The sequence below is a fragment of the Delphinus delphis genome, chromosome 4 (genome assembly GCF_949987515.2).
Source record: "Delphinus delphis chromosome 4, mDelDel1.2, whole genome shotgun sequence".
Taxonomy (NCBI): Eukaryota; Metazoa; Chordata; class Mammalia; order Artiodactyla; family Delphinidae; genus Delphinus; species Delphinus delphis.
In genome coordinates this window covers 72,356,123-72,932,838 of record NC_082686.1, presented here as the reverse complement: position 1 = coordinate 72,932,838, position 576,716 = coordinate 72,356,123, and the positions used below count along the sequence as shown (strand labels likewise).

The 576,716-nt window shown below is 40.1% G+C and overlaps 6 protein-coding genes across 27 annotated transcripts; 4 read left to right on the top strand and 2 right to left on the bottom strand.

The window, feature by feature from the left end:
* The first annotated feature begins 148,844 nt into the window (after positions 1-148,844).
* DLG1 (discs large MAGUK scaffold protein 1) lies at positions 148,845-434,560 on the top strand. 17 transcript variants are annotated; one of them, XM_060010895.1, is made up of 27 exons: positions 148,845-149,265; positions 149,722-149,771; positions 150,771-150,902; positions 167,497-167,663; positions 250,739-250,903; positions 282,593-282,691; positions 296,685-296,738; positions 309,434-309,484; positions 312,010-312,134; positions 314,170-314,339; positions 315,504-315,640; positions 319,645-319,789; positions 331,892-332,012; positions 336,809-336,965; positions 352,062-352,164; positions 378,915-379,029; positions 384,013-384,189; positions 387,356-387,425; positions 391,423-391,522; positions 398,057-398,098; positions 398,804-398,839; positions 400,313-400,363; positions 401,251-401,352; positions 401,606-401,778; positions 420,229-420,338; positions 430,636-430,727; positions 431,666-434,560. In XM_060010895.1, exons 2-27 carry the CDS (start codon positions 149,753-149,755, stop codon positions 431,770-431,772), a joined length of 2,820 nt encoding a protein of 939 aa, XP_059866878.1. In that variant the 5' UTR covers positions 148,845-149,265; positions 149,722-149,752; the 3' UTR covers positions 431,773-434,560. The 17 variants fall into 17 exon arrangements, with proteins under 17 accessions (XP_059866878.1, XP_059866881.1, XP_059866880.1 ...); XM_060010898.1 differs by lacking the exons at positions 391,423-391,522; positions 398,804-398,839 and adding an exon at positions 392,213-392,246 and having other exon boundaries at positions 148,846-149,265; XM_060010897.1 differs by lacking the exon at positions 398,804-398,839 and having other exon boundaries at positions 148,846-149,265; positions 391,426-391,522.
* Positions 434,561-445,934: 11,374 nt separating this feature from the next.
* On the top strand, positions 445,935-470,109 carry MELTF (melanotransferrin). Its single transcript, XM_060009936.1, has 16 exons — positions 445,935-446,062; positions 447,857-448,011; positions 449,127-449,226; positions 451,705-451,887; positions 453,862-454,018; positions 455,164-455,231; positions 458,148-458,335; positions 459,075-459,255; positions 459,939-460,090; positions 462,745-462,841; positions 463,805-463,999; positions 464,950-465,106; positions 465,206-465,273; positions 467,059-467,246; positions 469,382-469,580; positions 470,027-470,109. Exons 1-16 carry the CDS (start codon positions 446,014-446,016, stop codon positions 470,107-470,109), a joined length of 2,220 nt encoding a protein of 739 aa, XP_059865919.1. The 5' UTR covers positions 445,935-446,013.
* Positions 470,110-504,889: 34,780 nt separating this feature from the next.
* PIGZ (phosphatidylinositol glycan anchor biosynthesis class Z) lies at positions 504,890-524,629 on the top strand. The gene is made up of 4 exons (XM_060009935.1): positions 504,890-505,007; positions 516,239-516,397; positions 518,315-518,523; positions 520,773-524,629. The coding sequence occupies exons 3-4, from the start codon at positions 518,400-518,402 to the stop codon at positions 522,338-522,340; spliced, it is 1,692 nt and encodes a 563-aa protein (XP_059865918.1). The 5' UTR covers positions 504,890-505,007; positions 516,239-516,397; positions 518,315-518,399; the 3' UTR covers positions 522,341-524,629.
* A 1,554-nt stretch (positions 524,630-526,183) lies between these two features.
* Positions 526,184-527,033, bottom strand: NCBP2AS2 (NCBP2 antisense 2 (head to head)). Its single transcript, XM_060010892.1, has one exon. The coding sequence runs from the start codon at positions 526,954-526,956 to the stop codon at positions 526,657-526,659; it is 300 nt and encodes a 99-aa protein (XP_059866875.1). The 5' UTR covers positions 526,957-527,033; the 3' UTR covers positions 526,184-526,656.
* A 71-nt stretch (positions 527,034-527,104) lies between these two features.
* NCBP2 (nuclear cap binding protein subunit 2) lies at positions 527,105-557,239 on the top strand. Of its 3 annotated transcripts, none has more exons than XM_060010891.1 (5): positions 527,105-527,264; positions 529,183-529,364; positions 532,309-532,447; positions 533,055-533,122; positions 557,037-557,239. In XM_060010891.1, exons 1-5 carry the CDS (start codon positions 527,187-527,189, stop codon positions 557,038-557,040), a joined length of 471 nt encoding a protein of 156 aa, XP_059866874.1. In that variant the 5' UTR covers positions 527,105-527,186; the 3' UTR covers positions 557,041-557,239. The 3 variants fall into 3 exon arrangements, with proteins under 3 accessions (XP_059866874.1, XP_059866873.1, XP_059866872.1); XM_060010890.1 differs by lacking the exon at positions 557,037-557,239 and adding an exon at positions 534,139-534,692 and having other exon boundaries at positions 527,106-527,264; XM_060010889.1 differs by lacking the exon at positions 557,037-557,239 and having other exon boundaries at positions 527,108-527,264; positions 533,055-534,693.
* SENP5 (SUMO specific peptidase 5) lies at positions 535,112-576,365 on the bottom strand. Of its 4 annotated transcripts, none has more exons than XM_060010885.1 (10): positions 576,226-576,365; positions 564,239-565,779; positions 555,246-555,351; positions 554,946-555,084; positions 554,633-554,680; positions 552,633-552,710; positions 543,499-543,636; positions 540,762-540,845; positions 539,240-539,290; positions 535,112-538,446 (listed from the first exon to the last, which is right to left on the bottom strand). In XM_060010885.1, the coding sequence occupies exons 2-10, from the start codon at positions 565,746-565,748 to the stop codon at positions 538,336-538,338; spliced, it is 2,265 nt and encodes a 754-aa protein (XP_059866868.1). In that variant the 5' UTR covers positions 565,749-565,779; positions 576,226-576,365; the 3' UTR covers positions 535,112-538,335. The 4 variants fall into 4 exon arrangements, with proteins under 4 accessions (XP_059866868.1, XP_059866871.1, XP_059866869.1 ...); XM_060010888.1 differs by having other exon boundaries at positions 565,217-565,779; XM_060010886.1 differs by lacking the exon at positions 540,762-540,845.
* Between the last annotated feature and the right edge of the window lie 351 nt (positions 576,366-576,716).

Below are 576,716 nucleotides of genomic sequence, written 5' to 3'. Positions count from 1 at the left end.
ACACCTCACCTTTGATCCCTTCGTGATGCTGTGTGCTCAGATTTTGTACACGTGGTGCATGTCTGCACGTCTTTTTACATTTTTATCCACACCAGTTTTGTTTTTTGCTTCTCGGCTAAATTCCCAAAGATGATAAAGAAGTGTGTTTATTCATTTAAATTGCCTTGCACTAGGATCCACTCAGCCAAACACCTGGATGATATTTTGATAATGATGGTGTTGATGCTGACAAACGCTTGATAATTCAATATCTATGTAAAGTGTCCTATTTTTAAAAGAAACCTTGGCTAGAACCTAACTAAAATCATAGGCAATTCAGAAGAGGTTTCTTTTAAGAAAATGGCAAGAGAAAAGGCTTTGCAGACCCATCAAATGAGAGAACAGTGGTGCTCCTGGCAGTTTTTTCTGCTTTTGGCACCATCCAGGTCACCCCCAGAATGATGCAATGTCCTTGTGCACCTCGTCCCATCTGCCTCTGTCTGTATGGTCCAGGGCCCATCAGTCCTTAAGTGCTACGCTTCCTGCCTACCAGGCAGGATTGGGCTTCCTCTGTGAGTCACTCTGTCTGAAGCCATGACCCATGCAGCACCCCAGAGTGTCTCAATGCAACACTTCGCTATTAGCCTCCGTGCTCATCCAGCAATTTCAAGAAGAAACTGCAAGATATTTTTCTCTGCCTAATCAAAAGCTGTTCTGCCAAACAACAGGGCAGTGAAGATGAGAGTTGCTTTCAAACCTAAAAGGAAAGGCAAACAAATACAAGACCAAATTCTGTTGGTCAAGCTGGATGCTTTGATATCAGCCTGTCAGAGATGGCAGTGGAGCCTTCCTCGACTCCTTGTGACCAGGGCTGATATTCAGCTGGTGTGCAGGGTAAAGACAGCCCTGTCCCACCAGCTTCCACGTGCCCTCTCATCTCCCAGGGAAGAAGCAAGTATGGTTCCCTGTTGGACAGAATGGGCAGCATCCACACTGCAAATTTAGTGATGAAAATCTCTAGATGCATTTTTTCTGGCAAGACTTTTGATAGCTCCACAATTATCCCGGAAGTTTTGCCTGGCCATGCCTCTGTCTCTGGCCTGATGCTCCGGCTGAACAATGCAATGAGAAGTGCTTTGGTAGCCCCTGCGTGCCCAACAGGTGTGTCCTCCTGAACCAGGGGACTAGAACTACCAGCTTATGGGAGCTGGGACTGTCTAGGACCACTTTCTCTGCAGATTTTGCAGTTGTAAGGCAAGGACCTTGCAAACCAAATTCTAGAAGATATCAAGAGGCAAGTGGAGGGAAAAAAAAGAAAGAAAAGACAAGTGACCAAGACTGCTGCATAAATATAGAATTGGTAGGATACTGCTGGTTCCCAAGAGGGGGACCATCATGCCACCGGTTCTCACCCCAGGCTGAAGGCCCTCTATTGGACTGTGAAGACATCTTGGGCGGGTCTAATAACCTGGGTATCTTCTTTGCCCTTTGCTGTGTTTCAACTTGAGACACAGAAGAGGGAGGATGGTTGCTGTGTGGGGTATGTTTTTGTGATACAGATGGGAATGTGAAAGTAAGGAACTCTGCAGCTAACATCTGAGATTTGCTACCAGCGAGGAAAACAGTCGTCAAGCACTACCCTGGGCCACCTAATATGGCGTCCTCAGAAATCCTGTGGAATGTTTTCAACTTGCCAGCCTCTTATGCACCCAGACATATATTTCATATTCCTCAAATCCTAGCCAAGAAAGGGAAGGAGGTGGACCTGGCGGGCCTGCAGGTAGCCTGGACCAACCATCAGGAGAAGCTTGAGTTTGGTGCTGGCTCCAACACCAACATATAATCTGTCTTTCATCTGATCCCTCTTGGATCCCCTGGATACGCTGGAAATAATCTTTGACAGGTTCAGCTGAAGTAGCTGAGAGAATGGAAATTTGGAGAGCAAGACCCAGACCACAGCAATCTGCTGGCCACACTGCAGACTCCCCTTAATGCAAGTCATCATTTATTACTAACTCCATTGATGACCTGCTGACTGTGGCCTACCACTTCACCAGACCGGTAGGAACAGATGGTCTAATGTGATGAGAGCATCACAGAGTGTCAAGGCTGGAACTCCTTCATTCTACAGATAAGGGAACTGAGCCCCAGGGAGGAAAATATTATAGTTATTCATTCACATTTCTGCTTCCGTAACTAGATTACGAGATTCTCGAGGGCCAGGACTATATTTTTTGAAGACTCACAGCCTAGTAGAGGGCTTGGCCATTGCAAGATGCTCAATAAATGTTTCTGAAAGGGAGGGAGGGTGGATGGGAAGGGGACTTGCCTAAGGTCACACAGGTTGTAGTGGCAGAACCAGACCCCCTACCCCACAGGCCGCCGTCGGGAGGCAGGCATGCTGGCCGCTCAGGGAGCTGCGCATCTCCTTTCAGCATTGCCAGCTCTAGTTGATGCCTTCCCGCAGGTCAGCCTGGCTCTCTCTATTGCCCAGAAAGTGTCACTGATACCAGACCCCAAGGCATCTGCTGTTCCATAGCAGGGCCCCGGGCTGCTCCCCTGGTCTGTTATGTGAACATCATCGGAAGAACCGAGCCGGACTTGTCTCAACTCCCCTGATGGAGGGGCTGGGCCTGGGCTCTCAACTTAGGCTGGTGTCTCTGGCGGGTTAGGATCCAGATCTGGAGCCAAAGGAGAGCCAAGAGTGAGGGCCCCAGGGTCACAGGCAGGATGGAGCCTAGCAAGACATCCAGGCAAATGGGTGGCAGAATTCTGGAAACGTCAGTAAGGCAGGGCATCGGAAACCAAGGTCCAGAGAGCAGAAGGGACCTGCCCAAGCTCACCCCCTAACAGGACAGAGAGGGATTCGAGGCAGGGACGGTCTCTTCATAGAGGTGAGATGTTCTCTTCCTCGCAACAGCGAGGAAGAGCGGGAAGCCAGAGCAAGTCCCGGAGGAAATACGGTGCAGCTGCAGATTCTGTTTATAGGGCGGCAGCAGCCTCGCCCAAGGTGTGTCAGGAGTTGGGGTGTGGGTGGGACGCTGTGAGGGGAGCTGAGCCAGCTGCATGCCTCTGCGTTGTCTCAGGCTCGCTCCACTTTCTGCCAGCCCTGGGAACCTACCTTGCCTCTGTCCCTTGCACTGGCCCCTCTTTGGGGTTGAGGAGAGGCCGAGAGTTGGAAGTGACTCTTTTCTAAGCAGCCTTCAGGGCCCTGTCAGTGACATCATCTTCTGCCACATCCCTAGACAAGGTATCCCTTGTGCCCCAGGATTGGCGCGGAACCCAGAGCTTGGTCCCTGCCCCCAGGGGTCTTAAAATCTTGTTGGGGAACTAGGGCACATTTGAGACACCCAGCACCAGGCACTCTAAGGCCAGCATCGCTCTGGCTACACCGAGCGTGTTGCTCAGAAAAAGCAGAGATCCTCGCAGGTAAGTTGGCTTCTTGGAGGAGGTGAGGCTGGAATTGGAGCCCAAGCATTACACGCTGGGTGAGGGTTTTGAGTAAAGTCACTGCAGCAAGACTGTATGGGCTTCTCGCAAGGGCGGGGGATGGAAAGCTTTGGGGGCAGCCTCAGAGTCACGGGGTGAGGGCTAGTGTTTTTCAAGCATTTTTTAGCAGCAGAATCCTTCACCAAAGGAAAACTTAGGTATCAACGTGCTAAAAGCAGAACGGCTCAGCTTCCCTTTCACCCCGGGGTTAGCCCCCCAGGAAAGGAATGGAGCTCTACAGCTGGACTAGTTCAACCTTCTTATTGGACCAGCAGGGAAACTGAGGCACAGAGAGCCGAAGGACATGCTCATTGGCTCTCGGGCACGGAGGCAGACAAGATTGAGGTCTGTCTCCTCTCCCCAGCTCAGGGCTTCCCCCAGTAGACCTTACTCCCTCCAGAATGCGGCCAGACTGGGGAGACCTTCCACTGGGCTAAGGAATGTAAGTTCCACAAGATGAGAACGATGGAATGTGTTTGGGCAAAGGCATTCTTTCTGGCATTCTAGTGTGGCAGCCTAGCTCAGACTGCACTCTCTTGATGTTTCAGTTCCTTTATTGAGGAGGCTGGCATATTTGAATCATCTGAGAACGATCTCCAGCAATGCAGGGTCAAAGACACTGGTGGGGATGGTGGTTTGGGCTAGAGAAGGACAGGTGTCATTGGTTGAGTTTTGGTAAATAGATGAATTGTCAGTGGATAAGTTCAGTGGATAAATTCAGTGGAAGAATCAGAGCTTCTTAAACTGCATGAGAAATTGTGCCCATCCATTGGCCTAATGACGTGGCTTTAATTAGGAATTCAACAATAACTAAAAAAGTCCTCAGAGAAAGATAAATATATATCACTTGTATGTGGAATCTAAAAAGTACAACACACTAGTGAATATAACAAAAAAAGAAGCAGACTGACAGATATAGAGAACAAACTAGTTGCCAGTGGGGAGACGGAAGGGGGGAGGGGCCATATGGGGGTAGAGGATTAAGCAGTCCAAACTGTTATGCATAAAGTAAATAAGCTACAAAGATATATTGTACAACACAGGGAATATAGCCAATATTTTATAATAACTATAAATGGAATATAACATTTAAAAAACGTGAATCACTGTATTGTATACCTGTAACTTATATAATATTGTACATCAACTATACTTCAATAAAAAAATACACCTAAAGACCTAAAATGAAAGGTAGAAATAGATAAATAAGCCCCATCTTGAGCTCACAAATAATGCAAAGAACTGATAAATATCTTTGGAAGCTAGACAAGACCTCCTGCCTCTGTCTTCCTTGCAGATTTGTCTTGGCCAAGCCTCCTTCCACTAGGCCTCTACCAGTTTTCGTGACACATCTTAGTTTCTGTTGCCTCATGGCTGAGAAGGCTAGCTGGGACTTGGAGTGAGGTGAAACACCTTAAGTAGGCGGCACATGCATTTATCCTTTTTTTTTTCTTTTTATTCTTTCATATGACCAAGCCTAGAAATGCTTGTCAGAGAACATCAGACACTTCCTGAGGTCTCAGAGTCAAACCTCCCCTCCACTATCACCCAGGAGAGCTGCTCCCTCAAGCCCTGAGTCCCCCAACACCATCTGGTACATTACACACGTGGAGTGCTTTACAGTTTGTAAAGAGCTTTCGAGTATATTCTCTTATTTGAGCCACACAAAAGAGCCGTGAGGCAGGCCAGCAGGTATTGTCCCGATTTTAGAGAGGGTAAAAGCAAGGGTCACAGGGGCAAGTAGACTTGATCAAGGTGGTGTCACTGGTTAGCGTTTATTTAACAGATATTCATTGTTTTATTTATACTGCTTTACGGATGATATTTGTTGTTACAGCATGAAGCCAGATCTGCTGACTTGCTTCCCAGGACTCTTTCAGCCACACCAGGCTCTTTCTCCTAAGGATATAAATAAAAATGGATTTTCTGCTAGAAACAGGTCAAATGACTTAATACAACTGTAGGCAATTCAGAGGGACCTGGTAAATCCTAAATGAGACATGCTTCATTTGAATAACAAACCAGAGGAGCTCTGAAGCCTGCAGCATAAAGAAATCGAATTATACAGTTGGAGGGAACTCAATTATTGAGACCAGTGGCTTTTAAACATTTTTAAAGCACGAAAACCATTCTTAAAATTCAGTTTTACCAGGCATCTCAATAAGAAAGCCTATCAAAGCAGCATCTTTGTAGAACTTGAGGCTTCACTTAATATCTTTGGAAAACCCTCTTATTTATATTGTAGATGAGGAGACAGGCCCAGAGGCCCAGGGACAGGTCCCTTGGGGAATCTGTGAGCTGGGGCTGGAACCCCAAGCTGGTGGTATTCCCACTGAAGGGTCCCCATGCAGAATGAACTGACTGACCCAATTCACTTTTTGGTCATAATCCCCCACTGTCGCCCATATTACTAACACACCCAATCCTTTCCAGTCTCCTTTGCTCGAGCTATTTATTTCCTCTTCTCGGAATGTACTTCTGCCTATGAAACTTGCTTTTTTTTTTTTCCGCTCCACACCTGGATCAAAGGCATCTCCCCTCTCCTGTGAAGTTTCCTCAAGGGTCATAGTGAGACAGACTCACAGTCCCACTTCTGAGTCCCTCTGGAATCTTTGGTGACATTCTTAGGATGTTCCGCTTTGGTCTTAGAGTCATTTGAGGCTTAATCCCACTCCTGAGATTTCATCCTTTTTGAGGACAAAGGCCCTTCCCAGGACCTAAGACAGTGTCTTCTTCCAGCTCTAAAATACCATGAAGCTATGATCTCAAAAGGTGTTACTCTAAAGTCTTTTTTTTTTCCAAATGGAATTGTACAGAATCGGTCTCAGTTTTGAATACCTAAGTCCTGGCTGGTTAGATTCTTTTAAAGCTGAGCCAAGTTCCTTCCATCTTGTCCTCTTCCTCATTCTTGAGCATTTATCATGCAGCTCTACATGAACACTGACTGACCTTGACCAGGGCCTGTGAAACACACACAGTTGCTGCCTTCAGGGGCACTGGCTAAGGAGTCCGAATGACCTGGCCCCCCATCCTGGCCCTGCCATTTCCTCAGCAAGCCACGTCCTCCCTTAGAGCCCTGGCCTCTTCAGCCATTACACATGCCCACTCCTCTGTGAGGAGCTGAAGACAGGTACATATAGAGGCATTTATAAACTGCAGGCTGCCTTGTTGGCCCGCCTGTTGAAATCAGTGGGAAAAAAATTAAAGTCAGTGTCTAAGATTTCAAAAACTTGTGTAATACCAAATAACCAGTTTATCTGAATGTTCTCTTTCTAGTGGGTTGCTGTGGCATTATACAGTTATAGGCTTCCTACCATTTGCGGTTCAGCCCTGAGGCCCTTGTATTTGCTGCTCTGGAAATCAGCTCACTGTAATCTACTGACTCCAGTTGAAAATATACATTCATTTCCAAAATATCTTTTGAACATCTACTATGCCAGGTTGTTATGGGTTGAATTGTGCCTCTCAAAAAAGATATGCTGAAGTTCTAACCCCTGGTATCTGTGAATGTGACCTTATTTGGAAATACAGTCTTTGCAAGTTAAAATGAGGTCATACTAGAGTAGGGTGAGCCCTACTCCATTGTGACTGGTGTCCTTATAAGAAGAGGAGACAAGAAACAGACGCAGACCCAGAGGGAAGGCTGCCATATGAAAATGGAGGCAAAGATTGGAGTTATGCTTCCACAGCCAAGGAAGCCCTAGGGCTACTGGAAGCTAGAAGAGACAAGAAAGGATCCTCCCCTAGGGGCTTTGGAGGGAGCATGGCCCTACCGAGGCCTTGATTTTGGAAGTCCAGCCTCCAGAACTATGAGAGAATACATTTCTTTTGTTTTGTTTCGTTTTGTTTTGCGGTACACGGGCCTCTCACTGTAGCGGCCCCTCCCGTTGCTCAGCACAGGCTCCGGACACACAGGCTCAGCGGCCATGGCTCACGGGCCCAGCCACTCCGCGGCATGTGGGATCTTCCCGGACCGGGGCAGGAACCCGTGTCCCCTGCATCGGCAGGCGGACTGTCAACCACTGCGCCACCAGGGAAGCCCCATTTCTTTTGTTTTAAGCCACTTAACTTTGTGGTACTTTGGTATGGCAGCCTTAGGAAACTAATACATTGGCAAACAGGGCATCTAGCAGAGAATAAGATATAGAACTTACATTTTGATGAAGGAGGCATGACAATAGACATAGATGAATAAATATGAAAATGGCAGGTTCAGGTACTAAAAGTAGGGTCATGTGATATTGTAGTTCTTACTTGAAGGAAGAGAAGCCCTTTGTGTAGGCGGTGGGCTGGAACCAGATCACATAGGGCCTTGGGATGCTGTATGGGAAAAGGGATTGTCACGGAGCCACCACGGACAGACCTAACTGGGTTATTCAGATGGATGATGGTGGTTTTGAAAAGAACGGTGGCAATGGAGGTGAAGTGAAATGGACAGATTCGAGATATTTCGTGATGATTGAACCAAAAGATCTTGCTGATGGATTGGCTGTGGAGATGGGAAAAGAGAGGAAGCAAGGATGAATCTAGATTTTTGACTTAAGCCCAAACCATTAATTTTTGAGTAGGTGGTGAGGTCTTTTATTGAAGTGGGGAAGATTAGGGGAGGCACATGTTGGGGGTGAGAGGGATGGAATCAAGAGTTCTGTTAGGTTCGAGATGCCTGTTAAACATCTTTGTGGAGGTGCAAGCAAGCCATTGGTTGTTTGAGTTCAGTGGCAGGAGGGCCTCTAAGACCAGGGTCCTCTCCCTGTATGGTGACAAAAGATTTTTCCAAATCCCAAGGCCTCCAGTGAGACTGGAGAGAGTTTCTTTTTTCCTATTGGAAGCCTTCTCTTTGTCCAGGGTTATAGCTGGGCATATGCCTCCTGAGTGGCCCTGAATAACCGCTAATGCTAACAGACTTGCTAAGTAGTGTGGAAGTTTTTAAACTCCTTCACGAAGTATTTTGTGCTTCCTGCAGTGTCTTCAGAGCCATGTCTAGCTTCATCTGCAGAGTCAGGTCTCCTGGGGCTTCCAGGATAAACTGGGTGGAAGCATTGGGGGAAGCTGTAGGTCACCCTGGACAGTATTTCCAGGACTCCAGGCTCCAAGCTGGTTGACTAATTAAGAAAGCAGAAGAAACTTTTGCTTTGCACAGACTCATTTCCAGCACAAAGAGCTTGGGGGAAAAAAAAAAGCCAGAAATTCCTCTACTCTGGGCAGGCCAAGCCTCACCCGAGTGTGCTGACTCAGAAATAGCAGCTGCTTGCCCTGGGAGCCAGCAGTTGTTGGCACAATCAAAGATCAATTAAAACATGCCATTCTGGTTTGTTCTCCCTACACCAGTCCTTCCAGGGCACTTCCTCTCACTTTCAGCTTCCTCCAAAGACTTCTTTCCTGCCTAGTTAATTTGGAGCCCAGTGGCCTGTGAAGGAGGTGGCTGGAAGGAGGGAGGAGCCGTGCACCAGCAGCTAAGACCTGGGGCTTGCTTGGCTTCCTCCAGCACCATTCCTGGGACTGTCAGTAATTCACTGACCTCCCTGGGCCTCTGGTTCCCCAACTACAAAGCAGATAGTGATTGTCCACCTTCCTGTCCTGTGCTTCCAGGGTCACCCTGAGGGTGAAGAGAGAATGCATATGGCCATGCTCCGTAAACTGTAGGCCCCTCTCCAAGTTTAGTGGTTTCTGTGACGTATAGCATATAGAATACGACAAAGTGTGTATTTTTAACCCATCTTAAAATTAACCCTAAGAGAAAAAAAAAATGGAATCATTCTTTTCTAGTTGCAAAATAGTTTAGGGGGGAAGAAATCAATAACCCAGAAACTCCTGGAGTTTCTCGAAGTTGACATCTCCCTGGCCCCAGGGGCCCAGAAGAGGGGGTGTAACTGGGTGCCAGAGAATGGCTACAACACAGGGTTCCAGGAGCCTCCCAGGGAGGGTTGCCAGATCAAGTAAATAAAACTACAGTATGTCCAGTTAAGTTGGAATTTCAGATAAACAACACATAATTTTTAGTATAAGTATGTTCCAAATATTGCATGGGATATACTTATACTAAAAAATTATTCATTGTTACCCGGCAGCTCTACAGGATGCCTGGGTCACATCAAGCAGAGGATTCAGTAGGTCTAGAAAGCCACGCGGGTGGTCAATATGCCTCACTCGTGTCCCCAGGAGAGTGCCCTGCTTTCAGCGTAGGGTCTCCTTACCCTTCAAGCAATTCGGATTAAGGAAATGGTCTGCCTTTACTAATTCAGTATGTGTGTTTGAGGGCTTCCTATGTACAAAAGGGCATTGTCTAAATGTGCAAGACCATAAATCTAGTCACTGTAGACTTAAAGCTCAGAGAGTGTTAGAGGAAGGAGAGGAGACCAGACTCAAAGGAGACAACAAGGTGAAAGGTGAGGAGGCTGTTTGCTGGGAGGAGGACTGAGGAGAAGCCAGGGGCAGGGGCTTCCCATCCCCCAGCACAGCCTCTTTCCCCGCTGACTGGGCGCTTGGACCCCCTAACTGTCATGCCCTTATGCAACTCCTCCCTGCAAAGTCCACACATTGCTGTCACTAGTGGGCTTTGGACACAGGCTTTTCAGTGAGGTGAAGGGAAGCAGTGAGGGAATTACCCTGGGCAACGCCTCTTCTGAGGGAAGCAAATTTGAGATTTTCTGCATAACTTGTCATTAGCAACACCAGACGTGCACAAAAAGGAGAAAGCAAAGAACACTGGCCACTGACCGTGCTGTACTCCCGCCTCAGGAGACACTTGTCTGGCCCCAGTGTCTCCTTCCTTCCCTTCCTTCCTGCCTTTCCTCATTATTTCCTGACTAACTACTCACAGAGGAGAATCAGCCAGAGTCCCACTAATAGGATGCCTACAATCAGAGGTAAGAAAGTTAAGAAGGGGAAAGAACTGAGGCCTGAGATCATGCCCAACTGAGGAATCCAGGAAGGCTTCCTGGAGGAGCTAGCATTTTGTTGTGAGGGCTGAAGCACACATAGGATTTGGACATGTAGTGATGGGTGGGTGGGGGAGACAGGTCACACACAAGCAGAGGAGAGCGCAAGGCAAGGAACAGAGCTGGAGAAGCCCAGAACACAAGAAGAAAGTGGTGATCAGGGAGATTTCAGACCATTCTGAGGTTGGTCTCAGGGTTCAAACCAGGGACTCAAGGGAAAGCAAAGTTTGCACTGTCCTAGGATGCTCAGAGAAACGTTCTGACCCACTTGTTTACCTGTTTTTCTCTTTCCCCTCACTTGAGCACATCTTTCTCTGTTGGAGACTCATTTATAATTCAGGCAACCTCCTTCAGAGGGAGCAGGTGTTTCTCTGGGATGAAGCACCTTGGGAAGCAGAATGTACAAGTGGAAAAAAGGCGTGTCATAGCAGAGCTGGGCAGAGAGAAAATTGGGTCGCAGCAAGGGCAGAGGAGGAGGAGGCTTGTTGGTATGCGGTGACGAGGCAGCAAAAGAGGAAATCATTCCCTTCCTATACCCGCTTCTGAAAATCTGGATTGACTTTACCCTCCTTCAGCCCCACTATCCATGATCTCATCACTAGACTGCCTTTCTTTGAATCTCAACACCCCCTTCCTCCTCCAAGATGTCCCTTTAAAAATGCTCACATCCTTATGAAGGACTGTCTACCCTGAGTTCCTCAGACAGCAGAGCCTGAGGTAAATAAGCTTAAGTATCTGTTTTATTAGGGTGTGCCACCCCAGGAGCAGAAGTAAGGGCAAAGGGGAGTGAGGCGGAGGGAGATCCAATAGAAGGGCATATTTTCAAGCTGGCCACAACTTGTATAAAAACCACAAGTGCTGCTTTCACGAGAGCATCTTCTGAGAGGCCGTATGACAACCATATACAACATTCCTTCTCAGTCAGGAGAGGAAGGAAGAAGAATGCATCTGCAAGCTCCCATCTCCTATGGAGGCATTTGGCCCATGGGCATAAGTTCCTCTGCTCTTTCACATTGCACATGCGTGAGCACCAGGCAGGCCACGAGGCACTTTATGTGTCAGCGTCAACAGGTAAGCCCCATCCCCATGACGGTGGTGAATGGCGTGGCCTTGAGGTGAAGCACTGTGGTGGCCGGGCCTGGGTGAAGGTTATTGGGACCCACACAGAACTGGTCTGCAGTGGAGATTGGGGCTGAAACAAGTGGCCTTTGGAGAGGCCAGAGAGATTCTGGAGATGCCCATGTGGTATCTGGTTCAGGGACGTTCCTTCATCTTATTATTAGCAGCTGTCGCCTGGGTTACCAGTTAGCTCTTTAGCAGGTGCTTGCCTGCTGGTGACCCCTGAGGACGGGAGCCAGACACGGCTTGGACGTGTCACGGGGTGGAGGTGCCGGGGACAGGGTGGGCATCAGGCAAGCTCACTTCCCCACCCTCAGTCCTAGGTTGGCGTGTGGCTGTGATGCGAATCACCCTGAAAGCCCATTTGGGCCACTCACCTCCGGCTGGGAGGCAGGCCCCCAGAGGGCCCCGGCAAGCAAATGCAACCCCACTCGAAGACAAGACATGAAAGGGACTCCTGAGGACCCAGCGTTATTAACGGCCTACTCAAGTCAGAGGAAATCAATAGCTCCCTAGAAAGGGCTTTGGGGAAGAAACAAGTGCCGATGAAGAAAAAGGAAAAACAAATACTTGCTCTCCGTGAGTGAGGGTGAGAGGATGAGTCAGGATTTCCCCCATATTGACAGTGTTTCTATAAACTTTTGACTGACACCTGCCAAGAAGGAGGGTCTGTGTGTGTGAGTAGAAATGAACCACTAGATTGATTTTCTTTCCTTTTTTAAAAAATACATTTATTTATTTTTGTCTGCATTGGGTCTTTGTTGCTGCATGCGGGCTTTCTCTAGTTGTGGTGAGCAGTGGCTTCTCTTGCTGTGGAGCACGGGCTCTAGGCACATGGGCTTCAGTACTTGTGGCTTGTGGGCTCTAGAGCGCAGGCTCAGTAGTTGTAGCGCACGGGCTTAGTTGCTCCGCGGCATGTGGGATCTTCCCGGACCAGGGCTCGAACCCGTGTCCCCTGCATTGGCAGGCAGATTCTCAACCACTGTGCCACCAGGGAAGCCCTAGATTGATTTCTTAATCTGATCTTCCCTTACCCATCCAGAGATTCCAAATTCCAAAAGAGAAAATTACATAGTTTTCTAAAACATATTAGTACCTTCTTTCCCAAAGCACTCAGGAAAATGAAAAAGGCTTTTAAAGCTCTAGAGGATGTATTTGAAATGCTGTGTACTTCTACCTTGGCAGTGAAAGTAAAAACAAGCCCAGATTCCATTTGAATGGTAAGGTGTCTATCTAATACTTTTCTCCAGGAGTTCCAGGCCCTGCCGTGTGTAAACACTCTCTTCTTTCCCCTAAGGGAATTAGGTGGTCAGCATTATCGGCCCAGTTTGGCAGTTAGTAAAGCAAAGCATGTGATGGGGGACTGATTTGTCCAAAAGAACACAGCAACAGCGTTAGGCATAGTTGTTCTCCACTTTGTCTTCTTGATTAAGTTGCTGTTTCAGACTAGAAATTATGGTAAGGACCCAATGAGATTAAGGACCTCATTGTAAAGGGGGGAGAAGAGGGGCACAGGGATCACAGAGGGCCATTCCTTCAGGTCTGGACATTTGTTTTTTTTCTCCTTCTAAAGCTGACGTCTCATCAGTGGCTGACAGGCCAGCACTCTGCTAAGCCAGCGAGGACTCTCCTGGGCCTCCCAGGACCTTTGTCTGGAATCAGGGTGCTGGCGTTCGCCCCAGTGACCTTGTGTGGCTTGTATCATGACCAGATGATACCTGAGTTCAGTCCCCCTTTGTTAAGGGCCTTCTATGTGCTGTCTGAGCGGGGCACTGAGTGAGGCTGCACTTGGCAGAGAGGCAGAAGAGAGAACCATTTGGTGCTGACTCCAGTGACTGTGGCCCCCAAGGTATGGTAGTCCTGCAGGGAAGCAGCAGGGGCTGTGGGTTTCTGTCACCAGTATCCAGGGCACAGGGGAAGGCAGCACAGTACTGTGGACAGCTGTCCTAGCTTTGGTTCAAACACCAGCTCTGTCATTTAGAGTTGGTGGTCTTGGGGAAGTGAGTCATTTAACTTTGCTGAACTTGGGCCTCCTCATCTGCTAAATGAAGGTAATGATCTCTACCTCAGAGCGAGGAGATTAAATTGTATAATATATGTAAGTTCCTGGCACACGGAGGCACTCAGTAATTACGGTCATTGTCATGATTGGTTTAGTCCCGGTGTCTCTAGGTGATCCTATTTTGTTAGACTGGAAGCCGTGCTTCCCTGGTTCCCTTGGTCACTCCTGTTTAGGCTTGTATCTGTCAGGGAGGTCTACAGGTGAAAAATTACAGGCATTCTGGAGCTTGCCTCAAAGCACACCCACTGTTCCCACAGGAAAATCAGGAAGCTTCCAGACTGAAGGGCCCAGGCCCCCCATCCGGAGGGTGGGGTGGAGTGGTATTTGAACACACTTGTTTTTCTTTGCAGATTTTTTTTTGGCAATCTGAAAGGGCAGAGCCTATTGCTAACGAGACAGTGTTTTCCATCGGTATCTTCCCTCTCAGATGTTGTCTGTCATTAGGCTTGGGGGTATGGGAGGGGATCAGATCTCCAGGGGCTCAGGATCTGCCCCCAGATTTCCTAACTGGCTAGGAAGAATTCCTTTAAAAGAATGTTGGGGGGGCTTCCCTGGTGGCGCATGGTTGAGAGTCCGCCTGCTGATGCAGGGGACACGGGTTCGTGCCCCGGTCCGGGAAGTTCCCACATGCCGCAGAGCGGCTGGGCCCGTGAGCCATGGCCGCTGAGCCTGCGCGTCCGGAGCCTGTGCTCCGCAGCAGGAGAGGCCACAACAGTGAGAGGCCCACGTACCGCAAAAAAAAAAAAAAAAAAAAGAATGCTGGGGAAGGAGACCAAGGTGGTTCCTGGAAAAGTTTCACAGCTAACCTCCCTCCTTCTCCTCTTCCTTCCCACTGCTCCAGAAGCTGCTCTTCTGATGTTGGCACAGCTGAGCTTGACATTGACAGACAAGCCCCGCCTCCTTTCCCACAACCCATTGCTGTGGGCCTCCTTTAACTGAAAGGTATGGCCTTGCGCCACTTGTGCCCTTTCTTGGGCCACACACAGCTCCATGAGTGGGTGAAACACACATTACAGATGTGCGCAGTTTGTGCAGGAGAGTGTGAATCTTTGTCATCTATAGGCTTTTGGTTTTTTCAAAGGTTACACGAGATACCAAGTGCTGCCTTCCCCCTCATCCCCAATTCACATATTGAAGTCCTAACCCCCAGTACCTAAGAATGTGACTGGATTTGGAGATAAAACCTTTAAAGAGGTAAGTAAGGTTAAATTAGGTCATATAGATGGGCCCTCATCCAATATGACTGGCATCCTTATAAGAAGAAATTTCGCCACAGACAGGTACAGAGAAAAGACCATGTGAAGATATAGGGAGAAGATAGCCATCTACAAGCCAACGAGAGAGGCTTCGGGAGAAACCAACACTGCTGACACATTGATCTTGGACTTCTAGCCTCTAGAACTGTGAGGAAATAAATTTCCACTGTTTAAGCCATCCAGACTATGGTACTTGTTATGGCATCCCTAACAAAGTGTACTTCCCATTTATGCACTGTCAAGTTTTGTGGTCTGGTTTTTTTTTTTTTTTTTTTTTTTGGAGTATAATTGCTTTAAAATGGTGTGTTAGTTTCTGCTTTATAACAAAGTGAATCAGTTATACATATACATATGTTCCCATATCTCTTCCCTCCTGTGTTTCCCTCCCTCCCACCCTCCCTATCCCACCCTTCCAGGTGGTCACAAAGCACCGAGCTATGTGCTATGCGGCTGCTTCCCACTAGCTATCTACCTTACGTTTGGTAGTGGATATATGTCCATGCCTCTCTCTCGCTTTGTCACAGCTTACCCTTCCCCCTCCCCATATCCTCAAGTCCATTCTCTAGTAGGTCTATGTCTTTATTCCTGTCTTACCCCTAGGTTCTTCATGACACTATTTTTTCCTTAAATTCCATATATATGTGTTAGCATACGGTATTTGTCTTTCTCTTTCTAACTTACTTCACTCTGTATGACAGACTCTAGGTCTATCCACCTCATTACAAATAGCTCAATTTTGTTGCTTTTTATGGCTGAGTAATATTCCATTGTATGTATGTGCTACATCTTCTTTATCCATTCATCCAATGATGGACACTTAGGTTGTTTCCATCTCCGGGCTATTGTAAATAGAGCTGCAATGAACATTTTGGTACATGACTCTTTTTGAATTATGGTTTTCTCAGGGTATATGCCCAGTAGTGGCATTGCTGGGTCATATGGTAGTTCTATTTGTAGGTTTTTAAGGAACCTCCGTACTGTGCTCCACAGTGGCTATATCAATTTACATTCCCACCAGCAGTGGAAGAGTGTTCCTTTTCTCCACACCCTCTCCAGCATTTATTGTTTCTAGATTTTTTGATGATGGCCATTCTGACTGGTGTGAGATGATATCTCATTGTAGATTTGATTTGCATTTCTCTAATGATTAATGATGTTGAGCATTCTTTCATGTGTTTGTTGGCAGTCTGTATGCCTTTTTTGGAGAAATGTTTATTTAGGTCTTCTGCCCATTTTTGGATTGGGTTGTTTGTTTTTTTGTTACTGAGCTGCATGAGCTGCTTATAAATTTTGGAGATTAGTCCTTTGTCTGTTGCTTCATTTGCAAATATTTTCTCCCATTCTGAGGGTTGGCTTTTGGTCTTGTTTATGGTTTCCTTTGCTGTGCAATAGCTTTGAAGTTTCATTAGGTCCCATTTGTTTATTTTTGTTTTTATTTCCATTTCTCTAAGAGGTGGGTCAAAAAGGATCTTGCTGTGATTTATGTCATAGAGTGTTCTGCCTATGTTTTCCTCTAAGAGTTTGATAGTTTCTGGCCTTACATTTAGGTCTTTAATCCATTTTGAGCTTATTTTTGTGTATGGTGTTAGGGAGTGATCTAATCTCATACGTTTACATGGACCTGTCCAGTTTTCCCAGAACCACTTATTGAAGAGGCTGTCCTTTCTCCACTGTACATTCATGCCTCCATTATCAAAGATAAGGTGACCATATGTTCATGGGTTTATCTCTGGGCTTTCTATCCTGTTCCATTGATCTATCTTTCTGTTTTTGTGCCAGTACCATACTGTCTTGATTACTATAGCTTTGTATTATAGTCTGAAGTCAGGGAGCCTGATTCCTCCAGCTCCGTTTTTCGTTCTCAAGATTGCTTTGGCTATTCAGGGTCTTTTGTGTTTCCATACAAATTGTGAAATTTTTTGTTCTACTTCTGTGAAAAATGCCAGTGGTAGTTTGAGGGATTGCATTGAATCTGTAGATTGCTTTGGGTAGTAGAGTCATTTTCACAATGTTGATTCTTCCAATCCAAGAACATGGTATATCTCTCCATCTATTTCTATCATCTTTAATTTCTTTCATCAGTGTCTTATAATTTTCAGCATACAGGTCTTTTGTCTCCTTAGGTAGGTTTATTCCTAGATATTTTATTCTTTTTGTTGCAATGGTAAATGGGAGTGTTTTCTTGATTTCACTTTCAGATTTTTCATCATTAGTGTATAGGAATGCCAGAGATTTCTGTGCATTAATTTTGTATCCTGCTGCTTTACCAAATTCATTGATTAGCTCTAGTAGTTTTCTGGTAGCATCTTTAGGATTCTCTATGTATAATATCATGTCATCTGCAAAGAGTGACAGCTTTACTTCTTCTTTTCCGATTTGGATTCCTTTTATTTCCTTTTCTTCTCTGATTGCTGTGGCTAAAACTTCCAAAACTATGTTGAATAAGAGTGGTGGGAGTCGGCGACCTTGTCTTGTTCCTGATCTTAGTGGAAAGGCTTTCAGTTTTTCACCATTGAGGATGATGTTGGCTGTGGGTTTGTCATATATGGCCTTTATTATGTTGAGGAAAGTTCCCTCTATGCCTACTTTCTGGAGGGCTTTTATCATGAATGGGTGTTGAATTTTGTCAAAAGCTTTCTCTGCATCTATTGAGATGATCATATGGTTTTTCTCCTTCAATTTGTTAATATGGTGTATCACGTTGATTGATTTGCATATATTGAAGAATCCTTGCATTCCTGGAATAAACCCCACTTGGTCATGGTGTATGATCCATTTAATGTGCTGTTAGATTCTGTTTGCTAGTATTTGTTGAAGATTTTTGCATCTATGTTCCTCGGTGACATTGGACTGTAGTTTTCTTTCTTTATGACATCCTTGTCTGGTTTTGGTATCAGGGTGATGGTGGCCTCGTAGAATGAGTTTGGGAGTGTTCCTCCCTCTGCTATATTTTGGAAGAGTTTGAGAAGGATAGGTGTTAGCTCTTCTCTAAATGTTTGATAGAATTCGCCTGTGAAGCCGTCTGGGCCTGGGCTTTTGTTTGTTGGAAGATTTTTAATCACAGTTTCAATTTCAGTGCTTGTGATTGGTCTGTTCATATTTTCTATTTCTTCCTGATTCAGTCTTGGCAGGTTGTGTATTTCTAAGAATTTGTCCATTTCTTCAATGTCCATTTTATTGGCATAGAGTTGCTTGTGGTAATCTCTCATGATCTTTTGTATTTCTGCCGTGTCAGTTGTTACTTCTCCTTTTTCATTTCTAATTCTATTGATTTGAGTCTTCTCCCTTTTTTTCTTGATGAGTCTGGCTAATGGTTTATCAATTTTGTTTATGTTCTCAAAGAACCAGCTTTTAGTTTTATTGATCTTTGCTATCGTTTCATTTATTTCTGATCTGATCTTTATGATTTCTTTCCTTCTGCTAACTTTGGGCTTTTTTTGTTCTTCTTTCTCTAATTGCTTTAGGTGCAAGGTTAGGTTGTTTATTCGAGATGTTTCCTGTTTCTTAAGGTAGGATTGTATTGCTATAAACTTCCCTCTTAGAGCTGCTTTTGCTGCATCCCATGGGTTTTGGGTCGTTGTGTCTCCATTGTCATTTGTTTCTAGGTATGTTTTGATTTCCTCTTTGATTTCTTCAGTGATCACTTCGTTATTAAGTAGTGTGTTGTTTAGCCTCCAATGTGTTTATATTTTATACAGCCCTTTTCCTGTAATTGATATCTAGTCTCATAGCATTATGGTCAGAAAAGATACTTGATACAATTTCAATTTTCTTAAATTTACCAAGGCTTGATTTGTGACCCAAGATATGATCTATCCTGGAGAATGTTCCATGAGCACTTGAGAAAAATGTGTATTTTGTTGTTTTTGGATGGAATGTCCTATAAATATCAATTAAGTCCATCTTGTTTAATGTATCAATTAAAGCTTGTGTTTCCTTATTTATTTTCATTTTGGATGATCTGTCCGTTGGTGAAAGTGGGGTGTTAAAGTCCCCTACTATGAAAGTGGTACTGTCGATTTCCCCTTTTATGGCTGTTAGTATTTGCCTTATGTATTGAGGTGCTCCTATGTTGGCTGCATAAATATTTACAATTGTTATATCTTCTTCTTGGATCGATCCCATGATCATTATGTAGTGTCCTTCTTTGTCTCTTCTAATAGTCTTTATTTTAAAGTCTATTTTGTCTGATATGAGAATTGCTACTCCAGCTTTCTTTTGGTTTCCATTTGCATGGAATATCTTTTTCCATCCCCTTACTTTCAGTCTGTATGTGTCTCTAGGTCTGAAGTGGGTCTCTTGTATACAGCATATATATGGGTCTTGTTTTTGTATCCATTCAGCCAGTCTGTGTCTTTTGGTGGGAGCATTTAATCCATTTACATTTAAGGTAATTATCGATATGTATCTTCCTATTCCCATTTTCTTAATTGTTTTGGGTTTGTTATTGTAGGTCTTTTCCTTCTCTTGTGTTTCTTGCCTAGAGAAGTTCCTTTAGCATTTGTTGTAAAGCTGGTTTGGTGGTGCTGAACTCTCTCAGCTTTTGCTTGAGTGTAAACGTTTTAATTTCTCCATCAAATCTGAATGAGATCCTTGCTGGGTAATCTTGGTTGCAGGTTTTTCTCCTTCATCACTTTAAATATGTCCTGTCAGTCCCTTCTTGCTTGCAGTTTCTGCTGAAAGATCAGCTGTTAACCTTATGGGGATTCCCTTGTGTGTTATTTGTTGTTTTTCCCTTTTTGCTTTTAATATGTTTTCTTTGTATTTAATTTTTGACAGTTTGATTAATATATGTCTTGGCGTATTTCTCCTTGGATTTATCCTGTATGGGACTCTCTGTGCTTCCTGGACTTGATTAACTATTTCCTTTCCCATATTAGGGAAGTTTTCAACTATAATCTCTTCAAATATTTTCTCAGTCCCTTTCTTTTTCTCTTCTTCTTCTGGAGCCCCTATAATTCGAATGTTGGTGTATTTAATGTTGTCCCAGAGGTCTCTGAGACTGTCCTCAGTTCTTTTCATTCTTTTGTCTTTATTCTGCTCTGCAGTAGTTATTTCCACTATTTTATCTTCCAGGTCACTTATCCGTTCTTCTGCCTCAGTTATTCTGCTATTGATCCCATCTAGAGTATTTTTAATTTCATTTATTGTGTTGTTCATCATTGTTTGTTTCATCTTTAGTTCTTCTAGGTCCTTGTTAAATGTTTCTTGCATTTTGTCTATTCTATTTCCAAGATTTTGGATCATGTTTACTGTCATTATTCTGAATTCTTTTTCAGGCAGACTGCCTATTTCCTCTTCATTTGTTAGGTCTGGTGGGTTTTTTATCTTGCTCCTTCATCTGCTGTGTGTTTTTCTGTCTTCTCATTTTGCTTATCTTACTGTGTTTGGGGTCTCCTTTTTGCAGGCTGCAGGTTCGTAGTTTCCGTTGTTTTTGGTGTCTGTCCCCAGTGGCTAAGGTTGGTTCAGTGGGTTGTGTAGGCTTCCTGGTGGAGGGGACTAGTACCTGTGTTCTGGTGGATGAGGCTGGAGCTTGTCTTTCTGGTGGGCAGGTCCACGTCTGGTGGTGTGTTTTGGGGTGTCTGTGGACTTATTATGATTTTAGGCAGCCTCTCTGCTAATGGGTCGGGTTGTGTTCCTGTCTTGCTAGTTGTTTGGCATAGGATGTCCAGCACTGTAGCTTGCTGGTCGTTGAGTGTAGCTGGGTGCTGGTGTTGAGATGGAGATCTCTGGGAGATTTTCGCCATTTGATATTATGTGGAGCTGGGAAGTCTCTTGTGGACCAGTGTCCTGAAGTTGGCTCTCCCAGAGTCAGAGGCACAGCACTGACTCCTGGCTGGAGCACCAAGAGCCTTTCATCCACATGGCTCAGAATAAAAGGGAGAAAAAGTAGAAACAAAGAATTAGTAGAAGTAGAAAGAAAGAAAGAAAGGAGGGAGGGAGGAAGGAGGGAAGGAAGGAAAAAAGAAAGAAGATAAAGTAAAATAAAGTAAGATAAAATATAATAAAGGTATTAAAATAAAAAAATTATTATTAAGAAAAAGTAAATTAAAAACAAAACAAAACAAAAAAAAAAAAAAACGGACGGATAGAACCCTAGGACAAATGGTGGAAGCAAAGCTATACAGACAAACTCTCACACAGAAGCATATACATACACACTCACAAAAAGAGGAAAAGGGGAAAAAATCATAAATCTTGCTCTCAAAGTCCACCTCCTCAATTTGGGATGATTCGTTGTCAAAGGAGGGAAGGAAGGAAGGCAGGAAAGAAAGAAAGAAAGAAAATAAAGTAAAATAAAATAATTTAAATAAAAAATAATTATTAAAAAACGAAACAGACAAACAAAAAACACGGACAGATAGAACCCTAGGACAAATGGTGGAAGCAAAGCTATACAGACAAAATCTCACACAGAAGCATACACATACACACTCACAAAAAGAGGAAAAGGGGGAAAAATCATAAATCTTGCTCTCAAAGTCCACCTCCTTAATTTGGGATGATTCGTTGTCTATTCATGTTTTCCACAAATGCAGGGTACATCAAGTTGATTGTGGGGCTTTAATCCGCTGCTTCTGAGGCTGCTGGGAGAGATTTCCTTTTCTCTTCTTTGTTCTCACAGCTCCCAGGGGCTTAGCTTTGGATTTGGCCCCGCCTCTGCATGTAGGTCGCCGGAGGGCATCTGTTCTTCGCTCAGACAGGACGGGGTTAAAGGAGCCGCTGATTGGGGGCTCTGGCTCACTCAGGCCGGGGGGAGGGAGGGGCACGGAGTGCGGGGCGGGCCTGCGGCGGCAGAGGCCGGCGTGACGTTGCACCAGCCTGAGGCGCGCCGTGCGTTCTTCCGGGAGAGTTGTCCCTGGATCCCGGAACCCTGGCAGTGGCGGGCTGCACAGGCTCCCCGGAAGGGGGGTGTCGATAGTGACCTGTGCTCGCACACAGGCTTCTTGGTGGCGGCAGCAGCAGCCTTAGCGTCTCATGCCCGTCTCTGGGGTCCGCGCTTTTAGCCGCGGCTCGCACCCGTCTCTGGAGCTCCTTTAAGCAGCGCTCTTAATCCCCTCTCCTCGCGCACCAGGAAACAAAGAGGGAAGAAAAAGTCTCTTGCCTCTTCGGCAGGTCCAGACTTTTCCCCGGACTCCCTCCCGGCTAGCCGTGGCGCACTAACCCCTTCAGGCTGTGTTCATGCCGCCAACCCCAGTCCTCTCCCTGCGCTCCGACCGAAGCCTGAGCCTCAGCTTCCAGCCCCGCCCAACCCGGCGGGGGAGCCGACAAGCCTCTCGGGCTGGTGAGTGCTGGTCAGCCCTCTGTGCGGGAATGTCCCCGCTTCGCCTTCCGCACCCTTGTTGCTATGCTCTCCTCCGCGGCTCCGAAGCTTCCCCCCTCCGCCACCCGCAGTCTCCGCCCGCGAAGGGGCTTCCTAGTGTGTGGAAAGCTTTCCTCCTCCACAGCGCCCTCCCACTGGTGTAGGTCCCGTCCCTTTCCTTTTGTCTCTGTTTATTCTTTTTTCTTTTGCCCTACCCAGGTACGTGGGGGGGTTTCTTGCCTTTTGGGAGGTCAGAGGTCTTCTGCCAGCGTTCAGTAGGTGTTCTGTAGGAGTTGTTCCACATGTAGATGTATTTCTGGTGTATCTGTGGGGAGGAAGGTGATCTCTGCGTCTTACTCTTCCGCCATCTTCCCGGAAGCCTTAGCCTGTTTTTGTTTTTAATTGGGAGTCTTTCTTTTTCTTGAGTTTGAAGGATAGATTCAAGGGGAGGTTGTTTTATTGATGAGTAAGAGTTGCTAGAAATCACCTGCTGAAGCTCTTTGGCAGATTTAGAAAAAGACAAAATGCAAGCCCACGCTCACCAATGTCAGTGTATTTGCACCACGTATCCTAAACCATAGAGATAATCGGAGGAGATGGATGTATTTGTATTGACACAAGAGGTTGTGAGTTGATGGGATTTGTCCTGCCAAGCAGTACCAGGAAAAATGAGTAATTATGATAGCAAGTTTTTCATCTTAAAAATTGATTTGTAAGCATCATTAGAGAACTTGATACTTGTTTCACTTAAAAGGCTCTTTTTTATTTAACAAGAAATATGTTTCTGCCAGTTATAATTCCAGCTAACCTAAAATGTTCTGGGCTTCAGTTGTTGATAATTCAGTAAACCTTTAGTACATTTGTAGTTCTTTCTGGGGCCAGAAGATTCTAGACTTTTTTATAAAAACAACTTTCTTTTGAATAGCAGTTTCAAAGAAGTCGCATAACAACCCTGTGAGGCAGTACACATATCATTACTAACAACTAGCATTTGTGGAGGGTTTTATCTCTTACATTCATATACACCATCTTGTTTAATTGCCAGAGAAGTTAAATGAATTGGTTGAAGATACACAGCAATCTTTAATGTTGAACTGGGATTAGAATTCAAGCCAGAGCTTCTTCCATGACACCATCTTTTTTCTTTACAAATAGGCTTAGAGTTTGGCCTCTGATGGTCTAAAAGTCCTGGAACTAATTTCCTGCCCATCCTTCCTGGACCAGTTCAGATGTCACCTCTTCTGTGTAGACTCCCCAGATAATTCACAACACAGAACTAATCGCTCCTTCATCTGCAGCCCCCGAGCACTTTTTCAGGCCCTTTCTCACAGTTCTCACTCCCTTTTGCTTATATTTTGGTTTTCTATGTACCCATTTTATCATCCCAATAGACTGAGCTCTGTGAGGCTGAGAGGAGGACTTCCTCAGCCCAGCCACCCCAATGCTCAACCGACAGTGCTCAATGTGTGTTAAGGACGTGAAGATGAATTGCACTCACATGCCCCAAATGTCAGGTTCAGAGGTGCTCCTTGGCCAAACAGGAGTTCTCGGAGTGTATGGGAACATAGGCACCTCATCTACAAGAACTGGATACATTTTTCCTGATGGAAGGATGACTAATTCACACTACCCCACACCTAAACTAATGCCATCTTCTTGCTACTCCCCAACTGCTTCTTTACTTTGGTTTCTTCACTCTTTTGTTTTTTTCCTTGGGTAGGTGTCAGTGGTTCTAACCACTGACTCTACCTCCTGTGCCCTCCTGCCCCCAGCCCTGGTCCACAAACCTGGAGAAACTCCAAAAACAAAGTGGCTTTCAACATGTAGACCCATCGACCTTCAAATTCCAACCTGCAGCCACTGAGGAACCAGGGGTAGCAAAAACTTGATGGGTCTGGAGGCCCATTAATGAAATTTACCTCTCTATTAACATCTTAGAAATGTTACTACTGATAGGACACTCTTTAGAAAAATTTTCAGATGGTAATTTTTCAGGATGCTGGAAGATAACTCACAATTAGCCGTTTTAGCTGCTAAATATTGCTTATCTATATAAATATTTTCCATCCCTGGTTTTTCCATAGTCTCTGGGTTCTCTAAAGGTGTCAGACAAACAGCGATAATGAAACATCCTCTAAAATCTGGAACATGACCACTCTCAGGACCCAGTCTCCAACCCAGATCTGACCCCCGAAATCCCTTTCTCCTCACCCACACTCCAGACTCCCAATAGCTGCTTTGCTTGAGGGAAGATTTTCTTAAAACTGCAGGTTGAGCTGCCAGTTCTGACGCACAGGCAGGCAGCAGGCTGTGCACTCAGAGCAAAGAGAGATCTTTTTTGAGGCTTGAGAATATCAATATGCGGCTGCTTTGCTAAAATGCTTTCTGTCTCACAGTCAGAGAAATCTGCTTGCCTTGAGCTAGCCTCCAGTTTCTTGTTAAGATCTAATTTTAGAGCTAATTTGGGTTCCATTAGTATATGGTTCTGTTGCAAATCTGACATTAACATTGGCGGCTTGAGGAGAAACAAAGGGAGGAAAAGCCTTTTACCCTAACTGCAGCGATGCGGGCACATATGGTGTCATTTTTCAAGGAACAGATTTTTGTCTTTCTTGCCATTTCAGAGCTGTTTCCCTCTGAAATTACCAGCTCTAATTTAATGCAGAACATGTCTGGATGTCACTGCAGAGATCTAGTTAAACTGAGAGAGCTGGCAGGTCCCACAAATTTGCAAAAACAGCATTCATTTGCACAGTATAATGTCTCCCAAGTCCATGCTCGCAGACTGGGAATCAGCCACCAGTGAGTGTGGGCTCTGCCCCTAGAATGAGAGCCCTTGAATTGTTCTGTGTCTGAGGCTGGGACCCTGATTCCCCAAACCTTTGTGAGGGGAGGTTACGGCGTTTCCCATTTCACCCCGTGGCTAGCTGCCCACGTGCTGGGGCCCACATGGCTTTAACTGAGATCTGTGAATCCAACTATGGTAATAGCAGGGAAGACTTGAGACTTGCTCTCTAATCTGAGTTCTGCCCATAGCTGGCTGGATGACCCTGTTCCCTGAGGCTCAGTGCCTCACTTGTAAAACGAGGGAATTCTGGGATTCTCTGATATCTAAGCTCAATAGCCTGTAATAGTAACTTGTATTTATCTAACTTTTTACATTTTTCTGAGAACTTTCATGTTTGTTATGTCCCGTGATGGTCATAACGTCCTGTGGGGCAGACATTCCTGTCTTGCACTTGGGAAATTCTGACTCAGAGAAGTGAGGAAACTTGCCCAAGGTCACACAGCTGGTAAGAGGGAGAGCTGGGACTCCAACCCAGTTGGCCTCACTCCCAGTTCAAGGCTCTCAGAAGTCAGCAGATGGAATCAGATAATAAGCTTTAAATACTGTAACTCATCACCAGGGGCCATCTTAGAGAGCAGATAGCCGTGCCCAACAGGGCTACATTGTTCAAACTTTTCAAATGTGGGAAGATTGAACAATAACTTGAGAAATTATATTCTTGCTTTGAGACATGCAGTATCATGAATGAGCACCCAGAAGGGGCTGAAATGTAGTAGGAAAAGTACCAGAATTGGTTCCAGTCTTGGCTCTGTCTCAAGTTTCTGTGTGACTTAAACAAGTACCTTGGCCTCTGTGAGACTCAGTTTCTAAATGAGGCAGGTGGATAGGATGCTCTCCAAAGTAACTTCCCTTTGGATAGGTCTATGGTTCTATGGCAAAAGGTTCAATGCCAAAACCAAACAGCATAGCAGCAGGCGTAAGATGTTTGGTTAGGGAGAGCCCTCTATGCCCAAGACATCCAAACTCTATAAAAACAAAATGATCCAGGAAGTTAAAAAGTGAAGCCGATATAAAGAGTGAACAAAGCAGGTTACTTCTGTAAGTGACTAAGCAAATGTGAAAACAGGGGTTAGAAACTCCTGCAGGAGCCAGCCAAGTTAATAACGAGAGAGGCAGGCACAGTACAGGACAATAGGCAGTGGTGGGGACTGCAGTAAACTGGCAAGCACTACCTGACTAAAGGGAACGGTGACCACTGAGCTCCAACCAAGTTTTGCCAAGCAGGAATGTAGACGCAGTGCAGACAATATTCCAGCTTCTCAAGAGAACTGGAGATCTGAATATTCATGTGAAATAGCCTAATTTTTAAACATTGGCAACAAATCCAAAGACTTAAAACCCTTTCATGACAAATGTGTCTGCTAGCCATATGCTGCCCAAAAGCACCAGTTTGTTAATTCTGTGTTAACATCTGAGTTTGTGTCTATCTTTGCCTTAAACAATTCCAGAGGGCCTGTTTCCTGGCCTTACTTGGGAGCATGCTGCAGTAGTGACCTGCCTGTACCATTTCAAGTCAACAATACTTTTCATCCCACAAATCCCATTTTCCTGTCCACAGCCGTTCAGGCTGGACCTCTGACAGGGGCCAGCACGCACGCCCGGTTCCTGCTCTGCCTGCCTGAAAATAACCTTCTCCAGAAAGACAACAGTGGGAGGGGAAAAGAGTGATTTGGCCTTGCTAGTAGGGTAAAACAGACATTATATTTTTTTCCTGCCACCATTTCTACTTTATTGGATCACATAACCATTTTTATTGTTAATTTAGGTACAAATTAATTGCTGTCCAAATGAATGAAAACACAGATGAACGCTCTCACCATTACTTGACACTTACATGGCGATTACTCAGCTTTGTAATCCAATATAGCGAATATTAGTGCAGCCGTGGTGCATCCTTTGGCCCAACGCACTGCTAATGGGAAGAATGGATGTCCCTGGAGATCCCCTAACAATCTGAGCAAACCTGGGAGGAAGGTGTTGTCGACCCCAGAGGCTTCGTGTGTACCTGTCTCCTCTTTCCAAGTGTAACTGAATAAAGGCATTAGAGGATTTGATGGTATTTTCACGTCCCTTGTTATTCCTCTGAGGGGTTTCTTATCACACCTGTGATTTTGTATATATTTAATCTCTTCAGAGCCACAGGTGAAACATCAGTCCTGGAAAGCATGTTGATAGGACTCCTGTCCAGGCAGCACCAGAGGCCCCCAGCCTGGGTGTGAGGGCCCTGCTATGTATGCCTGTAATCCCAGTACTGGCCTCATTGGGGTCCTGATCACACTGAGCTGGAACTGTCCAGTTACTTGGCTCAGCTTCCCCCAAATGGACTACAGGTACCTTGAAAGCAGGGACAGCATCTTACCCGTCTTTGTACCCCTGCTCGGGGCATGGTGCTTGGTATTGGTGTGGACAGTGATGCTCAGAAACGAAAAAAAAATAAAGCTTGGTGAGCCCCTCACTTTATCTGTCTGCAGCACCTTCTCAGTGTATCCTCTCTACACGGTACCACACACAAGTAATTTCCTCCTTTGTGTCATAGGCTTTTGTAATTTCCTGCCTAATTTTGTCATCTTTCATATAACAGTGAAAATAAAAACATCCATCTAGAAATATCTCCTTGATTTCCATTTGCCAAATCAATCTCATCTCCCCCTACCAAATAAAAGGTCGTTACTTCTTGATCAAATGAAAAGATATTGTATGAATAATGGAATTATACTGTATAAAAATTTTATTAAGACAGGAGGAAAGTCCCTTAGTGGACAGCAGTCAATACCAGACTCTAGATTAAATCTGACAAATATTCTTTTCCTTGCCCTTGAGACAGTTGCACTGGAACTTGTTTTGAAGTTTTTATGATGAAATTTTAGATTCTCATTACAGAGAACTGAAGGTAAAGAGTTCCATTACTAGTTTTCTCTAACCACTATAGCCATTTGAGAGCCTGTTTAGAGTTGAGAGAATTTCTGAGTCACTTGCAAGAAATTTTCTTTGTCTGCATACTTTACATTCCAATAGAAGAGCTCTTAACTTTTCGTCAAGAGTGGTTTAAAGCATCAGCTGTAAGCCAATTATAATGACTTTTTTGTAGTTGTTCTTGATTTTCTTACAGAGGATAGCTGCACAGATTTGTGTTCAATAGACGTTTTCAAGTTTGTACTCTGTATAGAGCTTAGCATAGTACCTTACACTTGATCAATGTTTGTTGAATGACTAGGTGAATGAATGAATGATTAGATGGATATCTCTTACACAGAGGTGACAAAACATTCATTTATCCTAGAGAGTTCTTCCTTTGATGATGCTAATAGAACTCATAGATTTAGACTAATAGAATGTCAAAGATAAAACAATCTGGTTCGGTATTTTTTCACTTTTCAGATTACAAAAGCAAGGTTCAGAGAACCCCAAGATCACTTGGAACCCTCAAGAGGAATTTCAGGAAATTGTACCAAATATGAACCCTAAGGTAAGCATGGGTTTCCATGGCAACAGAACATGGGCTATTTCATTCCTTTCTGCTCTCTTTACATTTGTGCAATTCTCAGAAACTAGCTGGGATTCAGAAGTACATGAAAGACTAGTTCATCAAAACTCTTAAATACTTCTTGGATCTTTTTATCCACTAGTTACTATGGAGTGGAGTTCGGTATTCGGTGGATCAGAACATTCAGAGGGGTCTATTACCAATGCAAGGAGAGTGGAAAGAACTCTGGGTCCTGAGTCAGATGGGGCCCAGGCCCCAGCTCTGGAGCTATAGATCCTGAGGTGAATCAGGTCACCAAGCCCTGCCCTAATCCCTAAAGTAGAAGTGATAGCCACTGTTCCACCCTCCTCACTGGAGCTTGGAAGAGCCAATGAGAGAACAGATGTGAAAACGTTTTAGAACTTGTAAAGCATGCACTGTTCTCGATGTGTCCCTAGGGACAGAGTAACCAAGCAGATCCTTTGGAGCATGGGGGTGGAGGGCAACCCCGGGGTACTGTGCCTCCCTGCTCAAGAACTAAGAAATATAGGAAATTCACCTTCTGAGAGTCAAACCAGTGGTTCCCAACTTTTTCCGGTATAAGCCCTCCTTTTTATCATCAAAATCTTCCCCAGACCCGCTCCCACATGATATTTGTACTTACAGTATTTGTCGATTAAGAAAATACATACTGACCAAAAGCTATTATGAGTTATGTCCACTGTTTAATTGTTACATTGTATTAATAATTTTGACAAATACTGGTACTAGATTAAAGCAAACTGTGTTAGTTATTCAACCACCAAGCACTCACAGATTAGTTGGCTTCTCAAAAGACTTCCCTCTGCTCTCAAATCAGGAAATCCTGCATTGAACAGTGAAATGTAAATATAATGAACAGGTCAGAGGCAAGTAATACAATCATCTTAAGTGGACTCTGGCCCCAGGCTGAAGTCAGACTTTACCGATGACATTAACGTATCCAAAGAAACAAGGTGTTGTTTACAAGAAGACTTGGTTGCCAGTGGAAGCCAGAGGAGGTAGCTCCACTCAGATGAGGCAGCACCCTTGCAGCCCTGCCCGGGAAGATGTGCACTGACCTAGAGACTCAGTCTCAGGTCCTGGTGGAACAACTCCTTCTGTTCCACTCCAGGCTCAACTGAGTATCCTTGCTGCCAGCTGAGAGCAGCTGGACATCCTGACTGTTGTATTTCATTGCAGATGAATGTCTTGGCTGTAGATCATATAGCCATCCTAAGAGCTTGGGTAAGCTGAGACCAGCCCCGAGCAATGGCTGACAGGGCTGAACCTGGCCCTGAGGCCTGTGAGTAATCTTGGGGCAGCCACCCTATTGGTCCTCACTTGGAGCATATCTTCTTTTTTCATTACCGCAAGCCATGATTTCTCAACCTCAGCACTACTGACATTTTGGATCCAATACTGCTTTGTCGTGGAGTGCTGTTTTGTGCATTGTAGTATGTTGAGCAGCATCCCTGGCTGCTCCCTAATATACAGCAGTAGCATCCTGCCCCTGCCCCTGCCCCCCCCACCCCGAGTTGTGACAACCAAAACTGTCTGCAGACATTGCCAAATATTCCTAGGCCAGGGGGAATGATGCCCCTGTTCCCCCGCCCAGTTGAGAACCACTGGCATGAACCATTCTAGTTAAATGTCTACAGGATGCAACCACATGGGGTTCTTCTCAAAGACTAGCTCATTCCCAAATTACAGTACCTTCAATTTATATACAGTGTCACCTTTATCCAAAAGATGTTAGAATTCTTAAAAAATCACTTTCAAGGAGCTTGTGTTAATTCAGAAATATGGTCAAGCTCCACTTCACTATAATGCAAAGGAAATAGGGATTCTGGCAGCTGAGTGAACTGAAACTTCCCTCTGATGCCCTAGTGATTCTAGGTCATTCTTCGGAACATCAACTGCTCCTTTTTTAAAAGTGTAATAGGGATGGATTGTGCTGACTAGGGGAGTCCCTGGAAGGTGTTGATATTTTGTTGATTTTAAAAATAAATCCTTGATTTGTTTGTTTGGTTTTTTTTTTGCGGTACGCGGGCCTCTCACTGCCGCGGCCTCTCCTGTTGCGGAGCACAGGCTCCGGACGCGCAGGCTCAGCGGCCATGGCTCACGGGCCCAGCCGCTCCACGGCATGTGGGATCTTCCCGGACCGGGGCACGAACCCATGTCCCCTGCATCGGCAGGCGGACTCTCAACCACTGCGCCACCAGGGAAGCCCCCTTGATTGGTTTTTGATTTCTTATTATTTACCTCTTCCTTCTTAAAACAGTACAAAAAAAGACATTTCAATTACCTGAGAAATTCAATTAGTTTTGTGCACTAAATTGAGGATTTTTGCTAAAATGTTTCCAGATTTCCCTAAATAATTCTTCCACTGGAAATTCCTTCTTCTGAGAAGAGCATTCTCACCACAGTCAAACCCTTCAGCAGCATAGAGTTCATCACTGCTCCTACTTACACAGAGAAATGTCCACCTAGTTCCATTCAGGAGTGGGGTTTCCCCCTTGGCCTCATCCCTGCTCCCCAGGCCATCATTTGCTGTTCCAGGCCTTATAAGCACTGAGAGCTGGTGCCCAGTGAGGGTTCACACTGAGCCCCACACTGAATGCCTCCACGGGCTCCCTTCTTCCCCCGCCCCTCCCCCATTTCAAGGACTCAGGTGTTTTCCCTCTTCTCATCCTGGCCCAGCTGCCTCTTCCTGCCTCCCCAAGCTCAGTTCTGTCTAGTCTCAGGGAGAAGAAAATCTGGTTCCACAAGCACTCTCTGAGCTTTTGTGTCTAAACCCAGATTCTGTGGTTTCCATATTTATTTATTGTTTCACTTATATATTTATATTTTTTCAGATTATTTTCTATTATAGGTTATTACAAGATATTGAATATAATTCCCTGTGTTATATGGTAAATCCTTGTTTTTTTTTTATTTTATGTATAATAGTGTGTATCTGTTAATCCCATACTCCTAATTTATCCCTCTCCCACCTCCCTTTTCCCTTTGGTAACCATAAGTTTGTTTTCTATGTCCGTGGATTTTTTTCTCTTTTGTACATAGATTCATTTGTATTATTTTTTAGATTCCACATATAAGTGATATCATATTATATTTGTCTTTCTCTGCCTAACTTACTTCACTTAGTATGATATTCTTTAGGTCTATCCATGTTGCTGCAAATGGCAATATTTCATTCTATTTTATGGCTGAGTAATATTCCATTGTATATATAGATATATATATATATATATATATATACACATCTTCTTAAGCCAATCACCTGTTGATGGGCACTTGGGTTGCTTCCATGTCTTGGCTGTGGTAAATAGTGCTGCTATGAACATTGGGGTGCATGTACCTTTTCGAATTAGATTTTTTTTCATCTTTTCTGGATATATGCCCAGGAGTGGGATTGCTGGATCATATGGTAGCTCTATTTTTATTTTTTTAAGTACCCTCCATACTGTTTTCTATAGTGGTTGCACCAATTTACACTCCCACCAGCAGTGTAGGAGGGTTCCCTTTTCTCCACACCTTCTCCAGCATTTATTATTTGTAGACTTTTTTGATGATAGCCATTCTGACTGGTGTGAGGTGATACCTCATTGTGATTTTTTTTTTTTTTTGATTTGCACTTCTCTGATAATTAGCAATGTTGAGCATCTTTTTACATGCCTGTTGGCCGTCTATGTTTCTTCTTTGGAGAAATGTCTATTTCAGTCTTCTGCCCATTTTTGGTTGGGTTGGTTTTTTTTGATATTGAATTGTATGCACTTGTGTGTATTTCTCTCAGTGTGGACTAGAGTGCCCTTGTGTACCAGTGAGAAGCAGAGCAAAAGGGAAATATACAGGTTACCTCTTGGAGATGTAACCCTGTCTTGTATCTTACCAACTATTTGAGACAGAAATGAAGATGAAAAGGGGTAATGATCAAGGCAGCCCTGCACAGGAAGCCCGTTCCCATGCAAGCTACGTAAAGACTCAGGATGGCTGGGGCCTTGAACTCCATTTTTTTTTTTTTTTTTTTTTGCTGCACCACGTGGCTTGTGGGTTCTTAGTTCCCCAACCAGGGATCGAAACTGTGACCCCTACAGTGGAAGCACGGCATCCTAACCACTGGACTGCCGGGGAATTCCCCAATCTTTTAGTCTTTTCCTGCTGGGGAAAAGGGGAAAAAAACCCTGCTTGGGGTTAAAGAGAGCCTCTTTGGGGTCCCTGAGTTATAAAGGTAGAGGTTCTGAGTTTGAGACCTTGCAAATCACCCCCAGTGAGAAGCCTGCTGGGAGGAGGAAGTGCAAGCAGGCTAGCCCTCACTCAAGGAGACCCCTCTAATGAGAGATGGGGAACCCATCGCAGTGGCAGCTGTTCTCCACCTGGCCAAGGCCTCCCATGACAAGCAGGAAAATAGGGGAACCTGGTCTAACGGTGAGGCAGGGGGTAAGATAAAGGCTTGCCTTACAAGTGCCCTTCTCTCTTTCCCCAGCAGGGTGGGCTGGGTGCCAGCACAGACACCCAGCAGCTGCTGCCTGCCCTATGGTGCCTTTGTGCACAAGACACATACTGTAGTCTTTGTGTGGAAGAGCCCCACCCAGGGCACCTGACACTGAAAGTGAAGCACCCATGGTATTTCAGCCTGGCTCAGCTGCTCAGCTGGGTGCCTTCAGACTGGTACAAACTGCACGGTCTTTCCTGCTGTGGCCCTGCTCACCCCAGTGAGAAGTAAGGAGACCCAATTTATGAAGCCTACTGGATGCCAGATACTACACACACACACACACACACACACACACACACACACAATTTCATTTAATCACCTCAACCATCATGTGAAGTAGGCATTTTTATCCCCATTATAAAGATGAGGTAACTAAGGCTTAGCAAGGTTAAGCAACTTGCCCCAAATCACCCAGCTAGGAAGACTTTTTTTTGAGTCTTCACAGAAAGGAACTGATCTGGAGGCTGTGAACAGCCTGCTGTTTCCCACTGCTGCTCTCCCTGGGAAATTGTGGATAAGCAGTGACCCAGGCAATGAAGGACTAAGAATCACACTGAGGACATAAGAGATTTCACCTGCCTCCTCAGACAGGAACGCAGGAAAGGGCTTTGCCTGGGAAGGTCTATTAGGGCAGTTCTCAGAGTGAGGCAGGACCGGCCACCTAGCATCTCCTGAGAAAAATCACTGCTCTCTTCAGAAATGCAAATTTTTTGAGATTAAAAAAAAAAAAATCTCAACTTTGCTTCTCATCTGTAATTTTATAATGATCATCCTATTTCCTAGTTGACATATGCAGCAATAAAATAGCTGGAAGGTCAGTCAGGGGCATCAAGGGGTGGCGGGGAGGAAAGTTGGGGAATTTCGTGTCCTTCTCTGAATCAAGTGTGGGGTAGAAAGGAACCCCAAGAGGGAGGAGAGGTGGTAGCAGCTGCAAAGGAAAGACCACGCTCCCTGGGTCTGTAGGAGGAAAGCGGTCCCCAGAGAGAGCAAAAGGGGGAGAGGGGATGTTGGGGGTGGTCCTCTGCTGGGCACCGTGCGTGTCCATCTCCGCCGCAGGCCTGCAGCGCTGAGTGTGAAGAGCTGTGCTGAGCCCTGCATCCGGTCGGAAGTACAAGCCTGCAGCTCCTGGCTCGGGAGGCTGCAGCTGCTCGGGGGATCTGCACAATCAGAATTCTCCTAGCGCTTCGTGCCCGCAGGAATCTAGTCACGTGGTGGATGTGGTGCCTGGAGCTGGGGGTCAATGAGAGCTCAGTCTGCGAGAAAAAGCGTTCGTTCCCTCTGAAAAAGCATTCCTTCCCTCTGAGACATATCCTGCTTCACTATGCACTGCTGGGCTTTTCCTCACAGGAAACCTCACCACCTGCGGGAAAAGGCTCCGGCCGGTGACCCAGGCCAGGTTGCTGGGCTCCCCCGGACGCGCGAGTCTCAGGCGCATGCGTGGTGAGCCGGGACGAAGGGAAGCACTTTCCCTTCAGACTAGGATTTTTTTTTTTATCAGAGGCTCGTTATTGGTACCTCCATCTCCTTTAATTCATTTTCCTCTCTACCACAAGGCTGACTTCTCACCAAGCTAGGATCTCATTCCTGAATAACTGTAGGGCGAGAGCTTTAGAGAGATCATTTCCCTCCTCCCCTACCCCTTTGCCAAGGATCTGTAATTAATTAAGAGGGCTAAAGCTTTCATTCGAATTTCCTGAGTCAAAACCAAGGCTTTGTTATTTCTGGGTTGCGGTGGGGGGGGGGGGTCCGAAGAAGGAGCAGATTTACCTCTCTTCGACTTCCTCCAGGTCTCTTGATGGGAAGGCATTTCGTAGTCATTTAGGCTCACATCGGTGATGTAAATCTTCTAGATACTCTCCCTCCAGCCCACTCAATCCCCCTCTGCCGAATGACATGCTGGACCCAAGATCTCGCCCAATTTGAGCCTCCCCAGATCCAGCTTGTTCTTATTATCGATGAACCTCCCTCCACACCCAGGACCAACAATTCCCTACTTTCAGAGGGAATTTGGTTCCTCCCTGTTGTTTTCCATTTTGTTTTGTGCTGCTGCTTTTTGTCCTTCCTCAAAAAACCCCTCATTCCTGTCAGAGACCTGTCAGAAATCACTTCTGTCCTATGTAATGGGCACAGATGTCTTGTCAGAAATCCGGGCTCTCCTATCAGCAATCCCTGTTTTCCTGTCAGAAATCACTGTTGTGGTCAGGAATCACCCCTCTTCCTTTAAAAATCACTGTTCTGAGAAAAATCACCACTCTTCAGAAATCCTTGTTCTCTTGTCAGAAATGCACTAATATCCTGTCAGAAGTCAACATTTTCTGTCAGAAATCCCTGTTTTCCTGTCATAAACCATTGCTCTCCTGTCAAAAATCCCTGCTCTCCTGTCAGAAATTCCAGCTCTTCTGACAGAGATCCCTGTTTGTTGTCAGAAGTCATTACTTTCCCACTGGAAATCGCTGCTCCTTGCCTGATCCTTCTGTCCACAGGATATTCAGAATTGTTTGTCACACTTTGACATTGATAGCTTTCCTGTGACTTCCATCCTGCTGGCTGTTCACACCTGTTTTGCTGCATCTCTTGAAGCTCAGCTCTGGGTCCGGAAGCAGCCTGGGCCAGGGGGAACTGCACTGGGGCATCCACGGTCTCATGTGCCCCTCTTGGCTGATTACAGACAAGTCATTTTTGCTTGCTGGGCCTTTTCCTCATCTCTTTGTTAGGGATGATAATATCACCATTCTGCCTGCTTCACAAGGTTATTTACTTTATTTATTTATTTAAAAATTAATTTTTATTGGAGTATGGTTGCTTTACAATGTTGTGTCGGCCTCCCCTGCATAACAAAATGAATCAGCCGTACACATACAGATATCCCCTCCCTATGTATAAAATTGACAACGGATGGGCACACACGGTATAGCACAGGGAACTCTACCTAAGGTTATGTACTTTAGATCAGTGACGGTTCTGACTTTCAGAAAGCCGCTACCTTATTCGAGCCAACATCTCTCTTCCTATAATTTTTGTTCACAGAGCAAGTCTAATACTTGTATGCCACAGCCTTTCAACTCACCTCTAAATCTTCTCTAACCCAATGGAAATGACCACAGTGCTCTAACATCCAGATGAAACCTGCTCAGTTCCCTGTGTAACGTGGTTTCCAGACCTGTTGCCAGCCTGGCCACATACAACACCCCCCCGAAGACATGTTCTATCATAGTTTGTTTGGGTTTCCCTAAAAGTGTGGTCTGAGCAACTTAGGGGAAGCAGGATTACTACCTCTCTCCTTCTAAAACAGATTATTAATGTGGCCCAAGATTGCATTAGCTTTTGTATCATTTACCAAATAGAATCTTCCCAGCCAAAAGCTCCATTTGTTCAATAAGTCTTTTTTTTTTCCCCATTAGAGGTTTGTAATTTTCTTTGAATAGATTTTTGCATGTCCTTTTAGGTTAAATGCAAAATACTTAATGTTTTAGATTCTTCAGGGAATGAGCACACTCTCTCTCTTTTTTCCATTGTATTTCTTTCTAGTCCTCAACACTGGAATCTAGAAATGGTATTGATTTAATTTGAATCTTATAATCTGCAATGTTGCTGAACAGATTTGTCATTTCTACTAATATTTCTAGATTCTCTGTCTCTTTCTTGGAGGGCATGTCCATTCTCTCTTATAATGTGGAAAGCTTTATTTATGGGAAGACACAGCAGTACTCCAAGCTGTAGCATTTTTTTTTTCCCTAGGAAACACTAAAAATGGGTGACAGCACCCTCTTCAGCAGGAGTGTTGCTGGCTATACCTAAAAGAGTATATCATAGTACAAGGAAATGAGGACGACATTATTAGATGGGTAATCTTTAATTAATTCTGATTTCTATTTTTAAAAGTAAATCATTCAATAACTTTGGTAATTCAACCATTAATAGCAACAAATTACTTACCACATACTTCACAACTGAGCACCGATCACACCAAAGTTGGGATGATGATTAAAACAGGCTTTTCACTGAACTGTACACTTTTAGAATGGTGAATTTTAAAGTATGATTTTTTTCCAAAAAAAATAATCAGGAAAAATTAAAAGCATAGGCTGTGGAGACAAATATTTTGAATTTATATCCCATCTCTGCCTCTAACAGGCCCCGTGGCCTTGGGCAGTTACTTAATTTCTGTAAGTCTCAGTTTCAACCTATGTAAAATGGGATTATGAATTGCTCCTCCTCCATTCCCCTGATAAAAGACCCTCTCCTCCCCCATATGGAGATATGGAGTGGCCAAAGTATCTCATTTTCCTAGATATAATGATAAGTGCAGATGTGCTCACATACCCAAAGAGCATCCGTTGAGGTCTTGAAGAGGGCTCGTGTGGATGTCAGGTCAGAATAGGGCTCTTTCCTTCTGAAATTATAAACTGTAAGGCTCACGGGAGTCACAGCTACTGGGGCTCATCTTTTCTATCACATGGAAAGAATATAGTAGAGAGTGAAGCTTACACAGAGGAGGTGGAAGGAGAGAGAACTTTTTGATAATATCGTGTGAGCACATGGATCCAGCCTACCCAGAAACTAGACAGCTCCTGGTATTTTCGTTCATATGTGCCAATAATTCCCTTTTTTCTTTAGCTTGTATGAGTTGGGTTTCTGTCGTGAGCAACCCAAAGAGGCCTAACATAGAAGTCTATTTGATAAGGCTGCTGTGAGAATTGTTTGTGGTAACACATGTAAAGCACCCAGTGCTTTTATAGAACATGTACTCAAAAACTGAAACTTACCGTTATCATCGTGATCATCAATATGCAATAGATAGGGACGGTTTTGTGTCTGCTTTGTCCCCTGCAGTAGCTAAGACAGTACTAAGTATAAAGAGTTCAATAAACATATCCTTAGCAAGAAATTTATATCTTTCCCTTAATATGGAATTTAAACATGAATTAATCAGAATTTTTCTCTGCTTTCTAGTCTTAGGAGATAGAGACAAATCAACAAAATGGAAAGAGTGCTGAACTGGGGAGCAAAAGACCAAGGTTCCAGTTCTGACAATGTTTTTCACATACTGAGTGCCCTTCCCCTCTCTGGGCCTTGGTTTCTCCATTTGTCAAGTTAGGCTACTGGGGCTAGATGATGTTAGTCCCTTATGAGCTCTAAACCTGAGATTTAAGAAAAAAGAGCAGGGAATTCTTTTAACACCCCATGATTTCTGAGGGTTAAAACAAATTCAATCTCACACACCCTTTTTGCATCCCTCAGTGATACATGATCAGGGAAGTTGCGGTACTTGCTGATGACCACTTGCAAGATTCTGTGATTTTGTGTAGGAAGATGCGAGGAGGTTCAGTACTCTTCACTCGCTAACATAGAAACGTTGCAAAATGCATTTTAGAATGATTTTCAGCCACATGGCCTGAAATATAATTTAATATCCAGAAAAATATCAATGGAAACAATATGTTTCATTCATCAAGCATTCATTTAGGCCTTCTAGACACATACTGTGCCAAGTACCAGGGAAACATAGGATCTAAGACCCAGTTCCTGAGGTCAAGGAGAGCAAATCTTGCAAGGCTGTTTCCTGAATGTCTCGTTCATCAAGATTTCACTGGAGTTCAGATGCAAATAGAGATTTTGCTAACCTGGGTGTCCACTGTGTGCCAGGCACTGGGTAGACAAGTTTGTGTACATCGTCTGTCACTGAGCTATAACTTTCCTGCACTTCCACCTCCCAGAAACACTGCTCTGGCTGAGGCCAGAGACAAGAGCCATGGTGACTGATCCTCCCTTCACAAGGAGGCCCTGACCCTCCCAGCCTCGTCCTCTCTCATCCTGGCTGTCTGATCAGAAATGAAGCTTCACTCTGTAGTGGAGCCTGGAGCTGTGGTATGTACAGCCATCTGAAGCCCTCACTTTGTGGAAGATGTGAGACATCAATTTTTACTGAAGTATTGGGGGGGGCATAATTTTTTATGTTAAAATAAGTATTGATAGATCATGGAACAAATTTAAGATTCATTCATTTTTTTCCAAAAAATATTTATTGAATGCATACTGTGTGCCAGGCCTTGTCCTAAGCCCTGAGGATTGAAAGATAAATATACAGTACACAGTAAAAAAAAAAAAAAATCCCTGCCCTCATGGGGCTCACACTCTAGTAGAAGGAAATAGACCAAAACACAAAACAAAACAAAAACCACCCCATAATATTTCAGATGCTGACAAGGTCTATGGAGAAAATTAGAGCAGAGAAGCGGACTTCAAAACAATGTCCAATTTGCAGAGGATTGCTTCAGGCTTCACCGTCTGATTCCTTGGGGCTCCTCCTTGCCTTGGCCACAAGGTTGCCTGGGCAAGGGATGGGGGTTGAGAGTTGAGGGTTGGTGGAGATAAGCAGGAGATGAGCTGGCCTAAGAGATGCATCTTGCGCATATCGACGCAAGGAGAGTTGATGTGGAGGGAAGGGAGGCACCTTGTGGTGCCTCATGGCCCAGAACCCACACCCTATGGGACCCCAGTCAGGGCTTGAGCAGACTTCTGTCTCCATATTTCTGCCTCACTCAGCATGATCCCCACTCGAGTTTCTCCGAAGCCCAGATGGCTGCTCTGGGGAATTTCCTTCAGTTGCTCCCTCACTTTCACTCGTCAAACTTCATCAGCAATTCCCCAGGCTCCGCCCCAAGCCCTTGCTCTTTTGGCCAAAGGCAGCCCTGCTCTGTCACCATCCCACCTCCTATGCCTACAGAGGTTTCCAGTGTGCTGAACACTCTCCTGGCCACACACGGTGGTGGTTTCTCATGCCTCACTCTTACAGGGCAGAGAGAAGGAGGCACATCAGAGGAGTCGAGCTTGATGAGCAGCGGGGTGGGGGAACGGTCCTGCTGCATAGGACAGACACCGCAAGCCAGTGCTTCTCAGCCTTGACGATGCCCCAAAGTCAGTCGTGTATGGACTTGTTAAAACAGAGACCTCTGGGCCCTGCCCCCAGAGTTTCTGATTCAGTAGGTCTGGGATGGAGCCCCAGAATCTGCGTGTCTGACAGGATCCAGGTGGCACTGGTGCTGCTGAAGCCGAGCGCACACTGAGATGCAGGGCTCTAGGCCAGCCGGTGAGGCGTGCTGCGTCTGCCCTCTGCGCTCCAGCCTCCTCTTGGGCCCTTCCCTACCCTCTAATTTGTGGACCCTTTTCCCTCTCCACTTTCTTCCCTTCCCTGGCCATCTGATTTTCTCTCTCACTCTAAAAAATGCCCTTTGGAGTGTGATCTGAAAAAAAATTCTACTAAGTTGCAAATGGCTGGCCATAACTATCATCCCTTCCAGGAATATTTGAATTTTGAAAGTCAAATAAACTCCAAAGCTAAATAAATAAAACTCTGATGGTGGAGTTCAGGGATCAGCTAGTGAATAGCGGCTGTGTTTGGAGGCTTAGAGCCTCTGAAACTGTGTAGGTGGCAACTCATCTTACCTCCCGCTGGGTGCCTCTGGGGGAATGGCTCTCGCCCAGCCTGGCTAAGAATTGAAATTCTATGTCCCTCTTCTCCAGAAGCAGTGAGGCAAAGATGCCACTGCGGAAGAGGAGAACAACTACCAGCAATAATTAAATCCCTCAAGGAGACAGGATTCTCAGTGTCTTTTGTGTTTTGGGAGTGTCTCTTGCTTTGGTGGAAAGAAAGAAAATCTGTTTTGACAGGCTCTGCTTCCCCTGCTGAGAGAGCCCCCTATGTAGTTGTAACAGGGCCTGGGTCTTTCTTTGAAAAATAAATTGACCAGAATTTTGAAAAGTAAGGTCATGGCCCCTGCCCCAGGTTTAGAAAGAAAGAGTGGGCAGGCTTAGAAGATGTGGGGAGGGCTTCCTGAAGAAGAGGCTGGAAAAGAAGGTGCGTGGAAGGAGGTCAGCCGTGGCCAAACTGCTCATCTGTCCAGAATCTCACCCCTGGGTGCTTGCCCTCCAATCCAAGAGACGTCTCTTGGCCTCACTGCCTCTCGTCCTTCTCCTGAGAAGCAGTCATTTCCCAGAGAGAGTGGGAATTCTGGCAGAGAAGGAGCAGAAAGGAGGAGCAGGGTCTTTGGTGGGCCATAGCGGGTCGTCCCTCCAAGCTGACTTGACGAGGGCAGCCATGTGGCAAGGTGGGCAAGCACCAGCCCGGGAGCCAGAGGCCTAGCTTCCTGTTCTTGGGTGGCCTGGCTCAAGTAATTGTGTCTCCACCGCCCACTGAAGAGTTCATTGAGATGATCTTTAATATCCCTTCAGCCCCTGAAATTCCACTACCTCTTCTCCCATCACCATCTGCCGTGAGAGGTGCTTCAGGGAAGAGTTAGTGCATGTGGACCCACTAGTCAGTGCGTGGATGACAGTCACTTTTTTCATCTCTTCTCTTGGCCTCAGATGGAATTACACAGAAGGACGTGTCTGCTGCAAAGAGTTTCTCTGATCTGTCTTCAATGGCTATTTCTGAAGCCACATTACACACTGGGAAACCTCCCCATTTTCTCCCCTATGCTCCACTTCTTACCATTCTTGTTGGTTTTGCACAAGGAACTCTGCGGCGATCCCAACTGCCCTTGTCTGCCCCTGAGAAATACTGTTCCACGGTGTCCTTGAGGGCTCAGGTTGGAAGAAGCAACCAGAGTATGATTTTGTTTCATGACATGTAACTTTGGTAACATGCCTATGTAAGTGTGTGTGTGTGTGTGTGTGTGTGTGTGACACAAAGACTTAGGCTGGAGGCATTATAACCTGGCAGTGAGCTCAGGTTTTGGAGTCATACACACCAAGGTTTAAATCCTGCCTCTGCCACTTATTAGTTGCATGACCTCAATCAAACTGCCAAACTTTTCTAAGCCTCAGTTTACTTATATGCAAATTGATTATATGCACCCCAGGAGTTTTCTGGGGACTTTCTGCCTCTCCAAGCATAAAATTTGTTTCAGAGTTAATTAGAAGGTTCCATCAGTGTCGTGAGCATGCATCCTTTCTGGTGGATAGTAGCACTTCTTTCTACTGATGCTACCTCATTGGGGGCCACCATCCTGTACCCCTGAAGACACCTGGAATCCTAAGCCATAGTCCCCCAGATAGGCTGTGACATTCAAGAGGCAGCTGAGTGGAAGAGGCCCCTCTTCTCCTGGCCCGCTGGCCCTTCAGCCCCCATAAGATCACACACAAGGCACAGGCAGATTTCCTTCCTGAAGGATTAGGCCATCTCCAGAGAGTAGGAAAAGAACCTAGAGCACTAGTTTATTTGGACTTTTTCCTGAAGCTCACAAGGAAAGACTTTGATCTTCTTAAGGAGGGCCCTTGGATGCCCCAACTCCCATGGACCTCAAGGCACACTGTCATCTTTGGTCTGTACAAGTCCCTGCTCCTGTGTTCATTCCCTTTTTCCTCCGTGCACACCTCCCATTCTCCTTCCCTTATAGGCAACCATGGATTTAGCCTATATCTTTTTGTGTATTTCCTGTGTTGTGTTTTTATTTTATGTAAATGGTGCTGTGTCACATGCACGTTCTTTTTCTCCCTTCTTCCCCCCGCACTGTGCTTTTAAAATCTGTGTGCGCTGCTCTGTGCACTTCGAGCCGGCTTTCCCCTCTCTCCCTCCACAGTGGACTCTGGGTGACCTTCAACTTCCTTGCCACAGATACCAACGCTGCACTGAGCTTCCTCTGACAGCAGTTTCTCCTTCTCCTGACCTGACTCACGTGCTCTCAGATTTGTCGACGCCATCTCTAATCTCTGAGTCCAGAACACATAAAGCATGCTCTCTCTGGGTCCTTGTTACCGTGAAGACCCCGGTAACACCCAGGTGGCAGAGAAATGAGCATTGATATTTGTGCTCCCTTGTCTCATAGAGCCCTCGGGGAGGATGCTCTAGACCTGTGGTCCTAGACAATAGGAGCCTCTTATGTGAGTTTTCGTATCAGGCCTATTTCTTCTTTCAACTGGTTGACTGTTTAAAGAAAGCTCAGAAACAGTAGAGTCTAAACCCATAATGAAAACATCCTTCGTTAGAAATGTATTTATCCTGTCCTTGGGATCATGCTCAGGAGAGTTTGGTTTCTTTTGGGGTGGGGGAAGTAGGGGTTTGGGGAGGCACAGGGAGTCTTGCTGGCGTCTCAGAAGAGCTACACTTGATGTTCATGGCTGCTCTGGGATCCTCTGGGGAAGGGCAGTGGCCTCAATTAAATTCTTTCATCAGAAATTCCTTTCTACTCAAGAAAGTCTCAGTGATTTGCCAATTCCTTCCAAAGCCTTAACAGGATTAAATACTGTTCACTGAATGGTGTCTATTATTACTGGGCAAAGTTTCATAGACTTCCTGACTTTTTTTAATCCTTTTATCCTTCTTCTTTACTCTGGCTACTTCTTCAGTCAAACTGCCTCTTCTTGGGGGTCCAGAGGTGCTTCACGAGACTCAAGGGGCACAGTACAGGAGCCTTCACCGCCCCCCACCCCCCGCCCCAGCCCTGCCTCCATAGCCCTGGGCTATTGGCTTGTATGGCCCCGATACCGGCTTGACTTATGGCCTCAGTGTTCTTGTTAAAAAAAAAAAAGGAGAGTGTTGGAGAGTTGAGGCTTTCTGGCTCTTGTGTCTCTGATTTTACGAAGGTTTCGGTATTCCTTGGCATTTCGAACATGTAGCAACTTCTGCCTTCTCCCTCCCCACATCAGCAATGACTCCCAACCCTCAAACTGCTGTGACCACAGCCCTTGGGACCCCAATTCTCTGCCTCTCTGAGGCAGGAGCCCCCAGCCCTCTCTGAGGCCCTTCTCCATTTCTTACCTCTTTCTCCCTGCTCATTCTCATATTCCTTTTCTCAAGGAATTCCCATCCTTCTGTACTCTCCCTCATTGAAATGACAGTTGAAGGCATGCAGGGTTTCTCCCTTTTTTCCCCAACCCTCCCTATGGTCCCACAATCCCCCCAGGGGTTCTTGTCAGGTAAGTGGAACCTGGGTGTACTTTGAAGGCCCTAGAATCTTTATCTTGGAATCATCCCAGATTCTTGAGGCTCTTCTGGATCAGGAATCATCTGCGCTACCCTAGAGCTCTCACTGTCATGCCAGGATCTCAGGCTACCCCAAGATCCTCTATGCTTCCCCAGACATGTTTCATAGGCGAGGAGAAGACAGGGACCAGCAAATCTCCCCCATGGAGGACTGATATGCTTCTTGACCTTTCCCCAGTCACATCAAGCCCATGGGGATTTACTGTCTTCTAAGAGAGTTGGGCTACCAGCTCTGCTTCAGACTCATTCATGCATTCTTTCACGTATCACTCATTCATCTGACACCGGGGAAATAGCTCAAGGCTGCTGAGATGGATACACTGCAGAGCCCTGGGCCTCCAGAGCTCACAGTCAACGGGGACACACAGATGGTAATGGATGGAGACTTGCAGACAGGTTCCACCCCCTTCTACCACACATGGTTCTTTCTCCTGAAGAGTGGGGACCAGAGGACAGGTTGGGGCTGGGGAGAGTTTGACTGAAGCTCTAATTTACCTAAGTTATCATCACTCAACTGCAAGGTTGCTCACAAGTACATTCGTTCCCCTAGACACAGTGGCATACACAAGAGAGCATGAAAATCAATAGGATAAAAAAGGCAGAGGATTTTGCAGTGATAAATAGGCATGTTTATCAACTTGCCCTTCTGTTGGAGTTTTCTCCTTGCCTTCCTTTTCTCTAAATTTGTCTGCAGTTCACAGGGGAGGGTAGGAAGCTGGAAGACAGCCCTGAGAGGACTCATCTTAGCACACGTGGGGATCCTACTGTGGCTTTGTACAAGCCAAGCAGGAAGATGTGTTTTGTGCTTGATGGTACCAACTGAAGTACTCTTTCAAACTTGGTGTTATCTTGGAACCACGTCCATTTGCTAGATGTCAATTTTTAAAAGAGTTCTAAAGACACTCAATATTTTTTGGTGTCACTGGTAGTCATAACACTAGGCCATACTTTTATGAAGCTTCAGATAGAGAGCAAATACTCGATAAATATATGTAGTACAGTTGCAAGTCTGTACACACCACTCAGACATGAAGAGGAAATGCAGGATTTTTTCCATGACTGATCTAATCTTTCTCATGAATCCTGTCCCTGTTGTATAGTAAAGGGAGTAAAGATAATGGTAACTTGCCAATCAAGAGTAGCTCAGTCTGTTCCAGTTTTGAGAGGCTCATGGGGCTAAATGCTTAGAAGTTCTGATGTCTTTCCCCTCCCCCGTCCCACCCAAAGGTGGTGGCTGTGGCCCTGGAGCTCTTGCTTGTCATGTGCTGGCCTCTAGGTCCTGTGGGTTCCTATTGCCAGCCAGGTGTCTGACGAGTTTCTGGCTTCCACAGAGACCTTGTGGTTCAGTCAGGGCCCAGGGTACCCTGCTGGCTCACACCCTCTGAGTCTCAGCCACTTTCCCCATCTGCCCTGAGGCCTTTGATGTGGGCTCACTCTGTCCCTTTCCCGGAGACCCCTGTCGGGACCACTCACTTGTACCTCAGCTACCATCTCTATTTTCCAAGGGGCATATGGGGACTTAGGGGCCCTTCCATGGCTCCTAAGCCTGGAGTCAGGCCTGAAAGCACTAATGCTGGCCATTGTTTGAACTTTTCAGCTCTTAATGCGACTTCTTCCTGTTAGTATGGGGAACAAGCTGATTCCCTCACAGGGGACCACCATGGAATGAAAGGCTCATAAAAAATCTTTGCTTTTGGCTTTCCCCCAAAGCCATCTAGCATCTCCACCTGCCTGGATTCAAACTTGGGGGATAAGGTAAACTATAAACTTCCAACCTGATTAATTCCTTCCACAATTTTCATCTCTTTTCCTTCTCCAACTGACCCCTGGAGCAGGAGGGGGAGGACCCCCACCACTTCATCTTATATCATATCCTCCAACTTCCATAGGGCAGCACCTTCATAGCCTGGCCATCATGATGAAAGTAGGGCTCTTCTCTATGCTGTGGAAGGAGTTAGGAGGTGAGGCCCCCAGGCTTGGCCTTTGATATGGGAGTTGCCAAACAACCAGGAACTAAGGATAAAAATGCACTGTTTTACCATCCCCTAAATTTCTCCATTACATTTTATATTTACGTATGAGCCCTAGTCTTTCTCTAGATTAGCACTGTTGCTTAGGAAGACATAAAGATTAGGCTGATAATATGTTTTTTAAATTATTAAAAGTCATCTGTTGCTTGTAGATTTTTTGATGATGGCCATTCTGACCAGTGTGAGGTGATACCTCATGGTAGTTTTGATTTGCATATCTCTAATAATTAGTGATGTCGAGCATCTTTTCATGTGCCTCTTGGCCATCTGTATGTCTTCTCTGGAGAAATGTCTATTTAGATCTTCCGCCCATGTTTTGATTGGGTTGTTTGTTTTTTGATATTGAGCTGCATGAGCTGCTTGTATATTTTGGAGATTAATCCTTTGTCAGTTGCTTCATTTGCAAATATTTTCTCCCTTTCTGAGGGTTGTCTTTTCATCTTGTTTATGGTTTCCTTTGCTGTGCAAAAGCTTTTAACTTTAATTAGGTCCCATTTGGTTTTTTTTGTTTTTATTTTCATTACTCTAGGAGGTGGGTCATTTCAAAAAGACACATGTACCCCAAAGTTCATTGCAGCATTGTTTACAATAGCCAGGACATGGAAGCAGCCTAAATGTCCATTGGCAGATGAATGGATAAAGAATATGTGGTACATATATACAATGGAATATTACTCAGCCATAAAAAGGAACGAAATGGGGTCATTTGTAGAGATGTGGATGGACCTAGAGTCTGTCATACAGAGTGAAGTAAGGCAGAAAGAGAAAAACAAATATTGTATATTAACGCATACATGTGGACTCTAGAAAAATGGTACAGCTGAACCCATTTGCAGGGCAGGAATAGAGACGCAGACGTAGAGAATGGGTGGGGTGGACACGGGGTGGGGGTAGGGAGGGTGGGATGAATGGGGAGATTAGGATTGACATATATACACTACCATGTGTAAAATAGATAACTAGTGGGAACGTGCTGTATAGCACAGGGAGCTCAGCTCAGTGCTCTGTGATGACCTAGTTGGGTGGGATGGTGGGGGTGGTAGGGAGGGGATATAGGTATATGTATGGCTGATTCACTTCATTGTACAGCAGACACTAACACAACATTGTAAAGCAATTATACTCTAATTAAAAAAAAAAACCTTGTTCTTTGGCCTTAGACAAGTCACTCAATTTTAAAGTTACATTATTCCTCATAAGAAAAAAAAACGGAGGGACACACTACAAAACACCTAACCAGTACTCAAAACTGTCAGCGTCATGAAAAAAAAAGAAAAGTGGGAAACTATCATAGACCAGAGGAGAGTAAGGAGACATAAGGACCAAACACAATGTGGTTTCCTGTCTCAGATTCTGGAACAGAAAAAGGACACTAGTGGAAGAACTCGTGAAATCTGAATAAAGTCTGAAATTTAGTTAAAAATAAAATAAAATAGAGGCTTCCCCGGTGGCGAAGTGGTTGGGAGTCCGCCTGCCGATTCAGGGGACGTGGGTTCGTGCCCCGGTCCGGGAGGATCCCACATGCCACGGAGCGACTGGGCCCGTGAGCCATGGCCGCTGGGCCTGCACGTCCAGAGCCTATGCTCTGCAGCGGGAGAGGCCACAGCAGTGAGCGGGCCGAACCACAAAAAAAAAAAACCATAAATAAAATAAAATAAAAAGTCATCATGCTGGGGAAGGGGGAGGAAAATAACAAGACATGGTCTCTGACCGGAAGGAATGATGACAAATGTAAATAAGTAACTGACCCGCAACAGGAATTTGTAAGTGCTTGAGGGGTGCGGTGCAACGGCCAAAGCAAGAGTGTTTTCAGAGGACTTGGTGTGCCTTGGACATGATGCAAGTAGAAGGGCGTTGAGGTCACAGATGACTAAGCTCTCAAGACTGGATTCAGGAATATGGAGGTTTTTGAGGAGGATCTGGTTCCATTTTGTACCCTGTGCTGCTAGAACTATAATTCCGATTGCTGAGCACACACTAGGCCTGGTTTCTGAGTGCTTTCTGGAGTTCAGTGCACCTCATGGGCTGCTGCATGAATTTGTGCTCTATGTGCCTGACCGGGTTCTAATTAGACACTAAGTTTGTAGAGAAACTTGACTCTTTCAGAGTTTGCCCAAGGGAAACAAATGCCTTCTGAAAATGGGGCTAGCCCGTGGAATGTCTCCAGAGGTTACATCTCCTTTTCCCTAGCAAACTGATCCCCTAGCCACCCTCACCATTGCCAGCAGCAGCAATAGCTACAGCTACAACTATCATGGATTATGGAGAGACAACAGAGTTCCATGCCAAGGAGGGTCCAGGATGCGAGAGGATACACTCTTTAGGAGCTGATAGTGAGGCTGGGAGGCTCTGGGCACTCGGGGGCACATTAATGCAGCAAATATTTATTAGGTGCCTCTATATACTAGGCTTTGTTCTAGGCATTGAGAATAGAGTGGTGAGAGAGACACAGGAAAGTGCTCTGATCCACATCACATTCATAGATAATGTAAAAAATAAATAAGTAAAAAACTATAAACCAGAACTATAAAAATATCAGAGACTAGTAAGTACTACACAAAATATTGAATTAGAGTGATAGGCTGAAGAGAAGTGGGTGGTCTCTTTGGAGGAGCTGGTCAGGGAAGTTCAGCAAAATGTATAATACTTCTTGTGGGTATCTGAATTGAACACAAACGGCCCTATAATTATTACTGGAGTAAATTGTGTTAATTGTCTCCACATGCCCTGGAGCATTTATATGTATTATTTCTGACATCTACAGTTTATTAAGTATAGCAATAATTTAATAACAGGCCATACATCTTGTTTTCTTCTAAGCTTTATTAGATTGGATTAAGATAGTTTTGTCTACTTCTAGTGGAAGTGGAGGGAGTGAGTGAAGGAGATTGCTTCTTTGGCCCAAACTGCAAATAAGTCTGACAACCTTGCATAGAGAGCAATTTCCATGAAGAAAAAAATGGGGGAAGCAATCAATTAATTAAAGGCTGACTCAGAGGGGAGGAAATGGAGACATTGGATACAGGGAATATGGACCATAAGTTGTGAGCAATCTTCTCATTTATAGTTGATGGGAACATTATACCTCCTTGCAAGTTTTTCATTTCACAGAGCTAATGATCAGTCATGGGTCATTTCCCCCTAAAAACCTCTTATTTTCTCTGAAAGGATCCTTAAGAATGCACAAGGCTCAGAAACTAAGAAAGAAAGTCTAATAGTAACACCCTAAAACAATGAGAATATCAGCCATTGTAAGGTTTCTGAGACTTTACAGAAAGAATCACCAATAAAAGAATAAGCAAGCCCAGGGAAAAGGTCAGCTCATGCCAGTTTGGAGACAGGCTTAGCACTGAGTGGGCAGATGCAGCCATCTCATCTCCCAGGGAGGACCACTAACTAATTAGCTCTGCTCCATGATTTAAAGCACTATTGATTTGTCCATGACATTAGTGGAGCTAGTATTTGAATCTAGGCATTTTGACTTCAGAGTGTCCATAACCATATGTTAAACTGCTCCCTGGAAGTGGTCGGCGGCACGTGGAGGGAGGAGGAGAGAGAGAGAGATGAGGAATGTGCCCTAAAGATTCAGATATGAGACAGTAGAGGAACTACCCTGGTGGCGCAGTGGTTAAGAATCCGCCTGTCAATCCAGGGGACACAGGTTTGAGCCCTGCTCCGGGAAGATCCCACGTGCCGCGGAGCAAGCCCGTGCACCACAACTACTGAGCCTGTGCTCTAGAGCCCGTGAGCCACAACTACTGAGCCCGCATGCCACAACTACTGAAGCCCACGCGCCCAGAGCCTGTGCTCTGCAACAGGAGAAGCACCGCAATGAGAAACCCATGCACCGCAATGAAGAGTAGCCCCCGCTCACCGCAACTAGAGAAAGCCCACGTGCAGCAACAAAGACCCAGCACAGCCAAAAATTAATTAATTAATTAATTTTTTAAAAATAGAGAGACAATACAGCTCGAAAAAGATTCGGAGAGACAAGCCAGGCTGGCTCTCATCAGTTTTGCCATTTCTGGCATCATTCTTTATGAAGCCTGGCCTCACTTCCTGTCTTTGGGTTCCACCAGATCCCTCTATTTCTAATCACTTTTCTTTTTTGCTTAAGCCAGTTTGAATGGGTTCTGTTCATTGCAACCAAATGATCTCTGACTCAATAAATTAAATTGGGAGGGAACATTTTCCAGCAGGGGGTCTGAAATTAGAATTGTGTGTTATGTTAATCAGCTAGAGAAGTATGTGAGAAATGTTTTAATTTGCTCTTTCTTAAATTCACACAGTATACTAAGCAGGGATGATCTAACTGCTTTAATAACTAAGATTAAATGTCATACAAAAGTATAATTTATAAAAGGGAGTACAGGGAATTCCCTGGTTGTCCAGTGGTTAGGACTCTGTGCTTTCACTGCCGAGGATGCGGGTTCAATCCCTGATCTGGGAACTAAGATCCCACAAGCCGCACAGCTGTGGCCAAAAAATTTTTTTAAAATAGAAAAGGGAGTACAATCTCTGCGCAGTGACTGGGGATTAGTACAATCATGGCTTCACTTCCACCTGGTGGAGTGGAATTTAAATTACAGGGATAGCTTTTTGGAATGGCAATAAAACCAAGTAGCAATCAGTCAGAAGAATGGGTAGAGTTGATGCATTCTTTTTAAAAGAAAAATAAATAAATTTATTTATTTATTTATTTATGGCTGCATTGGGTCTTTGTTGCTGCGCGCGGGCTTTCTCTAGTTGCGGTGAATAGGGGCTACTCTTTGTTGCGGTGCACAGCCTTCTCATTGTGGTGGCTTCTCTTGTTGTGGAGCACAGGCTCTGGGTGCACAGGCTTCAGTAGTTGTGGCACATGGGATCAGTAGTTGTGGCTCACGGGCTCTAGAGCGCTGACTCAGTAGTTGTGGCACACGGGCTTAGTTGCTCCGCGGCATGTGGGATCTTCCCGGACCAGGGCTCAAACCCATGTCCCCTGCACTGGCAGGTGGATTCTTAACCACTGTGCCACCAAGGAAGTCTGATGCATTCTTAATTAGTCTTAATTTTTGTTTCTTAATGTGTTTTTAACTTATTGCATGAGTTCTCCATTGCTGCATTACAAATCATCCCCCAAGATTCAGTGGCTTTTAAAACCATCATGTATTCTCTCTCACAGTTTCTGTGGATCAGGAATTAGGACAGGACAAAGCAGAGATGGCTTGTCTTTGTCTCACAGTCTCTAGGACCTCAGTTGGGAAGATGTGAAGTCTGGGAGGCTCTAATCATCTGATTTGGGAGGCTTCTCCACTCATAAGTCTGGCCATTGTTGCTGGTTATTGGCTGGGACCTCACCCGGGCTGTCTTCCAAACACCTACATGTGATTTCTCCATGTGGTTTCTCCCCCGACCTCGTTTGGCCTTCCGCACAGGGTGGCTGCTGGGTTACAGGAATGAGTGTCCCTAGAGAGAACCAGGTAGAAGCTGTATCACACATTATGATCTAGCCTTGAAGTCACATAGCATTCCTTCTGCCACAGTCACAAGACTGCTCTGTTTAAGAGATGGGAATACAGATCCCACCTATAGAGGGGAGAAATGTCATAGTCACCTAGTAAGAAGATTAAATTGGATGGGAGATACCGTTGCAGATATTTTTTGAAAACTATAGACAAAACACAATGACAAATGATGACTTTTTTTTTTTTTTTGTAGTACGTGGGCCTCTCACTGTTGTGGCTTCTCCTGTTGCGGAGCACAGGCTCCGGACGCGCAGGCTCAGCGGCCATAGCTCACGGGCCCAGCCGCTCCGCGGCATGTGGGATCTTCCCAGACCGGGGCACGAACCCGTGTCCCCTGCATCGGCAGGCGGACTCTCAACCACTGCGCCACCAGGCAAGCCCTATGCTGACTTTTTAAATAGACATGTAGTGGAAGTCTGTAAGTCCCCTACTTTTTTGAAAAGCAGGATATTTAGTAAATTCTTAAGCCGCTTGATTGAAAATCTCATCACTTGAAAGGAACAGGTGACAGCAAAGGGGTACTCATAGTCCAGACTGGATTCTGCCAGCAAAGAACTGTTAGTGAGGTGAAACTCATGAGGGTTTCGAAGAGAGTACCCATCCCATTCAGCAGGACAAGTCAGATGTGTATCTTCAGACTTACAGACTTGAAGAAAGCAGACTTCAAAGAGTTCAAAATGGATGATCTCATGGTGAGAATCTCTGAAAGGGAGTATGGCTAAAAAAAGGATGGTTCTAAAAATAAAATTCAGAGCCTAAAATTGTGAATGATCCTGATGAGGAAGAAAAAAAATGTCTAAAGAAAACAGTATTTCTGCTGATGAGCCCCCATTTTAAGAGGGCACACACACAAAGGTGGGAGGAGGGGCACAAAATCAAGGATGTGTATAGAATGCCACAAACCTTTAAGAATGTCAGAGGAAAGCAAAAGCACACGAAAAGTTGAGGTTTCGAGGGTGGGGAAGCTAAAGATAAATAACCAAGAAGATTCTTCTGACTATGTGCAGAACAGGGAAGGAGCAGGCATCATCCATTTCCAAGCCCATCGTATGGCCTGTTAAAACATCTAGAGTTAGCCTGCTAGTTAACACAATGCACATTTAGAAAATATAATTTTGTAAAGTTTCCTACAATTGACAGGAATAAAGCAGAATGCCTTTACTGCTATGTTGCTTCCTCCTTCACCATTATGGACTTTTAAATTTAGGATGACCATATGTCCTAGGCTGCTTAGGATAGGCCCAGTTGTACCTATGGCCTGAGGGAATTATTAATAGCATTCCATGTCATTCTCAGAAGTGTTCTCGTTTGAATACTGGACAAGATAGGACAGAAATGGCTGCATAATTTACTAACCCCAGTGCAAAATTAAAATGTGGAGGCCCTTGTTCAAAAAGCAGGAAAAAAGTGCCGTTAAAGGTCCTAAAATATAAAACTTTTCCCTTTCTTCTGCAGTCTCTCTTGACTTGCTGTGGTGTTTTTTATTTTATGTTGTTCTAATTAAAATTTTTTTTCAATTATTAACATGAATTTTACCTTTCATCTTTATATTATGTAATGCAATATAAGAGCATTTAACTAGCGTTTGGAACCACCAAAATTACGCAATTCACATTTTGCAGTTTGTATGTGTATATTTATTCTATCTTACCAGAACAGAGGAAATGTTGCAAAAACAGACTCAGCTGTTTTTATTTAACCTTTTGACATTCATACATTCTACCAACACTCTTTACCTTTGGCTTATTGATGAGAAAGAAAGGATGGAAAGGAAAAGGAACTATGGGTTGTCCTTGCTTTCCCTTTCCTTCTGTGTCACAGTATTCGGCATAAGTGATTGGCTGGAGGGAAGTAACTTGAGTAAGAAAGGATATGATAGGGTTCCATGGTCATTTGTGTTTCTTAAATTACCTTCCTCAGTGTACAAAGCAAATTCTAGTTCTAAGGGAGAATGTAGCTTCTCAGATCTGTCATCAGCCCACTGACTCAGTCATAGATATAACACACTTACCTTGTACTCACTTTGAGTTCTGGCTGAACTCCATGCATTACGGATCCACTGGCATTCTGCACTCATGGGCTTTGTGAATGCTCTATGCAAATGGAGGAGCAAGGAATGGTGGTGGACATCTCCTCTGTTCATGTGCGGGCTCCAATGTCTCATCAGACTTCACTTGCAAAACACAAGTTCAAAGATAAAGTCAGGAATTTCAAGACAGCAATATGGAGCCTTAAACCATGATCATATGCCTGTGAAGTCCCTGGGTAAGATAAGGACTGTGTATGGTTTCTTGAACTTTAGCATGCATCAGAATCCTGTGGAGGGCTGGTCGAAGCACAGATTGTTGGGTACCACCCCCAGAGTTTCTGACTGTAGGCCTGGGTGGGGCTCAAGAATTTGCACGTCTAACAAATTCTCAGGTGATGCTGATGCTGCTGGTCCTGGTCCTCGGACTACACTTGGAACACTCTCTAAGAGCAGTGAGTCTCACACTTGACTGTACATACCAATCACCAGGGTACCTTGTTAAAATGCGGGCTCTGACTAAGCAGTTCTGTGGTGGGGCTGGTATCGCAGGTCTGTGGCCACACTTTGAGTGGCAAAGGTCTGGAGTAGATAACAAGTACTACTCCAGGAGGAAGACAAGCTGGAACTTGAAATGGGCTTTAAAGCGTGGGTAGGAATTGCTTAAATGGAGATGAGAGCAGGACGCATTCCGGGCAGGACAAAGGGGACTATGCAAGGAGAGGAAGCAGGAACAGTGAGTAGAGGGATCTGGCCAGAGCAGGGGCAATTACTGGGACTAGGGAACTGGGGGTGGAGAAACTGGCCCAGCCAGAATGCAGAGGGTCCTCGGGGCTTGAATGTCCCCCCTAGAAGTGGCAGTTTTGGAGAATATGCCTGGATTACCAATCTCCCAAAGCGATTACCAATCTCCCAAACGAATTACCAATCTCCCAAAGCAATTCTCTATACCCATTGTCATTAAACCCTGAACAGCCAGTCAAACTAGCAGTCCCCAAGGGACCAAATACTCCAAGAGTGTAAGTTCTTTAGGGGGCGTCCTATGTTGAGCTCTAAGGTAGCAGAGGCCTGAGTCAGGAGATCTGGCTTCAGGATCTGGCTTGGATGGGTGACTCTGGGTGAACCAGGCTTGTCCTTCTTCTCTGTAGGGTTCCCCTATACCACAGGGGTGGGGGTGGGGTCTTAGATGATCTCTCAAGTCCCTTTAAACAAAAAGATTACATAATTTTGGGAATCTGCGTGTTCCACCCCTGTCAACACCCCTGCCGTGAGGGTCTGCCCTAATCAAACCCTGGTATGCAGGGTCAGGGCTGAACAGAAGTGGGGGAAGTGGGCCTGGTGCTTCCCAGAGGAAGAAGAGCTTCATGGCACTCCTGTTCCTGATCTTGGTGTCTCTTTACAGGATTAGGCACTGAGTCCCCAGGGATGGAGGCGGGTCCAGCCCTCAAAGTAGCATTCTCAGGAAATTTATCTTGACCATTAAAATCTAAAGTAGATCCAGGTGTGACCAGGAAAAGGTAGCGGGTAGTATTGAAAACAAAGCACCAAATGGATGAAGCTGTGGAGTAAAACAATGAAGCCCTGCAGCTTCTTCCCACCTCCCTCTCTGCTTACTGCGGCCCAGACTCAGGGTTTCGGGGGAGCTTCCAATGCCCTGGGAGGGGATTGTTGCTTGGGTTTAACATGGGTGGGAGGAAAAAGAAGGTCATTGGCCAATAAATAAACATGATTCTAGCAACTTGTAGATATTAACTAAAACTATGCACAAAAGATCAGAAAATTTCTCTTTGAAGGCTGGATGACCCAGTAGGTTTATCTCCTCCGCTGCAAGAACAGAGAGAGGGCACCCCTGCTTCCATTTGGCTCTGTTCCTATCATCAAGAAAAGGCTCCAGGGCTCTCCCCCGCCCCCCAGGGAGGTGGGTAAGCCCACTTCTCTGAGGTTTTTAATTCCTGGGGTAATCCCTTCCTTCCGTGCCAGGTCGGGGGTGGGGAGAACCTTGCATCCAAATCTTTGATCTGGGTTGCAGCAACAGAGAAACACTTCTATAAAACTGTCAGGAAGATGGGAAGGGGCCTTGAAAGAGGGGTTGTAAATGGGCAGTTCACCTTTGATCATTCACCCTAGATTTTTTTTATAGCCTAGGATTATGGTTTTAGAAGTGCCCTTCGTGTGTCTGCACAGGAACCATGTGACTTAAGAACAATTAGATTATTCTAAAAGTTTAGAGAGATTGTGAACAAAGGACTTTCATTTTAATTAAAGAAAAAGGAAAAAAAAAAAAAAAGAAAACATCAGTCAAACCGTGAAGGTGATCCCAGAGCTAGTAATAACGTGGAAACCCAATCTGGTTTTTTCAGTGTAATAGGATACTCTCTGGCCTGGCAATTCCACTAAAATCTATTAACTGACAAGGGTAGGAGATATATTTTAATTCCTCACTCCCCACCCCCCAGATAAAAGAAACAAAGCGTTTGCTGTCTGTCATTGTTGGATTTTTATTTCATGCTATTTAAAATGTCAGAAAAACAGAAACTTAGTCTGACTTTTTTTCACTTGGGTATAAACAGATATTAGGGCTCACTGCTGATTTCCAATTAATTTCATGTGTGTGGTCAAATACTTCATAGAAAAACTAATTCATCATGGCTGTGTCAGTCTGTGTGTGTTTCTATGAATGTCTCTCTGGCCTCCCACCCCAATACCACATGAAGAGAAAGAAAGTTTACAATCTGTTTGTCTTCAAATCTGGTCAGTGAGAGATTTCATCTTTGCCTAGGAAATATAAACAGCTTCATGTCAGTGTTTAGGGAAAGTTTGCGATTTGGGGGGGAGGAAGAGACTTCTCAAATGTGGCCAGTTCTCAGCCCGTTAGCCATGGCCCTCCTGCCTGCTCCCTGAGCCCTCCTCTCTCAGGCAGCATGACTGTGAGGCCCCCGAACCACACTGGTGGCTGCACCCCAGGAACACCCCATTTCCTGCGGCAGCCCTCGCTTCCCTTGCTTGTCCATCAGCTGGGAGGCAAAAGCCCTGTCTCTGTGGAGCTGGCAGGTTTGCCTGGCATTCACCACACCTAAGCTGCTACCCAGACCCAATCCAAGCCACTGGGGTCACGGGGAACAATCTCTTCCCCTCTAACCTTTGTTATACAGCTCTAGCTGCCTACCTCCTTCTCCAGCACCCTTGACCCCTTAGGATGGAAGCGGAATCCACTACTCCATTGGCCGGTACTGAGCCACGACCCAAGACAGGGCTTCTACCTTTTCTGCAGCGTGTCTAGACCTAATCATAGAATTACCCAACACGTCATCATCCCTAAGAGGGGACAGCAGGCATCTGGTGGACAGTTAGGATGGTCTTCCTTGCAGTGAGAGAGCCACGGAGTTAGATGCTGTCATCATTCCTGCACAAGGCCCTGACATCTGCTTGGGAGGCCCCAGAGCTGGGAAAGTGGACACCAACCTCTTGTAGTTGGACACCAACTACAACCTCAGAGCAGAGCCCTGAAGACTGACTGATGGATGATGTGAATGGCAAGGGATGGGGTCCTCTTTAAGGGAGCTGATCAGGGAAGTCCTCATAAAGAAAAATATTTAAAACTTCAGATATTCCATTTTTGAATGATTTCTCTTCTTCCCTATCCTCAGCCACACACACACACAGACATACACACCACAATTTCTTCTTTCCCTCATGATTATCAACAAGCACCAGAGATTTTTTTCTTGCTTCTGCCCAGTAATGCATAGTTTCCTAGGGTGCAAATGACAAGGAAATATGTGAGTTCCAGATGTTTTCATATGTTCTGAAATATTCAATGCCTGGGTCTTTATGACCCCAAAATATCTCAGCAGAGTAGTCAAAACCTCAGACAGTTTGAGACAAACCCATCTAAGTATTCACGTATTCATTCGTTCATCCAACAAATAAGTACTGAGTGTCTTGCATGTGGAAAACAGGAACCATCCAGGGACCACAGAGGAGAACAAGACATAGACAGTTGTTTGGTGATACGTAGATGAGCCCTTGGTGGACTCATCAGACTTCTCCTTGCCATTGCTTTGGCTTCTTAAAGAGCCTCCTTCAAGTTCTCGGTTTGTCTGCAGCTCTCAGGCTATCAGCCCATGTGTGGTACACACTCAGTTTGGGCTGCTTGGAGATGGGAGACTGGGCGTCATTTCTGCTCACTCTCATCGAGACAGGATCTATGTGCATGTTGTAATTTTATGTGCTTTCTGCTGGAGGTTATTGGTTACCTTAAGCCTGTGGCTGGGAGAGTGGGTTCCAAGATGGCAGGCTCTCAAAGGGCCAGTAGTGATTGACAATGGGAAGGCCAGAGGGTCCAGTCCTGTGGGGAAGAGAACAGTAAGGTAAGTTAGAAAAAGTGAGTGCTTTTTAGAGGCTATCGTTTCTACTGTGTCCAGACTCCCCTGGGTTTAGCAGAAGCGGAAACTGGAGCCCTGTTAGGTCTGCCGTAGGAGAAGGTATTGTGCCAGAAATCTACGACAGGATGGAGGAGTTGGGAATGGGATATGCGCTGAGCCCCATTCTAAGGGGAGCAGACTTCCCAAGTGCAGGAGACAAAGCTGAGTGTGAACTGGAGGGTGAGGCTGGACAAGGGGGACAGAAGAAAAAGCCTTCTATCCGAGGTCCCTCAAGCCTGGGGGCTCAGTGGGATCAGCCTGTCAGGTTCTCACCCAGGAGCATCTTAAAGGCCGTGAGCTGCCGTTGGCAGTTCTCAATCTCTCTGACTTGGAAACCTGGAATCCTTACCCAGGGATCTTTTCACAGCTTTCCACCATTAGCAATTCCTCAGATCTGTATACTCTTCAGCAGCTGACCAAGGGCCAGCCCCTGGAGGACTTGGGAACACAAAGGGATTCCAGGGTCCCTCATCCTTATCCATGGAAAACCTAACGTGCAGATGCCACCTTAAATCCAAGAGAAAAACTCTGTCACAGGATTCACAAGAAAGATTAGTACATCCTTATGAATTATGCATTCCACTGTTTTGTCTTGGTTTTGTGTTTGCTTTTTTTGCATTCCATTTTTTTTTTTTTTTTTTTTTTTTTTTTTTTGCGGTACGCGGGCCTGTCACTGTTGTGGCCTCTCCCGTTGCGGAGCACAGGCTCCGGACATGCAGGCTCAGCGGCCATGGCTCACGGGCCTAGCCGCTCCGGGGCATGTGGGATCTTCCCGGACCCCCTGCATCGGCAGGCGGACTCTCAACCACTGCGCCACCAGGGAAGCCCCTGCATTCCATTTTTACTGGGAGGAGGTCAAGAAATACTTGTTAACCCTAACCTGCCTGACAAACTCTTATTCTCCTCCTCCTTCCCACAGCCCTTCACTTCTAAGTGAAGTCCTCCTCACTCCTCCCTAATCCTTAAAACTTCCTTCCTTCCCATCACAGCCCCTCACTGCATTGGAAACTTGGAAATGTGTCTCCTCCACAACACTCTTAGCTCCCTGGTGGTGGAAACAGACTTGTTTTTCTTTCATGTCTCTCTGTGCCTGGCACTTCACCCAGCACAGAGCTCCATTAAATGTTTGTTGGACCAGCGAATGAACGAGGGGATGAATGAAGGCATGTAAAGCTGCATCTGATGTGGACGTCAGATGACTGGGCAGACACTGACGACCAGGCTGGCATCAATGTGCCTCCTTTGTGCTGGGAGGACATCACTGCTGCTGGCTCACCTCCCTCCCAGCCAGAAAGGCTTCTTTGCCCCTTGGGCTTGCCCTGGTGGCTGTGGGTCCCCCTGCATTTTCAGGGCCTTGACAAGCACAGAATGAATGCTCCTTCGGATGGCACCCTCATCAGGTTACATTCAAATTGCCTTCTCCCCCAAAACTTAAATTGTCTCTTCTTCCTCCTGAGGTATAATAATCCCTGCAACAGATTGTTTCCTGTTCTATAAAACGACTCCCTTCTGCTCGCCACATCCCCACCGTGGCATTACCTTCTCTCAGTGTTTTCTACAGTCCTCTCTTGGGCTCCAGCTTACTTTTCAAATAGGAGTTTCCTTGTCCCTGAGCACAAGATTCCCCACTGACACTGGAACCCCTTGCCTGGCATCTGGCAGGTCTCAGCCCCAACTCAGCATCCCTTGGCTTTGTAGACAGATGATAAAAGAGGAAAGTCAACCCTGTCTTCTCACGTGCAGTCCTCTCCCTGCCACCTTCCCAGGACCTCAGCTCCAGGATTGTTTAGCCTTGGTAGTTTCTTTATCTAATTTCCCAGCACACTTGGACTAGACAATTGGAGATTCAGTTAGAGAGTGGGGCATTCTGCATACTGTCCCAGGGAGATTCACCATTCCCAGACCCCCCTCTTAGTGGATTACTGGTGTCTAGGAGGGCATCAGTCACTTGTGGTTGCCCAGCAAGGAGAAACAGTAGTGGAGTGGGGTGGGTGGGTGAGAGGTGTAGGAGAAGGTAAAGAAAGAAGACTCTAGGGTGGGTGGGAACCAGCCCACCAGAAGTGGGTCACCTCTGCAAAGCCATAGGCATGTAGGCCCTGGAGCGGTAGGGTCCTACCCAGAGCTAATATTGAAGGAAGCATGTTCTGGGAGGGACTGAGATTATAACACATGTGTGTTTGCATGTGCGTGCGTGTGTGCGCGCGCACACACACACACACACACACACACACACACACCCAGCATCAAACAGTATCCTCTGAATCTACCCCAGGCTAGAAACCCAAATGGGACTGAGGTATTTGGGTTGGGTGTCCTGTAAACTGTGCCCACGCAGTCAGTGTAGGCACTAGGACTAGCCACTGGTTACATTAGGAAGGAAATCAGGTTAATAGGCTATGACTTAGGGCAACGCTACACGAGGAAGGTGCCGGGTAGTAATTTGCTTCTAGATTCACTTTCCCCCTTCTCCACTCTGCTTTCTGCACGGACAGAGGACCACAGCCGCAGGGGTTCCCTGTCCTCTGGCTTTTGATTGGTTTCAGCCGATGGAGAACCTCAGCGTTAGAGGGAAGGAAGGGAGGGGTGCCAGGTATTTATTCCCCCAACTCCATCCTATGACATGGCCTTAGTCTGGCTGTTTCCTTCCTTTCAATGCATCCCAACTCTGCACAGCTCTCTTTTGTGGTTCTGGGAACCTCTCTCTCTCCTTATCCCGTCAGACTTAGGGAGAGTAGCAGCTCTGCTCTGTTAGCCCTGGGTTTCTAAACTGTCCTTTGTGGTTGTCCCATACTCCAACCTTATCTTTGTTATTAGTTAGCCCGTTTATAAGTAAAACCTCCTTGAATTATCCTAATTTGACGGTGCTGTTTGTCCCCTGTTAGCACCCTGACTGATACAGATAGAAAATCGTATTTCAGTAAGATCCCCATTTTGTTTAAAAAAGCAATAGTCAGGAGCTCAGTTGAGCTGGAAGAAAGAGCAGTCAGGTGTCAGAATAGCTGATTGAAGCTACAATGAGCCAAAATGAAAGTAACAGTGAAGCCTTTAATCACTTGCTGTGATAGTATAAGCAGGAGGCTAAACCCGAGAAGGCGCTGATTCCCTCCTGTTTCATTTTCTCCGTGAAACGACACCTTGGTGTAGGGCCAGGTGGATCAGCGCTGCTGTGGGGTGACCTCAGTGTTGAAGGAGTTCTGAATAAGAGGCTCTGGCAGCTTGACAGACCTGGGAGTGGGTTGGGGGGAGGACCGAGAATGGAGAAGTGCTGGGTACTGAGTCCCAGTGGGGAGAAACGGCAAGGTCCTCCCACCTCCCTTGATACAGAGGTCTCAGCAGAGGTACCTGGAAGACCTCTGCCCAAGCCCTCAGATAAACAGACCTAGGCATGAAGACACCAGGGATAGGGATGTAAATATGTGAAGGGCTTGACTGGTCAAGGAGCCTGAGACTAGGCTGCGACTCTCTCCAGAGACTGTTTTGCCCAGGCTGTGCACCGAGGCCAGTGCATGGAGAGCAGCTTTCCCGGTGTGGCTGCCAGGGAGAGCCTTACCTGGGGTCAGGCCTGGAAAATCACACGGGTTTGTAAGCAGGAGCTGGACTCCTCAACTGTAGAAACACACACAATGGATGAAATACACCAAAATATTAGCAGTGTTTTCTCTAGACCTAGCTATCTAATAGAAATGTAACATGAGTCACGTATGTCATTTTAAGGTTTCTAGTAGCTGCATTAAAAACAGGTGAAATTAATTTTAATAGTATATTTTGTTTAATGTGTCCAAACTATGTCGAGCACCTAAGTGTTTAATGATAGACTTTATACTCTTTTTTTTTGATACTGAATCTTCAAAATACAGGGTGTATATTACACCTATAGCACATCTCAGTTCAGATGTTCACATTTCAAGTGCTCATGGCAACACGTGGCTAGTGCTGCCGTATTCAGTGGCACCGCGCTAGGTGACGGGATTGCAGATTCTTAAAAAGTATTTTTCAAGTTTTCTACCACAAACGTGTTTTAAATTTTATTTTATAAATCTCCAATCTATAAATGTTATCACATCTGGTTTTGTTTATTTTTAATTTTATTTTAGTAAATGTTTCCTCTTAAAATGGATCATTTCCACCGAGGAGATCATTTCCTACCATGTAGCAGCAAAGTTTGAAATAACAGATTATACTATTTCTGGACAGCAGTAACATGAACAGCAAAGGACTTCCAAGAGATACCTGTGAGTAAGCAATTCAAAAAATGTCTTCTTAAATCACTTTATGGTGCAAGTATTTGTAAACATATAAAATACACTGTTGGGCTGCACCCCACAGGCTTGTGAGCCTTGTAGTTGCCCAGCCTCGAGACCAAAGAAAGAGCTTGGAGACAGCGACAGAGGCACCAATGGTTTATTGGACATGGGATCTTACACAAAGGGTCCTGGAGCAACACCCCACTGTGTGCAGCAGATAGGACATGGCAGCAATCTCCCCTACTCAGGGAAGAAGGAGGCTACCATTTATAGTGGGAATTGATGTCAGGTGGGCTCATCAATTAGCAGGGACTAATTAAACCCTATGTAATTAAGAGGATTGGATAGTCATGTGAGCAAAGCAGGGACTGGTTGAGCAGGGGATGTACAGAGAGCAAGAAAGCAGCCATCTTGAATGGCTTGACCATACATACATGTATGTATAAATGTCTATGTTGTCTGTTACATTAAATATTTAATATATTTACATGGAAAAGGATTCTCTCCTTGTCTGTGGTGGCCTAAGAAGGAAAGGGGCTATTACCATCTTGAGTGAGTGAGCCTGAAGTGCATCATCGGGGCAAGGGCTGCACTTGGTCCAGCCTTGAAACCTCAGGAAGAGGGGGTGTGGCTGCAGCAGACAGAGGGGGCTGCGCTGGGCGGGCGCCTGGGTTTGCACCTGCTCTGGCTGGGGCCTCCTCTCTTCCTGGAGTTGCTGCCTGCGTGGTCGGAGCGCTACCCAGACCTAAACCATCCTGCCCCAGAACCGGGATCTGACCCACTGGAAAATAGGCAACTCTTTCTAACTAACTCTAGATGTTTTTCAAGGAATAAGTGGAACTCTAAGTGCCAGTTCCAGAGATCAAAGGAAGACTCGACTATGCAGGCCAGCCCTGCTCTATGCCAAAAGGTGAGTGTTTACTCTTGCACTTTGGGACAATAAAAACATAACTTGCCTCAGAGTTCACAGTCCTAGGTTCGTAGGAAGCACGCACAGGTTGGTTACCTGGTTGGCAGGTTGATTGGTTTGGAAACAGCTGCGTGAGAAGGTAGCAGAGAATTGGCCCTGTGGCTGGAGGTGGTGTGGAAATGGAAAGAACCTGAAATGGGCATCAGGATGCTTCCCCTTGACCTCTCTATGTGACTTTGAGCAAGGCATCTCCCTACCTGGGATGTTGTGTTTCTCCACGGACAGGGGATTAAATTAGAATCACGAGATGATCTCTAAAATCCATTCTTGTGAAAGCATTTTGTGATTTTTGCCTCTGGAGGAAGCATTTAAAAGGCAGCCCAAAGGTGAATTTGAAAATGACTTTCAAGTCTGATTCCTGAGAGAGCTGGGGCCAGAATTGGAGAGAGCCTGCATTTATCATTAGGATCGCTGTTGGGTGGAAAAGAACTGCCCCACAGCCAATGACCTGAGTAGGCAGAATTCACTGAGAACCGCCTGGACAGACTTCAGCCATATGAAATACCTTGGGATAATGGTGCTAGAAGCATAAAATTACAAAAATGACAGAAGTGTAAGGACCTTGGGAGATCATCTAGTGTAATCTAGTCCCCATAAGAGGGGACTTGCCACAGGTCACATAGTCAGTTAGGCAAAAGACAGCTCCCCTGACTCTTGATCCAGGTCCCCTGCCATAGAACTGTCCACTGCACTTCCTCCTTTGCAGATGTGGAGAGTGAGGTGACATAGGCAGAGAGAGAGAATTTAATCTTCTGTGAATGGTTTAATAATATGTTTCAACCCTATACTTCTACTTTATTATTACCGGATACCTCTTTCTCTGTTTCCTGATTACTCCATCTTTGTCCTTTGGCTTTCAACGTTTATTAGTGATGATAGATGGAATACAGGGACACACAGTTTCATTCAATAGACATTCACTGAGAGCCTTCCACTGCTGAGGATGCTAGATAAGTAAGACACTGGTCCATCGGAGCCTGGGAGATTCGCTTTCCCTGCCAACCACAGTCCAAGGCAACGAGCTCCGTAACACCCATGGAAGGCACTGCTTCGGGAGCACGGAGGAGAGGTGGTTTGCCTTGTCTCAGGCCCGTCAGGGATTGTAGAAGGAGATAGGTTGGCAAATAGAGATCTACCTGTATATAACAGATACCGATATTTTGCTTATTTGGTAAAGGAGTTGAATTCAGCCTCCAGTATGGGTAGATATTTATATTTAATCCACAACCACCAGGCAAGGGCTGTGGAAACAGGACCTCCCCAGGATTCAGTCTCAGAGTTCTGCTCAGTCTGCAAGTATGCAGCCACGTTCTCCACCTTGTCTTTTTGCTGTTGTTTACACTGCCAGTTATATGCACTTGGCTTATTCGCAGCCTAAAGCCTCCGCCAAAGTCTTTCTCATCCCACTGAAGACACAGACCTGGGGAAGGGACAGCAGGCTAAGCCAGGCGCATGACTGAGCATCATTCAGGGACCACGATGGGCCTGGGGATTCCCTTTCCACCAGGAGGTTTGGGGGAAAGCTAGATGGGAGTGAAAGTTAATCTGGGTCTCTTTGAATAGAAAATCAGCTAGAAAATGCCAAGCACGTGACTTAGTTAGTCCTCTCTCCGGGTAGTCATTTACTTGTAAAAGGAGCACTAGTCAAGCTATAAATGTCAGCTTCTTGCCTCTGCAAATGTGGGATAAGGTAACCCCCTGAGTGCTTCAGCCTGTACTCTTAAACCAAGGATCCCTGACGTTGGTGGGGGGCAGCCAGACACACTGTCTAGGAATCAGCCCCGCCCCCCGGGAATGGCCCCAGGTGCTGTAGCTTTGGGGGTTTTTGTCCTCAGTGAATTTAATGCATCTCCTTCCTGAGGGCAGTTCCTAACTCTACCTTTATTATATACAAAAGATGATAACTCTTTAAAAACACGATGAGAGCTGAGTTTTAATGCCCAAGCTTGGGTCTCTACCTGGCAGCTTTTCCTGTATCTAGCCGAGCTGCTCTCAACAGCCTTCTCTTTTGTGAGCTAATCCTTCTCTTGGCTCCTGTCTGTTAATGGCCTTCCCCATCCCCCTGAGGCAGCATGTGCTTAATGATATCCAATAAAGAGGGAGAATTTTCCTTAGCTGTCCTCTAATTTTTGGAATGTATTGTCCCCTCCATAGTGTCAGAAAAAAAAACGAAAACGAAAACAAATTAAGCTCTAAAGCAGCAGGAGAGCTAATGGACCTGTCTTTCCCAGAGAAGGGAAAACAAAGCTTCCAGCCATTTGCAACTCCTGAATCATCCCGCTGAGAGGTGATCAGTCCCAGCCGGATAACGAGCTCAAATTCGCCTATTCAGTGATTGGCCTTTGTTCAATTCTCTGCTACCTGAATTGTCTTCCTCACTCCGCCTTCAGATACATTGAACCAAAAGTTCACCTGAGGGGCAAGAGATGGTGATTTGAGCATCTAGCCATCATAAATCACTGGTGAAGTCTTGAAATTCAAGGCATTATAAATCCGTGCCATTTGGCTCATTATGAACTGGTATTACCAGGAACATTTTCAGTGCCGATTGTTTTAAATATGAGAGTTCTTTATTATTGTCCCCTGTCCATTCAGATCATGGAGTGATTATTATTGAATATTAAGGGACTCTATATTCACAGAGCATGAGGTTCCCTCCCAATATTTCCAATTTATTGCTGTAGATGAAATACACATACAGTAATAAGTCAGTTTTAGGAGAAGAGTCTTACTCTCCAAACCTTACATAACTGCACTGTAATCTTGGCTTTGTTCCTATCCAGATACTGGGCTGAACACTGACAAAACAAGCCAGCCAGTTTGAACTAAGATCTCATTTGATTGTTTTCCCCCCACTAAATTAGCACATTTCTCAGGCATCATTCCGAACAATGGTTCTCAATCCTGGCTGCAATTAGAATCATCTGGGGACCTTTAAAAAAAAATCAATGCCCAGGCCCCACTCCAAATCAATTAAAATAGATTTTCTGGAGGTGGGCCTGAGGCATGGGAATTTTTATAAAGCTTCCCTGGTTTTAGCAATGTGCAGCCATGGATGCGAATCACTGTTTTAAACACGATCAAAATTAATGAGTATGAGTTTTGCTTGCACAATGACTATTAATTTAATATTTGTATAAAACTTAACGTAGTCATACTTCAAGTCAAATAAAGCCGACAGGAAGCTATATCTATATAGTGAAAAATAGTCATGTTCCAATGCCACTTAGATTAGCCAGATCTTTGGAGGTCATAAAACAATAACATAAACAAATCTGGCCAAAAAAACGTTTTAGCAACCAGTTTCTTATCTGGCACGTTTCTAGTAGCCCGGGGCTGTGTGACTGTTCGAGGTGTCAACATTCACTCTTCATCCTCTCCATTGAGGGAGCCTGGTTGGAAGCCAAGGGTCTAACTGCACTACTGGGGGGTGGGGACAACTGAGATCAGACCCAGGACACAGCCTCCTCACACCAACATTGGGACCACTGAAGACTGTGGCATCTTCTTCTTGAGAATTCCGTGACCACCTGAAGCATCCACCTCAAGGATGTTTTCTCCACTCCACCACATCCACCCTTCCCCCCCGACCCCCAACACACACACCCTGGGCCAATCCTGAAGGCAGCTCTGTGTACCAGACGTGACCATACTCCAGAAAAGACACCTTGGCTGCTACAGGCCTGCAGCTTCCCTGCTGAGGCAGAGCCTGCTTCCCTGAAATTGGTTTGCCAAATTCACGTGTCCCCAAATGGTCCTTCTCACAGAGAGGTCTGATCTGCAAGCCTTATAACATCTTCATTGCTTTAAAGAATGGAAGAAATGTCTGTTTCTAATTACAACATTTACAGCTCCCTTTTCTCTCCTACGGAAGACAGACCCAGCTTCTTTTTGAAAACTTGCAAATATTTCACATTTGTTTGGCGAGCAGATTTCTTTCCAGGTTTTTGGAAAGCTGGTCACTGACACATGGCTGCTGAGTGATATTGTCGCTGAGTGCAAACATCACTTGTTCCCAGCATAGCCAAACCTGCTTTTAGGCCATGCCAGGAGGAGGGAGGGGTGAAACTGTTGTGGAACCGCCCCAGGGCTGCTGAGAGCGGTACTTCTGTCTGCAGAAACCTCAGAGAGAAGAACTGAACAAGGTGTATGATGGTCTGTCTTGAACCCTGCCCCTACCCCACCCTGACCCTGTCCTAGACACCAGTTGATTCTAGTTCAGGCCTCTATTTAGCATGAGACTACAGAAAAACCTAGTGTCCTTTTTGGGAGTAAAAATGGAATGGCATAGATCCTGGGATATCAGGCCTCTGGTCTGTCCATTCTGAGCCTGGTCCCAGTTACCACTGGGCTCCATTAACCTGCTAGATCCTTTTCTATAAAGGGTACAGATAGAGCAAGATCCAGCCTGGGGTAACTGGCTGCTGAAGCCAGGTGCTTCAGGATCCTACTCCTGAGTATAATAATCACCTTGGACCCCAGGTCAGCTCTTCATCTGTGCATATTCATGATGGTCAAGTGTCATAGGGGATTGCAAGACTATTTAATGTAGACACTAGAATGTTAGCACTAGAAGGAACCTCTTACATTACAGAGGGGTCTGTAAGACTCAGCTAAGAGAAGTGACCTTCTCAAGGTCACACACTAATTAATGCCAGAGGTAGGAGGAGAACCCAGAAATCCCAGCTCCCACACAATGCTCTTTCTACCACCCTTTGCTTTCAGATTTTAATGAGAACCAGACTATGTGTATACGTTGATGAGCATATTCTTTTCCCAGAAGAGAAGACTGCTTGGGGAAATAACATGATTAATAGAATGTTACTCGGAGTTTCAGAGGGCCAGTCCAGGGTTTGTGCTGGAGAGAAATGGGTGAATCCAGGAGTCAGGGGTGCAAGAAGCCACACTGTGAAATCCGTGCAGAGAGACACTCACTCCCCCACGTTGGGTGCAGGGAAACTTTCTGTAGCTCTACGGACAGTCAGTAAAGAACCAGGAAAGAAGCAGCGCTCCAAGAGGAACCTAAATCCCTGAGTTAGAAAAGGAATTATTCTGAGAAAGAAGAGAGAAACCAACAGAGGGAAAAGTTAATCCCTTTTTAACTGCTCTTTGTTTCCGCACACAAGCTGAAGCAAGTAGGAGGAATTTCCAGCTCAGAACCCCCAGTCAGAAAAGTCTGGTCAGTTTATTTAACCTACAGCCAGTCCAAGAGAGGAGACAGGCAGGGACTTAAAGGGACACTGCCATTTTATGGGGGGGAAAACCCGGCTGCTGGAATGAAACTGTCTGTTCTCAGCTAAGCCCAGTGCCACAGTCAGGAGGGCAAGGATTCCCTTGATGCCAGGCATGGGGGGAGGCAGGGGCAAGTTCCCAGGGGCTACTGGCAGGATATGGCTGCTCTCTCCCCAACTCTCTGGAAAAATACAAGCAAGGAAATTTGAACTTGGTTCTTGAATAGGCGCATTTTGTGTATGAGTGTAACGTGAGCACCCAGCAACCCCCAGGGCTTCATCTCTGGTGACTTACCCCTCAGTGGCTCTGGAGACTGCCAAAAAGGGCTGGTCGCTCAGAGCTCAGGCCTGGTTGTCCTCTAGTTCCAATCAAAGGAAGACATGGAAGGTGATGAGAATGTGTCTGAGGGGCTGGAGGTCAGTCCTGGGGTGCAGCCTCCCCTCCTCACGGGAACCAGAGTCATGTTTGCTGGGATCCCTAAAGAAATCCTGGTAACAGAGAAAATGAGCTAAGAAGAAGGAGATTTCTAAGAAAATGGTGACGTTTATGTCAAATCAGGAGTGAGCTGGAGGGCATTAAAGTGAAGCCCCAAGGAGCTGCTCAGGGACTAAACAGTGGGTTCACACGGCCCAGACTCTGGGAGGCCATTTTTCCCCACAGGGGTGCAGGCTGACTGCCCTGGGACAGCCTCTCTGAGGTCCCTTCCCCCTCCTCACAGGGCAGGCTTCAGGCTGGCAGCTGCACTGTAGAAAACCAAGTCTCTACTTGCATCCTCAGTTCTGGCCACTGTGCTAGGGAAAGCTCTTCCCCCAACTGTTCATTCCCAGATCTGAAAAACAGAGCTGCAGAGTCAGCGTTGCCCACCCAAGGGCTCTGACAAAGGATGGGCACAGTTCTAAAGATGTACACAGAGAGAGGACTAAGGGGTAAAAAGAAAATTCCACCTGTCTTCAGGGCGACCACTACCCCCCATTGCCTGGGCAGCAGCGGGAGGTACCAGTTTTGTTCCAAACGAATCCTGGGCTGGAGAGCACTGCTGGCCTCAAAGCTATAAAGTTGCACCCCAAGGACATCCCAAGGCCCTTTGGTGACAGACCTCCTTAATCAGCGTGGGTGTAACTCATGTCCACCCTGTGCCCAGCTCTGGGTGGCACGGGAGACAGCGGGGAGGAAGACGGACACATCCCCAAACTCATTGAGGTTACATTCTAGTCAGAAAAACAAGCCAAAGATGGTGTGAGGGAGCTAAGGGAGGAGCATCTAAGTAGGCTGGAGGGTCGGGGAAGGCCTCCCAAGGGAAGTGACATAAATCCGAGATCTGGGGATCAAGAGGAATTAGACAAATGGGGTGGCAGGGACTGTGAATTGTCTCTCAGTAGCCACCTCCTCTTCTTCCATAATCGCAGAATTTTCTGTTGAGTCTGTGACTTCCCAGAAAACAACTACAGTTCCCAGCCCCTCTTACAGCCAGATGTGACTAGATTCTGGCCCGTGGGAATAGGTGACTAGATTCTGGCCCGTGGGAAGTGAAAAGAGGTGGAGTGTAAACTCCTGGATTTGGGGAAGGGAGCTGACCCTCCTCTTGCCCCTTTGCCCCTTCTACCAGCTGCAACGTGGCAGTGGTGGGGAGCCTTCTCGGAGTAAGTCAAGGAAGGTGACACCCCTGGTGACCAGATAGAAGCTGCCTGGGCCTCTGATGAGCTCTCAGACCAGAGAGGCCACAGCCGCTTGGAGTTTTATATGAGAGAGAAATAGACTCCTACCTCGTTTAAGCCACTGTTATTCTGGTCCCTCTGTTAGAACGACCAAAGTAATATCCTAACTAGTACACAGTGTGGGGGAGCAGCAAGGTGTTTCTGCTTCTATTCATCTGATCTTCCCAGGAACCCAGTAAGTAGGGGATTATTATCAACATTTTGGTGTTACAGAATCTGAGGCTGAGAGAGAGAACTGTCTTGTCCAAGGTCAAACGGTGGTAGAGCCAAGGACCCAAAGCTCAGGTCTTCATCCCTCCAAGTCCAGGGAACGTGCGCTAGGCCACACTGCGTCCCTCTCTCTAGAATGGGTTTCTGTGCTTCCTCCCTTTGTGAGGTGAGTCGTCACCAAACCAATTACGCTCCATCCTCATCCCCCTCCCCTAGGCCAGTCCAGACATAGTTCATGGTCTTCACAGCACAGGCCCTGCCCCGCCGCTGCAATAGGTTTAAGTGCCTACCTACATGACATGGGGATTTGGGGTCAGGGATATGACCCTTGTCACTTTTCTCAGGGGAGCTCTTAAATTTTATTCTAAAAGGGAGTACTTGGAAGTATCCCCTCTCCCCCAGCTTAACCTGCTTTCCCTGTGCTAAGGACCCAGGAGACTTGAAGACACCAACGCTTGGAGAGCCCAGGGGACCCTCTGCTCCTTCATGAGGGCAAGTTGCTTCTCTCCTTATTATGACAGTCTAGACTTCTTAGCCGGAGTAGCCCAGCTCCTCGGGCGCTCCTTGGGACACTGTGTAAGAACAATTCTGTTATTTAGTCTTTTGTTAGTCCTTTGACTGATGGCATGGGAAATCATGGGCTAAGCCATGTTCACACAAACCCTCAGCCGCTGTTCTCCTACTGAGGAGCTCCTTAGGTTATGAATCACCTCTGGGGTACAGCATCTGAATAACTCAGATTTCAAAATATTGATTTTTATTCCTCACAGCCAGGAGGCAGCTTTACACAGGCATGTGGCTTGATTGGGCCATCGTGTACCTCAGATGCCTGTAACTTGCAAAGATTTCATGACTGAAGCAGCCGGGGAGGCAAGGATGCAGCTTCCTGGGAAGCCTGCTGCTTAATGTTGGACCTGGGGGTGGGATGCGGGGGTACAGGTCAGGCCCCGGGCATCATCTCAAATAAGCAAAAACCACGTCACTCAGGCAGGCCTCGTCTGGATGCCTTCCTCTTTTCTTTCATGAAGCTCCCTTCATGTCCCTTTGTTGTTACCCACAAAGGACATCTGAAAATCAGGCTCCTCTCTCAGTACTGCTGTTTTCCTCTAATTGCTTTCCTTATGCATTGCTGTATTAGCTTTGAGACAGGAGGCTGCTCTAAATTGGTAATAACTCTGAGGATTCTTTAAAATGTTTTGGAAATCTTTACGAAAGATTATTGAGGCTCTCAGATAACCCCTCCCTCTCCCCACCCCACACCCTCTCCCTGGGTGCTTGGCACACTCGCACTCTTTCATCCTCTGCCTGTGTCGCCTGGAGGCTCCTGGGTCTGTATCATGGCCAGCTCCCTTCCTTGAGCTCCTGACCCACATGTCCATCTTTCTCGAGGATCAGCCTAGACGGCCCCCAAGCCCTCAGACTCGCCATTGAACTCATTGTCTTCACTCGCAAGCCTGCTCCTTCGCCTGTTCTCCCCACTGGGTGATGGTGTTTCCACCCCCCCAGTAACCCAAGTCTGAAGCTTGAGAGCCGGTGTGCACGGTGGGTCACTGTGTTCTGGCAGCTACCCTTTAATGTCTTTGATGTCTGTTCTTCTTTCCATCTGCTTTCCAAGTAAGTTCCAAATAGTCTCCTAACTGATCTCTCTTATAGCATTCTTGTTCCTCCAATCCGTTCTCTACACTGCCGTAAGAATAATCTTCTACTATGCAAGTCTGATCATCGTGGGATTTTAGGATTCTTTCAATGGCTCCCTCCTGCCCTCAGGGTCAAATCTCAATTCCTTGGCAGGGCCTTGTCTCCATCTCTATTTCTTCCTCCCACTCCCCCAACATGATGCTCCCAAACTGCTGAGTTCTCACACCTCTGGACTTCTGCCTGCGCATCCCTCTGCCTAGGACTGCCTTCCTCCCTCTCCCCACCTGGACAGTTTCCTCAGCCCTCAGTTCAGGCATCTCCACTTTCAGGAAGCCTTCCTGACCCCCCGGCCCCTCACAGCAGCCTCTGCACATTGTCAGAGCACTCATCACCAGCTAGTCTGGGAGATCTGAAAGGTAGGAATTATGTGTTGTTTGCCTTGTCCTAGCGTCTGGCAGTGTATCAAACTCAGAGGAGGTGCTCATTAAATGTTTGTTGCAAAAATGAGACTTTGGGGAGCCCTAGGATGACATGGTTGCTTTCTCCCAAGATTTCTGTCACTGCTACTTCACCAATTTTTTGTGTTCGTGAAACTTAAGGTAACACCAGTTTAGGCCAATAAAAGCAGTTTCCTTAATTTTTTTTTCCTCTGGGAATATTAGTATATTAATTCATTTAGCCATCCATTAATCAGTCACTTCATTGAACAAATATGAAACGCCTCCCCTATGCCAGCCCCTGTGTTAAGTGTAAGGGATACAAAGCTAAGTGACACATAGTACAGTTTCTGTCCTCAAAGAGCTAACAATCCAGTGGTGAAGACAGACGTGCAGACATATCATGACAACATGATATGTGATCAACATGTGATCAACGTTACAGTGGAAGAAGGAGGTGGGAACGATGAATGCTGGGTTAGAACCTCTCCTTTGAGGTTCTCCTAACCCACATCCTTTCTCTGTCCCTGGATTATAATTGCTTATTGTTCTGTTCCGCCTCCCACTAGACTAAGAGGTCATTGAGGGCAGAGACTATGGGATTCATCTTTGTATTCATTCATTCAGCAAATATTTATTGAATGCCTACTGTATGTAAGGCCCTTTTAGGTGGTGTGGAGACAGCACATAATAACACAGACTAAGCTCTCTGCCCTCACAGAGTTTACAGTATGCCTAACACAGTGCTTGGTACGTACATAGTCTCTGGAAGAATATTTGTTAAATGAATAGAGGGGAGACTCCGAGGGCTGCGAGCATTTTTGTCAAACTTCTGGAGGGTGGCCATGGGAAGAGAAACACACTTGTTCAAGGATGTCTGAAAGGGCAGGGCTAGGACCAATGCAGGTACATTGCATGGGAGCTGGTTTGGGAAAATTAGAAAGAATTTTCTGTTAGTAAAAGCTGTTCCATGGCATGATGGAGTGATGGTAAATGAATGACACAGAAGCTCGTAGAAGGGATTCCTACAGTGGGCTCAAGAAGCTTAAGCCAAATGACCTTGAGGTCCTTTCCAAACCTGATATTTCATCATTTGGACACACTGAAGTTTGTCCAAAATGTTCAGCCATCAACATGTGTGGCAAATTGGCCATTGGCTTGTGGGCATTTTCTCCAGAAAGGAAAATAAGCAAACACTAGCACCATGACAGTTTCACAGAGACTAACCTGGAAATTTTGGATGTATGGGGACTTCTCTGTCTCACCTGGCACCTGAATCACAGCTTCTCACCAGCTCTGACCCTCGGGAGGAAATCAAGGAGCAAGAGGCTGAGCTGGTTGGTGTTCGCAAAAGGAGAGAAATTCACAGTCCTCCTGGACTGAGTTACAATGCATTTGATGAAATATTATTTACCTATTATAAAGAATAAAGTATATATACATATATATATATATATATATATATATAAGATGTATCAAGTTAAAAGAGAGCAAATTAGATAGTACCATATATGGTATGATCACTTCTGCAAACTTTTTAGAAAGAATACATATAAATATGCATAATTTTTCTGGATGGAATGATAAGAAACAATAGTAGTTGTTTACCTTTGGGAAGTAGTTATTTACTGTGGACAGTGTGAATGGGAGAAGGTGACTTTCAATTTTCATTTTGTATGTTTCTATATTGCTTCTGTTTTCTAACATCCCATCTTTTAATGCCAACAGATTTTACCTAGATCATAGGATTAGGCTAATTTTTTTGCTTCTACTTCATAGTTTTCTATTAGAAAATTAAAATTTAACAATATTTTTCATTCCCTAGAACCTAGAGAAAAGGGGGCAGGGACCAACCTGGCCACCCGCAAGACAGAGTTTACTCCCTCCAATTCTAAACATGAGAAACTAGAGGCAGGGAAGCAGAGGGCTGGGAGAAGGGAGAGACTCTTGCTTGAGATCATTCTCTACAAAGATGTCTGAGCTGTGAGCAGAGGCCACGCCTCCTGGGTTCCTGCATGACTCCTCAACTACACCAAAAAGGGGAGAAGAAGAAGCGGGGGTGGGGAAGGGAGTTAACACTTGCAGAAGGCCTACTGGGCACAGGCAGTTTACACGTTCACCAGACAACTTCTGTCCTGAGGAAGCCTTTAAACAGCAAGACCCATCTCACCCTGCACTTTCCTGAATTAAAAGTTTTAAAGCTGGCACAGAAGTTTATTTTCTGGACCCAGAAAAAAGCATGATAAAAATGGTACCCACACCAACTCTCTTACCATGTATCCTGGGATTCTCATTTTGCCTAGGGATCCTGTCTATTACAGAGACTTGTTTGTGAACACAATGCTGGTGTCTAGAAGAGACCTTTTCTATAGTGTTGAGGAAGGCATGCCCTGGGCAAGGAAGGGGTTAACCTTGGAGTCGGGGCCTGGTGCCAGCCAAGAGGTTCAGAGCAGTGTTTATGGGCACCCTGACATTCTGGTTCTACCTTTTGAGCCTGAGAAGCAGGTCTTCTCTCAGACTTCCCGGCTCAGTTCTTCTCTGCATCCCTAGATCTTAATCTCTGTGTTCCTCCCTTTGGACTGGTAACCTGAACTTGGTTCTCAATTGCTTGTGGGGGACTTCAGGGACAGCAGTTGGGGTTTGGAATAGCCACCGTGGGGAATGGGATCCAAGACCGACTGATAAGCCTCATTATTCTTCTGGCTCTCTCAGGATCTCCAGTTTTTCTGGGACTGATGGGTCATGCAGGATAGATTTCACAAGGGGAGTTCACACCTCACCCATTCCCCGTGAACAGAGAGGGCTTGCCAGATGAGTGGGCCAAAGCGAGCCCATTTCCCAGTGGGATGTCATCTCCCTGTTTGGTGTCCTCTCCCAGGTGGGCAGGGTCTAAGACAGCACCCCAAATTGGTTGTATTTCCCCTATCTTGCATACCCGTACTGATCAAGGGGGGGCGGTGGCTGTGTTGCCTATTGCATTTCAGTTAAGGTGATGACTTTGATTGGAATCTCAGGTGGGAAAGTTCAAGGGATAGAAGATGAAAAGGCATCCTGTGAGCAAAATCCTTCTGCCCGGGAGAGGCGTGAACCTTTATCCAGGTGCCAGCCATTTCATCCCACTGAAGATGGGAGGTTGATGTCATTTCATTCGCAGGTAAGAGCAGGGAGTGGTGTGTAGCAGGGCTCTGTGATTTTCCAGTGACTCAGCGTGTGACCTTTTAGGAGAGATCTCAGAGAAAGAGAAGGTACAGAACATGAGCTTGCTTTTCCAGGGCTCAAGTGGTGTTTGCTGCTGCCACTAGTTTTAGAAATCAGGTGTAGAGAGTTGGATTAACCTGACTCCTTTTTTCATGGAACCATGGAACCAGCGGAGATCATTGGTCTCTGCAAGACCCCTCTCTTGAATTTATTTACTGCCTTATTCCTTTTACTCCCCATCCCACAGTTCCATACCCCTCTCTCACCCACGGTGATTCTTATGTGTTTAGGATGTATCCTTTCGTTTGCTTTCATACAAACGCCATTTGCTTGCAGTATTTATTTATTTTTATTTATTGAAGTATAGTTATTTACAATATTGTTAGTTTCTGGTGTACAGCAAAATGATTGTTACACACACACACACACACACACACACACACATATTCTTTTTCAGATTCTTTTCCATTATAGTTTATTACAAGGTACTGAATATAGTTCCCTGTGCTTTCAGGTTTTTTTTTTTTTTTTTTTTTTTTTTTTTTTTTTTTTGCGGTACGCGGGCCTCTCACTGTCGTGGCCTCTCCCGTTGCGCAGCACAGGCTCCGGATGCGCAGGCTCAGCGGCCATGGCTCACGGGCCCAGCCGCTCCGCGGCATGCGGGATCCTCCCGGACCGGGGCACACGAACCCGCGTCCCCTGCATCGGCAGGCGGACTCTCAGCCACTGCTCCACCAGGGAAGCCCCAGTATTTTTAATTTATGTGAACGTTCCATCTCATCACGTTTCTTTCCTTTCTTCCTCCCCCGCCCCCTCCCCATCTTTTCATCGTTCTTAAGATCCATCCATGTTGCTATGTGTACATCTGATCATTTGCTACAATCCTGCTACACAGAATTCCCGAGTGTGCATTCACTATATTTTATTTTTCAATCTTAGTGATGGAAACTCAGGTAGCCCCCCACTTCCACCGCAAATAACCGTGCAGAAAACATTTGCATACACGTCTCCTTATGGAATTGTATAAGAATTTCTTGGGATGTATACCTAGTGGAGGAATCGCTAGTATGCGACACTGAATTTGACTCATAATGCCGGAACGTTCCCAAGAATGTTTGCTGATGCACTTTTCTGATGTTTGTCTTCTCACCAGCAGTCCGTAAGAGCTGTCATGTCCCATAATCCTGCCAATACTTGGCACTACACTTCCTTCTATATTTTGCTAATATAAAAGGCATACAGTGAGAGCTCTTTGATGTTTTAATTTGCATTTTTCATATTACTAATGCTTTTGAGTCTTCCTTCATATCTGCCATAGTGGCTACATAGTTTACTGTTCAGATTCCTGCTCTAAGACCGAGGTCCTTGTTAACCCAGCTACCAGTAGTGCTGGTTGCTGATGGCTCATAGATGAGACCCTCCCCAGCAATTATCCTCAGCCAGAGGAAGCTGCTTCACCCAGGGTTATGAACTCTTCTTGGGGGTGGCATCCATCCAATGACTAGTCATTGTAGGGAAATAAAGCCTGGTCCCCTTGCTGAATTCAGGACCTCTCTGAAGAGACACCCCAGTTCCCACATTCCCCCATTGGGTCAGCCTAAGCTGCAACTTTATCACAGTTCAGATTCTGGCTCCACCCAATGCTGCTTTCCTCACTCCCTCACCACTCCCCAAAAACCCTGCTCAAAACTCTCCATCTCAGAATCTGCTTCCCAGGAAAACTGACCTACACCAAGTTCTTTGGAGTTTCATCTTCTGTACAGTGTCAGTTTATATCAGTTCCCCATTTTCTATTGCAGTCATAAATGTTCAAGATCCTTGCATATTCTTCGTATAAATTCCCCATTGGTTTTAGATGTTACAGATATCTACTTTTTTCATCAGTCTATTAACTTTGTTCATGGGATATTTTGCTGACTAGAAATCTTTAATTTTGATGTAATCAAATTCATAAAATTTTGCCTTATGGTCTATGCTTTTGAAATTTCATTTTAAAAGAGCTTTCCTGAATCACAAAGATATTTTCCTGAACTTAATCCTACAAATTTTGTTTCTACTACTTTTCTTTAATCTTTTACACTTAGGTCTTTTAACGACCCAGAGCCCTCTTTTGTATGTGGTATTAAGTAGGGACTCAGTTTTATTTTTCTCCATATAGTAAGCCAGTTCCCCATGCCATTTACTAAACGATCTATCCTTCCCCCAATTTGTGGTAGCACATTGGTCCTATATTAAGTTCAGACATACACATGACTCTGTGTCTGAGCTCTCTATTCTGTTTTGTTGGCCTCTTTGTACATTTTCTTAATTTCTCTTTTTATTGTGATGGCTTTATAATATGTCTTAATATCAGAGAGGGTAAGAGCCCTCTTCACTCTCCTTTTTAAAAGTTGGCTTAGCTGTTGTTCTCTGCTGTGTCTAACTGAAGTGTTAACACATACCTGCATAATTTTTAGAATAAGTTTAGTTTCCGTGCTTTGGACTTTATATGTTGGCTTTGTTTGGATTAGAAGCCCTAGTTCATCTGGCAGCAAGGGGTCTGATAGCCAGCGTGCCGGGACAATGATTTGCGTCATTGGCGGTGCACACACAGAAGCACAGGGTAGAAACTTTAGGAAGGAGTCAAGCCAAGAGATACTATCTGGCCTGCATTGGATACTAGAAAGCCCTGACAGTTCTCTGCAAAGTGGAATCCAATCTGATCCAAGAGAAACATTTAAAGGCTCAGAGATCTTAATGAGCCTGGGAACCTAATCAGAGGCAGTAATGAATGATATTAACAATACTGTCCCGCCAAAGAGAAAACCCTATCTGGATGCCGGGTTGCTTGGCCTGTGTTCCTGAGCATTGCAAGGGCCTGTCAAAAGGTTAATTCATTGCCACCTTCTCTGTCTGCTGCTCCTGCAGCTTTTCAAACCCACTGTTCCCAAAACCTCAGCTTTGAGCATTTTTGTTTTGTGATAACGCGGAGCCTGTGAGCAAGCCATAGTTATTCATCCGTGGTGTGAAGACGACGCGTGCTCCAGCTCTGGAGGTGCTTGCAGGTTCAGACACGTCAGAGCTGAGGAGGAATGAAACGACACTGCCGAAACCTTGAAAACCAAGTTCAAGGAGAGGGCAAGACTTTCCAAATGTAGAATCTGCTCTTAGATGGAGCTGAGGCTCCGCCGGGGCACGGGTTATGCTGTGAACTTCCGTTTTCTCTTTACTAAGGACTGTAAGGCCGAGAGAATCACCTCTGTTTGGTCCAGTCTGCACACCTGCCCTCACATGGACCCAGTTCTGCTGACTTCTGCTGGGTGTCTGCACCTTTCCTTTCTCCCTCATGCTATTTTCATCCTCTGCTGCTGTATGAGGCTCATGCCCCTTCCTGTTTTCCAAGCTCTTACTTCTAAGTTCAAAGTCTTTGAGAACAGACATCTTCAATTGATTTGTATAGATTGTGTTTCTTCCCTCAGTGGCTCTACAAAATTCTGGTTGTTGGCGTCACATGTTTACCTCAAGAGTGGCCAACGAATCGGATTGCTTGGCCCCTTGGCTCTCTCTGTCTAACCTGAGTGTGTGTCCCTGTCCTGGACCCGTGCTGGATCCCACACTGTGATAGGGGGTGGCCTATATCATCTGCTCCCTTTGGAGAAGGGTCAGATCCTGATTGGGGCCCAAGAGGCCTAGAAAGGGCCCTCATTTGACCTTTGTGCTTTGCTGAAACCCAGAAGGCCAGAGTTCAATGTCCTTGTTACTTTGCTCCTCTGTAGCTAGGGAACAGGACCACTCTGGGAAGAAGGGCTTAACCTCTCCTCTTCCTTTTCCCCTCTTTCTTTTGCTCTGGGTATATGATGGGAGCTCAGGGAAGTCCATTAACTAGCCTCCTATTTCCTTTAAGTCTTCTTTAAATATAACAGTCAGTGTTTGGAACCTCTACTAGCTGCTTCAAAGACCAGCCGCTGCGTTTTAAACAAAGACAGCTTGGCTGAAGGTCTTTTAGTGGACTTTTGGGGTCCTTACTCTGAGGGGTATAGGAGGCCTTTATCTAGCGTTAGCCTGCCTGGAGTGGTAGGAGGTAGGACAGGGACTGGGGGTGGCTTTTTCTTTCAGAATCAGTGAAGAAAGGAAGGAGGCTGTGCCACGTTTTAAGATTCTAAGTGTGGTTGTCTAGGAAGCATCTGTTCAGAAGCCTTGAGACCCAGTCCATAGATAGGTAAATATTCACAGAAGGAGAGACCTCAGTGGTAGGGATCAAGTTGTTGACTATCCCAGTGGAAAATTAGATCATCCATTCTGCACCACCACCCTCTTACCCCATCAATTCCAGACTTTCAGGAAGAAGGGAGTATAGCCCAGCCCATGGTCAGGCCACTGGACAGGATGCTGTGCTGACTGTGCTGTCATGCTGTGTTCACACTATCTGCTCTGGTGTCAGTCATATGCTGACCAGTTCTAGTAGGATGGCAATGACCTTTTTTAGGGCTGTCGAGGATCCTGGAATGTCCCTGTACCTCTTAAAGCCTCTGTTTGTCCATGTGTCTAATTAAGACTAGAGAATCCATAGCCCAGCTCTAAAGAGCTAAGAGTTCACCAAACACTTAGGTAGAGATGTTTCTTAAAAAAAGAGCAGTTGCATCCCACAAACTGGCTTTCCTATATTTGGTTTCTCCCAGGGATATTAAATATAACTTTTCACATGTTGTAGGCTTCAGAGCAGACCATGTGGTTGACAGACTTCTTGGTGTGGGCTCAAAACTTGGCCTACCAGTCCCTGAGGGGACCTCTGAATGTTAGGCTGTATGAAACCGCTCTGAAAAAAGTTGCATGTGTGTGAGGAAGGATGGGCAAAAGCAGAGGTGGCCCGAGGAGCTGGTTCACTGTTTGTGCTCCCTGTGCCACCCCTTTCTCCTTGGAACTTCTGAGAAGCTCTGTTTGGTCATCATCATCTTAGCCAAATCAAACACAACCAGGAAGAGCTGTTTCTCAGGAACGACTCTTGGGAGTCACGCCTTCTTGTGAGCCACGGGGGCCCAGGGTGAGGAGAAGCCCGTGTGGAAAGGTTCTTACGCTCCTTTATGACTCAGGACCTCTGATTTTTGCTGGTGAAAGTAGGAAAAAGTGTCCTCAGGACAAGAAATCAAAGATAATGCACAGAAGGAGTGCAGATAGTAAACTATTGACAAAAAGATGCACATCCTGGCTAAAAAAGAGAAGGAAATGCAAAGCTGGAAGCAGGTTTTGGGCTCCACCACACATTTGTTAAACTGGGGTGCACCCTAACTCTGAATTTTCAGTCCAGGCCAGCCCACCACGTATCCAGGGACAAGGGGCTGTAACAAATAACTCTCATTCACTTCGCCCTACTTGGAGCATTTGTCACAGCTTCTACCCAGTTCTGCTTCTTGGCTTTATCTCACAGGTCCTCCTCCCTTGATTCGTATCCTATAATCCTGACTGTTTAGCTTCCCCCATTTGACATGGCAAAAATGAATATAAATGACAAAACTCAATGATAGCCCAGTTCTGTGCTAGGAGAAATGGCACATTTAAATGAAGGTGAAGGCCCTGCAAACTGATTGCACCTTTCTAGATAGTAATCTGCCAATAGCAAGAGCTGAGTCCTTGCCACGATCCCGCCATTCTGTCCAGGGAAGCATCCTCCAAATAAATAAACCCAAAGGGATAAAAGAACTATTCATACAGAAATAACCATACTGGTGGTGTTAATACTAATGAATTAGAAATCATACAATATTCAACCTGAGGCAAATTGGAAAGCAAATTATGATGCACCCATATAACAGACACAGTATTACAATTATAATCGACAAACATGAGGCCTCCGTTGACACAAAAAAACCTGAATATGAAATAATATTAGAGAAAAAACACCCTGAGAAGTGTATCCTTACAGTGATTGCACAGTGTGCAACCTGACAAGCATCAGAAGGGAATTAATAGGAACATAGGCATTTAATACACAATGGAGTTTTCCTGTGGAAAAGTTGTGTAAGTGCGTAAGAAAAGTGTTTCCTAAATAAAATAGAAAGGTGGGAGGACAAGGCATTCTCCTCTGGTGGGTGTTCCTGTGCTGGCTTGGGTAAGGGGCTCGGCTCCTTTTTCTTTAAGTTTTGTTTCTGTCCTGTGGATGTTCTCAGCTCTAGGAGAGGACAGGAGGAGGCTTTCTAAGATCTCTCATCTTGGCAGCACTGCCCTCCACCCTAGGCTTCTGCCGCCCAACAGTTTGGTCTGTAGAGAATCCTTGGCTTCCTTTCATTTCTCCTCACTCATTTTTCAAAAAGCAACCAATGAGCAATGGATAGTTGAGACAGCACCAGTCTAGAGGTCAGAGGGCCATGGTTCTAGCCCTGGCTTTGCCACCATCTTGCTGGGTTGCCTTGGACAAGTCACTTCCAGACTTGGGCAAGTCTGGGCCTCAGTTTCCTCATCTGTCAAATGGCAGTGTTGGACCAGGTGATTTCTAAAGTCCTGACATTTCTATTGCTCGATCTTTATTGACCCAGGATGAGGAAAGGAGTCTTGAAATGGAATTCTCGTCACTCTGAGGCTGCGAATGAACTCTGCCATCCACAGCCAGCTACCTGCATGCCCTGGAGGCCGGCGTAGCACTATGACCGGATCCTTCTCACTGCAGGTGCAAGGGCTCACCAAGGGTTGATGAGAAGAAAGAAAGAAGTCTGCATGTTTTAGGCCTTTATCATTGGACACTTAAGTACAGTTCAATGTTTCTTGAGAGAGATAAGAGCCAGAAAGTTCCAGCAGGAAGCAGGTCTCCTTTAGAAGAGTGGGCTAATCTTGCTTGACCTTGACTTCCCAGAATGAGACCCTCTGAACAGCTTTGAAACAGCTTCTAGGATGGCAATGACCAGGCTCCTGTGTCGAAACAACTCCTCGCGCTGCGACTGCCCAGAGAACCAAGCAAGTGGAGCAGGGCTGGCGTCACAGAAGCTTCAGCCAACTGGAGAAAGAGCATCTGAAGCAAGTCAGAGTTCTTTCAGATGTGCTGTGATCGAGAAGAAAAAGATTGGTGAGAGAAAAATGGGAACCGAGTAAGGAAAATTAGCTGGCTGTGGTGTACGGAAGGGGCCCTTAAGTCTACTTCAGCATCTAAGTCTAATGAGTGCATCTCTCTTTGTGCAGTGAGAAGTGAATAGTGAGGGGAGGACAAAGGGATGGGAAGAGGGGAAAGCTTTTGTCTGTTTTTGGCAGAGAGAATGAAAGGGCCCTTGACTGCTTCAGTGGCCATGCTGCAACAAAAGAGTAGGTGATGCTCTTCTCACTAAGAACAGGGGCACGGGAAGGACAGGAGGGTCCTGTCTGCAGCAGAGGTCTTAGAGGAGCCCTGAACATGCAGACTTTATGTGGAGCTGTATGAATTAGTTTGCACCGAGTAACAAATCATCCCCAACCTCAGTGGCTTAAAGCAACAACCGCTTACTGAAATGACGGCTCTGTGGGCTGGCTGGGCCGTTCTTTGGTCTGGGCCAGCTTGGCTGAGCTCCGCCGGGCTGCGCACCTGCCATCAGCGGGCAAATCGGCTGGCAGTTGAATGACTGAGGGTGGCATCACTCACAGGTCTGGTGGCCAGTAGGCTGTTAGTAAGAGTTATGTGACCCGGCCACACGCCTCTCCTCATCCTGTGGGCTAACACGGGTTTGTTTATGGGGCAGCGGATTTCCAGGAGCTGCGTGAGAGGCAGCGGCAAAGCCCCTTGAGGCCTAGGCTGAAAGCTGCACATCTTCACTTCCAATGCATTCTGTTGATCAAAGGCCAGCTAGAGTGACCAACTGTCCTAGTTTGCCCAGCGCTGAGGGGTTTCCCAGGACACAGGACTTTCAGCATAAAAATTGGGAGAGTTCTGAACAAAGCAGGACAGTTGGTCACTCTAATGGCCAGCCCAGGTGCAAAGAATGGGGAACTTGACCTTTCTCCAAAGAAGATATAAAATGACCAATAAACACACGAAAAGATGTGCAACATCACTAATAATTAGGAAAATGCAAATCAAAGCCACAGTGAGATGCCACTTCATACTCATTAGGAAGGCTGTTATCCAAAAAACAGAAAATAACAAGTGTTAGAGAATGTGGAGGAATTGGAACATTTGTGTATTGCTGGTGGGAATGTAAAATGGTGCAGCCACTGTGGGAAACATTATGGCGATTCCTCAAAAAAGTAAACACAAAATTACTGTATGATCCAGCAATTCCAGTTCTGGGTATATACCCAAAAGAATTGAAAGCAGGGACTTCAACAGATATTTGTACACCCCTGTACATAGCAGCATTATTCACAATAGCCAAAAGGTGAAAGTGTCTAATGGTTAATCCAAGTGTGAATGGATAAACAAAATGTGGTTTCTGTGTACAATGGAATTATTATTCAGTCTTATAAAGGAAGGAAATCCTGTCACATGCTACAACATGGATGAACCTGGAAGACATTTTGGTAATTGAAATAAGCTAATCAAAAAGAAAAATACTGGGGCTTCCCTGTTGGTGCAGTGGTTGAGAGTCCGCCTGCCGATGCAGGGGACACGGGTTCGTGCCCCGGTCCGGGAAGATCCCACATCCCGCGGAGCGGCTGGGCCCGTGAGCCATGGCCGCTGAGCCTGCGCGTCCGGAGCCTGTGCTCCGCAACGGGAGAGGCCACAACAGTGAGAGGCCCGCGTACGGCAAAAAAAAGAAAACTACTGTGTGAGTCCACGTATATGGACTTCTTAGAGTAGTCAAATTAATAGAGACAGAAAGTAGAATGGTGGTTTCCAGGAGCTGGAGAGAGGAGGGACTGGGGAGTTAGTGTCTGACGGGTGCAGTGTTTCAGCTGGGGAAGATGAAAACGTTCTGGAGATGGATGGTGGTGCTGGCTGCACAACAGTGCGAATGTACTTAATGCCACAGAACTGTACATTTTTAAATGGTTAAAATGGTAAGCTTTCTGTTTATGTGTATCTTACCACCATAAACAAAGGAGTGGGGAACTTGGCTCCCCTATTAGCGAGAGGAGCTACAAACTAATGTGGCCGTTTTGCCATCTGCTGTACGGGTGGACAGGCATTTAACTGAACAAGGCCAAGCTGTTGCAGTAGAACATGGTTTTGGAGAAACTGCGCTGGGAGAGCGAGCGGGATCCACATATTGACTCTTGGTACGCTTACCTTTGGGAGCCAGTTGCAGCTTATGGTTATTCATCTGGGTAGGAAACAAGAGAGGCTAAAAGGAGGCTCATGTTGATGAGCGAATGAGGTGATAAGGATGTATGGTAAGACTTTGGAACCGGCCAGACAAGTAAAATAAAATAAAACGGAGTCAGAGCCCTAAAGAAATTACTAACGTGTGCCGAGGGCTCCAAGCCGCCCTTTCCCGCCTCCTTTCTGCCCCTGGCTGCGCACAGAGCAGGCAGTCAGTAACCAAATGCCTCAGTCACCCAAGGAGCCGGGTGCACAGGGCCTGGCTCGTGCACAGCCTTCCCCTCCTAGACCCTCTCTGTTTGGTGCTCACGGGAGTCTGTGTTTATTGGAGACTCTGATTTGCCTGTTTCTTTAGTCCAGCGTTGCGAGGAGCAGGCAGCAGGGAGGGATGAGTGAGGAAAGGCATCAGTGTGTGAGTGTGGCCAGGCGGGGTGAAGGCAGACAGGGACTGAAGGAAGCTATGAAGCAGATGACCAGGAGGAACAGCCAGACTCCCAGGATGCTGTGGCCAGGAAGGACTTGGAGAGCATCTGGTCCACTCTTCCCATCAGAGGATGAGGAAAGTGAGTCCAGAAAGCCTCGGGCACTTGTTCAGGACCGGTCACTGGGGGAAGCAGGAAGTGGCAGAGCTGGTACTTGGGACAGTTTTCTCATTTCTAAGCTGGAGCTCTGTCTTCTGCATCCAGCAGCTTCCGATTTCCCGTGGAACCCTCTCCACACTAGTTGCTGGAAGTGGACGTGGTAAAGCCCCAGTGCAGTGTGCCTCCTTTCCCCCACATTTCATCTACTCCTCAGGGGCACCATGCCCTCAGCACGTAGGCGTGCATCTTCTAGCTCCTCCAGCCCTGGAAAGGCTGGTACAGAGGGTGTACTGTCATCAGCTACTTAGTTAAGGGGTTCTACTGTATTTTTCAGTCATTTTCCCCACTCAGGCTCATGGGGAGAAGTTATTTTTGGGTGTTATGGGAAGTACAGTACAGACCAATCCTTTCTTCTTAACTCAGTGACTAAAATTTAGCCTGCTCTGGGTTTGTGGCTTAATGCTTAAAGGTCAACAGTGAGTGGGCATAGCTCATCTCAGAAAGCTGAAGTGCTGGGGGATGGAGTCGGGCTGAACCCTCTTCTTCTTTGTGTGGAGAGGAGAACTTCTGGGAAGAACCCAATTGAGAAGAAGCTGGTGAATGGATTTATTGATCCAATTGCCTTTCCCACCTGGGAAGGCTTCAATAACTGGGAAAAGCTAGTGAGAAGCACACAGCTCTCTGCACTGTCCAGGACTCAGTGTGCTGCTCTAGGAATCCTAAGATGCGAATCTACATATTGATTAAGGGCCTGCTATGGACAAGTTACTGGGGAACCTTTCAAGAGGAGGCAGGTACAATGCCTGCCCTCAGGGAGCTCACAGTCTGGTCACAGGGGAATAAGGCATGGACTCACTAAGGCAAGTGGAGAAGGTAAGGGCTCAGGAGGCACTAAGTGCCTGGTGTCTGACACCCACGTAGCAGAGGTTGGAACCAGAGAGCAAACAGAATCTGAAAATGCCACCCTTTCCCCCATGCTTGCCTGTCAGGACAGGTGCCAGAGAAAGGATCCAAAGCTGCCTTGAGAGGTCAGGGTAGGTCAAGCGGGAAGGGACAAGACAAAAGCTGGGAGATGAAGCAGTGAACTAATAGTTAGAGATGGGGGGAGAGGGCAGAAGCAGAAAAGGAAGCCAAGAATGAAGTGGGGTGGGACCCTCTATTAGTTAGGATGCAGGTGTAGCTACGTGGGACAGAGACCCAGAGGAACTGTGGTTTAAACAAGACAGAAGTGTGTTTCGCGAGTAAAGTCTGAGCTAGTAAAATGGTTCTGCGCAGTGAATCATCAGAGGCTTAGGCTCCGTTTCTTTTCTTGCTCCATCAGGTCATCTCTAAGTTGTTGTTCTCATTTGCATGGCCCAACGAGGCTCACCACCACCTCCACACTCCACCCTATGGAAAGGGAGGAGGAGCCATGGTGGGGGGAGGAGCCTCCTTCCCTTTAAAGGCAGAGAGATTGCTCTTGCCATTTGCACTCCCATCCCATTGGCCAGAACTTGGTCACGTGGCAATGCCCAGCTACAAATGAGAATGGGGATCATTGTCTTTATTCTGGGTGCCCATGTGCTCTGCTAAAATGTCTTCTGCCATGGAAGAAGGAAGAGTAGGTATTGGGGGACACCAAGCAGTCTCTGCCACAGGCATACACTAGATGCAAACAAGGCAAAATAGGGTCCATGTAATGCCAGTACAGATACCAAGCACAGCAGCTCCTCTGTGAAACCTGCCAGGATGTGTCCCCTTGGATACTGAGAAGAGAGAAGCACAGAGAAGAGTGAGATTACAATCCTTGGAAGAACTAAGGAAATCTTCACGTAAGTGTGCATTTGAGTGGAGTCCCATCTATTTGACAATAGATGGAGAGGAAGGACATACCAAGAAGACATGTCAATCATGTGGCGAGAGCGGCAGGAATGGAATCCAAGTTAACAGGAGCCACTGACGATGTTTGAACAGGGGGAGAGATGGGGATATGTTTCCGCTGGCCTCTCAGGGGCCAAAGCAACAATGCTTGATGCCAAGACAGGCAAAGGAAGAGAACACAGGATAGCCTGAAGTTTTGGGGCATAGGGCTCTAGACTGTGTTTATACCACCCCAAAAAGAATTGGACCTCACTGAATTTACATAAGCAGGTACTCTGTCCCACCCTGCCCTAAAGAGCCTGGAAGCCTTGCCTTTTCTTCTCATTTTGTTAGGGGTAGGACGGCCCCGCCCTCTAATGTCCCGCAGAGGCATCCTCCCTATCTCCCTGAGCTGCGGGCACGGATGCTTGACACTAAGCCTTACCCCGATGCTCTGGTTCCCAGTCGGCGTCTCTGTGGGGATGGGGAATGAGGATGGGAGCCGGGCTGGCATCATTCTGCATATGTAATAGAGCCAGAAGACTTGTGAAACCCAGGAGGTTCTGCTAGGACGTTCTGCAGTAAATACGTGTCATAAAAATAAACCTATCCTGCTATTCAACAGCAATGAGCAATACCCTTAGGGTTGCCAACGCTGGAAGTACTGACATCTCTGGGCACAGTGCGGCAGGATGAAGGCCAATCCATGACAGCATGCTCGAATGCACACATCCTCCCGCTCCCGGCCACCCACATCCCACCACAGACTCAGACCTCCTTCAAGTTGTCAAGTGAACTGCAGCCAGGTATAGAGAAATGTAAAGTCCTACTTTTGAGTCAAAACAAGACAATAATTGCCAGTGCCAGGGGTGGGGATCTTGACTGTAGCTGGTGTAACAAAAAGATTGAAGGGTTATTGTGGACTCTACATTTAACATGAGCCAATGGTATGCAGGTGGCATAGAGATGCTAATGTAGTCCTTAACAGCTTTGGAGCCAATGGAGTGTCCAGAACAAAGGAGGCTGTTAATCCTGTTTCAGATCAGAGTAACATATGAGTTACAATCAGAGAAAAGGTTCCAGAATGGTATGAGAACTTGAAACATGGAGTTAAGTTAAGAGAACAGAAACTCTGCAGCCTAGAGGAGACTCAGGTGAACATAACGACCAGCTTCATGTCCCTGAAGGGTTGTCATGGGGATAAGGAAACAGCTTCTTCTGTGTGGGCTCCAAGGAGAAGTTATAGCCTGGCCCATTTGTTTCAGAATAGAACTGGAATTGTCTGAAAATGGAATGCTCTCCCCCATGAAACAGTGAATTCTCCATTGCTGGGGTTTGGAAAAGGCTGGTAAGTCTGTACGTGGGCTGCTGTGGCAGAAATTCATCCATTGGGTAAAGACAGGACTAGAGGACCTCTTGAGTTTCTTCCATCTTTCAGGTCTTATGATTCTGTGTGCTTTGTTTTTAATTAAAATTTTTATTTGGACATAATTGTAGACACATATGCTGTTATAAGATACAATACAGAGAGATCCGGTGCGCCCTTTACCCAGTTTCTCTCAATGGTAAGACTTACAAGACTCTAGTACAATCTCACAATCAGGATATTGACTATTCCAACAAAGCCTGTCCTTCCTGTGCCTCAGAAGCCCCTGCCCTTGAGGAGCTACCAGCATAAAGGAGAATAAGAGACGTGCAGAATCAAAGATAGTGCAATTTTGGATACAAGATAACCAACAGAGTGGGACCAACCAAATGCCATGGATGACCAGAAGACGAAGAGATCACATCTGCCTAGGGATAGCAGGAGAGGCTTCCCAGGGGAGACAGCATGGAATCAGGCCTTGAAGGAAGACTAGGAACTCGACAGAGGTGGGAGAGTTGGTGGTGGTACAGTGGTTAGTTAGCACTGCCTTCCAGACAGAGGTGGGTATTCTTAGTTAAGGACCTGTGTCCATCCAGGGGCTCATTAAGAACTAGAAGATACGTCTGCTTGTGAATGACTTTCTCTTGTTACAGATCTACTATATGATCTGAAATTGCCAAAGATGTGAATATATAGGTGCTCAAAGAACCACTGGCAGCCTCTGGGTTGGCTTCATCCAGTTCCTAACACCTGCCCAGGACCTCATGTATCACAGGTGCTTAGCATCTGTTGAATAAATGCCTGAGTGAAGATATGAATGAATAGACCTCTGCCCCTGTTGTCCGAGTTCTGCTTTTCTTCCTTCATAGAAGAGGAGCTTGTGATAGCATGAAAGGCAATGGCATTGGTTTAATTTGGGTGATTGCCTAAAACCCACGTGGTTTTCTAGTGTTGTAGGTAGGAGAGCATGAGATGCTGCTTAAGGCTGAGGTCACAGGTGCCCCACAAACCCCCTGGAGGCCAGTTAATTTTTTTCTCCTCTGTGGCTACAGGCTCTACACTGCATCCAAGGTGTCCCACTGTTGAAAGGAATCTCAAAATCCACAGTTGGTTATCTTTTCCTTAAACATTTTGATAAGCCTGCAGAGCAAGATTCTGGACCTAGTTACCTTTGCTTCTGCTTAACCTTCCTCACCTCTGGGTTTGTGATGTAAGAAAGGAATGTGTTTCCTAGAAGCGAAGTATGGCAGAGCTTGGGGGTTGGGGGAGAGAGGACTTCGCAATTTAGAAATCAGCTGACCTTACCCCTTATTTTAAGACTAGACAGTGGAAGTCAGGAGGGGGCATGTCCTGCCCAGTGTCATCTCGTGAGCCACTGGGAACAGGGATCAGAGCTCCGGCTTCTTGGCTTCTCTTATGATGTTCGCTCCAAGGCATCCAGCTGTTTCCTCCTCAGACAAAGCCAGCACCTCTCGAGCCTCCTACTTGTGGCCATGTGCCAAGAGTCTCTAATGCTTATGACAACACGGCATAAGAATTAGGTGTACTTGGTTTTCCTTATGCACAGAAGCCTAAAAGAGATCAAAGCATTTACAGTTTGATGATGTTCCCAAATGCAAGTTCAAATTGCTGAATGAAACAGCCAGCAGTTTTTCAGAGGGCTTTCCGGAGTAATTACTCAAGATGGAATTAACTCAAGATGGAATTAAGCCAAACTACCTTTGGCTCCTTTTCATCCCCTCTCACTGCCTGGAAAGAGGAGGAGGGGGGAACCAACAAAGAAAATCTTGAGAGACTATTGCTAATTACAGATTTTTACCTGCCTGATGTTCTTTTGCTTTGCACATTAATTAAATCAAGACCAGGTGTCTCGCAGATGGGTTAGCTTCTGGCTCTTGGAAGAGATTAACAGATCCTAGCAAATGGGTAAGGGGAAAGCTCTCAAGTTTTATGGGTCATTGATGCTGCTTCTCTCAGCAGAAATCAAGATTGAGAGAGAAAGAAGTGGCCTAGTTCCTTAGGAAGCCTCAGTGGCTGCTCACATGTTAACCATCTCCAGAGCCCTGAGAGCAGGCAGATCCCCTCTGCCAGCAGATCTGGCCAAGCCATCAGATCTGAAAGAAGTCAGACCTCAAATTCTCGTGCTACGGGAAATTGGTTCGGGACTGGAGGTGTGCGACCTGGGACCAGAGGCTGCTGACAGGGCCCTGTGCGGCGATCAGGAGTCAGCCATCTGATGGGAGCTGCTCTCCTGCCCCCAATCTTCCCCTGCTGACACTAACTCTCCCCACTGCTGTCAAAACAGAAAAAGGACGTGGCAGGGGGCGGGGGGGTGCGAAGTGAGAGTAGCAGCGACATACATACACTATATAAAATATAAAATAGTTGGCTGGTGGGAAGCGGCAGCATAGCACAGGGAGATCAGCTCGGTGCTTTGTGACCACCTAGAGGGGTGGGAGGGAGATGCAAGAGGGAGGGGATATGGGGACATGTGCATGCATATGGCTGATTTGCTTTGTTGTACAATAGAAACTAACACAGTATTGTGAAGCAATTATACGCCAATAAAATTCTATTAAAAAAAAACTGAGAAAAAGGAGATGACCAAACCAGATTTTTGTTTTTACAGTGTAATTTTTTTATTTTTATTTATTTATTTTTTTTAACTTCTTTATCTCCTCCCTCTTGCGTCTCCCTCTCATCCTCCCTATCCCACCCCTCTAGGTGGTCACAAAGCACCGAGCTGATCTCCCTGTGCTATGCGGCTGCTTCCCACTAGCTAGCTATTTTACATTTGGTAGTATATATAAGTCCATACTACTCTCTCACTTCGTCCCAGCTTACCCTTCCCACTTCCCGTGTCCTCAAGTCCATTCTCTACATCTGTGTCTCTATTCCTGTCTTGCCCCTAGGTTCTTCAGAACCACTTTTTTTTTTTTTAGATTCCATATATATGTGTTAGCATACAGTATTTGTTTTTCTCTTTCTGACTTACTTCACTCTGTATGACAGACTCTAGATCCATCCATCTCACTACAAATAACTCAATTTCATTTCTTTTTATGGCTAAGTAATATTCCATTGTATATATGTGCCACATCTTCTTTATCCATTCATCTGTTGATGGACACTTAGGTTGCTTCCATGTCCTGGCTACTGTAAATAGAGCTGCAATGAACACTGTGGAACATGACTCTTTTTGAATTATGGTTTTTTCAGGGTATATGCCCAGTAGTGGGATTGCTGGGTTGTATGGTAGTTCTATTTTTAGTTTTCTAAGGAACCTCCATACTGTTCTCCATAGTGGCTGTATCAATTTACATTCCCACCAACAGTGCAAGAGGGTTCCCTTTTCTCCACACCCTTTCCAGCATTTATTGTTTGTAGATTTTTTTGATAATGGCCATTCTGACCGGTGTGAGGTGATACCTCATTGTAGTTTTGATATGCATTTCTCTAATGATTAGTGATGTTGAGCATCCTTTCATGTGTTTGTTGGCAATCTGTATATCTTCTTTGAAATGTCTGTTTAGGTCTTCTGCCCATTTTTGGATTGGGTAGTTTGTTTTTTTGATATTGAGCTGCATGAGCTGCTTGTAAATTTTGGAGATTAATCCTTTGTCTCTTGCTTCATTTGCAAATATTTTCTCCCATTCTGAGGGTTGTCTTTTCGTCTTATTTATGGTTTCCTTTGCTGTGCAAAAGCTTTTAAGTTTCATAAGATTCCATTTGTTTATTTTTGTTTTTATTTCCATTTCTCTAGGAGGCGTGTCAAAAAGGATCTTGCTGTGATTCATGTCATAGAGTGTTCTGCCTATGTTTTCCTCTAAGAGTTTGATAGTGTCTGGCCTTACACTTAGGTCTTTAATCCATTTTGAGTTTATTTTTGTGTATGGTGTTAGGGAGTGTCCTAGTTTCATTCTTTTACATGTAACTGTCCAGTTTTCCCAGCACCACTTATTGAAGAGGCTGTATTTTCTCCACTGTATATTCTTACCTCCTTTATCAAAGATAAGGTGACCATATGTGCGTGGGTTTATCTCTGGGCTTTCTATCCTGTTCCATTGATCTATAGTTCTGTTTTTGTGCCAGTACCATACTGTCTTGATTACTATAGCTTTGTAGTATAGTCTGAAGTCAGGGAGCCTGATTCCTCCAGCTCCGTTTTTCGTTCTCAAGATTGCTTTGGCCATTCGGGGTCTTTTGTGTTTCCATACAAATTGTGAAATTTTTTGACAAAACCGGGTTTTAAACAGTGCTCTGACACAGCTCATAACACAGCTCTGCTCCTAAAGGCCAGGGCCCTTGTCTGACCCCTTGTAAGAGCAACTTTGGCTTAAAACACAGAGTGACACCCCACCCCCCTTGTATGGAGGCTCAGGGTACCCAACACCATTGGCAAGGCCAGGTCAGGTTTTCTTCTGGAGGACCCAGGATCTGGGCTGAGGCCAGGATGAAGCAGGGAGGTGGGGAGGCAGGGCAAAGGGAAACAAAGGTCACTTATTACTGACAAAGAACTCATTTGTCCCAGCGTGTAAAGCCCCGAGCTTTCACACAGTCCTGAGCCATTCACTGGAGCCCTGAGCTCATACTAACCAACTAATCAGCTCCAAATGCTTCTCAGAAGTCCACCTTCCATGGTGCCAATTTCTGATTCATTGCCACGGGGACGGATTTCTGGGTGAGACAAATGATGAGCAACCAAGAGCCGGGCAGGGTCCCCCAAGCTTGCCCACACACTGTTGCAGGCAGACGTGCCTACTTTGTCTCTGACAGTGACAGAACATGAGCACACTTTAGTTTGTGCAACTTGTATCCCTTCCTGAAGAACCCTGGGACTTGTCCACCCTCCCCCATAGTGAGTTAAATCAAAGTGTCCTGGCTTCAGAGGCCTGGTGGAAATGACTAAGCTGTATTTTGCAGCCCATGGTCATGGCAGGTCATTCCCATCCCAGAAACTGACAAAGCATGTAAGGTAATGATTTAGTCTGTCCATTCTTTGATTTTCTGCCCACTCTCTTCCCCCCATTCCCCAGAGGTCTCTTGGCCCCGTGACACTTTCATCAGCAACTTTCCGGTGCCTTCTAAAGGAGAGGGACTCATGGCCTGGCTTACCTCCTCAAATCGGACCAGGGAAGGAGCTTACCTGGAGAGGAGGTGGAGCAGGGCTAGGTGAGGCAGGGTAGCACCTGTGGCACACATGGATGGAGGCACTCTCAGGCGCCTACCTGCACTTACATGGTGTTGAGTGAGCGCCTCCCTAAACTGTGCATCCTCGGTGCCTCACTTGCCTCACCCTAGTCCTAGCCTTGGTGTGGAGGATATTTCTTTTCTTTTTTTAATTAACTGATTAATTAATTAATTAATTAATTTATTTTTGGCTGTGTTGGGTCTTTGTTGTTGTGCGTGGGCTTTCTCTAGTTGCATTGAGCGGGGGCTACTCTTCATTGCTTTGCGCAGGCTTCTCATTGCAGTGGCTTCTCTTATGGCGGAGCAGGGGCTCTAGGCGTGTGGGCTTCAGTAGTTGTGGCTCGTGGGCTCTAGAGTGCAGGCTCAGTAGTTGTGGCGCACAGGCTTAGTTGCTCCATGGCATGTGGGATCTTCCCGACCAGGGCTCGAGCCCATGTCCCCTGCATTGGCAAGTGGATTCTTAACCACTGTACCACCAGGGAGGTCCCATGGAGGATATTTCTAACTCTGAAGGAAGCACCTCCCTGGTCACAAGCCCAGGATGCTTTTTTTAAATTAAAATATAGTTGATTTACAATATTGTGTTAGTTTCAGGTGCACAGCACAGTGATTCAGTTATATATATATATATTCTTTTTCAGATTCTTTTCCCTTATAGGTTATTACAAAATATTGGGTATAGTTCCCTGTGCTATATAGTAGATCCTTGTTATTTATCTATTTTATATATAGTAGTGTGTGTATGTTAAACCCAACCTCCTAATTTATCCCTTTCCGCCACTCTCCCCTTTGGTAACCATAGTTTGTTTTCTATGTCTGTGGGTCTATTTCTGTTTAGTAAATTAAGTTCATTTGTATCTTTTTTTTAAGATTCCACATATAAGCAATATCATATATTTGTCTTTGTCTGGCTTACTTCACTTAGTATGATAATCTCTAGGTCCATCCATGTTGCTGCAAATGGCATTATTTCATTCTTTTCTATGACCGAGTAATATTCCATGGTAGATATGTACCACATCTTCTTTATCCATTCATCTGTCCATGGGCATTTAGGTTGCTTCCATGTCTTGGCTATTGTAAATAGTGCTGCTGTGAACACTGGGATGCATGTATCTTTTCAAATTAGAGTTTTCTCCAGAAATATGCCCAGGAGTGAGATTGCTGGGTCATATGGCAACTCTATTTTAGTTTTTTAAGGAACCTGCATACTGTTCTCCATAGTGGCTGCACCAATTTACATTCCCACCAACAGTGCAAGAGGGTTCCCTTTCCTCCACACCCTCTCCAGCATTTATTATTCGTAGACTTTTTGATGATGGCAGTTCTGACCACGGAAGATGATACCTCATTGTAGTTTTGATTTGCATTTCTCTAATAATTAGCAATGTTGAGCATCTTTTCCTGTGCCTGTTGGTCATCTGTATGTCTTCTTTGGAGAAATGTCTATTTAGGTCTTCTGCCCATTTTTTGATGTGTGTTGTTGTTGTTTTTTGTTTTGTTTTGTTTTTTTTGATATTGAGCTGTATGAGCTGTTTGTATATTTTGGAAAATAATCCCTTGTCGGTCACATCGTTTGCAAATATTTTCTCCCATTCTGTAAGTTGTCTTTCGTGTTGTTTATGGTTTCCTTTGCTGTGCAAAAGCTTTCCAGGATGCTTTTTTAAAAAATTTATTTATTTGTGGCTGTGTTGGGTCTTCGTTGCTGCGCGTGGGCTTTCCCTAGTTGTGGTGAGCAGGGGCTATTCTTCATTGCGGTGTGCGGGCGTCTCACGGCGGTGGCTTCTCTTGTTTTGGATCACCGGCTCTAGGTGTGCAGGCTTCAGTAGTTGTGGCACACGGGCTCAGTAGTTGTGCCTCACAGGCTGTAGAGCGCAGGCTCAGTAGTTATGGCGCACGGGCTTAGTTGCTCCGCGGCATGTGGGATCTTCCAGGACCAGGGCTCGAACCTGTGTCCCCTGCATTGGCAGGCAGATTCTTAACCACTGCACCACCAGAGAAGCCCCTCCAGGATGGTTTTTTAAAAACTATCAGTGCTTCATCCCAGACCAATTAAATCAGAACCTTTGGGTATGGACCCTGGGCTCACTCATCGCAGGTGAGTCTGCCGTGCAGCCATGGTGGAGAGTTGCTGGTCTGAGGGCTCACATGGGCCACAGGTAATGGATGGATGTTCTGCTGATGTCTGCTGCAATTTGGCCAGTTGTCCCTGCGATGACTTGGCTCCCTCAGGACTTTCTCTGGGTCCCACAAGGCCCAAGGCCCTGTGGGACATCCAGGTTCTGATCTCGGCTACAGTGCCAAGCACCTCCACAACCAGCTCTGCAGTCAGACTTTCAACTAAGTTCCTTAACAGCCTCTAGGAGCCACAGAGATTCCCACGCTGTGCTGCGTCTTCTTTGATGTGGCCACAGACACCTGCATGTTCCCTGGTGCAGGGAATGTGTTTGGTCGTCCCTGCAGACTCTGAAAAGAAGACAAAGTATTCTCCTCAACTTAGCAAACATGTCTCCCCGAAGGGAGTTGGAGACACATGCCTGTCTGACCCCCCTCTGTCTTCCTTTTCCCATGATCTGTTGGAAATAGAGGGATAAGCTCCCCCCTTCCTCTTCCTGCCTTGGAGGGACGGATAAAATTTTATGATGGGATCCTCCAGGCCTTTAGAAAATCCTCTCTCCCTAGCACTTGACTTTCAAGCCTATTGTCATTCGTGCAACTCATGGAAATCTGATTTGACAGTGAAACCTCAGCAAAGGCAGAGACTGCCCTTCCCTGAAGCACTGACACTCCCTGCTACACAGAATGGGAGGCCCCAGAGCAAAAAGATGTATAGGTTACAGAAACACTTCTAAAAATATTTCAAAATAACATGATCTCCACATTTCTGTGCCAAGATTCAGCATTTTACACGGAGTCTTGGGATGCACAGGCCTCTTCCTGGATCTCCTGTCACCCCTGTCGGAGCATTTGAGGAGGCAGGTAGAAGGGGGGCATTTTCATTCCCATCTCATATTTGCACAAGGAGACAGGGGAGAGACTTCAGTGAACACTGGGGCCCTCAGAGGGCAGGGGTGGAGTAGAGGGGCCAGAAGGAGAGAAACGAGAGCTCTGAAGTGGGTCTTGAGTTTCTGTTAATGTACTGAAATTCTTGGGATTCTTAAACCTCTGAGTAGGTCTAATATATTTTATTGAGAAAAGTGAAGTCTTTGACTCGACTGTGAAAACTGGGAAATGCGAAAGCCATCTCTACGTAAACCTGGGTGTACAGTCTGGACCGCCTCCATGGGTGTAGGTTTACCTGACTTTCCCTCACTCCCACCCCTCCCACATGTCTGTCTCCATGTCAGTCCCCCTGCAAACACTCCTGTCGCAGGTCATTGCAGGCTCACCTCTCTCTCTCCAAACGCCTCATCCTGCCTCTCACTGCTCTTTCCTGCCCCACTCTGCTCCCCTGCCCTCCTGTGCATGGCCAGGCAGGGCTACATGCCAGCCCCCAGGCCCCACTTCTGTAGCTGCATAAATACCACTAAGCCCTCTAGGCTTCTAGGAGCTGGGCCTGCCTCCCACAGGAGATTAAGAGCCCACAGTGAGTCAGCAGCCCAGCTGGGCCCCAAGCCCCAAACTCCTGGCTGAGCCTCTATCAGCCGGGGCATTCCCTGTCCCCTCCTAGGGACCCCCTTCTCCTCATTTCCCCCAGGCCATAGGTAGACATCTGCCCCTACGTTGGGCTGTCAGAGTCCCACGGTATCTCCTTCCCTACCCTGTCCCAGCTCTGGAGCTGTCCTGCCTAATGCTCTTGGCCATGGCGGTTGGCCGTGTCTATATGGCAGAGAAGCCTGTGTCTTGGTGGTGACAGTGGCATTCTGGAAGACAGAGGCTGTGGGGTGTGCATACCTCGTCTCCTTGGCTGTGACCCTATGGGTTCTAGTAGGGAGAGCTGAACGGCTGCCAGGACACCCACAGGCCTTCGGTGCCCACACACTCCGTGAATCACAGCTACTGTACGCTGCCCTGAGTCACCACCAGGAACCTGGGGAGGCAATATCAGCCTGTTTTTAAAAGATCTGCTCGCGTACTCAGGCTCTTACAAAAGGCTTGATAATTATTGCCAGGAATAGGTATTGGTTCAGGGTCTCCGGGGCTGACGTAGGCAGCTCCTTTGATAAGGGGCCAGGACACCACATGCGCAGCCTGATCGCCGAGGGGCTGGATTTCCGTGAGGGCGGCACCCCCAGCTGCCACGGTGGGGAGTATCATGGACCCCGCCTTTGCTTCTTGAGGGGACGGATGGGAGCTGCAGGAGAAGCCCTAGCACCAACTTCGAAGAACAGAGATTGCGTCTCTGTGCCAACTATTCTCTGAGTCACTTAATGTCATTCCCATTCACGGGAAGAGAGAAGTCTGGTGCATACGACTAACCAGTTTGACTTTCCAGCTTCTTGGCAATCCAGGAATTTTTAGGCCTCCGTAAATAAGTCTCCAAAGCTCTCCCTCTTCTGGTGGGGAATGCCCTCTTCACAACCTTCTAGTCATTCAACGAGCCTTTTGGGGACCTCGGAGCTACCACACTCCTTAGAGATCATCTCCTCCCATTTGCTTACTGATGAGCAAATCAAGACTCAGAGTAGGGACAGGACTTGTCCAGGTCACAGAGATAAAAACCAGGTGGCCAGACCTGGAGTTAGCCCTGTGGAGATCACGATGGATAAGACACAGCCTCTGCCCTCGAGGAGTCCCAGATTATCAGGGGAAGCAGTCATTTGTTCAGAGAGCAATGATACAAGGTAGTATGTAGTTAGATCCATAAAAAGTTGACATGAAGTATCATGGGAGAGCGAAGATGCGAGATCACTCCTGCATAAGGAATAGTATATCATAAGGAATAGTATTAGAGTAGATCTTCCAGAGATGGGTTGTATTTGGACACTCAGGGATAGGAGAAGGGGGATAAGGGTAGGCAAATGAAGGAACTAGCTTGAGATGAGTTGTGGAAATGGGATGCCCAAGGAACGTAAGCCAGTTTGGCTGTTGTACCAGATGCTAAAACCAAACAGTGGGGTGTGGGGAGGGGAGTAGGTTGGGGGAGGGTCAGATGATAGGAAGTCTGGAATGTGGGATTTGAACTTATTATCATTGTTATCATCGCATAGCACCAGGTAGCAATGTGCCCAGCATTTTACTGAGCAATATTAATCACGTAAGGCAGTGTACTTTCTAGGAACTTGGAATTCAAGACAGAGAATGAAATTAGGGACATATATTGAAGGCATAGATTAAACATATACATAAATCAAAAACTATTTAACACGTAAGTATTTAAGTGCAAGTAAAGGAGTAAGTGCATTTAATGAACCGGTGAGGGAAGAAGGAGTCTGGGGACTTGTTCCTGCAAGGTCTCCCTCTGTCCTCAGCCTCCCCTGTGCTCTGCAGCTCTGGGAAAGGCCTAGAAGAGCTGACATCAGTCCTCATATTAGACGTTGGCTTTGTGTGGCTTTGTGTTCCAGATGGCTGATTTCTTACATGGAACTGTTACTTGAGTTTCCACTCATTCTCATTGATTGATCCAGTTCTCTTCTACATCCCAGTCCTGAGCTCATAGCACCCAGGAGACACAGCTTGGAGAAGGCAGGGGGTAGGCATGAGGGCCACTGAGTATGGTGGTTCATGTTAACCACTGCACAAGAGAGAGTAAGTGGGAGCTAAAATCCAGAACTCCTCCTCTTGTCAAGTCAAAAGACTGTGGGTTGCTGTCTTCCTGCAGCAGGGAGTGCCTTTTTCTTATCCACACAAATGTGTTTTATGGGCTTGTGGCTCTGACAGGGTTATGGCCAAACAGCTTCTCTATATAATCCTCTCCAGCCTTACCCTCCCTGCCTGCCCCTCGCTCCATGGCCCCCCACCTTCCACCTGGGACATGGAAACACTTCCAGCCTGATGCCCTGGGCCAGGTGCCAGCATGGCGATGACTCTCAGCCACCCAACTCTCCCACTGGACCCCTGGCTCCTTTTCTGTCCTGTGAGGCCGGAGATCTGAGAAAGGGCAGAAGAAAATCTTTGCTCAAATATGCCAACGACTGAGAAGTATCCACGCACATGCTCTAAGGCCCCACTGAGTCGAGGCCTGTCCTCAGACTGTTAAACAGATCCCTGGCTATCCCGGTGCACTTGGCAAACACGGCACTCGACACTTCATACACTGTAAGAGTTGGAAGCACCTCAGGGTCCCTAGTCAGCAGAAATCACTCCCCACCCACCCCACGACCCCCTACACACACCATCCCCGACAGAGGCCACCCAGCCTTTCTCTGTCTGAGCATTTAAAATGACTTAGAGCTCACCAGCCCCAGATGGCCCCTCCCATTGGGAGTGAACTCTGGCTGTATTAGCAGTCTCCTCTTTTTGTTCTGCTGCATTTCGACCCCTGTAACTTCCACTGTTAGTTCTGGTTCTCTCCTTCGTTGCCATACAGATTTGTAGGTAAGAAGAAAAGAAAGAGAAAAAATGACACCCCTCCACAAAACAAACAAAAAGTTCTCTTTTACCCCCTCACTCATATGTCTCTGCACCAGGAAGTCAAACCTCCTGAGAAATAGCCCTCAATACTCCCAGCCAAAACTTTGCCCATTGTCCATGTAATGTGCCTTTCTTTGTCCTGTTCCTATTCTTGTCTCCACACTCCTGGGCTGGTTTCCTGATTATAGGCTGGCAAAAGTCACTTGGACCTCATCCCCCTTAAGTACGGGTTCCTGACTTCCCACCCACCCCTTTGATTCTGCTCCTCCAGGCAGCTTATGGTATATACTTTACCTAGATCAGCACCAGGGCCTCCATGAGCAGTTGCGCAGGTTGTGCACTGCTCAGCTGCACATCAGCCTCTAGACTCTATTCTCTTAAGTCCTTGCTAAGTTCACGGAGTCCCTTTTGAGGGGGCAAGATATAGGCAGGAGAAAATGAGAACTTCTTCTCTGGGATCCCTTGGCCCTCCAACTACCCACCTACTTTTCTCAAATGGATTGTGAGCTCCCAGAGGGCAGAATACACCTCTTATTTTTCTCTGGGTCCTGAACAGCAAAGTACAACTCAGAGCCCTAGCCAGGTTAGAGGTTCAGGAAGTGTTACTTGAATGGATGAATGAATGAGTGAGTGATAAAAGAGTAGGATTTGATTGCTAAAGGGTGAGAGGGGAGCAGTTGAACAGTAGAGAGGGATGGGAGGGTCACTGACACACATGTGCATGGCCTCACCTCTCTGTGTTTTAGAGATTCTCAGGGGCCTCACTTTTCCCCTGGCAACTACTCAGATAGCTTGTCATTAGAAATGAACATCATGGTGGCCCACTCACTGTTCCCCCAAGTCATTCTCCTGTGTCTGACTTCTTTGCAGACTCCCTATTTCTGGCCCCACATGACCAGTCTGCATTTCTTTCCAAGCTGCATTCCTGATTTTCCACTGTGTCTTTAACAAAGCAAGACACTTGGAAGGCCAGTCATGCAGCAATGATGATGGGGGCCCAAAATAGGATGTTGGCAGGAGAGGAGAGGAGGAAACAGGAACAAAAAGTAGTTTGAAAGGTGAATTAAAAGAACTTGATCTGGGTTAAGTGGTCGGTAGAGACCCAACGTGGCAAGGGGAGAGAAGAATCAAAGAGAAGTCCTCCAAGGGAGGATGGAGGTCCCGTGGATGAAACATGGATGTCCAGAGGACAGGCTGACTGGAGCTGATAATGAGTGACTTTGGTTTTGTGCATTTTTGAGGTGCCAACTAGACATCAAGTTGGAATTGTAGAACTGGTATTGGAGATACGGGACCCAATTTGATAAGACAACTGTAATAGTACCATAGAAATCTGAAATGACGGTGAGCAAGCGAGGGTGCGAAAGTCCTTCCCAAGGTGAGTTGCTACCTCAAGATAAAGGCCTAGCTGCGCCTGCCTCAGAGTTGTGAAGAGGCAGAAAGAAAGAAAGAAAGAGAACCTAGTGTGGCCTAGGAATTGTGCCGGTGCTCCACGCAAGCCACATACCCACCCTCACTAGACATCTAGACCAGAGCTGTCCAATAGCACTTTCTGTGATGATGAAAACATCCTCTGTGCCAATACTGTGGCTACTAGCCCCATGTGACTATTGAGCACCTGAAATGTGGCTAGTACAACTGGGAAACTGATATGTAACTTTATTTAAATTTAATTAATTTAAATATAAGTGTAAATAGCCACACAAGGCCAGTAGCTACCATTTTGGACAGGACAGATCTATTCCAACCTCTTCAATTCACGTGTGAGGAAACCAACAAAGTGACTTTCTCAGCAAAATTCTTTTCCCTAAAATATGAACTGATTTTCGTGCAACCCTTTTCCATTTTCATGTAACTCTTTTTGTGTAATTGAGGCCAGGTGTGCTTAATAGAAATCCTGACGTGGCTAGAATTTAAGGCCTGAATAACAAGAAAGATCTTTTGAAGAATGGAGGTTTTTGCTAAACTTTTACATTGGTTTTCAATGTTGGGGTCAACTGGATTATTTTGTAGTAACTCGAATGCTCATTAATACTAATTCTGATGAAATTGATAACCTTGATTGAGCACTGACTATAGGCTAGTAACTTGTATTAGTTCTCTATTGCTGTGTAACAAAATACCCCCAAACTCAGCAGCTTAAAACAAAGAACATTTATTATGTCATTTATTAATTTCCAAGGGTCAATAATCAAGGAGCGACTTGGCTGCATGGTCCTGGCTCAGGGTCTGAGGTTGCAGTGAACATGTCAGCTGGAGCTGCTGTCTCTGAAGGCTTGCCTGGGGCTGGAGGATCTAGTCCTAAAATGGCTTACGCACATGGTTGTTGGCAGCAGGTCTCAGTTCCTTACCTTGTGGACCTCTCCATAGCGCTGCTCACAACATGTGATCTTCCCTCAGGAATAAGTGACCCAGAAGGAGCATGACCAAGTAGGGAACCTGAATGCCCTTTTGTGACCCTGCCTTAGAAGTGACACACCATTACATCTGCGGTATTCTGCTGGTCACACAGACAGACCACTTCTAATGCTCTAAAGGAGGAGATTACATACGGTATCAGCATCAGGAGGCAGAGATTATTAGGCGCATCTTGGAGACAGGCCATCTCAGTGCTTCACACATACCATCTTGCTTCAGCCTCATAAAACGAGCAGGTGGAGGCCATTATTTATCCCCTTTTACAGATGAGGTGATTAAGACCCAGAGAGGTTAAGTGACCTCCCAAGTCTCTCAGGTGACAAGTAGCAGAGCCATGTCTCTCCAGGTCTTCTTGGCAAAGGCTGTCAGACCTCCACGGTTGCACTGCCAGCCACAACATGCTCCAACAGACATTCTTCTTGATCCAGCCCTTTGGCTCAAGGCATTTTGCAGCTGCTAAATCTTTGTGAGAAATTTAACACTGACTTGTTAAAAACATTTTTTTGAAACTAGGAATAGAAAAATACTTCCTCAACACAATCAAATGCAACTCATGCTACTCATGACTGTAGCAAACATAATATTTAACTGTAAAGCATTAGACATAATCTCATTAAAATCAACAATGAAGATACAGAGATAAGAAGTAGAATTCTTGGAAAGGAGAGAAAATTATCATCAGAAACTCCCAGAGAATCAGCTGGAAACACTTAGCAGTATTAATGAGATTTCAGCAAAGGGGTGGATCTGAGCTACACACCTCAGAGCAGTAGCTTTCTTACAGTTCAGCAGTAACCAGCAACAAGGTACAACATATCTCCTTCATCCCCCAGTCCCCTTGTGCCACCCTGGAGCCAGTGGCCTGTGCTCATTCTGTGGCCAAGGATTTGTGCCTTTTTTCTAGCCCACGTGCAGGGCAGGGTGCCTGAATGTTTGGAGGGGGGGGCGGGGAGGGCTGCGAGTCAGACAGCTGCAAAAGGAGCCTTCAGGCTGGAAGTTTTCTGCATGGGTCTAGGACTGTCTAACACCCTGGGGAATGAAAGGCAAGACCTCTCCTGCCACTTTGGCTTTTCCTCTGCAGAGAAAAATAAAGGACAGGAGATAGGATGCTGGCAGGGGCTGGACAGTGTCTCACCATGAAAGCGGCCAGAATGGAGAGCACCCCTGCTTTTTGAATCCTGACGATCCAGGTTGGGTCATGGCTTGGGCACTATTCATTTGAAGCAGCTATGCACCTCTCCAATCCCCACTTTCTTTACCTGTGGAGCAAAAAGGGGATTGCCTACCTCCTAAGGATTGTGGGGGAGAATGCAATATGATAATGAACAGGAAAGTACTTTACCAACTAAAGTACAATGGAAACAGAAAGTAAGACTGCTAGTATTGATGAGGGCTCCGAGCTGGCCTGCTGACAGAGCCGCGTGCTGTGCCAGCTCCCTGGCTGGTCCCAAGGTCCCCAAGGTACATCTGACCCAGCTATAACACTACACCGAGGTCCCATACAGGCCTCCTGCTTGGTAAACTGACGACACTGGCTGCTTCAAATGCCCTAAGAACAGGCACAGGAATGCAATCATCTTGTACGTTTACCTGGGCCCAGTTTCCTGATCCATAGATGGGCTTTGATTTCTCTGATAAGTTTGTTTGTATTGCAACTTCTACTTTGAGGACCCCGGGTCAAAGGGTATCACCTTCCTTTCTAACAGGGAGATGGTAGTACATCTCCTGGAGCCTCGGGCCAATGCCTCATGCCCCCATCCACGTTTGGGTCTGGCCCACAAGAGAGCCAGTCACCTGAAGTAGGGTCCCAGGGAAAAAGACAAGCTCCCAAAGAGCCTGTGAGGCCAGGAGAGCAAGGGTGGAGGAAGAGAAGCCTCCGTGGTCCTCAGAGCACAAGGGGAACAGGCAGGGCTTAGGGGGACACAGGACAGGTCGGGGAGTGAGAACTTGGAAGGAGCGAGGGAGAGGCTCTGGGAACAGGGGCCCCAAAATGATCTCTTGGCATTTCAGATGTTTGAGAGTGATTCCCCTGCCCAGGGTCCCTGCCTTTGGGACCTCCAGGAGGTTCCATGCTGAAAGCAGCCAGGATTTCCTAGGTGAAGCACGTTGCCCCGCTTGTGTTGGGAAATGGGGAAATTCTGCAACAGCTGACTTCAATTACTAAGTCCTCTCTGCTTAAGAGATGCCATTCCCCCAGCAGACTGGAAAATGTTTAAATCTACCGGGACACATGCATGCCCGAGGGGGAGGGGTTTGCTTAGGAAGTGGACTGGCTGCTTCCCCCATTCCTGAGATGACAGCAGAGGCCCGCACCCAGAGCCAGGGCCCCCAGGCCCGGCCGGCTGCTGCAGGCTGCAGCCCCAGTGGCCCTGCAGGCTCCTGACTGATGGATGCCCAGCTGTGCAGGAGGCCACTCCTCTCCCTCAGCTCAGTCAGCCCTGGCTGCCTGGGGCTGCAGGTCTATGTCATAGTCCCGGGGGGAGCCGTGGGGAGAGCCTACCCTGAGCTCCTAGGCCTTGCCTGTGGCCACCAGCCCGTGGAGTGAAGGGCTGGCAGCTGTAAACCGCAGCCAAAGGCCAGCTGTCCCTGTATGTCTGCCCAGGCCGCTTCTGAAGCGTATCCTCTGAACATGACATGACACTCAGCTGGCTGCTGAGAACTAAGAAACCACTTCAGTACGAGGACTCCTGGGTGCAAAGTGCACACATCTCCCCAGGGAGCCCCGCTGGTCCTGCTTACCCCCAAGTCTGGCTTCTCTCTCCAGCCTCATCTCCCTCAAAACCGAGTTTCTCTCCCTCTCCCTCTGAAGGTCTCTTTTTCTGTGTCTGTAGCTGCCTCTCTACAGTTCTGTCTCTCTCCGCCCCTCTGCATATGTCTAGGTGTCTCTGTGTGTGTCTGTTTCTCCCTGTCTCTCTGTGCCTCTCTGTCTCTGTCCCTGTCTCTCTCTCTCTGCCTCTCCTATCTCTTTGTCCCTCTGTCTCTCTCTGTGCCTCCCTTTCAGTCTTTGTCTCTTTCATCCTCAGTCTCTCTTGGCCTCTCTCTGATCAGCTCTTGCTGTCTCTGTCTCTCTCTCATCCTTGAATAAAGCTGCCCAGACTGTACCTCCAGCAGGACCGAGGGCCTCCCAGAGGCTCCACAGAACAGAGCAAGGTGGACACTGGGCCAGGCCCATGTGTCAGGTGGGCACAACGGTTTTGCTGGAACTTGCCCTCTGGCCACGTGAAGACTGTCTCTGGCACCAGGGCATTCTGGGCATGCACAGCAGGCTCTGAGGCATTCACTTATAGCTGATGTACTTTGCTTATTCAGCAGAAACTAACACACCATTTGTAAAGCAATTATACTCCAATAAAGGTGTTAAAAAAAGAAATGCTAACAACAACAAGAAAAATAAGCAACAGTGTTGGGCGGCTCCACTCATCCTGGGAGACACAGAGGAAAGGGGATTACATGCTGTGTCCGCGAATCCGTGAAGCTCTGTGTCTCCCTCCCAGGGAGCCAGTGTTCTCATTCTCTGTATTCTTTGGTCCTTCCAAGTGGCAGGAAAGACCTTTAGAAACCAGTGTCTGAACAAAATGCCAGCTGGAAAACCACAGGTTTCTGCTTTTTCTAAGTGAGCTGGAGGGAGTGGGGCTGGGGCTGAGGGATAGGTAAAGAATTACTGAAGATATAATAGGTACAGCAATGCAGAGCCCCATAACTTGAAAGGCTTGAAAGTGCAGCTGAGTCCAGGGCTTCTGACTGTACACACCTGTGGCCAGTTCATCCCCCACTCCCCGCCGCGACCACCACCACAAAAAGATTGCCACCCAGCAACCAATATATGAATCAGAGTAATAATAAGGGCCATTTCTCTTGGGTCAGGGGTACTATCAGCCACTCTTTGTATATTATAATATCTTGGTCAGTCCTACCAAAAATCCTAGGTAAGTAGTCCTCTCTCCATTTTACAGATGGAGAAACTGAGGCTCAGAGAGGTTAAGCAACTTGCCTAAAGTTATACAGCTAGTGAGTAGAAGAGCTGAGATTAGAATCTAGGACCATCAGATTCCAGGCTGCATGCTTGCCCCATTGTCACCCTGCAGAAAAATTTTTAGTCATGTGGAAATGGTTCTTTTCATACCTGAGTGTCCTTTCTGTGAGTGGATCAGAATATATTGATAGGAATATTTGGAGACAATGAAGCACCTGGTCAAGCTCACCTCTCCTCCCTGCCTTCCAGGCAGCATGTGGATTCTCAGCATGTCCGGGAGCAGTGCTGTTCCGATCAGTCTAGGTAGCAAAGGCCCACAGTGATGTCTGTGGAGCTTCAGGAAACACTCCATTTGCTGCATCTTACCAGTGGTCAAAACAAAAACAAAAACCAGATATTAAAAGCTTAAGAAAAAGGTATGGAAGAAAAATTTGCGATTGATAAAATTCTAGTATTTTTTTCTTTTCTTTGAATTGGGATAAAACTGACATCATTCTCATTATTGTGGCAGGATACTTTGTTCACTAGATTTGACCCGAAGGTCTAAGAAGGGAAGGAAGGGCTCCCGGGGGACCTTCTCCCAAATGTAGCTGCTCCTCTGATCAGCAGTGATTAGGAGGAGTGCGTGTGCCTTACACTTCTCAGGTCAGAGAGAACTTCAGAAACAAAAAGGTTAAAAAAAAAAGACATTTGGTCCATCTATCTGTAGACTCTTCCTTCCTTCTTTCAGTGGAGAGAAGAGTCCCATTCATAGCCATTGTTTCTGCGAACAAGAGGGGAGAAAAGGGTGGCTTGAAAGGCAGCCAGGCAGCGCAACACGCCACACCCACTCGGGGATGTTTAAACCTGCTGAGGCTCTTGGAGTTGATCTCTCCCTGCAATGACCTCACGGGGACAAGCTGTGTATGTCTGGTGCCAGGATAAGGCTGTGGCTTCGCCCACAGAAAAAGTTCATGAGGTTTAAAAGAATTCATTAATAATACAATAGTGACCCAGAGAATATACACCCAAAGTGGATTTGGGCCCAGTTGCTAATTTGGCAGTCTTCATTTGACATAAACTTGATTCCATTCCATTCCACAAATATTCCCTTAGTTCCTGTTGTGTGCCAGTGCTGAACTAGACACAGAGCTCTGACCCAGCTTATTCACTCTAGGAAGGGAGATCAAATAGGTACTCAAAGAGGGAGGGGCGTTCAACAGTCAACAAATGTTTTTTGAGGGCCTACTAGGTGCCAGGCATTCAGAATGAGGGATTCCTTAAAAAAGCTTTTTGGAGGAAGTCTGATGGCAAATTTGACTCCCTTTTTTGATCAAACAAACCACACTCAATTTAATTTCACGAGCAAGTCCCTATTATTTAGGGACTTTAAAAAATAATGTTAATGCTTTTTCATTTTAATTTTTAATGTGTTTCCTGCTAGGCTTTAAGCTTCATGGCGGCTGGGCTGGAGATGTGCCTTGTGCACGGTTTGTCTCCAATGCTGAGATGGTGTCTGGTCTAGTGAGTAGTCTAGGAAAGCATGAACCTGGGGAAGCTCCTGGCCTGCAGGGGTGGTTGTGAGATGGAGAAGGGATGAGGAACAGGAGGCCTGCTCACAAATTATCCTACAAGACAGAGCGACATAAGTTTTCTTTCTTTTTTTTTTTTTTTTTTGCGGTACATGGGCCTCTCACTGCCGCGGCCTCTCCCGTTGCGGAGCACAGGCTCCGGACGCGCAGGCTCAGCGGCCATGGCTCACGGGCCCAGCCGCTCCGCGGCATGTGGGATCTTCCTGGACCGGGGCACGAACCCATGTCCCCTGCATCGGCAGGCGGACTCTCAACCACTGCGCCACCAGGGAAGGCCGCGACATAAGTTTTCTAAAAGAAATAGCAAAATCTCTCCCTCTCTCTCTCCCTCTCTCTCTCTCTCTCTCTCTCTCTCTCTCTCTCACACACACACACACACACACACACACACACACACACAGAGTCAATTAAGGGCATAGGATGAATTGTGGGCTTCATACTCCCATGGCTCACTGAACTGGCCATCGTTTTCATAGCTTTGAACAATCAAATTGCAGATACCTTGAGTGGCTCTCTCAACACCCACTTCAACCTCTTTTCTTCTTGCCATCTCTACCATAGAGTCAGAAAAGCTAAAATACTTAACTTCCCAGCCTCCTCGGCAGCTAAGCATGGCCACGTGAGATGGTCATCCCTAGCCGAATGAGATGACGCCAGTGAGATGTTGGCAGAAGTCCCTGGGAGGACTTCCCTTTGAGAATATAAAGGCAAACATCACAAGGAGAAAGTGTTTGCCTTGGTGTCCTTCACGTAGCCCCACTTCCTGCCTGGAATGAGGACTGGAGGTACAGCAGCCATTCTGCAACCATGAGGACAAAAACAAGTCAGGCAGGGAGGTGGTAGGAACCTGGGTTCTGAGAGGTCCCTGAAGCAGTGCCACTCCTGCCCTGGACTGCTCACCGCTGGGCTCCTCTGACAGGAGGGAGAGATCCCCTCCTTTTTCTTGCCATCTCTACCACAGAGTCTGGAAAGCTAAAATAATTATTCAAGCCACTCTAGTTGGTTTCTTTTACTTGTGCCTGAGCACAAGCCTAATAATATGTATAAAACAACCACTACTGACCACTTTCCACATTGCTGGAGGCTTTGCGTTCATCAATCACCATGCTGAGAGGCACAGAGAGCTAACAGTTGCGGAGCATTCACTTTGTGCCAGAAACTTCTCCGAGTTATTTAGGTGTATCTCCTCTCCACTCCTCACTTATTATCAGTCCCAAACTACAGATGAAGAAGCAGGTTTGGAGAGGCTATGTAGCTTGCGCACGTAAAGGGCAGAGCTGCTAGCTGAGCTCTTCGCCGCTCACCTATGACGTCTCCTCTCTGTCTCTTTAATAAAGTCATTCTCAAGGAGTGGCCCCCAGACCTGCAGCATTGGCATCCCCTGGGAACTTGTTAGACATGCAAATTCCCTGTCCCCACCCCAGACCTACAGAATCAGAATCTAGGATGTGGGACCAGCACTCTGTGTTTCAACAAGCCCTAAAGGGGATTCCAGTGTGTGTTAAAGCTTGCGAAGCCCTCTTTGGAGTATGTGAGGAGCCTCCATTGTCCTCTCCTGGACATTCCTTATTGCAGCTCCCGTCGGGCTCCTCCTTGGGTTCTAAATCTTGGAGTCCTTTTTTGATCCTAGATCCTGGTTGATCTCTGCAGCTGCCTTAGTGCAGGAAGAAAAGGGATTCTTTGCTGTTTTGGCCCCAAGTCCAGCTTTGGGCCTCAGATCCACAGCCACCTAGATGCAGTGGTGTTCCAGGAACGCTGTCAGGAATGAGCCTTTCTAACCCAAGTAGCCCCCCCAGCCCACCCCAGGCTGGATCGGCTCGTTTGCTGCTCCGTGTTCTCCAGTCTCTTTTTCATACATGCCAAAGCACCTCCAAGAGTCCACCTTGGGAAACCCCACCTGGAGCTCCCACTTCCCTCCCAGCTCGATCTTTGGCCCAGGTGGCCTCTGGAGTTAGGGCCAGGAGCCAAAGAGGTGCTTCTAATTTCCAGGGTTTGTGAGTTTATTCACAGACTCAGAGCTAGAAGGGGACTTGGGGACCATCCAGTTCAATCCCCTGATTTTATCAAAAAACAGAGGCTGAGGGAAGAGAAGTGATAGGTCCATGTTTATCAGAGAGATGGTAGAAAGATGGGGTAAAGCCCAATGGAGTAGACGTGGTAGATGCAAGTCCCGAGTCTGCAGTGCGTGATGCTGCCTCTCTGACACCCAAGAGCAACTTCATGTTACCAGCTCAAGACACACGCCTACTGACTGAGGTACAGACAGGCCCCAGATGCTTCAGCTCCTGTTGGACAATGTTCATGTCAAACTCTGGGCTAACCCACACTTACTGATGCTCCTCTTGAGGATGGAGAGAAATCTCAGACCAGCAGAGTAGAAAAGAGAGGAGAGGACAGGGCTACTGACCTGGGGGAAGAGACCAAAAGATTTTCTGCTTGCAATGATTTCCTTTGAATGTATCCCAGGTTTGAGCTGTCCCTGCGGAATATTAAGGGGATATTTATGATACTGATGGGGTTAGGAAGAGAAAACTGGGGACCATCAGTAAAGGGACCTTTAAGGGAGGGTGAGAATGACTGTGTTTTTCTCCAGGGCCACTTGGAAGATAAATTCGGGCCCTTCCACAACAGCTACTGCCATGTTCCCTTAGCACAAGTTTTCATTTCTCAAGGCAACAAAGGCAAGGGACAACATACCTCCAAGGTGAGTTCCAGAAGAGAGCCTCCTTGTGCTCTGGAGGATGGCTCAACAGAGGCCAAGTTAATTTACTTAAATTATACCATACTCAGGTGCTCAGCATAATTTTAAAGTGATAACGAACATACGAACTCTTGTTTCTGGGTAGTTTATCTAGTGACATCTCTTGGCATTCACAGGCAGCCAATTTCTTCCGGAGGAATTTCCACTAATCTCTTCTCCAGGAATAGACCTTGGCTCCCAAGGCAGTGTCAGTGAGCTCAAGGCATAGCTTGACTTGAGCCCTAGCATTGCCAAAGCAAAATGCCCTGGCCGTAGACAAGTGGACAGAGATTTATAGAGCCTTTTTTGAGGTCCCCAAAGCCAGGATGGCTGCAGCGGTCTGTGAGCTTTGGAGTCTTTCCTGCTTCTGGGATGTGGGGAGTAGAGGTTTGAGGGGGAAGGAGGTGACAGTAGGGAGAGCAGCTCAAGTACATATGATCAGCCTTAGCCACTCTCTGACCTACTTCTCCTTCCTCATCTACCATTTCTGTGGCAGCTTTCCCACCTCATCTGCACTTCATCTTTATGCCAAACAGATTTAACTTATTTGGGGTGAAATATTGTTGGTTTCCAGACTCTGATTCTCCCTGGGAATGATCTTCAACCAAATAGAAAATATAATTTGTAAAATACCCCATTCAGATTTGCTTCAAAATAATATGGAAGGGGAAAGCAGTGGGGTTACAGATGAAACAGGATTGCCTCTGAGTTGATCATTGTTAAAGCTGGGTGATGGCATTATTCACAATAGCCAACAGGTGAAAACAACCCTAGTGTCCATCAACAGAGGAATAGACAAACAAAATGTGGTATATACATACAAATGGACTATTATTTAACTTTGAAAAGGAAGGCAATCCTGACACATGCTACAACGTGGATGAACTTTGAAGACATTATTCACCCACAGAAGTTGAGATATATATATATATATTTTGTTTTGTTTTGTTTGTTTTTACAGATATGCAAGGATCCAACAATTATAGCACTCTCTGAAGAAAATAGTTTCAAAAAGACTCTGACCGGGCTTCCCTGGTGGCGCAGTGGTTGAGAGTCCGCCTGCCGATGCAGGGGACGTGGGTTCGTGCCCCGGTCCGGGAAGATCCCACATGCCACGGAGCGGCTGGGCCCGTGAGCCATGGCCGCTGAGCCTGCGCGTCCGGAGCCTGTGCTCCGCAACGGGAGAGGCCACAACAGTGAGAGGCCCGCGTACCACAAAAAAAAAAAGAAAGACTCTGACCAAAATCAAATGGGTTAGAGAAGAGAGGAAACAGGGGTGAGCAATAAATCATGTTTCCTTATATATACATATACACACATGTATATATACATGCTTACCTATATATATACACACACACATTTGTATATATGTATACATGTGCATAGATTTATACACATATATATAGTTCAGTATAAATGGATAGTGATAGACTGGAAATGTGTAATGCTGAATAAGAATTCTTAAAATAGAGGTGAAATACTGCAAAGGATATTCTAATGAGATCTAGAAAGAAAAGTACCATGCTACTTCAGCAAAACCTAGGTGTTGGGGGCAGGGCATACAGAGTGAAAGCATCCAAGAGTCTCTTGGGATAAGGAGAAGAAAATGGGGGAAGTAGAAGTAGTCTCAATAGCTCAATGGCATAAATCTTAGAAAGTCAAAGCAGAGAGTTGGCTCCCATGCTCCAGCTCATTTTTCACGAAGCTCCCCAAATGCTAAACAGATTTCCTGTACCCTCGGTGACAAGAACCTCCGCTCTGGCCAAAATCCTGCCCCATTTTCCCACCCCAGTAATATGCATGGCCTCACAACCATCTCCTGCAGGGGCAGCCAGCAAGCATCCCAGGCTGTCTCATGCTCTGTAACAGAATTCCTGGAGCCCACCTCTTTCCTAGTCTCCTTTTTCTAGGAGGGGGCCATGACTTGCTCCCAGGAACCCAGGCAGGGGCTGTTTCCCATCACTTCTTGCAACGAGGTATTTCATGGGGCCTGAGAGAGGAAATCAGGTCTCTGCTCCCCCTGGGATTAGTGCCATTCTCTGGTCTGTTCTCCCAGAAGGCCCTTTCTCTAGGTCTGACATAACTTTCTCCTCCAAGACAGGACCAGCGAGAATCCATTTGTGTATAGAAAGACGAGAAGATACTTTTGACGTATTGTAATGTGAAAGAAGCAGGCTGCAAAATAATTTATATAGTATACCTCTATTGTAAAAAAAAAAAATCCCACAAAACTATATTACACCTTCATTGCATAGATATATAAATGGGGAGGGAACTGGGATTGGAGGTAAGCAAAGGGGAGTTTAGTTTTATCTATATTGTTTGAGTGTTTTACCGTAGGAATGTAATCATGAATCACATGTGTGTAATTTAAATATATACTTAACCCATAACAAGAAGAAAGACCTTCATGCTTTGAAGGGCAGATACGTCCATTAATCCATTCATAAATACCCACTGTAGGTCAGTAGCTGCTGGGGAGAAGAAATGACTCATGCGTAGCTGAGTCCTGGAGGCATTCTCTGTCTGGTAGAGGAGATAAGATGTGTAAACCAGTAAGTGAAATAGGAAGACGCCCAGTGGAGAACCGTATGTGCAAGAGCAGATGAGGAGAGAATTTGGGAGGAGATGAGAGGAGAATTTGGGAGGAGATGAGCGATAACAGTAAGCACTTGAGTTTGACTAGCCTGAGGGGGGAGGGGAAGTAAGGGAGAATAGTAAATGATACAGCTAGAAAGGGAAACCAAGGCAAAAGCGTTCATTTATTTATCTAATGCTTCCTGAGTGCCAACGAATTTCACTGCCTAATGGTGGGAGAGGGGAGAGGTTGTCTGGGGCAAACAATAAATACATTTTGCTGTGTACCTGAAAATAACACAACTTTGTTAATCAACTATGCTCCAATATCAAATAAAAATTAAAAGAAAAAAAAAAGACCTTGGGAAGGCCAGCTGGCTGGAGATAGCAGATTCAGGAGTCCTTGTTTCTGGGTGGAGGACAAAGCATGGGAAGGATCCGTCAAGGAGAGCATTTGGTGTGGGACCAGGAAAGGAGAGGGTCATTATGGAATCTCTTGGGATCTCAGCAAAACAGGGAAAGATCTAGGGAAAGATGCCAGGACTTCAGTTACCCAGGAAGGTTACAAAGGAGCCAACAGAGGAATTGGGTTCTGGCATTTCCACCTCAAACTCGGGCTCCTACCCTCCAAGGGTGGTGGCCCATCTGACTCTGTGTGTGCATCTGGCACTGGCTGCACAGAGCTGCAGCTGGGAGCTGACCGGGTGAGGCAGAGACAAGAAGAGAGGGCCTCGCTTACAGCATGGAGGAGGGAGGGGTATAAACTGGACATTCAGGATATAAGACCTGCTAAATAGTGAAAGGAGTAACCACATCCTCTGATTAGGGGTCATGTCCAAGGTGACGGTGCTCTGCATCTCGCCTTCATGGTGTTCTCCACTGGCTCCTCCCCTACGGCTAGCTTGGGAGCCCACTCTCCCCAGGCCTCAGAGAGGAGACAAGGAGCACACACGTCCTCCCGCCTGTATGTGGGTTCAGGACTTTATCTTAGTGGGCTGCTGGTGAGTGGTGAGTGGCAGGCATGTTTTACAACCCCAGATTAAACGCTCCTTCCATATGAGTTTATGTTTATGTCTTTCAGATTTCATCTTTCTATGTATAAAATGCAAGCTCAGTTTGACAGTCAAGGCTACCATAACCTGGTTCCATAATACTTAGCTGTGGCTGGTGTCTTCAATACGTGCTACCCTTCTCCATCCTGCTCCCTGCCCCAGGGGCTATCCTACAGTAGCCTCTGGCTTCTGTTGGATTCAGCTGTTGGGGAGCTCCAGAGGGATACCTGAGTGGTGTGGGCGGGTGATGACAGTGTATTTATTCTTCTGGGTCTAAGTGTGATGCTGGCTTTATGAGACTGAAGCTTGCAATTTTATTGGTCCACAAAAACCAAAAATACCACCAAATGCAGAAAAATAGCAATATTGTTCTGTTTTCAGCAGCATACTCTTTGCCCCTTCATCTGACAACTTTGTAATCAATTTTTCTAGAGAAAGAACGGAAATATAATCCATTCTTTCCCCTAGTGGGTTTGATTGGAATTGGATTCTTTTTATATTGGTAACGTAGAACAATTTAAGTTTCACAACTCATCATTTGTAATGTCATGTCAAATTCTGAGATTGCTGTCCCATTTGGGAAGACCTCTATCATTTTCTTCCATATATAACTAAGACTTAGAGCATTTCAAATTTTCTTGTTCAGGAATTAATCTTAAATACTCTTTGAATTGCTCAGACCTATAAACCAGCTTGCCTTTGGGCCCCATTATAGTGGTGGCATACCATGAGTTTTATGTTATCTTTTATAGAGGGTGCTGTGTGGTTTTGCCCAGATTCCCTCATGGGGTCAGTGCAGCCATCCCTCAGCTGCTGGAATATAGGATCTGCTGGGGCCACATTCTGGTCGGCTTTTCCCAGTCCTGCCATCCTCATTTCCTTACAAGTAGAACTCCTGAGAGCTCTCCACGGTAAAAAAGTTACACGCAACTTTCCATTTCATAGGCCATTTCTAGGGAACCCCATCTAGGACATCTTCATAGATGTCAGGATCTTGTATCAAAGCAGTAAGAAATGTAAATCTTCTGCCAATGAGTTCATATGCTTTACTCCTCCCTCAATAAGATTATCGAATAATCCAAGGTCCTTTAATTCTATTTGCATTTTCTTTCTTCGTCTTAATAAGTTGCTAATTTTGATATGATGTGAAATTTTTTTATGCCTATAGGCTATAAACACAGGAATCTGAGAACTAATATGTGAAATTCCATTTAAAAAGAAATAGTATGGTGTGTTTATAGTTGCAGGTGCTGCGTTATACTACTGACAATGAGAACTGAATTCTAGACTTAAAATTTTATGTCTGATGATGGGCCACAGACCAGCCCTGGTTCCTCACACAAACCTCTGTTCTCTTCACTACCCACATACATCCATGCTGGGCACCAAAGGACACATTCTTATTACAACTGACCTCTCTGTACCTTCAAGTCATGACATCAGATGAGTTGGCGGTAAGAGTATTCCTGGAAGCCATTCCTTCATGAGGACAGCTAGCGGTGAATTAAATATATACAGAGTGACTGTGAGCAACTTAAATATATCACACCAAACCCAAACTCATCTTCTCCTTAACCAGATCCTAAAAATGCCCATGACGCCTCCAAAGCCACCCAACATAGGATGTGTGTGGCAGAGGGAAACTAGGATCAAAAATACCTTACTTTTACAAAATTTACCCCCCCTAAATTTATAAAAACATAGAACATATGAACTTTGCTAGGGTTCCTTCCCAGGCCTGGGAAGGGGCCTGTGCAACTCTGAACCCTACAGCTTGAACTTGACCAGTTTCATTGTAAATCCGCCTCTGCCTGGACCTCTCCCCGCAAGGTTGCCTGGAACTGGCTGCATCTTTGACTGAGGCCTCTGTTCTTCTAAGGCAGCTGTTGTATTGCACGCTCTCTCTCTGTTCTAGTCACAGTCTCTCTGTGCCTAGAGGTGTAATGCCTTGGCTCTTACTGAGCCTGGTTTACTGGGCTATTCTTTATGGCTCTCCTACACCCACACGTTTGCAAATAAACCCTTTTCAAATGATCCCATCTTGGGTGTGCCCTCTGTTTCCAGTTGGGACCCTAACTAGTCATCACTCCCTCCTCCCCAACAAGACTTCTGTTCCCCTCCAGTTGCCCCCTGACTCCCCCTTCCTCACCCACCCCGATCATTCATTCTCCCAGGCCTTGGCTTCTACCATCCCCCTGCCCAAATGTTCTCAGCAAATCTGGCCCTTTCTTCCAGGCCCAGCTCCACCCTACCCTCCTCCCCAGTCAGAGTAGTGTTCAGGAAGCGCTGCAGGGTGAATGGATGTTTGGATATTATCTGAGAAGTGTCTGCTTTGCAGAAGCTCCCAGGAAAGGGGAGGGGTTCCTGAAGATACTGATTTTACAATTAACCCTCGGAGAAGGAGGCTGTTTAGAACACCTTTCCTGGAGACTAGACTCGCTGTTTATTGCACCACTTAGGGAGACCCTGGCAAAGTGAGGAAGGTTTCTTCCATCCCCCAGGTGAGCGTGGCAGGATTCCCTGTATCTGTGAGTATGTGAGTGATTAAAAGAGAAGCTGGCCAACTTCCCTACACAAATCATTTCCAGCCACAGTGCCCGAGGGATTCTGCTGGAATGCAGGGCAGGAACACAAATGGATTCTCACTGATCCTGTCTTGGAGGAGAAAGTTATGTCAGACCTAGAGAAAGGGCCTTCTGGGAGAACAGACCAGAGAATGGCACTAATCCCAGGGGGAGCAGAGACCTGATTTCCTCTCTCAGGCCCCATGAAATACCTCGTTGCAAGAAGTGATGGGAAACAGCCCCTGCCTGGGTTCCTGGGAGCAAGTCATGGCCCCCTCCTAGAAAAAGGAGACTGGGAAAGAGGTGGGCTCCAGGCATTCTGTTACAGAGCATGAGACAGCCTGGGATGCTTGCTGGCTGCCCCTGCAGGAGATGGTTGTGAGGCCATGCATATTACTGGGGTGGGAAAATGGGGCAGGATTTTGGCCAGAGCGGAGGTTCTTGTCACCGAGGGTACAGGAAATCTGTTTAGCATTTGGGGAGCTTCGTGAAAAATGAGCTGGAGCATGGGAGCCAGCTCTCTGCTTTGACTTTCTAAGACTTATGCCGGAAAAAAATGTAGGGGCTTTCAAGCCAGAAAAGTACCAGATGTTTGGGGAATTTCTTTCTCTGGCTGATTTGAAATTAGGACATGTTTTTATCTCCTTCATAAAATTAGAAAGGTATGCCTGTCTAAATGGAAGTAGTGATTGATGACCTCTTGACTCTCCACATGTGAGTGGGCAGGATGGGGGCGTGGGAGTTGATGTGGTTAATAGTCCATGGAACATATTATTCAGCATCAGTGGAAAGAGCACTGACCACAGGCAGTGTCTGTGACCTAGGCCAAGTCCCACCACTAAGTGTTGTGACCTTGGGCGAGTCAATTTCCTATTCTGAACCTCAGTGTTCTCGTCTATACAATGAGTTAATTGGATGAAATGATCTTTACTGTCTCTTCTAATTGTAAAAATTCTATGGTTCTCTTAAAACCAGCCACAGGCCATTGAGATTGTAAAACTGTTTTCTAGTCCTCTGATTAGGTGAGTTTATTCTCCTGTGAGCAGCACAGTAATGAAGCCAGGATCACAGTGCTCGGGCTCTCATCTTGACTCTGCCTCTTCCCATCTGTGTGAGCTTGGAGAAGTCAACCTATCTCTCTGAGCCTCAGTCACTACCCCAGGGCTCACAAGGTCAGATCTGGTTTCTCATTCCCCAGAGAGAAGATTTATGGTACAAAACCAAAACTGTCCTGGGTCTCGCTGTGTTGGTTCCAGCTGGGGAGACACATATTTCTGAGCCTTCTCAAATAAACATTAGTCTGTCATATATCCTGCCTTAAGATCCACCTCAAAATGTAATCCCCTGGGACTTAAATGGAGCACAAATACACAGAAGATGAAAGTACCTTGGATGTCCCTCATTTAGGCTCCCATTACCTTCCAAAGCTGAGTCTCATCCCCGACACTGCTCTCCTTAGGTGGCTCAAATTGCCAGGACACTCATGGGGCCATTTGCAGGAGGAGAAGACCCATATCCTTCTGGCAGTTTTCCATGACCCTGAATCCTGGAATCAAAAACATCGCCCCATTGGGATTCAGTCCCTCAGAATGCTTCCAGCTCACCCTGACTGCTAATTTATTGGTGACAGCACTTCCTTAAACGCAGGAGCTGGAAAGAAGTGATGCTTTCACAAGGAAACAGGTAGAACAGGTAAGGCCTAAAGGCCTTGTCTCATAGCACTAGTTTTGGATCAGGCAAGCCCAGATTTTATTCTCAGTGGATTACTGTCTAGCTGTGTTATCTTAGGTAAGTTACTTAACCTCCCTGAACCTCAGTGTCCTCCTCTGTGAATACCTACGTTCCAGCATGGCCATGAGGTTTAGAGATACTATACATAGAATAGTCCCTGTGCAGTGGCTCACGTGTATCTGGAGCTCAATACATTTTAGTTCCTTCTCCTTCTCCTTCCTTTCATGAAATATGAGAAAGTGAAAAGTTGACGACTGTTAGCTTAATAGCATCGTGGGCTCATCATATCAGGCCTGTACCCAGCTCTCCAGCCTATCTTTTCCCCAACCTTTCATCTTCTCTGAACTGGTCACACAGAACTACCCACCCATCTCAACACACATCCTTGTGCCCTCCCGAGTCTTCACTTGCCTAAGTATTTGTCATTCTTCAAGGTCTGGTTCAAATTCCAGGTTATGCAGGAAGCATTCCCTGACTTCTAACTAGAAATCAACACTGCCTCCTCTGAATTACTGCAGTGCTTTTGCTATCCACTCATCATTTTTCCCTTCTACGATAAAGATGTAAAAATATTGCCCCCTCCCCCCTCAACCAGCAGACCATGAATGATAAGTACTGTACATGTATCATCTCAGAAACCCTCACGAGAGTGATCTGCACGAAGCTGAAACCCAGAAAACAGTCTTGATTGAATAAATGAATAGAGATGTCTTTATTTGAGGTAGAAGACGAGATAAGATAACCGGTAGCTCTTTAGAAAAGGAAATAGAGGAGAAAGGGAAAGTAATGCTATTTGCAAACCTATTGTGTGAGATGAATATTGCAATCCCAGTTTACAGCGGTAGAAAATGAAGCTGCTGGAAGCTAAGTAATAATGTTATATAACCATGAACACGCACAATTATGTGCTGAGTACTGTACAGTGCTTCACATGCATCATTTCATTTAATACACCCAACAACACTTATGAAGTAGTATTATTCCCATTTTGTAGATGAGGAAGCTGAGGCCCAAAGAAGTTAAGATAACCCAAGTTTACAAAGCTCCTCTAGTAGAGGGGAGTGCTGTAAGTTTATACACTGTACCTCAAATGTGCATACCTGGTGGGGTCCTTTATTGTCCATAACTGATGATTTTGACCTCTAGAGCCCCAAATCTCACTGAGGAGCGGGAAAACAGTATCAAAATTTGTCAAGTCAAAGATCTCAGGGTGGTTTTTTTGAGGAAGAATGGGAGTAAAAGAGATTTTTTTTTTTGAGATGTTATTTTTTTGTGTTTATTTTTTCCCAGTTTTCTCAGTTTCTTTTGAACAAGTATTTAAATAATTCAAGGCTCAGACTTCTTCCCAAGCTATCTCTCTCTCTCCAGGCTATTGCTCTTCCCCTCTGCCCCTTGAGAAGGCTGGTCCTTGTTCGCTTCTGTAGGTTCTCACCACCCTAAGTCCCTACTATGCCTGCTCACAGGGCCCTATTCACACCTGCAGCCAAAGTCCATGCCGCATAAGCATGTGGCCTGTTCTCTGGCCCGGCTGACGCGATGGACTTCCCCTCCCTCTCTCCTCCCTGCTGCTGGCTCAGCGGCACCCCGGCTCTCACCAATACAGCAGTCCCTTGCGGTGTGGGCGCTCCTCCTCACAGACTCTGCTTTGGGTCACTTCCCCCTGTGGCGGGCCTGCTGGCCTCAGCTCTTGGTGACCTTTTGCATTCCCCACTGGGGGCCCCCGGGAGCTTCTGGCTCAGGCTGGGAAGCACCAAGCTGGGGGGCAGTCCTGCCTCAGGCCTGCGCTGTGAGCTGACCCCTGGTCAGTGTGGGATTCTCTAAGGCAGTCTCCTCCCAGAGTCTCTTAGGCAGGAAGAGGAGCACAGCCTTTTGCTCTGGAATCTTCCTCAACTGAACTGACGGTTTCTAATCCTCACCTTCTGGGCACTTCTTCCTTTCCTTTCTGCCTCCCACTCCTTGCCTCCTTGTTCCTTTCCCTCCAACTGTTTGACAGGCATGGTGCCTATGTCGCATCCTCCTCCTTCTTGCGGTGCCGTCCATCTTATTCTCTTTCTTAGAGCCATAAAGGCAGAATGACTGCAAGAAGAATACATAAGGAAGGTATTTTGAAAAGTGTTACCGTCGTTCCACTTGTAGTACTAGAAATTAAATCCAAAAGTGTCCAACTCTAAAGCTTAGCTCTCAACTACCATGTTATAGACCCCAGTACTACAAAACTAGAGTAAGGGATTGAACCCAGGTCTAATCCAACCTCAAAATCCAAGCTTTTCCATTAAGCCATTTTTCTTTTTCGTTCCACCAACAGAAAGCACCCCCAGACCCTGTCCCCTCCAGACATATCCTGGGGCCTCCTTTCTGTGCCAGAGCAGGTGCAAAGCCCCAGAGCCCTCACTTCAGCGCCAGGGCCTCCTTCCTCCCTCCCGAGCAGAGTCCAGGGCATCTCCAGTGTTGACTCAACGGTGCGTTAGGAGCAGAAATGGCAAAGACCTGTCTTGCGAAGCACCTGTGCATTTGCTTGCTTGCTTCCGATCACTTAAGGCAAGGCTGAGCGGCCCTTTAATAGGTTTGTTTTTGTGTTTGGTTTATTCCTCTGACAGGGTGAGTGGATTTCACTTAGCTGTGTAAAGGAGGAAAGGCAGTGTGTGAGCCACGCGGTGCAGTGGACGTCAGCTCGAGCTGAAGGATACTGAAGTTTCCCACTGGCCTCAGAAAGCCTCTTGAGAAACTTACTCTTCTGGTTTGGTGCAAGATTTGTTTTATTTTGTTTTCCCCTCAGCCAGATATTCGGAATCTGTTTCACTCACCTGGAAAGTTGCATCATCTTGACAAGCACAAGGCAATTAAGAGATTCCCAGCTGCTCCTGTTGCTATTGTGTATTCGCAGGCAGAGAGAGGGGACAATTGGCCTCTCAGAAGTGCGTTTGCTGGTAAGTAGACATGGGGAGCTGAGGCAGTTTCTCAGGTCATTCTGATAAACATGAACGATATTTGCCCCAAATATATTGGGCCATAATTTTCAGCTAGAGGCAAAAGTGAGGTATCTCCTGGATTACGTTAGTTCTTTACTACAGGTATGGAAAAACCCAGTCTAAGGATTTAATTTAGCAACCTCTTATTGAGTTTCTGATGCACAAGAGAAAGGGTCTGGGTAGATCAGCATTTTGATTACAAAGACAGGTAAGACATGGCCTTGAACCTTGTGGTTTCTGGCTGGTGGGGGTGGCTAGGGATGAAGCATACAGTGCCTGCTCCCCTTAGGAGAATCCTCTGTGTCTTAACCCCGCCCTGACCCTATTGCTTCACAGCCTGATTTCTGGAAAGGTTGGTTCACATGCACTGCCTCTAGGTCTCCTCCTGCTTCTGCTCCCTGCCATCCTCTGACCCTGCTTTAGCTACCACACTGACAAGCACATTTTAGTCTTTATCTTACTAGGGTTGCTGTATTTAGCAAATAAAAGTAGAGGATTTACTTATACTAAAAAAACTTTGTTTCAATCTGAAATACCAATTTAATTGGGCACTCTTTTTTTTATTATTAGTTTTAGCTTTATTTACTGGCATGGTTGATCATATAGGGCACTCTGTATTTTATCTGGCAACACCAACTCTTACATGGCTTGTCTGCCAGCTCTAACCTAGAGACTGTTCCTTCCTTCTTGAAGTGATCTCCTCCTTTAACAGATGCAACATTGACTGACATCATCACTCTCTTCGAGTCTTCTTCCCCTTGGACCACCCCTCAGCCTCTTAATCGCTGAGCATCCCCAGAGTTGCAGCCTCTGTTCTCTCTCCCTCATTCTTCCCAGAACACTTTCAGCAGAGTCATGGCCTCAGCCCCATGGTTCAGCATGGATGAGTCTACTTCTAGCCTAGAGACCACACTTGCTACACTCACCTCAAGTCTCTGTACCTCGTGGTCTCTTGGGCAACTCCAAGATGTATCACAGGTTCCCCAAACTCAGCATGTTGCAAATTTTACTCATGTGTCCTTCTCCATTGCTTCTCCACCCAGTCTCAGTGAATTTACGCAATCATCCAACCCACCTGCAAGTCAGAAGACCTGCAATCACTCTCAATTCTGTCCTCTCCCTCCCTTCACATCCAATTTGTCTCTATGAAGTGTGGATTCTATCTTCTAAACATCTCCCATTTGTCCTCTGCTCCCCCTCTGCCATTGGCCTATTATAGACCTTCATCATCTCTCACCTAGATCATTGCAGGAGCCTCCTAATTGGTTTCTCTGCCTCCCTTCCACCTCCCTCCCATCTATCTTCCACACTGCCCCCCGAAGGAGTTTGCCAAAATTTGCATTATGCCCTTCACTTGCTTCACTGGTTCTTTATCAACCACTGGGTAACTTGTCATGTGGGACTCTTCACCACCTAGTAAATGCCCACCTCTCCAAGCTCATCAGCTGACACAGAACAACCCCAGTCGTGCTGAAAATATGCCCTCTTCTCCAAGCACACAGTATGGTCTCAGAGTCTGATTTCACAAGTCATTATTTCTGCAGCGCACTCTTACTCACACTTGAAACCACAGAGAACTACTCATCCTCCCAGCCTCAAGTCAAGCTTTCCACCTTACAGAAGCCTTCCTACATTCTCTAAGAAGACGTTGCTGAGGAGGGGTCGGGTGCTGCCTGCTCTATGTTCCTCTAGCTGCTAGAGTCTAGCACTTTGTACTAACCTCTGTTAGAAGGCTCTCTAGACAGATGATGTGTTTGCAAATCTTGTATGTCCTGTAATTGATCATTGCACCAGACCCTGAACTCCTTGAATACAAGGACCATATCTTTTGCTTAGTTTTATTGATACTTAGAACTTTAAAAATATCTGTAAGAATATAGAAACTAATACAACCAACACCTGTGTTCCAATTTTCCAGAGTTGACCACTATAGTATTGTTTTATTTGCTTCCAATATTATTCCTTCGACCCTTCTCTCACCCCTCAGAGGCAAAATTGGAGGCCAAAGGTCCCGAAGTAGGGATCCCTGAGCAAGTGTTTGAGAAGTGCTGGGATGGGGTGGCAGGTAATCTGGGAGGAGCAGGACATCAGTGATCAGTTAAGTCATTCTTGTAATGGGCTTTGAAACAGCAGAAATCCACCTTTTTCTTAAAAACACCGTTTACCCAGAGACTGAAGGCCCACTTGAGCTGTATACTGGTGGCAAACTGAAAACGTTAAAGAAAATCTTACTTTATGTGGTTTTGGCTTTAAAAAAAGATTTTGAAGAATGTGGCAACACTTAAAGCCCTGGTGAAGCTTATTTTGAGTTTGTTTTGGTGCTAGTTCAAAGAACTCTGTCAACCAGCTGAGAAGACTATGTATCGAAATATTAATTGTATCTTTGGGTGGAGAAATTGGAACCAATCTTCTTTTCTGTTTGCCAATCTGCATTTTTTTTAGAGCAATGAAGAAAAGGGAAACTGCTTTAAAACTATATCCAAGGAAAATTGGGCTTCCCAGGTGGCGCAGTGGTTGAGAGTCCGCCTGCGGATGCAGGGGACACGGGTTCGTGCCCTGGTCTGGGAAGATCCCACATGCCGCGGAGCGGCTGCGCCCGTGAGCCATGGCCGCTGAGCCTGCACGTCCGGAGCCTGTGCTCCGCAACGGGAGAGGCCACAACAGTGAGAGGCCCGCGTACCGCAAAAACTATATCCAAGGAAGTTTAAACAGTTTGAGAAAGTTTTCATGAGACGTATAGGATTTGAAGAGCTAGAGATTATATGTTGATAGCCTAGAATCTGAAGCTTGAACTTTAATGAGATTTCTCCCTGTCAGGATTATGGATTGACTGTACCACCCAGGGAACAAACAGCTGACCTCAAATCACATGCCAATATATTCACAATTAAACAATCATTCAAGAAGCTATAAAGCACACAAAATGCATAGTGGCTACAAATAGTCAACAAATGAAGCTTCTGTGTTTTCTTGCCTGAGAACAAGGGGCCTGTTCTTTTAGTATTTATAGCGAATAGTGAGACTCTGTGGAAAAAAATACAGCAGTTGGTAAATGTTCTAAGGGAGGCATAGCAAACGTCAGAGAAGCTGGGTGCTCCTGACTTCACCTGTGGTTGGCTAAGGATGAAGGATGAGGAGGTGGCCAGTGGGCCTCTAGATTACCAGTTCAACACAGAAAGTGACCATTCTGAAATCTCAGCTTTTTCCTTCTTAATTTTTTCCTTTCTGGATTTTAAAACAGGAGAAGTATTTAGTAATGAGAAAGTGATTTATTGAGAGTTTTCCCACATATACTACTCAAATGAGGTGGTGCTTTCTCCCCTAAAGATGACGTCTCTGTTCCAGGACAGATTACAATTGATAAAAAGTCTAGAAAGCCTTGCAAAATTTGGAAGCATTTGGAAAACGGGACAGTTTTCTGCACGGATTCAGTCCTAGACATTTGGCATAGAAAGGGCAACAAAGCAAAGTGCCTGGTTTGGTTTCTTTTAATTAGACCCTCACGTGGGTTTGGTTGGTTTTAGTTTCCCTTGCTTCTCGAGGGAGAGAGTTGTGCTAATGCTTGCTATTTGCACATCCGAAGGGTGGAGGTGGTTTTTGGCAACCTCTGCACTCACCAGTCCTGAAATACCTTTTTAGCATGGGGTCAGACAGCCACATGTCCCTGAGGACCCCTTGCCAGTATGCTACAGGGTGCAACCAAATCCTGTAGTGTGAACTGGAAGGATTGGTGGTGGCAATGGTGTCTGATGGTCTGTGAACTGAGGGTGGCAGGTCAGCCTGCCAGGCTCCATTCCAACAAATGCCCTTTAGAGAGCTGACCTTCTGTTTGCTGGGCCTTTCTTTACTAGATACCATGTGGAATTCTGGTAATAATTCTGGAAATAATTGAAGGCGTTCACTTATTCAGTATGTCAGTCAGTCAGCAAATCTTTCTTAGGCACCTATGATGTGTAACATACTAATAGATGCAAAGAATGCCACAAGAATAGAAAGTTAGACCTGCGAGAGTAATTTATAATTTACCATGTTCATCTATGTTATGTCAAAGAAGATAAAACAGAGACGGTCCTTGCACTCAAAAAGTTTATAATCTAGTAGGGGAGATGAAGCATGTACAGAGTACAATTTAGTGCATGTCACAAGAAAAATCAAGTTCCTGACCAGGGAATGAACAGATATCCTGGAATCACAAGCTAGTACTTTCACGTTTCAGAGAGTTTGAAAGGGGAGAGACCACATCCAGGTTTGGGCCAGGGCTGTGTCTACACAGGACCTACATGGTGGGATTTGGATGTGTAAGTGTGCAGCATAGAGTGGCTATACTTTTGTCGCCTTGAAAATATTTTAAAATGTGCTCCCTTGGTTTTGAGGCTCGACATCTTTTTCAGGGAACTGTGCATACCAACCATTGGGTTGCCTTTGCAGCACCTGTACTTTGAAATTTAACAGCATTTTTGGGGCCTAAAAGATAATCAAATCATGACTGACAATTCACATAGAGTTAAACTTAACGATAGAAAGTCTAAGTCGCACACGTGGGCCATTTTCTAAAGCCACACAATTTAAGGGCTAATGTTTTTTCAAGTTGTGGGGGAATAATTTGCAGACTTCCGTGGCTTAGATCGTTAACTTGGTCCTAAAATTTATAACTCTTTAATACAATCTCACAAAGATTCATCACCCTGCCTAGGGAACAAGGCCTCTCCTGGCTGAAAGATAGTTATTCAGTAAACACTTTTTGTTTCAACTCTTTATTCTGAAAATTGTTCTGATATGGTGTCGAAAGATTGTTTACTTTGATGATGAATGTTAATTTTTTCTTAGGTGATTCAATATCTTGTGGCCTCTCAGCTTTCTCATTCTGAATGCCAGTTGCCATTGAACAAGACTGTAGATACAGAAAACATAGTGTTTTAGATGAATGTGTACTGACACGGGAAGATTCCTTTGAAAAAAAAGTTACAAAATCCCCTCTGATAAAAGTGTGTTTGTTGCTCTTCTTTCTTCTGAAAAGAGAATAAAATGAGAACATTCGAAAAATAATAGCTCACTGGGGATTCTGATTAGTCTATTTTACATTTATGACTTTACATGTAATCTACAGCATTCCTCTGGTTTTCATGACTCTCATGTTGTAATTGTGTCTAAGAAGCTAAAAACATGCCTTACAAAGTGTTCCATATTCCTACACCAAGAAAAATGACAGGATTTGCCAAGTTCTGAGCCTGACACAGCCTTCTTTCCCCAACTGATAGAAACAAAAATATACTTCTTAAGAATGCATACAATAATCTGAAGTCTTAGTTTGATTAAATAAAAAAATATAAATTAGTCATATTTATTTCCAGAGGATTTTCTTAGGCTTTTACAGTGCCCAAATACACTATCACCACCTGAAGTCAAAAGCCATGTAGAATGAATTTTGTTCCAATGGTCCAAAACATTTCTTTTAATCTCTCATACACCCCTGTAATGAGGCAAACATGAAGATGAGAAGCAAACTTGTCTACTGACAAATATAGAAAATGTTTTGCGTACCGAATGAGTGTGTCCATGTTTTTGTTTCCATCTGGATCCTTTTCAGTGTGATTACTTATTTTTAGGTTGGCATTTTAGAAGGAAGATGAAATGGCTTCAGGAAATGATGTGAAAGGTTAAGAAGATGGATGAGAAATGTAAGTCCAGAGCTGTCACGAGGGAAAATGTAGCCCCACGGTATTATGTTCAGTGTATTTCTTAATAAAACAAGCTATCCATATTTCTGCTAAATCCATATCCTTGAGCCCTGTAAACTTGAGTAGCTATGCCATAGTGTAAAGGATTGTAAGAGAAAATGTGGAATTTGAAGTCACATAAGTATAGGGGGAGGCAGTATAAGCAAATAATGAAGTGCAAACAGGCCCCAAACAGCCTGACCCTTTTAAAAACACAAAACCTTGGAATCCAGGGGGAGAAGGATGTATGAACTAGAACAAGGGGACAATTTGGTTATATGACATTGAACCCAGACAATCTACAAAAGCTGAATTACAGAATCTTCATGATAATGTTGAGAAAAGAACCCTGAGAATCTGAATAAATATGAACTATTTTCCTAACATTTTGAGGAGTTCAAGATATTCTAGGAAGCTTCATATCCTGGTAACTCCTTTATGAAATAAGTCACAATGAAGTCATCAGTTCTGGCTGTGTCTGTAACTCTGTCATCAGGTGGGCCCCAGGACAGATGAGGGCAAGGAATGCCCCCACCCCAGCCCCTGCTTAGACATCCATGCTTGTCTCTGATCGTGTCAGTCCTGCGCCATCTGACTCCTAATTATAGGTTCCCCTTGGGATTCACTCCGGACTTCTGAACTGGGTTTGGAATTCGTTCATCTTTGGCTGAATCTGAGCTCTCTGTCAAGACCTCAGTTCATATTCATCCTTAAAGTCTTCCACTGCAGACTGATTCAGTGACTGTTTCAGACCCTCCCATTCCCAGCCTGGCTCTAGCCTATTTAGATGCAGCCTCATCTATACAGGGCACCCTGACCCCTGATGAAAGGGAAGTCCATCAGGAGTTATGATTTTCACGTTCTAAGGATGAGGAGGTCCACACAGTGGACCTTATCCTTCCTTGTCCACACTCCTCCCCATATGTGGAATGGGTCCTGTACACTGGTCTGTCATTAACTAACACGACCTTTCTGAACTGACACAAAAGAGAAGATGGTTCAAGTTCTACCGGAGGTCTCTTCCCTTTCCTTACCTTTCTTTTTCCCTCCCTCCCTATCTTCCTTCCTTCCAAAAGCCTTTTCTGGGCTTCTCCTATGAGCCAAGCCCTGGACTAGGTGCTAGAATCATAAAGACACTGACCCCGCCCTCTATAAACTCACATTCTTGTGTCTCCTGCTTTGAAGAAATAAGACCAATCAAGACTACTTGTTCATAGGCTTGTTCAACATTTTGGGGGTTTTGCCTCTGTTTAAAATGAGGAGGAATAGGAATTCCTTTGTTCTTTGTCTCATACTGGCTACTTAATTAAAGGCATTTAGGTAGAGCTTTGGGGGGCAAGTATGTCTTAGAGAGCATTCACCTTACCAGCCCAAACTGCCATCTCCTGAAGAGGTTTTTTTTTATTGTCCATTATGCGTGTTTGTAAACTTTTTATTTTGAAATCATTATAGATCACAGGAAGTTGCAAAAATAGTTCATAGAGTTATGAGCTATTAACATCTCCCAATAGTGACATCTTATATGACTTTGGTACAATATCAAAACCAAGAAATTGATGTTAGGTAGACTACAGACCTCATTCAGTTTTCACATGCACTCATCTGTTGTGTATGAATGTGTGTGTGTATTTCTATGCAATTTGACCACACATAAATTATGTAACCACCAGAACAATCAGGATACAGAACAGTTCCATCACCACAAAGGCGCTCCCTTAAGCAACCTCTTAGGGTCACACCTCCTTGACCCATCCCTGGCCCTGGGCAACCACGAATCTGCTCTGCATCTCTATAGTTTTGTAATTTGAGGATGATTATAAGTGGAATCATACAGTGTGTAACCTTTGCAGATTGCCTTTCATCACTAAGATAATAGACTTCAGATCCTCCAAGCTGTTACATGTATCAATAATTTGTTCCTTTTTATTGCTGAGTAGTACGCCATTGTATGAATGTACCAGAATTTGTTTAGCCATTCACCCATTAAAGAATATTTGTATTGTTTCCAGTTTTTTTTTGTTTGTTTTTACTAATATGAATAAAGCTTCTGTGAACACTCCTACAGTTTTTTTGTGTAAACATAAGTTTTCATTTTTCTGGCCTAAATGCCCAAGAGTGAAATTGCTGGGTATGGTAACTGCAGGTTTACTTTTAAGAGAAATTCCTTGTTTGTTAGCTTTAAAGGAAAAAGAAAAAGCTTTACTGAAGTATAATCAACGTACAATAAGCTGCATGTATTGAAATTGTGCGATTTTATGTTTTCACAAAAGTATATAACCTGAGGGAGCTTCCCTGGTGGCACAGTGGTTGAGAATCTGCCTGCCAGTGCAGGGGACACGGGTTTGATCCCTGGTCTGGGAGGATCCCACATGCCACGGAGCAGCTAAGCCTGTGCGCCACAACTGCTAAGCCTGCACTCTAGAGCCTGCAAGCCACAACTACTGAGCCCGCGTGCCACAACTACTGAAGCCCACGTGCCTAGAGCCTGTGCTCCGCAACAAGAGTAGCCACCGCAATGAGAAGCCTGTGCACCGCAACTAAGAGTAGCCCCCACTTGCCTCAACTAGAGAAAGCCTGCACACAGCAACGAGGACCCAACGCAGCCATATATAAATAAATAAGTAAGTAAATAAATAAGAAGTGTATAACCTAAAGCCATCACCACAATAAATGCATCCTTTACCCCCCAAAAGTTTCCTCATGGCCCCTGGTAATCCTTTTCTCCTGCCCTACATGCCCCCTCAACCCATCCCAAGGTAACCACTGATCAGCTATCCATCATGATAGATCAGTTTTCATTTTCTAGACTTTTATATAAATGAGATCATGCTCTTTTCAGGAGGTGTCTGGCTTCCTTTGCTCAGCATAATTATTTTGATATTCATGCATGTGTATCAATAATTAATTCCTTTTTATTGCCAAGTAGTATTCCAGTCCATGGATATACCTCAATTTGTTTATCCATTCCTCTGTTGATGAAAATTTGGGTGGTTTACAGTTTTGGACATTACAAGCAAAACTGTTATGAACATTGATGTGAAAAGTCTATTTATAGGCGTATGTTTTATTTCTCTAGTGTAAATGCCTAACAGTTGGGTTATGTGGTAGATGTCCATTTAACTTCGTAGGAAGCTGCCAAACCATTTTTCAAAGTCACGGTATCATTTTCACTTGCCCCTAGAAGTGTATGAGAGCTCCACTTGTTCTATTGATATATCTTTGTCAATACTTGGTCTAGTCAGTCTTTTTAATTGTAGACATCTAGGTAGGTGTGGTATTTCATTGTGGTTTTAATTTCCATTTCCCTAATGACTACTGATTTTGAGCATCTTTTCATGTGCTTACTTGCCATCTGTAGATCTTCTTTGGTGAAGTGTCTATTCCGGTATTTGCCCTTTTTAAATTGAGATGTTTGTTTTCTCATTATTAAGTTTTAAGAGTTTCCCAAGCCTCCCTCCAAAAAAAGTTCTCCCCTACTCTGGTTTTATTTTATATTTTAATTCACAAATTAAGCTTCTGTTACTTTAAAGCAAAATAGCCCTAACTAATTTGACCCCACTTTGTGAAGTGAAGAGAAATAGAGTTGTAGGAACCCAGGAAGTGAGGTGGCAACAGATCTTGGCAAAAGATGAGGTCAACAAAATGTCTTCCTTGAAGAGAAACTACCTGAGGGAACGTTTTATCCCTGCCTACTCCACCTGCATTCTTGATCCCCTTTTTCGTTTTAGTCTTAGAATTATTCTTGTCGTATCCAGCCTCAGATCCTCGGGCTTCTTTTTCCTCATTCTCTATACTATTTGTCAAACACCTGCCTGGTGCCTGACCCTGTGCTAAGGCACTATCTCTTACTACTGCTTCTCCAAGGTCTAATACAGTATCTCACACTATGGGGACTCAGCAAATGTTGTTTGGATAGAAGGAAGGATAAATGGATGGATGAATGGATGTTTTAATTTTATTATGCAGGTCAGTGTTTTTCCAGTTCTTTGGAGCTCTAGGGCTCAGCAGAAGGGCCTCAGGTTTCCCACGTGGGATCTAAGGGCAGGACTCTGGTGGCACCGCCTCTGCCAGCCCTGCCCCTCTTCAACCAGATCAGTTCCACTTTTATCTGTGTTATGTAGTTGGGGTCCACTTGAGATTTTATTTTTATGGGAATTCCCTGATGGTCCAGTAGTTAGGACTCCACGCTTCCACTGCAGGGGGCCCGGGTTCCATCCCTGGTTGGGGTCCTGCAAGTCACGTGTGCAGCCAAAATAAAAAAAGATTTTGTTTTTTTGAAGGTATGCTTCTGCTAAAAAGAAAAAGTTTTAAAACTACTGATATAGATACTGATTTGCTGATGTAATTTCTTGGAAAAGGAAAAAGAGAAATGAATCTTAGTCCAATTTATACTACACTAGGTATAAATCATTCAATGATTTTCAGACTAGGCTCTCCAAAGTTGAAAATGAAGGCTACAATATAGAGTGATGCAAGGGCTAATTAGTGACTGAAGGTGAGTTAGATGTCCCAGGATCATCATAGGACATCAGTGGACTCCCTGCTAATAAATGCCAATAAGTTTATGAGGAACGCACTACTGACTCCTCCCAATCCACTGCACAATGCCTTTTATACTCTGGGAGGAACTAACAAATTGGTAGTGGTAGCAAATATCTTTTAGTCTTACATAAAAAAATTTACAAAGGGATGGAGGCAGGTTAAAGAACTCTGAGAGTCTATCAGTGTCGTGTGTGCATCAGAATTTCTTGAGGCAGAGAATCTAAGCTTGTTTTCTAAACACCTGAACGGAAAATGTCAGAGGTCAGTAAGAACGTTAACAATGGCTCTTAGACTTCTGAGTGAATAGGACTCTGGCCAAGTCACTTAAATATGTCTGAGCATCAGTTTTCTCATCTGTAACCTGGTGATAGTAGTACCTGTCCCAGTTGCCAGGAAAGGATGTTGTGTAAGTTATGGAGGATAACAGAAGTGAAAGTGCTTTGTGAACCTCAGTGTGCTATGTAAATGAAAGGCGCTATTGCCGTTGTTTCTGCGTGGGCAGAATCTTGTTCTGGATCTTTCTCTGACAGAAGCCAGTGTCGCTCCTCCTTTAATGCTCAAAGATTTAATGGAAAATGAATATCTCGTGGAGAGAAATGGAAGATATAGAGAACCAAAATGGAGCTTTGTGAAGTTGAAAAATACAATATCTGAAATGATTATGATTTCATTTGATTAATAGCAGATTACATGCTGCAGAATAAAGGGCCTGTAAACTTAGAAACATAACGATGCAAGATTTCCAAACTGAAGCACACTTCCAAACTGAAGAGAGAAAAAAAGGCAGGGGAAAAATTGAACCAGGTCTTAGTGATCTGTCAGATAATATCAAACTGTTAAACCTTCTTGTAATTAGAGTCCCAGAAGGGAAGGCAGAAAATCATTGAAGAAATAATGGCCAAATATACCTCAAATTTGACAAAAACTATAAGCCCACAGATATATGAAGCTCAACAAACCACAAGACAGAACAAACACAAATTAAACTACATTAGACCATATTGTGATCAAATTTCTGAAAACCGGTGATAGTCTACCAGAGGAGCCCTTTAATTATGTTTTTTAATCAGCCAGCATCTGAGAAGGCTATTTTCACTCTTACCTTGTTCTGCACCAGCCCCTTCCATGTACCTTCCTCCCCAGGATAAAACAAAAGAACATTATTACCTAGGTCCTCATCACTAGTAATACCAATTGTTACATATCAGGCAATTAGCATGTGCCAGGCACACACATTACCTCGTCTAATCTTGACAATAATCTAGTGAGGTGGGAGCTGTTCATGTCCATTTTATAAATGAAGAAACAAAAGCACAGAGAGGTTAACTTGTTCAGATCACATAACTTGTGCTGTGGAGCCAAGGTTCAAATCCAAGCAGGCTGACCCCGGAGCCCACCATGCTCAACACCACACTGTACCACCATAATGAAGGGCATCACCCAATCCTAGGGAAGGAAGAAATACTATTTGTATTTCTGTACTATGTATCAGCCACAAAATGTCTTCTTATTAAATCACAGCTTTCAGCGACCTTCCCCAAACCATTACCACCTTTCCAGTTTGGGGGGGGAAAAAAAAAGTCTTAGAAAAGTCCATACTGTGTTTACTCATTGTGATCAGATCTCAAGGACTGGAAATAAATCATTTGTAATTGGAACAGCAATGAACTTGGAACCAGAAGACACAGATTATCAGTTCTGTGACCTCAGGCAAGTTATGTCTCTGGGCCTCAATTTCTTTTTTAAAATTTATTAATTTAATTTTTTTGCTAAATTTATTCTATTTCTTTAAAATCTTCATTTCCTTAAACATGTTAATCAACTTTTTGTTGTTTAGTTGTAACTTACGTCTGAACATCTCCTTCTGCCATCTGTTTCTGCTGGGTCTTTCTCATGGTGCCTTTCTTTCTTTCTTTCTCTTTAATTTCTTCATGTGTAATCCAGGGAAAATGATAACTAATTATAAAGACTGTAACTGGAAGTGGTATATAAACTGAAAAGTAGTATATACAAACTTGAAGGGACTTTTCATGTTTATTTAGAAGGGCCATTTTAAAATGGAATTGATATCACTTATATTCATTGAAAATTTAAGCAGCAAGATCTGATCGTTCATTTTGTTTCTTGTGACTGATGACTTATGCAACACTTTCACTTCTGAATAAGAATTTTGATATAGAGATTTGTTTTCTTTAGGAGTAAAGTTTAAAGATACCATAGGATCTTCAAGCTGGGGCCCTTGCCCTGCTGACACAGGGTACTGGCAATAGAGGCTGATGTAACATAAAAAGAAGCCTTTAGAAGCTTGTGCATGTGCTGTAACACTATGCATCAAAACCTTAAATTAAAAATGTATGCTCCTTAACCTAGCAATTCCACTTCTAGGGATTCATTGTATGAATGAATATTTATTCATCTAGCATTGTTATTAATAATGGAAAATTGGAAGCAACGCTTTAAATAAGCATGTCATTTGAAAAAAAATCCTCCAGGGATAATAAAAGCCATTTTGGAAAAGTGTGGCTTATTATTAATGTGGGGAAAAGAAGTATAAAAAAGCAAAGTTTAAAAAGGAGGCTACAAAAACAATTACCGTGTAATCCAGCAATTCCACATCTGGATATATACCCCGCAAAACTGAAAGCAGAATCTTGAAGAGATATTTGTACACCCACGTTCACAGCAGCTTTACTCACAACAGCCAAAAAGTAGAAGCCACCCAAGTGTCCACTGGCAGATGAATAGATAAATAAAATGTGGTATATGCATACAATGAAATATTATTCAACCTTAAAAAGGAAGGCAATCCTGACGTATGCTACAATATAAATGAACCTGAGAACATTACGCTAAATGAAATAAGCCAGTCACAAAAAGACAAATACTGTATGATTCCATTTACAAGAGGCACTTAAGGTAGTCAAATTCATAGAGACAGAGAGTAGAATGATGGTTGCCAAGAGCTGGGGGGAGGAGGGATGGAAGAGTTGTCGTTCATTGGGCATAGAGTTTCAGTTTTGCAAGAGAAAAAGGATTCTGGAGATTGGACTATACACTTTAAAATGATTAAGACGGTAATTTTAATGTTATATGTACTTTACCATAATTAAATTTTTTTCAAAGGCAAGGAGGAATTAATAAGGCATATGGAAAGAAAGTTTCAGGCAAAAAAACAAAACAACAAGCACAGGAAAGCATGGTATATTCTGGGAACTACATGTGATTCCATATAGCTGGATGGACCAGACAATACAGGACCTCATACACGATGTTTAAGAATTTGGACTTTATCTAGAAAAGCAATATTGAGTTGATTTGCTTAAGACTGCTTATTGAGTTGAGGGCAGAATATTGACAGTATCACTCAGATCTCCTGATTTCCTGGTGAGAGGATGTATGTTTGTGTAGACATATGATGTATGTTTAGTGATCATCTTAAACCAGTAAACATCTTTATAAAAGGCTAATACTGCAATGTCTAATGTTTAACCCATTAATTGAATTGTACCACCCATTTTCCAAGAAGTACATCACTCATACAGATCCTTAATTTTCTGTCATTATCGTTAAGCCCCTTTGAAGCTGAAAAATAAATGTAAATTCCCTTTAAATAAAGAGGCTACAAAACAACATGTAGGATACTATTTCTGTGAGAAAAATATATATGCATGGAAAAGACTGGAAATATCTAGAGCAAATGTTAGTAGTTATCTTTGGGGTGTGCAATTTGGGTTAATTTTTGTCTTTTTCCTGGTACTTTTCTGTTTTCTAATGTTTCTTAGTGAGCACATAAACTAGAAGAAAATGTTAATGGAGAAAAAGTAATTCTAAGGTTCACTCCATCCGATGGCAAATTTTTCAAGAATACTTTGGTAACCGTGTCAGTCTATTCTTCCGAGTCCAGAAGTTAATAATCCCTCTAAAGGTCAGCTTGGATCTGCAGAAAGAGCAGGACTGTGAGAGAGCAGTTGCTCACCGAGGAAGATCAGGCCCTCAGAGCCCCCTTCTCTCCCTTCCTCCCATCCTCCCTGTGCCTTCCACCCCTTTCAGTCTGCTTCTCAATTAGGCTGTCTTCCTAGAACACCCACTTGATGGGATCACTTCCCAAATACTAGCCTGATAGCAGGGTGCTTATGTACCCTGGGAGCAAAGGATGTTGGGAACTCCAAGGTATCTCACCAGTGGGACCATGTTATAGACCTGAATTCAGCTCAGAATTCCCTGCCTTACGAAATGAGGTCATTTTCGAGAAGTTCAAGGGGAAAGCAAAGAAAAGGGAGGGATATAAGATTGACAGAGAAATGTCAGAAGATGTGAGAAGCTCATGGGGGAGGAAGGAGGAAAGGGTGAAGGCCAAATCCCAGCCCTCTGTGCAGGAGGACATAGTACACGCTTCAGCAGCAACTTCAGTGAGGTGCTGAATACAGCTTCTGACTGTGCAGGTCATCACCCGACCACTTGTGCCTAAAGAGACTCAGACTTCTCTTCTCAGAAAACAGAGGAATCTAAATCTGTGATAATAGGAAGGACCCTCCCTGTACCTAGCTTGCCTCTCAATTTCCCATGCCTTGTTGCTGACTTTCATCCTCCTCTTTCCATCCTGGAAACTACCGCCACCTTTCTTCCTTCAGCTAATTTATCCTTCAGGGCTCAGCACAGGGTTTGCTTTCTTACTACATATCACAGTATACCTAAGGTATCTATATTGACTTCTTTCATTTAACCAAAAGTTCCTTGAGGGTAAGAACTCCGTCATTTTCATCTGTGTGGTCACAGTGCCTGGTACATAATAGGCACGATTAAATATTGCTTGAACTGAATTGACCTTTTGAAGAATTAAGGCTTTCTTGTTGCTAAGGCTTTCACATTTCCTACTTGAAGGTGAGCAACCTTTTCACTGACAACTGAGTTTGATGCATTGACCAAGCTCTAGGACCTCCTGAGATCCAGCCTCCTTCTAGAGCCACCAAAGGCACTATCCACTGGCACCATCCCCAAGAGCATCCTGTACCAGGTTCCTTGGACAGGAGGGGCAGAAGGACCAATGCAGTTCTCTTGCTACCAGCACTAGCTCAGGGCTGGCTGAAGTCTTAAAATAAACCCCCCTGACCTCATCACTTCTTCAGAAACCTATCTTTCACATTTAAGAAGACCATAGTTATAAATTTTGAAGCAGTCTCCTCCTTTAGTATAGAAGATTCTGGGGTAAGAGCTTTCTCTGAAGAGGAGTTTCCCTTGCTCACTCCTGCACCATCTTCTCTCCATGACCAAATTTAAACGGCATTCAACAGGATTCTGTGCTCAGAACCCAGATCAAACAAACAGCACAATTTTGCTGACTAGCCAACTGGTTTGGCTTTGGAGAATAGCTCTACTCACCTCCAGTAACCTGTGTTCCTCAAGCAACACCAGCCTAAAAGAGGACATGTCAGTAAGCTGACCTCAGAGCCAGCCTGCACTGAGCTTGACCTTAACCTGATCTGAACCTCCTGGTACTTTGGACCAGAAGAGCACCAGTCACACCCAAGTTTCCAGTATAAGGTCACAATGTAAAGAAGGGAATCAAAAGCACTGATCCAAAAAGATCTTCCTCAATGCTGTATTGTTTGAGTTTTTATTCTCTCCTGATTTGTTCACAATTAACTTGCAAAGCTAAGTGTGAACAGATAGCTTCATGAACAAGACATAATGAAGCCTAGGGACCAATTATAAGAGTTGTATGCTCTTGCAGCATTTCCTTGGAAGATTCTTCAAATTAAGCCACTAGCTGCATTTCTTTCTGGCCTGCTGTAGAGTCACCAAACTTTAGAACAAGATTGATTCACTAAACAAACTTTGCCTTTCTTTTTCTGGTGCTTCATTTAACTAGTTTATGCCTCAGAGTAAAGCTATTATAATGACATTATCCTTCTAATGAGCATCGGTGCAATGCTTTCCTGATGGCAATACCCAGAATTATGCAGTGTTTAAAAGCCACCACAACTTTAGGGAATACTCACTAATTTTTCTATTGCAAATACCGTAGTCATCAAAATGAATGAGTTCAATTCTTTTAGTGTTTTTTCAAACTTTTAATTCTTTTAATAAATCATGGCTTCCCAAAGGAATAAGCATAGTTCATTAGCAGTGCTAATGAAAATGTCATCTTCAGGAAAACTTACCAGAATATCATTCCCTGAAGTAAAATGTTTTCAGATGCTCTGTTTCCCAACTTTACTAAAGAAAAACTTTGTAGTCTGGTTTAGTAAATTGAACATAATTGAGAGCGAGAGAGGAACAATTATCCTTAGACAAGTAATTATTTATATAATTAAAAAAACCCAACTCTAATAATAGTGTTACAAATCTTCAGGGGAAATAAGAGATTTTTTAAAAATGAGAAGACTGGCATGAGAAACATTATTATTAATTCCTTTTATGCTATTATGTTAATTGCTGAGGCCTTCTCTCCATTCATGTTTAACCAAGGAACTTTGAGAAGTTTGAAATAAATAGTTTCAGATTCAAAGTTCCAACTCCTAAAGGCTTCAGCTCAGTAGTTTCCTTCTTAAACAAGTTTAAGTTTGTCCTAGGGAAATACAGTTTATTTTAGTGGCTGGCTTATACTAGCATAATACATATTAGTTGAGGCTAATAAATGAAGCTTCCAGTGAAGCAGCAGACTGAACAGTTATTCTGATATCATTTTTGCTCCTTGTAGGAACGTTTTCTTGTCATTGTGGAAATAAACAATGAACACCTGAATAAGAACAGTGGCTATTTATTCAAAGCTTACTATAGTGTGGGATCAGCTACCATCTCTTGTGTCCGGCAGAGACTCAAAGGCAGACAGGGGAGTGAGAAAGCTTATAGTTTTTTTTTTTAAAAAAAAAGGCATCAGGTATGCTCTGATTGGAGGTTGTTGACACAGGAAAGTTGGAGGTGGGATAACCAGCAGGACATTTGGGGAGCATATTTGGTTTTCTCTGGTTAGTCCTGAGTTAGAAGCAAGGGCAAAACATAGGGAAGCTGGCAGTCATTCACAGAGTCCTGATCATTCTGCGCCAGTTGCTACAGAGGTTGTGGTTGGCTCCCTGGGCTGGTCGCTGCAGAGGTTGTGGATCAGAGATCTATTGTCCTGTGGAGTCTAGCCGACACCTGTGTATATGTTCAGTCTCTCATCATATATAGCAGTCAGTTTCTTGAGTTGCTTTCTCACCTCCTTCCACTTTGAAAAATCAAAAGGTAGTGACCCACAAAGTGATTTACCAAGCTGTTAAAATCCACTCTTAAAGAGTGAGTCAGAGCAGGGGGCCAAAGATGGGAATGCATACTTTTACTTTTAAGTATACATGCTTCTACTGTTTGCAGTTTTCTTTTTTAACCATAAACAGATCTTAGCTACATAGTTTTTTAAATTGTGTATTTGTTTAAAAATACATCCTTAAAGAAAGCATCAGGGCTTCCCTGGTGGCGCAGTGATTGAGAGTCCACCTGCCGATGTAGGGGACACGGGTTCGTGCCCCGGTCCGGGAAGATCCCACATGCCGCGGAGTGGCTGGACCCGTGAGCCATGGCCGCTGAGCCTGCGGGTCCGGAGCCTGTGCTCCGCAATGGGAGAGGCCACAACAGTGAGAGGCCCGCGTACTGAAAAAAAAAAAAAAGCATCAGAATATAAGTTAAGGCATACTAAAATTTTATTTTATTTTTCTACTTTTATTTTAACATCTTTATTGGAGTATAATTGCTTTAAGGCATACTAAAATTTTAATACTAGATGCTAATAAAGAGTGATTTTTTTCTTAGAGTGTTTATGATTTAGGTGGGGGAGACATGACATTTCACTTTCAAAGGGTCTTCTATTTGGTTCTAGAAATCTTAGAGACTCACGCACATATCAAGTTGGAAAGGTTCTGAGAAGTATGTAAAACTGTCTACAAATAGAACCACATCTGAACCTTTCTGGAAAAAATATGACACCCCTTAGAAAAGGAGATTCTGCAGTCTTGTCATTCTGGCCCTGTAATGTCCACTTCCTTCAGCCGTCTCAGTCTCCAGGAGGGATGGTTCCTGCAGCAGCAACTGGAATTATCAGATTCTTTCCATTTACATTTAGCAATGGAATGCCGCTTAAGGAGTCAATGTGCATGGAAGTCACTGTGCATCACCTAACTTCTCTTTATATAAATTTTATAAGATACTTTCAATATACTTTTTTTTTTTTTTTTTTTCTTTTTTGCTGCACCGCGCAGCTTGTAGGATCTTAGTTCCCCGACCAGGGATTGAACTTGGGCCCTCGGCAGTGAGAGCGTGGAGTCCTAACCACTGGACTGCCAGGGAATTCCCTATATAAATTTTAAAATAATCTTTATCCCTAGTCAAATTTTTCGTGCAAATAGTTTTTAAAGGTCAAAGAGTGCTAAAAGTCCTATAGTAATAATAAAAGAATACAAGGTCCTTGCCCTCTACCCACCTCTCCAATGTGCCCATCCCACTCTGGAGAAAAATCTTCAATTCTTTTAGCTGTTTCTTCTGGAATTTACTTCCATATTATTAAATAATATAGAAGATTGATACTTTTATTCAGCAGTTGAAATTATCAATTGACTTTCTGTTACCTGTGTATGATTTATCTGAAACCGTTAATTTATTGATTCTCATCCTGCTTTTACAATTGTATCTCTCTTTTTTGTTGTTAAATTATTTCTCATTACTATATTATGTTTTCATTACTAGGACTACAAAAATATTGTACTTTTGAGCCAAATAGTATATAGTGATATTTTCTTTCTTACACAATTTATTTTCCTGGAGTTAACAGATGTTTTTCATTTGTTTAGATTTCTTTCAACATCTTCTTAAGTTTTCCCACCCCCTCCAACAGCTCTGAGAAACGCTCCTTGATCAAATTTTCCATGTGATCAAAACTATCAACTAGTTTACCAATTCCATGTCTGTCTTGGAAACATTGATCCTAAAGTCCTCCCACCTTCCAATCTGTACTGCTTCCTCTCAAAGTCCTGCTCCACAGCTGTAGTACTGAAATGGTCTTAAACCAGCATCCTGGAATTCCCTTCACCTATTCCAAGTTGGATCCTGTTTCTTGGATCCCACATTTCCTATTTTGGTTTATGCTCTTGTTTTGCTGAAATACATCCATCTAGAAGCCTCCTGAAAAAGCATGCATGGGAGATAATTTTTTTGAGAGAGTGAAAAAAATTTTTTTTTAATTGTACCCAGATTGGCAATCTGTTTAGCATATGATCCTGGGAAAAGCAATTTTTCCTTAGAATTTTAAATACATTGTTTAACTATCTTCTAACTGCCAAAGTTATTGAGAATTCTGATGCCATTCTGATTTCCAGTTCTTAGTATATGGACAGTTTTTTCTTTCTGGAAGCATTGAGAATCTACACTGCATTTTTATTGTTCTAAAATATCACAATGATGTATTTTGGTGTGGGTCTTTTTACATCCATTAAGCTTGATGGTCAGTGGGCCTTTTTTGATTTGTAGACTCTTGTCTTTCAGTTCTGATAAATTTCTTGCATTATTTATTTATTCACTTCCTCCCCTTATTTTGTTAATTTCTAGTATTATTTACTTAGTTTTCTCCCTTGATCTCTCTTCCAGAATATTTACTATTTGATAATCTTTGTTTACCAAACCTCTCATTTTCCTATATTTTCTTTCTCGTTGCTCTCTTTTTCTTCCTTCCTTCCTTTTCTTCCTTCCTTTCTTTCTTCCTTTCTCTCTCTCTCTCTCTCTCTCTCTCTCTCTCTCACTCTCTCTCTCTCTCTCTCTCTCTCTCTTTCTCTTTTTCCCTCCTTCCCTCCCTCCCTCCCTCTCTTTTTCTTTCTGGAAATTTCCTTGACCTTATCTTCCAAACTTTTGTTGAGTTTTATGTTTTGTTTTCAATTTTTTTTTTTTTTTTGGTACACGGGCCTCTCACTGTTGTGGCCTCTCCCGTTGCGGAGCACAGTCTCCAGACGCGCAGGCTCAGCAGCCATGGCTCACGGGCCAGCTGCTTCGCGGCATGTGGGATCTTCCCGAACCGGGGCACGAACCCGTGTCCCCTGCATCGGCAGGCGGACTCTCAACCACTGTGCCACCAGGGAAGCCCCCTCATTGTGGTTTTTTTTTTTTTTTAATTTATTTATTTATTTATTTATGGCTGTGTTGGGTCTTTGTTGCTGTGCACGGGCTTTCTCTAGTTGCGGTGAGCGGGGGCTACTCTTCATTGCAGTGTGCCGGCTTCTCACTGGGGTGGCTTCTCTTGTTGCGAAGCACAGGCTCTAGGAGTGTGGGCTTCAGTAGCTGTGGCACACAGGCTCAGTAGTTGTGGCGCACGGGCTTAGTTGCTCCGTGGCATGTGGGATCTTCCCGGACCAGGGCTCGAACCCGCGTCCCCTGCATTGCCAGGCGGATTCTTAACCACTGCGCCACCAGGGAAGCCCCCTCATTGTGGTTTTGATTTGCATTTTCCTAATGGCTCAGACTAACTTTTGTTGTGAACCTCCCAACTATATCTATTGGTCTTTTTTCCTCAGGCAGTTCCATTTTTGTTTGTTTGTTTTGTTTTGTTTTGTCTGGAGTCTATGGGCCCAGCTATGGCTCCTGGATCTAGGAGGAGGAAGTGGGCTGGTGAGGGAGAATCACTGGGTTCAGTGTGCAAATTTTCTTTTAGTCTCCTATTTTTACTGCTGTAACTCACCACCACCTTCTGTGTCTAGTGTCCCCAAATCTAAAACCTCTCTTTTTACCCGGTAAATAAAACTCTTGTCTTTTGGAGTAGTAAGGGAAGGTGGTTACATGTCTGAGTGTGTCGGAACCTAGCATCTAACTTCTCCTTATGCAGGTATATAACCATTCTCCTTTTTCAGCTTCCCCCACAACCCTGCCCCACCATGCCTAGCTGTACCTCATCTTCACTGGTATCTGGAGCCTCTATTTCCTAAGCTCTTTTAGGGTTCTTCAAGACAAGTGTACTGCTTTTTTTTAGATATAAAATTTTAATTGAGAAATATTTCAAAAATACAGACAATAAGTGGAACAGTCTTGTTACGTTAATCAATATGTTAATACGTCTCTCTCTCTCTCTCTCTCTCTCTCTCTCTCTCTCACACACACACACACACACACACACACACACACATTTTTCCCTACTTGGTTTTTAAATTTTTATTTATTTTTTACTCCCTCAACCCCTATCCCAGGCACTTGAATTTGACCAATTCTCTAACTACTTTTTTGAGGTTACTAAGCACTCTTATTTTCATTGAGGATGAAGAAACGAGTTCGTTTTTGTTCTAATATTTTGGGAGTGATTTTCTGAGAGAAAAGAGAATAGAGATATAGCTTTATTCTGCTCCCCTGAATCCAGGCTTCTCTAAATTACTATGGTAGCATTTCTTATCAAATATCTGCTCCTTCCTTTTCTTTAAAGACTTTAATCACCTTCATTAGCAATTGATAATGTCCCCTCCTTTTAATTTTTGTTTTTGTAAGTATTATTTTGTTGTCCTCCACCCACTTTGGGCTTGGCTTTATTTATTCACAAACTAATTTGCAATTTGAAATGATTTCCAACTTGTGGAATTTTTGCAGAGTTTTTAAAAAGCATATCTGGAAGTTTCCTGAACTGTAGCCCAATTTATTAATAATAGGTAATTAATCTCAGTTGATAAAAAACTATCTTTTGGAAGAAATTAATCTAACATAAAGGAAAGTTAAATAGAAAGTAAGATTTAAATGATTCTTTGTTGTTACTGTTCTGGTGAGCTTAAAATAAAAGGAAATAATAAAAGAATATGGGGTTATACAACATGAGGAACAGGAAAATTACAGCTCTAGCCAGTGTCATTTCCCAAAAATGAAAGACTGGCACAGAAAGCTTCTGGAATACTGTGGCAGTTTTTTGTGCTAAAGGAGATTGGTCACTGGGACTCAATCCATGTCCAATTATGAAGAATCCTTTGGATTCTTTTGCTTATCAGAATTCTATTAGCCAAGCCACATCTCAGAAATGGAATACAAATGATTTCCTAAAATTCTAGTAGTGTTTCTTCAAATTCCAACTAAGTTTCCTATGAAAGGATAATCTGACCAGGGGGCCCTACCCAGAGCCTTCTTTGAATAGACACTGGTAATCCTTTTGGCAGGAAGTGGGGTGAGGAGGCTGTCTCAAAGAGATTTGAGTATAATCCTAAGGATTTCAATATGGGATCCTAGAGTTTCTGTCAATACCCCAAGTTCTTCACAGGCAGAAAGGCAAATCTGGTTAAACTTAGAAATGTATTTTTAGAAAATATTACTAGTTCCCACTCCCTCTCCCCGCCCAGAGGAAGACTGATTATTCCTGAAATGCCAGTAGCATTCTGCTATCAGGGAAAAGCCTTTTGATAATTGTGTGCTGATACTGTCTGGGAGCATTTCTGTCTGTGAAATGAGAGGATGGCCCTAGATGATGTCTAAGGGCCCTTCCAGGCCAGATGTCCCATACATTTATGAAACCTTTCATTAATCCTCAAGGGTACTTGTCAGGGTAAAGGAAGGAAAGAAGGAAGCTACAGAGTGTTTTAGATAAACAACTTTGCATTAAAAAAAAACTTATTTAGTCATAACATATAATTAGGGTGTGGATATTTATTCCTTTGTGGTCAGAGGCGACATTCCTATTTCCATTAAAACTATCTCCACTTTCAGTGCCTAATTGTCATGGAGGTGGGCAACTGTCCACATTTTAAAGTGAATTGATTTCAACTTGTACCTTCTGTTCTGGTAAGAGTTATCTTTGCAGAAGAAAGTCAGTCTCAGTACCACTAAAAATGGGTAGAATGGATTCTTGATGTAGATAAAATGGTACTAATACCACAGCAGGGACAGAAGTTTCAAGCGCTTAGAACTCTCATCGCAAAGGTCACTTAGTCCAATCCTCTGTCCTGGGTATCTACCTCTCTCTGACAAGGAAGCATTGTTGGATTCTTTCAGACTCTTCTTGATGGGAAACTCCTACCACCTTGGGGCAGGTCTTTGGAATTTTGGACAGTTATGACAAATTACACTAAAGAAGAACTTCTTGTGGCCCTGTAACTTTCATCCATTAGTTTTAGTACTGTCCCCTGGCTACACAGAATAAGCTTGTTTGAAGATTAAAGTCAAGCTCCCTAAAGCCCTCTCGTTTCTGAAAAAACTGACCCTAGATTCTACAGTTGTTCCCCTTGGGGTAAGGTTTCACATCCCTGATTGCTCTGGTTACTCTTTTCTTTCCAGACGCTGGTTGTCTAGATCCCTCTTAAAGTGTGCTGCCAGGAAATGCCTGCTGAGCTTTTCCTGGAGGTCTAAACCAGCATGGTCACTTTTACCATTCTCAACATTGTTCCTCTTCTTGTAGCCTAAGCTGGCCTAAGTGTTTTGACAGCATCAAGTCCTTTCCTTTTATTGATTTCCATGGCACCGGCAGCACACTACCACTTGCTGGAGTGAGAGCAAAAGACGCAGTAGAGTCTGGCAGGACCTGAGTACTTTTACAGAAGATGGGCTGGGGACCTGGATAGGGGAGAGGACAAAGATAGAGATGTGGAGCTACAAGGGTGGCTTGGGTAGAAGGATTATTGGGAAGGGGAAGTTTAAAACTGAGAAACAATTTTTTTGAGAATCAAATCTCTGACATCTCAATAGAAGAATGGGGGATTTGAGCCTTTCCCTGTATCCTTTGACTCCCTAAGGCTTTGAAGCTATTCGAAAGGAAAGTTAACTTGGAGCTGGAAAGTTTATATTGCTACATACATTTTTTTCATTATTATTATTATTTTTTTAATGAGGAGGTTGGAAAAGTAATCAGATCCTGTATCGGGTCTTAGTTGATGGCAGCTGCTACCTGCATAAAGTAAGGAGAACTTCAAGGAAATAAAAGTTGTTTGGAAAAATCCAGATGTCATTGCTTTGTATGTTGTGATGATGTGGTAGCCAGCCTCTAATGATTCTTACCTCCTGGTATTCATACCCTTGAGGCTGATCTAAGTAACAAATAGGAGCTTGTGGAAATGATGGAATGTTACTTCTGAGATTAGGTCAGGAAAGATGTTGTGGCTGTTGCCTTGCTCTCTCGGAACACTTGCTCTGGAGGAAATCATCTACCATGTCATGAAGCCAGTGGAGCAGCCCTATAGATAGAGTTTCTTGGTGAGAAACTGAGGCCTCCTGCCGACAATCAGAGGCCTTGTGAGGGAGCCATATCGGAAGAGCCTCCTTTAATCCCAGTTAAGCCTTCAGATGATTGCAGCCCTGGTAGACATCTTGAGTACAATCTCTTGAGATTACAAGCCAGAACCATCTAGCTAAGGTCCTCCTGAATTTCTGATGCACAGAAAATGTGAGATAATATTTATTGCTGTTTTAGTTACTATGCTACTGAGTTTTAAGCTACTAAGCTTTGAGGAATTTGTTATGCAGCTATAGGTAAATAATACAGATGGATAGAAGGGAGGAACGAAGAGTAAAGGCCTCTCATTCAAGGCCTGGACTTGTCCTGGCCCCCAAGGGTGGAACAGCTACTAGCTTCATTCATTCATGTCCATTTTGGACACTGCTGACCACATAGGGCTAGAAGATGACAAGAAGGAAGGGCTTCGTGCCCTCTTATCTCTTCTTCTTCCTCCCCCTCTTTTTTGTTTTTAGGAGAGGACTAGGAAGACATTGAGAACTCACACAAATTTTGGTTTTGACTTTTCAGTGGTCCCTGAGAAAACCTGTGTTGGTCTTTATCCATTTGTTACTAGGCTGCGGGTCCTTGAGAGCAGGGCTTAGATCTTTATTTCTATCCCCGTTGCCTGGCAAGTGAACATACATGAACAATAGTTGAAATTAAGGGGGTAGGTGAAATCCCTCCCTCCTTCTGAATTCTGCAGAGATTCCATTCTTAGAATGGTCCCTTAAGTGGAACCATTTCATTCACAGTTCATCAATGAAGTCTTAATAATAATAGCATGCATGCCATCAAGCCATTTTCACTATTTTAAAAGTCCTTCTATTTCAGCTCCTTGGTTTTGAGCTTCCTTTCACTTTTCCATCCCATTTCTTCTCTGAAATGCTGCTTTAACTGTTACTCAAGCTCCCATGAGGCAGGAGAGCATAAAGAGATTTGCTACCAATATACCAGCAACATACTACGGTCAAGTTGTCCAAAATCACAGTGTTAGGAACCTTGGACTGGGGCTATGAGAGTTAATTCTGGGCTGCTGTCACTGATTAGCCTATGTGTCCTTGGGCAAGTTGCTTCCCCTCTCTGCTCATCAGTTTATCTTAAACTGAGACAGTAGGTCTAGATGAACTCTTAAATCGCTGGGTTCTCTTAACAAGTTAGGATTCAAAGGTGCAATCGAAAAGTGAAACCCGCATACCTCTGAGCAACTGTTATGATTACAGTACAAGGTTCCCCGGACTTGCCTTCATTAGCCCAAGGATACTGCCTCGGTGAAAGGCTATCTGATTTACTGGCAAGAGCCTTCCAGTGTTGAAAGACATGATCACCGTGGTTCCAGTTTTGTCACTAACTCTGGGTGATCTTAGGCAAATCCTCTCTGGACCTCAGAGCAGTGAGGTCCCTGCTACACAGAAGAGGCTCGAAGACCTGGGAGTGACTTGGAGAGCTTTTCCCGATTCTCTTTCTACAACCTGGGAGGCTCAGCCCCAGAGCGGGGTCCAGGCCGGCCCGTAGTCCCGCTTCCAGTTGCAAACGAAACTTAAACTAGCCGCGGCAGCTGACTTGCGGCGTGGGAGGCGGTAGCTACAGGTGAGTTCTTAAAGGAGCAGCCAGAGCTTGGGTAATACCTGGAGCTGTTGACTGGGCGGGGGTTGCAGGCAAGGGGGAATGAATGAGTGAGTAAAAGAGGGAACCAACTTTCTCTTCCCATCCTTAAATGCATTCATACTTGGAATTAATCACTTAGACTTAAAAAATTCTCTAGTGAAACCCTCAAACTCTTATCAAATTAACTCATCTCCCTATTTTACCTACCCTTCTTTAATTCAATCCCCCCAAAACTTTTTACTGAGGAGCTAATAGTAACTTTTAAAATATTAGTACAAAGTGTAAGAGTGCAGAGACGGCACCCCTCCCCCCACCCGCCCAAACGCCTCCCTTTTCCCTCCTCCCAGGCTCCGCCCTTTCCCGCCCCCTGTTTTGGGTGGTGCTGATGATTCCTCCCGGAGAACGCTTTTCCAGGTTGGGGATCCACCCTCGGGGGCGCCAGGCACGTGTTTAGTGAGGTTAAAGGGTGTCTCGGAATGTGTGTCCTGGATCTGGCGTAGGTGAAGTCACGTCTCTCTTCCGACACCCTCACCCTTCCCGGCCTGGTGCGTTACTCCCTCAGAATCGCGGGACACACCGGTGGGCTAAGGCGAGGTAAACGCGGGCTCTTCCAGGGCCACCCCGGGCCACCTGTAGAGTCTGTGTGTCAACTCCTTTGTCCTCAGAGTCACTTCGGTGGCCGCCCCTTTAAGTGAGGAAGTGCACTTAGATGCTCCCCAGGTCCCCTTTTGCTTTCCCCAGCTCCCTCCTGGCCTTCCTCCCCCCCAACCAAAGGTAGCAGCGCTGGGAGCCCGGGGCTCGGCGCAAGCCGCCTCCTCACTTCCCATTGGCTGCGAGCGCCGGGAAAGCGGTCACGTGGGAGCGCGGCAGTCCAGATCCAGGGCCGCCATCTTGGCGGAAAGTTTGGGGGGAGAGCGGTTGGGGGCGCGGAAGGAGGCGAGGTTCTGGGGGTGGGGCGGCTAAGAGCGGAGAGGGCGAGCGGGCTAGCGGGCAGCGGCGAATGTAGAGGCGGCGGCGGCGGCGGCCGAGGAGGAGGAAGAGGCAACGGGGGTGCGGCCGCTGAGGGGAGCTCCTCCCCCGTTCCCTCACCCCCCTCTGCTCAGCTCCGCGAGCCCCGGGCGGGGCGGGGGGACGTGGAGCGGGGCAGGGCTGGGGAGCCGCCCCGAGACCGCCCGGGGCGCACCCCAGCTCAGAGCGCACGGCACTCGTTGGAACTTTGTGGCCGCGCCGCAGGTGTGGGGGCCCGCGGAGGTGTGCATGTGGGGCGCGAGGGCGTCGCGGAGAGCGGCCGCTGCCCTGTCCGGCCCTCGCTGGAGTAGCTCGGAGGAAGCGAGCAAGGAGACAGGCAAGCGAGAGGAGGGGGCCCGAGCAGGGCGGGGTGATCAGTCCAGCTGATCCCTTCTCCCAGTGCGCTACAGCCTCTGCTGGCTTGGGGGCCAAGGGTCGGAGAGCCTCTGCAGCCCCCCAGTAGTAGGTGGGGGGTATGTATACTTATGCCGGGGGAGGCTGGCCCCATGTCCAGGCATTTAGTGCTCTTTGGAGAGGGGGCAGCTTTCGAGGAGAATTTGGCATCTTGCTTCTGTTTGCTCTTAACATTTGCAGGGCAACCCAACCTTAGGTAAAAGCTTTCTGGATTGACACTGCTGGATTGTGCGGCTCTTCCTTTCACTTGGGAAAACTTTGCCAGGGGGGCTTTTCAAATAGGGCTAGGAGTTTTTCGATTTGAGAGTTAGGGGGAAATGCTAGTTTAACCTCGATTCTATTCTAAATTTAGTTTCCTTTATGTTTTGTGTTCTTAAAGGTGTGTGCCCTCTTCCTGATTCTGGAGAAAAATGCCGGTCCGGAAGCAAGGTGAGAATTTATGTCGGAACTCTTCTGTGGGTGTCTCTTGCTTTTCTGTATGTCTGTTTTGTGATTGCTATGTTTTAAAGATGTTTGTGTAACTCTGATGAGACAGCACAGCCCTAACCTTACTACTTAGGGAATCTAAGCCTCATATCATTCAGACGATGGAAACACCTAAATGTTTGTCAAGCATTTTTCCTTGACATCTCTCTGGTGACTGGAGAGGCAATTAACATTTTCCCTCTGAAATGTCTTTTTAAAAATTCTGTATTGGTGTTTTAATATTTCATTTTATCATTCTTACCAAACACTTTTGTGAGCGAATGTGGGATACTGGCTAAGAACTAGTAGTTTTGAAGCACGTAATATTTGAATTATAATGACAAATTGTAGATACTCTGCTTTTGTATGTCAGATCAGCTGAAACAGTGTTACTAATACTTTGATCAGATGATCACTAGTACACATTTATTACAAACTGCTCACCTTCCTTTATTGTAACATGTTGAACATTTTTTGGATCATTCTAGGGAATATATATATGTGTACATGAACATAGTGGCATGGATTGACTTGGAGGATGTTGGGAATTGTTTAGGTGCCTTGCAGAATCATTTGCTGCATAGCTAATTTGTAATACTTTCTTGTAAATATATAATTTTTAAAAAACTTTTTATTCTTTTGGCTGTTTGGGTCTTCATTCCTGTGGGCGGGCTTTCTCTAGTTGCAGAGACGGGGGCTGCTCATTGCGGTGGCTTCTCTTGTTGAGTTGCATGGGCTCTAGGCGTGCAGGCTTCAGTAGTTGTGGCACGCAGGCTCACTGGTTGTGGCTTGTGGGCTCTAGAGCGCAGGCTCAGTAGTTGTGGTGCACGGACTTAGTTGCACTGCAAGCATGTGGGATCTTCCCGGACCAGGTATCGAACCCGTGTCCCCTGCATTGGCAGGCGGATTCTTAACCACTGTGCCGCCAGGGAAGTCCCTAATCAGACTCTTTTTTCTTTTCAGATACCCAGAGAGCATTGCACCTTTTGGAAGGTTATCGTTCGAAACTAAGCCAAACAGAAGACAGACAGCTCAGAAGTTCCATAGAACGGGTTATTAACATATTTCAGAGCAACCTCTTTCAGGCTTTAATAGGTGGGAATTAAAACTTTATTTGTGACCATTATGTGTCAGATAGGCGTAATGCTGCTCTAAATTCATTTATTTTAAACTTCAGAGAGTGATATACTTGGTTCTCTGTGAGGCATTCAATAACTTGAACATCCAGTGAGTGGTGTATTTTGATACTTAGGCCAATATTCTTTCCAAAAGTATCTAATAACCAAAAAAACTTTCAGTATGATTATTTCAGTGGTCTTTGATAACAGAGTTTAACATCCTAACATTAAAAGATGAAGAAGTTGCAAAAATGTTTCAGGATCCAAAAAGTAATGACTGAATAACTGTTAGCTTGTTTCTGTATTTGACTTGCTATTTCTCTGGAATCCCTGAAAATGTTTGAGGATTTCTGCTATGTTTAAGAACATTCATTCCCTTAATATAGACCTCTGTTTAAACTTGGCATTTGTGAAGTCAGAATTTTAGACCTGGAAAATGATTTTACAGATGATCTTGTCTAATCTTCTTTTACAGACAAGAATATTGAAACAATTTTATTCTTAACTGTAACTTAAATTTGATGTGGTGCATTGTTTTAAAGGAGAATTGAACACATACATAGTCAAGAGTGCTGAATTCTACTCCTGACAGTGCCATTGATTGAATGATATGGTACAAGTCATTTAATCTTTTCTAAGTCACTATTAGCTGTAGCATGTGGGTGCAATGGAACAGTGGTTTTTAAGCCTTTTTCTAAAAAGTAGCTAGGCCCCTTTTTAATGCAAAATCTTATATTTTGTACATAATCCCCAATATATAAAACAGGATGCTCTGTCTCTGGCCCTCTTCTCTAGGTATCTTGAAAAGTATACAAACCAGTGAACTAGAAAAATTGTCCCTTTCAATTCTAAGAATAAAATGTGTTTTTATTTGTCATTGGCTATATAACGTATTAAAGTAAGACATATATTTCATTGTATTACAACTTTTTCCTCAGTAACTTCAAAGTAGTTACAGCCTTATATCTATCTATTGATGGAGTAACTTTTGATGTGGCTTGAGGGCTACTTTCAAGTTAATGTATCCTGTCAAATAACTAATTGGTAAATTGATACTATACTAAATTAGTTTTAGAATTAAAGAAGATTTTGAAGAAGATCACTCAATACGTCTGAATAATTTTTTTAAATTTAGCATTATTATAGACTTTTGAAAATATATACAACAAAAGAGAGAACAGTATAATGAACTAGTATGCATCTGTCACCCATCTTCAAAGATTACCAGCATTTTGCCTTTTTTGTTTAAACTGATGGACATTTTTTACATTTGGATTTCTAAGCTCTGAGGTTTAAGGTCCAAATGGATGATCAAATTGGATTCCTCTGAAAAAACAAAAAAAGAAGGGAAAAATCAGTTTTAGTTGTTTGGTTTTCTAAATCACCATTAAACCTAGGAGTGTTTTATTTAGTAGGGTCACTGTTTAGAGAAAAATAGTATGACTTCTATGTCTTCTTGTACATTTGGACATAGATGGAGTCCTCTGTGTGGAATCTGCGACTTAAGAAAATTAAATGGTTAGTGAAGTAACCAAACAGAACCTACACTTAGATTTCTCCATAGATTGGAGGTAGATTTACTATGTTTAAGGTTTTTTTTTTTAATGTATTCTGCCTCGCCTATTTTGAATGTATTTATTCTTATGCATAATTGAATTCTGATAGAGTTAATTTTCTAATTGTGAGTTATATTTGTGAATCTTCTTTGTCCTGTATAAGTTTATTGGTTGTGAATTTACTTTGATATTTAGATTTGCTTATATTTTAAGATTTTATAGAATGTGGGATCAGATTTTGGTGTAAGAAAAGTAATAATTAGGAATTTTGAAATGGGTAAATTTAGTAGAGATTTTTTGTGTTTCCATACTGTAGTTGAATTAATTGTTGACACTGCTAAATTAATAAATGCATTTTTTGGTGCATGCTTAAGTTGGGTTAATGTATTAATCTTTATTCCTTTTTTTGAAAATTTTTAGGTCAGTAAGATTTTTTTTGCTTTGCAGCTGTACCATTGGTTTTGAAACAGTGTGGTAATGTACTTTAATCCTGTAAATTACCCTAAGCTAAACTAGAGTCCACTGTGTTCATAGTGTGTACTGAAAAATTCTGTGTTAAGTGTTTTCCTTTAGTAGGTAGCACTCTATTCTGTAAGGTGATACCTGTGGACCATTGGATTAAAGGAGACATGGGGTCTTGACCTCTAATTGTTTGAAAGTCCTATGGTGCTTAGGTTTTTGACTTCTAGAGTTTGGAAATCATTTCCTTAGGCTATAGTGAATTATCTAGTTACTTCTTTGGACTTGCACTCTGCAGCGGTTATTTATTGATTGATTTCTTGAATTGGTAGTTTGTATCGGCTGTTTTCATGCATTAAAAAAAACTTAGTGTGAGGCCCTGGGGGTTTGGTGTTATAGAAGTGTTGATTTTTTTCCCCCCTCCCTCTGTAGTTGATATATTATTAAGATTAGGTTTCTGGTACCTTTGGGTTATTCAGAGGAACAGCATGCACATATTGCACTACATCTGTTCTAAGATACCAGTTTTTAAAAATTTTGGTATCTCTGTATTTGGGGTGCATTTTTTAACGGATATATATTGGCATTGGTTTTACATTCTTAGTGGCATGTGAAATAATGGTGCCTTTTACAGTTGATATCCTCCATATCAATATCCTCAATTCAGTGAAATATGGCAATCATTGTTCTTGCCCTGATGCTTGGTAGCATCCTTGAAGGATGGCTTGAAGATTTAAAAATTATTGAAAACAGAAAAGTTTTTATTAACTTCTGAGTTTCAGCTAAGTTGTTTCTTTAAAGGTGAATATTTAAATTATAGCTTAAAAAAAAGTCCATGAACTATACATTTGTTTAAAATTTATTCCCAAAACATCTGGTGATTATTTTTATATAAATGGGAGATAAAGTCTGCCTAATTTTAATCCCTGATTTAGGTGAGCAGGTTGAAAACTAAATATATTTGATTTTTGTATTCTCATTTTGTGTACTTATATTTGAAAATTTTGTGAGTAAAATAGACTGGATATGGTTTGATAACAGTCAAAGCTCTGCTCTCCAGGTCCATAGTGGTTTGAGGTCATTTCTGATTCTTGCGTTTGTCTGCGATCTGAGAGGACCTCGGTAGTCCTCAAAGATTTCGTACCAGTCTAGACCCTTGGGTTTACTTACGGAATAAGAGAATTCATCTACTTTCCTTGTGCACAGGAGCAAAACCTGGTCTCAAGAACAGGCTGGCTTTAGAGACTTTAGTGAGTGAGTCATTTGATTTGTATTTTGTCTGCGATAAATAGCAAGCTTATTTTAATGCACTATTTTATTTCTGCAGATATTCAGAATGAAGGTGATTATGTAATAAAACTGTCCATTTCTGAGATTTTTTTAGCATCTAATTCATTTATTGCTGCTTTATTAACTAACAGTTTCACTTGCCCTTGTAAACATGGTGAAGGACATTTTAAGTTTGGAGATACTGAGTATCAAGTGTGACTTTTTTATTTTAATTGTAAAAAAACATAAAATCTATCATCTTAACCATTTTTAAATGTACCAGTCAGTAGTGTTAAGTACAGTCATATTGTTGTGAAACAATTCAGAACTTTTTCATCTTGCAAAACTGAAACTCGATACCTATGAAACAACAACTCCCCTTTTCCTCCTCCCTCCAGCCCTTGGTAACCACCATTCCACTTTCTGTATCTATGATTTTGACTACTGTAAATACCTCATATAAGGGAAATCATAAAGTATTTGTCTTTTTGTGACTGGTTTATTTACTTAGTATAATGTCCTCAAGGTTCATTCATGTTGTAGCATGTGATAGGACTCCCTTGCTTATTAAGGCTGAGTTATATTCTTGTGTGTTGGGGTATATGTATATAAATGTGTGTGTGTGTCAAAGTTTTGTTTATCCATTCCTCCATTGATAGACATTTGCGTTCTACGTCTTGACTATTGTGAACAGTGTGGCTCTGAATGTGAGTGTGCAAGTGTCTCTGAGAACCTGCTTTCAGTTCCTTTGAATGTACACCCAGAAGTGGGATTGTGGGATCATATGACAGTTACATGTAAAATGTTTAAAGAACCACCATAATGTTTTCTGTAGAGGTTGCACCATTTTATAATCCCACCAATGGTGCAGAAGGGTTCTAATTTCTCCACAGCCTTGTCAACACCTGTTATTTTCAGTTTTTTTGATAGTAGCCATACTAATGGATGTGAGAGTATGACTCCTTTTTAAGTATGTAAGAAGTAATAATGGCTAACATTTATTGAACACTTTCTCTGTGCTAGTAAAAGTATCTCGTTTAGTCATCATAATCCTGTGAGGCATATATTCACTTATGAGGTGATTATACTATTTTATAGATTAGAAAAAAGAGGAAATGAGAGATTATGCAGCTTGCCCAAGGACTCTCACATAGTAAATTGTGGAGCCAGAAATTGGACTCAACTAATCTGAGTCCAGAGCCTCTTTTCACCTTCAACCATTAGGGTGTTCTTTATCATAAGTTGAGTATTTTAATATGAATAGCCTATGACTGTTAGTCATATAGTATTTAAAGCATTGGAATAATTTATTTTGGACACTGGCCTGACAATTTTTTCTCTTTCTAGTGTGTGAAACAATAAATTGTAAGACAATCAAATTATAATACATACTTTAAAATTTTATGTACTTTCTCTTTGGGAATCGAAATGGCTTTTTATTTTATTTTATTTTTTGCGGTACGCGGGCCTCTCACTGTTGTGGCCTCTCCTTTTGCGGAGCACAGGCTCTGGACGCGCAGGCTCAGTGGCCATGGCTCACGGGCCCAGCCCTCCGCGGCATGTGGGATCTTGCCGGACTGGGGCATGAACCCGTGTCCCCTGCATCAGCAGGCGGACTCTCAACCACTGCACCACCAGGGAAGCCCCCGAAATGGCTTTTTAAATGTACGTTGGTTTAGACAAAAGCCTGAGTAGGTTTGACTATTGTGTATTTTAATTTATAAGAACATTGTTCTTAAATAGAGTGATAAAGAACACTGACAATATGTTTAACATAGATCTTGATCTGTAGGTTCAGTGTCTTTTTTTTTTCCTTGCGGTACACGGGCCTATCACTGTGGTGGCCTCTCCCGCTGCGGAGCACAGGCTCCGGGCGCGCAGGCTCAGTGGCCATGGCTCACGGGCCCAGCCGCTCCGCGGCATGTGGGATCTTCCCGGACCAGGGCATGAACCCGTGTCCCCTGCATCGGCAGGTGGACTCTCAACCGCCGCGCCACCAGGGAAGCCCGGTCAGTGTTTTTAAAACGTGGTTTTTAAAATAGTTTTTACTTTGAAGGAGAATGTTTATAATGATGGAATTTACACACTTTGAAAGGTATTTACATAGTTATCGAGGTTTACAAACTTCCAGCTATAATGGTAAAATGTCAAAGTTCCTTAGCTTTTTTGTTTATTATTGGTCCCAGTGATGTTATTTTTTAGTCTGTTGGTAACTTTGTGCACCTGCGTGTGTGTGTGTGTGTGTGTGTGTGTGTGTGTGTGTGTAACTTTGTAGGCTAGGTTTGAGAAAGGAAAGCATTTATAACAGGATATGGATCAGACTGTTGACTAAAAATTATGGAATTTGAGGAAAATTTTATTAACTTTTCTGTTGGTGGTTTTGATTGAATTGGATTGTTATTTATTTGTTAATGGTTTTACTTACTCCTGCTTTGAAGCAGTGCTTTGATTATGCTGAATCTGGTTGAATTCTCTTTAGAACCTTGCAATCACAGAGCTGTAAAAGCATCTGTAAATATTCTAGTCTAAACTATTTCATCTATGTAGGGATAAATTTTTTCCTACTAAAATTTTCCTTTTCAAATTATTTTTCCAGTACGCTATCCAGGTACTGCATTTAGTTGTTATGTCTCTTTACTCTCCTTTAATCTGGGCACATTTCCACAACCTTTGCTTTTTATGACATTGACGTATTTGAAGAATACAGTTCCCCTCTGCTCTTATTTTTTTATATATAATGTTTCTCATTTTAGGTTTGTCTGATATTTGCTTGTGATTAGACTCAGGTTATGTATTCTGTATGGTTCTGTACATCCAGAGGTACATGATGTCTTCTGCCCTTCATTGGTAATGTTAATTTTAATCACCCAGTTAAGGTGTTGTCTGATTTCTCTGTAGTTACTTTTTTCCCCTTTGCAACTTACAAGCAATATGTGGGGGAGACACTAACACCTTGCATGTACCCTGTTCTTTAGCAAAATTTCCATCTAGACTTAGCATCCATCGATGATGCTTGCCTGAATCCGTTTTTACTATGTTGAAAATGACAGTTGAATGATTATATATATATTTTTAACAGCAGCACTTTTCTACAGTTACCAGCTAACACTTGGCATTTTACTGTAATTAAGAGCACTCCTCTCCCATTTATCTATCTAGCTACTTACCTAGCTAGCTACCTAGCTATCATATTTCTTTCAGTGGTGGATAATTTATTACCATCCTTAATGATTTTGGTGTTCAGATTGTCTCAGATTTGCCTAGTAGGAGGCTTCTCAAGCTTGCTCTTATGACATGCCCTCATTTTTTTTTTTTTAGCACTTTCTTACTTTTTGGCATAACAAGATGTTCCAGGTTCATCTTGTACATATCCTGCCCCAGCCTTAGGATCAACCATTTCTTTGAGAAGCTCTGTTTCCTTTTGATACATACCTTGTTTTAAGGAATACCGTGTGGCTGTTAGTCATATAGTATTTAAAGTGTTGGAATAATTTATTTTGGATACTGGCTTGACATTTTTTCTCTTTCTAGTATGTGAAACAACAAATTATAATACATACTTTAAAATTTTATATATTTTTCTCTTTGGGAGTCAAAATGGCTTTTTAAATCCATGTTGGTTTAGATGAAAGCAGCGTATCTGTGCCTCAGTAGGTTTGACTATTGTGTATTTTAGTTTATAAAAACATTGTACTTTTAGTTAATTAACTGATAAAATTTTTCCCTCTGAAATGGCACAGTTATATTTCATTGTTTTTTAGTTTTCTAGTTGCCTTCTCTCTAACCCTCCAAAATGGAATTTATAAACATTTAAGGTCAGATACATGTACTTTATATAAAATATTATAAGCAAGAAAATTATCACACCAACACCTGCTACTTCTTCCATAGGGTGAATATCCTTCTCGAATGCTATTCTTATGTATGTATACACACTTTCATTTTACAAAACAAACTCCCTACACAAAACATAGTATAATTGTTTCTACAATTCAGTGGGAATTGATACTTAAAATCAGTGTATAAAGTGAAAAATATCAAATTAAAATTATCCTTAAAAATCCTTCAGGAGTTTAACACTGTCTCTCATTAACTACAATACAGTTGTTTTTCCCTGTAGTGGAAAGAAATCATTGATTTCAGCCAAGAAAAATCTTTTTTTGGCTGCCGTCAGGTCTTCATTGCGGCAGGCGTGATCTTTCGTTTGTGGTGTGCGGGCTTCTCTCTAGTTGAGGCACATGTGCTCCATAATTGTGGTGCGCGGGCTTAGTTGCCCCGCCGCCATGTGGGTTCTTAGCTCCCCGACCAGGGATCCATCCCACGTCCCCTGCATGGGAAGGTGAATTCTTAACCACTGGACCACCAGGGAAGTCCAGAAATCATTGTTTCTTCAGTTGATCAACAGATGAAGTAGTTGGCTTGTGTTTAAGTGACCTCTTGTATTAAAAGCACATAATTCTAGAATCACATTCAGCACAGTGAGATATAGAGAGATGCTATGAAAATGGAGACTACCTGAGGGAACAGTCTCCTCCCTTCTCATTTTTTATTTGCTGACATTTACTTACTAGGTGGACTGATAGGTAGAATTGCCCTTTTTTTGGTGGAAAGAGGTGCTATGGTTGAATTTGCTTAAGTGTATACAGTGTGACTTCTCTGTGCTATACATTTTAACTATTTTTATCCCACAAAATTTATCATTATGTACCTTTCCGTATCAATGGATTTGTACCATTTAAAGACTGTATTTCACTGTATAGATTTATTGTAGTTTTATTAATGATTTCCTAGGAGCATTTAGGTATATAATTTTTCTGAATTATAAACAACATTGCATTTGTATATGCCTCTTTGTTCTGCATCCTTGATGATGTCCTTTGGGTAAGTTCCTAGAATTGAATTGCTTAGTAAAAGGGGATGTGCAATTTAAAAAGGCTTTTGATGTAGTTTTTAAAATTACTGTCAGAAATGTTATATCAATTTAATTTTTTAGATATTATGTGGAAGAATGACTAATTTACTATACCTTAAGCTATGGAGTATTATCTATCTTTTTAATATTTTCTATTCTGATATGTGGAATACACCTTCAGTCATTTTGATGTTTTATTATGTATTTCTTTGAATAAATAAATAGCCAACGATGTAAGAATTTTCTTACATTGTTGTTTATTTTAATTTCTATGAATTATTTGTTCATGTCATTTGCCCCTCCAACCACTTTTTGTTTGTTTTATGAGTTTAATAACAAAAACAAATTAATAAAATACATAAAAATGAAACACTAATATCAATAATCACCATTTATATAAGTGTTATAGTTAGAAAAACATGAGGAATTTGTCAAATATTTTAATCCTCACTTTTTTTTTTCATTTTTTTCTTAGAGGTATAAAATCTACATTAGAGAAACCAATTCTGTCTGCCTTGCAAGTTGCAAATAGCTTCCATTGTTTGTCATTTGTTTTTAAAATTTAATTAAAAAAACACATATATGGTTAGATTTATCAATTTTGTTGTGCTTTTACCCTTGGTATTATGCTTAGAAAGCCTTTCCTATCCCTGAGATTATAAAAAATCTTTACTATATTCAAATTCTGTCATGGCTTCTTTTTTTAACATTTAAATCCTTAATACATTTGGAAATCATTTTGAAATACAGTATGCGATTGCTTGTTTCTGTAATATAAATTCATTATTATGCTCCCTTAAACATTTAAAAAAATTATTAGACTTTTAACTTTTTCAGCAGTTTCAGGTTTACAGAAAATTGAGTGGAAAGCAGAGAGTTCCCATATCCTTACCACCCCACACTCCTGTTTCTCCTCTTATTGATGTCTTCATTAGTGTGGTATATTTGTTAGTTGATAAGCCAGTATTAATATATTGTTATTAACTAAAGTCCATAGTTTACTAGGGTTCACTCTTTGCATTATACATCGATAAACTTGACATATACATTTGTTGCTTTGACAAATGTATCCACTATTACAGTATCATACAGAATAGTTACACTCTCCTAAAAATCTGTGTTCCACATAATCATCCCTTCCCTCCCTACCCCCAAACCCCTGGCAACCACTGATCTTTCTGCTGTCTCTTGCTCCACCTGTTCATCTCTTTCTCCCTCCTCCCGATTCCCTGGCAACTAGTGATCTTTTTATTGTCTCTGTAGTTTTGCCTTTTCCAGAATGTTATATAGTTGGAATCACAAGTGTGTGCCCTTTCAGATTGTTTCTTTCACTTAGCAATATGCATTTAAGGTTTCTCCATGTCTTTTCATGACTTGATAGCTCATATCTGTTTCAATTTAAGTTTTTAAAGACTTTATTTTTTAGAACAGTTATAGATTCACAGCAAAATTGAGAGGAAGGTACAGAGATTTCCCATATACCCCCTGTCCCCACACATACATAGACTGTCTTATTATCAGCATCTCCACCAGATTGGTGCATTTGTCACAATTGATGAACCTACATGAGCACATCATTATCACCCAAAGTCTATAGTTTTACCTTAGTATTCACCCTTGGAGTTGTACATTCTATAGGTTTGGACAAATGTATCATGACATATGTCTACCGTTATAGATTTATATTTGTATATATCCACCACACTATACAGAATAGTTTTACTGCCCTAAAAATCCTTTGTACTCTACCTATTCATGTCTCTTCTACCTCCAGCCCCTGGCAATCACTAATCTTTTTACTGTCTCCATAGTTCTGCCTTTTCCAGAATGTCATATACTTGGAATCACACAGCATGTAGCCTTTTCATGTTGGCCTCTTTCACTTAGTAATATGCATTTAAGGTTCCTCCACATATTTTTATGGCTTCATAGTTTTTGTTTTTTGTTTAATTTTTGTTTTTGAGTGTGAATAATATTCTGTTGTCTGGATGTACTGCAGTTTATTCATTCACCTATGGAATATCTGGGTTGCTTCCAACTTTTGGCATTTATGAATAAAGCTGCTGTAAACATCTGTGTGCAGGTTTTTGTGTGGACATAAGTTTTCAACTCATTTGGGTAAATACTGAGGAACATGACTGCTGGATTGTATGATGAGTATGTTTAGTTTTGTAAAAAACCACCAAATAGCTTTCCAAAGTGGCTGTATCATTTTGCATCCCCACCAGCGGTGAATGAGAGTTCCCATTGTTTCATATTTTTGCCAGCATTTGTTGTTGTCAGTTCTGTATTTTGGCCTTTCTAATAGATGTGTAGTGGGATCTTTTTGTTTTAATGTGCATTTCCCTGATGATATATGGTGGAGCATCTTTCCATATGCTTATTGGCTGTCTGTATATCTTCTTTGCTGAGGTGTCTGTTAAGGTCTTAATATTTTTTCCATTAACTAAAATATTACTCATAGATTAGAGATATTACCTATATTATATTAAATTATTACACATTCTTGAGCCTGTGTTTAGACTTCCTATTCTGATCCTGAGTTAGTACTGCCTTATTTCTTTAGTTTGAGAAATGTTTTATGGTTTGTGAGTTTCTCTGTTTAGGATGATGTAAGTTATCACTAAAAGCTAGAAAACCTTTTCTCAACTTCCTTTGAGGGAATTTCTGGAATTCTGTACTTCCCTTACTCCTAGTGTTTGCAAACTTTGAATTTTAGCAAGAAAATAATAAAGAAATTTTTACTTAGATTTGGAGACTTATGAAATACATGTAATCTTAGGGATTTCCAAATAAAAAATTTTTTGTAATAGGAATGATTCTTCTCAGTTCTGTTGGCCTAATTAGTTGTGTTTAAGTTTAATTTTTGAGAATTTTTCTATTGTACGTGTTATAGCTTTGTGACCTTATAATTTAGATCTTTGTTCAGGAACTGCACTTGTGGGGACCCAATTTAGTCCAAAACAGTGAAAGCACTTGCAGACTATAAATGGAAAATGAGGAATAGACTGTGATAATACTGATCTGTAGGCTTGACAAAATTAATATTTTCAACTGGGAGTCAACTAAAGGGTAGTTTCCCTCTAACGCATGTTTTAACATTCCTGCATTTTCTTGTTTTCTCTTCTTGCTTGCTTTAGTGCATCATTATTTTCAAAGTAAATAACTTTTTTCAAGGTGATAAAAATGTATCAGACATTTAAATTATATGTCTGGTATATATCTGGGTGAGCTGTATGTATTTTTGGATGAGTATGGGATCACTCTTGTCTATTTCATGGCAGTCATTTTAACTGCATTCTCTCATTTTCTTTACACTTTGATTTACTATGATTTAAAATATAGCTGTCAAACTTGTATAGAATTCTGCCTTTTTAGGTGCTTTAAATTGGAAAACTTTAGGTGTTGTATAATTTTTTTCCTCAGTTATCTCAATCTCCCAAAGACATTATGGTTGTATCTCATATTTTAATTCTCTTATTTCTCTTCCAGAAGGTATTCACTCCATTAATATATATATTTTAAAATTAATTAATTTATTTTTGGCTGCGTTGGGTCTTTGTTGCTGCTCATGGGCTTTTCTCTAGTTGCAGCGAGTGGGGGCTACTCTTCGTTGTGGTACGCAGGCTTTTCATTGCAGTGGCTTCTCTTGTTGCAGAGCCACAGGCTCTAGGTATGCGGGCTTCAGTATTTGTGGCACGTGGGCTCAGTAGTTGTGGCTCGTGGGTTCTAGAGCACAGGCTCAGTAGTTGTGGCTCACGGGCTTCTCCGCGGCATGTGGGATCTTCCTGGACCAGGGATCAAACCCGTGTCCCCTGCATTGGCAGGTGGATTCTTGACCACTGTGCCACCGGGAAGTCCCTCACTCCATTAATATTTATTGGCTGAATGTCTTAAGTGTTCAGAGTAAGCTCATTAATTTAATTCTTTATTTTCATGAAGTTGGTCTTTTGAGAATAACTTGGATTTTCAGACATTGGCATGTTGAACAGACTTTTAGGAAGTAGGAGAGATTGGGATTATACTAGAATTTACCATGTTTGTTTTTGTCTTATATTTGTGTAGTAACTTCTGTTTTACTTTAGACTAGATATCTTATGGTACTCCATGTTATACTCCTGAGTTTAGAAAACTAAAGAAAATGTAGAAGATAACATTTTGAATTCTAGAATGTTACTTTGTAGAAATGCTAATCTTGTCATAATGATAATCTAACCTTTTTTCCTAAATCTTTATAGTTATGAACAGTTATAATAATTCACTTCTGACATATAAAATGTTGATTAACTATAAAGAACAGGGACTGCATGGGAAATATAAAATATTAATACTTGGGACTACTAAGAAAAGCTCAATCTCTGTGTGCAGTTTTTCCAGAGGGTGCCTTTTTTGATTGGGTGCACCTTTGAAAAAGCTTCACTGATACAACTGAAGGAATTGTAATTGAGAAATAGTTTCTGAAGGAGTGTTATTATGTTGCTCACCTCCATTGTCTCGGAACACCCTAAAGATGAAGAAATGTGGTGGACAAATGAAATAAAGTGTATAAACTTTGGAATGTTAGTCGAGGTGCAATATGGGTTAAGATTAAAGATGTGTGTGTGTGTATATAAGTATATTTTTTTAAGGAAAGTGATAACTACTGTGACAGACTGTCATCAGAAATGTCACCACACTGTACATATGTTAATAAATATTTCAGTACTTTTGTTTATGGTTTTAGTTAGCCAAGTATGGTAACTAATCTCTTTTTAAGTTGGGTCTTATCTGGCAATATCAATTATCTTGACCCTAGTAAGAAACAGATATCTAAATAGCTAAAATATTATAAAACCACATATTGTATCCCATGCACTTTACTCATTTAAACTCACCTAGACTCTCAATTCAGCTCATTTTTAAAATTGTGATAAAATATGTATAGCATAAAATTTACCATTTTTAAAATAAGTGTGCAGTTCAGTGGCATTAAGTACATTCACATTCAGTAGCTATCACCACTATTCATCTCTGGAACTTTTTCACCATCTCAAATTGAATTTCTTTACCCATTAAACAGTAACTCCCCATTCTCTTCTTATCCCAGTCCCTGGGAATAACTTCTCTTTCTGTCTATGAATTTGACTATGCTAGGTACCTCATATAAGTGGAATCATACAATATTTGTCTTTTTGTGTTTGGCTTACTCCACTTAGCATCGTGTCTTCAAGATTCATCCATCCATGTTGTAGATTGTATCAGAATTTCATTGCTTTTAAAGGCTGAATAATAGTACATTGTTTGTATATAACACATTTTGTTTATTAATCATTCATCTGTTGTTGAACATTTGGGTTGTTTTCACCTTTTGGATATTGTGAATAATGCTGCTATGAACATGGGTATATAAATATCTATTTGAGTCCTTTCAATTCTTTTGGGAATATACCCAGAAGTGGAATTGCTGGATCAAATGGTGAGTCTGTGTTTTAATATTTTGAGAAACCACCATACTGTTTTCAACGTGGCTGCATCATTTTATATTCCTACCAGCAATGCACGAGGGTTTAATTTCTCCATATTCTTATTGACACTTGTTATTTACTGTTTTGTTGATAATAACCATCCTAGTGGGTGTTTACTCAGCTTGTTTTTTCTTAAATGTGATATAGTTAATAATGTGGATATTTGGTTCTCTAGTCCATAGGAGCTCATATACAGCAAATTAGAAAGGACTGTTTGATAGATTAATGTAAGACCTAGAAATGAGGTATTTCAATTAATAGTAGCAAGTTGCAAGTGAACTTTTGAAAAATTCATAATAAAGTGTAGGGAACACTTTATTCCTTGACCATACTAGATAGTAAAGTGTTACTCTGAATTATATTAGTCTAGATCTCTGTTGTCCTCTACCATAGTAGGTACCTAAATTAATTAAACCTAAATAAAATAATAAATTCAGTTCCTCAGTCACACTAGTCACATTTTAAATGCTCAAGAGGCATATATAGCTAGTGGCTACCGTATTGGACAGTATAGCTATAGAACATTTATCACTGCAGATAGTTATTTTGGACAGCACTGGCCTAAAATTTTAAGAGATGTTATTAAAGGACAATATATCAGTATTTCTGCTAATTATAGAATGAAAGGTCACATAGAAATTTAAGATTTGAAACTTGACTTACAGTATTGGATAATATAATAAAAATTTTATGTAGTGATGTGGGCTATTTATATTGAGACTGGTAACTAACCGATTGATCAACACTGATTTAGTGCTCTTGGGAGGCATAATACTGTACTAGGAGCTCTGTTTTTTGTTTGTTTGATTTGGGGGGTAGGAGATCTCTATAGACAGGTAGGTAGATAGATCTACAAATATTTATCTCCTACATATATAAAAATATATCTCTTACATATATAGAAATACATGTCCTGCTACATAAATATATACATACTCTCACACACATATATATCTTCTAGAAAAAAACTTTTTCCCCTAATATTTTCTGGAAGATAGTCTGTATTTAAGTTTCCCTGTTCTTGTCACAATGTCTTTTATAGTTCGTCCCCCCTCACCAGCCTTCCCCAAACAAACACACACACACACACACACACCAGTTAAGGCTCTGACATTGCAGTTAGTTGGTGTGTCTTTTTTGTTTCCTTTATACAGAAATTCTTACTTTCAAACAATTTATTTTCCCTTTCGTGACATTGCTTTCTAAAGATACCAGGCCATTTGTCTTGTAGAATGTCTCCCTCTGAATCAGTTTTGATTTCTTTTCTGGTGTCATTTAACTTGTTCTTCTGTCCCCTGTATTCCCTCTGAACTAGAAGTTGGTTCTAAAGACTTGATTTAGGTTCAGATTAAACAATTTTTGTTTGGTAAGAACCATTTGTAGCTAATGCTCTGAATTTGAGTTTTTAATTTTTTCCATGATGGTTATGTGAACAGTTTTATATAGTGATTCATGGTTTATAAAATGCTTTCACATACAATTTTCTGCAGCAATATTAACATCCTGTGAAGTAGGCCGATATTATTCTCACTGTCAGACCTGAGTTTTTATTAGCCTTTTATCTAGAAAGTTCTACAATTCCACTGGTTATCAAAACTAAAAAGGGAGTTACTTTGTCTCTAGTATCTTATGATTTTTTTTTTTTCTTTGCGGTACGCGGGCCTCTCACTGTTGTGGCCTCTCCCATTGCGGAGCACAGGCTCCAGACGCGCAGGCTCAGCGGCCATGGCTCACGGGCCCAGCCACTCCAGGGCATGTGGGATCTTCCCGGACCGGGGCACGAACCCGTGTCCCCTGAATCAGCAGGTGGACTCTCAACCACTGCGACACTAGGGAAGCCCTGATGTTGTTTTTTAAGGGAGATACTAATCTTTTAATCATATTGAGAAAACAAGAAATAAAAGTTATTCTTTCTAAATATTATTTACAGTTATTTTATTTGATTCTATACAAGATAATACCCCATCTTTACTGCTAAATAATAATTTCCCTCCTTTAAAAAAAATCAACTCAAAATTATACCAGGAGGTGGATAAAAAACTAGTAGTGGGGTAGTTAAACATGATATAACTACCACTCAGAGCTTCTGAGCAGCATGAATAACCAGTGTTAATATACTAAGTTCATGTAATTCCAGCTGATAGCAGAGTAACTTGATCTTCCAGATTATCCTGTGTTGCTATAAGTACATTTATCATTTCTTTCAGAGTTTTGTCATACTTTTAACTGACTATTTCTAAAATAACAAAATATTTTAACTTACTATTTCAAATATTCAAATTCGAGGCTATCTAAAAAAATACTTCTTAGTTCTTTGATTTTATTTTAATGTATTATTCTTCTTTTGTTTTACTTTGGTTACAAGGGCAGTTGAAACCACTTGAGGGGTTTACATTCCCAGCCTGGATATTGGTGATACAAAAACATAAAATATCAGTGATGACTTATGTCTGCAGAATTCACAATAATAGTATTAACTGCTGTCTGTTAGGAGCCGAGTGTGTGCCCGTGTGCACTTTACATGTATTGCGCTGAATACTTGAAACAATTCACAGTGATAAGAAGCAAGTTATCAGAGATTAAGTAACTTGCCTATACATGTAGCTAATTGATGATGGAATAGGGATTTGAACTCAGCACTGACTTCGAAGTATAAAAAGCCTATGACTTTTACACTGTGCCCTGCAGGTTCTGATATGTGACATAATAAAATGAGAAAATATTCACTGTATAAGTACATTATAAGATTGGATTTATTTTACTAATCTAGAGTAAAAATTTTGCTTTTGAGTTATGTTGTTTCAGCAATACATAGTTTAATTAGAAAATTTAAATACTTTTGAATTTTTCTTTTCCTTTCCTCACATCTAGATATTCAAGAATTTTATGAAGTGACCTTACTGGATAATCCAAAATGTATAGATCGTTCAAAGCAGTCTGAACCAATACAGCCTGTGAATACTTGGGAAATTTCCAGCCTTCCAAGCACTACTGTGACTTCAGAAACACTACCAAGTAGCCTTAGCCCTAGTGTAGAGGTAAGATAAAAAAACTTTTCTTTAAGCTGTTTTTCAGTGATCAGTTAATTGGGGCTCCTAAGTTTTCTCATTTTATTAAAATGGATATTTTGTGGAAGTATCATTTATAATAGAAAAAAAAGGATGGGATTAAAAATACTTTTGAAAGGATAAGCTCAGAATTTCTGGTACCCCTGTCTTAAAATGTTGTGAATGGTTCAAGGTCTGAAATACTTGACTATTAAAGTACTACTTTAGTCTTACTTAGTATTATCAATGCTTCAGGCTTATTAATATTACTTAAAGTATATTACTTTATTAAAAATTACTTTGCATGCTAGACCTTAGTGAGACCCCATCTGTGTAATAATTAGATGGAAACTACTTTGAAAAGATGGTTTTGCTCTGGTATTTTTTCTCAGAAAGCAGTTGCTACACAGATTCTCTGTTTATTGGCTTGAAGGATTGCATTGTTAAATCTCACTAGAGACTGATCAAGAAATCTTAAGGACAGCATTGGTTTCTCTATTTTTTTTTGTAGCTAATTATTTCTTTGAGTTTTCATAACTGTTTTAGTAATGTTCTTTTTTTGTTGTGATCTACTGTTGCTGGTAGATATGACATAACAGAGATATGAAGCATTTTGTAATGAGGATTCTGTCTGAGGAACATGAGTCATTTGAAGGTGGTTGTCTGACTGACTTTGATACTAGTATCTTACTGCTGGAGAAGTGCCTGGAAAATTGAATCAGGGAAAAGTAGTGGTAGGCAGCAACCAGACAACCCTTTGGTAATGAAACAGATTCTCAGTTTTCTCTTACATTAAATAATGTAGAACTATAGAATTTTAGAGCAGGAAGAATCAGAGAACATCTGATCCCTCCCCTTCATCTTGAAGATGAGGAAACTGAGATCCAGAAGAAAAGGAATGACTTGACCCAGCTTATTTGGCTAATTTGGGCAAGTTTACCTTTGGATTTTAGGCATCTTAATACCCATTTCACAGTTCTCTTTACTAATCATAGTATGTCCTTGTATTTTTCTCTTTGGTTAGAGAATGTAGTGTTGTATTGCCTATGTATCTTTATTTTTCTCTTCTCTTATTTTCATCATCATTTTCTCTTAGATAGTTTCAGTTTCCATTCCCTTTAATTGATATATCATTTGTACTTATGTTAGTCCATTTCAGATAGATTTTTAAAATGTTAATCAGTAATACAGTTTCTATTTCACATTTACTGTGGTCCTAGGTTAAAAAATTTTAAGAAACATGTTAAATTTTAAGGGAATTGGCTTCTTATTTAATAACTTAATTATTTTTCTATTGTCAGCTATGATTATAAAGCATAGAGTTCTTGAAGTTGATTTGTCTGTTTTTATAGGTGATTGTTTAGATAATGACCTGATCATTGTAACCAGTAAATGTTCTTTAAGGTTAAATAAGTGGACAGTTCTGCAAGCTGCAAGTTAATTTCCATATAGATTTCAGTCTGAAAGATCAACTGTGCATTGAATTCCGTTAAGAATGGTATTGGAAACATTTCAACTTTTATAAAATTATGAGGCACTGGTACCTAGAATGCTTTTTGCATTGCTGGTTTCTGCATGTCCTGAAAGGTATATTATGGACATAATAAAGGTATCTAAAATTAAGAGGAGAATAAGGCCTTTCAGACTGAAATATCAGATCTTATTAATTAGGAATGTGGAGGAGAAGGGAGTATGGTTACAAAATGTTGTTTAGGGCTTGTTGCATGGAAGATCCTGTAGTAATGTTTGAAATCTGTACCCATTCATGGGTAGACTTAGTAAAGGGAACATGGGGATATATCCATCAAGTCCTAGATTCTTAAAAAGAGAAATATCTGTGAGCTAAGGTCAGTTAAGGGGAAGTACTGTTTTTCAGAGAGGACAGGATACCCTGAAGATGATAGTCTGAAAATGCAAATAGTTTTGAAACACACTGGTGGATGACAGTCATAAGACTTAAAAAAAAAGCTTGGAATATTTGGAGATTTGATTTCTTTTGAGGGAAAGAAGGAAAGTATGTTCCCCTATTACCCATTCATTTATGCTTCATTTGGACAGAAAACTTGGCTAAGTGACCTTTAACTTGATCTCTCATTTCAATTCCTACTTTAAACTCTTAGGGGCACAGTGTTTGGGACTGAAAAGAGAGTTGGATAATTTAATTCACCTCAAGTGTTTTACAGTTGAAGAGAATCCACTGACTCAAAACAAATGCAAAAAAAGTTTTTATTGGACTATAACTTGAAAAAAATTAAAATCATGAAAATATTTTGTCTTGTACAAAAAAATTAGATTATTATTACACTGTGCACTAATTTTTGGATTAAAAAGTAAGGTAATCTTTTTCTGACAAAATTGCATGCAACATGATCTTGTCTCTTTCATTTTATGTTCACTTTTGCAGGACTATCTTAAAGAGAGTTGTTGTTGCAGAAATTATTTGAGATTGATCAATTTCCACCAGGGCTTGCCTCTCTTATTCTCTTAAAGTAAAAAATCTTTGTCTTGTAAAGCATCTATCCACTTTTCTTTCTTGTCTTTTTTTTATTTTAACAGTTGGTAACTGATCTAACTCTTGCCAGATTCCCATTTGTCAGTTAATATGTGGCCTTGTGACTGTGTTTCTTCTATTTCTTCTGATGTAGTAAAATGAAAATTAATACTTTTTTTTTTTTTTTTTTTTGGTGGTACGCGGGCCTCTCACTGTTGTGGGCTCTCCCATTGCGGAGCACAGGCTCCGGACGTGCAGGCTCAGCGGCCATGGCTCATGGGCCCAGCCGCTCCGCGGCATGTGGGATCTTCCCAGACCAGGGCACGAACCCGTGTCCCCTGCATCCGCAGGTGGACTCTCAACCACTGCGCCAGCAGGGAAGCCCAATACCATTTATTTTTAAAGTGACATAATTAGTATTCCATTTAGTTATAACTTTTTTTGGTTTTGGTATGTCTTTTACTTTGAACATATGTCTAGTGAGATGTTTGCATATGTTTGCTTAATATTAATGATTGTGGGTAATGGGGATTTTGTTTTTTTTAGTACTTTTCTGTTACTTTTTAAAAATAATGAGCATGTGTCATTTTTATAAAAACAAATCTATTCTAAAATAAGAACAATTACTTTTAGAGATTGTAAAGAAGAATATATGAAAGGAAGCAAAATGCAAGAGTAGGAGAAATTGTTTGATTTAAGGAGAAATTCCAACAAAGAAGGATGCACTATTCTATCTTAGTTCTTTGGGGCTGCTATAACAGAATACCATAGACTAAGTGGCTTATAAACAACACAGATTTATTCCTCATGGTTCTGGAGGCTGGGAAGTCTAAGATCAGGTCACTAATAGATTCACTGTCTAGTGAGATCTCACTTCCTGGTTCATTGATGGCCATCTTCTTGCTATGTCCTTATCATTGAGGAAGGTGTGAGGAAGCTTTCTGGGATCTCTTTTATAAAGGCATTAATGCCATTCACAAAAGCTCCACTCTCAAGACCTAATCACTTCCCAAAGGCCCCATTTGTTAATACTGGGTTGGCCAAAAAGTTCACTCAGTTTTGTCTGTAAGATGGCTCTATTAGTGCTTAGTTGCCTTTAACTTCATTTGAAAAAAATTTTGTTAGATTGTATTGTGACAGCTGTCATATCAGCATACATTTAAAAAAAAACTTATCAGAATTGGTGAATTTTTGTGTAGCCATTTTAATATCGAAGATGGAAGAAAAAAGCAACATTTTTGGCATATTATGCTTTATTATTTCAAGAAAGGTAAAAACACAACTGAAACACAAAAAAAGATTTGTGCAGTGTATGGAGAAGGTGCTGTGACTAATTGAATGTGTCAAAAGTAATTTGCAAAGTTCTGTGCTAGAGATTTCTCGCTGGACAGTTCTCCACAGTTGGGTAGACTAGTTGAAGTTGATAGCCATCAAATTGAGAGATTAAGTGAGAACAATCAACATTATACCACGTGGGAGACAGCTGACATACTCGAAATATCCAAATGAAGCATTGAAAATCATTTGCACCAGCTTGGTTATGTTCATTGCTTTGATGTTTGGGTTGCACGTAAGTTAAGTGAAAAAAACCTTCTTAACAGTGTTCCTGCATGTGATTCTCTATTTAAACGTAATGAAATGTTCCATTTTTAAAACAAATTGTGACGGGCAATGAAAAGTGGATACTGTACAATAATGTGGAACGGAAGAGATGGTGGGGCAAGCAAAATGAACCACCACCAACCACACCAAAGGCCGGTCTTCATGCAAAGGAGGTGTCGTATATATGGTGGGATTGGAAGGGAGTCCTCTATTATGAGGTCCTTCTGGAAAACCAAACGTTTAATTCCAACAAGTACTGCTCCCAGTTAGACTAACTGAAAGCAGCACTCGATGAAAAGCTTCCGGAATTAGTCAACAGAAAACGCATAATCTTCCATCAGGGTGATCGCATGTTTCTTTGATGACCAGGCAAAAATTGTTACAGCTTGGCTGGGAAGATCTGATTCATCTGCCGTATTCACCAGGCATTGCACCTTAGGATTTCCATTTATTTCAGTCTTTACAAAATTCTCTTAATGGAAAAAATTTCAGTTCCCTGGAAGACTGTAAAAGGCACCTGAAAGAGTTCTTTGCTCAAAAAGATAAAATGTTTTGGGAAGATGGAATTATGTAGTTGCCTGAAAAATGGCAGAAGGTAGTGGAACAAAACAGTGAGTACATTGTTCAATAAAATTCTTGGTGAAAATGAAAAATATGTCTTTCATTTTTACTTAAAACCGAAGGAACTTTTTGGCCACTCCAGTACCGTCACGTTGGGGGTTAGAATTTCAACCTGTGAATTTGGAGGGGGACACAAACATTTAGTCTGTGGCAGTCCTATTCCTGATGATACAGTACGTTTCAAATGGATCAAAAGGTTAAAAAAAAAAATGAAACCATAAAAATAAACTTTTCAGTCTTTTTTGGATAGAGGGAAAGCTTTTCTAAGCACAACAAAGAAAACCTTGAAAAATTCGAAGAAAAGGTTAAGAATACTGACTGTAGAATTTCTTTGTGGATTTTACAAAGTTTGTTTGAACTTTGATTATAGAATTTCTGTATCTTAAAAGATACAATGAGCAAGTAAGAAATGTTACACTGGGAAAAAATTTTGTCACATTTATGAAAAGGAACTAATTTCTAACCCTTTAAACTCAAGAAACCTCTTACCGATCAATAAGAAGGAAAAAGCCAAATTCAATAGGGAAGTGACCAAAGGACATGAACGGACAGTTTGGAGAAAAAGAGATACAAATGGGCCAATAAGCCTATGAAGAGATGTTCAATGTAACTTTAAAAAATGCAAATTAAATTGACAGAATATTTTTAACTAACTTGATTGTCAAAGATTAATTAAACGTGACGAAGCAGAAACTCTTACTCTGTTGGTAGGAGAATACAGTGGTGCAGCAATTTTGAAAGACAGCCTGACAGTATATATTCATATCCTTTGATCCAGTATATGTCACAGATGTACTCTCAAAAATTATTAATATATATTAAAAAATATATGCCTGCTCATTGCAGTATTATTTGTAATATTAATAAAAACCAAAACAATCTAAATGATTATCAGTAAGAAACTGGATAAACATAATATCATACAGCCACTTAATGTAATATAAAATAGCAGGCATAAAAATATAGTCTCTGTATCTACTATATGTTATTAAATGATTGAAAGCAGGTTGCAGATCAGAAGATACAGTATGATTCTGTGAAAAAAGAAAGTATTAATTTAGGTAGGTTAAGAAGAATACCCACTTTCAGTAACGTACTCTCGTTTTCAGTTGTCCCTGCTATCTCTAGGTCTCCTGTATCAGATGGGGACTGATGGAACTCCTTCTGAGTTCATCTTTACGGGAGGGAAATTATCTGACTCAGTGGTATAGGGAGGATATCTCTTTTCCCCTTCTCTTTGACCTTGTATTTAATGCTTTAAAGTAATCCATCTGCTTTAATTTAAGTAGAGTTAGGAGACAGAGTTGAAGTGTATATTCAGCCTGCACGGTTTAATCTGAAGTCCTCTAAATACTAACTTTAAAAAATTTATTGAAGTTCTTTGTAATATTCATATATAAAGGTCCACAAATTATAAATGTACAGCTTGATGAATTACTGCATTGTGAATACATCAGGCCATGGGAAAAAAATGAAATGACTGCTAACGGATTCTGTAATTAAATAGTGATGATCGTTGCACAGCTCTGCGAATATACTAAAAACCAGTGAATAGTACACCTTATAATTTGGTGAATTTTATGGTATGTCCGTTAAATCTCAATTAAAAAAAAAAGTACCAGTACCCCCAAAATCTCCCTTGTACCTTTCCTATTCACTACCTAATCCCTTTTCCTCAAAGGACCATCCTGATTTCTAACACCATTGTGTTGGTGTTTTTTGCCTCTTTTAAAACTATATTAACACATTTATACAGTATGTACTCTAGCTTCTTGTGTCTAGCTTTTTTCTTACATTTGTGAATTTCTTCCATGATTTGAAGTTTTTTCATTATTACTGCTGTATAATATTCCATTGTATGATACACCACACTATATTTATCCATTCTGTTGATGGTGGATATTTTACTTGTTTCCAGTTTGGGGTTAGTGCTGCTTTTTGAATATTCTTTTACAGTTATTTCTGCCATAGTATAATGTTTAAGTTCTTAAAAATCATCATACTATGCAAAGGTGTGCAGTGAAACCCACAGGGCTTATGTCTTGAGAAAATAGGGGACTCAAAACTTAAAACTTGGTGAGTGCCACATTTAAAAAAGGTAAGAACCTAATAAAAATGGCAGCACAGTTTCACACATGATAAGTGACTAAGAAATGCATAATATTACAATAAATATGACATTTTACCTTGAAAAAAGTCTTGTTTGCTATGGGAGTGTGTGTTCGGGTTGCAACTTGTGAGTTACTGTGAAGTGCTGGCAGGGAGAATTATCTGAAAGTGGATGAAAAGTTGTAACACCAGATATGGATGAGTGTGACTCGTAACACTCAAACTAAAGCCTTGAAATATGTGCATTTTATGTATTCCTATGTGGCTCGTTTCTTCGGGGTTCAGTTTTCTGCCCTTACCTAGTGTTTCTCATAGATATGATTGAGCATAAGCAAACATGAAAATTGTGCTTTGTTCATACTGTTTCCTAATATATCAGTTGTGTTGGAACAAATTTGCATTTTCAGAACAACATTATAGCAGAACTGAGTGTGTATGTTTTTTGGGCACCTGTGTATGCATTTCTGTTGGGTATATACCCAATTATGAAAATGATACATTTAGTATTAGAACACAATGGAAACTGTTTTGCAGAGTGATTATGCCTGTTTTTATAATTACCATCAGTATGTGCAAGTTTCATTTGTTTCGCATAATTGTCAACACTTGTTATTGTCAGTCTTTTTATTAATAATTTCAACCATTCCATTAGGTGTGTACTGGTACTTCATATTGTTGTATTTGTACTTTCCTTATCATTAACAAGATTAACAATTAACAAACACCATTTCATATATTTATTGTTCATTTTGCTATCTTTTTGAAGTGTCCAAGTTTTTAACACTTTTTGTTGCTTTACATCTTCTGTCTTATTGATTTGTAGGAGGTCTCTATCTGGATATGATTCTTTTGTCAGGTATATGTGTAATGTATATTTTTTCCCACTCTGAAGCATGCTTTTCTTAGTGAAATCTTTTAATGATCAAGATTTCTTAAACTTAATATAGTCCAATTTGTGTTTAATGCTTTTTGTGCCTACTGGAGTGTTTTCCAACTCCTAGGTGATAAAGATACTCTACTATATTATTTGTCAGAAGCTTTTATTTTGCTTTTCACGTTTACATCTAATTTGTGCTTCAGTTTGCAAAATTTCACATGAATCAGCATTCCAATGTGTCTCCATTCTTGCCACTCTAGTCTAAACCACCCTGATTTTTTGCCTAGATTTTTGGCCTGTCTGCATTCACACTTTACCCTTTTGACTTTATGGCCAGTTTGCTTCCAAGATTATCTTTATAAAATGCAAATTATGTTATTACCTTTCATTGGTTTTCCATTTCTCTCAGAGTGAAGTAGGAAATCCCTCATGAGACTCAGAAATCCTGAGTTATTTGGCCACTGCCTGTTTCTCCACTCATCTTTTAGAGTGCTTTCCTTCTTTGGTCACTGGATCCTCTTAGCTTGGGGTCCCCACATAATGTTCCCTCTGCGAGAAGATTCTTATTTCTTTTGCCAACTCCTGCTCATTTTTAGCATTTTATTTTAAATGTCAAATACTGAGCACCTATTGTATATCATGCATTTATCTAGTGTGCTAGAAGGTGATAAGTGATGTGAGAGGAAAAAAGGTAGAGCAGATTAAGGGGAGCAGGGATGCCAGATGGGGGGTGTGCTTTTCAGTTTTAAGTAGGGTATTTATGATGGGCCTTGTTGAAGTGATACTTGTACAAAGAATTGGAAGTTGATACAGTTATTTGGGGGATAACCACTGCAAAGACTAAGGCAAGAAGAAGGCTAGAATATATGAGAAATAGCAAGATGGCCAGTATGGCTAGAGCAGAGTGAGAAAGGGAGAGAGTAATGGGAGATGAGGTCAGAGGGTAAGACAGGGGCAGATCATGTGAAGCTTTTGCAGTTTTGGAGCAGAGGAGTGACATCATTTAACCTAACCTTTAAAAGGATCATTCAGGCTATTTTGTTGAAAATATACTGTAGTAAGGGTAGAAGCAGGAGACCTGTTAGGAATCTGTTTAAGTAGTCCAGTTAAGGATGGATATAGGCTTGAACCAAAGTGTGATAATGGAGGTGCTAAACGGCTGAATTATGCGATATTTTGAGTGTAGGTCTCAAGGATTCGAGGACAGTTTGGAAATGGGTTGTAAGAGTCAGAGATCACTACAAGAGAGTCAAGGATCACTACAAGGTCACTTCCTGATAGAAGGCTTCTTTTACCTCTCAGATTGCCAGAGCTCCTATTATAGCACTTTCTACCTCTACTTGATAGTATTCATTACTGTTGTAATTAAATGCTCCAATGTACATTATTTTGTGTGTATTTTAGTCTCTCTACCTGAGTGTAAGTACCTGAAGTTACTGAAATATATTAGTATTTGCACGTAGTAGTTGTTCAGTAAATGTTTTTTGAATGAAGTGAGAACTGTGGTTCTTTCCATATTATAGTTAAGTAATAGGCTAAAGGTGATTATATTTTTTTCTTTTTATCATAAAACATTTCCAAGTACAGTAAAATTGAAAGAATAGACCAACAAACATCCATATAGAGTCAACAGTTACTAATATTTTTTAGTATTTGCCTTTTCTCTATATGTGTATTTGGGGAAACTATTTGAAAATCAGGCGCAGACATCATGCACTTAAACTGTAAAAACTTTATCACATATCTCCTATGAGTAAGAATAGTCAGATATTCTCCTGTGTAACCTTAGAACTATTATCACACCTAAGAAAGTTAATAATTATTAAATTTTCTCTCCAATCCATACAGTCATTTCTGATCTATCTTTTAGGACTTTTAAAAGTCAGAATCCAGTTAAGATTCATGTACTGCATTTGAACATTAAGTCTCTGCTATTATCTGGATTTCCCTATTAACAGAACTTGAGGCAGAGGGCTAATGTGCTATTATGTACTTTATTTGGGGAGTTCATTCACTGCTAGGAAGCACAAGTGAGGGAAAAGTTGAATAAGCTGGAAATAAGGGAAAACTAATACAGGAATGCTTCCTGCCACTAAGTGTGACTGATTGCTGGATCCTGGGTATTGCATCCATGAGAAGCCATATATACTGCATCCAAGGAGGGAAAGGGCAAGAATTTATCTACTGGCTTCTAGTGAACAAGAATTCCCCTGCACTTCAGGGTTGTGGATTTGTGGGTGCAGGGCATATGGTATTTGGTTTTGTGCTTTGCAGGAAAGCCCCAAATGAGGAGGTGAGAGGATGAGATGTGGGCAGCAGGCCAGAGGCACAAGGTGTTGCTAGGGCTGCTCAGGGTGGAAAGCAAATGTGAAGATCTGGGAGCAGGCATTGGAATGAGTCGGGAGGGCACATATCAAATCTGGTTCATTGTCTTTACTCTCTTACAATCTAGAGGAATGGCCTCCCCATCTTTTTTTTCCCCCTCTTTAAATGACTGACTTTTTGTAGAGACCATGCCAGTTGTCTTATAGAATAACACCCATTGTGTATTTGTTTAGTAGTCTGTTCATGTTGTTTAAGTCATTCCACTAAGTCTTATATTTCTGATAACAGGAAGTTAGATGTCAAGGTTGATAAGACTCATTTTTGGTAAGCAGACTTCATAGTGATATATGGCACTTCATGTTGCATCGCAGCAGGAAGCACACAATATCAAGTTGTTGTGCTTTTGATGATAAGTATGATTACTTAAAGGTGGTGACCTCCAAGTCCTCCTTGTATAGTTATGTTTTTCTCTTTGTAGTTATTAAGAATCTATGGGGGTAGTACTTTAGCACCTTGTATTGAATGAATATTTTACCTGATTCACCGATTAATGATCCTTGCCTGAATCACATTCCATTAGAGGTTTCAAAATGTTGCTTTTCCCTTCTAATTTTATCATTCTATTTGTATTTATTAGTTGGTATTCTTCTGTAAAAAGTACTTATCTCCATCAGCTAGGGATGAAACTTTGTTTCTCCTAGAAAGATAGGGTAAAGCTTATATTTTCTGTTTGCACGATGATCCCCTGCAAAAGTGACTGATAAGTTTCCCCCCTTTTTCTTGCTCTTTAAAAAAAAAATGTCACTATGGACTGAAGGATTTTATTTAGTGTTTACAATCCATTTCAGTTATTATTCTTTGGATACTCAGATTACTCCAAATTTGGGGGATCTCTTGAAGAGATCCCTCCATGTCCTCTTGACATGAGGTCATTAGTCTTTCAGCATGTCCTTGCATGCTGGCACAGTTTTCCCAAGTTCATTTTGAAGTTTCACTGCCCCAGAACTAGAATCAGCCAGGAATAATGGCTTATTGTATTAATTTTTAAAACTGATACATTATGTTCTTCCTTTCTTAAAAAATGTTCACGTGTTCCGTAGGAAAGGATTATAAGAATAATTTTATTATTTTCAAATTGCATAGTTTTAAAGGGCACCTTCACACACATTATTTTATTTTGAGATGTTATAGGACCATGGATTCTTGGTATAGTCTCCTAATATATATGAGGTAAGCCGGATTTTGGTCTTTAGTACTTAGAGCTGATACTAACTTTAGAATTCAGCAAACTGTAGTTCAGGGATGTTGTGACTGCCCAAACTTACGTTATTATCATGTAGAAAACCTGAGATTAGAACTCAAAACTTCAGGCTTCAAAGGCAGATGTTTCTGTCTTAACTTTATTTAATAACTTTCTTGGTAATTGGATTTGTTACCTAGACAAATGAAAATGCCACAATAAAGTTAATAAAATAAGAGAAAGAGCTAGTAATTTTAATAGAGATAGAAACATAACAGGCAAGTTTGTAGGAAAAAAATAGGAGATATTTAACTTAAGAAAGTGAAATCCCTCTCTGCAACAGTGGCTGCTGAAAATGGTTTGGTATATATATTCCAATTGGAATGTCTGTGCTTTACCTATCCTGCATGGCCCAGCTCAGAAACCTTCCATGTGAGGTCTTCACTCATCTTTTCTCCGAAATGAATCCCTTCTGAATGCCTATAGCACTTTGTACTTTTCTTATAGGACTTATATTTTACTGTTATTTTGGACCTTTTTTCAATTTCTCTCTTGTAAAAAATTTGTTATTTTGAAAAAAATGTTTATCTACAGAAAACTTACAAGAATAGTAAACTTGCCATTTTGTCACATTTTCTTGCTCTCTGTACACATACACACACACTTTTTAATTTTATTCTTGCTGACCCATTTGAGAGCAAATTGCAGACATCATGATTTTACCCTTAAATGCTTCAGCACGTATCTCCTATGAACGAGGATATTTTCATTAAAATATTTATTTTATTTTATATGAACATTTCTAAAAACATCTAGTATACAATTATCAGACTGAGAAAATTTAAAATTGATACAATGCTATTATCTACACAGTGCTATTATCAGTCCATATTCAAATTCAGTACTTTTGGTACCATCTATCTTATAATTGTATATCCCTAATGCAGACCTCCACTTCAGTTCTTACTATGGACTTTAGAAGACAGCTGACCAAATTTTATAGCACAGCTTCATAATTTTTCACAGTTTTGAATTGCAGTTGACAGTCCTTTATATTGGTGGTCAGTTCTTTTTCCTGTTTCCTTTATCAGTGTTCTCAAGGTTTTCATCCTTCTCCCTAATGTTTATTTCTCTAACAGAATGTCTCTATCTCTCAGATAATACATCCCAGAGACACTAGTTTGAACTCCCTCTCTGTACCACCAGATTTACAGTGCTGTCTCATTTAATTCCAGTTTTTAAGTGGTGTATTACGAAGAAAATAAAATGTACAAAATTTGAAATAATGCACAACCCTTATGCAAAAACCCTGTAATTGAAAAATTTCATCAAGACCAAAACTGACAAGTCTGTGTACTAAGTGAGTTGTACATTAAATGTTTCTGCAAGTGATTTTGATGACTACTATGCTGTTATTTTACATTCACTATTATGTAATTTTTATATTTTTATGTTATATCTCTGACAGTCTTATTGCAGTGTTTAAATGGTAGTTGCCAGTTCTAGAACTGAAGGACATACCCCTAAATCAATAACTTTGAAATGGAAGTGAAATACAATAAAATGTTATGAGAAAAGTGAAACAACTACCATATTATGCCAAGCTGTTAATCTAGGAGAAAACTTGGCAAAATGTTATAGTTACTAAGAAAATAAAAATCTCTGTTAAAGCTTAAGTATGCCACAGTGGTTATAGATTTATGTGCTGCAAGAAGGCATCCCGATTAGAAGGCATCTTAACTTACGAGTTTTGATTATAAGGCATTTTCAGTAACTCATTTAAATAATTTTGATTGTTATATATCCATATCTGCATCTGTTACTATCTTCAGTACTAGAGCATTGATGTCTTCTCATATGCTCTTAAACCCTCCCCTTTCTGTTTCTTCAGATGTGAAAAATATGGGGATCTTGAGTTGGAATAGAATGCATATATAATTTTTCCCAGTAAAATGTATGGAAATTAAAAAAAATACCCTCCCTCTTTGTTTGGATTACCAAAGTAATACATACTTACTGCAAAAATTTCTAACTTTTTAGAAAAATATGTTTTCAATTATGTGAAAGTCACTGTCTCAAATAAATATTAACAGCTTCTGTTGTGCTCTTGATCCTTTTATCTTTGGAATCTCATTCTCTGCACTCCTCATGTAATAGCTATAACCTCTTCCTCTCTCTTGGACCTTTGTTCCCTTCTTCCCTTTATCCTATAAATATGTTCAAAGATTCCATTAAAAGAAAACCAGACAAACAGGAAAAAGTTCTTCTCAGTAGGACCTCTATAGTATTCCTTCTCTTCCTAGCTAAGCTTCTTGAAAAAAGTAGTTTACATTTATTCTGTCCTTCCCTCTCATTCCCAATATAATGTAACCTGGCTTCTGATGCTTCTTTTCCACAGGAGTTGCTCTTTTTCAGTTATTTACTTAAAAAGAAAAAAACTCTCTGATTACAAAGATAATTCAGGCATATCTTAAAACATACATATACAGAGAAATGTACATTGTTGAAAATTAGTCTTTTTTTAAATATTCTTTCACTGAGACAACCACCATTAACCATTTGGTATGTGTTTATTCAGTTAATCCTATATGTTAATGAATATATTGTTTAGCTCATATATATATTTAAAATGAAAGCCATATATGTTATCATTCTGTAATTTTCTTTCCATGTCTGTATTTAGGTCTGTTGCATTATATTGTATAATGTAGGGCGGATTGTTTAATTTCTCTTCTTTTAGTTTCATCATCTGTAAAGTGGAAATGAAAACAGAACTCACTTCCTTTGGTGCCTTTAAGTATGAAATGGGATAATTTATATAAAACTTACATCAGAGTCTGACACACATATTAAGTGCTCAGTAAATGGTAGATTTATAAAATAATCTTTTTATTTATGTTAAAATGTTGCATACTCAGTAATTTATCAATGTAGCAAAGGATAAAGAACATAAATCCCTTTTCCATGTCATTTTAGCCCTTTACCTTCCCTGATTTTTCTTCATGTCATTTGCTACAGTCTGCTTTCTGTTTTTGCAGTTTTTTTGTCTTCTTGGCAACTGTCTTGTTGGATTGTCTTCTTTTTGTGCAAGCATTATTAGAAAAAAAAGATCTTTGTTATACAGAAACCAAAGAGAATATTTTGACTCTCCATGTACCTATTACCTAGCTTAAGGTAACTTAAAATGTTACATAGTTGAAGATCCTTTATTTTCCACCCTGATTTCCTTCTCTGCCTCATCCCCCAGAATTAACCACTGTCCTGAGTTTGGTGCTTATCATTCCCATATACTTTACGTTGTTACAATTTTCTTCATGCCTTTGGGATTTGTTGAGTTTCTTGGATCTGTGGGTTTATAATTTTCACCAAATATGGAAATTTTTTTCTCCATTATTTCAGTAATATTTTTTATGTTCCCTCTCTTTTGTTTTAGGGACTCTAAATACATGTTTATTGGGTTGATTGAATTTGTCCCATAGCTCACTGATGTGATTCATTTTTTTTCTTTCTTTCTCTATGTGTTACATTTTGGACAGTTTCTGTTGCTGTGTTGATTCAGTTCATTAATTTTCTGAAGTATTGAATCTACTGTTAATCTCATTTAATCAGTTTTTCTTTTCAGACATTTAAAATTTTATCTCTAGAAGTTTGATTTGGTTCCTTTTTTATTTTCTGTCTCATTAACATGCTCATGCTTTTCTCTGTTTTCATGGATATATGGGATAAATTTATAACAATTTTTAAAATGTCCTTGGGTACTACTTCTATCATCTGTCATTTTGGGGTGGGTTTTTTTGTTTGTTTTTATTGAAGTATAGTTGATTTACAGTATTGTGTTTCAGGTGTACAGCATAGTGATTCAGTTATTTTGCAGATTATATTTTATTATAGGTTATTATAAAATATTGGGTATAATGTCCTGTGCTATACAGATAAATTCTTGTTGCTTATCTATTTTATGTTTAGTAGTTTGTATCTGTTAATCCCATACCCCTAATTTGTCCCTCCCCACTGCCTCCCCCTTTGGTAACCATAAGTTTGTTTTCTATGTCTGTGGGTCTGTTTCTGTGGTTCTAGGTTTTTTTATTGATTGTTTTTTCTCTTCTCTGGGTTATATGTACCTCTTTTTTAAATACCTGGAAGTTTTTTAGTTAGATTTGGCAGACATTATGAATTTTACCTTTTCAGGTCCTAAATATTTTTCTATTGCTTTAAATATTCTTTTTTTTAAATTTTTTTATTTTTTAAAATTTATTTATTTATGGCTGTGTTGGGTCTTCGTTTCTGTGTGAGGGCTTTCTCTAGTTGTGGCAAGTGGGGGCCACTCTTCATCGCGGTGTGCGGGCCTCTCACTATTGTGGCCTCTCTTGCTGTGGAGCACAGTTTCCAGACACGCAGGCTCAGTAATTGTGGCTCATGGGCCTAGTTGCTCTGCGGCATGTGGGATCTTCCCAGACCAGGGCTCGAACCCATGTCCCCTGCATTGGTAGGCAGATTCTCAACCACTGCGCCACCAGGGAAGCCTTGCTTTAAATATTCTTGAGGTTTGTTTTGGGATGCAGTTAACTTACTTGGAAACAGCGTGATCCTTTTGAAACTTGCTTTTAAAAAGCTTTTTTTTAGTGGGACCAAGCAGCCTTCAGTATAGGGTTAATTTTGTCCCAGTACTCTTCTGGGTACTCCACCCAGAGCCTGTATATTATGAGTTTTTCCATTATTCTTGGTCCTGTGTGAGTTCTGGGAATTGTTCTACCTGCTTCTTTCTAGGGTTCTTTCCCCAGCCTCAAGTTTCCTTATATGCATGACTGATCAGAACTAATGAAGACTCTGAGCTCCATGAGCTATTAGTATATTTTGGAGATTAATCCTTTGTCAGTTGCTTCATTTGCAAATATTTTTTCCTATTCTGAGGGAACAACCCAATCAAAAAATGGATAGAAGACCTAAATAGACATTTCTCCAAAGAAGATACTCGATGGCCAACAAACACATGAAAAAATGCTCAACATCACTAATTATTAGAGAAATGCAAATTAAAACTACAATAAGATATCACCTCACACCAGTCAGAATGGCCATCATCACAAAATCTACAAACATTAAATGCTGGAGAGGGTGTGGTGAAAAGGAAACCCTCTTGCACTGTTGGTGGGAATGTAAATTGATACAGCCACTATGGAGAACAGTATGGAGGTTCCTTAAAAAACTAAAAATAGAACTACCATATGACCCAGCAATCCCACTACTGGGCATATACCCGGGTAAAACCATAATATAAAAAGACACATGCACCCCAATGTTCATTGCAGCACTGTTTACAGTAGCCAGGACATGGCAACAATCTAAATGTCAATCAACAGAGGAATGGATAAATAAGATGTGGTACCTATATACAATGGAATATTACTCAGCCATAAAAAGGAATGAAATTGGGTCACTTGTAGAGGCATGGATGGTCCTAGAGACTGTCATACAGAATGAAGTAAGTCAGAAAGAGAAAAACAAGTATCGTATATTAACACATATATGTGGAATCTGAAAAAAATGGTATAGACAGTCTTATTTACAAAGCAGAAATAGAGACACAGACTAGAGAACAAACGTATGGATACCAAGGGGGAAGGGGGTGGGGGTGGGATGAATTGGGAGATTGGGGTTGACATATATACACTATTGATACTATGTATAAAATAGATAACTAATGAGAACCTACTGTATAGCACAGAGAACTCTACTCAGTGCTCTGTGGTGACCTAAGTGGGAAGGGAATCCAAAAAAGAGAGGATATATGTATATGTATAGCTGATTCACTTTGCTGGACAGTAGAAACTAACACAACATTGTAAAGCAACTATACTGCAATAAAAATTAAAAAAAAAAAGAAATAATGAAGACTGAAGAGGAATTCTGCAGATCTGTGGAGCTCTCACTATGCACCTCTCCTCTCTGGTACTCTTACCTGTGAATTTTACACACCTTGGCCTTCCTGAATTCTCAACTCTGTCTCCTTATCTTAGATTGCTGGACTTTGTTTAGTTTCCCCCTCCCTCTGCTGCAGCGTGGAAAGTTTTTCTAGGCAGTTTCCTGGGCATTTATGGGACTTTGTCCAACATCTGAAAATCATTGTTTCTTATTTGTCCTATTTTTTTAGTTGTTTTAAAGTGGGAGAGTTAGTCTGTTCCCTATTATTCTATCATGGTTGGAAACAATTGCCTGTATATAGAAAGCCATAGGTATTCTAAAATACTGTTAAATATCTTATGTGCCTGAATATTAGGTGAGATGTCGCCATCCCAAAAGGCTTATATTTGAGACCTCTAAACTTGCTCATATTACAGAGTAATTTATAAGTTATTTTGCACAGCAAATGACTATTTGAGAAGAATACATTGACTTGTTATGTCCTTAATCAGTGCCAGGTTGGATGTTTATAAAAGATGCAATGAGTGTAGAATTTAAGGCAGATTAAATAATCATTCCTGAGTATGGCCTTAAAAACTATAGGCATTGGATTAAAAAGTATACTAAAGAGTAACATAGTAAGTGATTATGTTGTAGAGATTATAATATATACTGAGAAAACCAATGGGAAAAATTGTCTGTTATGTGAATAGGTACTAGCAGTGATTTGGGATAAAGTGTCAGGTGATATTTTATTTTATTTTATTTATTTTTGGGGTGTGTGTGAAAATATTTTTATTTATTTTTTATACAGCAGGTTCTTATTAGTTATCTGTTGTATCCATATTAGTGTATATATGTCAATCCCAATCTCCCAATTCATCCTACCCCTCTTTTCCCCCTTTGGTGTCCATATGTTTGTTCTCTACGTCTGTGTCTCTATTTCTGCCTTGCAAACCGGTACATCTGTACCATTTTTCTAGATTCCACATATATGCGTTAATATAGGATATTTGTTTTTCTCTTTCTGACTTACTTCACTCTGTATGACAGTCTCTAGATCCATCCACATCTCTGCAAATGACCTAGTTCCATTCCTTTTTATGGCTGAGTAATATTCCATTGTATATATGTACCACGTCTTCTTTATCCATTCACCTGTCAATGGGCATTTAGGTTGCTTCCATGACCTGGCTATTGTAAATAGTGCTGCAATGAACATGGGGGTGCATATGTCTTTTTAAATTATGGTTTTCCCTGGGTATATGCCCAATAGTGTGATTGCTGGGTCATATGATAATTCTATTTTTATTTTTTTAAGGAACTTCCATACTGTTCTCCATAGTGGTTGTATCAATTTACATTCCCACCAGCAGTGCAGGAGGGTTCCCTGTTCTCCTTCTCCAGCATTTGTTGTTTGTAGATTTTGTGATGATGGTCATTCTGACTGGTGTGAGGTGATACCTCATTGTAGTTTTGATTTGCATTTCTCTAATAATTAGTGATGTTGAGCAGCTTTTCATGTACTTCTTGGCCATCTTTGGAGATGTCTTCTTTGGAGAAATGTCTGTTAAGGTCTTGTGCCCATTTTTTGGTTGGGTTATTTGTTTTTTTAATACTGAGCTGCATGAGCTGTTTATATATTTTGGAGATTAATCCTTTGTCCGTTGAGTCACTTGCAAATATTTTCTCCCATTCTGAGGGTTGTCTTTTCCTCTTGTTTATGGTTTCCTTTGCTGTGCAAAAGCTTTTAAGTTTCATTATGTACCATTTGTTTATTTTTGTTTTTATTTCCATTACTCTAGGAGGTGAGTCAGAAAAGATCTTGCTGTGATTTATGTCAAAGAGTGTTCTTTTTATGTTCTCCTCTAAGAGTTTTATAGTGTCCCGTCTTACATTTAGGTCTTTAATCCATTTTGAGTTTATTTTTGTGTATGGTGTTAGGGAGTGTTCTAATTTCATTCTTTTATGTGTAGCTGTCCAGTTTTCCCAGCACCACTTATTGAAGACCCTGTCTTTTTTCCATTGTATATCCTTGCCTCCTTTGTCATAGATTAATTGACCATAGGTTTGTGGGTTTATCTCTGGGCCTTCTGTCCTGTTCCATTGACCTATATTTCTGTTTTTGTGCCAATACCATATTGTCTTGATTACTGTAGCTTTGTAGTATAGTCTAAAGTCATGGAGTCTGATTCCTCCAGCTCTGTTTTTTCCCCTCAAGATTGCTTTGGCTAGTCGGGGTCTTTTGTGTCTCCGTACAAATTTTAAGATTTCTTGTTCTAGTTCTGTAAAAAATGCCATTGGTAATTTGATAGGGATTGCATTAAATCTGTAGATTGCTTTGGGTAGTGTAGTTCATTCATTTTCACAATATTGATTCTTCCAATCCAAGAACATGGTATATCTCTCCATCTGTTTGTGTCATCTTTGATTTCTTTCATCAGCGTCTTGTAGTTTTCTGAGTACAGAAACTTTGAGTACAAAAACCTACCTTTCTTTCCTTAGGTAGGTTTATTCCTAGGTATTTTTTTCTTTTTTTTTGCAATGGTGAATTGGATTGTTTCCTTAATTTCTCTTTCTGATCTTTTGTTTTTAGTGTATAGGAATGCAAGAGATTTCTGTGCATTAATTTCATATCCTGCAACTTTACCAGATTCATTGATTAGCTATAGTAGTTTTCTGGTGGCATCTTTAGGATTATCTATGTATAGTGTCATGTTATTTGCAAACAATGACAGTTATTTCTTCTTTTCCAATTTGTATTCCTTTTATTTCTTTTTCTTCTCTGATTGTTGTGGCTAGGACTTCCAAAACTATGTTGAATAATATTAGCAAGAGTGGACATCCTGGTCTTTTTCCTGATCTTAGAAGAAATGCTTTCAGTTTTTCACCTTTGGAAATGATATTTCCTGTGGGTTTGTCATATATGGTCTTTATTATGTTGAGGTAGGTTCCCTCTGTGCCTATTAGAGTATTTATCATAAATGGGTGTTAAATTTTGTCAAAAGCTATTTTTCTGCATATATTGAGATGATCATATGGTTTTTATTCTTAAATTTGTTAATATGGTGTATCACATTGATTGATTTGCGTATATTGAAGAATCCTTGCATCCCTGGGATAAATCTCACTTGATCATGGTGAATGATTCTTTTAATGTGTTGTTGGATTCTGTTTTCTAGTATTTTGATGAAAGCCTAAGAGACCTCTGGGACAACATTAAATGTACCAACATTCGTATTATAGGGGTCCCAGAAGGAGAAGAGAGAGAGAAAGGACTCAGGTGATATTTTAATAGATGGATTAAAAAAAAGTACAGCATCTAAACAACTTAGATGGAAATGAAAATGATGTTTGAGATACGAGTTAATTCAAAAAGTGGCTGTAGTTATAATGACGACCCTAATGTTTAAGGTGAACGTGAAGTTTGACTATAATTGTTTTCTGAATGTGAGTAGAATAAAGTAATATTTTAGATATATTATTTTAATAATATGTTGTTAAATATATGTTGAGTCTGCTTAAAGTAGATATTTGATTATTTCATCTGTATTCACCTAAGAATATAACTACTTAAAAGTTAAACAGTTTCAACTCTGTTAATGGGCTGAAACACTATTTCTGACTCTTGCTATAGTGATTTTCAATCTCCAGTGTTATGAGGTCTGCCAAACTTAGGAATGCCTTCTCTCTCTACGGTAGACTATTTTAGATAATAAAAATTACACATAAACACAGAACACTAAGGGAGAAACCAACTATAGGAGTGAGGTATAAGAAGAAAATGGGAACAGTTCACTTGTTTGAATTTGAGGCAGTTTATAATACCTGTAGACTATGAGGAAACCTTGTGGACAGAAATTGCAGGTAATGCTCTTCCTTATTACACATTTTTACAGGGGAGCATGGCTGCAAGGTTATGAGACTGAAAGCCAGTTGTAGCCCTATGCCTTGTCCTGTCAGCCTGTCTAGCTCTATTTTCAGTGATTTTTGAGGAAAAGACATGAATTCACAAAGTTAGGCTACTTCTGGGTTAAAAATGAAGTCTTCTTGAAGAGTTTGAAATGGTACATAGTTACAGTTATCTTTTTGTGGTGGTGTTCTTTTTTTTTAAGGGATTAAGTGAAATAGATTTAATAGGGCACTAAAGTTAAAATCTGACTTAATTGGTAAAATGTTATTATTACCATTTTTTAATAAAGGGAGAAAAGGTAAGTTTTAGAGATAATATTTTAAATTATTGCATTTTGTTCTTCTCTCTCCCCTTCTCAAAAATACCACATGGAATATTCCATTCATTACTGTCTGAGAAAGTCATTACTTTGCAAGCTGCAGTTGCTGAAATGGTTTAGTGGAAGAACTGTTTGCTTGCATTTTTTTTTTTTTTTTAGTGATTTTTTTTTTCTTTTGGTAGTTATTTTTTGAATATCCAAACTGTAGCAAACAAGGAGGAGTTTTAAATTTATATCGGGGAAACCTCTTTGTGGAACATTTCATTAGATGCCTCCCTGTCAACCTCATATCTTTAAAAGAGGGATTAATGAAACAGCATCTGAAGCAGCAGTGAACTCTTGCGGAATAAACCCTGACCTCTTCCACAGTGTTTTGTGGGATAATTTCAAGTTCTTCAGATACAGATTACATAAAGAAGATTGTAGGGCACGTGACACATTCTGGTTTCCTGTATTTCAGGTAGTAGAAAAATTGCTACCTCTAAGAATGGATCCTGGAGAGATCTTGTCACAGTTATAACTTTTCATCAGTGGTTTTATCTCACAACTTTATTTTTACTTTTTGTTCATATAGGCAACTTAAAATAGTTTGCAGTAAACTGCTTTATGTATTAAATATTGTAATGGTAGAGTAATGGATTGCCTGTGCATTGTAACCACAAAGGTAAGATATAGTATGCTTTCTACCTTTGTTAGTGACAGTGTGAGAGACCTTTTTGTTTATAATATATTTAAAAAATAAAGTGTAACCATTGTTATATATTTGAAAATAGATATTTGAATCCATTTGATGCTTAGTTTATATCCTTTAGGAAAGGTAATATTCTGAAATGTGTTTCAGATAGCTAAAAATAGTATATTGAATGGATATTTTTTTTCCCTGAGATTTACAGGAAGCATTTCTCCCAACAGCAAAGGTTTATAGGACCCTGATTATATTTAAATCTTCTAAATATATTCTCAAAGTTCTCCCCCTCTACTTTATTTTCTGTCCCCATATGTCATGCTGGTTGAAAGTATAACTCATTTTGAGAACATTTTCTGGACTCTCCCATTTATTTATTGCAAATATAGTTAATTTTTGTTTTAAGAAGAATAGTGAAGTTCTGATTGTGTTGCCTTTGGAAAGATGTTGATTGGATTTAAAATGGTTAAACTTGTGCAAGAACTCCTTAAAGTTATTTGTTTTAAAGTCTGTTATGCTCATCTTCAAAGTGCAACATGCTTCACTTAAGCTCTGAGTTTGGTTTCTTTTATTCCTGAGCACCAGTTTGTGGACATTGTGTGATTGTGTAAGAGTCAAGATGCTTACATTTAAAATTTATATATTGGTTTGTAAAATATGGAATAATTTATTTTGGGGGTTTTATTTCTATAAACTTATGACACAGTGTTAGACAAAATTGTTGAGATTTTTAAATTATGTTCAGTAATAAAAGAATCAGTAAATTTGTGAATTCTGAAAGTAGTTTATTTTTATGTAGTGAATTATTTTTCACAAAAGGAAAAGCAAGAAAATTGATCTAAATTAGTTTTGTTTGCTTTTTGTTTAAAATTATAATTCAGACAGTAAGAGTTTTCATCAGATACTAACATACCCATTATCTGGTCCCATTCTGTTTATCAGGGATGTCTTCCATGTACCTCTGTGTAAAACTGTCTTATCAAAATATTCTTACAGAATGTTTAAAGGGCAGTAAGCCTGGGACACAGGTTTAGTCTAGTTAGTTTGGTTTGGGTTTTTTTTTTCCCTTCTCTAAGTTCTTTTCATGGTTGTCGGTGGTTGGTTCTCTCTGTGATTTACCTTTTATCACTTCATTCACTTTAATTTTTATTTCTAATATTATAGCAAGGTTATTTGAAATGATCTATCTTCTCTCTCCCCTGTCCTTTTTGATACATTAAAATATTTTGTATTTGATCCTTTTTAAGCAAAAGAGAGCTACCATTGTTAAAAAAATTTGTATGGAATCAATATCTAAAGTTTTAATAAGTTTTTATTATGTAACTGTTAAAGCAAAAATAGAAAAGATGTAGGTTGGAAATTAGGAAGCCTAAAATATTATTTGTAGCTACTTTTGAAAGAGCTAAATTAAAATGATTTCTTTTATTAGAAATAAACCCTTTGAACGTATTTAACCAATAGCTATAGCAGGAAGAGCAAAAATCTTAATTTTCTTTTCGACTGAAGTGCTGCAGTGTTTTCTCCCCCTTGAGTCTTTTCTCGCTTTTCTGATCTTTAGAGAGCTTTATGGTTTTTTATATATTTTTAAAGTCTGACAATATAGTTGATGTAATTCTATCATGTTAATACTAAAACACCTTTCCAAGTGAATTTTTTTTCATCATCCGCCTCCCCTTTCTCCCACTTGTGTAGGCATGGTGAGCTAGGTAGGCATGTTGCATCACTGCTACCATGGATACCCTTAAGAACAGGCATGTGGGTTGAGTTAAAGCAATGATGATTAGTTTTCTGGGCTCCCCCCCCCATAACTATATGTTCTTCACAATGAAGACTGTTACTTTAAAATGTTTGCAAATGACTGGGTTGTGAGATGTGATGACTAAATCATCATTGTTGCTGAACAGCCAAATTTTGGCCTCCATTTACAGTAGTATTAATGCAGTCATAAATAGCTCTAGTTCCTTTTCTGATTAATACATTTTAAACACATGTAATGTTTGTTTTGCCTCTTAGTAGGAAATGAAAATGTATTTCCTCTTCAGTCTGAATTTTTAAAAATACTTGTTCTGAATTTACGTATTTTGCAGGGGAAAAGATCCTAGTGAGCATTTCTCTTGTGCAGTATTTCTTTATTGTTAGTATACATACATAGATCTTTATGTAATTTAATCAGCTTGGATACAATATTTTATTTTGTGCTTTTCCACATAATGTCTAAGAGATATTTGTTTTTGTGTTTGTAAATCCTTCTGTTCTTAATTAGCTCCTTTGTAAATGTATGTCAGTTGAGGTGGAATTAATATTGTTAGAGGGCCAGGAAGAGATGTGTAGTTTTGTCAGACTCATTATCACTATGGGAAAATTAACTCCAAGTATACGAAGTCCAACAAGAGTGATTTGGGAGTATTGTATACGGTGTGTTTTCTTTTTTTAGTGGTAAGCGCTGTGCAGCTTCAGCTAAAGGCATTCATATTCTTTAGTATAGAGGTTTCCCATCTGTCTGTTAACTTCTGAGAAAAGGGAGTTGCATAACTTCCGTATCAGAATTTCTTGCAGTAGAATCATGTCTTTCTCCATCTTTTGTTATACTATTTGTTGATCAAGTAGAAAAGGGATATTTTCTCTCTCTCTCTCTATTCATTTTAGGGTCATTTAGCAGAAGTTTAGGTGGCAGGAGAAAGACCTGAAAAGAAAAAAAATTTTCTCGTGTGTTCTTGATTAAGCTTATTAGGTGGAAAGGAGTGTTCATATGTCAGGAGATTCTCTTGCACTCAGTACCAGTTGTTATTATTTTTGTTATTCAACTTGTTTGGCGAAACTTGGAGTCCATATTAAATTCTGTTAGGGCAATATTTGAAGTCTGTGCAGTCTTGGGAAGTCTCTTCCAATTAAGGGACTGCCAATACAAATGTATTAGGAGCTGCAGACCAGGTTTTCATTGTTTTTATTAACAGGTCTTTTTTTTCCCCCCCAGCTCTTGTGAGGTGGTTCCTTGTTCTTTGAGATCTTCATGCATAATGATTTCCTTTGTTTGCAAGTCCTTGCCCCCAAATCTTATTAACCCTTCAGATTCCAGTTTATAGATTATTTCCTCAGGGAAGCCTTCCTTGAGGCCCAAGATTAAATAAGGTTCTTTTATTGATAACTTCTGTAAGTATACTTTACTTTCCTTTTAGCACACAGTGTATCATGTATTTGTGTGATTCTTTATTAGTGTATGTTTCTTCCACTGAACTATAAACTTTATAAAATAAGACTTTTATTCTCATGGTATTCCCGAGGCCTGACCAAGTGTCTGAGTATCTACATATAGTGGATACTCAGTAAATAATTGTTGAATGAATGAGGCTTTGGCACAGATGTTCCAAACTTGTGGATTAAAAAAATAAATGAATATTTTTACTTTGTAATGCATTTAAGCCCTCTTTTGAATATGGTTGTATGTTGACATCCTGGAAAATTGTCACTAAAATTTATTTATCTTTCTATATTTATTATGAATTCAAAAGGATCCAGAAAATGGCCCATCTTCCCAGTGTTTTCCACCTCTTTCTTAGTTTATGGTGGGGATGGACCACATCATCTTTTTTTTTTTAACATCTTTATTGGAGTATAATTGCTTTGCAATGGTGTGTTAGTTTCTGCTTTATATCAGAGTGAATCAGCTATACACACACATCTATCCCCATATCTCCTCCCTCTTGTGTCTCCCTCCCACCCTCCCTATCCCGCCCCTCTAGGTGGTCACAAAGCACCGAGCTGATCTCCCTGTGCTATGGTGGCTGCTTCCCACTAGCTATCTATTTTACATTTGGTAGTGTATATATTGGACCACATCATCTTGTCTTGATACTTACTTGTCTACTATTCACTTAAGTATTTGACTTTTTTTGAATGGTTGTATATATAATTTTTTTTCTTGCTTGTACTTAATTTGGGAGAGTCAGATCCTTTTTCATTTTACAGGGCTTGCTTCCATCTCTAGACTGCAAAATGTTGACTAACAAGTTAAGTACTGTCCAGTAGAACTTGATGCAGTGATGGAAATGTTGTGTATCTGTGCTGTCCTATCCACTGACACATAAAACATGGCCTGTTTGACAGAGGAACTAAATTTTAATTAATTTAAGTAGACTTAGATTATTGATTGTAGCAACCATTTCCATACACCAGCCAACCATTCACGTATTTATTCTTGAATTTTTTATACATTTTTTTGAGTGGGTAATAAACTTACATATTATTCAAAATAAACTCAGGAATCAAAAATCACTTTAAAAAATTATATAGTTATGTCTCACTTCTGTCCCTTCTCACCCTGGTCCCCATAGGGAACTATTTTTATTTGTTTCTATATTTTTTCCAGTGTTTATGCATATACAGGAATTAAGAATGTTTTATTTCTCCCTTTCCCTATACAACAGATAATGTGTTTTATATTTATATAATCTTTTGTCCCTTGCTGGTTTTACTTATAATATCCTGAAGGGCTCTCCATTTTAGTATACATAACTTTTTCTCATTCATTTTTCAGAAGTATAATGTTCAGTTGTGTGATAACAGTTTCCTTAACCAAACATGGTCTTTTAAATAAATGACCTGTAACAGCTGGTTCTAATTGGAGAAAGATGAAAGTTGGATACGTACCTAGTACTGAATATCATGAAAAATTCCGAATTTTCAAAAGTTATAAATATATTTTTGCTAAGCACTAAAGTTCTTTCTAACCTCTTATTATAAACAATTTTTTTCAGTGAAAAAACTTTGTATGTGTGTCATTTTATATTTGTGCATGTATATCTGTATCATGTAGGATTGCTGGTTTAGAGAGTAAATGTGCTGTAATTTAGGTATCTATTGCCAGATTCTCCTCCACTGGAGTTGTGTCATTTTGCATTCCCACCAGCAGTGTATGAGAGTGATTGTTTCCCTGAAACTTTGTCGACAGAATGTATTTTCAAATTTTTGTATTTTTGCCAATTTCCTGGGTGAGAAATGGTATATAAATGTAGTTTTAATTTGCATTTCTCATATATTTAAACAAGGTTTATTATATTTCATACTTTTTCCCTTCTGAGTTGGTCTTTTTCTTCTCAGTTTCTAGGAGCTCTTTATATAATAACAGGGAGCTTAGCCTTTGTCTGTGATGAGTTGCAGATTTTTTCCCCACACTTTGTCATGGTGTTATTATTAGTTCTCCCCTCCCTTCCCCTCCCCTCCCCTCCCCTCCCCTCTTCTCTCTCTTCTGAATTTTGAGGTCATAGCAAGACCTTCCACATTCATATTCCAGAGTTACAAGGAATTCCGCCCAGGTGTTATAAAAAATTCACCCAAGTATTCTTTTGGTACTTTATATAAGATTTCATTTTTAAGTCTTAGGACCATTTAAAGATTATCTTGATCTGTAGTGTTAGTTGTGGAACTGGTGTAATATTTTTCCACATGGCTACCCATTTGTTCCAGCGTCATTTATTTAAAAGTTCATATTTACCCCCACTTGATTGAGATGCCACTTTTTTTTTTTGTGGTACGCGGGCCTCTCACCGCTGTGGCCTCTCCTGCTGCGGAGCAACAGGCTCCGGACGCGCAGGCTCAGCAGACATGGCTCACGGGCGCAGCCGCTCCGCGGCATGTGGGATCCTCCCGGACCGGGGCACGAACCTGTGTCCCCTGCATCGGCAGGCGGACTCCCAACCACCACGCCACCAGGGAAGCCCGAGATGCCACTTTTTGACATATGTATTTAGGTCTGTTCTGGACATCGAATTCTGTTTCATTGGTTTGTCCATTTAAGAACCAACTTGATGGCGTTTTACTTACTGAAGCTTTTTAGTATGCCTTAACATCTAATATAATTATTGTTTCTCTTTGCTTCTCTGTTTTTGAGTTTTTTATTGAAAAAAGGATGATTCTTTCTTGTTTGTTTATCCATATAGATTTTACAATCAACTTATCTAGTCTGAGAAAGTGTTTCAGTATTGGGAACAACCTCTAAATAAGTACAGTCAGCCCTCTGTAGTCTCATGTGCTGTATCTGTGAATACAGAGGAATGACTGTACTACATCATTTTATATAAGGGACTTGAGCGTCTGTGGATTTTGGTATCTGTGGGGATCCTGGAACCAGTCCCCTCACCGGATACCAAGGGACGACTGAATAGAACTTAAGGAAAGTTTTTTTGCCCAGTAAGGAGAGGCAGGAGCGTTTGGTAAAATTTTCTCTTACATACCTTCCCAACTAATAGTATAAACTGCCAACAAAAGGGTAGACAATAGTCTTTTTGATTCCCTAGCCTGGGGAACAGGATTTTAAATTCATCTCTTAACAGTTCTTACCAGTTGATTTTTGTTTAATCAAAGACACATTTTACCTGTTTATTGCCAAAGTTTACCAGTTGCCTTTTGACTAAGTGAAATAGGTTTATTTTCGGTCTATGTTGGATGCCTAGAGGGCTGTGTTGAGAATTCTAACAGATTGAAGGAAAAGTGCTGTCGTCAGTTCATAGGCTTTGCCATGGCTGAGGGATTGGAGAAGGGTGAGGGCCTTGGTAGAGCAGTGGGATCATTTGTATTTAATGTTTTGAAAATCCTTACACATTATCACCTTGTAGCATTTTAAATGACTCTACTGTTTGGATGTTTTATAACTAAGTCAGCATTTGGATTATTTCTGTTTTTTTCTCTGAAAATGATGTACTTGATGCTTAGTCTCTGAGCATAACCATTATTCTTTAGGTGAGGAATTTCAGTATAGAAGGTATGAACATTTTTAAAAAATTTAATTATTTATTTATGGCTGTGTTGCGTCTTTGTTGCTGCGCGCGGGCCTTCTCTAGTTGTGGCGGGCGGGAGTCAGTCTTCGCTGTGGTGCGCGGGCTTCTCTTTGTCGTGGCTTCTCTTGTTGCGGAGCACAGGCTCTAGGCGTGTGAGATTCAGCAGTTGTGGGTTGCGGGCTCTAGAGCACAGGCTCAGTAGTTGTGGCGCATGGGCTTAGCTGCTCTGCAGCCCGTGGGATCTTCCCAGGCCAGGGCTTGAACGCATGTCCCTTGCATTGGCAGACGCACTCTCAACCACTGCGCCACCAGGGAAGCCCGATATGAACATTTTTAATGTTTTGATAAATATTGCCACAATTTCTAAACTTTAATTACCTTCAGATTATTTTTCCAGTTAAAGTACCGTATTTTATATTAAGTGTGTTTTCACTGAACTGGTCCTGCGTTTTACATGTGGAAAGATTCATTATAGCTTCTGATCTTATCCATAATGATTGAGTTTCTCGACTGTTTCACTTTTTGTTAACTTTTAATATCCAGTCAGTGTTCATCCGGGGTTTACCTTATTTGGGACCTACTGCATTGGAAAAATAGAGGTTGCTTCAAGTACTATCTATTTCTGCTTATCCTTTTACAATTGGACTTTCAAATGGATGAGGATAACTAAGGCTTCTGTTTCTCTTATTTTGTCAGTCTCTCACTTTTTAAAATTCCTTATAGTCTACATTCTGCAGCAGTCACTCAACTGAAATTGTGCATTAGTCTGGACAGAATAAAGAATAATTGTTAAGAGCTCAAGCTCTGGAGACCTTTGAGGTTCTAGTCTCAACCCTTGATTCCTGGACAAGTCATTTATTCCTTCTGTGTTTTGTTTCCTCATCTCTAAAATAGGGGAAATAATGGCACCTACTTTACATGGTGATTAAAGATTAATTGAGCTAATAATTACACACTGTCAAGTGTGTGAAATGATGACTACCACATAGAAAGACTTTAATAATAATGTTAGCAGATATTTTTAATAATTTTTATTAAATAGTAATAAAATATATAGCCTTCTGGTTGGACAGAACAATCTTTTCTGAATTATTCTCTCTGCCTTTACACTGTTGGTGTTCCCTCTTTTATAATTCTTGTTCCCTGCCTTTTATGACTAGTGTACTGGTTCTCTTTCTTTATTAAGGGTGGTGGATGGTTTAGGTACAGCTATATATTAAGGCAAACTGGCATTAGGAATAAAAGGAAAATGAAAAAGGATGAGATTTAAAGATACCTTTACACATGCCTGGTTCTGCTTTATCTATGTCTTCTTTTGCTGCTTTTATTTTGGATTTTAGAGTTATGCTAATGCCTGTCTTTGGAGACAGCTCCCTGAATCTCTGATTGCCAAAAGTTTATGACTATATATCCTTCTTTTGGTGATTGGTATGTAACCATCTTATATGGATAAAGAAAAAGGATTGTCCATATGTGGGAAAAGATACTTACTTGTGATTCCAGTGGATACTCAACAACTATTCAAGTAGATAACTGATAATGGTAGGTAATAAATCACCAGAGAAATGTTTAATTGTTTTGGCTTATCAGTTTGAGAATTATGAATAGAAATGTCTTTGATTTAAATGTTTGTATTTATACGTCAGGACGCTTTTAGTTGTGCTGGGTTGTATTAAAATTGTATATTAGCCAGCAGCTTTGAAAGGCGTGTGAGACCTTTTTAAAGAAAATCCTAGTACAGAGATTTCAGGTTTTTTAGATTTTAGGAAGTTGAATTTTAATAATACATAGAAATGCTGCCCTCTACTGTTGCCTAGTTGTTTTACTGCCATGTAAAAATGTTCAGTAACCTCTACTAGGATAACTTTTTTTAAAGTATTAGATTGGAGTATACTATTAGATTGGAGTATAACTATATAAAATATTATTCTGATAACATAATTGTTAAATTATTTTTATTACTCCGTGCTAACTCCCATTAAATATGTTCATTGTCATCATTTTTTGGCTTTTAGAAAAACTTGGATCTTGGAACAAAAGTCTTAGCTTCTTATTTTACATGGTGAACTTTAGGTGGTCACTTGATTGATTCTGTATGGTTGTGAGATTCAGAGCTTGTATTGATAGCTTATAAGCAAACTAAAAAGTTCTACAGGTAAAGGTATTTTTCTAAAGTAAAAATTGTTTTAATATCTTATGTAATTGATTTGAAATTCTAATCAATATTAAATAGGGATGTAAGATCTTCATATGTTTACTAAAAGGAAGCCCTGCCTAAACAGTGGTGATGTTGACCAAAATTTTAACCTCTGGATTTCAGGTTTTTCACTGTAAAATGAAAGGATTAGAAGAGATAATTTTTAAGATTACCTTCAGCTTTGTTTTACTGAGTACCTATTGTATATGAAGTAATCTACTGTATATAAGATAGAAATGGAAAAACAAAGATGGTTAGTATAGTTCTTGCTCTAGATCGGGTCAGCCAATTAGCCAAATCAGACCGTGGTCATTTACTTAATGTCATGGCTGCTTTCATGCTACAGTGGCAGAGTTTGAGCAGTTGCAGCAGAGACCATATGATCTGCAAAGCTGAAAATTTACTGTCTGGCCCTTTATAGAGAATGTTTTCTGACCCTTGCCCCAGATGAACTTGGGGTCTGATGTTGAAGATAAGTATCTAAAAAGATAATTCAGAATGGGCATTTATAAAGGACGTACAAACAAAATGCCAGGAGTAGTTTAAATAAAGTTAACATGCAATAAAGGAAAATATGCTTTCATCATCAACACTGTTCTTCCCAGTTCAGTAGTGTGCTAACATCTAGTAATTCCCAGAGATTCCTGTTTATCAGACATTAGCAAGTATCCTGCTTCACAACCTCATTATCATCATTACCATTATGACTTTCTTTTTGTAAAATGCACAAATCTATGTAGGCACTTCAGTGTCTTTTTATAACTGTGACCACTACCTATGTAAAAATATAAAACATTTTCAGTACCCCAGAATACTCCCTTTTGTTCTTCCTAAAACATTTTGGCCTCCCCAGGAGTAATCATTTTTCTGACCTATATCACTGTAGATTAGCTTTGAACTTCTTACAAATGTAGTCATATAGTGTATATGGTCATTTCCAGTTTCTTTTACTCAGCATGTGTGTCTCTGTGTGTGTCAGTAGTTTGTCCCTTTTTATTGATGTGTAGTATTCCATTGTATGACTACACCACAACTTTATTCTGCTGTTGTTGGAATTTGGGTTGTTTCCAGTTTGGGGCTGTTAAGACTAAAGCTGCTTTGAACATTTTTGTGGAAGTCTTTTGTGGACATAAGCATTTATTACTCTTGGGCATATATACCTGGGAGTTAGAGTTTTAAATTCATCTTGTAGAGTCCTTACCAGAAAGTGTTTGTTTAATAGGACAAGGTGGGAGGGTGGAATCAAAGACACATTTTCACCTACTTACTAAGTTTGACTTGTCCACCTCTCCATTACAAAGTGACACCTTTACATTTCTTCATGAACCCTGTGACTAAGGCAACCTACCTTTTGACTAAATCAAATAGGTTTTCTTTTTCTGATGCCAACTTTGGTTGACGTTGGGTGTTTAGAGGTCTTTGCTAAGAAGTCTAATAGCAGGTTGAAGGAAAGAGTGCTGTCGTCATTTAGTAGTCTTTGTCGTGACTGAGAGATTGGAGAAAGTTGGAGGACCTGGCAGAACAGTGGGATCATTTGTATTTAATATATTTTGTATATTTAAAGTTGCCATTTTAAACTCCTTTTCTTCTAGTTCTGACATCTGTGTCTTCTGTGGTTCTGCTATGGGTCTACTTTTGATTGTTGTTCTCTTATTGTTCATGTTTTTCTGATTCTTTCCATATCTTGAAAGTTTTTTGTTGTGTGCTTTAAGTAATGTGTGAAAGAACTATTGAGACTGAACCAATGTTCTTTTCCTTGTAAGAAGCTAGAATGAAACTAATCAATTAGGAGTTGTTTGTTTAGAGCTAGGTTGCTACATTAGTTACTTTCAGCTCACTTCAATTTTCAAATATCATAAGGATGAGATCAGTTCTGTGCCTTTCCCTTTCCACCAGTAGGACTTTAAGACCTAAGAACTGTGACACTGTAGAAATGTTTCACTGCTTTTCCAGCCCAATTCTCAGCCTCCTACACTTCAGTACTCTCAGTAAATGTCCCATGAGGGTGATCCAGTGTGTGGGGACAACAAGCTCTCCATTTTAGGTTCCTCCACATTCCAACTTGACATGCCAACCCACATGTGATTAAAAACTCCACTGCTGGGCTTCCCTGGTGGCGCAGTGGTTGAGAGTCCGCCTGCCGATGCAGGGGACACGGGTTCGTGCCCCGATCCGGGAAGATCCCACATGCTGCGGAGCGGCTGGGCCCGTGAGCCATGGCCGCTGAGCCTGCACGTCCGGAGCCTGTGCTCTGCAACGGGAGAGGCCACAGCAGTGAGAGGCCCGCGTACCGCAAAAAACAAACAAACAAACAAACAAAAAACTCCACTGCTTACCCCAGCAGAGTTCCTTAACCTAGATCATGCCCAGTCCTTTGCCCACCTGGGTCAAAACTTGCTAAGTACTCCGTTTAGGTAAGTGTCTGCCTTCTCTAGAAAAGGTTCATCTCTTTGGAATTTGGATTCCTGAGATTAATTTGTGTTCAGAAATTTCCGTTTTTTAAAATGAAGCTTTTTGTGATAACTGTAGATTCATGTATGTATGTAAAAAATAGTATAGAGATCTCATGTGCCCTTTACCCAATTTCCTTCAAAGGTAACTGTAGTACAGTGTCACTAACCAGGATATTAACATTAATATAGTCAAGATCCAGAACATTTCCATCACCACAGAGATCCATTATACTGCTTTTTTCTAGCCACACCTACTTTCCTTCCACCCCATCACCCTCTTAATTCATAGGAACTTCTAATCAATATTCCATTTCTGTAATTTTGTCATTTATTTTATATAAATGGAATCATAAGTATGTAACCTTTTGGGATTGGCTTTTTTTTTTTTAAACTCTAATTTTCTGGAGATTCATCCAAAAAATGATTGTTGTTTATATTAGTAATTTGGTTTTTTGCTGTTGCTGGGTACTATTCCCATGATATGGCTGTACGACTGATAACCATTCACCTGTTGAAGGACATCTGAGTTTTCCAGTTTTTGACTATTACAAGTAAAGCTGCTATTAAACATTTGTGTACAGTTTTTGTGTGAACATAAGTATTCATTTCTCTGGGATAAATCACCCAGGAGTGCAAATTGCTGGGTCATATGGTTGTTGCATATTTATTTTTTTAAGAAACTGCTAAACTGCTTTCCACAATGGTTGTACCATTTTTACATCCTCATCAGCAATGTGTGATTGATCCAATTTCTTTGCATCTTTGACAACATTTGGTGTTGTCACTAATTTTTATTTTAGCCCTTTTCATAGGTATGTAGTGATATCTCATTGCGGTTTTAATTTACATTTTCCTAATGGCTAATGATGTTGAATATCTTTTAATGTCCTTATTTGCCATCTGTATATCCTTCTTGTATACCTGTTCATGTCTTTTGCCCATATTCTAATTGACTTTTGTTGTTGTTGAATTTTGAGAGTTCTTTACATAATCTAGTATACTAGTCCTTTGTCAGATATGTCATGTGCAGATATTTTCTTTCAGTCTGTAGCTTGTCTTTTCATCCTCTTATTAGGGTCTTTCATGGAGCAAAGGTTTTTAATTTTGATGAAGTCCAGTCTATTAATATATACTTTCATGAGTCATGCTTTTTGTGGCAAATCTTTTGACAGTCATGTGTTTGTTGCTAGTGTATAAAAATACGGTTTACTTTTGTATTTTTATCTTGTACCCTGTGACCTTGCTGAACTCACTTATTAGTTGTAGGAGTTTCTTTGTAGGTTCCTTGAGATTTTTTAATGTAGATTGTCTGAAAATTGGGAGTTTTTTATTTCTTACTTTCTAATCTCTATGCTTTTATTTCCTTTCATTTGCCTTATTGCACTGGCTAGAACTTGCAGCATCTTCAAGATAGAACCATAACCCTTCTTCTTATCAACACTGTTGGCATCCTTCTGTAATTCATTGTAATTTCTTACTTGGAGCCAAGTTCCTAGTAGTTGATCTCTCTTTCCTCTGTTGCCTAGATATATAACGTAGTCTCCACATAAACCAGAATGGGAAAAAAATATCTAAATCAGAGTCTCATCTCTTCCTTGTTTAAAATTCTCTGAATGGCTCACAGTTCCAGTTAGAATAAAATCCAGTTAGAATACGCTCATTCTGGAATATTAGATCCTACCTCAGCTGGACTCTGAGCTACTCTTCTCCTGGTTGATTTAAGCTACTCTTCTCCTGGTTGAGTCTTCTCTAGTTATACTAGCCTTCTTTCAGATCCTAAAATTCCAATACTTTTGGATCAGGTACTCCTACTGCCTGAAAGCCCCTCTTCTTGATTTTTACATATCAACCTTCTTCAAATCTTTTAGGGTTCAGCCTAAATGACACATCTCAAAGAGGCCTTCTCTGACTAACTTAAATCTTCCCTGTTCCCCCTTGACCACACACTGTTTCCTTTTCAGTGCTTATCACTCTGTAATTGTTTACTTTGTTTAGTTTACAAATCTATGTGGAAAATAAAATTACTCAATGAATTAGAAATTTTGTGATATGTAAATAAAAACCTAATATTTATAATTTTGGCAGCCTGATATTTTAAAAATATAATTTGGGGATCAGACACATGGCTTTGAATGCCCCATTTGATGGGCACATTTAGAAAATTAACATTTAATGTAATTATCAATATAGTTGGGTTTAAATCTGTCATCTTGTTGTTTGTTTAATATTTGTCCCATCTGTTCTTTGTTTTTTCCTTTTACTACCTTGCTTTGTAGTAATTGGGTATCTTTTATGATTCCATTTTATCTTCAGCTATTGGTTTATTACAATAGCTATACCTCTTTGCTTTATTGTTTTAGTTGTTGTTCCAGGCCCCAGAGTCTAAGATACACAATATATGCATCTTTAAGTTATCATAGTTTACCTTCAAATATTATAGCACTTGACATACAATGTTAAAATCTTGCAACAGTGCACTTCCATTTCCTCCTCCTTTCATTTGTGCTGCTGTTATCATACATCTTCTACATGTATCGTAAACCCTATAAGCTATTTATTTTTTCTTTAAACAGAAAATTATCTTTTTCTTTTCAGATTAATAGACTTAATATTTTAGAGCAGTTTACTGTTTACAGAAAAATTGAGAAAATGCAGAGTTCCAGTTAATGAGCCAATATTGATACAATATTAACTAATGTCCATTGTTTGCATTAGGGTTCACTGTGTATGCTGTATATTCTGTGGGTTTTGAAAATATATAATGACGTGTATCTACCATTACATTATCATACAGAATAGTTTTATTTCCTTAAAAATCCCCAATGCTCCACCTGTTCATCTCCCCTTCCCCCCTGTGCACCCCTGGCAACTACCGATCTTTTTCCGCCTCCATAGTTTTGCCTTTTCCAGAATGTCATATAGTTGGTATATAGTGGTATATAGCCTTTTAAGTTTGGTTTCTTTCACATTATAACATGCATTTAAGGTTTCTCCATGTCTTTTCATGCTTGGCACATGATGGCACATTCTTTTTATCACTGAATAAGATTGTTTTCGCTAAAGAGTGTCCATACTTTTTCATGGGCAGCTAGGTCTTTTGCAAATAAGGTTGATAACTTTCAAGGCTTCTTTTTAGGCTTTTTTTTTTTTTTTTTTTTCCCCGGTACGTCGGCCTCTCACTGTTGTGGCCTCTCCTGCTGCGGAGCACAGGCTCCGGACCCGCAGGCTCAGCGGCCATGGCTCACGGGCCCAGCCGCTTCACGGCATGTGGGATCTTCCCAGACCAGAGCAGGAACCCGTGTTCCCTGCATCGGCAGGCGGACTCTCAACCACTGCGCCACCAGGGAAGCCCTAGGCTTTTTTTAAGTTGGGTCTCCACTAGCCTCTTCTTAGGTTTACTACTAAGCCTTGACTGTCTAGGAGTGTATACTGATTGCTCCAGGTGTTCATTGAGGTCTCTCTTCTCTGACTATATAGATCTAAACACCTCCCTGACAGTTCTTGGCCTTGTGGAGTTTCACGTTATCAAGTAAATTAACATTCAGACCAGAATCTCAAGGGCACTCCCTCTACAGATTTCTGGAGCTCTTTCTCTGCTTAGCTTCCTCCTTTCTGATAATCTGTTTTGCAAATACCAACTGCTTTAGACTCCCTGAAAACCAGTGTTGATGTCTTCAACCAGTCTTGATCTCTTCAGTTCAGTGAGATGGCTGTGTTTGCTTGAATTTCCCCATTGTGTGCCAGGTTCTCAAATTTGCCTCCAGGCAGAAAGCCAGAAAGATGGTATTGTTCATCTCATTTGTTTTCTTTCTCTCAGGTAGCACAATCCTGTACTGCTTGTTGTTCCAGTGTCTGTAAACTGTTACTGCATGTATTTTTTTCCCTAGTTTTCCAGTTTTTTAAAGCAGAAGAGTAAGTTCTGTAACAGTTACTCCTTTGTGGCCTGACACAGTTTTTCCGATTTTATTTATTTAGATCCTATTTCACTTATAGATTTAAGATGGCCTACTCTGGAATATGAACTTATTTTTCAATAGTTGCCTTTAAAAAAAAATAACATTCTTGCTCTTTGGCAGTAAAGGAGATATAAAAGTAATGTATTTTCATTGAAAACTACAGAAATAGATAACAATGTACATAAGCCTTATCTGTAAATTCAGGCTCCGTATCTACCGCTGTTAACATTTTGGTATGTTCTACTAATTTTTCTAGGTGCATATGTAACTTCTTATAAACATAATTGAGGGGCATGCGCACATAAACACAGAATCCTCTTTGTTACTCCAATTTCAGTTTTTTTCCTTTTAGAAAATACAGGTTGGAATAGCTTTCTGTGGCATTACATTTTCTTTAAAAGTGTATGTGTCTATTTGTGTGTGTTGTAATGGCAGTTAAAGATTTTTATCACAATAATGTATTATCATTTATTCAGACAACATGGGATTGATTATGATTAAACATTTATTTTTTCCAAATGTAAGATCTTTAGTCAGTAAAGACTGTACTCCTAATTTTGTCTTCTGTACTTTTTTGGGGATATTTTGTCCTTGTTTCATCCATTTCATCCTCTCTGAGGAAAGTATTCTCTGTTGAAATTTTGGACTCGGTTCACTTTGAGAACTGTGCTTTTCTTTTATTAATTGGATCACCTGTATTTGTAAGCCTATCTGTATATTAGAATCGCATAGAGAGCTTGTTAAAAATAAAGATTCTTAGGCTTGAATTAGACTGAATACCTGGGAATCTTATTCAGGTAGGTCACCATTAGGGAACCACTATTCAAAACATGATCTCTGGTACTCTAGGATTACTTAAAGATCTGTGCGTTGATTGGTTCAGGAGGATGTACAAGAACATATGATGGAACTCATTGACCCTCAGCCAGAGCCTCTCTGCTTTTATTTATTTATTTATTTCGTGGGGGGGCACCCAACTAAGATATGGTTTCAGAGAAGTTTTATGGGAAAGGAAATGTGTTTACCACAGTAATAGCTTATCAGAGCTCTGCCTCTGATGTGTGATGGGTTTAGCTCTTCAAATATAAAGAAGTCGCTGCATAAGAGTTATGGCTTGTTAAAGCTTATAAAAACTATTTAAATGGTTATATAAATATGATGTTTCCCAAATATCATACTCTTAAGTTATAATTTTTACTTTATGGTTGAGTATATTGAACAAATTTTTAATAAATTATTTTAATCCAATACTTAAAATCTTTGAATAGAAGTTAAAAAATCATAGTTGCTACCTATACATGGTAGTTTTTCCATTCTGTGAATATGGAATGTTTCTCTATTTATTTAAATCTTCTTTAGTTTACATTAATAATGTTTTGTAATTGTCAGTGTATGAGTATTGTACTTTTATTAAATTTTTTTCTGAATATTTAGTGCTTTTTTATGTTAATGTGAAAGGAATTATGTTCTTAATTTCATTTTCAGATTGTTCACGGTATATAAAGTTACATTAATTTTCGTATATTGCTGATGTATTCTACATCCTTACTGAACTTTATTAGTTCTAATAGGTTTTGTGGGGGGGGATGGGGGGGACTCCTTAGGATTTTCTACATATAGAATCATGGCATTTGCAAATAAAGCAGTTTTACTTCTTCCTTTCCAATCTGGATACCTTTTGTTTCTTGCCTGATTGCACTGGCTGGAAACTCCAATACAGTTTTGATTAGGAGTGACTAAATTGTACATTTTTTCCTTGTTTTAAGGATCTTAAGGAGAAAACATTCAGTCTTTCACCATTAAGTATGATGTTAGATGTAGGTTTTCTATAGGCACCCTTTATCAGGTTGAGGAATTTTCTTTATTTTCCAAGTTTGTTGAGAGAATTTTTATTGTGAATGGATGTTGGAGTTTGTCACATGCTTTTTATATGTCTATTGAGACACTTCTTAAAAAGATGTTTGATTTGACACAAAGGTTTTCATGTTGTTGTTGTTTTTTAACATAGGTGGTGATTTTAGTATCATTGGTGCATTGCGTATCATTTGGATTTAAATGAGAACCATGAAAGATGATTTGCTGTCATTCATTCAACAAATATTCATGAAATGCCTGCAATTTGTGTTTCTAACAAATGCACTAGATTCTGATGAACACTAAAGATATAGATTTACTAGGTTAGAGTTTCAGATGCATGATAACAAAGTTTTGCTTATTCTATGAGTTTAATTTTTTTTTTTTTTTTTTTTTTTTTGCGGTACGCGGGCCTCTCACTGTTGTGGCCTGTCCCGTTGCGGAGCACAGGCTCTGGATGCGCAGACTCAGCAGCCATGGCTCATGGGCCCAGCCGCTCCGCGGCATGTGGGATCTTCCCAGACCGGGGCACGAACCCATGTCCCCTGCATCGGCAGGTGGACTCTCAACCACTGCGCCACCAGGGAAGCCCTAAATTTTTAAAAGCAGTTTTTAAACATCTAAATATATAGCTATAGAACCTAAGTAATAATGAGCCCAGTTCTAACTTTTCCTAAAATAATAGCTTTTTTGTTGGTGTTATTACCATGAGCAGTATCATTTTAGCAGGGCTACATTTCTTTCTTGTATTCATATTGGGGTGATTGAGATGGTGCTAGATTTCCTTTTAGAACCGCTTTATAGGTAATAGCCATATGACGAAGCAAATCACACTAATTTGTTGATGCTCCTGTAGTTGGACTATCGTAGTCTCTATTTTGGGCATATACAGTGAGGTTTCATGGTACAGTGTGCAGCATACAGATTTGCCCCATTATTTGAAATTGTATATAGTCACAGTTGAATTTGGTTTTTTGTTTTTCTGCCTTTTTTTTTTTGATTGGCTCTGTCCAACTGTGAAAGCTGAAATTCTATAGTTAATTGAAATCAGTCAAGGTAGTATAATTTGATTAATAATGAATATAGATTTGATTTAACATTAGCTTTAATTTTAATTATTCAATATCTTATTTGACAGAGTAGCATTTTAGTATTCTTAATTACAGCAAAATGTAATCGATTTTTTCTTCCAGTTTTATTGAGATGTAATTGACATGCAGCACTATATAAGTTAAGGTGTATAGCATAGTGATTTGACTTACATGCATCATGAAATGATTATCACAGTAAGGTTAGTGAACATCCATCATGTTGTATAGTTACAAAATAAAAGAGAAAAATGTTTTCTGTGAGGTAAGAACTCTTAGGATTTACTCTCTTAACAACTTTCACATATTATATACAGCACTGTTAATTATATTAATCATTTTGTACATTACATCCCTAGTACTTATTTATCCTTTAACTGGAAGTATGTTCCTTTTGACCGCGTTCCACTAATTCCCCCTCCCTCCTCCCCCCCTCTGGTAACCACAAATATGATCTTTTTCTATGAGTTTGTTTGTTTTGAAGTGTAATTGATCTGCAACCCTATGTTAGTTCTTGGTATACAACATAGTGATTTGATATTTCTATATGTTACAAAATGATCTCCACAATAAGTCTCATCATCATCTGTCACCATACAAAGACAGTACATTATTATTGACTATATTCCCCACTGTGTACATTTCATCCCCGTGTCTCATTTATTTTGTAACTGAAAATTTGTACCTCTTAATCTCCCTTACCTATTTCACTCATTCCCCCCTGCAGCCTCCCCCTGGCAACCACTTGTTTGTTCTCTGTATCGATGAGTCTGTTTCTATTATGTTTGTTCATTTGTTTTTTACATTTCACATATAAATGAAATTGTATGGTATTTGTCTTTCTCTGTCTGCCTTATATCACCTAACATAATCCCCTCTAGTTCTATCCATCTTGTTTCAAATGGCAAGATTTCATTCTTTTTTTATGGCTGAGTAATATTCCATCTATCTCCCTCTCCCTCCCTCTCTTTCTCTCTCTTTCTCTCTCTCTCTCTCTCTCTCTCTCTCTCTCTCTCACACACACACACACACACACACACACACACACACACCCCTACCTACCTTTATCCATTCATCTGTCAGTGGGCACTTAAGTGACTTCCATATCTTGGCTATTGTGAATAATGCTGTGATGATGAATGTAGCAGCACATATATCTTTTCAAATTAGTGTTTTTGTTTTCTTTGGAAGAATACCCAGAAATGGAATTGCTGGATTGTATGGTAGCTGTGTTTTTAATTTTTTGAGACATCTCCATACTGTTTTCTGGAGTGGCTGCACCAATTTACATCCCCACCAGCAGTGTATGAGGGTTCTCTTTTCTTTGCATCCTTGACAACACTTGTTCGTTGTCTTTTTAATAATAGCTATTTTTACAGGTGTGAGGTAATAACTCATTGTGGTTTTGATTTACATTTCCCTGTTGTAGAGAATCTTTCCATGTATTTGTTGGCCATCTGTGTGTCTTCCCTTGAAAAATGTCTCTTCCAGTTCTCTACCCTTTTTTAATCAGGTTGCTTGTTTTTTTGAAGTTGAGTTATATGAATTTTTTGTGTATTTTGGATATTAACCCATTATTGAATATATCATTTGCAAATATCTTCTCCCATTCAGTAGATGGCCTTTTTGTTTTGTTGCTGGTTTCCTTTGCTCTGCAAAAGCTTTTTAGTTTGGTGTAGTCCCATTTGTTTATTTTTGCTTCTGTTTCCCTTGCTTGAGGAGACATATCCAAAAAAAATATTGCTGAGACTGACGTCAGAGAGTGTACTGCCTATGGTTTCTTCTAGGGCCTTCATGGTTTCAGGTCTTAATGTCTAAGTCGTCAATCCATTTTGGGTTTATTTTGTATAAGGTGTGAGAATGTAGACCAGTTTGATTCTTTTGTGAGTAGCGTCTAGTTTTCCCAACACCAGTTATTGAAAAGGGTGTCTTCCCCACTGTATATTCTTGCCTACTTTGTCATAGTTGTATTGACCATATAAGTGTGGGATAATTTCTGGGCTCTCTATTCTGTTTCATTGATTGTTGTGTCTGTTTTTGTGCCAGTACCATACTGTTTTGATTACTGTAGCTTTGTCGTATAGTTTGAAATCAGGGAGTGTAACGTCTCCACATTTGTCCTTTGTTCTTAAGATGGCTTTGGTTATTTGGGTCTTTTATATTTCTATAAAATTTTTCAAATTATTCTAGTTCTTTGAAAAATGGCATTTTGATAGGGATTGCACTGAATTTGTAGATTGCCTTGGGAAGTATGGTCCTTTTAACAATATTAATTCTTCAGGCCATGAGCATGGTATATCTTTCCATCTCTTTGTGACATCTTCAGTTTCTTTCATCAGTGTGTTACAGTTTTCCAAGTACAGGTCTTTTGCATCCTTAGTTAGATTTATTACTAGATATTTTATTCTTTTTGATGTGATTGTAAGCTGGATTGTTTTCTTAATTTCTGTTTCTGATAGTTCATTGTTATATAGAAACACAACAGATGTCTGTGTATTAATTTTGTATCCTCAAACTTTACCAAATTCATTGATGAGCTCTAGTAGTTTTTTGGTGGTGTATATAATACCATGTCATCTGCAAACAGTTACAGTTTTACTTCTTCCTTTCCACTTTGGATTCCTTTTATTTCTTTTTTATTGTCTGATTGCTATGGCTTAGGTAAAAGTGGCAAGAGTGGGCATTTTTGTCTTGTTCCCAATCTTAGAGGAAAAGCTTTTTGCCATTGATTATGATGTTACATGTGGGCTTGTCATATATAGCCTTTATCATGTTGTGATGGTTACCTCTGTACTCACTTTGTTGAGAGTTTTTGTCATAAATGGATGTTGAATTTTGTCAGAAGCATTCTCTGTATCTATTGAGATGATCATATGAATTTATTCTTCAGTTTGTTAATGTGGTGTATCACATTGACTGATTGGCAGATACTGAACTGTACTTGCCTTTCTGGGATAAGTCTCACTTGATCATATATGATTCTTTTAATGTATGTTGAATTCAGTTAACATTTTGTTGAGGGTTTTGTATCTATGTTCATCAGTGATATTGGCCTGTAATTTTCTTTTTTTGTTGTGTCTTTGCCTGGTTTTGGTGTTAAGGTGGTGCTGGCCACGTAGAATGAGTTCAGAAGCATTTCTTTGTCTTCAATTTTTTGGAATAGTTTGAGAAGGATAGGCATTAATTCCTCTGTAAATATTTGGGAGAATTCATGTGTGAGCTCTCTGGTCCTGTACTTTTGTTTGTTGGGTTTTTTTAAATTACTGATTCAGTTTCATTACTGGTAATTATTCTGTTCATATAATCTTTTTTTTCCTCATTCAGTCTTGGAGATTGTTCATTTCTGTGAATTTATCATTTCTTCTAGGTTGTCCATTTTGTTGACATATAAAATATGCCAATATAGTAGTCTCTTATGATCCTTTATATTTCTGTGGTGTTGACTGTAACTTTTCATTTCTGATTTTATTTATTTGGATCCTCTCTTGATGAATCTGGCTTAAGTTTTATCTATTTTGTTTATTTTTCAAAGAGCCAGCTTTTAGTTTCTTTATCTTCTCTTTTTTTTTTTTTTTTAGTGTCTACTTCATTTATTTCTGCTGTAATCTTTATTATTTCTTTCCTTCTACTAATTTTGGTCTTTTTTTTTTTTTTTTTTACATTTAAGAATAGGTTGTTTGAGGTTTTCTTGTTTCCTGAGGTAGGCTTGTATCACTATAAACTTCCCTCTTAGAACTGCTTTTGTTGTGTCCCATAGATTTTGGATTGTTGTGTTCCTATTTTCATTTGTCTCCAGGATTTTTATTTCCTCTTTGATTTCTTCAGTGACCAGTTGGTTGTTTAGTAGCTTTTTTTTTTTTTTTTGCAGTACACGGGCCTCTCACTGCTGTGGCCTCTCCCGCTGCAGCACACAGGCTCCGGATGCACAGGCTCAGCGGCCATGGCTCACGGGCCCAGCCGCTCTGCGGCATGTGGGATCCTCCCGGACCGGGGCATGAACCCGCGTCCCCCGCATCGGCAGGCGGACTCTCAACCACTGCGCCACCAGGGAAGCCCTAGTAGCATATTTTTAGCTTCCACATGTTAGTGTGTTTTGCAGTTCTTTTTCTTATAGTTGATTTCTAATCTCATAGCACTGTGGCTGGAAAAGATCCTTGGTATTATTTCAGTCTTCTTAAGTTTATTGAGACTTGTTTTGTGGCCTGGCATGTGATCTATGCTGAAGAATGTTCCAAGGATGTGTATTCTGCTGCTTTGGGGTTGAATGTTCTTTATATATCTATTAAGTTCACCTGATTTAATGTGTGAAGGCCAGTCAGTGTTGTCTTATTGATTTTCTGTCTGGATGATCTGTCCATTGATGTAAGTGGGGTGGTAAAAACCCCTACTACTATTGTGTTACTGTCAATTTCTTTCTTTATGTTTGTTAATACTTGCTTTCTGTATTTAGGTGCTCCTTTATTATGTGCATGTATGTTACAATTGTTATATCTTCTTGTGGGAAGATTATCATTACCTAATGCTCTTTTTTTTCTCTTCTTAATTCTCTTCTTTGTCTCTTGTTACAATCTTTGTTTTAAAGTCCATTTTGTTTAATATAAGTATTGCTGTTCCAGCTTTCTTTTCATTTCCATTTGCATGGAATTCCCTTTTCCATTTCTTCACTTTCCATCTGTGTGTGTCTTTAGATCTGAAGTGAACCTCTTGTGGGAAGCATATATATTGGTCTTGTTTTTGTATCCTTTCAGCCACTCTGTCTTATGATTGGAGCATTTAGTCCATTTACATTTAAGGTAATTATTGATAGGTATGTACTTATTGTCATTTTGTTAATTGGGGGTTGTTTTGCACTTTGTTCCTTTGTTCTTTTCCTTTCTTCCCTTGTGATTTGATCACTATCTTTAGTGTTATGTTTGGATTTCTTTCTCTCTTGTGTGTGGGCACTACTACAGATTTTTGGTTTGTGGTTACTGTGAGGTTTATATATACAGTTTTTTAAGATGATGGTCACTTAAGTTCGAATGCATTTTAACAGCCCTGCATTTTTACTCCTTCCCACCCACATTTAATGTTTTTGACATATTTTACATCTCTTTGTTTTGTGTATCCCTTAACTACTTATTGTGGATATAGATGATTTTAAGTGGTTAATCTACTACCTTTACTGTATGCTTGCCTTTACCAATGAGATTTTTCCTTTCGTAGGTTTCATATTTCTAGTTGTGGCTTTTTCTTTTCCACTTAGAGAAGTCCCTTTAACATTTCTTTTAAAGCTGGTTTAGTGGTACTGAGCTCTTTTAGCTTATCCTTGTCTGTAAAACTCTCTCTTTCAAACCTAAATAATAGCATTGCTGAGTAGAGTATTGTTGATTGTAGGTGTTTTCCTTTCATCATTTATAATATATCATGCCACTCCCTTATGGCCTGCAGAGTTTCTGTTGAAAAGTTGGCTGACAGCCTTATGGAAATTCTTTTGAATGTAACTAGTTACTTTTCCCTTGATGCTTTTAATATTCTCTCTTTATCTTTAATTTTTGCCATTGTAATTACAGTGTGCTTTGGTGTGGACCTCTTTGGGTTGATCTTGTTTGGGACTTTCTGTGCTTCCTAGACCTAGATGTCTGTTTCCTTTCACGGGTTAGGGAATTTTTCAGCTATTATCTTTTCAAATAAGTTCTCCGCCCTTTTCTTACTCTCTTCTCTTCTGGAACCCCTGTAATTTGAATGTTTGCTTGAAATTTTCCCAAGGTCTCTTAAACTGTCCTCCTTTTTAAAAATTCTTCCTTTTTTCTGTTTGGCTTGGGTGATTTCCATTTCACTGTCTTACATTGTCACTGATCTGTTCCTCTGTATCATCTAATCTACTGTTGATTCCTTCCAGTGTATTTTCTATTTCAGTTATTATATTCTTCAGCTCTGGTGGTTCTTTGTATTTTCTAACTCTTGTTAAACTTCTCACTGTGTTCATCCATTCTTCTGAGTTTGTTGAGATCTTCATGATCACTCTTTGAACTCTTTATTGGATAGATTGCTTATCTCTTCTTTGCTTAGTTCCTCTAGGGTTTTATCGTGTTCCCTCATTTGGAACATATTCTTTTGTCACTACACTTTGCTTAATTCTCCATGTTTACTTGTATGTATTAGGTAGGTTCATTACCAGGCCCTACCTCATGCAGGACCTGGGCAAGGCTGAGTACTGATGCAGTAGCTACACTGCCAGGGAGTGCTGTTTCTGGTCAGCTGGTGAGTGTTGGCAGCTCCCATGGCAGCTGGCTGAGGGTACCTGGATCCCTATGCTGTTGCTGGCCCACTTGTGGGCAGGGCTGGTGCCTTGAAAGTCCTGGAGCTATTCCCAGCCTGCTGGTGGGTGGTGCTGGTTCTTGAGTGACTTGCTGGGGGGCCTGAGTGAGCCTGGGGCTGGGGCCAGCCCACAGATTGTCAAAGCTGGTTCCCAGCACCAATAGTTAGAGGGAGGACTTCAGAATGGTGCTTGCCAGCATCAGTGTCCTAGTGGTAGAACCAGCTCCCAAAATGGCTGCCACCAGTGTCCCCATGGGGAGTCCTTCCTGCCTCTCTGGGAGGCTTCTGCAAGATCAGTAAGTGGGCCTGACCCAGGTTCCTCTCAAATGACTGCTTCTGTGCTGGGTCACAAAGCATTGAGATTTTGTGTGTGCCTTTGAAGAGCAGAGTCTGTTTCCTACAGCCCTCCTGCTCTTCCATACACAAGCCCCACTGGCCTTCAAAGCTAGACATTCTGGGAACTCATCTTCCCAGCGCAGATTCCTGAGACTTTGGATCCTGATGCAGGGCTTTGCTTCTTGGGAAGAACCTCTGTAGTTGTGATTATCCTCCTGTTTGTGAGTTGCCTACCCAGAGGTGTGGAACTTGACTATATTGCATTTCCACCCCTCTTACCCATCTTGTGCTTCTTTCTTTATATCTTTAGTTGTGGAAAGTCTTTTCTGCTAGCCTTCGGGTCATTCTCACCAATAGTTTCTCTGTAAATAATTGTAATTTTGGTGTGCACATGCGGGGAGATGAGCTTAGGATCTTTCTACTCCACCATCGTGGCCACCTATTTAATCAGTTTTATGGTACCTTTGCTCAGTCAGCTTTTTAAGTCTACTTAAAACAGAAATGTGCATGTTATCTTGGGCTACTCTTTGCTGGAAAAGTTGATAGCAAATTCATAGGTATATGATGTTATTATTGTATTCTTACTGTTTAAAAAAGAAAGCAAATAAGCAAAACCCTAACTAATTCTTCATTCATGTGACTTAAGAATAGTGTTTCTCTAACTCCATTAACCATTTGAATTCCATATGGCCTTCTTGCAGTGTTGTGATCTAACTGCATTTTCTTCATTGTAAGAATTATTAGGAACTTCTGTTTGGTGTAGTTTCTAATGTTGAAATGATCAGTAAATGTTAATTCTTCATTGAATCATTACCATGGAAACTCGGATGTTACATCAGTTAGTTATAATCTATAACTTATTTACCTAAATTTACCATTAAAATTATTAAATTAATTACTATTATAAAGCAACTGGAAGAGTCCTGGCAAATAGTGCTGTATGTTTTTTTTTTATATAACTTTATTAATTAATTTATTTTATTTTTGCTGTGTTGGGTCTTTGTTTCTGTGCGAGGGCTTTCTCTAGTTGCGGCAAGCGGGGGGCCACTCTTCATCACGGTGTGTGGGCCTCTCACTATTGCGGCCTCTCGTATTGCAGAGCACAGGCTCCAGACGCGCAGGCTCAGTAGTTGTGGCTCACGGGCCTAGTTGCTCCGTGGCATGTGGGATCCTCCCAGACCAGGGCTCGAACCCGTGTCCCCTGCATTAGCAGGCAGATTCTCAACTACTGTGCCACCAGGGAAGCCCCGAGTGCTGTATCTTATTAGCAGATATTACTTAGCAGTCTTATTGTTTTTTTTGGCAAGTGTGAAAACTAAATTCAGATATTCTTTAAGATTTAAATTTCTGGTCTTTAGGTGTAACATCTCTTTGCAGGAATTATAATTGTTTTATTTAAAAAAATAGAAGGTACTAAGTTCTCAGTACTGAATTCAAATATCTATTGATAGCTCTGTTGTAATGTTTTCAACGTGAGTGGATTAGGGGACAGGGACATGTCAGTTTCATCAAGGGGTCTGAAAAAAAATGCAAAACCCTACTCATTTTTAAGGGCTGCTGGTCTCCAAATTTAGCTTCTTCTTAAGGACTTAAGAAGAAAAATTTGTTAGCTCACCCTAGCTGTATGATACTAACTTAATAAAAACTTCAGCATTTTTTAGTAACCACAGTTTATATATGATGGATCATTTTTATTACTAAGTAATTTTTCCACAGTATTAAACCCTGATCTCTTGTTAATGTGATAGGTTTAAAAGTTTGGTTGGATATTCCTCTTGTATTTTAACCCCTCACCCCTTTTTATAAGATTTTAAGTGGAAGTGAAATCTTATACATGGAACTGTAATATGTAATACAGGTAGTATTCATTACCACATATTTGCTTATAAGTTCAGATTTATAAAACATTTGCTTATTTTATTATAAATGTGAACAGTAAGCAGTTTGGTTTTTTTTTTTGCGGTATGCGGGCCTCTCACTGTTGTGGCCTCTCTCGTTGCGGAGCACAGGCTCCGGACGCACAAGCTCAGCGGCCATGGCTCACGCGCCCAGCCACTCCATGGCACGTAGGATCTTCCCGGACCGGGGCACGAACCTGTGTCCCCTGCATCAGCAGGCGGACTCTCAACCACTGCGCCACCAGGGAAGCCCGAGCAGTTTTGATAATATAAAACATTTCAATATTATTAGACTCAACATATTTTTTTTTCTAATTTTGTTGTACAGTATTGAGAAAATGCCACCTTACACAGATAAGTAATTGATAACAGTGTTTTGAAGCTTGCCTTATAATATTAATTTGTCATTCTAGCAGCTAGAAAGAGTAGTAAGGACTTTGAATTTCAAAGTTGACTCACTAAATATCCATTATTTACATTTCCTGATTGTTGGAAAGGGCTTTGGAGTCAAACATGATTCTCTTTTCTGCTAGCTATATGACAAGTTGGATTAATTTTTTAACCTCTCCAAGCCTTGGGTTCCTCATTTACCACATAGACATTGTAATTTTTTACCTCATGAAGTTTTTGGATTAAATAAGCTAAATACTTGTGTTAAAGTATGCTTTTCAAAAAAGGGAAGTTACTACTAAGCAAACAGAGAATGAACACGTATCACAGTTTTAATTCCACTTATTAAATGCGGGAACCAGTAAGATGGTAATCCAGTCTAGAGTGCATTTGTGAATCTAGCTATTTATAGGCAGTGTTAACACAGGATTGCTGAGTTAGATAGAAACTGGTTAATATCCAACAAGACCATAAACTTAATCTTTGTAGTCACCTTTTCAACTGGGCAGAAATTATTTACTTCTCTACTGGATAAAAATTTATAGGTAAACATATAACTTCACTAAATCTGGGATTTTTTAATCAATAGCAAGTAGTGAGTTGAAGTACATTCTGCTAAATCAGGATTTTTTTAACCTCAGCATTATTGACATTTAGGGCTAGATAATTCTTTGTGGTGGGGTGTTGTCTTGTGCATCGTAGGACTTTTAGTAGCATCCCTGACTCCTCCTTACTAGATGTCTGTAGACCCTCCCTCCTCCAGTGTAGCAACAAAAATGTCTCCAAGACATTGTCAGATGTTCCCTGGGGGGCAAAATTGTGTCTGGTTGAGAACCATCGCCCTAGATAATCTTAAGTGGCCTTTGTACCCATATAACATTGTAAGAATATACTGCCTAATTTTCCCCTTTTTTCTAAGTTTTTGGTAATTTTTCTTACACTAATTTTTTTTTTTTTTTTTCGGTACGCGGGCCTCTCACTGTTGTGGCCTCTGCCGTTGTGGAGCACAGCTCTCCGGATGCGCAGGCTCAGCGGCCATGGCTCACGGACCCAGCCACTCCACGGCATGTGGGATCTTCCCAGACTGGGGCACGAACCCGTGTCCCCTGCATCGGCAGGCAGACTCTCAACCACTGCGCCACCAGGGAAGCCCTCTTACACTAATATTTCTTACACATGTAAAGCACTTTGCCCAATGCCTGACAAGTAGTAGATAATTATTAAATAATAACTGCTATTACTAACAATGATGCCACTATTATTGTTATTATTACTAATATCTTGTTACTTAAGCAGTTTGAAAATCAGTATTTGTAGAATGTATTTCTGATACTGATTTATTAAACAGTGTCATTAAAAGCAAACAAACAAAAAAATCCCAAGATACTTCAGTGCTTATCTGTCAGATTCACTCACTTTCAAAACAGTCAGAATTACGTTTTGCATGTAAAGACCCAAATTCATATTCCTCACATTCTCTCTGCAGTTTTAAGTGTCATAAATTTTAATCAAAAATATATTGCTTGGGCTTCCCTGGTGGCGCAGTGGTTGAGAGTCTACTTGCCGATGCAGGAGACGCGGGTTCGTGCCCCGGTCCGGGAAGATCCCACATGCCGCGGAGCGGCTGGGCCCGTGAGCCATGGCCGCTGAGCCTGCGCGTCCGGGGTCTGTGCTCCGCAACGGGAGAGGCCACAACAGTGAGAGGCCCGCATACAGCAAAAAAAAAAAAAGCCAAAGCATAGAAAATAATCTTTGGAAGAGTGAATAAATCAGTGATCTATCTATCAGTGAAATAAATTGCTTGACATTTTGCTTTTAAACCTTCTACATGGTTTGGATATACATCAAAATTGGTTCAATTACATTTCCCAAAAATTTAAGTTATTTTGATGTATTAAAAATATTTACATCTCACTGAACTTTTTCGATGTCAGAGTTTAATTCTGTTCCTATTCTCTTTAATTTTACCAGATAATTGCCTTTTTTTTTTATTGAATGGTGTAGCGAGGAATCAAGGCACAAAATATGTGATTGAGACACTCTTTTTACATTAAACTATATTGTAAATTAGCGTAGAATGTTTAGTGTTGTTGTAAGAATGCATCATACCCAATATGTTCTGGGCTCATCTGTCGAACTACGTAATGAGTCCCTTGCTGCAACCTCTTGCCTCTCCCCCAAAGTAGCCAGCATATATTTTTCAGCATAGTGGTTCTACACCTGTTGTATCTCATTCTCATGGAGGAGGTAGCAATGCTTATACATTGCAGCGGGTGGAGCTTCTGGGATGAATCCAATCCTGGATTAAATTTTAAAGATATTAGAAGGCTTTGGGCTCTTACAAAGTGGTGCTGAATGAGTAGTTTCATTCTGGGAATTTGAAAGTTTTATTATATAGGAAAAAGGAACAACATCTTAATTCCATTCGTATTATGCCAACCTGATCTCTGCTGTGGGGGTGGAAATAGCCGAAGAATGCAACATTCTCATATAAATTTTTTAAAAGAGTGCTTTGGGTCTGTATTACATGTTCAAGACAGTCAGCAAGCAACATGTACCAAGGCATTTTTCTGGAATTTCAGTCTTGGATCGATTGAAGTGCTCAGGGTCTGAAAAAATGTCTCCTGGCATTAAAAACTTGGATTGCTTTTCTCCGATGTCATGCCACTGTAAAGTAGCATGCACCAACAGCACAGTATCCTTACTGTTTGGGTGTAAGGTGGGTTTGAATACTTCTAAAAAAGCTTAGTTTTAAAATCCAGTAGTATTTCAGCAAAGAAATAATTATAATTCAGATTAGATAGTTCAATTGACTTTAATTCATGGTATATAATTCCCTGTCCTTTTTGTGTATCTGATACAAGTAAAGAATTGGTTTGTATACAGTGAAAGTTTAATGGAAAAATTGTTTTTTGACAGTTTTCATACAGGCTGTATGTAAAGTGTTGTCATTATCCATTAATGAAGATTAATTATTGACTTGTTTTTTATGTTTTGCTACTGTGGAAAATTAAATATACAGGAAACAACGTTGATGTGGAGGACTGGAAATGCCTTCTAGTATCATTTGTTGGAAGAAATTATTGGTGGCAGGTTTTGTGTTTAACGTCACAGGCTTTGTAATTTTGGTACTAAATCAAATGTTGGTTGGTATTAAGACTGTGTAGGGGGGAAAAAAGCTTTTAAACAATACAAACAACAAAAGAAACATGACCCTACCCGTACCCTATTAACATAACCAGTGGTTATGTTAATTTGTGATATGATGTATATATAGAAAGAAAATAAATGTAAAGTTTGCCTTAAAGATTAATGGTTTCTTTATATTAAATGGCATAAGGAACCGATGTATTTTTACCGATTTCTGTAATAAGAAAATAGCGTATGATTTAAAACCAAGTTGAAAGCAGGAAGAGCTTTCTAATGAATATAGTATTTGGGGAATAATTACTTATTCTGAAGTATGGTTTTTGAATGAAACCTTTTTCTTAGTTTTTGTAGGACTGAAACTTCCCAACTGATGATGTGAAGAGGTGTCCAAGTTGCTAATTGACTAAAAAAATTATACTGAGAATGTTTTTTATCCATTTATTTGAGAATATATTGCTTTTCTGGTCCCCTAAGGCTTTTATTTCTCCCCACTTTAAACTCTTTGCAATGTCAGAGAAATCTTATTTTCCTAATGATATTTCAGAAATTTTCAGAAACATTTAACATGGAAAGATTGTGCAAGAAAAATATGCTGCTTATGGGAACAGGTTTTTAAAGAGTTTAAGATTTGTATTGGTCATTAAACTGAACCAGTGTGAAATTCATATGCATAGTTTAAATAGCTCAGGCTACATTTTTGTTTTTCCCTGAGTGTCAAGCCTGCTTTTTTCACACGGTATGCGCAACAGGATGTCTTAGGAGAAGGGTTTTGAATTTTTTAAATAATATTTTTACAAAGTCAACCATACTAAAATTTTTCCTTCTTTTGTATTTAGGCAAATTAAATACCTTATGAGGTATTATAAGATGTTTTAAGAATGCTGTCCTTATCACAGAATCAGTTTTAAGAAGTTGGTATACCATTGCTCATAATTAGTTTAATAATGTCTGTGAACTTCACCTCTACCCCCAGCACCCCCACCACCCCTTAAACCACTTTCATCCTGTGGTTCACAGAATAACACTTGAGGTTCTTGTTTGCCCCCTGGTGGGAAAATTGAGAAAATGTTTTATTGAGAATGTCTTGCTGTGCTCATACTTGGCGATTTAAGATAGTTAAAAGGACATCTAATTCATTATACTTATCTACTTAGGAAATCATTAGATAATTTAATTTGTATAGTAAAAAAGAATGTTTTTTCTTTGCTTAAACTTTTGTGGGTAGAATTTTTCAAGCCTTTTTTCGAAATTGTTTGAATTATACAGCAGATAGCATTGATAAAAGACTGTACAGGTTGCCCCCACTATCCAAAAGTAGAGCGTTCCTATGAAACCCTTCTGAAAGCCAAAGGAAGCAATTACCTTAGGACATATCTTACTAAATGGATGTAGGAAATAAATTGAGATAAAGCACAGATACTCACAGACACAGTTCAAAGCTGTGGCAGCTTGACTTGTAGTTCCCAGGGAAGGAGCTTGGCGGTGCCGCTCTCCCTGCTTGCGAGATGCAAAACAAGTGATGAACACTATTTTTGCTTTTTGCCTTTGTTCATAAAAACCAAAATCTTCTTCGGATTTCTTTCAGTTAGGGAAAACAGGTAATAATGTAGGTCTTCATAAAAGCGAAGGGGCCTAAAGTGAACTTCGAAAAATGGAGGAATACCTGAGTACAGAAATAAAGTTTTTAAGACTGCAAGTGTCCTAGCTGCATGTTTCATTAATGTATTTTTATATATTCAGAATTCATCATTTAAAGCATTGTATCTAAATACAACTAAATTTGGATTTAAAATTTTAATATGCAGTCAAAGCAGAGCACTTTTGGGGAGGACAGGGGAAAATACTAATAAAAGGTGAAATTACCCTGCAACTTTTGGTTAATACATATTAAAAATAGCTTGCAGTGGTAAGGATAAACAGACCTTCCTTTCCAGTGCATAAGCATAATACCAGTACTGTACGTGAGCATGAGCTTTATTTTCTAATACTGCTAGTACTTTTAATATCAATTATTGTTTGCTTACTTAGTTTATAGGTAAATAGCAAGTAAGCTACGCATGTAAATTCGAAATCATATTTTAAAATAAACTTAGTATTTTCATTTATGGCTGTGAACTTTTGAAAAGTAATAAAAGCCCCACCTTTTTTGTTGGAAATGAAATATTTTTTTAAAAGTCAGATTTCTGTGTGATGGGAGCGTACCTCTGACTGTATGAGTCTTTATGAGACAACCACCCAAGACAATTACAGTAATTGGTTATCATGAGGAAGGAGTCAACTGTTAAAGCGTCTGTGTGTGGGTAGTTAGGTTGGTAGGTAGGTAGGTGGAGTAGTATCACCAAAAGGTAAGTTACTTTCTAATGTCAGACTCCAGAAAGAGGCTTGGTTATCTTTCATCTCTAGTATTAGAACTCAGAGTAAAGACCCTGGAGAATGTAGAGCAAATGCAGAGAGTACTCAGATTCCTAATCTAGGTTACAAAGCTGTCTAGGGTACATTTCCTTAGGGCTAGATGTTAACAGACTGAGCAGATTTATTGTGCCAGGGTGTGCCCACTCTAGATTAGAATTAGCTATTTCAAAATAGTAGATGCAATAAGACCAGAGCCTAAGATTCCTTGGGAGGAAATTAGCTGTGTTAATAAGATCAAAACTTGTATTTTGTAAAGGAGAAATTACCTTTTTTTTACTCTTCTGTAATACAAGAGTAGAAGCTCTTATAAGTTCTTGCTTTTACCAGCTGTCCCTAAGGGAAGCCATTATAAAGCTTTTTGTAATAGAACATTAAATTGTATTTGGTGGCAGCAGTTATTAAAGTGAGAGAATCCCAGAGAGAACTCAACACAGCCAGTAAAAAGTCAGGAATGTTCTTGTCAGTGTCTTCTCACAGGAAGATATCCCAAGATGCTAAGCTTTGGTGGTTCTATTTTATCAGAAGAGATGCAGTTCCCTTACAGCTATGGTTCTTGGCCTAGAATACAGGTAGCTTCAGGAACAAACATGATGTGTTAATGGAGATCAAAAAGTATATATATAATCAGTTTTTCTTGAATGTATTTTTAAATAAAAAGAGACTTTAAAATATTTTCATATTGAAACTTGTGATAAATTGTTTGAGTAGGTTAATGGATAATTTATATGGATAATTTGTATAGGTGTAATTGTATATGTGGAGTTCACATAACATAAAAGGTAAGGCTTTTAAGAAATATTGTATGTATAGCTAGGATTCCTTGCTATATCTCCTCCTATCCTTGAAGTGATGATTTGTTTTTTGTTTTTTTTTTTTGCTGTTAGAAGACATTTGGTGGTAAAGTTTGAGAAGCACTGTCTTTCTGTTATATAATTGCCTTCCCCTTCTCACCACCTCCCACCGCACCCTTCCCTGGAGGGAAGAAGTCTTACAGCATAGATTTGACCAGTGTGGCCCATTTACTTCACTTAGTTCACTCATGCTTAAAGATTGTGTTTGCACATAATTAAATACTAAGCTGAAAATGGCTTGAAACAAGTGGACCTTTATTTTTTTCATAATTATAATCAGCTTGGAAGTATGCAGCTGCTACAGCTGCTGACATCTCGGCCTTTGCCTCATTGAAAAGGTGACTGTTGGATCTGTAGCCCCTAAAAAGAGAAAGAAGTAGAAAGGGGGAAACAGGGTGGTTTATAAAGCTAGAAGGCATCTGCTTATATTTCCCTGATTAGAACTGTGTCGTACAGACTGTCAAATGTCATAGTAGTAAGGGAAAGTAGGAAACCTAGTATTTAGCTTTATAGCCTCTATATTAGAGAAAAGCAAAGAAAACATTGTAGTATTAGGTGAAGTAACCTAAGAGTCTGACTTAATGTATAAGTGGAGTATTTTTTTCCTGAAATGTGAGTGATTGCAGACATGCGAGTAGATGTTGCTGATCAAGTGGTATGTCCATTTAGTGAAAATAAAGTAGAAAAGTCCAATTGGAGCTCTCTTCACTTCTTTCACTTCTTTGCCACAACCTTCAGAAGCAAAAGCAAACTTGCAAAAACCTACCTTTGGATTAGTTCTGTAGATGCTGAAGTATAAGGAGCATGCCCCTTTAGCCTTAGGTTATGGTATATAGTGGCTAAGGCTTCCTTCAAACCAGTTTACTAAACATTAATAGGTGACTTAAAATATCCTTATTTAAGAATACAGTTTCAAAATAGATTACAAATTGAGAAATACTTAAGGGATAATGACTAATAGCAGACCATTCATTCTAATTGGATAAGAATAATTTTTTTTTTTTTTTTTTTTGCTGTACTTGGGCCTCTCACTGTTGTGGCCTCTCCTGTGGCGGAGCACAGGCTCCGGACGCGCAGGCTCAGCGGCCATGGCTCACGGGCCCAGCCACTCGGCGGCATGTGGGATCTTCCTGGACAGGGGCAGGAACCCATGTCCACTGCATCGGCAGGCGGACTCTCAACCCCTGCACCACCAGGGAAGCCCAAAGAATAATTTTTAACAGTAATGTTAAATGCCTTATGTTAAAGCACAAGCTTCCTCTAATATCTTCTCTTTTTTCTAAGATTGAATATACATTTTTCTTGGCTTTGTTGCCAAACTTTGACATTAAACCAATATCTTTAGTGTACTGTTCTGTTTTGGAATCCTTTTTTTTTTGGCCTTGCCATGCTGCTTGTGGGATCTTAGTTCCCCCACCAGGGATCGAACCCAGGCCCTCAGCAGTGAGAGCATAGAGTGCTAACCACTGGACCACCAGGAAATTCCCTGGAATCCTTTTTTATTGACTGCATGGTTTCTTCAAGGGAGAAAAGGTATTCTTCGGTAACTCCAGACTTAAGTTAATTCCTCAGTCTTTCAGTATGCTGTATTAAATTCCTTCCGTAAAGTGAATGTTTAAAGTAAATAATTATTTCATGTACCAGTAAATAGTTTCTAGTAACAGTTTGTTGATAGCACTGGGCCCATAATAAGTCTACAACTAGAAATAGTTGCTTATTTGTTTTCCCTCATATCCATTTAGAACTATGGTGCTGTATTAATAATTAGCCTTTTAATTTCTTTATTTGAAAATCTATTACTTTTGAATGTAGTTTTTCTTATGTTCCTTTAAGAATGTATTGTTTATATATAGATGAAATTTTATTTTACACAATTGTTAGGAATGGAAAACTTGACAAGTTTTGAAAGAATATTTCACTTTAAGACAAACGCCACTTGTTTGATTATATAACATTGAAACAGTGGAATTATTTCAGGAAGTTAGAAGAGGATATATGTCTTTTATAATTTTTACAAAGAAAATCAGTCATTAATTGAAAATCATAGTCATTAATTGATTGACTCATTTATTGATTCATGCATTCTCTCCTCATTTCATTCAGTAATTATTTATTGAGCATCTGTGTCTGGGGATATAGCAGTGAACAGAGGAAATCCTGCTCTAATTTAGAAATTCTGTCAACAAGCATGTTGGAGTAAAAACTCAGAGTAGGAAAATCTGCAGTGTGCATAATTAGTGATTGCTTTTTAAGCTCTATATTAGTTTGCTAGGGCTGTCATAACAAAATATCAGAGACTGAATGGCTTAAACAACAAAGTTTTATTTTCTCTCTCTTCTGGAAGCTGAAGTCCAAGATGCTGGCAGAGTTGATTTTTCTTAGATCTCTCTCCTTTGCTTGCAGACGGCAGTCCTCATGCTGCCTTTTCTCATCCTGTTTCCTTTGTGCACAGGCGCCCCCTGGTGTGTCTCTCAGTGTTCACATTTCTTCTTATTAAGGACCAGTCGGATTGGATTATTATACCCTAATGACTTCGTTTTAACATAATCATTTCGTTAAAAGCTGTATCTCGAAATACAGTCCGATTCTGAGGTATTGGGACTCTAGGGCTTCAACAGACGAATTTGGGGGGATCAGTTCAACCCAAAACAAGGATCTTATTAATTAAGGAAGAATTAGGACTTCAAAGTTCCACAAACATGTGAGGGAAGTTTTGAATGTGAGACATTTATGATATATCACATTCTTGGAAAACATTTTATTATAAAGTTTACTGAGCATTCATAAAGCTGGTTTGAACATGTTCTATCAGTGGTGATTGCCAAATGAATAAGTAAGGGTGCTCTGATTTTAAAATACTTATTTTAAAAATTACTTGAATTTTTCAGATTAAGAAAGTCAGTGCAGCCTCTGCTTCTCAATTTGGCCACCCTATTCCTATTTGCTACTAGAAAGAAGAAATTTCTTGAGCTTATATTTGGGAGTGGAAGGTAGGAAAGAAGACAAAGAATGTTTTGGTAATCTGAGTTTTAATTTCAAAACAGTATTATCTCTATATATGTGTACCTATGTGTGTTTGATGGCTACCTATGTTTGGGGGAACCTATTTATAATTTATATTGTAAGGATTTCAAGTTTGTAAACAATCAAAAAGTACTGATTTTTGGAATACAACTTATTTATCAATTGGGAACTGTCTATAATAACATATTGGGCAGCAGCAGAAGTTGTAGTTCCTGATTTGTCCTGCAGAAGTAGAAAGTAATAACTTCTGTTTGACAGTTATGTTTTGAGGAGTGAAGCAAATTGTCTATGTTTTTCTGGACTTCAGGTCCAAGAGTGGGTTTGTTCTGATAGTATAGCTGTGGGGTTTTTTTGTTTAAAGGAAAAACAAATCTATGTTAAACTATCCTTGGCATTTGCTGGAATTAAAATACATGTAAAGGAAATCTTACCCTGAATTTCATAGCCATTAAGAAATGTGGTGCACCAGACCAGTGGGAGCTCCTGGCAGAATTTTTAAAGGGATCCTCAGTTGGTTTTAGAGGGGAAAAAAGCAATTCAAGTTTGACAAATTTCACAAATTTTTAATTGAAGTATAAAAATTGAAGTATAGTTGATTCACAATATTATGTTAGTTTTGGGTATACAACGTATGTCAATATTTTTTATAGATTATACTCAGTTTAAAGTTGTTATAAAATATTGGCTAATTCCCTGTACTGTACTATATATCCTTGTAGCTTATTTTATACTTAGTAGTTTGTACCTCAAATGTAAAGTAAGTTATGATTCTTGTAAATTCCATTATGTTCTTTTCATTATTCTCGTGAAGGTAGGTGTCTGCTATACAGACTGCCTTGATCATTTCTCTTAGCTAGCAATCAGTTTACCCTCAGTGTACCTGGAAAATTATTCATCATTCTTTGTGAGCCTTTTATTTTTTATTGCTATTCTTTTTATTTTTTGAATATTTTAAGTCATTTTATAAATAATTTAAGAGGAATAATGAAAAACTTCATTTGAAATTTTAATTAGAATCTAAACATGACAAACCCAGTTTTTAAAATTAGCTTTACTAAGATATAATTGACATACAATAAACTGTACATATTAAAAGGGTACAGTTTTATGAGTTTTGACATATGTATACACCTTTGAAACCATCCCTACAATTAAGATAGTGAACATATCCATCACTCCCATGAGCTTCCTTCTTTCAATCCCTTTTTCTTGTCCTCCCAGACTATTGCTGGTTTTATTTCTGTCATTATAGATTAGTTTGAATTTTCTAGAGTTTTATATAAATGAAATAATAAAATACATTCGATTTTTTAACCTGGCTTCTTTCAGATTAATTATTTTGAGTTTCACTGACATCATTCCATTTATCAGTAATTCCTTCTTTTTAGTTGCTGAGTAGTATTCCATTATATGTATATAACACATTTGGTTTTGAAGATATTTATACCCAAAATGTGCAGTGTCCTTTGAATATAACTAACCACTCATCAACTAACATATATGTGCATGTAATATATATCCATTTGGTACATACTGATTCAAAATATCAAATAATTTCTGGTTTTTCACTTGACATCAAAGTATGATACTTTTATAAGTTTTGATAGCTCATAATTTTGTAGTAAAGAGGACATTCATTTGTCTTTGATCCATAATTGCAAAGCATTTCATTTTTAGATTATCAACATCAATTAGTATGATCGACTCAGTGAATTTTTTCATTTTTGCATCATCTCTTTCCTTCCATTCACCTTTGTGTATACACAGCTAGCTTGAACAGTTGTCTACTTATGAACTACGTGAAGAAAATTATGGTGCTTAAATATAAAATTTAAGAGTGTGCTGTCACACTTTCTTTTAGGATAGTGGTATGGTCCAAGTTATTGTCACAAAATGTTGCATAATAAAGTCCTTGACTAAGTGGATGAAAATGCTGTATTTCCTTTTTATCCTTAGTTTTTCACTCTTCTGTTCTTGAATTTGAGAAAATTTATTTAGACTATTGTCATCTGAAGACTTGTAGTCTCAGATTTCACATATATAACCAAATTCACCATCATCATTAATGTACAGTGCTCTATTTTCATTCATTAATTCATTTCATTCTTCTGATCAGCTAGTAATTGGAAAATGTCTTTGTCAATTTTCTTCTCTTTCCCATTGATGGTGTGCAGAAAAGAATTAACATAACCTAAGTTGCTATCCTTGACAAGGTCTGCTTGCAAGGTTGGGTCCTTGGCTGGTGTCTGGGAACTTAGATTTCAAGAGGATGCCCACCACTAACTGATAAAAGTTACTGTGCCTAAACTGTTTGTGCAAACAGTATGATTTATGCTGAATAACACTTCCTTCTACAAAGGTGATGTCTGAAGGATGATGCAATAGTGATGACTTATTTCAAGATAGAATGACTTTTATTCTATATATAAAAAGTAAATTTCCTCTTTGTTAAATGGAAGACCTTACGAAAGAACAAAAATTATGGGAAAGCAATCCTTTTTATTTTATATTGGAGTATAGTTGATTAAAAATGTGGTGTTAGTTTCATGTGTACAGCAAAGTGACTCAGTTTTCCATATACATTTATCTATTCATTTTCAAGTTCTTTTCCTACTTAGGTTATTACAAAGTATTGAACAGAGTTCCCTGTGTTATACAGTAGGTCCTTGTTGGCTATCTATTTTAAATATAACAGTGTGTATATGTCAATCCCAAACTCCCAGTCTATCCCTCCCCACCACCCTTCTCCCCTGGTAACCATAAATTCGTTCTCTAAGTCTGTGAGTCTGTTTCTGTTTTTGTAAGTAAGTTCATTTGTATCATGCAATCCTTACAAATAGTTAGAATTGCTTAAAACACACACACACACACACAAACACACACACAAACTAGAACTGGGTTCATTAAATCCTGATGGTCTACAAAAGGTTTAATAAAGTGTAGTTTCTTAGTCAGTTGCATGCTATTTAAAATTTGCGTTTATTAAATATTGAGTAAATACAAACTAGTATGTAAGAAACATGTTAGATATAAAGAATCTCTACATAACACTAAGAATAATCAAAGAATATTTCCTAGTCCTTTAGAAGCACCCCATTTGCCCACCTCAGATCCAGTCTCATTCCTTTCATATTCAATAATCATAATTCTGTATTTAGAATTCCTTATTTTTCTTTATAATTTTTAAACAATTGTTTTGCACAGTTTTGGACTACTGGGTAATGGTGTGACTATTCATTTTTTTGCCTACTTTTCTTTCTGTTGGATTGTTTTTCTTTTCCTTACTGGTTTGTAGGAGGTTTTTAAAATATATTCGGAATTTGAATTTGTTGTTGGTTGTAAGGGTTAGAAATACCTTCTCCCATTCTATGGCTTATGGTGTTTTTTTGTCCAGCTCTTTTTTGATATCTTTTGATCATTAGAATCACATAATTTTAATGTCAAGCTACCAGTCTTTTCTGTTAAGGTTTATACATTTCATGTCTTGTTTTGAATTTTCTTCCAGAGCCAGAAGTCATAAAGGTAACATCTCATATTATATTCTAAAAGTTTTATGGTTTTGACTTTCTCATCTGCCTGAAATTAACTTTTGTTTTGGTATGAGATATAGGAGTCCCATTTCATTTTTTTCTAATGGCTATCAAGTTTTCCCAGTCTCATTTATTGACAGATTCTTTTCCATTCTCCCAGTGATCTGTATTGTGTCATAAATTCCCATATATGAGTCTGTTTCTAGATTCTTTCTTTTGTTCCACGCATAGGGTTTATCTAACCCTATGCCAATACTCATTACCTTTTTTTTTTTTTTGCGGTACGCGGGCCTCTCACTGTTGTGGCCTCTCCCGTTGCGGAGCACAGACTCCGGACGCGCAGGCTCAGCGGCCATGGCTCACGGGCCTAGCCGCTCCGCGGCATGTGGGTTCTTCCCGGACTGGGGCACGAACCCCTGTCCCCTGCATCGGCAGGCAGACTCTCAGCCACTGCGCCACCAGGGAAGCCCAATACTCATTATCTTAATCACTACCCGTTTAAAATTATAAATGTTCTAATTGTTTACTTATATATTATTTTGTATTTTCTATACAAACAGTAATATCATTTGTGAATACTGACAGCTTAGCTGCTATCATAAAAAATGAATTCCTGGGTCAAGAGTTATGTGTGTTTTATATTTTGATAGATAGTGTTAAATTGCTGGCAAGAAAAAGCTGTTCTCATTTACATTTCCACTTATATGTTAAGAGTTTCTAGTTTTTCCACACCTTCATCAACACTAGGTATCATTAGGCATTTATGTTTTTGTTGATCTGCCCAGATAAGTGTATTTCTTTATGAATGGAAGGGTGAACATCTTTTCATATTTTTTTTCTTTATTTTTTTGGGCTGTGTTGGGTCTTAGTTGAGGCACGCAGGATCTTTTGTTGCAGTGTGTGGGGCTTCTCTCTAGTTGTGACGTGCAGGTTTTTTCTCTCTCTAGTTGGGGCGCACAGGCTCCAGGGTGCGTGGGCTCTGTAGTTGTGGTGTGCGGGCTCCAGAGTGCATGGGCTCTGTAGTTTGCATCACGCGGGCTCTCTTGTTGAACACCATGAACTCAGTACTTGTGGCGCTCAGGCTTAGTTACCCCACGGCATGTGGGATCTTAGTTCCCCAACCAAGGATCAAACCCGCATCCTCTGCATTAGAAGGCGGATTGTTTACCACTGGACCACCAGGGAAGTCCCTACATCTTTTCATATTGTTTATTGGCTGTTTGTAATTCCTTTTTAAATGAATTGCTGGTTTATGCCTCTTACTAATTTTTTAAATGGAGTAATAAGACTTTATTATACATTAGAAAACTGGCTTTTTTGTAGTATAATTCTACCCCAGCCCCACAACCAGTCAGAATGTTAAGTTAGTGATATAGATGTTTTAAACTTTGTGTATTCAGATTTATTAGTTTTTTTGTTTGTTTCTAGATGTCGTTTCTTACTTAGACTTTGCCATTCCAAGAGTGCAAACAAATTTACCATTTTTAAAAAAAATTTTTATTTTATTTTATCTTTTTAACATCTTTATTGGGGTATAATTGCTTTGCAATAGTGTGTTAGTTTCTGCTTTATAACAAAGTGAATCAGTTATACATATACATATGTTCCCACATCTCTTCCCTCTTGCGTCTCCCTCCCTCCCACCCTCCCTATCCCACCCCTCCAGGCAGTCACAAAGCACCGAGCTGATCTCCCTGTGCTATGCGGCTGCTTCCCACTAGCTATCTACCTTACGTTTGGTAGTGTATATATGTCCATGCCTCTCTCTCGCTTTGTCACAGCTCACCCTTCCCCCTCCCCATATCCTCAAGTCCATTCTCTAGTAGGTCTGTGTCTTTATTCCTGTCTTACCCCTAGGTTCTTCATGACATTTTTTTTTCTTAATTTCCATATATATGTGTTAGCATACGGTATTTGTCTTTCTCTTTCTGACTTACTTCACTCTGTATGACAGACTCTAGATCTATCCACCTCATTACAAATAGCTCAATTTCGTTTCTTTTTATGGCTGAGTAATATTCCATTGTATATATGTGCCACATCTTCTTTATCCATTCGTCTGATGATGGACACTTAGGTTGTTTCCATCTCCGGGCTATTGTAAATAGAGCTGCAATGAACATTTTGGTACATGACTCTTTGGATTATGGTTTTCTCAGGGTATATGCCCAGTAGTGGGATTGCTGGGTCATATGGTAGTTCTATTTGTAGTTTTTTAAGGAACCTCCATACTGTTCTCCGTAGTGGCTGTACCAATTCACATTCCCACCAGCAGTGGAAGAGTGTTCCCTTTTCTCCACACCCTCTCCAGCATTTATTGTTTCTAGAGTTTTTGATGATGGCCATTCTGACTGGTGTGAGATGATATCTCATTGTAGTTTTGATTTGCATTTCTCTAATTATTAACGATGTTGAGCATTCTTTCATGTGTTTGTTGGCAGTCTGTATGCTTTTTTTGGAGAAATATCTATTTAGGTCTTCTGCCCATTTTTGGATTGGGTTGTTTGTTTTTTTGTTACTGAGCTGCATGAGCTGCTTATAAATTTTGGAGATTAATCCTTTGTCCGTTGCTTCATTTGCAAATATTTTCTCCCGTTCTGAGGGTTGTCTTTTGGTCTTGTTTATGGTCTCCTTTGCTGTGCAAAAGCTTTGAAGTTTCATTAGGTCCCATTTGTTTATTTTTGTTTTTATTTCCATTTCTCTAAGAGGTGGGTCAAAAAGGATCTTGCTGTGATTTATGTCATAGAGTGTTCTGCCTATGTTTTCCTCTAAGAGTTTGATAGTTTCTGGCCTTACATTTAGGTCTTTAATCCATTTTGAGCTTATTTTTGTGTATGGTGTTAGGGAGTGATCTAATCTCATACTTTTACATGTACCTGTCCAGTTTTCCCAGAACCACTTATTGAAGAGGCTGTCCTTTCTCTCCTTTCTCCACTGTACATTCCTGCCTCCCTTATCAAAGATAAGGTGACTATATGTGCCTGGGTTTATCTCTGGGCTTTCTGTCCTTGTCCATTGATCTATATTTCTGTTTTTGTGCCAGTACCATACTGTCTTGATTACTTTAGCTTTGTAGTATTGTCTGAAGTCAAGGAGCCTGATTCCTCCAGCTCCGTTTTTCGTTCTCAAGATTGCTTTGGCTTTTTGGGGTCTTTTGTGTTTCCATACAAATTGTGAAATTTTTTGTTCTAGTTCTGTGAAAAATGCCAGTGGTAGTTTGTTAGGGATTGCATTGAATCTGTAGATTGCTTTGGGCAGTAGAGTCATTTTCACAATGTTGATTCTTCCAATCCAGCAACATGGTATATCTCTCCATCTATTTGTATCATGTTTAATTTCTTTCATCAGTGTCTTATAATTTTCTGCATACAGGTCTTTTGTCTCCTTAGGTAGGTTTATTCCTAGATATTTTATTCTTTTTGTTGCAGTGGTAAATGGGAGTGTTTTCTTGATTTCACTTTCAGATTTTTCATCATTAGTGTATAGGAATGCAAGAGATTTCTGTGCATTAATTTTGTATCCTGCTACTTTACCAAATTCATTGATTAGCTCTAGTAGTTTTCTGGTAGCATCTTTAGGATTCTCTATGTATAGTATCATGTCATCTGCAAAGAGTGACAGCTTTACTTTTTCTTTTCCGATTTGGATTCCTTTTATTTCCTTTTCTTCTCTGATTGCTGTGGCTAAAACTTCCAAAACTATGTTGAATAAGAGTGGTGAGAGTGGGCAACCTTGTCTTGTTCCTGACCTTAGTGGAAAGGCTTTCAGTTTTTCACCATTGAGGACGATGTTGGCTGTGGGTTTGTCATATATGGCCTTTATTATGTTGAGGAAAGTTCCCTCTATGCCTACTTTCTGGAGGGTTTTTATCATAAATGGGTGTTGAATTTTGTCAAAAGCTTTCTCTGCATCTATTGAGATGACCATATGGTTTTTCTCCTTCAATTTGTTATTATGGTATATCACATTGATTGATTTGCGTATATTGAAGAATCCTTGCGTCCCTGGGATAAAACCCACTTGATCATGGTGTGTGATCCTTTTAATGTGTTGTTGGATTCTGTTTGCTAGTATTTTGTTGAGGATTTTTGCATCTATATTCATCAGTGATATTGGTCTGTAATTTTCTTTTCTTGTAGTAACTTTGTTTGGTTTTGGTATCAGGGTGATGGTGGCCTCATAGAATGAGTTTGGGAGTGTTCCTTCCTTCACAGTTTTTCGGAAGAGTTTGAGAAGGATGGGTGTTAGCTCTTCTCTAAATGTTTGATAGAATTCACCTGTGAAGCCATCTGGTCCTGGACTTTTGTTTGCTGGAAGATTTTTAATCACAGTTTCAATTTTATTACTTGTGATTGGTCTGTTCATATTTTCTATTTCTTCCTGGTTCAGTCTTGGAAGGTAATACTTTTCGAAGAATTTGTTCATTTTTTCCACGTTGTCCATTTTATTGACATAGAGTTGCTTGTAGTAATCTCTTAGAATGCTTTGTATTTCTGCGGTGTCTGTTGTAATTTCTCCCTTTTCATTTTTATTGATTTGAATCCTCTCCCTCTTTTTCTTGATGAGTCTGGCTAATGGTTTATCAATTTTGTTTATGTTTTCAAAGAACCACCTTTTAGTTTTATTGATCTTTGCTATTGTCTTCTTTGTTTCTATTTCATTTACTTCTGCTCTGATCTTTATGAAATCTTTTCTTCTGCTAACTTTGGGTTTTGTTTGTTCTTCTTTCTCTAGTTCCTTTAGGTGTAAGGTTAGATTATTTGAGATTTTTCTTTTTTCTTGAGGTAGGCTTGTATAGCTATAAACTTCCCTCTTAGAACTGCTTTTGCTGCATCCCATAGTTTTGGATCATCGTGTTTTCATTGTCATTTGTCTCTAGGTATTTTTTGATTTCCTCTTTGATATCTTCAGTGATATCTTGGTTATTTAGTAATTTATTGTTTAGCCTCCATGTGTTTGTGTTATTTATGTTTTTTTCCCTGTAATTGATTTCTAATCTCATAGTGTTGTGGTCAGAAAAGATGCTTGATATGATTTCAGTTTTCTTAAATTTACTGAGGCTTGATTTGTGACCCAAGATGTGATCTATCCTGGAGAATGTTCCGTGTGCACTTTAGAAGAAAGTGTAATCTGCTGTTTTTGGTTGGAATGTCCTATAAATATCAATTAAATCTATCTGGTCTTTTGTGTCATTTAAAGCTTCTGTTTCCTTATTAATTTTCTGTTTGGATGATCTGTCCATTGGTGTAAGTGAGGTGTTAAAGCCCCCCACTATTATTGTGTTACTGTTGATTTCCTCTTTTACAGCTGTTAGCAGTTGCTTTATGTATTGAGGTGCATCTGTGTTGGGTGCATATATATTTATAATTGTTATATCTTCTTGTTGGATTGATCCTTTGATCATTATGTAGTGTCCTTCCTTGTCTCTTGTAACATTCTTTAAAGTCTATTTTATCTGATATGAGTATTGCTACTTCAGCTTTCTTTTGATTTCCATTTGCATGGAATATCTTTTTCCATGCCCTCACTTTCCGTCTGTATGTGTCCCTAGGTCTGAAGTGGGTCTCTTGTAGACAGCATATATGTGGGTCTTGTTTTTGTATCCATTCAGCAAGCCTGTGTCTTTTGGTTGGAGCATTTAACCCATTCATGTTTAAGGTAATTACCAATATGTATGTTCCTATTACCATTTTCTTAATTGTTTTGCATTTGTTTGTAGATTCTTTTCTTCTCTTGTGTTTCCCCACTTAGAGAAGTTCCTTTAACATTTGTTGTAGAGCTGGTTTGGTGGTGCTGAATTCTCTTAGCTTTTGCTTGTCTGTAAAGCCTTTGATTCTCCATTGAATCTGAATGAGATCCTTGCTGGGTAGAGTCATCTTGGTTGTAGGTTCTTCCCTTTCATCACTTTAAGTATATCATGCCACTCCCTTCTGGCTTGTAGAGTTTCTGCTGAGAAATCTGCTTTTAACCTTATGGGAGTTCCCTTGTATGTTGTCATTTCTCCCTTGCTGCTTTCAATAGTTTTTCTTTTTCTTTAATTTTTGCCAATTTGATTACTGTGTGTCTCAGCGTGTTTCTCCTTGGGTTTATCCTGTATGGGACTCTCTGCACTTCCTGGACTTGGGTGGCTATTTCCTTTCCCATGTTAGGGAAGTTTTTGACTATAATCTTTTCAAATATTTTCTCTGGTCCTTTCTGTCTCTCTTCTCCTTCTGGGACCCCTATAATGCAAATGTTGTTGCATTTAATGTCCCAGAGGTCTTCATTTCTTTTCATTCTTTTTTCTTTATTCTCTTCCATGGCAGTGAATTTCACCATTCTGTGTTCCAGGTCACTTATCCGTTCTTCTGCCTCAGTTATTCTGCTATTGATTCCTTCTAGTGTAGTTTTCATTTCAGTTATTGTATTGTTCATCTCTGTTTGTTTGTTCTTTAATTTTTCTAGGTCTTTGTTAAACATTTCTTGCATCTTCTCAGTCTTTGCCTCCATTCTTTTTCCGAGGTCCTGGATCATCTTCACTATCGTTATTCTGAATTCTTTTTCTGGAAGGTTTCCTATCTCCACTTCATTTAGTTGTTTTTCTGGGGTTTTATCTTGTTCCTTCATCTGGTACATAGCCCTCTGCCTTTTCATCTTGTCTGTGTTTCTGTGAATGTGTTTTTTGTTCCACAGGCTGCAGAATTGTTGTTTTTCTTGCTTCTGCTCTCTGCCCACTGGTGGATGAGGCTATCTAAGAGGCTTGTGCAAATTTTCCACTCCAAAAGTATTCTTTGTGCTCCTTTGCATTCCATCCAACTTTCCATTCCCTATCAGATAACCACTGATCTGCCTTTTGTTGCAATAAATAATTTTACATTTTCAATAATTTTATATAAATGAATTCATATAGTAAGTACTGTTTTGTTTCTGGCTTCTTTAACTCAGCATAAGGCTTTTGAGAGTCATTTAGGTTGTTGCTTGTGTCAGTAGTTTGCTTCTTTTTTTGCAGAGGTATATTCTATACAGATGGATATCTTTAACCTTATTCATATCTTTTGATGGACATTTGGGTTAACAGTTTCTGGCTATTTTGAATAAAGATTCTATGAACCTTCATGTACAAGTTTTTTTGTGGACAGCAGTTTTTGTTTCTTTTGGATATGTAACAGTTGTTTTCATATCCTAGGTATGAGAATGGTTATTTTCATATCCTAGCAGTATATGAGTATCCCACTTTCTCTACGTTCTCACCAACACTTGACTTTTCTAAAAAAGTTTTAGCCCTTTTGGTGGCTATGCAGTAGTATCTCATTTTGGTTTTATTTTACATTTCCTTATGACTTGTGATGTTGCCCATCCTTTCATGTTTGACATTAGTAGCTCTTCTTTTGGAAAGTGTTACATGTTCAGTTGTATCCGCTCAAAAAAACAGATATGTTAGAGTCCTAACCCCTAGTACCTCAGAATGTGACCTTATTCGGAGATGGAGTCTCTACAGATATAATTAATTTGAAATGAGGTCATTATAGTGGGCATTAATCCACTATGGCTGGTGTGCTTATAACAAGGGAAAAATTTGGACAAAGAGACAGGCAAGAATGCCATGTGAAGATAAAGGCAGAGATCTGGGTGCTGCATCCACAGCCATGGAATGCCAAAGAGTGCCAGCAAGCCACCAGGAGAGAGGCATGGAATAGATTCTTCCTCACAGTCCTAAGAAGGAACCAGCTCTGCTAATATCTTGATCTCAGACTTGTAGTCTCCAGAACTGTGAGGTAATGAATTTCAGTTGTTTAAGCTGTTTAAGCCACCCAGTTTTTGGTACTTTGTTACAGTAGCCTTAGGAAACTAATACATGAAGTGTTATATAAATTTATTCCCCAGTTTATAAAACTGGATTGTTTGTCTTCCTGTTACTGAGTTGTAAAAGGCCTTTATATATTCAGATATGAGTCCTTTGTCAGATTTATTTATTGCAAATATTTTCTCTCATTTTGTAATTTGCCTTTTACTTTCCTTAGTGGTGATTTTAAAGAGCAAAATTTTTAATAAAGCCTAGGTTGTGAAATGTTTTTATTATTGTTTTGTGTGTTCTGTATAGTAAATCTTTTCCTACCCAAAGTTGGCAATTTTTTTTCTTATATTTTCTTCTAGAAATTTTATAGTTTTAGATTTTACTTTTAGGTCTGTGATTCATTTTGAATCAGTTTTGCATGTGAGGTAAGGTAAGGGTCAATGTTAATGTCTTTATGAATATCCAGTAGTTAACAGCATTATTTGTTGAAAAGCCTTTTTCCCTCCCTCACTGAATTTGTATTGCACTTTGTCAAAAAACAATTAACCATATATGTGTACATTTATTTTTGAACTCTTTTGTCTGTTCCATTGATAAGTCTGTCCACCTTTTGACCAATACCACACTGTGTTGACATCAAGTAGTGTAAGCCTTTCAACAACATTCTTTTTAAAAATTTGATTTAGCTAATCTAGGTCATTTGCATTTTTAACAGTTTGCAATCAGTTTATCAGTTTCTACAAAAGGTGTGTTGGAGGGACTTCCCTGGTAGTGCAGTGGTTAAGAATCTGCCTACCAATGCAGGGGACACGGGTTTAATTCCTGGTCCGGGAAGATCTCATATGCCGTGGAGCAACTAAGGCCGTGCGCCACAAGTACTGAGCCCACGCGAGCCACAACTACTGAAGCCCGTGTGCCTAGAGCCCATGCTCTGCAACAAGAGAAGCCACTGCAATGAGAAGCCTACGCACCACAACAAAGAGTAGCCCCCGCCTCGCTGCAGCTAGAGAAAGCCCGCGTGCAGCAACGAAGACCCAACGCAGCCAAAAATAAATAAAATTTTTTTAAAATGTGTTGGAATTATTATTGGGATTGCATTGAATCTATAAATCATTGGAAGAAAACAAACATCTTAAGAATATTGAGTCTTCCAACCCACATACATATTATGTCTCTCTTCAGGTTTTAATTTCTTTTAGCAATGTTCTGTAATTCGCAGTGAAGACGTCTTGCATATCATTCACTACAGTTTAGTCCTAAATATTTTATCTTTTTTGGAGTTGGTGTAAATGGAATTTTTTGAAAGTTTTGGTTTCCAATTATTTGCTTTTGCTAGGAAAAAAATACAGTTTGATTGCTTAATGTAGTATCCTGCAACCTTATTAAATTTAACTATTAGTTTTAGTAGTTTTGTAAATTCTTTGTAAATTTTCAGTATAAACAATCATGTCATTTGTAAATAGAGACAATTTTGCTTCTTCCTTACTGGCTCTTAAGCTTTTTATTTCTTTTACTTGCCCTCTAACCATGGTTAGGACATTCAACATCATGTTAAATAGAAATAAGAAGCATGAGAATCCTTTGTTTTGTTCCCCATCTTAATGAGGATAATGTTCAGCATTTCATCATTAGACGGGTTAGCGGTGGGGTTTTGTATATGACCTTTACTGGATTGAGATTTTTCTGGACTTTTAGTTTGCTGAGAATTTTATCATGAATTTGGCTTAAATTGAGTCATATGTTTTCCATATGTTGAAATGATCATGTAGGTTTTCTCCTTTATTATGTTAATATGGAAAATTACACTTTTTTTTAGATGTTAAATAAACCTTGTCTTGTGATAAATATTATTAGTCATGATGTGTTATTGTTTGGATTATCATTTTCATGGTGAATTTGCTACATTTTAAAAAGGATTTCTTGCATGTGTTCGTGAGGGACATTGGTTCATCATTTTCTTCTGTAATGTCTTTGTCAGGGTTTAATATTAAGGCTGTGCTGGTCTTATAGTTGGGAAATGTTTCTGTTTTCTAAAAGAATTTGTGTAAAAATGTCATCTCTGTTTTAAATGTTTGGTAGAATTCCCATCTGGGACTTCTCTGTAGAAGAATTTTGATAACAAATTCAGTTTTTTAAAATAGATATGGGGCCCTTCAGACCTGTTTTCATGTTGTGTCAAGATATTGTGTGTGGAAAATAGTATTTTTCAAGGAATTTCTTGATTTCATCTAACGTGTTGAATTATTTGGCCTCAAGTTGTTCGTAATTATTTTCTTGTCTTTTTAAAGTTTGTAGTTTTTTTTTTTGTAGTGATAACTTCTCTTTCATTCTTGATATTGGTGATTGCATTCTCTTTTTCCTCTACCAGTCTAGAAAAAGGGTTTATTCAGTTTGTTAACATTTGACTTTGTTAATATTCTCAATTGTCTGTTTTCAACTTCATTGATTTCTGTCCTTTATTATTTTCTTCTTTCTCTTATTTTTGGTTTATTTTAGTCTTCTTTTTGTAGCCTCTTGAGGTGAATCCTTAGGTCACTGATTTTAAACTTCCTTCTCTAGTATAAGCATTTGAAGCTACAAATTTATTTCTAAGTGCTTGTAAAGTTCAGGAACAGATCACAAGACCACTTTTACTTTTGACACCAGTTGCAGGTGTAGGGGTTCCCAAAACCACTCTTAGTTTCAGTAATTCAGTAGAAGACTCAAAGATTTCACTGAAAGCAGTTGCAGGTTTAGGGGTTCCCGAAACCACTCTTTGGTTCAGTAATTCAATAGAAGACTCAAAGAACTCATTGAAAGCTGTTATATTCATGGTTATGGTTTATTATAGTGAAGGATGGAAATTAAAATCAGCAAAGGGAGAGTTACATGGGGTAGAGTCTGAGAGAGTTACAAATGAGGAGTTTCCAGGTGTTCTCCCTGTGGAGTCATGGACGACTTTAACTTTTCTGGCAGCAATGTGTGATAATACACACTGAATATTTCTAACCAGAGAAACTCACCCAAGCCTTGGTGTCCAGAGTTTTTACTGGGACCCAGTCACATCTATATGGGTGCCTGCTCATGATGCTGACCTATCTCCAGCCCATCTTAGAGGCTAAGCTGATAATATGTGATCCAAACTCTCCACCATAAATTACATGGTTATACTATCTGGTGTGTCACAAAGCCCCCAGATTGGCAAAGACATTCATATCAGGTAGGACATTCCAAGGGTTTAGAGATTACCTTCCAGGAGCTGAGGACAAAGGCCAAACCTCTCTTTGGGCAAAGTTAAATTCTTTACTACACAGTACTGCTTTAGCTTCATTCTACAAATTTTAAAACTGTTTTATTTTCATTATCATTCAGTTTCAGAATATTTCTGATTTCCTTATTGAGTTCATTTTTGATGCATGAGTTTTAGGAGTATGTTGTTTATTATTCAGATTTAAGAGTTTTAGCTAGATGTCTTATTGTTTGTTCCCAAGTTAGTTCTGTAGTGGTCAGAGAATAAATTCTTTATGATTTTAGTCCTTTTAAATTTGTGACTTGTTTTATGATCTAACACATGTCCTATCTAGGCAAACATATCATGTACAACAAAAAGAATATATTTTCTTCAGTTGTTGAGCATAGCGAGCTATAAATATCAGTTAGATCAAGATGGTTGATAGTTTAGATTGTCTGTTTACTGACATTTGTATAGTTCTATCAATTCATGATAAAGGAGTTTAAATCTCTTACCAAGATTGTGGAATTGTCTGTTTCTCCCTTTAATTATTTTGTTTTTGCTTGTGTATGTTAAGGCTCTGTGATTAGGTGCACACATTTATGGTTGTTTTATCTCCTGGTGAATTAAATTTTTATCATTTTGAAATCTCTTTTTCTTTAGGTAATGCTCTTTTTCTCGAAGTCTGTTTTATCAGATATAAGTGTAGCCACTCCAGTTTTCTTATGCTTACAATTTATAGGATATATCTTTTTTCATTCATATACTTTCACCCTATCTCTGTCTTTATGTATAAAGTACATCTCTTGCCTTTTTATCCATTCTGATAAACTCTACTTAGTGTTTAGGTCTATTTACATTTACTATAATTATCAATAAGATTAGATTAACATCTGCTTTTTATTTTTTATTAAAAAATTTTTTTTCATCTTTATACCCTCTCTCTTAGGCTTCTTTGTTCTCCTTGTCTCCTTTTGGGTTATTTGAATATTTTTAAGTACTCCCTTTTAATTTAACTACTGTTGGCGTCTTAGCTTTCTTTGCCAAGAACATGGTATACCTTTGTATTTGGTGAAGTTGGACATTTGGATACTTTAGATTTATTAATTCCTAGGCATACCTTTTTTGCTTCTGTTGTAAATGTAGTCTTTTATTTCATTATAGCATCTGATTGATTGCTTTTAGTTTAAATCCGGGGTCAGCAAATGTTCCTGTAAAGAATCACATAGAATTTGCCTTGGCACTTCAGGGCCTTTTGTGTGGTTCCATATAAATTTTAGGATTATGTATTCTAGTTCTGTTGGTATTTTGATAGGGATTGTATTGACTCCGTAGAATGCTTTGGATGGTGTGGACATTTTAACAATATTTTTCTGATTCAAGAACATGGAATATCTTTCTGTTTCTTTGTATCATCTTCAGTTTCCTTCATCAGTATTTTACAGTTTTCACAGTATAGGTCTTTCATCTCCTTGGTTAAGTTTATTCCTAGGTATTTTATTTTATTTTTTTGATGCAATTTCAAGTGGTATTGTTTTCTTTCTCTTTCTGATAGTTCATTATTAGTGTATAGAAAAGCAACAGACTTCTGTGTATTAATCTTGTATTCCTGCAAATTTACTTAATTCATTTATCCTAATAGTTTTTGCATGGAAACTTTAGGGTTTTCTGTATATAGTTTCATGCCATCTGCAGATAGTGACAGTTTTAGTTCTTCCCTTTCTATTTGGATGCCTGGTATTTCTTTTTCTTGTCTGGTTGCTGTGGCTAGGACTTCCAGTACTATGTTAAATAGCAGTGATGAGAGTGGACATTCTTGTCTGGTTCCTGATTTTAGAGGAAAGGCTTTCAGCTTTTCACTGTTGAGTATGATTTTAGCTGTGGGTTTATCATAAATGGCCTTTAATATGTTGAGATATATTCTCTCTATATCCACTTTGTTGGGAGTTTTTATCATAAATGGACGTTGAATTTTGTCAGATGCTTTCTCTGCGATTATTGAGATGATCATGTGATTTTTTAATTTATCCTTCCTTTTGTTAATGTGGTGTATCACACTGATTCATTTGCGAATATTGAACCACCCTTGCATCCCTGGAATAAATTCCACTTGATCATGCTGTATGATTTGTTTTATATATTGTTGAAATTGGTTTGCTAATATTTTGTTAAGGATTTTTGCACCTATATTTATCAGAGATAATTGCCCTTCCCTTCTGGCCTGAGAGGTTTCTGCAGAAAAATCAGCTGATAGCCTGATTCTTTGTTTTTTTATGCTGCGTTTAGAATTCTCTCTTTAATTTTTGCCAATTTAATTATGATATGTCTTGACGTGAGTTTGTTTGGGTTCATCTTTTCAGGACCCTCTGTACTCCTCATACCTGGATATCTGTTTCCTTCTTCAGGTTTGGGAAATTTTCTGTCATAATTTCATCAAATACGTTTTCGACCCCCTTCTCTCCCGCTTCTCCTTCTGTGCGTTCTGTAATGTGAATGTTGGTACACTTGGTGTTGTCCTAGAGATCCCTTAAACAGTTCTCATTTTTTTTGTTTTTCTTTTTGCTGTTCTGATTGGGTGATTTCCATTATTCTGTCATCCAGATCACTTATCTGTTTTCCTGTATCCCCTAGTCTGCTGTTAATTCCTTCTAGTGTGTTTTTTGTTTCAGTTATTCTTCAGTCTGACTGGTTCTTTTTTATATTTTCTAGATTAAAGACAGTAGAAGGCTTTATACTAAGGATACAAGCCTTAAAAACATTAAAAAGATGGGGAAATGTATTTAGAATGCTCTTATTACAATCATTTTAAAATGCTCTTATTACAGTCATTTTAAAATCCCCCTCCTCCTTTATCCCTACTCTCTCATTCCCATTTTGTAATTATTTTCTAGTTTAGGTGTTAGATAAGTTATGCTTGGACCACAGTAGGAGGCTTAGTTTTATGCATTCTAACTATTAACAGTGTTTATATGAAATTTTATGTTAAAATTATTTTGAAAATATGTTGAGATCAACCTTTAGGTAGTAAGAAATACAAATGAATGTTGCTGTGCAATGTAATAGAGGGCCTGGAAAGCTACTTGGAAATGCTTTCTCAAATAATAATTGTAACCAAAGAAATCCCTTTTTTAAATCACTAATAAGTAATAGAATTTTCCTTTTGGTAACTGTATTTTGTTTTATTAGGCTTACTTAAAGGTGCCAAGTACAAGGGAACTCAGAAAATTAAGAGTTTCTACTGGCTAGAGATGAAACAATTTCAGCATCAAAAAGGACATTTTTAGTGGATGTAAAGCAATCATATATGTGTAGTCCATCATTTTATAATAATTTTTAAATTAAAATATTCACATACCATAACACTTAACCTTTTAAAGCTGTACAGTTCTGTATACAAGGCTGTGCAACCATCACCACTAATTAATTCCAGAACATTTTTGTCACACCCCAAAGAAGCTCCATACCCACAGCACTTGATTCCCATTTTCCCTCTACCCCATCCTTGGAAAACACTAATCTACTTTCTGGTTCTGTGAATTTGCCTATTCTGAACATATGTTCATATAAATGGAATTATACAGTATGTGGCCTTTTGCATCTGGCTTCTTTCACTTAGCATAATGTAATCAAAGCTCCATGTTGTAGGATGTATAAATACTTAATTCCTTTTTTATATTTGAATAATATTTCAGTATATGAATATACCACATTTTGTTTATTCATTCATAAATTGATATACATTTGGATTGTTTCCACTTTGGGGCTGTTATGAAGTGTGATGCTATGAACATTTGTGTACAGGTTTTTGTGTGGATGCATGTTTTCAGTTCTGTTGGATATATACCTAGGAGTGGAATTGCTCAGTCATATGGTAACTCTTTTTACCTTTTGAGGAACTGCCAAACTGCTTTCTAGGGTGCCTGTACCATTTTACATTCCTTCCAGCACTGTTTGAGGATTCCTATATCTTTACATCCTTACCAACATATGTTTTGCGCGTCTTTTTGATTATAGCCATCCTGGTAGCTGTGAAGTAATATCTCATTGTGGTTTTGATTTGCATTTTTGCAATGACTAATGATGTTGAACATCTTTTCATGTGCTTATTGGCCAATTGTGTATCGTCTTTGGAGAAATGTCTGTGTAAATCCTTTGCCCATTTTAAAATTGGGTTGTCTTTTTATTGTTGAGTTGAAAGACTTTCTTATGTATTCTGGGTATTTATCAGATACTTACCTTATGTACTGTTTGTGAATAGCCTTATCAAATATATAATTTGCAAATATTTTCTCCCATTCTGTGGGTTCTTTTTGCCTTTTTGATAATGTCCTTTGATGATCAAAATTTTTTTCATTTGTATGAAGGCAGATTTATGTTTTTTCCCCCCACTTTGGTTGCTTATTGGCTAATACAAGGTCAAAAGATTTGCACTTATGTTTTCTTCTAAGACGTTTATAGTTTTAGCTCTTATATTTAGGTGTTGATCCATTTTGAGAAAAGAGGTCTAATTTAACTCCTTTGCATCCAGATGTTTGAGCATCATTTGTTGAAAAGATGTTCTTTTCTCATTAAGTTCTGTTGGCACTCATGTTGAAAATCAGTTGACCATAATCTAAGGATACATTTTTGGACTCTTAATTCTATTATTATATTGCTCTGTGTCTATCCTTATGCCAGTATGACAATCTTGATTCATGTAGCTTTGAAGGAAGTTTTGAAATCGGGAAGTGTGAGTCCTCCATTTTCTTCTTCTGTTTCAAAACTGTTTCGACTATTCTGGGTCCTTTCCAGCTCTTTATGAGTATTAGGGTCAGCTTGTCAATTTCTGAAGAAAGCCAGATGGCATTTTGATCGGAATTGCATTGATTGATATATAAAAACCTCCTAATTGCTTTAGGAGGATGATAGGGAACCAGTTTTTTATCTGTCTTGAAAACTAGTAGATAAAATGACATGTTATTCATGTGTGAATCATACCAATAGGTAACCAAATAGTAAGTGAAGAGACTTACTCTTTTTATACATATATCTTTTAATAAATAAAAAGGAATAATAGAATTAGATTGTCATCACTTTGCAACCATCATTGAATGAATTGATTCAGGCATTGAGTATCAAGAGCTCCTAACATCACAAAAAGATGTAACCAAGACATTATGTGCTTCTTGATAGAAGAACATAGTACCATCTATAGTCTTGCCAAAGGATTGAACGTGAGACTGATCAAGCTATTACATTTAGCTGCCAATTTGCAGGAAGTACAGAAGCCAAGGGAGCACACTGAATGGTCCCATGAATATGAAGTGATTATACTGGGGACCCTACAGGTTAAATGCCTTGAGTTTCTCAGTAATTATAAGGAGTAAAAAGGGATCAGGGGGCAACATACATTAAAGATACATAAAAGACATAAAATTTTTAGTGATTTCTTTCTTTACTTTTCAGAATGAACCATTTCTTGTTTTAAATCTTTTCATACCCCCCAAATTGCATATGGATATGCTTCATGGATACGCTTCACATACACATATTGCATGTGCATATAATGTTAATTCATACGTACACATATATAAATACACTATTGCTTTGTTTTAAAATGTTCAAGTTGTGTGTGTTAGCTTTGAAACATGCTTTCCTCATTCAGTAATTGTGTCTTCATCTTTTTCTGTTAGAATAAGTAGCTTTTTACCCAATTTAACTTCCACATAACATTTCCTAGGATGACTGTACCATAATTTTTTTAAAAAATCTATTGAAAGGCAGCTTGTTTCCAGTTTTTCTTTATTCCAGACTGTACTATAGGGAATATCCTTCCACATGTATCTCTCTTTAAAGTACATACTAAGTTGTGGAGTATCCTTAAAGTTTGAAAACATGGTATCAAGTTTCCTTCCTTATAGTGTATCTACTACTAAGGTATAAGAATACTTAAATTTTGCTTTCACTCAATTGAGCATATAACCTGTTAAGTTTTGTAAGTATGTCTATGTTAATTTCAGCCTTACTCAGGATAAAGTTAGTGAATTCTTTTCATTGGTTTTGAAAATAATTGAAGTCTACATGTAAAACCAGGTTTCTTATATCATGTTAAATTAACTGATGTTGATGTGGGCCTGATTGTTGTTTTCCATGTAATTGTACCATTTCACAGAAGGATGTTGTTTAAAAAGTGATGCTGGAAGTTGTGTAATAACTTTCAGCAAATTCATAGCTAAGTTTTTAAAAATATATTTTACAATGTACATGTTTGTCTATATACAACAAATATTTATGCTCCTCACTGATGCTATATCTTCTAAGATTAATTCCTAGAGGTGGAATTACTGGAGGAATAGAAACATTTTCAGGACTTTTGAAACATTTCGCCAGACTGCCCACCAGAAAAAGACCTCTGCCAGGAATGTGATGATTTATGCCCATTTCTCTGAATGTTGGCACTGTAATTCTTACTAAAAAAGTTGAGCATGTTTTTCCTATAAGTTTACTGACCCATTTGTATGCCTTTTATGAGTATCCCTTTATTAATCTTTACTGACTCTTTTTTTCAATGATTTCTAAAAGCCAGCTTATAGTGGCTAATAATCGTGTTTATTGTTAGAAACATTTGTTTTCTATTGTACCTTTTTTGTGTCTTTTCATTATATGTGTGTTTAATTTGGGGGGGGGTGTAGTATCTAAGTTTGTTTTGTTTTTGTGTATGTGCATACACATTCCCAGCCTGATTTGAGAAACATGCACTTTTATTTTCTCCCAGTTCCTATAATTAGGATTTCCTTTACTTTTATGTATGGTGTGAGGTAGATTTGGTTTTCTACGTGCGTGAGCATGCAAGAGAGAGAGAAAGAAACAAGTATTCTTTTATAGGTAAAAGAAAAATACTGTTATCTAGTAATTAATTTTCAATTAGAATTTGAAAAGGCTGACTTTTTTTTTTGGTACAAGTTAATTGAATAAGAAGACCAGACTTAATTAGCTGAACAACTTTGGCTTTTTATGTTGACTTCACTTAAACAGCTGTATCTTTAGAGACACAGTGTTCAGCTAACATTGGGTAAAAAATGGACAAATCAGTATTCAGGTTTCTTTTTCACCTAGCTTTGAAGTCTTATTTGTATTTATTTTTTTATTGTGGTAAAAATACACATAACATAAAATTTACCACCTTAACCATTTTTGAGTTTGCAGTTCAGTGGTATTAAATGCATCCACATTGTTGAGCAGCCATTACCACCATCCGTCCCCATAACGTTTAGTGTAGTAAAACTGAAATTCTGTGCCTATTGAACAGTAACTCAGAATTCTCTCCTCCCACCAGCCCATGATAGCCACCATTCTACTTTCTGTCTTTATGATTTTGACTACTCTAAGTACCTCATGTAAGTTCAATCATACAGTATTTGTCTTTTTGAGACTGGTTTACTTCACTTAGCGTACTGTCTGCAAGGTTCATCCATGTTGTAACATATAGCAGAATTTCCTTCCTTAAAGGCTGAATAATATTCCATTTTGTGTGTGTGTGTGTGTGTGTGTATACACACATATATATACACCTCATTTTGCTTATCTATCTATCCATTGATAGATACTTGGGTTTCTTCCATGTTTTACCTACTGTGAATAATGCTACTATGAACACTGGTGTACAAATATTTCTTCAAGACCCTGCTTTCAGTTCTTTTGGGTATATGTCCAGAAGTGGAATTCTTGAATCATATGGTAATTGTATTTTCAATTTTTGAGGAACCACCATACCATTTTCTGCAATGGCTGGACTATTTTACATTCCCACCAATAGTGCACAAGTGTTCCAATTTCTCTACATCCTTACCAACACTTGTTTTCTGCTTTTTTTTTTTAACCAGTCTTTCTTTTCTTTAATAATTTTTTTATTGAAGTATAGTTGATTTACAGTGTTGTGTTAATTACTGCTATACAGCAAAGCAATTTAGTTATAAGTATATATGTATACATTCTTTTTTATTTATATTCTTTTCCATTATGGTTTATCATAGGATATTGAATATAGTTCTCTGTGTTATACAGTAGGTCCTTGGCTTTTTTTAATAGTAGCCATTCCAGTGGTTGTGAGGTGGTACCTCGAGTTTTGATTTGCATTTCTGTAATGATTAGTGATGTTGAGCATCTTTTCATGTGCTTACTGGCTATTTGTGTATATTCTTTGGAGTTCTTTGCCCATTTTTGAATTGAGTTGTTTAGTTTTTTGTTGAATTTTAGGAATTTTCTGTATATTCTGGGTATTAATCCCTTATCAGATATGTGATTTGCAAATATTTTCTCCCATTCTGTGGGTTGCCTTTTAACTCTGTGATTAGAGTCATTTGATGCACAAAATTTTTCAATTTTTATGAAGTCAAATTTGTTCCTTCTTTTGTTACTTCTGCCTTTGGTGTCATATCCAAAAACTCATAGCCAAACGCAATGTCTTAAAGCTTTTCCTCTAAGAGTTTTATTGTTTTAGGTCTTACATTTAAGTCCTTGATCCACCTTGAGTTAATTTTCGTATATGGTATTAGGTAAGGGTCCAACTTCATTCTTTTATGTGTGGATATCCAGTTTTTGCAGCACGATTTGTTGTAAAAGCTGTCTTTCCCTATTGAATGGTCTTGGCACCCTTGTGAAAAATAATTTTTGTATGTGAGGGTTTATTTCTGGACTCTCTCTTTCATTCTATTGGTCTGTATGTCTGTCTTTATGCGAGTACCAAACTGTTTTGATTACTGTAGCTTTGTAGTAAGTTTTGAAATGAGAAAGAGTGAGTCCTTCAGCTTTGTTCTTTTTTTTCATGGTGATTTTGACTATTTGAATCCCTTGAGATCCAAATGAATTTTAGGATGGGTTTTTCTGTTTTGCAAAAAATGTCATTGGGATGTTGATAGGAATCGGATTAAATCTGTAAATTGCTTTAAGTAGTATTGACATCTTACCAATATTAAATCTTCAACCTATGAACATGGGATGTGTTTCCATTTATTTCTGTTGTCTTTAACTTTTTTTTTCAGCAGGTCTTTTCATTGCACAAGTCTTTCACCTTAATTATTGCACAAGTCTTTGTAGTTTTCATTGCACAAGTCTTTCACCTTATTTTTTTTGATGCTGTTGTAAATGGAACTGTTTTTGTAATTTTCAGGTTGTGTATAAAATGCAACTGTTTGTGTATAGAAATGCAACTGATTTTTGTGTGTCAGCTTTTGTAGGATACAAAGCAGTATATCATACTGCTTTGCTACATTCAGTAGTTCTAACAGCTTTTTTGCTGAGTGTTTATTGATATAAGACAGAGATAATATTACTTCCTTTCTAAGTGGATACCTTTTATTGTTTCTTCTTGCCTAATTGTTCTGGCTACGACTTCCGGTACCATGCTGAACAGAGGTGGTAAAACTGATCCAAATTAAACACAGTTTACATCCAAATTTTCCCCTGAAGTTGCAAGCCTTCAACAGACTCCAGAGTTCCAAAATTACATCAGACAGATTATGCCTCTGTAATTATTGTTTAGGTGGGGCAACAGATTCCTGGTGTTTCCTACTCTGCCATCTTTCCAGAGTCTGACTTATTTTTAATAATCAGATAAGTTTATTAAAATATTGGCATGACTTTAAAATGGAGAACCATTTCTCTCAGACTTTATGTATTAAACTGTAAAAGACACTTTTCATTTAGTTAAATATTATGATTTGGGTAGTTATGAAAATCATGATTTGGATTGAACACATGTTGCTTTTCAGAGCTTCCTCATATTTAATAATTTGCTGTATGTTACAGAAATACCGGTATCAGGATGAAGATACACCTCCTCAAGAGCACATTTCCCCACAAATCACTAATGAGGTGATAGGTCCGGAATTGGTTCATGTCTCAGAGAAGAACCTGTCAGAAATTGAAAATGTCCATGGATTTGTTTCTCACTCTCATATTTCACCAATAAAGGTAAGATAGTAACTTTATTTTGTTGCTATGAATTATTTATTACTTTTGTTACTAATGTAGCTCATGCTTAGAGAGAACTATTTTTTCATGTAGGATTTTCCCCCCTTGATGTTTCTGGTTTTGTAATTATAAGGAATTTCATAGTATTTGTTAGCATTCTAAAAACATTTTTAAAAATATATATTATAAATGAATTTTATTCAGTGATAACGATCTTTAAGCCTAAAAGTTCTCATGAAGGAAGTAACTATTATATTTCAAATACCCACATCAAAATATCTTTAAACTTTAAAAAAATATATTAGTAAGTACAGAAAAAGAGCATTAACAGTATCTTTGAAGTCCAGTGTGTGACTTTACCTGACCCCATCACCTTGTCTCTCCCCTCAGAAATAACCACAGTCCTGGTTTCACATATTTAGATTTCTAAACAATATATTGTTTCTTTTGCCTGTTTTGGTTTTTATATAATTGGCATTATACTGTGTCTACTCTCAACTTGCAGTTTTTGGTCAACATTATATGCCTGAGATTCATTATCTTCACTGCTCTAGAGTTTTCTATTTTATGAATATACTATAATTTACCTTACTTTTGATGGATGTTAAGTTATTTTTGGATTATTACTAGTATTAAAAATGCTGTTAAAGTCGTAGGTTATGTATACACATCTTTGTGGATAACACCAGATTATTTTCAAAAGGTTCTATAATTTACATTTTCAGCAGCAGTATGTAACAGTTTTAATTGATCTATATTCTCATCAATATTTGGTATTGTTATTTTTGCCATTGTTTTGGGTTTGAAGTAGTATCTTACTGTGATTTTAATGTGCATTTCACTGTTTGATAATATTGATCATTCAGGTTTCCTATTCTGTGACATACCCTCTCAAGATTTTTTTTCATTTTTGTAATGGGTTGTTCTTTTTACTGATTTGTGCAAGTTCTTTATATATTCCGGATACTAATCCTTTGTTAGTTGTATGTATTGTGTATAAGGATCATTTCTTACTTGTAAACCTTGAAGTGGGTTTTGTAATTCTCTTTGAGGGATGATTTCATATTACTGGTTAATTGTAATGGATTATATAGTACCAGTCAGATTTCAGTTAATAGTTTTTCTAGGTATTTGCCCATTTCATACTTACTTCGAAATATTCTCAACATCCTATTATTTTATGTTTAGGTGTAGCCCCTTTTTCATTCCTAGTATTGTTTATTTGTGCTTTTTATCCTCTTGATCCTTCTTGCCAAAGGATGATCAATTTCAAAGAACCATGTCTTTTAATAGAGAACAGACTGGTGGTTACCAAGGGCGAGGGGGTTGACGGAGGGATGGAATGGGAGTTTGGGATTAGCAGATGTAAACTTTTATATATAGAATGGATAAACAACAAGGTCCCACTGTATAGCACAGAGAACTATATATCCTATGGTAAACCATAATGGAAAAGAGTATTAAAAATGTATATATATATAACTGAATCACTCTGCTGTACAGCAGTATTTAACACAACATTGTAAATCAACTATACTTAAGTAAATAAGAAAAAAAATGTCTAAAAAAACCCTCTCCTGTGCTCCTCCCCCATGTGCTGTCACCTCCATCCCCTCTCATACACACATAAACATGAATATATACACGTTTATGCAATATGTAAATGTGTGGATAGCCTACATATCAATCAAAGATTGCGTTTGGCCAAGGCAATCTGATCTTACTTTGGGACGCTAAATGAGAGATACACATGGGAAAAAAAATCAGTTGTCTATTAGTGACAGAGACAGTTTTCATTTTATCTTTTCCCCTTTCTCCTCTTATCATTATTATTTTATTTTCTTCTGCTTTCTTTGAGTTTATTCTGTTTGGGATTTTTCCCCTAGTTTCTCAAGTTGGTTACTTAACTGCATTATCAGCCTTTTCTAACGGTATTTGAATTTGTAAATTTTCCTTTAAATACACTTTAGCTGTAACCCACAGGTTTAATATGAAATGTTTATCATAATTCAGACTTTTTTCTTACTTTCATTATTATTTTTTTCTTTGCCCCATGAGTTATTTAAAAGTATGTTTCTTAATTTTAAACATACGAGACATTTATTCCAACATGTCTTCTTTTAGATTTTATTTTCTCATCTCATTTTTCCTTCTTCTTAGCTTGGAAGCTGTTCTGTTTCTCTTCTTTTAATGGTTATCCTAGAAATTTTTTTTTTTTTTTAGAAATTCTAATATACATATTTCACTTACAAAAATTTAGACTCAATATATATCTTTTACCCTCATTTTGAACAACATAAGAACCTTAGAACACTTGAATTCTAAGCACTCCCTCCTGCTTTATATGCTGTTCTTATCAGTCTATGCCTATTTTCTCTTGACTGAATTAATAAAGCCTATTTCTTACTTCAGTCGAAAAACCTTCCCGGGTATGTATAATTCTTTTGTTTCTGATATTTTGAATTTTTGATGTTTATGATTGTTACAAATTATCCAAAGCCAATTTGCACACACCCAACTCCTCAGTCTTTTGGTGGTTGTTTGGTAGTTCTGTGTGTATGCAGATTCTGACACAGGCAGACATTTAAACAGACAGTGAGCCACATAACATATTGTATATAGCCTCTTTAAATGTGATGAAGCCTCAACTTTTTTTTGTTGCATAAAATGCTCACTCTAGGCAAATAAAACAATATTCCAGAGACCAAGATTTTGTTACCCAGAATTTCCAGACATCTTAGGTATTAAACCTTAAGGTGCCATCTCTAAGGGTATAAGCCTCTTCAGAGTCTTTCTTTCCCTTATGCAAGGGTGGATTGTGTCTAATTTAGCCAATCCATATAACTGAAATACAATGGATTTCACCAATGAAAGCCCACTTCATTCATTATGATAATTGGCAAACTTTTGGTGTTGATCAAAGATTAACATAACAAAAATCTTATAGCAGCCATTTACTTTATAATTAAATGTTAGCTGACCAGTCTAGGAATGTTAATTCCTGATTAGGACAACTGACTGTCCATAGTAATGGTTCTCAGTTGTGGTGGGATATCGGAACCACCTAAAAAGGTTTTAAAATTTATATCTGAGTGCCATCTCAGAGATTGTGATTTAATTGGTCTGGGGTATAGTCTGGCTTTGGAGAGTTTTACAGGTTCTCCAGGTGTTTCTAGGGGATAGCCACGGTTGAGAAGTAATGCACTAGAACCTAGCTTAATTGAACCACCATACACATATTTCTTTACTGTCTGTCTTGAAGTATTTTAAAGTAAATTTCTGACATTTCTTTATTTAATCCTCACTCTGCAGTGAGACTTAAGTGTTTCTAGTTATTGAGTGAGAAAGCATTATTACTTTTTGAAGATTCTCACTTGCTTCCTTAATTTGACTCTTTTTCCCTTGATTTTCTTACCATAAGAGAATTAAGTGAATTTTGCCTGATTCTTTTGGTATCTGCTTTAAAAATGCTCTTGTCCTTTGCATACAGTTAATTATTACATGTTAAAGGATTATGTCTCCCATAGCATTTTTCCCCCCGAGGGCTTTTTAAAGACAAATTTGACAGAGGCTTATTTAAAGGAGTATGTTATTGAGATTAAAATATCCTTTTACTAACAGTTATAAAACACATCTTTTTCAGTTTATCTTTTCTGCAATTGACATACATCTTATAGTTGCTGGTGTTATACTATTGCCTTAGTGCAGTGGCAGTTTGAGTATTTGTATGCAAATCTTTGACAAATTTTGGTTAAGATCAAGAAAGTACTAGCCTCAAAGCATCTTAGTATACTGTGGTAATAATTCAGCTGGTCTCATTGAAAAGCAGCTGGATCTATCCATCCTTACATGGCATTCTCTTGCTCCTTTTCATTTTGTTTTCTTTTATTAGATATTAACAGCATCAGTCTCTGAAACAGTTATAAATATAAGTTTCTGATGCAAATAGGTAGAGCAGTTGGGTATCATCATCGTATTCCCCCTTTGGCTTGCTGGCTCTCTGATTAGGATTTTCATTTCCAGTAGAAGAAATTATCTACTCCTTCATCTGTTTCTAAATCATACTTTACATCTTACTTTTTTAAATGTGAGTTTTTTCCTATTATAAACTTGTTTTACACATTTTCCCATGTTAAATTTTTTTAAAACTTGATACGTAACATTACATAGTATATTAGTACCTTAACTTGCTGAACACTTCTGGTCTTCGCTATTTGTTATTTCCATTTTTACTAGGTTTTGTAAAGAAGGCTGCAGTGAATCATCTTGGGGCATAAAAAGTATGTTTAGTTGTTTTCTTAGGATGTATTTCCAGAAGTCAAATTACTGGGTCAGAAATCTTGATAGGCTGGACTTTTGACAAACTATATTCTGATACAATTGTAATTTAAGAATTATTAAAGCTGCCCCATTTGGGGTATTTCTTCCTGCTTCTCCTATCTCATGCATAGATTAAAATTTGAGGAGTGAGCATAGGATTGGGGTAGTGTAATAGCAGAATGGTTAGGATTACTTTAACTTTCTGCTAGAGAACCAAATTTTTAAAAAATAACTTTGTTTTGACATAAGGCAAGTTTTAATGTTTTTAAAATTTTTTCAAATAACTGCAAATGTTTTAGGAAGCTCAACAATGGAATATATGTTATTTAAAATATAAATAAGATTAGCAGTCTTTTTTTAGAAACAAAAAAGCTAATATAAGGAACTTTTCCACTTTTATAGTATTGTGGTTTGGAATGAAGCAAATAACTGTTGTACTATACATAGAACTCAGTATATGAATTATTATTTTTGTAATTTGAAAAATTATCTTTGAATAGTAGCAGTTTGCTGAGTAGAATGTAAATTAGGCACTGCTTTGTTCTTCACAGTTCTTATAAAAGCTAATAGAAAAATAAGATTAATAGATGATTGCTTTAAAAATCAACATAATATTAGTTTTGTTTATCAAATAACATGCATTTAGCATTTATTAAACATCTATGTTAGTAAGTTTGTTAGGCTTCAGTGACTGGTATTTTTTATGGAGAGATAGTTATAACACGGTATGATGTAACATGAAAAAATAAAGAGAAGTTAAATTCTTGAAGTATTGTAAAAAACCAAAGTTGATATTTGGACAAGGTGTTGAAGGATGTATACAATATGCTAATTCAGAGGAGAAGGCAGTTACTGGAGAAAATAAGTACAGTAGGAGAGTGTTAGTCTGAAGAGACTAAAAATGCAGAAAAGTTCATTATATTGTAGTTGATGTTTAGGATGGTTGTTAGGAAATGAGGACAAGGTGTGAAGGACCTTGATCCTGAGCTGATGAGTGGGCTTATGAAGGGTTTGCCACCATGAAACATGCTGTGAAATAATCTGTCAGGATCTTGTAGTGCTAGTGCTGATTCTCATTACTGAAGTAATGAATGAAATAAGATAGTGATTGAAAGTTACTTTATTCAGGCCTTAGCATAAAACGTAAAAGTAACTATGATTTGGACTTCCCTGGCATCCAGTGGTTAAGACTCCGTGCTTCCACTGCAGGGGGCACGGGTTTGATCCCTGGTCAGGGATCTAAGATTCCGTATGCCACGTGGCACAGCCAAAAAAAAAATAGTTTTTTAAAAAAGTAATTATGATTTAAGACTCTAAAAGGGAAAGTTTCTTGCCAGTGCTAGACAGTTTCAAGAAAGAAATTGGTGATATAATGGTGAAAAACTGTAATGTGGAAGAAAAGGACAGACACAGTGGGTAAATTCTTGTGGTATATGAAAATCTTTAAAAGTAAGCTTCAATTTTAAACAGTTCTAAATATAGTAGTATGGTACTAATAAGAACAGTGTCAAGATTCCTAAAACTGAAAATGATCTAAGAATTAGGAAAAATGGTCAGAACAGTAAATTGAACAAGTAAACAAAACCTCAGCCTTTTTCAAAATAGATTTAAATCTAGATGAAATGACAAGGGTGACATGGCTTAGTGCGGGATATTGCAATGGTCATTGAATAAAAGAGTTCATATTTTGCTTTTGTCTTCAATGACGGAAAATTATGTTTAATATGTGCAAAGTAAATGTAGTTACAAGGGGCTTGAAATTGAAGACAGAACAGGGTATGTGAACAGATAATTATTATAAATAAGTGTATCTTCTAGCCTGGACACATTTTATCCACTTAGTACTGAGAATACTATCAAATGAAATCACAAGCAGCAATCGGTAGTTTTTCAAATATTGTGAGAAATGGAGGTAGCAGAAGAATGGCTATAAGCAAACATATGCCTGTTGAACTAAATGCTGCAGGAAGAGAATCTTTCCTATTTTGAGTGCATACTGAGTGCTTTGTTGAAGTCAACTTTGTTTTTACAACTCTGGAATATATTAAAATACTTTTGAATTTTATCTTTTTTGGATGACCCTGGAGTACTAAGTTGAGCACACAGTTTGCATACAATTTGACCACTAGATGGCGCTCATACAGAAGCGATTTGTATATGTATGATCACTTTTTTCTAGATAAATAACAAATCTGTGTTATCAATCTTCTTAGTCTTGTCTTAGTACAGCTGCATGTTTTGAAATTTAATAGGCCGTATTATAAAGATAAAAAGGTAAGGAAAATGCTTGTTGCATTTACAGTACATTGGCTTTGTGGTTACTTAGTAATTTTTTTCCTAATATTTTAGAGTTTCAATATTGTTTTTCCTCTCATCCTTCAACCTTTTAAAAATTTTCACTAAAATTACTTAATCAAATAGTAACAAAATTACTTTGTTACTATACCTGAAGACTTCTGGGTTTATTTGCAAGTTTGGAAAAGGGTACAAATAATTGAGGGCCTATCCTATATAAATTTTTGAACTGTCTTTACTTCCATTTAATGTTATAAAATAAACATTTCTAACAGTCATAAATTTTTCATAATCATATTTAAAGTATGTAATCACTAAATGGATGTACTTAGTTTACTTATGCTTTCTCTTACTGTTTAGAGTTCTGCTATAGATAATATTATTATCATTCTGTGAAAAAGAAAAACTGTACAGAAAAAAGAATGTTAGGTGCAGAGTATTGCTCAGTGGTAGAGTAATTGACTGCAGAAAAAAAATGTCCATTCTTTATATATCATATTAAAATCTTAATAGTGTTCTTTTTGATGATTTAAACGTTGTGTAGTATTTTTTAAAATTCACTATTTTAAATAGACTTTCCAGGTTCTATAATGAATTTAAATTTTGGTTTAACGGAATAGAGCTTATATTTCCAATATGTGACACGGGTATGGTTATTCTAAAGCAGAGATCAGTGAGGAGTTGGTTGCCTCTGCTTCCCAATCAAATCATATGAAACCAATTGTGATTTAGGTACATATATGGTTTTGTATGTGTGTATTGACTGTTGTGCAGTCGATGAGGTGATCCTAGATTTCCGTAGCTCAGGTAATGGGACATTTTCATAAAAAAGCCTTTCTCAAAACTCAAAGTTGTTTTCTTGATGTCAGTCGATTTGAATAGGAAATTTATATATTGAGAAGTATTTCTTCTCTGTACTCGGGATATATGGGATGGAGCGTTCATCAACTTTCGATTGTTCCCAAGCTCTTTGGCTCTCTAGCATAAGAAATCATTGTATACGAATGCCTTACTGTTCCATCTGTGTTGGTACTGTTTGCAACTTGAGTAGGATATTTGCATTCAACATTCATTTTCAGTATCCTTATCCACGACTTCCCTGGTGGTCCAGTGGTTAAGAATCTGCCTTCCAGTGCAGGGGACGTGGGTTTGATCCCTGATTGGGGAACTAAAGTCCCACATGCCACAGGGCGACTAAGCCTGTGCACCACAACTACTGAGCCCATGCCCTCTGGAGCCCTCACGCGCTGGAGCCTGCATGCCGCAATTAGAGAGAAGCCTGCGCACTGCAACAAAGACCCAGTGCAGCCAAAATTTTTTAAATATCCTCATCCTTACAAATCCAGAGTAACAGAATCTGTATAAATTCTAAGGTTCCCCCTCCCACCCTGGCTTTCCATCATATACAGATCAAGACACATATTTCGGGGTCAAACCAATTACTAGAGCATTTGTATAAACCACACTAATCAGTTCTTTATTAAGTATCTGGTCCATAGTAAAATTTATTTTTAGGAGGTTTTATTTTTTTTCTTTTAGAGAGGATTCTTAGTTCTCTGTCTACCCTTAGTGTTTTCCTCTAGTCCCCTACCCCCAAATAGATAAGATCAATCTGTGTAGGGCCATAAAGCTGCCAGCTACTGTCTGTACAGTTCTTGGGAAGAAGCAAACTTTGCTATAATCTGTCACAAAACATCTTACTTCCAGAAGTCCCACATGACTCTCAACCCTTCTTGGGCATGTGTTTGTATCTTAGAGACGGAATCATAGAGACAGTGTTCGCATCTTTTCTTGCCAAATCAGGATTTGCAGTAGTCCTAGAGGTTGTAGTTTGCCAATGCTACTTTCCAATAGACTGCATTTAGTTGGTGCTGGTAAGCAAAAGCAAGCAAGATTTTGTTGGTCCTCATTCATGGCTGAGGTTGGGGATTATGATGTACTTATATCAACTTAAAAATTGAATTACTCAACTATTAGTAAGTTATCAAGTAGCATTTTTATTCATATATTGTTTTTAATGGCGAAATGTTGTTTTATATACTAATGTAGCATAGTATTAAGAGGACAGACTTAGGAATCTGTGGTTCTCAAACTTGAGGGTGCTTAAGAGTCTCTTAGGGGGGCTTTTCAAAAATGAAAATTCCCAGATCTCCCTAACCCCTAAAAATTCTAATGGGAAGGGGATATCAGTCTGTATTTTTTTTAACCAGCACCCGAGGTGATTCTGAGGTGGACTAGTGTGTTGAGAAACACAGACCTAGATATTAGATGTTAGAAAGTATCTATTTAGCAATCAAACAGTACTATTTTTTGAACCAGAGTATTATTTTATGTCATGTTGGATAAAATATGTTTTACTGGCTATAAAACAAAAAATTTATGTTTAATTCTTTTGCATTTTTACAAATTCATAACTTGGTAATCTTAATGTTTATAACATATGAGAGAGATAATGCTGATAATAGCACTTTTTTATCACAAAAGTCCCAGAAGCCAAATACTTATTTAGCTAATTATTCTGTTTCTGTCTTCAGACTCAGTTAATCAAAAAAACCAATATGTTAAATAAAATTATCAAGTTACATTCCAAATGGATTTCTCTCTGTCATTAGATCCTCAGAGTTTAATGTAGATAGTACCTTTTAAAACCTTAGTGCTATTTAATGTAAGTGCCTTCCTGATGTAGAAATTTATATGTGAATAGAAAGATTTCTTTAGTAAAATTGTTTTAAACAATCAGAACTGTTGGCAGAGAGAATCCTCTTGTATTTTTAAATTCAGTTCATATTTATAATTTATTTAAGCAGCGAAGATGCCATTGGATTTTACTTCAGACTGTGATTGAAACTTGGTAATCCAGGGTTTCTCCACCCAGTGCATTAAATCAGGCAGCCCCAAAGGGTCTTGGTAGTCCAGTGTTTATAACATCCTTCTTTACCTGCTAATCGACCTCACTTCCTGGATTTCAGTCCGTCTAGTTATCAGCTAACAAAAGAACAGCTTTTCCTGCAGACGCTGGTGAAAAAATAATCATGAGAAAGAAAACCACCTTATGTCGTCTTTTTTGTCTAGAAATATAAACTCAGCCATCATACAGCTAACAGGTACAGAGGGAAGATACAAGCTCTTTCATGGGAAGAAATTACAGAGAAAATGAGCATCATTTCTCAAGGTTTTTATTTTCCCTGATCTACAAGTGATGCTGCTGTAATTCTAGCTGCAGTTTTTACCGATCATTCACCACTCAGCAGCTGGTAGAGAAGTAAGACTGCTTGGCAACCACCTGCAGGGCTGCAGAGATGAATTACATTTTCGGGAACAACACACTTCTGTACTCTCGCGCCAGTCGAGGAGGCAATACTAGCTCTAGCCATGGCTCAGTAGGCCCAAAGCAGAAACACTGGGCGAAAAAGGGCTCATCAGATGAACTGCAAGCTGAGCCAGAACCTTCACGCTGGCAGCAGATAGTTGCATTTTTCACTCGAAGACACAGCTTTATTGACTGCATCTCGGTAGCCACCAGCTCCACCCAGGTAACATACCACTTGTTGAAATTATTTTCGGTTCATGTTGCTTTGCAAAAATGTATTAGTATAGATTTCTTATTATTAAAACACAGTCTTATGCCCTGAAACCTTGGATACGCAGAAATGTATGTTTTCAGTCCATCTATGCAGGTCTTTAGCGTGAAAGGGGAAACAAAAATATTTTCCCTTTTGCTCTTATGTAATGCCAAACAAAACAGTCTCAGATTCTGTTGAATGACTTCTCTAAAAATATAAAGCCATTCATACATAAATTAAAATGTAAATTAATAATGCTTGTCTCCTTATTTTCAGATTGTGTTAAACGCTATAAAGTATGATGTTTGACCAAAGAAAATACCTGTTTGTATAGCTTTTATATGTCATTAGATAACCTCAGGAGGTTGTTATAGTAAAGAAACAGAAGATAATTTGAAATATTTTTATTTTCTAGTGTTTTGAGTATAGATTAAACTGAATACAGTTGGCTATTGTATATACTAATATCTTAAAATTATTACATTATGGTTTATTCAAGGGATTTAATGAATCCTTCCATTTCTATAAATATATTATCTAGGGTTAATTGGAAAGCAGTAAACTTGTGTAATTACATGATTATAGGAATATTTTATCAAATATTCAATTGACAGTGTAAAGAGCTGAGCAAATACTAAAAGTCCTCAAATTTTAAAAAAAAATCACATAAAACCACTTCTTTTTGAGGAGTGAGTATTAAAAATATAAGGAAAATATAAAGTTAATCATAATTTGAGTGAAATACCTATTATTTGGTATTAAAGGAGGGTTGGGGGAATATTTTCATTTTAAAACATATTTTTAATAGATATTCAACTTCAGTAAAAATGAAAGCATAAAAATTAGTCTAATTTAAAAAACAAGGTGAGAATGCTTTTGTCCTTTAAATTTAAATATATACACATACCTTAGGACCTTTTAAAAATAAATTCCTTTAAAACCATCTTTTTTTTTTTTTTTTTTTTTTAGTAATTAGAAGCAGCACAGTAAGTATAAAGTAACTGTCAACAGCTTCTTCTTGTTTTTGGTTACTAGAATTTTCTTTCAATAGTTTTTATTTTTAAGTAATGTCATATTTCTTAAGTAAAAATATTCTTGTTTTTTCTTAGATGTTTGAGAGGAATGGAATTACTGGGCTAGGGAGAGTCATTAATAGTTTTTATGTAGGCAGTGAGATTACTTACAATCAAAACTTACTCAGAGGCAACGATTGATTTAACTCTTAGATTGAATACTGCCCCAAGAATTTAACTAACTTGATTTTGACTACAATTACATATACCAAAAAGGGACACAGAGACTAAAGCTTAGCATTGTTATTCATTCTATGTTAGTATTAAGTGATATTTTTCCATTGTCAATAAGAAAGATCTGTTAAAAACTTCAAATACACACAACTATATGTATATACACAAACACAACCAATGATATATAATTCATCTTGTAAAAGGCATACAAATGAAAGACAAGCAAAATAGTTTACATATAAAACTACTGAAACTATGGAATTACATTATAGTTACTTAGGAGTTGGGCCAAAAAGTTGCTATTGTATTGCACTAAAATAGCCACAATTTTAATAAAAACTCTATTTGCAATTGATCCTACAAAGCCATTTAAAATTTTATCTTCCTCCCGTTTGGTTCAGATCACTTGTGTATACTGAAAAATTACTATTTTTCATTCTTTCAGCCCTCTTTCTGTTACTTATTTTGTCTTTTTCATTATCTTTGTATTTCATATCTATAAATGTAGACTTGAGGTCAGAGTTTTAGCTTATATTTCCCCAGCTCTGGAGAACCAACATCATTTTGCATTCTATGTTATTTTTCTCACTAATGAGTTGGATATTTTATATATCCAAGTCTTTTGTTGTAACTCACTGGAATTCATTTTACAGGATCAAATATAATAGGACTGAGAAAGAATGTTAGGCGTATTTACATTTTAGTTGATGCTAGGATACATTTTTCTGTTTCATTTACTGACTCATGGCTAGCAGTTTTATTTTGTAACATAAGAGGATTTTTATATTGTTAAAAACAAAGTAGATTAATGAAATTTTAGTTTATTGAGCATATGCTATATACCTATGAATATATATGTATGATAGTGTTTTGTTCTGTCAATAATAAATGGCAAAAGTGATTACCAGGTCTCCTGTTTCACTATTGTCAGAAATATTCTTTTCTAAGATTGGATAGCAAGATTAACTTTGAATCTAATTCCTTATAACTATGATGCATGGTACTTTTAGCAGTTTGGAGAGTTGTTATTAAATGCAGTTTTAGTAATTTGAAAGTCATTATATGATTTGATATCCCACCAAATAGCCTCTATAAATAAAAAATAAAATGTACTTTACAGATTCACTTAAATTGCTCATCTGTTTAAGATATTTGTGTTCACAACTAAGATTTTGTGTCAGATTCTACTGTAATATGTGGAACTTAGTAGGAAGTCATTAATATTTTTAAATGTTAGGGAAGCCAAGTGGTTATAAATTTCTGCAGGACCCCAGCTTCTAGGATGGGACTTGCCATGTAGTTGGTGCTCAGTAAATGTTTATGGAATTGATTGATTAATTACCATTTCAGTCACCTGAAACCTTGTTAGCTCATGGCCTTCCGAAATAATGGCACCTAACCTGAAACCTCTTGGGTACCTATATTTATTGGATTCACTCTATTGCCGTCATACGTGCCTTTGATTCTTCACAGTAGCCCATCTCTTCCTCCACTTCCCTTTTCTTCCCCTCCATTCTTCAGATTTTCTTCAAGCTGCACAAACTCCCCATGTACCTGATTTCCTCACCCCTTTGAATCTTTACCCATGATGATAACCATACAGCTTAAAGACTATGTCTAATTTTTGTCATTTGGCTGTATCCCAAAAGTTTACAATGTGAGGTTTTATTGTTTGTTTGTTTTTAGTGTTAAACTAAGATGAGTTTCTTGTGAATTATTTTACTTTGGTGTAAGGTTTTCTATTTTGAGCTTCATACTACTTATGTTCTTAATTTTGAATAGTCATTATAATATAGAAAATGTGGGCTACTCATTGTCAAGCCCTCCTCAGTTCCTCACTTCAGCCTTCTTCCTGTTCTTGTATTTATGATCCTTTGATGCCAATCTGCCCTGTCCTGTTTAGTGATGCAGCTCTGTTAAATCCAAGACCAATTTTTATATTCAACAGGGCTTTAAAAAACTCTAGCACAATACTTCTAGACTTTGCTACTTGATTATCTCCTAAGTAAAAGCTTTTATCTACTTGGTGATGTCAATGTTTATTAACGAAAATAGTAGTCATATATAAACTTTGAACAGCTGTAATGTGGTAGGTCACTTCGGATGTATATTTGGCAATTGTTCCCATGTTTTGGATTACTTCAAAATCCCTATTGTGGGTCATTATAAATATTCAAATAGAATTTCCACCCTCCCCCAGATAATTGACATGCCAAATTAAGCTGAAAACAGCAAAATTCTCTTCCTAGGAGTGAATGGAACAGGCATAATGACTTATAATTGAAGCAGAACAATAAAATTTTAACAAGAGTGAATATTAGCCACATGAATTGAATAATATGCTTTTTAGAGGAAGAAACTCTGTCCTAAATTAAAATACAGGAAAACGCTGTTCAGATAGATGCCCACTGTTCAGATACCAGAAAAATAAATAGGCTAATTTGTATGAAAAGAATATGATTTGTCCTAAACAGGTACATTCTGGAGTAGAAAGGATTTAATTTTTAGAGCTATGCATTGGTTATATTGTCCCCAAATGAAGATAATAGCATCAACTTCATTGAGTTAATTGTATTAAATGATTAAATGCATGTAACACTTAGAAGAGTGCCTGGAAGCTATTATTATTATTGTTATTTTATTTTTATATTGCTTAATTTTAATAGTCTTCAACAAATTCAAATTAGATAATTAGGAATTACAGTATCTAGGATGGTGCAGTTCATTCAGACATTCAGTAAATAGTGTTGACTGAATAAGTTCCTGTGAGTGCAGGCTGTACAGTTTTTAAAGAACCACATATCTCAACACCTTCAATTGCAGGATATAAAGGAGGGACCCCAAAGAGCACTTCAAATTCTTGGTGAGACACCAATTTCCTGACCTTGCTTTCCCGCCCAACACCCCTTCTGCAAATGCTAAACCAGTCACAAGCAGACAACTAAATTTAACTGATTATCCACCTTTTACCAAGCATACCATCAGGACATCTTAATCACTAAAAAAAGTTGAAGCCTTGGGGCTTCCCAGGTGGCGCAGTGGTTGAGAGTCCGCCTGCCGATGCAGGGGACACGGGTTCGTGCCCCAGTCTGGGAAGATCCCACATGCCACGGAACAGCTGGGCCCATGAGCCATGGCCGCTGAGCCTGCGCGTCCGGAGCCTGTGCTCCGCAACGGGAGAGGCCACAGCAGTGAGAGGCCCGCGTACCGCAAAAAAAAAAAAAAAAAGTTGAAGCCTTTCAGATCACCTTCACTTAATTTCCTTATCTCTGTTTGACTCTGGTATATCTCCAGTATGTTTTAAACTCCCATTTATCTGTGACCTCCCAATTTCTTTCACTCTGCCCTTTGGAACTCCCAGTTCGTGATCAGCAAAATTTCCTTTTTCCTCAAACTCTTCTGTGATGGTTCATCTCACCTTTTTTTCTCTCATAGAAAACTGGTGTTCCCCCGAGAGTACTGTTTTTTCTTTACCCCTCACAAAAAGTGGAATTTTTATCTGTCACGTCCCATGTACCTTGGGACCAACAAGTGGAGTTGATGTCTTCCTTGCTTATCATTGGTATTTATGGATGATTGTACCTCCTCCCTTTTAAAAATGTATATATCATCAGACAGTATTTTCTACTTCCCCTCCTTGTCTAGTCATCTGCATCTTTCACAATCACTCCTACTCATTGATGATTTGAACTGTCTTTTCTCTGTCCACTATTCATGTAATCATTCTTAGTGATTTTCAGTATCCTGGTATGATCCTTCCAAAATCTTGACTTCTCAGTTCTTTGATATCCTTGCCTCTAGGAGTCTTTATTTTTTCTTTCACTTGAGTGACCTGCTGAAATGGTTATATTCAAGACCTCATTACCATTGACTGAACCACTTACAAAATCTCAGCTGCAAGCATTTCAAACTGACTAGCACTTCCTTTCTTTTCAGCTCACCTCCCCTACAACAATTTTTTTTTTACCCTTTAAAGACTTCCAGCCCAACTTTTTATTATCTATCATTTCTTTCATGCTCTCACTTCCCTCCTTGCTTTGCTCACATTCCTTGGTCCATGACTATAAACACTGCCTTTCATAATCTTAACTCTCTTGCTCCTCTGTCACTTCATTGGTAAGATCTAACCTTGGTTAATTGCAACTCTGCCTCCTCCACATCAGCTCCAAAGCTGCCCATTAAACTTCCAATACCTGTTTCCTGGCCCTCATTCTCAATTGATGGTCTTATTCTGTATTCCATCCTGTTAAAATAAATGATCCACTTGTGTTCTTAAATCTCACCCTTCACTTCTGTACTAGATCTTCATTTTTGACTGTTCAGGGACTTGTGAAATTCTCTCTCCTCTTCATTGCATTGTCCGTCTTTCCCTCCATACTGGATTATGCCGATCAGCGTACATACCCGCTAAAATACCTTTCATTAAAACAACCAGCCAGAACCCCTCTAGGAGTAGACTGTCAGATCCAGTGATCAGTTCTCAATCTTTATTTTACTCGACCCCACAACAGCTTTTTACACAACTAACTGCTCTCTCCTTTAAATTCTCCTTTGACTCTTGAACACCATTCTCCTGATACTCTCCCTACCTCAGTTTCCTTTGCAGTATCCTCCTCCTCTTCTTACCACTAATAGTTAGAGTAACTCAGGGCATTAGTCCTTGAACTTCTCTCTTTTTATACTCATATTTCAGATGATCTCATCCAGGTGCCTTTAAATACATCAGTACTCATATCTTCAGTCCAGAGCTATTCCCCGTACACTAGACTTGTGTGTCTGGCTTTCCTACTCAGTATCTCCACTTGGATTAAGTATCTGAAAGTTAACATGTCAAAAACAGAGTTTCTAATTTTATTGTTCTCCCCCATCTTCATTCAGTGTACCAGTCACTGAGATGTTGAATATGAAAACCCTTGGAATAATCTTCTGTTCTTTTTCCCTTTGCTCCACATGCAACTTAATAGCAAATTCTGAGGGCTCTGTGTTTAGAATATATTATGATCTAACCACTTTTCACCACTTCTACAACTACTAATTCAAATTATTTAATTTGTTGCCTGAACTATAGCAGTAGATATCTATCTGGTCTCCCTAGCTCCATTCTTTACTCTCACCAGTCTGTTCTTCACCCAGCAGCCAGAGTCATCCTTACGGAATGTCAGTTCTTGTCAGTACCTTGCTTTTTACTCTCCCATGGCTTCCAATTCGATATATAATAAAATTCTAAATCCTTCTTTACCATAGTCCAAAAGGCCCTTTATTATCTAGCCCCTGGCAGTATCTCTAATCCCATTTCCTACTGCTCCCTCAATTACTTTGTTCCAGCTGTATTGGCCTTGTTCCTGTTCCTCAAATATATCAAGCATGTGGCCATCTCAGAACCTTAATCTTGCTGTTTCCTCTGCCTGGAACATTCTTTCCTCAGATATTCTCATAGTTCATTTCCTCACTTCCTTCAGATTTCTGCTCATCTGTTACCTTCTCAGAGGGTCTTCCTAGATTCTTGTCTAAGGTAGCAGGTACTTCTTCACTCCAAATGTCCCTGACTTCTTACCTTTTTAAATATTTTTCTTCATAGCACTTAATGCTACTTGATTCTTTATTATTATATATTTTTAATCTGTCTGAATTCTCTCTTAGACCTTCTGTGAAACATATCACACTTCAGTGTTATACTGATCCTCTAGCTGATGATTCTCTTGTTATTTACCCTTATGGAAAGAAATACCCTTGAGGAGGTGAGACAGGGAGAGAAGAGGAGAAAAAACATTCGGTTTCCTTATAACTAGGATGAGTATATAATTCATCGACCAAACTTGGAGTACTTTTATGGAAAGAGGGAACTTCCCAGGCAAACAGAGGCATGTGGTGTCATCATCTATAACCATTTATCTTCTGACAGTTCTACCAGGCAGCAGGTCTAAATATTCACACCAAGACATTTCCACATTGGACCAACACGGATTGGCCTAATCTTAATCTATGTATGTTTCAAACATTTGGTCTCATGCCTAATAATAGTTGTGTTTTGAAGTGATAGATCAAATATATATATATATATTTTTTTCTTCATCTCTAAGGAATAAAATTGCTTATATTCAGTAGTATAATGCCTTTGTATTAAACTAAAATATATAGAGAGTAAGTAGATAATCCTCTTAAACGACTTTGGAAATGCCAAGTCTGATAGTAGAATAGTTTCCAGGAGAATGGGTAGAAATAGTCTCTTTGAGTATTGATTAACCAAGCAATCAAAGTTAGGATAAAAATTCTGTTATACTTGGTTGTGAAATGCTGTCTCTTGGCAAAGTTTAATTTCCTACTCAAAAGGCCAGTAATTTTGTAAAATTAATAACATTACTCAGATTTGGAAATTAATTGTTTCCCTTTTTACCCAAAGAATATCTACTCAAAAATATGTTTAAATGGTGTTTGAGACCCAATCATTTATATAGTTGGACACTTTAGAAAAGCATAAAGATGAAGATTAAACAAAAAGTTTACAATGGTTGTATTCGCTTTTAAAAAATACCAGATTGGGGCTTCCCTGGTGGCGCAACGGTTGAGCATCTGCCTGCCAATGCAGGGGACACGGGTTCGAGCCCTGGTCTGGGAAGATCCCACATGCCACGGAGCAACTTGGGCCCGTGAGCCACAACTACTGAGCCTGCGTGTCTGGAGCCTGTGCTCTGCAACAAGAGAGGCCGCAACAGTGAAAGGCCCGCGCACCGCGGTGAAAAGTGGCCCCCACTCGCCGCAACTAGAGAAAGCCCTCGCACAGAAACAAAGACCCAACACAGGCAAAAAAATTAATTAAAAAAAAAACAGATTGACCATACAATCCATCAGTTGCATTCCTTAGTTTTTACCCAGATGAGTTGAACATTTATGTCCACATGAAAACCTGCACACAGATGTTTATAGCAGCTTTATTCATGATTGCCAAAACTTGGACGCAACCAAGATGACCTTCAGTAGGTAAATGGATAAATAAACTGTGGTACAGCCAGATAATGAAATGTTATTAATCATTAAAAACAAATGGAAAGATGTGGAGGAACTTTAAATGCATATTTCTAAGTGAAAGACACCAATCTGAAAAGGCTACATACTGTATGCTTCCAACTATATGACATTCTGGAAAAGGCAAAACTATGGAGACAGTAAAAAGATTAGTGGTTGCCAATGGTTAGGAAAGAGGGAGAGATGAATAGATAGAGCACAGAGGATTTTTAGGCCAGTGAAACTATTAGGTAGGGTACTATAATGGTGGATACATGACATTATATATAAATTTGTTCAAACCCATAGAATGTACAACACCAAGAATGAACCCTAGCGTAAACCATGAACTTTGGATAATAATGGTGTGTCAGTGTAGGTTCATCAGCTGTACAATGTACAGCTCAGGTGGGGAGTATTGATAGTGGGAGGCAGTGCATATGTGTGGGCAGAGGTTATATGGGAACTCTGTACCTTCGGCTCTAAAAAATAAAGTCTGTTAAAATAGCAACATTGGTATCTTAAGGTGGATTAGATTGGCTATAGTTTGAAGAACTAAGTAAGTGAAATTTGTTATATAAGCTCTTTATAATTAGGAAGTGTGTTGCATTCATCTTTGTAGTTTCTATAGAGTGTCATGATTGTTAGATTGTCCTTTTGTCAAGGACAAATAGGTAAAAAGAAATTTCACAAGCTGCAATTTATGTATTTTAGTATGTATATTATATATGTGTATATGTGTATTTTATATATCTATATATATATATAGATATATATATATATAGTTTTAGAGTTAACTTTTAAAATAATGTGTTAATAACAGTGCTGAAGAATGACTGACCCATATGCTTTGAGGTCAGAATAGGATATTCAGCCTGCACAACATTTTTTCCCTTTGCTTATTTCAAGCAGTGTTTGTTTTCCTGAGAATTGTACTCCATACCTCTTATCACAGCTGCATTTCAGTAATCAGTTGGGTAATGATTTGTTTAATATCAGCTGCTAAACCATAAGCTTCACAAGAGCTGGTAGTACAGATGTATGTTTTCTTCTCTTATATCCCCAGAGCCTAGCATAGTGAACGCCCGTGTTGACTGTTTGTTGAATGAATAAACAAATGTTAATATGTGTCTGTTTTCATTTAATCTGATGATGGCTACAGGGAAATTTGGAACTTCTAAATATGGTTTGGCCACTGTAAATTTCCCAAGCCATTTTTATATAGAACTATGGCTTTAAAATTAGCAAGTCTCCATTACAGGATTTTATAAAATCATGTATATTTCTAAAGTAATTCAAAGCCCTCTGTGAAAAAACTGAAGCGTATATCTTCTTAACATATGAAGAACTTAAATTCTTATTGTCAAAATTTGACTTAGTATCGTTTTCTTTAAAGAGCTCTCACTGCGTTATTCTTTGTACTTCCTGGCACTGTTATTTAGATAACTTTTTCAATCCTCCATTTTCATATCAAAATTTAGAATTTTGATAAAGCTAAAAATAGTTGTGCAGACCATGTGGAGAACAGTAGCCTACAATTATCACCTTATTTTACAGACTTTAAATAAACTAACTGATGTGGCAATTTTACAGGCATATGCAAATCAATCAACAAAGACTGGACCTATTTTGTGCAAGTTTAAAGCAACTGGTGTCACATCTGGAAGCAGTGGAATTTTAGGAGAATCCTAAATACAACTTCTGCCCCTAGATAAATTTATTTAAAAGATGTTTTCCCCCTCACCTCTTAACAGGAGCCCTGCCTATTCATTCTTTATCCATTAGTAAACCCCAATTTAGTCCTGTTTCTGAACAGTATTTTCAGTATTTTTGAAATCTGATCTGTGACTATTGACTCAGCCAGCTGTGGAGTGTGAAGAAATTATTATTATGACAAAATGGGACCAGCTGATTGCCTTACAGAATTTTTGTTGGTCCTGAGGAAAATAACTGGAGATTATAATCTGCAATTTGAATCAAAACATATCCCAGCGTAATTTTTCTGTATTTAACTCTGACTAATCTTGGTAGAACCATCTAATATATCAAAGCGTTATAAATTTGAAAAATAATCAGTTTGTAAGTATTTTGAAAGATAAAGAATGGGATTTCCCTGGTGGTGCAGTGGTTAAGAATCCGCCTGCCAGTGCAGGGGACACGGGTTCGAGCCCTGGTCTGGGAAGATCCCACATGCCGCAGAGCAACTAAGCCCGTGTGCCACAACTACTGAGCCTGCACTCTAGAGCCTGTGAGCCACAACTACTGGAGCCCGTGAGCCACAACTACTGAAGCCCGTGTGCCTAGAGCCCGTGCTTCGCAACAAGAGAAGCCACTAAAATGAGAAGCCCACGCACCGCAATGAAGAGTAGCTCCCACTCGCCACAACCAGGGAAAGCCCGTGTGCAGCAATGAAGACCCAATGCAGCCAGAAATTAATTAATTAATTTTAAGAAAAAGAGAAAGATGAATACCAACCTTAGGAATTAATTGTTTCAGCTATACTAAATGCCATAGCAGAATTTTGGAGAGGGGAAATAGAGCAAAAATCGTATCATTCTAATCATTTTTTCCAAACTGAAAGGCTACATACAGTATAGATCCTAAATTCTTTCAGTTATAAGAACACAGCTTTACTGTATAGGCCTTTTTTGTAAAAATATTTTAAAGAACTCTAGATGAAACTTGAAATATTCATATCTATTTATTGTTTTTTTAATTCATTCCCTTTTTTGGGGGAGGAGTTGCTTGTTTTTATTATCATAGGTTAAGCACTACAAGAGAATTAAACCAACTATAGTTAGTAAAAACTAATGTAGGTGTCTCGAAGTTATATTCTGTTCTTTTCATGACCTAATCAAACTTTTTTCTTTTTTTGAACTATTTTGAAGAGACAGTGTTGTATAGTAGTTGAGAATGCTGTCTTTAGAGGATGATGGCCTGGGTTTAAATTTCTATTGTATTTATTAGCTGTAGCACCTTGGACAAATAACCTAAATTCTGAGTCTCTTTCTCCCACCTGCAGAAAACAGGGATTAAGATCTAGTGAAAATTAATGGGACAAACATGGGAAGCCCTTATTATAATATCTGACATCAGTAAAGTACCTATCATCATCATCATTCATCTTTATCACCACTTTCACAACCACCATCATTATTCGTCCCACAGAATATTCTGGCCTTTTAAAAAGTGAGGAATCTGGAGATACGGAGAAGCAACCTCATTACAGAATGATGAAGAATTATGTTTTAACAAGAGGATTGGTAACCTTGACTGGGTCCAACCAGGAAAAGAGAAACCACAGTAATTATTTTAACAAGGAAAATGTAATATGGTGGGGGGGTCAGTGTTAAAAAGGAAACTGAAGAGGAAACATGGAACACCAAGGTAAACAGAGAAGCAGCTAACCTCTGAGGAGGGACCTAGGGACCAAGTTAAGGTTAGTAGAACCCAGAAGTTTGGAGGAAGGGCACCCCAGGTTTTAAATATGAGCTGTCAGTGATATTTACTTTCTAATACAGCTTAAAAAGGAAAGAGGTAAAAATCTTTGGGGCAAGTGTTCTTCACCAAGACATGTTTATTTTCAGTTGGGATATTATTAGGCAATTAGCTGTTGCTAGATAGAGAACAACATGAAACTGGCAATTTTTTGGCATTTTTTTATTTTGAAACTTCTAAGGTTATCAAATGGTAGAACATCTTGAACACTTTCTGATTGGTAGTGACCGCCCAACCACACAGAATCTTTTAGCAATATCTGCTATGTGTATAGCATGGGGAGGGAGGATGTACACAATCCATTCCGAGTCACTTTATCACTTTAGAGTGCTGATGAACTCAATCTCTTTTGGCAATCACATGGTTTCATTCGTCCAACAAATGTATTAAATACTTACTGTGTGCTAGATACTATTCTAGGCACTGGGCATATAGGAGTAAATAAAACAAGAATCCACGCTCTTCTAGAGCTTATATTAAAGGGGGGGAAGACAGATGGCAAATGTAATTAAAATACGTAGTATGCTGGAGGAAAGGTAAAAAGAGAAGGCAACAGGAATGTGTATGTTTGTGTGTGTGTGGTGGGGGCGGGGTGGGGTTAGTAGAATAAGAGTGTCTTCAGCTGGAGGGCGATATTTGAGCAACGGCATAAGAGAAGTTATGGAGTTGAGCCATATGGATATCTGGGGCAAGAGCATTCTATGCAGAGGAAGAGTGAATAAAAACTCTGAGGCCAGAGCATGTTTAGAGTGTTTGGAGCACAGAGAGGTCAATATGGCCGAAACGCTGAGTGGGAGGAGAATAGTAGAAGACGACTTCAGAAAGGTAACAGCGGCCTGAATCACTAGGAACTTGTACAAGAATGAATAGAATAGGGTAAATATATTATTACTAGGAAGATTTAAGGGCCCGTTTTAGGTTAGTCATTATGGATTCCACGGTTGCGTATGTTTCTGTAGCCATAGTCTGATAAGATTGGGGGGTGGGGAGCAGGCAGCATATTGCAGTTGGTAGTTTCATACCTATTTGTTAATTATGTAACCACATCTTTGAATCCAATTTTTGGATCTCTGTCTACTTGAAATTTTTAATGATTGTTGGCTCATCCTTCTACCAATACAAAGTAATCAGCTGAATGCTGATAGAACACCATCTTTTTATAATGAAGGGATGACATACCTTAACTATCATGCATCTTGCAAGCAGAAATAGATCGGTAAACTAGATGTTCTGTGTGTGTGAACTAACAAATTTGTACCCATGCTTCTATACTAGGATTGTTAATCACTACATCTATTTCCCTACCCCCCCTTTGTTATTTTAAAATCAAAAATTTATATTTAATCCCTTAGTATTTGTTAAAAAATGTATCTGGTTTCGTTGCTATTTGCTTCTGAGATAATTATGACACAGGTATCATATACAGCTGGTTCAAATAACATGGAGTTTATATGGAAGGTACTTATTTGGAGTAACTGTGGCAAAAAGAGCATTTGAATCAAATAAGAACCAGATCTAAGCAATGAAAAACACCTTTATTCTGAAGATACTGGACCCCTGTTAAGTACAGTGATTCCCAAACAGTTTTGATAAATCTGCTGTGCTGTATTTTATCCTTCTATAAACATACAAAAGGCTTGAAGTTTTTTCCCCTGGTTTCTCTTTTCCTCTTAGATAGCTTCTTTGACATTTATTCAGAGAAACATGTCTCATTACCACATAGTAGATATTGAAGCAAAGGAACTTGGATTAAGAATATTAAACTGTGCCATACAAAAACAAAATAAAATCCTTATTGACCAACAGTGGCATAGGGGTAATTTTTTTTCCTTGTTATCTAAGATATTGATAACAAAAGAGTTGCTATTTCATATATTTCATTTTCCGTAAATGTGGTATAAATTTATTTTGACCTTATTGAATCTTTGTGTGTATTCTAAGCTCAGTTTACCCCATTCATGTGACATGTTAATGTAAGGTGTAAACAATTATTAATTACTTGGTAGTATGGTATTAGTTATCTTTCTTCAGAGTTTGATCTTATGCTATGATGACCATTTTAATAAGCAAGAAAATAAGTGAGAGGGACTTCTCCGGTGGTCCAGTGGTTAAGGCTCCGCCTTCCAGCGTAGGGGGTGCGGGTTTGATCCCTGGTCAGGGAACTAAGGTCCCACATGCCATGGGGTGCAGCCAAAAATTAAAAAGAAAATAAGTGAAAAAGAGTTTAAAAATATGTTCAGAAAGCCTTGTAAATCTATTGTGATTGGGTCTAACTATGATGTAAAAGATACTTTTTAGTGGCCATTGTTGGTGTTATTCTTAATAGTCCTTCCTCCCAACTTCCCATCAGTCACTAGATATACCAATTCAAAATCTAGCTTTATTTGACTACTCATGTCCATTTTCACCATCACCATCATTTGGTTACAGCCACTGATAACCTCAGCTGGATTATTATAGCAGCCTCCTAATTGTTCCTTCTGTCTCTTCCTGTATCAGTCAGGAGTCAGATGCACATATAAAAAAAACACTTTAACTATTTTAAGCAAATAGAGATTTATTAAAGGTAACGGCACTCAATTTATATATTGTTTTTCATTTATTGTTGAATTAATGGAAATGAAAGAGGGAGGTACATAGTCATAAATGTAGATGTGCAGTACACATTAAGCATGTGGCTATACCTAACGAGGTTTCAGACCACTTTGTATCAAAATTTTTTTAAAAGCTGCTTTCATAATTTTAAGATCTTAAATGAAATTTAAAATGTAAAGCTGTGAATAAATAACAAGAATCTCTAAAAATTAGTTAAAACATTTTTCAGAAAGCTGTCATTTCGATACTGGCATTAAAAAGGTACTTTAAAAATATGTACAATCCAGTTACTTTCCTGGAATTTACAATTTTCTGCAGTGTTCTTTGAGACAGTGTTAATATTATAGCCTCTGTTGTCATGGAAACAAGTCTCTGAAGGCAGCCTCTGAGGCTAATGATTCCGTGGTGTTGCTATGGATAGAAACAACTGAGCCCGTTGTTAGTCACATGGTCAAGATTAAAAAAAAAAAACAACTAAAACTCGTTGGAGCTGATCTTATTGAGTGATATATACAAATGGAGCAGGAGAAGGATGATGGCATAAAAGTCATATTGTCTAATAAAATATGTATGTAAGATTTTTCAAGTTTAAAATGCTTATGGTGAATTCCTTCTTTTCTGTAATAACCCACATATAATGGTTACTGTATATTGCTGCCTCATTATTTATATTAGAGTCTTAAGTTTGCCATTTTCCAATTTAGAATCTTGTTATACAACTCCCCAGAATTTTACCATGCTCTCAATCCTGCACTGAAAATAGCCTCTTGTCTCTTCATATGTATTATCATATCTAACATCTGTGCTGTTCCTCATCACTCAACGTTCATTTGATTAGATATTATTTGTTTAGCGTGGTATTTTTGTTTCATATGAACTAAATGACTTGTTGTTCTGTAATTCTGTGTTACCTGAACTGGTTATTGGCTGTGGCTAGGAAATTGTGTGTGTTGGTACCCATTTGGTTTTGAAGACTTTCTCAGCAGTATTTGCCTTTCTTAAGGAAGAAGCAGGGGCATATGTTCTTTTTCATAGTACTTGCTCAGTGCCCTGTAGAGAGTGGGGTGGATTCAGATGGTGTACATTTTTTTAGGATTTTTAAAAAATGGTATTCAGATCCTTTAGATTATCGTATCGAAAGGAAATAGATTTAGAATAGGCTCTGAGCCAGTATTACAGTGAGGTTTAAATGTAATATTAAAGAATTTATAGTTTATCATAGAGGGTTTTGGAGAGCAACTGCCTAATGGAGGAAATTTTTGTGCTTGGCCTTGAAATTTGATATAAGCATACAGCTTTGTCTTTTTTATGTTAAAATGGATTATTAATTAGCTAATAGCTGACCCTATTAAAGAGGCATAAAGAAACTTTTATAGGTGTTAGATATGTCTCCTACTTTGACTGTGGTGATTGTGTCACAGGTGTATGCATATGTCCAAACTCATCAAATTGTATACATTAAATATGTGCAGTTTTTGTATATCAGTTATACTTTAACACAGCTGTTTAAAAAAATTAAATAAAAAAATGATAAACTTTAGATTTTCTTGCCTTTGATATTTTGGATGACTACAGCCAGTTATTTTGTAGTTTGTCACTCAATTTGGGTTTGTCTGATGTTTAATGTTCAAGTTATGCATCTTTGATAAGAATGTCACAGAAGCGATGTATTCTTATTACATCCCATCAGGTAGCATATGATTTTGATTTGTCCTGGTGAGTGATGTTAACTTTAAGATAGTGTCTGCTACATTTCTGCACTGTAATTAATAAATCTTTGTAGGGGAGATATGTGTGTGTATGTGTGTGTGTGTCTCACATTCAAACTTTCTTCCACTAGAATGAAATGGAGGGTTCATTCAGCAGCAATGGAAGTTTTAACATTTGTTGATGTTTCTTGAATGAATTATTACTATGGTGGTTGCCAAATGATGATTTTGTAACTCCATCATTCCTTCTACATTTCTTAATGGGCATTCTGCTGTAAGGAAATGCTCTCTCTTCTCTCTGTTCATTTAATTTTTATGTAATTATATCAGTGTAGACTCCTGGAGTCCTGTTTAATTCAGTGGGATTTATGTCATCATTATTGTTATTTATTTTGAGTCTCAAATTATTCTCAGTCTGACTGATAAGAGCCCTTCAAGCTGACTGCCAGTGTCCTTTGTCATGCCCTCGTTATTCTTCGAGCACCTCCTTATTTTCTGGAACAGCAGAATATTCTAGGCTTATATTGTACTTGCTGGACTCTAGCACTGGAATCAGCCATTTCTCCAAAGATTCCTCTTTTGTTGTTTTTTTTTGAATCAAAGAATGGGTATTTATAAACCAGGATCTGAATGCCAAGTATTTTCATGCTCTTGAGGTGTTACTGCTCCCAGGTCTTCTCTGTAGACAGAGCTAGGGTATATATGTACATATAAACACATGCATTTATTTCTGTATTTATATATATTGAAAACCATGCAGTCATACAGGTACCTCCAAATCTAGTCTAAAACCATAGATTTCAGGCTAATTTTCTCCCTTTCCATATTTGTGACTCTGTTCTCTGACGTGAGGAACCTTGCTTCCTTTATCCTTGGATCAAAAATCCCCTGTATATAAGCAATCTCCTGTCACTGTCGATGCTCTAGGTAGACATCCTTCCCACCCAGCTCAAGATCCAAGAGATATCCCCACCTTGTTCCACTGGGGTCCCTGTACTTCTTGCCAGACTACTACTACTGCCACATAGATACTCCATCACACTTGGGATCCAGCAAAACACATCAGGCTGCTGCCACTACTTGCCCACATGGGATACCCTCCTCATCCTGCTCAGACTCCGCAACACCCTGCTCCAGACTGCTGCCACCCTTCCACTCCCTGTGCGCAGAGGCTCTCCTCACCCTGCTCGATTTCAACAACCTGTACTTTCCTATTCAAGAAGTCTTTGCCTACACCAAGATCCTGATACTCTATCAATACTATCTTTTAGAAACCTAATTTTTGTACATCTCTTAATTATGTCAGTAAGCCATCTGGAATTAATTTTAAGTATGGTGTAAGGGAGTGAAGAGGGTTCATTTCATTTTCCATATGTATATCCAGTTGATTTAGCAGCAGTTTTCTAAAATTATTGAAATATAGTTGTTGTACAGTATTATGTTAGTTTTGGGTGTACTAAATGATTTGATATTTACATACATCGTGAAATGATCACCACAGTAAGTCTAGTAACCATCTCTCCCCATACAAAGTTATTATAATATTATTGACCTTATTTCTTGTGCTGTATATTACATCCCTGTGACTTATATAACTAGAGGTTTATACCTTTTAATTCCCTTCACCTCTTTCGTCCACTCTACCCCCGCCCCACTGCTTCCCTCCCTTTTGACAACCACACATTTGTTCTCTGTATCTATGAGTCTCTTTTCATTTTGTTTTGTTTGTTTTGTTTTCTAGTGAGATCATGTGGTATTTGTCTTTCTCTGAATTATTTCACTTAACATAAATTCTTTTAAAACTATCTTTTTCTCTTTGTCATAAATTAGGAGTTAGAATCTCTGGGTTTTTCAAACATTTTTAAAAAATTGTAAGTATTCCATTGAAAATTAGTTAGCATTTAAATTATTTGTTTTAAGCTCATACTATGGAATTTGAATTTTCTTTTTCTATAGGAGCAATGTATAATTGGTGACTGGAGTCCCAAGTAAGACCCACAGAGGCTTTATTCCTAATGTCCTTTTTTTAAAAAATTGTGGTAAAATATACATAACAAAATTTTACCATTTTAACCTTTCTTAGTGTACAATTAATTCAGTGTCATTAAATACATTCACAGTGTTGTGCAGCCATCACCGTTGTCCATCTCCATAATTTTTTCCGTCATCCCAAACAGGGAACTGGTTTAGACTGGGAACATTAAAAAGAAAGAAAAAAAGAAACAAAATTTAATGGCTTAAAATCTCTTTCTACAGGATATAAGAAATCCAGGTAACAATAATCTAGCATATCTTTTCCTAATTCCTTACAGGTTACCTTTTGTGAGCCTAGCTCAGTTGTAAAATGAAGGGTTAAAATTGATCCCTAGCTTCTTCAATTCTAATAGTCTTGTAAAATCATTGAAATTTGTTAACACCTTTTAGAACAATTAATGGGAAACGCATTTTCAGTTTATTTTCTAGAGAATGAGATGGTAAAAGATCATAATAATTGTTTTTCTCTTAATATGAATAGATCTTCCATCCCTCACCCAGCATTATAGCATCACTGTGTATTCATTGTTGACAACTGGAAAAGTAGAATTCGAAATAAAGAGGCAGGGGAGAAAAACCATTCATAGTTCTGCCCTCAGAGGTTTACTTTTCAAACATTTCTTTCCATTTTTTGAATAAAAGCTTTATCTTCCCTTTTTTACTTAATGTCATGTCATAGGCAATATCCTTTATGACTTACAGGTGTTCTTACAGATTCTTGTTAACCGATGCATAATATTTAATCTTATAAAATTGTCATTATTTGCTTAGCCCTTCCAACACCTTATATTTAGGATATCCTACATTTCCCCAAGTATAAACAATGCTCAAAAGAATATAGTGAGGGGGCTTCCCTGGTAGCGCAGTGGTTGAGAGTCCGCCTGCCAATGCAGGTGGCACAGGTTTGTGCCACGGTCTGGGGGGATCCCACATGCCGCGGAGCGGCTTGGCCTGTGAGCCATGGCTGCTGAGCCTGCGCGTCCGGAGCCTGTGCTCCGCAATGGGAGAGGCCACAACAGTGAGAGGCCCACATACCGCAAAAAAAAAAAAAGAAAGAAAGAAAGAAAAAAACAAAGAATATAGTGACTGTTAAGACATTTGCTTTTTGAATTATTCCCTTAGGATAGATTTCCACAAATACTAAGTCAAAGAGTTGGAACATTTTTAAAGCTACAGATAATTACTTAGATTGCTTTTTGTAAAGTTTGTATGAAGTTATATATCCAGCAGCACTGTGAAAGGACATGTTTCCATGCATTAAAATTTTTTTGAGTTTTTTAATTGTGGTAAAATACATTTGCCATTTTAACCAGTTTTAACTGCACAATTCTGTGGCATTAATTACATTCCCAATGTTGCCCAACCATCACCACTATCTACTATTTCCAAAACCTTTTCATTATCTCAAACTTATTTTGTAACCCTTAAGCAGTAAACTCCTTATGCTCCTCTCTCCCTGGCCCCTGGTAACTTCTAGTCTATTTTTATGAATTTACCTATTCTAAATATTTCATATAAGTGGAATCACACAATATTGACCTTTTGTGTCTGGTTAATTTCACTTAGTATAATGTTTTCAAGATTCATCCATGTGTAGCATGTATCAGAATTTCATCCCTTTTTATGTCTGAATTAATATCCATTGTATAAATATACCACATCTTGTAGCTATTTATCTGTTGATGGACACTTGGATTGTTTTTACCTTTTGGCTGTTGTGAATAATGCATCATTGAACACTGGGGAAAAGTATTCAAGTCCCTCTTTTTAGTTCTTTTGAGTATTTACCTAGGAGTAGAATTGCTGGGTCATATGGTAATCCTAGCGTTAGTTTTTTGAAGAACTGCCAAACCAAATTGTTTTCCACAGTGACTGCACCATTTTGCATTCCCACCAGCAGTTTTTGAGGATTCCAGTTTCTGCACATCCTTGCCAACACTTGTTACTTTCTGTTTTTGTTTTAACTTTTTTATTACAGCATCCTAGTAGGTATGAAGTGATATATCATTGTAACTTTGATTTACATTTCCCTAATGAATGATGATGCTGAGTATACTTTCATGTGCTTATTGGTCATTTGTGTATCTTCTTTGGAGAAATGTCTGTTCAAGTCCTTTGCCTAATTTTTAATTGTCTTTCTGTGGTGAGTTGTAGGAGTTCTTTATATATTCTTCATGTTAAACTATCATCAGATGTATGATTTACAAGAGTTTCTCCCATTCCATGCGTTGTCTTTCCCCTTTCTTGATAATGCCATTTGGTGCACAAAAGGTTTTAATTCTGATAAAGTCTAATTGATTTTTTTTTTTACTTATGCTTTTGATATCATATTTAAGAATCCATTGTCAAATCCAAGGTCATGAAGATTTATCCCTATGTTTTCTTCTAAAAGTTTTATGGTTTTAATGCTTACATTTAGGTCATTGATTAATTTCCAGTTAGTTTTTATATAGGATGTGTGGTAGTGGTTTAACTTTATTCTTTTGCATGTTGCTATCTGGTTGTCCCAGCACCATTATTGAAGAGATGCCATACATTTTTGATAAATCTTGATTCATTTGATTGACAGCAAAAGGTCAACATTATAATTTTATTTTGTATTTATCAATGAGGAAAAGCATAGTTTCAAGTTTGGCAATTGGTTCTTCCTGTTTTAAGTGTCTTCTAATGTACATTGTTTTCTTATAGATTTGATTTTAATGTTTTTCTTATATATGTAGTATATGTCATTGGTATAGCAAATATTTATTAATTAATCCAGTTTATAGAGATTGGGACTCGTTACAAGACACCTCTTTTGTGTTCCAGTTACACCTTTTTTTAAAATAGTAATTAAGCTTGATTGAGTATAAATATCAAAACTTCTTAGTTTAAATTATGTCACTAGAGTTCCCACTTAATGACTTTACAGGCAGGTTTAAGACAGGTTATTACAGTTCTTGACAGTAGAGGTTAACAGCACAGATTCCTTAAAATGATATAAATTCAGTTTTTAAGTCCTTTGAATCTTCTGTTTGTGGATTTATAGGCCCCAATTGCCTACCTCATGGGCTAAGGAAATTACTTTTGATTCTTTGAATGCAAGGAGGAAAGTAGTCAAATATATACTGAATGCTACAAAAATATTTTGTAGTCTGTCTGTGAAGTGAGTGTCTTGCCTCCCGGTGGAGGAGTATTGTTAAATCATTATCTTTTATTATTTTCATTTAAACATCTAAAGAGTAGTCACTCGTTTTAACTACAGAGTTATTAAAATTATTATTGGTGGTATAATTGAGTGTTTTCTCATTTAAGTTGAAGTAATATATTATTTTACCTATTTCAGTTATTTCTGAAAACTATAATTTATCTTTATGACAAAACTTTCTATTATGTTTCCTTTTTATTTGATATTTTTCCTGATTTTTTGTCGTTGATGATTTTTAGCCAACAGAAGCTGTACCTCCCTCTTCTCCCACTGTCCCTGTGATCCCTGTCCTGCCAGTCCCTGCTGAGAATACTGTCATCCTACCCACCATACCACAGGTTTTTATTAGTTTTCTTTTTTCTTTATAAAAATTTCATTTGTTTTTAATGTTTCATTTGTATTCTTTTCAAATCATTTTAACTATTTCTTTGTTAGATTTGGTAATTCACGTTGGGCTTCAAACGGTATTTTTAGGGAGTTAAATATCTGGGATTTAATATAAAATGGGTTAATATTTGCCATTTTATTAGGTTATCTGTGAAATAAGATACATTCTAAACTTCATCATATTGAACTGCCTTAGATTTGTTATCATGCCTTTTATATTTGTAAATCTGTTCGAAACAGTTTTTTAATTTATTTGCTTTGGGAAATTTTGTTTATTTTCTAAAGATAATAAAAATAATTGTCCTCCTGATCTTGTACTGGATGTGTCATTTTATATATAGCATTTTGTTTTCTAGTATATATTTATCTTTGGAAATACTCATCTTTCTGTCACTTGGTAGGGTAACATACTTCACATTTATTATTTAAAAACAATAGCTAATGTATATAAAGTGGGGAACTCTTCGTGGTATCTTTGCAACTTTTCTGTAAATCTAAAACTATTCTAAAATCATAAGTTCATTTTTTTAAAGTTAATGTATAACAGTCAAAAAATAAAATGAAACAATAGCCAAATGTCAGAGAATCTGAACATTTTTAGCTTTCAGAGCTTTACTTAATAGTTCCAAGGGATGGTTTATTAAGACATTAACTACCCAACCAACAGAGTCATCCAAAGTTAAAATAATGATAGTATTATTATGTATAATAATAGTGATCTTTGGTGTGAAAGATCTCAACCTCATTTAAAGTGTAAATAAATGCATCTTTAGGTATTTTTATTATTATTGATCTATAGCATAAAATCTAGTAAAAATGGTGTTTTTGCTGTGAAAACACAGTGTCAAAGTAAGTCCTATTGTGGGAAGAAATGGGTTATCAGCTGTGATTGTTCACATCTCAGTGCCCTTCCCCTCTCCTAAAAATGAAAATCAGTAAGAACATTATACAAAATAGGATTCTAGGGGAAATTATAGGTATTACACTAAAACTTCAGTCCATGTTATTATGTTACTGCTTCTATATAATCTCTGACCCTTTATGAAAATCATTAAAAGTCAAATCATTGTAAAACTACCAAGAATTGAATAGATAAGTCCAGCTGGATATTTCCTCTGTATTGCAGAGAAGAAATTGAATTTATAAATATAATTCTACATAAGCAGCCAAAGCGTTATTGTAATAATGTAACACCTTTCCAAGTAACTAGGATTTAGTAGTACAATATTTTTTGAAGTAGGACGTTTGAAAGTTTATTTTACTCTTGTCACCTCAATTTGTCTTTTGATGTTAAAATAGTTTTCTAGAATCCTTTGAAATTTTGTAGTAGTTTCTGTTCTTATATTCAATAGGGAACCAGTCCTTCCAGTTCAGTTCTCTGACTTATTTACTCCAGTGTCCCTAACTTAGCATCACACTACACTTGGAAATTGTTGAGACATTGCATAGCCATGTAGTTATAAATAAAGGACTTAGAGTCAGATTGATCTGGTTTAGAATTCCAGTCCTACCACTTAACTGGCTGTGTAACTGAGCAGTTTACTTAACACTGATCTTCTCTTTACTCATCTGTAACACTGAAGATGATAGTACTTACTTGAAATGTTTTACAGTGATTGAAAGAATAAGAGTGTGTGTGTGCAGCTGGCACATGATCTTGGCTATTTGTGTTATTAGTGTTGTTTCATATTTCCTTGAGACAGTAAACCAAGGAACAAGTTAAAAAAACAAATGAACAAAAGAGGCTTATTTATACTACCTAGCTTCATTTTAGGTTTTAAATATACTTACAAAAGTCCAAAAGTAGAGTAGTTTAACCATTGATGTTGTTTATGTGAGAAGGCTGTGGGTGTGCCTCATTTTCCAGAATAAGTAAGTGTGTGCCTGAGTAATTGAGTATAACGTGCATTATAAAATTAATAAAAGTGATTAAAATATTTGTCCCCAATTGAATTTTGAAATCCACACCTAATACACAACCTGATTTTAACATTTTAAATAGATATTTTTCTTCTAAAGATCTACTTTATATTTTAGATGCATCAGGATGTAATAGAAATAGAAACAGAAGATATAAGATTTAGATTCTAGTCCTACTTTGTGACTCAAACAAGTTACTTAACCTCTCTGAATTTCTACTCCCATCATCTATTCAAAAGGGTGGCTGATGCCTCCCTGACTACTTCAAAGTGAGTTTGAGGACAGATAGCTAGGTAGATGATAATTTTTTTTAATATGTCTTTGATTATTTGTAGAACTTTAAACTTTCACAGTACTTTTATATTGATCATGTCATTTAAATTTTATGAAAACCCTCTGCAGTAGGAATTATCATGCTTATTACTCAGAGTGGTACAGAAAAGGATACATTGAATGACTTTTTGAAGTTGCAGAGAGAACCTGGACTTTATGGTGACACCTGACCCTACCACTTCCTGGCCTCACCCTTGCCTGGTTGTGTGATGGTGGGGACATTACTCAGTTTCTCATAGCCTCAGTTTCTCCGCATAGAAACTGAGCACATAGTAGTTGTATAACAGATGCTGGCTCTTCCTGCTGGAGATAAAATCATATAATCTCTATGATACTGGCCTATTAAATATACACCCAGAATAAATACTCTGCTTTAAAACCAGATTCTTTAGACCTCCTTTTTTACCAGTTGTGAGGAGCTATCGGGTAATTAAAGTGTTGTTGAAAATGCTTTAGAGCTAATTTTGTGTGTTTGTATGAAAGTCTCTGTTCACACGCAAACAGGTGCTTTGGAGGGATTGGTTTTTGTTCAATTATTTGTTATTGTTCCAATCATGTAGATACTAAGATGAATGTAACATTGTTCTTGTCCTCTAGGAGCCTACTTTCTGTTTATGCAAATCATAACTTAACAAATAACTCCCACATGACATGAGAGTAGTTAACGTTAGAGGTATAACCAGTATAGAACATCCTGTTGCTTCTGGATAATTCAGGTTCCACAGAACATCTGAATGTTGACTCTTAAATGATTTGATCATTAGTATAATCTAAAGCATGGTTTGATCCATTTTCATTTTACTAGTAATCTTAAATAGAATAGTATACTTGGATTGCCTTGATGAGCCTTTTTAAGCCACACACTAATATCTGACTGCAGTGCCACTGTTCTATTTGTGTTTTGGGTTTTTTTGTTGGTTTTATGTTGGTTTGTTTGTTTTTATATTATTTTCAAATCATTTCAGACTTACAGAAAGTTGCAAGAATTGTACAAAGAAATTCCATATACTTTGACCCACATCTCCCAATTGTTAATATTTTTACCTGCCACATCTGCTTTATCATTTCTGTTCTTCTGTAATTGAGTATAATATTATTTTTTGTAAACCAGTTAAAAGGAATTTTATTCATGCCCCTCTTACCGCTAAATATTAATACTTTACAATACTAAATATTTTTCCAAAGAACAAAAATATTACCATAGTGCAGTGAGCTAAACCAGAAAATTAACATTAATATAATACTACCCACTGTAATTCTGTTTTGCCAGTTGCCCTAGTAATGTTTTTTTATATGAAAAACAAAAAGGTACTTTGGCCCATCCAAGACCACAGTTAGTTTTCATGAGTCTACTTTAATCTGAAGTAGCTACACAATCTGTCTTTCATGTGTGTGACCTTTTACAAGGGAACAGGCTAGTCGTTTTATAGAATATCCCGCAATTAGTGTTTTATGCATTTTAATAATTAGATTGAGGTCATATATTTGTTTTCCATTTTTTTAATTGTGATCAAATACACATAATGTAAAATTTACCACCTTAACTTTTTAAGTTTACAGTTCAGTGGTATTAAGTACATTCATATTGTTGTGCAAACATCACCATCATCCATCTGCAGAACTTGTTTCATCTTGCAAAACTGAAACACTATACCTATTAAACACTTAATTCCCCATTCCTCCCCCCCCAGGCCCTGGCAACTACCATTCTACTTTCTGTGTCTATGGTTTTGACTCAAGTACCTCATGGAAGTGAAATCATAACAGTATTTGTCTTTTTGTGGCTAGCTGATTTCACTTAGTATAATGTCCTTAAGGTTAACTGTGTTGTAGCATATGTAGCATCAGAATTTCCCTTCTTTTGAAAGCTAAATAATATCCCATTTTATGTATATATGAGACTTTGCTTATCCATTCATCTGTCAATGAACAACTTGAGTTGCTTCCACATTTTAGCTCTTGTGAATAATGCTGCTGTGAACATAGGTGTACAGACACCTCTTCAAGACCCTGCTTTCAATTCTTTTGAGTGTATACCTGAAAGTGGAATAACTAGATCACTTTGTAACTTAATTTTTAATTTTTAGGGGAACCATCATACTATTTTCCACAGTGTTATATCATTGTATATTCCCACCAGTGGAACACAATGGTTCCAATTTCTCCACATCCTCACCAACACTCCTTATATTCTCTTTTCATGATAGTAGCCAGCCTGATGGGTATGAGGTGGTATCTCATTGTAGTTTTGATTTGCAGCTCCCAAATGATTAGTGATGTTGAACATCTTTTCATATGTTTATTGGCCATTTGCATATCTTCTATGGAGAAATGTCTATTGAAGTCCTTTACCCATTTTTGAATTGCATTGCAGTTTTTTTAATTGAGAGTTTTAGGAGTTCTTTATATATTCTGGATATTAGTTCCTTATCAGATATATGATTTGCAAATATTTTCTCCCATTTTGTGGATTTCCTTTTTAATTTGTGGATGGTGTCATTTAATGCACAGAACTTTTAATTTTTAGGAAGTCCAAATTGTCTACATTTTCTTCTGTTGCCTGTGCATTTGGTGTTATATCCATTGAATCACTACCAAATGTAGTGTCCTGAAGCTTTTACCCTGTGTTTTCTTCTTATAGTTTTATAGTTTTTTAGGTCTTTGATTTAGGTCATGGGTCCATTTTAAATTAATTTTTGTATATGATGTTAGGTAAGGGTCCAAATTCAGTCTTTTGCATTTGGATATCCAGTTTTCCCAGCACCATTTGTTAAAAAGACTATCTTATCCCCATTGAATGGTCTTAGCACCCTTGTTGAAAACAATTTGACTATATATGTGAGGGTTTATTTCTGCAGTCTGTTCAATTCCATCGGTGTATGTCTGTCTTTATGCCAGTACCAAACTTTTGAGTACTATAGCTTTGTAGTAAGTTTTGAAATGAGAAAGTATGAGTCCTCCAGCTTTGTCCTTTTCAGAATTATTTTGTCTATTCAGATCCCTTGAGATTCCATATGAATTTTAGGTTGGATTTTTCTATTTCTGCAGAAAACATTGGAATTTTGATTGGGATTGGATGAAATCTGTAAATTGCTTTGGGTAATATTGACATCTTAACAGTATTAAGAGGTCATGAACAGGGAATATGTTTCCATTTATTTCTGTTGTCTTTAATTTCTTTCAGCAACGTTATAGTTTTCATTGCACAAATCTTTCACCTCATTGGCTAAGTTCATTCCAAATTATTTTATTCTTTTTGATGCTGTTATAAATGGAATTGTTTTTGTAATTTTCTTTCCAGATTGTGTATAGGAATGCAACTGATTTTTGTGTGTAGACCATATCCCGCTACTTTGCTAAGTTTATTAGTTCGAACAGGTTTTTGTGTGGTTTCTTTAGGGTTTTCTACATGTATGATCATATTATCTGAAGACATAATTTTCCTTCTTTCTCATTTGAATGTCATTTATTTTTCTTATTTGTCTAATTGACTGATTTTTAATACTGTGTTGGATAGAAGTGGTGAAAGTGGGCCAGCTTGACTTGTTCCTGATCTTAGAGGGAAAGCTTTCAGTCTTTCACCATGAAAGTATGATGTTTGCTGTAGGTTTTTCATATACGACCTTTATTATGCTGTGGTGGTTTCCTTATATTCTTAGTTTGTTAAACGTTTTTATCATGAAAGAATGTTGCATACTGTCAGATACTTCCTGCATTGATTGAGATGATCGTGTTGTTTTTTTCCTTCATTCTGTTGATGTGGTGTATTACATTGATCAGTTTTCATATGTTGAATCATCCTTGCATTCCAGGAAAAAATCCCACTTGGTCATGGTATATAATCTTCTTAATATGTTGCTGAATTCAGTTTTTGTTGAGAATTTTGGATCAATATTCATAAGGGATATTTGTCTGCAGTTTTCTTATAGTGTCCTTGCCTTTGACCTTAGTATCAGGGTAATGCTGGCTCATAGGATGAGTTAGGGAATGTACCTTCCTCTTCAATTTTTGGGCAGTTTGAGAAAAATTGATGTTAGTTCTTCAGATGTTTGGTAGAATTCACCAGGAAAGCAATCAGATTTCAAGGGCTTTTATTTGTCAGGAGATTTTTGATTACTGATTCAATCTCCTTATTAATTATAAAGTCTATTTAAATTTTCTCTTCATGATTCAGCCTTGGTAGGAGTTTGTCCATTTTGTGTAGGTTATCCAATTTGTTGGCTTACATTTGCTCATAACACTCTTATAGTCCTTTTTATTTCTGTAGAATTAGTAATAATGTTCCCACTTTCATTTCTGATTTTAGTAATTTAGTCTTCTCTCTTTTTTCCTTAGTCCATCTAACTAAAAGTTTGTCAGTTTGTTGATCTTTTCAAAAAAACAACTGTTGGTCTTTTTTCTCTATTATTTTTCTGTTCTCTATTGTACTTATCTCTGCTCTAATTTTTATTATTTCCTTCCTTGTACTAACTTTGGGTTTAGTTTGTTCTTTTTCTAGTTCCTTGATTTGTAAAGTTCGGTTTGTTGACTTGAGGTCTTTCTTGTTTTTTAAGATAAACGTGTAGTTGTAAACTTCCTCCTTATCACTGCTTTTGCTGTCTCATAAGCTTTGGTATGTTGTATTTGCATTTTCATTCCTTTTTAAGTCTTTTCCAGTTTGCTTTTCTACTTCTTTGATTCAGTGGTTAAGAGTATGTTGTTTAATTTCCACAGCTTGGTGAATTTTCTAGTTTGCTTCTATTATTGCTTACTATCTTCATCCATTTTGGCCATAAAAGATACTTTGTATGATGACTTTCTAAATCTACTGAGACTTAATTTGTGGCCTAATATATGGTATATTCTGGAAAATGACCCAAGTGCACTTGAGAAGAATGTATCCTGTTGTTGGACAGAATGTTCTAAATATGTCTGTTAGGTCAGGATGCTTTATTGTGTCGTTTAAGTCGTCTTTTTCCATACTTATCTTTTGTCTGGTTATTTTACACGTTATTTTGAGTGGGCATTGAAATCTCCAACTATTATTGTAGAACTGTCTACTCTCTTTAATTCTGTCATTTTTTTGTTTCATAGATTCTGATGGTCTGTCATTAGGTACATAAATGTTAGTAATTGTTACATCTTCTTGCTGTTTTGAACCTTATATTAATATATAATGTCCTTTGTCTCTTGTAACTTTTTAAAATTTAAATTCTATTTTGTCTAATGTTAGTATAGTCACTCCTACTATCTTTTGGTTACTATTTGCATGGAATATCTTTTTCCACCTTTTCACTTTCAATCTGTTTGTGTCTTTGGATCTCAACCGAGTCTCTTGTAGACAACATAGAGTTGGGTTATGTGTTTTTATCCATTCTGCTGTTTTTGTTTTTGTTAATTGGAGAGTTTAATCAATTTACATTTAAAGTAATTACTGATAAGGAGAGACTTCTGTCATTTTGCTATTTGTTTTCTGTATTCATTATAGGTTTTTTGTACCTTATTTCCTGCATTAGTGTCTTATTTTTTGTTTGGTTGATTTTTTGGTAGTGAAATGTTTAAATTCCTTTCCCATTTCCTTTTGTGTGTATTCTTTAGCTATTTCCTCTGTGGTTACCATGGGGATTACATTTAACATCCCAAAGTTATAACACTCTAATTTGAATTTAAACCAGCTTAACTTCAATAATATAAAAAAACTCTGCTCCTTTTAACAGTTCCATCCTCACCTGTTTCAGTTGCTGATATCACAGAATTACAACTTTATACATTGTATGTACAAAAACAACAATTTTTAAATGCATTCATCTTTTAAATTATGTAGAAAACAAATGTAGAATCTCAAAGCAAAGTTACTATGATACTAGCTTCTGGACTAGTAATTGATTTTAGTTATTTACTAATGTTGACTTCACTTCTGTACTAATAAGTAGCTTTTAGACTAATTTTTTAAATATAATTTAAAAAATATTAGTCTCTTAAATCATGTAGGTAACAAAAAGTGATGTTACAAAACGCTATTAAAATAATAAGAGTTTTTTTGTATTTATCCTTACCAAGGTCTTTATTTCTCCAAACACCTCAAGTTGCTGTCCTGTGTCCTTTCATTTCAACCTGCAGGATTCCCTTTAGCATTTCTTTCAGGGCCAGTCTATTGGTAATGATCTCCTTCAGCTTTTGTTTATCTGAGAATGTCTTAATTTCTCCCTCATATTTGAAGGATAGTTTTGCCAGATACAAGGTTCTTGGTTGGCAGTGTTTTTCTGTTAGCACTTTGAATATACCAACCCACTGCTTCCTGACCTCCAGAATTCTGATGAAAAATCTATTAATATTATTGAGAATTCCTTGTATATTGAGTCACTTTTTTATGCTGCTTTCAAAATTCTCCCTGTCATTGTCTTTTCAGGAGTTTGATTATAATGTGTCTGAGTGTGAATCTCTTTGAGTTAATCCTACCTTGAGTTTGTTGAGCTTCTTGGATGTTTATATTCGTGTCTTTCATCAAATTTGGGAATATTTTAGCCATTATTTCTTCAGATATTTTCTCTGCCCCTTGATCTCTCTCTTCTTTTTCTTGGACTCCCACAATGTGTGTGTTGGTCCACTTAATGATGGCCCACAAGTCTCTTAGACTCTGGTCACTTTTCTTCAGTCTCTCTGTTTTCAGACTTAATAATTTACGTTGTCCTATCTTCAAGTTTTCTGATTCTTCTGCGTGTTCCAGTCTGCTCTAGTGAATTTTTCATTTCAGTTATTGTACTTTTCAGCTTCAGAATTTCCTTTTGGTTTCTCTTTAGGTTTTCTATCTCTTATCTCCATTTTGTTCATACATCATTTTCTTGACTTTGTCTACCGTGTCTTTTAGTTCTTTGGATATCTTTAAGGTGGTTCTTTTAAATCCTTTGTCTAATAGGTATGCCGCCAGCTCTTTTTCAGAGGCAGTTTCTTTTTTCTTCTCTCTCTCTCCTTTGAATGGACCATATGTTCCTGTTTCTTTGCATGCCTTGTGATTTTTTTGTTGTTGAAAATTGGACGTTTGAATCTTATGATTTCTCTGGAAACCTGATTCTCCCCTTTCCTAGGGTTTGCTGGGTGTTTTGTTTTTTTGATTTCTGTGGGCTATCTCTGTGCTAAAAATCAGCCTATGGTATAACTTTCAGATCTTCGCAGATTTTTTCTATGCCTGTACCTTCCCCAGGTATACGCAGTGATTTTCTAATTTCCCTCATATATGTGGTTGCTTTTGAATATTCTAATCTTCAATGTCTGGCTTTTCCCCTTTTCAGAAGGGGAAAAAGAGGAAAATGAAATGGTGGGAGGAGACACTTGCCCTTCAAATCTCTTGGGAGTCACTTCAGCCAGAGAGGGAGAGATTTATATCAATTGGAGGAGGTTCAGCAACAATGGCCACTGCCTCTTTGCACCTTCATGATCAGAAACAGCAGTAAGAGCACAGATTCCCTATGTTTGGAGAACAGGGTGTTTTTTGCTGCCCACCCCCATCCCCACTCCACCCCGGTTTGTGCCAGCTGCTCTAGGAACACTTAAGAGGGGTGGGAGTTGGGTAGCTGCTACTGTGCTAAGAACTGAAATTTACTGGATTAACCACAGTTTGCCATCTAATACTTCCCCTGGGAGTTGTAAGCCTTCAATAGACTAGAATTCCAAAATAGTTACATCACACTGGCAGTTGCGTTTTTGCCAGTGCAGTTGTTATCTAGGTGGAGAGACAAAATTGTGGGACTTCTTGTGTTGCCATCTTCCCAGAATTCACCCTATTTGTTTTTACAATCACTTTAACTTACAGTGATCACTGAAGTGACAGCACTTAACTTTTAATGCAGTGTGTCTCAAATTAGAATCCAAGATGTATTCTCTGGGGTTTGGGAGTTCTGTGTTTGAAAAACATTTGTTTATAATTTAGTAGGGGAGAAAGAGACACTAAGCCAATAATACAATGAAACTTTGATACATGCTAAGAAGGAGAAATATAGTATACAGCATAAAAGCATTTTCTAAACTCCTAATTTTGGCCTGTTTTTAAATAACTGGATCTTAGAATTATTTTAACACAGAATTTTTAAGCTGTAATATTATGCTCTGAAATTGTGTAAGGATGCTGCAGTGTGTTAACAGCAGTAGACCCTATGAGGCCCTTTAATAATGAAATAAAATAGTAAAAGTTGGATGAGCAAAATTACGTTTCTTAAGTCTTGTTATTAATTCATGGGTCATATTCTTTAGGGGTTTGTTAAGTTTCTCTTTCTGGTATATCCCTGCCCCCTTACTAATCACCCCCCATTTCTAAGTGAATATAGGACTTCATTATTGTCTAAGTTGAAACATACACAATGGTATATATTATTAGTAAATAATAATGGATTAGCAATAGGTTTCTGTGGTTTACAACACATTTTTTTTTATATTACTTCACTAGGTCCTCACACAGTCCTCTTGAGTAAAGGTATATCGCTTTACAGGTGTAAAAAAATAAGTTTCAATAATACTTGTGATTTATCTGTATATTCAAAGTCGTTGAATGGTAGAGTGAAGGTAGAGAGAGATCTAGAACCATATCTTTTGATAAGTGTCACTTAAAGGTGAGGTGCAGGGAAGGGTTTTTTTCCCTTCATTTGAAATAACTTTCACATAGATTATTTGAATAATCTAACTTTCACATAGATTATGCTGTTGTTTGATTTCCTCCCTAAGCAAAGCTGATAATTCCCTGTTACCTATTCTGCTATCCCCTGTCCTAGATACAGATCCTGAGGTCTTAAACTATCCAGATTTGCTACTGTTTTTTATTTTAGTGCTCTCTACCTTAGCTATCTGAAAGTAGCAAATTCCATGGCCAAATTTTTCTCTATCTCTTGCTTCAGAAGTACCTGTTCTGGCTTTGGCGCTAGGTTATTATGTCTTTCTGAGTTGTATATCGTACCCTCCAAGCCCATTGTGCTACCTCATTCCCACCACTTCCAAATTTGAGAGGAATGGAGTACTACTTTGTCAGATACCATTTCTGTATTCTGTAATATAAGAATTTAGAAAATCTCAAGTTAGTAAGGGTAAATTTTAAGGTAATGTTTTAATTCTCTACCTGCTAACACAGTCTTAAATATTTTTATCATTATTTTAGGCGGCTAAAACTTGAGGCCGTCAAATCATGCCTCTTGAGCGTCATTTACGTAGGCTCTTATTTTAGACTATATTTTGTGATATGTCTTTTTCAAATTGCTAGGTTGTCTTGTCTTGACATTAGTTTTGAATGAAATTCTTGCTTAATCCTCATTGTGAACATTCCCAGGTTTTGTTCAGTTTCAAGTCCTTTATTCCCACACTTTCCCTTCAGGTGTGATCATTCACTCATATTAATTCTAAGATACATCTACAAATAAACATTATGCATATATTAATTATCTAATCATATTCATTAAGTCAGAATTACAAATTATTTTTACTAGTCTGTATTATTCTTTATTCAGAACTGAACTTTAAAATTGAAATTAATTTTATGATGGGAATGCTAATATCTTAATAGCAACTCTAACCTATAATATTTTACAACTATATTAGTTATTAACCTCTTACAAACTGAGTACTTGACTCAATATAATTGTTTTGCTGTATATTATGAAAAACTTCAAAAATGCTCAGACATAAAGGGAGTAGTACAGTGAACTCCCATGTATACTCATCACCCAACTACAACAGTCCTCAGTTCATGTACTCTTATATGATCCATAGCCCCTCCTTCTCCTGATCTCTCATTGTCATTATTTTATTTTGAAGTAAATTTAACCCTTCATATAGTTTGGTTTGTATGTATTTCAATATCAGTTAGACTTTTTATATGACTAGAATGAAAAGATAAATTATCTACAGTGATGATGAGTTGGTGATCATGAACAGCTAGTGTTGTGATAATTTTTGTATAAGTTAGATTTTGGTAATAAACAACTTTTTCCACTATATTTTTGGTAATAAATGAGCAGAGAGAACCAAATGGTTTTCTTGCCATAATTTTTGAAGAATGTAACTTCTTTTATAACTTTAAATAGCCTTGTTCTTTCTTGTCCTCCTCTGCAATTTCGTAAGCAAAAAAAGGTGAAGTACCATTAATTTTTTAATGAATTAAAATATCAATTTGAGAAGTCTCAGTAGTCATTGGGAAATGAATAATTTCAAATGTTCATAAAATCTCAAATGTCTGTTAATTGACTTGCTTTGCTTAAATATCATTCTCACAAATAGTATTTTTACCTATTAGGTTTGCTTTTCACTGAATCATTCGAAAACAGACTATTATAGTCAAAGGTAGGACTACACATAAAGTAGTTAGTATCATGTTTATATTTAATAAAGTATTCCCTACTCATTTTGTTTGTTTGTTTTTTTCAGGGTACTTTTTATTGTTTCAGGTGTACAGCGAAGTGATTCAGTTATATACATTTTTTCAGATTATTTTCCATTATAGGTTATTACAAGATATTGAATATAGTTCCCTGTGCTGTACAGTAAATCCTTGTCCCTACTCATTTTTAACTTGCTGCTTTATGTAGCTGAGACGCATACTGTACAATTGTTTAAGCATGCAGTGGTGTTGTCTTTAAGCATTTTATCGTATGATCATCCAGATCTAGTACTTCGCTGAAAATAATGTAAAACATTTGAACTCTGAATATTCATTCACCTTTTAGAAAAGCCCATACACTTGGAAGAAAACGGTTATTTTGTGTATTACGTTTCTTTCATACAACCTTTTTGTGTAATTCTTTAATTAGAGTAGAAGAACTGTTAATATTTAAACACATCTCTTAAAATTTATTTAAAGGATAGTCGTCTTTTTGATTCTCTGAAGATGTCATTTGACTTGGTAATTTTATACTTTTAAATATGCAGAAGAAAGATAATTTTAAGAGGAATCACATCAGTTTTCTAGTATATTCTGGTCTGTTTTTCATTTGGTATTAATTGCATTTTATTCTTTAAATTTTATTGCACCTACATAATAAACACTTTGCAACTTAAGCAGAAAGCCAAGCTTTTTTCATTCCAAACTTAATTAGACCTATGTTATTATTCTACTTGGCTTTTTTGTTTTTGTTTTTTTGTGGGTTTTTTGACCACTAGTTATTCTGTGAGTGGTCTAGAATAACACATGGAAAGCAGTAATTGCAGTTGATAACAATTGAGGGCTTTTACGTTGAGTGTGTTTCCAGTATTCTAAAAGTTTGCGATTGATTTCTTTGTATGGCTTTTTTTTTTTAATTCCAGTATTTAAACACAGTTCAGTGTGGGACAGAATTTTTTTTCTGGGTGATAAAATGATTGGAATCTTCATGGGATCCTTGAGACTAGAAAAGCAAATGATTTCTAACCAATTTGGGAAGAGTTGTTTGTTACGCTAGAGAATATTTGTGGATTTTTTGAGAAGGCTGGTGATTCTTTGCAAATCTTAAGAAAATTGTGTCTGTTTTAGCAGAAATAAGAACTTATTTCTCAAAAGCAAATATAACAACTGCCTATACCTAAATCTTTCCATTGGTGCTAGAAACTGGATACATAGTTTAACGTATGAAAAGTTCATATAAAATTATACTTAAAGAAATAGGAAATCTTTTATATGCTTCTAACATTTGTGAACATTATTATGTAATGTGTCAATTTTCCTGTTAAGCCTAATACATTTACAATTCTTTCTCTAAGGCAAATCCTCCTCCAGTACTGGTCAACACAGATAGCTTGGAAACATCAACTTATGTAAGTTCCATTCATTGCCATATTTAAATAATTCTGTTTTCCCTTTTGTAGGTTTTGATATACAAAACTCACAGCATTATTTTCTCTAATACATTGTACTTACAGTGTTCTGTTACTAAGCTGTAATTGTTAAAGTAAATGAAGCAGTACCATCCTTTTTTGGTTGTTCTTTTTCTATACTCTTGCAAAGCAGAAATGTTGAAATGAGAAATTTTATTTTTAAATTAAAATGAATAACTTTCGCTATCTGACCAATGGTCATTTACACAATGCCATATATTCAAAGAGTCATTTTTGAAGTCTAATTGAGTGACTAGATTTTTAGTGACCGGGTTTATAGGTATTCACATATTAAAATAATTAGTTATAACTTTATAACTTTAAATTGATTAGTGCTTCTCTCTAAACTTCTTTTGTTAAAAAGCCTTCTTTCTCCTAAAGATAAATAGCCAGAACAGCAGAATCTAACATTTTTCACCCCAACTAAAATATCTTCAGAGATGTTTAAGTAGAAGTTGTGCTCGCACATTTTAAAAACAGCAAATGGTGCATAATTTAATAGATTGTAAAAATCTTTTTCTCCCATTTTTTAACTATAGTTGATTTCAGTCTATACTTTAAAACATTATATTTGGCTTTATCTTCTGTTTATATGGGTATATCAAATTTGGGGGAATTTTTGAAAACTTCAAATAATAATACAAACCAAAAATACTCTTTTCAGTCAATGTCACCTTTCACATGGATAAAGAATACTTAAGCAGAATTTTGTTTGTACTTTTGTCAATATTTTCTTCTTCACATTTCTTTCTCCCTCACTTGTTCTTTTTGTTGACTTATGTTTTGCTTAAGGACAGAATCAGTGATTAATTATTTTTATTTTAAAACCCTTTCAACTGAAAGGTTAATATGTAAGAACTAACAGAGAAAATGATATCAACAAAGAAAATAAATACACATGCATTTTAGGGGAAATGTCAACAAATTAAAAGCAGGATTAGCATACAAGCAGCAAACTTAGAGTAAAAGTTGTATTAATTTTAAGTTTGTATGACATATTATTCAAAAAATACTTTTCCTGCTAAAGCAGGGTATGTTGGGAGTCTTGAAAACCATTCACTACCCACGGTGAGAAATTTGCTAGAAGGATTCACAAGACTCAGCATGTTGTACTTATGGCTAAGATTTATTACAGCTATGTGATAAGTCAGGATCTACAGTCAGATTATAAGGCTGTGTGCCTAGAAGAGTCCATGTTTAGATTTCCTTCTACTTTCTTCCTCCCCAGAGGGGTCCACAGAGCACTCTTTTCACCTAGCAGTGAAAATGTAGCAACACGTATGCAGTTTTTCTGCCCAGGGAAGCCCATTATGGACACAGCACAAAGTTATTTATTGGTGATGATCACATAGGCACCCTTTGTCCAGCGCATACCAAATTTCCAAGCTCCCAGAAGGAAAACAGGCGTTCAGCATAAAATGCATTGTCTTTGCAAAGTCTAGCCACAGTAAGCAACCCTTTCATTTAGGGAATGGTGGGAACACACCCAAAATCAATTTCTCAAATACCTGCTAAGAGCCTTCTAGTGATAACACCCTTGGGCATGCTTTATTAAACCTTTTCTGTACATAAGGATATGAGATAAATTCCAATTCTTTAAGCAAGATTTTTCAGAGTGTGGTACTTTATCATACTTGAAGAACACTGTGTAAAATGTTTAATAACTATTCTTTGTAGGTTTTTAATTTAATCCTGAAATTTAAAATATATTCCAGAATGGTTTTTAAACTTATTTGTTATTCCTTTGTTAAGTCCTGATCGTTTAATACCAACTATGTATTGATGAATAAAAATAAGAAGACTTGCAACTATTGCTTTATAACACTTTTTTTTCCTGATTGTTGTCACCATGCTTTCTAAAATTAAGTAATTTATATATATATATAATATATATATCCTTCTGTAAACATTCTGTGCATGTACAAGCATATATGTGTTGTTTTCAAACTTTTACCATATAAAAATCAATGCCCCACTGATAATTTTTGTATAGATATTTTTGTGTTTATATGCAATTATATAATCAGAGTATATTTATATATTGATAGATTGCTCAAAGGGTGTGTCAATTTTTAGATTTGATCATTATTGCCAAATTGTACTTCACAGAGTTATATCAATTTATACTTCAACAAAAATTACTACTGTTTTTACCCCATACCGTCACTAGCATGGTGTGTTAATAAACTTTTTGATCTTTTGTTAGCATAATGTTTAAAATGTATTAACTCATTGTTTCAACTTGAATTTATGTTATATCTCACCTTTTTCAACTTTTTCACCTTAAAAAATTTTACGTTGAGACACGTAACACAAAATCTACCTTTTTAAGGTATACGATTCAGTGGTTTTAGTCTATTCACAATGTTGTGCCGTCACCACCACTTTCAAATTCCAGAACATTTTCATCACCTTGTAAGGAAACCCTGTACCTGTTAGCAATCACTCCCCATTCTGCCCTTACCTCAGCCCCTGGCAACCACTAATCTATTTTCTGTCACTATGGCTTTGTCTTTTCTGGACTGTTCATATACATAGAATCATACAATATGTGGCCTTTTGTATCTGGCTGCTTTCACTTAGCATAATGTTTTCAAGGTTCATCTGTGTTGTAGCATGTGTCAGAATGTCATTCCTTTTTATGGCTGAATTATTTTTCATTTTATATACACACACACACACACACACACACACCACGTTTTGTTTATTCATCCTTCTCTTGATGGACTCTTGGGTTGTTTCCACCTTTTGCCTGTTGTGAATAATGCTGTGGTAAACATTGGCACACAAGTATCTGGGGATTATTGTCATTTTATCAACATTATGTCTCTCAGTCCATGAACACAGACTGTCTTTCCATTCACTTACATCTTTAATTTTGTTACCAATGTTTTATAATTTTCAGTGTACATGTCTTCCACTTCTTTTGTTAAATTTATTCCTGTGTATTTTTATTCTTTTAATGCTATTATAAATGAAATTGTTTTCTTAATTTCATTTATGGATTTTTCATTGCTAACATGGGAATATAATGGATTTGGGGGTATTGATCTTCTACCTGCAATGTTACTGAACTCATTTATGGTTTTTTCATGTAGATTCCTTTGGACTTTCTATATAAGATCATGTCATCTACAGAGATAGTTTTACTTCTTCCTTTCCAATGAAGATGCCTTTTATTTATTTTTCTTGCCTAATTGCCATGGCTAGAACCTCCCTTAAAATGTTTTATAGAAGTTGCAGAGCAAACATTCTTGTTTTGTTCCTGATCCTTGGGAGAAAGCTTTCAGTCTTTTACCATTAAGTATGATGTATTATACTCAGTTTTAAGTATTAATTGATATTAATACTTAAAAGGAGGAGAGAAAAAAGAGAATATGTACGTGTGGTTTGGAGGGATGGAGTTAGACTTAATGATTCATCTAGAGCTGCATCTTCCAAAATAGTAAGCCACTGGCCATGTGTTGGTATTTAATTTATATTGATCAAAATTCAATAATATTTAAAATATAGTTTCTCTGTCTCAGTAGTCACATTTCAAGCACTTAGTAACCATGTGTAGGTAAGTAACTCCTGTATTGGAAAAGGCAGATTATTTTACACTTCCATCATCACAGAAACTTCTTTTGGACAGTGTTGATATAGCAAAGTTAAAAACTCAAAATAACAAAGTAAAATTTTAAATAAAAGTAATTTGGGGGGATTTCCCTGCAGATAATAAAACACTGTTTAATTAAAGCAGCATAGTTCTTGTCCCAAACCATATTAGATCAGTGGCGTACAACTCATCTTTGCTATATGTTATATAATCTGATTTTTTTTCCTGGTCAGGTTTATTATACAGTAGTTGTTCTTAGTTATGACTTTATGGGACTTTTTCCCCATTAATATTAAGATTTTTTTTAATATTTAGAAATTTACCAATTCTTAAGTGTCTTTGGAATTTCTTCCTTTTACCCAAATTATTGCCATAACTTCTTTATCAATTTACTTTTCTCCAGTTTCTCTCCATTTCTGTTACATACTGCCACAATTCTTTTTCTGGAAAATCTATTAAACCTACTTGATGCTCCAAAACTTTCAAGAATATTTCTCATTCATCAGGGAAGCAGTCAAGACCTTTCACAATCAGGCTCCAATCCACTTCTAGTTTCTTCTCCAGCTTTCCCCCCCACCCCTGACACACAATCCCATTTTGTTAATAGGACTAAATTCAAAACCTAGGAAGTACTAAAATGACAGTTCTCAAGAAGTATTCTAAATCTATTCTTTTCTATTTTTAAGGGGGAAAAATATTTTGTCAGTAAAATACTACGTTGTCTAAAGATTGACCTCTCTTCTCTCATTTTATACACAGCTTACCTCTCACGTTATCCTGTTAATTGAGAGTGATAAACCCATTAGCCAAGCATTTCTTTCCTGTGGGAAGCCACATTTTGTAAAGCTATTATAAAAAGAAAACCAAGCAAATCAACCATTTTGTAGTTTTGCTGGAAACCATATAGCTTTTGAAAATATTACACCAACATTATATTTTTGTACATTTGCTGTTAATAAAGTGGTACTTGTAGAGTAATTGTGCTTTTGATAATGTGTTCTTGGCATTTAGAAGCCCAGTTTGAATGTGTTTAATGATGTTATTGAATTGTCTCTATACATGAAATTATCAGACAGTTTCAAGTTATTAAGCATATAGGAATAAAGTCATCTGGGGTTCATATGGCCTTCTCACTTTTCACCTTTGTTAAATTACTCTGTGCTACCAGGAATCCTCACCAGATATCAATACATCATGACTTGGCATTAAGTGAAATGTCAAGGATGTTTACTAAGTACCTACCTTTTTTTTTTTTTTTAATACAGCAGGTTCTTATTAGTCATCAGTTTGTATACACATCAGTGTATACATGTCAATTCCAATCTCCCAATTCATCACAACACCACCCCCAGCCCCCCGCAGCTTTCCCTCCTTGGTGTCCACTCGTTTGTTCTCTACATCTGTGTCTCAGTTTCTGCTCTGAAAACTGGTTCATCTGTACCATTTTTCGAGGCTCTACATATGTGCGTTAATATACGATATTTATTTTTCTCTTTCTGACTTACTTCACTCTGTATGACAGTCTATAGATCCATCCACGTCTCAACAAATGACCCAATTTCATTCCTTTTTATGGCTGAGTAATGTTCCATTGTATATATGTGCCACATCTTCCTTATCCATTCGTCTGTTGATGGGCATTTAGGTTGCTTCCATGACCTGGCTGTTGTAAAGAGTGCTGCAGTGAACATTGGGCTGCGTGTGTCTTTTTAAATTGTGGTTTTCTCTGGGTATATGCCCAGTAGTGGGATTGCTGGATCATATGATAATTCTATTTTTAGTTTTTTAAGGAACTTCCATACTGTTCTCCATGGTGGCTGTATCAGCTTACATTCCCACCAAGAGTGCAAGAGGGTTCCCTTTTCTCCACACCTTTTCCAGCATTTGTTGGTTGTAGATTTTCTGATGAAGCGCTCTAACTGGTGTGAGCTGATACCTCATTGTAGTTTCGATTTGCATTTCTCTAATAATTAGTGATGTTGAGCAGCTTTTCATGTGCTTCTTGGCCATCTGTATGTCTTCTTTGGAGAAATGTCTATTTAGGTCTTCTGCCCATTTTTGGATTGGGTTGTTTGTTTTTTAATATCGAGCTGCATGTGCTGTTTATATATTTTGGAGATTAATCCTTTCTCCATTGATTCATTTGCAAATATTTTTTCCCATTCTGAGGGTTGTCTTTTCATCTTGTTTATGGTTTCCTTTGCCGTGCAAAACTTTTAAGTTTCATTAGGTCCCATTTCTTTATTTTTGTTTTTATTTCTATTACTCTAGGAGGTGGATCAAAAAATTCTTGCTGTGATTTATGTCAGAGAGTGTTCTTCCTATGTTTTCCTCTAAGACTTTTATAGTGTCTGGTCTTACCTTTAGGTCTCTTATCCATTTTGAGTTTATTTTTGTGAATGGTGTTACAGAGTGTTCTAATTTCATTCTTTTACATGTAGCTGTCCAGTTTTCCCAGCACCACTTATTGAAGAGACTGTCTTTTCTCCATTGTATATCCTTGCCCCGTCATAGATTAGTTGACCATAGGTGCGTGGGTTTACCTCTGGACTTTCTATCATGTTCCATTGATCTGTGTTTCTGTTTTTGTGCCAGTACCATATTGTCTTGATTACTGTAGCTTTGTAGTATAGTCTGAAGTCAGGGAGTCTGATTCCTGCAGCTACGTTATTTTCCCTCAAGATTCCTTTGGCTATTCAGGGTCTTTTGTGTCTCCATACACATTTTAAGATTTTTTTGTTCTAGTTCCATTAAAATTGCCATTGGTAATTTGATAGGGATTGCATTGAATCTGTAGATTGCTTTGGGTAGTGTAGTCATTTTCACAGTATTGATTCTTCCAATCCAAGAACCTGCTATATCTCTCCATCTGTTGGTGTCATCTTTAATTTCTTTCATCAGTGTCTTATAGTTTTCTGCATACAGGTCTTTTGTCTCCCTACGAAGGTTTATTCCTAGGTATTTTATTCTTTTTGTTGCAATGGTAAATGGGAGTGTTTCCTTAATTTCTCTTTTGGGTATTTCATCATTAGTGTATAGGAATGCAAGAGATTTCGGTGCATTAATTTTGTATCCTGCAACTTCACCAAAGTCATTGATTAGCTCTAGTAGTTTTCTGGTGGCATCTTTAGGATTCTCTATGTATAGTATCATGTCATCTGCAAACAGTGACAGTTTTACTTCTTTTCCAATTTGTATTCCTTTTATTTCTTTTTCTTCTCTGATTGCTGTGGCTAGGACTTCCAAAACTATGTTGAGTAATAGCGGTGAGAGTGGACATCCTTGTGTTGTTCCTGATCTTAGAGGAAATGCTTTCAGTTTTTCACCATTGAGAATGATGTTTGCTGTGGGTTTGTCATATATGGTCTTTATTATGTTCAGGTATGTTCCCTCTATGCCCACTTTCTGGAGAGTTTTCATCATAAATGGGTGTTGAATTTTGTCAAAAGCTTTCTCTGCATCTATTGAGATGACCATATGGTTTTTCTTCTTCAATTTGTTAATATGGTGTATCAGATCGATTGATTTACATATACTGAGGAATCCTTGCATCCCTGGGATAAATCCCACCTGATCATGGTCTATGATCCTCTTAATGTGTCATTGGATTCTGTTTGCTAGTATTTTGTTGAGGATTTTTGCATCTATATTCATGAGTGATATTGGTCTGTAATTTTCCTTTTTTGTAATATCTTTGTCTGGTTTGGTATCAGGGTGATGGTGGCCTCACAGTATGAGTTTGGGAGTGTTCCTTCCTCCATTTTTTTGGAAGAGTTTGAGAAGGATGGGTGTTAGCTCTTCTGTAAATGTTTGATAGAATTCACCTGTGAAGCCATCCGGTCCTGGACTTTTGTTTGTTGGAAGATTTTTAATCACAGTTTCAATTTCATTACTTGTGATTGGTCTGTTCATATTTTCTGTTTCTTCCTGGTTCAGTCTTGGAAGGTTATACCTTTCTAAGCATTTGTCCATTTCTTCCAGGTTGTCCATTTTGTTGGCATAGAGTTGCTTGTAGTAGTCTCTTAGGATGCTTTGTATTTCTGTGGTGTCTGTGGTAACTTCTTTTTCAATTCTAATTTTATTGATATGAGTCCTCTCCCTCTTTTTCTTGATGAGTCTGGCTAATGGTTTATCAATTTAGTTTATCTTCTCAAAGAACCAGCTTTTAGTTTTATTGATCTTTGCTATTGTCTTCTTTGTTTCTATTTCATTTACTTCTGCTCTGATCTTTATGATTTCTTTCCTTCTGCTAACTTTGGGTTTTGTTTGTTCTTTCTCTAGTTCCTTTAGGTGTAAGGTTAGATTATTTATTTGAGATTTTTCTTGTTTCTTGAGGTAGGCTTGTATAGCTATAAACTTCCCTCTTAGAACTGCTTTTGCTGTATCCCATAGGTTTTGGATCGTCATGTTTTCATTGTCATTGTCTCTAGGTATTTTTTGATTTCCTCTTTGATTTCTTCAGTGATCTCTTGGTTATTTAGTAATGTAGTTTTTAGCCTCCATGTGTTTTTGTTTTTTTACATTTTTTTCCCCTGTAATTCATTTCTAATCTCATAGCGTTGTCATCAGAAAAGATGCTTGATATGATTTCAATTTTCTTAAATTTACTGAGGCTTGATTTGTGACCCAAGAGGTGATCTATCCTGGAGAATGTTCCGTGCGCACTTGAGAAGAAAGTGTAATCTGCTGTTTTTGGATGCAGTGTCCTATAAATATCAATTAAATCTGTCTGATTTATTGTGTCATTTAAAGCTTCTCTTTCCTTATTTATTTTGATTTTGGATGATCTGTCCATTGGTGTAAGTGAGGTGTTAAAGTCCCCCACTATTATTGTGTACTGTTGATTTCCTCTTTTACAGCTGTTAGCAGTTGCCTTATGTATTGAGGTTCTCCTATGTTGGGTGCATATATATTTATAATTGTTATATCTTCTTCTTGGATTGATCACTTGATCGTTATGTAGTGTCCTTCCTTGTCTCTTGTAACACTCTTTATTTTAAAGTCTATTTTATCTGATTTGAGTATTGCTACTCCAGCTTTCTTTTGATTTCCATTTGCATGGAATATCTTTTTCCATGCCCTCACTTTCAGTCTGTATGTGTTCCTAGGTCTGAAGTGGGTCTTTTGTACACAGCATATATATGGGTCTTGTTTTTGTATCCATTCAGCAAGCCTGTGTCTTTTGGTTGGAGCAATTTATCCATTCACATTTAAGGTAGTTATCAATATGCATGTTCCTGTGACCATTTTCTTAATTGTTTTGGGTTTGTTTTTGTAGGTCCTTTTCTTCTCTTGTGTTAGACTTAGAGAAGTTCCTTTAGCATTTGTTGTAGAGGTGGTTTGGTGGTGCTGAATTCTCTTAGCTTTTGCTTGTATGTTAAGCTTTTGATTTCTCCATTGAATCTGAATGAGGTTCTTGCCAGGTAGAGTAATCTTGGTTGTAGGTTCTTCCCTTTCATCACTTTAAGTATATCATGCCACTCCCTTCTGGCTTGTAGAGTTTCTGCTGAGAAGTCAGCTGTTAACCTTATGGGAGTTCCCTTGTATGTTATTTGTCATTTTTCCCTTGCTGCTTTCAATAATTTTTCTTTGTCTTTAATTTTTGTCAGTTTGATTACTGTGTGTCTTGGCGTGTTTCTCCTTGGGTTTATCCTGTATGGGACTCGCTGTGCTTCCTGGACTTGGGTGGCTATTTCCTTTCCCATGTTAGGGAAGTTTTCGACTATAATCTCTTCAAATATTTTCTCGGTTCCTTTCTCTCTCTCTTCTCCTTCTGGGACCCCTATAATGCAAATGTTGTTGCGTTTAATGTTGTCCCAGAGGTCTCTTAGGCTATCTTCATTTCTTTTTATCCTTTTTTCTTTGTTCTGCCGCAGTGAATTCCACCATTCTGTCTTCCAGTTCACTTATCCATTCTTCTGCCTCACTTATTCTGCTACTGATTCCTTCTAGTGCAGTTTTCGTTTCAGTTACTGTATTGTTCATCTCTGTTTGTTCTTTAATTCTTCTAGGTCTTTGTTAAACATTTCTTGCATCTTCTCGATCTTTGCCTCCATTGTTTTTCCGAGGTCCTGGATCATCTTCACTGTCATTATTATGAATTCTTTTTCTGGAAGGTTGCGTATCTCCACTTCATTTAGTTGTTTTTCTGGGGTTTTATCTTGTTCCTTCATCTGGTACATAGCCCTCTGCCTTTTCATCCTGTCTGTCTTTCTGTGAATATGGTTTCTGTTCCACAGGCTGCAGGATCATAGTTCTTCTTGCTTCTGCTGTCTGTCCTCTGGTGGATGAGGCTATCTGAGAAGCTTGTGCAGGGTTCCTGATGGGAGGGACTGGTGGTGGGTCGAGCTTGGAGTACCTACCTTTTGAGAAGGCTTAATGGTGAAAATCTCAAATACCTTAAATCAGAAGTCCATAAGCTCACAGCACAAAAATTTATACTATATTACATATTAACACCAAAAGGACTGTATAAGTATACTGACTTGGAAATGTTTTGTAGAATAAAATTTCAGGCTATTTAGGAAATGAACAAATGGACAAAAATAGAGCCCAATGTAGCAGTTTGGGGATTTGGCCAAAGCCATATGCCAAGGAAAATTTATTAACTTTAATGGGTGTTTCTAAAAATAGAAAAAGTAATAAGCATAAATGAATTGCGCATTCAACTCAAGAAGCTTTAAAAAGGGCCTAAGGAAAGGGTAAAGAATTGATAAAAAATAAAAGCAGAATGTAATAGCATAGAATGTAATAAATCAGTGATGTTAAAAGTACTTCTTTGATAAAGACTGATAGACCTTTAGCAAGTCTGAGCATGAAAAAATATAGATGATACAAATAACCTTTAGAATAAGAAGAGTGGTATAGCTGCAGATACAGATTTTATTTTTACTCATAAAAAAGGACTTCCAGGGCTTCCCTGGTGCTGCAGTGGTTGAGGGTCCACCTGCTGATGCGGGGGATGCGGATTCGTGCTCCGGTCCAGGAGGATCCCACATGCCGCGGAGTGGCTGGGCCCGTGGGCCATGGCCACTGGGCCTGCGTGTCCGGAGCCTGTGCTCCGCAACGGGAGAGGCCACAACAGTGAGAGGCCCACGTATGCAAAAAAAAAAAAAAAAAAAAAAAAAACTTCCAGTCAAGTTGGCAGGATATGCATATGTATAACCCTCCTCCTGCACTCCATAGGCATATAAATCATAGATTTATATATATATATATACACATATATATTGTGTGTATGTATATATGTATGTGTATATGTGTGTGTATACACACATATGTATAACATAATTTCAAAAACAAGAAGAAAATATCTTCAGTTGAAAAAGAAGATGAAACAAAGTAGCATTTGGGTTTGTATCCATTAGAACCATAAGAATTAAGAACCCAAAAAAGTAGTAGAGATGAGTTTCAAAAATCCTCAGGAAAAAAACCCCTAGCTCCTGCATTGGACCTGAATTAGGGGTTGCTTCTTATAGTATGGTGAAGAAAACAGACTACCTTACATGGATTTCATTATTCTGTTGTTTCATTATTTTATTGCTGTATAACAAACCACCCTGAAACTTTGTGGCTTTAAAAATAATTCATTATTTCTCATGATTTTCTGGGTTAACTGAATAGTTCTGTTTTACACGGTCTTGGCTGGGGCACTGGAGAAGACTGGAAGATCCAAAATAGCCTCATTGACCATGGCTGGCAGTTAGTGCTAGTTGCCGGTTAGAGGTGCAGCTGGGGCTTTTGGCCAGGGGTCTTGATGCGCCTTCATTTCAATCTCTTCATAGGATCTTTGAGCTTCCTCACATTATAGCTTCTGGATTCTAAGAATGTGCATTCTAAGACAAAGGCAAACACTACAAGGCATCACATGACCTAGATTCAAAAACCACAAAGCATTTGTGCCACATTCTTTTTAACAGAGGTCATCTAGAGCCTGCCTAGATCCAAGGGAAGGGGAAGTAGATAACATCTCTTGGTGGTAGGATGGTTCAATCATATTGCAGAAGAGCACTTGGGATGGAAGGATGGGATGCACCTAGAGATGAAGTTTATCACAATCCCTGTTTGACTTATTAGTTTGGGTATTTTGCCCAGCTTCGTGTCACCAGAAATGTTAAAGCAATGATTTGAATCCCAGTTAATGTGATTCCAAGCACTATTCAGCCTTCACCAGTGGCCTTTGCTATGGGAATTACTTCTTCCAGGAGGAGACATGGAATAAATTAGAAGGAATGAGAGAAAGTGCTTGGTCTGTATGGTGTAAGCAAGATTGTGAATGGTGAATCAAAGTTGGACATGAAATATGTAACTGAAATTTGACAGAGGAAGCAATAAAGTAACAGATGTGGAGGGAGGAAATTGCAGGATATGTAAAGGAAGGAGCAAGTCATTCAAGTGTGATGGTATATAAGGCTCATGAACAGGTGAGAAACATGTTAGAATGAAGTTGAGTGATAGATTGGGGTCAGTTCATACAGAGCCTTGTATGAGAGTTTTTGAGAATTTTGGAGCAAGTATGTTATACATGGGCTCCATAAAGATCCATCTGTTTAACTAAAACACATTAGAATGATTTGAGCAATGGAGAACAGTAATCTAAGAGATTGGGTAGATTACACTTGCAGTAGTCCAGATGAGTTAACAAAGCAAGGTACCTTTTGAAGCAAGGTAATAGCAATGAAAATGAAGGGGTGATGGTTTTAGGAAGAAATGAAATATTTAAGTCAGTAAGAATTGGCAGCTGATTAGATGTGTGGATCAAGGCAGAGAAGAGAGTCAAGAGTTCAGTAAGTATTGAAAGCTGAATGTACGCTTTCTGTATGTGAAAGTCACAGTATCATGAGTGTCAACTCATTAATACATTTGTATTCTTCCATTCTTTGAAAATCTTCCCTAAAACTATTAAAATCAAGCTATATTATTTGATTACTATCACATTTAACAGGTTTTTATTAAGAAATCATGCAAAAATTATGTCTTGCCATTTTAAATTTCACACCCTAAATTTCTGTGCTACTTCTTTTTTTTCCCCCATTAGGTTAATGGCACTGATGCAGATTATGAATATGAAGAAATCACACTTGAAAGGGTAAAAACTATTAATTATCTTAAGTTTTTATGCATAAACCTGTTGCTTTAAATAACTCTTTAAATATACTGCTCTTTCATATAGGATCCAAGGAAGATCACATTTCAGAACCATATAATATTAGTTTCTTTAATGAGTCCACGTATAAAATTAGCCGTGGCATTTCAGAACCTGTTGCTTTTCTTTAATAACCTTTTTTTTTAAATAAACTTTTTATTTAACATAGTTTTAGATTTACAGAAAAGTAGTACAGAGAGTTTCCATTTACCCTGGACTCAGTTTCACCTATTATTAACATCTTTTCATTACTAGAATACATTTTTTTCAACTAATGAACCAATAGTGATATATTATTATTAACTAAAGTCTACTTTATTTGGATTTCCTTACTTTTTATGTTTTTCTCTTCCAGGATCACAACTGGAATACCACATTACATTTAGTTATGATGTCTCCTTGTGCTCCTCTAGACTGACAGTTTCTCAGATTTTTCTCAGTTTTTAATTTTATTATTTATCTTTCATATAGTAAAATATTTATTTTAAATAAGTATTTAATATCCTAGTAATATGGTCATTGTATCAGTTTTGTTTCCCAGCAAGATAAAAACCATAGATTTAATGGAAAAGACCTTATTGAAAACTTCTTATGCAATCCCCCAGTCAGAAAATAATTTAAGGATACAATTCAGATGTGTAAACTTTCTTGATGTATTTTCCCCTTAAGAATATCTGCATTTAATTGATACTGTATTTTAGCAGAGCCACCTTGTCTGACCAGCATTTTTGAGAAATGAAGTGCTCTGCATAAGTGAATTTTCTAAGTAACTGAATGTCTGTATATTTAAAATCCTAGGTAATTAGATTTGTTTATGTTTGAAGCCAGAATAAACTGAATAAAAATAGACTTCAGAGGGATAATAGATTTTTATTGCCTGTTTACCTGAATTTGGACCCACCTGTTCAAGTGACATGGATGACTGAGTCTTACAAGTAAATAGAGTATTAATGTATTGTACACATTTTAATGTGGCATTTTGTTGGTTTTTTCCCAACTTTATTGAGATTTCTTGACATATAGTCCTAACTCTTTATCTTATTCATCTTTTCATCTTTTCCCAGTACCTTTTAAATTCCTCTATTTAGTCAGAACTGTACATTGTATTTTTCATTGATTAAAGAGCTTATGTACCAGGAATTGGGGAGATGTTGTTAAAGTATAAAAACTTGCAACTAGAAGATGAATAAGTTCCAGAGATCTAATGCACAGGTAGTGAATATAATCAACAATACTGTATTATAATCTTCAGAATTGCTAAGAGACTAGATCTTAAATGTTCTCACCACAAAAAATAAATGGCAGTTATGTGACCTCATACAGGTGTTAGCTAAATAAAGCTAAGGTGGTAATCATATTGTACTATATAAATGTATCAAATCAATATGTTGTATACCTTAAACTTACACAAAGTTATTTGTAATTATATCTCAATTCTTTAAAAAACAAGTAAAAACGAGAACTCGAATACCTGAGTAACGTGGTAGCCCCATACAACCTATTGATACTATTATTGATACTCTAGTAACTCTTGAAGAGTTTATACTGAAAAAATTTTTTTATTAAAATAGAATTTTAGGACATGTCATAGTCTAGTGAAATTCTAAGCTATTTAATACAAACAGTTTAGTAATAGATCCAGATATACCCACTTATTTGAGCTGCCTGAAAACCAAAGTTAGAACATTCTTGCAAAAATAAACGTTTAATACCTTTGCTTAGATCAGTTTTGCTTTTTGTAGCAGAACCCTTTCTTCAAAGAAAATATTATTCAGAAATCTAGTACATAAATAAAATAAGCAAGAAGTGTAATGCTACTTTGGCAAAATTGACTGCTGTCAAGAAAGTACACCAATGTTAAGTTCTCCAGTTGGACTTCAGTATTAAAAACTGCCTTTTGCTGGTCAGGTATCTTGGTTAAACACATCAAGGATGATGGCTGTGTTACTTAGCTCATACAATTTGGTCATTTTAAAATAAGCTGATGGCAAAGTTAGCAGAAGAAAAGCACCACCCAGTACCTCTTTTTTAAAAATTTAGGATGAAATAATATATTGGTATTACCTACTCGGAAATAACAGCAACAGAAGGATCACTTCATTGTTTTTCTCTTGGGAGCAATTTGCCTTACCAAACATGAGCAAGATGCAGTCTAAAAGAAAGAGACCTAATAGTGACACCTCTCCAAGGACAAACTGCACATAATTTTGAAGAAGGAATCGTAGACCAGAGTCCAGAAGTACTCAGTACATCATCAGCCTCACATATTCAGCAGTAATACCTCTGAATTTATAGAGAAAAAAGAGCTTTCCTTATATTTCTTAATTTAAAATCATCATATTTCCTATACGTATGCCTTTATGTGTGTGTTCCTTATGTTAGTACAGTTTCTAGGTCCTATAATGACGGGAACCTATCAATAAAGATAATTATTATTCAGTGTCAATTTTTTTCCCCTCTATCCCCAGGGAAATTCAGGGCTTGGTTTCAGCATTGCAGGAGGTACAGACAACCCACACATTGGAGATGACTCAAGTATTTTCATTACCAAAATAATTGCAGGGGGAGCAGCTGCCCAAGATGGAAGATTGCGGTATGTTTTGCACTTTATGTTGTGATACCAAATCCTCTTTGTATCTTTTTCTTGAGGCAACTGTACAATGAATAAATACAAATGAACACTATCATAATAACTAACATAAGGTAGATGCTCAGATATCAAATGAATGAATGAGATAATTGTGCTTTAAGCATTTTCCCTCTTTTCAATTAGGAATTCAGTTTTATCTTAGAAGTTAAGCATTTTGAATAATAAATTTGACTGTTTAAATATTTCTGAGCAAATTTATAGAAATCATAGATTTCCCATTGTATGTTCAAATACATTCACAAAATGTGTTATTTTCTGAGTGGGAAACGTGTATACGCTTATTTAAGGTACAGGGAATCATATATATCTGAGTTGGTATCCCAGACCACAAAGAGTAGTAAAGATTATGCAGACTTTAAATAAATTAATCTATTTTCTAAATTGAATAAATGTAAGTAATATTGGTCTTTTGTTTAAATGTAAGGTTCCATTTCAGAAAATATCTTTAGCATACTTTGTTGTTTCCTTAGACCATAGATTGTGGCACTTTTCTTGTTGCCTTATTTGTTGCTTTTTATACATGGTGATGTGATGGTTTTCTAAAGTTTTAGGACTAAGGATTATATATGGTCTGTTAAAAACAGTATCTTATTTTAAGGCTGTTCATGCCTTATACAGCTTTTCAGTTTCTAAACTTCTCACTGGATATGATAAGTGGTATATTAATGAAATTAAATATGAAATCAATAATTTGACTTTCATGTAAATGTAAATATTTACTTCCTGCTTCCTGCTATTGGCCTTTTATTTGTGCTTCATGTGTGAAAATTAGTATGTTCCATTTGTTTCACTGGAGAACATACCTATAGTACTAACTCTGAGGTGTCACTGTCTTTGGATATAGAATTTATTTTCTCTAAAAAAGTTAATTAGATATAGAAGTTTATCATGATCACTTTAAATGTTTTAATTGTTTTGTTCCCCATCCCTACCCAATTTGAGATGACCATCTTTTAATTTGTTTTCTTATTTTTTTTCTACATGAATACCATGCAGTTGAAACTGAGATTAGTTTATTTTTTGGTAAATCAATGAATTAATCTCAATTTTGCTGCTGTGACCTTAAGCTAGTTATTCAGTCTGAGCCTCAGATTTTTTATGTTTGAATCACTGCTCTGTTAGTCATTATCAGGGTGGCCTTGGGAAAGTTATTTAAACTTTGTACCTCAGTTTTTCTATCTATAAAATGGGGATATAAATATGTATCTACCTTACAGATTGTTGTAAGGGTTAAAACACTAAAAGAAGTTCCTAGCATGTGGTTAGTGCTAAATAAATATTTGCTGTTTTTCTAAAATATCTTAATTTCTATACGTAATCATACAAATTACAGCTGTCAGGACTTCCCTGGTGGCACAGTGTTTAGGAATCTGCCTGCCAAAGCAGGGGACACGGGTTCGCTTCCTGGTCTGGGAAGATCCCACATGCTGCAGAGCAGCTAAGCCCATGTGCCACAACTACTGAGGCTGCGCTCTAGAGCCCGCGAGCCACAACTGCTAAGCCCATGCACAGCCACTACTAAAGCCTACGCCCTCTAAGGCCCGTGTTCCACAACTACTGAGCCCATGTGCTGCAACTACTGAAGCCCACGTGCCTAGAACCTGTGCTCCCCAACAAGAGACCGCCACTGCAATGAGCAGCCCATGCACCGCAACAAAGAGTAGCCCCCATTCGTCGCAACTAGAGAAAGCCCACGTGCAGCAACGAAGACCCAGACACAGCCCCCCCCCCAAAAAAAATTATAGCTGTCGTTATTATTTAATATTTTTGTATAATGATCTGTTATTTGCACTGTTTCCTTTGCTGGCCCTTGGGAAATGTTTGTATTTATATGAGTTTTTGATACATTGGAATTTAACATGCAGTTTCTTATAAATAATTCTAGTAAATAATTCTCTTGTCAAGAAAAGAAAATTGGCAAAGAGAAAAATTGATATTAAAATTTTAATATTTAATTTTTAATGGTTTTTTTCCTCAGGGTCAATGACTGTATATTGCGAGTAAATGAAGTAGACGTTCGTGATGTGACACATAGCAAAGCAGTTGAAGCATTGAAAGAAGCGGGATCTATTGTACGCTTGTACGTAAAAAGACGGAAACCAGTATCAGAAAAAATAATGGAAATAAAGCTCATTAAAGGTCCTAAAGGTATGAAATAAATCAAACAAAGACAAATTATTAAGTAAGAAATCTCTAAGTGAAATGTAACTATGAAGTTATTTATGACACACATTCTAAGATTAACAATGCTGGTAATCTACAGAACTTAGTGAATTTTTAGAATTTCTGTGTTATTTCTACTGATTTTTGTCTTAAGTAGAATACTATGCAGACATTTTGCAGTCATGTGTAGTGTTGATATTAACTTGTAATCGTTAATCTACTAAGTGCATAAAATGCAGATACACAGGCTAAAAGAAAAAAATATTTATGAACATGTCATCAGGAGTTACATCTGCAATGAAGACTGTTAGGATGTGATCTGAATTTTGAAAACATGGATGGGATTGAGGATAAATGGAAATATTGATTCTAATTTGTGGCTTCATGGAAAAATGCATAGAGAGCTACAGGTTTGGCATCAAAGCTATGGGATTTATGAATTATTGAAGCTCCTTACTTAAAATTAATTCATAGAATATTGAAAAGAGAAGCAGCATCTGCATTTCTGAAGCTGTTGGTTCTGCCCACCACTAATTTTTTTTTCTCAGTTTTAATCTTGTGGAAGTGTTAAAAGTGTTAGTAAGAAGTGCAATTATGATGGAAACAAAAGTGAAGCAATTTTACACCATCTCTTTGAACTAATAAACAAATGCATTTTACAAAGACACTTTAAGAAGTAACCTGGTTGGGGGTGGGGGGGTCTTGCCTGGTGGTCCAGCAGCTAAAGACTCCACGCTCCCAATGCAGGGGGCCGGGTTTGATCCCTGGTCAGGGAACTAGATCCCATATGCCACAACTAAAGGAGCCTGCATGCCGCAGCTAAAAGATCCCGCACGGCACAACAGAGATCCTGTGTGTCACAACTAAGACCTGGCACAGCCAATTAAATAAATAAATAAATAAATAAATAATTTTTTTTTTTTTTTTTAAGTAACCTGGGGGTAAAAAGGTTCTCATTTGTAACTATAGGAGCACCTATATATGTAATTGCCCCTGATTACAAAATACTTAGGATTTTTAAAATAGGTAAATAGATAATTTTCTGTTTTAAAAAACATTAGTTTGGTGAAGTTATCACCTAGTTTTCAGTCATTTGGACTTAAGTTTACATATATTGGTGAAATTCTAAAACTAGTGTTTTCCATACAGGTCTTGGGTTCAGCATTGCAGGAGGTGTTGGAAATCAACATATTCCTGGGGATAATAGCATCTATGTAACCAAAATAATTGAAGGAGGTGCAGCACATAAAGATGGTAAACTTCAGATTGGAGATAAACTTTTAGCAGTGAGTATAAGAAATCCATTGTTTTAAAAATCACTTTGATGTCTTTTTTTTCCTGACAGACTGAATTTCTACGTGCCAAAAATGTTTAAATGATATTTCCATGAGTGAATACTAGTCTTGCTTTAGTCAAAACCTGAAAAATGATTCTTTATTTGCCACTACCATTTCCTCTACTAGCTCCCCTCTCTTTTTCTTTCATTCTGTTTAGGGGCTTGGATGCACAGAATTGTTTAGTCATAATCCTTAGGTTCATAACATCATCATCCTTTGTTCATGTGTGACCTTGTTTTTCCCTTTCTTACTTTAATTAATTAATCAATTATTTTATTTATAATATAGTAAAAACTGCTAGTCATTACCCAACCCAAGAACTAGAATATCAACAACTTGTGTTCCTCATTCCTTTGTTTTTTAAAGATTGCTTTATCACATACATATTCCTAAATGTTTTGTTTAGTAGTGTGTGTTTTGAAAATTTTTAAAGGCTATTGTGCTGTATATAGTCTTTTTTAATACTTTTCTCACTCAATATTGTTTTACTGAGACTTATCCATATTGTTGCCTAGAGCTGAGATTTATTCATTTACCCTCTTCATAACATTCTATTCTGGGACTGTAGACTGTATCACAATTTATTTATCCAATCTTCATCAATAACTGTCTTAGTTCATGTTCCCTAGAAAAACAAAACCTGAAGAAAAGCTACTCTGCTAAGGTATTATTGGGAGGTATAACTTCAGAGAAGCTAGAGTGAGTGAAAATGAAAAGTGAGGCAGAGAATGAGGGAAAGCCAATACAATGTATTATGTTTCTGAACTGGCTATAAAATCATAAGAAAATGTAGCTGATTGCTTGTTATGTAGGACAGTCTCCCAGGCAGGCAATGTGGAACTGCTAAACCTTAGATCCAGCCATCCAGGGAAAAGAAAGGATTTTATCTGCTGACGCCTTTTAGTCTCTTGTCTCTTGTTAGTTAGAGTCTAACCCCATGGGGGTTAACTGTCCTAGATTTCTCGACTGTGTTACCCAGCCCCTCTGGACAAATGCTAAGGAAGCCAGTTCCCACACTCTGGCACAGCACTTCCCCGGAACCCAGAAGTCGTGAGAAGAGCCAGAGCCTCGTGGTCTAGACAGGTCAGATGTGGTCTTCTAATATGTTACAGCTCTCACTATGTGGAACACGTCAGCCAAACCCAAGCCCAGCCTTTACTCCAGAAGAGGTTGGAAGAGCTCATAATGTTAGGGGACAATATGAGAGTAGCAGTAGCTAGGACTCTCCCCTAACCAAGCAACCAAAGCCTAGTGGACACGTAGGCTCAAGTGAATCTGAAAAGGCATACAAACAAAGTCTGGTATAGTGGTGATTTGGTCTATCTCCTATTTATTTATTTGCCCTTTTTTAATAGTTATGCTAGGAAGAGCAACTAATTATTTTTGAGTTAATGACAGGGAGGAGGAAGGAACTGTCCTTCAACTGCTTCTCTCTAACTTATCCTCTCACAGCTATGACTTGCCACTCTTTCCCCCAAGCTACAACCAACACTCCCTCATCATTGCATACACCCCCCACCAACACACACCAGTTCCAAACAACCTTCTTTCTCCACTACGTTTCTCACTTTTATTTTTAATTTCTTACATACTGTGTCTTCTTTATCCTTCTTCCAAAATCAATTTTAGGGGTAGGGAGCCAGGAATTCATGCTGATTTACCGTTTAGTTGTTGCCATAATTCCACTGAAATTATTCAGTTCTTAATTTTCACCTTAATTGATGTATCAGGCATTTGACATACCTTCTTCCTTCTTAAAACACTCTTTCCAGTTCGCCTGATAGTCACCCTCTATCTTGCTATTCCTCTTAGCTCACCAGCCATTCCTTCTCGTTCTCCTTTTTGGTGCATCTTCTCCCTAACGTCTAAACATTGAAGTGATCCAGGACTCAATACTTGAACATATTCTCTTCTCTCTTTGATAGGTGGTCAAATAACTTACTGGGTCTTATTGTACATGATAGTAATAAGTATTGTTTTCTGAACTTCAGTCTCCTTCTCTATGTCTCAAGAGTCATCTCAAATATAATATACAGTTGGCTCTTTGTATCCGTGGGTTCCACGTCTGTGGATTCAACCAACTGAAGATCGAAAATATTTGGTGGAAAAAAATTCCAGAAAGTTCCCAAAAGGCAAAACTTGAATTTACATGACATTTATTTTATATTAGGTATTGTAAGTGATCTAAAGATGATTTAAAGTATAAGGTGAGGGTGTGCGTAGCTTATATGCAAATACTACGCCATTTTACTTAAGGAACATGAGAATCTGCAAATTTTTTTATCCTCGAGGAGGGTGATGGGGGGTAGTGGGGTTATAGAATCATTCCCCCACAGATACCGAAGTACAACTGTATCTAAAAATGAACTTTCAAATCACGGCAACCCACCCCACCTTGCCCCCCAAAATTCTGCTCTTTGCATAATTTTCACATCTCATTAAACGGGAACTTTATCCTTCTAATTTCCCCAAGTCTAAAACTTTAGGATCATTCTCTTTCTTTCCCACTCCACATTGAATCACCTCAGCAAATCTTGTCAGCTCTTTTATCAGTTATCTAATGCTGCATAAGAAAAAACAAAAATTAGTGGCTAAAATGACAACAATTATTTATTTGCTTACACTTCTGCAATTTGGATATGTTTGGCCAGGGTAGCCTGTCTTTATTCCATATAATGTCTACTGGGGTGGCTCAACTAGGGCCAGGGGTCCACCTCCAAGTTGGCTCACATATAGTGGACCGGTTGGTTTTGGCTGTCATCTAGGAACTCAACTGGGGCTGTTAGCCAGGTATTCAGTTCTCCAGTGGGCTGTCCACATGGCTAACTTGAGCTTCTCACAAAGTGGTGGCCAGGTTCCAAGAGGGACATGCCAGAGTGAGCTTTTCCAAGAAGACAGCTCTAATGTGTGGCATTTATTAATCCTCTCTTTGCATCACAGTTACTAATGTCTCATTTCAGGCCATCAGAAGAACAGTATACCACAGTTGTGTATTTCAAAATGCAGCAAGTCCTCACTGTACACAGTAGGGTGGGACCATAAAAATGACCATGCAGTTGAAATCCTGCGAAGCATTATTAGTAATCAGTGGTGAAAGTCAGGATTGTTCTGTGACCTTTAGAAGTTTTCGTCAAAACATTTAAAAGTCTCCTGCAGTCGATTATAAAGTCACGTATTAGGGAAATGGAAAATATACTAAAATGAACATTTGTTTAGTGCACTGTAATTTAAAACACTAGAAACATTTATAGTGTTTTATTTCTTTTTAAAAGAAAATGTTTACCAAAAAGAGGAGCAGTCTAAACCTAGCTAATGCTAGCATTTCCTAATGCTAGCAGAAGAGAAAGGATTAGAACAGAAATTACCAATATAGGAAATAGGACAACCATATTGTCTATGTTGGTAGAGAAGATCAACAAAACCAAAACTTGGGTCTTAGAAAAGATCAACAAAATTGACAAACCTTGGGCTTCCCTGGTGGTGCAGTGGTTGGGAGTCTGCCTGCCGATGCAGGGGATGCGGGTTCGTGCCCTGGTCCGGGAGGATCCCACATGCCGCGGAGCGGCTGGGCCCGTGAGCCATGGCCACTGAGCCTGCGCGTCCGGAGCCTGTGCTCTGCAGTGGGAGAGGCCACAACAGTGAGAGGCCTGTGTACAGCAAAAAAAAACAAAAAAATTGACAAACCTTTAGCTAGACTGACCAGGAAAAAAAAAATGACTCAAATTTCTAAAAGTAGGAATGAAAGAGAGAACATAAGGGAATACTTTTATTTATGAATAACTCTATACCAACGCATGTAGGTAACTTAGATGAAATGGGCAAAGTCCTAGAAAGACACAAACTACCACTCCTATTCAACATTGTACCGAAGATTATACCCAGAGCAATAGGGGCGAAAAAAATGACATTCCAAGTGGGAAGGAAGAAGTAAAACTTTTGGGATTTTCTTTTAGGTGAATACTGTGTGTTTAGAAGAAGTTACTCATGAAGAAGCAGTAACTGCCTTAAAGAACACATCTGATTTTGTTTTTTTGAAAGTGGCAAAACCCACAAGTATGTATATGAATGATGGCTATGCACCACCTGATATCACCAACTGTAAGTCTGTTTGCTTAAATCTTGTTTCCTTAGATGTGATGTATTTTAATGAAGATTCCCAATATAAAGTTTAAACATTATACAAATATTTTTAAAAGAACTATAAAGCATTTTAACCTAATCATTTTAAAAACCAATTTTAAGTCAGAATCTTCATAATAATAAGTGGAGATGGCTTTTTCACCTTTTCATCTGTAATTTCATAGCAGTAATTACTTTTAACATTTAAGGCATTGATTCTCAAACTTTTATATAAGTAACAGTCACCAAAGGTATTTGTAAGTAATGTGGCTTCTTATTTTGTTCTAATAATTTTTGGATGGAGCACAGAAATATACTTTAGCAAGCAATTAATTCTTTTAACAAGCAGGGCAATTCTGATGCTTCTGATGCTGCTGGTTCATGGGCTGCACTTTGAGAAACAGTAACTTAAAATATTTGTAAAACCTGGGCTTTTCTATACTCTCAACTGTGTGAGCATAGATATTATCTTTGTACTTCAAACTCTTAGTGTATTACCTAACTCTGTTTGTGCACAGTACAATTGTATTGCCTAGAAATGAACTGTAATGAAAGTACTTATAATTTTAAGTTTCCTATTTGATTTTCTTTTTTAATGTACAAGCCGAGATGAGATTTAAATATATTCTTAATGTGTTCATGTTGTTTGAAAAATGAAAGTTTTATTTGTTTGGTATGTTGAGTCAATACTAGAATCATCCATGTGTAATAAAGATCATAAGTGTACTCTGTAATCTGCTTTTCCAAGCTTTCCTTTTTTAAATTGTAGAATTTTAAAGATATTTGTGATTTTGTGATTTTGTAAGTGGCAATGTTTCCAGTTTTAAAATGTCAAAAAGTTCATTACAATCATTAATCATTAGAAGCTAAATACAAATTATATTTTAAAGTGTATATATACTGTCCTCCAGTGATGCATCTTCATTATCTGCTCATTGATTCATTAATTACTCAAGTATAGCTGAATTATTCTCTTAATAGTATTCAGTCTTTTTAATGGACAGAAATGATGTCTTATATATCATTTGTGTCAGAAAAGAACTTTACTACTTGTTTAAAGTTCTTCCATATATTTGGTCTTTCACAGAAGCTTTATATAAGGACTTGATGTATTTTATTTGTTATTAGGAGATGCAAATTCAATGATGAGCTCTTTTATTCACCAATTTAAATATTATTTATTATGCTGCTTTATCTGTTCAAGACAGCTATGTCCCAGTTGTTCCACAGATTGAGAGTTGGCATCCTGATTATGGCCAAATATACAAATAGCCAGGCTGCTTCTTAAAAATGTGTTGAACTGGAAAAAATGTTACTTTTTATTGAATTATCTCTTTTTATATAAAATAATATGACATTTAAAAAATGGCAGAGCTAGTCCTAAAGAGTAGTAAATAATGATTGTTTTCCCTATAGGCATATGTAGAATATTTCGTCCCTTTTTTTCCATCTGTTATTAAACTAATAGAATATTGTGAAAAAGTTGAAGTTTACCATGCTAGTTCAACTTCTGTTCTGTTTCTCTTCTTATGAATTTTGTTGTACACTTAACAGTCCATGCTTATACTATAGACGCAATTCATAAGTAACTTATTATGTGTGTTTTAAAAAGCATTTGTATTTGAAAACTTTTTGCATAAATGATTTTTACCTGTCAGCTCTTGTGAAGCCCTTGCCATCAGACTATTCAACTTACCTGCCTGTCCCTTATGTTGTTAGTCATGTAGTTTCCTCCTCATCAATCTGGCTTTAGTCACTGAAGATTTTAGTGTCAGGTCCATTGTCCTTTGATACACATTCACATTGTCATTCTTAGTGATGTCCAGGCAAAATGCACACTGATTCATTCAACAACCTGGCTTCTTTGTTGATCTCCTTCTTTCTAGCTCTCCTGCCCTCCACTCCAACTCAGATACTTGGTTCCAAGACAATAATTTAGATCTTGTCATCGTCAATACCTTCACCACCTCCAAAATCTTGATTTAAATCATCCCATTCTCTGACTACATCCATCAGTTTATTTACTCCTGTTCTAACAATTCATTCTCATTTTGACCTTCAATCATTTGACACCATTACTTGGTTGTCCCCTTGTGTTTCTACTTGTCTGCTTTTTTTTAACTTAGCCTCCTTGGTTTGTCGTGATATTCACTTCATTGCATATATCTTCTACTTTCTTGCCCTCTCCATCTTCACTGGCAGAATCCCAACCCTGGTTCAACCTGCTGTCTTCATCCATTCCTGCTCCCTAAAAAGCAGAACATGCCTAGAGAAAAGCACAGAATTGTAGTTTAAGTTATGACCATAAATCTCAGATGGGGTCACACTCCTATAGCTGTAATCCACATATGGATAATAGACAAAATATGGTACCCAGGAATAGAAGGAGGTTTATTACTGAAAACAAAAAAAAGTTCATCGGATCTGATAGAGAACATAGTTTCTTTGATGATATTAAAATTCTCATGCTTTTGCATTTATATATCTTTTCACTTTTATATTCTGTTCAGGTGGAAGGCCTTGTTAAACTTCTGATTTGGCCACTGCTCTCTTCCTGCTTTTACTTTAAGCTCTTCCACTTGTCTTCTTTCCTAAACTTTGGAGGGTTTGGGTCATTAATCTTGGTATCTAAGGACAATAATTTAGCCTCCCTTGTTTTGCAGTTCTCTGAGGAATCTTTTTACTTAGGATTTGGGGTATAGGAAATAGCACTGTTTTAACTAATCATTCTTTGGGCAGTCATTTCTTTGACAGGAGCATTAATTTTTAGTTCCTGCCATATGAGATACTATGCCTTACATGTGAGAATGACTCTTTCAGAAAAGGTCCATTGAATAAAGGCACAGTCTGGATATGGTAGGGAAAAGGTACATTTTCTGGCTTGAGCAGTTGACCGAATTTCTTGCCCAGTTGGGTTTTTTTGTTTGTTTGTTTCAGCCAAACTTGATAATGCAGCAAAGAAATTTGAGTAAAAAATCAGTAAACTCTAGACTTTAAATGGCCAGTGATTATAATGGTTCACGTGCATGTCTGTTGCTTTAGGGCAACATGCCGGTTCCCTTGAAAATCACAGATATTCTTACATATCACCCAAGAAAGACTTTGGACTTCAGAAGAGCCATTGGTAGAAAATCCTTTGGCTCAAATGCAGAAGAGTATCTTATATATGAATTGGATGGGAAGAAATTGCTGTTGGAGACTGCAAACGTATAAAATCAAAGATGGCTCTGGACTTCTAAGCTCTATACTATTAATAGACATTGTAGACTTTTTCCTTTTTGTATGATTACAGAAAGAGATGTATAGATGCTATCTCCTTTTTTTTTGTTTGTTTTTTTGCTGTCTCCTTTTGATAGCACATAATTGTTTCCAGTACACCATACTTCCAGTCACTACCTACTGTCTTTCACTCAGGTTACTTCACTCATATATGTAACCTATCTGGCCACTGTAGTAATTTGAAGTAATGATCCTTGCACTTTTGTTTTCCCAGTGGGTGTTATAATGCTTTGTGCATAGAAGGCACTCGGTAATGTAGTGAAAGAAGAGATTCATGGTTAAATAATAAATATTACAGCTAGATTTTGAAATGCCTAGTAACTTTATCATAGTTAATACCTCAAGAAAGTTAAATATTGTTTCTATGTGTTACTGATAGTAATGCACATAATTCAGATGTGTTGTGCTTTTGGAAGTTACAACTGAAATGTGTTGCTTACCTGGGTCAGGAATAGCTTTATAATTTTCTGTTCTTAGCTCTCACTAGAATTACAGTCGATGAACTCTAATGATGTTTTAGGGGTTTTTTTGGGGTTTTTTTTTTTGGGTTACGCGAGCCTCTCACTGTTGTGGCCTCTCCCGTTGCGGAGCACAGGCTCCGGACGCGCAGGCTTAGCAGCCATGCCTCACGGGCCTAGCCGCTCCGCGGCTTGTGGGATCTTCCCGGACCGGGGCACAAACCCGTGTCCCCTACATCGGCAGGCGGACTCAACCACTGCGCCACCAGGGAAGCCCTATAATGATGTTTTTTATTATTGAAATGAACCGATAAATAATGTTTGCTTATTTTTTATTCTGGTTTTTTACCAGGTTTCCATTCTTTTATGGTGCATTAAAAAGAATAATTATAAATTGGGTTGGCAGATCTGAGCTGGTGTCAGGGCATGTCCTTCTTATTTTTAATAGGCTTTATATTTTAGAGCAATTTTAGGTACACAGAAATATTAAGCAAAGGTACAGAAATGTCCCACCTGCATAGCCTCTCCTATTACCAACATCTGCCAGAGTGGTACGTTTGTTACAATTGATGACCCTACATTGCCATATCACTACCCAAAGCCCATAGTATACATTAGGGTTCACTCTTGATGTTGTACATTCTGTGGGTTTGGACAAATGTATAATGACATGTACCCACTATCAGTATCATACAGAGTAGCTTCATTGCCCTAAAAATCCTGTGCGCTGCCTATTCATCCCTCCCTCCCCTCTAACCTCTGGCATCCACTGATCATTTTGCTGCCTCCATAGTTTTGCCTTTTCCAGATTGCCATGTAGTTGGAATCATACAGTATGTAGCCTTTTAAAATCTTAACTTTTTACACCTAAAACAACACAACATTGTAAATCAACTGTACTCCAATAAAAATTAAAAACAAAAAACAAATATGTCATGTTTTACTTTTCATAAAATACATTTTAGATAATTTGATTAACATTTCCAATTTACCTGAAACTCACAAAATGGCATTGAATATATCACATATGTCCAATTGAAATACCCAAATTACACCAAAAAGCCTCAAACTCCTTAAAAACAATTAAAGTAATTAATTAAGCCCTCTGCTGATTTTGTCAAATTTGAGATAACAATTCAGTAAATATTTTAAAATATAGCACAGGCTAAAGTTTTCCATAAACTTTTGAATTAAAGAAGGCCTAGATGTTTGAAAAAAACAAACAAACCTTCTTTCACGTAGTAATGTGCATGAGTTTTTAACTCCTTTGGGTAAATAACCAAGGAGTGCAATTGCTGGGTCGTATGGTATGAATATGTTTAGTTTTATAAGAAACAGCCAAATTGTCTTCCAAAGTGGCTGTACCATTTTGCTTTCCCACCAACAACGTATGAAAGTTCCTGTTACTCCACATCTTCACAAGCATTTTGTGTTATCAGTGCTGTGGTTTTTAGCTATTCTAATAGTTATTCAGCAGTATCACATTGATTTAATAAGCATTTCCTTGATGTCATATGATAAGGAGTATCTGTTCATATGCTTATTTGCCATCTGTATATCTTTTTTGGTGAGGTGTCTGTTAAGAGTCTTTGGCACATTTTTAAATTGGATTGTTTGTTGTCTTGTTGAGTTTAAGAGCTCTTTGCATGTTTTGGCTAAAGTTCATTATCACATATATTTTTTGCAGATATTTTCTCTCAGTCTGTGGCTTGTCTTTTCATTCACTAGACAGTGTCTTTCACAGAGCAGAAATGTTTAATTTTAATGAGGTCTACCTTGTCAGTTTTCTTTCATGGATTGTGCCTTTGGTGTTGTATCTAAAACACCATTGCCAAACCCAAGGTAATCAAGATGTTCTCCTATGTTATCTTCTAGGATTTTTATAGTTTGGGGTTTTACTATGTCTGTGATCCATTTTGAGTTAATTTTCACATGGTTTATATCTAGATTCTTTTTTTTTTTTTTTTGCATGTGGTTGTCCAGTTGTTCTAATAACATCTGTTGAAAAGACTGCCTTTGCTCCATTGTGTTTGCCTTTGCTCCTTTATCAGTGATCAGTTGCCTATATATGAGTCTATTTCTGGATTCTCTGTTATATTCCATTGATCCAATATTTTCCTTTTCTTTTGCCAATATCACACTGTCTTGATTACTGTAGCTTTTTAGGAGGTCTTGAACTCAGGTAGTATCAGCCCTCCAACTTTGTTCTTCTGTTTCATTATTGGGTTGTCTATTCTAGGTGTTTTGCCTCTCCATATAAACTCTACAATCAGTTTGACAATATCCACAAAATAACTTACTGGTATTTTGATTGGGGTTGCATTGAATCTGTAGATCAAGTTGAGAAGAACTAATAACATCTTGACAGTATTGAGGCTTCCTATCCATGAACATAGGCTCTCTCTCAATTTATTTAGTTCTTCTTTGATATCTTTCATCAGAGTTTTGTAGTTTTGCTCACGTAGATCATTAGATTTATACCTAAGTATATCATTTTAGGGGATGCTAATGTAAATGGTAGTGTGTTTTTAATTTCAAATTTCACTTGTTCATTGCTGGTATACAGGAAAGCAGTCAACTTTATATATTAACCTTGTATAAAGGTTAATATATACAATATATATAATATATCTTTCAACCTTGCTATAATTGCTTACTAGTTCCATGAGTTTTTTTTTGTCAGTTCTTTCAGATTTTCTACATTGACAATCATGACATCTACAAAGACAGTTTTATTGCTTCTTTCTCAATCTGCATACCTTTTGTTTCCTTTTCTTATGTTAATGCATTAACTAAGACATCCTTCACTTGCTCCTAATTTTAGTGGTAAAGCTTCAAGCTCCTCACCATTAAGTATTATGTTAGCTGTAGGATTTTTGTAGAGTATTCTTTTTTTTTTTGGCGGTACGTGGGCCTCTCACTGTTGTGGCCTCTCCCATTGCACAGGCTCCGGACGCGCAGGCTCAGCGGCCATGGCTCACGGGCCCAGCTGCTCCGCAGTGTGTGGGATCTTCCCGGACCAGGGCAAGACCCGTGTCCCCTGCATCTCTCAACCACTGCGCCACCAGAGAAGCCCGAGTATTCTTGATCAGGTTGACAATACTCCCCACTATTCCTAGTTAACTGAGAGATTTTCGTATAAATTGATATTTTGGATTTTATCAAATGCTTTTTCTTCATCTATTGATATGATTATGTAACTTTTCTTTAGCCTGTTGTTGTGATGGATCATATTGTTTTTTGAATGTTGAATCAGCCTTGCATACCTGGGATAAATCCCAGATGCTTGTGGTATATAATTCTTTTTATATATTGTTGGATTTGATTTGCTAATATCTTGTTGAAGATTTTTTCCATTTATGTTCATGAGCGATGTTGTTCTAGAGGGTTTTTTCTTATGATTTCTTTGTCTGGTTTTGTTAGGATAATGCTGGCCTCATAGAATGAGGAGGTATTCCCTTGGCTTCTGTCTGCTGGAAGAGGTTATAGAGAATTGGTGTAATTCCTTTCTTAAAAGTTTGGTAGCACTCACCACTGAAGGTTATCATTATGGATTCAATTTCTTTAATAGATATAGGCTTGTTCAGATTGCCTGTTTCTTTTTTGTGAGTTTTGGCAGATTGTGTCTTTCAAGGAATTGGTCCATTTCATCTAGGTTATCAAATCTGTGGGCATAAAGTTCTTCATAGTACTTACTATTCTTTTAATCTCCATGGAATCTGTAGTGATGTGCCCTCTTTCATTTCTGTCTTCTCTCTTTTTTTCTTAGTTAGCCTGGCTGGAGGCTTATTGATTTTATTGACCTTTTCAAAGAACCAACTTTTGGTTTTATTGATTTTTTTTAATCTGTTGATTTCCTGTTTTATTTATTTATTTATTTTTAATTTATTTATTTTATTTATTTATTTTTGGCTGCCATCGGGTCTTCCTTGCTGCATGCAGGCTTTCTCCAGTTGCAGCAAGCAGGGGCTACTCTTCGTTTCAGTGCGCGGGCTTCTCATTGAGGTGGCTTCTCTTGTCGCAGAGCTCAGGATCTAGGCGCGTGGGCTTCAGTAGTTGTGGCGCGCAGGCTCTAGAGCGCAGGCTCAGTAGGTGTGGTGCACGGGCTTCATTGTTCCACAGCATGTGGGATCTTCTTGGTCCAGGGCTCAAACCCATGTCCCCTGCATTGGCAGGTGGATTCTTAACCACTGCACCACTAGGGAGCCCAGATTTCCTATTTTTAATTTCATTGATTTCTGCTCTAATTTTTTATTATTTTTTTCCTTCTGTTTACTTTGAATTTAATTTACTCTTTTTCTAGTTTTATTAGGTGGAAGCTAAGATGATTCATTTTAGATCTTTCTTTTTTTTCTAATATATGCATTCAGCACTATAAATTTCCCTCTAAGCACTGCTTTTGCTGTATCCCACAGGTTTCTTTTTTTTTTTTTTTGCGGTACGCAGGCCTCTCACTGTTGTGGCCTCTCCCGTTGTGGAGTACAGGCTCCGGACGTGCAGGCTCAGCAGCTATGGCTCATGGGCCCAGCCGCTCCGCGGCATGTGGGATGTTCCCGGACTGGGGCACGAACTCGTTTCCCCTGCATCGGCAGGGGGACTGTCAACCACTGCGCCACCAGGGAAGCCTCTATCCCACAGATTTTGATAGGTTGTGTTTTCATTTTCATTTAGTTCAAAACATTTTTAAAATTTCTCTGGAGATTTCTTCTTTGACCCAAGCGTTATTTAAGAGTGTGTTTGTGTTATTTAATCACCATGTATTGGGGGATTTTTAGCTATCATATTTTTATTGATTTCTAGTTTAATTTCACTGTGGTCTGAGAACGGACATTGTATGATTTCTATTTTTTTTTAATTTGTTAAGGTATGTTTCATAGCCCAGAACATGATCTATCTTGGTGAACGTTATGTGGAAGCTTAAGAAAAATATGTGTTCTGCTGTTGCTGGATGAAGTAGTCTATAGGTGTCCATCATATCCAGTTGATTAGTGATGTTACTGAGTTCAGCTATGTCCTTCCTGATTTTCTGCCTGCTATATTTGTTCATTTCTGATAAAGAGGTGTGGATTAATCTATTTCTCTTTTCAGTCTGTCTGTTTTGGCCTCACATAGTTTGACCCTTTGTTGTTAGGTGTTAAAGATTATCATGTCTTCTTGGAGAACTGACCACTCTATCATTAAGAAATGCCTTTCTTTAATCCAGATAATTTTCCTTACTTTGAAGTCTTCTCTGTCTGAAATTAATATAGCTACTCCTGCTTTCTTTTGATTAGTGTTAGCATGGTATATCTTTCTCCATCCTTTTACTTTTAACATATAGGCCTTTATATTTAAATTGGCTTTCTTGTAGACAGTATATCTTGGGTCTTGGTTTTTTGACCCACTCTGACAGTATCTGTCTTGGAATTGGTGCATTTAGGCCATTGATGTTCTAAGTGATTATTGATATAGTTGGATTAATGTCTATGATATTTGCTACTCTTTTCTGTTTGTTACCCTGTTCTTTGCTCCTGTATTTGTCATCCATTTTTTTTCCTGCCTTTTATGGCTTTAATTAAGCATTTTGCGTGATTCTGTTTTCTCTCCTTTCTTAGTGTATTAGTTACATTCTTTTACTTTTTTTTAGTGGTTGCCCTAGAGTTTGCAATATACATGTATAGTAATCTAATTCCACTTTGAGGTAACACTACAGCTTTTTGGATAGTGTGAGTGCCTTATAATAACAAAATAATCCTAATTCCTCCCTCCCATCCCTTGTATCATTGCTGACATTCATTTCATTTATACATAAACATATATACAGACATAGTCGAATACAGTATTGCTATTGTTTTGAACAAAGTGTTATTTGTTAGCTCAATCAGGAATAAGAAAAATAAGAAAAATGAGTTTTATTTTACTTTTGCTTATTCCTTCATCAGTGCTTTTCCTTTCTTTCTGTGTAACTGAGTTTCTGACCTACTAACTTCCCTTCTCTCTAAAGGACTTCTTTTAACATTTCAAAAGGCAGATCTACTAGCAATAAATGTTCCCTCAATTTTTGTTTGTTTAAGGAAGTCTTTATTTCTTTTTCACTTTTGAAGGATAATTTCACAGGTGGGTTTTTTCTCTTAACACTCCACTGTCTTGCTTGAATGGTTTCTGAGAAGTCATATTTAATTCTTACCTTGCACCTCTATCAGTAAGGTGCAGTTTTTTCCCGTGACTTTTTTTAGGGCTTTTCTTCCCTTTTTTTTTATCCTGTAGTTTGAAAAGGATATGCCTAGGTGTAACTTTTCTTTGCATTTAACCTGCTTAGTGTTCTCTGAGCTTCCTAGATCTATGGTTTGGTGTCTGACATTAATTGTAGGAAATTCTCATCATTATTGTTTCAAAGATTTCTTCTATTCCTTTCTCTCCTTTTTCTGCTTTTGGTATTCCCATTACATATATGTTCCACCTTTTGTAGTTTTACCACTGTTCTTGGATATTCTGTTCTGGTTTTTTCCCCCCAGTCATTTTTTCTCTTTGCTTTTCAGTTTTAGAGGTTGCCATTGAGATATCCTCAAGCTCAGATTCTTTCCTCAACCATGTCCAGACTACTAGTAGCTCATCAAAGACATTCTTCATTTCTGTTACAGAGTTTTTGATCTCTAGTGTTTCTTTTTGTTTCTTCCTTAGAGTTTTCATCTCTCCACTTGTATTGCCCATCGTGTTCTTTATCCATTAGAGCCATTAGCACGTTAATCATTATTGTTTCAAATTCCTGGTCTGATAATTCCAACATCACTGACATATATGAGTCTGGCTCTTATGCTTGCTCTGTCTCTTCAAACTGTGTTTTTGCCTTTTGTGTGTCTTGTAATTTTTTCTTGATAGCCAGGCATGACGTACTGGATAAAAGGAACTGCTGTAAATACGCCTTTAGTAATATGGTGATAAGGTGTTGGAGTGGAAAAGTGTTGAATAGGCCTGTGATTAAGTCTCAGTCCCTTAGTGACCTTGTGCCTCTGCAGTGCTCTTCACAGTGCTTCTCAGTATTCTCCCCAGTTCTGCTCCCTTAGGACAGGATGGCTAGAATTGGCTAGATTTGGTTATTTCCCTTCCCCCAGCTCTGTTGGGCTCTGACAAAACCCCAGCAGGTGAGGCTCTGGTTAAACAGTTTCTTCTGAGGACAGACTGTTAAGAAGAACAAAATGCTTGTAATATATTTCAAAATGGTTCCTTTTCCCCTCCTCCTGCCAGAAGCATGACAGAATTTTTCTCCAGTATTCACTGTGAGAACCTGTAGAGTTCTAGGAGGTAAAACTCACAAAAATGTGGGGCCCCTGATGATGGGGTCCCCCTGGAGTTTTTGACTCCCAAAGTCATCCACACTGAGCCCCCAACAATTTGTTAATTACAGTTCAGGTTACTCTACCCCAGCACTTGTTACCACAGAGATTTCTGCTCTAGTAAGTTGTGATTTTCTGTATTCACCTTTCAGTGTCCTTAATTTGGGGGACAGTGTTTTGCCCTATGACTTCTATCTTAAGCATCTAAAAAGGGTTGTTGATTTTTCAGTTTGTTCACCTTTTTAGTTGTTGTTAGGACAGAGTAATGACTCAAAGCTTCTTATATGCCAAGCTGGAAACCAGAAGTCCCTCAATTTATTCTAAAACTTTGTCAAGCATAGCTTTTTGCAAAGCTTTCGGTTTTCGTTATTCACAATCAGATTTTGAGTATACAGTTGATCATTGAACAACATGGGTTTGAACTATGTGGGTCCACTTATACGTGGATTTTTTCAGTACGTACTACAGATCTGCGGTTAGCTGAATCTGTGGATGCAGAACCATGGATATGGAGGCCCAACTATAAAGTTATATGTGCATTTTCAATTTTTTGGAGGGTCAGTGCTTCTAACCCCCATGTTGTTCAGGGATCAGCCATATATACTTTCTAAAAACATTAGTCTGCAAAATAACTTCTTAGAAGAATAAGGTTATTGTACTTAAGACTGATTTGGTTCAGTCTTTCCTATGACAGTCTTTTGATTAATCTTGCCTGGATTTCATTGTGCAAATCAGTTACTGTAACTCCAGTTACTGTAAAACTAAACTCCTTTTTAGTTCTGTTTTCTCAGAGAAACCAAATGGAATAAGTTTGCTTTACTGATCTGAATTTCTAAGCTAGTTTTTACCTGGAAACTTGAGCTTCTCTAATTTTTTTACCTAGTAAATAAATTTTCTCTACCAAATTCTATTATATAAATGAGCGAATATGAATTATACATTAATTAACTTTGAAACTGATAATCCACAAATGTGGTACTAAATGGTATGTTTCCTTTTTCAAGTGTTTTTTTACTTACTTTATTTTGAAGCTTCTTCTCAGCCTGTTGATAACCATGTTAGCACATCTTCCTACTTGGGCCAGACACCAGCATCACCAGCCAGATATTCACCTGTTTCGAAAGCAGTGCTTGGAGATGATGAAATTACAAGGTAACGAACTGAATAGTCATCCTTCTTACATAAAGCCAACTATTAGATGGAGTTATAGTTAGCCAACTAGGATAGTCACAATTTTCAGGACTAATTTTATTAACAGGTAATGAACCTAAACCTTATTTTTTTTTATTGGAGGGTTCATTGAAGGGCCATAAGTGTAAAAATATATTAGAGGGCTTCCCTGGTGGCGCAGTGGTTGAGAGTCCGCCTGCCGATGCAGGGGACACGGGTTCGTGCCCCGGTCTGGGAAGATCCCACATGCCGCGGAGTGGCTGGGCCCGTGAGCCATGGCCGCTGAGCCTGCGCGTCCGGAGCCTGTGCTCCGCAACGGGAGAGGCCACAACAGTGAGAGGCCCGTGTACCACAGAAATATATATATATATATTACAAATAAATCACTGCTTTTTTTTAGTGTTGCTACTTATTCTGACACCTAAAATTTACTTCCATCTAACATTACTAACATTACTCACTAACAGTTTTTTAGATTAACTGTCTTTTTTTTTTTTGCGGTACTCGGGCCTCTCACTGTTGTGGCCTCTCCCATTGCGGAGCATAGTCCAGATGCGCAGGCTCAGTGGCCATGGCTCACGGGCCCAGCCGCTCCGTGACATGTGGGATCCTCCCGGACTGGGGCACGAACCCGTGTCCCCTGCACCAGCAGGCAGACTCTCAACCACTGTGCCACGAGGGAAGCCCTAACTGTCTTTTTATTCCCCAAAAAACTCTTTTATCTAAGTGGGAAAAAAAGTGAAAAAATATTTTAGATCTTTTTCACATTATTCAACATAGTAATATGATAATATGTTTGAACAGTTTGCTTTATAGCTTTTGTAGAAGTAAATTATGTAGTAGTATTTCATATTATAGCATTTAATGTTAAAATGTATGACAATTCATGTCATTTTATGTTTTTATTAATTGTATTACTGTTAGCATTATTATTTTTGAACCTTTATAATTATAATTATTCTTTATTTGTTAGACTCCTGACTCTAAGCAGTGATCTCTTAAATGTCAGATAGGGGTGTTTGTCTTTGTCCTCTTCTTCAGGAGTTAGCAATATTGAGAACTTAATTTAATAGGTGCTCAGTAATTGTTTTAGGATGAAAATTACTGGAAAGAATAGTGTTTGTGATTATATGTTTGTGGTGTGAATTCTCAAGGCTGTTAATCTTTAGTCTGTGCTAGTATACTGACATATCATGGTCGTTTTATTGCTGCTGTTATTTTCTAATACTGCTTATTTATAGAAGTAAAGAGGAAGTAGTTAATGGCTTATCTAGTCTTTAATCAGCATATTTTTCAAATTAAAAATATGTCATATTAACATCTTGATTGCTGTTCCCCATCTTTTTTCACTACATATCTGTTGTCTAGAATATTTGTTGGACTCTGTAGTATTACACAACAGGCCTACCTGTTTTCTGTATTCTTCTGTAAAAATCAGGCAGTTGATTATTGAATATGTCTTCCTAAATGGTGAGTGTTTTATCACTCCCTTTTGATCATTATACTCCTTTGCCCAGATAATGAAGTACAGATATCTTTACTTCATATTAGAAGTTCTCCACAATTTAACCCTAAACAATTTTTCAGAGATTATATCGCATTACCAATAAAAAGAGAAAATAAAAGAAATCCCAACATACAAACAGTTAATAATTCTAAAGTTCATTTTTTAACAGCTTTATTGAGATATGATTTACAAACCATACAGTTTACCATTTAAAATGTACAACACAGTGATTTTTAGTATATTACATTATAAATTTTTTAAATTGTGGTAAAATATATATAACATAAAATTTGCTATTGTAACCATTTTCAAATTGCGATTCAGTGGCATTAATTGCATTTATGATGTTTATGACCAACACCACTATCTTTTTCCAAACCCTGTTCAGGACTTCTCTGCTGATCCAGTGATTAAGACTTCACGCTTCCCAGCTGCATAGCACAGGGAGATCAGCTCGGTGCTTTGTGACCACCTGGGAGGGTGGGAGGGAGACGCAGGAGGGAGGAGATATGGGAATATATGTATATCTGATTCACTTTGTTATAAAGCAGAAACTAACACACCATTATAAAGCAATTATACTCCATTAAAGATTTTTTTTTTTTTTTTTTTTTTTCGGTATGTGGGCCTCTCACTGTTGTGACCTCTTCCGTTGCGGAGCACAGGCTCCGGACCCACAGGCTCAGTGGCCACGGCTCACGGGCCCAGCTGCTCCGTGGCATATGGGATCTTCCTGGACCCGGGCAGGAACCTGCGTCCCCTGCATCGGCAGGCGGACTCTCAACCACTGCGCCACCAGGGAAGCCCCTAAAGATGTTTTTTAAAAAAAAAAAAAGACTACGCTTCCAATGCAGGGGGCGTGGGTTTGATCCCTGGTCAGGGAACTAAGATCCCACATGCCGCATGGCGCAGCAAAAGAAAAGAAACAAACCCTTTTCATCACCTCAGACAAACTCTATAACCATTATGCAGTAATTCCACATTTCCCTGTTCTCCCAGCTCCTGGTAGCTTCTAATCTACATTTTTTCTCTCTGAATTTTCATATTCTAAATTGTTCATGTAGTGGAATCTTATAATACTTAACCTGTTGTATCTGGCTTCTTTCACATAGCATAATGATGTTTTCAAGATTCATACATGTTGTAGCATGTATCAGAACTTCATTTCTGGTTATGGCTGAATAACATTTCATTATATGTATGTACAACATTTTGTTTATCCATTCATCTGTTGATGGACACTTGGGTTGTTTCCACCTTTTGGGTATTGTGAATAATGCTGGGATAAACACTGGCATGCACATATCTGCTTGCATACCTGCTTTTAGTTCCTTTAGATACATACCTAGAAGTGGAATTACTGGGTCATATGGTAACTATGTTTAGGTTCATGAGGAACCACCTAACTGTTTTCTGTACCAGCCACCCCGTTTTACATTCCCACCATCAATATATGAGGATTCCAGTTTCTCCACATCTTCAGCAACATTTGTTTTTTCTCTTTTGTTTTGTTTTATAGCCATTGTTATAGGTGAGACGTATTTCATTGTGATGTTGATGCATTTCCCTAGTGCCTAATGATGTTGAGCATCTCTTCAAGTGCTTATGTTATTTGAAAATTCAATTTATTTTCCTCTGGAAATACTATTGGATTTCAGCAGGGTATTTTTTAATTATTATTTGCTAATGCAAAATTATAATTCATACATATATTTTAATGTATTATAGGAACCCTAAACGATGAGTCCACAATCTAACAAGGAAGTAAGACCAGTATAGTGAAACCTGTCTTGTGCCCCTGATCCTACCCTGCTTCTCCTACATTGCCCCACCAAGTTAACTCCTTTCCTGAATTTTGGATTTACTATTCCCTTTTTTCTTTCATATAGGTGTTTATGTATATATTTCCTAAACAACATATTGTTGAATTTTGCCATTTTTGACAAGAAAATACTCAGTATAATTTTGTTAATCCTGTAAGTGAACTGACAAAGCTGATTAATGATGAATACCTATGTATGACTAGAAAACACACCGCTTTAAGTTTTGAGCAGACAAATATTTAAGAAGATTAATTCCACATTATATGGAAGGATCCCTAAAATACAGTTTTTAGAAATATTTACTTCTGTTAAGCCGTTTGTTACCAAAAGCTTTCTGCAGTGTTTTAGAAAAAGCAAATTAAATTTTTAAAATATTTACCAAATATGATACATTCTAATCTCAAATGATATTCTGTGATTCATCATATCTAAAACAGTCAGCTCTTGGAATTTTCATGGTCTTACTGGAAGATGTAAATGGTTTTCACACAATTATGTATAAGTGGCAGCAAATGGGAAATGTTATTAGTGGTAAGATGTGTTCTGATTTCAGAGATTTTAAATTGGGAGTTGGAGGGAACAAAAGAGATGCATCTTAGAGTGGATGAAAAGCAGAGATAGGTAGATGAATTGGAGGGATGTGACTTAAGAAATAAAGATATTTAATTACTTTATATAGAAAGTCTAGAGATGGGCATTTCTAACATTTGTGTAGCAAAACTAGGTCCATGGTATCTCTGGGATTCTGCTGGTTATCTTCATGATTGTGATATGTCCAAATCAGTAACAGGATTTTATAGTTCATTCTTTCGTGTGGGAGTGATTTGGAATAAGGAGGGGAACAAATACGCTTTGTATGGGGACAGAATATGCTTTGTCCTTGTTAGAGTCTTTCTTTGGGAAGTGACAGTAAAATTTCCTGTTATTTCTTAGAGACCAGAATAGGGTCATAGCCTCACCTTAGCAAACAGGAGTGAAATTGCAGTGACTGGCATAAGTTATTCATGATTGATCCGTTTGAGAGTAGAAAGGGGGCCTTCCTACCTTCTCTAAGACAAAGGGATATCTGCCTTTTACAACATGTAAGAAGTAGAGACAGTGACTGCTTCTTAGGCAGTGAAGTGTGTGCAACATCAGCTTTTCATGAGTATTATTTTTTGAGTATGCTCTTTATATCATTATTTTTTAATTTCCACATTTTCTCCTTTTTATTTTAGTTTTATGTTTGTTTCTTTACAAGGATTTTTAGCTTCTATATAAAATTAGGATTTTTCCTTTTAATTTCTAGGCTTGGAAAGAATCTCTTTACCCCAGAGTTTAGAAAACTTTAAATTTCATCTGACTTTTTTTATAATATGGAAATATGATTTATCAGTAGGGAATTCTCATTGACAGAAAGTCAAGTTCTCTATATGTTTTAAGGTATTCAATATTTTTTTAATTTTCAGGGAACCTAGAAAAGTTGTTCTTCATCGTGGTTCAACAGGCCTTGGTTTCAACATTGTAGGAGGTGAAGATGGAGAAGGAATATTTATTTCCTTTATTTTGGCTGGCGGACCTGCTGATCTTAGTGGAGAGCTCAGGAAAGGAGATCGTATTATATCGGTAGGATATGTTAATCAAAATAATGTTTTTATTATTTTAACTATGACCTGTTAATTATTAAACCTTTTGTTTTTTATATTCTAAAGTTATGGGAGGTATTTTGGCTATCTTCTTCTAACATTTTACAACTTAATTGTAGAATTACAGTGTTGACCGGGAACATGTTCTGTATGATAGATTTTCTTTTGGTATTTGACTTACTTATAAGAGATCAGTCTTTATGAATGTGCTTGAAGGAAGTATGTATTCTCTATTTGTTGACTGCAAGGTTTTCTGTACGTCTGTTAACTCATCCTTGTTACTTGCATAGTTCATATCTTCTTTATACTTCAATCTGTTATCGCCTTATCTGTTTTTTTTTTTGTTTTTTTTGTTTTTTTGTGGTACGCGGGCCTCTCACTGTTGTGGTCTCTCCTGTCGCGGAGCACAGGCTCCAGACGCGCAGGCTCAGCAGCCATGGCTCACGGGCCCAGCCGCTCCGCAGCATGTGGGATCTTCCCGGACCGGGGCACGAACCCGTGTCCCCTGCATCGGCAGGCGGACTCTCAACCACTGCGCCACCAGGGAAGCCCAACCTTATCTGTTATTAAAGGAGACCTTTTAAGTTTATCGGAATGGTGGGTTTAACAGTTTTTCCTGGCAGCAATTATTTTCCTTATATCTTTGAAACTATGTTACTATGTGCATCTAATTTTAGAATCAGCATTCCTTCCTGGTGAGTTGAAATTTTTTACCATTAGGTTATGATCCTCTTTACTTGTAATAATGGTTTTTACCCTAGAAGCTATAATGCCTGATATTACTGTGGCTATGCTGACTTTTTTGCTTGATATTTGCCTCATCTTTTCTCCATTTTTTACTTTCAGTTTGTGTCTGTGCTTATGTGGCTATTACCCATACAATTTTAGACTAAAACCTTATCAGTAATTCAGCTGTTCTCCCAAATGACTCAGATTTGGGGAAACCTTAATTATAATGGGGCTGTTTCTAGTATTTTACTTCTGTTTCATTTATATATCCCTCAAACTTAGTCATTTTTCTTTTTGTTTATGAACAGCTAATCCAAGTGTTCTACAATTTTTTGTTCATCATCCTTTCTTGTATCTTACTTCTTATGTGTTTCTCAGCAAGTCACTACCAGCATTGGGACTGGATTCATAGTATAGGACTATCTTGATCACTGTAGAAAATTTAGCTTTTCTAGCTCCCATCCTCATGCTAATAGAACTCCTTAGTTATTTCATAAAGCAAAAATGTCCCTCAAATATCCAAATGCACCTTAGTGGGAGCTCTTAGATTGTTCTTTTAGCAGTGATTTCTTGATAGTAATTACTCTTAGCGTTTACCTGGAACTGTTTTTAATTTGCCCTCACTTATAAATTTAGTCTAGAAGTGTATGTTGACAAGTGTTGTCTCTCAATACTATGAACATATTACTTTATACTATCTGTCTTCTTTCGTTGTTGTTTAACAAAAAAGATCACTCTTTGTTGTTTGTAGGTGATTTCTTTTTTTTTTACTGATTGCTTTTAAGTCTCTTAGTCTTTGGTACACTGCAGTTTTACTAAAATGTGTCTGTGTCTAGCATTTTATTTATTCTATCTGGAATTCATTATGCTTGCTGAATCAGAGGAGTCCTGTCTCATCAATTCTGGAATCTTTTAAATTTTGCCTTTCCCACATTTTGTGTATTCTGTCCTTCTTGAACTCCTATGAGAGAGGACATTACCATTCTGTTCTCCATGTCTTTTAATCCCAATTTCATATTTATCAACTCTATCTCCTTGTACTTAATTTCAGTCAGATCTGTTTTCTAGCTCATAAATTTTCTTCATCTGTGTCTAATCTGCTTTTTAGGCTAAAACTAACTTTTTCATTTCAAAGTACCATTTTCTTTCTAGAAGTTCTTTCTAATTCTTTTTCAAATCTTCCTTGGTGGTTTTGCGGGAGTCTTGATTAAAGTTTCTTATGTTCTTTTAGGTTTTTCTTTTAAACCTATTTATCTTACACAGGCATACCTTGAAGATATTGCAGGTTCAGTTCCAGACCACCACCAAAACAGATATTACGATAAAGCAAGTCAAACAAATATTTTGGTTTCCCAGTACATGTAAAACTTATAATTATACTATATTGTAGTTTATTAGATTAGCATTATATCTTAAAAAACAATGTCCATACCTTAATTTTAAAAATACTTTATTGCTAAAAAATGCTAACCATCATCTGAGCCTACAGAAAGTCATACTCTTTTTGCTGGTGGAGAGTTTGAAATATTGCAAGAATTATTAAAATGTGACAGAGACACGAAGTGAGCAAATGCTGTTGGAAAAATGGCACCAATAGACTTGCTCAAAGCAGGGTTGCCACAAACCTTCAATTTGTAAAAAATGCAAAGTACAATAAAGTGAAGCACAGTAAAATGAGATAAGCTTGTATTCTATAAATAATAGTTCTGTTTTCTGAAGTTTGTAGGTATCTAATACATGTTACTTTATGGTGACTTACAGTACATTGTTTTCGTATGTTCTGAATTTTTCATTGTGAACTTAATGTCAGTAGTACTTTATGTACTTCACATGTGGGTATTCAGTGCTGCCTGAATTGGGGAGTGGTATTCTTTGAAAAATATCTTAAGTCGATTGTGGTAGACTTGGGAGCATCATTCTTATCATCATTTTTCCATTGAGAAAACTGAAGTTTAAAGGGTGATTTGCTCATAGTAGCTAATAAAACCTAATAAGTGGTATAGGCAGGATTTACCTTAACCACTATATTATGCTACGTCATTTTGTTTTTAATTAAAAATTTAAGTAATGCTTTCTGAAATTTTGGGATCTGAGATATAGGGATAAAACCTATATCCTGGGTCAGCAATGCTATTCAGTATTGATAACTATTTTAAATCATTTTTTCAATATAAAGTAAAGAAAATCAGAAAGTACTCTTCAAACTGAAGATACATGTGGCTGGAACATGATAGGAAAAGCATTCCAAAAATTGGATCTTTTATTGCAGTTTTCAGATTGCAGTCCCTCTTGCCACCTGATCCTTCCCTGCATATACTTAGACATATCATCATATTCCTGCAGCCTACCTTTTTGAGGATTCTTTATAGTTCAAGATAGACTGAGTCTAAGACAGAAAGAAGGTGGCTAATCATTTACAAAAGTAGAGCTCTTTCTGGTTTTAGCTGTTCTGAGATATTGGTATAACTAACTGATATTTGAATGAAAGTCTTGGGAATTTGAGTCTTCAAATAAGCTATGGTACTTTGTTAAGGATTATAGTACTACAATTTTAGAAAATAAAGGAAATTATTAATATGCAGTGCAAGTAAATGAAAATTGTACCCATATGCTTCAGGCTACAGCAACTAAAATAGCATAGTACCACCCCAAAATAGTGATTATTGGAACAGAACTGTGAAGCAGAAATACACCTTAGTTACAATGTTAGAATGTTGAGGGCCTTAAGAGACCATCACTCTTAACCATAACAACCCAAACCATCTGGATAAGTTTAGAAAAACTAAACTCATCAGAGAACTGAGGATTCAAAGTGACCTAAGTAAAGTAACTTCCAGATAGTAACTAGCCCTACATAGAAGAGAAGACACCCATGGCAGCTGCTCCTTGGAAGAGCGGTGGGAGAAAGAGAAGGGTTAGACGGGGATAGCGAGGAACCAACCAAACTTTACCCCAACATGTAATGGCCTCAGTGGACTGGTGAAACTGATAAAAAATTCTGGGAAGCCGCAGAGCAAGTCCTTACCTACCTGCCAACTCTTTTCCATGGGTCTTCACTAAGACCTCAGAGCTTGTAAACCGAAGGTTGTGAAACAACAGGGAATTAAGAAAAAGTTATTACTGAGTCATACAGAGCATCCCAAAATACAAGGCACCTGCCAGTAAATAGGGGACCTTGAGCAGAAGATCTGTGAAAACTAATCTCAGCAACTCCGTACTTTGAGCTGCTCAGGGATGAGAGTGGGGCAAGAAAGCTGAGAAAAAGCCCTCTGAGGCAGTGTGGACAGAGATACCTCCAAGAAATAGCAAGCCTGGGACAGGTCTAGAGAGCAAAGAAAACTTACCAGCAACCTCAGAAGCTGGCAGCAGGGTTATAAAGGTGTTTGTGTGTGTGTGTGTGTGTGTGTGTGTGTGTGTGTGTGTGTGTGTGTAATGAGATGAGATCTTTACACCAGTAAAGGGAATTTTACCAGTGCTCATAGCCTAAGCACCTCAGAAAGAAAAGTCTTAATTCTGCTCTCAAAACATTTGAAACTAAACTTAAAGCTACAACAAAATCCAGTAGCAGCTCAACTATAGATCATATAGATACAGCTGCCCCACTCTAGTGGCCTGGCACAAGGATTATTCCCAATTCTGGAATTAAATATTATTTATTTTTTATTTCAACCTCTACTGTTATTTTATCCAAAGTGTCTACTTTATAATTAAAAATTACAAAACATGCAAAAAAGAAAGAAAAGCTGGTTGTCAAGACAAAACAGTATAAGTAACTTGAGAAAAAGCTCAGATGTTGGATTTATCAAACAGGTATTTTAAAATAAGATAAAATGATGATGATAAAAATACTAAAGGATATAGGAGTAAAGGTAGACAATATGGATGATAAGATGGGAGAATTTCAGCAAAGATATAGAACATATGAAAAATGAGTCACATGGAATTGCTAGAAATTTTTTTTTTAACTATCACAAGTGAAAATTTTGTCTGAAAGGCATAACAGCACACTGGAATCTGAAGAGGGAAGAATCAGTGAATTTGAACATAGGTCAAAGAAAATTTCCAAACTGAAACGTAAATCAGGAGGGGTGGAGGGAAAATCAGGGAAAAAAAGTAGACCAGAGCATCCAAGGTCTATGGAAGTAAAGAGGAGATGTCAGACAATAAAGAGGAGACAGAATCTTTGAAGACATAATGACAAAGAACTTTCAAAAACTGATGAAAGATATCAACCCACAGATCTGTGAAGCATAGCAAAGCCAAGGCAGAATACATGCAAAGGAAACCAGACCTAGATACATTGTAAAGTGCTAGAAAGCTATGCTAAAGAGCACATGTTAAAAGTAAACATAGAAACACATTACATATATAGGAACAGTACAAATGACAGCTGGATTCTCACTGGAAATATTAGAAGACATAAAGGAATGGAACAGTATCTTTAAAGTGGTGAAAGAAAAAACCTTCAACCTAGAATCCTATATCTCCTGAAATTAGTCATCAGAAATGAAGTTGAAATAAAGACATTTTCAAACAGACAGTATATCTTAGAGAAGTTGTTCTTGACAGACCTACAAGATATACTAGAAGAAATTGTTCTGGTTAAAGAGAAATTATATCAGATGGAACCTAAATCTGCAGACAGGAAATAAGAATAACAGAAGGGGTAAATACCTGGATAAGTATAAAAGGTACATTTTTTAGGAAATAATTTTACATGTTTCATTATAAGATGATTGGCTCTTTAAAACAAAATAACTCCATCGTATTGTGTGAGTTATGGCATATGTAGAAGTAAGATATAAGGCCACCAAAGCACAAATAGAAAGGGGGAGGATGGTTCTTATACAGTTTGAGAAGTGGTGTAAAATTAATTGAAAGTAGCCTGTGATAATTTATACTTGCATGTTATAATCTCTAGAGGAAACACTAAAAATACTCCAAAAGGGTATAGTTTATGTAAGTCAATACAGGAAATAAAATGAAATATGAAAAAATACATGCTTCCTCCAAACAAAGGTAGGAAAGGAAGAAAAGACAAGGTAGAAAAAAGCAGTGCCAAGGTGTGAGGTTAAAATGCAACTATATTAATATCTACATTATAGTTAGCACTTTAAGATGCAGAAACTGTCAGCTTGGTTCAAAAAAACCAAGACCCAAATATAGACCCTTTGTCAGAAATTCACTTTAAATATAAAGATTCATATGTTGTAAGTAAAAGAGTAGAAGAAATTATGCTATATAAACAACATATGAAAGATGGTGTGACTATATTCATATGAGACAAAATAGACTTCAAGGCAAATGGTGTTATTACTGAGAGATTTTATATAATGAAAGCATCATTTCTTCAAGAAGACATAACAGCCCTCATTGTGCATGTACCTAGTAATCCTTTCAAAGCACATAAAGCAAAAATTCCCAGAATTAAGAGAGAAATGGACAAATCTACAGAGTTGGGGATTTAAACACCCTCTTCTATAACTGGTAGAATAAGTAGAGAAGAGAAGAAAATAACTTTAGCCTTACCACTCATCATCTATAAAAATTAACTTGAAATGGATTGTAGAACTAAACTTCTAGTAAAAAACATACAAGAAAATCTTAGTGAACTTGGATTAGTCAAAGATTTCTTAAATGGTACCAAGGGACCAAGTCAGTCCAGTGGTGAAAGGAAAGTCTTTTTAATAAATGCTGAAACAGCTGGATATCTTTATGGAAAAATACAAATTTCAACTCAGTCTTACTCCAGATATAAAAATTAACTCTAGATGATTATAAATCTTATAAATCTAAGTGTGAAGCCCAGAGCCATAATCCTCCTGGAAGAAAACATAGAAGGATATCTTTGCAACCCTGAGGTAGGCGACAGTTTCTTGGACAAGATATGTTAAACACTAACCATAAAAAAATGTGCCATTAAGAAACCAAATAGGCAAGCTATACAATGGGAAAAAATATTCCCAGTACATATATCTCACAAAAAACTTATATCCAGAATATATAAACATCTCCCACAAAGCAGCAGTGAAAGGTGAGTAACTCAATTTAAAAATGAGGGGAGATTTCCCTGGTGGCGCAGTGGTTAAGAATCCACCTGCCAATGCAGGGGACACAGGTTCAATCCCTGGTCCGGGAAGCTCCCACACGCCACGCCGCAAAGCAACTAAGCCCATGCACCACAACTACTGATCCTGTGCTGTGTAGCCTGCGAGCCACGACTACTGAGTCTGTGTGCCACAACTACTGAAGCCCACATGCCCTAGAGCCCACACACCGCAACTATGAAGCCCGTGCCCTCTAGGGCCCGCGTGTCGCAACTGCTGAGCCCACGTGCTGCAACTGCTGAAGCCCACACAGCTGGAGCCTGTGCTCTGCAACCAGAGAAGCCATCGCAGTAAGAAGACCGTGCACCACAACAAAGAGTAACCCCTACTCGCTGCAACTAGAGAAAACCCACGTGCAGCAATGAAAACCCAACGCAGCCAAAATAATAATACTAATAAATAAATGAGCAAAAGACTTAAACAGATATTTCACAAAACAAGGTGTTATCAGTGGCTTATAAACACATGAAAATTTACTTAACATTAGGCATCAGGGCAATGCAAAAAACACAATGAATAAGCAAAACAGGGTTAGAGGAATTTTGGTGGGAGCAATGTCACTTTTTTACATCTTGATTGTGGCGGTGGCTATACAACATACACAGTTGTCAACACTCTTACCTGTAAACTAAAAATGATTACTCTATTGAATGTAAATTATGCCTAAGTAAAAACATTTTTAAAGCCATAGTGAAATACCATATCCTATCCAGTTGAATGGCTAAAGAAAAAATAATGATGACAACAAACATTAGAGAGGATGTGGAGCAGTTATAACTCTTATTCTTTACTGGTGGGCATGTAAAACTACACAACCACTACAAGAACTTTTGGGGAAGTTTTAAAGAAATTATACATACACCTAACCTTATCACCCAGATTTTATCCAAGAAATCTTATGTTTACACTATAACAGGAGTGTTCATAATAGCCTATCCATAATAAAACTCAAACAGCATGGATGACATTAAAACACATCGTGTTGAGTAAAACAGAACACACCACAAAAATACATACTGTATGATTCTAATTATAATCATGTGCAGGCAACACTAACTTGTATTGATAAGTCAGAACGTGGTTGCCGCTAATTGTCCTATTATAAAAGAGGCATAATGGAGATTTCTGGGTTGGTTGATGGAAAAGGTATGTTTGGGGTTTTAGTTTCATGGGCATATACAGTTGTCAAAAATCCTTCCAACTGAACTGTTTAAATTTGTACATTTTGTTGCTTGTAAGTTATACTGTAATTTAAGTTTTAAAAATAATTTACAGTATAAGGGCAAATTAGTGATAAGGAGTGAATTTTTAAAAAATAAATGTTGGAGAAATTAGCTAGTTGCTTAGTGGAATAAAATTAGCTTAGAGCCTCACTTCACACCTTGTGTCAAAATTAATTCTCAGTTGGCTTAGAGGTATGTGTGAAAAACTCAAAACAAAAATATATGTTTTTTAAATTGTCCATGTGGGACCTCTTTATGTGGGTTACTGTCACACTGCTAGAATATGTTACTCTGACGAACACAACGTGGTTCACCCAGAACTTTCCCAATTTTAGCACTGAAAGCCCCATGTCTGGAAACCCCTTTAGGCTAAGTTTTAAAACTGAAAGACCCAGACCCTCCCAACCAGTTGCTTGCCCTAATGTTACTGTAAGTTAAATTCAGCCTTCTGTTTGTCAGTATACATCCATTATCTTAAATATTTTAATGGTTACTAAGCTGCTCTAGGGAAATACACTGAGAAGCAATAGGAAAGACCTTAGGAACAAGAGAAAAACATGAGAAAAGATATTCTAAAATAAAACCCAGAAACACTTATTTAAGTACCTCTTTACACAAAATTTAGCTATTTTCAGTCTTCAGCTTGTATCAGGATTACTTCAAGGCGTTATTAAAAAACAGATTCCTAGATTCCATCCCCAAAGTTTCTGATTCAGTATGACTTGGATAGGATCTGAAAATTTATATTTCTTACAAGTTTCCATGAGATACTGATGTTGCTGCTCCTGGGACCAAACCTTGTGAACCACTGTTCTAAAGACATCCCTGTTATTGATGTTCTTAATGATAACCCACATTACTGAGAAAAGCATAAATATTTGGGAAGGCAGGGAAATAAATAATAATTTTTATAAAATATTCCCTTTGATATATTTAATTTTGTTGAAGAAAGAAGCTTTTTAAGTCAAGATTTATTATTGTACAGATGTTGGACAGTGCATTTTTCACTATGGTATAAATGGAAATATTACTGTTATTTCCAGTGATGACAAGCATAGGGCAGGATATAGTTGATCTTCCCTGAAAATTTAGAAACATGGAAAGTGACCCAAGAGAGTTCAACAGAAATTCTCTCCTTCATAAAAACAGTGAGAAAAGTGGCCAAAATTGTTTTTAGAATAAACTTTTTCAGAACTCTGGAAATTAACCAAAGACTGACAGCCATTCAGGAAGTGTTTACTCAAAAAAAAAAAAAAATTGCTGAATCTCTGTAAGAATGAGCTTTGTAGAATTTTAATTTGCCTAAGTCCCATCCCTGGCTCTCTATCACCACATTAGCCTTGAAAAATAGCCCACCTTTTCAGTGAGAACCAGTGGCCCAACAGCCACTAGAGAGAGCAAAATGGTGGTAGAATGTTCAGAGCTTCTTTTCCAAAGAACTGTCATAATTTGACCTGTCTGGTGGGTTCTTGGAACATCCTATTTGAAATGTTCCCTGTATTTGACCTGATTCAAAGCTCCACCAGTGCAAAAGCCTTTTCCCTTGGGGTAATTGCAAAAACAATTACAGGCATATTATGGCTGCCTGAGACATTGGTAACAGTTGGGGCAAACAGTAGACTAATCAAAAACTTAAAAGGAAAAGCTAGGGAGTGAACTCTCCATGGGACCTTTGAAAAGCTCTTATACTTTGGAATCTAGGAGGACACATGCATGGTCTTGGGTTGTGTGCCTGCTCAGGAAAGACCTGAAAAGGCCCTAAACTCTCACCTCTGGCTGACCATGAGACTCTGTGCAAGAAGGAAGTGAAGATTAAGGCAGAATCATCAGTTGCCTAGCTGATTGTTGAAGGCATTACCCAACATGTGCACATTTAATGAAGTCTCTGTCCAGTCATTAACTGACCACTCTGCTAATCAGGCAGACACTTCACTGGCACATACAACAAAGAATACAAGCCTTACAGAATTCAGAAAAGTCACCAAACAACTACTATAACAAACAGCAGTAATATCAAGCCCTGGGTAGGAGGACAGATCTTATACCCAGAATTGCTACTTTATATTATTTTAAATGTCCGGTTTTCAGTAAAAAATTGAGACATGCAGCAAAACAAGAAAATATACCCAGGGGAAAAGCAATCAGTAGAAACCGTAAGGAAGCCCAACACTATACTACTAGACAAAGATTTTAAATCAGATATTTTAAATATACTCTAAGAACTAAAGGAAACCATGTCTAAAGAATGTAAGGAAAGTATAGGAACAATAACGCACCAAGTAGAGTATGTCAATAAAGAGATTTCTTTTATGAAAAAGAAACAAACAAATTCTGGTGTTGAAGAGTACAATAACTGAAATGAAGGGAAAAAAAAATCCTCTAGACAAGTTCAACAGCAGATTTGACCTGGCAAAAGAAAAAAATCCACCAACTTGAAGATATGTCCGTTAAGACTACCCAGGCTGAAGAACAGAAAGAAAAAAGAATTAAGAAAAATTGTCAGAGGCTCAAAGACCTGTGGGGATACCATCAAGTGTACCAATGTATGTATAATGAAGTCAGAATGACAAGAGAGAGAGAAAGAGGCAGAAAGAATATTTGAATAAATAATGGCAAAAAACTTCCCAAATTTAATGTACACATCTGAGAAGCTCAGTGAACTACAAGTAGAATAAACTTGAAGAGATCCACACCACAGATAAATCATAATCAAATATCAAAAAACAAAGGGAGAATCCTGAAAGCAAAGAAAAATCACTGATTACAGGGAATCCTCAGTAAGATTAACAGTTGATTTCTTGTCAGAATCATGGAGGCCAGAAGGCAATTCTGAAAGAAAAAAGCCATTGTCCCAGGTTTCTATACCCAGTCAAACTATCCTTCAGAAACGAAGGACAGATCTGAGTCCCAGGTAAACAAAAGCTAAGGAAGTTATTAATCTCCTTAACTTCTCTTATAGACAGTAAACCTGCCCTACAAGGAGTACTAAAGAGCATCTCATCCCTCAGACCAGAAAGAAAGGACATTAGAGAGTAGCCCAAATCCATATGAAGAAGTAAAGAGCACTGTTAAAAGTAACTATATAGGTAAATGTAAAACAGCATAAGTGCATTTTTTGTTTGTAACTCTTTTTTTTCTCCTTTATAATTTAAACAACAACTAAATAAAGCAATAATTTTAAATCTGTGTTGATGGGCACACACATACTGTATAAAGATGTAATTTATATGACAGTAGTATCACAGGGAGTATAGAGGGCACAGAATTATAAGAGCAGAGTTTTTATATACTATTGAAACTAAGTTGGTGTTAATTCAGAGTAAATGGTTATAAAATGTTAATTATGATCTAGAGAAACCACTAAGCAAATAACTCAAAATATATATAATTTTTTAAAGGGTATTAAGATAGTACAGTGGAAAATACCTATTTTACAAAAGAAGTTAGTAATGGAGGAATAGAGGAACAAAAAAGACAAGGTGTGAAGAAAACAAATAGCAAAATGGATGGCATAAATCTTTTTTTTTCGATACATTACATTGAAGGTAAATGGGTTAAATACTCCAACTAAAAGACAGATATTGACAGGGTAGATTTAAAAAGATCAAATTATATACTTTCTACAACAGACACACTTTAGATTCAATCTTCGTTGAAAGTAAAAGGTTGAAAAAGATATGCTATGCAAACAGAAACCAAGAAACACATAAAATGGCTATACAAGTATCAAACAAAGACTTTAGGAAAAAAATTATTTCTCAAAATCTAAGGACATTTTATAATATATGTGTTATATAGATTATGTGTGATATATAGTTATACATATTGTGTAATTGTTGATAAATTTCTAGAAAGACATAAACATTTGAAACTGACTCAAGAAGAAATGGAAACTATAACTGTAGACCTGTAACAATTAAGGAGATTGATAATCAAAACTTCCCACAAAGGAAAAAACCCAGGACCAGATGGCCTCACTAGTGCAATCTATAGAACGTTTAAAGAAGAATTAGCACCATTCACAAACTCTTCCCCCAAAAGGGAATAGGTGTGAAGAACACTTCCCAACTCATTCTACAAGGCCAATATTATTCTTATATCAAACCAAACAAAGACATCACAAGAAAACTACAATATCCCTTATGAATTTATATGTAAAAATCCTCAACAAAATAGCCATGTGGATTCAGCAGCATAAAAAAAGGATTGTACACCAGCATTAAAAAAGGATTATACCCCATAACCAAGTGGAATTTGTCCAAGGAATGCATAGTTGGTTCAACACAGGGATAACCAAAGTAAAACACCGTGTTAATAGAGTTAAGGATATAAGCCACATGACCATCTCAACAGAAAAAGCTCCTGTCAAAAACCAACAGCTTGCATCATAAAAGCACCAAACAAATTAGGAATAGTAGAGAACTTCCTCAACCTGATAAAAGATGTCTATGAAAAACACTGGAAGGTTTCCCTGTGAGATCAGAAACAAGACAGAGGTGTCCACTCATGCCACTTTTATTCAACATTGTGCTGGAGTTTCTAGATTGGGCAGTTAGGCAAGAAAAAGAAATAAAAGCTTTCTAGATTAAAAAGGAAGAAGGAAAATTATCTCTTATTTGCAGATGCCATGATCTTATATATAGAAAATCTTAGGAAATGCAAAAAAACTATCAGAGATAATAACCAAGCTCAGCAAGTTTGCAGGACAGAGAATCACTATACAAGAAACAGTTGTGTTTCTAATATACCAGAGTTGAACAACCTGAAAGTGAAATTAAGAAAATAATTTTATTTATAGTAGTATCAAAAAGAATAAATTTAACAAAGTGGATAAACAAAATATGGAATATCCATCCAATGGGGTATATGATTCAGCCATAATAAGTAACAAAGTACTAAAACAGGCTAAAACAAGGATGAACCATGAAAACAAGCTAAGTGAAGAAGGCAAACACAAATAGCCACATATTGTAATATTCCTTTTATATAAAATGTACAGAACAGACAAATCCTTAGAGTTAGAAAGAAGAATAGTGGTTGCCAGGGTCTAAGGGGAGAGGGAAGGGGGGAATGAATGCTAATGGGTAGTGGGTTTTTGGCGAGTGGGGGCTGATGAAAATGTTTTGGAATTAAAGCATGGTGATGGTTGCACATGCTTGTGAATGTACTGAAAAACACAAATTGTACACTTTAAAAGTTTGGATTTTATATAAATTGTATCTCCATAAAAAAGTGACCCTAAATCTGTTTACATGATATGTTTCTCAGTACCAGGATTTCTTCTAAAATATCCTTGATAATGTATTCCATTAAAATGTTTGGCGTTATTTAGGAACATTTTTAATTTGTAGTCTTGTTAACAAATTATTCTCCTTTGAATCTATGTAGGTTGTTCTCAGATCTTTTCTGTAGTAAAGGGATCCAGTGCTTAGGAATAATTCATTAAAAATTGTGATCTTTTCTAAAATAATCTATGAAAGTTTGTCTACCTTTTATATTCTCTAATTTTTTCTGCTAGAAATTAGGATTTTCTTTATGTTCAATATAGAACTATTTATACATTGTGTTCAGTTATTCTCTAATAAGATATTAAGCTAGAGATATTCTCTAATAAAACCACATTATGTTACACCTGTTTAGATTAAGGTTTTTGGATCTTCATTTTCATTTAAGAGGTGTCTGTACATTTTAACTTAGTTACATAGTAATATCCTTTATAGATAATGTAAAACATCAGGCCTTTAAATGTTTTACATTAAACATTAAAAATGTTCTTTTATGTAAATTTTATGATCCCAGGAATTTCTGGGCTATAGTCAAATTTTCCAAAATTGGTATGTAATGTTTAACAGGTCTTAGATTAGACATCAATGAAGCAGGCTGTCATACTAAAATTGTGTGACAGTTCTTCTTTCCAAAAATATTCAGTAAAGGTCCCAAACATTGCTGTATTTTTTTTTTTTTTTTTTTGCGCGGTATGCAGGCCTCTCACTGCTGTGGCCCCTCCCGTTGTGGAGCACAGGCTCAGTGGCCATGGCTCACGGGCCCAGCCGCTCCACGGCATGTGGGATCTTCCCAGACCGGGGCACAAACCCGTGTCCCCTGCATCGGCAGGCGGACTCTCAACCACTGTGCTACCAGGGAAGCCCCCATTGCTGTATTTTATTCATTCATGGTTCTTAGGGAAAAAAGCCAACTTAAATATTTAAAGTTAATTACATTTAAGTTTAATGCTCACATTAATGTCCTATTAAGTTTTTCTTGTAGTGGAAAAGGTTCAGTCTCTAAAGATAGTGTACCTTGCAGCGTACTAGGTGCTGGCAGCCTTTCAGAAATAAGAATGAAGTTGCCTATTCTTCTAGAGTGGGATTGATCACCTCATTAATTATTTTACCCAAGGAAGGTCCCTGTTTAAAAAAAAAGTCTTCTTGCTCATTTAATAACATTTACTGTGTTTAAATGTCAGTCCGTGAAATCTGAGCTATTTTAATACTTAAAGTAATTGCTTTCCTGTTACTCCAAAAGAATGGAAGCTTTAGTTTGGGAAAGGAAGGAAGAGAATTGAAACTGAGATGAGTAATAGTGAAAATGTGGCAGGAGTTGAAAGTATGCTGTAAACAAAATGAATTTCCCTCTCATTGCCTGAGTTACTGGTGAAATGAAATGTACAAAATGATGACACTTGCTGATTTTTCAAGTTGTCAAATTAAGGTACATTTCTCAAGAGATTGGTAGACAACCTTCTGGAACACTCAGGGGAAAGTGTTTTGCATTTGTTCACTTGACAAAGTGAAAAAATGAATATTTTAAGTGAATAAAATTGTTTTGATTGACTATACAATCTATTTTTGTTCTACTGTATAACATTTTTAGTAAATCAGAACAAGAAAATATTTTAGTGATAAAGTAATTTCAAGTAATTTTTTTTAATCTATGCCTACTCAAAGAATAGGCTATTGTGATTTCTAATCAGTGTGATGATTTTCTTTCGAATTTAATATGTGGTTTGATTTACAGGTAAACAGTGTTGACCTCAGAACTGCCAGCCATGAGCAGGCAGCAGCTGCTTTAAAAAATGCTGGCCAAGCTGTCACAATTGTTGCACAATATCGACCTGAAGGTAATAAATTCTTGTTGTCTGTATTTATTTTTTATTTCAGTTTTTAGAAGTCTTCCTCTTAATAATGTTTAACTTCCCAAGCTTAACTTTCTTTTTATATTTTTGTCTGATTTATTAATGTTATTTGTTTAGTTTGAACTTAATTCACTCTCCAAAGAGTTTTTAATAGAATGTAGGAACTTGTATCTGCCAACTCTTTGAATATTTCTCTATTATTTGGATTAATTTTCAGGAGTTTATCTTTTTAAATGTGTCATCTCACCAAACACATACCTTTAAGTATACCTTTGACTAACTCAGTGGTTGAAAAGCAAAGATAGTAATTTTGCCAAAGAAAATTAGGTTATTTCAGTATTTTTTGACCTTTGAATTAGGTTATATTTATTAATAACAGGGTTTAAGATATGTTTCTAATAGCCTTTATTGTTACTTAAAGAGAAAGAATGTAAGTTTGAGATATGATATTTTTCTAAATAGTGAGGTATCATGGACTTGACCTTACCGAGTTCCTACTGGGAGAAGGTGATAATGGAAAGTTTGAGGTCATATTAAACATACATAAAATTCTAGTTTACATCAACATAACCACTTCAGTAAAACCTAGGTGGAATTTAAAAAGCTTAAACACCCAAAAGAATACATAACACACTATTTAATGTTCATAAACAAGGTGAAGAAGGAAAGAATGATATGAGTAAAGGAGCCAGGTGAATCATTCTATGATTTAGCAGCTGTTACATGTATTATTCTTTTCTTGGAGTGGAATTTATTTCTGTAACAAAACCTAATATGTGTTTTACCTGATCAAAGTAGTATGTTGGGCATTGCTTGCTATTTCATAATATTTCTTATAAACCTCAGCATTCTAGGTTCAGTAACTGAACAAGAATAAATTCATTTATGTAAGGGGTAAGTTCCAAATAAATCACATTAATAAGCAAATAGGGATTAATATATGAAGTCAGAATGCTAATTCATTAATTTTTGTGAGAAACAAAACTACCAGTGGGACTACACATGCTTTTATCTTCTGGCCAACACATTCTTGCCCAATAGGCATATTATACAGAAACAAAGTATAATCAGTGCTTGCTTAGTATTATAGAAAGCCTCTTATTTATATGTTTATGAGAAATATAGACTATTTAGGTATGATTAAGGGTAAGTCAATATCTGCTCCTTGACCTCCCCAGAAAACACACAAAAGCAACAAGGAAAATAAACACATATTTCTACCCATAAAGCTTCACTTCACATTAAGCAAAACTAAGAAGACAGGTGTAATACCTAGACAACAAAATACAGGCAAAGGCTGCTTAAGCAGGTTAAGATCTGGCAAAAGCTACATGTAAAGAAGGGAAGAGTAAAAGCATGGAATGTTGAGAATGCTCAGTGGTAGCAGAACATAGAATATGACAGAAAATTGTACTTCCTAAAGGTGGGGGGCTTGTTTTTGAAGTATAAAAACATTATCCCTTGTTTATGGCAGGCCACATAAAATTGTGAGTGAGCAAACTAGAGCGGAAGCCATCCTTGATGTGGTTTTGTTTAAAGGAAGTATTTGGTTAAAACAGTCTGTCAGATTATCTGATGCTATCAAGGCAGTCTTTTGGTTTTAAAGGCTGTAAAAATAACCTGTGCTTCCATCCCCACCCTGCACCCCAAACTTTCTGGTCCAGCCAACTCATTCAGTAATAAGCAATTTAAAAGGAGCTAGCCTGGCATTCATACAAAGATATTAATAAGGAGACATGGAAACAAAAAGCAAAGCTTAGCAAGAGATAAAAGTTGTCACAAACATGCATTTACACACACACAAAAAAAATTGGCACGTAGCAGATGAAACTTTGATTTTAATGTTCTTAAACAATTTATGCATTCACTTCTTTGAAAGAAGACCAGTAGATATGTAAAGAACTGTAGGAAGAGATGGCTTAACAACCAGAAGAGTTTAATTTTGAGCTAGCAGAACCCAGGAAAGAAGAAGAAAGCAAACCAATTTCTTAAATTGGAACACAAAGTCAAAGAGACACTGCAGAACAATCAATAGGGGACATAAAGGATACAATAGGAAAAGTAAACAAAATGAAATAGAAATGAAGAGAATTTTTAAAGGTTAGAGAGAAAAGACAGGCAATTATATATATATATTATATATATATATATATATACTTTCATATATATATACACACACACAGGATATACTTAATTAGACTTTCTGGAAAAAGTAAATTTTTTTAAAAGAAAAGAATAAATGCTTGCAATTATAATTCATTCAAGAAAACTTTACTAGATTAAAAAGAAGTAACTTTACATTGAAAAGACACAGCATGATAAAAAATTAACTCAGAATGGTCAAAATTCAGACATATTCTGGTTAATTTTTATCAAGAAAGAATCGTCTGGAGTATTGGTTCAAGATGGCAGAGTAGAAGGACGTGTGCTCACCTCCTCTCGCAAGAGCACTGAAATCACAACTGCTGAACAACCATTCACGGGAAGACACTGGAACCCACCAAAAAAGATATCCCACATCCAAAGACAAAGGAGAAGCCTCAGTGAGATGGGAAGGGGGAGCACAATCATGATAAAATCAAATCTCATACCTGCCAGGTGGGGGAAGCACAAACTGGAGAACAATTAAACCACAGAAGTTCTCCCACTGGAATGAAGGTTCTGAGCCCCACATCAGCGTCCCAGCCTGGGGGTCCAGCAACAGGACTAGCAATCTCCAGGGATTCTGGCTTTGACAGGCAGCAGGATTTGAGTGCAGGACTTCCACGGGACTGGGCAAAACAGAGACTCCACTCTTGTAGAGCACACACAAAATCTTGTGCACACCAGGACCCAAGGGAAAGGAGCAGTGACCCCATAGGAGACTGAACCAAACCTACCTGCTAGTGTTGGAGGGTCTTCTGCAGGGGCAGGGGGCAACTGTGGCTCACCAAGGGGAACAAGGGCACTGGCAGCAGTAGTTCTGGTAAGTACTCATTGACGTGAGCCCTCCCTCAGGCCACCATTAGCCCCACCAAACAGCCTGTAGGCTCCAGTGCTGGGTTGCCTCAGGCCAAACAACCAACAGGGAGGGAATACAGCCCCACCCGTCAGCAGACAAGTGGATTAAAATTTTGCTGAGCAAGGCTTTGCCCACCAGAGCAAGACCCATTTCTACCCACCACCAGTCCCTCCCATCAGGAAGCTTGCACAGGCCTCTTAGCCTCATCCACCAGAGGGCAGACAGCAGAAGCAAGAAGAACTATAATCCTGCAGCCTGCAGAATGAAAACCACAATCCTAGAAAGTTAAACAAAATGAAAAGGCAGAGGATTATGTCGCAGGTGAAGGAACAAGATAAAATCCCAGAAAAACAACTAAATGAAGTGGAGATAGGCAACCTTCCAGAAAAAGAATTCAGAATAATGATAGTGAAGATGATCCAGAATGGAGGCAAAGATTAAGAAGGTGAAAGAAATGTTTAACAAAGACCTAGAAGAACTAAAGAACAAACAAAAAAATGAACGATACAATAACTGAAATGAAAAATACACTAGAAGGAATCAATAGCAGAATAACTGAGGCAGAAGAACTGATAAGTGACCGGGAAGACAGAATTGTGGAAATCACTGCTGCAGAACAGAATAAGGAAAAAAGAATGAAAAAAAATGAAGACAGCCTAAGGACAACATTGGACACACCAACATTCGCATTATAGGGGTCCCAGAAAGAGAAAAGAGAGAGAAAGGACCTGAGAAAATATTTGAAGAAATAATAGCTGAAAACTTCCCTAACATGGGAAAGGAAACAGTCAACCAAGTCTAGGAAGCACAGAGAGTCCTAGGCAGGATAAACCCAAGGAGAAACACACCGAGACATGTAGTAATCAAATTGACAAAAAGTAAAGACAAAGAAAAATTATTTGAAAGCAACAGGGGAAAAATGACAACATACAAGGGAACTCCCATTAAGTTATCAGCTGATTTCTCAGCAGAAACTCCGCAAGCCAGAAGGGAGTGGCATGATATATTTAAAGTGATGAAAGGGAAGAACCTACAACCTACAACCAAGAATACTCTACAACCAAGAATACTGTACCCAGTTCTCATTCATATTTGACAGAGAAATCAAAAGCCTTACAGACAAGCCAAAGCTAAGAGAATTCAGCACCACCAGACCACTTTGCAACAAATGCTAAAGGAACTCCTCTAGGCAGGAAGGAGACTAGCAACTTTAAAAAAAAAAAAAAAAAAAAAAAAGCCTTGTACATATAGACTGTTATATCAAAACCTCATGGGAACAGCAAGCCCCAAAACTACAATAGATACACACACAAAAAAAGAAAAAGCAACTCAAACACAGCACTAAAGATGGTCACCAAACCACAAGAGAAGAGAACAAAAGAGGAAGGGAAGAAAAAAGACCCACAAAAACAAACCCAAAACAATTAAGAAAATGGCAGTAGAAATACACATATCAATAATTACCTTAAATGTAAATGTATTAAATGCGCCAACCAAAAGACATAGACTGGCTGAGTGGATACAAAAACAAGACCCATATATACACAGTCTGCGAGAGACCTACCTCAGACCTAGGGACACATACAGACTGAAAGTGAGGGGATGGAAGAAGGTACTCCATGCAACTGTAAATCAAAAGAAAGCTGGAGTAGCAATACTCACGTCAGACATAATAGACTTGAAAGACTGTTATAAGAGACAAGGACACTACATAACAATCAAGGCATCAATCCAAGAAGAAGATATAACAATTGTAAATATGTATACACCCAACATGGGATCACCTCGATATATAAGGCAAATACTAACAGCCATAAAGGGAAAAATTGACAGTAACACAATAATAGTGGGGGACTTTAACACCCCACTTTCATCAGTGGACATATCTAGACAGAAAATAAATAAGGAAACACAGGCCTTAAATGACACATGAGACCAGATGGACTTAATTGATATCTGTAGAGCATTCCATACAAAAGAACCAGAATACACATTCCTCTTAAGTGCACACAGAACATTCTCCAGGATTGCCCAGATGCTAGGACACAAGGCGAGCCTCAGTAAATTTAAGAAAATTGAAATCTTATCAAACATCTTTTCCAATCACAATGCTATGAGATTAGAAATAAACTACAAAAAAAAACTATAAAAAACACAAACACGTGGAGGTTAAGCAATATGCTACTAAACCACCAGTGGATTGCTGAAGAAATCAAGAAAGAAAAAAATACCTAGAAACAAATGAAAATGAAAGCACAATGATAAAAAACCTGTGGGATGCAGCAAAAGCAGTTCTAAGATGGAAGTTTATAGCAATACAATCTTACCTCAGGAAAGAAGAAAAATCTCAAGTAAACAACCTAACCTTACATCTGAAGGAACTAGAGAAAGAAGAACAAACAAAACCTAAAGTTAGTAGAAGGAAAGAAATCATAAAGATCGGAACAGAAATAAATGAAATAGAGACAAAACAATAGCAATGATCAGTGAAACTAAAAGCTGGTTCTTTGAAAAGATAAACAAAATTGATAAATCTTTAGCCAGACTCATCAAGAAAAAAAGGGAGAGGACGCAAATCAATAAAATTAGAAATGAAAAAGGAGAAGTTACAACTGACACCACAGGAATACAAAGCATCATAAGAGACTACTGCAGGCAACTATATGCCAATAAATGGACAACCTGGAAGAAATAGACAAATTCCTAGAAACGTACAGTCTTCCAAGACTGAACCAGGAAGAAACAGAAAATATGAACAGACCAGTCACAAGCACTGAAATTGAAACTGTGATTTTAAAACTCCCAACAAACAAAAGTCCAGGACCTGGTGGCCTCACAGGCAAATTCTATCAACACTTAGATAAGAGCTAACACCTATCCTTCTGAAACTGTTTCACAAAATTGCAGAGGAAGGAACACTCCCAAACTCATTCTATGAGGCCACCATCACCCTGATACCAAAACCAGACAAAGATACCACAAAAGAAAATTACAGGCTGATGAACATAGATGCAGAAGTCCTCAACAGAACATTAGCAAACTGAATCCAACAATACATGAAAAGGATTATACACCATGATCAAGTGGGATTTATCCCAGGGATGCAAGGATTTTTCAGTATCTGCATATCAATCATTGTGATATACCACATCAACAAATTGAAGAATAAAAACCATATGATCATCTCAATAGATGGAGAAAAAGCTTTTGACAAAATTCAGCACCCGTTTATGATAAAAAAAAAAAAAAAGAACTCTCCAGAAAGTGGGCATAGAGTGAACATACGTCAACATAATAAAAGCCATATACGACAAACCTACAGCTAGTATCATACTCAATGGTGAAAAGCTGAAAACATTTCCTTTAAGATCAGGAACAAGACAAGGATGTCCACTCTTGCCACTTTTATTCAACGTAGTCTTGGAAGTCCTAGCTATGGCAATCAGAGAAGAAAAAGAAATAAAAAGAATCCAAACTGGAGAAGAAGTAAAACTGTCACTGTTTGCAGATGACATGATACTTTATGTAGAAGATCCTACAGATGCTACCAGAAGACTACTAGAGCTCATCAATGAATTTGGTGAAGTTGTAGGTTACAAAATTAATACAGAAATCTGTTGCATTTCTATACACTAACAATGGAAGATCAGAAAGAGAAATTCAAGAAACAATTCCATTTACCATCACGTCAAAAAGAATAAAATACCTACGAATAAACCTACCTAAGGAGACAAAAGACCTGTACTCCAAAAACTATAAGACACTGATGAAAGAAATAAAAGAATACTCAAACAGATGGCATGGATTGGAAGAATCAACACTGTCAAAATGGCTACTCTACCCAAGGCAATCTACAGGTTCAGTGCAATCCCTATCAAATTACCAATGGCATTTTTCACAGAACTAGAGTAAAAAATCTTAAAATTTGTATGGAGACACAAAAGACCCTGAATAGCCAAAGCAATCTTGAGAAAGAAAAATGGAGCTGGAGGAATCAGACTCCTTGACTTCAGACTGTACTACAAAACTACAGGCATCAAAACAGTATGCTACTGATACACAAATAGAAATATAGATCAGTGGAATAGGATAGAAAGCCCAGAAATAAACCCATGCATCTATGGTTAATTAACCTACAACAGAGGAGGCAAGACTACACAATGGTGGAAAGACAGTCTCTTCAACAAATGGTGCTGGGAAAACTGAACAGATACGTGTAAAAAAATGAAATTAGGTCATTCTTTAACACCATACACAAAAATAAGCTCAAAATGGATTAAAGACCTAAACGTGAGACTGGACCCTATAAAACTCCAGAGGAAAACATAGGCAGAACATGCTCTGACATAAATCGCAGCAATATCTTTTTTGAGCCATCTCCCAGAATAATGGAAATAAAAACGAAAATAAACAAATGGGACCTGATTAAACTCAAAATTCTTTGCACAGCAAAGGAAGCCATAAACAAAATGGAAAGACAACCCACAGATTTGGAGAAAATATTTGCAAATGATGTGACCAAGAAGGGATTAGTCTCCAAAATTTATAAATAGCTCATGAGGCTTAATATCATCAAAACAAACAGCCCAATAAAAAAATGGGCAGAAGACCTAAATAGACATTTCTCCAGAGACATACAAATGGCCAAGAAGCACAGGAAAAGATGTTCAACATCACTAATTATTAGAGAAATGCAAATCAAAACTACAATGAGATATCACCTCATGGCAGTCAAAATGGCTATCAACAAAAAATCCACAAACAGTAAATGCTGGAGAGGGTATGGAGAGTTGGGAACCCTCCTACACTGTTGGTGGGAATGTAAATTGGTATAGCTATATGGAGAACGATATAGAGGTTCCTTAGAAAAGTAAAAATAGAGCTACCATATGACCCTACAGTCCCACTCCTGGGCATATATCCAGAGAAAAACATGGTCCGAAAGGGTACATGCACCCCAGTGTTCACTGCAGCACTGTTTACAGTAGCTAAGACATGGAAGCAACCTAAATGTCCATCAACAGAGGCTAAAGAAGATGTGGTACATATACATATGTATATGTGGTACATATATACAATGGAATATTACTCAGCTATTAAAAAGAATGAAATAGTGCCATTTGGAGCAACGTGGATGGATCTAGAGATTGTCATACTGAGTGAAGTAAGTCAGACAGAGAAAGAGAAGTATCGTATAATATCCCTTATATGTGGAATCTAAAAGAAATGATACAAATGAACTTATTTACAAAACAGAAACAGATTTCACAGACTTAGAGAATGAACTTATGGTTACCTGGGGGAAAGAAGTAGGGGAAGGGATAGTTAGGGAGTTTGGGATCAACATGTACACACTGCTATATTTAAAATGGACAACCAACAAGGACCCTACTGTACAGCACAGGGAACTCTGCTCAATGTTATGTGGCAGCCTGGATGGGAGGGGAGTTTGCGGGAGAATGGATACATGTATATGTATGTCTGAGTCCCTTTGCTATGCACCTGAAACTATCACAACATTGTTAATTGTCTATATTCCAATATAAAATAGTTAAATTAGAAAAAAAAAGAAACTTCTGGAACCCCATAAAAATATTAAGTTATTAATAAGGAGGTAAAAATTGATTGATAAAAGGAAGAACTGCTCTAATGCTTGGTGAGCATAGATCTGAACAAGGATTGTTAATTTTACCACTTTTATGTTTAGTGACTCTTAACTAAGCCTAATGTACCCCTGTATGCAGTAGGTATACTTGCCACTGATGGTTGTCAAGGGTGGGCTACCCTTTTCCTAGGATAGTTATTGCGTGGACCTAGGAATCTCTCTTTCAGATTATCTTTTTCTGTGCTTGTACTCTATTTTTTTTCTTTTGCTCTTTTTTTGTGATTTCTGTACTTTTTTTCTGTATGAATCTTTCTGATTGATACTTTTTCTTTAGTTGTGTTCAAAACTTTTAAACTATTCTCATCTTGATGGAGCTACTTTTGTATCAAGGAGAACTTGCATTGTATGTTGATTATCCAGGTAGCTGCTATTTAGCAGACATCTTCTGTGTTTCAAGGTTAGACCCTTATATTAATTAGTGTTGTGTATATATCTTTTTTTCCAAACATCTCAACACCTGACTTTTTGTCCTGTTTGACTTCTCCAGGTGTATATCTCTTTAATGTTCAAAACTGACCATGACTGAAACAATTCTTTTACTCCCTCAGTAAATGGCACTTCCATTGATGGTTAAGCCAAAAGGCGAGGAGTCATCCTTGACTTCCCTCCCCTTTTCTCAACCTCTATGTCTCCGCCACTACCCTTACCAAACCCACTATCATATCTTACCTATTCTAATAGCCTCTAGCAAGTCTTCTTACTTCTTTCTTGACTTTCTCCAATCCATTCATCAGCCAAAATGATCTTTTTAAATACAAAGATTGGATTGTATCACTTTCTATTTAAAACACTTCCAATTATACTCTGAATAAAATCCAAAGCCTTTAATAGTGCCTGCAAGGCCCTGTGTGATCGAGCATAGCACAGTACATTTGGCTTCACTGCATGCCCTCTGTTCCTTCCTTTGCTCCTTCAGGTCTAACCACACAGGACTTCTTCTTTCAGACCCTTGATTACACCAGGTATTTTCCTAATTCTCTGTTCATTCTGTTTGTTCTTAGAATATTCTTTCCCCCTATTCTTTATATGATTGGCTCCTTCTCATAATTCCATTTGTCATAGCACTGTGACAATTTTTTTCTTTAAACAACTTAACACAGTTTATAATTGTATGTTTATTTAGGTGCCTGTTGGCTTTTTGTTTATTTAAGCCTTGCTCTAGAGGCTTATGAAACACATAGCTATATCCCTACATACAGGTGATGATATAGAGTCAAATAACAAAGCTAGTAATAGCTAGGCTTCAGTCCCAGGTCTGTTGCCTTCAAAATCTAGATACTTTTCACTGGGAATATTTTGATGAGTGTTTAGTCTGGCAGTATTGATTTATACTATAATCTTTTACCATAGCTATGGTGTCATTGCCTAATAAACACAAGGTAAGTACCAATAGAGCACAGAAAACAAACACTGCCTTAGGAATTCAAAAGGAGGTAAATCATATTGCCTGGTATGAGGAAAAAATGCCATAGAGTACAATTGGGGCTCAACTGGAAACCTGAAAAATGGGTAGTCTTTAGATGGGCAGAGAGAAGAAATGACATTCTATAAAGAATAACAGAAGACCAAAGATAAGAGAGTTAAAATTTAAAAGCATCTTTTGGGTACTTTAAAAACTTACCTGTCCTCCTTGCTGTATTGCTACTTACCTTATGTTTGTTTATTAGGTAGTGACTTGATGGCTTTATGTTTTGTTTTAAAACTAACTATGTAGTTTTAACAAATGTACTTTGGTTGTACAGCACTTTTTCTAAAAAACATATTCCACGTCATCAATGTGTAACTTCTGTGAGGGCCAAGGATATAAATTGAAGATAAGAGTCAGATTTTCTTTCTCAGTGAGGGGGCTATTTTACAAAGTACAAAAGGAGTCGCCTGATACTCTGATAATCAGTCATCTCCTTGCAGTTAGTATCTTCACTTTATTAATGACGGATCCATTGGGATTCTCTGCTTCATTGTTAATCTGACATATATACATACATACAAACAGACAAAGAGTGAAGAGGAAAACTTCTTGGTAAGAGTAAGTTTTTATCTTTTAGGATCTATAGCTTGCCTGTTGGTCTCCCATGAAATACTATTATGAGTTTTTCAGCCTGTATACTTTGAACTTTTATGACATAGGCTCTAAGTATGAAAAAATAATCTCCACAATACATTTAGAATGACTTTAACTCCTAGCTCCCCCAGTTTTGCTAACTCCAGAGACAAGCAACAGTTTGTTTTTAGAGCTTTACTACTAAGCATTCTGGGGAATTATAATCAGAAATCAAACATGGGCACTGGAAATACAATTCTAGTTTTTTCTCCATATCCAGAAGTTACAAAATTTGGACAGATAGTTCCTGGTCTATAGTTATAGACTCTGTGGGCTGGGTGATAGACTGTAATAGAAAAAAATGTGTGCCGGGCATCTAACCATATTTATTAGCTCTTTTAATTCCCATAAAGTCCTATAAAGTGGGCACTTTTACCATCATTTTACATTACAGTTGAGTAAAATAAGGCACAAAAAGGTTAAGTAACTTGCCAGTTACATAGCTGTTAAGTGATTAAGATTCATTCTAGCCCTTTGTAGAGGAGGAAAAACTTTTCCTCTACCCTTTTAGTTTCAGTAGCTGGGCCCTATGAATTAAACTGACAGAAGACAGATTAACAGAAGAAAATATTTTATTTTGCCTGCATACACAGAGCCAACAAAAGAAGGAGTTGGCTCATTAAATGATTAAAGTTAAAGGCTTATCTACCTAACATAGTATGGAAAAGGAAGTGGAGATAAAAAGCCTTCTGTGGGAAAAATAAATAGGTTTCTTAAGGAAAGAAAAGTACATTTTTAGGAGAAAGTTTGTGATAATGTTTGTCTCTACAGTATGAGTGGTCTTTCCATCTTCTTCAAGGCCATAAAGCTCCCCAAGAGAGGAGATTTACAATAGCCTCATTTCCCAGAAGTAGCTCCTTTTAGTCAGATAACAAAAGCTCTAAGAAGGCTTTTTTCTACATTTGTTGAACCTCAGATATCTTCAGCGTAAAATAATCTCTGTGACAACTCTGGGGTTCCAAGTGGTCCCCACACCTTGAACACCTCTCAACTATACATTAAAGCTACCTCCCTTCACAAACCCTAAACTCAAAAATGTTTTATCTCAGTGTTCCTCAGGTATACTATACCAACTTCCAGACCTTATTTTTTGGTTCAGAAAATATTAATTATATTGATATTATAAAGGAAAAAGAGCAAAGGGAAAGAATTAAACTTATATTAACTATATGTTCTGTTTCCCATTGGACATGTCTTAAACTTATGAGGTATTTTTATTTCGTTTTTGTAAGAAGAAAAAAAATCTTTGAGATTGGTGTTACTGTCCCTAATCTTCAAGTCACTGAGGTCTAGAAAAGCTGAGAGGTTTGGCGATAGACACTTTTCTGTGTTTCAAAGGTTTAATTTAAATCTGAGTTGCAGAGATCGAGTTTTAACCCATCTTCTCATTTTATTTTCATAATTACTTTTGGTAACAACCAAAGAGAGTCTGGAGACTGAATGGAGAGGTTGTATTGGATTAGTGGCATTTCTTTGGAAACATATGTCATCTCTTAAAGTGGTTTTCTGGAGCAGATTCCTAATTAATTTTTTTCAGTATCTTACTTTCCTTCCTATACCTTTCTACCCTTTCCTAACTACTTAAAACAACCAGCCTGACTTCTTACTCAGAAACTTTCCATTTTTCTTTTCTAGACCAGTCATAATATCCATTCTCTGATACTTGTTGCTCTCAGATGTTAACTGTGTATTTAATTAATATATTTCATTATAGAGTATAAATGAGTTTTATTCTTCATAGTTGGGATTGCGAGTTTCAAAGAAATTGGGAGAGGTAAAATTTCTCCCCACTCTTCTGCCCCCTGCTTTCCTCCATCTTTTCACTTGAAGTGTGGAGGTGCAAACTAAGATGAGAAGTTGAAAACGGAATAAAATGCAGAAAGTTCGCTATTAAACATTTTCTCTCCTCTTATAACCATACACATATTATTTAACTTACAGCCAGTAGTTCAGAGACTCCCTAATATATTTCATGACAGGAAATATAGTTTGGTTCAGGAATTTCTGAAATGCTTAGTGGAGATTATCTCTTAGGTAACATTTTAGTTCTCTCCAATGGTAGCTTTCCTGAAATTAGTTGTGGTGTAATTTCTAGAAGAGGGGTGCAAATGACTTAGCAGAAAAAAAGAAATGAGACTTCCTCCAAAATAAAATATAAGAAAGGGTACACAGGATGGGTGTAAGGTGGAAATTGTTAGAGCTGAAAGTATGAATTGATTGAAACAAAAGGAAAAGATGAGAATCTTAGGTAGGTGAATGAAATGGAAGGCTTAAAGGAAAAGTAACTTTGAGGAAAGTATTGAAGTATCTTTGGAACAGACGGACCGATGGTTATGAGGAATTATTAATAGTAAGTAAAGACCGTAAATATGAAAATCTGAACAGAGTGAACAAAATAAGAAAGGCACGTATTTAAGAAATTATCAGGAATTGAGTTTAGGTCTCCAATATCTTAAATGTTGACTGAGACTGTAACTGCTTTGTAGTAACTTAGTTCTTAGGAAAGAAATTTTTTGCCTCACTATAAAATAAGGTAATGTGATCTTTTTACAGAAAGTTTTTAAATTTCTAAAACGTAGAATATTTTAAATCACTAGGACTTTGGTTAATTCAGTTGGCAAGATGGCTGAAGACAACTAATAATGTTACGTGAAATATAATGAGCGTCTTATTAAAAGCATCAAAGTGCTGCTAAGGCAGTAAGGAATTATCAAACAAAAAGTGAAGGGAAACTGGGAACTCAGAGAACTAAAGAATCACAGAAGTTACTTGAATAAGTGCAGTGATGTACTGGCTTACAAGGGTCAGTTAAACTTTCAGGAATTTTGCAAACTAGCTGTTAAACATGGTCATTATTTTTTTATATATAAATTTATTTATTTTTGGCTGTGTTGGGTCTTCGTTGCTGTGCGCAGGCTTCCTCTAGTTGCGGCAAGTGGGGGCTACTATTGCAGTGCGTGGGCTTCTCATTGCCCTGGCTTCTCTTGTTGCAGAGCATGGGCTCTAGGGTGCGGGCTTCAGTAGCTGTGGCACACGGGCTCAGTAGTTGTGGCTTTTGGGCTCTAGAGCACAGGTTCAGTAGTTGTGGTGCACTGGCCTAGTTGTTCCGTGGCATGTGGGATCTTCCTGGACCAGGGCTCAAACCTGTGTCCTCTGCATTGGCAGGCGCATTCTTAACCACTGCGCCACCAGGGAAGTCCCAACATGGTCATTATTAAAAATAAAATTAGACAGGCTCTTTGATAGGGCTAATGGTGGACTCTGGAGGGCTCTTGCCAAGGAGTACTTACCAGAACTTCTGCCAGTGTTCTTGTCCCCGTGGTGAAACACAGCCAATCCCTGCCTCTGCAGGAGACCCTCCAGCACTAGCAGCCGTGTGGCTGACAGGGTCTTGGTGCTCCGGCTGGGTGTCAGGCCTGCGCCTCTGACCAGAGACCTCCCGGCTCCACATAATATCACATGGCGAAAGCTCTCCCAGACATCTCCATCTCAATGCCAAGACCCAGCTCCATTCAACACCCAGCAAGCTACAGTGCCAGACAACCTATGCCAAACAACTAGCAAGACAGGAACACAACCCCACCCATTAGCAGAGAGGCTGCCTAAAATCATAATAAGGTCACAGACACCCCAAAACACACCACCGGACGTGGTCCTGCCCACCAGAAAGACAAGATCCAGCCTCATCCACCAGAGGACAGGCACCAGTCCCCTCCACCAGAAGGCCTACGCAACTGAACCAACCTTAGCCACTGGGGGCAGACACCAAAAACAACGGGAACTACAAACCTGCAGCCTGTGAAAAGGAGACCCCAAACACAGTAAGTTAAGCAAAATGAGAAGACAGAGAAACACACAGCAGATGAAGGAGCAAGGTAAAAACCCACCAGACCAAACAAATGAAGACGACATAGGCAGTCTACCTGAGAAAGAATTCAGAGTAATGATAGTAAAGATGATCCAAAATCTTGAAAATAGAATGGAGAAAATACAAGAAACATTTAACAAGGACCTAGAAGAACTAAAGAGCAAACAAACAATGATGAACAGCACAGTAAATGAAGTTAAAAATTCTCCAGAAAGAATCAATAGCAGAATAACTGAGGCAGAAGAACGGATAGATGACCTGGAAGATAAAATAGTGGAAATAACTACCACAGAGCAGAATAAAGAAGAATGAAAAGAATGGAGGACAGTCTCAGAAACCTCTGGGACAACATTAAACACACCAACGTTCGAATTATAGGGGTCCCAGAAAAAGAAGAGAAAGAGAAAGGGACTGAGAAAATATTTGAAGAGATTATAGTTGAAAACTTCCCTAATATGGGAAAGGAAATAGTCAAGGCCAGGAAGCACAGAGAGTCCCATACAGGATAAATCCAAGGAGAAATACGCCAAGACACATATTAATCAAACTATCAAAAATTAAATACAACGAAAAAATATTAAAAGCAGCAAGGGAAAAGTGACAAATAACATACAAGGGAATCCCATAAGGTTAATAGCTGATCTTTTAGCAGAAACTGCAAGCCAGAAGTGAGTGGCAGGACATATTTAAAGTGATGAAAGGGAAAAACCTACAACCAAGATTACTGTATCCAGCAAGGATCTCATTCAGATTTGATGGAGAAATTAAAACCTTTACAGACAAGCAAAAGCTAAGAGAATTCAGCACCACCAAACCAGCTTTACAACAAATGCTAAAGGAACTTCTCTAGGCAGGAAACACAAGAGAAGGAAAAGGCCTACAATAATAAACCCAAAACAATTAAGAAAATGGCAATTAAGAACATACATATTGATAACTACCTTAAACGTAAATGGATTAAATGCTCCAACCAAAAGACATAGACTGGCTGAATGGATACAAAAACAAGACCCGTATATATGGTGTCTACGAGAAACCCACTTCAGACCTAGGGACACATTCAGACTGAAAGTGAGGGGATGGAAAAAGATATTCCATGCAAACGGAAATCAAAAGAAAGCTGGAGTAGCAGTTCTCATATCAGGCAAAATAGACTTTAAAATGAAGACTATTACAAGAGACAAAGAAGGACACTACATAATGATGAAGGGATCAATCCAAGAAAAAGATATAACAATTCTAAATATTTATGCACCCAGCATAGGAGCACCTCAATACGTAAGGCAAATGCTAACACCCATAAAAGGGGAAATCGACAGTAACACGATCACAGTAGGGGACTTTAACACCCCACTTTCACCAATGGACAGATCATCCAAAATGAAAATAAATAAGGAAACACAAGCTTTAAATGATACATTAAACAAGATGGACTTAATTGATACTTATAGGGCATTCCATCCAAAAACAACAGAATACACATTTTTCTCAAGTGCTCATGGAACATTCTCCAGGATAGATCATATCTTGGGTCACAAATCAAGCCTTGGTAAATTTAAGAAAATTGAAATCGTATCAGGTATCTTTTCCAACCACAACACTATGAGACTAGATGTCAATTACAGGAAAAAATCTGTAAAAATTACAAACATGTGGAGGCTAAACAATACACACTAAATAAGCAAGAGATCACTGAAGAAATCAAAGAGGAAATAAAAAAATACCTAGAAACAAATGACAATGAAAACACGACGACCCAAAACCTATTGGATGCAGCAAAAGCATTTCCAAGAGGGAAGTTTATAGCAATACAATCCTACCTCAAGAAACAAAAAACATCTCAAATACACAACCTACTCTTACACCTAAAGCAATTAGAGAAAGAAGAACAAAATAACCCCAAAGTTAGCAGGAGGAAGGAAATAATAAGATCAGATTAGAAAAAAATGAAAAAGAAATGAAGGAAACGATACCAAAGATCAGTAAAACTAAAAGCTGGTTCTTTGAGAAGATAAACAAAACTGATAAACCATTAGCCACACTCATCAAGAAAACAAGGAAGGAGACTCAAATCAATAGAATTAGAAATGAAAAAGGAAAAGTAACTACTGACACTGCAGAAATACAAAGGATGATGAGAGATTACTACATGCAACTATATGCCAATAAAATGGCCAACCTGGAAGAAATGGACAAATTCTTAGAAAAGCACAACCTTCCAAGACTGAACGAGGAAGAAATAGAAAATATAAACAGACCAATCACAAGCACTGAAATTGAAACTGTGATTAAAAATCTTCCAACAAACAAAAGCCCAGGACCAGATGGCTTCACAGGCAAATTCTATCAAACATTTAGAGAAGAGCTAACACCTATCCTTCTCAAACTGTTCCAAAATATAGCAGAGGGGGAACACTCCCAAACTCATTATACGAGGCCACCATCACCCTGATGCCAAAACCAGACAAGGATGTCACAAAGAAAGAAAACCACAGGCCAATATCACTGATGAACACAGATGCAAAAATCCTCAACAAAATACTAGCAAACAGAATCCAACAGCACATTAAAAGGATCATACACCATGATCAAGTGGGGTTTATTCCAGGAATGCAAGGATTCTTCAATATATGCAAATCAATCAATGTGATAAACCGTATTAACAAATTGAAGGAGAAAACTCATATGATCCTGTCAATAGATGCAGAAAAAGCTTTCGACAATATTCAACACCCATTTATAATAAAGACCCTCCAGAAAGTAGGCATAGAAGGAACTTACCTCAACATAATGAAGGCCATGTATGACAAAACCACAGCCAGCATTGTTCTCAGTGGTGAAAAACTGAAAGCATTTCCACTAAGATCAGGAACAAGACAAAGTTGCCCACTTTCACCACTATTATTCAACATAGTTTTGGAAGTTTTAGCCACAGCAATCAGAAGAAAAAGAAAAGGAATCCAAATCGGAAAAGAAAAAGTAAAACTGTCACTGTGCAGATGACATGATACTATACATAGAGAATCCTAAAGATGCCACCAGAAAACTACTAGAGCTAATCATTGAATTTGGTAAAGTAGCAGGATACAAAATTAATGCACAGAAATCTCTGGCATTCCTATACACTAACAATGAAAAATCTGAAAGAGAAGTTAAAGGTACACTCCCATTTACCACTGTAACAAAAAGAATAAAATGCCTAGGAATAAGCCTACCTAAGGAGACAAAAGACCTGTATGCAGAAAACTATAAGACACTGATGAAGGAAATTAAAGATGATACAAACAGATGGAGAGATATACCATGTTCTTGAATTGGAAGAATGAACATTGTGAAAATGGCTGTACTACCCAAAATGATCTACAGATTCAGTGCAATCCCTATCAAACTACCAATGGCATTTTTCACAGAACTAGAACAAAACATTTCATAATTTGTATGGAAACACAAAAGACCCCAAATAGCCAAAGCAATCTTGAGAAAGAAAAACAGAGCTGGAGGAATCAGGCTCCCTGACTTCAGACTACACTAAAAATCTACAGTAATCAAGACAGTATGGTACTGGCACAAAAACAGAAATATAGATCAGTGGAACAGGATAGAAAGCCCAGAGATAAATCCACACATATATGGTCACCTTGTCTTTGATATAGGAGGCAAAAATATACAGTAGAGAAAAGACAGCCTCTTTCCCAGTGCTGGAAAAACTGGACAGCTACATGTAAAAGAATGAAATTAGAACACACCCTAACACCATATACAAAAATAAATTCAAAATGGATTAAAGACCTAAATCTAAGGCCAGACACTATACAATTCTTAGAGGAAAACATAGGCAGAAGAACACTCTATGACGTAAATCACAGCAAGATCCTTTTTGACCCACCTCCTAGAGAAATGGAAGTAAAAGCAAAAATAAATGGAACCTAATGAAACTTAAAAGCTTTTGCACAGCAAAGGAAACCATAAACGAGATGAAAAGACAACCCTCAGAATGGGAGAAAATATTTGCAGATGAAGCAACTGACAGAGGATTAATCTCCAAAATTTACAAGCAGCTCAATATAAAAAGAGCAAACAACTCAATCCAAAAATGGACAGAAGACCTAAACAAACATTTCTTCAAAGAAGACATGCAGATTGCCAACAAACACATGAAAGGATGTTCAACATCACTAATCATTAGAGAAATGCAAATCAAAACTACAATGAGGTATCAGCTCACACCAGTCAGAATGGCCATCATCCAAAAATCTACAAACAGTAAATGCTGGAGAGGGTGTGGAGAAAATGGAACCCTCTTGCACTGTTGGTGGGAATGTAAATTGATACAGCCACTATGGAGAACAGTATGCAGGTTCCTTAAAAAACTAAAAATAGAACTACCATATGACCCAGCAATCCCACTACTGGGCACATACCCTGAGAAAACCATAATTCAAAAAGAGGCATGTACCACAATGTTCATTGCAGCTCTATTTATAATAGCCAGGACATGGAAGCAACCTTAGTGTCCATCGACAGATGAATGGATAAAAAAGATGTGGCACATATATACAATGGAATATTACTCAGCCATAAAAGGAATGAAATTGAGTTATTTGTAGTGAGGTGGATGGACCTAGAGACTGTCATACAGAGTGAAGTAAGTCAGAAAGAGAAAAATACCATATGCTAACACATATATATGGAATCAAAAAAAAAAGGTTCTAAAGAACCTAGGGGCAGGACAGGAATAAAGACGCAGACGTAGAGAATGGATTTGAGGACGTGGGGAGAGGGAAGGGTAAGCTGGGATGAAGTGAAAGAGTGGTGTGGACATATATACACTACCAAATGTAAAATAGATCACTGGTGGGAAGCGCCTGCATAGCACGGGCAGATCAGCTTGGTGCTTTGTATCCACCTAGATGGGTGGGATAGGGAGGGTGGGAGGGAGACGCAAGAGGGAGGAGTTATGGGGACGTATGTATATATATAGCTGATTCAGTTTGTTATACAGCAGAAACTAACACACCACTGTAAAGCAATTATACTCCAATAAAGGTGTTTTAAAAATAAATAAAAATTCAAATCTAAAAAAAAAAAAAGTTAAATTTAAAACTGAATTGCAAAAAAAAAACCAAAAAAAAAAACTGAATTGCCCAGAACTCCCCACTCCTCACCCCCAGAAAAAAATTAAGATAGCAAAACCAGATGAAAAGGTATCCCCATGAACCTCAATATAAAAGCAGGTATAAACAAGCTGTCAACAGCTGTAAGACCCCATGATATCAGCATCTGTACCCGGAGAATCAGTAGAAGAAGCCCAAAAGCCAATCTGTACTCATTTAAAAAACGAGGTGGATCTATTGAGAACTGCCTCTGAAACTATAAGGGTTTTTGCACAATCTACATGTGAGTGCAAGGGATCTGCAATAAGGTGTGAAGAAGCTGGAGCAGTCTGAGCCCCATGACCCAATTAACCAGCTACAGCTCCCTTTTAGTTCAAAGCCCCACACCAAGGAACAATTACTAGGAATAAAATCCAAACTGAGCAGGATAGGGATAATAGAGCCAAAGGATATAGAAGGTCCAGATGAGTGGGGGGAGAGAAAGCCCAGGAGATCTCACAGTATATGAGATATATCTTTGAACACTTGACAGAAACAGCAAAAGGGAGTTTTAGAGCTGTGGAGATAGAAAAGCCATCCTGATGCAATACTCTTACCTTAAAAAGTTTAGGAAAACTAATTTCTCATAAAATGAACAACAGAAAAGGATCAAGATTGAATCCAATGGAAACCTATTTGGAAAATGAAAATAAGAATCAGAATAATGTCTCTACAATGAAAGTATGCCAGAAAGACATGCCCACAAAACAAATGAAAAGTATAACCTAATATTGCAAAACAAGTTAAAGGAAAATGAATATATGGAAGAACAACATAAATGAGTTAATAGAACTCAGGAAATTATTAGAGATAAAGAAAACTTTTATTTTAAAAATTAAGTTTAACTAGAAGGAGCACACAATAGTTATTTAAAGCAAGTAGGTAAAAAAGAGGAATTTTTAAAAATCAAAAATAAAGAGTTCTTTCCCTTCTGCATCCTGATCAATTTTGTATTAAAGCCATTAGGTGAAGCATAGCAAGGTAATTATGTGCATTGCAGGGCTGGGAAGGTGGGGGACATCTATGGTAAACCGTTGGGACTTAACCATGATGAGGGCTTCCACACAAGCAGCTGTCCTGGTGTGAGGAGTTGGAGCCTGAGCAGAGTGAGATGGTTACACATGGGACTGGTCAGAGCCCAGTCTGGAAAGTAGATGGTACTAGAAGCAGAAGGCTAGTTACATACAGAGAGATTGATCAAAGGAATATATATTTTAAGGGTAATGTTGTCTGTGATTTTCAGTGTTGGAGAAGAGAGTTATAAATATTGAAAGGGAGAAAACTAAATATAGACCATATATTATTAGATTAGAATTGGAGAAATTTTTATGAACATATTTTCAGTTTACATAATATAAACATATAGTTATAAATGTGTATCTATTTTACATATATATATATGGAATTCCCTGGCTCTATCCACTGAGAAGGCCTGGGCTCAATGCCACCCCAGTAGCAATGAGCACACCTAAGCCTCAGATCTTAGCTTCTAAATACTATTCCCCATCTAAATTACCAAGGCTGTTTGGATAAATGGCCTGTTCCAGGAGTGGGGCAAGGAAATATTACAGATTACTCTGTAATATTTTATGCCAGAAAGCAAGGAAGTGCTCAAGGAATGATGGAGGCATGTCAAAGGGCACATAATCCAATTTGAAAGGGTTCCCACTGGCCAAATTGGGAACAATTTGAACATCAGATTGATGATAATAATACCTGATAGTAATCCACTGAATAAACTAAGGAATCATGGGTCTTTACTAATATAAATAAGTGAATTAATTGAAAGTTTGATGAGAATGGAGATGTGTACATGGTTTCAATAACTTGCTATTTGCAAATGGAAAAAGAGTAATTTTGCAATAGAGAAACCTGGCAGACACAACCTTCATCAAGTGCTGAAAGTTTATAGCATCAGTAATGGGACAAATCAGAAATGTATACCACCTGGTAGGGTGCATTGAAAAGAACATACATCTCTTCTGTGACATTCCTGCCAAAGTTGCAGGACTAAATGTGGGAACATCAGACAAATCTAAAGAAGACATTCTACAAAATAATTGTCCTCTAATTTTCAACGGTAGCAAGATTACAAAGTCAAGGAGAGACTGAGAAACTGCTCTGACTGGAGGAGACTTTAAAAATATGACAATTTTAATGTCTATATGCTCTGATATAACTCATGATTTCAAAATGGATCCTTTTGCTATTAAGGACATTATTGGGGAAACTTCAGTGGGATGTGAGCATTAGATGTAGTAATGTATTAACATTGCTTTCTTGATTTTGATGGTCTTGTGATTGTATAAGAAAGTATCTTTATTTGTAGGCATTACACACTGAGAATTCAAGAGTGACGTCAGAGTAGCATGTTACTCTCAAATGGTTCAGGAAAAAGTTTGTGATTGCTTCAATCTTTAAAAATATATTAATTTTTAAAAAAGAATAAGAAAGGGTTTGAGAGTGACAGATGTAGAAAGTAGGCAGAGAATATTCAACATGCATATAATAGTCTCATAGGAAAAAACCAAAACAGTACAACAAAACAAATAATAAAAATATATAAACAAGAAAACTTTTCTGAAATTAAAAATAATAATTTAAGCTACATATCGAAAGGACAATCCAGGTACCTAAGGTAATAACCATCACTGAGAAACATTCTAATAAAATTATTGGAATTAAGAGAAAAAATTTGGTGAAATTCCAGGCCCCCAAAAAATGTTTTTTTAAAGAAAAGAAAATGAGGTTGTCATCAGAACTTCATCCTCCATCATTTATAAGAGACAATGGAGTCAACATATTTAAGAATCAAAGAAAGAAACTGTGAATCAAACAGACTTGAAATATAAAGACTGCAATCAAATGTATCAACAGAGAATTAGGATGATATTGTTCACATAAACCCTTCCTGAGGAGAAAGAACAAACTTCAGACATCAAAAATGGAAGAGATGCTGACATAAAGACTGGTGTTAGTAATTAAGGTAGTTATAAGGAAAAGAATGTATAATATGAAAAAACTGTATGCTATGACAGTTTGGAAAAAATGCAGTTATCAGAAAATGGGGGTAGAATTGTAGATAATGTGAAAATAGAAGGACTTGCCTGGTGGTTCAGTAGTTAAGAATCCAGCTGCCAATGCAGGGGACATGGGTTCAAGCCCTGGTTTGGGAGGATCCCACATACCGCAGAGCAACTAAGCCCATGCGCCACAACTACTGAGCCTGCACTCTAGAGCCTGCAGGCCACAACTGCTGAGCCCATGTGCTGCAACTACTGAAGCCCGTGCACCTAGAGCCCATGCTCTGCAACAAGAGAAGCCACTGCAATGAGAAACCCGCGCACTGCAACAAAGAGCAGCCCCCCCTCGCCGCAACTAGAGAAAGTCCGCAGGCAGCAACGAAGACCCAACGCAACAGGATAAAAAAAATTAGAATAAACTTTCTGATTGCTTTGAAGTTATTAATATAAAAGGATAATATTTCAAATTAGATCTGGGGAGATTGCTCATAGTAGGGGGCCAAAAGCCAAACCAAGAGTTATCATTAGAACAACAGAATAAAGCTTCCTAATTTTATATTTATATATTTACTTTTATAAATATTTAAATTTTATTTAAATATATTTTATTAAGTATATATAAATGTTTATAAGTGTTTTATAAACATTTATTAAAATACAAATTTTATATAAATATTTTATATATTCATATAATATGATCCCTTGTTTAGGAATCTAGTGTGCATGTGCGTGTGTGCGTGTATATATATATATATATATATATATATATATATATAAACTTAGGAAGGCTTGTCCTTGTGTGTGTGTGTGTATGTATATATGTGTATATATATATGAACAAATAGACTGCACAGTGAAACTGTGTTCCAGTTGCTATTACTTCATAACCACCCCTAAAGCTCAGTGGATTAAAACATCATTTTATGGATTCACTATGGTAGGAATTCCGCCGGAATTTTGGCTTGTATGGTTCTTGTGGCATAGACCGAGGTCACTTAATGAGATTCAGCTGATGGATGAGCTGCTTTGGAAGGTCCAAAATGGCTTCACTCCCCTTGTCTTGGGACTTTGTTGGCATCAGCTAGAAGTTTGGGCTCAGAGAACTATCACATGACCTCTGAAGAGTGGTGCTTTGAGAGTAGTTGAACTTCTTACATGGTGTCTGGCTTCCTCCAGATCAAGCAGCCCATAAGAACCAGGCAAATGTTCCATGGACTCTTCTGATGTAACCTAGAAAGTCACATATGATCGTTTCTACCACATTCACTTGCTTACAATTGAGTCATAAGACCAGCCCAAATTCAAGAAGGGGATTAGACTCCACCTCTTGTTCAGGGAATGGCAATTATATATTCCATCTTTGGAATATATAATCTGCCACAAGCTATGTGTATAAAAGTCATGTATATATATATATTCAGCATATGAACATAAAATATAAAACAGAATGAATAGAACTGGAGATCACACAACTTCAATTATATCAAAAGTTAATTCAGCTTAATTGTTACAAGAAAACAATTTTCAGATTTGCTAGTAAAGCAAACTCTAACCCTATATAGTATCTTGTTGTAACAAAGAGTTAGAGTTTAGAAATAAAAGAACCATATAGCTATAAAAAAAGAATGAGGGACGTCTGTATATACTGCTGTGGAGCATTCTTACTATTACTGCAATAAGACTACTTATTATTAAATAAAATAAGCAGGGCTTCCCTGGTGGCGCAGTGGTTGAGAATCTGCCTGCTAATGCAGGGGACACGGGTTCAAGCCCTGGTCTGGGAGGATCCCACATGCCGTGGAGCAGCTAGGCCCGTCTGGAGCCTGTGCTCCGCAACAAGAGAGGCCGCAGTAGTGAGAGGCCCGCGCACCGCAATGAAGAGTGGCCCCTGCTTGCCACAACTAGAGATAGCCCTCACACAGAAACAAAGACCCAACACAGCCAAAAAAATTAATTAATTTTTAAAAAGTTAAGCAATGTGGAGAAATGTGTATGTTACTGTTTATTAAACAAGGAGGAACAATACATATATGTGTATGTACATATACATATTAATTATAAAATATATATATAGTTTAAATATACATATATTAAAATAATATAGAATAAGTATAAACATATTTGTATGTTACATATATGTTTACTTATATTATTAAAAGTGGAAGTATAAACATTTCTTTAAATGTTTATAATGACCAGGACAGAGTAGGTTAGGGAGAGAGGGATATTCTTGTTTGATATCCTTGTTTTATAGATTTGACTTTGGAACTGTTTTACCTACCTATAAAAACAATGAAAAATGTAAAAAGCAACCCCTAACAATTGAAGTTGAAAATTAAAATGAACAAATGAACCTGGATGTATATCCAGCTGGCAGCCTTAACACCTAGGAAGGAACTATTCCCAGTGACTTTAAAACAGTATTCAACTGTATATTCCTAATAAGCCATACTCCAAAGATAAAAAGAACTAGCAAAGGTAATTAACTGTTTTTAGTAATCATGTCATGGTTGTAGTTTTGGTGTTATTTTAAGACTGTTGTGAATATAATATGGGTTAAAACAAGTAAGTCGTGATGGGTCATCTAATTCTGTTACCCCCAGTGTCTTGAGAACCAGGATTCTTCATATTGCAAGGAAGCATATAAAGTAAGAAGAGATTAAGTAAAAACCTAATGGCCCTAATTTTTAATTAGAAGAACCAGTATAAACTCAGGATTCACTTCATATTTTTAATCTTTATCTTCATCCATCGATCTGTCTGTATCTTAGCTGCGTCTACATAGACTAAAGATTTGCCATGAGTTGATAATTGTTGAATTGTCAGGGATTCATTTTTACTAATCAGTCTACTAATGTTTATACTTTAAATTTTCTATTATATTTTTAAAGGGCAATAAAAGAATATTTTATTACATATTATTGTGAGCATTTAAATATTTCTGAGTTTTTTGATGAATTGTTGCTTCAATTCCTTAATCTTGGTATCCAGAAAACAAGCTTGATGACTGTGGTGAAAGGAAGAGTAACTCAGCAATAATCATGCTTACTCTTACTCTGTCTTCTTAAAACTACACACGCTCCAGACAAGTTACTTGCTCTTGCTATAAGACTGGTTTTATAAAAAAAATCTAATGGAATCTGACTTGTCTGTTAGTTGTTTGTTGTAAATAGAGAAAAAGGTATAAGTGTGTATAACCGTGTAATTGCAGTATTTTTGAAAAAGTGCTTAAACTTTTTGTTATTAATAGGTTTGGTAGCTTTTAATGTATGATATAGTTTAAAATAGTCCATCTTCAAAATCATATTTGTTTTTGTATAAAAAGTATCTTAAATAAAATGTTTATTTCTTCAGATTGCTTTTGTGCATCTTATTTTAACATTTTGAAAATTTATAAATTATATAATGAGTTGAAGTAAATTTAATTTCATTTATTAACTTATTAAGGCATATTTTTCACATATTATTGACCCTGCACAAGTTCTATAATTTGAAAATATAGGATTAGCTGATTTCTTCACAGAAAAAGTCAGTAAACAAAGCATCTAGTATAAATTATTTTAGGCTTTTTTAAGTATAAAAATTAGAATAAATCCTACTTTTTAAAATTTACAGTTAAATTCGACAGTAAAATTGATACTGCTATTTGATACATGGAAATTGTCCTTTATTAAATGTGATACGAACTTTAAAATAGCATACTGAAAATACTGTTTTCAACCAGTTCTAATTCCTGGTACACTTAGAGATTGTTAAGTTTTAAAATTTGCATCTTGGGCAAAATCTTGTATAGATTACTCTTTTAAGGTTCTGACCACATTTAATCAATTATAAGACAGCTTACATATTTAATACTTTATCTTCAAGTAACTTATTTTTTTAGAATATAAAATATGAATTTATTTCTCTTTTTTCTTCCATCAGAATACAGTCGTTTTGAAGCCAAAATACATGACTTACGGGAGCAGATGATGAATAGTAGCATTAGTTCAGGTTCAGGTTCTCTTCGAACTAGCCAGAAGCGATCCCTCTATGTCAGGTAAATTTTTTAAATTTCTGATTATTGCAGTCTTTATGCATGCATGCAGATTCTTTCAGGTTTTTCACCATGACTTAGTTTTACTGTAGAAAAGTGTATTGCAAACCAAGGAAATGTTTTTTTATGATTGATTTCCTGATAGTGTGTCTTTCAGGAGTTGGAGTATTATTATAATTTTATTAATGAAAGTTATATAACCTCTTGAATAATAATAGTATGATAAAGAAATATAAAATAAATACAAACCAGAAAATTTTTTAAGTTGATATTTTACTGGGTGACTAGTGTAGCTTGATATGTCATATCATCCAACACTTCTGTTTACCTGTATCTTTTTATAATAAAATATTCTTCATTTGAGTAACATTTAATTTCTATAGTAAGTTCCACCAGTTCTTCTGTTTTCATGGCAGTAATTTATCTCTGCCTACCTGGATAGTGTACACCTCTAACTTGTGAGCATTTCTGGGGTCTCGTGGAGTAAATCTTGTTTCAATATCCTTCTCTTCAGGCACCCTATTTAGAGCTTCCTCTACTCTGCTAAATTTACCATCATCCAAAACCATGTTAAACTCTCTTTTCTCCTTGTTGTCGTCTCTCTTTTGTGTTTGTTTTTGGTGGTGGTGGTGATGTTGTCGTCATTTTAGTGAGTTTCAGGATGGAAAGGAAATACAAGCATTACCTCAGATTTTGCAGGTTTAGTTCCAGACCACTGCAATACAGTGAATATCACAATAAAGCGAGTCACGAATTTTTTGGTTTCCCAGTGTATATAAAAGTTATGTTTACACTATATTGTAGTCAGTTAAATGTGCAATAGAATTATGTCTTTAAAAACAATACATACATCAATTTAAAAATATTTTATTACTAAAAATGCTAACCATCAATGAGCCTTACACAAGTCATAGTGTTTTTTTTGCTGGTGGATGGTCCTGCCTCCATATTGATGACTGCTGACTGATCAAGGTGGTGTTGCTGGAGGTTGGGGTGGCTGTGGCAGTTTCCTAAAAATAAGACACCAGTGAAGTTTGCAAACTGACTGACTCTCCCGTTCGTGAACAGTTTCTCTGGAGCATGCAATGCTATTTGACAGCATTTTACCCACAGTCAACTTCTTTCAAAATTGCACTCAGTTCTCTCAGATCCTGCCGCTGCTTTATCAACTAAGTTGATGTAATATTTCCATCCCTTGTTGACATTTCAGTAATCTTCACAGCATCTTCACCAAGAGTGGGTTCACATCTGTAGTTACTTCCTCCGCTGAGGTCTCAAACCCCTCAAAGTCATCAGTGAGGTTTGGAATCAACTTCTTGCAAACTCCTGTTAATATTGATATTTTGACCTCTTCCGTGAATCACTGATGCTCTTAATGGCATCTAGAATGGTGAATCCTTTATGGGAGGTTTTCAATTTACTTTGTCCAGATCCATCAGAGGAATCACTATCATAACTAGTAAGTCTTGAAAGTCAAAATTACTCCTTGATCCATGGGCTACAGAATGGAAGTTGTCTTAGCAGGCATGAAAACAGCATTAATCTAATTTTACACTTCCATCAAAGCTCTTGGGTGACCAGGTACATTGTCAATGAGCAGTAATATTTTGAAAGAAAAAAAATTTTTTTTGAGCAGTAGGTCTCAACAGTGTGCTTAAAATATTCAGTAAACCATGTTGTAAACAAATGTGCTGTCATCCAGGCTTTGTTGTTTCATTTCTATAGCACAGGCAGAGTAGATTTAGCATAATTCTTAAGAACCATAGGATTTTCAGAATGGTAAATGAGCATTGGCTTAACTTAAACTCACCAGCTGCATTAGCCCCTAACAAGAGAGTCAGCCTGCCCTTTGAAGCTTGGAAGCCCGGCATTGACTTCTCTCTAGCTATGAAAGTTCTAGATGGCATCTTCTTCCAATATAAGGCTGTTTTGTCCACATCAAAAATCTGTTCTTTAGTGTAACCACCTTCATTACTTATTTAGATCTTCTGGATAACTTGTTGCAGCTTCTACATCAGCGCTTGCTGCTTTACCTTGCACTTCTATGTTACGGAGATGGCTTCTTTCCTGAAACCTTATGAACCAACCTCTGCTAGCTTTGAACTTTTCTGCAGCTTCCTCACCTCTCTCAGCCTTCATGGAATTGAAGAGAGTTTGGGCCTTACTCTGGATTACACTTTGGCTTAAAGGAATGTTGTGGCTGGTTTGATCTTCTATCCAGACCACTAAAACTTTATTAGTGTCAGCAGTAAGGCTGTTTCACTTTATTATTCCTGTGTTTACTCAAGTAGCACTTTCATTTTTTTTCTACTTAGCTAACCGTTTGATGGCAAGAAGCCTAGTTTTTGGCCTGTCTTGGCTTTCAACATGCCTTCCTCACTAAGCTTAACAATTTCTAGCTAATTTAAAGTGAGAGACCTGTGACTCTTCCTTTCATGTGAACATTTAGAGGCCATTGTAGGTCTATTAATTGGCCTAATTTCAATATTATTGTGTCTCAGGGAATAGGGAGTCCCAAGGAGATGGGAGGGAGATGGGGAAGGGTCAGTTGGTAGAGCAGTCAGAACACACACATTTATCAATTAAGTTACCATCGTATAAGAGCATGGTTCGTGATGCACCAAAATGATTACAATAGTAACATTAAAGATCACCATAATAAATATAATAATAATGAAAAAGTTTGAAATATTGGGAGAATTACCAAAATGTGACATAGACACATGCAGAGAGCAAATGTCGGGAAAATGACACCAATAGACTTGGGATTACCACAGGGTTATGCCAACCCAACACAGGGTTGCCACAAAACCTTCAACTTGTAAAAAAAAAAAAACACAATATCTGGCAAGTGCAATAAGGTAAAGCACAATAAAATGAGGTATGCCTGTAGATACATGTAGCCAGTCTGCCATAGTTAACCAGAAGTCTTATGGTTCTTTTTAGTAAATGTATTTTTAATTTCAAAAGTAAAAATAAAGTTAAGGCTACAAAAGACTACATACAGTATGATACCTTTTTTATAAAGCTCTGAAATAGGTAAAATCATACATAATTACTTAGTCATCCATATGTGTGTGATAAAACCAAACCAACAAAAAAGGGTAAGGAGCAAGGAAATAATAAACACTATTCAGAATGGTGGTTACCTTCTAACAGTGCTTAACTCTTAATCTGAGGGAAACAGGATCAAGGGGAAAAATACATAGGTGAATGTAAGTTACTGATAAAAGTTTTGTGTATAGTCTTAGGTTGGAGAGTAGATTAACAGGTTTTCATTATATTCTTATGATTAATAGCTCAAGTAAGTATTCCATGAGTTCCTTTTTTTTATTAATCCGAGTACTAAAAGACAAAGTTTAAATGCTAACATAGGGAGTAGAGATTGTGAGTGATTTCTTCGTTGCTCATCGGTAATATAGTTGTGTTGATTTTGTAATTCAAAAGATTAATTTATGATAATAAAAACGTTGAGATGTAGTATTTTCCCTTTTCTGAATATCCTGTGGCATTTGTTCTACCTCTTAAGGTACTTTATTTGCTATTTTATATTCTGTTTATTTGTATCTTCATCATCTTTGTCATCTTTATCTTTGTCATATCTACTTAATTACCTTTTTAAATAAATATTTAGTAAATTACTAACTATATCAAACCTTTGTATTATTTGAAGTTAACTATACTTTTCCAGTAGAAAGACGTTTCCTTAGTATTCAGAATTTACTGAAGTAATGACTTCACATTTATATCATTTATAATCTTTATCTTACAGTTGTAGAATTCTTTCTTCAAATAAAATCCAATGTATTGGATATGTTTTAATATATGTTTAAGTAAGCCTTCCCACTTTTGATTCTCACCTACTTCCTTCACACTGTTAGCCACTGAAAAGACTTTGAAAGAACACATTTGAAAACCATTAACTACTTCATTCATTTAGCCATCAAATAATTTCACCCCTCTTCAGTTTTACTTCAAGAGATAGTCTTAAGAGTTGGGTAGCATAAAAAGGAATATGATTTGTATCCTAATTTCCCATTGCCGAATTAGAACAAAAGAATGAATAAATTGTATTATAAATGTAATTCCTGGGATCCTTCCTGTACTCTTGTTAGAGGTTTTTTGAATATAAGAATTTAATTTGTCACCATTCTAAAGCAATTATACTCCAATAAAGATGTTAAAGAAAAAGAATTTAATTTGCTTAAATATTGTACACTAATTAAGTATCAGTACACTATTTTCTTGTTATCAAATTTTACAATATTCCTAACATTTTGCAATTACTATATTAAATTAATACAGTATTTTTTCCAAAATGGTTGGCAGCTGTTAAAGTCATCATATCGTCATCTGTAGTTAGTTTTCATCATTGTTATTGACTCTGAAAACCCTATTAATTATAGTTTTATGAATAAATGAAAGGAATAGTTAACTGGGAAAATAATCACTCTGTTGATCTAGTATTAAAGTCCACAAATGATGAATCAGATCAGTCAGGGAATTTGTTTACCCAAGTGTGTCTAGTCAAAATAAAGAGAAGTGTCTCTTTTAATATTTACTTTATTAATTTAGAACAACTGACCAGATTTGTCTTCATTTTAGAATTCAATACAGGTTGCCATTGGATTGTACTAAAAGTATATTTTTTTATTTCTCATACAGTATTGAGAGAAATAAGGTAGTATATCTATTAACATAACAAGTTAATTTTGCTATTTCTTTTTTAGTCTCATTGTCTTCTTGTATTGGGTTGGCCGAAAAGTTCTTTCGGGCTTTTCTGTAACATCTCACGGAAAAGCCCGAGCAAACTTTTTGGTCGACCCAATAATATAGCACAAAATTGAGCTTGGCATTATTCTGCCTACCATGGTACATTGTTTAATTATCTACCCAGATTATATATATATTTTTAGGATCCTGTTTATTTAATATTCATAATATCATTATAAGAAATAATTATGGACTTTTTTCTTCTTAATCTAGGGCCCTTTTTGATTATGACAAGACTAAAGACAGTGGCCTTCCTAGTCAGGGATTGAACTTCAAATTTGGAGATATCCTCCATGTTATTAATGCTTCTGATGACGAATGGTGGCAGGCCAGGCAGGTTACACCAGATGGTGAAAGTGATGAAGTTGGGGTGATTCCCAGTAAACGCAGGTAAATATAAGTCTGTTACAGTTTTACCACTTGAAAATTGGACAACATAAATAATTGCTGTTTCTTTAAATTTCTTTTACTGAAGTGGTGATTTTATGCTCAGTTTTATATACTGTGTTTCACAACCATTTAATTTTATTCACCTTATGTTGTAACCAATGACATAGTAAGAGAATATGATGCCCCCAAATAGAAATTTCTCTAAAACTCCTACTAGTTGCTAAAAACAAAATGAGTATATTTTAAGTCACTGTGCCATATATCTATACCAGTGGAGGGAGAGAGAATTAAAAGCCTCTGTAGTTTTCCCATGTAGATGGTGTTAAAACCTAAATTTTCAGGAGTTTTGATTGTGTGAATTGCCTCCTCCTCTAGACTTAAAAAATGAAAGCATTTTAAGTAAATGCAAAATTTTTAGAAATATGTAAGAATGTGTTTCACATCTCTGTTTTCTTGTTTAATTTAAAAGTATTCATGCATTCACTGCTCTTTCCTCTTTGCTTTTAACTATTTATTGTAGTGATTCACTCACTGGTACATACTTAACCATCTAGTGGCAAAAGTGGTTAAGTGCAGATTGTCTTTGAAAAGGGTGATCCCAACTTAGAACCCCCTCTAAGGTCAATGAAATGCTATTCAATGTCTACTTCTATGGGAAAGGTATTAAAACATCAGTTCATAATTTCCTCAGAAGAGCTTATTTATAAGATCTGATTCATCCAAATCATAGCCTAAAACTTAAAAGTTTTAAGATAGCCAGTAAAAATTGTCAGTGAAACATTAATGTTTATTATAGCCAGTTAATTCACTTCAAGTCAAGCTTATGACATAATAAACTTGTTCTTTTCATATTAATAAGTTGGACTTATTTTGTTAAGAGTCTCTAAAATTGATACTTATGCCAAATCATATGCCTGTTTATAAACCTCTCTACCTTATATATATTTGTACACCTGTTTTTAGACGTTGAAGAGTAGAAATGTTAAAATATTGCCAAGGTTTGTAATTGTGGTTTTGGAATTTATGACTGTTGTTGGCTAGATCCATATTTTTAGCAAGATCCAACTATTTGGCTGGATCTTACACTTGGTGGCAACTCCTCTTTTAGCAATGCAGCCCTCAGCTGCATAACTTTTTTCCTGGAATAGAATGTAGTACACTTTAAATCCAGAAATGCTTCCACTGTGCCTTGTTGAGTCAATAGAAACCTCACATCTTAAATATCAAGGTCAGAGTTCCTAAAAATTGTCTTTATCCCTTGGAGTCTTATATCTTGCAAAGGTTTTACATGTGCTTGCAACAAATGAGAAATACAGCTGACTTTGGTAGAAAGAGATATTTTTCATTTTGTGTATAAAAATTCTATAAGGTTGGATTTTGAAGCCAGAAGTGATAAAAGAGATGAGATATACCTTGAGACCTCTACAGATCCCCAAATTCATGACTAATATTATAGAATATAATTTTCCTTCCATAAAATGCAGTATGAAATCACAACCAATTACGCCATTTCATTCTTCAGTGTATTCTAAACTTGTATTTTCTTAAATAGAATGATATCTTTCATTAAATAGAATGATATCTTTCTTAGACCTCTTAGACCTCTTTATGTCTAATAATAGCGCGAGGAATTGTAGTTCCTACAATCCTTAGCTTTCTTTTGGGAACCGTGTTGACAAATAAACACAATTGAAGTCACTCAGCTAGATAATGATTAGAAAACAAAACCATTTTGAGTTGTAAATGTTTACTCACTAAATGTTAGTTTTTCAGTGCCCTCAGTAAGTGCCTAGGCAGAATTATAAATTAATTATTCATATCATGGACCCTCGGGATTGCTCTGGAATTAGAAAAAGCAAGTTTTAAATCCATGACTGCTAGGGTTCTTCTGTACCCATGGTAAAACTGTATAGCTAGATAATAAAAAATGAAGATATGCATTTATTCATAGGCTGTTTTGGTACATTTTTCTGCTATATACTAATGTAATTGCTATGTTGAAATCAAGGGTTTGTAAAGCTTAATTTATATGAAATTTTGCACGATTCATATTGTAACAATCTACATGATTGCAGATTGTACATTTGTTGTAGTTTTGTTTGCTTGCTTATTTCAAAGGTAACATCTTTAACAAGGTTTAAAATTCAAAAGATTTAAAAGCTATACAGGCTGTCTCTTAACCCTGTTCCCCAAGCACCCATTTCACCTTCTTAGGGATAACTAAGGTTACCAGTTCTTCTATATCCTCCCAAAGATACTTTAAAACTCTATTTTGGGGACTTCCCTGGTGGTCCAGTGGCTAAGACTCTGCACTCCCAAAATACGGGGCCTGGGTTCGATCCCTGGTCAGGGAACTAGATCCCACGTGCCTCAACTAAGAGTTTGCATGCCGCAACTAAAGATCCTGCATGCTACAACTAAAAATCCCACATGCCGCAACTGAAGATTCTTCATGCCGCAACTAAAAGATTCTGCTTGCAACAACTAAAGATCCCACGTGCTGCAACTAAAAGATGTCGCAACAAAGATCCCGCATGCCGCAACTAAGACCCAGCACAGCCAAATAAATATTTTCTTAAAAAACCCTCTATTTCGTACACTATAATTGGTTACTTTATGTATTTACACAAATATATCATTGGAATTAAGCTTAATTTTTTTATTTCCCTCCTTTTTATTTTCAAAAATTTCAGAGCTATAGAAAAATAAGAGAAATGCAAGAATAGTACTTAGAACACCCACATATCATCCTTCACCTACTTTCATCAGTTAATATTTTACCCCATCTGCTTTCTCTCTAACACTGAGTTTTTAGCATATGTGTTCCATGCTAAGATAACATTTAAACAACAAAACAAATGGAAACCTGGAAAATTGCTAAACTCAGAAGTGGTGCTTCATAATTTCAGTGTAATTATGGAATAGAGTGCATATATAAGTACACATACTTGTACTGTATTTTGATATTTCACAAGTGGTTTTGTTTCATAATAAAATGAGCCCTGTATTTCATTTCTCAGAAATTCTTATAAATTGTGGGATTCAAATGACTTCTGAAGGCTTTAGAATATAAAAATGCTCCATATTAAAGTCTCAGTTCTGATGATTCCTAGTTAGAACTTTAAATATGTTTATTATAACTAAAAAATAATCTGTACTTTGCCAGGGTTGAGAAGAAAGAACGAGCCAGATTAAAAACAGTGAAATTCAATTCTAAAGCAAGAGGAGATAAAGGGGTGAGTATGTGAAATCTATTATTTCTAGAAATTAATAATTGAAGGTAATAGGCCTTTTCATAATTCTTGTTTGAGGCACATGATTAAAATGAGAAGGATTTTGCCATAAGAATTAACTATCAACTGCTCTTGCCGTGGTGGCCTACAATAGTAGATATGCTAAAGTAAACAATTTATTAAATTAAAGCATCCATTTCACAGACTTTTCCAAATTATCAAAACTGTCGTTTGATATATTCTTAACAACACACTTTTGGTCGTTATTTTTATAAATGAAATGATTTCAGCCTTCACTCAGATGAACAATTAACTATAAACTTGTGTCACCAGTATTAGTCATGAAGCTAATAAATAATACATCTGAGAAAATAGGCCTTCCCAAAACTATTAATTAGTTCATAATGTAAGTTTACGGGTTTTTGCAAGTGAATTTATGGAAATTTTCTTATTTTTTCCCTGTTTATTGCTAATATTACTCATTAATAAAATCCATCTTTTAAATGTTTAAATCAGTATGAATTTTTATCTTAAGGGAATAAAGGGACAGTCAAGAGGAGGACTTTGTAGGTGGGCAAGAAATATATCAAAATTCTTTTATATATATTTTAGACGTATTTTTGTTTTCATTTACTTTGTCCTTCTTGAATCTAGTGGATGTCAATGGATGATATCACAGGCTTCACCCTATAGTATGTGTGTAATTAGTGCAATGGAATATTCTAGCAATAGGCCTGAAGAAAATGCTGAAACACATGTTGTGTTGAAATACTATTTATAGCAATGTTTTGTGTTTTGGGGATTTTTTATCTAAAAAATAAATAGATAAAAATTTTTTATCTAAAGCAACATCTTTTGATCAAATTTCAAATGAATATGGAAAGTTAACTCAGCAAAAAAATTAACCCTACTCTTTGCACATGTTTGATATCACTAAGCACTCAGACTTAAAAGTTTTAAAATTTTAAAGGAATATGATCCTTGATCAAAGAAATTAAAATCTGAGTAAATTATATATAATGCATTCAGTTATTTTACAAATGATAAATTCTTTTAAAATTTACTTGTACCTTTCAGAAAATACAAAATTATATAGTATAATCTGAAGCAATATTTAAAATAGAAAATCTTTGGAGGAAAAAATCCCAAGTAAATGCTCAGTATTTGAAATATATACAATGGTTTTTGTGCTTGTTTTATATATGTCTTTTAAAGTATTTTAGTAAAATACACTGTCAGTGTATTGTAAAAGAGGTTGCATGTTGTAACTTTTCTTTCAAACTGTAAGAAGTTAACTGAATTAACGACATTTTTAAATCTTAGTCTTGTTTGTTGACTATAACCAACTTTATACACAGTCACTGTGTTCTAACACAGCACCAAAAGTATGCATGATACTGAGTGGGGTAAAAATACGCTTGCCATTGATACAGAACTGCATTTCTCTCTGTAATACCATTTCCCGTTCTAAGCTCTTCTTTTCCTTTCCTTATATGGTGGGTTATGGACTTTGTTTCCAATACAGACTTTTTAAAAACATTTCAGTTTCTCATTAACATTTTTAACATTCATTTAGCTATTTTGAAATACTACATATGGAAATTAGATATTTGATATGTTTCATGAATTTGTAATATTTTATCAGTCCTCATATTTATTACACTTTCTCTTGCAATATAGCATTAATAACAATAAGTAATTAAACAGATTGTTTTGTATTGAAAATATAAAGAAACTAGAGTTAGTATGTTTTTTCAGTTTTGTGTTTTCCCTACACATTTTTGTCCTGTTTGCTTGTGCTATTTTTCACTTTTAATAAATTCTTCACCTGCAGGATGTTAGATGTAATACAGTTAATACATTTCTTAACTAACAAGCATTTCTTTCTGTCCTATATTATGATATCTTTACGATATCTCATTTTGGCTAACTGCAAAAGATATCAAAAATCAAAACATTTTAAACTTCATGTTTCTTTTGGTTGTTTGCTGTGAAACTGACTCTGACCACTATATATGCAGTAGCAGAGGTAAATAACCTTTTATTAAAAATGTATCAGTTTTATCAGTTAGCATAAAAATTATTACTAAATTCAAAATCAGTGATTGTCATGAACAAAAAGACTTAGTCCTTCCATAAATTAGATTACCATAAATTTTTCTCTATTGAAACTTGTTTTCTTCTCTTTCTCTTTTCTAAAATTTGGATTCAAGCAAAGACTTTTATTCAAGTAATGCTACTTGACAGTTTATAAAACAATTATAAGCTTAGATTTCTCCACAGTATTTTTTTTCTCAACTTAATTTTTAACTTCTGCTTAGGGTTATCTGAGCCTTCAGATTTTAAGATTGATATCAAGACAGTCAGCTTGTCTAATGACTATGAACTTATTAATTTTGAATTATTGATCTGAAAAAGATAAAAATGAAAGTTTTTGTAAAGAGTCTTACCAAAATAAATCTTTTCAAGTAATCGAATTTGAGCTAAAAGTCACTTTAATCCATTTCATCACCTTAATCACCTGGCATCACATGACTAAAAGTACCGGCACGCCAGAAAAAAGTACTGCCTGGTGTTGATATACTTCACAACATTGATAGCATCTTATGACATGGATAAACGCAAGAAAAATTAAAACAGAATTTCTATCCTTTATATTGTTCCCACTTCAAAAAATGATAAAAATTATAATTCCTATTGTCACTGGTAGGCAAGGCCATTTCCTTCAAGACATGGGTGCCTGTGACATTACAGAAGAAGCTGCTCTTCTTTAGCATCATCTTTCTGTGTGCTACCTGCTTTTAAAAGTGTGAATGCACAAATGGGACATTCAGGAAGAGAAAAAACTTGTCTCAGACATCTGTGCAACAAGGGACGTCAAATCAGCTGTCATAGCAATTATGTATAAACTACTAGATTTTTAATTGCCTCTTTGACATTATGAGCACCAAACTTTTTTTTTTTTTTGCGGTATGCGGGCCTCTCGCTGTTGTGGCCTCTCCCGTTGCGGAGCACAGGCTCCGGACACGCAGGCTCAGCAGCCATGGCTCACAGGCCTAGCCGCTTCACGGCATGTGGGATCTTCCCAGATCTGGGCACGAACCCGTGTCCCCTGCATCAGCAGGCAGACTCTCAACCACTGCGCCACGAGGGAAGCCCGCACCAAACATTTTATTCCCTATTCAGGACATGGTGCTAATGAATTGAATTTGGTTCTATTTTATTTATATATACTTTAAAAATAGATAATATGGTAGAGCTTAAAGGCTAATAAATCAGTTATGATATCATTTAAATTGGCCAGGAGAGTTGACTCTTCTTCCTTGGTTAGATAGCATTGATAATTCTTTTGCTGGACTCTGTGCTTGATGGACACGTCTTAGTTTTCTTCCCATTTTCTGATAAGCATTTAGTTATCCTAATTCTCTTCTTTTAAAAAAAAAAAGATGGTTTTTAAATATTTAGCAACTTGCTCAGTTGTTTTGGTTCTCTTTTTTAGTAGTGGCTTTTTGTTAGTTTGTTGGAGCCACAAAAAAAGAGAGAGAGAAAGGGAAAAAATGTGCTAAAGCCAAAGGAAAATGAAGGAAAGGAAAATTTTAAATATCTGAACAGCTAAAGTAATAACTTTTGCTGTAGAGCACCTAATACTTGGAAATCTAGAAAAATATGGATGGATATGAACAGATGCAAGCTTGATTTGGACTATAGTAGTAGCTAATCTGATTTACTCTTCCCTTTTTTATCAAATAGCACTTCCTCCTTATTTTTACGTATCATTGAATTACACTCTTGAAATTTTTCTGTTTTCAGTTATAAAATATTAGAATTAGAGAAGTTAATACTAAATTAAAAATTCACTGTATATGTGATTAACGCAAAATTCATATACAAACTGCACACTGTGGTCACAAGAGTCAGCTTTCACAGAGCTACTAGGCTGGGCCTTTGTACACACAGACAGTAGACATCCCTTTGTTTTGCCCCTCCTTCTCTTCTTCAGCAGTCATTCAATGACAAGCGTAAAAAGAACCTCTTTTCCCGAAAATTCCCCTTCTACAAGAACAAGGACCAGAGTGAGCAGGAAACAAGTGATGCTGACCGTAAGTATGTGGATCCAGTGGTCAACTGAAGATAAATGTAGAGGGACCTACTGCCCTGCAGTTGGTTGTTACCATGGAGACAGTTTCAAGAGCTGCAACAGGTTACTACTTGTCTTAACTAGAGGCAATTTAACAGGCATAAATTAATTTGCGTACCAATCTTAACTTTTTCTAACACCTTAGGAATTCTTAATTTAAAGTAAATGGTATTTTTAGCTATGTTTAAAATAGAATTTTTTTATATAAAGGTTCTTATAAGAAACATTTACACTCTCAGAAGAATATTTTAGAGGAAAAACATGGGTACATGAGAAGCTACTTATTGATTTCTAGGTATAGCATTGCCAATCTTTGATAATGGATTACCTCAAATCATTACGTTTTATCCCATTTCTTCATTATATGTAGACAATCTGAATTTTACTTTTAAAATAGCAAGAAATAGTCAAAATTTTTGCTTCTCTACCCTAATCAGCTTCTTATATAAAACTTCCGTTCTTTTATTAGATTATATCTAGCTGCTAGCTTATTTTAAACTTTCAGAAATATACAAAAATGCTCTGTAAGATACGTGCACCTGTAATGGTCTTGGAACTGTCTCTTATTGTAGCACCAATTTTATGCATTACTGACAACTATTTTCTTTGATTATCTTTTTATTGCTTGCTCTCTGGGAACTACTCTCTACAGGAGATCCCTGACGACATGGGATCAAAAGGCCTGAGTAAGTGATTAAAATACTCCCAAGTTATTTTTTAACCTCCATCTACAGACCTACCTTTTTCAGATACATTTTGAGATTCATGGTAGCGCCCTGCTGGCATGAGGAGGTGTATGATTTAGATTGCTTTTAGATTCTTCATGTTAATAATATGCTTGGGATTTTTATTTCTGTAATACACACCTTTTATTTTTCTCCATTTTTCACATGTCATTTGAAAAATTCTCTGCTCATAATTATATTTTCCTTTTTGTAATTTTTATGGCAATTACTTTCTCTAGGAATTTTTTAAATATGAAGAAAGACTTTTAATGTTTTTTAAAATACTGCTATCTGCCCTCATTATTAGAAGGTAGAATATAATCTTCCTTACAGTTTTATGTCCCCCCCCCCTTTTTTTTGTTAAAACAAGTTAAAATTGCTTTGAGCCTGTGTTAGAAAAGCATTGCTATAATGTGAAACTATAAAACACAATAGGTCTTAAATATTAAAGAAGAATTGTAGAACTCAAGTTCAAGTAGCAGTCTATGTAGTAGGTAAATTGTATATTTTTTTAAGGAAGTTGTAAGTTATGAAAAGAATTATAAGAAATATTATCCTTTGTTTTTTCTTTAACCAAGGTGTTGTCTCTGTTTGGGGGGAGTTCTTTTGTGTGTGTTGTTCCTGTTTAATTTTCTAGCTAGTACTTAATCTTCATATAAAGCTTGGTACAGAGTCTGATAATGTAGGAGTCATTTAATAAATGTTGGAATTAGTGAATGAAACAAGAAGTCATTTTAGCAAACAAAATTTTAAATGTGAATGTTTACAGATTGATTAAATGTGAAATTTTACCAAATATTACTAAGTTCTTTTAGGTGATGGTGACTCATAGAGGTAATCTTTTAGGCTAAAGTTTTTTTCTAAGTAGTTGTTTCCGTTTGCATTATTAAGCATCTTGAAAACTTATTTCTTCATAATTCATTGATCATTAAGGATATAGCCAATATCTTTTAACTTTCTAAGTTTACCTTAATAAACATTAAATTTCACAGATTTTTTTTCCTGATTAATGCTAACTTGACTTTTAACCTTAACTGTAGGTACTTGACTTTTATTTCAACTTTAACAATTAAAAGTTTATATTAGATTGAAAGCAGTATGCTTTATATGTAATTATTTCTATTACACACACTTTATTATTTATGCATTTGCCATTTTAGGATCTGGCAAGAGCCAAAAATTTACTATCACTAGTGGCACCCTTTTTTAATCTCTTACCTTTGGGAAAAATTATCAGTGAAATCTTCAGAAACTGGAAAATATTTCCACAGATTCTTAATGCTATATAATTTATTTTGAGAATGATCATAAGGTGGTGTGGATCATCAAATGAACCCACATATTTTTGTTACCTGTTGAGTCATCAGAGAACTATGGAAAGCTCATGGAAAAAGGAACTAAATGAAGAATTTGGTTCCCACGTTGATATTTTTATAGTGGATAACTACACCTTGACCACATCGTACTTTCATCTCTCATTTTAATTGAGGTTTGAGACTTGGGAAGAGAAACAAATGAAAAATGATAACTGATTACCAATGTCGTTGATTTAATTTTCTGGTCAGTGACTTAAGATCCCTTGAATGGTAGGTTTCTGTGCTTCATCTCACAAGAACTGAAAGAATTTATTCACGTGGTAACTTGATCAGATCAAAAAGATTTTATTTAGAAAAGGTTGACGGAGACAGAAAAATATCAGTAAAATTCTAAACTGGATATGATGGAGGTTATCACATAAAACATTACTAGCAGCTGACAAGATGCTCATTATTATACAGTAGAAAATACTGGGAAGAAGGGTGGGTTAAGGGCATTATTTAAGATCTCAGTTATCTATATTCTAAAGTTCAGGATACAGGGAAAAAACTAAGCAAAATCCTGTGCGATTTTAATGTAAGAAGATAAATGTGACCTCATATTCATTAAACCTTGCTGGAACAGGACTCATGAAGGGACTGAAAACAGAAGGACAAATTATTCCAGATAAACCTGTTAAAGAGATGTGGAATAACACTGAATAACAAGAAAGATGTATACCTGCGTGTAATTTCACACAAGCTATGAAAAAGTAGCGTATTTAATTAAAGAGCAGAGAGGGAAACAAAAGTGACACCCTAGAATACTTTTCGTAGACAAGAATTCAATGATTCTACAAAGAAGAGGATCAAATAAATTATTGATGTATCCTGTTGACAGTAGATGAAACAATAATAGAAATTGCCTTTCCAAAACTAATTTTGACTAACAGAACTAATTAAAGTATGGTAGAAATCTGGGAGGATACAACTAAATTATCATACTTGTAAAAAGCTAGAAATAGAAATCTGTGTAGCTTTTATGCTTTTAGAAGGCAATTTTGAAAAAATTCAAGAGGAAAAAAGTGGGTAAGATTCCTTTAAAAGAGACTAAAAGTAAGTGTAGTTCAGGAGCAGTTATATAAGGTGCTCAGAAATGAAATTATACAGTTTCAGACAAGGTTTGTACCTTTTGTATGCAGTTTATTTTTATAGCTTTCCACTTTGTAGAACACCTCAGAAACTTCTACAGTTAGGCATATAGATTTCCTAATACATCTCTTCTTTTTCTATTTTAAAGACTTACTTGAGTAGAGTGGTACAGAGCTCTTAAGATGCCAAGAATTGTTTAAGACTGAGGATATGTCGTATTTAGGGAGAGCAAAGAGAAAACACATGATATAGTCTCAGGAAGAAATGTTTGACTAGAAAGGTGAGACTTGGTCAGAGAGAATTGAAATGGTTGTGATCATCAAACATATAAACAAAAATTAAAATTTTAAGAATCTGATTATACTATGTCAAAAGGGTAATATTCTTGCACATAAATTTCTAACAGACCAATAAGAAACAAACACTCCCCATTAGAAAACTGGACAAAGGATATAAGAAGAATGCTCAAAAGATAAGCAAATGAAATAAGAAATGTTTAACAGCCCTAATAATCAATAAACAAAATGACATGTTTTACCCATCACCTTAGCAGACTTTGCTTTTAAAGGCGAATCCAGTGATGGAGATGGTTCTTTGGAATGACTACTTTTAACATATTACTACTGGGAGTGTAAATTGGTACAGCCTTTTTGGAAAAGCATATCTTTTGATCTACTAATTCTTTTTCAAGGAATTTATCCATAGGATGTAATCAGAGGTGGAAACAAAGGTTTATACATCAGGATGTTTTGTTTAATATTATTTAGAAAGTAGAGCACCCCAAAATTCAAATAATCCTAAAATGCCTTATAGTTGGGAAGTGGTTAATGAAGTATGACTTACTATATAGTATAATATTTTATAGCCATTGAAAATCATATTAAAACATAATGGCCTGGAAAATGCTCACAATATAAATGAAAAAAGTAAACTATGAAACTGTACATATATCTCAGATTTGTAAATAAACACATATATTTAGGGCTATTTTTGAATAGTGTTGCTTTGAACATTTTTATACATATCTTTTGGTATGCATATATGCCTTTTATGTTGGGAAAATACCTAGGAAATGAATTGCTGGGTCACAGATATATAATATGTTAGGTATTAGGAGATAGTGCCAAGTAGTTTTCCAAAGTGGTTATACCAGTTTACCCCACCCCCACCCCCAAGTAGTATGTGAGTTCCAGTTGCTACATATCTTTCTCTTCGCTTGACATAACTGTTTTGTTTTTGTTTTTTCATTTTGGTCATTCTGGTGGATGATAGAGATATCTGTTGTGGTTTTAATTTGCGTTTCCCCGATAATAAGCTTGAACACTTTTTTATACTTGTTGGATATTTGAACATCTTCTTTGATGACATGCCTTGAAAAAGATTATTTTTAATTTTCAGGGAAAAAGCATTTTAACTTTCGAACAAGCTCCCAAACAATGGTAATGATGCCATTCCAAGGACAGTACTTTAAGTAGCAAGAGTTTATTGTAGAGGAGTTACTTAAAGGATACTTGAAAGAACTTGAAGAATTTGACTGCTTCGTAGCTCTTGGTAATCTTAGAGAACTCAAGATGAGTAGGGGAAATTCCCAGAAAAGAGATTGTAGTAACTTCAATTTTTTGTACATGTATAACATGTCAGACATATTCAATAGTAGAGGAATAATAAAATAAACCCCACAAGTATTCATTTATCCAACTTCTCTAATTGTCAAATCATGGTTAATTTTGTTTCTTCTATACTCCCACTTTCCACTCACTCGAGTGCAATAACATTTCTTTCTTTTGTATATTAGAGATTGCAGAGTGTAATACAAATCGTAGTATAACTTTAAGAATTTTTTTTTTTCTATGTGGCATTCCTACTTCTGGGAATGAATTTTAAGGAAATAGGACAAAAGGTGAAAGCCATGTAAATGAACACGTTCATTAATAATTTGTTGATGTTTGTGGAAAACAATTTAAAGCAAACTAAAATATCTAAATAAGTAGTAAGGTAAATCATGATGTAACAGTCCAATAGAATATTATACCGCAATTTAAAATGATTGTTTTGACATCTGTGTGGTAACATGAGAAGAAATTTTTAAATATAAACTTTAGAAAACCACCATTTTATATGTGCTATCATACATTATTCAGTCTTATAATTTTTAATGTTCTTCCTGTATACATAATAATGATTAAGAAAGTTGTATCTTGTCTTTGTAGGTTAGAATAACAGACTTATTTTTCACTATGACAGTTTTTCAAGAACTGTACTACCATTTCAAGAACTGTCTACCATTCTCTAAACTTTTCAGTAGTGCTACTTGATTTTAGGAGACTGTGGGTGATATGGTACAGCAGATATCTCTCCTCAAGCTTTTTCCTTATCCGTTAATTTTTTTTTTCCTTTGCCTGACATAAGAAATTTAGATTTACCTCTCTCCCATGGAAAATTTTGTTTTTTAGTTTTCATAGATAAAATTACCTTTTTTAATTCAAAGGAGACACGTATTGAGAGAGTGCAAGAGATTATATTTACATGAGAAAAGTGCTGGTTGTTTACTGAACAGTCAAGTTATGAAATGGGGGTCACTTTGAAGGAGGGGCCAGGCAGCAGATGAGTGTGTTTACTTTATCTTTTTTATTTTGCAAAGTAACCATGGTCAGTTTTATCAAAGCAGAGTTTCTCAGAAATATTAGTCTACTTTAAAATACAATCCCACCTTCTAGAATTCCGTTCCATTTGACTTTTTTTTGAGGCATCTGAATCTGTGATATCCAAAATGCTTTATCTGTATGATCTCAGACATGCATTTTCATTTCTCTTCAGGAACAAGAAAGAAGCTGAACTAAAGCAAGATTATTTATTTTTTAAGATATCACTTCATTGAAATGGGCATCTGTTTGCTCAGATATAACTTGTTTCCTTTGTTAGTCATTACTGTATCATAACCTAAATTAAATGGTGTCAATGACATTTTCTCTTTGGGGTTTTTATGACGACAGTTGGACTGATTTAGGATCACTTTGTTATATTCTACTTTGTTATATTCTATTATAATCTATTCATAATAAGATTTTGTTCATAAACTGTTGAACAGAAAATGAGACATTTTCCTTGATTGCAGATTTTTTTTCCTTGCTAATTCATATTCATTTACTTGAAATAACTAAACTTTTCAAAGAAAATCAGAAATGTTTTTAAAAACTCTTTGGGTATCTGTGGTTTATATCTCGACATTTTGTTAAGTCACCTTGTGTTTATTTTGATAATTTGCTTTTTTTAAACTCATGACACTGTGTTTTCTTTATTTTTTCCATTGTCCTGCAATTTCAGAACATGTAACTTCTAATGCCAGTGATAGCGAAAGTAGTTACCGTAAGTGTTTTAAGTTGTTTGTTCTTTTGTTATCTCAAGTAATATATCCTTTGGGGTTTTTTTCCCTTAGTGATGTATTCTGAAAACTAAAAATTAGGTGCTTAATATTTTAAAATCAGGTAGAGCCAAGTAAAATTCTTTACTTGATAAATAAAATCACGCTCTATGTACAGAAGTTAATTTCCAAGGTTTTCATAAAATACAAAAGTTCATTTTACAAAAGTGCTATTCGTGTACACAGTATGTGTATGTGTGTTTGTATCTTTTATAAGAAGTAAATACCTAGTTAAATGAGTAGTAAACTTGTATTTTGCCATTTTATTTAGTAATTCTGTTTCTAACTAATCATAAAAATATTTTTCAGTAATGCTAAATTATAATTAGCTTTATTTCCTTTTTTATTCTGTGTCACCAATACTGGTGTGGGTCAAGATACTATTTATCGCCAGCTTTTGGTGAACATAAGAAATGGCGAAGGGAAAATTTTCAACAGTTGCTTAAACAGTAATACTGATCTCTTTTTTGGTTCTTATGGTACTGTCTTGGTATTATATTATTAAGGGACCTATATAAGCGTGTGAACTTTTTAAACATATTTGGGCATGGGAGGAGGGGAGAGTACATGAATATTACCAGTTGTAGCACTTTAAAAATTAAAATTGCTTTTCTAACTTTTTTTTTTTTTACTGCTGTCTAATATGAAAGTAATCTTGATTACAGATGAGTATGGCTGCTCAAAAGGTCCATCCTGTTAATATCAGTCTCTAATATTTTTCATATTGACAGTATATACTTTTAACCCTCATTCATTTGATTGGTTGTTATTTTTGCTGCATAATAGTTATTTAACGATTTTCTTTTTTGGTATGGGAATGGGAATGTGATTTGGGAATGTGATTTCTCGTATTTTAGCATTTTATTAACTTACAGTCAGAACTCACCAGAGAGTAGCTGAGTAGCTTTCTAGACTAAAAAGAGGTAATGAAAGTATATACTGTCTGTCTCACCATTTGCATGAATTATTAGGTGTGGAATATTCAAATTGCATGTTTCTGATAACATGTAAAACATGTTTTACATACAGTACTTTAAAAAGCAGCTTGTAAATATACATTTTTTATGTATTATAAATTTTAAAACAACAAAATACACTTTAAAGCTGGAAAGAATATTTATGTCAGTATATGAATTGAAAAGATTTACAGCTGCATACATGTAATATAAACCAATGACAAATTTAGTGAAAAGATTGTTATAGAATCATAATAATCAAGAAGAAAATCTTCAAATACATTCTGCAATATTGATTTCATTGAACCACTTGAATTTAACAGCTCTTCCTTGTTTGTTTTCTACACGTGTGTGTGTGTGTGTATGTGTGTGCTAAGACCTCCTGAAATTTTTAACTCTTTTAGTTATTTTCATTGAGTCGAGATATAATTCGTAGACTTTTCTATTTAGGATATTCATAAGCTCTAATCTTTTAATTTAATCCTAGAGAATTTAACTTCTGAAGTGCTTTTAAGATCAAAGCAAAATATATTTTTTCTCCTTTACTATCTATGTGATTCATTTTGTTGAAAAGGAAGGATTTAATTTTATCTAAAATTTTTTTAACTCAAAATGTTATTTTTTAAAAATTGAATAAATCAATTATTATAATAATGAATTTTTTTCATCAGTGAAATAGTGACACTAGTTTTACCTTTGCATTAAATTCTTTTGGTTAGAAAATAGTTGTAATTATAAAGATGTTCGTGCTATGTTAAATGTTATACCTGGTAGGACCAAAAAAAGCAGCATATTAATAACAGAAAATTACCTAATATGCATATATGTAGAACTGCTCATTAAAGTATTAATTTTTAAAGAACTGTTTAATAGCTCTTAGGTTCTAAATAAAAAATTAATAGCTTATACTTGACATCCCAAGTGAAGATTTTAATTTGGTCTATTGATAACCTGTAAAACCCAGAATAACAGAAAGGTAGTTATTAACTAGCACATTTATATTTTGTTTTTACATATACCAAACTTGATAATTTATCACTTTTTTCCTAAATCTTGCCATAATTAATTTATAAAGTACCCTTTTTTTTACATCTTTGCTACTTTTCTTGGGAAAGTTCTAGTAATTTATATGTTATATTAAAGAATTAAATTAGTATAGCTTTCTTTATAGATTTTCTCATCTGTATTTTAACTTTCTAATAGGTGGTCAAGAAGAATATGTCTTATCTTATGAGCCAGTGAATCAACAAGAAGGTTTGTGAAGCCTGTTGATGTTTTACAATCTTATGGAAAAACGTAATTTGGAAAATAGATCTAACTCATACCTTAAAAAAAGTTTCATTAGAATTTTAGCCTTTTTTCTTACTATACATATATATATATATATATATATATATATATATATATATTTACTATATGTATTTTATGAAACATGGTTTAGCCCATAGATTATTAAAATCTTATCATTTTATATTGGTGTTTTATTTCCTAAGCAACTTCTTTCCAGTGTTCATAATAGTATCACTATCCTTGTTCAAAATTTTGGAATCATCTTTGATCTTTCTATTCTTCATCTCCCTTGTCTAGTCAGTTTCTAGGCCCTATTTATTCTTATCATACCTTTCTTATTTATAACCTCCTTTCATCCCTCCTACCACAATGTTAGGTCTCATTTTCACTACCAATCTCCCTGCTTCCAACATGGTCCCTTACAGTCCAGCGTATACACTTTTATTAGATCATCTTTCTCGATGACTACTCTGATTATACCCAGTTTCTTTTTTGCCCTTCTTTTATCTGCTTCCCTACAGTTTCTACTTGAAAAGGGATCAGTAAAACACTGTACTGTGTTTTCTCATTTGTAATGAGATGATGTTAGCAATGTATAGAAACATTATCTGCTAAAATGCTGAATATAACTTGGTTGAATTATCTAAGTGTATGACTTCCAACAGGAGATTGACTGAAGTGTAAGATTTTAATAAAGGTTTGTAAACTATCAAGTTAGGCATCATTGGTGGAGAAAGAATAAAAAATAAATTCTTCATAACAGTTAAGGATACTTTTGTTTTCTAGTGAAGTAAAATACACAGATGTTTGTTAAGTGTTTATTTCTTTTAACATGCAGTATATTTTTATAGTTAATTATACTCGACCAGTGATCATATTGGGACCTATGAAAGACAGGATAAATGATGACTTGATCTCAGAATTTCCTGACAAATTTGGATCATGTGTTCCTCGTGAGTAACCCACATAAAAATTCTTAATTTTTGTTCTTAACTTTTTGTCACTGTGTGTGGTCAAAGTAAACAGTACCATTTTTTAATGGTTTATACTTATTTTATCAGTTATTCATCCTCCATATTATTGTCACTTTTCAAATTTAAATCAATCTCTGTTGTAGTGAACTTTACAAAACGATTCTTTAAGTAGAAAATGGCTTTGTTGTGCCTTTTAATATTAAACACTTCCTCAAGTTCTTTTCTATTAAAGATACAACTAGACCAAAACGAGATTATGAGGTAGATGGAAGAGATTATCATTTTGTGACTTCAAGAGAGCAAATGGAAAAAGATATCCAGGAACATAAATTCATTGAAGCTGGGCAGTATAACAACCATCTGTATGGAACAAGTGTTCAGTCTGTGCGAGAAGTAGCAGAAAAGGTAAGCATCAGAGTGATCCCAGAATAAAGTTTCTAATCAGATACGCTTTTTTTTTTCAGATATGCCTTTGACAGTATGAAAGAATGATGGATAGAAACTTTTAATTCATGTTTTTGAAAAAATATAGATACATGTTGCAGCATTGATTAATCTCAGCAATGTTATGAATTTATTCAACTAAATATTTACTTTTAGGTGACTTAGAAAAATATATATAAGATAAAGTAGAATAAGAAGAGCAACCGGCTTCCCTGGTGGCACAGTGGTTGGGAGTCCGCCTGCCGATGCAGGGGACGCGGGTTTGTGCCCCGGTCCGGGAGGATCCCACCTGCCGCGGAGCAGCTGGGCCCGTGAGCCATGACCGCTGAGCCTGCGCGTCTGGAGCCTGTGCTCCGCAACGGGAGAGGCCGCAGCGGTGAGAGGCACGCGTACTGAAAAAAAAAAAAAAGAAGAGCAACAAAGAAAATAAGAATAGAAATGATGACATGAATCTCTGCAGGAGGGGAGGTTATTATTTTGGGGTCCTGTACATTTGCTAGAGATAGACCTTGTGTTTAGCCCTAGCTTTCCAACAAGTACCATAATTAAGAAGCTAAGATCATCAATAAAAATGAACCAGATGTTCAAGATAAGTGTAAGTGGCTCCTGGTACTGAGACTAGGCAAAAATTTCTCCTGAATGGTCGTTTAATAAAAGACAGTGTGGAAAAATACTCAGTAACATTGTAACAGCAACAGATTTTTTGAAAGCAGTCTGATGATATATTGACATTGGGTTAAGGCAGTTTTATGGTAAAGCCAAAACAGTGTACTCCAGATGTGCTGCTATACTTAAATCAATCTTTGGGCCTAGAAAATAAACATCAACAAATTATTTTATACTTTCAAAACTATAGTAGTTTAAGACTTAGTCATGAAATACCTACAAAATATAAAGCAGTAATTCAACATCTCAGTTTTCCATCTGTAAGTGCTCCTTTCTTTAATAAGAGGTTTGGTTAATTGTGATTAGTTTTAAAAATCGAAAAAATGGACATGTTCAGTGATGGCAAGAATTTGGGAAAATAGAAAATCTTATTAGATGTTGCTAATGGGGGTAAAATTAATAGCACTTTATTTGAGAATGATTTGGCAATACCAAATAAATGTGCATAACCTGTGACTCAGAAATTCTATTTCTTGGTATCTAAGTAGAGATTCACACATAAGGATTATGTATAATGATGTGCATAGTAGCACTTTATAGTAGTGAAGAATTGGACTCAGGAAAGGGGAATGGATAATTAACTGTTATTTATTCATGCAGTAGGATACAGAAGCTAGAGTGAATAAACTAAAATATCCACTAATTAGGTGTATCCACATTAATAAATCTCAAAATTATATGGTGAATGAATGAAGTTGCAAAGGATATATACAGGATGACACTATTCATATAAACTTTAATTAACATAAGGTAGTTCATTAATACATATTTCGTGTTTTCATAAACATAAAAACATGCATGGGTATCAAATAAGCTATGAGGATATATAGTACAGCCCAGGGAATAATTATAAATAGAATATAACCTTTAAAAAATGTGATCACTATGTTGTATACCAGAAACTTATATAATATTGTACATCAACTGTACCTCAATTTAAAAAAAAATATTTACTGGGAAAAAAAATGCATGGGAATGATACACATCTACTTCAGGTGTATATGTAGCTGCTATTCGGTGGTTTTCCTTTGAGAGAAAAGGAAGGAAACTGTAGCTTTAGCTTTACTTGTAATATTGTATTTCTTTTAAATTTTTTAAAAATTTAAAAAACACACCTCAGCCTGCCAAATAATATCCAAACTTCAGATTATTGATAAATAGAAAAGTAACACCATATCATAGCAAACTATTTCTTCTGCAAACCTTGTGGAGAAGAAAATATCAGGAGGTCCCACAAAGTAGAAATATTACAAATAACACTGTGATCACAATGCAGTAAAGCTATAAATTATTAGAAAATCAAAAACTGAAAGCCAGGCCAACTGGAAAATTTTTATTATTTATTCATATTAAAGTATAGTTGATGTACAATATTATATATGTTAGAGGTGTCCAATATAGTGATTCACAGTTTTTAAAGGTTGTACTCCATTTATAGTTATTATAAAATGTTGGCTATATTCCCCATTTTGTACAGAATATCCTTATAGCTTATTTTATACATAATAGTTTGTACTCTAAGTCCCCTACCCCTATATTGCCACTCCCCCTTTCCTCTCCCCACTGGTAACCACTAGTTTGTTCTCTGTATTTGTGAGTCTGCTTCTTTTTTCTTATATTCACTAGTTCGTTGTGTTTTTAGATTCCACATATAAGTGATGTCATACAGTATTTGTCTTTCTCTGTCTGACTTATTTCACTTAGCATAATACCCTCCAAATCCGTCCATGTTGCTGCACATGGCAAAATTTCATTCTTCTTATGTCTGAGTAGTAGTCCATTATGTATATATACCACATCTTCTTTATCCATTCATCTGTTGATGGACACTTAGGTTGCTTCCATATCTTGGCAATTGTAAATGATGCTGGTGTGAACATTGGGGTGCGTGTATCTTTTTGAATTAGTGTTTTTGTTTTTTCAGGTATATCCCAGGAGTGAAATTGTTGGGTCATATGGTAGTTCTATTTTTAGTTTTTTAAGAAACCTCCATACTGTTTTCCACAGTGACTGCACCAATTTACATTCCCACCAGCAGTGTACAAGGGTTCCTTTTTCTCCACATCCTTGCCAACATTTGTTATTTGTGCTCTGTTTGATGATAGCTATTCTGACAGATGTGAGGTGGTATCTCACTGTGGTTTGATTTTCATTTCCCTGATGATTAATGATGTTGAGCACCTTTTCATGTGCCTGCTGGCCACCTGCATCGCCTGTTTGGAAAAATGTCTATTCACTTCTGCCCACTTTTTAAACAGGTTATTTGTTTATTTGATGCTGAGTTGTATGAGCTGTATATATGTTGTATATTAATCCCTTATCAGTTCTACTATTTGCAAATATCTGCTCTCATTCAGTAGGTTTTCTTTTCATTTTGTCAATGATTTCCTTTGCTGTGCAAAAGCTTTTATGTTTAATTAGGTCCTGTTTGTTTATTTTTGCTTTTATTTCATTTGTGTTAGGAGACAGAGCCAAAAAAATATTGCCGTGATTTATTTCAAAAAGTGTTCTGCCTATGTTTTACTCTAGGAGTTTTATACTATCCAGTCTTACATTTGGGTCTTTAATCCATTTTGAGTTTACTTTTGTATGTAGTGTTAGAGAATGTTCTAATTTAATTGTTTTACATGTAGCTGTCCAGTGTTCCCAGCAGCACTTACTGAAGAGTGAAGTCTTTTCTCCATTGTTTATTCTTGCCTCCTTGTCATAGATTAGTTGACCATTAGTGCATGGGTTTATTTCTGGGCTTTCTATCCTGTTCCAGTGATGTCAGTTTTTGTGCCAGTACCATACTGTTTTGATTACTATACCTTTGTAGTATAGTCTGAAGTCAGCATGATTCCTACACATACATCCTTCTTTTTCAAGATTGTTGTGGCTATTTGGGGTCTTTCGTGTTTCCATAAAAATTTTAAATTTATTTGTTCTCGTTCTGTGAAAAATGCCATTGGTATTTTGATAGGGATTGCATTGAATCTGTAGATTACCTTGGGTAGTATGCCCATTTTAGCAATATGAATTCTTCCAATGCAAGAACATGATATATCTTTCCATGTATTTGCGTCACCTTCAATTTCTTTCATCAGTGTCTTATAGTTTTCTGAGTACAGGTCTTCTACCTCCTCAGGTAGGTTTATTCCTACATATTTTATTCTTTTTGATGCAGTGGTAAATGGGATTGTTTCATTAATTTCTCTTTCTGATAGTTTGTTGTTAGTGTATAGAAATGCAACACACTTCCGTATGTTAATTTTGTATCCTGCAACTTTATACCAAATTTATTGATGAGCCCTAGCAGTTTTCTGGTGATGTGTTTAGGAGTCTGTGTATACAGTATCATGTCATCTGCAGACACTGACAGTTTTACTTCTTCAGTTCCAATTTGGATTCATTTTATTTCTTTTTCTTGTCTGGTTGCTGTAGCTAGGACTTCTACTACTAAATAAAAGTGGCAAGAGTGGATATCCTTGTCTTGTTCCTGATCTTAGAGGAAATGCTTCAGCTTTTCACCTTTGAGTATCATGTTAGCTGTGGGTTTGTTGTAAATGGACTTTATTATCTTGAGGTATGTTCCTTCTGTGCCCAATTTCTGGAGAGCTTTATCATAATGGGTGCTGAATTTTGTCAAAAGCTGTTTCTGCATCTATTGAGATGATAGTATGGTTTTTATTCTTCATTTTGTTAATGTGGTGTATCATATTGAGTGATTTGTGTATACTGAAAAATCCTTGCATCTGGGATAAATCCCACTTGATCGTGGTGTATGATCCTTTTAATGTACTGTTGGATATGGTTTGCTAAATTTCTGTTTAGGATTTTTGCGTGTATGTTCATCATTGATAATTCGCCTCTAGTTTTTTCTTTTCTTGTGATATCTTTGTCTGGTTTTGGTATCAGGGTAATGCCAGCCTCATAGAATGAGTTCAGAAGCATTCCTTCCTCTGCAGTCTTTTGGGATAGTTTGAGAAGGGTAGGTGTTAACTCTTCTCTAAATGTTTGATAGAATTCACTTGTGAAACCATGTGGTCCTGGGCTTTTGTTTGTTGGGCGGTTTTTAATTACTGATACAGTTTTCATTACTGGTAATGGGTCTACTCATATTTTCAATTTCTTGCTGTTTCACTCTTGGGAGAGCGTACCTTTCTAAGAATCTGTTTATTTCTTCTAGGTTGTCCATTTTATTGGCATATAGTTGTTTCTAGTAGTCTCTCATGATCCTTTGTATTTCTGTGGTGTCAGTTGTAACTTCTTTTTCATTTCTGATTTTATTGATTTGGACCCCCTCTCTTTTTTTTTTGATGAGTCTGGCTATAGGTTTATCAATTTTATTTATCTTTTCAAAGAACCAGCTTTTAGTTTCATTGATCTTTTCTATTGTTTTCTTCATCTCTATTTCATTTATTTCTGCTCTGATCTTTATGATTTCTTTCCTTCTACTAACTTGGAGGGGTTTTTTTCTTTTTCTAGTTCTTTTAGATGTAAGGTTAGGTTGTTTATTTGAGATTTTTCTTTTTTCCTGAGGTAAGCTGTATCTCTATAAACTTCCCTCTTAGAACTGCTTTTTGCTGTGTTCCATAGTTATTAGATCATCATGTTTTTGTTTTCATTTGTCTCTAGGTATTTTTTATTTGCTTGTTGATTGCTTCAGTGATCCATTGGTGGTTTAGTAGCTTATTATTTAGCCTTCACATATTTGTGTTTTTTGCAGTTTTTTTTCCTGTAGTTGATTTCTAGTCTCATAGCATTGTGGTCAGAAAAGATGCTTAATATGATTTCAGTTTTCATAAATTTACCAAGGCTTGTTTTGTGGCCTAGCATGTGATCTGTCCTGGAGAATGTTCCATGTGCACTTGAAAAGAATATGTATTCTGCTTTCAGATGTAATGCTCTTTATCAATTAAGTCCATCTGGTCTATTGTGTCATTTAAGGCTAGTATTTCCTTATTGATTTTCCATCTGGACAATCTGCGCATTGGTGTAAGTGGGATGTTAAACTCCCCTACTACAACTGTGTTCTGTCAATTCCTCCTTTTATGTTTTTAAAATTTGCCTTATATATTTAAGTGTTCCTATGTTGGGTGCATATATATTTACATTTGTTACGTCTTCTTGGATTTATCCCTTGATCATTATGTAGTGTCCTTTTTTGTCTCTTGTCACAGTCTTTATTTTAAAGTCTATTTTATCTGATATAAGTATTGCTACTCTGGCTTTTTTTATTTCCATTTGCATGGAATACCTTTTTCCATCCCCTCACTTTCAGTCTGTGTGTGTCTTTAGATCTGAAGTGAGTCTCTTGTAAGCAGCATATACACCAGTCTTATTTTTGTATCCTTGATTCCAGCATTTAGTCCATTTACATTTAAGATAATTATCAGTATGTATGTTCTTCCTGCCATTTTGTTAATTGCTTTGCAGTTGTTTTTGCATGTCTTTTTTTCCCTTCTTTTGTTCTCTTGTGATTTAATGACTGCCTTTAGTGTTATGTTTGGATTCTTTTTTCTTTTTTGTGTGTATATCTATTACAGATTTTTGGTTTGTGATTACCATGAGGCTTTTATATAGCAGTCTGTATGTATACGTGATTGTTTTAAGTTGCTGATCTCTTCATTTCAAATGCATTTTAAAGACCTGCCATTTGTACTCTCTTCCCTTCACGATTACTGTTTATCTGATTGTTTTATATAACCCTTAACTGCTTATTGTGGATGTAGATGATTTTACTACTTTTCTATTTTAACCGTCCTACTGCCTTTACTGTATATTTGCCTTTACCATTGAGTATTTTCATTTTGTAATGTTCTTGTTTCTTGTTGTGGCCTTTTCTTTTCCACCTAGAGAAGTTCCTTTAACATTAGCTGTAGAACTGATTTGGTGGTGCTGAACTCTTAGCTTTTGCTTGTCTGTAAAGCTTTTGATCTCCATCAAATCTAAATTAGAGCCTTACTGGGTAGAGTATTCTTGGTTGTAGGTTTTTCCCTTTCATCACTTTAAATATATCATGCCACTTCGTTCTGGGCTGCAGAATTTCTGATGAAAAATCAAAAATTTACGGGTGTTCCCTTGCATGTTATTTGTTGCTTTTCCCTTGCTGCTTTTAACATTTTCTATTTATCTTTAATTTTTGTCATTTTAATTACAATGTGTCTTGGTATGTTCCTCTTTGGATTAATTCTGTTTGGGACTCTGCACTACCTGGACTTGGGTGACTGTTCCCTTTCCCAGGTTAGGGAAGTTTTCAGCTGTTGTGTCTTCATTTATGTTCTCAGCCCCTTTCTCTCTCTCTTCTTCTGGGACCCATGTAATGCAAATATTGATGTGCTTGATGTTGTCCCAGAGGTCTGTTTAACTGTCCTCATTGGTTTTCATTCTTTTTTCTTTTTTCTCTTCAGTGGCAATAATTTCCACTACTCTGTCTTCCAGCTCACTAATCCATTCTTCTGTATCACTTAATTTATTATTGATTCCTTCTAGTGTACTTTTCATTTTAGTTATTGTATTCTTCATCTCTGTTTGGTTGTTCTTTATATTTTCTAACTCTTTGTTTAAAACTTCTAATTTGGAAATTCCCAGATGGTCCAGCAGTTAGCACTCCACACCACTGCAGAGGGCACAGGTTCAATCCCTGCTTGGGGAACTAAGATCCCACAAGCTGCACAGAGCAGCCAAAAAAAAAAAAAAAAAAAAAAAAAAAACACTTCTACCTGCTCACTCTGTGCATCCATTCTTCTCCCAAGTTCTTTAATCATCTTTACAATCATTACCTTGAATTCTTTCTTGGGTTGATTGCCTATCTCCACTTCACTTAGTTCTTCTTCTGGGGTTTTATCTTGTTCCTTTGTCTGGAACATGTTTCTTTGCCACCTCATTTTATCTAAGTTGCTATTTGTATTTTTATGTGTCTGGTAGGTTGGTTACATTTCCCAGCCTTGGACAAGTGGCCTTCTGTAAGAGATGCCCTATGTGTCCCAGCAGCACACTCCCATCTCGTCACCCAAGATACATGTTTCAGGTGATCCCCCTATGAAGGGGGGTCATTCTGTTGTGAGAGGCTGACTGTGTGGGCAGTGTGGTAGGCTTGGTTGGCCCCTAGCCTGGTTAGTTGCCAGGCCCTGCCTTGTACTGCTGGCCGCTGGCTGTTGGTTAGCATGGCCTGGTCACACAGTGGGTGACTGCAGAACCCCAGGATGCCTCAGGGCTTATGCGAGCTCACTGATGGGCAGAGTTAGGGCCCAAAAGACTGTGGGGTTGTTGTCCACCCACTGTTGGGTGAAGCCAGGTCCTGTGGGGTTAGTGCCAGACTACTAGCAGGCAAAGCCAGGTCCTGGAGTCTGGCTGCAGGGCCATGGGATCCCAGAGCTGGTGTCAGATCACTGGTGGCAGAGCGGTTCCTCATACAGTTGGTCACAGTGTCCGGGGAGTCCCAAAGCTTCTGTTGGCCTTCTGTGGGCAGGCTGGGTCCGCAGGCTGCAGGATTATGGTTTTCTTGCACCTGGTGTCTGCCTCCTGGTGGGTGAAGCTGGTCTAGAGGCTAGTTCAGGCTTCCTGGAAGGCAGAGCTGGTGCCTTTCCACTGGTAGATGTAGCTGGGTCATGGCCCTCTCTTGGGCAGGGGCATGTCTAGAGGTGACTGTGGGTTCAGGAAGTCTTTAGGCAACCTGTCTGCTGATAGGTGGAGATGTATTCCCACCCAGTTAGTTGTTTGGCCTGAGGCATCACAGCACTGGCACCTACAGGCTGTTAGGTGGGGCCAGTTCTTGGCACTAATGAGCCATAAGGAGGATCCCACTATGACGACCACCCACACCAGTGTCCACGTGGTAGAAAACTCCCACGTGTGGCTGCCACCAGTGTCTGTGTCCCCAGGGTGAGTGGCAGCCACCCCACCTCTCCAGGAGATTCTCCAAGACCAGCAGGTAGGTCAGCCCACGCTCCCATCAGATTACTGCTTTTGCCCTGGGTGCTGGTGCATGTGAGATTCTGTGTGCACCCTTTAATAGTGAAGTCTCTATTTCCCCCAGTCCTTTGGGACTCACAAAATTGATCTCCACTGGCCTTCAGAACCAAATGCTGTGGAGACTTGTCTTCCTGGTGCAGGGTCCCCAGGGGCTCAGAACTCTCATTCCTGTGGAAGAACCTCTGTAATATAATTATTCTCCAGTTAATGGGTCACCCATCCAGGGGTATGCAACTTGATTATATCACAAGTACACCCCTCCTACCTGTCTTGTTGTCATTCCTTCTCTATGTGTTTAGTTGTAGATCTTTCCTGGTAAGTTCTGATCTTTTTCATACATGGTCGTTCTGCAGGTAGTTGTGATTTTGGTGTGCTCATGAGAGGAGGTGAGCTCAGGGTCTTTCTACTCTGCCATCTTGGCCAGTCTCTCTCCCAGTTAGAAAATTTAAAGCCACCTCTTAACTCTTAAGTGAAGGAGAAAATACAAAATGAAATTACAGAATTTCTTAAAAATGAAAGTAGTACATATCAGAATCCATGGGATACATTCAAAACACTGATCAAAGGAAAATTCATAGCCTTAAGAACTTCTCCAAAGAAAAATGAGTGCGAATAGGGATTTCCCTGGTGGCACAGTGTTAAGAATCCGCCTGCCAATGCAGAGGATACAGGTTTGAGCTCTGGTTGGGGAAGATCCCACATGCTGCAGAACAACTAAGCCCATGCACCACAACTGCCGAGCCTGCGCACTGCAACCACTGAAGCCCACGTGCCTAGAGCCCGTGCTCTGCAACAAGAGAAGCCACCACAATGAGAAGCCCGCGTGCCGCAACGAAGAGTAGCCCCCACTCACCACAACTAGAGAAAGCCCACATGCAACAACGAAGACCCAACGCAGCCAAAAATAAAATTAAATAAATAATTTTTTTTTATGAATGGGAATAAATAAACCAAATCCCTAGTGTAAAGTACTAGAAAAAGATAAAGGAAGAACATGATATAAATAAAAGCAGAAATTATGTGGTAAGCAGAAGGAAGAAAATGAAGATCAGAGAGGAAACTAATAAGAAAACAAAAGCAATAGATAAAATCGATGAAACCAAAACTTGTCCTTTGAGAAGATCAAAGTTATTGATAAACCTTTAACCAGACTGGTCAGAAAAAAGGAGAGAAGACACAAATTACCAAAATCAGGAATGAGAGAAATAACAAAATCTACAAATATTTAAAGAAAAGTCAGAAATTAGTAACAACTTTATACCGCTGAGTTCAACAATTTAGATGAAAAGGATAAATTCCTTGAAAGGAATAAACTACTTAAGCTCAAGAAGAAATAGATAATTTGAATAGCCCTACATCTGTTAAAGAAATTGATTTGTATTTAAAAATTTCCACAAAGAAAACTTTCTTTCCACAAAGAAAACTCCAGGCCCAGATGGCTTCACTAATAAATTTTACCAAACACTTAAGGAAGAAATAATACCCATTTTCTACCATAAAATCTAAAAAGAGGGAGTGCTTCCCAATTTATTCTGAGTCCAGCATTACCTAGATTTCAAAACCTGACTACACATTACCAAAAAAACTACAGACCAATTTCTGTGAACATAGATGCAGAATTTCTAAACAAAATTTTTACAAATTTGATCTAACAATATAAAAGAGATAATATAACCACCAAGTTAGGGTTTATCCAGTGAATTCCAGGTAAATTTTAACATGAGAAAGCAGTCAGTTTACCTCACCATATTAAACTAAAAAAGGAAAACCATATGATTATATCCATAGTTTAGCAGAAGCTTTGACAGAATCCAACATCCTTTTTTTTTTTTTTGGCTGCATTATGTGTTCGTTGCTGTGCGCGGGCTTTCTCTAGTTGCGGCAAGTGGGAGCTACTGTTCGTTGCAGTGCACAGGCTTCTCACTGCGGTGGCTTTTCTTGTTGCGGAGAGCGGGCTCTAGGCGTGCAGGCTTCAGTAGTTTCAGCACGCAGGCTCAGTAGTTGCAGGACATGGGCCCTGGAGCACGCAGGCTTCAGTAGTTGTGGCACACGGGCTTCAGTAGTTGTGGCTCACGGGCTCTAGAGCACAGGCTGAGTAGTTGTGATGCACAGGCTTAGTTGCTTCACAGCATATGGGATCTTCTGGACCATGGATCAAACCTGTGTCCCCTGCATTGGCAGGCAGATTCTTAACCACTGCACCACCAGAGAAGTCCCCCAACATCCATTCTTGATTAAACTCTCCGCAAACTGGGAATAGAAAAGAACTTTCTCAAACTGATAAATAATATTCTAAAAATCCTACACCTATCATCATACTTAATGATAAAAGAAGCTCAGTGTTTTCCCCCTAAAATCAGAAACATGTCAAGGATACCCACTCTCACCACTTGTTTTCAGCATTGTACTAGAGGTCCTAGCCAGTGCAGTAAGACAAGAGAGAGAAATCAAAGTCATCCAGATTGGAAAGGAAGAAGTAGAATTGTCCTTATTTGCAGACAACATGATTGTCTATGTAAAAAATCTGATAGAATCTACAAAAAGAAAAAAAAATGCTACTAGAACTAGTAAATAAGTTTAGCAAGATCAAAGGATACAGTATTGATCAATATACAAAAATCAATTGTATTTCTATATACTAGACCAAATTGAAATTTTAAAAAACATTATTTGTAGTAGCATTAAAAAAATATTAAATACTTAGAGATAAATCTGACCAAAAAAATTTGCAGATCAGTACACTAAAAACTACAAAGCATTGCTGAGAGAATTAAAGAAGACCTAAATAAATGGAGAGATGCACGACGCTCATGGATTGAAAGGCTCAGTGTTGTTTAGATATCAGTTTTGTTCACTTGCACTTTAGGCTCAGTACAACCCCAATCAAAAATCCCAGGAGCTCTTTTTGTGGAAATTGACATGATAATAATACTAAAGTTCATATGGAAATGCAAAAGATCTAAAATAGCCAAAACAACTTTGAAAAAGAACGAAGCTGAAGGACTCACACTACTTCATTTTGAAATTTATAAAAATACAGTTAATCAAGATGGTATGCATAAAGATATTGGCATGAAGATAGGTAGATCAGGGCTTCCCTGGTGGCACAGTGGTTGAGAGTCTGCCTGCCGATGCAGGGGACACTACTACTTCGTTGCGGTTCACAGGGTTCGTGCCCTGGTCCGGGAGGATCCCACATGCCGCGGAGTGGCTGGGCTCATGAGCCATGGCCGCTGAGCCTGCGCGTCCGGAGCCTCTGCTCCGCAGCGGGAGAGGCCACAATGGTGAGAGGCCCACGTACCGCAAAAAAAAAAAAAAAAAAAAAAGGTAGATCAGTGTAACATACTAGAGAATCCTTAAATGAACCCACATATATATGGACAGCTGTGGTCAAAGGTGCAAAGGCAATTCAGTGGAGAAAGGGATATTCTTTCAACAAATGGTGATGGAACAAGCCACGTTGACTAGCCACGCCTCATACCATACACAGAAATTAACTCAAAATAGATCCTAAATCTGAATCCTAGAACTATAAACATAGGAAAAATCTTCATGACTTTGGGTTTGGCAGTGATTCCTAAGATAATATACCAAAAGCACGATCTATAAAAGAAAAAAATGATAAATTGGACTTCATCAAGATTAAAACTTCTGCTCTTGGGGGAAAAAGAAAAAAGCACTGTTAGGTGAATAAAAAGACAAGCCATATACTAGGAGAAAATATTTTCACATCATATATTTCATAAAAGATTTGTATCTAGAATATGTAGAGAACTCTTTCATCACAATAATAAAGACAACCCTATTTTTAAATGAACAAAGGATTTGAAAAGACATTTCTCGAAGGAAGATATAAAAATGGCCAATAAACACGTGAAAAGATACTCAACACAGTCATTCATTAGGTAAATGCAGATTGAAACCTTAATGAAGAGCCACTACGTACCGATTGGAATGGCTAAGTTTTTTTAAACTGACCATTACCAAGTTTTGACAGAGATAGGAGGAAAGAAATCATATGTCCATACAGAGACTTAACATGAATATTTGTAACAGCTTTATTTATAATGGGCAAAAACTGGAAATAACCCAGATGTCCCTCATCTGGTGAATGGATAAACAAAGTGTGGTATATTCATGTAATGGACTACTACTCAGCAATAAAAAGTAATAAATTGTTGATGTTACACAACAACATGGATGAATCCCAAAGTAGTTATGCTAAGTGAAAGGAGTCAGACAGTAAACTACATACTGAATAACTGTACTTATATAAAGTTTTAGAAATTTCATACAAATCTATAGTAACAAAAAGCAGACTAGTGGTTGCTTGGAGAAGGACAGGAAGGAGAGGTTACAAAGAGGCATGAAACTGGGGAGTGACTGATACATTTATTATTTTGATTATGGTGATGATTTCAAGGTATATACACATTGTCAAAACTTAACCAAATTGTATACTTTCAATATCTGCAGTTTATTGTATATCAGTTATGCCTTAACTAAGCCTTTTTTTCTTTTAACTGACATTCCTCCTAGTGCTTTGGGGGAAAACAGAACTTGTATCTTTAACATTATATGCTTTCTGAACTACTTAAGATTTTTGTCACTTGCATACATATTCTTTATAATAAAAATAATAAAATGGATTTTTGTAAGAAATTAAGGTGGAGAATAGAAAAGCAGAAGATCTAGAAAGAAATAACACAATAGACAAACTACTAGCTAAGCTGATTTTTTTTAAGGGGAAAATCACAAACACTAGACACAGGAAATGACAAGAGGGCATAACCATTGAAATATTATGAAATCATAAAAGACTGTATTGCATATCTTTATATAAATAAAATTTTAAACTTGGTTGAGATGGATAATTTCCTAGAAAAATACAGTTTACCAAAATTGACCTATTAGAGATGGAAAGATTTCTATAGAAGAAGAAATCTTTAGAAGAAATAGAGCAAGTTATCAAGAAAGTACGCCACAAAAAACATCAGGCCCAGATGACTTCATGGGGGAATTCTAATAAATCTTGAAAGGTTAGATCATCCTAAAGCTCCATAAGTACTGTTCAAGAGCATTCTTTTTATGAAGCAAGTCTAATATTGATATCTAAACCTGATGAAGACAGTGAAAATTATAGATCAGTATCACTGATAAATATTAATACAAAAGTGTTAAATATTTTAATAAACAGAATCCAGTACCACATTGCAAAAATGATATACCATGACCAAATGGGATTAAAGGTATTTAAAGTCAGCTCAATATTAGGAAATCCATTAATGTAATCTACCACGTTAACAGATCTAAAGAGAAAAATCATATATTCACAGATGCCTGAAAAGCATTTGGTAAAATCCAGTACCTCTACTGGGAGGGGGAAATCTCAAAAATACAGAGATTGTTGTTATTTTTTTAAAGAGAAAAAAGAAAAAGATTGAGAGGGACAGATCGAAATCCTTAATGGGAGAAACATTGAGGCAGTGCCATTATGATAGGAGCAAGGCAAGGATGTCCATTATCTCTACTACTACTCAAGGTACTAGCCAATGCTATTATACAATACAAATCAATCAGAGGCATAAGAATTGGAAAAGAAATAAAACTATCTCTGTTTTCAGATAATATAGTAACCTAGAAACCGTACAAAATTTATTATAAAATTTATTTTGTAAAATATAAATTTATTATAAAATTAAAGACTTATAAAATCAAAGACAAAAAGCTAGAGTAAGGTAGCATATAAAATTAATATGCAGAAATTAATAGCTTTCTTTTACATGAACAGTAATCAGAAGATTATTATAGAGAAAACCCCATTTATAATGTAAGAAATAGCATGTAAAATACTTAGTAGATTTAATGAGAAATATGCAGACTTACATGAAGAAATCTGTAAAACACTCCTGAAAGACAGAATATTAGACTTGATCAAATGTAAAGACATCCCTTGTTCTTAGCTATGACAATTCAACATTGTAAAGCTGCCAGTTCTGTCTAAGCTGATTTATATATGAGCACAATCCCAGTAAAAATAACTACCAGCTTTTTTATGGGGTTAGACGAATTGAAGTTCATAAGAGAAGCCAGGACCACACAAAAAGAAAAGCTGCAAGAGATTCCAGCCCTACCAGATATTAAAGAATACTATTAAGACTTCTTAATTAAAACAGTGTGTTAATGACCCATGAATAGGACAAAAAGACGAGTAGAATAGAAAAGAGAATCCAGGAAGACCCAAATTCATATGAAAATATAGTATATGACAAAGGTGCAATCTCATATCACAGGGGCTTTTAATAATGGGCTTTTAAGTAAATAGTGCTGGAACAACTGGAGAAAAGGTAAATTAGAACCATACTTCTGGGGGACTTCCCTGATGGCACAGTGGGTAAGACTCCATGCTTCCAATGCAGGAGATCTGGGTTCAATCCCTGGTCAGGGAACTAGATCCCACATGCATGCCGCAACTAAGAGTTCGCATGCCACAACTAAGGAGCCCAGGTGCTGCACCTAAGACCCAGTGCAACCAAATAAATAAATAAAAGAACCATACTTCACACCATACACAAAAATTCACACCATACACAATTGACAGAAGAAAATATAACCTGGGCATAGGGAAGTTTTTTTAACCATGAATCAAAATTCAGATGCAGTAAAAGACTGACAACTTCTGAACACATGAAAACAAAAAGACTTTTGCTTGACAAAAAAACTTTTCCTAAAACTAAGAGAAAACACCATTACCAATGTCAAAAAACAACTGACAAAAAATCTTCGAGAAAAGGGCTGATATTCCCGAATATTAAAAACTCTTAAAAATTGAGCGAATAGAGACCAGAATCTATTAGAAAATGGACAAAAGAAATAAATACACAATTCACACAAAAATAAGATATAAAAATGATAAACCTGAGATCAGTTACCTACGAGGGAGGAGTGGAAAGGATGGGAGATTGGGATTGAGGTAGAAGGGATGGAGGTGCAGCATTTCTCCAAGTATACCTTTTTGTATAATTTTGACTTTAGAACTGTGTTAACATTTTGTATATTAAAAAAACAAAAAGAGAAGATGAGGGGAAAGCAGAATGATATATAAGCAGACTAAACCTAGTCTAACTGTTTCAAATAGTTATTTTTAAATTAATTTTCAAATAACTTCATTGAAGAGAGGAAGGGAGGGGAGAAGTCTTAATCCCAATAATCCTTGAAGACAGGCTAAAGACAGAAAGCCTATGAACAAATATTGAACTCTAATTAGAGTGGTATGGGTTAATAGATCTGAAACTACTTTAAGGTATATTTTAGAGTTGAGCAAATAAATTAATATATTGACAATTGATGGGAGCTAGATTTCTCACTGTCAAAGAAGGGATTTTAGAAATATGGAAAGGGGAGAGGGTGGAATAAACTCTGTGGTAATTGGATTGGAATTAGAGATATGAATATAAACCCATGCATCTTAATACAGATATAGAAATATAAATTTGTATATATGTTTTCTTGCTCTGTCCACAAAGGAGGCCTAAAAATGATGACTCGTCAATAAACAATGAGAATATCTAGTGTCTAGATCTTGGCTTCTAAATACTATTCTCCATTAAAAAGGTCCAGAACTCATTAGAATAACGGCTGATTCCACTGGGAAAGTACAAGATGAGCCTAGAACATTTTGCTCTGTCAGAAAACTAAGGAAGTGCTTAAAGAATGATACAAATATGTCAAAAAGACACTGAAACCAACCTGTAAGGCCCCACAGTGGCCAAGTCTGGCATAATTGGAATATTAAAATAAATGATAATAACTGATTATAACAGAGAACAAGAATCCAAGAGTCCATAATGGTATAATGGTATAAATAAATATATGAATGAATAAATAAGTAGATAGAAGGGAAAGATTTACCTTACATTATTAGAATGTCTACTAATAAGGTTAGAAGGAATGATGGAATTAGGAGAGCTGTCTTGACAACCGCCATGATAATAATTGTTTCAGGCAAGAATCATCAGTGTATGCTAAAATTAATGAGTGAATCAATACCTGATGAGAAACAGGATATTTACATAGTTTCAACATATCCTTGCCCCAAATACTTATCAGCTACAAAAGGAAAATAGTAATCTAAACCTGGCAGACAAAAACCTTTAAAAAGTGATCAAAATTAACATCACTAGTAGACATCTTATGCTGATGTCTACTGATATGATGGACTGAGAAGGATGCAACCTCACTTCTGTGGTATTCCTACCAAAAATGTGTATCCTGCCATCTGATGGGAAACTTCAGGCAAACCCAGGTTGAGGCATATTCTATGAAAAAAAATGTTCTGTACTCTTGAAAAATATCAAGATCATGAAAGACAAAGACTAAAGAACTGTGCCAGATTGACAGAGGCTAAAGAGACAATACAACTAAATGCAATGTGTGGTCCTGGATTGGACCCTAGAGCAAGAATACTTTTTTTCCTTTTGCAGTAAAGGATACTAGATGACCAACTGAAATTATACTGTGGTTATTTAAGAGATGTCATTGTGTTTAGGAAATAAGGGGTAAAGAAGTTTTATGTTTGCAATTTACTGTTAAACTATTGTGTACATATATATACAGGGAGGTAAAATAAAGCAAACAAGATAGAATGTTAATGTTTCAATGTAAAGTTTTTTAAAATTTCTAAGCAATCAGGTAAAATAGTAATATCTACTAAAAGGAGGTGGTGGGTACATGTATATATGTTATTTACCTTCTATATGTTTGAAATATTCATAAAATATTAATTTTTTTATTTTAAATAGTCCTACTGAGTTGAAATTATCATTCATTCGGGTGGATTCAAGCCCTTAGATTACAAGGCGCATTATGGGGTAGACCTGACTTTAAAAGTTATAATAAAATCTGTTTGATAAATTAGAAGTACTACCCTATTTAACATGGAAATGCTCATCTTTACTAAAAATCTTAATGGCCTTTGGCAGTGAATTTAAGCATGTCAGGAAAGCGTCTTAAATTCAGAATTGGGGTTTCCAAATGCTTCAGTTTGTGATAAAGTTTTTACTGGTCACCAGTAAGATGAAAAATAGAACAGAGAGTGGTAGTGAGGTTTTATAAATTTAAATTTATTCAGTTTTAAAGATTCGCCTTTATTCTACACTTTTACATTCTTGTTTGATCATATATTCTTTTTTTGTTTGTTTTTTTGTTTGTTTTTTTTGTGTGTTTTTGCGGTACACGGGCCTCTCACTGTTGTGGCCTCTCCCGTTGCGGAGCACAGGCTCCGGACGCGCAGGCTCAGCGGCCATGGCTCACAGGCCCAGCCACTCCGCGGCATGTGGGATCTTCCCAGACCGGGGCACGAACCCTTGTCCCCTGCATCGGCAGGCGGACTCTCAACCACTGCGCCACCAGGGAAGCCCTGATCATATATTCTTTTATGAAATGATGGTTGTGGTAAGATGGTAGCTTAGGGTATTTTTTAGTGCCCTTTCTCAGCGAAGTAAAAGATAGGAACCCCATATTGGTTGCCGTTTTGAGAGATTACTGATCTGTGAAAGCTAGGAGTAAGGGAACTGTATTTTCATTCCTTTTTAAATGTAATATTTGAGAATGGAAAACCAGTTATCCATAGTCATTATTCATTGTCTTCATAACAGAAATGACAAGTTTGCTTAAAGTGAACAGGATCCAAACATCATAATTCAATTTTGTACTTGTAGGAAATGTACCTTTGATATAGTTGAAAATACTTGGTTCACTTGTTTTTCTTCCCTATTCCCTCTGTTTTAGGGCAAACACTGTATCCTCGATGTGTCTGGAAATGCCATAAAGAGATTACAGATTGCACAACTTTACCCAATCTCCATTTTTATTAAACCCAAATCCATGGAAAATATCATGTAAGTGTAAATGCCTAAGGCACAGCCTCTAAGTACAAATCCAGTCTCTGTTACTTATTAGATTGGGTAATTTACTTACCCTTCTTGCATCTCAATTCCTTTATCTGTAAAATGCAGGTAATAATAGTATATCCACTCAGAGGGTTGTTGTGAGGATTAAATAAGCACTCGATATTAACTATCATAATCATCAACGTTAATATACTAAAGTATAAAGTAACATATGTTAGAATTTTTAAGTTTAAATAGTCACATGTGTCCAGTACCTACTTAATTGGGCAGTGCAGCTCTGAGTAACCATTAAGAGAATAAAATAATGCATAAATATTTACCTGATAGAGGACAAAAAATAGAATTTAAATAAATATTAAAAGAAGAGAGGAATGAGCAAATAGAAACATAGTATAGGTGGGGCAAAAGGATACAGATAGTAAGATAGTATAAATTAACCCAAATGTTTCATTAATTAAATTCTCGACTAAATGGTCCAATTAAAATACAAAAATTGGCAGAATAGAGGAATGAGAAATAAATAACTATATGTTGCTTTTGTAGAAAAGGAAAAGAATCTTTACCTTCTATTCCTCCAGGTTCTCAGCTGGGCCTCTGTAACAAAAGACAGATGAACAAGAGAAAAGCATGCAAATTTATTTAAGTTTTACATGACATAGGACCCTTCATAAGAAAATGAAAACCCAAAGAAATGGTTAAACCTGAACATTTTTATACTAGGTTAGATGAGGGGAGAGTGATGGGAAAATGTGATAGGACCAGACGATATGACTTAAAGGTAGTAAACTAATGGAAACTTAGTAAGGCTTGTTCATTCAAATTCTTCTCAGCTTCCCTCCATCATCAGAGATAAGGATGGTCCTTTTCTTCAGGTATAGGGAGGTCACCTCTCACAGGAGGGTCTTACTGACCTGCTTCAGGGGAAGATCAGAGAGTCCTTCCTGTACCTGTCATTTTTCAAATTCCTTCAAGCCAAGGTACCATATTTTGGGATAGTGTGCTATAAAACCCATCAATTATATGTTGCTTTCATAAGACATACCTTAATTATTAGTCTATGGAAGGGCTGAAAGAGAATAGAAAAAAGGGATATACCATACAAACAGTAAATAAATTCAGCTGGTTTATACTACTTTCAAAGTATACTCTAAGGTAAGAAGTATTACTAGAGATAAAGAGGAACATTCATAGAAGTTAAAGGTTCACTCCATTACGAAGATATATTTATACATTTGTTTTGCACTTTTAGTAGCACAGTCTCAAAATATCTAAAGCACAAATTAACAGCTATATAGGAAAAATAATAATTCTACAGTCATAGTGGGCGAACGTAACAAAAGAATCACAAAGTAATAGAATAAGAAAACAGACAAATAAAAAAATAAATAAGGATATACAACAACACAAATTAGAAACTTTACCTAACTGACATACATAGACCACTGCACTCAACATCTGCAAAAGTTACAGCTTGATTTCAAGTGCACTTAAAATAATTACCAAAACTAATTATATGCTAAGCCACAGCTTTCAAATGATTAAAAACAAATATCTCTGAACATGATGAAATTAGAGTAGAAATGAATAATTAAAAGATCACTGGAAAATCCCCAAATATTTGGAAATTCTGTGGATCAAAGAATAAGTCACTCCATAAGTTAATAAATGTTTTGAACTCAATGGTAACAAAATTGTCAAGTAAATAAATTTGGAGGATGTAGTAGCCTAGAAAACAAACATATGGTAGAGAGGATTAACAAATCAAAAATGTTTTCTTTGAAAAAACTATTAATAAGAAATATCAAGGAAAGAAAATTTTAAAGGCATAAATAACATCAAGAATGAAAATGGGAATATCACTAAACATCCAGTGGACATTAAAAATGTTAACACAGGCAACCCAGTAGAAAAATGAGCAAAGGACTTAGACACTTCACAAGAGGATCCAAATAGTTAATAAACATTTTAGATAATGCTTAATCATGGAAATGCAAGTTAAAACCACAAGGTCATATGTTATACTAAAATAGCTAAAATGAAAAAATACCAAATGTTGGCAAGGATGTGGAAAAACTGAAGCTCATAACACTGAAAGGAGTGTAAATTGGTACATCCACATTGGTAAACTTGTTTACAGTATCTCCTAAAGCTGAACATACACATAACTTAGGACTCAAAAGTCTCATTCCTAGATATATTCTCAACAGAAATTTTACGTATGTTTACCAAAGAAATGTACTAGATTAGTTGGAAATACTATACTAAATAACTAAGAACTTGAAACTATCCAAATACCCATCAAAGCCTACATAAATATGACATATTCACACAAAATGAAATATTCTACAGTAATGAAAATGAGCAATCTCCAACTACACACAAAAGTATAGATAGAAGAATCTCACAAACATAATTTGAGTAAAAAAAAATTCAGACCTAAAAGTATATATACTCCATGATCCCAAATTTAATCATTGCTTATAGAAATCAAATAGAGGTTACTCTTTGAGAGTAGGTTGGTGACTGGAGTGAAGACACCCAGATACTTAGGTGCTGATGTAATGTTCTCTATCTCAGTCTAGGTACCAGATATACAGGTAAGCGTAAGTTGCTGCAAACTCATCAAGATATATATTTATGATATTTCTGTTCTATGTTTGAAAGTTATGCTTTAAAAAAATCTGAAGAAATAGAAAAGGAAAAAAAGAAATAGAAAATCTAGACCTGTACTCCTAAAGAACTTGACTTTGTTATGAAAAGCCTTCCCACAAATAAAAGAGGCAAAAGGACTTACTGAATTCTATCAAAAGCTAAGAAATAATACCAGTCTTATAAAGATTCTTCAACTAATTTTATGGGCATTAATTTAATACCAAAACCTGTGAAAGATTTCACAGGAAATGAAAGTGACAAACCAGTCTTACCATGAATATAGATAAAGAAATCCTTACCAAAATATGAGCAATTTGAATCCAACAATTTTTTTAATAAGATAAAATACAACAGCCAAGTTGGGTTTATTTAAGGAATGCAAGGCTAGGTTAACATTTAAGATTAATCAGTGATAGAGCTAGAGAGAAGATGGAGTAGGAAGCACCAGGAATCTATCTCCCCACCTAGACAACAGTTGGACTTGCAGAATCTGTCTGATGTTGACCCTTGAACATCACAGGTTTGAACTGCATGGGTCTACTTAAACATGGATTTTTTTCAGTAGTAAATATTTCAGTACTACTCAATCTGCGGTTGATTGTGGATGCGGAACCATGGATACAGAGGAACCAAGCATATGGAGGGCCGACTGTTGAGTTATACATGGATTTTCAACTGCATGGAGGGTTGGTTGGCACCCCTAACCCTGACATTGTTCAAGGGTCAACTGTATTTTGGAACTCAGGAATTCATTGAAGGCTTGCAGCTTCTAGGGGATGGTTTGAACTGTCAAATTTGATTTATTTCACCTCTTACCATGGTAGCAACTACCCATTTCCCCACCTTCAGCCCCCTAGCAGGTAGCCATGCACTCATTCCTTGAGCAGCTTACATAAAGTTTGTGGAGCCAAGGTGGGGAATAAGGACCTTGTCCTCCAAACACTGGGGAATCTGTGCTCAGATAGCTGATTCCTGCTTCTAATTGTGGAGGTGCAGACACAGAAGCAGGAAGCCATTGTTGCAAACCCCACTGCCACTGTTGCAGGGCCCCACCTCTCAGGCTGAAATGACTTCTAGAGAGTTAAGGGGCTGGTGCCTTTTTTCCCCCTCTTTCACGTTTTCTTTTTCCCATTTGGGAGTCAGACTAGGACGTTCACATATACAGGAGTATTCAGAAAGTCAACACACATGCCCAGGGAAAGGCACAGGCTCAGAAAAGATCTGAGAAGACCTTACGTGTATACCTCAGGCTAATCCCTGGCATGGAGACATCCTATAACAATTTAAAACAAACAAAAAACCCTAAAGGAAAGAGAATTTTACCTCTAGCATTATCACATTATAAGATTCCAATGTCCAGTATTCAACAGAAATTTATAAGGCATACAAAGAAAGAAGAAAGTATGACCCATTCAAAGGGAAAAAAATAAATCAATAGAAACTGTCCCTGAAAAAGACCTAATGGCAGATATACTAGACAAAGACTTTAAGACAGCTGTCTTAAAGTTTCTCAGCAAACTCAAAGAAGATGTGGGAAAAAGTCAAGGAAACAATGTGTGAACCAAATGGAAACATCAATAAAGAGGTAAGAAACCAAAAGGAAATTCTGGAGCTGAAAAGTACAAAAACTGAAATGAAAATTTTCATTCAAATTTTTGAATGAAAATTTCATTCAAACAGGGATTCAAACACAGATTTGAGCAGGCAGGAACAAAGATTCGTCAAACTTGAAGAATGGAAATTATCAAGGCTATGAACAGAAAGAGAAAAGACTGAAGAAAAGTGAACAGATCCTAAGGAACCTGTGAGGTACCATCAATCGGAAGAACATATGCATCTGGGAGTCCCAGTATTAGAAGAAAGAGAGAAAAGGCAGAGAGAATATTTGAAAAAATAATGGCTGAAATCGTCCCAAACTTGATGAGAGACATGAATATAAACATCCAAAAAGCTCAACAATCTTTAAATAAAATGAAGTCAAAGAGACCCACATTGAAACACATTTTAATCAAACTATCAAGAGACAGAGACAGAATTTTGAAAGCAGCAAGAGAGAAGTGAATTACCACATACGGAAGTCCTTATTTCCAGTAATTTATGTAAGTGGACTAAACTGTCCAATCAAAAGACAAAGATGGGCAGACTGGATAAAACACATGCAATCCAAAGACACAAACAAGTTGAGAAAGTAAAAGAGATATTCTATTCAAATAGTAACCAAAAGAGATCAGGAGTAGCTATACCAATATCAGACAAAGTAGACTTTAAATTGAAAAAGGTTATATATGACAAGAAGGACATTGTATATTAATTAAAGTTTCAGTATGGCAAGAAGATATAACAATCATAAACAGTTATGTACCTAATAACAGATCATCAAAATATATGAAGGAAAAACTGACACAATTGAAGGGAGAAACAGCTCTACAATAATAGTTGGAGACTTCAGTACACCACTCAAAATAATGGATAGAACAACCAGACAGAAGATACATAAGGAAATAGAGGGCTTAAACAACACAATAAACCAGATAGACGTAACAGACATATGCAGAACACTCTAGCCAGTAATAACAGAATACACGTTCTTAAGTGCACATGGGACATTTGCCAGGGGAGACCATATGTTAGGCCACAAAAGTTGATTCTTCAAAAAGATCAAGAAAAATGACAAACCTTTAGGCAGACAGACAAAGGCAAAATAAGACTGAAACTAAACTCTGAAATGAACGTAGGGACATTACTACTGATTATACAGAAATAAAAAGGATTCTGAGAGTATTATGAACAATTGGGCACCAAAAATATGGGTAACCTAGGTGGACAAATTGCTAGAAACATAAAACCTACCAAGACTAAATCACAAAGAAATAGAAAATCTGAATATACCTGTAACTATAGTAAGTTTTGTATACATATAACTTATACACCCTATATTAAGAAAATTGAATCAGTAGTCAGAAACTCCCAACAAAGAAATGCTCTGGATCTGATGGCTTCCCTGGTGAATTATAACAAACATTTAAAAGAAGAACTAACGCCAATCCCTCCTAACTCATTCTGTGTGACCAGCATTACCCTGATACAAAAGCCATACAAAGAAACTACAAGAAGGGCTTCCCTGGTGGCGCAGTGGTTGAGGATCTGCCTGCTAATGCAGGGGACACAGGTTTGAGCCCTGGTCTGGGAGGATCCCACATGCCGCAGAGCAACTAGGCCCATGAGCCACAACTACTGAGCCTGCGCGTCTGGAGCCTGTGCTCCGCAACAAGAGAGGCTGCGATAGTGAGAGGCCCACGCACTGCGATGAAGAGTGGCCCCGCTTGCCACAACTAGAGAAAACCCTGGCACAGAAACAAAGACCCAACACGGCAAAAATAAATTAATTAATTAATAAACTCCTACCCCCAACATCTTCTTTAAAAAAAAAAAAAAAACCACAAGAAAACTGTAGACCAATATCTCTTATTAACATTGATGTAAAAATCCTCAACAAAATATTAGCAAACAATTCACCAACATATTAAGAGAATTATACACCATGAGCAAGTGGGATTTATTCCTGGAATGCAAGGATGTTTCAACATATGAAAATGGATCATTGTAATAAACCACATCCACAAAATGAAGGGGGAAATCACATGATCATCAACTGATGTAGAAAAAGCATTTGACAGTATTCAGCACCCTTTCATGATAAAAACATTCAACAAAATAAGAATAGAAGGAAACTATCTCAACATAATAAAAGCCATTTATGAAAAACTGACAGCAAACATCATTCTCAATGGTGAAAGACTGAAGGCTTTTCTTCTAAGATCAGGAATAAGGCAAGGATGCCTGCTTTCACCACTTCTATTTAATGTAGAACTAGAAGTTGTATCCAGAGGAATTAAGCAAGAAAATAAAAGCCATCCAAATTGGTAAGGAAGAAGCAAAATTATCTCTGTTTGCAGATGATATGATCTTATCTGTAGAAAACCATAAAGACTCCACACAAAAGCCATTAGAACTAATAAATTCAGCAAAGTAGAAGTATGCAAAGTCAACATACAAAAATCAGTTACATTTCCATACATAAACGATGAACAGTCTCAAAAGGAAGTTACAAAAACAATTTTATTTACAATAGCATCAAAAAGAATAAAATACTTAGGAATTAACCAAGTAGGTGAAAGACTTGTACAATGAAAACTGTAGAACAGGGCTTCCCTGGTGGCGCAGTGGTTGAGAGTCCGCCTGCCGATGCAGGGGACACGGGTTCGGTCTGGGAGTATCCCACATGACGCGGAGCAGCTGGGCCCGTGAGCCATGGCCACTGAGCCTACGCGTCCGGAGCCTGTGCTCCGCAACGGGAGAGGCCACAACAGTGAGAGGCCCACGTACCCCAAAAAAAAAAAAAAAAAAAAAAAAAACTATAGAACATTGCTGAAAGAAATTAAGATATAAATAAGTAGAAACACATTCCATGTTCATGGATTGGAACACTTAATATTGTTAAAATGTCAGTACCACCCAAAGTGACCTACACATTCAATGCAATGCCTATCAAAATCCCAGTGACATTTTTGCAAAAATAGAAAAATCCATACTAAAATTCATATAGGATCTTGAGGAACCCCCAAATAGCGAAAACAATCTTTAAAAACGAACAAAAAAATGGAAGACTTATACTTCCTGATTTCAAATTTTATTGCAAACTACAGAAATCAAAATGCTGTGGTACTGGCATAAAAACAGAGATAAAAGACCAGGGGGAAGAAATGGTCAGTTGATTTTTGACAAGGATGCAAGACCATTCAATGAGGAAAGGACAGTCTGTTCAACAAATGGTGCTAGGAAAACTGCATGTCCACATACAGAAGAATGAAGTTAGATCCTTACCTAACACCACATACAAAAGTCAACTAAAAATGGATCAAGGACCTAAATGTAAGAAAATAAAACTCTTAGAAGGAAACAGGACGAAAGCTTCGTAACACTGGATTTGGCAATGATTTCATAGATATGGCACCAAAGACACAGGTAACAAAAGAAAAAAAGGAAGGTTAGACTTTGTGAATATTTTAAAACTTTTTATATCAAACGACACTATCCACAGAATAAAAAGGCAACCCACAGAATGGGAGAAAGTATCTGTAAGTCATATGTCTGATAACAGATTAATATCCAGAATATATAGAAAACTAAAACTCAACAACAACAAAAAACTTGATTCAAAAATGGACACAAGACTTGAACAGACATTTCTCCAAAAAAGATAAACAAATGGCCAATAAGCACGTGAATAGATACCTATTATCACTAATCACTAGGGAAATGCAAATCAAAACTACAATGACATACCACCTCACACCCATTAGGATGGCTACTGTCAAAAAAACAAAATAATTGCTGCCAAGGATGTGGAAAAACTGGAATTCTTGTGCACTGTTGGTGGGAATGTAAAATGGTACAGTGGCTGTGGAAAATAGTTATGGCACTTCCTCAAAATACTAAAAATCATAATTACTATATGATCCTGCAATTCCACCTCTGAGTATATCCCCAAAAGTATTGAAAACAAGGTCTTAAAGAGATATTTGTACACCCATGTTCATGTTATCATTACTCACAATAGCTGAAACATGGAAGAAACTCAATGTCCATGGACAGATGAATGGTTAAGCAAAATATAGTATATGCACACAAAGGAAGGAAATTCTGCAATGTGTTACAACATGGATGAACCTTGCAGACATTATGCTAAGTGAAGTAAGCCAGTCACAAAAAGACAAATACTGTATGATTCCACTTATATGAGGCACCTAGAGTAGTCAGAATTATAGAGGCAGAAAGAATGATGGTTGCCAGGGGCCAGGGGGAGGCAAGAGTGCAGTTATTTTTAATAGGTATAGAGTTTTGGTTTTACCAGATGAAATGAATTATAGGGATGGATGGTGGTGATGCTTGCATAGGTACTAATGCCACTGAAGTGTATACTTTAAAATGGCTAAAATGGTAACTTTTATATTGTGTATATTTTACCACAATTTTTAAAGTAATTTTTAAAGATCAGTGTAGTGTAAGACTCGCAGACATAGAAAACAAACGTGATTACCAAAGGGGACGGGGAGGGATGAAGTAGGAGTTTGGGATTAACAGATATACACTACTATACATAAAATGGATAAACACCAAGGACCTACTATATAGCACAGGGAACTATATTCAGTATCTTGTATAACTTATAATGGAAGAGAATCTGAAAAAGAATATATATATATGAAAAGAACAGATATGTATATAACAGAAACACTTTGCTGTACACCTGAAACTAACAACATGGTAAATCAACTATACTTCAATTTTTTAAAAAATCAGTGTAGTGTACCGCATTAACAGATTTTACGGGGAATTCCCTGGCAGTCCAGTGGTTAGGACTCGGGACTTTCACTGTGATGGCCCAAGTTCAGTCCCTGGTTGAGGAGCTAAGATTCCGCAAGCCGCACGGCACAGCCAAAACAGCTTTTAGTATTAAAAAAAATGATCATTTTAATAAATGCAGAAAAAGCATTTGATAAAATTAACATCTATTCATGACAAAAATATCTTGTAAACTATGAATAGAAGGGAATTTCCTTAATCTGATGAAGGTCGTCTACAAAATACCAAAGCAAACATCATATTTGATGATGAAACATTGAAAGCTTTCCCTCTTAAGTTGGGAGCAAACTTCCATTTATCCATCATCCAGCTGTAACATTAATTATCAACTGTGACCAATCTCATTTCATCTATCCCCCCACCTCCTTACCTCTCCACTCCAGATTATTTTGAAACAAACCGCAGACATTATATGATCTCATCCGTACATCTTTGTATATATTTGAAAGATAAAATTCTTTATTAAAAAACATCACTGTGATGTCACACTAAAACATATATACATTGATATGTATAAAATGGATAACTAATAAGAACCTGCTGTATAAAAAAAATACGTACACATTGTAGAAGGTCCAAGCAATATGAACAAGCATAAAGAAGAAAAAAAATCACTATGTCACACTAAAACAGTAATTCCTTGATATCATCAGTTCATGTTTTCTTGATTCATAAGTTTTGTTTAATTTTTTCAATTTGTTTGAATCAAGTTCCAAACAAGGTCTGTTTGTGACAGTTGGTTGTTAAGTCTTTTGATCTACAGATTCTCCCTTCATATCTTTCTCTTTTTTCTGTTTATTTGTTGAAGAAACCAACTCATTTATTCTGCAATTTTCCCCAGACTATATTTTGCTGATTGCCTTCTCATGGTATTATTTAATGTGTTCATGTATCCCCTTTACTATCTATAAATTGGTAAGTAGATCTGTAAGTCATATTTTAATATGAAATTTTCATCGAAGTCAAAACTGTCAAATTAATGCTTAGTTTTTTTGGCTGTCTTGAACTAATGCAAAAATGTGTTGAAACCCTTCTGTCATTCCAAGTAAAAAGCTACATAGTCAGTGACTGGATGTAGTTTTTAATGACATTAAGATTCTCAACAGAGCTCAACTTTTCATGATTTTATATATCTTCTCTCCTTTGTCATCCTTTTTCAAAAGTATTATAATGTAGTAATTACTAATTTCTAAATTTATTTGTATAGGGAAATGAATAAGCGTCTGACGGAAGAACAAGCCAGAAAGACGTTTGAGAGAGCCATGAAACTGGAACAAGAATTTACTGAACATTTCACAGGTTGGCATGATGTGTAGCAGTGCCGTTTATGGTAGAATTTTGCTTTGGAGCCATATGAACTCACCCATTGAAATGGATTTTGAACTATGCCCACATTTACCAGTAGTAATAATAAGTGCTTAAGTTCCAGAATAATTCATCTAATCTAGGTTGCAGTGATGAGGAATCTTGAAATTTAGTGTTTCTTAGGTTGTCGATGAGGATAGCGTGTACAGAGGAAAACATTCAGACTTGACTTCTTCAGTGAAACTGACTTTTCTCTTATTCTTTATAAATTTTGATCTATTTTAAGATACTATTTGTTTAAAAAGAGAAGAATAGGTAGCAATTCCCAAATTCATTTTATTCTTTAAATTATTCCTTAGGTATCTTTGGATAGGTTTTTGTTGTTGTTTATTGTTTGTTTGAAATAATGATTAGCTTATATTTGGTGTTCATATTAAGTACCATTAAGTGTCATGGTGTTGTAACCCGTGTGTGTGTGTGTGTGTGTGTGTGTGTGTGTGTGTTTTTAAGGATTTTTAATAATTTCAGACTTACAGAAAAATCACAAGAATAGTACCAGCAATTCTCATATACCTGTATTCCACAAATGTTAACATTTTACCACATTTATAATTTTGCTGAAACATTTAAGAGTAAGTTGCAACAAATGCTCTTTTGCCTCTAATTACTTCAGTGTCTATTTCCCAAATACACAAAACAAAGTAAAAAATCACCAAATCTTGCTTTCTGATAAATTTTTAAAATAAATTTTTTTCTATTTTAAAAATAAGAAAATTCATGAAATGAGCCCTTTCTAAGCAAACAATACATAGATGGTATCTCTTCCTGAATGAGTATTTCTAAGATATAGCTTCTGCTGTCTTACCAACAATTGTAATGGTGAAGATAGACAATTTTAATGGAGGTTTCTGATTTTGTTTCTATCATTACAGCTATTATACAGGGAGATACGCTGGAAGACATTTACAACCAAGTGAAGCAGATCATAGAAGAACAGTCTGGTCCTTACATCTGGGTTCCAGCAAAAGAAAAGTTATGAGGACTGATGTTTTCTCTGTTTCTCTTTTCCAGTCTCATTTTCTCTGACACTTCTTTGCCCTTTCCTTCTGGAGTCTGTCTTCAATACTTCTTCCATGTTGAATCATATCCCACTCATCATGGTCTGCAGTTGCACTTATTTTTGACATCTTAGTGTCTCCTTCAAGTTGTAACATCTGTATTATTTTATCTCACTATTGGTTTGTGGCCATTTTTCACAAATGAAGATGGAATGGCCTGACCAGCTATTAATAGGATTTGGGGAGACGGGGAAATTGTGGTAAAATTCCTTAATGTTTAAGGGAAAGTAACTTTAAGAGATTTTCAGAGAAGCTTTATATACATTCTTTCCAAATTTCAATATAAATGAAAGAAAAGTGGTTTTAATCAATGATTTAGTAAACTTTGAGCAACAATGCACGCTTAACTTTAATAGCATGGTTTGGCCAACATATTAGCTCTCAAGTCCTTTTCTCAATTGACTTCTGTTATCAAAGCAAATATTTCATTACAGACAAATAAGGAAAATACGTTTTTTAATTTCAAAATTAATATCTGAGTTAACTTTAATAATTTCACAAGGGATATTCATATCTTCTTAAAGTCTTTTATTGTTTGAAGTTTTTTTTTTCCTCCCAGTAGATTTGCTAGGAATAACAATGTCTAAATGTTTTTAATCTACTTGTGCAACACTATTTATAGTGTCTTACAAAAGTTCATACATAATGATCATCACATTTTCTGAATTGAGGCCATGTTTAGGTGCTAGGGGAGTTTACCTTTTACACATAAGGTTGAGAAAATTTCATAGAGATAAATACAAAACAGACGTTACAGTGATGATGTAATCATTATGGCAGTGGGAAAGGAGTCCAATTCATAGTCTAAAATTTTAAATGCATTCTTAGGGGTCAGATTTTAATGAATATTTTACCCACAATAACTGACTATTTTGTTATAATAAAATATATATATATAAATATATATATAACTTTCTTTAAACTCTGTAACTATGGGAATTATTTTCTTTACATAGTTGCACACACACATACATATATATGTATATTTAAAATATATTTTTTTTCTTTTGCCACCTACTCTCTTGGTTTGGTTTTAAGTTAAATATTAATTGATTGGACTTTATCTTCCTTAATCGTGTGAAGTGAAAACAGGAGGATGGTGGTTGTGGAAAGAAGCCCTTAGGGAAATTAGGTTATACATTAAAAACATGGGCATGTTCTCCTCTTTTCTATAAAAGTTTTCAAATGGTTCCTGGTTGGTTTTTTGTGGGTTTTTTTTTTTGGGGGGTGTTGGGTGTTGTTCCCGTTGTTCTTGTCATTGGGTTTGGATTTGGTCTCCACCTCTTTCCAGTTCTCCTTTCATTAATAGGCAAACAGGCAAAAACCTCATGTGTATGAGTGTTTTCCCCTCAGACTGTACACCTTTCATCTCTTGTAGCTGCTCTGCAGTAGAGTTGCACAGATCTTCATGGTGAGCAATTAAGAAATTTTAGTGAAAAGTAGATAACAATTTCAGAAATCAATTTCTCTGGTCTTTTATATTAATAATACTGTTTGGCTTCCCATTGCTTTTTTGGAGTTTATTAAATATGTGTTTTTGACAACCTCCTCATTACAGTTTCTTAAACAAATGAGTACTGGTTTGTAAAGAATTATCAACATTATCCATTCCATTTATGAGAAAGAGGAGAACAGCTAATAAACTTTATTGTAAAATCTGTATGTTAAATGTGTCTTGTATTCTGAAAGAAAAAATTATTTTACAAGCTAGCATTTTCTTGGAACAGTTTGGGGCATCACATGATTTGTAAACTGAATTCAAGAATCATTAGGCAACCTAATCATATTTCTTCTGTAGGTTTTGGAATTGAATATGTTAACACATTGAAATATATACCACAGCTGTTACATGCTAATATAATAAGTTGTTTCCAAACATAAATAGATTAGGAGAAAACTATTGTAAAATGATCTCAAGAGCCTCAGAAATCATCTTATAGCAGGACCCCAGCATAAACCATTTTGAAGTATTTACTGGTCGAATGTTGTAAAATATCAAGAGGTTATAAAATGACACCATTTATGTGTTAAAATGTATATTACATTGCTTTCTGAATGTCCTTGTTAAGTGATTTTTTGTAAGAAGATACTTTTGTGCACCTTTCTAGATTGTATAGAATTATTAATAAAAGTACTAATTGTTTAGTACTACTATGCAACAGACACTTTAGTATCATTTAATTTTTCAAAAGAAGATAAGAATTACTGGCCGCACTATAAGGCTTAAGCAGAATCTCTTGGCCAAGATTACTTAGCTAGTAAATGACAGTGCTGGGTATTGGTATCGAAGTTTCTCTGTCCCAAGTTCTTTCTAATATACTATGCTGCCTCATTTTTCAGCCCCTACTGTGGAAGGCACTATGACTTAAATTATGTTATGTTACTGCCCCTTTACAGATAAAGATAGACTTAGATGAAGGTCCTTACCCAGAGTCTCATAGTAAGTAAGGACAGACCCACAGAACAAGTCATTCCCATCGCAGCTGGAAGGACTGTTTCGGGAAACAAGTCAGCCCAGCACTGTCATAGTGACATACAAGGAAAGAAACTCTTTAGAACCAAAAATGGAACACTATTCATTAGGGGGAAAAGTCCCACTGTTCTAATACACAGGGAATAATACTATTTTGAATGTTTTATGAAATATTCCATATTTTTTAATATGCTTCTTAATACCCTTAATTCGGCAAAAATAAAAATGCCTCTTAAATAAATGTGACTACACGTCTTTGGTTGCTTTCCTATTCCATATCTGCTCAGGGCTCTTCAAAAAATGATGGGAGCGAGCTTGAAGGGGGGCTCATTCTAGCAGAATACACTCTGGTCAGCAAATACCTGCTGAACCACCACACAGTATTTAAACTCCAAACTTGGCAATTTGGGGACTTTACTAATGAGGAAAATTTGTTTTCTAAAGTACTAAACAGCTACCTTCTAAGATTCTGCCTTGAATACTCTTAATTTACAGGTGGTGAAACAGAAGCCCAGAGATCCCTGTGTCCTAATCAAAGTTGCACTGCAACCAGGAACAGAGCCAGGATTAGAGCCTTTAACTCCTGGCTCCTGGAACAGTAGTTTTTCTACCATTCCAGTTACTTTTCCTCCCTTGCTGTGAGCTGAGTTTAGTGGGCTCTTCAGTCCCTCGGGATGTGAATTATTGACTGAAAGAAAGTAAATATTAGTGAAATTAAGAGATTTTATTGAGGTGGTCAGATTTGAAAGATATCAGGGAAAAACACAAATGTCACTTTTCTGACCCAAATTTAGATTATCTGGTTCAGTCCAATGTTGAAGATTCCATTGATCTCCCTCCAGAATTGCACAACATAGCTCTCGTTGGTTTTGGCAGCAGAGTACTATAATGTGAAGAATGTGGGCTATGGAATGACTTGATTTGAATGCCAGCTTTACCACTTACTGGTTATGTAACGATAGTTGGGCAAGTCATGTCATCCCTTTTTCTGTTTCTCTGTAAAACGGAGATATTTTGAGAATCAGTAAGATTACAAATAAAGGGGGCACCCTAAAAGTTAATTCCCTTTTCCTTGGAATCAGAAGCCTGGAATTGTTCCAACTTCCCTTGTATAGATTAACTTGAGACTTCATTTTGCCGTATTTTATTATATTATTTATTTATTTTTGGCTGCGTTGGGTCTTCGTTGCTCTGCGCGGGCTTTCTCTAGTTGCAGCAAGCGGGGGCTACTCTTCGTTGCGGTGCGCAGGCTTCAGTAGTTGTGGCATGCAGGCTCAGAAGTTGTGGCTTGCGGGCTCTAGAGCGAAGGCTCAGTAGTTGTGGCACACGGCCTTAGTTGCTCCGCAGCATGTGGGATCTTCCCGGACCAGGGCTTGAACCTGTGTCCCCTGCATTGGCAGGAGGATTCTTAACCACTGCACCACCAGGGAAGTCCCTTGCCGTATTTTAAATGAGATTTGATTGACTACCTTGCAGGACTATTAATAAGGATTAAATAGAGCAGTGTGTACAAAACACCAATCACAGCATCTGATACTTGACTCTCAACATCTGTTCTTCCTCTTGCTCTGGAGTGTGTTTATGGTTGCAGAAGAGTGAGAAAGAAGAATATGGTGCACCATTCTTTATCCCTATAGAGAAATTTTGACAGACTTTTAGTTAAGAAATTATTTACATTTCAGTCTCTATAATCTTGTTAACGCATCTCTTCTTCTAAGGATTCCTACTCTTTGTCAAAGATGCTGTGATTGTGACCTACCATAACTCAGCCTTAAACATGGAACTGGAAGACATCAAGATTTCATAAGCCATTCTCACATCTCTGTACAGTGTTAGACCCTACTGTCCCTAGCGATTCTCCAGAACATTAATTATTGAGAGTCTAGAAACAGGTCTGGAGAAAATTACTTAAATTGCCCAGATAAAATACATTGTCTTCCAATTTAAGAATAAAATAGTCACTACTTACTCACTGACTGGTTTCTCATTCGTTTCCTACTTCTCCATTCCACCCCCAAATATGGTTACCTGAGAACTGGCAAAACAAATCCTGGTCCGCTAAACAGCATTGTGAACAGAATTGGTGGTCAGGTAACCTGGTATTATTGTTTGAGACATTTAGGAACAGGTACGAAACCTTACCGGGGAGAGTTTCACACTAGGATTTTTCTAGCCGTTTCTGTCACCTATAGTAGTAGTAAACAGATATGTGAAGAATTAGGGGGATGAGACCGAAGGACAGTGAAGGCTGGAATTCTCTCTCACCCTCTCTCTTGTTTACTTTTTCTTGAAGTATAACATACATATATAAAATGCATTATTATAAGTGTACATATACCTCAGTGAATTTTTACAAATCAGTGTCGTGTGTGTAATAACCAGCGTGAAGCTCAAAAAACAGAACGGAACCAGCACCGCAGGCGCCCCTACTCCTCAGCTCACTCCCAGTCACTACTTCCTGCTGCAAGGGAAACCACTATCCTCATTTTCTTACTGTATATACTTCTTAGTTATGTACAGTAAAATGGTGTACAATTCTATGGGTTTTGAGACATGCATGGAGTTCTGTAACCACCCCCGCAGTCAAGAATACAAGAGTTCCATTATCCCCAAAATTTCTTATTCTTGCCTCTGTGTAGCCAATACCCCCTCCAAACCCCAGCTTCTGGCAAGCACTGATCTTTCCTTAGTGCCTCTACTAGTTTTGCCTTTCCCAGAATGTCATATAAATGGAATTGTATCGTATGTAGCATTTGGAGTGTGGCTTCATTCACTTAAGCAAAATGCATCCGAGATTCATCCCTTTTGCTGCAATAGTTGGTTAATTTTCACTTCTGAGTAGTAGTCCATTTGTGAATGTGCTGCAATTCATTTATCCATTCACTGACTGAAGGACTTTGGGATTGTCTCCAGTTTTCCCCACTATGCTTTTGTACTTCGTTACAACCATAGGCCTGCAGGAACAAGGAGCAAAGCCAGAAATGGGCCTTGAATCTGACAGCCACAGCAGGCCCTCCCCATGCACACCTTTATCTGCCGTGAGCAGCCATGCATTTTGGCAGTTGCACAGGAGCCTATCGTCCTAAAACAAACTTTAAATGCAAAATAATAGATCCCAAGAGCCTGTTTACAGAACAAACTTGTGCCTAAAGTAGGAGACTGCTAGAATAAGCAATTCAGGATTTGTAGAATTTCAAATTCCCGGGAATAACAGATGATTCAGTAGCTGGATGTGCCAGCTACTGGTGCCAGATTCTCAGTGTCCTAAGGGAAATGTAGTTTGTTTAGGACGGTAGTGAGAAGAAGGTAGTCTGAGCAACAAATGAGAAGAGCTATTTGTCAAACATGAAATTGTCTAATAGACTTATAATTCAGAAAACAGTCCGTGGAGACAGCCCTTATCTCTTAAGAAAATCTAGTTTGTTGAACACCCTAAGGACTGTAGTTTTTTAAATTATTAAACTACCAATTTTCGGGCTTCCCTGGTGGCGCAGTGGTTGAGAGTCCGCCTGCCGATGCAGGGGACACGGGTTCGTGCCCTGGTCCGGGAAGATCCCACATGCCGCGGAGCGGCTGCGCCCGTGAGCCATAGCCACTGAGCCTGCGCGTGCGGAGCGTGTTGCTCTGCAACGGAAGAGGCCACAACAGTGAGAGGCCTGCGTACCGCAAAAAATAAATAAAATAAAATAAAATACCAATTTTCTTTAGGTGGTAACCTCTCTGCATCTTTTTTCTTTTTAAATAACTTTATTGGAGTATAATTGCTTTACAATGTTGTGTTAGTTTCTGCTGTACAACAAAGTGAATCAGCTATATGTATACATATATCCCCATATCTCCTCCCTCTGGAGCCTCCTTCCCACCCTCCCTATCCCACCCCTCTAGGTAGTCACAAAGCATGAAGCTAATCTCCATGTGCTATGCAGCAGCTTCCCACTAGCCATCCATTTTACATTTGGTAGTGTATATATGTCAATGCTACTCTCTCACTTTATCCCAGCTTCCCCTCCCCCACCCCGTGTCCTCAAGTCCATTCTCTACGTCTGCGTCTTTATTCCCGCCCTGCCACTAGGTTCATCAGTACCGTTTTTTTAGATTCCATATATGTGTGTTAGCATACACTATTTGCTTTTCTCTTTCTGACTTACTTCACTCTGTATGACAGACTCTAGGTCCAACCACCTCATTACAAATAACTCAATTTCGTTCCTTTTTATGGCTGAGTAATATTCCATTGTATATATGTGCCACATCTTTTTTATCCATTCATCTGTCGATGGACACTAAGGTTGCTTCCATGTCCTGGCTATTGTAAAGAGTGCTGCAATGAACACTGTGGTATATGTCTCTTTTTGAATTATGGTTTTCTCAGGGTATGTGCCCAGTAGTGGGATTGCTGGGTCATATGGTAGTTCTATTTTTAGTTTTTTAAGGAACCTGCATACTGTTCTCCATAGTGGCTGTATCAATTTACATTCCCACCAACAGTGCAGGAGGGTTCCTTTTTCTCTCCACACCCTCTCCAGCATTTATGTTTCTAGATTTTTTTGATGATAGCCATTCTGACCACTGTGAGGTGATACCTCATTGTGGTTTTGATTTGCATTTCTCTAATGATTAGTGATTTTGAGCGTCTTTTCATGTGTTTATTGGCAATCTGTATGTCTACTTTGGAGAACTGTCTGTTTAGGTCTTTTGCCCATTTTTGGATTGGGTTCTTTGTTTTTTCGATATTGACCTGCATGAGCTGCTTGTATATTTTGGAGATTAGTCCTCTGTCAGTTGCTTTGTTTGCAAATATTTTCTCCCATTCTGAGGGTTGTCTTTTCATCTTGTTTATGGTTTCCTTTGCTGTGCAAAAGCTGTTGTTTCATTAGGTCCCATTTGTTTATTTTTGTTTTTATTTCCATTACTCTAGGAGGTGGGTCAAAAAGGATCTTGCTGTGATTTATGTCATAGAGTGTTCTGCCTATATTTTCCTCTAAGAGTTTGATAGTGTCTGGCCTTAGATTTAGGTCTTTAATCCACTTTGAGTTTATTTTTGTGTATGGTGTTAGGGTGTGTTCTAATTTCATTCTTTTACATGTAGCTGTCCAGTTTTCCCAGCACTGGGAAAGAGGCTGTCTTTTCTCCATTGTATATTCTTGCCTCCTTTGTCAAAAATAAGGTGACCATTTGTGTGTGGGTTTATTTCTGGGCTTTCTATCCTGTTCCATTGACCTATGTTCCTGTTTTTATGCCAGTACCACATTGTCTTGATTACTGTAGATTTGTAGTATAGTTTGGAGTCAGGGAGCCTGATTCGTCCAGCTCCATTTTTCTTTCTCAAGATGGCTTTCACTGTTCGGGGTCTTTTGTGTTTCCATACAAAATTGTAAAATTTTTTGTTCTAGTTCTGTGAAAAAATGCCACTGGTAATTTGATAGTGATTGCATTGAATTTGTAGATTGCTTTGGGCAGTATAGTCATTTTCATAATGTTAATTCTTCCAATCCAAGAACGTGGTATATCTCCCCATCTGTTTGTATTGTCTTTGATTTCTTTCATCAGTGTCTTATAGTTTTCTGCATACAGGTCTTTTGCCCTCTTAGGTAGGTCTATTCCTAGGTATTTTATTCTTTCTGTTGCAGTGGTAAATGAGAGTGTTTCCTTAATTTCCCTTTCTGATTTTTTGTTGTTAGTGTATAGGAATGCAAGAGATTTCTGTGCATTAATTTTGTATCCTGCTACTTTACCAAATTCACTGATTAGCTCTAGTAGTTTTCTGGTGGCATCTTTAGGATTCTCTATGTATAGTGTCATGTCATCCGCAAACAGTGACCATTTTACTACTTCTTTTCCAATTTGGATTCCTTTTATTTCTTTTTCTTCTCTGATTGCCATGGCTAAAACTTCCAAAACTATGTTGAATAATAATGGTGAGAGTGGACATCCTTGTCTTGTTCCTGATCTTAGAGGAAATGCTTTCAGTTTTTCACCATTGAGGATGATGTTGGCTGTGAGTTTCTCTCTGCATCTTAATTATTACTAATATGTGATTAACAGAAATCTAATTCTAGTGCAGTGTACTCAAAGAATCTGAACCAGAGCTGGGCCCCGACTGATTGGTTTGACCCTCAACATTTTTGCATGTGGATGGCACACTCAGCCTTGTTGGTCTTTTCCATTCTTATTGTAATATGACTTATTTCTCGTGTGTGTTTTCAAAACAAAATTAGGTCATGCCTTTAAACCGGTTCTAGACTAAACCTTAGGAACTACTTGGTGTTTACCCAAAGTAGGAATAAAGTACTCGAGCATATAATCATCCCTACTTCTGCTATTTAGCTGTTAATGACAAATTTCATTTGGACAGTTTTTAACCACAGTAGAATGATTTTTTTTTAAACTATACAGAAGTCAGTGTGCAAAGCAATTAGCATGTGAAACAAGATATAGTGAATTTGCTGGTGGAAGGAAAGATTAGAACAAGTGATGTAATCTTTCTTTAGGATGTATAAAATTAGGTTCATTTACCTCACAGATGGGAGGGCTAAAAACAAGAGAAAGGTCCCATATGTTCCACACTATAAATCTCTACAGAAAGGTTTTCTAAGTCTTGTGAGAGGCATTTGAACAAAAATATCTACTTCCCTAGTGGTATTTAAGACTAGAAAGGATATCTCTTGATGATAGGTCCATTTCTTTCTCTGAAAGTTCAGTACTTGGTTCAGATCTAGTTTATCTGACATTCCTCACTACTTCCTTACTAGGAAAAAGCTTTACTAACCTTTTAACTATTTTTCTACCTGTGGCTAATAATAGTTGTATTTAATAGAATATTCTTTCCATCACCCAGGTTTTTAATTTTAGTGCTGCTTGACATTCTCTTCCTCAAATATCCAGTCACTAGATACTACTGATTCTTCCTTAACATCATATTTTTTCTTGCTGTCATTTCCATTGTCATCACTGTAATCCAGGTCCTTAACCCACCCTCACCCCCAGGCCTGAATTATTGCAGTGGCCTCTTAAATCATCTCCCAACCTCTAATTGCTTCCTTGCTAATCCAGTCTGTCAGCCACCAGATGACTTTTCCTAAGATGCAGCTTGCATTGTGCATCTCCTCTCCTGCATGACCTTCATGGGTACTAAATCCAAACGAATCAATTGACCTGCATATATAGTTCCTGGAACGTAATATGTGGTCAATAAATCACCTACCTCCCCAGTCATCTTTAGTCACACACCCCCTGCAGTGCTTGTCTTGTGGCTGGTGGTCATGCAGATTCTTACTGTGCTGATTGTTGTGTCCTCCCCACCCAAGTCCCCTCATCAAGACTCTACCTCTCTTCAAGACCCACCCTAAATCCCTCCTACAGAAGCCTTCCCAGTTATAGCCCTTGATGCCTGAATTCCTGCAGTACTTATTGGGTGTCCACTTAATACTGAGCGTGCACTCTTTGTGCTGCCTTTACAGATTAGGTGGCCTTCACCTTGTATTCCTCTGCCCCAGTGAAGTGCCCGGGGCAGGTGATCAGGGCACACAGCTCCTCTACTTGTCCAGAGCCTGCCAACCTCTGTACAGCATGGTCATCTTCACTGCTGTGGTTTTTAATGGGCTGAAAACAGACTTGTATAAGTGTTGGCAATGACTTCATTTGCAAATTGGTAGAGTTGGGGGCATGGAGTAGGGGATGAGAATGGATAAAAAGGTCTGACTATAAATCTCTAAATTAGCTAAAAGTTTTTGTTTAATTATAGTCCTTTCCTTTCTGGTTCCTGGAATAACCATCTCTCTCCCTGAACATGCTTTGTGACATTTTTTGTATAAATTTTATCTTTCTTGTGCATATGTTTTCATTATAAGTCATCTGAAACCTCCTCGGAAGTAGCTGGGTATGAATAATTTCTCTGAAAGTCTTATTGGAGCCAAATATAGTCTTCTTGATTTTATTCTTTAGCCTCCCTTTATACTGGTTTCCACTCAGATTAAATCTTATATTCAACTAAATAGATGGAGATTTCTTAATGGCTTTAAACCTGTATCTCCAGAGTTAATCTTGGAGCCTTCTAATCTTCTTCTGAATTTTAAAGTCTGGACTGCAAGGAGAATTTTCAGGGGGAAAAAAAAACTTCTGTGGTTTGATAATTAAAATAATAAACTGAGCTCCAGGATGAGAGACCTACCCTTGAATGCAGGTCTGACACCTGGTGGAGCGTTTTCCACCCTTCATTTTACCCATCTCTGAGGAAGAAGCATTTTCTCTTTTCCTTTGAAGATCACCCTATGCTTGTCCTCCTGGTCTTATTCCTCATATCTTCTTCCGTTACCCTCTTTTCCTGTACTGTTATTCTCCTTCCTCCATGGGCTACTTGTGCTCTGACTATATGATCAAATTTCTCCTATACTATAAAAACTTTCCCTTGACCCCAAATCTCCTGAAAACAACCCCTCTTCTCTTCCTTTCCTAGCCAAATATCTTGAAAGAGACACACTGTCCACTTTTCACTTAAGTAATATTTATTGAGTGTCTACTTATCCCAGACATGATGCTAGACATTGGGAATGATGGCAGACAAGACACCACCCAGGCTCTTGTGGAGTTCAGCCTCCTGTCCAAGGCTCAGCCCTTGCCATGCCACTGAAACAGCTCAGACAAAGCTTCTGGGGACCTAGTCCCCAAATTCTGTGGCTCTTCTCAGCATCCCCCTCCAGCAGTACGAGACACCTTAACAATGAGTAGTAACGTCCTCAAACCTAATAGCTCACACTTAGAAATCATCCTCCCTGTTCAAGGCCCTGTGATGAGTACAGAGAATCTGCCTTTGAAAAGCTTACACATAGAATATCATGTAGCCCAAATACACAGGGTTTCCCCTAAGTCCAGTTTCACAGGGAAAATACTTTTAGAGAGGCAAAAGCTTTTATTCACAAAACTTGCTTAGTATGCCCACCATTGATCTCAATATACAAATTCAGATGTATTAAACAGCAAATACTTGGGGAGTGACATCAGTAATATCCTTTTATAACACATTTACTGCTGCAAATGTTCACCATTCCTGATTTCTCTGTGCATACCAGCCCTTCCAAGTGTCCCCCAGAATAAAAATTGTCTGGACTTTTTCTTAGTCATAGGCCTGAAAACCCAAAGAAATAGAAAAATACAAATTATGGTTTGTTGAAATGAAAAAATATGAATTTTCCTAAGATTCTGGGTAAAAGAATTGTTCGCATTTTGCTGTCTCGTTAGCCCCCATATCTGCCAATACAGGTTCTCTGCTCCCTGTCAAAGGCCCCCTCTTCTTTCTGAGTCCCCAGAGGCTATCTTTAGTGTGTTCCACCCAATAGCATCTGCTACTGTTCCTGAGTTCCATGACAAGCAAGCTCCCAAATCCTTGGAGAACCAGAGCTGTGTCTTTGGTAGAGAAGAGTTCTCTGTATTTCGTATTATGGAATAGGGTCAGGAGGTCCCAAAGCATTGTTGCTTAGGCCCCAACATCTTACGGAAGTGTTAGTGAAACCAGTTCTTATATTTTTTATACTCTCCCTCTAACCTCAGTATGAGTCCAGAATGGGGACCAAACTATCCTCAGTGCTTCTGCCCTCTATAAGGCTATTCCTGGGTTAAACTACTCTCGCTGCATCCCACCCACTCCTCTGATTCACCCAGGTATGTCTGCACCCCAGAAATAGGATCCAGGCTCAAGCTGAGGCAGAGTTCCCCATTACACACAGGTATCAATACAAAGCTATGTCCATGCTAAGGCCAGGCAAATGGGCCTGATGTAGAAGCCTCTGGAGCCCAGCAGCAGCAAGTTCCCTGATGAGCCACAGTTGAGGAATGACTCTTGAGAGATAGGGAAAGGACCCGTTGTGAAAGAGCTCACCCAAGCTCTTAGCTTGTAGCTGTTTGACTCCTTATCGATGTCACCAGGAATTTTACTAAAGGAACGACTTAATGAACACAAATCCTGCCAGTAACTTCTGGTTGTTCCTGAGTGTGACAGTGAGCCTCTTCATCCTCATGGGGTGAGGCTTGCTAAGGACACCTATTTATTCCATCCCCTTAGGACAAGCCATAGCCCTTCTGCCAGGGCCACCTACTATCTATTCATGCAAATTAGAAAGAGGTGCCCCTGCTTCAGATGGATCCAGCTGGGGATGAAAACACAGCTTCCACCAAACATGCCCCCCTCAGATTCTCCAGAGCAGACAGCTATTGGGGGAAGAAGAATGGCACATCAGAGCCATCATGACCTGCCTTTTACAGGGGAAACAAGCCCAGAGAGGAGAACGAACTTGCCCAAGGTCACACAGTGAGTCAGTAATAACAAGAGTACAGCTCAGGTCTCCTAAAGCCCAGCCCATGTAATGTCCACAGATCATCTCAGGGTGTGATAAGCAACAGTTTCATGGCCCAATCGGAGGACCCAGGGCTCCCTCCCCCAGAGAGCAGAGCAGGCTCAAGGACTGACAAACCCAGACCCAAGTTGCCTTCGCTCTCACTCAGTGTTCTTTTTACACATGTCCTCTACCCAAGACAGGGAGGAGCTCATTCCTGGGTACTCATGGGGGTGGGGGAGGGGTGGCAATGACAAAAGATGAGGACATAAATGGATCACTGAGTAACCGTTTCTGCAGTCCAGTCCCCTCGTCCCCAGTACACATGGAGAACTGCACTTCTGGTCTACATAGAACAGTGCTTCTTAAACCCTGCTGTGCACCAGAATCTAAAACATAGATTGTTGATTGTCTTCCCCTAAATTATTTGATTCAGTGGGTCACATGTGGGCCTGAGAATCTGCATATCTAACAAGTTCCCAGGTGATGCTGATGCTGCTGGTTTGGGGACCACACTTTGAGAACCACCAGCCTGGTCCATCTTTGGTCTTCTTCCCATCCTCCAAAGCATGATGGAATGAGCGAGGCTCTGCGAGAGACCTGGGTTCCAGTTCCAGCACTGTCACTGACTACATATGTGACCCAGGGCAAGTCATTTCCTGTCTCTAAGCCCAAAGAGAGGCAGTGAGTTACCCCCACTGGCAGCTCCTCCCCAGTCAGGACCACATCAACCTGGGTTCACCTCTGTAGCCCCAGATCCTTTGTACAATCTGTGCTTGAAGAGATGCTGGTGAATGAATTTGATTGCCTTCGAGCTTCCTTCCAGCTCAGGCCCTAGGATCCTGACCTCTTCTTTCCAAATCTGAACTTTTCCCTCTCCAGTTGGACCAGATATTTGGGATCTTTCTAGGACAAGAGGAGGGGAGGATGTTCTGGAATTCAGGGCAGATTGTTGAGGTGAGGGAGCCCTGGAACACCCGTGAGCTGGGGGAATCAGGCCCCAGGCAGCAGATACCTTACTCTCAGAAACAGCTGAGCGTGTGTGTCCAGGCCTAGGAGCATGGGGATCAAGAGAGGCCTGCGGTTAGCCTCAGCCCCCGCACCGGCACAGACTCCAGCAGGGGGCGCCAAAGAGAGGCGTAAGGCCAGTCCGGTCAGCGCCCAGGTGTCCAGTCGGGGGTGGGCGGGTGCACGTTAGGGGCGTGGACACCGCCAAGGCACACCCCGGCCGCACTTAAGGAGCTGAAGGCCCGTGCCAGGGAAGAAGGAGGAAGAAAGCTCCGGCTGCTGTTGACCCACTTGGACCCACACCTAGACAAAACCCGCGCCAAACCCAGCCCCAGCTAGCTCTAGACTGCGCCATGCGGGGCCCCAGCGTGGCTCTGTGGCTCATCCTGGCTCTGCGCACTGGTGAGACCCCGCCGCCCGGCCCTGGGAGTAGGAGCTGGGCCGGGGGTCCTGGAGTTCTCCAGACACACACACACCCACCCACCCACCCAGGAGGGTCCCGCGGGCTGGAAAAAATGTCCTGAACCTTTGTCTCCCAGGAAAGGGGGAAGGCTAGAAAGGCGCGAGGCGCGAAGAAGGACGGGGGAGGGAACGAGCACTGACCCGGGCAGACCAGGATGTCTGGAGGGCTTCTTGGAGGAAGGAGAGGCGCGGGCAGAGGCGTGGAGGGGAGAGCCCTGGAGTGTCGGGTTGGGGGGGAGGTCCGGAGGGTGAATGCTCTTGATGGGCGAGGAAGCCCAAGGAGGGTTTGGGAGCCAGAACGGCTCTACTTCTCCTGAGCCCCGTGAGGAGGGAGGCGGGAGAAGATTCGGAGGGGAGGAGGAGAGAGATACTGCCCAGGAGAGGGCTCCAGGGCGCCCTGCATGGGTGGGGGGTGGGAGGCGCAGACCGGGACTCCTCGCGTCAGCACGGGCCGCTCCCAAGGCAGTCACGGTCCCGGACGCTGAGACGTGAAGCCGGACCTCCGGGAGAGGCCCGCGGGGATCGCGGGAGGAGGCTGCTGAAAGGATGGCTTCAAGCCACCACTCTGACCTCGCCAGTACAAAAAATGGACCTGCCACCCCGGTCCGGGCCCGGCAGTTGCTAGGCCTACCAGGGTGCAGCCTCGGAGCACTGGAGAGGGCGAGGGCACCCCCACATTCCAGGGGGCCACCCGGAGCCAGGGGAGGTGGAGGGGGCCAAGGGAAGGCTGTGGAAGAACCGGCAGTCTTGACCCTTGGGGTGGGGATGGAAAGCACAGGCTGCCTTGAGAGGGTCCCTGGAGGGTGGAAATGGACCCAAAGCCTCAGGCTCCCCAGGAGCACAGGCATCCCTGGCAGGGCTGGCTGGGAGGGTGAGTGGTGGAGGAGCTCGGGTCTGCAAAGGCAGCAACCTCAGGGAGCTGGGCACCACGTCTGCTGGGCCCCCAGGATCCCCAGATCACCGGACCCAAGAGGGTCCCCATCAGGAGGAGGGGCCTAAGAGGCAGTCCACTGAGGACCTTGTGTCCTGGCTCTACAGAGGTTTACTTACAACGCAGAAGGTGGTTTCCTCATCTGCTTTCTCAGATGACAAAACAGGCTCAGAGAGGTCAAATAGGTTACCTGCAGTCGCCAGCTGGGGGAGCAGGAACTTGAACCCAGCCTGCTGACTCCTCACCCTCCCCTTGTCAGGGGCCTGGCACTGTGCCCACAGAGGGTAGGTCTGCAGGGGGCATAATCACAGATGCTCCAAAGGGTGCAAGGCTCCTCGAGGGCAGCCACAACCACTTCCCAGTCTCAAGTCCCAGTTCATGAGGGCCCAGGGACCACTGAGTGAGAAAACCCAGTCCAGCACCCTCTTGCTGGAGACACACAGACCCAAGAGGGGCAGGAAACAGCTAGTGCTCCTTCCACCCACCAGGCTGTGCTCCAGGCCAGGGAGGGGCGGGCGGGGGAAGCCCAGCTGCTACCTAGGGAAACCCTCCCTGGCCTATGCAAAGGGCCCGGCTCTGAGCCTCGCTGGGCAAGTGCAGGGAGTGCATGGCCCACGCACAGCTTTGCCAGTGAGCCCGGCCCCCTCCCAACCTGTGACGCCTCTTTGTGCCCCAGTACCCCACAGTGAGAGGGCAGGGTTGAGGCACAGGACTGGCTATACATGCTGATGGGACACATGGGCTGGGGCTGCAGGAGCCGGGCCTCACTGTTCTTGCCCCCATCCCCCCCACCCCGTCCCCAGCACTCGGAGGGATGGAGGTGCGATGGTGCACCATCTCAGACCCGGAGCAGCAGAAGTGCAGTGACATGAGCAAGGCCTTCCAGCAAGCCAGCATCCAGCCCTCCCTCCTGTGTGTCCAGGGCACCTCGGCTGACCACTGCATCCAGCTCATCACGGTGAGTCCTCTCCCTTCCGCTCTGCACAGACGAGAGGGCTCTGACTCAGGAGGGAGCGCACAATAGCCTCATTCACCGGGAAAGGCTCCGGAGTCCTCCCCACCACCAGGGCCCGGTCGATAGGATCTCCTGAGTTTCCCCCGCAACAAGGGCCAGCTTGTTTCCTGCCCAGGCTCTGGGAGGCCCAGGGAGGGCCCTGCTCAGGGCACCGGTGGTGAAAGGTGTCTGAGAGGCAGAGTTTCCCTGCACAGAGCCCCTCTACATGGGGGACATGACCCGCCCCACCCAGGGGAGCCCAGACAGCAGACCCCTCCGTGGCCCATGGCAGTTACTCACTCCTCCTTGGAGTTTTCCAGAACTGGGCTTGTGTGTTTTCTGGGGCAGGAGGGACAGGGCCAGCAGTCCTGGGTGGGTGCATGGTGGGTGGGAGAGCTGTTCTGAGGGGCAGGAGATCTGCTAACTGGCACGGACTCAAGAGGCAGGACTTCAGTACAGGACAAGGTGTGGAGAGAAGCATCAGGGGCAAACACAAGGGGACCTGGGTTTTCATTCCAGTTTAGCCCCTGGTGCGCCCCCAGAGCTAATCCAGTCACAGTCCATGTGGCCAAGGGCTTGGGCCAGGCTCCACCGTGAGGGTGGAAACCAATTATGTTGAAGTATCATTTTACCCGTGGACCCCATTTGTGTTTTAAAACAAAAAGGAAACCATTGAAGAGGATATGTGTAGGATTCGATCTGCATCTTAGAGAGAAAACCCGAGAAACAGGAGAGTAGCAGAGGCAGGGGGTTGAGAAACAAGAAAGTGAGGGAGGCTCACTTTTCACTACTTTTCATTTTGTGCTATCTGATTTTTAACTATGCGTAGTCCTATAGCGTTAATATTTTTTAAATAACGTAATTATAAAAACAAGGTGAGCCCTTGGTCCTGGTCGGCGGAGACACCTAGGCCCTGGCAGGGAGGGGCCTGAGAGGCTGAGTCGAGACAGTGCTCCCAGGCCAGATGAGGAGGACCACGTGGACCTCCAGGGCTTTTCAAGGGCCCTGAGCAGGTGTCCCTGAGCTCCTGGCTGAGTGCCCCTGGGGCCAGGCTGCACTGACCCACCTGTTCCCAGCAGGCCCGGGAAGCTGACGCCATCACTCTGGACGGAGGAGCCATTTACGAGGCGGGGAAGGAGCACGGCCTGAAGCCCGTGGTGGGCGAGGTGTATGATCAAGGTCAGAGGGCCAGGTGGGAGGGGGCTGGAAGGAGAGAGGAGCTCACTCAGCAGTATGTCCTTGCTGGGCCCGGCCCGACCCTGCAGCCCCCTAGCTGGTCAGTAGTCCTGTCCCCAGAGACGGGGGTGCCAGAGACACGAAGGGCTGACCTGAGTTTGTTCTTCCTCGTGGGGAGCCCAGCAGCCCCCTAACCGTCACCCACAAGCTCTTACTGAGGGGCTACCCCATGCCTGGAGTAGTGCAGGGCATGATTGCCAGGTGAACGAGGCATCAGTGATGCCCAGCTCCCCGCACTCTCCAGTACCCTCTGTCAGATGCAGCGTGGAGTGGGGATGGGGCCAGACAGGAAGTGGTGACTAGGAGCTGCAGAGCCCCATAGACCAAGAAGGAATCCCAGTTCTGCCCCTTCCTGTCATTTTGTGTGACCTTGAACAACTTCCACTTCCTTGACCATAAAATCAGGATAGTGGTCCCTGCTGTGTCACATGGATTAAATGAGCCAGTCTGTGTGTACCTGACACATGGTGTGTGCTCAGAAATATGCATTTCTTTGCCCCAGCCCTGCACTCACACCAGACATGCCTCTGGCACAGCCTGCCCTTTGGAGACCCACCCCTCGCCTCTACCTGTCCAGTGCATAGCGTCTGCCACAGCCCAGCTCAGCTGTCACCTCCAAAGAGCTCCCCTGAGCCCTCCCACCCCTGCAGAGGGCCTCTCTTTCCTGCTTTCCAGAGCACTGACTCACTCCACAAGGTCCTTTCCCCTCTGTCTGTTTTTTTTGTCCTCACCACAGCGAGTCCCCTGAGGCAAGCCTGGTCTTCGTCCTTGTATACCCCTGGTGCCTGGTACCCAGCACAGGGCCTCACTTGGTCACCTGTTGAATTGATGACTGTCAGATGACACAGGACACAGTCCAACCCTGCAAACCAGCCAGGCTTTCCACTCAATGACCAGAAACAGCCCTGCCTCGTGGGCCCCAAACACAGCTCTTCCTTTTTAATTAATTCAGCACATTCATTGAGCAGCTACTACATGCCAGGCATAAGCACAGAGCAGTTAGCAAGAGAACCCATTCCTGCCCTCCAAGAGCAAGAGTCACATAGTAAATAAGCACCAAAAACTGTAGTTACAAATGTGCTGGGTGCTGTGAAGGAAGGAAGGGCCGTGAGGGAGAAGATAAGGGCCGTGGAAGACCGGCTAAGACAGAGCAGACGGGAGGGCTTGTCTGGAGAAGTGACATTAAAGTTGCACTCTGGGGCTTCCCTGGTGGCGCAGTGGTTGAGAGTCCACCTGCCGTTGCAGGGGACACGGGTTCGTGCCCCAGTCCGGGAAGATCCCCCATGCCGTGGAGTGGCTGGGCCCGTGAGCCATGGCCGCTGAGCCTGCACGTCCGGAGCCTGTGCTCCGCAAGGGGAGAGGCCACAACAGTGAGAGGCTCGCATACTGCAAAAAAAAAAAAAAAAAAAAAAAAGTTGCACCCTGAAAAGTGTCCCAAGTAGAAAAGAGCTTGGCGAGTTCAAGAAACTAGAAAGAGAGTGGGGAGTCAGAGGGTGGGACCAGACAGGCTGCTTAGGTTGACAGGGGCCAGGCTCAGGGGTGCAAGAAATAACACTGGCTTGGTTTTCTAGAACTCAGCTTCATTATGATCATGGGCATCGGACCACCCCCGGGCAGTCGTGTACATGCCTGTGTGTGATGGATGCCCTCTGGTCATCAGTCCCATAGCGGAGTCATCCCTGTCTTGTCTGAATGGCCTCTTCCAGGCAACCTCTGGCCCAGGGGAATCTTTTGCAAGGCTGTAGACCCTGGCCCACCGACATGCACCCCATTCGGGTCTTGAGTGATTTGGGACCAAATCGTTCATGTCTCTCTCCTTCTCTGTGTGTGTGTGAGTGTCTGTGTGTCTGTGTGTCTCTGTGTGTGTGTGAGTGTCTGAGTGTCTGTCTCTCTCTATCTCTACCCCTGCGTCCCTGGCCCAGCGCTGAGAAATCACTTTTTCTAATCTGAGGGAAGTCCCTGCCCTGCTCCCAACCACTCTTCTTCCCATAATGTGATACCATCCCCTCACATCCTCTAAGTTCTCCTAAGGGGCTAGACTTCTGGAAGACGAAAGACTTGCAGGCTACTTCTGCTTTTGGTCTGGCTACAGAGCTCCCTTGATGTGTGCAAACGTAGACCCAGCTGAGTGCCAGCTGGCTCGGGAAGGACAAGGGGGAAATTAATGAATGAATTAACATCTCAAGATAATAGCTAGCGCAGAGGCTGGAGGGGGCGGGGTCTTGTGATACAACACGTGGATTGCACCCACTTGCTCTCTTGGTACTGGAATGCCATGCACACACGCACGTGCACATCCACATATGTGCATGCATGCACACATGCATCCGTGCACACCCTCGCACCCTTCTCCCACAGCCTTCCCGGGCAGGGTCCCAGCCTCCTTCCCACCCTCACTCCTCTCCTCTCCCCTCCTCCTAGAGGTCGGTACCTCCTATTATGCCGTGGCTGTGGTGAAGAGAGGCTCCCCCGTGACCATCAACACCCTGAAAGGCGTGACGTCCTGCCACACGGGCATCAACCGGACGGTGGGCTGGAACGTGCCCGTGGGCTACCTGGTGGAGAGTGGCCGCCTCTCGGTGATGGGCTGCGACGTGCTCAAAGGTGAGGGCTTGACCGCCAGCGGCTTCTCCCGCAGGGGCTCTGCATTTCCCCTCGTGGGACAGCCTCCCTCCGGGCTCAACTTCACTGCGCCTCCTTTAAGGGGCAGCACAGCCACCTCCCCTGGGCCTCCCCGGACCCCTCATCGACGGCATCACTCCCTCCTGTCCGCTGGCCGGCCTGCTGCTGCCCCCACTTACATTTCTGCCTGGCTGGCTCCTCCAGGCACTCAACACTCGCTCACTCCTCCCGGGGCCCCCAGCACAGCCAAGCACAGGCCCTGCGGGCCCACCCCACGGGAGGCGGCGAATCGCCCAGGAGCACCTCTCACCTGGTGTAGACATGGTTGCCATGGCCACGAATGTGTCCTTAGCTTTACAGGGTCAGAAGCCGTATTTTTTCAGGACCCAAGCAAGCTGCGGACCTGCGCCCAGAAACTCACAAGTGGCTAATCAGAGACCCACCATTGACTCGCAGGTGGTGAGAAGAGGGCCGTCCTGCGAACAGCATGTGCCCCGTGAAAGTTGAGTGAGGGCAGGAGGTGCTGAGGGGACCTGGCTGGGAGCCCAGGGCCCTGGTTCTGGTGACCTGGACAGAGGCCCATGCTTTGGGCCTCTTTTCGTGGCCACCCGCTGGCCACCCAGCTGTGTCAGTCTGAGGTGGCCCCTGACACATGACCACCTTCTCAAACTGCCCTCTTGGGACCACACCACCCCTTGAGGAGAGTTTCAGGCGTCCCCAAACCCCTCGTTCCTGAGTGTGCTGCTTCCTGGTTTGCTCCGCACATAGGCAAGCACCCGGTCTTTCAGAGCCCAGACTTTGCTGTGGGCACATGTGAGTTGACACCCCGGCTCAGCATGACCTCCCCTCAGAAAGATCACTCTACACACTGAACTTCAGTGTCCTCACCTGTAAAATGGGGAAATTAACACTTACTCCAATGCTGTGGCGTTGGGAGGACTGGGGTAATCTCCACAACATCTTTGCAGAATGCACGGCACAGGGGCTGTGCTCACTGCAGGGACCTGCTGTTATCATGAGCTCAGCTTCCCTCCCTCCCGGTCACTGTGGTGCACACTCACGTGATGCATACACACACACACAAACCCACACACGCACATACACGTGTGCATACGTGCACGCGTACGTGGGCACACCCATCCGTGCAGGCACAGACCCACACACTACACACATGCATGCTGCCCCCACCTGCACACACACATACACGTGGATGCTCTCCCCCCGTACAGCACCGCGCACAAGGGCCTGGAAGCCATGTCCTCTCAGACGGCGCCCAGCTGTGGGAGGTTTACCAGTCATTTGGCACATTTATTAAATGTCCACTCCCCTGCGAGGATGCAGAAAGACCAAGGAAGGAACCTGCCCCGGAAGAGCTTGGTTTAGCCGAGCACAATGCAACTGGCTCACCCTACGTGGCACTAGGGGGTCCTTGGGCACAGGATAAATATTTGCCAGGAGGGTGGACTCGGGGCCTGGGTGCTGGCAAGGGCCCCAGAATCCTGCAGATCCTGAATTTGTCCCCAGCCAGGCCTCCTTCTCTGCTGTTTCCCTCCCCTCCCTGTGTTTTGAGAAGTGTAGTCTATAAAATTAATTATACTCTTTAAGTAATCATTTATTTCCCTACTTTCACTGATTACACATAACTCCTTCTGAAATGAAACCCTCGATGAGAACACTATCTGGTTGATAGTTGTCCTGTGTGGCCATTTGGGGGTAAACGTTTGATCCCCTGAGCCATTTTTAAATAGCAGTAGTCACTCTCCGACGCCCACACTTTTGTGGCCCCCGTCTGGGAACCACTGAGCAGATCCAGCGCTGCGGTTTTGCTCAGACTGAAGCCTGGGGAGTTGGGGAGCCCAGCCTTCCTGACTCCAACCCGAGTGGCCTGAGCACTCCCTGGAGGGTGGGGCAGGGTCTGATGCTGTGTGACTGACCCCTTCTGTCTCTTCCCCACAGCTGTCAGCGACTACTTTGGGGGCAGCTGCGTCCCCGGGGCAGGAGAGACCAGTTACTCAGAGTCCCTCTGTCGACTCTGCCGGGGCAACACCGCTGGGGAAGGGGTGTGTGACAAGAGCCCCCTGGAGAGATACTACGACTACAGCGGGGCCTTCCGGTAAGAGGGGCTGGGACGGGGCCACAAGCGCAGGGGAAAAACACCTCGGCCCAGGGAGGGCCCCTGGGGGAGTGGCGATGTCAGCTGCCTCTCATCAAAGCACCCTTTATATAGTCCATGTGCCTGGTTAGTTTAAAAACCTCAAACTGGTATATGCCAGGTGGGATTTGCTCATAAAATCAACATGTTTGGTATATTTAGAGAAGTAAGGGCTCAGAGAGAAGAAAATGGCCCAAACAGCCTTTGGCTGCTCCCAGGTCCCCGTTCTGGTGTCTGAGACCTGGAGGGAGGATGCTGGAGTGGGGGAGCATGGGGGGGACCCGCGAGGCTTGCTGCTCAGGGCTGGCCTCTCTCTGCCCCTGTTCAGGTTGGCACTTTAGAGCAGCCCTCCATGGAGACAAGAGAGTCTCTAACTGCTTGTGGTGCACTTCATCTGTCCACAAAGGAGGAAACACTCGATGGGGGCTGGCATGGGAGTCTCCCAGGTCCCTCTGATGGCCCTGGCCATAGTGTTTCCACCTGGAACCCGAGAGCCTGCTGGGGCCCCATGCCCCAGGGTGCAGTAAGGGAAATGCAGTTTGGGGCACAGAGAGAAAAACAGTTCTTGGTCCTCCAAGCCAGAGAACTCTCACCACCCCATCTCTCCTGGTGTCATCCCCCCAGTCCAGTCCCTGCTTGTTTGCTGGCTGTAGGGACCCAGGCAGCCCCTTTGCCTAGTAGGCCCTGACCTGCCTCCGTCCCTGGGCAGTGACAGATAGGGGATCCACAAAATCCTTGTCCCTTCCACTCAGGGTTTTTGGTATGACCTCGGGAGTCATCTTCAACACATCCTGAGTGTTCAGGCTGCTGACCAAGCAGCTGCCTTATGATCACCTGCTCCTTTCGGGCCCCAAGCTCAGCTGTACAGGATCTATACGGATTCTAAAGGGTCTCTCCCTACGGGAGCCACTTTCTCATCCCCACTTTACAGGCGATAGAGGCTAGGAGGGCTCCACAACTTGCCAGAACCACACAGCCAACAAACTGGGGAACTGGGACCCAGGACAGCATGACTGTGAAACCCGTGCCCGCCATGACCCCAACCCCACGCCCAGGCCAGACCTCCCGAGGTGGAGGATGGCAGCTCATTGGTTCCACCTGCGCAGGTGCCTGGCAGAAGGGGCGGGGGACGTGGCCTTTGTGAAGCACAGCACGGTGCTGGAGAACACAGACGGTGAGTGGAGAGGCTGCCCCCAGCCGCGAATCTCAGGGCCCATAACCCTCCCTGACAGAAAGAAAGAGGTGGGGCTCACCCATGGAGCTCAGCTGCTCTGCGGGCAAGGGAACCGGCTGAGCTGCTCTGCCCCGCTCTGATACGTTTCTGGCCTTGGGTTCCGTTTCCGTGTGAAGATTCTGCTTTTGAAGAAAAAAAGTTTGCAAACCTCTGCACTAGCTGTCATCTACTGTCCCTTCCAGCCTTTGTTCCTTTTCCTGAAGAAGCCATCCCTTATCCCTGGACGAGGACTTGTTAAAAGATGGGTTGGTGTTAGGTGTCGATCCATTATACCATTGTCATTTTAAAATTTTTAGATTTTGAAATAATTGAGCTTTAGAAAAGTTGCAAGAATAATTCAAAGAACCCGCATTTATTCTTTATCCAGATTCCAGCTTTGAGCATTTGCCACGTGGAACTGATCATTCTTTCTGTACGTGTGTGTCTTTCCGAACCACCTGAGAATATGTTTGCCCACATCACACCCTTTAATACTTTAGTACATCTCCTAAGAGCAAGGTGATGTGGACCTCACCACAGTGCGGTTACCAAATTCAGGAAATGTAACACAGACACAATATTTAAGCTACAGTCCATGTTCCAGATTCACTAACTGTCCCAATTCTGTCCTTCGTAGCAATTTTTTCAGGCCAGGGCCTGATCTTTGATCACACATGGTATTTAGCTTTTAAGTTGCTTTAGTTTCCTTTAACTTCGAACAGTTTCTCAATCTTTGTTTTTATTGACATGGACATTTTTGAAGAGTCAGGCCGGTTATTTCATAGAATGTAGCCTAATTTGGATTTGCCTAAGAATCTTCTAGTTTTTTTTTTAATTGAGGTATAATTTACATAAGCAAAATGCACCCTTTTTGAAGTACTGTTCTATGAGTTTTGCCAAAAACATACTGTTGTATAACCACCACCACAATCAAGATAGTGACTGTGGCAGACCTTTCACCCCTAAAGTTCCTTCATACCCCTTTCTGGTCAATCCCTTCCAACCTCCTCCCTGATGCCCACCAGTCAGACTTTTGTCTCTACAGTTTTGCCTGTTCCATGATGTCTGATCATTGCCTTTTTTTCTTTTTGCGGTACGCGGGCCTCTCACTGCTGCGGCCTCTCCCGTTGCGGAGCACAGGCTCCGGACGCGCAGGCCCAGCGGCCATGGCTCACGGGCCCAGCCGCTCCACGGCATGTGGGATCTTCCCAGACCGGGGCACGAACCCTTGTCCCCTGTATCGGCAGGCGGACTCTCAACCACTGCGCCACCAGGGAAGCTCTGATCATTGTCTTTTTTAAAGAATCATTATCTCTTTTTTTTTTGTTAATCTTTCCTTTTAAATCAGAAGGTCCATCATGTAGTCTGACATTCATGAAGGCAAACAACATGAACCAGATTTGAGAAAAAATTGATCTGAAAAAGGAGACCGGATTGTCTTCAGAGCAGGACGATCCTATGATGAGTCAAGCAAACGAGAATTTGGAAGATGGAGAAAGAATTAGGGGTGTATTGGGTTAAACCCATCTCTTTTAAAATGTTGAGGATAGTCTAAGGAAACCTAAGGAAGTAATTTTTTAAAGAGTTGTCTTCAGGCAAAAAGGTTGGTAAGAGGAAAAGACTGGAATTGACATAAATGTTCAAAGTAGTGAAGTAATATGGTTTTAATTGTCCCTAGTGAAGAAAAACAGGAGTGGCAGATCAAAATACCTAAATGATGCATTTGTCTGGAGGGAAGGCCAAATGATCCCTTGGAGCTCTATTGCAAAGGTTTTGCAGCAGTTTATAAATAGAGGAAAGTTGGGGAGTGGGGAGAGAATGACACTGAGTAATTGTTGAGAGTGCTATAAATTACCATGCAGTCATTAAAAATGACCTTTATGGACTTTTCCAAACTATTACTTTCTTGGTTTTCTGGTTTATTTTTAAATAGTGAATAGAGTGTTCATGACCCCACAAATTTATCTTTTTCCCTCCTATTTTCTAGCAGAGGTTTTTCCTACTCATTTTAAAATTTAAAAGTCATTAAAATATTGTTGTGTAGGGCCATCGGTGGTATGTGTTATTGCATGACTTACAATCCTTGAAATTCGTCTTCTTAATATTCCTATTTGGTGTTGATAGTCACTCTTATAAATGAGTTTTATGGAAAGCTTCCAGTAATGTGGAAAAATATTTTTAAATAAGTCGGATGCAAAACTGCCTATCATGTATGTCCTTAACCATATTTAAAATAGTTAGAAAATAGAATAGAAAAAAGGACATGGAGGAAAAATACCAAAGTATTAATAGCTGGAGTTGTGGCTGAAGCTTTGGGAATTTACCCTCTTCTGTCTGGGCCACGGTTCTGGTGAATTCTTTCGGGGTTTGTTTCCACCATGGCGCCCCCGTCCCCTGCCCTCTGCTCAGGGCTAAGTTTAGTGCCAGACGGCAGTGGTGAACTCCTGACACATTTCTCTCTCTCATCCTAAGCTTCTCTTACTTTCTTACTCTTTTTACCTTTAATGAACAGTTCTGTTTATATATATTGTGTTATTGTCAGAGATCTCAAATCCATTTTATTACTAGAAATTGGTGACACATAAAAAAGGTAAGTGAATAGACACAGTCCACAGAGACACCTGGTTTTGTGCGGTGCAGCCACCAAGCTCCTCTTCATTCTAAGTTCTGGTCTCACCTCCTGGTGTGGTTCTGGGTTCTCACTTCTTGGTGTGGCTCTGGTTCTCACCTCCCGTAAGGGTTTCTTTTCACTGTGGGTCTGTGGCCATGAAGCCCTTAAGCTCTCCCCAGACGCCCTCTCAAGGGCCCTCCCTGATGTCCCCACCAAGCCCCACCCAGGACAGGAGTTGGCTCACCACAGGCTTCCCATCTTCCCAGGGAAAACCCTGCCCTCCTGGGGCCAGCCGCTGCTGTCACAGAACTTCGAGCTGCTGTGCCGGGATGGCAGCCGGGCTGATGTCACTGAATGGAGGCGATGCCACCTGGCTCGGGTGCCTGCTCATGCCGTGGTGGTCCGGGCCGACACAGATGGGGGTCTCATCTTCCGGCTGCTCAACGAAGGCCAGGTGAGTTCAGGGCACCCCACACAGTTTCTTAGGGCGATGCCGGACCTTCTCGTCTCTCACCGGGGTTGGAGCTCAGAGCCATCCTGGGGCTGGGCCAGCCAGACTCGGAGGGCCAGGACCCCGAGGCCCTGCCCTGGGACAGACCCCAGCTGGGGAGCCAGACCTCTGGGGCGTTCGACCTCAGGCCAACTCAGAGTGAAGAAGGGACCAACTGGGCCAGCTGGCAGTGAGGAGGGCTGGCCAGAGTGGGGAGACCAGGGGGCTCAGGCACCCCTCAGAGAAAGTTCCTGGTATTTGTGGCTCTTAAAACCAAAATCAGAACATATGAGCAAATAAACAAAATGACAAAACCAATAAATGTCAAAGTATACCATTCATTAAGTGTGGTGAATAATGTTTTGCTGAAACCGCTGCCTACGGGAGCAGCAAGTTTCTGCCCGTGGGCCACACCAGCCCTAGTTAGTCTTGTTCATCCATATCGCCGATGCTCAGCCCCACTGCTTGTGCCGAGTATCGTCGCACACCTGGGCCACGAGCCACGCGTTCAACCGGCTGAGTAGGAGAAGGCAGAATGCACCGGGGGAGCACAGGGCAAGGAGGGAGGTGGTGCGCCCCCTGGTCCTCAGAGTGGGCGCCTGGCCTGAGAGCCCAGGAAGAAGGAAGTGGTGGCTGAACTGGGAGGAAAGGGTTTGCCCCTGCCGCTGCTCACCAGCCCACACCCCGACCCCTTGACACACAGCGCCTGTTCAGCCACGAGGGCAGCAGCTTCCAGATGTTCAGCTCTGAGGCCTACGGCCAGAAGAACCTGCTGTTCAAAGACTCTACCTCCGAGCTGGTGCCCATCGCCACACAGACCTATGAGGCGTGGCTGGGCCGCGAGTACCTGCATGCCATGAAGGGTCTCCTCTGTGACCCCAACCGTAAGTCCAGCTGTCTCTTCTCCTGTCGGCCCTCGCCTGACCGCAGGCGTGGCCAGGCCTTCTGGAGAGGTGGCCAAAGGAGGACACTCACCCAGAAGGTGTGTGTGTGTCTCTTGGCCTCGATGGGAACCTGTTACTTCCACCTTCCTGCCTCTGGGGGTAGGGGAAGAAGACTCTGGAGTCGCATGGCCTGCTGTACCCTGGAAACCCCACCTGCTCCAGGGGGTGGGGTCCAGACCCGAAGGGTCTCCTTGCCCCTCCATACAGAATGTGTCAAGTCCTGTCATTCTCCCTCCACCGTGCCTCACTCCCCCTCACCACGTGGCCACGGCCCTGGCTCTGGCACTGTCTCTCTCCTAGACCCTTAAAGTAGTCTACAAATGGCTTTTGCATCTATCCCCCGCCCCCACGTATCCACCACCTACAGCCAGGGAGATGGTATGCCAGGCCTGAGCTGTATACACGACAGCCATGATCTGCCTCAAGCATCCTCACAGCCCCTTGAAAGAGGTTCGGTGGTCCCCTTTCTGGGTAAGGAAACAGGATTAGGTGGTGAAATAACTTACCCCTTGTAGCTAACCAGGGGAAGAGCCAGAATTTCCCTTGGGTCTGACTCTAGGCTCCTCCTGCTGGGGGCCAGCCCCGAGGCAGGCCAGCGTGACCACACGCCCACACCCACACAGGGCTGCCCCACTACCTGCGCTGGTGTGTGCTGTCCACGCCCGAGATCCAGAAGTGTGGAGACATGGCTGTGGCCTTCAGCCGGCAGAGGCTCAAGCCGGAGATCCAGTGTGTGTCCGCCGAGTCCCCCCAGCACTGCATGGAACGGATCCAGGTGGGAGCCGTGTCGAGAGGGGCAGAGCGGGCCAGGTGGGTGGGCAGTGGAGAGCGGTCGCGCCGTGGGAGAGGCGGGCCGGCCCCCCTGGCGGACACCAGCGCGCCCCCGCGGGTAACGCCCCCTCGCGGGAGAGCCCCCCGCGGGGCTGGGCGCAAGGAGGGGGGAGAGCCCGGTGACGGGTCTGGCTCCCTCGGCCCCGGGATTCGGCGAGCCCTGCTGCCGGGGGGCTGTAACACTCGGGGAGGGTGGGATGGGCGGTCCTTCCCGGCCCTCCCTCTGTCCCACCTGGTCTGGAGGACACAGGGCAGCCTGGGGAGGAGAAGAAAGTCTCCTGTGACAACGCCACAGAGAAGGGGGAAGAGGAAGTGGCCGCAGGAAACAGCCACCCCACCTGGGGGGCGGGGCAGAGGGGGGCTCCCCCCCAGTGAGCAAGTGGGCAGGGGCAGAAGGACCGTGAGACCGGCTCAGCTTGGCACTCATGACCCTGTGGCCTTGGGCAAGCCCCTTCCCCTTTCTGAGTCTCAGTTTCCCCTTGTGCACAATACGGGGTGGCCTTGGCTCTTCATTTATTAAACTGCAACCCATCAATCACAGTCTGGTACACAAAAACTGTGCTTTCAGATATAAACATGTAAAACTATGTATCCCCTATAGAGAGATGTGAAGCCAAACAGTACTTACCTTTACTAAGTACAATGTGCACTGATAGTCTCTGGGCTAGTCTATCCTAGTCCCCATTAAACTGACTAAGCCTTCGTTAACGTGCCTGCCGCCTGTAGTTAGAAGCACAGGCCTGTCTCTGAAAGCCCATTCAGCTCTGTCCTGCTTCGCTTCTCTGACTGGAGACTGAGACCAGGAGTGGGAGACGCGCCCGAGGCCCTGCAGTCAGGGATGAAGTCCTACAGGGCTCTCCTCCACCCCGGGTTCCTGGACTCACTTCCTCCCGCTTTTCAAGAGCTACTAGGTGGGGCCTGATGGTGAGGAGCCCTTTTCAAGGTGGTCCCCGAGTGCAGGCCAAGTCACAGCCCCTCAGGTGCGTCCACCCTGCCCCAGCCAGGCAGCACGTGGCTTGAGAAGAGGCGAGTGGGCAGGAAGGACAAGGGCCCGGGATCGTGACACTAACAGTCTCATAAGCACGCACTTCCTATGTACCTCGCACTGTGCTAAGCCTTCATGCGGGTTTCCTCATTTAATCCTCACGACGACACTGTGGGGTGGATACGATTACTATCGTACGTGGAGACTGGGGCTGGGAGAGGCTGAGGAAGTAACTTGCCTCAGGTCACCCGGCTGAAGGGCGGGGGGAGCCCCTATCCCCAGGGGTTGATGAGAGCTGGATGTGGCACTGAGGGAGGGGAGCCCAGCGGGAATCAAGGAAGGGGGACTTAGCGGTGGGGACTCTTTCTAATCCCAGGCAGGCTGTCCTGTAGAGGAGCAGCTGTTCCAGGGGCACCAGAGCAGGGAGAGATGCAGGGAGATGCAACTGTCTCCAGGCACAATCCTTCTCTCCACCTGAGCTCACAGAGGGCCCAGGGGCTGCGCAGGGGCCTGTGGAGAGAGGAGTAGATCTGGACAGTCCCTGAGAACCCCAGCCAAAGGCTCAGAGATCCTCAGTTCTAACTTCTAAGGTTCTCAGAGGTGATGTCCGGTGTAGCCCTAACACCCATTTCCTGCCTGACCGCAGTGATGCCGGCAAGGAAGGGTCAGCTGGCCCAGCCCCTGGGCTGTGGGTTAAGGTCTGGATTCCTCCCCGGCACCACACCACTGTGGAGAAGGTCTGGGTGGGAGCAAAAGGGGTTCCCCAGAGAGGCACCCTCCAGGCTCAAAACGTCAATGCCACTGCCCGTTATTCCATCGTCGTAACCTCATGCCTCTGGCCCTGCACAGCGTCGGGCACCTCCCCGGGGTGCAGGTGTCCCCTCTGTCCCCGGGCCCCAGCTTCCTCCCTGGGGGTGTGGCTTGGTTATCAGTGAACCTCTTGGCAGGGTCTGAGGAGCCGCCTGTCCGGAGACGTCAGAACGGACAGGCGGGGTGGGGTGCAGACGACCTGGAGGGCTCTAGAGGTTTCCGAGGGAGGAGGGTCCTGGGCCTCTCCTGCCGGCTTCTGAGGCAGGGCTGGATTCCTCAACCCTGGGGCCTCCTCCCACAGACCCTGAGACTCCGTCTTTTCAGACCCGGCTCATTCATCCGTTCACATACGCATTTGAGAAACATGTATCGCATTTGTGCTGTGTGCCAGCCCTTGGCCAGCTGCTGGGGCTGCAGTACAGTGCCGCGGGTGTCTGAGGCTGGCAAGCCGTGGGGAGACCCGCACCGAGCGTGAGAGCAGGCACTGTGCTAGGTTCTGCTCAGAACAGGGCCTGGCAACGGGAGACCCTCAGAAAACACTTGCTGAAAGACTGAAAGACACCCATGAATGGGAATGCCGGTGGTGGTTTGTTTCAGGCCTCTGGTCCTCCAAGCACCTCTCTTGCCTGCCCATCTTCACAAAGAGAGGAAGGGGCAGATAGGGCAAGATGGGATTCCCAGGGGAAGGGAGCCTGGGGCCAAAGTCCCCGAGAGACCCAGCCTTGGCACCTCTGTCAGATCCCGACACCCAGAGCTGTCCTGGGGCCCACTCTAGCCTGGCCACTCTTTCTGTCCCCCTGCAGGCTGGGCAGATCGACGCTGTGACCCTGAAGGGCCAGGACATTTACACAGCGGGGAAGATATATGGCCTGGTTCCAGCAGCTGGGGAGCACTATGCCCGTGAGTGCAGGTGCCGGCCACCTGGCCTCGGCTGGGAGCTGGTGGATATTTTTATATTTATAAAAACGACTCATCAGAGCCTTTCTCCCCAGGCCAGTTGCTGTCTATCACAGGCAAGCCACTCTGGCCCCGGGCACTGGAAGTTTGGAAGTCTGGCAGGCTTTGGAGAACTTTCTGTAAAGGGTCAGAGAGTAAACACTTCAGGCTCTGCAGGCCCCATACAGACTCTGCTGCATGTTCCTCTTCTCCTTCTTTTTCCTTTTTAACAACCCTTTAAAAATATAAAAATTATTTTTAACTTGCAACTCAGGCTGCACAAAAACAGGCTGAGTGATTTGCCAAGCCCTGAACTAGAAAGCCTCCTTGGCCTCTTCCATCCAGACCGCGTGGCTCACGGAAGGTGGCCCTGGGACCCTCCTTCCTGTCGGCTTATGAACACCTTCCCAGTGGCCTGGGCCAGGGCCCAGGTGCTCTGTGCTGAGGTCTAGTGACCTCAGGTGTCCTCCACTTGGACGTGAAAACTCTCTCATCTTAGCGAAAGCGCTTCTGCAGCCTCAGCTATGCCCCCACCTTTCTCCCAGGAGGTGAGAAAATACCACCTGAGTGTAAGGAAAGAAACAAATTCCTCTGGGTGAGGACTGTTGGAGGGTGCGCAGAATGCTGAAAAGTGGAGCCCCACGGGCTGCTTCTCAGCAGTGAGGGGACACGCAGGGGTCCCGCGGCTGGATGTGCTCCCTGAACACCCACCCGGCCCTTGGCCTGGGCACTCCTGAGCCCAGGCAGCAGGGCCTAGTACCAGCGGGTAGAGGCGTATGGGGCCAGGACCACTGCTCTGAGGTCAGGAGCAGCAAGAGGGAACGGGTTTGAGGGAGGAAGCGCCCCATCAGGATCCGGCCCTGACTCTTGCTCAGCTGAGGCCACTAAGCATTAGATGAGGGGCCTCACTGGTGTCCCCTCCCCCAGCGGAGGACAGGAGCAACTCGTACTTCGTGGTGGCCGTGGTGAAGCGGAACAGCTCCTATGCCTTCACCCTGGACGAGCTGCGGGGCAAGCGCTCCTGCCACCCAGGCTTCGGCAGCCCTGCAGGCTGGGACATCCCCGTGGGCGCCCTTGTGCAGAGGGGCTTCATCCGGCCCAGGGACTGCGACGTCCTCACAGGTACCATCCTCTAGAGACACACAGGTGTGCAAGCTCTTCTTTGGGGTTGGCAGGTGTCAGGGCCAGCTCTGAGGGCTGGGGTCCTCTCCCAGCAGGACCCCACAGAAGGCAGCCCCAGAGAGATGTCCTCTTCCTCCTTGACATGCCCCTTGCTCTTGGGAAGGTTGGGGAATATTCTTGGCTACAATTGAGACAGTCAGTGGTGTCTGGTTCTGTTGAAGGTGCCAGTGCCCCTACCCACTTACTCACTCAAGAGTGGAATAGTTCCAGTGGGCATGGGGAGCAGGGTGAGTGCATTGGCCCTGGGCCTGGCTGTACCACCGTCCAGTCATGGGCTGTCGCCCTGGGCATCTGGGGGACCTTGTTGGAAAGTGGCCAGCCATCTGTATAAGTGCTGAAGAAGACACGTTCACCAGGCACCCACCATATGCCATACGCAGGGCCCTCCCTGGGTGTTAAATCATGCGCATTCCTGGTGAGGGAAAGGCAGGAGGAAGCTGGCTGCACACACACCTCTGTCCTGGCTGGCACCTCGGGGGAAAAAAACACATTTTTTTTCTAACCACCCACACAAGCACATGTAAGGTGTTAGAACTGGCTGTTCCCACTCCTAGACAGCTGGGCGGTTGCTCTGACTGGAACAGAAGAGTTTATGAGGTAGCGAGTTCCCCATCCCTGAGGGAGTTCAAGGGAAGGCTGTGCGGCCACTTACCAGGGGTTGTCACTGGGGGTGCCTGTATGTAGACAACCTCTGCAATGCCCCTGTCCCTGTGATCCTCACAGGAGGAGACACGCCATTCTGAGCTGGGTGGGCACTGGAGCAGATGGGTGGCCTTGAGCCATGGGGTGGGCCAGTGGGCAGATCTGTGTGGGGAGCAGCCCACCCATCTCCCCGCTGGCCGCCCTTTCTGCTGCTGGCCCCTCAGCACAGCCCTTCCTCTCTGCCCCAGCGGTGAGTGAGTTCTTCAGTGCCAGCTGTGTGCCCGTGAACAACCCCAAGAACTACCCGTCCTCGCTGTGCGCACTCTGCGTGGGAGACGAGCAAGGCCACAACAAGTGTGTGGGAAACAGCCAGGAGAGGTACTACGGCTACAGTGGTGCCTTCAGGTACCTGGCGGGCCGGGAGGGGTGTGGGGAGGTGGTCCTGGGGCCAGGCACAGGGGTGGGACCTTCTGCCGACACCTGTCTTGGCTTCTTGCGTGGCAGATGCCTGGCTGAGAATGCAGGGGACGTTGCCTTCGTTAAGCACACGACTGTCTTCGACAACACGAATGGTATGTGATGGTGCTGGGACTCGGCAGGGCCAGATCCTGGCGGGGCTGTTCCCCATCTCCAGCAGAATCCAGACACTAGATGGTGCTGGGACTGGGGGCCAAGTGGCAGCCAGGAAAGACTGAGTCTAGAAGGCTCTGCCCCTTGGGGATCCCAGGAGCCCCAACGGCCGAGTGGTAAGAGCAGACCTCGGGCCACGTATCCAGATGCACAGATCACATGACAGCCTTTATTTGTCTGGCATCTAAATCCCCATTCCACTGAAATGGTAGAAACTCAATCAATTTGGAGAGAACCCATTCTTGGGTGTCTATGTGGCACCCAGGTGTGTGGGTAGAGGTGGCAGGGGCCTCTCTCCCCAGGGTTATCAGTTCACATCAGCATCTGGTGTTTGGTCCTGAGCAGGTCAATGCCGCGCGCAGGGAAATCACTCTGCAGCCCCCAAGCCGTGTGAGGCAGGGCACACCCCCATTCACATCATACAGGTGGTTTTTTTCTCTGGAGTCACCTTCCTGGGCTCCACCCGGGAAGAAGAGCTCAGGAACTCCTCCAGGACCCCTAAGCCCCCACCTGAGGTCCTATCGGGGTGCAGGCCCTTGACCGTGCATCACCCCCCTGCCCCATCCTCTTCTCCCTCCTCAGGGAATCTATCCATTTTGAAGACTGAAAGCTGTTTCCCTTCAACACTTTATTGTTTGCATTTTCTATATACCCTGCCTACACCCCAGGCTTTGAAATCCCAAACACTGGAGGTTAAGTCTTCTCCACTCTGTCCTAACACATCTCTTCCCGGGAACTCAGGGCAGAAAGGCAGAAGGCCCGAAGGGGAGGAGGACATTGGCGAAGGGAAAGCAAGACACGCAGGGAAAAGACATCAGTCAGTATTTCAAAACTCAGATCCCACCCTGCCTATGAAAGTCACTAAGCTGTAGACCAGTTGCCCCAACAGAGCTGGAAGCATTCCAGGCCCTGTTGCCATACCCTCCCTCCCCTGCCAACCTCCCACCAAGAACACTGGGCATCATCCCCGAGGAGGAGAGAACTGCGTGCTCCTGCAGGAGCTGTGAGCGCTGCCTGGTCCCAGCCTGTGCCCTCTGTGGTCCTGGGCTGAGGGCCGGGGAGGAGGCGGGGCCCTTGCGACGTTCACCTGCAGTGAGGCGACCGCCTCCCAGGGCCACTCAAATTCTTTTATCTCTGCTCATGAGCCCACCTGGAGTTCCTCCTGGAAATACAGGAAGACATAAAAATAATGTGATTCCTAAGAGTAGTGTTTGTCAGGAAGCCTTCGGACCAACCACCTGCATCAGAATTACTGGGTTGCTAGTTTAAAATGCAGATTCCTGGTACCCATTCTAGACCTACCTGATGAGATTCTTTGCAAGGAGGGGCCTTTGAAACTGCATCTTACAGATCCATACTTGATGTTATACCTCTTCTGGCTTGAGAACTTCAGCTCTTAGGGGAGGAGCCCATCCCGCCCTGAGACCTGTAACACACAGATGGAGTTCTTTGCCGGGGAGTGATTAAGAGCCTCAGTTTCTCCACCTGTAAAATGGGAGTGATCATACAGTGCAGAGTTACATAGTGCATACTTCCTATTCCCTACGAGTAACCTTATTAGCCCAGCTGGGTTCTCTCACCCTGGTAATAGAGCATAGCAACTGAAGAATGGAGAGGGCTGGGGAGCTGGCCAGGTATCACCGCCCCTCTCCAGCCAAGGATTTGGGGATCCCCGAGGAGAGCAGCCTCTCTCTATTCCTCTCCCTACCTCTGCTCCATCCCCTCAGGCCACAATTCTGAGCCCTGGGCTGCTGAGCTCATGTCGGAGGACTACGAGCTGCTGTGTCCCAATGGCGCCCGGGCCGAGGTGACCCAGTTCGCAGCCTGCAACCTGGCACAGATACCGTCCCATGCCGTCATGGTCCGGCCGGACACCAACATCTTCACTGTGTATGGACTGCTGGACAAGGCCCAGGTGAGCCAGGGCAGGGGCTGCCTCACTGGGAGGAGGGTGACAGAGGGGAGCCAAGACCCCGGGTCGCCTCAGTCTACCTGGAGCAGGCTTCAGGAAAAACTGAGGAAGCCTGAGGGGAATTCTGTGATTTTCACTTAGCCAAAGCCCTCCCTCCAACCACTGTGCCCTCTGTCACCTACATCATTAATTTTCCCTTCTCAGCTGGACCATTCTCGCCAACATACAAACTTGCTGTTATTTCTACCATCTCGTAAAAACAAATGAACCCTCTTTTGGCCTCACATCCCCTTGTAGCCGTAATCCCACTCCCTTCTACGGCAAAACTCCTTCAAAGAGCCATCTCTACTCTGGAGTCATCTGTTCCTCCTCTCCTGGTCTCTCTTAAGGATGGAGACTACGCTGGAGAGGCCCCACCAGGGCCCTGAAACTGCCTTGGTCAAGGTCGCCGTGACCCATGTTGCTGCATAGAACGGCTGTTTCTCAGTCTGCCTCTCCCTGACCTCTCAGCAGCATTGGCTGCAGCTCCCTCTTCCTGAAGTTCACCTTCTTCCTGGACGCAGTTCCCCCACTTGGTTCCCAGGGCCCCACGCTTGCCTGGCTCTCCTCCTACCTCTCTGGCCTCTCCTTCCCGTCTCCTTTGCTGGTTCTTCCTCGTTTCCCTGGCTGGTAACCACCGGAGTGCCCTAGGGTTCAATCCTAAGCCCTCTTCTCTGTCGGCACCTGCACCCATATTGATCTCGTCCAGCCACAGGTCATTAACTACAGTCTATATACTGATGACTCCTAAGTGTACATCCTCAGCCCTGCTTCAGTCCCACCCTTTAATCTCAAACTTGCATCTTTAACAACTACCTACTTGACATTTCAATTTCTAACAGGCATCTTGAGCTGAACAAATCAAAGTTGGACTCCCCTTTTTCCCTCCATCTTCCCCACTTCAGTGAATAGCAACTTCAGCCTTTCCATCTCCTCAGGGGTCAGCTCAGACTCCTGTCTTCCTCTCACACTCTACTTCCCGTGCATCAGCAAATCCTATTGGCCTAAAAACAAACACCTAAAACACACCTAAAATTTGAACCCAGGCTGTCTGACAGCAGGGCCCTTGGTTCCCAACCTCCCCCTCTACGCACCCCCGACCTGACATAGACTGAAACTGACCTCCTTTCCCTTCCCCCATAAGCGCCACAGACTCGCAGAGCCAGCTGGCTCTCCAGGCCAGTTCGTAACCTTTGAAATGATGTTTGCTCTCATCTTCCCCACAGAGTCCCTCTGTCCCAGGAGTTCTTGTCTCTGGGTCCCTGGGCTTCCCCACGGGTCCCCAAACCCTCTGAAGTGATGTGGAAGAGCCCTGTGTAGATGTGCCCTTTTCTGGGGAGAAGACTGAGAACTTTCATCAGATCCTCAAGAGGATCCTCGAGTCCCCCCAGAAAGATCAATAACCGCCTTACTCTTTCTTTCCCCCTTGATTGGTATTTAAAAGCTGACATAAGCATTCGTCCATGTTCTCCTGATGTCCTGCATGGATTCATAATGTCTCACATCCATTCTGGCCTCTTTAGTGACTCTCTCAGGGCGGGAGCCATAGCACATTCACCCCGAGGACGCTCAGCAAGGGAAGACAACAGCTGCTGCAAGAATCTCTTGGGTGCTAGGAGGGTGGGTTAGTAAAGGGTATTCAACTCATCTAGTACCTTCTTAGAGCTAGTGACAGAGCAAAAGGCTCTCTTATGAAATCATTTGGGTTTGGGGAAAAGATAAGATAAGAGTGAGAAAGCCTGGTAGAAGAGGTTGAGGAGTGCTGAGCAGGTTTAGCAACCCCCTCAGTAATCTCAACTACATCATCTCTCATTTCTGGGTCCTTCTGCCTGTGAGGCTCAGGCTTCAGTTCTGTATCCAAGAGCTGGTTTGGTGTGATGTTTCTGAATGGCTGTCTTACTGTGGTGGCTGTGGTCATCTCTTCCTCCAAATCTGCTTTGGTAACAGAGGTCAATGAGTTGTCAAGCTTATGATTTCAAAGCAGAGTCTTGGCATCTGACTTTTCCTGCTGCTTGGTGTATAAAGCAGTTAGTGGCAAGTGATACCCGGGTGACCCTTTGTGAGCCCAGATGCAAAGCAGGTCTGCTGTGTGCTTCCAGGACCTGTTTGGAGATGACCACAATAAGAATGGGTTCAAAATGTTCGACTCCTCCAACTATCATGGCCAAGACCTGCTTTTCAAGGATGCCACCCTCCGGGCAGTACCTGTGGGAGAGAAAACTACTTACCATGACTGGCTAGGCCCCGACTACGTGGCAGCTCTGGAAGGGATGCTGTCTCAGCAGTGCTCAGACACAGGTAGGGTGGGACAGGTGGGTTCGCACTCCACAGAGGAAGAGTGGGCATACTCCCCGGGCAGCTTTCTAAGCCTTTCACCCAAAACCTTGAGTGAACTGAAGGGCCCTCTGGGTCTTTGCAGACGATCAAGGTGAAGTGTCCTGGGAGGGTCTGAAACACTGGCTGTGGAACCCAGACAGACCTGGATAATGATTATAAATGCTAAAAATAGTCACCCAGACAGGATTCAGGCAACTGCATAAATATACATGTAGTATAATTGTGAAAGAAATGAATATGTAAAGAAACCAGGGGAAAGAAAAATTGTAACAGGGTAGCCAGAGGGAGCCCGAGGTGACTTTAGTGCTGAAAAGTATTCTGCATCTAGTCCTGCACATGAGTGCCAGCGGGCCACAAACAGGGCTCTGGCACTCGGAGGCCTTAACCGCCTGTGTTTAATCCCTCAGCGCTCGTGGCCTCCAGGGTCTCCCCACTCCTGCTGCTGCTCCCACCGGCCCTCACGGCCAGCCTCCTCCAGCCCTGCCTCTGAAGCCGCTCTGGGCAAGCCTCGCCCTCCCTTGGAATGGAAGCCTATTCAGAAATCTCCCTAAGTAAGGCTGTTCTCCTCAGTAAATCCAGTTAACACAGCTCAGGGGGAAACGTGTGCAGGGAGAGGAAGAGTGAGAAACCACAGAGCTCCCCAGGGCTGCGATTCCAACACTGAAGCTTCTGTGATCGCTCCAGAGTGGGATAAAGAGGGGCGTTACAGCAAAGTCCCCCAGCTGGACTGAACAGGTCTCCCCCTCCTGCTGGAACCCAGCCGCTGCCTCCCCGGCGCCGCCTGTCCCTCTGCTACCTGAGGCGGTGCACTGGCCTGCCTCCCAGTCACGTCCCACCCACAGGCTGGTACAGCCGCTGCCCTGCAGATCTGCAGGCTCCCACCACACGGATCCTCGCCAGCCTTGACTTTGGAAGAGACCGGTTGCCAGGGAAACAGGCTGAACCCGAGCTTCCCACACGGCCCTCTCTGCTGGAGCTTGCCCTGCTGAGCCGCCCAGGGGGCCTGCTGAGATGACAGGCCGGCCCCTCCCTGACAGTTCCCACCTCCCCCTCTGGAGAAGGGACACCACAGCCAGCACCTCCCATCAGCCCCCACTCCGTCTGTCCTCTGGACTCCCCATGCCAGCCTCCCCCCCACCCCACCCCCAAGGATGCTGTGTCTGTTCACCAAGGCATCACCAGATGAGGCTGGAGCCAGACCCCCCGAGGAGGCGGAGCTGCTGCGCACACGCAGCCCTTTGTCCTTGTCTTCTGCGGCTCGGCGGCGTGGCCCAGACCACCAGACCCGTGACTGTGCTGGGCTGGGGAGGGCAGGGAGGCCAGGGCTGGGCCCTAGGGGTGAAATCCTCAAGGGGTCCTAGGACGAAGTGCTTCTCAAAACTTTTACTAGGTGGGGGCTTGATGCAGGGTTGGGGGTCTAAAATCTCGCCTAAATACCTGTCTGTGGTAAGGACAGCAGGCCTCAGAACTGGACGTGCTCTGTGTGCCCTGTCCTTTGGTGATTCAGCTGCACCTGGCTCTGTCCTGGGGCTAAGCCCAGTCAGCAGGAATCCCCTCTCCTGTGTTTGCTCCCCTTAGGCGGCATTTCAGATTATCCCCTCCTACCCCAGCGTGATGTCCACTGCTCTGGAGCTACTCCTGTATCTCTAGCAGCGGTAGTTTCCTCCAGACTGAAGGGTTCAGCCTCTAGGGTGGCCCAGTAATCTCCAGGCCCTGGAGCAGCAGGCGGCCCAGGTCGCTAAGGCAGCAGGAGGCCCTCTGAAGGGCCGGGAAGGGGAAGATGCCATTCTCTTTGTCAGAGGAGCTACAGGCCAGGTGACGTGCTGAGAGGAGCTCCGTCTCCTCAGCTGTGAGCCCAGGGTCTCCTCGCCCAGCCGTGCACAGACTGGGCCCGAGGGCCACTCACTCCAGAGGAAGGGTCCCTCCTTCCCATCCCCTTCGAGTCAGTGGAAAGTGTCTGGAGCGGGTCTCCATGATTGTCACAGTTGTCTGAAGAGCAAGAAAAGTTTCCAGAACTGCCAGCTCTTACTCTGAACTCTGCTCCCTGAAAAAAGTAAGAAGAGAAGAAACAGGAGTGAGCCACCCTCGTCAGCAGACGGGGAGCCGCGTGGGCCTGGAGCTATTTGCATCTCAGTCTGCGGGGGCTCTGGGGATGCTGATGACAGGTTGGGCTCCCAGCACTTCGCCGCCACCCGTGGGCGCTGGGATGGATCCCTTCCGCCCTCAGCAGGGAGCGAGGCCACCGGCAGTGTCCCGGCCGTAGTCACACGGTCCTGAGGAGTCCTGGCCCCCGCCCCACTGTGAGAAGCCAGGAGGACCCGGCTTCGGCTACCCAGTGTGTACCCTCTTCATTGGAGGAGCAAGTGATTCTTCTCTGACCTGATGATTGTTTGATTTTTCTTTTTTTTTTTTAAGGGAGATCTGTGCAGTGAGAAGTGTATTTCTGTGTGGCCGCCCTGGGCCGGGGTGGTGCCCAGGGTGTAACCCTGTACTGTGAGCCTGCCGAGGGTGTGACCTGTGGGCGTCTGATTTTCAGGTGACGGCAGGGGGCCACCGCTGGGTTAATGCTAATGAAAGATGTTGGTTTGTTTTTTAAATAAAGCCAAACAGCCCTGCACCTGCTGAGGCTTGGATTCTAATAGAAACCTGCTGCTGACGATTAGTTTTTTCCTCTTAGGTGGTCAGAGGCCTACGTGCCCCAGGCCATCCCCCTGCCACCCTGAATGGCAGATTCCACTCAGAGCCAGAGTCAGGAACCAGCCAGGGCCTCCAGCCAGGGAGGCCTCCAACTCCCTTCTCCAGTATGGACTGGTTCTCTGGCCTTAGTCGTCCCAGCACATCCCGGCTGCCTCCACCCTCTCGGCCTCTTAGGTGTCCGTTCCTCTGAGGACCAGGTACAGAGCAGGATGCAGACTTCTCCACCGCCCCTGCCCTATGTCTCCAAAATAAATCACCCACACCTTTCCTCTGGCTGCTAGCTCACTGGAGGAAAGGAGGGGTCAGTCCTCACGGCGGGCTCTCTGGCCTGTACTGAAGTGTGGTGAGTGGGCTGCTCTTGGCCGGTGCCCTGTGCTCGCTTGGAGAGTGGAGGTTCTCTGGGCTCCCGTCTCCCACAGCTCCTGCCCTTCATTCTGCCCGAAGTCCTCCCTCCCTCCCTGCAGCCGCTTCACAGAGCTGGGCCTCCTGCTTGCCCAATCACCATGAAGCCCGGAAGCCGGGCCCTGGCAGCAGAAGTTGATGACGAATTTTTTTTTAACATCTTTATTGGAGTGTAATTGCTTTACAATGGTGTGTTCGTTTCTGCTGTATAACAAAGTGAATCAGGCATATGCATATATATATCCTCATGTCCCTCCCTCTTGAGCCTCCCTCCCACCCTCCTTATCCCAGCCCTCTAGGTGGTCACAAGGCACCAAGCTGATCTCCCTGTGCTATGCGGCTGCTTCCCACTAGCTAGCTATTTTACATTTGGTAGTATATATATGTCTGTGCCACTCTCTCACTTCGTCCCAGCTTCCCCTTCCCCCTCCCCGTGTCCTCAAGTCCATTCTGTACGTCTGCGTCTTTATTCCTGTCCTGCCCCTATTTCCACCAATCACATGAAACAGCAGCAGGCACTTGGATCCAAAACCTTCCAGTACTTTATGTATTTGTACTTACATGTTTGTATACACACTCTTTTTATAAATAAGATCATACTTAACATACAAAAATAAATAAATCCATTTAAATAAACTAAAAACATATTCACATAAAAAAAATATGTGAATGATGTTGATGACGTTGTGCACCACATGGCTTGGGTTTGGCCAGTCGCTCAGCTCTCCTGGTGCTGTCCCTGCCCCCTTAAACCTTTGGGAGAGTTACTTAACATCTGAGCCACAGCTCCCCATCTAAACAACAGCAGAATAATAATACCTACCTGGTGAAGTGGTTGTGAAGATGGGATATTTATACTATATGTAAAACACTCAGTGCTGTGCTTGGCACATAACCGATGCAGGAAAGACGTTGGCTATTACCATTGCTGCTGCTCTGGGAGCTTAAGTTGCAGATTCCTGGGACAGATCATCTGATGGACCCAATGTGGGTCAGGTGACTCCTGCTGGACCAATCAGCTCAGGCTGACAGCAGGGCCTAGAGCTGAAACTTGGCCACTGAGGCCCTGGAGAAAGAGGAGATTAAAGCACTGTGAGCCAGCAGCCAGTCACCCCAGCTGCTTTAGGGGACGTTTGGCATTCGCCGAGCAAATGTTTATTAATACCCACTGTTAGTACCCGTAGACCTGGACAAGAGGGATCCTGGGCCTGGGTTTTGTGGTTTAGAACAGCGCTTTTCAAACCTCAGTGTGCACATGAATCCCCTGGGGATCTTGTTAGAATGCCAGTTCTGATTCAGTAGGTCTGCAGCGAGGCTGCAGCTCTAACCAGCGCCGAGGTGGCGCCCATGCTGCCAGTCCAGGGACCACATTTTGAAAGGCGAGCCCTCAGAGGTCTCTCCTGGAGCCCTCCTCTGACCACATCCCTCCCCCACAGCTGGAGTCATGGGGAAATGGAGAGTGTTCACCCAAAACCCAGACCTCATCTTTTAGCCATGCTCCTGGAATTCTTATCCCAAGCAGTCCTGAGCCAGCTTCCAGGGTCTGGACAGGCCTTTTCTCCAGATCCTGCCTCCAAAGGGTGGTCAAAAGGTGACCCTTTGCAGGGAGGTGTAGCTGGAGCTTGGTGAACAGGCCACAGTGTCCTCTTGTACAGGATGGAGCCTGGGTAGGAAGAGCTATGGGATGGAGCCTGTTCCCTCTGAACCTTATATTCCATTCGACTGAGTCTATACAAAGGTTTATTTGTCAAAGTAGGGGGACGGGACACATTTAAGTTTGTTAGCTTGATTTGTAAGTTTTAAATTTGTAGCCACGTGGTAGATGGGCCTCCACTGGTGCCCTTGTCATGGGCCCCGCAGATGGTAGCGTTGTGCCAGCCTGCTGTGTGCACAGCTGTCCAGCTCTGACAACCCTCTTGTCAGGGCTCTGGAAGACACACGTTCGGTTAAAGCCTCCTGGCCCTGCCCTTGGGCTCATTTGGTGAGGCCACTGGGCTCATATTTGGAAGAAGGGACAGTGAAAAGGTGCGTGACCCCCAACAAGAGGGGCAGGGACTCCTGGCTCCACAGCACATTGCGGATGAGGCATCACCCCACCTTCAGACTCCTCCCCAGGGCTTTCTTTACACGTTTGCATTGAGGATGGATTCCTTAGGACCACGTACCTATAAAAGATTCACACAATAGGTATACATGCTACAGTTTTTCAAAAGATATTTCAATTTGGGGAAAACAACGTAGGATTCAAGAAATTTGAATTCTAGTTCCACTTTTGGTGTTCACCTCAGACAAATGCTTTCTCCCGTCCCAATCTCAGTTCCCAAGTCTATAAAATGGAAATTTGGATGGTGCCTCTGTAGTTCCTAGCTCTAACAATTATTCTTAGACTCAAAAATCTCAGTCTTCCCAGGATTATTGCCTTGGTGGGTGCCGAAGTGCAGAGGCGCCAGGTGAGCTCTTTTTATTTTTGCCTTTCCCAGCTGCCTTTGGGTGGGCACTAACAGCCCAGAAGCTGTTTCACAGCCTGCAAGTAATTACGTGTTAGTGATTCTCAAACTGGACCGTGTATCAGAACCACCTGGAGGGCTTGTAAAAGCAGTGCTGGCTCCACCCCCAGAGTCTGATTCCACGGGGCCGCGGTGGAGCCCAAGAATTTGCGTTTCTGATGCTGCTCGTCAGGCCGTCTCACTGTTAAAGAAGGTGAGCACACACGTCCCGAGAGTGTGACAGGTGCTACCCCGGCGGGGCGGGGCGGGAGGCCCGGTGGGAAGGGCAAGTGGTTAGGAGGCCCTTTTGGAGCTGGGCCCAGCCTGGAAGGAGGGCTGGGCCTGTGACCACGCTCCGTGCCCTCCATGGGGGAGGGGTGGGAGGTGCAGGATGATGCCGAAGCAGGGAGCCCAGGGGTCCCAGCAAGGGAGGGTGGGAGCAGCGTCCTGACTTCAGTTTCCTGCCCAGCACGTGGCTCTCGGCTCCCCTGGTCCTATGCCCCCGTGCTCCCCACCGCGCATTTCTGAGTGCGGCTTTCAGGAAGGGGAAAGCCCTCGAAGACTAGCATGAGAAGGACGTGTAGTCAGAGTAACCCCCTTCCACCTTCCTAGCTTCTGACATCCCCAGAAACCTCCAGCTCCACGTCATATTCTCTACTGTGGCCAGCCTTTGGGACGTTGGGGGATGAAGAGAAGGGCCTGGCGACATGCTGGGCAGGGCATTCTCAGCCAAAATCCCCATCCGGGCAGATTCCCGGCAGACTCAGCCTGTGGCATCCAATATCCCCTTCCCCTTCTTCCTTCCTAGCACACCTCAATTTGCTTCAGAATGGCAACGTGCTCAGCTAAAAATATTCATTTCACTCTGTATGGCCGGGCAACCAGTCCTGGCTGCTGAGATAAGTGGAAGTTACAGGGTATGGATTTCAGGAAGGCGTTTAACAGGAACCACCTGGGCTAGCGTAGCCCTGCGCCCCTGCGCGCTCTCTCTTCTCATACCCAGAAAGCAGACATGAGAGCTGGAAAATGGAGCAGCTGTCTTGCTGTGCGAGGCAACAGGCACTCGGAAGAGGACACGGCGAGCGGAGCAGAGCAAAGCAAAGAGAGGGAAACGCTGGGGTCGAGCGAGGAACAGCACCCAGGCCAGGACTGTTCTAATTTGATTTTCCAATCCGTTGTTTCAGCTGAATGTATGGGTAAGGGATATAGCACTAACAGTGGGAAGGGCACGAGATGGGTTTTGGGGACCTGTCCTGGCTTTGTAAAAGGCTGTGTGTCTCAGGGACAGTCATGGCCCCTCTCTGGGCCCCTGTTTCTTCATCTGTGGGGATGAATTGTTCTCCAGGGTATCTCTGTGCCCTTTTGTGGCTCAAAATCAAGAACCAGAGCTGGTCCCACCTGAGAGTTCCAGGGCTGGGCTTAGGGGGGATTTCAGTAATAAGGCAGGAGGTGACCTTATGAATAGGTGACACAGTGAGGATTGTGTCTCATCAGTGCTCAGCTGAAGCACAGAATTAGAGGTGTCAGCAGTAATTCAGTCCGTTGTCATAAGTCTCTGAGTCCCCAGAGTGGTTCACATTTGTCCCTGAAACGAGCCCCGGGGTAGCTGTGCAGACCTGTGCCCTGCCCCACAGTCCGTGTAGTCAGGTGGATGGCCAGCTGGAGCTCTAGCTGCTCCTGGGAAGGACAGAGCCTGGTGCCAAGGCAGGAGAGAAGCCTGAGACAATTCTGATTGGTGTTAGCCAGGTCACGAGTTGTCCTCTGTGATGTATGGATTGGCTTAGGCCCGCGTCATATGTTAGAGCCCCAGTTCTGGGGGTGCAGAGCCATCCCCCTAGAAGTACAAGGCCTAAGATTGGGGAAGGAAGGAGGAAATCAGAGTACCGTGATTAACGCCTGAGAAATGGACAGAGGCTGCGAGGAGCCGTATCATCTTCCACCCTGGCTCAGCCACGGCCCTGTCCTGAAACGGATTCCTAGCAGCACCGGCCAATTCTGAGAGCTCCCTGAGTACGCGAGGGTGGGGCCCTACTGACTCAGCAAGAGCAGGAATACATCGGAAGCACTTTTAAAAATTTTTAATTTAATTTTTATTAGAGTTGATTTACAATGTGGTGTTAGTTTTAGGTGTACAGCAAAGTGATTCAGATATGCATATACATATGTCCACTCTTTCAGATTCTTTTCCCATATAGGTTATTACAGACTACTGAGTAGTGTTCCCTGTGCTGTACAGTAGGTCCTTGTTGATTATGTTATATATAGTCATGTGTGTGTCTAATCCCAAACTCCTGATTTATCCCCCCCTCCACGTTTCCCCTTCTTAACCATAAGTTTGTTTTCGAAGTCTGATTCTGTTTTGTAAATAAGTTCACATGTATTATTTTTTTAGATTCCACATATAAGTAATATCCTATGATGTTTGTCTTGTCTGACTTACTTCACTTAGTATGATAATCTCTAGGTCCATCCATGTTGCTGCAAATGGCATTATTTCATTCTTTTCTATGGCTGAGTAAAATTCCATTGTATATATGCACCATATCTTCTTTATCCATTCGTCTGTCGATGGACATTTAGGTTGCTTCCATGTCTTGGCTACTGTAAATAGTGCTGCAGTGAACACTGGGGTGCATGTATCTTTTCAAATTATGGTTTTCTCCAGATATATGCCCAGTAGTAGGATTGCTGGATCGTATGGTAGTTCTGTTTTTAGATTTTTAAGGAACCTCTATACCGTTCTCAATAATAGCTGTACCAATTTACATTCCCACCAACAGCATAGGAGTGTTCCCTTTTCTCCACATCCTCTCCAGCATTTATTGGTTTGGGGTTTTTTTAATTAATTTATTTATTTGGCTGTGCCCGGTCTTAGTTGCGGCATGTGGGACCTTTGTTGCCGATTGCAGGATCTTCGTTGAAGCATGTGGACTCTGAGTTGCAGCATGCATGTGAGATTTAGTTCCCTGACCAGGGATTGAACCCAGACCCCTTGCATTGGGAGCACAGAGTCTTAACCACTGTGCCACTATGGAAGTCCCTCCAATATTTATTGTTTGTAGACTTTTTAATGATGGCCATCTGACCAGTGTGATACCTCATTGTAGTTTTGATTTGCATTCTCTAATAATTAGCTATGTTGAGCATCTTTTCATGTGCTTCTTTTTTTTTTTGCTATTGAGCTACATGAGCTGTTTGTATATTTTTTTTGGAAATTAATCCCTTGTTGGTTGCATCATTTGCAAATATTTTCTCCCATGCTGTGAGTAGTCTTTTCATTTTGTTTATGGTTTCCTTTGCTGTGCAAAAGCTTTTAAGTTTAATTAGGTACCATTTGTTTATTTTTGTTTTTATTTTCGTTACTCTAGGAGGTGGCTCGAAAAAGATATTGCTGCAATTTATGTCAGAGAGTGTTCTGCCTGTGTTTTTCTCTAAGAGTTTTAGCATATCCGGTCTTACATTTAGGTCTTTAATCCATTTTGAGTTTATTTTTGTGTATGGTGTTAGAGAATGTTCTAGTTTTATTCTTTTACATGTAGCTATTCAGTTTTCCCAGCATCACTTATTGAAGAGACTGTCTTTTCTCCACGGTATATTCTTGCCTCCTTTGTCGTAAATTAATTGACCATAGGTGTGTGGGTTTATCTCTGGACTTTCTATCCTGTTCTATTGATCTATATTTCTGTTTTTGTGCCAGTACCATACCCTCATACCGCCAAAAAAAAAAAAAAAAGTGGCAAGAGTGGACAGCCTTGTCTTGTTCCTGATCTTAGAGGAAATGGTTTCAACGTTTCACTGTTGAGTTTGATATTAGTTGTGGGTTTGTCATATATGGCCTTTATTATGTTGAGGTAGGTTCCCCTAGGCCTACTTTCTGGGGAGTTTTTATCATAAATTGGTGTTGAATTTTGTCAAAAGCTTTTTCTGCATCTATTGAGATGATCATATGGTTTTTATTTATTCTTTTATTCTTTATTTATTTTTATTTATTCTTTCTTTTTTTTTTTTTTTTGCGGTACGCGGGCCTCTCACTGTTGTGGCCTCTCCCGTTGCGGAGCACAGGCTCCGGACGCGCAGGCCCAGCGGCCATGGCTCACGGGCCCAGCCGCTCCGCGGCATGTGGGATCTTCCCGGACCGGGGCACGAACCCGCATCCCCTGCATCGGCAGGCGGACTCTCGACCACTGCGCCACCAGCGAAGCCCTATTCTTTCTTTTATTCTTTCTTATTTTTTTATTCTTTTTATTCTTCAATTTGTTAATATTCTTCAAATTGTTAATGTGTATCACACTGATTGATTTGCAGATATTGAAAAATCCTTGCATCCCTGAGATAAATCCCACTTGATCATGGTGTATGATCCTTTTAATGTGCTGTTGGATTTGGTTTGCTAGTATTTTGTTGAGGATTTTTGCGTCTATGTTTATCAGTGATATTGTCCTGTAATTTTCTTTTTTGTGGTATCTTTGTCTGGTTTTGGTATCAGGGTGATGGTGCCCTCATGCAATGAGTTTGGGAGTGGTCCTCCCTCTGCAGTTTTTGGAACAGTTTGAGAAGGATAGATGTTAGCTCTTCTCTAAAGGTTTGATAGAATTCACCTGTGAAGCCATCTGGTCCTGGACTTTTGTTTGTTGGAAGTTTTTAAATCACAGTTTCAATTTCAGTACTTGTGATTGGTCTGTTTATATTTTCTATTTCTTCCTGTTTCAGTCTTGGAAAATTGTGCCTTTCTGAGAATTTGTCCCTTTCTTCTAGGTTGTCCATTTTATTGGCTTAGAGCTGCTTGTAGTAGTCATTTATGATCCTTTATATTTCTGTGGTGTTGTGACTTCTCCTTTTTATTTCTAATTTCATTGGTTTGAGCCCTCTCCCTTTTCTTTTCTTGATGAGTCTGGCTAAAGGTTTATCAATTTTGTTTATCTTCTCAAAGAACCAGAGTTTAGTTTTATTGATCTTTTCTATTGTTTTCTTCATCTCTATTTCATTTATTTCTGCTCTGATCTTTATGATTTCTTTCCTGCTACTAAATTTGGGCTTTGTTCTTCTTTGTCCAGTTGCTTTAGGTGTAAGGTTAAGTTGTTGGAGATTTTTCTTGTTTCCTGAGGTTAGATTGTATTGCTGTGGACTTCCCTCTTAGAACTGCTTTTGCAACATCCCTCTTAGAACTGATTTTGCAACATCCCATAGATTTTGGATGGTCATGTTTTTGTTTTCATTTGTCTCTAGGTATTTTTTATTTCCTGTTTGATTTCTTCAGTGATGCATTGATTGTTTAATAACATATTGGTAGTTTTGTTTTGTTTTGGCCACAGTGAGCGGCATGCGGGATCTTAATTCCCCAACCAGGGATTGAACCTGTACCCCCTGCAGTGGAAGTATGGAGTCTTAACCACTGAATCACCAGGGAAGTCCCAGTAACATGTTGTTTAGCCTCCACGTGTTTGTGTTTTTTACAGTTTTTTTCTTGTAGTTGGTTTCTAATCTCATAACGTTAGTGGTAGGAGAAGATGCTTGATATGATTTCAGTTTTCTTAAATTTACCGAGGCTTGCTTTGTGGCCCAGCATGTGATCTATCCTGGAGAATGTTCCTTGTGCACTTGAGAAGAATGTGTATTATGCTGCTTTTGGATGGAATGTTCTGTAAATATCAATTAAGTCCATCATGTCTAAGATGTCATTTAAGTCCTGTATTTACTTATTGATTTTCTGTCTGGAATCTGTCCATTGAAGTAAGTGGGGTGTTAAAGTCCCCCATTATTATTGTGTTACTGTCGATTTCTCCTTTTATGACTGTTAGCCTTATTTGCCTTATATATTGAGGTGCTCCTATGTTGGGTGCATATATATTTACAATTGTTATATCTTCTTCTTGGATTAATCCCTTGATCATTAGGTAGCGTCCTTCTTTGTCTCTTGTAACAGTCTTTATTTTAAAGTCTATTTTGTCTAATATGAGTATTGCTACTCCAGGTTTCTTTTGATTTCCATTTGCATGGAATAACTTTTTCTGCCCCCTCACTCTCAGTCTGTATGTGTCCCTAGATCTTAAGTGTGTCAGCATATCTATGGGTCTTGTTTTTGTATCCATTTAGCCAGTCTATGTCTTTCAGTTAGAGCATTTAATTCATTTACATTTAAGGTAATTATAAGTATGTATGTTCTTATTGCCATTTTGTTAATTGTCTTGTATTTGTTTTTGTAGGTCTTTTTTCTTCCCTTCTTCTTTTGGTCTCTTCTCTTGTGATTTGATGATTATCCTTTCGTTTTAAACATTTTTTTTAATATTTATTTATTTATTTGGCCACGTCGAGTCTTTGTTGCAACACACGGGATCTTCGTTGTGGCATGCAGGATCTTTAGTTGCCCCACTTGGGATCTTTTAGTTGCAGCATGCAAACTCTTAGTTGCGGCATGTGGGATCTAGTTCCCTGACCTGGGATCAAACCTGGCCCCCCTGCATTAGGAGCATGGAGTCTTAGCCACTGGACCACCAGGGAAGTCCCAATTTGATGACTGTCTTTGGTGTTGTGTTTGGATTACTTTTTCTCTTTTGTCTGTGTATTTTAGATTTTTGGTTTGCGGTTACCATGAGGTTTTGATATAGCAGTCTATATATGTACAAGGTTGTTTTAAGTTGCTGGTCTCTTAATTTCAAATGCATTTCCAATATCCTGCATTTGTACTCTCCTCACAATTGCTGGCTTTGATGTCATAATTTTCTGTGGATGATTGCCTATCTTTCCTGTATTTTGCCTTTACCAGTGAGCTTTCCCATTTGTAATTTTCTTGTTTCTAGTTGTGGGCTTTTCCATCTAGGGAAATTCCTTTAGCATTTGTTGCAAAGCTGGTCTGGTGGTGCTGAATTCTCTTAGCTTTTGCTTGCCTGTAAAGCTTTTGATTTCTCCATTGAATCTGAACAAGAGCCTCGCTGGGTAGAGTATTTTCCCAAAAGCACTTTTAAAGGCCGTCTCCTGGGTGGAGGCACTAACTGGCAACCATGACAGCCAAGTTCATGATCAGGCTGGTGGGAGTCAGCTCATGTATGCTCACCTCCATGGCAACAACCTGAGGGCCTCATAAATAGGATCCCAACGCCAAGACTCTGGGACTCTCCTGTCCTCTCCCCCACTCCCTTCTCACCCCCTTTAGAAGGCCCCCTCCAGACCCCAAGCCTAGCCCTTGATGGAATCATTGTACCCCAGTAAACCAACCTGTGACTTTGGGACACACTGCAGGGCTGCAGAGGAAACCTTGCCTTTGAAAATGGTAAAAGAGGTTCACCCCCTGGGCAAAAAGCGATGTGTGAGTGTTGGGGGAGTGAAATCATAATGATCAAAGTTACTCTCACTTTGTTTCTTTTTAAAATAGGCCTTGCCTGGCTGAGGTATAGCCTACAGGCTGGTAATGAAGTGACCACCCCCAAAACCCTCCAATCCCCCACCTTTCTCCCCTCAAATGCATGAGGATTGTCAGTCACCCTACCTGTCTGTGGGCTCTCCCCTACCAGCTGTGAGCCTTCCTTTCCTCAGTTCTGCGTAACCAGCCCTACCACAGACCTGCCTTGCTGGATAAAAGCACAGATCGATAAATGAATCAGTGGGTCACCAAGCCCAGGCTCCCATCTTGGCCCACTGGCAGCCTTTGGCCCAAGTTTCTTTAGGTCCCACCTGGCCCATTGGCCTCTTAGAGGGCAAAGCCAAGCACCTTGCTGAGTTGCAGGCCACCCTCAAGCCCCAGCAAACTCGACAGGACTGATTCATGTGGACTGGTTGTGTCTTTGGATTTGGACTTGGAAATTTCACAGGTCGGGGGCAAGGGCTCATCCCTGCCCTTCACTCACAGCTGCCCAAGGAAAAAGCTATATTCCTAAGTGTGCCTCTGCTGAGCTGCTGGGAGAGCACCTGGAATGGAGGCCACTCTCCCCTCAGGGAGGAGCCCCTGGAAAACAAGAATCTGTGACTGGAATGAGGCAGCCGAGTAACCGCCGTTGCTGTGGGAATTTTTCTCTAAGATCAGAATGTGCCTGGACACAGCAGGTGGACAAATGGCCAAGGTAGAGGTGTGATAATGTTCATCCAAGAGTCTCTGTGACAGCAAAATCCTGGAAACTACCTAAATGCCCAGCATTTTAAGTTGGATAAATGAAAGATGCTGCATATTTTCACTTGCAGTGGAATACAATGGATGGTCTGCAGCCAACAAATGAAGGACAGAGCTATATTTACCCATGTGGAAAGATTTCCATGACATATTGTTGAGTAAAAAGAGTCGGTTATGAAACCGTATATGATCCCATTATCATAAAATATCACACACACACACGCACACACACACAGAGCTGTCTGGAAATCTGTTCACCAAACTGTTAACAGTAAGTATCTCCAGTTGGTGGAATTTAAGGGCAATTTTTACTTTGTTCTTTAAATTCTAGATTTTGAATGTTAAAGTATTCTAAATAACTAATCATTTTCACTTGGGAATGAATAAATAAACAAGCAAACAAAAAATAACACCTTCCGCTGTCCCAATCACAGTCCTAATGTCTCACGTCCTCTCATCTCTTGCCAAGCACTTCTGAATCGGCCCCAACGAGGAGCAGAGCTGCTGGAGGACCAGGCTTGGAGCTACTCCATGCTAGATGTGGATGTGGCTCTACCACGAGCTGTGGGACCTTCAAGAAGCCAGTGAACCCTTCAGAGCCTCCATTTCTTCCCTGAGTGTCTGCCTTATGGGATGGTGGAAGGCGATAAGAGTGGGTCAAGTGCCCATATGGTCTTCTGGAGGGGATGGAGTGAGGTCCTGCCTGCCCAGGCCAGTCCAGGAGCTCAAACTCAAGGCCTCATGGACCGGACGCCCATGCCTGCAAGTCTGAACTCTCCCGCTTCTGCAACTGTGTGATCCTGAGCCCACACCATCCTGCCAGACTGTGAGCAGACATGGGAGGAAGAAAGAGAAATCTATGAGGCCAGAATCATCCTGAGGGAAGCAGACAAAAATCCAAGCTCAGTGGGGTCAGCTACAAGTGCCTCAGAATTAGAACCCACCAGCCTTGGGGAGGTCTGGGGGCCTGAGCCCAGGATCAGACAGGCTGCTTCAGGCAAGGTGGGGACAGAAAATCACCTCCAGTCCCCTCCACCCCCTCGCTCATTCACACTCGTGGCTCCAGGGCACTCCAATCCCAGCCCCCAGCCCCCCACCCTCTTCCTTTACTAGTTCACAGCTTATGGAGGATGCTAGAGCTGGAAGGGCCCTCAGTAAATCAGCTTGTCCAATCAGTGCGACCCAAGCCCTCATCTTTCAGGAAAACAAGGGCAGGACTTTCTACTGATGGGAACATAGCTTCTGGTTGAAACTCAGAGTCTAGTCCCCAGGTCTGGGGTAACAGAACACAATGCACAGTGACCAGCACACACCAGTGCATTCCCTTCCACTAGTATCCCAACCCAGTTCACCACCTGGGAAAGCTTTAACAATCATGCCACAGCTATGTTCCAGAGGTCCTCATTGGCCAGTGGACCATAGGTGATCCAGCAACAAAATCCCATTTTGATGTCTATTCCTAGCAGCGCTCCTGGCACCACTATTCACTGTCGTAGGTTGGTTCCCCAGAAAACATGCTCTGAGACAGATGTGTGCAGGTTTACTGAGGAGAGCATTCAGGAACAATACCTACGAGGGAGTCAGGATTCATGGAATGGGCAGAGAGGAGTTGAAATGCAGTGCTGTAGTAAGGCAGAACCTGGTTGATCCTACAAGGAGCTCTGATGTCCTTCAGGTTATCCCACCTTACAGCAGGAGGGTCTGGCCTTCATACTCCTAACTCAACCCTCCAGCGATGCAGGTTTGAGCGGGAAGGTACACATGACCTTAAGCAGGGTGGCTCTCTTCAGCTGAGGGCAAGTCCCAGAGGGAAACCCAGCAGCAGGGGAATGAGAGCCTCAGTCCTGAAGGGGCTCTGGGCAGCAGACCACAGCCTCCACTACAGTGGGGGGGAAGAAACTTGCCTGAGATCACACAGCCAGTAAATGATGCAGTTGAATTCAAATCCAGATGGCGAAAACCACATCTTTTTTTATTTTATTTTATTGAAGTGTAGTTGATTTACAATGTTGCATTAATTTCTGCTGTACAGCAAAGTGACTTAGTTTTATATATATATATATATATATTCTTTTCCATTATGGTTTATCACAGGATATTGGATATAGTTCCCTGTGCTATACAGTAGGACCTTGTTGTTTATCCATCCTATACATACTAGTTTTTATCTGCTAATCCGAAGCTCCCAATCCTCCTCTCCCCCTTGGCAACCACAAGTCTGTTCTCTATGTCTGTGAGTCTGTTTCTGTTTTGTAGATATGCTGATTTGTGTTGTATTTTAGATTCCACATATAAGTGATAGCATATGGTATTTGTCTTTCTCTTTCTGACTTACTTCACTTAGTATGATAATCTCTAGGTCCAACCATGTTGCTGCAAATGGCATTATTTCAGTCTTTTTGATGGCTGAGTAATATTCCATTGTATTTATACACCACATCTTCTTTATCCATTCATCTGTTGGTGGATATTTAGGTTGTTTCCATGTCTTGGCTATTGTGAATAGTGCTGCTATGAACATAGGGGTGCATGTATCTTTTCAAATTATAGTTTTGTCTGGGTATATGCCCAGGAGTAGGATTGCTGGATCATATGGAAACTACTTTTAGTTTTTTAAATATCCTCCATACTGTTCTCCATAATGGCTGCACCAATTTACATTCCCACCAACAGTGTAGGAGTGTTCCCTTTTCTCCACATTCTCTCCAGCATTTATTGTTTGTAGACTTTTTAATGATGGCCATTCTGATTGGTGTGAGGTGGTACCACACTTTAGTCTTGATTTGCATTTCTCTGATAATCAGTGATTATGAGCATCTTTTCATATGCCTATTGACCATCTGTATGTCGTCTTTGGAGAAATGTCTGCCCATTTTTCTATTGGGTTGTTTGTTTTTTTCTTGCTGAGTTGTATGAGCTGTTTATATATTTTAGAGATTAATCCTTGTTGGCTGCATCATTTGCAAATATTTTCTCCCAGTCCATAGGTTCTCTTTTCATTTAGTTTATGGTTTCCTTTGCTGTACAGAAGCTTATAAGTTTGATTAGGTGCCATTTGTTTATTTTTGCTTTTATTTCTATTGCCTTGGAAGACTGACCTAAGAAAAACATTGGTATGACTTATGTCAGAGAATGTTTTGCCTACGTTCTCTTCTAAAAGTTTTATGGTGTCGTGTCTTTAAACTTAAGTTTAAATTTAAGTCTTTAAACCACTTTGAGCTTATTTTTGTGTGTTCTAACTTCACTGATTTACATGTGGCTGTCCAACTTTCCCAACACTACTTGCTGAAGAGACTGTCTTTTCCCCATTGTATATTCTTGCCTCCTTTGTTGAAGAGTAATTATCCATAGGTGTGTGGGTTTATTTCTGGGCTCTCTATTGTGTTCCATTGATCCATATGTCTGCTTTTGTACCAGTACCAAGCTGTTTTGATTAGTGTAGCTTTTTAGTATAATCTGAAGTCTGGGAGGGTTGTGCCTCCTGCTTTGTTCTTTTTCCTCAGGGTTGCTTTGGTAGTTCTGGGTCTTTTATGATTCCTTATAAATTTTAGGATTATTTGTTCTAGTTCTGTGAAAATTGTCATGTGTAATTTGATAGGGATCACATTAAATCTGTAGATTGCTTTGGGTAGTATGGCCATTTTTACAATATTAATTCTTCCAACCCAAGAGCACGCAAAGCCCACATCTTAATCTCAATACTCACATGAATGTCTAATCCTTAAAGGGTGTGCTTACTGTGCTGGGCATTGTACCAGACACTATCTGTAAATTATATGGCTTACCTCTCAAAGCAACCCTCAAAAGCAGGTATATAGTATTACAGCCACATTTTACAGTTGAAGAGCCTGAGGCTTGGTGATAATAAGTAACTTCCCCAAGGTCACTCAATTATTAGCTAGCATTTGAGCCCAGAGCCACTACATAATAAGGCCATACTTTACTGACAAATTGGACCCTTGTTCAGTAGCTTGTGGATTACGTGCATTTTTTGAATGTTTTTTGGAGTAAGAGGACAGCATGGTGAACTTGACCTCTGTGAGTTGCCCACTGGTCTGCAGACTGACAGGTGGCTGAGGAGGCTGAGCCCACCCAGGGTCTGCGCTGACCTGCAGGCTCCCTGCTCTAAGTCTGGCTGGAGGAGTCCACACCTCCCTCCTGCTCACAGCTCAAGTCTGCGCAGGGCCACTGGTACCGGTGCCAACCAGGTGACGCAAGGTTTGGCCCCACAATTGCTGCAGAGCCCTGGTCCTCGGACTCCAGGAAGCTCAATTTACAGAGCTGTAAATGGGGGTCATCCCCATTATCATCCTTGCCTTGCTCCAGAGGTCCCTTTGAGAGGGCTGCTGGCGAGAAACAATTATAATACAAACCACGTTGCAGACCACGAGTGCTAGTTGTGTTCTGCAGCATCATCAGCCCCAATAGAAGTTGATCTTTGACAGCCAGCAACCCCACATTCCTTGGAAATAGTGTGTTTCCTCCTTGGGGGTGGGGTGGAGCTGACGGGCTGTCCTGGGAACCCAGATCCGTGTGCCCCGAAGCCTGGCAGCTATACAGGGAAGGCTGACAGGGAGGAACAGACCAGAGGTCCTCTTGCCATGCTCTCCCCAGGCTCTTCTCTCCCCTCCTCAATTAACAATTTGTGTTTGGGAAAGGTCCTCCTCCCCCCACCCCAGTTCTTCAAGGGCAGAGACTGATCCCGCCCTCTGTCCACTGCATTCCCAGGGCCAAGCTCCATATGGAACATAGCTAGGACCTAATAAGGTGTTTGCTGAAAGAGAGAGAGAGAGAGATTAAAGGAAAGAAGGAAGGAAGGAAGGAAAGGAAGGAAGGAAGGAAGGAAGGAAAGAGAAAGAAAGAGAGAGAGAAAGAGAAAGAAAGGAGGGAGGAAGGAAGAGAAAGGGAGAGAGAGAAAGAGAGAAAAAGGAAGAGAGAAAGGGAGAGAGAAAGAGAGAAGGAAGGAAAGAAAGAAAGGAAGAGGAAGGAAGGAAAGAAGGAAGAGGGGAAGGAAGGAAAGAAGGAAGAGGGGAAGGAATGAAAGGGAGAGAGAGAGAGAAAGGGAGAAAGAAAGGGAGAGAGAGAGAAAGAAAGGAAGGAAGAGAGAGAATGGGAGAGAGAAAGAAAGAATGGGAGAGAGAGAGAAGATGGTAGTTTCGCATTCTGGAAGTGGACTGCTCCAGTGGGAGTTCCCAGAGCGCTGAGCTGCCTCGTTCTCCCCGGCAACTCCCGGACTATGGAGCTGCTAAAGAAAGGGTTACTGTTTACATCAGGGCTGGCCAGTGTCTCTTCCTGGTCCTGAGGCTGACCTCTTTCCCAGGATGTGTATATAGTTTGCTGGGTGGCTTAAACAACAGAAATGTATTGTCTCAGTTTTAGAGGCTAGAAGTCCAAGATCAAGATGTCAGTAGGTTGGTTCCTTGGCTTGTAGATCACCCCAATCTCTGCCTGTATCTTCACATGCCATTCTCCCTGTGTGCCTGTGTCTCTATATCCAAATCTCCCCTTTTCATAAGGATATCAGTCATAATGGATTCAGGCCCATCTTAATGACCTCATCTTAACTAATTCCATCTACAGCAACCCTATGTTCAAATAAGGTCACATTCTGAGGTACTGGGGGTTAGGACTTCAACATGGGAATTTGGGAGGACACCGTTCAACCCATGACAGTTTGCTCATATTCTGTTGGTCAGGGTCGGGCAGAGAATGCCTCACAGTGTCTCTGTCCTACCCCTACCAATGCTGAGCTATCGAGATGAATGATGTCTGGGTGGGATCCCCCAGCCCCAAGATGTGCTCTGACCCTCCACTTACCTTCCCTCAGCAAAGAGGCAAAGGAGCAGGTTCAGACAGGTCTGACGTGCAGATAGACAGAGCCTGGCTCAGAGTTCTCTCCACAGCTTTGACACATCTGGGAGAGAGAAGCAGCTGGCTCTCCCAGTGCCAGTTGCTCTGGAGTGTGCTCATGCCCCAGCCCCAGTTCCCCCACCCTCCTTCCTTTCTCTCCTCCACTTTCTTTTTTCCCTCTCAGCTCCAGCTGCCCTAGGGTATCAAAACTGGCTTCACCCATCATGGGCTGGAAAGGAAGCAAATGGGCAGTGTGGCATTTTCCAAGGATGTTGCATTTTGTACCATCAATTACCAACGTTCATCGTTACCTCATCTCTCCCTCCTGCCACTGCCATTTTACAGGACAGGCAAGTGAGGCTATGAGAATCACGGGACTTCCTGGGATTTGAACCCAGGCACAGCCAGCAGAGCACAGTGGTGGCAAGTCAGCGTCGGCACACCTGCCACAGCGAGGGCAGGACTGCCTGCCTGCAGCCTCCAGGACACCCCAGCCAAAGTCCAGGTGCAATTGCCCTTATCTCCTGTGCTCAGATCTACCCGATCATCTCAGGGCCCTGGTCAGGGGGGCCCCTGACCCAAGCCAGGAAGCCTGGGTAAGCGTTTGTGGGAGTGTGGGCTCCTCACTGATAACAGAAGTGCAGCCCCCGCCCAGGTTAGAGATGGGTTGGGGACTAAGCTTATCTCTGAAAGGACAGAATTTTGCATCAAAGTTTGTTAGCCATTGGCTGCTCAGCTGAGCGTCAGGGCATAAAGTCCCTCCTTTTGAGGGGCTACCAAGAGCTGAGAGCAGTTTCTGCCTGCAGGTCTGTGCCATCAGCCCTCCTGGACCAGAGACCTACAGCAAAGAATGGGTATGACTAGGGAGGAGGGACATGCAGGCTGACAAGGGCCACCTGCCCCAGCTACTAAGCTCGAGGGTGGTTTGATTAACTTATTTCTTTCAGTAAGAGACACCAACCTGCGTCAGTGTATGTGCATGTACCCACATGTACATGATGGATGTGTGTACACACGCGTAAGCATGTACACCCATTTCTAGACCTTTCCTCCTGCAAAAAGGACAGGGTTGCTGGCTCCTGCTCAAGAGAGGATGACAGGAAATGCCCTCCCCCAGAGGTGTCTTAGGACTCCAAGTTTTTAAAGCCCTTACTCTTCTTCCCATTTCCATTTCCATCAGAGGCTAAAGAACTTTTTAAAAGTCAGGCTTCCTTCCTCTCCCAACCTTAGGTTTCCTCTGAGACCTACAAGTGGTGAGGTGGAGGTTGCTTTAATAGAAATGCATCTGCTTTGCAGAATCTCATCTTAGGCAGCTTTATATTTTTTTTATTGTGGTAAAATATACGTGACAAAAAAACTTAGCATTTATATATATATATATATATATATATATTTTTTTTTTTTTTTTTTTTTTTTGCGGTACGCAGGCCTCTCACTGTTGTGGCCTCTCCCGTTGCGGAGCACAGGCTCCGGATGCGCAGGCTCAGCGGGGGCCATGGCTCATGGGCCCAGCCGCTCCGTGGCATGTGTGATCTTCCCGGACCGGGGCACGAACCCATGTCCCCTGCATCGGCAGGCGGACTCTCAACCACTGCGCCACCAGGGAAGCCCCTTAATAATTTTTAAGTGTACAGTTCTGTGGCAATAAGTACATGTACACTGCTCTGTAACCATCACCACCATGCATCTCCAGAACTTTTTCCTCTTCCCCAGCTGAAACTCTGTATACATTAAATGCTAACCTCCCATTCCTCCCCAGCCCCTGGCAACAGCCATCCTACTTTCTGTCCCTATGAGTTTGACTACTCTAGGGACCTCATACAAGAGGAATCATTTATCCTTTTGTGCCTGGCTTATTTCATATTTCCCATAGCATGATATCTTCAACCATGTCATGTGTGTCAGAATTTCATTCCTTCTTAAGGCTAAATAATATTCCATTGTATGTCTCTATCACATTTTGTTTATATATTCATCTGTCGATGGACACTGTTGCTTCCTCCTTTTTAATGCTGCTATGTACATGAGTGTACAAGTAACTTTTCAAGTTCCTGCTTTCGACTGTTTTGCGTATATACCCAGAAATGGAATTGCTGGATCATATGGTAACTTGGTCTTTAATTTTTTAAGGAACTGCCATGCTGTTTTCCACAGAGGCTGCACCATTTTACATTCCCACCAACAATGAACAAAGGTTCCAATTTCTCCATATCCTCTTCAGCACTTGTTATTTTATTTTTCTTTTTTGTACTATCCATCCTAACTGGGTGTGCAGAGGTTTCCCATTGTGGTTTTGGTTTGCATTTCCCTAATGATTAGTGATGTCGAGCATCTTTTCTGTGCTTATTGGCCATTAGTATATCTTCTTTGGAGAAATGTCTATTCAAGTCCTTAGACAACGTAAGATTTTTTTAAAACTCCTATTCTTAATGCTCTGAAGGTTGTTATTGGGACCATTTCTATCTGAGATTTCTTGCAGCCCATCCTGGGGCTAGATCTGCTGCCACCCAGACATTCCTGTGGGAACAGGAGGTGAGGGAACCATGAAGAGAAGTCTCGGCCAGCTTGGAACCTGGCCTGGAGGACTTTGCTCTCAGGAGTTCAGACCTTGAGAAATCCAGAAGCTTGAGTTGAGCTGGAGTCAGTTTCCGGATGGCTCAGCTCAGAATGCATGCCTCCCCCAAGAGATGCCAGTTTTGAGGGGGTTTTACCTGGGCTGGGAGGGCAGCTGACCCAGTGCCTGGTGCTGGGAATGGGCAGTGCCCACCTCCAAAGCTGCCTTTGGGCTCCCAGTCACTTGAGATTTTCTGGGGAGAATTTGCTATCCACAGGCCCCATGACCACTAGGGTCACTTAGCACATGCTGAGACCTTTCTGCTGATAGGAAAGATTACAATCAGGTTTGTATCCAGAAGGTGGTGAGTTTATCATCTGCCTCAGTTCAGAGTTTATCATTATTACCAACCCACAAGGCCCATCTCCTGTTGTATTTATTTATTATCCCCTTTTATCCCTGGGCCCAGTTCTTGCCCCCATTCCTCCTTGACGCTACCAGGGGCATCCATTCCACTGTGTTTGATGTGCTTCCTTGCATTTGTGTAAAGCATGTGTGTTTTCATGGGTATGTGTCTTGAACTAATATACGTGGTCCTGTGCTAATAAATCTCATTCTCCTTCTCACTTTATCTTTCACTTAATGTGATGTTTTACAAACCAGTCCAGATCCCATGATGTATTTCTAATTCACAGAGGATTTCATCCTGGCTGTCACCTTTGGGAGATGGTCAACCAGGTGCCGCCATCTCCTGATACACCTTCACTCTTAAGATTTTTAACTGAGTCAAACAAATCATCTGTATCTTTGCTTTTGTTTTTTTTTTTTTTTGTTTTTTTCCCTAAACTATCTCTTCCTGAGGAAATGGCTTCATTAAAATCTTCAACCACAATTGGTGAGCTGTTTTTTCCTGCAGTTCTGTCAGTGGCTGCTTTATGTATTTTAAGACTATTGTTTGACGCACATGTTTGTGGCCACTTTACCATATGTTATATCACTCTTTGATGATATGATGCTTTTTAGTCTTGAATTATATTTTGTTAGTTATTAATGTTGCTCCTCTGGCATTCTTTGGTGCATATTCACCTGATACACCTTTTTCTCTGTTTCTTTTCAATCTTTCTCTATCATTTTGTTTTAAGTGTATTCCTTACAGTCAAGGTATCAACACTAAGAGCTTCTGTCTAGATATATACAGCCTTTATATAATTATAATTAGTGATACTTTATTTATAATTATTATTAATACTATTATATTAGGACTTATTTCTACCTTATTTTATATATTCTATTTACTATACATCTTATTGTTACTTTTTACTTTCCTGCCTTCAATTAAATAGTCCAATTTTCTTCTGGCTTGAAAGTGTTTTTTTTATAACCATGTAAAATACACACCTGTGAATGATTGAATAAACAAATTGGAGGAGAGGGACAAATCTCCCTTACAGAAGAATTTCAAATGATAAATGGAGAAGGAATGAGTGAAATAGAAAATCAACATTAGAATACTGCACAGTGATTCCTGCAGGTAAGACCCGCAAGTAAATGCAAAAATCAGGGAGCAAAACCCTCAGAGAAAGCAGGATATTTGCATAGACTCAAAGTATTTCCTCCAAAATATTGTTAATTGCTACACTAGTTTTAACAGTTTTCTTTGATACTCTTCCCTCAGGGAAAAGGAGTTTAACTCCTCTCCCCTTGAGATGGGCTGGACTTAGTGACTGGCTTCTCATGAATAGAATCTGGAAAGGGAAAAATAGTAACTTTACAGTGGAGAAGTCTGACAGACACCACCTTGACCACATGAACAAGACTAACGTTACCAGTAATAAATCACGTTGTTATCAATCCTGTATGATTTGATGAGGAGAGCACTTCATCTCTCTGGGATTCTCCCCCCAAGATCCATAACCCCAGACTAATCATGAGACGATATCAGACAAACCCAAATTGAGAGATATTCTATGAAATTACTGACCAGCATTCTTCAAAAGTTAAGGTCATGAAAAACAAGGAAAGACAGATACAATTGTAGCTTATCCCTTATCTAGGGAGTAATGATGACAGAAGTGCATCACAGTAACCTAATGGATCCTGGAACAGAAAAGGCATTAGTGGAATGTTAATTTCTTAGTTTTGGTGATATGCCATGGTTATATAAAATGTTAACATGAAGGGAAGCCATGCTACATGATCTTTACAATTCTTCTGCAATCTAAAATTATTCTTAAATAGAAGTTTAAAAAATACAGCTATATATGAAAAGCTTAAAGAAATAATAAAGCAATCACAGAGATGAGAAATAATAAAGCAACAAGAGAATACCAGGAATGAACAGATTAATATTTTTGAAATGAAAAATACAATTCTTAAAATATGTTAGGCACAGATAAAGAGAAGTGGGAGTTAATAAACTCCAAAGGTGCAACACTGAGAGATAAGTAGAGAGAAAACATAAAGGAAGCACTAATTAAGAGATAGGAAGGTTAGACTAAAAAGCTCTATTATAAGCAAATGTATATAATCAGATCCTCAAAAATGGAGAATAGAGAGAATGAAGGAAAGAAAATATTTAAAGGGATAATGGCTGTGAAATTTTTAGAACTAGTGAAAAACATATTAGAGGTTTAGGAACAAAAATGCATACTTAGCAGGATAAATAAAAATAAATCCATACCTAGACACAGCTCAGTAAAACTGAAGACACAAAAGACAAAGGTAAGATCTTAAAGACAGCTAGAGAGAAAGGAGAGGTGGCCCACGAAGAACCCACAATTAGAAAGACAGTGGACTCCTCAGCAGCAACACAGAAGTCAGAAGATAGTGAATATAATCTTGCAAATGTTGATAGAAAATAACTATCAACCTAGAGTTATGAACCCATAAAACTATCTTCCAAGATTGAGGGTGATAAAAATTGAGAGTTTACCATCAAGAAACCTGCACTATAGGGGAAAAAATGACTTCACAAGAGCAGTCTAAGATTTAAGATGAAAGAGGGTGTGCTGAGTAAGTAAATGGAAATAATATTATATAAACCAAACAACCATTGTCTTTAAAAATAATAATGGTAATTTTTATAGATTTTATCAACCTCAGAGGTTGTGCCAGTTTACATAGCCACCAGCAACATAAGAAAATACCCATTTCTCCAACTCTCTGATAACCTATTACCAGACTTTATGATTTTTACTAAACAAATAGGTAAAAATGTTATCTCAGTGAGTTTTAATTTACATTTCTTTTACCATGAATCTGTTGACATGGTATAGTTATTCTTTCCTAATTTTTTGCCTTTGCCTGTGATTATAGTGTCTTTTGCCACAGAGAATTTGTTTAATTTATGTAGTACCATTTTCTCTCTTTTTTTTTTTTAAAGAATTACTGTTTTGGGGGGTTTTTTTTTTTTTGGCTGCATTGGGTCTTCGTCACTGTGTGCAGGCTTTCTCTAATTGCGGCGAGCGGGGGCTACAGTTCATCGCGGTGCAGAGGCTTCTCATTGCGGTGGCTTCTCTTGTTGCGAAGCACGGGCTCTAGGCGTGTGGGCTTCAGTAGTTTGGTACGTGATCTCAGTAGTTGTGGCACACGGGCTTAGTTGCTCCGCAGCATGTGGGATCTTCCTGGACCAGGGCTCAAACCCGTGTCCCCTGCATTGGCAGGTGGATTCTTATCCACTGTACCACCAGAGAAGCCCTCTCCTTTTCTTTTAAGTCTCCTGGGTATTGTGCCATACTTCGAAGTGCTTTCTCATCTGCAAAATTATTTTTTAACTCTTCCATTGCTTCTTCATTTTGTGGTTTCAGTTTTTTAATGTTTACATATTTGGTCCATCTCAGAATTATCTTGCTGTGAAGTATATGGTATTGATAAAACACTTATTTTTTTTTCAGATGACTACCCTGTTTGCCTAGCAGTTTTATATTGAATAGTTTTCCTCTGCTGATTTGGAATTGTGACTTTATCATACCCTAAATTCCCTTGTATTTCAGTCTTTTCCTGTACTTTCTATTCTGTTCCATTGATCCATCTCGCCCTGTGCCTGTACTACACTAGTTTAATTATAATAGGCATGATAAGATAAGACATTTTAATTGCTGATAAGTCTGGTTCCCTCTCATTTGTCCTGGATATTCCTACTTGTTTCGTTAAAAATATATATCCTGCTGGTATTTTTTTTAATTGAGGTAACATTGATTTATAATATTTAACCTGTTGGTATTTTTACTGGACTCTTGTTAAATTTATACAACCTAGAGTAATGGACTTTCTAAAAATGTGGAATTTTTTTCTGTTTGTTCAAATCATTTTTAGTATCCCTTAGTAGAATTTTTAAGTTTTATTAATAAATATATTCCATAAATCTCATTAAATTTATTCCTAATTTTTTCATTTTGTGTTGTTTTGTAATTGTAAATAGATTTTCTTTTATTAAATTTTTTTATTGAAGTATAGTTGATTTACAATGTGTTAATTTCTGCTGTACAGCAAAGTGATTCAGTTATACATACATACACACACATATATATATTCTTTTTTATATTCTTTTCCATTGTGGTTTATCACAGGATATTGAATATAGTTCCCTGTGCTATACAGTAGGACCTTGCTGTTTATCCATTCTATATACAATAGTTTGCATTTGCTAACCCCAAACTCCCAACCCATTCCCCCCCCCAACCCCTCACCCTTGGCAACCACAAGTCTGTTTTTTTTTTTAATGTATTTATTTTATTTATTTTTGGCTGCACTGGGTCTTCATTGCTGCATGCAGGCTTTCTCTAGTTGCAGCAAGCGGGGCTACTCTTCGTTGCAGTGTGCAGGCCTCTCATTGCAGTGGCTTCTCTTTTTGCAGAGCATGGGTTCTAGGTGCGCAGGCTTTAGTAGTTGTGGCTCACGGGCTCTAGAGCACAGGCTCAGTAGCTGTGGTGCATGGGCTTAGTTGCTCTGTGGCATGTGGGATCTTCCCGGACCAAGGATCGAACCCATGTCCCCTGCATTGGCAGGCAGATTCTTAACCACTGTGCCACGAGGAAGCCCCACAAGTCTCTTCTTTATGTCTGTAAGTCTAGATATGTTCATTTGTGTCATGTTTTAGATTCTATATATAAGTAATAGCACATTGTATTTGTTTTTCTCTTTCTGACTTACTTCACTTAGTATAATTTCTAGGTTCATCCATGTTGCTGCAAATGGCATTACTTCATTCTTTTTATGGCTGAGTATTATTCCATTGTATATATGTACCACATCTTCTTTATCCATTCTTCTGTCGATGGACATTCAGGTTGCCTCCATGTCCTGGCTATTGTGAATAGTGCTGCTGTGAACACAGGGGTGCATGTGTCTTTTCAAATTATAGACTTGTTCAAATATTTTTCCAGGAGTGGGATTGCTTGATCATATGGCAACTCTATTTTTAGTGTTTTGAGGAACCTCCTTACTGTTCTCCATAGTGGCTGTATCAATTTACATTCCCACCAACAGTGTAGGAGGGTTCCCTTTTCTCCACAACCTCTCCAGCATTTATTATTTGTAGACCTTTTAATGATGGCCATTCTGACCGGTGTGAGGTGGTACCTCATTGTAGTTTTGATTCGCATTTCCCTAATAATTAGCAATGTTGAACATCTTTTCACGTACCTGTTGGCCATCCGTATGTCTTCTTTGGAGAAATGTCTATTTAGGTCTTCTGCCCATTTTTCGATTGAGTTTTTTTGTTGTTGTTGTTGAGTTGTATGAGCTGTTTGTATATTTTGGAAATTAAGCCCTTGTCAGTCACATCATTTGCAAATATTTTCTCCCATTCTGAGGGTTGTCTTTTCGTTTTGTTTATGGTTTCCTTTGCTGTATGGAAGCTTGTAGGTTTGATTAGGTCCCATTTGTTTATCTTTGTTTTATTTCTATTGCCTTGGGAGACTGACCTAAGAAAACATTGGTATGATTTATGCAGAGAATGTTTCACCTATATTCCCTTCTAGGAGTTTTATGGTGTCAGGTCTTATATTTAAGTCTTTAAGCCATTTTGAGTTTATTTTTGTGTCTGGTGTTCTAACTTCATTGATTTACATGTGGCTGTCCAACTTTGCCAACACCGCTCACTGAAGAGACTGTCTTTTCCCCAGTGTATGTTCTTGTCTCCTATGTTGAAGAGTAATTATTCATAGGTGTGTGGGTTTATTTCTGGGCTCTCTATTCTGTTCCATTGATCCATATTTCTGGTTTTGTGCCAATACCATGCTGTTTTGATTACTGTAGGTTTGTAGTATTGTCTGAAGTCTGGGAGGGTTATGCCTCCTGCTTTGTTCTTTTTTCTTAGGATTGCTTTGGCAATTCTGGGTCTTTTTTGGTTCCATATAAATTTTAGGAGTATTTGTTTTAGTTCTATGAAAAATGCCATGAGTAATCTGATAGGGATCACATTAAATCTGTAGATTGCTTTGTGTAGTATGGCCATTTTGACAATATTGATTCCTCCAATCCAAGAGTATGGGTTATCTTTCTATTTCGTTGAATCACCTTCACTTTCCTTTATTAATGTTTTATAGTTCTCAGTATGTAAGTCTTCTCATCCTTGGTGAGATTTATTCCTAAGTATTTTATTTGTTTGCTGCCATTTTAAAAGGGATTGTTTGTTTTCAGTTCTTTTCTGATATTTCATTGTTAGTGTAAAGAAATGCAACCAACTTCTGTATGTTAATCTTGTGTCCTGCTACTTTGCTGAATTTGTTTATCAGTTCTAGTAGTTTTTGTGTGGAGTGTTTACGGTTTTCTATATATAGTATCATGTCATCTGCATATAATGACAATTTTAACTCTTCCCTTTCAATTTGGATACATTTTATCTCTTTTTCATGTCTAATTGCTGTGGCTAGGACTTCCAATTCTATGTTGAATAGAAGTGGTGAGAATGGTCATCCTTGTCTTGTTCCAGATTTTAGTAGGAAGGCTTTCAACTTTTCACCATTGAGCATTATATTGGCTGTGGGTTTGTCATAGATAGCTTTTATTATGTTGAAATATGTTCCTTCTATGCCCACTTTGGTAATAGTTTTTATCATAAATGGATGTTGAATTTTATCAAATGCTTTTTCTACATCTATTGAGATGATCATTTGATTCTTGTCTTGTCTTTTGTTGATGTGGTGTATCGTATTGATTGATTTGCATATGTTGAACCATCCTTGCAACCCTGGGCTGGATCCAAGTTGGTCGTGGTGTATGATCTTTTTAAGTGTTGGTTGATGGTTTGCTAATGTTTTGTTGAGAATTTTTGCATTTATATTCATCAAAGATATTGACTTGTAATTTTCTTTTTTGCCGTGTCTTTGTCTGGTTTTGGTATCAGGGTGATGGTGGCTTCATAGAATGTCTTTGGGAGTGTTCCCTCCTCTTCAATCTTTTGGAAGAGTTTGAGAAGGATCAGTTTAAGTTCTTCTTCTTATGTTTGGTAGAATTCACCTGTGAAGCCATCTGGTCCTGGACTTTTGTTTGTAGGGAGTTTTTTTTATTACAGATTCTTAAATAGATTATTTTCTTCCATTAGTTTTTCTAACTAGCTGTTGTTTGTAAATGTGAAATCTATAGTTTCTGAATATTAATTTTAAACCAGACATCTTACTGCATTATTTTGCTATTTGTAATATTTTCTTTTTAATAAATTTTTTTTAAAAAAAAGCAGTTTTAGGTTCACAGCAAAATTGAATGGAAAATATAAAGAGTCCCCATATACCCCCTGCTCCTGCCCTTCCCCTGCCACATACACAAGCTCCCTCACCATCAATATCCTACATCAGAGTGGTACATTTATTACAAATGATGAACCAACATTGACATATTACCAACCAAAATCCATAGTTTACATTAGAGTTCACTCTCTGTGTTGCACATTCTATGGGTTTTAACAAGTGCATAATGACATGTATCTATCATTATAGTATCATACAGAATAGTTGCTCTGGCCTAAAAATTCTGTACTCCATCTATTCATTCTTCCCCTGTCGTGAACCTCTGGCAACCACTGATGTTTATACTACTTCTATAGTTTTGCCTTTTCCAGAATATTATGCAGTTGAGATCAGTATACAGTTGGCTACAGTATGTAGCCTGTTTAGATTGGCTTCTTTCACTTAGCAGTTTGCACTTAAGCTTCCTCCATGTCTTTTCATGGTTTGATGGCTCACTTCTTTTTAGCACTGAATAATATTCCATTGCCTGCCTCTACCACAGTTTATTTATCCATTCATCTACTGAAGGACATCTTGGTTGCTACAGAGTTTTGGCAATCACGAATCAAGCTGCTATAAACATGTGTGTGCAGTTTTTCACGTGGACATATGTTTTCAACTCACTTATGTAAAAATACCAAGGAGCACAATGCTGGATTGTATGATAATAATATGTTTAGTTTTGTAAGGAACCACCAAACTGTCTTCCAGAGTAGCTGTACCCTTTTGCCTTCCCATGAGCAACGAATGAGAGTTCCTGTTGTGCCACATCCTCACCAGCATTTGGTGTTTAATACATTTTGAGTCAAATCCTTTGGGTTTTCCAGGTATAAAATTATGCTATCTGGAAATAGTAATTTTTCCTCTTCCTTTCTGAGTTCTATACTTCTATGTTCTACTCTTGTCAAATCACATTGGCTACTACATACAGAACAATGGATGTAGCTGTAAAATGACAGCTGTAAAAGTGGACAAATCTCTCTCGTTCCTGACTTTGAGTTGGGAGAGCTTCTCTCTACTAAGCACAGTGCTGCCTTTAATATTGAGATAAATATATTTTATCATGTTAAGGAAGTATACACCTACTCCTATTTTATTAAGAGTGTTTACCAAGATTCAGTTGTTGAATTTTTCAGCCTTTATAGAGGTAATCATATGATTCTCCTTTGATCTATTAATATGGTAAATTATATTGATGGATTTCCTAATATTAAATGATTCTCATATTTCTGGAAGATAGCTATTTTTTTAATTACTTGAATTCTTCACACACAAAGAAACTTTCTTATTTGAACCCTTGTCTCTGAAAAAAAAATTAAATGTGCAAAATACAAAGAAGCTACTCATCAAGTGCTCTTGTTCCTTTAAGAGATCCAAGTTGATTTATATATGAAAAACCCGGTTCCCTATGGCTAGAGAGGCACAGAAAATGGCCCAAAGTAAAACCCTCCCTGCCAATACAAATATGAAGCTTTGCTTAGCTTTAGGTCAGACAAGGGGGGCTCTTTGCCTGAGGACCATCCCTGGGCCCAGGGTGCTATGAGGCTCGGAGCCCCATCTAGCCTTCAGGTGAGTCACTCCCACCTCTTAGGGTCACCAGTCAATTATGTTAATGATTTGAGATCTGTTTCTCAACTTCTTTCACTATGCTGGGGGCCGAAGGCCAGCACTCCTCATGAGGGAGTGAGGGAACGGGAAGCAAGGAACAAAGGTCAGCGTCATCTGGGCATGGTGTGTCCTTTGAGTTTCTCAGGAAATGGCTTTCTGGGCTCAGCAAGGAAATTTGAACTCATGGAAAATGAGAGACCTTCACTTCTACAGAGCAAATCCCTGTGATCACCAGCCTACTGCTTTTCTGTATCTCTGGCTCTGTCCTTAACTCTGATGCTGTCCTTCTAGCTCTCTTCCCAGCTTGGATGGGCCCTTGTCCCTGAGTCTCTGGCGGCGAGTCAAGCAGCCTAGACCGTCCACGTCATAGATACAGCCCAGGCTTCCTAAAGGCTTCAACTGGCGAGTTCCTGTTTTGCTGAGACAGAGCCAAAAGGAAACAGCCCAAGTCAGGCAGCACAGGCGGAACCATATGAAACTGTCAACAATCAGCTAGTTTTGACCTTCAAAAAACAGCTCTGTTACATTGTTCAAACACAAATGCTGCCTTTGAGACCAAAATAGTCACAGAACCAAATCTGTGGTGCCACCCAGTGGTCAGAGCAAGCAAATGGCGCTTGTTTCATTAATCATGATGGTGATGATAACAGAATAACATTTCTGTTATCTGAAATAACAGGTGGGAGTTCCCACTACGTGCTGGGGGTTAGAGCTTTACACAAGTGATTATTTAATGCTATTGTGGTTTAGGGTAATAATTACTTATTTTTATATACTACAAACAGCTCTTCTGAGGTAGGCAGTAGATATTACTATCCCCATTTTATAGGTGAGAAAAATGAGGCTCAGGGGATTTAAGCAAGTGATGCAGGATCACACAGCTGAGGGAGGCAGACCTAGGTCACACTCTTCACATTCTGTGGTTTCCCTTCCCGTTTTAGGGAGAAGATGAGGCTTCCACGCTGGAAATTGAAACTCGCAGAGGTCCCAGGCCAAGCTGATCCCGGTGCACACACCTGATGTCTGAGCACTTCGTGTCATACAGGAGCAGAAGATGTTAGTAGAACCATTAAGGTAGGCCATTAAATCAATAGTTTTTAAAAATGATATTAAAAAGTTTATTAAAATTTTAGAAACTGTATAATTTTTTTTAAATTGGGACTTCCCTGGTGGTGCAGTGGTTAAGAATCCACCTGCCAATGCAGGGGACATGGGTTCGAGCCCTGCTCTGGGAAGATCCCACATGCCACGGAGCAACTAAGCCCGTAAGCCACAACTACTGAGCCTGTGCTCTAGAGCCCGCAAGCCACAACTACTAAGCTTGCGAGCCACAGCTACTGAGCCTGCATGCCACAACTACTGAAGCCCACGCACCTAGAGCCTGTTCTCCACAACAAGGGAAGCTACCGCAATGAGAAGCCCGTGCAAGCAACGAAGAGTAGCCCCCGCTTACCGCAACTAGAGAAAGCCTGTGCACAGCAACGAAGACCCAATGCAGCCAAAAATAATAAATAAATCAATAAAATTAATTTTTAAAAAAAGAAAGAAAAATCACCACTAAAAAACAAAAATTGATGAAGTAATTGTCAGCTTAGTGAAGTTCACTCTGGAAAATTCTGTCCAAAAATTAATCAGGATTTGTGTAACTTGGATTAAGTGTTTTAATTCAAATCTTCCTTTGGGGTAAAAAGTGTCCTTTAAATCAAATGGCCAAATACTCCCTCCCATGATACCATGGCTGCTTCCTCCCATCCTTTGCCTGGGGGCCAAGAGAAGAAGCTGCTTTGTTAGGCAGGCTGAGGAAACGGTAAAGCAGGCAGGATGCCCCCCCCCCACCAAGGCTCCTGAGCTGGTTGGGCACAGCGAATCGGGAGGGCATCACAATGGCCAAGCCATGGGATACTGGTCAGAGCCATCCTGGCCGCAGAGGGCCAGGACTATTTCAAGTGACTTACCTCCAAGAGCTTTGCGGTTTTCTAGAGACGACAGTGTCATTTTACAGATGGAGAAGCTGGAGCACAGACAAAGGAATCAGCCTGCCCAGGGTCACACATCTGTCTAGTTGGTGGCAGAGCCAGGTCATTACCCAGGTGCTGACTCCCCATCCCAGCTGCTTCTAGACCCCGGATGAGACGGGAAACAGTGTTGCTACAACTGACCTATGACTTGTGAGCTAGAAAAACCACAGGAGGACCTGAGCCAGGACCTCAGCTGTTCTGGAGCCTGCACCATCTGAGAATTTTGTCCCGCTCCATGTGGGCCCAGGGCAGAGAGAGGAGGAACTGAAGACAGTTCCAGCACAGGCTCTGCAGCCGTCTTTCAGTTACCTAGAGTCTAGTCCTGATTTCAGATGTTGACAAGGAGGAGGAAGATGAACGAGGAGGGGGGACAAAGGAAGAGCAGGGGGGACTGGAGGACTGGAAGAAGGGGACCCTGACCAGAGAAGAGAAGGCCTTGGGGTTACGTGGTTACACCTTCAGGCTTAGGAAGGGCTCTCATACCAGGCTGCTGCTTCTCATGTAAGCTTTGTATATCCGTCTGAACTCTTTTAGCTGCGCCCATGTATTACTTTGATTAAAAACGTAGGCTCAAGCAGGAAAGACTTCAGTCAGACACAAGGAAACTGAAGGGTGACAAAGCCCTGCCCTGGCAAGTAGAGAGATGAAGATCCCCAGGGGCCAGGGGACCCAAGGGAGGGGCAGACAGCACCTTCCAGCTGGGCCAGAGTGGGGGAAATGAGCCCTTGTCTATACTTTATTCAGTACTTCAAACATCTGGTATTTACTGTATGTACATAATATCTCAGTAAAGTAGGTAGGGGCTGTTTTGTTGTTTTTTAATGTGAGGGCTGCTGTGCAGCATGAAAGGGAATACAGGTGAAGGGACTTTGCTTAAGACCTTCCAAAAAACTTTTGGGCACAGAGGGCAGGAGTCTCTCCTCTAGGCCAAGTCAGCCTCCCCCGGCAGGCTTAGTGAAACACTCCGGCGCTAGGGGGCAGTAGTCGCCGGCCACCACAATCCGTCCACAGCCCCGGGGAGCCAGAGGGACCCCAGAGGGACGCGGGAGGCTACGAGCCCCCCAGTGGCGCACCGAGCTCCGTCATGGAGCCCGCGAGTGGGGGGTCGGTCACTCCACGGAGGGACCAGGAGCGGCGGGCTCGGCGGGCCTCGCGTCGGGGAAGGGAGCCTGGGCTCCCGGGCACACAGTGACCTCCGGTCCCGGCTGTCGGGCAACCCTGGGCTAGTGACCTGTCCCCCACTTGTGGAATGCAGAGGGGGGAAGCGGCGTCCGCCGCTGCACTCTTTCCAGGGTGCAGTGCGCTGCGGCGGCGGCGGCGGCGGCGGCTGCAGAGAAGGAGCTGCGTCCGGGTGAAACCGACCCTGTGTCTTCGGCGCGGCTTCCCAAACCAGGCCCGCAGAGCCTGTCCTCCCTGACCTGCTCCACCAACAGAGCAGGTCATCTAAGCCGTAGCAAGCCCCACCCACAGAGAACTCAGAAATTTTCCTTTTGAATGACAAAGAAGTATGGCCTAGAAATGTTCTGCTTAATTGCCCCGCGTGCTAAAAAGTCGGCTCACCAGGCGTGGCTCGCCAAGGAGGGGGCTGCTAGGGGGAAGGGCTGGCAGTGGGGGAGGGGAGAGACCAGCCGCTGCCCGGCGTGCCACGGCCCAAGGGCCACCGGGGACCCTCCATCTTCCCCCCACCTCGCTGGAACCGCGAGGGACGCCTTGGGCGGCCCCGCCCGCCGGTGCGCTGGTCTCCAGCCCTCTCCTCCACACCTCCGCCCCTCCTGGCGCACTGCGTGGCTTGCCTAATTCCCTAGACCGGACAGAGGCGGCCGCGCTGAGGACAAGCCACCCGGCTCCAGCGCTTTGGTCGGGCGGCTCTGGACCTACCCCCTGTGCGCGCTCTAGCGGGGCCGGAAGCCGCCAGCGGGTCAGGTGCAGCTCGGAGCAGCGCTCGGTGAGTCGCCCAAGCAGCTCGGGAAGAGTTGATGGGGGTCAAGGGGGAAGGAGGGAAGGTCAGGGAGGAAGGCGATTGTTTCCATTCTTACCTTTGCTAGCTGCCCAGAGACCAGCAGAAGCTAGACTCAGCAGGCAAGCAAGGGACCTTTGGCCTCCACATTTTCGGGGGCAACTTTCCTCAAACCGGGATCCGCCGGCTCTGAGCACTGACCGGCCCCAATCTAGGGGAGACTGGAAGCTCGCAGTTTTCTTGGGAAGGGGAAGGGAGGCTGTGGGTATCCTCCACTTTCGAGCGCTAGCTTTGGACCCAGACAGAGACCTAGACTTGAATCCTCTCCTACTACCGTATTGTTGGGTGGTTCCGTAACTTTACTGAGCCTCACTTTCCCCGTCTATAAAATGGGAATATAATGCTACCTCCCAGGGTCCCTGTGAAGATGAAGCCAAAAGACGCTGCAAAGTGCTGAGCCCGAAACCTGTGAGCACAGGTCCGCATGTACCGGAGAAGAATCGCCACTTCCGGTCTCATGGGGTGCCCTTTGGGCCAGGCCTGTCCTCTCGAAAGGTGAGAGGATGGCCTCCCTGACCAGGAGTCACATGGGGGCACAGACAAGAGCCAAAGCCCTGTCACCAAGGCTGCTCCAGGCGACCCTGTGGCGCTCTGGTTGGTGGCTGTCCCAGCCTTTGCGTGGGATGCACGATATGACGAGGACAGTTTTCCTTAAGGAGGACATCCCCCACCGTACCTTCTCCCCCGACGCCTTCACCTCGGGAAACTGGGAACCACTGTCGAAATCATTAACACCTGGAAACTCCCTGCTACAGAGCCGAGTTCCCATTTTCCAGGTGGGAACCTCGAGGTCACAGATGGTTAAATGATGTATGCTAGTTAGTGGAAATACCTTACCCTCTTCCACTCTCCCTTATGTATGTTTAATGCCGTGTGTTGCATTCTCTGTTAATCAAAGGATAAACATGGGCCCGTTTGGGCAGCCAGAGAAGGAGGCACCAGGGACACACATAGCAATGCTTCCACGATGGGGCGCCCTGCAGGGTTTACTGCCGCGCTCTGGGTCGAGGTGAGGATGAAATGCAACACCAAACAGGAAAATGGACTCAGGGAAGCCACTCTCACTCTCTGCCCCTGGGATGGACCCCGGAGTTTGGAACAAGACCTTGCCCTTGAGGGACATGGTCCTGGCGCGTTTTGAGCCAGAGAAGACGCCTTTGGCTGCTGCGCAGGGGCCCCCTTCTCCAGCACTTCCTCCCATGCAGTCTTTAAAACCTGCACCGAATACTGACTGGATCCAGAAAAGGGACTGAACCTTGGGCCCGCCGCCCTTTCCCATAAAGCAACGACCCTGCAGTTTTGTCAGGAAGAAGTTTAAGTTTGAAGGTAAAGACGTTCCTTGGACCATGCTCATTCACAGTTGTGTCTCCAGGACACGATGCTACGCACACAGTGGGCGGCAGAGAAATGTGGGCACCAAGAGCCAGCCCTGGCCCTCTGACTCAGCGAGAAAGACAAGTGTCTCTGCCCAACCTTCCCGTTCTCTCGCTCCACTGACAGTGATCTCTTCCCCACCTTCCTTCCCACCCACCCCAACCCGCGCCCGGCGTAGTGGTTTCTGCTTCTCTCTACCCCTGCCACTGAGATGGTCTCTCCCTGCTGCCTGAGCTCTGACATCTCCCGCATACGAGCGCGCGTGCGCGCGCGCGCTGGATGCCCCTGTCTGTGGTTATCGTCAACCCCTCCCCTGCTCCACAGTCGAATCTCCACAGCCCTGGGCGCTATCCCTTTACGCCAAAGCCTCTCGTTCCCTCGTCCTTGCAGACACCGGAGGATGTGGGATCTGCAGGATTTGGATCCCCGCTGGGCAGCTCAGTGAGCTTATAGGCATAAATGAGCAGGCTTGCATACTGATTGGGTTTAGGTGAGTAGTTGCCCTGCCCCATGCTGTTGGCTCCACCCCCCTAGAACACCCAGCGGGACCACTCCTCCAGCGTGGCCTTAGCCTGGGGAGCCAGACGCTGGTTGAGCAGCGGGGGTCTCCTTCTGAAGAGCTCCCACACTTGTTAAGCTCAATGCCCCGCTACGTTGCCACCTCCTCCAGGGATCCCCGACTCTATCCTTGACCCTAGCCCCACAGTGGTCCCATGCAGGTGGGCTCAAGGCGCTGGGATGGATACGAATGGCTCCCAGAACTGGGGGTCCTCAGACAGTACAGAGAAGCAATCAGACGGTACCCGTGGTCGGTGCACAGCCCAGTGCAAGGCCTGGCACAGGGTGCTGCCAAAATGGGGTCAGGGAGAGCTTCTTGGGGGTCCAGGCAGTTTGTTTAATCCATCTTCACAACAGCCCTGAAGTAGGTTATACTCATTTTACAGAGAAATTATACATTGGAGTTGAGAGATTAAGTGCTCTTTCACCATGACAGAGCAAGGATTTGAAACCGGGTCTACTCGATGCCAAAGCTTATCTTAACCTCCATATTATAAGCATATCCCACAAAGGAAGCAGTGTGAGCAAAGAATAGAGGAGGAGACTACAGGAAAACATAATGTTTCTGGAGCACCAAGCTCTGTACACAAAGGGGTGAGAGTGGAGGCTGGAGAGGATGCTGGGGGCCTTGGAGAGAGCCATGGAAGTCACAGTCAGGAATGTGGACTTGGTCCTGAGGGTGGTGAGTGGCTGACCCCCCACCCCGAGGTTTTATACAGGAAAGAAATGCACTCTCTCTCTGGCTGCGGTTAGGAGGGTGGGTGCAGGTCAGGGGGAGGGAAAGCAGAGAGGTGACTGCCATGTACTCTAGATCTTGCTTCTGGATGTTTTTCTCATTATGCACACACAGAAAATGATTCCTTTTGTATGACACACTGGGGTAATAAAGGAGAGGGCTGCTTGCAGCTAGAAGCAACCAACCCAGGGGCTCCAGCCATCTAAAATCCCTGCACAGCCACCCCTATGGCTGAGGAATCTCAGGCAACATGTACCCCGGTCACAGTGGACCTGGACTTAGGTAGTGACAGTGAAGGATGAACAAGTGCTGGACTCAAAGGATGATTAGGAAGCAAAGTTAGTGTCACATAAAAGGTGTGAAGATGGGGCTTCCCTGGTGGCGCAGTGGTTAAGAATCCACCTGCCAATACAGGGGACACGGGTTGGAGCCCTGGTCCGGGAAGATCCCACATGCTGCGGAGCAACTAAGCCTGTGCGCCACAACTACTGAAGCCCGCACGCCTAGAGCCTGTGCTCCGCAACAAGAGAAGCCACTGTAATGAGAAGCCTGCACACCGCAATGAAGAGTAGCCCCCGCTCGCTGCAACTAGAGAAAGCCCACGTGCAGCAACGAAGACCCAATGAAGGCAAAATAAATTAATTAATTAAATAAATTAAAAAAATTTTTAAAAAGGCGTGAAGATGGCAGATGACCCCTGGGTCTCTGAACTGAATAACTGGATAAACTAGCTCCCTCACTGCTGCAGAGAACATGGGAGTAGGGCTGGGTCATGGGGAAATGATGCGTTCTTTTCGGCTGCCCTGTGTTAGAGGGAGGTGCAGAAGCCCAACAGGAAGTAGATCAGGGTTCTGGAGTCAAACAGACGGGGTCCAACTCCTACGTTCATTAGCCTACTCATTCAGTTACCTTGAGCAAAAAACTTGATCTCTCTAAACCTATTCTTTCATCTATAAGATAGGGATAAGAATAGAATTATAGGGTTGCGATGAGAGTAAAATGAGATAATGTACTGTGCCTGGGACGCAATAGGTATCTAAAAATGGCAATTCTATTATTGTTTATATTCATTATTATTATCAGTAAATCTGAAGCTCAGAAAAGAAACAATTTATGATGTTGTCAAAAGGAAATTGAAACCATGAGAATAAATAAGATGACCCAAAGAGTGTGGTTGATGAGAAGGGAGCACTGACATTTCAGGAGTGGACAGAGGAAGAGGCGCCTAAGAAGAAATGGTCAGAGAAGAAGGAGGAAAGCCATCAATCAGAGCCTGGCATCATGGCAGCCACACACATGACGCAGCTACACAGCTGATCCTCTGTCTCACTTCCTCCTTGCTAACAGAACCTGATGTTGTTAGGGTAAGCCCTCTCCTCTGGATGTCTGTGTGCCTCAAAGGAGGCAGCCCACAGCCCCAGCTCCCCTGCACTGGAAGGCGGATTCTTTACCACTGGACCACCAGGGAAGTCCCAAGTCTTTAAGCCAGTTTGAGTTTATTTTTGTGTATGGTGTGAGGGTTTGTTCTAACTTCATTGACTTACATGAGGCTGTCCCAACTTTCCCAACACCACTTGCTGAAGAGACTGTCTTTTCTCCATTGTATATTCTTGCCTCCTTTTTTGATGGTTAATTAACCACAGGTGTTGGGTTTACTTCTGGGCTCTATTCTGTTCCATTGATCTATATGTCTGTTTTTGTGCTGATAACCATGCTGTGTTCACTATTGCAGCTTTGTAGTATTCTCTGAAGTCTTGGAGGGTTATGCCTCCAGTTTTGTTCTTTCTCCTCAGGATTGCTGTGGCAGTTCTGGGTCTTTTGTGCTTCCATATAAATTTTAGGATTATTTGTTCTGGTTCTGTGAAAAATGTCATGGGTATTTTGATAGGGATCACATTAAATCTGTGGATTGCTTTGGGTAGTATAGAACATGGCTATTTCTTGTGCCAACCTAATACATATATATAATTGTATGTGCATTGTTAAGTGTGGGATCATTTTTAATCGCATTATTGGCTCCAGGGATTTTTTTCTTTTGGGGGAGGTAGTGCCTAATCATGTGAATTCATGCTGAAAACCTATATGAGGGTAAGCTCATGGATATAGACTCTCAGGGGAGATTGCCCTACCCCAATTCAATTAGCATCAGAATCCAAGAAAGGCAGTTTCCCTGAGAATTTGGACCCCAGAAAAACTTTAGATGTTGGAATTATCAGATCTAGCATATCAAATAAGTACCCTTAATATAATATAGTAAATAAAAGAGAGCCTTGGGCTTCCCTGGTGGCGCAGTGGTTGAGAGTCCGCCTGCTGATGCAGGGGACACAGGTTTGTGCCCCGGTCCGGGAAGATCCCACATGCCACAGAGCGGCTAGGCCTGTGAGCCATGGCCGCTGAGCCTGTGTGTCCGGAGCCTGTGCTCCGCAACGGGAGAGGCCACAACAGTGAGAGGCCCACGTACTGCAAAAAAAAAAAAAAAAAGAGAGAGCCTTGAAAATATGACAAAAGAGGAAGCAGATGTAGAAAAAAGTCAAACAACTCCTAGAAATGAATAATCGAAATTTAAAATTCAATAGATAAGTTTAACAGCTGATTAGATACAGCTGAAAGGATGATTAGGGACATGGAAGATAGAACAGAGGAGAGGCAGAGAGATGGAAAATATAAAATAGAAGTTTAAAAGACATGGAAGATAGACCAAGAAGATGTATCATACATTCAGTCATAATTCTAGAGAGAGAGTAAAGATGAGGGAAGAGGCAATATTTGAGAATATAATGGAGGATTTTGCTTTCTACAGATGACAAAGGACCCTAATCCACAGAGTCAAGGAGCCAAAGAAATTCCGACTATGATTAAAGAAAAATGCACACTCAGAATCATCATAGTAAAACCATAGCACATACTATACTAAATATTAAAACATTAAATAAGGTACTGCATTTTATAACATAATAGAAATCGAGTATAACTTCCAAAGTGTTAGAGAAAAAAGAATGAAGAAAATAAAAACCAATCCAAAAGAAGGCAAGAAAGGAGAGAGAAACAAAAGATAGAAAGGCATGAAAAAGAAAACACAGTATAAGATGGAAGAAATAAATATATCAATAATTGCACTAAATTTAAATATTTTGAAATAAAGCTGCATTTTAAAGACAAACATTGTCAGACTGGGTAAACAAAATCCAGCTACTTGTTCTTTACAAGAGACATATGAAAGTATAAGTGTACAGAAAGTTTGAAAGTAAAAGGGTGGAAAATGATGTACTAGGTAAATACTAAATAAAAGAAAGGTCATATAGCTATAGGAGACAAAATATTTTAAGGGAAAAAACTTATTAGAGATAAAAAGATAACTGTATAATGATAAAATATTCAATTTTCTAATACGGTATAACAATTAAAAAAAATAATGATATAGCTTCAAAAATGAGCTGAAATGACAAAATTACATGGAAAATTAGTGAAGACCACTATCTCATGAGCTATTTCAACACACATTTCTGTGATTTTCTGTGAATAAGCAGTAGATAATCATAAAGGACATAAAAGATTTGAGGAACACAATTAACAAGCATGATCTAATGAGCATCTATAGAACTCCATATCCAATAGCTATCCAATATATGGTATTTTCAAGCATCCGTGGAATATCTACAAAACTGGACCATTAAAAATTAAATGCTGGGGGTGAGGGCATGAATAGGCAGAGCACAGAAGTTTTTTAGGGCAGTGAAAATACTCTGTATAATACTATAATGGTGGATACATGTCATTAAACATTTGTCCAAACCCGTATAATGTACAACACCAAGAGTAAACAGTAATGGAAACGGTAGACTTTGGGTGACAGTGATGTGTAGATGTAGGTTCATCGTTGTAACAACTGTACCGCTCTGGCAGGGGATATTGATAATGGGAGAGGCTATGCATGTGTAGGGGTTGAGTGTATGTGGGAAACTTCTATACCTTCTTCTCAATTTTGCAGTGAACCTAAAACTGCTATAAAAAAAATAAAGTCTTTTTTTTAATTAATTTTTTTTTTTTTTTATTTATGGCTGTGTAGAGTCTTCGTTGCTGTGCGCAGGCTTTCTCTAGTTGAGCCGGGGCTACTCTTCATCGCGGTGCACGGGCTTCTCATTGCAATGGCTTCTCTTGTTGCAGAGCACGGGCTCTGGTAGTTGCAGCACGTGGGCTCAGTAGTTGTGGAACACAGACTTAGTTGCTCCGTGGCATGTGGGATCTTCCCGGACCAAGGATCGAACCCATATCCCCTGCATTGGCAGGTGGATTCTTAACCACTGCACCACCAGGGAAGTCCAAAAAATAAAGTCTTAATCAAAAAATCAACTGCTTCAGCCATAAAGCATTAGTCAAGGAAGAAATTACAATGGAATTAGAAAATATTTAGAAACAAGAGCTGATGAAAATATTACATAACAAAACCTGTGGGATGCAGTTAATATAGTATTTAGAGAGATATATAACCTTAAATATTTCTCATAGAAAAGCTCAAAAGTTAAAGTCTCAAAATTAATGAGCTAAATGTCCAATCAAAATAACACCCCAAAAAGTAAAAGGAAGAAAAAAAACTATAGATAAGAAAAAGTTTTTAAAAGAAGATGAACAAAGCCAGAAGTTGATTTTTTTAAAATATTCATAAAATTGACAAAATTCTGGTGACAATGATCAAGAAACAAAAAGAAGGCACAAGTAACCAATATTAGGAATAGAAATGAGTTAAGGATACAAGCCACAAACTAGAAAAGGATATTTGTCATGCAATAAATATAAAGACTATATAAAGAATTCCTATACGGAGTAAGAAGAAGATAGACAGCCAGTGGTTCAAAAGGAATTCCACAGAAGAAACATTTCACAAATTTTTGAAAAGGTGTTCGGGAATTCCCAGGCAGTACAGTGGTTAGGACTCTGTGCTTCCACTGCAGGGGGCACAGGTTCGATCCCTGGTCGGGGAACTAAGATCCCGCATGCCTCGAGGCGCAGCCAAAAAAGGAAAAGGAAAGGTGTTTAACCATATTAGTAATCAAGGAAATGCATGTTAATACCTATGAGAGTCACAAAATCAAAACGTCAGACAATACCAAGTATAAGTGAGCATATGAAACGGGGGCACTGCACTATCTGCTAGCTGGTAGCAACCTTTGGAAAACAGTTGGCCTTATCTGAAGGTAAAAGTGTGCATACCCATATGGATCTTTTGCCTAAAACACCTTTTTTCTTAATCTTACTGAAAATATCTTTGTTTATTTCTGAATTCTTTCTTCCTTTAACTACAGCGTTGATTTCTTCATTTTAATTTTAAATACATCCTTCTTATTCTCTTGATAATGGGATTTGACTTTCTCTTTTTGAATGGGCATTTATTCCCTCACCCAACTTATATTAAACATTTTAGTATCAAGATCCCATTAAAAATTTATTGAGGACCCCAAAGAGCTTTTGTTTATGTGAGCTGTAGCTATTTACCATATTAGAAATTAAAACTGAGAAATTTTTTAAAAAATAAAATAAAAAACTATGCATACCCTATGACTCAGGAATTCCATTTCTAGGTATGTACTTCAGAGAACTCTTGAATACTAATGTTTATAGCAGTTTATTTTATTTTATTTTTTAACATCTTTATTGGGGTATAATTGCTTTACAATGGTGTGTTAGTTTCTGCTTTATAACAAAGTGAATCAGTCATACATAAACATATGTTCCCATATCTCTTCCCTCTTGCGTCTCCCTCCCTCCCACCCTCCCTATCCCACCCCTCCAGGCTGTCATAAAGCACCAAGCCAATATCCCTGTGCCATGCGGCTGCTTCCCACTAGCTATCTACCTTACTACGTTTGTTAGTGTGTATATGTCCATGACTCTCTCTCGCCCTGTCACAGCTCACCCTTCCCCCTCCCCATAACCTCAAGTCCGTTCTCTAGGAGGTCTGCGTCTTTATTCCTATAGCAGTTTATTTTTCTTTGTTATGAATAAAAAGGAAAAATCTTGTAACCCCCTGGAGGTAACCTAGCTGATAAACAACAGTAGAAGGGTAAGTAAATAAGCTTCAGTATATTCACCCAGGGGAATACCGTATAGCAATGAAAGGAACAGCAGCTACAGAGAACAATATGGTGAATACCATTATCAGAACATTGGGGGAAAAAAGCAAATCATCAGTGAGTTACATAAAGAATTATCCCATTGATCTAAAATTCAAACAGTTACAAACACTGAATTATTTAGGGTGTAATGGTCAGTTTTTTGTGTCAGTTTGTGTAGGCTAGAGTTCCCAGTTATTCAGTCAAACACTAAGTGTTGCTGTGAAGGTATTTTATAGATGCATGAAAGTCCATAATCACTTGATTTTAGGTAAGGGGGATTATTCTAATAATAATCTATATGGACCTGTTGTAATCAGTTGAAAGGCCGTCAGAGCAGAGCTAAGGCTTTCCTGAATAAGAAGAAACTCCCACTGTGGACTGCAGCTTCAGCTCCTGCCCAAAAGTTGCAGCCTGCCCTTCCCAGTGACCTACCCTGCAGATTTCGGACTTACCTAGCCAGCCCCACAAATGCATAAGCCAATTCCTTGAAATAAATCTTCTTAATATAGGTCTCCTACTGATTCTCTTTCTCTGACTGACAGATTTTGGTCCTGGAGGTGGTTCTAGAGGAAGAGAATCTTAAGGATAAGTTTCCTGAATAGGTCCTGGATTTGCTGGAACTGTTTCTGTAGTCTGATTAGATTTAAGGGCACAAATGACTCTATTTCAAGTGGTAAAGAGGGTACTGGTAGTCCATGGAGTGATGATATTAGAGATATGAAAAATATTGCCATTGGATACTCCAGGCAAGGGTTTGGATGACCTTTGAACTTTTTTTTTTTTTTGGCAATGCCACGAGATTTGTGGGATCTTAGTTCCCCGACTAGGGATTGAACCTAGGCCCTCAGCAGTGAATGCGCTGAGTCCTAACCACTGGACCACCAGGGAAATTTCCTGGGTGACCTTCGAACATTTTAGTCAAACTAAATAGTATAATGAGATTGGCTGGTGGTTTCTAACTGCTGGACAAATTGGGAAAAGAGAAGGATAAGCTCAAGGCTTTAAATTCCCAGCTCAAAATCCTCATAAAATGACCCAAAAGCTGGCCGAAAAACAAACCCCATATCTCACTCTGTGAGTGGCTGAATTATAATGCAAATTGAATTCCCAGTCTCAATGGTACCTACTGTTAAAGTGAGGGCACTAATTGCGAAGAGATGGGATACTGAAAGTTGGAATGAGGACAAGTGGGAAGACCCTGAGAGAGATGGGGAAGTTGAGTCCCTCAGTTCTGGTGAGACTTTTCGAGCAGTAGAAGCAGACTTTCCACTGGCATCTGAGGGGATTAACCCTGCATTGGAAACTGTAATGGCCTCCCCAAAGCAGCTGCTTTGCAAGACAGTGCTGTTTCTCCTCAGGACCCACTCCCACCCCTCCCTTTGCTTCTAGACCTACAATTAGTCTCAAGTCCCAGCATGTCCCTAAAGGTGAAGTGTAAAGCAGGAAGAGGTGTGCTATTCACCAAAAACACTGCATGATTTCCCCAATTTATACAGACAAAGTCAGGGAATATGAGATTGGAATGTTAGAGTGGAGTACTTCTGTAAGACCTGCTCGTCAGCCCCAGGAAGGTGCAGAGGACACATTTTTCACCACAACACAGAGGAATACTTACAAAGGTGGGAGAGACTATTAATACCAGCAAAGGAGTGATGTCCCTCTCACCCCTGCAGCCTCATCCCACCAAGCCTGGCAGAGAAGAGAAGGGCCAAGACGCACCTTTATCGGTACTTTTCTTAGTTCCTCTGATCAGACCAGCGTGTCATGCACCCAACCCTGAACCAATTAGTGTGGCCAGTGGGATGGGAAATGTTATTCGGCTTAAACAATTCAGGGTCTATACCTGGGTTGGGGATGGGATCAAATCCCAAGCCACATAGCTGAAAATAGGTGATGGGGGTGAAGAGTACAGTTCTGAGTGGGAATTCTGACTACTGTTAACTGGAAAGGGGGAATAGATGGTGGGCACTAAACAGGATGAATCTCCTCTGTTGCTGCAGAAGGAAAATAGTACAGACTAGGACCCAGGCTTGCTATGTACCGACTCACACCAGGGCGGGGCAGGCTGGGTTTCTGTGTTCCCTATCAGTGTAATGGATTTGGTGTTCTAATCTAATCGTGTAGTGAAAGTTCCATACTTGAAAAAAAAGTTCTATACTTGAGAAAAGCTTCAAACACATGCATAAATGTATCTTGACAATTGGACTATACCAAATCCTGTTTATTATCGTAGTCAGTAGAAGTGCTGGTTTTGAGGATCTCCTAGTGTTGGAGGAGGTCATAGAGAGCATGTGACCCACGAGCTGGACCCCGGCAACTGGAGGCCCCTCACCACCTCCCCATCCTTGGAATGTGTGCTCTGCTTGTCTTCCTCACGCTAGAAGCTGCCCAAGGACACAGCTTTGAGATAGTCATGTGGTGCTGAGACCATCTGGACGTTGTACGTGATGGAGCCCAGTTCAGTCCTCTGTATAAACTTCAAGATTCTGGCAGGCGGGTGTGGAGATCTGTTCATCTTGCAGCCACCCAAGACAAGCTTGGTAAGTAGCTTCTCTTGCTTCTTAAACCTGCCACCTACCAATCTGCAGTGGTTTGCCTCTTTCTTCAGTCTCTCCCTGCCCTTCACCTATGGGGCCAGTTTCAGAAGCTCCCAAGAAGGCTGCAAACTAACACCTAGGTGTCTGGAGCAGCATGGATTATTATTTGTGCCTCAACTAAAAGTAGTAATAGCTTTTAGCTTTGGTCACTTATACATGCAAACTCTGTATACTAAGTGCCCTCCACGCATCAGCTCTTAAATCTCCCTCAACCCTGTGAGCTGGATATTATTATCTGACTTTCCTGATAAGGAATCTGAGGTTTAGGGATATAGGCAGCTTGTCCAAGATAACACAGCTCCTAATGGCAGAGTTGGAATCTGAACCAGGCCTACAGGACCGCAAAGTTTGTCCTGTATGATGGGTATCGTGCTTTGCCCCTACCCCTATCTCCACACCACACCCCTGCCCTGTCCTGCTGTATCAAATTGGCTATTAATGAAAAAAATTCAGATTCAACCTTTGCTTCCCAGTGCTAAGTTTGGCCTCATCTTCTATCTGAAAACTCTAAAAGTCAGGATATTCACTGGCTCTGGAAAAATAGTCTGCACAATTCAGTTGCAAAGTTTGAGCAGAGGCTGCAAAACTTATCTTTTAAGCTCTATGAGGTTTTAGTATCAGGAAGCTCCTTGTCATCATCTGCCAGATTCCTGTTCTGTTGCTTCACTTTGTCTTGTCTCCTCTGTTACGACTTGATGTCATACCTGAGAACAATAGCTGTTTATGGTCAAGCTTTAAAATATCAAAGTCAGGAAGTCAGGGAACGATATGTATTTCTGGAGGAGTAACAAACACGTTGTCAGACTTGTTTTTCTATGCACCCGTGATAATTTACTGGTGTTGATAAAAAGGTCCATCATGCCGTGGACTCAGATTCCCACTGATCTTTGAGTCAAGGGAGTGAGAACCTCCACCAAGAGGAGTCTGTTTGGGCTGCTTTTACAAGATACCACAGACTGGGTGGCTTTTAAACAACATAACTTTATTTCTCACAGTTCTGGAGGCCGGAAGTCTGAGATCAGGGTGCCAGCATAATGAAGGCCTTCTTCCTGGTTCATAGCCAGCAACTTCTCGCTGTGTCCTCACATGGTGAGGACGGTTGTGTCTCTTTTATAAACGGGTTGTGTCTCTTTTATAAGGACACTAATCCCATTCACGAGGGCTCCACCCTCATGACCTAAGCAGCTCCCAAAGGCCCCACCTCCTGATACCATTAGAATTTCAGAATTAGAATTTCAACATATAAATTTGGGGAGGGGGTGGGCACAAACATTCAAACCACAGCAGTGTTTCCATCACCTTCCAAAAGGTAGGATCCAGGATGTGTGAAAGTTGGAGGGAGTGACTGAAGACCATGGGGTCGAATGTAGTTCGTTTTTGCAAAGAAATGGATGGAATCCATTGAGGTTCCTAAGTTTTCAGAAGTGTAAGAGCCAGGCTGCCATGCTTGCTTGTGAATAGGAGCTGGTGAATAGGATGGGGCTGTGAGACCCAGATTTGGAAGGTACCCTACTCCTACCTGCAAATGTCATATTTAGACACTTAGCAAAATGTCATATTAGGAAAAATATTTAGCAAATGCCATATATAGACACTTAGCAAATATGGTTAGCAAGTAACCAGGTTACTCAACAGAGGCCTCAGTTTCCCCATCTGTAAAACGGAGATAATACGACCCACTGCCCCATACTGTGGAAAGGATTAATTGAGATATGGATGTAAAGTTCCTGGCATTTAGCAGGTACTTAGTAAATAGCAGCTATTATTACTAACATTTTTATTGTGTGTAGACCCATATTGAGTTTGTTCAGGCAACTGAACATATAATTTATAATAACCAACAAATGTTATGCTCCTCAGATGCAGGTCTGTGGAACCAGAATAGCATCTGTAGCAGCTGAAGTCATCCTAGGCTCTTGGCCCTGTGTCCTGGCAGCAATTTGATATGAAGATGGCAGCCAGGGTGCTGTGGGGCAGCCTCAGCCTGCTCCGCCTGGTGTGGTGTCTTCTTCCGCAGACAGGCTACGTGCACCCAGATGAGTTCTTCCAGTCTCCTGAGGTCATGGCAGGTAAAGCTCCCCATGTGTGGTTACAATAAGCTGCAGCAAAGTCTGGTCAAGGAGCTGATTGACTATTTAGTGCGGAGGGAGAAAAATGTCTGTGCAGATGAGCAGTAAATCCACAAGCCTCTTTGGCATAATAATTTGGGAGTGGGAACTTCACATCTCCTTCCTGAGTGGTGACATTGACCTTCTAAATGATACCGATGAAATGCCAGCCTCTTTGACATCTTCCTGCTTATAACAACAGTACGGGTCATTCAGAACAAAAGCTATTTTGGGCTTCTCAGTGGAAGGATTTTAGAGTTGGGCTTCCCCAGTGATTGGGGAAACTTACACAGGGCTGTAACATAAAATAATAACGAAACTTTTCTTCTGTAGGTTCATGTGATGGCTGAGGGAACCCAGACCTAGAATGCTCACTTTTTAGAACTTAACTTCTAGGTGGTATAGGACACATCATGAAGATGGTTGCTGGAAACCTTGAGGCCTTTCAGATGCTGTGGTCACAAGGCTTCCTCCTCATGGTTCAAGATGGCTGCTTGTGCTCCAGGCATCAGGTCTGACACCAAGTCTTTCCCGCCACCAGAGGAGAGATAGGCATGCCTACTTTCTTTAAGGGCATATATATATATATATATATTTTTTTTTTTTGCAGTACGCGGGCCTCTCACTGTTGTGGCCTCTCCTGTTGTGGAGCCCAGGCTCTGGACGCGCAGGCTCAGTGGCCATGGCTCACGGGCCCAGCCGCTCCGCGGCATGTGGGATCTTCCCGGACCGGGGCACGAACCCGCGTCCCCTGCATCGGCAGGCGGACTCTCAACCACTGCGCCACCAGGGAAGCCCTAAGGGCATATTTTGAAAGTCACATACTTTTTGCCCATTCCATCCCATTGGTCAGAATGTATCATGTGACCACACGTACCTGCAAATGGAAGCTAAAAAATATAGTGTTTATATCTGACCAAATGCCCAGCTAAAGAGACTAAGGATGAAGGAAGGAATGGATATTGATTGGGGAGATATCAGCTATCTCTGCCACAGGGCTCAACAGGTGGATTTGTTTTTAAAGTTGAAAGGTCCAGTTTATTTTTCCACAACCCCCCCCCCCCGTTTTTTTATAACCTGAGCCAGTAAAAAGCAGCCAGATTGATCTGATCCGAGGTTTTCTGTTTCCCTTTCACCTTCTGACAGAGAGGAAAAAACTGCCAAAAGGCCGGAAGAATAAGGAGAAGCAAAGAGCCTTAGACAACCAGCAGTGTTATCAAATAAATGTGAGATGTTGTAGAGCTTGGAGCTAAGATGCAGAAATTAAGAGTTCATTTTCCTCACCCCCACCCCTTAGAGCTCTGGGACAGTGGGGCACAGAGTCACAGACTAGCCCCAGGCAGCAAGTAATTTTAATTACATGAGTATATTCTTAATTTTAAACATTAAGAATCATAGACAAAACCAGTCGCTTTTGACCATAACCACAGTTGCTTATTCCCTTCCCCCATTCTCACACTGGCTGTCCTGGCTAACAGTCATAATCACGGAGATGCGTTTTTGACTCTGACTTTGGAGACTTTAGAACTCAAGGAGAGGAATGGGGCCTCCCCCTGCTCCTCCTCATACATCCTGTCCAAGACACACTGTTACCTCACTTCCCAGGTGTGAGCTGTGTAACGAACCATCACAGACCTAGCAGCTTAAAACCAGCAGCTCACAGTTCTGTAAATGAGAAGAAGTGCAGCCTGGGCTCTCTGGTCAGGGTATCATAGTATGGGCTGGGCTGAGTTCTTGTCTGGAAGCTCTGGGAGAAAATCTGCTTCCAAGACGATTCTTGCTGTTGAACACATTTAGTTCATTGAGGCTATGGAACTAAAGCCCCATTTCCTTGCTCGCTGTAAGCCACGGGCTGCTCTCAGCTCCCAGAGGCCACCCACATGCCTTGCCAACTGCCCCTTCCACCTTTCAACCAGCAAATCCTTCTCACCTCTGATGTCCTCTTCTGCCACCAGCTGGAGAAAAGTCTCTGATTTATACGGCTCATGTGATTTTTGTCACACACATCTGGGTGATCTCTGTATCTTAGGGTCAGCTGACCCCTGTGACATAACCTAATCACAGGAGTGAACTCTGTCATCTTCCCAGTCCCAGGGATTATGTCCGGCATGTACACCAGGGGGCTGGAAAATCTTGGGGGCCATCCTAGGATTTTGTCCGTAATATCCTCTGCGCTGGGACCTGGCTCACCTCTCCTTCTCTCTCTGCAGAGGACGTCCTGGGCATAAAGGCCGCGCGGCCCTGGGAGTTTCACCCCAGCAGCCCCTGCCGTACAGTGGTCTTCCCACTGCTGACCTCTGGCTCCGCCTTCTGGCTGCTCAGGCTCTGGGAAGAGTGGGGGCCGTGGCCTGGCCCGGTGAGCGGCTATGCGCTGCTTGTCGGGCCCCGCCTCCTCCTCGCTTCCCTCTCCTTTGCCCTGGACTTGGCCGTGTACCACCTGGCCCCACGCTGGGGGGCGGAGCGCTGGAACGCCCTGGTCCTGCTGTCTGGTTCCTACGTCACCTTGGTCTTCTACACAAGGACCTTCTCCAATGCCATTGAGGGGCTGCTCTTTGCGTGGCTGCTGGTACTGGTATCCCCCCGTGTAGCTGGGAGCTGCACTCCCAAGAAGCCTGCTCCAGGCCCGCCGTGGCACAGTTGGCTTCTTGGGGGTGTCATGGCTGCTGGCTTCTTCAACCGGCCCACCTTTCTGGCCTTTGCTCTGGTCCCCCTCTTCCTCTGGGGTACTTATGGAGCCACAAACCCCAGCTTCAAGTCGCTGACCAAGGAAGCCCTGGTGCTGCTCCCAGGGGCGACCCTCACAGCAGTGGGGTTTGTGGCTGTGGACAGCTGCTATTTCTCCAGTCCATGTAGACCCAGTACCCTTGTCCTTACACCTGCCAACTTCTTGTACTACAACCTGGATCCCGTAAACCTGGCGAGGCATGGCACACACATGCGGCTCACTCACCTGGCAGTCAATGGCTTCCTGCTCTTTGGGGTGCTGCATGCCCACGCCCTGCAGGCCGCGTGGCAACAGCTGCGAGCCTGCCTCCAGGCCTTCACACAGATGGGCTTCCCAAGGGCACTGGCTGCCCGGAGCCTGCAGTCCAGCCCCAGGTCTCACCTCCTGCTCCTCTACTTCATGCCCCTGGCCCTGCTGTCTGCCTTTAGCCACCAGGAGGCTCGGTTCCTAATCCCCCTCCTGGTCCCCCTCGTCCTGCTTTGTAGTCTACAGACCCAACTGGCACCCTGCAAGGGCACCCTGGTCCTCTTCAATGCCCTGGGTGCCCTCTTCTTCGGCTGCCTGCACCAGGGGGGCCTAGTGCCTGGCCTGGGGCACCTGGAGCAGGTGGTTCATGCTCCTGTGCTCCCACAGGTACCCACCCACTACACACTCCTATTCACCCACACCTACATGCCCCCCCGGCACCTCCTGCACCTCCCGGGCCTCGGCTCGCCCGTGGAGGTGGTGGACATGGGCGGGGCTGAGGACCAGCTCCTGTGCCAAGCCCTCAGCAACCTCACCAGACGACCAGCCTGCCATGTGGCTGGTGGGCCGTGGCTCTGCCGCCTTTTTGTGGTGACCCCTGGCACCACCAGGTCTGCCATGAAGAAGTGCAGCTTCCCCCTCAAGAGTGAGACACTCATCTTTCCCCACGTGACTCTGGAGGACCCACCGGCCCTGTCCTCCCTGCTGAGTGGGGCTTGGAGGTACCATCTCAGCCTTCACATCCTGGAGCTGGGGGAGAAGCCTGACAATATGACAGAAAAGCCCCTGCCCAAGACTCAGCCATAGGTGAAGGTGCTGCTCCACCTTCTAGGTAGAGAGCTGGGCTGGGACAGAGCCCTGACTCTCTTCCTTCCCTTTCCCTTCCAGAATCCCCACCTCTCCTGTGCACAGCTTTTGACTGCTCCACCTTCTGGGTAAACTGACACCCATCTTCCCTCAAAAACCAAAGATCTGACCAGTCACAGTCCTGATGCCAAGTTCCCCAAAGAACCTGGTGAAATCAATGACGCAAAATGCCTGTTCCTGCCCTATTCCTTCCAGCCACTGTGATGTTTTTTAAACATATAAATAGCACCTGATTGTGAAAGGAGACAACAATCTCCTAATGACTTTCCTGAATGACTCGCCCCAAACCTTCCAGGATGCCTTACCTCTTGCTGTCATGACAACCCTTTGGCTTCCTAGATACCTGGAAGGAGGCAGTGTAGTGATGTAGAAAGAGCAGGTAGCTCATATTCAGAGGAGTTAGTTCTCGTCCCTGGTCTGCTACACACTGGCTATGTAATCTTAAGAGAGCCCCTTCCCCTCACCCAGCCTCAGTTTTCCAGTCTGTACAATGGATCAGAAGGTCTCTGAGGTGTCTGCCAGCTAACACTGTGTCATTCCTGGGTCTGCAGCACATGTTCCCTGGCCAGACAGGCATGTCTCTCCCAAAGCTCTGTAAGCATAGAAGTGGGTGTGGCATATTTAATGGCACTTCAGGGCCTACCTACCGTCTCAGTGCTTGGTTATTACCAAAAAAAGTAGTTCTGGAACTTTTCTGCCCACCCACTCTCTTACTCCTGTCCCTGAGAGAGGTGATGGAACGTTTCTGCATCTCACCCTTGAGGGATCAAGCCCAGATGTTCTCCCTTCTCAGTTGGCCCCAGTGGGAATGGAGATAGAAGGCTCAGTCAGTATCTGGTGGCACTTGAGCACAAAACCTTAAATGTGGTCTGGTCACTCTCCAAGCTCAAAGCTTCTGTCTGGATCCCCTTCACAGGATGGAGAGCAGACCCCGGGCCAAACCCACACCTGCCGCCCTGGTGAAAGCCATCAGCCCGGGGCGTGTTGCTCCTCACAACACAGGGCGCCCCCGCCCGGTCCGCTGGCAATATGAGGGGCTGTGGCACTAAGCTTGTCCTCGTTCTCCCTCCTCACGCCCCTGCCATCTCGTGAGAACAAGAAGCACCCAGGCCACTGAGAGCAGTATGCTGGAGGAGCACAGAGCAGGCGGCCAAACCTATGCAACCGAGCAAACCTGAGCGCTTTTCTAGTCCCGCCTTCTGCTGGCTAAAGCCTCGGGTCATCTTAAAGCTCCACCCACCGCAGGCAAGCTGCTCTGTGGCTGCTGCTGGGTCCTAGTGCCACACTTTGCTCAGGACTCCAACCCCAAGGGAGAGGAAAGTCAGTGCCATGCTAGTAAATGTTGCAACCCGTTCTCTAAGGGCAAACTAGCCCCCATTTGTAGTGTTTTCTGACTTGTGTAAATACTCTTACCGTGGCTGATTTCAAACTACTAAAATGATGTTACTCAACTTGGGAGGAGATGCTAAGGATCTCTCTCCTGAGCTGGCTGTTCAGCTGGCTGTTCGGATATTTCCCTATTTAAAACTCTACAGTACCTGTTCATGACAGTTCACTGTTGTTTTGGTTGGTTTGTTACGAACTTCAGATTGGTCTTCCTACCTGTACTGCTTAGCATCATCTCTGGCACCCGACAGCACTTATTTACTTTGCAGCCAAAGATGGCTTTTCTGCCCAACAGATAAAACCAAATGCCACCTTGAGACACCCCAGATTCAAAGGTCCCAAATTCCTCTGGGCTTCTCGGGACTTCTCTTCTCTTCCCCAGTTGGGTTCACAACCTCAGAATTCCCTGGAGGAGCTGTTGGTGTAGCAGTCCGTGTAGCCTGTAGTGATATGACCTGTAACAAATTTGTCTGTAAAGTGTTGCTATCTAGATTTGTGTGGCACCAAGGGGTGATTTGGAATTGTCCTGCAGGATAGTGGAGTGAGTTACTTCCCTGCTTCACTTTCTGACAAAGCTCAGAAGAGCCTGAAAGGTATGTTGGGAGATTGTTGTCACTGGGGATGGTGGGAAGAATTTGGTCTGCTTCTTTAGTAATAGGGTACCTGGTGGGATGACAAGCCACTGACTACGAACACTGGAGGCTTCTCCAACAAAGCGGGGAGGCATCCAAATCTCCTCTAGCTGGAGCAGAAAGGACCCAGTTCTCTCTCTCTGCTCTCAGGCTCCTTTTACAAAAACGGAGGGAAATTAGTTCCTTCACACTTCTTCCGCAAAAAATAAACTGCCTTCATTTCTTGCTTTCCTTCCTTTCTTACCAAGTGGCCAGCTTGTCCAGAAGCTTCATTGCTTCCTGCACTTCCTTTTTGTCTCTGCTAGTCTAGAAAAAGACCCAACTGTGAGTGTGCTTGTTTATGTGGAGGGCAAGGGATTGGGCTGGGGACGGCTAACATTCTGCTCCTCTGATATTCAGATCCAGAGACCAAGGAGTGGGATTGAAACCAATGAGGCAAACAAGGCAGTAGAATGAACAAGCTCCTCTGGCTCCTCACTGCCAAGGTCAAAGGAGAGTCCAGTGAGTTGCCTCTGGTCTGGGAGAGGGAGGACAGGAGGGTAGGATGCCAAATTAGAACTCTGTCATTAGGAGAGTGGGACACTGGCCTCAGAGAGGATTAAATAGAAGCCCCTCTGATGGGAAGACTGGAGGATGGAATGTCAAATCAGAACTTTGACCATTAGGAAAGTGGAGGACAGGCTGCTTTTGCTTCTCCACCCTATCCAGTGACTATCAGAATGCCAGAGTACAAACTGGTCACCAGCCTAAAAGCTTCTTGGGCTTCGAGCTTTCTAGATTGCAAGATGAACTGTGTAGCCTGATTAGAGACAATCAATGCATACAATGGATTTCCTAATCGTGGGTTTGTTAGCTGGAGCATAGCCTTTAGAGTGCATCCCAGACCCTCTAAAATAGGGACAAGGAATCCAGGTAGCTTGTTCCATGGTAGGCAGTTGTCCTAACACCCAGTGATGATAGTGGTTGGTGGCAGGGAAGGGAGGCTTTGAAGGTCAGGGTAAATGTGATTAGGGACGTGGGCCCTGGAGTCAAACACCTGTATTCACATTCCACTCTGTAAGGCCTTGGGCAACTTAAGTAGCCTTATACTTCCTCATATGAAAGTTGTCTTAAGGAGTGAGATAACCCACACAGAGTGCAGTTAGCAAGTGCCCAGTACAGAGTAAGTACTCAATATGTGCTAACTACTATTACCATAGGCCTACAAGTCCCCAAGAATCCTAAATCCACCTTGCCAGAGAAGTAGGGAGCTCACACTGAAACCATGGGTAATGAGTCAATCCATTTCACCTGCCTTCACTAATCAAGGTCATTTTAAGACTCACAAGGCCTCCAAGCAGCACAAAGCCTAAACAATAAGATGTTTGATGGAGTTGTTTTCCAGGAATTTGCAGTTGGCTGTGTCTAGTTCAAGCTCTGGGCATGCTCCTGACCTTTTGACATCAGAGGGCCGAAAACTCCACCGGCAGAGGCAGGTGGTGCTAAAGCCTCCATTTTTCAAGCTGCAGATGCATGTGGCTTAGTTACACCTGTGCAGAACTACAATTATCACACCTTTCTCCAATCACCTTTCCCCACGCTCCCCACGTCTCAGGCCGCCCTGCTTCTTTATTCTTTATCCCCAAAATACCCGAAGCCCCTTGCCTTGGGGAAGACGGATCTGAGACTAGTTCTCCTCCTCCTTTAGCTGCCTTGAGCGTTAACCCTCTCTTTGCTGCAAACCTCTGCATCTCAGCGTTTGGCTTTCTACGCATGGGGCAAAAGAACCTTGTCCAGTAACAATACCCATTTCTCAGCTCACACATTTAATCAGAGGATTTTGGCAATTGCAGGATTGTCTTTTCATCCAGGATCTCCCCTGGAAGTAGTGTCCTGCTATATCAGTGCACAGGCAGCAGCATCCATCACTAGTTTTAGTCCCATTTCAGAGGGCAGACCCTCTTTCCGGTTGTACTTTGGTCCATGGCGCTCTGCCCGCGCGGTGTATCAGGTACCAGTCTTTACTTCTGTCAGGCTTCGGGGGCTTTCCTCATACGCTGTGTCCCGACCGATCACAGGGCTCCCTTCACCAGGGGTGTCGGTATGGCCTGGGCTCTCTGATGAGCGGGACCTCTGTAGGCGGACCATCTGAGTCCGGATTCCAAGCCATGCGTAGTGTCCGGGATGACTTCATAGCGCCGAGGCCGGTGTCGAGCCCGGAAGGGAAAGCAGGCGACCTCGACTCGGCCCGGCCTGGGTTTAGGGGTTTGCTCCCGGGCCCTTCTGGCTACCTGGTGGTGGCCGCGGGCGTTCCCGGAGGCTGCGGCGTAGCTCCTGAATGAAGGTGTCTCTGAAGCGGGCAGCGCGGCAGCCCAGGGAGCCCGCGGTCCCTGCCGCGAGGGCTCGCAGGCGCCGGGCCGCGTCCTGCCCGTGTACCTGGGCCTGCAGCAGTACGAAGGCGGTGAGCTGTGCCGCACGCCGGATGGGCCGCGACTCAGAGAGACGCTCCACCAGCTGCGGGCTGTGCAACAGGGCGGCCAGCAGCCGCCGTAGAATCATCCTCGGAGCGTCCCGGAATCCAGAGCACGCCGCTCTCACTTCTGATCGGCGACGCCTGACTACGGACCACCTCTGCGCCGGCGCCGCCGGATGACGACACTGCCGCGCTGGGATTGGAGCACGGGATTAAGACTTTTCACAGCGGCCTCCGAGCGTTTCCGGTTCCGCTACCGCCGGGGCGGCTTCGTTTTTCTCGCAGTGGCGGCGTCCTCGACCGAAATCTGTGCGTTATGTCGGGTGGCCTCCTGAAGGCGCTGCGCAGCGACTCCTACGTCGAGCTGAGCCAGTACCGGGACCAGCACTTCCGGGTGAGGCAAGCGGGGCAGCGAGAAGGGGAGGCCCCGGGCCAGAAGGCTGAGAATTGGTTTGCTCTTGTCTCATTGTGTCGTCTCCCATTCCCTGGTATCCCGAAACGCGAAGGGAAGCCTCGGTGCCTGCTGTGGAATGGATTCTGAAAGGGCGTTTGGATATCACTGAATCCTCTTCTCTCGTAGGCAGGGAATTTGAGGCTCGCTCTCACATTCCCTAGCAGCCGCTGCCTGATCCCCGGGGCAGTGCAGACGGGCGGCAGTAGTACTGGCGTCTCAGGTTTTCCCGAACGGTGCGGCGGGAAGGTGACTTTATGATGAGGGAAAGCGGTGTCTTTTTGACACGTGGAGCATGTGGAGGCGCCATCCTGACCCAGATACCGGGGCTTTTAATTATTTTTAAATTTTCAGTTACATCAGCCAAACTGCGCTTTGGCGTTTCGCGTCCTCTCCTTGGGCTAAACGGCCCTCCACAAGTTGTACGTGGTGAGTGGCAGACACAGTTGAGCCCTGCCTCCACTTTTAGGGAGCCCTTGGAGTGTAGAGGGGGGACCAGCATGTTAAGTGTCTGGATGTCAAGATCGGAGAACTGCTGGGTTTCAGAAGAGGGAAATTTTCGTTTGGCCCACGTCACAGCAGATTCTGTGGAAAAGGGGGAGGCTACAGCTATTAAAGGTGGGTTCTTCAGTATCAGCAAAGGCGGGGATGGGGTGGAGGTGACTGACACTCATTAACTAGTGGTTGTTTAGTAAATTTGTATTGAGTGCTGTTGCTGAAGCCTTCTGCTAAACCTTAGAGAGGGAAGACAGTTTCCACACCCTAAGACTTCATAATCCTCTAGGGATTATGGGATTGTAAATGGAAGGACTATAAATGTACAGATTTACAATGGAGGTAAGTGATCATAATCTAGGCAGAAATGATGAGTGGAAAGGGAGGGGCTGTGAGGATTCAGAAAATTCCCTGTGACGGGGAAAGGAGGGGTCACATACAGAAGAAGGTAGGTGTGGAGAATGTTTAAAATGCATTAGTAGGGTAGGGAAATGGAAATTTGAGGTCAAATTGAGAAGGATCTTAGATTTTCACGCAGTCAACTGTTTTTAAATGCTTACTGTATGCCAGGCATGATTTTTCATTCTATCACTTTTACAGGTCTCATTACTTTAGAAAGTTCCACATCATAACCATCCTGAATTTCAAGCATCCTGCAAGATTAAAACAGTGAAAGGATTCAACTTTTGCTGTTGTTTATCTCTGCAGTCTAAAGCCTATAGCTTCATTTAGATAGTAGTAAGATACTGTCTTGTAGAATTTCTACAGTGTTTCCTGAATGGGATCCACATTATTATCGTACCTTAAATAAGTACTTATACCAGTTGTCCTAAACTGTAGGCTGTTTGGTGGGACATGACTTGTATGTGTGAGAAAAGAAGGAAAAAGGAAAATGCTTCTTGACCATAATTTTAACAAATCAGTAACAGCAGTGATAAAGTGAATCTACTTTATTTAATGTCTCATTCCAGAGTCCTGGAAAACCTATTTTTAATGTATCGTTAAAATGACTCTTGTCCTGTGAACTTTTAAGGAAGTATGGGATTGGGGATAAGACTGGGTTTGGATTCCAGCTACAACTACTGATTATATGTGTGACCCTGGACAAGCTACTTAACTGTCTTCCCTCAGGTAGAATGAGGATAATAAATTAGGACCTACTTCATTCAACTCTGAGAATTAAATGAGACTTCCATACATGGAGATCTGACTTGCAGTCCCTTGATTCTCCCTAGAGGCAGACATATTACCTGTTTCTTGTGTGTGGTATCCATGTATATTCATGCTTTTAAAAAATATAACTTGGAGCATACGCTTCACATTGTTTTGTGCCTTTCTTTTTTCACTTTGCTCTTGGAAATTCTAGGGTGACAATGAAGAACAGGAAAAATTGCTGAAGAAAAGCTGTACATTGTATGTTGGAAATCTTTCCTTTTATACAACTGAAGAACAAATCTATGAACTCTTCAGCAAAAGTGGTGACATAAAGAAAATCATCATGGGCCTGGATAAAATGAAGAAAACAGCATGTGGGTTCTGCTTTGTGGAGTATCCTTCCTGTATGTTTGATGTAGCTGTTGGCCAGAGGTGGGGCCCAGAGTGGCTGGTACCCTATTTTACAAGATGAGTGAGGATATTCATTGATTAGCATCCCTACACTTATCTCTGCCTCTCCTTCCTTCTGTCCAGTGTGCCTATACTCTTACACTGGGAAAGCTATTAACATTAACATTCTTTCTGAAATCCATTTTTTCATAGTTGATTAAGAAAAATAATCTTTGAAAATGTATATGCTTATGGTGTTTCAAAATGTCCAGAGCATAGTGAAAATGAAAGCCCTATACCATTCTAAGTCCAGAGACAATCAGTTACGAGTCTCGTGGGTCTTTCCAGAAGTAATCCTATGGATGTGTGGTAGCGTACTGCATGCACTCATTTTTTTTTCACCTATCTTAGAAATTGCTTCATGTTAGCATATGTAGATCTACCTCTTTTTAAAACAACTGTATAGTATTTCATTATGTAGATGTATATAGCTTGATTTTATAGGTCAAAACCAAAGCTATATTTACTTGTGACCATGTATTCTCTCCCTGGAAACTCCAAATATTGGACCTTCTGGATTTATCCTTTGATGTTTTGTTTTTTAACTAATATTTTTCGGTCATTTTGTTCGAGAAATTTTCCAGACCTGATCTACCGTGTCTTGAATTTTCTTTTCTGTGCCCTGAATTGTTTCTTTTGGTTGTATTTATGCCGTAAAATTTCCTTCAGTTTCTGGTGATCCCTGGATTTCTGATCATAATTAGGGGAAAAAAGACTATGTGGATCTAGGCGGAACTACTTTTTAAAATAATTAATTAATTAATTAATTTGGCTGCGCCGGGTCTTAGTTGCAGCACACGATTCGTTGCTGCTCTAGTTCCCTGACCAGGGATCAAACCCGGGCCCCTTGCGCTCGGAGCGCAGAGTCTTAACCACTATACCATTAGGGAAGTCCCCAGGCAGAACTTCTTAAGTTGCTGCCTTGCCTTTGGGACATGTGGGTTTCTCAAATGCTAGAACGAAAAGGGATTTTATTTGGCTTGCTAATGTTAAAGACAATGCCCTAGTTCCTCCAGACAGTTCAGATCCCTATCATTTTACTTTTATTTGCCTGGGATTAAATGCCTTTCTGTTAACAGGTCTTTTCCCCACATAGACACCTTTAATTAAACCCTATATGCAGCCTCACTTGTTATTCAACTTGGAATTAAGAGCCTCCTGGGGGCTTTCCTGGTGGCGCAGTGGTTGAGAGTCCGCCTGCCAATGCAGGGGTTCGTGCCCTGGTCCGGGAGGATGCCACATGCCACGGAGTGGCTAGGCCCGTGAGCCATGGCCGCTGAGCCTGCTCGTCCGGAGCCTGTGCTCCGCAACGGGAGAGGCAACAACAGTGAGAGGCCCGGGTACCAAAAAAAAAAAAAGCCTCCTGGGCTTGCTGTCTCCTTTAAGCCCTTTCAAGGGTATTTCGCACTGTGACTTTGTTTCATCCACTAGTACTCTTCACCTTCTGTTGAATCTCTAGTCTGCTTATGGTCTCTTCTCCTCTTTGTATACGTGTTTCTTTTCTGTTTTAATGGGGGCCTTGAGAAGTAAAGAAGAGAAAACGTGCTCTATCAGCTTGAACCAGAAGCCCCACTTTTTTAAAAATATGTATATTTATTTATTTATTTATTTTTTGGCTGCGTTGGGTCTTCATTGCTGTGCCCGGGCTTTCTCTAGTTGCAGCAAGCAGGGGCTACTCTTCGTTGCGGTGCGCGGGCTTCTCATTGCGGTGGCTTCTCCCGTTGCGGAGCACGGGCTCTCGGCGCATGGGATTCAGTAGTTGTGGCTCGTGGGCTCTAGGGTGCAGGCTCAGTAGTTGTGGCGCATGGGCTTAGTTACTCTGCAGCATGTGGGATCTTCTTGGACCAGGGATTGAACCCGTGTCCCCTGCATTGGCAGGCGGATTCTTAACCACTGCGCCACCAGGGAAGTCCCAGAAGCCCCACTTTTGATTTCGGTATCTGATTTCTGGATTCTGCAAGCTTTTCCCACTCTTCCTTCAGATACGAGGGACGAGTGCCTAGGTTTTACTTTTGCCTCTGGTGGCAATAGAGGAACTGTAAAATAGTTCACGGGGGACAGAAAAGGCAAAGAAAATACTAGATAATAACCAGTCTCTAAGAACTGGAGTGTTTTTGCATCTGCCTTGAAGGTCAGAGATCAACAATCATGATGGCAAATACCTGAAAGGCTACCGTTCATTGTTAGTGTTTTTTTCCTCAGTTTGCCCTTTAGCATTCATTTCATTCAACAAAAAATTATTGAATGCCCACTGTGTGCTAGGCATTGTGTAGATGCTGACACTGGAATTTCAGTGTTTCCCTACCTGTGTAATTAAAGACAAGGGGGAAAAGTCCAGATCAGTATTTCCTAAACCCAGCTAATGATCATAAGTATTACTTACAGAGATTTTTTTTTTTTAATAGCACCCCAAAGACAGATTTAGTAGATCTGATTTGGAACTACTAATGTGAGTGATATTTTGAGTGTTTCCTTCTAATGAAATGCAATGGCAATTCATATGTACCGTGACCTCTTTGTAAGGTTCTTGAATATACAGCTTCATATTCAGGGAACCCAAAGATGCTGTTTTCTTGGATAACAGTTCATGGTTAAAACCTGCACTGAACATATTTTATATTTTGCAAACCAAAATATGGAGACAGTGGAACCAGATACTTAACAGGATTATCAAAAAAATCATCAGTGTAGCCACGGATAAGTGTCATTTTTGACTGCTTCTGGACCAATCTCAAACAGGCCTGTGCAAGACAAATTATTGTCTTTGAACTCCATCTGGTTGGATTAGTTTTTGTACTTTTTCTTAACTCAGCTTCATTTAGATGTTGCTTCCTCTGTTTACAAAAATATCTGGAGAAATGCTAATTCCTTAATAATTATAATTAAGATACTATTTAAGAGCAGATGCAGAAAATGCCATGCGGTACATAAATGGAACTCGTCTGGATGACCGGATCATTCGCACAGACTGGGACGCAGGCTTTAAGGAGGGCAGGCAGTATGGCCGTGGGCGTTCTGGGGGCCAGGTATGCAGAAAGGTTCTCTGGGTTCAGCCTTTGCCTGGGATTCCAGTCCTAAATGACAAGTGTTTTGTCAATTTGTATTTGCTCTTTTGAAAATAACTTTGTGCTTATAACCTTGGCTTGAAGTGAATCTGAAAACCACCCATTGGGGTTGGTAAATTATTTTTATACTTGATCTTAGCCAAAAGGCTGAGAAGTGATGATAAATTATTTTTAAAAACCATTAAGTAGTATATTATCTACATCACAAGCAACCATTAATTGGACTTCTGCTAGGGGCTAAATGTTCTCCACCTGCCAAGAGTGTTGAACAAAAACAAAATGCAGTAAAATGACTTTTACATTGTTATTTTAAAATAGCTTATTCTTTGCAACGTGCTATCTTTGAATGCTGAGTATGAACCTGGTGTTTGGTAAAACACCATTAGGTAGTCTTAAATAATTTTGCAGGGCAGTTGAGCTATATTATCAGTTGCTTAAAATTATGCTCTGTTCTGCTTGAAATGTTCACATCATGACACCTGAAAAGGCGTAGTTATTTGACACATTTTAGGAAGCATGTTTGTTACACTCATCTTCTCTATACTGTAACATGTTCTTTTCAATTAAGGTGCGAGATGAGTATCGTCAGGACTACGATGCTGGGAGAGGAGGTTATGGAAAACTGGCCCAAAACCAGTGAGTGGTGAGAGCCCCGTCATGAAACACTCACTCCTTTGGCCTGTTGAATTTGATGTGCATTCCCAAGGTCTGCGAACCTGCCTATTTTTACCAAGCTTTATTTAATGTCTCTACTGAGCTGGAAGGCTCTTCATGGTTTTCCACTTAAAAACTTATTAAAGGACAGAATCCAAAAGAATGCCTTTAATTCTATAGTCTTAACATCTTGGTTGTGTGTCAGATTACCAGAATGATTTCTGTTACCAGGTCAAAAATTGTGTTTCTTAGCAACAGACTTCATGTGTTATGTTGCTCTATCAGCCAAAACACACTTCTTTTAGGAAGAATGGAAAAAAAATTTTTAAGTGTTTACCATGTTTGCATCTAAGTAGGTTTATGGTCTACCGTGGGGCCTGGAATTACTATTTTTATAATTTTAAGTTTGCATGAGATAAAGTTTAATAAGTGGAGTTTTGCTGTGTAATGTAGCTTTACTCTAAATTAGAAATAGATTTTGATAACTGAATTTTTTTCTATGTTGAATTTTAACCTCTAAAGGCAAACTTAGAGTCAAGGGAACTTCCTAAATAGTTGGGTAAGCCTTAGACAGTCGCAGGGGACACCACTTCTTATGTGCTTTTTATATCAGGAAATTAGGTCAGGACTTGAAGGGTATTTACTAAACACATTTTTCAAAATACGTTTTCGCTAACGCTAAAAAAACCAAGGGTCTGTATTAGAGGGAACCTCAACTACTCTAAGGGCAAGGGGGGGACGCTGTCAGTAGGAAATGGGGAGGAAATATCAGGAGATGTGAGTTAAACCAGTGCCTTGACATGATGAAGGTTGTTAGAGCCAGCAGATCTATATTTTTCATTTTCAAACTGATCTTGGGAATTGAGTGGGGTTGTTTGTTTTGTTTTTTAAAAAAAGAGCTTAAAGATCAAGAGAATACTTAACAAAATCAGAAATGCTTCCCTCGGGAAATGTTTTGGCTCATTCTCATACTGAAGTCTGTCTTGTTTTTTCCCTAGCTAACTGTGCTGAGTTTCAGAGCCTGGGTAGTGAGCTGGTGGTCTCTACAGAGAAGGCAGTCTGGAGGATTTATTTTGCATTTGTAAGGCAAGAGAGAATTTCTCTAATATTATGTGAACTATTGCTCATTTTAAACTGGTAGTCTAGTATTTTCCCTGATGTAAGTGATATTTTTTCATCTAGCAACAAAGTATCTCCTAATTTCCAGTAGTTTGTGAAGTTGGGGCTGAAGTATCTCAGTTGAACATCTTTCATGTTACAGTAAGTGTATGTTTTCTCAAATTTAAACTGGCTATTTGAACTTTAAAAGAAAGATATCTCTAAATTAGTTGTATTTAGGAAAACATTTGCAAATATCTAATTTAATGAGGACAAACAATTCATTATTAATTAAAATCTTTTTTACACTGTAGTTAGAATTAATGTATTTTATATTTTGCAGTAAAACGTAACTCAGATTTCTGTAGGCATTAAAACCACAGTGGTTCCTATTTGAATTGTCTTCTGTAACAGATTTCAATAAAATTGGACCAACTTATTGTCTGTGTTTCCTCACCGATAATGACATTGAAGCGGTCTTTACTCTGGAATACATTTTTGGGGGGAAATCTATGAATAGTATGCAGAATTTGCATGTCCATTTTAATTTGACAGTTACTAATATTGCTGGTCACTAGCCACATGTAGCTAATTAACTAAATTAAAACAGTTCCTCAGTCAGTCACATTAGCTACATTTCAGATGCTCAATAGCCACCCGTGGTTAATGGCTGTTGTAGATAATGGAATTTGTAGGATGCCAATACAGAACATTTCCATCATTGCAAAAAATGCTACTAATGGACAGTGTGCGCTGCTTAGAGCCCACACTGGTCACTGTTAATAGATGAGCCTTGTCGTGACTGGTATGTCACTGGGAAAAATTACCAAACAACAGTACATTTTATCCAACACAAGAGAACACACATTTATAAAGGCATTTAGTTTATTTTTCAAAAAAATATTTTTGCTAGAAGGTTTGAGTGATTTTTACATGATCACAATCTTTAAATAATTTTTTTCTAACCAAAAGGTACCATTTAAGTGGACAGCTTGTCTAGATTTGCTTTTGTTAACACCCAAATACAATTAGCACTTCTGATGGCATTCCCTAGGTCTTCTTAATTATCTACAGGCCAGGAGGCAGAGCCTAGCACAAAACAAAGTATGTGCTTTACACCTGCTGATTAGTTCAGTTGCATAACAATTAAGCAGAGCAGGTAATCAGGATATCTAATTCACACTATTAACACACTGGTTCTCGCCTGAAGAGTCTGATTCACCCAGAGCTCCCAATTATTCCTTCTAACCCAGGGAAGTAGTATACCACAACTGCAAAGAAAAGGGGCAGCTCAACTTAGGCTAGTGCTGGCTGTGTCCCAGTTAGGTCTGTTACTTTGTTCCAACTATGAATTCAAGGTGACCAATGTTAATCATATTCAATGATAAGTAGAAAACAAACTGCAAAGCCAAAACAAATGATTTGGGGATTACTGGCAGCAACTGCTGCTTCTCCCTTCCTTAAGTGCATCCCTTCCTTAAGAGAAGGTTGGTTCTCTATGATTCTTGAGTAGAACTTAACTAAAAGTTGAACTAAATCTACATTCATTGCTATAGATTTAACAAAAGGATAAAAGCAACTACAGACTGGTAAATTTGCTGATGGAGAGGACTGAGCAGCTTGTTGAAGGCACATCATAAGCAGCTTTTAGTTTGATAAGGCCTGCCCTCAACCCCAAAAGCATAAGGTCTGCCCACCCTGAGGGCACCCAAACAACTCAGTGCCAAGCTAGTGAGAGTAAAACAATGCCTGTCTCTTCTACCAACAGCCCAGACTGTATTTCCAAAATTTCTGTTGCAAGGAAGCCATTATTGCAAACATCAGGATAAAGGCCATTCTAAACTTAGGGCTTGGGCTAAATAGAGGTTTGCACCTAATCTCAAGATGGGGGGAAGCAACTATGTGTGCTGAAGCAAGTTTCGTGAACAACAGAGAAACATTTTAACCAGACTTAAAATATTTGACATTTAAGCTAAAGCATGCTGGACGATGTACCTCAAGGTGCCCTACTAAACTGGACGTGAAAGGCACCCTGGACTTGGGACAGCTCACCTTAGATTCTCTCTGCCTCCCTGTTAAGAGCATGACCATTTCTCAGAGTGGAGGAAATGGCAACTGAAACTTTGGGCATTAAGATTTTGGCCAGAACACAATTCTGTCTCTTCTGTATGCCTCGTTCTGTCAGAGAGTGAGATACGAGATACGGAGCTCTAAAGTATAAGACATTTTAAATCAATAGTCTAGTTACCCATTACAAAAAAAAAAAAAAAGGCAAATGTCTCACATACAGGTTTGAAAAATCTCATGTTTGTATAATTATGCCTGAAAACCTCAAGAAGACACCCAACCCATTTTGTCACCTTTCCTAATGCTGATACAACCCTACCTGTAGCAGCACAAAGTGCCTCTAATAGCAGTCTTTTTAATGACTTGAAGCACAATAAGAAATACTGACCTGGTTTTATATTATACTAAGGAGTTTGAGTGACTAGGAAAGTGCTGGGGCTGTTTACAATATAAACATTGGTGTTGGTGCTTGGAATGTCTGGGGATGGGAACCCTGCATGTAAACATGTTCTGACTCCACCCTCAACTGCTGGCAGTCAGCCCTACCTTATGGCCAAGTTAAACTGCACATTTTAGCTTTTTATTTTCAACACCTCACACCTAACGAGGCATAAACCAAAGCATCTTCTGCCATTTACTTGGTATTTTTCTGTACAAGCTTCTGAATTTCTTGTATACACGTTTGTTGTTTTTCCTCCCCCAGTTCAGAAAAGATGTAGTTTAACATGCATCTTTCCCTATTTCCTTTCCTTTCCAATATCACAAAACTTTGTTAGATTAAAGATGCAAGATCCATTACTTTAATCCTAATGCAGCCAAGGGTAATAAATCAGGACAGGGCCACTTCTGCCTTCCCCCAGAAGATGAGGTTCATGGAAGCAAAAAAAAGGACTCCTGTGCTAGAGTCTCAGGGTTGGTCAAGCAGAGGCAGATGAGCCCTGCATGCTGTTGAGATCACTAGAGAAATAAGAGGGAAAAAACTCATAACATTTGGTGTACTCCCACAGTTTCATGTCTCCCTTAATACCTTTCCTGTTCTCTCCTCTCCACCCACGTGCAAAATACCTGAAGTCAGTCTTCGGTTTTGAATGTTTATATTTTAAATACCCTTGAAATAGGTATTTGGCAAATCTGAATTTCTTCCATATGGGAAACAATTGCTGTAGAAAGGCTGAATTCTCATTTGTTTGACCACTAGTTTTGACAGATACTAATTTTTTAATGGGTCAAAACCAGAAAAATCCAGGGAATCAGTGTTCCAGCAAAAGCCTTTGTAAGATTAAAGCATTTATTATAAATGCTTCTTAAAACCAAGATTGAAATCTCTCATGTGTGAAGATAAGTGGACCCTCAAGGTCGCTGTCTTTTTCTCATACCTTAATCAACTCTTCCCAAAGCAGGCACTGTGCTTACAAGTGTGCCTCCATAAATAGAACATACCAGTCAGTTTATGGCCACTTCCTTTTCACCCTTCAAAAGGAATGTGACTCACTTGGAGAGGGAAGTCAGTGTAAGGTGCTGCTGGTAAAAATAAAACAGGACTGGCTTTGTCTGAAACCCCTTCTAGCTACCCTTTATGCCCCAAGGAACATCTACTATTCTCAGAGTTACGTTGTATCAAAAACATCCTGCATTTTTATAGGTTCTGGAATTAAAATTTAAACCTGTATTCAGTTCACATCTAACTAAGTTTCAAAAGCTGCACCAAATCTACTAGGCTTTTTTTTTTTTTTAATACTCTGCACTGCATGCTCTGTCTATATGCATGCGTTTGGATAATAAATATTAAATATGGGGGGACACACACACACAGAATCCATAAAATTAAAAATGAAACCAAACTGAACATTAAAAAATAGTACATAGTAACTAGGGAAATGAGTAAGGGCAGAAAATAAATTTGAGGTAACAACAGTGGCCCAACACCACTGATCTGAAATATCTGTAAAAATTCAAATAAGTGTTTGGAGATTCAAGTAACAAACCATCTGCTCCAACTTGGTCAGACTTCCCAGAGTCCCTGCTGAGTTTCAGTCCATGAGCCGGCACTCACACAGCTCCTTGTAAATCCTCTTCCGCACTCGGGGCATGTCTTCTTGGGAAAACTGGAAAGGCTGCTCTAAGGCGAGGCACTTGCAGTACTGCAAAGGTCCCAGAAACACTTAAGTGGCACGTGGAGTTATGTACCAGCCTAATGTATTTTACTAGATGCAGACCTAATAGAATAGGGTCTAAGGCAAATGATAAAGTTTGTTTAAACTCGTAAAAATGTTTTAAAACGTTTACCTCCAAATTATAGTCAATTTTCCAGGCAAGTATATGTCTTGGGATTCTCCCTCCCTCCCCACTCAATACTGTGAAAAGCCATACCGATGAAGGGGCTCCAGTTCTTCTAAAGGTGAAATCTGCTGAGAATGCAGCCAGACCTAACATGGCCTTTAAGTGAGAACTTGAATTTGTTTACAAACGTGAGTCTCATGAGTGAGCCCATCTTCCAAGATCTTCGGATATCTCTAAATTCATGGATTATGTACTATAATTTCCTTCATAAATGTATAACAACTTTTTCAATAGCCCTTTGAGACCTAAGATCTACAGCATGAGAAAGCACAGTGTTTAAATGTGGCCCTTATTTAAAATCTAATTAGGTTTTACTCTGTGGTTAAAGACCACCTACCAATGGTTAGAAAAATATAGTTAATACTACCAATGCCAAGGGTCTATGAAACAGACAAATTCACATCAGTCTCCAATGTGGCTTACCAATAGCCTCTGATAAGACATGGATGATACCAATTATTCATCTTCAGCCTTAGAAGGAAAAGTGTTGTTATCTGTACCTAGTACCTGTATACATCAGAGGGATCCCACTTCTCCCTAAACCCAATAAATTTAATTTATAAATTGTAAATACTGAAAAAACTATTTCTTTACCTGGAGCACAAATACTCCACAGTCACTGTCATTTTTCTGTTGTGGAATACACTACGGGGAAAAACAAAACGATCATTAAAACCAAGTATTCCTCTTCAGATAAGAAAAGCTGTTTTTATGGAAAAATGAGCGAGACAGGAAACTTGTCTGTATCCAAGACAGCTGGTGTGTACCTCTGGTATTCAAAGTGTTTGAGTTTATGGAGGCATCTGGCCATGAAAAGAGCTATCAATCAACCACAACTTAGAACATTTTGCCTAAATATGAGAAGTGGGAAATCAAATAAAATCCTATTTTAAAACTTCCATTTGGATAATTAGTTTTGCTATCAATTCACTGACAATGGAATCAAAATGGAATTGTGGATCAGAGAACGCAGTGCATGGCCTGGACTCTGAATACGTAGTAACAATGCTGCTTGGTAGTCTTCCCTTTTCATCTCGTATTTCACAACTCTGTCCTATTCTTTTAAAGACATGGTAAAGGTAAGCAGTATGTTTTCCAAAGAACTGGTTACTGTACTCTGCCTAAAGTGTTGGAATATGAAAGATCCTGATTAAATTTAGAATACCTGCATATACTACTGGGTAAATTCAGAATATTCACAAGTTCAGTTCTGGTTTGAACTAATATACTAGGTTATTTAAAATACAAAACATAAGTTTAGAAGTTAGCATATAGTACAGTTCAAGGATAAACAAATAAGCCTTGTCCCTTTGGGTTTGGGTTAAAGGTTTATTTCAAGACCCTGCCTTTTTAACAGTGTCTTTGATCCGGATAGACCTGAGTTCAAAGACTTCACTCTGTCAATAGTTTTGATGGCCTTTGGGGAAGCTCACACCTAGGATTCAGCTTTCTCATCTACAATAAAGAGCTTCTTATCCCTAAATGACCTGCCTACCTCACAGACTGTAAGGATCAAATGAGATCATACATAGAAAAACACTATGAAAACAAAGCAGTGCCCATAAAACAGAAGACACTGATATTTGTGACAGGGTTAAAAGGCTAGGCCTGCTCACTCTGCCCCGCATACAGCTTTTATGTCTATGGCCAAACACAGTGCTGCTTCTAGACTGTTCAGACTGAAGCACTCAGGCCACTTGTCTTCCCCAAATGCCTGGAAAGCAGCCCAGTACACTTGCTCCCTTAGTGAATGCAAATAGTCATGTCAGTATTTCTCTGGGTCTACATGAGTCATCTGGAAATAAGAGCCATGAGGCAAGAGGCAGGTGCCACCAAAAAAATTTTTTTTTCCTTTTTTTCAACAGAGCAACTATATCAGCAGCAGCTGCCCCCAGGATGAAATGACTGAATTTATTTGCCCCAGCAGGCAGTGGGAAATCGGGCAGCCAGGTGATGAATACTGAACTGAGGTTTACTCTGAGCTGCCTCCCTGCAGCCTCTAGGCTCTCTATTGGTATCTTCATGATCAGTCTTCATGTGCTTTTAAAGACACCCACCCCTTAGACAATTCCAGCCCCTTGACATGCCTGGGTTTTCATTTTTATCACTTACTTACCTTGGTAACAGCAGTCTGCCAACCCTGAAGAAATTCAGGTCTATTTTTTTCTCTGGCTTCAGTCAGCAAATACTTTCTTATATTCTGGTTAAAAAGAAACCACAACACAGATGCTGTGTTCCATCAGTTGGTGAAAAATGGAACCTGCCCGCAGCAGACAGAAGCAAAGGAGGAGGCTGTGGCCCCACCACTGGGCAGAGTATGCATTAAAGAGTTTAAAGCTGGAACTTGATTTCAGACCTTTTTCAATTTATAGAGTGAAGGACTCAGACCTTCTGTACTGTATGCACTTAGACTGTGGACACTGGTATATGCTTTAATTAGATCTTTTTATGAGATGGTCAGCCTTTTCCAGGAGTAAGTCAACTTGCTGAATTTGAAACTTAAATAAATACTGGCAAAACAAAAAGAAAGCCTTAATTACTGCCAATGCCCAACAAAGGGAAGGAACCCATGGCAGAAATCATTAATAAATGAAATTTAAACATTCTAGCCTTAGATATACTCCATGTTTTTGAGGGCTGCAGGTAAAAGTATCATTCAGCTTCTAGAAAGTGATACTTAAAACCCATCCTGGATACTAAATACAGTCAAGTCCACTGCTGAATTCTCTACCAAGATGAAGCCTACTGAAGTTCCTAATTTTCCCTTATGCCCTCCACCTCTTTGTGTATCTTTCTCTGCCTATCTTTTCTAAGGGTGAAGTCAGAGGTTACATGAATTAAATTAACCCCCTGAAGGTGGAGCAGAAGTATGTATGTACATGTAGAAATACAAGTATGTGTCTGTATATACATACATACATACATACATACATACACGTATCTGCATATTCGTATTTTCTTTCCATATATAGTATCATTCTGCAACTTGCTTTTCCAAACTCAGTATGTCTTGGAGATCTTTCCACGTTAGGACACAAAGATCTACTATATTCTTTTTAACTGCTATGGTCAGTTTAATGTTGTGAATATACTACAGTGTATGTATGTATTTAGCTATTCTGTTAGTAGAGCTAAATTTAGGTTGTTTTGACTTTTCACTATTATCAGTAATGCTGCAATGAACATCCTGGTGTATGCCCCATTCTTGTGTGCATATGCAAGTATTTTTATGTAGTATATACCAAGAAACAGAACTGGTACGTAATATGATATGTGTCTTTTTAATTTATAAGGCACTTAGAATTGCAATTGTTCCCCAAGGGGCTGTATCAATTTATACACTCCACCAGAAATTGAGAGTGCCTGTTTCTTACACCCACTTTAGTAACATCAAACTTTTCCTAACATAATAGGCAAAAAATGGAACCCTGAGGTAGTTTTAATTTGCATTTCCCATATTTCTGGTGAGGCTGAGCATCTCTCCATGTGTTTAATGGCTATTTGCATTTTTCCTAAAAATCATTTATTTTATCCTTTGTCCCTTTCTATTAGATCCTTCTTTTTCTTATTCATTTGTAGTTCTTTTTATATTCTGGATAGTGACTATTATCTATGTCACAAACATTTTCTCCAAATCTATCCCTTTTAACTTTATGACAGACAGAAGTTTTAAATGATGACATGGTCAAATTTATCAATCTGTTCCTTTAGGTCTTTTGCTTTTTTTGGTTCTGTATAAGACCTTCTACACTCTTTGTGTTTTATATTTAGGTCATTATTCCATCTGGAATTTGTTCTTATAAATAGTATGAAACAGAACCTGTATTTTACTTTTCCAAATAGAGAGCTAATTTTCCCAATGGCATATATCGAATAGCCTGTCCGTCCCCAACTTTATTATATACTAAGTTCCCACATATACATGAGCTAGTTCTAGATTCTCTATGCTGTTCCACCAATCCACTTGTCTATTCCTAAACCAATATAATTAAAATAGCTTTAATTTTCAAAACTTTGTGATATGGTTGGACATCTAGTAGACCAAATATTCCTTTGTTCAGTTTTGATCTACTTCAAAACTATTTTAGCTGTTCATGCACATGAATTTTGCAATATGAATTCTAGGATGAGCTTATCAGGTTTCATTCAAAATCCTCCTGGGAAACTGATTAGGACAGAAATTAGTTTATATTAGTTTAGGGAGAATTAATCTCCTTCCGATACTGAGTGTGCCTGTCTTCCCATCTATTCAGATTTCCTTTAAATACTTTAGAGTCTTCATCTCAAAGAATGTCCCCATTTTTTGTTAGAGTATATTCCTGGGTAATTCATGTCTTTGCTACTTTTGAAAATGGAATCTTTCTGTTTTCATTTACATTTTCTAACTGTGCGGGATAATCAGGAAACAAACTGATTTTTCTTGCTTTGTATCCCACCATCTTACTGAACTCTTATTAACTGAACTCTAATATTTTGCCAGCTGATTCTCTTGGCTATAATACACTCTACAGAAGTTATTTTGAAGATACAAGCCAATTTTAGCTCTAAGAGAAACCAAGGAAAATGATTTCTATCCACATTCAAAATGTAGTTTTAAGGGAAAGACAGAAAAAAATCTGATGAAATCCAAAACAGGTCATGTATCTCAGAGAGGGATCCAGATCGTGGACAGCTACCTCTTCCCACCTGGAGATTCCTCTTGTCCTTTTCTCTGCCAACATTTTTGACATGACATGACAGAAAATGATCATCTGTGGTACTGACTTCTGTTGTTCTATCCTAGAGCTGAGATACCATCTGGTCAATCACAAAATAAATGGGGAAAAAAAGCGGGGGGCAGTATATTAACTTACCTCTACACAAAACTTAAAATGAATGCCTTGGGAATCATAAAATGAAATAATTCGATTAGAGAGTGTCACAGTAATGAGAGACCAGTGGACTTCCAGGTGAATAGGAATCAACAGAAGACTCTTTTTAAACAAATCCACCTGATCAAGAAAAGAAAAAGAAATGTAGCCATCACCACAGGCTTTCCAAACCAACAACAAACAGCAGCTTCCATTTACTGACCTTTGACCTGTCCAAGGTCATAAAACTAGGAAGTGGTGAAGCCAGAATCTGAACCCAGATCTTAGTCTAAAGCCCATGTTTGTAACTAGTAAGCTAAAACACACAACAAGAAAATTGAAGATAACAGAAAGCACTGTTTTCCATTTAACCTGCTAAACCTGTGTTTATTAACTACCTAAAATGACTTAGCCCCTTATTTTTAAGCCTAACTTATTTTCTTATATACATATTTGACCTAGAATCAATTCTTATTTAGGAAGGAATTGTGGTATTAGAAAACAACATAGCCTTGCAATATGATCACAGGCTCTGAAGTTAAGTCTGGTCAAGTTCAAATTGTAGCTCTGCCACTTATTGGCCAGATGACTTTGGCAATTTTCATAGCTTCTCTGTGCCTTGATTTCCTCAATTATAAAATACAGATAACAATAGTACCCACCTTATGAAGTTGTTGAGAGTGACAATAAATGTAAAATGCACAAAAGTGTGCTTAGCAAATTATATGTAGCCAATAAATCTTAGCTGTTATTATCACTACCTCAAATCTCTCAGATGTCGAAATTGAGAAAAAGAGCCTTGATAATTCTTCATGTCCTTTACATCCTCACTCACCCTTCATATCGTAATACATATCACTTAAAAATCTAGAAACATTCACTGTACCACTCAAAATCCCAGTTGTGGACTGGATGATAAAGTAGTAGGTACTCAATAAACATTTGTAAAAGAGTGAATGGATTTTTCTCAGGCATTTTTTGTATTTTAGTGATTCCCTGGGTTAAAACAATTACAGGACTATTTTCTTCTTTAATTACTTATTTTATTTTATTTTTGGCTGCGTTGGGTCTTCGTTGCGGTGCACATGCTTCTCATTGCCATGGCTTTTCTTGTTGCGGAGCACAGGCTCTAGGCACAAGGGCTTCAGTAGTTGTAGCATGAGGGCTCAGTAGTTGTGGCTCACAGGCTCTAGAGCACAGGCTCAGTAGTTGTGGCGCATGGGCTTAGTTGCTCTGCGGCATGTGAGACCTTCCTGGATCATGGATCGAACCCGTGTCCCCTACACTGGCAGGTGGGTTCTCAACCACTGCACCACCAGGGAAGTCCCTATAGGGCTACTTTAAACTAGATTCTTAGAAACTATTTCTCAAGCGTTCTTTGCTTTCTGATATTCAGATAATGTCCTGTTCTAGAAGAATCTTCTACCAGTCTACATGACCTTGTAACAAACCACTTCTGCTTTTCAGTTTCTGTATCCATAAACCTGAGAGGTGAGGTGGACAGGAAATACTAAATAGGACATACAATTGGTCCTTTCCAGCTCAAAAATTCTGAGTATCTAAAACAAGAAATCGTATTTAAAATACAGCATTAAATGAGACCAAATTTACATTTTTCTCAAAAAGAAACTTTTTTCTTAATTATAAATCAATTTTAAAATAAAAATTGCGAAATACAGATAAAAGATATATTTCAGTTTGTCTTTCCAGATCTTTTTCTTCTTTTTAATATATTAATGTTCACACACATGCACACACAACCTTATTACATATATGTAATTAAGAATGATGTGTGTGGAGTGACTAAGATAGAAAAATAGAGGATGTGATGATGAAGAGTCTGGTTGTTAACAGGCTTTCTTGGATTGAGAGATAATGTCTAAACAAGACTGAGTTTGGAGCACATTTCTTCAACATGTGTAGGTTAAAGATTTCACTTGTCAGGTGGAGTGTGTGTTGAGACTATGTATTGAGACTTGTGTATGAACAAGAAGGTAGGCACAAAGCCCTCTAGTTATCAGAGGATTTAGCTTCAGGAGAAACGGGGGGTTATCTACTCTAGATGGCAAAGAGCTGGGAGAGGCTCATGGGCTTGGCATGCTAATAAGGTAGAATTAGAAGATGAACTTTCAAAACGCATTGTTTACAAAAATCTTTCTCACTGAACTATGCCCTCTCTGTAGGTATTAAAAAAGTTGGTTTCTCATTTGCATAATAAAGTGGAGAGCTAGTAGTGGGAACTTATCTAATTCAAAGTTGGTACTTAAATTTCTAAGAAAAAAATATCTGAAACAGTAACAAGTTGTATATTGCCAAAAACTACAGGAAAAAATGAAATATAATGCCTTGATTTGGAGATGAAAAGAGCTTCAAATATATAAAGTACTTTAAAATTGTAGAAAATATAGTTCAAAATGATGAAATAAATGCTAAAATAAGAATATGCTACAGCAGGAGGGACAAAAAAAAAAAAAAAAAAAAGAATGATGTGTGTGGTCAATTGTATTACTGATCTCAATTACTTGGTGTCCTCCCTGTAAGGATTATACAGAACTACCTATTACCATGTGGCTTCACTGCCCCTTCCAGCGGGAAAAATGTAGTCATATGATTCACTGTAAAGAGAAATGAATTTATCTCATGACCAAGCTGAAACTTCAAGAGCCATCATGTGGCCCTGAGACTGACATGTCTGAAGATTAGGTGCTGCTCCTTCAGTTTGGGTCCCATTAAAGGAATAAAGATGAGAAAAGACAGGATCATCTCCTTAGATATAGGGAAAAGCATCTGATAAAACTCAACATCCATCTATGATTAAAAGCTCTCAGCAAACTAAGAATAGGAGGGAATTTCCTTAACCTGGTAAAGAGCGTCTACAAAAAACCTACAACTGACATCATAAACAGTAGTGAAAAACTGAATGCTTTCCTCCTAAGATTAGGAACAAGGCAAAGGTGTCCTCTCTCATTACTTTTATTCAACAACGTACTAGAAGTCCTAGCCAGTTCAATAAAGCAAGAAAAAGATGGCATACGATTTGGAAAGGAAAAAATAAAACAGTCATTACTTACAGACATGACTTTCTATGAAATTCTCACAGAATCTACAAAAAAGCTCCTAAAACCAGTGAGTCTGACAAGTCACAGGATACAAGGTCAATTTACAGAAATCAATTGTATTCCTATATACTAACTGCAAACAATTGGAAGATAACGTTTTAAAAATTCTGTTTTTAGCAGTTTCATCAATATGAAACACTTAGGGATACATTAAAAAAAATAAGAGCTCACATGCCACAATTAAGGAGCCCAGCGGCTGCAACTAAGGAGCCTGCAAGTTGCAACTAAGGAGCACATGTGCTGCAACTAAAGGAGCTGGTGAGCCACAACTAAGGATCCCGCCTGCTGCAACTAAGACCCAGCGCAACCACGTAAATAAATAAATAAATACATGCAAGACTGTACACTAAGATTTATAAAATACTGCTGAGAAAAATTAAAGACTCAAATAAATGGAAAATATACCATGTCATGGGCTAGAAGACTTAATACCGTTAAGATGTCCATTCTACCCAAATGAACATACAGATTAAACACAATCCCAATCATAATCCAGCAAGTTTTTTAAAAGTAGAGATTGACAAAATGATTCTAAAATTTATATGAAAATGCAAAAGGACCTAGAATTGCCAAAGCAATCTGGAAAAAGAAGGCTAAAGCTGGACACTTACACTGATTTTAAGACAAACTGTGAAGATAAAGTGATCAAGACAGTGTGGTATTAGCATAAAAACAAAGAGATCGATGCAAGAAAACATAAAGTCCAGAAACAGACCCATACATATGTTGTCCACTGACTTTCTACAAAGATGCCAAAGCAATTAAAGTGGGAAAGAGAAGCCTTTTCAGGAAATGCCAATGGAGGGAAAAAAAAAAAAAGAAACTTGACCCCTACTTTGTATCTTACACAAAAACTGAGATGTACCAGAGATGTAAATGTAAAATCTAAAACTATAAAGCTGTTAGAAGAAAACATATGAGGCAAGTATTTTTTAGACTGGATACAGAAAGCAGAACTATAAAAGAAAAAAGTATGGTAAATTAGATTGCATCAAAATAAAAACCTCCATTCATCAAAACACATGTTTAGGGACTTCCCTGGCGGTCCAGTGGTTAAGACTCCACACTCCCAATGCAAGGGGCACTGGTTCAATCCCTGGTCAGGGAACTAAGATCCCAAATGCCTCACGGTGTGGCCAAAAAAAAAAAAAAAACAAAACACTTGTTTAAGAAATAAGTATAAAAGCCACAGACTGAGAGAAAGCAGTAAAAAAGTATAGATCTGACAAAGGACTTACAACCAGAACTCAATAATAAGCACTTCTTTACTAAAAAACTTTTCATTTTTTAAAAAAATTAATTTATCTATTTTTGGCTGTGTTGGGTCTTCATTGCTGCACGCGGGCTTTCTCTAGTTGCGGCGAGCAGGGGCTACTCTTCATTGCAGTGTGCGGGCTTCTCACTGCAGTGGCTTCTCTTGTTGAGTAGCACGGGTTCTAGGCACGCAGGCTTCAGTAACTGCAGCATGTGGGCTCAGTAGTTGTGGCTTGCGGGCTCTAGAGCGCAAGCTCCGTAGTTGTGGCACATGGGCATAGCTGCCCCGCAGCATGTGGGATCTTCCTGGACCAGGGATCGAACCTGTGTCCCCTGCATTGGCAGGTGGATTCTTAATCACTGCGCCACCAGGGAAGTCCCAAAACTTTTCATTCTTATCATTCACCCATTTTTCTATTGAGTTGGTGAGGTCTTTTTCTTATTGATATGTAGAAGCACTTTATATATTTAAAAAATTAGTTCTGTGATTTGAATTGCAAATATTTTTTCCCAGTTTACTGTTTGTCCTTTTAGGTAATTAATTCTTTTTTTTTTTTTTTTTTTTTTAATGTCATCTGAGCTTTAAGTTGTACACAGAATGGACTTTGCTACTCTGAGATTATTTTTTTAAAGTTCTGCTATGGATTTCCTTTGTACTTCCACTGTTTCACTGTCTTGTTGCATTCAAATCTTTGGTCGTTCTGTAATTTATCTTAATGTAGTCTAATTTAGTGAGTACTTAATTCTTCTTTCATTTTTTCTTTAATAATAATGCATTTATGGCCATTATTTTTTCCTCAAAACAGCTTTCATTATGTTCCATAGTGGTTGGTAAGATGTGTTCCCCTTTCTATCTTTTTCTAGACAGTTTGTATATAATTTCATTTTTTATTTTCTTTTAGACCCAGGGGTCATATCAAGGGTTTATATCTAGTGCAATTTTTTAATTACGTTTTTTTAGTCATCTTTTAGTATTTATTTTTAATTTAACTGAACTGTGATTAAGGAATAGTGTAATAATTTTCTTTGTGGCCAAGTACATGGTCAATTTTTTACAAATGTTCCTTAGATATAGGAATAAATGTATATTCTCTTTTTGAGGGGTATAAAGATCTAGTATATATCTATTAAACCAAAAGCACTGGTTGTATTATTTTTTATTTATGATCTTATTTTTTATCTACTAGATTTGTCCAACTATGAAAGAGGTCTCCCATTATCACTATTTACCAAGGTCTCCTAGCTTTTGTAATCATTGTTATATCTCCTATGTATTGAAGTTTTATCATACAGTGTACTTTTCACCTTAAATTCTACCTCATCTGCTGTTAATACTGCTATTCCTCCTTTTTGCTTGCCACTCCTTTCTTTTGGTTTGCATTTGCCTAGTACCTCTTTACCTGTCACTTTACTTTCAAGCTTTCTTTTTCATATTATTTTATGTTTACTCCTTATACACAGCATATAGCTGGATTTTCTGATTTAACCCAATCTGAGAGGGTCCAGAGGATGGAACAATTTAATTTATTCTATTTAATGAAATGACTCACATATTTATACTTTACTTTATTCCTTCATTCTCATGTTGTTTATTATTCAGGAATTCTTCCATGAGTATATATTTTTCCATGCTATTTACAAGGCATACCTTGTTTTACTGTACTTTGCAGATATTGCATTTTTTATAAATTAAAGGTTTATGGCAACCCTGCATAGATAGTCTATTGGCACCACTTTTCCAACAACATTTGTTTACTTCATGTCTCTGTGTCACATTTTGGTAATTCTTGCAATATTTCAAATTGTTTTATTATTATTTTATTTGTTATGGTTATCTGTGATCAATGATCTTTGATATTACTGCTACAACTCACTGAAGGCTAAGGGGATGGTTAGCATTTTTTTAGCAAAAAAGTATTTTTAATTAAGGTATGCACATTATTTTTTTAGACATAATGCTATTGCAAACATAAGGGACTACAATATAGTGTAAACATAACTTTTATACGCACTGGGAAACCAAAAAATCCAGTGACTCACTTTATTGCAATACTCACTTTATTGTGGTGGTCTGGAACCAAACCTACAATATCTCCAAGGTATACCTGTCTAACCTTTCTCTAATCCATACTACATATGATCATCTTTCCTCAGCTATGTAACTTTTCCTGGTTAAGTGGCATCCTATTATATGTATGTACAGTTTTAATTTGACCAATCCCCTACTAATTAGTTGTCCTCAATTTTTCTAATATAAACACCACCACAGCCCATCCAGTGGCACAAGCCACATACTCAGAAGTCATCTTTCACACTTCCTTCTCCTTCATTCCCATAACCTACTCATCACCAAGTTCTGTTATTTTACTCCCTAGGTCACACTCATATTTGTGTACATCTTCCATCTCTACCATTCTAATTTAAAGTATCATCAATCTGCAGTGGCCTCCTGTTCTACCCACATCAACTTTGCTCCCACACTTGTCCATCTTCTTCAGTGCCACTAGAGTAGACTACAAATTGGATGTCGTCACCTACAACCCTTCAACAGATTCTTACGCATTTAGGATAAAATTCAAAACACAGACCTCAAGACCCTGATCTCTGCATCAGATCCACTTTATGTCACTCTCTTCTTTGCTCTGCATTCCAGCTACACTAGTCTTCTCCCATGCTTCTACCATCACAATATAAAAATGATGACCACTTAATGTGTGTTTATCATGTGCTTAGTGGTTTACATGCATTATCTCATTTAATCCTCACAAGATAAATAAAACTGATATTCCTATTTTATAGATGATGAAACTAAAGATTAAAGGAATTAAGTAATTCACCCAAGGTCTTACAACCAGTTAAGTGGCTGAACCAGGATCTGAACCCCAAAAATCTTATATGTTCCAGTATAATGTTGTAAGTCATAATTCTAGTTATTACTTTAAAATGTATATCTCAGAAATAACTAAATTTCCTTGTCAATTGCATTATTATGAACTTTCATAAAATCTTTAACCATGGTCATTTTTAACTCTTCTGTCATTTACAGACAGTTCTGGGTGTACTCTGATGCTTTTGCAAATATGCTCCTATAAAAGGGTTTCTTTCATCTTCAAGGAATTCATGGAAAAGACTCTGACAAGTACAGGTTTCTGGTCACTGACTATACTGCTGAACTGAATGGATAAGCATTTTCAGAACTCTAATGGAAAACTGATGAACTCATAAAACTGCTAACAAAAGATCAAGATAAAAAAAAATTAATTACATGGGACTGAGTGAACTGATGAGGATGATTATAATTTTTGTGACTTTGTTTGAATAAAAAAAAAAAGTCCCGGGCTTCCCTGGTGGCGCAGTGGTTGAGAGTCCACCTGCCGATGCAGGAGACATGGGTTCGTGCCCCGGTTTGGGAAGATCCCACATGCCGCGGAGCGGCTGGGCCCATGAGCCATGGCCGCTGAGCCTGCGTGTCCGGAGCCTGTGCTCCGCAACGGGAGAGGCCACAGCAGTGAGAGGCCCGCGTACCGCAAAAAAAAAAAAAAAAAAAAAGTCCCAAAGGACTCAGGGGCAAAAAATATACAAATCAATTTTCACTGCAAAGTAAAGGAGCTGTTACAGTGGAGGATTACTGGAGTGAATGTCAATATTATGACATAGTATGAGTGTGTTTCGTGTTTGGTAATTGCAATCATTGTTGCTTTTGTTGTGGTCATCCATTTACAATGCTTGGTGTCTATTTATCTCTTGTAAAAATAAAATACAGTGTGTGTGTGTGTGTGTGTGTGTGTGTGTGTGTGAAAAAAAAAAAAAGGATCTGAACCCAGGTCTGAATCCTGAGTTCATTATATCTATTTCCTCAGATGTGCACTCTTCAACCAAATATAGTTTATCTTGCCACTACTGATGATGCCTTGAACATATTACCTATATAGCAATGTTCAATCAGGTGTTTGTACTTTGCAAAAAATTATTTCCACCCACAACTACGTAAGACAAGACTTACTCCTAACTTCTCTAGCCCATCCGGTATAAAAAGTGAAAAGTTGCAGTATCTCTAGACCTATGACTGTGAATTTTGAACTTGTTGGTAATTTCAAAATATCAAAAATAGTATATAAATAGGCTTTTAAAATAATGTTTCTGACAGTCAATGAATACTGAGAGAAATTAAGGTTGGAAAGTACCTTAGGGATTGCTCTAATTTATCATTTTGTTTTATAAATAAGCAATCTGAAGCCCAAATTAAGTGTCTTATCTAAGTTGTACAGCAAGCTAATAGCAATGTCAGAACCATGAACTTCCAATCCAGTGCTTTCTGTTATAGCAGATTCCAATGAACTGGATAGACTCAAGAATTTTACTAGTGTCTTGTCTTTCAAGCAAAAAGATTCCTTTGCGATGACCTAGGGGGTGGGATACGGAGGGTAGGAGGGAGGCTCAAGAGGGAGGGGATGTGGGGATATATGTATGCATATGGCTGATTCACTTTGTTGTACAACAGAAACTAACACAGTATTGTGAAGCAATTATACTCCAATAAAGATCTATAAAAATAAATAAAATTAAAAACTAAACATAATCAAATGATGATGATAAAAAATAAAAAGCATTCAAAAGAAACAATAAAAAACTTACACTGAAAAGCCTGTTTCTAATTAACATCATAATTGGCAATAAAGTTATCCTTCCACTCAAAGTGGCTTATCATCTGCATTTCAAATTTAGAATAAAAAAGAAATTAAAAAAAAGAAATAAAGAGAATACCTTTTTAGTCCATCTTTTTACTCCATTATATCCTTTGGTTACCAGCTGTCTATGAAAAAAGCTGTTGAAGAAGTGAACCTAGAAAGACATCAAATACAAGCACTCAGGTTATATTAAGCTGTGCCAAGACTTAACTTCACAAGAAAATGGAAATTTTAAAATCCCTGAATGTAAGATGGACCAAAAAATGAGGAAAAGTTTCTTCTTAAAAATAATGACCAAAACATACATTAACCAGTTCAAAGAAGACTGTTTCAAATTTTCATTAGGATGACCTCACAGATGTGGTTGGTCTATAGTCAGAACTGGAATGGGGCAGTAAATAAATTACCTGAATCCAATCAAGTAAAGAAGCAACCTGATAAATCTCATCAAATCAGGTGATAAAGTTGAAATAGGCTACGAAAGAATCAGGTAACAATTACTTTGAACTCAAGGGATGTGGAGTACAAAACTAACCCCATCTGAAGGATGTGGATTTGGAGACTCCTATAGTCATAACAACTATAAAAAGGCTTTAGTATGATCATTTCTAGCACTGAAAAAATTACCCTAGTCGTATGTAGCATCATGTCCTGCATCCTTGGCTTTTTCAAAATTCTGGCTTATAAACGAGTATGAGCTCACCTGAGACGGTAAACATACTACAGTCTTAAAGTGTTCACTCGAACTTTGACTCACTTGAGATGATAAAACTGTTCCCTTAGTGCTGAGGTTCTCAGGGTGTGGTCATCAGACCAGCAGTATCAGCATCACCTGGGAACTTGTTAAAAGGGAAATTCTCAGGCCCCACTCCAGTCCTACTAAAACAGAAACTATGAGGGCAGGGCTCAGCAATCTGGTTTCTGAGGATTCTGATGCACATTTGTTTTGAGAATCACACAGTTTAAGATATTAATAAAAAAGGCTTGTAGTAGCTATCTCTAGACAGTAATCCTCAAACTTTGAGTCCTTCAGAATCTGCAGGGCTTGTTAAAACACAGACTGCTGAGCTCCACCTCCAGTTTCTGATTTAGTAGGTGTCGGTTGGATCCAAAACTCTGCATTCCTAGTAAATTCCCAGGTGATGCTGATGCTGCTGGTTTGGGGACTATACTTTGAGAACCACGGCCTTGGTTAAGTGTCCTTTTCATCCAATGAAGGTTTAGAATTAAATGTAGTGGTAATGAAGGGAAATTATACTCTTGAAATTAATACTTTTATGTTAAAAATCATCTGGTGTTTAAATCTAAACATACAGGTGTATGTTTAGATTTCTGATGATTAAGAGAATTTGACAAAATAGAGAATCTGACAGATTAGCTTCATGATACCAATTTAAAATGTATAACAGATTTTTGATTTTAAGTGGAAAGTTATGACATTTTGTCTTTATTAATAAAGTGTTGGAATCTGAGATTCATTATATTTACCTGTTTAAATTATTAGATTTATAAAAGTTTATAAAGTACTTGGAAAGGTTTTGCTTGAAATTAAAGCCTCCCCATCAGGCAATGTGAGTACTCAGAAAGAAAATTTAATATATTAAATTTTAAAAAATAGTAACTAAGCTCTTGAGGGAATTTTAGAGTTTAAGGGGGGTTAGTTTGTATTTAAACTGAGTATCAAAGATTAATCCAAGAAAAAGTGAAGATGAATACTACTTTACTACATTTTTAAAGGGAGTAATACATTAAGTTAAAGTTTTTTAAAGTTAAATTTAAAAATTCAAAGCAAATAGTCCTTCTTGTGCATCTACCCACTAAAGAAAAAAAAAAAGCCTCTTCAAGATATCAAAAACACACCCATTCTGAAATAAATAAGCAGGAAAATACTGGCATCATGACTTTCTTATGCTGAAATGATTTTATAGACCTTATGCGCAATCCTAGCACATATCAAGACAAAAATCTCCTTTTAAAAATCTAAGAAATATCCAATAATTACATAAAGTTAAAAAAAAAAGCTTCTTCCTTTAATACACAAGGATTCTTTCTCCTAAAGAGAAAGTTTTCACTTACTTTGTCTGGGACTGCATCCATTATCAGCTCACCGTACATATTAATGACCTATAAAAAGTCAACATAAAACCAGCTTACTAATAACCCTATGCAATTCAGAACATCCACTCAGAATGAATAACATATTGCTACTGCTAAAAGTAATCAAACCTTTCCAATACTGTACTGCGTTAGTGAATGAGTCACTTCAGTAAGGAATAAAGAATCCTTGATTCCAAAAGATAATTGTGAGGCCAACCTAGAGGTTATTAATTACATTTTATTGTCCAACATCCTCTGCAACTTCCATGCTGAGAATATACAATACACTAACCTGGTCATTCAGCCAATTCTGACCATCCAGGGTTGCCAGATCATCCATATCCAGCATGTGCTTATTGTAGAAGATGCGGAAGTTGCATTTTTGATGTCTGGCCCGATAGTTTGTTATCTCCCTATTGATAAAAGGTTTTCTGAAACAGAAATATTTTGAAAGTAAAAAAAAAAAAAAAACACGAAACAAAAGTTCAACTCAGTTTATTGCTAAGTATCCTTTTTTTTTTAAATCAAGAGAAAAGTCATATAAGCCAACAATTTTCTTTTCAATGGCTTAACTTAAGCATCATTGACAAACCTATTAGAAAAGTCTTCATTAAAGACATCTTTTAATCTTCCAAGGACATCTTTTTCACTGAGTGGGACCAAACTGCCATACTTCTTCATAACCTCATCTAGGAATCCTTAAATAAAGGAAGAAAGAAAATTTAAGATGGAAAAGGCATTTTCAGCAAAGTCACCGTCCCATTACTTAACTTACAACACTTAACATACATTTAACCTACATTACTAAATGCATTATAAAAAGAAATCTTTTAAAAGTTATACTTTGTAAAAAAAAAATTAAATGGATCAGACCCTCACCATTCCAATCTAGAGAGAAATGCTCTAAGGCATCATTTCACATTGGATTTTTAAGCTACTGATGCATTGTTAGAAAATGGATAGCTGAAACTAAAGACTGACATTTTTCAGTATCTTAACCTTGGAGAAGAATCCTATCTCCCAAAGGTAAAACCTAAAGGGTTTAATCACCTAGTTAAATGTGTCTATCACATTTAGTAACTGAAGAAATTATCTTTTTTAAAATCACAATTAGAATTGTTGAGATCACTGTCATTGTATTTATTATTTGATAAAGGTGTGAAATTTCACATCTCATAACAAGGGACATATACTAAGGCATTTTTAATATACAATTTGATAGTTATTTTAATACTCATGATACTGCATAACCCTATGAGGTGAGCTAAACCCTTTGAAGTGAGCTTAACTGGGTAACAGCTGGTGAGGCATGTTTTAAAAGAGGAAACAGAATTAAAGAATGACTTCTTGACCAGGATACAGGCTAGTCTTTACGTCAACTTAAGTAATAGGTATATGCATTTTAATGGTTTCCAAGAGGATCCAATGAAGAAATATACCTAAAAATACGCTAGGAAATAAAACCAGGCCATTATTTCTAAGTAACTACAAAGAAGCTGAGGGAAGGCTTAGAGGCTCACAGAAGTGGAGATATGACTTAGGCTATCCACTGAGTGGGGAGTGGGGAGAACAACAGTCTGGCTAACCATCAGTCTGACAGTTAAGTCCACCCAGTTAAGATGGAAAAAATGAGGACTGTTAGCCACTTATTTTACCCAGCCCCCTTTCTAACTTCAAGAATGGCCTCTGCTAAGTATCTATATAAAATGGACAGAAATGATCACAACACAGTAACTGTCCTGGAAATGGAGTGTTTTGTATGGGGGAGGAGCAGACAAATGTGTGAAAAACCTATTTTCCTCCTGTTAGTCTCCCACCAGAGTAGCTCCCAACTTGAAAGGCTTAAGAGTACAGTAAGCAGGAAAGAGTTGCTTGCTTATGTCTGCTCCTGGTCTAGGCTTTAGGCATACAGAAGACAAAGGGAGTCTCATGTTCCAGTTTAGTCAGAGTAGGAGATGATGACTTGGGGCTTCTACACTAGGAATCCATTCGGCCTATGTTTGCCGATAGTGTTTACTATATCATATCTTACAGTTGTCTAAGCATAGTCTTGTGTCTACATGGGAGAATGGACCCAAACAGAAGATAAGGATTCCCAACATTTGAGAAACTGAATTTAAGGAACAAATTTTATACAAAAATATTGCCCCTAATAACAAAAAATTAAACTTTAGGCCCAGCAACCTTAATTGAGACTCTTCAAATAAGAAAGCAATCTCTTCTACCAATCGAATATGGACCCAATTCCAAATTTGTAACAAGAGGTGTCCTTGTTATGTTAACAATGTTATTTCTGAACGGCAGTGTTTGGGGGATTTTAAGTTATTATGTTTAAGTTGTTATGTTTTTTTCCTCTTATCTGTATTTTTGTTTTCACTTTCAGATGATAAACATGGATTGGTAATGCAGTAGAAAAGCCCTACCTGGATCTTCAAGGACAACCCTAATGACAATGTCTCACTGATGCACACACCATTATCTCACTAGGACCAGAAGTAAACAACAGTTAAAACGCGCTCATACTGAAGCCGGCGTGCCTAGAGCCTGTGCTCCACAACAAGAGAAGCCACTGCAATGAGAAGACTGCGCACTGCAACAGAGTAGCCCCTGCTCTCCTCAACTAGAGAAAACCCGTGCACATCAATGAAGACCCAATGCAGCCAAAAATAAATACATAATTTAAAAAAAAAAAGCACTCATAAGCCAAGCACTAGCATACCTCGTTTCATCCTTATAACTATCCTATGTGTTAGACAGTATCCCTACTTTAAAAATGGAGACAGGCGGCTTAAGGAGGTTAAATAACTTCCCCAAGGACCCTTAACTAGCATATGGCAGAAATCAGGTTCTGACTGTAGGTTATGTGACAACAGAAACTGAGCCGTTAACGTCTATGCTGTGCCACCTCCAATGCAGGAAATATCTATTATCTCTTCTCTACAAAACAACTTAGTTCTTCATTTTACCTTTCCCTTCTAATACCCATGGGCCAAGAGTAACCCAAAAAACAGACTTCTTAAAATGAGAGTTACAGAATTCCCTGGAGGTCCAATAGTTAGGATTCCACGCTTCCACTGCAGGGGGCAGTGGTTCTATCCCTGGTTGGGGAACTAGATCCCACTTGCTGCAGGGCTCAGCCAAAAAATTAAAATAAAATGAGAGTTAAATTCACTATTTATCCACTTGTTTTCACCAAACCAATGAACCAACAACGAAAATGCATTTGGAATATACAATTTCTTTTATTCCAGAAGTACTAAAATTTTAGTATGACCTAGAAGCAAAGGATAAAATATGAGGAAAAAACAAAACCATGAAAAATTGGAGTTCAAATTATATTCCATCTTGTAAGTACAAAAGGTTAATAATGTGAAAAACAAAAACTGAGGTGTTTTTTAGAAGTTAAATTACTCATCATGTTAAACCAACTGTGTTAGACAGCTTTTTCTTGCAACAACTGATATGGGTCACTTGGATCACATCCCACCCTGAAAGTGGAAGGGGTTCATTGTGTTGTGCACATATGAAATGCAACCACTTGGTTCTCCAACAAGATACAATACACATGTCAGAAAGGTCCCATCAAAAATAAGAAAGGCACAAAATATCTAAGAATAAACTTAAGGAATGTGCTTAAGTTTATTAAACTTATTAAACAAGTGAAAAGCACTACCAAATTCTAGTAAGGGACACAGATCAATAAATGGAGTAATTCTTTGGTTTTTAGACAGGAAAACTCCATATTAAAATGAATGCAATTTCCCCTAAATTAGTCTATTAATGTAATGCAATACCAATCAAAAGCCACTGTTTGTCCATTGGTTTAATTGAAAAACCAAATCCAAATTCATCTTGGGACAAAAATGTGAGAAATTCTTAGAAATTTTTGAAAAAGATTAAGGAGGAGAGGTGAATAGGGGCAAAAGAGAAGAGGAGAAGGAGGGCCTAATCCCATCAAATTATAAAACCAAATAACAGTGATTGAAGCAGAATAGTGCTATCACAGAAACAGAGAAACCAACCAGATAGGAATCAGAATGGCAGGCAGCATCTCATAATCATGGGGAAAAGATGAATTAATCAATAAATAGTATTAGAACTACCAAGTAAATCTTTTGTTCACAGTTGAAATTCATTTTGGTGTAAAGAATGTAGGAATCCGGGCTTCCCTGGTGGCGCAGTGGTTGAGAGTCCGCCTGCTGACGCAAGGGACACAGGTTCGTGCCCTGGTCCAGGAAGATCCCATATGCCACAGAGCGCCTGGGCCCATGAGCCATGGCCACTGAGCCTGCGCGTCCGGAGCCTGTGCTCCGCAACGGGGAGGCCACAACAGTGAGAGGCCCGCGTACCGCAAAAAAAAAAAAAAATGTAGGAAGCCATCTTTAGTTTTTTCCAAACACCTACATGTAAAAATAACACATTAATAGTCTAGAAAATAGGGCTGAATATTTTTACAAACTTGAAATGGGAACAAGCTTTAAGTATTTATGCTAGTATCAATACATGACCATAAACATTTTAAAATAAAGTGGCAGCCACCCCATAATTCCTTTAGAACTTTTATGCCCTAATGAACATGTATGTCTTAAACATGTAAGTAGCAAACTATACTCACTCTTCTGGAAGCTGCTTTTTTATATTCAATACATGGATTTTTTTTTCCCTAAGTCAATTCAAAACAATCTAGTGGTCCATTAAATTGATCTGGCATATTTTAACCAATTCCGTGCTGATGGCCATTTGTTAATTTTTAGCTCTCTAAATAATGTTACAATTAAAACCCTCAATATATCCTTGTTCTAGTGTTTCCTTAGAACACACTTGCTAAAATTCAAATTTCTGAGGGAACTCCCTGGCGGTCCAGTGGTTAGGATTCCATGCTTTCACTGCCAAGGGCAAGAGTTCGATCCCTAGTCAGGGAACTATGACCCTGCAAGCCAAAAATTAAAAACTAAAAACATTTTCAAATTTCTGGGTCAAAGGACATTAAAACTTGCAGATTTTCACTTATGAATTTGGTTATCTATATTTACGAGATTTTAATGCTTATGGAGTCAAATTGGTATACTTTTATTGCTTCTGAGTTTCCTATCATGCTTTAAAATGTCTTATCAATGTAAGATTATAAAAATGGTCTTGTGTTTTTTTTTAACAGCTTAAGCTATGATTCACATACCATAATTCATCCTCTTAAAAGTCTACAATTCAGTGGGTTTTTATATATTCAGAGTTGTACAACCATTACCATTACATAATTCCAGAACATCTGCATCACTCCACAAAAAAACTTTGTATGTATTAGCAATTACTCCTTATTCCCCCCCTCCCCAACCCCTGGCAACCATTAATCTACTTTTTATCTCTATGTATTTGCCTACTCTGAACATTTCAAAACGACAGAATCATATGGTATGTAGCCTTTTGTGTCTGACTTCTTTCACTTAGCATGTTTTCAAGGTTCACCCAAACTGAAATATATCATTCCTTTTTATGGCAGAATAATATTCCATTGTATAGATATACCAAAATTTTATTCATCTATTCATCAGTTGATGGATATTTAAGTTTTTTCCACTTTTTGGCTACTATGAATAATGATGCTATGAATATTTGTGTACAAGTTTTTGTTTATCTGTATTTGTTTCTAATTAGTTAACTTTTCAATCCACCTGGAACATACTGTGATACAGGAATCTATTTCTTTTCCTTCCAAAACAGCTAATCTGAGTACAGAATCCTAGACTTTCCTACCCTCCCTGAAATTTTTTAAAGTTGTCTTGTACAAACATAACACTACTGTTGTTGCAAAGTATTCAACTTGGTTTTTAAGAGAGTAACTTTCTGAACAAATACTGCATCAGTTTATGCAATATTTGATAAAAATATGAAACACAAAAGTAAATTTTGATAAGTACCATGGGCTCTTATTAAATATATAAATACAAAATGAGCATAATGTGCAGTTATATTAGAGAAGAGCCAGCATTCAGGACACCACAGAATATTGGCTAACACTACAAAGTCAATTAAGGGAGCATATACCATGCTGATTGTCCTATACTGATTCCTATTCTGATTGCTCTATTAATCCTGATTACTTGAGTTTAGTTCAATTTGTCTCTTCCATCGTGTTGGCTTTCTCCAGATGTTTGGTGATAGATTACAGGCTCATCTCTACTCGAATAACTTGCGGGTGGAGGGAAGGCTGTGATGGGCAGTAGCTTTTGCTCTGCCTTGAACTATTTTCAATGTGGGGATGCTAAGAACCCCCAAAACAGTTCTTCTGGAAAGGGTTGTTCTTCATTCTTGCCAGGCATTATAAGTAATGGGACAGGAGTAGAGGGGAATGTCCTGCCTCTCCACACCAATCTCCTATTCTTAGAATTTCAGTGCTATATGTCAATTATATCTCAATAAAATTGGGGTGGGGGGAGAAATTTCAGCTTGATAGCAGATATCCTCCTTGCTGATATATGGCACAGGCAGGGAGAGATGCTTTTGTGGAGATTTTCCAACTACTCGGTCTTTTACCATGGGTCTCCCCTTTCCTCTCCACCTCCACCATCTCCAGAAATGGTACACCCTCAGTGTTGCACCATTTTCCTGCACTAATCTTCCTTCTGTCACTGGGGCTCCCCTCTGGATCTCCCCTCTACTTTATGCCTTGTTAGTTTCTCAGTTTTTGATCTACCAAAACTCTTTGTTTTTGAGTATACAGATACATATGTTTTAAATATATTTTTCATAATTTCTATGGGTTTGGTAGGAGGAAGAAGAGATTCCATGGGCTTACTTCATCCTCGTAAATCTACTATTGGTTTCTGACAGATATTCTTTACTAAGTGAAGGAAGTTTTCTTTATTCCTAGCTTTCAAAGAGATTTAAACACAAAGGAAGCTAAGCTTTATTATCAGGCTTTCAGTACTTGCTGAGATACCATGACTTTTCTCTTTTAGCCTATTAAAATAACTACATTACAGATCACTAAATGTGAATTCTGTAAAAAATTCTTGTCTTCACGTTATGCTACAGTTTTACTATAGGACACAGTCAATTTATCAACTTTTTTGGAAGTGCTACATATATATTTGTAAGTTAATTGGTATTTGTGGGTAAATGCTAACTTTTTCAGATTTATGAATCATGGTTCTGCTAACCTCATAGTAGGGAAATTTGTCTTCATTCTAGGACAGCATAAACAACAGAATTTTTTTTGAAAGATTTTCTAGGACTCTGTACTTTGTCATTTTGTGAGGAAAAGTTTTTCATACATACTTAATGGTTGAAAAAGCAAAGTGTTCAGAATTGTTTAAACCACCAAGAAGTAACTCTCCTAACTCCCCAGAAAAAGCCATTTATAACAATTTGATATATCTGTCCAGATATATCCTATACAAATGCATGTGTACACATATATACATGTACTCGTTATGTGCACATGTGTCTTTTAACAAAATGGCCTCCTTCTGTTTTGCAACTTGCTTTTTTCACTTTTCGAATTTGTTCTTTAATAGCTTCATAGTATACTGCCTGGATATGCTGTAATTTATAGGTCCATAAAAACACTTGCTTTGGTTGTCCTCAGTGTTTTACTACCAAGACAACACTATAAGTAATGTCCCTGTACAAATATATTTGTACTCTTTTATATCTTGGCTAAATTGCAAGAAGGGGAATGGGTCAAAGACTGATACTGCCATATTATCTTCCAGAAGTGTTTATACCAAATGACTTCATGGGGTAGATTTTGACAAGATGACTTTAAAGCACTATGTAAAAACTTGAAGCCATAATGTAAAGACAAATAAATTTTACTATGTAAGAATTGAAATTCTCTGTTAAGCAAAAATGTCATACACAAAGTCAGGGTACTGAGGGCTTTTACCAAAATTTAATTTAACATCTTTAAAACTAGGCCAGGGGAGGCAGGCTCGGACGGCCCAAGGAGCTGCAGCCGCCCTTCGAGCCCTCCTTGCCGACACTATGCTCCAGTTCCTGCTTGGATTTACTCTTGGCAATGTGGTGGGAATGTATCTGGCTCAGAACTACGACATACTTGAAGAAATTAAAAAGGACGTGGGCGCCAAGAAGAAACCCCCTAGTTCATGAGGCCGACTCTAGCACTGCCTCCTGGATAAACTGATTCTACTGTTCTTGAGGGCTTCCTTTACCATCTGAACCAAAAGCTTTTGTTTTCATCTCCAGCCTCAGCAATTTTCTTCTTTGCTAGACCCTGCATTGCCTTACACCACAAATGGGGCCACAAGTTAAGAACAACCCTTACTTTTCCAACATCCTCACTTCTTCCCTTCCTCCTTCCAGCCACTTGGGAGGTCCTGAGAATGGAATTATGGTGCTAGATTAGTAAACATGACCTTTAACTAGTAGTTTCTCCTTTATTCTTTGGGATTTCTACTACCGTTTTTTTTCCGAAAGAAAAAATGATGAGTTTTGTATAGCTGATGAGATATAAATAATGCTGATTTCACAGTCTAGCAATTATACTGGGTGTTTAAACCTTTGGTACTAAATTATGTTGTTTCAAAATAGTAACTAAAATGAAAATCTAGAAGCCAGTTTCTGGTGAATTATCCACTAATTTTATATTGTTGTCAGGAAGCTCCATAGTTGCTAATTTAACCAATAAATCAATTTGCTATTCATTAACCAAGAAACTCTGTTCTGAGAACTCTATCAGGAACTCGGGAATTTAAAAGTATTTAAAGTAATGGCCTTTGTCCTCAGTAGAATTCATAGTCTCGTATGCATGTTTTTCTTAATGGTGCATTTGATCTCGCTCTATTCTCTCATAAGAATCATACTTATTTTATTATAGGCACATTTTACATTACATGGCAGATAAATGAGAAGCTGTCTATAAAGGAAATTTTATGCCTTTTTACATTTAAAAAAATGTATTTACATTATAACTTTATAGTGGTTCTCATTAAAAAAAAAACTATAATGATGCTAAGGACCTTGAGGGTAGGAATCAGTGTATCCTGTTTGTTGCCACATTCTTAGAGCCAACAATGGTACATAGGAGCTTCTCATATATTAAATAAAATATAAACAATCCAATAGAGAAAAAGGCAAAGTAAAATTATATACAAACAAAAAATGGCAAAGACAGAAAAAGATGTTCAAACTTTAAATTTAAAAAGGCAAATTAAAACAAAGAACTCTCTTGTGATCTATGAGACTAGCAAACTTTAGCAAATGCAAACGAGTTCAACTTTTTAGAGGGCAATTTAACAATGCTCTTAAAATTTTAAGTGTGATTATCCTTCCACCATCATTTCTACTACTAGGAATTTAACTTACAAAAACAACCATAGAAGTATAAAGAAGTAATTCCACTGCACCATTGTTTATAGAGGGAAACAACTAAAAGCAACACAAGTGTCCGTCAATCAAAAACTTACTAAACTATGGAACATCTATATAATACAGCAATATAAAAGAATGTCTAAATGCTTAAAGGGAAATCCATGTGGGGAAGGACCAAATAGGACTCTCCTAGAAAGGATAATGGACAGCAGGTGTGGGCCAGAGATTGAGGGAGAATAAAGGAAGAGTGCATACCAGAAAGGCAGATTGACAGCTGTTCATCATCCACTGGAGAGGCTTTTTGACTGTTCTTCCCACCTCCCACTTGATTTTCTAGTTTGAGTCCACTGCACGTCAGAGGAGCCTCCAGTGGACTTTTACAGTAAGGGTGGTCCAGCAACTTAGAACTAAGAATGTTCTGCTTGAAAGATCCATCCTCATCCATCTGGCATGAACTCTCATTCTGAACAGTCTCTTCGGACACAGGACCATCTACACTACTCACAGATTGATCTGCCCCAGACACTGACAGTTTTACTCTGTCATCATTGACAGTACTTGTCCGATTTTCCTGACCCAGAGCCATAACTTCTCCCTCGGTTTCCGAGATAAACATGTTATTAGAATGATGTTCTGGTAAGGGGATGTCATGAATCAGCTCTGTACACTCCCACTTAGGAGAGGAACAGGGTGACTGGTCCCAGATGTATGTGGCACTGCCATTCTGTTGGTCAGGGAATGCTTCATCTAAACTAAGTTCCTTGCCCAAGAGAGGGCTTCCTTTAGTGTGGCCATCAGGCACATGAGAGTTCTTTCCCTTCACCACAGCATTGCTGTCCATATCTGGAAGGTATGGTTGATGCCGACAAGAAGGGTCTTTAGGTTCTGGGGAAGGGAATAAGCTGCAACTGCCACCCTCACTGTTCTCCCTAAGGGTCTCTTGATGGTCCCCAGTGACCTGCACCCAGCTTCGCTGGGCTTTTTTTAGCTTGCAAACTTTGCTTTTTGTTCTGAAGTGCTGGGATCTGAGAATCCTGTACCGAAATCTAATCATGGATAATTTCTCATACATCATATGAGGAGATACTTTTATTCTTCTATGTTGATTAAGTTGGAACTTTCTTGGAATCAGGGGTCCCCCATTCCTGTGGTGCTCCAGCCCTCGGCAGCAGCCATAACAAAAGCGCTTTCTCTTATGGTTGCTCAAGGTGACCACAATTGTGCCACTCTCACCTGGACTCTGGCTCTCCCCATTGAACTTCATAGGAGGATCAGAAGCTTGTGGCTCCGTCCTAGGTCTGTGACCACTGGCCTGACTTAAAACACTATTTGCTGGTATGTCAGTGGCTGCCTTCAAGAGACTTTTCTCTCCAGAGTATTCATGATCAGAGTTCTTTGCTGATGATAGCAACTTCTCTGCTTGGAGTTTCAAGAAGGTCCTTGAGGAGGAAATGAAGTGTTTAGTGTCCTTTCCTTTCACTTTAGAGGACAAAGTACTAAGATTCTGAACAGCCACATTGGACTTTGCCTTAGCAAAAAGGGGTTCATCCTGGATCCACGTTTTCTGGAATTGAAGGGCCTTCTTTCTGCACTGGAAATGCCTTAAATGCCTGCTCCAAGTAACTGGCCTTCCCAACTTGGCTTTCAGAATGCACAACTGTTGGTGAAAGTAGAACTTCTTAAAGCCTCCAAACCCAGTATTCCATTTCTCAGAAAAAGCTAAGTGGATTCCTTTCCTCCACAGAATTTTCCTCTGTTTTTTCATTTTTCTGATGCATAATGAGATCTGAATGCAGCTGTAAAGAAGAGAAAGAAAATTTACATTTCTACCCTAAAAATAAGGTCATAAAGATACATTCACTGGCTTCCCTGGTGGCGCAGTGGTTGAGAGTCCGCCTGCCAATGCAGGGGACACGGGTTCGTGCCCCGGTCCGGGAGGATCCCACATGCCACGGAGTGGCTGGGCCCGTGAGCCATGGCCGCTGAGCCTGCGCGTCCGGAGCCTGTGCTCTGTAACGGGAGAGGCCACAACAGTGAGAGGCCCACGTACCGCAAAAAAAAAAAAGATATATTCACAGCAATATACATTAGAAAATTGAAAAAAGCATATGAAGTTCAATTTATACTATCAGACCTAATGAAATCCTACCTGATCAAGGTTTTCCCCACAATGAAAATGAGGGATAAGGGAAGACATGAGTGCTCCAACATGACCCCATTTTGCTGTACCTGCCTCTGATAGAAACAAGTTTCAAGAATCATTTCCCAATATTCAGCCAGTTTCTGATGAAGCAGAAAGGGCAGGGAGTCAGGAGAGAATTTCTAAGTGTTGACCTTGTTTCTCATTAGCTAAGTGACTTTAAGCAAGTCACCCAAATTCTGTGTTCTCATTTGTAAAATGAAGGATAGAGAAGGGAGAGGGGACCAGACACCATTTAAGACTGAGTTCACATCAAAACAATTTGTTCCATACAACAAATTTTCTTTTAAAGATTTTTTTTGATGTAGACCATATTTAAAGTCTTTATTGAATTTGTTACAATATTGCTTCTGTTTCATGTTTTGGTTTTTTGGCCACAAGGCATGTGGGATCTCAGCTTCCTGACCAGGGATAGAACCCACACCCCCTGCATTGGAAGGTGAAGTCTTAACCACTGGACTGCCAGGGAAGTCCCATACAACAAATTTCAGAAAGGAAAGGCAGGGACTTTTATTCTGTACAGTCATCCACAGGCGGACAGTCAATATATGCACGCAGTATCAGTACCTCAAGAGGAAGACCGACCAGCCTCCTCTTTGTCAGTCAGTCAAAGACTTTCTGAGTGACTATGAGGAGACAGGACTCTATCAGGTGCTCTCAACCAGTTATGGTTCTGGCTCTCAAGTAAGTATAAGAAAAAAGAACCAATACAAGTGTGTGTGTGTGTGTGTGTGTGTGTGTGTGTGTGTGTGTGTGTGAACTTTAGGAACACACTTACAGGAAAGGGTAGATGAAAATGATAGTCAAAACCAAACATGGTTTGGGACTTCCCTGGTTGTCCAGTGGTTAAGACTGCACTCCCAATGCAGTGGGACCGGGTTCGTTCCCTGGTAAGGGAACTAGATCCCACATGCTGCAACTAAGAGCCCGCATGCCGCAACTGGAGATCCCGCATGCCGCAACGAAGATCCTGCGTGCTGCAACTAAGACCCAGCACAGCCAAATAAATAAATATTAAAAACAAACAAACATGATTTCCCCTCAGACTTAATAAGATCTAACATTACTGAAGGCTCTTTAGCCTAGAAAGAAAGGCACCAGCCACTGCAGGTGGAACAGAAGAATCAAAAACCAATATCCTAATTTCAGCCTACTAATAACTTACTAGGAAAAGCTGTATTACCTTTCTGTGCATCAGTTTTCTCTGGGGGCGGGGCAGAGGGGAGAAGAGGACTGAACACATGTTTACTTCTGCTTCCTTTCCAAATCCCATTAAGATGACAGAAATGCAGTTTTTAAAAAGGCAAAAACTCTCAGGGACAATGACAACAAAAAAGGAGACGAGCAATAAAACTGCTGAAAGAAGAAAGCAGATGAATGAGTGATAACAGACTTAGCCAGCCAAAAGAGCTGAAATCTAAGCCAGCAGTAGGGGAAGCCAAGCAGCAAGTTACAGGACCTCAGAAAGGCTCAGGAACCAAGAGCAACAATACCTATGAAGGTCAGGGAATGGAGGACAGCTGAAAAAGGAAGGACTGGTTGAAAGTCTGAATAAGAAGCAATTAGACTCTAAGATCCCTTCTCCTACCACAGCAGATGATCAAAGTTTCACTTACTCAAGGGAATGAACTAGAACAGTCAGGCACATCATGTACAACTGAGGGCAGGGGTACAAACAGGAGGATAAATCAGTTTACATAGGGAATTTCTCCCCAACCTCTTTCCTCACTCAGCTCCCAGAAAAGTTTATACCCCAAAGGAGGAGATCAGTTCTGGGGGTGGGCAGGGGGTTGGGTAGGGATAGATCATTCAAAAAGACCAACAGATACTGATATTTGGGGATGCCACAACTACACAGGCCCAAACAATTACCCCAAAGTTTAAGAAGCAATGAAACCCCCAAATCCCTCCCCAACTCCGCATAGCAGGTAACTGTCCCTCCCCAACCCAAGATTAGAAGTTTCTCCTTCAGAAAGGAAGTTCTGCAGACAAGGGGATCCCAGGAACAGTTTGAAGATGGAATTATATATTGAATATAAGACCCCACAACACTTTCCCACTCATCTCCCAAAACGCTGGCAGTCTGTCTTTCCCGTCCAAGCAGGAGATTGGAAGATTCTTCTTCAGAGAAACTGATTATTCCACAAGAAAATATATAAGTACAGGTATGCCCCCACAGAATGGCCCAGCATGGCCCACAGTGCACCCCACAAGTGACAAGTCCCACCACAAGCTCAGAACCTCCAACCAACTTCTTAGTGGTCAAAAGACAGCATAACTAAGAATCACCACACTTCCAGGGATAAAAAGTAGACAAAAACAAACAGATAAAAGCAAAAGCATATTTAGAGAAGTCAACTTAAAAAACCTGAGAAGGGGAGAGAAGGGAAGTTATTGTTTAATGTGAAGAGCTTCAGTTTAGGAAAATTAAAATAGGTCTCAGGATGGATGGTGGTGATGGTTGCACAGCAATATGAATGTATTTAATGCCACTGAACTGTATACCTAAAAATGATTTAAATGGTAAATTTTATGTTATGTATATTTTACAATTTTTTTTAAAAAGAGAGAAGAAAAAAAACCCCAACGCTATCCTCAAAGAAGAAAACATTACATCCACTGGGGAAAAAAAGAATGGGATTTTTTTTTTAAAGGAACAGTTAAAAAAATAAAGGAGCTTAGGACACTTAAAATAGCAAAAATGAAAAACTCAATAGAAAGTAAAGGGCTAATATTACTAATATTTAATATCTTAAATTGAGGGATAAAGGAAAAGGTTGATGGAAAAATGGGAAAAAGACATAATGAAACAATTCACAAATAAATATTTTTAAATGGCCCTTAAACATAAGTAAAGATGTTCAACTTCATGCATTAAAAAATTGTCAAGGGGGTTTGGGAGATAGGCAAAATGGGTGAAAGGAGTCAAAGGTACAAACCTCCATAAATAAACATATAAACAAGTCATTCATGACGATGTACTGTACAGCATGGTGACTATAGTTAATAATACTGTATTGCATATTTGAAAGCCGCTAAAAGTAAAGCCCTCATCGCAAGAAAAAAAATTTGGGGGGTGGGGAGCTAAGTATGGTGATGGATTTAACTAGACTTATTGTAATTATTTTGCAATGTATACAAATGTTAAACCATTATGTTGTACACCTGAAACCAATATATGTCAATTATACCTCAAAAAAATTTGGCAAAAGTTATAGCAACATGTTTTGTTGGTGGGAGAAAAAAGACTTTCATACTTTGCTGGTTGGGAATACAAACTGATAAAATCATTTTGGAGGGGAATTTGGTAATATCTAACAAAACCATACAAGTATTCACCTTTTAATCCAACAACTCCACTTTTAGGAATTTACCCTGAAGATACATCTCCAATAATAATGAAAATACATAGTACATGGTTATTCACTGCAACACTGTCTGTAATTGCAAAATACTGGAAACAACCTAAATGCCCATACATAGGGCAGTGGTTGCATAAACTATGGTTCATCTGCACAATGAATGAAGCTGTAACAGAATAAGGATAAGGTCTATGAACTAACATGGAGTAATTTCCGGTTTAAATGAAAAAAGCAGAGTTCAAATGAGTATCAATGGTAAACCACTGCAATAGTTTAGCCAATGTACAGTTAGGGAGAACAGTCCACACAAGATCACCCTCACTTCTGACAACAACTGAAAGTTCAGGGAGTTTCCAAAACCACCCTCAGGTCTGATACTTTGTCAGAAGGACGCACAGAACTCACTAAAAACTGTTAATAGTTATGGCTTACTACAGCTGAAGAATGTGGATTAAAATCATCCAAGTGAAGAACTATATAGTGCAGAGTCCAGGGGAAGTAACAAATGAGGCGCTTCCATTTGTCCTCTCCCCATGGAGTAGAGACAGCATTACTTTCCCAGCACCAATGTGTGACAAAGTGTGACAAGAACTGCCAGCCAGTGAAGCTCACCTAAGCCTTGATGTCCAGAGTTTTTATGGGGGTTCATAGGCATAACTGATTGCCCACACGACTGAGCTCAGTCTTCAACCCCTCTGGAGATCGACTGATATCAAAGTCATTACCCTAAATCACACTGTTGGTTTTTCTGGCATGGCCAATCCCCATCCTATATCATATTGTTAGATTATCAGTGACCCAAGGCCCACAGGCAAATAAAGACACTCCAATCAGACATAACATTCCAAGGGTTTAGAGATTACCTCCTTAAAGCCAAGGATAAAGGCTTTCTTTTTGTGCAAGGTTAATTCTTTTCTATATTATATATAGCCACCTTTCATAAAAGAAAAAATAAGAAAATATACATGTATCTGCCCTTTTGTGCCTCCCAAATAAATTAATTAATAATATAAAAATCAGGGCTTCCCTGGTGGCGCAGTGGTTAAGAATCCACCTGCCAACGCAGGGGACACGGGTTCAAGCCCTGGTCTGGGAAGATCCCACATGCCGCGGAGCAACTAAGCCCGCGAGCCACAACTACTGAGCCCGCGTGCCACAACTACTGAAGCCCACACGCCTAGAGCCCGGGCTCTGCAACAAGAGAAGCCACTGCAATAAGAAGCCTGCGCACCGCAACAAAGAGTAGCCCCTGCTCGCTGCAACTAGAAAAAGCCCGCATGCAGCAACAAAGACCCAATGCAGCCAAAAATAAATTAATTAATTTAAAAAAAAAGAAAGTTAAATGTCAAGCTTGCAAGAAGGAAAGCAATCCAATTTATACAACAGTGCCTCAAAACAGGTCAGGAATTGGCAGCAGGAAGTTCTGTAAGTGGGGTGTGAACATGGTGCTAAAAACAAGAGGATAAATCAAATCATTTAGATACCCTTCTACTCGCCACAAAAACCAGCCAACTGCCCCTCCCTGATCCTTGCAGAAGCCTGGAGTGTTACTTTCTAGACTAAAACAGCACTGGCCAACAGGAGTTCTGCAATGATAGAAATATTCTGTATCTGCCCTGCCCCATATGATAGTCTCTGGAAACATGTGGTTACTGACCACTTGAAATGTGTGTAGTGCAACTGAGGAACGAAATATTTAATTTTATTTAATTTTAATCATTTAAATTTAAGTTGCTACATTTGGCTAGTGGCTACCACATTGGATAACGCAGTTCTAAAGGAAAAACAAAGGATTCCTGGACTGGAAAACATCTGGTCCAGTTGAGAATGAGGGTACCATACTGAAAATAGTTGAGTTAAATGAACATGAGTGTTTACATACTGAATGCTAAGACCTCTACCATTTCCCCCAGTTTAGCTACAAGACAGTTGACAACCCAGCTTATAAGCTCCAAGCAGGAGATCTGAAGATTCTTCTTTGGGAAATCTACCTAACCAAAGAAAAAAGACAAAGATAATACTGTTGAAGGTTCTCCAATAAGAGTCCAGCCAGAGTACCCTAAAATCAACATATCCCAAGCATGAACTCAGAGTACATGTAATTAAAATTAAAAGCAACCTCCACATGGGGTCCCTTAACATTTCTGCTCCTGTATTCTCGGCCATACTGTTATGTGTTCACCAAATACCAACATTCCTTCAAAGATAAAATAGGGAATTCCTTGGTGGTCCAGTGGTTGGGACTCCACGCTTTCACTGCTGAGGACCAAGGTTCAATCCCTGGTCGGGGAACTAAGATCCCATAAGCCATGGGGTGTGGTCAAGTCATAATAATAATAAAATAAAGAGCAAAGCAAATATGGTTTTTAAGAAAAAAGATAAAACACACACACAAGGGAAACAGAAGTGAGCTTTCAACTCTTATTAGATACTCACTGACCCTAGGACAGCCTGAAGTCTGAACAATTCTTGAGGGGTTCAATATTTATATGAGTAAAATTTTGCAGTGCAACCACTGTACAGATTAACTGAAGCATCACTATGAAAAAGTTCTTTCTCCTGTAAGTAATAAGAAGTAATGAGAATAGCTGCTGTGTAGTGAATAAACAGGGGAGAGGTTATCCGCCCCCCCCAAAAAATGAGACAGAATGAATGGTTTGTAGTAGGAAACAAGATTAAAAACAAAACAAAGGGCTTCCCTGGTGGTGCAGTGGTTGAGAGTCCGCCTGCGATGCAGGGGACACGGGTTCGTGCCCTGGTCCGGGAGGATCCCACATGCCGTGGAGCGGCTGGGCCCGTGAGCCGTGGCCACTGAGCCTGCGCGTCCGGTGCCTGTGCTCCACAACGGGAGAGGCCACAACAGTGAGAGGCCCGCGTACCGCAAAACAAAACAAAACAAAACAAAAATAAAATGTATTGCCCATTGGCATCAGAGGACATGAATGAACCATAAAAAGGTCCAGATTGAGAACTGGAGACTTGTACATTTATGGTACCTACTGGTGATAGGTACATTCAGCTAACACACATAAAGCAGATTAAGTTAAATATCCAATTTTGGTCTCAAGTCCTTACAGACAGAGAAGACTGCCTCAAGGACCAGCAAGTGACTTCTAAACTCCACTTCTCACGGGGTCTTCAAGTTGTCACTACCCTCCCCCGCCTTTATTTCTGTTAAATCCATAATATCAGTTTACATTAAAATTGTGAATCCTGGGTTCCCATTTATCCTTTCTCAATACCTCTACTTGAAAAGTGTATTCTGTCAGAATCTGAAATTCACCAATTTTTAGGCTTCAGAATTAAGGTATTTCAGACACAAAATTAAAAAATTTAGAGGGACTTCTCTGGTGGTCCAGTGGTTAAGACTCCACGCTTCCAATGCAGGGGGCTCAGGTTCAATCCCTGGTCAGGGAACTATGATCCCACATGCCACACGGCTTGGCCAAAAAAAAAAAAAAAAAAAAAAAAATTAGAGACTCAGTGACTTGGTTTTTCATCTTAAACACATACCATATGTCTCTCTAGATTCTGAATTTATAGATTACCTCTCTGTTAACATGGCTTTGTTAATCAGTGAATTCAGAATGCCCTTGTGTCATCTGGTTGTAGGAAGTTAACATGCTATAAACAGGGTCATTTTTAAAAAGAAAATAATTCAGCATCTTCCTTTAGAGGATTTGTGATGTACGGTCCATTTCTGGCTCTACTAACACAGGCTTTTCATCGTTTCAGTGATTCTTATTCAAAGAATAATTTGCTAATGAATGTATCTCCCCAAAAGAGAATGTTCAACTCTGCCTGATCTATTACCTTAAGAATGCTGAAAATATTAACCACCCCCCTAAAAAAATCACGACATTTTCACTGTAATGGGCAAGAAAAATACATATGAGGCACTGTTACTTCCTTATCAGTTCATCCTTTCTAGATATCTATCAAATTCTTTAAATCAGTGGCACGGTACAATTAACCAAAAAAGAAAAAGGGACTAAAAATTCAAGGACAAGCTTAAGGCAATACCAAGAGCCTCTGGTTAAATCAAGTGTTTATAAGGCAATTAGAGAAGTTATAGGGCTTCTCTAACAGTTCTCAAATTGAGTTCCATAGGAAGCTGGCTAGTGACACAAAATAAGAGGTCATGCATACCAGCATTGTGGGGGATGGTGGTGGAGAGAAACCTGTGGACAGTACAGTGAGTTTATGACAAACCAGAACAAAAGTGAAAATATTCTTTAACTGGAATTCTTCCATGGTTTATGAAGGCTTGGCATAAAAGTCTACTAAGAAACTGATTTATAAAATGATATGGTCTTTATATAATTCTGCCAACAACAAAAAAACCTGAGCAATATTTAGTAAAAAATTTTACTGTAAAATCTAATACTTTCATTAAAGAGCATTAAGGAGTCTAATTGCATAGGGAACTATGAAAACAGAATTACATAGAGCTACTGACAAATGACTTTTTTCCCCTTCTGTGCTCTCAGAGATACAAAACCTGAAATAGTACTATTGATTCAAGTAAGGTTATTTGTTAAGGAAAGGAAGAAAAAGAGAAAGAAATTTAAAAAGCATAGGCAACAGGGTTTCCCTGGTGGCTCAGTGGTTAAGAATCCGCCTGCCAATGCAGAGAACATGGGTTCAAGCCCTGGTCGGGGAAGATCCCACATGCCATGGAGCAACTAAGCCCATGTGCCACAACTACTGAGCCTGTGCTCTAGAGCCCGCGAGCCACAACTACTGAGCCCAGGCACCACAACTACTGAAGCCCACGTGCCTAGAGCCCATGCTCCGCAACAAGAGAAGCCACCACAATAAGAAGCCCACGCACCGCAACGAAGACCCACTCGCTGCAACTAAAGCCCGCGCACAGCAACGAAGATGCAACGCGGTCAAAAAAATAAATACAATAAATAAATTAAAAAAAAAAAAGCATAGGCAACAAACTAATTGACACTTCACCTCTCTGAGCCTGTTTATAAACTAAAATCTGCGTTTTCAAATGGTGAATATCACCTGAAAAGCTTTTTAAAAATCGCAAATACCCAGGTCCCATTTCAGATCTATTAAGGTAGTGTCTGGGCATCTGGGGTTTTGTTTTAATTCCCCAACTGATTCTGATGTCCCTGCAGGTTTTGGAACCACTGGATTAGATGACCCTCAAGGTCCCTTCCGTATCCATGACTTAAAATTCCAAATTGACAATTCTGTGTCAAAGGAACTGAAGATTGCACTTCATCATGCTTCACTGAGCATCATCACACTCCAATGAGGGAAGGCAAGTACCCTTAATTTGTCTGACCAAGCAACCGTAAGAACAGGTGCTACTCACTCAAGTCACTGATTGCATCTCCCTTCTCCCCTCCCCAAACACTTCTCTTAGGGTCTACTTAAACTTCAGAGCAGGGAATGGTCTTCTCTCACCAATACAGAGAAAGGTATCTCCTCATATTAACTTAGAACTGTAATGTTCAGCCACTCAAAGGATTCAAGTCCTTATATTTATTCTCTGAACATTTTCAATTAACATGAAATGCTTTAGAAGCAGAGGGAGGAGTCCTCAGAAACGTGCAAAGAATTCCTTCTAAAGAGGGCCAAGGTGTGAATGAAGCCCCTCCCAGCTTTTCTCCTAGAAAGGGCCCACTAGACATACTGAGCAAGAAGCAAAACTGATTTAGGTCATCCCTCATACACCAATAATGTGTAATCAATAAGCATGAGACCTCTGGGTGACTAGGAGCAACTGATTTCTTTCTAATGCTGCCCGACCCAAAGCAGAGACTGCAGTTAGCTTTTAACCACAAGATCCTAGTATCTCTTCTGGCACCCTTCTCCATACCAAGCGTAGTTATTCTGGGTAAAAGACATAATTAAGAACCTACCATTAAGCGTCCTGGGTATTCTTAAACCGACTTTAACCTGATTCCCAAAATATTTCATGATTAACGTTCTGCTTTCTTCATTTCATTTAATTCTCCCAACTAATTTATATAGGTATAAGAAAGTTCCACTTTATATGGGTTAAAAATGTCTACACAAGATTAAAGCCACCAGCAAGTGGCAGGCCAGGATTTCAATTCTGCTTTTCGAACTCCAAGTCCAAAACCCTTATCTCCGACATCCTCTCCGCACCCCTCCTCCCCCAAAAGAGTGGTCATACACTGTAACGGGGGTTGATACTGCCTAGCATAAACAGAAGGGAAAAACAGGCTTCCCACCGCCCAAATGTTCAATTGTGCCATACCCGTTCACTAGAACAGGGTCCCAGGAGTGTGAGGATGGAACCAAAGGCAGGAAGGAAGCAGAATTGTCCGAACAAATAAAACCCAAGACGGCAGGAGCTGGAGGACCTCTACCAGCAGCTCTTCCGCTCAAAGATTCCCCCGGCTTCAGGAAGAGCGGCCGGGGGCGCTAGCCCTCTCCGCTTCTGCGTCGTACAGCTCGGACTGGCGAGAAAAAGGGGACACTGGTCCCTCGGGACGAGCTCCTTCCCCGCCCCCAGAAAGGCACAACAGCGCCCGGGGAGAAATCCGCTGCCTCTGGTTCGGCGGTGGGGGAAGAGCAGCGCTCGAGGCCTCCAGGCCAGGGTGCTGAGCTGGCGCGCACTGGCGCGAGAATGGCCAGCCAGCCTGGTCCGTCAGTCATTCGCCGTATTTGACACCCGGGCTCCCGCTTACCTACGTCCCTCGCTGCCGGCACCTGCCCCGCCGTGGGTCCAGATACTGCGGCAGTTCGAACTGCGGCCCCGCCTTCGCCAGCTTTAGGGGAAAGCCCGTCAGCCAGCAGACGTCCGGCCTGCTTACAACGGCCACAGCCGCCGAGCTTCCTCTGGAGCCACTGCCGAGAAGCCGGCGCTCACTTACAACGTCACCTTCTTCGGTGCCCTTCCGCCTCAGCCCCGCCCGCGCCGCGTGCAGGGGACGGGGGAGGGAAGCAAGGGCTCGGCGCTGGGGGCGTGGCCCCGCCTTCCCTCCACTTCCGGCGGCGAACGCTCCCCCGCCCGCCCGGGACGTCTTTCTGCCGATCCGCGCCCCTGGCGTCAGGACTCCGCTTTTGGTCGCGGACTCGGCTCTTTCCTCGTGGCGCGTGAGGATTGTAGAAACTGCGATCTGAACATTGCAGAACGGGTTTGAGACTTCTTTACAGCCTGCTCTCAAGTTTTTAACCC

Excerpts from the sequence above, each read along its gene's own strand:
- DLG1 (XM_060010895.1), top strand. Across the intron at positions 296,739-309,433 it reads GCTTGGAAACATCAACTTAT|GTTAATGGCACTGATGCAGA; the intron begins GTAAGTTCCATT and ends TTCCCCCATTAG. Across the intron at positions 336,966-352,061 it reads AAGGAGATCGTATTATATCG|GTAAACAGTGTTGACCTCAG; the intron begins GTAGGATATGTT and ends TTTGATTTACAG.
- MELTF (XM_060009936.1), top strand. The coding sequence starts at position 446,014 with ATGCGGGGCCCCAGCGTGGCTCTGTGGCTCATCCTGGCTCTGCGCACT. Across the intron at positions 454,019-455,163 it reads GACTACAGCGGGGCCTTCCG|GTGCCTGGCAGAAGGGGCGG; the intron begins GTAAGAGGGGCT and ends CCACCTGCGCAG. Across the intron at positions 469,581-470,026 it reads TCAGCAGTGCTCAGACACAG|CGCTCGTGGCCTCCAGGGTC; the intron begins GTAGGGTGGGAC and ends TTAATCCCTCAG.
- PIGZ (XM_060009935.1), top strand. The coding sequence starts at position 518,400 with ATGAAGATGGCAGCCAGGGTGCTGTGGGGCAGCCTCAGCCTGCTCCGC. Across the intron at positions 518,524-520,772 it reads GTCTCCTGAGGTCATGGCAG|AGGACGTCCTGGGCATAAAG; the intron begins GTAAAGCTCCCC and ends CTCTCTCTGCAG.
- NCBP2AS2 (XM_060010892.1), bottom strand. The coding sequence starts at position 526,956 with ATGATTCTACGGCGGCTGCTGGCCGCCCTGTTGCACAGCCCGCAGCTG.
- NCBP2 (XM_060010891.1), top strand. The coding sequence starts at position 527,187 with ATGTCGGGTGGCCTCCTGAAGGCGCTGCGCAGCGACTCCTACGTCGAG. Across the intron at positions 527,265-529,182 it reads ACCGGGACCAGCACTTCCGG|GGTGACAATGAAGAACAGGA; the intron begins GTGAGGCAAGCG and ends TGGAAATTCTAG. Across the intron at positions 532,448-533,054 it reads GTGGGCGTTCTGGGGGCCAG|GTGCGAGATGAGTATCGTCA; the intron begins GTATGCAGAAAG and ends TTTTCAATTAAG.
- SENP5 (XM_060010885.1), bottom strand. The coding sequence starts at position 565,748 with ATGAAAAAACAGAGGAAAATTCTGTGGAGGAAAGGAATCCACTTAGCT. Across the intron at positions 554,681-554,945 it reads AGAATTGGCTGAATGACCAG|GTCATTAATATGTACGGTGA; the intron begins GTTAGTGTATTG and ends GACTTTTTATAG. Across the intron at positions 540,846-543,498 it reads ATTTTAAGTTTTGTGTAGAG|AATATAAGAAAGTATTTGCT; the intron begins GTAAGTTAATAT and ends CTTTTTAACCAG.